This window comes from Cryptomeria japonica, chromosome 8, assembly GCF_030272615.1.
Source record: "Cryptomeria japonica chromosome 8, Sugi_1.0, whole genome shotgun sequence".
NCBI lineage: Eukaryota > Viridiplantae > Streptophyta > Pinopsida > Cupressales > Cupressaceae > Cryptomeria > Cryptomeria japonica.
Genome location: NC_081412.1, coordinates 428,983,971 through 429,537,638, shown reverse-complemented (window position 1 = coordinate 429,537,638; position 553,668 = coordinate 428,983,971). Strand labels below are relative to the sequence as shown.

At 37.1% G+C, this 553,668-nt stretch overlaps 2 protein-coding genes and 1 pseudogene across 6 annotated transcripts in view; 2 read left to right on the top strand and 1 right to left on the bottom strand.

Moving 5' to 3' along the window:
* Positions 1 to 100,971: 100,971 nt before the first annotated feature.
* Positions 100,972 to 342,840, top strand: LOC131067848 (protein GFS12). Of its 3 annotated transcripts, none has more exons than XM_058003020.2 (17): positions 100,976 to 101,289; positions 165,469 to 165,503; positions 165,657 to 165,697; positions 165,838 to 168,129; positions 217,737 to 218,064; positions 218,279 to 218,494; positions 218,620 to 218,692; positions 218,833 to 219,038; positions 219,131 to 219,193; positions 219,332 to 219,567; positions 246,085 to 246,196; positions 246,454 to 246,957; positions 315,797 to 316,107; positions 318,550 to 318,796; positions 318,917 to 318,990; positions 319,333 to 319,468; positions 342,393 to 342,840. In XM_058003020.2, exons 2-17 carry the CDS (start codon positions 165,501 to 165,503, stop codon positions 342,540 to 342,542), a joined length of 4,992 nt encoding a protein of 1,663 aa, XP_057859003.2. In that variant the 5' UTR covers positions 100,976 to 101,289; positions 165,469 to 165,500; the 3' UTR covers positions 342,543 to 342,840. The 3 variants fall into 3 exon arrangements, 2 of the variants coding, with proteins under 2 accessions (XP_057859003.2, XP_057859002.2); XM_058003019.2 differs by having other exon boundaries at positions 165,626 to 165,697; XR_009111877.2 differs by lacking the exons at positions 318,917 to 318,990; positions 319,333 to 319,468; positions 342,393 to 342,840 and adding an exon at positions 318,197 to 318,370 and having other exon boundaries at positions 100,972 to 101,289; positions 165,626 to 165,697; positions 318,550 to 318,670.
* Positions 342,841 to 501,364: 158,524 nt separating this feature from the next.
* Positions 501,365 to 501,833, top strand: LOC131067838 (small ribosomal subunit protein uS7c-like; annotated as a pseudogene).
* Positions 501,834 to 524,611: 22,778 nt separating this feature from the next.
* Positions 524,612 to 553,668, bottom strand: part of LOC131067847 (uncharacterized) — a 96,507-nt gene continuing 67,450 nt past the window's right edge. For 2 of the 3 annotated variants that reach the window (XM_058003017.2, XM_058003015.2), the window contains 3 exons: positions 532,325 to 532,438; positions 525,934 to 526,047; positions 524,612 to 525,799 (listed from right to left, as the gene is read on the bottom strand). In XM_058003017.2, coding sequence (XP_057859000.2) covers positions 525,713 to 525,799; positions 525,934 to 526,047; positions 532,325 to 532,438 — 315 coding nt within the window. In that variant the 3' untranslated portion in view covers positions 524,612 to 525,712. The remainder of the gene's footprint in view (positions 525,800 to 525,933; positions 526,048 to 532,324; positions 532,439 to 553,668) is intronic. The other variant, XM_058003018.2, reaches the window with a different exon arrangement.

Below are 553,668 nucleotides of genomic sequence, written 5' to 3'. Positions count from 1 at the left end.
GTGCAGCTGAAGAGGATGGACCATGATGTGAACTCGAAGCAAGGTGTGGACCATCACAAGGCCCATAGCATAGTCGATGGCAACTCGTACAAAAATGAGGTGTCGATGTGCGTGGAATGGTTGTACTCATGTCAACATCATCCTCACAAGTATCAATGTCGCCACGGTCCAACAAATCAGCTATCTGTTGACTAAGGCTACCAGTGAGTGTGGTCAATGAGTCCAATGTGGAGATAACAGAATGTTGATGAACAGTCATAGGTATAACAGGCATAGGAGCCACAATGACCTAGTGATGGGCAGGTCTATTAGGGTCAATACGTGCCCCCAACCTATCCTGTGGCATGCCACCACCAACACCCTGGAATGCTCTTATATCAAAATAATTGGGCTTTAAACCCAAAACAAACTCTGCATATAATTTTCTCAAGAAGTATAAAGGGCACTCTAAGTTGGCATGTGGTGGAGTATCAAATACCATCTGCCATCGATCCCAAAAATTATCGGCCATGCCTTGGTGTGTACACCACCCCATGAATATGTAGGATTTGTTTGGTGGAATGGGTTCACCTATGACGGGGTTTGAAAAATATGGAACAAGGTGAGATTTGTCTATTCTTAGGTTCAAAATATCCTTATAGGAGAGGCCATCAGAATAAAACCGATGTCTCTCCTCTCTCCATGCTCGATGTGAATCAAGCTCTACATCTATAGACTTAATTGCATCAATAACGTTTTGCATCTTTGATGCAAAACGGTGCATGTGTGGGGATATATGTGGAGCTCTAAGGATCTCATTAACTTTCCCTTGTATGAAAATAACATTCTCATCAATAATGGCTCGAAATCGACCCTCGGCAGAATCAAGAGGTGGAGGATGATGATCGGGTGGGGCTGGGGGTGGAGGTGGTGCACCATGGGCAGGGTCATCTGGGGGGGTTGCTCAGGCCCCATTTCATTAAGAAAATCTTCTATATCAAACAAATCCATGTGATGATGTGTATGTAATCTGAGCTCTGCATATATATATATATATATATATATATATATATATATACACACACACATGTACACATTCAATACATTTAATTAAAAATCAAATAAGAATTTAAATTCTAACTTTTGAAACTAAAACATGAATTTAAATTACAAATAATTTTAAAACATGTACAATCTACATATATATACATTGTAAACATATATATACATATGCAAACTTTACAAACAGATAAATGATAAAAAATTACATGTGTACATATGAAATCAAGAACATGCACGATTTTACATATAATATATATGATCATGTACATAAGAATTTAAAATTTAACATCTACATGAAAAGGTTAATAATTAATCATCAAGTGACACACATGACTTAAGGGGATTGGCCTACAGTTAGGACACGTGGCTTAAGGGGATCAAACTAGAAATAGGATAATTTTGGCTTAAGGGGATAGGCCTAAATAGGTCGTAATTAAATTTTGTAATTAATCATTTAAGACACGCGACTTAAATGGATTGTCCTAACTAGGACAATTGGCTTAAGGGGGTAGGCCTAATTAGGATGTATGTTAATAGATTGGCTTGAGGGGATTGGCTTAAGGGGATAGATTGAATGTATGTTAATAGGGGAATTGTCATAATAGTATGTTAAGAATAGTAATTTAATGTAAATATAGTTGATTTAATGTACTTAGAATAGGAATTTCAAATTTAGCAACTACAAATTATAGGATGTATGTGGCTTAAGGGGAGGAGCCTAAATTATAGGATGTATGTGCATTTCCTAATTACATGTGTCTTAAGGGGACATGGTCAAAATTAAATTACATTTGATCATAATTAAGTTTAATAAATTGAATATATAGTTAATAGGACCTATTTCATGCTATTTAATATATATGGCATTTAATAATATATATAGTTAATAGGTCCTAGTATGTTAAAAGGGGAATTTTCGTAATAGTATGTTTAGGGCCCGTATGGTTGTAAATATAGTTAATTTAATGTACTTAGAATAGGAATTTCAAATTTAGCATCTACAAATTATAGGATGTATGTGGCTTAAGGGGAGGAGCCTAAATTATAGGATGTACGTGCATTTCCTAATTACATGTGTCTTAAGGGGACGTGGTCGAAATTAAATTACATTTGATCATAATTAAGTTTAATAAATTGAATATATAGTTAATAAGACCTATTTCAGGCTATTTAATATATATGGCATTTAATAATATATATAGTTAATAGGTCCTAGTATGTTAAAAGGGGAATTGTTGTAATAGTATGTTTAGAGGCCCGTATGGTTGTAAATATAGTTAATTTAATGTACTTAGAATAGGAATTTCAAATTTAGCAACTACAAAATATAGGATGTATGTGGCTTAAGGGGATGAGCCTAAATTATAGGATGTACATGCATTTCCTAATTACATGTGTCTTAAGGGGACATGGTTGAAATTAAATTACATTTGATCATAATTAAGTTTAATAAATTGAATATATAGTTAATAGGACCTATTTCATGCTATTTAATATATATGGCATTTAATAATATATATAGTTAATAGGTCCTAGTATGTCAAAAGGGGAAGTGTCGTAATAGTATGTTAAGAGGCCCGTATGGTTGTAAATATAGTTAATTTAATGTACTTAGAATAGGAATTTCAAATTTAGCAACTACAAATTATAGGATGTATGTGGCTTAAGGGGACGAGCATAAATTCTAGGATGTACGTGCATTTCCTAATTACATGTGTCTTAAGGGGACATGGTCGAAATTAAATTACATTTGATCATAATTAAGTTTAATAAATTGAATATATAGTTAATAGGACCTATTTCATCCTATTTAATATATATGGCATTTAATAATATATATAGTTAATAGGTCCTAGTATGTTAAAAGGGGAATTGTCGTAATAGTATGTTAAGAGGCCCGTATGGTTGTAAATAGTTGATTTAATGTACTTGTGCGACCCCATGGGATCGTGCATAGTGTCCTAAGGGGTCATGTATGTGGTCCTAAGGGGTCACACATGTACATTAGAATGTGCATGCATGACCCCTTAAGACCACATACATGACCCCTTTGGACACTATGGCTGATCCTATGGGGTCATATGTGGTCGTAAGGGGTTGGACGTGATGTGATCCTATGTGGTCATAGGGGGTATGTTGTATACAATTTAAAGATGTTTTAAATAGTTTCATTTTTGTTGTAATTTTTTGGTTTTGGTTTTGGTTTTGGTTTTTGTTTTGATCTTGTAAACTAAATGTTTTGGTTTTGATTTTTTTTTGGGGTTTTCATTTCGTTTTAAAAAAATCCTAATCTAATCAATTCATAAAAAAAAAATCAAACTAAATTTAACTAATTTTTAAAATAAAAACATACTTTTCTAATTAAAATAAAATTATTGAACTAAAACACATTTTTTTCTAACAAAAAAAATAAATTTAAAACTAAAAAATTATTAAGAAAAAAAATAATTTTTAAACTAAAAATCTAATTTTTCAACTAAAAAATTAATCTAAACATGATTATTGAATAAAAATGGGTATTGGGCATACCTGGAAGACTAGAAGGCGAGTTGTTGGCAATTCCTGTGAGGCCTCCACACCTTGAATCGGGATCCTGTATGATAAAAATGAACCACATTACGTTAAAAAAAAAAATTTATATATTCCAAATGGGATCCCGTGTTGAAATGAAACAAGATCCCATTTCATTTCAACACGGGATCCCATTTCGTTTTCAAAATGGGATCCCGTTTGGAGCTCTAGGCTCGAGATCCCGGGGCCCACGAGATCCCATTTGATTTTAGGCTCGGGATGTCGAGAGCCAATGGGATCCCGATTCGTCTCCTATTATTTCCCCCCGATTTTGAATTTTTAACTAAGTCCAAAACTTCCACATTAAGTGGACACAACTTCTTGCACTTACCCAAGTATAAAAATATTACATAAAGGGAATGCACATGCATTCGAGAACACTGCCTAGAGCTCACTACTCAAATTACAATAAGGGCTACAACCCGGAAGGCTCATTGCATTACAAAATGATTACAAAGGAATACAAGAAGGTTTGAACTATTGAATGGCATCAACAAATGCCTGAGTATAGTTTTGATTAAGCACAAAACACATAATCACACTTTGCTCTGTTCTAATATTCTGCATTATACCATAGCACAAACCTTTCAATTGCATACAATCACTCATTCACACTTCACACACATCTACCCATCTCAAAAATGATCAAATCAAATACTCGTATATCTACAACATCAATTTAGATCTAGTCCATGTCGGCCCAAAAACCGCATAACACACAAATGAAACGTGTTACCCAAGTCAGCTCAATCTGATCCAAAACAACCACTTGGACCAAAATAAATTGTCCACACGCTTCCCACATGTTGGCTTACTAACCTTGAACACACAACCAATCACCAAATCACTCTGGATGATCTGCACAACAAATATTCACACATTACTGTGGATGAACATTGTTCAACCAGAAAACCTATCTACCGGATCTTCCAACTCACTCAACATCGGAGGCTATAAACCTGGAATAAGGCATTTTACACATCCAAAATGCATCATCGGGATCTGAAACATAAAATAATCAACACAAATGAACCACCAACCAAATTTGTACACTTTGTCGGATGACTTATTCTTCTCACCGGACCTCAATCAATCTTCCGGTATGAAAGAATCATGAACTAAGGATTAGATAACTAACTCAAGTTGCCATCAATGACAACAAAGAACAACAATGCAATGTCTCTTGCCAACAACCCTAACCTTAACACTCAACCAAATTGAATCTTAACCCCAATCCTTCAATTGAGCCTTATATACTAACCCTATTTTAACTATTTTTTAATTAAATGACAACCCTAATTAGTGTCTTATCAAGTGACCTTGTAACTTCTAATTAATATGTCCTCATTACATATGTTTAAACTAATAGAATATAATCCATCAACGTCAAGCTTATTTATTCTAAGGTTTAGGATATTTGCATTTCCATAATCTACTCCCATCTTGGATCAATTTGTAGACTCATTGTCATTGTGATTTATCTTTATTTGTACAGAAAATAAATCTGAAGTGAACTCTAACTTAATACTAAGCCAAAATAGTACAACCTGAGTTGGCCTAGTGGTGGAGAACTTGTGCTTTTGAAATAGAAGTCACAAGTTCAAATCTCAGAAAGGAGGTAGGGTATGTACACCTTATTGGCTTCGGCCCATTACCTATCAAAAAAATACTAAACCAAAAAATATCCTTAGATATTGAACCAAATTAAACCTTAACCCTACCATAACAAAATTGAACACTAACCCTAATATTAAACCAAATTAAACCCTAACAATAAACCCACACCTAAATTGTACTCTTCCACTTATAAAACCTTAACACAAATTAAACCCTAGCCATAAATCTAATTGATCATTAAATTTAAGTGTAACCCTAAATCTTAAATCCATCATCATCAAGCTTATCTACCCTAAGGTTTAGAGTATTTGGCTTTCCAAAATCCACTCCCATGTTGAATGATTTTTTTACAGTCAATATCATTGTGATCTATCTTGATAAATAAAACCGTAAACCTAATCACAACCCTTATACTCAACATAAATAAAGGGATCTAAATACAACACATATTTTCTAACAAGTTTCATATTTTCTTATTTTCACTCAAATTTGTGCTAAAACATAAGCATATTTTAAATAAAATCAAAATAATGGAGGTTCAATTTCAAGATATGACCTACAACATAAAAATACTTCAGGTTTTAATTTGTGTTAAGCTTTTATAAGGGTAAAAGTTCAGTTTAAGTTTTGGTTTAGTGTTAGTGTTAGTGTTAGTGTTAGTGTTAGTGTTTAATTAGGATTAGGCTTATGGTTATGTTTAGGGTTACAGTTCAATTAGGGTTAAGGTTCAATTATGATTAGGGTTGGAGTTAGGTTTTAATCTAGTTAAGGTTCAATTTGGTTTATTATCAGGGTTGGGGTTAGATTTGGTTTATGATTTAGGTTTAGTTTAGGGTTCAATTTTTGGTGATAGTTTAATAAAGCTTAAACTTATGGTTTTATAAGAGTAAAATTCAAAGTTTAATTTAAGTTATTCAAGTAAATAAATATAACTATATATTCTATAAAATTAAATAAAAAAATTAGAAAAATAAAACTAATTTTTAATTTAATAGTTTTAGTTGACTAAAATAACTTTATATTATACATATTAAAAAAATTCCCAATTAGCATCTGAAATACATCTATATATAATATCTATAAGAATCCTTCAAATAGATGTGTTTAATAAATTATACTAATTTTATTATATTTTATGTGCTACTTTCACATTTTAAAAATGTGATGAGACACTAAAAAGTATTTGTATTTATGATTAACATTTAATCCTTTCCATGTCATATGTTAACATGCACTTTTCCTCCTTTGTATCATAACGAGATTTGCTTGCATGGTTGGCTAAATACATAGTCTACATTTTGTTTAATTATTTGAAGTTTTTCTTCATCCCATGTTTTTCAAACTTTTTTCAACCTTTTTTGGTGTTAGGGTGACCTTTTACATAGACAAAGAATATATAGAGTTATTTTGTATTGAGTTGAAAGCTATTCTAATTTATCTACATTATTAAATAAATATATTTTTTATTTCCTATAAACATGGTTTTAGCACCCAAGTGCCACAAAAAGAAGTTTTTTTAAAAAGATTAGGGTAATGAGGAGGTCATTATATTCATTCTAAAAATAATTTATTATATTTATCCATATCCACGGCACAATGGATATAGAAAATTAATTGTTCATAGATGGAAACATCTCTTTAAAAAATGTTTATATTCATTGAAAGAAATCCCCCTATGAAAATAGAAAGATGCATTTTTAATTGCAACTTTAAATGTTTCCTTCAAAATAGAAATTGGTATTTCAATTTAGAAATCGAAATTGATATCTACAAACACAATGCTATTAGAAACATTCCTAAATCAATTAGCACAATTGGAAACATTCCTGAATTGATTGTTTTAGTTTATATTATTATTATTTTAGTATTTAAGTACTATTATTTTATTATATCGGTATTATTATTAGTAGCTGCGCTAGGCAATACTATTGCATTCACTTAAGCCTAATTAATTGGTTTTTTGACCAATCAAAAGTGATTATGATTATTTTTTTCAAAATAAACTTGATTTTTATAAAGTTGATATTTATATTTTTGAACTAGAAATTAATTATCTACAATATGATTGGATGAAAAAAAATGGTATTATAGGAGCAAATTTATAGGAATGATATATTTAATAGGCTTTTTTTAAAATTTATTTATATTTAAAAAGTAAATGTCTATTTTAAATAGTATTTTTTATTTTTATTAATAATCTTGTAAATAAACTGATTTTCGTATAAATATATATAAATTTAAATTAAAAAATTTTGAAAATATAGGTAATAACAAAAATTAACTATTGTATAGGGATTTGATTCAAACCATTTAAAATTAGATAAAATAAAAGTTTAAATAGATAATTAAATTATTTCATTACAAGCATTACACAACAAATATTTTACCTATCTTTAGAGGAATATAGATAAAATACACCTAATACATCATATAATTTGTTCATTATTCCACTTAAAGATTATTATATTATTATCTTATTATATTACTATATTATAATTAATATCAAATTATTATAAGATATGATTATGTTATTATTTTTTAATATATTCTTATTATTATATTTTTATATTTCCAAAAAATTATTTACAAAAGCAAAAAATCTTTTAGTAGCAAATTATAATTATCATATTATTATATTTCTATTAAACTCTTGACCAAAACAATTTTTTTATTAATATTCATTACTTGTGCAATTCTATTGAATTCACTTAAGCCTAATTAAAGGATTATTTTGACCAATCAAAAGTGATTATTATTCTTGTTTTCAAAATAAACTTGATTTTTATAAAGTTGAGATTTATATTTTAAACTAGAAAAAAAATTGTTTTTTTTTATCGGTAAATATTTTTGTATTATATTAATGTGGAAATTAAAATATACAAAAAATGCAGTCTTCCAAAAAGCATAAACGCAGAAAAAATATCACCCCCAAACCACCCACACCCATTTTTACTGAACTACCCAACCCTACATCCTATGACAATCTGAGAAAAAACCAGCTCCTTGTTGGTCCTACAAACCCAAGTGTATCAGAATAATTTAAGTTTTTAAAATAAACTAACATCTACAACTATGCATTAACATATGAAAAACATGGGCCAACAGGCCACTCACTCGCTACCATCCTGGCTCGCCTTCTCCCTTCCCTCCTCAATGGTCGGAGCTTTCCCCTTTGCCACTTCACCTGTCATCCTTGGGATGCATTCCATGCATCTGAAGTCAAGGTCGCCCTCCAAACTCGCCAATAGCTGAATGGCCCGTCCTTCTTCAATCTGTCTCTCAGGTCCCTGCCAACTTCCATCCTTGCCACTACATGTAGAGCATTTAGGACTTCAACCGCTTTGGTGAGTTTCACATAGAGCTTCATCACTTCCCATCCCACTTAGGCACATTCTCGGCATTGGTTTTTGATTGTGTCCTCTAGACCCTGAACAAAGGGTATCATCTCCTCCTGTTCATCCCCTTCCTTAATACGGATGCCTACTCGGGGCACCACCCATTCCAGGATTGAATCAAGATCTATCAAAAAATCCCCATCAATCAGTTTGGTCAGCATGAGTTTTACCTTCTCCACCTCTGGCTCAAACTCATAAGCCCATGCCAAAAGTAGGGAGTACACCTCCATGTTTATTTGATATCGGTGGCGGACGTAAACCACCTCCTCAGCAAGCATGAGACGAGCCGCCGCCCACAACTTCTCCGCTTTAAACCAAAAAATTCCCTACATTCTCTTCTCTGACACCTTGCCCAAGAAGGGCACCACCTTCTTGTCCATTCGCAAAGTGAAATTAGCTTCCATAGTCACCTGCAAATTTATAGCAGCAAATCCTGCAATGCAATGTCATACAATGCTACAAAGATACAATCAATTCTATTACAAACAAACTATGGCTCGCAGATTAATGGGTAATAAATTCTTTCATTGTCATATAGGGGGATAATGAGTGCCGAAGATATGTCATTAATGCCATGAGATCACCCGCAGGATTTACTGCTATCCTCCACCCGCTCTAAATGTGTGACCTGCCATAGATAACTACCCTCTTCAAAGAGCAGGCGCCAACGTGTCTTATGTACTTGCCAAATTTTATCTCACTTTCATATTGAAAACTGCACATTTCTAAAAAGTTGCAATCAATACCATTTCCACACACAACCATCTCCTTTCCACCACTTTGCCGCATAGTTATCCAATTCGCTTCCCATGTTAGATAGCAAAATTGCCACTGCATTTGCTCCTCTCCTTATATGAGAGACATGAAACTCCACAAATGCTTTGATTTTCTCTCGGATCATTGCCACCCATCGGTTTATTTTCCAGCATGGCGTATTACCTTTAGTTATTGCATTAATTACTATCTGGGAGTCCCCTTCTAAGTGCAACCGTTGGACTTTCATATTTAGCGCTAGCTCTGTTGCTAGAAACGCCGCCTAGACCTCTACTTCATTATTAGTGCCATCCTGGAACCGTTGTGCTCCTTTGAAAATGATAAATTCGTTATCATCCCTCACCACCACCCCAGCACCTAAGGTTCCCGGATTTCCTTTTGATGCACCATCAAAATTGATCTTTATCCACTTTTTACTAGGTGGTTCCCATTTAACCATCTCTGGAGAAAAGGCTAGATCAACCCGCGAAGACCCATTAACAGGTTAAACTAGAAATTATTTATCTATTGTATGATTGGATTAAAAATTTGGTGTTATAGGAGCAAATTTATAGGAATGATAGATTTAATAGGTTCTTTTTTAAATTCTTTTTATTTCAAAAAAAATGTCTATTTTAAAGAGTTTTTTTCAAATTTGTATTAATAATTTGGTAAATAAAGTGATTTTTCAATTAAAAATATAAACCCATATCTTTTATAATTGTATTTTTTACTATTTTTTTTGAAATCATTCTATTTTTAAATACTTTTAGAAAATCATAATTTTCTTTTTAATCATTTTAATATATACAATATGATTTTATAACATTTAATCATAAATCTAAATACTTTTTATTTAGTGAGTAAAAAAATATCTATTTTCAATCTATTGTTTATATTATATAATTTTATTATTATTAATAGTTACTTTATTAATATCAATTATAACGAGCCTAGATATCTTAATACATCTATCTAAAATATGTCAAGAGATATCAATCTCGAGGCGCCTATTTTAAATTGTTGTTGAGAATAGATAGGCGCCTCAAGGCTGATATCTCTCAGCGTATTTTAGATAGATGTATTAAGATATCTAGGCTAGTAGCATCCACAGCACAACATGTAAAGTATGAATTTGTTACATTTTTTTATTTAAATAAAGCATTATTATCCTTTGCAAATCATGATACCTATCATATTCAATGGAGCGTACAATAGGAATTCATAATGAATGCAACATTTCATCTTTACAAAAAAAAAATTAACCTTATTTTAATAGAATATTTCACTTCAACAATGTATACACTACATAAAAATATTATGTTTCCAAAGATTTGAGTCTTTATTCCGTTGCTTTCCTTTTGGCGAGTTTCTTTCATGTTTTCATTTTTTCATAACGATCATATGAAAATGGTGGTGAGATTCTAATTCCATCCAAGGCCTTAACACACGATATAGCAACAAATGTTAATCTTGCCCTTTCTCTTGGTCCTATATCAATTGTTGCCTTGGAAAGAGTCAATCCTTGTGATTTTTGGATTGTTAGTGCCCAAGCCAATCGTAGGGGCAATTGACGTGTGTGGCCCCTTTGTATTGGTGAAATAAGAATCAAATTTGGAGATGCATCTTCGAAAGGAAGTCCAGAGTAATTGTTAAATTCAACCATAACATATGTTGGTGGATCTGGTGGGGCACATCCGGGTTTGTATATGATATTTTGGATGTATCCTAAAGCTCCATTCACAAAACCTTCTTCTATCCATAAATTAGATGTTAGCATGACCCTTGCATCCTTAGCAATTAATAATTCAACATCCAGTTCATCATTTTGACCTCCTACTGGATTCATACTACCTTCTTTGCTAACTATGCTACGGGCTACCGATCTTCTTAATGAATATAAATTTATTTTTTTATTGTTGTGTACATTATCATTTGTTTCAAATAGATGACTATTATTAATTGTTGGATGTAATGAAACATTTGTTCTTGTTGTCAATAATTTCAAATCATCTATAGTTGGATTTGCATCCCTAATATTTGTGAGTAGTTAGTGAAACCTTTGTTGGTCTTTAGTTTCACCTTCCTTTCTGGACACCTTATCCAAAGTAACAACTATCTTAAACTCTTCCCATAATGATTTTGCACGTACATTACTATCATAAGCTGGTTTGTCACTAACAGGAGGTAGTTGTCTCAAATCTCCTACCAAAATGATTGATCTTCCACCAAAGTTCATGTTTGATTTTTCAGGAAAAGCTTAGCGTAGTCTTGAATCAATATTTTTTAACAAATTATGTCCAATGAAACTCATTTCATCAATCAATATGTATTTAATATGTTGAATTTATTCTTGAAGACTTGTGAGCCTTATGCCTTCTAATTCAGTAAAATCTGTAAGAGGTATTCTCAGGGTTGAATGAATTGTTGATGTGCCAATGTTAAAAGTTGCAACTCTAATTGGTGTCAGTAATAATAGGGGATAACTTTGTGGTGTTGATGCATCATAAATAGCTTGACGAATTGCATGAATCATATATGATTTACCTATTCCAATTGTTCCTTGACCTATCATGTATAGTGGCATCGCATTGTCATCTTGATTATAATTTGACATAATAATATCAAGTTCTTTTTTTGCTTAGCACCTAAGGTCCCATATGATATACTTGACATCATATCATCGGGTATTAATAAGCCATTCTCTTTCATAGTGTTGATAAAATTTATTGTTTTATTTGTGTAATCATCTCCTTGATATTCTGCACTCCATGGAGTTTGTTTATCAATATCTCTTCTTCCCAACATATCTATTTTTGGTATATCCATAATTTGTCCATGATGTAGTCTTGATATGATCTCCCACTCATGTTTGATTGTATTTTGATTATTTGGTAAATCATCCTCATCTTCAAAATCATTATGATTTTCAGTTTCATTTGAAATAATCCTCCGTTCCAAATGCCATGGATTATAATTGAGTGACTCCCAATTTAATATAACTATGTTATCATCAAGTCCAATATCTCTTTGTATATTATGAATTAGTTTGTACAACAATAACTCTGACCAACAAAAGTCAACCCATTTTTCTGACTGACGTGTAGGTATAGTGGTAAATCTTGGAAACACTCTCACAATAGCTGCTATAGTCCTTGCTTCCCATTTGTTATATCTTTTTCTCTTGGAATCATAAGTCCAAGATCTAGTTGCATCTATAAGTGTGACACTTTCCATTACATATGGTCTATCCATGTATCCTTCAATGAAATATTTTAGGTGACATTCATCATTGTTTTCTTCATTTTTTATCACTAGCTTGAACACCTCTCTTGAAACATTTAAAGTAACAAATTTACTCTACTACTTTCTACCAATGGCAACTCTAATAACATATGACATGTTTCTTATGCTCCAATGTCTTTCTCAATGAGTGTTTTTGTTATAAGTCTCCTATATGACTTTGATGTTGCTTCATCTAGATTTTCAATATTTGCAAGTCGCATTAACATTTGATGATAAGTTTTTGAACTCTTTTCTGCTTTGGTTGCATACTTTGCAATATAATTCATTTCAACATGTCTTGAGAGAACTAGTTGCCAATCTATATTTTCTCTCCATAACTGAAGTGTGTTATGATTATGTGTGTTTACTCAATCATCATTTATTGCAGGTTTATATACTTTATCTCCTGTGGCTGGGTCTTCAAATAATTTTGATCCATCTAGGTGTAATGGCCATGGTGCATTGTACCTACAAACAAAGATTAAATTATTAGCTTACATAAATATTTTAATTATTTATTAGTACAAAATATTTCAATCAATAAATATCTTACCTACAAACCATTCTTCCTCTTTTTTATGAAGGCAAGCACCCTCTTTACACATTGTATGGCATTCAACACAATTGAGTAAATCTTCATATTCACGTGCTAAGTCAATCTGGTTTAGCTGTTATATATTTCGAAGGCATGGATGTTGTGTAAAATTTTGTAAAACATATCATTGATGATATAACATATTTTATTAATTAGAATACAAAACTTTAAGTATAATATATTTTGAAATAAATATAGAATTAATCATACCTATATGTTTCGTTTATGTGGATCTCCTTGTGGATTCCATGCATGGATAATAGAATCAGAGTACTTGTGAGAATTTTTTACTTCATCTGCATTTCCCCAATCAAGATTGTATATGTTAGGTGCTCCCTCTAACCATATGAATCCATGCACATGTGGTGATCCTCTATGCTACCATTCATATCTTGACCAATAATTTTTTGCCTTCATTCCCTTTTGCAGTATTTCCTTTCGAAACATTGTATATCATAGGTGCATGTATATGCTATGATATGTGGGTAGTCAATAATATTTTGTCACCTCCATTTTTGTGCTTCCTGTGGATTAGTTGGCTGTGTCTGTGGCATTAATGCATGCAAATCTGGCCAGTACATATCTATTGCACCCAAAGTAAAGAAAATTGTTGGTGTTCCAATCTGATGCAAGAGGTCAGTTAATTCAGCTCAACATTTTGCCCAGTAAGACCTTGTATCCCTTAGCGTTGTGCCAAAACACATCAAACGATCAGCTAGATGTGAGTGAGGGATATTCTCCATATGCTTATGGAACTCATTGATTGTGATTAGCATGTCTTGCAAGCTCTTTTTGACAAACACTGCTAACAATTTTTGTGCACGATGTCGCATAATCATATTCATCATATAATATCCAGATCGTGGATGTCATCCAAAAGGATGATCTCTATATCGAAGTAAAATCTTAACAAACTTATGTAGATGGACTCTCCTTATTTGTGTTTCTATCCAGTCACATCGTCCATCTGGAAATAGTGTTGGAAAAGCCATATCAAGTAATCCTTTAGTGACATACTCATTTATTGGAGATGCTCCAATTCCTGGCCAATCAATTAGTGATCTCGGATCTACATTAGGGTTATTTACCCATGCATGAATTAGTTCCATCTCTCTTGGAGCAATTGGTGGCTTAGATGCATTGATGTAGTATGATTAATAATATTTTCTTCATCCATCTCCAATACTGGACCCGCAAATACATATGCATTTGTGTCTGAATCAAACTCCATATGGACAGAATTCAATTGATCGAAAATGTTCTCATCTGAATTGCATGTAAGTTCATTAAGTGTATTTTCATCAATTTGAACATATTTATAGAACTTATCATGTTTTATTTTATATATAAGTGCTCTACACACCCTCTCTCTATTAACTATAAAATTATAATTTGTTCCATGCTAATCCTTTTTTTGAACAATAATGACTGGTAAATCTTTTATTCGATGTGGTAAAATTTTATCTATTTCTCTTACTTCTTGTGGAAAACTTATGGTATGTCCTTTATATTTATATTGACCTCCAGTTGCATGTGTTACTTGAAGAATTGGGTTGACACGTGCTATCAACATTTTCTCTATTTGTGTTAAATTTGCAAGTTCTAATGGTTGTGGACCAGGATCCATATTGTTTAATGCTCAAAATCGATTTTCAATCCTCTCTTGTCGATATCGATTGCAAATAGGGCCCTCAGGTACCCGTACAACCTTCATTGCAAGATAACTCTCTTCACAAATGTAACACATACTTGGCATTGAAAGTTTATCTAGTCCATGTCAAAATATCATTTGCAAACTCTTCAAATCAATCTCGGTATTTCTATTAGTATTAACTACTCCTTGATCTCTTCTATTTTGTGTTGTTTGCAATTATCTTTCATTTTCAAATCTATCATCTTCTATTGTTATATAATTCACCCCTTCGGAACTAACCTCAACATTCCCATGAAATTAATGATTTCACACTTGTATTTGTTGTATTTATACCTCATTCAATTCATTAGAATGCATCACTCTTTGCATTCGTGAATGATGAGTTATCATTTTATCTACATGTTGTCTCATTTTTGCTTCAATCTCTTCCACTGTCATATCTGCCCTACGTTTACAACATCTTTCTCTATCATTTTGGTTTTGATGATTCCTTTCTTCTTGTTTTTCTACATCAATCATTTGTTCACATTGTTGTCTCATATAATTTCGAGCATATTTTCTCTTTTTTTCTTTTTGTTGCTCTTCAAAAGTTAGACTTCTTACTTCCTCTCTTTGTGCATTAGCCATATGTTCACGTCATTATCTGATATAATCTCAAGCATATTATCTTCGATGCTCTTTTCGTTGCTCTTCATTTTCAAAACTTGTCCTTGGACGACGAGGCATCGTACAAATTTAAATATAAATTATTAAATCTAAAAAGTAATAATGAATTGGTAAAGTCACTTAATGATGTAAGTTAATGGTTCATATTTCTACAATAACAAATAAATTATCGAAGACTATATGCTATATAATTTTTATAAGAAAACATTATGGTTTTTTTCTAATTTTTAATATCTAAAGAATATACTTAATACATCTATCTAAAGAATATACTTAATACATAAATATTATTTAAAAATATATAATCTTAAACTAATAATTAATAATTAAGTTTAAAACTAATTTTATTGTCATAATTTTTTTATCGATAAAGATATATTTATATTATATTATTTATAAAATATAGCATATATCTTCAAATCCAATTCCAACTACACCGTCAAAACCTTCCATTTTACCCATTTACCATACTAAACTATTATCTATCAGACAAACACCACCCTACAAGTATCACCCGCTTACCTAGAATAAAGAGTATTATATAAACATTACAATTTTCTATAAAGTCCAAAAAAAATTAGACTAAAAACCTAATCAATTGGAAACTCAAGCCTTATCTTGCTACGAAACCCAATAATCTTCCTTTCAAAATTTTCTCTTCTTGCCTTTTTTTCTTTGGCCGTCCTTCCTTAGTTCATATTGCCTTCTCCCTCTCCTGAATATATTCTTTGATGAACCTAAAACTAATTGCCGCCTCATCTCATATATCATCTTTATTATCTTTAGAGCTCCATATCATAAATGATCGAAAAGGAGGTGTAAATCCTACAGCCTATACCAATTTGCCTCCTTGAACTAAAAATCCTTCATCTAGTCTTGCCATAGCTATGAATACTCTAAACCCCAAACATTAATTCATTTGTACATATGAGTCCATCACCCACTAAGCTTCCTCCTTCGTTCCCAACTCCAAACACCAGGTGAGCACCATGGACCTGATATCCACATTTGAGTGATATTTTTTCTTTGCCTTCATAAAATCATCTCCCAAAAGCATTCTTATGAATTGAAAAAACATAGAGTCCTCATATTTGAAATAATTCTTTAGGCGCAAGTTAGTGATCTCCCCCATGAAGGAGATTTGTCTTTTCCTTTATCTGAGGCTGAAAGTGACCTCCATTTTTCCTATTGTCAAAGCAACCTGAGCTACAACAAAGCAACTTTGAAGAGAGGATAGACACTCTATCTCCCACCTTTGTGCAATTTCCAATTTCTAGCACTCCTGAAGAAAACACTTTCACACCAAAATAAAACTAAAAAATGTAGATGAAAGTATAGTTAAAAATCATTTCTTCACACATTCTTACTTCGCACACACTGTCACCCCAAACACTTGACTTGCTCCTACCAATATATCGCATCACTTCAATCTCCCAATTGTATCTATCATGCCTTGAACTACAAATTTTAGAAATCTAGCCAACACAAATCATCATTAGCTTCATTTAATAAAAATTCCCATTTCGATAAGGCGTCCACCACCTTATTTCCATCCCTCTTGACATGAGTTATTTTAAATTTTGAAAATTAATCTAATTTGGCTCTTACAATTTTAATGTTTTTTATTAATTTTTCAATGCGGTGTATCTCCCTTAGCTATACCATTGACTATAATTTCATAGTCGCCCGCCAAATGTAGATTAGATATCTACAACTGGCTTGCCAAGGTGACCACCATTAATGTTGCACTGACTTCAGCTTCATTATTGGTCCCATCCTTGATTTTTTCTACCCCTATTGGCACCTACTCAAGATGGCCTCGAGTTTCCCTTGGAAGCCCCGTCAAAATTAACTTTAATTCATCCTGCATCTAGTCTAGTCCATTCAACCTCTTTTATTTTAAACGAAGATGGATTAGCCCATAAAGGCCCATTAACGGGCAAATTTTATTATTATAATTATAATTATATAGATTTTTTAATTAAATTAGGATTATATTCTTAAGAAAAATGTATGTTCTCGTTATAATGTTTATGTTATATTATAATTATTAATATTAGTTTATTGAAGTGAGAGTTATACTGAATATTACAAAATTATAATTAAAATAATAGAATTTTAAGATAACAATGATGCAAAATAATAATTAAGAATTACAAAAAAAATATTTTTATTACAATATTATGAAGGCAAGTACTTACCACTACATCTTGTTTATTTATAAAATTGATTTTTTTACTTTATAGTGCTATTCTATAAAATATTATATATGATAGAAAGAAAGAAATCTTATATAGAATTTTGAAAAAAAAAAATTGTTATTATTTTAATATTTGTAAATATAGAAAGATATTTGTGACATAATCAAGTAATTAAATTATAGAAACATTAAGAAAATAACTTATTTCAAATTTTATAACAATGTATTTCAAATTGCAATATCTTTTTATAAATTATTGATTTAAGATAATATAGATTATTAATTAGTAAATAAAAAATATAAATATTCTCCTATAAAAACTTCATGATCTTTAAAATTATTCATTTTAATTTATTTTTAAATTAATTATTTATTATTTCAAGTTGTATACTAATATATTTCATAAACAGATAGATCTCAAATTTATTTTAATTCAATATGGTACCATTATTTTATGTAAATTAAAAAAAAAAGAATTTAAATACATACCAAAGATACAAAATTGTTAAATAAATGAAATAACTTAACAAAGACATAAGACAAAAGATTTGTTTATCATCCTTTTTATAATCATGAGATTCATTTTTATTGTACTCTTGAGCAATGCTAATAAAAAAGTTGACTCAATACCTTTGAAAAAGTTGTTAATTAATTTAAAAGTTGTAAATTAATTTACATAAAAAATGCTAATAAAATTGCTAAAATGTATAAGCATTGCTAAAATTAAGGTATAGAATTTTTTACTCTAACTGTTATTCATTTTCAAATATTTTTGGTTTAGAAGTAAAATAGATATATGTATTTTTTCATAATAATTTTGTTGACAAATGATTTTAATTGTAGTGGATTAAAAAATAAGTGGAATATTCGACAATTTATGGAATATATGACATTTACAAATGTGGCAATAGCCCTCTTCTCTAGACTATCCTTGCTACATAAAGTAGTGATGATTATTCTTTCATAGCATCCATCGTGACAACATCTGCCTCTTTCTAGTGAGAATTGTCCTGTGAGGGAGACTAAAATGATTGTGTTTGAGTAGGTTGCCAACTAGGGCATTTTGTTGCATAGTTGATTAATATAAGATGTGAAAAATATTAGCGATCATCTTATCCAAGTATATAAAACCATGTAATCTGCAAGGAGATACATTAAAGAAAAAAATTCAAAAGCAATAACAAATGTCAAAGCTCTAAGGAACAATTACATACCTATTTGAAAATTATTGTGAACTTTTATTATAAATGTGTGCTTTGTTGTCAATGATGGCAAACGGTGTGGTCTGAATATGTTCTGCTCCAAACATCTGTTGTGGGATTCAGTGTTGAAGTATTTATTGAAGTATCTACAATTTTGCTTTTATACCTAAGGTCGTTACAATTGGTCATTTTGAATCAGGTTGTGTTGGCAATTGTTATAGCTGATATTAGCTTTTTTTTATGATGAGGACAATTGGAGGCTTTATGGTCTAGGTGTTTCCTATTTTGGTTCGGACTCTTTCATTTGTGTAATAACATGATTGGTATATGTGTCCAGGTTTAGAAGTGACATACATTTGTTGGTCCAGTGATTCTATGTTATTTATTCTTTTGGTCTGGTGTTGCTCATTGGATGTTGGTTTAGGTTTTGTTTATGTTCCATGTTTTATATTCTTGATCCAGTTGTATATCTTGGGTCAAAAATGTGTGTACACATTACAATCTATCTTTTCGCTGACTTGGTGAAGATGTTTTTGTTCTGGTTTAGTATATATACATGATGATTTGTTGAAAGGAAAATATATGAGTGAGATGCGAATAAGTTGGATGATGGTGAATGTGTGAGATATGTGTGTGGAATTTGGAAGTAAGTATATGCGACTTGATGTAAGGGTGTCAATTTGAGTTGTTGTGTCAGATGGTATTGCAGTGAAGAAGTGACAATAGATGTAGATGTAGTGATCTAGAAGGTCTGATGGTCTGAATATTTTAGTAAGGCCAGAGATTGTGCTTTAACAATGACAATTATCAGCATATCAAGATGCTTTTATTCATATAATTATTTTCCTTAAAGTTGTAAATCTGCATCTTTCCCTGTTGCAGCTAGATTAAAGTTTGCAAGTTCTCTTTACTATCTTGCCCCAAGAGCAATTAGCCTTGGTCTGCAAGTTCACAGCAGTGAGCTCTCTCTTTTGTAAAACATTTATATATAGTGGATTGATTCTATGAGTTTGTGCTCACCATGGTAGTTCCTAGTTTGGGTTTTCCACGTATAAATCTCAGTGTTCATGTGTGATTGATGAAATACGTTCTATAATATCTTAGTTCATCTGGAGTGATTTGGTTAATGCAAGATTGAAGTCCATAATTTTATTTCATGTTGATTCACCCCCCCTCTCAGCATTTGGTATGTGTTCAACAATTGGTATCAAAGCAAGGTTCCTCTTAAGAAAGCTTAACCACCTAAGGTAGATCTAAAGTTTTGAACACTATGTTTGAAGAATAGATGAGTGATAGATGCTTTAGATCAAGGTGATTGGGATGATGTTGAAGGAGTTGTTGATATGGAAGGAGGACTGAGATCTGTGTTGGCTAATCTAGATGAGTGCAGAGATAAGTATAAGAAGGCAGCTCAGAAGATTACTTTCTTCGGAGGTTTAGTGGACAAAGGAAAGAAATCCATTGATGAATATGAAACAAATCTTGATGAGAAGACTAAAGAATGTTTGAAATTAGAAGAAGTGAAAAATGTGAAAAGAGAACTTAAAGATGCTAAAGATCATATTACTAATGGATTAAGTCTTAAAGGTGGAAGAGAGATATGAGAATTTGTCTTGTAATTTTAGAATTGTGGAGAATTGGGTGAATTACCAAAGATCAATGAAGGAAAAAGACAAAGGAATGAATAATGCTACTGAAAATAAGAAGATTTTCATGCCTAATTAGAATTTTTGGATGTTTGTGATGGATCGAAGACCTCCTCCTGCTTCTTTCAAGTATTTATCCTTCAAAGGAAATTGTTTTTCATGTAATCAAGTAGGATAAAGTGAGTGAATGTAGAAATTAGATAAGGAATTACTCTTTGTGGATTAAAATCCTTAACCTTCCTTCAAGCCCTTTCTCTTGTTTAACTTTTGGCACCCTAGCTTATCAATGGCCTTTCTTTCACTTTTTCCATGTGTGAATAGGGCACATATTTTAGATCAGCACCCTTGCCTTAGCCTCACCAAGCTTTGTCAAGCCACCAGATGTCATTTCCCCGTAGTCTTTCTCGAGCCCTTGAGCAAATTGAATTCTTTGTGTCGGTCCCGCCACATGTCACATTGGTGGGGTTTTCTTGAGGAAGGAAAGAGAGAGGCACCAAAATGTTTCATTATCTCACCACGTGTCTTTCACATGGGTCTTTCAAGATAAGGGGAAATAAAGACAAGAAAATTCTCCGCCCAGCCACCACGCGTACATACGACCAAGCAATCAGCCATGTGTTGGCAAGTAAAATGTCGATAGATCACCGCAACTTATAAATCAATCAAAATCATGATCTTCTGCCAAGCATCCACTTGGGAATCTGTGTAGGCCAATACAGAGAACCAATTTTTTGGAGCGGTTAGGCCGAAATGGTGATCCAAGGTGATGGGGTAATTCTCATGAAGAAAATATGATGGCATCCTGAAGATGTACTACCATGTAGTCATAGGAGGAGGAAGGATAAGGCATAAAAAATGTCTTTAGGGATGTTTTACATGTGTTTCAATCATTCATTGTGTGTTTGTAATAAAAGATCCCATCTTGTGAGCCAAACTCCTATTTTGGCATCTTAATAAGCCAATTAGGACTTTTGGACAAAAGGGGATCAAGAGTGTGTAGGACATAGTTATCCTAGTACTTTTAGTGCTTCTATGGTGTTTTAGGAGGGGTTATTCTTGACCCAAGGCATTAGGAGGTGAAATATGATATTTTGACAACTTTTGCAAAAGTTATCATAAGCAACTTTTATGCACTTTTTGCATTTTTGTTTTTTTTGAACTCCTCCAACAGCTCTAACCTCTTATTTTTGGTTGAGAGAAGTTGTGGAGTGGTTTATACACCTTGTGGATCCAATTCCCAAGGAGAGACTGTATGAAGGAAATATTTGATGATTGCAAACTAATGAAATTCTGAGTTTTTCCTGCAATTCTGGAGTTTTGATACAGAGTACGGCATTGTACGGATTGGGATCAATTCCCAATGATGTGAATTGGTTAAGTAGAGAGTTAAATTTGGTTTGGCTTTGTTTTGAGGTTCAGATCATGTGTTTTTCTCCTGATATTCCAATTTTGGCTGTAGGTGCCCAGAAAACCAAGGTTTACCTATGGTTTTACACCTCCATGGTCATAACTTGCAATTCATCAATCTGATACTCATGGGATTTGGTGAAATGAAATTATGGCCAATGTATTCTAAGATTCCAAAAGCATTTTGCAGGAGGAGCAAGGGAGGTGTGTGTTTGAACTGACCCTAGGTAGACATCTCTATGTGGCTACCTAGTTCTTAAACAACAAAGTTACCCTTGTATGTAAATGGTGATGATTCTAGACGTGTAACCCTGGAATCCATGGTGATTTATTGTTCCCCACATTCTCATGGGGTTTTTATTGTATGTTTTTCTCATTTGGACATAGATGCTTCACAAATGGAGGCCTAATTAGCCTTTGGGACAGCCAATATTCTACTAGTTCAAACCTTTGTTTGTCAGACCTTGACCCTTCCTTTTGGGGAATTATGTAAGGCCCAAAAGGGTATTTGAATCCATGATTTTTTTTCCAAGGTTTTTGGAAAGGTTTGGACTTAAGGTCCCTTTACCTGCTTTAAAGGTCTACTAACAAATAGGCCTAATTGTGAAGGTGCTATAAGGAATGGGGTTGAACCCGTACAACCAATGTTTGATCTGGTCTAGGTGAGTCATGTTTGACCCAAAACAAGTTTTCTAATGATCAATAACCCTTGGAGGTCTCAAAGTGTATGTTGGAGCAAATTATCCAAGTTGAGTAGGTATGAGTCTTGAAGGTTGTGAGATGTTGAACAAATGTTGTATAGCCTTGCCTTGATAGGTTCCTATTGTTGCTTTGAGGGGTCAGTTTCATACATCTTGGAGTGTTTGGCAGGTTACAAGGAGGGCTTTGCATCAAGTGGTATCAGAGCCTAGTAACGGCTTTGGTAAGGAGATAGAGAATTGATAAATGGTAGAGGGACAAGAAGAAGTCCCTAGAGGACCAATCACCAACATGGAATTGGCAAAGATTGTGAGAGAGTAGGCCACTACTTTCAAGGCAATGTAGAGGGAGGTAGAGAGTTTGAGAGGAAGAGTAGATGGGAAGGAAGATGGAGCCACTGGTAGTGGTGAAGAAGGGGATGAAAATGAGATCCCTATGCCGGAGGAAGAGGTCATTCCTCCTGACCAAAGGCACTTCCTTAATGCCCTCAAATACATGGAGAGGAGAACCATGAAGTAGAAGATTGATTTGCCAACCTTCACTACGAAAATGGAACCAGATGTTGTGGTAGATTGGATAGACTCCCTGTCTAGTTTCTTTGAATGTGAAGACATTCCAAGACACCAGAAGGTGAAGATTGCTAAGTCCAAGTTGAAGGGAGCTGCCCTAACTTGGTGGAAATTTCTCCAAGAGGAAAGAGAGGAGGACAAAAAACCCAAGGTTGTTTCTTGGAAGAGGATGGTTGCCTTAATAAAGGAGGCCTATGTACCCAAAGATTATGAAATTCAACTCCATAAGAGGAGACAAAATCTCAAGTAGAAGGAGATGGATGTGAACTCTTACACTGAGGAGTTCCAAAGGCTATGTATGAAGTCTAAAACAAAGGAGGAAGAGAGTGAGAAAGTTTCCTAGTACCTAAATGGATTAAGGTACAAAATTCAAGAAGAACTAATCCTTCTTAGCCCGGATACTGTTGGTAGATGCCATCAACTTGCCGTCAAGGTGGAAGAGAAGATCAAAAGGAGACAAGAGCAGAACAATAAAGGAAGAGGAAGACAGCAAAGGGGTGGAATAAATTTTTTCAAAGGTAAGGGAAATGGTTTTGAAAACCAAGGTGAAACCAGTCAAGAAGGCACTAAAGGAGAGAGTAGTTCCAATAACAATGGAGGATACAATTAGAGAGGTAACTTCAGAGGAAGGACACCACCATTTAGAGGAACATCTCAAGGTAGAGGTCCAATCAAATGTTATAACTAAAATCAAGAAGGACACATGGCCAACAGATGCCCTGATAAACCTACTAATTCCATGGGGGAGAGGAGAAGTAACTTGGTTTTAGAAGTCGATTGCCAAAGTGTAGCAAGTGCAAATACATACCAAAGTGTCAATACCCTTGATAGTTATGGCTACCCTAAAAGAGGTGAAGCTTTGATGATTAGAAGAGCAGTAACTACCATGAAGATGACTGACAAAGAACCCCCACAGAGAAAGTCTCTATTTAAGACCACTTGCAAAGCGGGTGGAAAGGTATGCAAGGTTCTAATAGATTTCGGTTCAACTGAAAACTTTGTGTCTCTAGAAATGGTGGAGAAACTAAAGTTGAGGAGACTACCTCACCCTTGCCCCTAAAAGGTCTCATGGCTCACCCAAGGACAACAAGCTATTGTGGAAGATTAGGCTTGGGTAGAATTCTAGATTAGAACTTATAAGGATAGATTGTTGTTTGACATTGCAAAGATGGATGCTTTCCATCTCCTATTTGGGAGACCATGGAAATTTGATTTGAAGGCACAACATGATGGTTCTAGGAACACATATTCCATCACCAAAGATGGTAAGGTGATTGAGTTGTTACCTCTGATGGAGAATGAGGAGGAAACCAAACCAAAGGAGGCCAAGGTGTTGGTGTTAGGAGGGAAGCAATTCATGAAGAACATGGTAGATGAAGGCATTGTTTGTTATGCCCTTATTCCTATTCCAACGATAACAAAGGTGGAGAGGTCTGAAGACAAGAAAGAAGATAGATTGAGGTTGGTTGACTCTGCAGTGCAGCAGCTACTAAACAAATACAAGGGTGTCATCTCTGATGGCATGCTAAGGTCACTACCTCCCATGAGGGATATAAACCATTGCATAGATCTTATACCTAGATCCACCTTGCCTAATAAAGCAACATACAAGCTCACACCAGATTAGAATGTTGAGATGGCAAAACAGGTTAAAGAATTGTTGGAGTCCAGACTGATTGGCAAAAGCTTGAGCCCATGTGCAATCCCTGTAGTCTTGGCACCCAAAAAGGAATGCACTTGGAGGCTTTGTACCAACTCAAGGGCTATCAACAAAATTAATATAAAGTATAGATTTCCAATGCCTAGGATTGAAGATTTATTATATTGTTTGGGGGGTGCTAGATATTTTACAAAAGTTGACTTGTAGAGTGGCTATCATCAAATTAGGATTAGGCTAGGAGATGAGTGGAAGACTGCATTTAAAAAAAATGAGGGGTTGTATGAGTGGAAGGTCATGCCCTTTGGCTTATCCAATGCACCTAGTACCTTTATGAGGTTAATGAATGAAGTATTGAGAGATTTCATAGGAAAATTTGTCATAGTCTACCTAGATGGCATTCTAGTTTTCAGGCAAAACCAAAGAAGAACACCTAAAACATGTAGACCTGGTCCTAAGAAGATTGTATAAAGAGAAATTAATTATCAATTTGGAAAAGTGTTTCTTTATGCAAGAAGAGATCATTTACTTGGGATTTGTAATCTCATATGGTGAGTTGAAAATGGATCAAGAAACAATGAGTGCCATATTGTCTTGGCCTATGCCTAGAACAATGAATGATGGTAGAAGCTTCCATGGATTAGCCACATTCTATAGGAATTTTATAAGAGGCTTTAGCCATATTTGTACTCCTATGCTTGATACCATAAAGGGAGGACAAAAGTGTAGGTTCAGTTGGACAGAAGAGGCAGATATCTCCTTTGAAACATTGAAGAGAAAAGTTGCAGAGCAGTCGGTCCTTGCCCTACCTAATTTCAACAAGATCTTCCAAGTGGAGTGTAATGTCAACCACATGGCTATTGGGGTAGTGCTCAGTCAAGAGGGAAGGCCTATTGCCTTCTTCAGTGAGAAGTTAAATGAGGAAAAGAGAAGGTATTCATCCTATGACCTAGAGATGTATGCTCTATTACAATCCTTGAAGAAGTGGAGACAATACTTGCTGCCAAAAGAATTCATAGTCTTCATAGACAATCAGGCCCTTAGCTTTATAAATAGTCAAGAAAAGTTTAATCATGAGCATATGAAGTGGGTAGAGACCCTACAATCCTTCACTTTCATTGTTAAGCACAAGAAAGGGGTCAAGAATAAGGTGGTAGATGCTTTGAGCAGAAGAGTCCTAACTGCAAATCAAATCTAGTTGGAGAGTGTTGGAATAGACTCCTTGAAAACCATGTATGAGGATGATGAAGACTTTGGAGAGATCTATAAGGTATGTGCTTCATTTGATGAGCGGTTTCATGTTGATTTCTTTGAAATTTTAATTCAAAATGGATTGTTGTTTAAGGGTGCATAGCTATGCATACCCAAATGCTCTATGAGACTGAATATAATTAAGGAGAAACATCATGGAGAAATGGCAGGCCACTTTGGCCTTGACAAGACACTAGATTTGGTGAAGACGCACTACTTTTGGCCCAAACTATAGACAGATATCAGGAGATTTGTGGAGACATGTGTGATATGCCAAAAGGCAAAGGGAAAGTCCACAAATGTAGGCCTATATCAGCCTTTATCCATCCCTTCAAGACCATGAGAAAGCATAAGTATGGATTTTGTTTTAGGATTGCCTAAGACAAGGAAAGGATATGATCGTGTTTTGGTAGTGGTGGATGGGTTTAGTAAAATGGCACAGTTCTTGCCATGTAAAACCACTTGTGATGCTTCTTATGTTGTAGACTTGTTCTTCAAGGAGATTGTCTGGATACATGGTTTTCCTTTCACCATAGTCTCTGATAGGGATGTAAAATTTATTGGACACTTCTATAGGACCCTTTGGAAGAAGCTTGGTACAAATCTATCCTTCTCCTCAGCCTACCATCCCCAAACGGATGGCCAAACTGAAGTTGTAAATAGGTCATTGGGAAATCTGCTAAGGTGTTTGACTAGACAGCATGGAGAAAGATGGGATAGCACATTGTCTCAGGAATAATTCTCCTGTAATGATACAGTGAATAGGAGTACCGGTAAGTCACCCTTCCAGGTTGTATATGGAATCCACCCAAGGGGTGTGATGGAGTTATGAGAACTACCTCTAGGAGAAGTCATTAGTGCAGATGGGGAAACCTTTGCTACCGCCATAAAGGAGATCAATGACCAAGTTAAAACTCACCTTCAATAATCTACAGAAAGATATAAAGCCCATGCTGACAAAAAGAAGAGGGATGTTCAATTTGATGTGGGAGACTTGGTGTAGGTTCACTTGAAGAAGGAAAGACTTCCAAAAGGCAGATATACAAAGCTGATGCAAAGAAAGATTGGACCCTGTCAAATCTTGAAAAATGTGGCCAAAATGATTATGAACTTCAAATCCCACCTAATCTTGGTTTGTCACCTATCTTTAATGTATGTGACTTAACTCTTTATAAATGTAGTGTTGATGTAGGAGAAGACACAATTTAGTTTATTGTAGATGATGACCTTCCCAAACATGAACCACCAAAGTTGCATAAGGTTTTAGACGCCAAGGTTGCAAAGCAAACAAGGAACAAAGTTTACATGGAGTATTTGGTGGCTTGGAAAGAACAACCTAATTCTGAAGCAGTCTAGATGACAGAACAACAGATAAAAGACCATGGTGCAAACCTGGAGGCTCTCATCTCAAGTGGACTTGAGATTTCTTCTTCCGGGAAGTATGGTGCAGGAGCACCTCTTCAAGATGATAAATCAAACTCAGAGGAGGAAGGATAAGGCATCAAACATGTCTTTAGTATTTTTCACATGTGTTTCAATCATGCATTGTGTGTTTTTAATAAAAGACCCCATCTTGTGAGCCAAACTCCTATTTTGGCATCTTAATAAGAAAATTAGGACTTTTGGATAAAAGGGGATCAAGAGTGTGTAGGACATAGTTATCCTAGTAGTTTTATTGCTTCTAGGGTATTTTAGGAGGGGCTATTCTTGACCCAATGCATTAGGAGGTGAAAGATGACATTTTGACAACTTTTGCAAAAGTTGTCAAAAGTTGTCATAAGCAACTTTTATGCACTTTTTGCATTTTTGTTTTTTTTAACTCCTCCAACGGCTCTAACCTCTTGTTTTCATTTGAGAGAAGTTATGGAGTGGTTTATACACCTTTTGGATCCAATTCCCAAGGAGAGACTGTACGGAGGAAATATTTGATGATTGCAAACTAATGAAATTCTCAGTTTTTCCTGCAATTATGGAGTTTTGATACAGAGTACGGCATTGTACGGATTGGGATCAATTCCCAATGATGTGAATTTGTTAGAGTGGAGAGTTACCTTTTTTTGGCTTTGGTTTGAGGTTTATCTCATGTGTTTTTCTCCTGATATTCCAATTTTGGTTGTAGGTGCCCGGAAAACTAGGGTTTACCTATGGTTTTACTCCTCCATGGCCATAACTTGCAATTAATCAATCTGAGACTCATGGGATTTGCTGAAATGAAAGTATGGCTAGTGTATTCTAAGATTCCAAAATCATTTTTTAGGAGGAGCAAGGGAGGTGTGTCTTTGAACCAACCCTAGGTAGACATCTCTATGTGGCTACCTAGTCCTTAAACAACAAAGTTACCCTTGTATGCAAATAGCGATGATTCCAGGCATGTAACCCTGGAATCCATGGTGGTTTATGGTTCCCCACATTCTCATGGGGTTTTGATTGTATGGTTTTCTCATTTGGACATAGATGCTTCACAAATGGAGGCCTAATTAGCCTTTAGGATAGTCAACATTCTACGGGTTCAGACCTTTGTTTGTCGAACCTTGACTGTTCCTTTTGGGTAATTATGTAAGGCCCAAAAGGGTATTTGAATCCATGATTTTTTTTCTAGGGTGTTTGGAAAGGGTTGGACTTAAGGTCCCTTTACCCACTTCAAAGGGCTACTAGCAAATAGGCCTAATTGTGAAGGTGCTATAGGGAATGGGGTTGAACCCGTACAACCAATGTTTGATCTGGTCTAGGTGAGTCATATTTGACCCAAAACAAGTGTACTAATGATCAACAACCCTTGGAGGTCTCAAAGTGTATGTTGGAGCAAATTATCCAAGTTGAGTAGGTATGAGTCTTGAAGGTTGTGAGATGTTGAACTAATGTTGTAGAGCCTTGCCTTGATAGGTTCCTATTGTTGCTTTGAGGGGTCAGTGTCATACATCTTGGAGTGTTTGGCAGGTTACAAGGAGGGCTCTGCATCAGTTTTCTTGAGGAAGGAAAGAGAGAGGCACCAAAATGTTTCGTTAGCTCGCCACGTGTCTTGCACATGGGTCTTTCAAGAGAAGGGGAAATAAAGACAACAAAATTATCCGCCCAGCCACCACGCATACATACAACCAAGCAATCAACCATGTGTTGGCAAGTAAAATATCGATAGATCACCGCAACTTATAAATCAATCAGAAGCATGATCACGTGTCAAGCATCCACTTAGGAATTTGTGTAGGCCAATATAGAGAACCAGTTTGTTGGAGCGGTTAGGCCGAAATGGTGATCCAGGGTGATGGGGTAATTCTCATGAAGAAAATATGATGGCATCCTGAAGATGTACTACCACGCAGTCATTGGGGAATGTTTTCTATTTCCTTGGGTTTTTTTATTTGTAACAAGGGAAGCTATTAAAGGTAGTCGATATCAATTTTAAGGGATTCATTCTCAGAATAAATTTATGCTTTGCTTAGACTTTAACATTTCTCAGTTTATGCAAATAGGCTTTCAAACTATATCGATTTCAAGCCTTTATGTTTGTTTATTTTTATTTAATATGTTGAATCATGTTTTATGTCATTTTGAGTAAGGATTGAAGATTTGTAATTTGTGAAATCTTTTGAGATTTCAATATAACTCATGTTGGTTGAATCATGTTTGATACTCTTTCAAATCAGTGATGATGATTTGAAATTACATTATGCTTATGAATGGACTTATTAGATGAATATGTTTGATTAGCATACTATTGTTGAGCCTTTTATCTATGCATTCAAATATGATTTATTATGCTCTGAATGTTTTAAATCTTTAAATATAGAGTGCATCACCTTAGTTTAGATAGTTATTTTAGTTTATCTCTTCCCCTCTTCCTTCTTATGATGAAGAGTCAGCTTCTAAAATCTTAGAGGTTGTTCAGTGGAGTGCAATAGGTTCCCCATTCGCTAAACTTCCCATAAGGTTGTTGTCCTGAAGGAAACTTTAGGCATCAAGATTTTTTTCCTAGCACGCCCAGTGGGACTAAAAACATTTTAATTTAAGTGGGTGTATGAATCAAAAGCTTGTTACCAAATCCCAAACTACATTAAATCCTAGTTTTCTAGTACCACTGCTAGTAACCGTCACTCAAGTGAGAGGTACACAAGGAGGTGCAAAAGCTCAAGCACAAGTCCAAGTACAAACGACAGCCCCTCAGAATTTTATGACATGGAATAGCGACAGCCCTCTAATTCCACCTACTCCTCTTGCACAATGGGATCCCATCCCTACATTTTCTCTAAAAGATTCGCCAAAGTTTATGGGAGAAGATTCCAAAACTCATGCAGAACATTTACAGGATGTGATTGATGTTTGTACTATGCATAACCTCACGCAACAAAACATGGCATTAAGGTTGCTTGCAGCCTCATTCAAAGGCAAAGAACAATACTAGTACTTGTCCTTACAACCAAATCCAATTGGAGATTGGAATTAGCTCAGAGATCAATTTTTTGAGTGTTATACAGATAAAGGAGACATATCTTCGCTATTGCGGCAATTGATAACTATCAAGCGGGCTCCTCAAGAAGCTATAGTTAATTTCAACACCAGATTTCACAAGACCTGGAAAAGGATTTTAACAATTTCTTGTCCTCCAAATGATATGGCATTTGTCTTTTATCTAAAATGTTTTAACTCAGATTTATCTATTATGATCAAATCACTTGTTGGGAATACCCTACTAGATGCCTATAGCCTTGTAGTTCAAGTTGAGAATAATCTAATTAATGCTAGAAAGAGTCCGCCTAGACCACCTATACCTATTTTCCCTGAATTATCATCCCTGGTATAATAAGTTGTCCCAAGTTTATCTACATCTCCCTAGTCCATGTACGTGTATCCCAATGCATTGCAGAGTAGTGTTGTCACTTCTACTTCCCTAGCGGTAGAGATGAATGAAATGAAGAAATTATTGCGGACCTTCTCTAATGAGATAATTAGTATCAAGAGGCAGCAAGCCACACCTGCAAGGCCCCCCTTTCAAAATTATCAAAGTCGAAGGCCTCCCTACCAAAAAAATTGGTTTCAAGGGGGTATGAAGACAACTCCTCCAGCTCAGCCGAATAATTAGATCGTGCCAGTTCCTACACCATTGCAAGATATTCCTCCAAATCAAAATAGGGACTTGGTATTAGGGGGAAATAACCTTGTTGATTATACAAATGCCTGGTACTTCCCTTGTAATAAAGCACATATGCCCCAAAATTTCCCACATGGTAATCTACAACAAAAGGTGGCAAAGCAGCGTAGTCAAGGAAATACGTCGAATACAAGAGTTTACACCTACTCATCCCTTGGAATGGATAATGTTGTGCTTACCACCCAAATGTAGGGCATGTCCTTAGAATAAGAATCAGAAATCACTCCTAATCATGCACTCTTTTCATGGATGGAAGGAGAGGAGGCAATGTTTGCTAATGATGCCTCAACCTAAAAAACCCCTCAAGTTCGGTCCCATTATAACACTCTCTCAAAGCGATAGAGGAACCTATAACCCAGCAACCAAGGTTGGTCGAGATAAACCTCAAAGTCCACCTGTAGTGGTTCCACCTTTTCAAAATCCTAAGGAAGTTGCACCTTACAAGCCTAAAGAACCAAATTTGCTACCCCCGACATCTCTTAATGTGGTTGAGCAACTTAAAAAAGCTCCCGCAAATGTATCTTTGTGGGATGTTCTAGACATTCCAAAAAAAAAGTCCATGTTATGAGAATCTTTGGGAGAACATAAGAAGCTAACAATGGTTGGACTTGCTGCAAGACTTGCTCAAACAAAAGACAAGGGATCGGAGACTAGAAGTCAACCGAAAGTACTCACAAACGATGAAAGTGAAGCTACAAAGGAAAAGGTAGATAAGCCAAAACCTACCCCTTTCTTAATAACTCTTATTGTAGGGGATATGTTACTTCATATTTCTATGATAGATTTTTCTTCTAGTACTACAATCATGCCCAAGAAAATAGTTGAAGCCTTAAAGATTAAATATAAGCCCCTAGCTAGGGGAGTCATGCAGCTAGATGGAAATAAAGTCCAAGCCATATGTGTGATTAAAGACCTTCCACTAACCTTGTATTATTTCCCTAGTATCACTGTGTCACGGGATGTTGTAATAATTGATATTCCTCCCATTTTCAGTCTTTGTTTGTCACGAGATTTTACGACAAAAATAGATGGACATCTCTCCCTAGATTGGTCATACCTGATTCTAAGAACCAAACATGGATCTAAAATGAAGATATTGTCTGAGCCTTTACATTTTGAACATATAGTTGATGAAGCTATGATGAATTTTTAGGTTGTTCACACCTCTATTATCAAAAATGAAATGTATTGTGTTGAATTATCAGAAGATGAGAAGAGGACTGGTGATCAAACCCCTACAGAAGAAGTCTTCTTAAATGAGTTCATAGACACTGACCCCTTTGGCAATTATCATGCTACTAGTATTGGGACATGTGATTTATGATGAAGATCAAGTGAATCCTAAGATCTCTAAAGATCAGCAAGGCATGTCAGATGATGAAACTAAACATTCCTCAAAGCTATGGACTTTTCATTTTGATGGAGCAAGATGTAAGTCAATATTTGGAGCTGGTATATACATTTGACATCTCCATCTGGAGAACAAACTCTTAGAGCTTTCCACTTCCACTTTCCTTGTTCAAATAATGAGGCTGAGTATGAAGGCCTAGCTTGAGGGTTAATCCTAGCGGAACATATGGGCATCAAGCAATTGAAGGTTCTGGAAGATTTTGAACTAGTAGTTAAGCAAGTTCAAGGTATTGTCGTAACAAAAAATATCTGCATGTGCTCTTATAGACATATAATCTAGGATTTAATTGATATTTTTAAAGCTTTTAACTTTCAAGGGATCCCCAAAAATCAAAATTCAAGTATAGATCGGTTGGCAACAATAGGATCTCAATTTGATCTTGTCTCTAAGCTGATAGAAAATAAACACTCTATTTGGGTGACTGTAAGGCCAGCTATCCTAGATAATGATCAAAATTGGCAAGTTTTTCAAAGTGATTCTCAAATTGCAATGTTCACTCAGCAATCATGTGAATTTTCTAAACAATTATAGCCCAAAGTTGTAGAGACATATGAAGATCAAATTATCTAGCTAAAAATATAACAAGCTTCCAAAAGGCTTGATCACTTTGGAGAACCTGTTCGACTGTGATCATGCAAGGAATGATAAAAGGAAGTTTTCAGCAAACAAGGGAGATTATACTGATCTCCATGTTGGAGATGGAAAGAAGCTAAAGGTTGGCAAGAATGTTCCCTAATAGGATAAGGATGGATTAATATCTTCTTCTGAAAAGTATAAAGGGGGGATCGCTTGGTCATATGATGATTTGAAAGGATATGATCTTAGAAGTATTCATCATACTATTGAGCTTGTAGAAAATTGAAACCTATTCAACGAAAGCAAAGGCTAGTCAACTCTAAAATTGAATCTCTAATGGCTCAAGAGCTTAAAAAATTAATTGATTCTCAGATAGTATATAGATTAAGCATAGTACTTGGGTCTCCAATCTGGTTCTAGTTTGCAAAAAATATTGGAGACATCCACCTTTGTGTGGATTTTAGAGACCTGAACAGGGCTTCCCTCAAATATCATTATCCTATGCCTTCTATGGAGAAGATTCTACAAATAGTAGCAGGCTCAGACATGTTTTCTATGCTGGATGATTTTTTTGGATACAATCATATCCGAGTTAAAGAAGAAGACCAACATAAAATGACATTTACCATAAAGTGGGGAACATTTGCATATGCTAAAATTCCATTTGGTCTCTCCATTGCAGGCGCCACCTTCCAATAAGGAATGGATATTGCTTTTAAGGAGTTAATAAATATAATTATCTTGATCTATTTGGATGATCTCACCGTGTTCTCTAAGTCAAAGGAGGATCATTTTGATCATTTAGAGTTGGTCTTCCTAAAAAGGATGATGAAGGAAAATGTGAACATCTTGTGGCTTTCCATTCTATACATTGAAAAATTATGAGGTTAAATACAATTTTGTTGAAATACAATCTTTTGCCATTGTCAAGGGACTCAAAAAGTTCTGGCATTTGATTGCTTGTAACAAAATAGTAGTTTATGTAGCACATTCTAATGTGCGTGAGTACATTATGGAAGGAGAAATCACTAAAAAGAGATCTAATTGGATTACCAAAATTCTAGAGTATGATATTTAGGTTTGGCCAACCAAATTTGTTCATGGGAAAGGGTTGTGCGAGTACCTAGCGAAAGAACATGAGATAGTAGTTGAAGAAGATTAGTCTGATACAATTTTGATTAACCAACTAGAGACTGAAGCATCTTGGATGACCAATAGGATTAACTTTATGCAAACATACAAGTATCCTATAAACCTCCCCTTGCATAAGAAAAGGTTTTACAGACTACAGAATGTTGGCTATGCGCTCGTTGAGGGATTGTTTTTCCAAAAGAAATTTAATGAAGTTATTCTGTTGTTTGTGAATGGAGAGAAAGTGAAGAAAATTCTTAGTGAATGTCACAATGGTCCCACGTGCGAACATTTTTTAGCAAATAATATCACAATTAAAAATTATGTGTGATGGCTATTTCTGGCTAAACATGTTGGTGATGTTCATTGTTTAGTTAGATCTTGCAAGGAGTGTCAATTTTGTGTAGGAAAGAGGAAGAATGCGGCCATGCCCTTCAAATCGATAATGGTTGATAATCCATTCGCACAATGGGGTATAGACTTCATTGGTATGATCAACCCAGCTTCAAGTGTTGGACACAAATGGATACTTATGGCAATGAACTATTCACGAGATGGACATAAGAAGTTCCCCTGAAGAATGCAACTAAGGCAAAGATCATTATTTTCTTGGAGGAATTAGTTACAAGATTCAACCCACCAAAAACCATCATCTCAAATAATGTCAGGGTCTTTTTGGGTTAAAAAATGTGTACATTTTCATTAGATCATGGAATCTTTCTCAAGACTTCCTCAAACTACTATCCATAGTGGAATGGTCTCACAGAGTCAATAAATAAAAACTTGATCAGACTTATCAAGAGGATAGGGTCAGAACATAAAAGAGAATGGCATAAGCACCTGAAAAAATGGCACTTTGGGCTAATAGAGTCACCCCAAAGCAAGTATTAAAGACTTCACCATATGAGCTAGTTTATGGTAAAGAAGTCTTACTGCCCATCTCCATGGAGATTCATTCATTACAACTACTAAAGTCCTGTAAAGTTGAAGATAATGGAGCTATAGAGGTTAGGCTAGCAAAGTTGCTTGAAGTACAAGAATCAAGGGAAAAAGTACACAACGCAATGAATAATCATCAAGAAATTGTTAAAAATTGGTTTGATAAGAAAAGTTTCGACCCCAATTTCAAAAAAAAAGATTTGTTGTTAAAATAAAATGAACATTTAACCAAACCTGGACAACATGATAAATTTGAAACCCTTTGGGAGGGTCCTTTCCACGTTGGAAATTGTAAGCAACATAATGCTTTTGAATTAGAAAATTTAGAGGGCGAAGCATTAGGGATTCCTATTAATAGAATCCATCTCAAACATTTTAATTAATGTTTCCTTCTTCTTAGTTGTTGTAAATATTGTAAATATATAAATTTTGTATTTAGCACAAAATTTTGAAAAGTCTGAGCCAGTAGATTGCAAAGAGAAAAAGGAAATAACATAATGCAACACACAAGATCATATAGAGGAAGCCAAAAGATCGTATATTCATTATATTGTGTAATATTTATAATATATTAGTAAAAATGGATCTTAGGCCTATGTATGGATGTACCTAAAAGTAGATAAGAGAAGGAGTTTAGTCTTCTTCTTCATCAGACGATGTTGGAGCAGGAGGTGGAAGAGCTGGAAGTGCAGCAGGAGCAATCTAGTAGGAGCAGGTGGAGCCACAAGGTTGCGAAAGCTAGTGTATCATTCCACATCGTAAATTGGTATAACGTTCATGATCCTCATAAGTAAATGGCTAGCACTAGATGACTTCACTCAATGACGCTCCAAAAAGGTTGTGTGGAAACCACTGAGAAAGGGAAGCGACGCCACCATCTCACCATGATCATTATAGTGCCAAAGATCAGAGGCAGTTGGTATGCCTAGACCTATCACTACAATGTGCACAACTTCTAAGAGCCCACCCAAATACTATTTTGGAAACAATTCTTCAATAAGTTAAACAATTTGAGCCTTGGTCTCTTTGAGATCCAGCAAAGAGGCCAAAAATCAGGAGGTAATATCGGTATTCACCTTATATCTGTCAACCCTAGTAACAAAATCCTCACCCAAAACCTATTTTATGGCTACAATCACAAGTGTATGTTTCATTTTAGTCATCCTCAAAAGGTGTTTGTCAGTGCTTTCCCCTAGAAAAGCCAACTGAGGCTGATTGCTCACATAGCCTAATCAAAGTGTCCATGATCATTATCTCTTAAATAGAAAAATCATTGTGTATAAATTCAGAAATTGCAATCTATAGCCAATTTATAGACTCGGCCTAAAGATACAGGTGGTGGTAGTACAAGATGTCGTCGAAAGGAAAACTTGAGAATATGACTCAAATCAAGTGCTCAACGTGTGAAATGAATTGGCAAGGGAAATGAGTTGGTGGTCGTGGCCTTTGGAAATGCAAAATGTTCAACCAAGTGCTAAGTGTTCTTTCATAGGGTTTATTAAATGCATAAAATCCAAGAAAATCAAGAAATAAAACCTCATGTAAAGCCACTATGTAGGCTACTTTTAATGCAAAGCATGCAAAAAGGCACGTACTTACCACTTGCAGGCCCAATTTCCTAAAACAAGTCTTTCCAAGGTAGAATGATCATTCACTGCGGTGACGTGGCAATCTTTCATCAACTGCAAATTAATTTTGCACAAAAATCTTAATTATCAGAATGTCTAGGGTAAAGCGGGCACATGGTTAACCCAAAAGCAAGTTAAAAGGTTAAAAGAAGCAATAAAAAAAGGGTGTTAAACATTGGGTTTCAAAGAAACACAAAGAGATTTCAAAGAATAGCAAGGAGATAACCAAGCGCAGCAAGTCATAGTCATTTAAGAAAAACCATCATGGTTGCAAAAGGAGCTTCAGCTAGTGGGGAAATGGTAGGGCCATTTTCTCCCATGGTTATGGTTGATATCTTTGGGAACATATTGTATGCTTATGTTAAGATGTTGGGTAAACCAATATATCCAAACACAAAGGTTGCTTCAAAGGTACTGCACATAAACCAAATCTTTATAAAAGATGAGTTTGACAACATTCATGACCCTTTTTTATGCTCAAACTCAAAGACCCTGCGAGAAGGCACCTGCGCATGGATGCAAGAAATATTGAAGAAAAAAGATATTGAGTCTTTGAGTAGTATCACTATCTGGAGCTGATAAATACATGTGTTTTGAATTTTGAAGTGGGTGTAGGATTAATTCAAGGGAAATCCCTTAAGGTGGTTATCGATATCAACGCTATCAGGGACATGGTGTATATTCCAACCTTTTCGACAAAGGTTGAAATGTTCACTAGGAAAAGGATGGAAACTTAATCATTTACCTAGACCAATGCCCTTAGTTTTTTGTAACCATGAGTTGAAACGAGGTAAAGATGAAACTCAACCACCTAAGTTTCCCATAGCCCTAAAAAAGTGTAATCAAGATTTGAGGGATATTTTTTCCATCTTGGCTTTCATTTTCGGCTTCAACCATGACCAAGAAGTGTATGAGTTCCAGATGGGTTTGTCTTTCAAGATCATAAAGAAAAAGGGTACTTTTTGGTATGAATTCATAGACATAATTGCAAAGGGGATGATCGGCGAATTGGAGAACTATGATAAAGAGTACAAATTGAGGTACCCTTCTTTTTTGCCTCATATGTTTTTACATTAGAATCTAGACTTTTCAATCGATATATGCAATTATCAATAGTTGTTGAGAATCAACGTAAAAAACCCATGTCAAATTGGATCCACGTCCTCTTTGCCACCCATGATTATTATATATTTTTATCAATTCATAAACTGTGTTCTAGAGGACTTGAATAGAAAAAAATACCATACCAGAATTTTTGAAGAATAGGTTAAATGGATGTTAAATATAAAATCCTTGTGTGACTATTTTTTAGGGGCAAACTTCATGATCATCAAAATGCATGGTTTCTCTAAGGAGCCTTTCTAACTCCCAACCTGCCTAATGAATAGAGTCATTGCAATAGAAATTTATAGGCATCTCTCAATTATAGATACGTTACATGGAGTGGGGAGGCATAAAACTGGCATTTATGAGTATCTGTTGGCTTTGCGATCAATTATCTTGGATAAATGAGAAGCTAAGAATTTACTAGCAGGAAAATTGGCTCATCTAGGCCTGGTGTATATAGATGACAAATGGAATTATGATCTGGATGACTGCCAACCAAACATCAAGGTCAAAATGACTCATATTTCCTAACCCTATTGGGAAGCATGGTGAAATTTGGCAATGGATGAGCCCAACCTACATGTGGACCCTAACCTTATTACAACATCCCTAATAGAGAGACTACCTTGTCTATCCTTTAATAGGGTATTGGCACAAATGGACCCCGCTAATAAAATTGGTGGAGCACTTAGATGTAAGTTGTTGGGAAGAGGTTGGCTAGAAGAGAAAGTTTCTGACTTCTGGACCTTCTGACAAGAGGTTCAAAACCTAAATTTTTAATTTTAGGGTCATCATTTAGATGATAAATTTGATGATAGATGGAATAAAGAATATGATGGCATTGACGGTGTGTTGGCATTGTGTTGTCATTGATGTCAACCAGTATAGCATGTTACCGGTATAGTAGGACAACCGGTATGGGAGAATAATTGATATATTGTCTGTGTTATCAATCGGTAGTATGGATAGTGAAGCCAACAGATAAGCAAGTTGGAGTAATCAGTTTACATGTCAGTATTAGGAAGAAGGAACCAGTTAGTGAGTATGCATGTAGAGAAGTGACCGGTGAGTGATGTGAACTAGCAAGCATGTGACCGATAGAGCTTACTGCAGTATGAGCTAATGAAGGGTCAAAAGTGTAACTGATATGCTAGTATGTTGTCAACTAGCAAGACTCCCATTAGATGAAGAGAAGGGTGTTGCTTCTGTGAGCAAAGATGACATATGGAAAAGGTACTGGGATATATGTCAAGTTGAAGGTGTATCCTCTCCTTAGTGATGTCACATCACTACTGGCAAGAGATATAGATCCTCCTCCACCAGTGTTTGGCATTTCAAGTGCAATTGTCTATTCTTCCCATCGGTAAGTGGTAATACCTTGCTTATCCCACAGTATACATGGCATACATCATGACTCTTCAGGGTAAGACAGTCAGAGTAAGAAAAGGGAGGTGATTGGATGTATAAATCAGATGACTAATGTAGAAGATGAGGATGCCTCCTGAGTTTGAGTTCAGAGATGTGCGTCGAATCAGCATGTGAAGACATGATGTGCAACCGACAAGACAAAGAAGGCAATGGCAAGAAGGTTAACCGGTAAATTTTAATGTACCATTAAGAGTAGAGGACCAGTAGGTGTGTACCAGTTAAGTTTTTGTCGGTGATCCTGTCTAAACCGACATAGAGGTCTAAGCTAACAAAAACCGATAGAGATGCCATGTGAAGTTGAAGTGGCAAGCATGTAGAGGTCAGTGATGTGTGTCAGTGAGGTAGTTGGCGGTTGGTCTTCAATGGTGACTGCAAAGCTCAAGGGATGAGAGCAGAGATGTGTGGCTCGAGGAAGGTCGAACAGAGTTGATCGATGGAATGCACCGATCAATGCAGCGTGTCCAAGTGTAGATCAAAGTTGGTGATGCAAACCATTGAATCATTTATGGTGTTTGACAAGTGCAAGCTATCGTGTTTGCCAAATATGGCAAACATGTTCTGGACACAGTAGGACTGGCGGAGTTTGATTGATCCATTGTAGGTGGTCGATCTTTGGAACAAGATCTGATTGGATCCGATACTCCTCATGATTAGTGGAAGAAACCCTAGCGCGCCACCATTTGAATGTTGCTTTTGGCAAGAACCTTCAAACATAAATATGTGGGCTGAAGACTCAAGATTGTGAAGTTGGTTGGTGGATTTGAGTGATCCCGAGAAAATTAGAGAGATGATATGACTGAGAAGAGTCAAGTAACTGAGGATCTGAAGTAGAGAGCCAACAAGAGTGGTTAAATCGATAAGAGGGTTTAACTGTGAGCTAAACCGGTAAAATCCAAGGTAACCAGTAAACAACAAAAGAGAATAAGTGCAGAAGTGAATTGGTGTTGTTCAAGTGAGCAAGAGGATAGAACAAAGTGTGGCGGTTGTGAGTGTGTTGTAGAGAAGATCTGATAGGCACAGAACGGGTCAAGGATGAATTGATAAGCAAAGCAACCCAAATTCAAGTGTAGAATCTGTCAAATGAACAACCGGTAGAGATTGAGTTGGAAAGTGAGTGGCAGAGATAGGAGGAGGCAACAGTGAATGAAATAGAGTGTGAACCGGCTGAGAGGAGACTGAGTGGAAGATAGAAGATACTACCAGTAAAGCTGAGGAGAAGGAAAACTGGTAGAGATATTATTCATAAGTGATTACAGAAATCATTTGAAATCAAGCTATTACTTTTGTATTTGATGATATTCATTGTAGATGACTGAGTTGGTGCTCGGTGCAGGGGTTACAGCTTCTTTGGGTTGGTACCCATAAACAGCAGGGGTTGGTGCTCCTTGGGTTGGTGCCCTAAATTAGCAGGGGTTGATGCCCTAAAAGTTGTAAGTAGTGTTTCATTTTGAGGGTGGATTAGAGCAGTAGAATCCAACATTTCTCATCGAGGTTTTTCCCATGTTGGGTTTTCCTTGTACAAATGGTGTCATGAGATGTGCATTTGTGTGTGCTTGCATTGTGATATCTTTCCTTATCTTACCAGTAGGTTAACTTGGCAATAGAATTGATAACCGGTAATCACTCTTAGTATTAAGAGGTTAAGAAATTGGAAACCACTTATTCACACCCCCTCTCAGTGGCATCTTATGTTCAATAATTGGTATCAGATCCAGGTTCCCGGTTGATAAGATTTCTCCAGCTTGGGTAGATTCTTGTATTTGAACACAACAGTGTGTTTTGTGACAACCCGTACTCCAGCATTTGATGGTTCAAACTATTCTTTATGGAGTTGTAGGATGGAAGTCTACCTATCCTCCTAAGGGTATGATGTGTGGATGTCAGTTGTAAATGGTCCCTCTAGACCGGTTAGTTCTCCCACCGGTCCTAAAGCAGAAAGAAGAAATGAATGCAATGTTGAAACCATGAATTCTATAATCAGTGGGATATTCGGTGATGTATCTTTACAGGTGGATAGATGCAAATCAGGAAAGAGTTTATGGGACAAACTAAAGAATCTCTATGGTAATGAACCTACCACTGCAGAACCAGTTTGTGATAACAAGAAGAGAAATGTGTCACCTAAGTCTGCAGATGAAGGTAGATCTGTTAGCAGTAGCAATAGTGATGAAAAGGAAACCCATCTCTTCATGGCTCATGAATCAAAAAATGAGAGGCACACATCTAGAAGTGATCATGCTAATCAATCCTATCAACAAGATGTGTTTGGAAGTGACCGTGAATATGAAGAAGAAGATGAAGCAGAAGTTGATCTTGAAGGAATACTTGTAAGTGCACTTGAAGAACTTAGTAGAGTGAGAAATGAATACAAGTTGTTCAAGAATGTTGCAGTTTTGGAATAAAACCGATTGATCTAATGCCTTGAAGAATCTGAGAAATGTATCTCAGAGTTGAAGACTCAACAAGAAAACACCAAGAAATGTAGGTGTAAAGATCTAGCATCTGAGCTAGAGGCAAAGGATAAAGTGTATCAGTAGCTAGAAGGAGAAATGGAGAATCTTTGAAATGACCTTGAGAAATGTCAAGATGAGCTCAAGGTAAGAATCTGGTTTGATGGCAGCACTGAGGCCTTGGATAAGATGTTAAGTCAATAGAAACACTCCAAGGATACCGGTTGATTAGGATGTGGTACAAGTGAATGTTCCACCAGCAAGAATGTGCCCCACAAAGACATTCAATTTGTCTCCTCAAATGGAAATGGCAAGGGCCAGACCTTCACAGTTAGAAATGCTCCAAAGAAGAAGGTTGACCTGACTACAACTAGTGAAGACATAATGAGGATGAAGACCGATGCTGCAAGGAGGAATAATGTAGATTCAAAAGGAAAAGGGAAGCTGAAAGAAGATAGCTTCATTGGTAGCAAGAACAAGAGAAGACAGTTCAGAAGATCTATCACCGGTGGAAAACAAGGAAATGTTGCTACCCCCAAGTCAAGAAAAGTGTGGAAGAGAAAGGATCAAATGGAAGAACTATAGAAACTGGACAACCCAAGATCCATCCCCAGGGAAGAAAAAATGGAGATTCCAAACCGGTAAAATCAGCTCATGTTTGGCAAAACAAATTTGTAAGTAACAATTCTTCCTTCTCCGGTTACTGTTTTATGTGTAATGGATATGACCATAGAGAAAAAGAATGTAGAAAGGAATCTAGGAGAAACAATTTAAGTTGCCATAGACATCATGCATATGGGCACAAAGTTTCAAAGAGTAGATACATGCACATTCCCTCACTCGTTTATCCAAATATTATCTGTTATCAATGCAATGGATTTGGCCACAGAAGTCATGAATTAAGGAAAAAGAATTCCCAGTCCTATGGGAGTCAGTGGAACAATCATGCTCAGTATGGAAGTAGTTATAGGGCATATGAGGAATAAAGACTTGCATAGAACAAGAGAAGTGTTCTTGTACAATCACGGAATCCATGGAGACCAGTAGCTGGCTAAAATAGCATAATCAAAAAAGGAGGAGCAAATTGGCATGTTAGAAGGTCCCCCAATCATATGATTGGCATGAATGTTGTGTGCTACTACAGCAATGCTTCTGGTCATGCTATAGAATTTGGTAAAGCAAGGTTCAATGAGCAGAAGAAGGTCAACACTACTCCAAAGGTTGCAAATGAGGAAAGGAATGAGATCAAGAAGGTATGGAGGAAGAAGTAGGAAGATAAGAGCATGGACAGACATTGTGCATTCAATGCACAAGTGATATCTACTAAATCTTAAATGAGATGTGGGACTAAGGGGGAGCTACATATTGATCAAATCATTCACCCCATGCTTAATAAGGACAAAGGAGAAGACATATTACTATTGGTAAGGAGAAAAAGGTGAGATCATGTTGTGTAGTTACTACATTGACTACACACTTATACTTATGTCAATGGATCATTCAAATTGCAGTTGGGATCAAAGACTCTTGGCACAAGAAACTAATGAACAAGGTGTCTGGGTGAAGATATTGAACCTATAGAGTAAACCGGTATGTGCCGTGTGTTACCAGTATGGTTAGTAACCGTTACTGTCAAATAACTAAATCAATGTGTTCAGGTAGTGTTGCAATGGCTCAGGTGGCTTGGACAGGTGAATTTATGTCTCTGATGATATTAGAAGTAGTCCTAAATGACAGTGTGTTGGACCAGTAGCCGATCCTATGTGTATGAGACATTATGATGACAACCGGTTTGAGAGTTGAGGTGAAGTTAATGCGACTTGACATTGTGATCAGGTAAGATCATGTCACAAAGATGGGATGGATGTCATGGAAGTGAAAGAACATCAACATTTATAAATGCTCACTTGTACAAATTGCAGTTTGGGGTACCGGTTTAGGACCTGATAGAAAATTGTAGACCAGAGATATGTGGTTCAGAGGGAGTTCATAGTCATATCTTATGATTGGTATCTAATACACTTGACATTGGAGGAGATAAAGTGTCATTGTTTCTGCACCATAGACCGGTATACAGGGAGATGTGAACAAAGAGCGAGAGTCGCCTGCACTGGGGGAGAATATGTCAGACCGGTACCTGATTGCCACCAACATTTGGTGTCAAAGCAACCCCCCACCAGAGGAAGAATATATCATTGATATTAGTGCCTGCATCAAAATTGGTATCAATTGGCAGCACTCATAGTACAATCATATTTGATTCTTAAGAACAATTGATATCAGATTGGGAAGATGCAGTCTGACCGGCAGGTAAGCAGTATTCACTAACACACTTTTCAACAATTGAGTGCTTCTACAATTGGTATCAGATTAGTATACTCAATTGTTGTCAGTTGGTGTGCGAGCTCTTCATTTTAAGTGCTGCTAGTTGAGAGATTGCAAAGCATAGTGGTCAAAAGGGAAGAAGCAACCAGTAGAAAAGGGGGGAGATAGAGCCTGCAGTATACCGGATGTCAAGACCCTTTGTCATTGTTGTCAAAGGGGGAGAAAGATTTTGTAGTATACCGGATACTACATGTGTTGACATCAATGCCAAAGGGAGAGATTGTTAACATTGTGTTATCACTGATATCAACTGGATAGCATGTTACCGGTACAATAGGACAACCGATATGGGAGAATAGTTGATATGGTGTTTGTGTTATCAACCGATAGTGTGGACAGTGAAGCCAACAAATAAGCAAGTTGGAGTAATCGGTTTACATGTCATTATTAGGAAGAAGGAACCAGTTAGTGAGTATGCATGTAGAGAAGTGACCGGTGAGTGATGTGAACTGGCAAGCGTGTGCCTGGTAGAACTTACTGCAGTATGAGCTAATGAAGGGTCAGAAGTGCAACCGGTACGCTAGTATGTTGTCAACTAGCAAGACTCCCACCAAATGAAGAGAAGGGTACTTCTTCTGTGAGAAAAGATGACATATGGAAAAGGTACTGGGACATATGTCAAGTTGAAGGTATATCCTCTCCTTAGTGAAGTCACATCACTACCGACAGGTGATATAGATCCTCCTCGGTGTTTGGCATTTGAAGCGCAATTGTCTATTCTTCCCATCGGTAAGTGGTAATACCTTGGTTATTTCACAGTATACATGGCTTACATCATGACTCTCTGGGGTAAGACAGACAGATTAAGCAAAGGCAGGTGATTGGATGCATAGACCAAATGACTAATGTAGAAGATGAGGATGCCTCTTGAGTTTGAGTTTAGAGATGTGCACCGGATCAGCATGTGAAGACATGATGTGCAACCGGAAAGACACAGAAGGCAATGGCAAGAAGGTTAACCGGTAAAGTTTGATGTACCAGTAAGAGTAGAGGACTGACAGGTGTGCACTGGTTAAGTATTTTTTTGGTGATCCTGTCTGAACGGACACAGAGGTCTAAGCTGACAAATACCGACATAGATGCCACATTGAGTTGAAGTGGCAAGCATGCAAAGGTCGGTGATGTGTGTCGGTGATGTAGTTGACAGTTGGTCCAGCATTCAATGGCAACTGTGAAGCTCGAGGGATTAGAGAAGAGGTGTGTGGCTTAAGGATGGTTGAATAGAGGTGATCGATGGAATGCACTGATCTATACAAAGTGTTGAGCTACAAATCAAATTTGGTGATGCAAACCGTCGAATCATTTATGGTGTTTCACAAGTGTAGGCTATCGTGTTTGCCAACTATGGAAAACATGTTCTGGACGCAGCGGGATTGGTAGAGTTTGATTGATCCTTTGCAGGTGGTCGATAATTTGATTGGATCCTATACTCCTCATGATCAGTGGAAGAAACCCTAGTGCGTCACCATTTGAATGTTTCTTTTGGTGGGAACCTTCAGACATGAATATGTGGGTTGAAGACTCAATATTATGATGTTGGTTGGTGGAGTTGAGTGATCCCAAGAAAAGTAGAGATTTGATAAGACTGGGAAGAGTTAAGTAACTGAAGATCTGAAGTAGAGAGCCAGCGAGAGTGGTTAAACTGATAAGAGGGTTTAAATGTGAGCTAAACCGGTAAATTCCAAGGTAATTGATAAACAACAAAAGAGAATAAATGCAGAAGTGAACCGATGGTGTTCAAGCCAACAAGAGGATAGCACAGAGTGTGGCTGTTGTGAGTGTGTTGCAAAGAAAATCCGACAGGCACAGAATAGGGCAAGGATGAACTGGTAAGCAGAGCAACCGATATTCAAGTGCAGAATCTGTCAGATGAACAATTGGTAAAGCTTGAGTAGCAAGTGAGCAACAGAGACAGGAGGAGGCAGCAGTGAATGAAACAGAGTGTGAACCGATAGAGAGGAGGTTGAGTGGAAGACAAAAGATACTACCAGTAAAGTTGAGGAGAAGGGAAACCGGTAGAGAGATTATTCATAAGTGATTACAGAACTCATTTGTAATCAAGCTATTACTTTTCTATTTGATGATATTCATTGTATATCATTGAGTTGGTGCTCGGTACAGGGATTGTAGCTCCTTTGGGTTGGTACCCATAAAGAGCAGGGGTTTGTACTCCTTGGGTTGGTACCCTAAAATTTGTAATTAGTGTTTCATTGTGAGGTTGGATTGGGGTAGTAGAATCCAACAACATTTCTCACTGAGGTTTTTCCCATTATGAGTTTTCCTCGTACATCTTGTTTCATGAGATGTGCATTTGTGTGTGTCTGCATTGTGTTATCTTTCCTTATCTTACTAGTAGATTAAATTGGCATTAGGATTGATAATCGGTAATTACTCTTAGTATTAAGAGGTTAAGAAATTGGAAACCACTGATTCACCCCCCCTCTCAGTGGCATCTTGTGTTCAACAATTACTTTCAGAGGCAGGTTCCCGGTTGATGAGCTTTCTCTAGCTTAGGTAGATTCTGGTATTTGAACACAATGATCTATTTTGTGACAAACCCTACTTCGACATTTGATGGTTCAAACTATTCTTTATGGAGTTGTAAGATAGAATTCTACCTGTCCTCCTTAGGGTATGATGTGTAGATGTCAGTTGTAAATGGTCCCTCTAGACCGATCATTCCTCCCACCGGTCCTAAAGCAGAAAGAAGAAATGAATGCAATGTTGAAGCCATGAATACTATACTTAGTTGGCTATCTAGTGATGTCTCTTCACAGGTGGATAGATGCAAATCAAGAAAGATTTTATGCGACAGACTAAAGAATCTCTATGGTAATGAGCCTACCACTACAGAACTGGTTTGTGAGAACAAGAAGAGAAATGTGTCACCTGAGTTTGGAAATGAAGGTAGATTTGTTAGCAACAACAACAATGATGAAGAGGAAACCCATCTCTTCATGGCTCATGAATCAGGAAATGAGAGGCGCACATCTAGAAGTGATAATGCAGATCAATCCTATCGGCAAGATGTGTTTGGAAGTTACAGTGAAGATGAAGAAGAAGATGAAGTAGAAGTTGATCTTGAAGCAGAACTTGTAAGGGCACCCAAAGAACTTAGTAGAGTGAGAAATGAATACAAGTTGTTCAATAATGTTGTGGTTGTGGAACAAAACCGGTTGATCAAATGCCTTTAAAAAACTGAGAAATGTATCTCACAGTTTAAGACTCAACAAGAAGACACCAAGGAATGTAGGTGTAAAGATCTAGCATCTGAGCTAGAGGCAAAGGATAAAGTGTATCAACAGCTAGAAGGAGAAATGGAGAATCCCAAAATGACCTTGAGAAATGTCAGGATGAGGTCAAGGTAAGAATCCAGTTTGATGGCAGTACTGAGGCCTTGGATAAGATGTTAAGCCAATAGAAACACTCCAAGGATACCGATGGATTAGGTTGTTGTATCGGTGAATGCTCCACTAGCAAGAATGTCCCCCACAAAGACATTCAATTTGTCTCCTCAAATGGAAATGGCAGGGGCCAGAACTTCACAGTTAGAAATTCTCCAAGGAAGAAGGATGATCTAATTACAACCGGTGAAGACATGATGAGAATAAAGATCGGTGCTGCAAGGAGGAACAATGTAGATTCAAAAGGAAAAGGGAAGTTGAACAAAGATAGCTTCACAGGTAGTAAGAACAAGAGAAGACAGTTCAGAAGATCTTTCACCGGTAGAAGACAAGGAAATGTTGTTACCCCCAAGTCAAGAAAAGTGTGGAAGAGAAAGGTATCAAATGATAGAACTGCATAAAGTGGACAACCCAATATCCATCCTTGGAGAAACAAAAATGGAGATGCCAAACTAGTAAGATCACCTCATGTTTGGCAAAACAAATTTGTAAGTAATAAGTCCTCCTTCTCTGGTTACAGTTTTATATGTAATGGATATGGCCATAGAGCAGAAGAATGTAGAAAGGTATCTAAGAGAAACAATTTAAGTTGCCATAGACATCATGCATATGGGCACAAAGTTTCAAAGAGTAGATACATGCATATCCTCTCTCCCGGTTATGAAAATGTTATATGTTATCAATGCAATGGATTTGGCAATAGAAGTCATGAATGCAGGAAAAAGAATTCTAGGTCGTATGGCAGCCGGTGGACCAATCATGCTAAGTATGGAAGAAATTATAGGGCATATGAGGAACAAAGACCTGCATGGAACAAGAGGAGAAGTGTTCCTTTACAATCAAGGAATCCATGGAGACCGGTAGCTGGCTACAATGGCATAATCAGAAAAGGAGGAACAAATCGGTATGTTAGAAGGTCCCCCAATCATTTGATTGGCATGAATGTTGTGTGCTACTACAACAATGCTTTTGGTCATGTTGCAGAATTTAGTAAGAAAAGGTTCGATGAGCAGAAGAAGGTCAACACTACTCCAAAGGTTGCAAATGAGGAAAGGAATGAGATCAAGAAGGTATGGAGGAAGAAGTAGGAAGATAAGAGCATGGAAAGACATTGTGCATTCAATGCATTAGTGATATTGACTAAAGCTTAAAGGAGATGCAGGGCTAAGGGGGAGCTACATATTGATCAAATAATTCACCCCCATGCTTAATAAGGACAAAGGAGAACACAGATTGTTGTCAAAAAGAAGAAAAAGGTGAGATAGTGTTGTGTAGTTACTACCTTGACTACACACTTATACTTATGTCAATGGATGGTTCAAATTGCAAATGGGATCAAAGACTCTTGGCACAATAAACTAATGGAAAAGGTGTCTCGATGAAGATATTGAATCGATAGAGTAAACTGATATGTGTCGTGTGTTACCGGTATGGTTGTTAACCGTTACTATCAAATATGTAAGTCAATGTGTTCCAGTAGTGTTGTAGTAGCTCAGGTGGCTTGGACAGGTGAATTTATGTCTATGATGATATTAGAAGCAGTCCTAAATGATAGTGTGGTTGACTAGTAGCCGATCCAATGTGTATGAGACATCGTGATGACAACCGGTTCTAGAGTTGACATGAAGTTAATGTGACTTGAAATTGTGGTTAGGTAAGATCATGTCACAAAGATGGGATGGATGTCATGGAAGTGAAAGGCCATTAGCATTTATAAATGCTCACTTCCACCAGTACCAAGTGTGGTTTGGGGTACCGGTTTAGGACCTGACAGAAAATTGAAGACCAGAGATTTGTGGTTCAGGGGGAGTTCATAGTCATATTTTATGGTTGGTATCTGATACACTTGTAACGGGAGGAGATCAAGTGTCATTGTTGTTGCACTGTAGACCGGTATACAGAGAGATGTGAACAAAGAGTGAGAGTCACCTACACAAGGGGAGAATATGTCTGACTAGTACCCTATTGTCATCAACATTTGGTGTCAGAGCAACCCCCCACCAAAGGAAGAATATATCATTGATATCAATTTGATATCAATGCCTGCTTCAAAATTGGTATCAGTTGGTAGCACTCATAGTACAATCACATTTGATTCTTATGAACAATTGATATCAGATTGGGAAGATGTAGTCTGACAAACAGGTAAGCAATATTCACTGACGCACTTTTCAATAATTGAATGCTTCTATAATTAGTATCATATTAGTATACTCAATTGGTGTCAATTGGTGTGTGAGCTCTTCATTTTAAGTGCTGCTAGTTGAGAGGTTGCAGAGCATAGTGGTGAAAAGGGAAGAAGCAATCAGTAGAAAAGGAGGGAGAGAGAGCTTGTAGTATACTGGATGTCAAGACCCTTTGTCATTATTGTCAAAGGGGGAGAAAGATTTTGTAGTATACCAAATACTACATGTGTTTATGTTAATGCCAAAGGGAGAGATTGTTGGAATTGTGTTTTTATTGATGTCAATTAGTATAACATGTTACCGGTACAGCAGGACAACCGGTATGGGAGAATATTTGATATGTTGTTTGTGTTATCAACCAATAGTGTAGATAGTGAAGCCAATAGATAAGCAAGTTGGAGTAAACGGTTTACATGTCAGTATTGGGAAGAAGGAACCGGTTAGTGAGTATGCATGTAGAGAAGTGATCGGTGAGTGATGTGAACCAACAAGCGTGTGATCGGTAGAGCTTACTATAGTATGAGCTAATGAAGGGTCATAAGTGCAACCAATACGCTAGTATGTTGTCAACTATCAGGACTCCAACCAGGTGAAGATAAGGGTGGTGCTTCTATGAGCAGAGATGACATATGGAAAAGGTACTAGGACATATGTCAAGTTGAAGGTGTATCCTCACCTTAGTGAAGTCACATCACTACCAACAGGTGATATAGATCCTCCTCCACCAGTGTTTGGCAATTGAAGTGCAATTGTCTATTCTTCCCACCAGTAAGGGGTAATACCTTTCTTATCCCACTGTATACATGGCATACATCATCACTCTCTAGGGTAAGATAGTCAGAGTAAGAAAAGGCGGGTGATTGGATGCATAGACTAGATGACTAATGTAGAAGATGAGGATGCCTTCTGAGTTTCAGTTCAGAGATGTGCGTCGGATCAGCATGTGAAGACATGATGTGCAATTGACAAGATAGAGAAGGCAATGGAAAGAAGATTAACCGGTAAAGTTTTATGTACCGGTAAGAGTAGAGGATCGGTAGGTGTGCACCGATTAATTTTTTGGTCGGTGATCCTGTCTCAACTGACACAGAGGTCTAAGCAGATGAATACCGACAAAGATGCCTCATGGAGTTGAAGTGCAAAGCATGTAGAGGTCGGTGATGTGTGTCGATGAGGTAGTTGGTGGTTTGTCCAACATTTAATGGTGACTGTGAAGCTCGAGGGATGAGAGCATAGGTGTCCATCTTGAGGAAGGTCAAACATAGGTGAGTGATGGAATGCACTGATTGATGCAGAGTGTCCAGGTGCATATCAAATTTGGTGATGCAAACCACTGAATCATTTATGGTGTTTAACAAGTGCAAGCTGTCATGTTTGCCAAACATGGCAAACATGTTCTAGACACAACGAGATTGGCAGATTTTGATTGATTTGTTGCAGGTGGTTGATCTCTGGAACAAGATCTGATTGGATCTGATACTCCTTGTGATCAGTGGAAGAAACCCTAGTGCACCACTGTTTGAATGTTGCTTTTGGCGGGAACCTTCAGACATAAATATATGGGTTGAAGACTCAAGATTGTGATGCTGGTTGGTGGAGTTGAGTGATCCTAAGAAAAGTAGAGAGATGATAAGACTGAGAAGAGTCAAGTAACTAAGGATCTGAAGTAGAGAGCCCAGAAGAGTGGTTAAACCGATAAGAGGGTTTAACTGTGAGCTAAACTGGTAAAGTCCAAGGTAACCGGTAAACAACAAAAGAGAATAAGTGCATAAGTGAACCGATGGTGTTCAATCCATCAAGAGGATAACATGGAGTGTGGAAATTGTGAGTGTGTTGCAGAGAAGATCTGATAGGCACAGAACAGGTCAAGGTTGAACCGGTAAGCAGAGAAACCGGTATTCAAGTGCAGAATCTATCAGATGAACACCCAGTAGAGCTTGAGTCGGCAAGTGAGCAGTAGAGACAGGAGGAGGCAGTAGTGAATGAAACAAATTGTGAACTGGTAGAGAGGAGTTTGAGTGGAAGATAGGAGATACTACCAGTAAAGCTGAGGAGAAGGGAAATCGGTAGAGAGATTATTCATAAGTGATTACTTAACTCATTTGTAATCAAACTATTACTTTTGTATTTGATGATATTCATTGTAGATCACTTCTCTTTCAACTCTTTTGATAATCAAAAAATCTTTGCATCTTTTGCCTTTTATTTTGATTTCAAGAGGTCAACAATATTCTTTACATTTTACAATTCATTTTTTTCTTCTCTAGGCGACGGTTGAGCTCAAGGAAATTTGTAGTCACTACCTTCTGTGTTTCCTCCATAAGCTCCACCTTATCTTGAGGTCAAGCCTAGCTCATGTTGATCCCTACTGCGTGGACTATGTAATCCTCTAGTTGCATCTGCCCTTCTAGCTTGACTACATTCGAGATATTAGATGCAGACATAATAGACTAATGCGTTTCATTGAAGATCATTTCTATGCATGGCATAGTAGGCCTAGTTGCATCATTTTCTCTTGTCTTTTATGCTCATTTGGCTCATGACATACTTGTTGCATCAAATTGATCTTTTAAATTAAAAGGGGATTGGATATATTGACCAACAAAAGGATATCCAAAAAGAAGGGCAAAAGGAATTGGGACTATAGAAGATTCAAACTATGCTTGCTTTGGGAAATTTAGCACTGAAGGGGAAAATGAGGGAATACTTTGTAGTTGTCTGGTAGATATAGGAGGGTTTGTAACACTTAAACTAGATGCAGAGGATAATGGAACTGTATACAAGATTGTGCACTGCTAGAACATTGGTTGTTGTGATAGAGGGCATGGCAGATGAAGTAACAAATAATGGGACCACCCATGGAGGTGTAAAAACTAAGCCAGACACAAGAGTAGGTGTAGAGGTTTTGGTAGGACTCTCTGTGGGAACATAAATTGAGACTGGGGTGCTAACATCACTTGAAGAGATAGGAGGCGGGGAAACTAACAAAGTAACCAAAGACAAAGAAGTAAGGAGAGGAGGAGAAAAGCATACCTAAACTGCGGGAGCAGTTGAAGTTGGGGCTAAACCTGCCACTTATTCTACAACTTTCTCTTAGATGCTACTTGTCTTCTATTTCTTCTTACGCAGTGGGTTGTTAATTTCAAACTTCTTTTGAGGTTGTTGTGTAGGTTAGGGCCTCTTTTTAGAATTTTGGGTGCATGGCCGCCGAATTGTTGGATATTCGTCACTCACTGAAGGCTTTGTGACAGACCCAGTCTCAGGTTTCTTCACCTTTATTTCTTGTACTTCATCATCATCATCATCATCATCAAGGGTTGGTGCTCCTTGGGTTGGTGCCCTAAAAGTTGTAATTAGTGTTTCATTGTGAGGCTGGATTGGAGCAGTAGACTCTAGGATCATTTCTCACCGAGGTTTTTCCTATTTTGGGTTTTCCTCGTACATCTGGTGTCATGAGATGTGCATTTGTGTGTGCCTGCATTGTGATATCTTTCCTTATCTTATGGGTAGGTTAACTTGGCATTAGGATTGATAACTAATAATCACTCTTAGTATTAAGAGGTTAATAAATTGGAAACCATTGATTCATCCCCCCTCTCAGAGGCATCTTGTGTTCAACACGGTGATGATGATGATGATGATGATGATGATGATGATGATGATGATGATGATGATGATGATGATGATGATGATGATGATGATGATGATGATGATGATGATGATGATGATGATGATGATGATGATGATGATGATGATGATGATGATGATGATGATGATGATGATGATGATGATGATGATGATGATGAAGTGTATGAAGTACAAGAAATAAAGGTGAAGAAACCTGAGACTGGGTCTGTCACAAAGCCTTCAGTGAGTGACAAATATCCAACAATTCGGTGGCCATGCACCCAAAATTCTAAAAAGAGGCCCTAACCTACACAACAACCTCAAAAGAAGTTTGAAATTAACAACCCACTGCCTAAGAAGAAATAGAAGACAAGTAGCATCTGAGAGAAAGTTGTAGAATAAGTGGCAGTTTTAGCCCCAACTTCAACTGCTCCCGTAGTTCAGGTATGCTTTTCTCCTCCTCTCCTTGCTTCTTTGTCTTTGGTGACTTTGTTAGTTTCCCTGCCTCCTATCTCTTCAAGTGATGTTAGCGCCCTAGTCTCAATTTATGTTCCCACAGAGAGTCCTAAACAAACCTCCACACCTACTCTTGTGTCTGGCTTAGCTTTTACACCTCCATGGGCGGTCCCATCATTTGTTACTTCATTTGCCATGCCCTCTGTCACAACAACCAATGTTCTAGCAGTGCGCAATCATGTATACAGTTCCATTATCCTTTGCATCCAATTTAAGTGTTACAACCCCTCCTATATCTACCAGACAACTACAAAGTATTCCCTCATTTTTCCCTTCAGTGCTAAATTTCCCAAAGCAAGCATAGTCTGAATCTTCTGTAGTCCCAATTCCTTTTGCCCTTCCTGTTGGATATCCTTTTGTTGGTCAATATATCCAATCCCCTTTTAATTTAAAATATCAATTTGATGCAACAAGGATGTCATGAGCCAAATGAGCATAAAAGACAAGAGAAAATGATGCAACTAGGCCTACTATGCCATGCATAGAAATGATCTTCAATGAAACGCATTAGTCTATTATGTTTGCATCTAATATCTCGAATGTAGTCAAGCTAGAAGGGCAGATGCAACTAGAGGATTACATAGTCCATGTAGTAGGGATCAACATGAGCTAGGCTTGACCTCAAGATAAGGTGGAGCTTATGGAGGAAACACAGAAGGTAGTGACTACAAATTTCCTTAAGCTCAACCGTCGCCTAGAGAAGAAAAAAAATGAATTGCAGAATGTAAAGAATATTGTTGACCTCTTGAAATCAAAAGAAAAGGTAAAAGATGCAAATATTTCTTGATTATCAAAAGAGTTGAAAGAGAAGACTCTCACCATTTCTCAGCAAGGATAAGCAGAAAGAACTAAGCTTCGAGAAGATTTAAATAAGTTTATGACCCAAATTCAGAAGGAACAACAAGAAAAGGAAGACCTATCTAAAAGGCTTCAAGAAAAAGATCAAGAGTTAATTTGAATATAGGAAAGCCTTTCAAATACAGCCCACGTCTAGATAGACCTGCAGAAAGAAATTTGGTCCAACAAGAGATGAAGAAGTTACAAGTCTTGTTAGTAGAAGAAAAACAAGAAAAGGAATTGGTAGATAGCCAATTGCATAATAAGCTCAATGAGCTTGCTCAAGTAAACCAAGAACATGTTGCCACCATGAGTCTACAAGTGCTAATGCAACAAGAGCTTTAGGATCGACAAGAAAAAAATGACAAAGAGCTCCATGAAGCTCGAGTTTCCTATAAGATTGTGAGGCCAAAGTGGAAACAGAGAAAGCCCTTCAAGAAGAAGCCTTAGAACTTAATTTCCTACAACAACAAATATCTGATTCTGAAAAGAAATTGAAGCATTGATGATGGAGGTAATGGCAAAAAAGGCATAACTTAGTTTTCTTCAGGAACCAAATGTAGCGGTAACTCCTCAAATTAATTTCGCTCCTATTTTACAATAGCTCTATATTTAATACTAGGAGAGAACAAAATGGCTATCATCTCTCTTCAGCTCTATAGGCCATTGCACCAATGGTATTTGAATATGAGCTACTGATCGAGAAATTGTATACGACCACAGACCATATTGTAGTAGTAGCAGGCACAAGAGATCATAGATCAGTTTCTCAGAAAGCTAACAAAATTATTAATTGTAACAGGATGGCCCTTGATGAATCAATGATGAACAGTTAGTACCAAACAGGTACTGAGAGGGGGGGGTGAATCAGTACTGGCAAAAACACTTTTCCTTGACCGGTTTGACAAAGAACACTGCACTTGACTGGCAAGCACTAGCATCAGTCTAAACCAGATTACTACCGGTTCAACATAGTAAGAATGTGAAAGACATAAACCAGTAACTCTTGGCTTTCCACACAATCTAACATCATATTTCCACTTCACCCATATGCATACACTAGTAACACATCAACAGAAATGTAAAGACTTACTGATTCAACATGCTTTACCACTTCATAGAGAATAACAAAGCATCACATGAAAAGCATCACACATAACACACATATTTTTCACGTGGAAACCCAACTGGGAAAAACCACGGTGGGGATGAATACCCACAAGCTGTCCCTTGAACCCTTTTGAAGTCCACTCTATTAGGAGCCTAGTCTGGTTAAGGACTTTACAATAGGTTCTATTAGGAATCGATCCTATTAGGGATCAATCGGTTAAGGGATGGCTAAAATACCCAGTTAAGGGTTAAACCCTGTTAAAGGTTACCTTGTTAGAGGATTTTAAGAACTCAATGATTTTGAGTCACCCTGTTAAAGGATTTATAGCAAACCAGTTAAAGCTACCCTGTTAAGGGATTTTCCAACTGTTGAAGTGGTTAGAGGTCAATAGGTATTACAATGATCCGATAACAGCACTTCAATGCCAATGCAGATCCGCTTTAGTTTCTTCCTTCTGCAATCACACTCTGTAGGTACCTATTCTCTTATCTGGTCTGGCAAGAATCATGTATCTTTGCACTTAGATACACTCACAACATTTGCCAACAACCTCAACATGAAAAACAACATCGACCTTATAGGAAATAGATAGGTCAGTAGCATAAACCCTAAACCCTAAACATTTAGGTTAAGCAATTCAGTCGGTTCAATCCTAACCGTTGAACATATTGCATTGATTACAATAGTCTTGAATAGATCTCAAGACATTCTCCATCGTTTGTTCTTCACCGCTTCTTGGAGGCTGATAACCCATCACGCATTCTCCACTGTTTACAGAGACTTCACACATTCCCGAGGTAGATAGGATCAATCTCCTTCATGCAAGATCCTTCACGTGCACAAGGCTGGCGTGGCAACACAATCTGTTCTTCATTACAATGCTAACTCATCACACGATATCATCGATTAAATCACACAGGCATAGAATACTTCAATCGGAAACCTTGAAGCTAAGACTACCAACCGGTAGTCATACCATATGAAACCTTGATACAAAACATTCCATATACCGGTTCACATTCCAACATACCGGTTCACTTGGACAGACATACTGCTTCACTTTTTCACATATACCGGTTCACAACATCATACCAGTTCTCTTGCATCACATATACCGGTTCACAACATCATATCGGTTCTCTTGCAAGTTGCTTACTTCAATATACTGGTTCAATCTTTAGCATATTAATATCAGTGACAACATACAATATCGTTATGTCATCATACTCTGCACATATGCCAACAATCTCCCCCTTTGGCATTGATGGCAATATACAAAGATATCTCTCCATTTCACATCTTCTCCCCCAACACTGCAGATATCTTCTCCACTTCACATCTTCTCCCCCTTTGACAACAATGCCAAAGTGGAGGCATATACATCTATGTTCTACTATGCTACTCCCCCTAAGGAGTAGCATCCTTCAACACACCAATCCTGAAAAAGATATATCTATGTAAGTCCTGAATGATGTGGAGCACACACCTTTAGTTCACCTCTTGAAGGGGCAGCACCCCTAATTCACCTCTCAAATAGGTAAAGGTAGCCTTTGGTAGAGGCTTGGTGAATATGTCTGCTAACTACTCCTTACTGGAAACATGTTCTAGTACAACTTCTTTGTTCTGAACCTTTTCCCTTAAGAAATGATACTTAATCTCAAAGTGCTTTGTTCTAGAATGTAAAACCGGATTCTTGGAGATGTTAATCACACTTGTGTTGTCACAAAATATACTTACCGGTTCAGATACAGGAACTTTGAAGCCATTTAATACGTGCTTCATCCAAAATGTCTGGGTGCAGTTCATAAATGCTGCAACATACTCCGCTTCTGCTGTAGACTAAGAGATACAGCTCTGCTTCTTACTCATCCATGAGACTAGTCTGCCACCAAGAAAGAATGCACCACCAGTTGTGCTCTTTCGGTCGTCCACATTACCAGCCCAGTCAGCATCTGTAAACACTTTCAGGTTGAAATCATTACTGTATGGATACCATAATCCATAGTCAATAGTTCCCTTCAGATATCTCAGAATCCGCTTGACTGCTACCTAGTGGGATTCTCTTGGGCTTTTTGGAATCATGCAGTAATGCCCACTGCATGTGCAATGTTCGGTCTGCTATGTACTACATAGTGCAATTTACCAATCATTGATTGGTATTCCTTCTCATTTACCAACCCTAAGTCATCCTCTTTTGATAATTTACAACCGATCACCATTGATGTACCAACCGGTTTGATGTCTTCCATGCCAGAGGTCTTCAACACCTCTTTGACATAGTTGGACTGAGTGATAAAGATTCCATCTTTCATTTGTTGAATCTGTAGTCCAATGAAGAACTTAATCTCCCCTATAAGTGACATCTAAAACTCCTTTTTCATCTCATCTGCAAAATCATGACTCATCTTGTCATCTCCTCCAAAAATTATGTCATCAACAAATACCTCATAGATTAGAATCTGATCTCCTTCTGACTTCAGGCATATATTACTATCCTCACTTGTTCTCTCAAACCCAATCTTCACAAGATGGGAGTGCAAGTGGTCATACCATGCTCTGGGTGCCTGCTTTAGTCCATACAAGGCCTTATGTAGCCTACACACCATGTCACTGTCTTCTTATAGGGTAAACCCATCTGGTTGCTCTATATACACCTCCTCTTCTAGTATTCCATTCATGAATGCAGATTTTACATCCATTTGATATACTTTGAATCCCTTGAATGCTACATATGCAAGAAGCATGCGAACTCCTTCCAATCTGGCTACTGGAGAAAATGTTTCTCCATAGTCTTCTCCTTCTTCTTGGGCATATCCTTTACACACCAATGTAGCTTTGTTTCTAACCACTAAGCCATCTTCATTCAGCTTATTTTTGAAAACCCATTTGGTGCCAATGACATTTTTATGCTCCGATCTGGGTACCAAAGACCATGTACCATTCTTTTCTATCTGGTCAAGTTCCTCTTCCATTGCCTTGATCCAGTCTTCATCTTTATGTGCCTCTCTGAATGTTTTAGGCTCAAATTTAGAGATCATGCAAGAGTTTTCTCTGACTTTTCTTCTTATAATAATTCTTGCATCCTTGTCTCCTATGATCTTCTTTGGATCATGATTCAGCTTTACATACCTAGGAATGATCTTGGTTGTTTCCTCTTGCTTTTCTTCTTCATCCTCATCTTCATCTACCAGTGTAGGAGCACTGTTACTGGTGCTAGGTTGTTTTGTAATCGGTTCCCAGAAGGTTACTACTGGTTCATCTCCTACTTACTCACTACCGGTTTCCTCAGATTTCTCAGAGGTTTCATCAACTCTAACATTGATGCTTTCAACAATTCTCTGAGTCCTATTGTTGAAACATTTGAGAGCTTTGCTTTTTGTGGAATACCCTAGGAATATTCCCTCATCACATTTAGCATCAAACTTGCTATGATGTTCACTCCTCTTGATATAACATTTGCTACCAAACACTCTAAAGTAGCTTACCACTGGTGTCTTACCGGTCCAATACTCATAAGGTGTTTTATCCTTGCCCTTTTTGATGAGTACCCGGTTCATTGTGTAGACTGCAGTGCTCGCCGCTTCTCACCAAAAGGTGTGAGCAACCTTCCCTTGGATCAACATAGTTCTAGTTGCTTCAACCATAGTCTGGTTGTTCCTTTTTGCTAGGCCATTCCGTTGTGGAGTCCGGGGGGCAGACAATTGCCTCTTGATGCCATTCTCTTCACAGTATTTGTTGAATTCACCGGAAGTGAATTCTCCTCCTTGATCAGTTCTCAGGCACTTAATCCTCTTATCGATTTCTTTTTCTACCAATGCTCTGAAGGCTTTGAACTTTCCAAAGGCTTCAGACTTGTCCTTCAAGAATGTGACCCACATCATTCTTGAGCAATCATCAGTAAGAATCATAAAATACCTATCTCCTTGCACACTCCTAGTTTTCATAGGACCACACAAATCAGTATGCACAAGATCAAGTAAATTGTCTGTAGTGAAAGGTTTACCTTTGAAGGTTGAGGAAGACATTTTCCCCAGTTGACACTCTCTACACAAAGGATTCTCCGGTTTGCTCAGCATAGGCAATCCTCTAACTGCCTTGACCTTACTGGCCTTCACAATATTATCAAAGTTTACATGGCAGAGTCTCCTATGCCATATCTAGCTATCCTCAAACTTAGCCATTGGACATGTACTGACATTATCATTTAGCTGAAATAGGTTACCTTTGGTCTGCATACCGGTAGCCATCAGTTCACCATTCTTTCCTTTGATTTTGCACACTCCATTTTTTAATCCCAGAGTGAGTCCATTATCATTCAGTTGAGCAACACTCAAAAGGTTGTGTCTGAGACCTTCTACCCAATACACATTGTCAGCACTGCTTCTTCCATTCAGAGAGATGGACCCTCTACCTTTTACCATACATGGTGCATCATTACCAAAACAAACCACACCACCATCATACTCTTCCAGAGATAGGAACTTACTTCGGTCACCAATCATATGGTGAGAACAACCATTGTCAATAATCCACTCATTGGAATTATCTATGCGGGAGATAAGAGCCTTCTTGTCTGACACATCTTCCTTGACCGCTACAAACACAATATCTTCATTTTCTTCATCTTCTGATTCCTCATCAGTGACACCTTCATCAACTTCTACAAAACAGTTTCTCTGGTTTCCTCCTTTGAACTTCTTGAACCTCTCCAGTTTGTCCTTGTTATCACCATTAGGGCAGTTTACAACAATGTGTCCTATCTGGTTACAAGGAAAGCATTTCAAAGGGAGCTTACCTCTATATTTATGGGTTCCCTTGGGAAATCTCTTGGCAAGAAGAGCTTCAAATTCCATCAGGATCTCCTCATCATCCATTTCTCTACTTTGTCTTGGTTAACCACTGGTACTATCTTCTTTGCCTTTTCTAGATGGTGCAATAGATGCTCTGAAGGCTTATTCAGACTTCTGAATACTACCATCATAATTATTTAGCTCATAAGTTGTTAACTTTGCAATGATGGAGTCCAGGGATACCTTTGTCTTGTCTACAGACCTTAACTCCTGAATAGCAACAACCCTTATTGTAGACCGGTAATAAGGATCTCAAGACTTTGCTAACAACAGTGGAATCTTCCATTTTACCACCTGCACTCTTGATATCTCCAACAACAGTTTTAATTCTTATTCCATATTGTTGAATGGTCTCTCCTTCAACCATCCGCATATCTTCAAACTTTCCCCTAAGGCTTTCTTCCTTAGCTTGTTTCACATGCTCATCACCACCATAGATATTCTCAAGGGCATCCCATACTTCTTTGGGATTCTCTTTATCCTGAACATCAATAAACTCAATGTCAGATAAATTGTTGATTAGGGCTTTCATGACTTGCCCATTCTCCTGAATCTCTCTCTTTTGATCATCGGTGAGAGTACTGGTAGGGATAACATAAGCATTCTCAACAAAGCTCCAGTGTTGAGCACCCATACTTCTGATGTATATCTTCATTATGTCCTTCCATATTTTAAATTTGTCTCTATTGAACTTTGGACCTTCCCTCTTCATCATTAGAGTAGGATCTTTACCTCAAGCGGTTAAGCTTACAACACAGAGGACCTGGAGGATGCTCTGATACCAATTGATGAATCAATGATGAACAGTTAGTACCAAACTGGTATTGAGAGGGGGGGGTGAATCAGTACTAGCAAAAACACTTTTCCTTGAACTGGTTTGACAAAGAACACTGCACTTGACTGGCAAGCACTAGCATCGGTCTAATCCAGATTACTACCGATTCAACACAGTAAGAATGTGAAAGACATAAACTAGTAACTCTTGGCTTTCCACACAATCTAACATCATATTTCCACTTCACCCATATGCATACACTAGTAACACATCAACAGAAATGTAAAGACTTACTGATTCAACATGCTTTACCACTTGACAGAGAATAACAAAGCATCACATGAAAAACATCACACATAACACACATATTTTTCATGTGGAAACCCAACTAGGAAAAACCACAGTGGGGATGAATACCCACAAGTTGTTCTTTTAACCCTTTTGAAGTCCACTCTGTTAGGATCCTAGTCTGGTTAAAGACTTTACAATAGGTTCTATTAGGAACCAATCCTTCTAGGGATCACCTGGTTAAGGGTTAAACCCTGTTAAAGGTTACCTTGTTAGAGGATTTTAAGAACTTAATGATTTTGAGTCACCCTGTTAAAGGATTTACAGCAAGTCAGTTAAAGCTACCCTGTTAAGGGATTTTCCAACTATTGAAGTGGTTAGAGGTCAACAAGTATTACAATGATCTGGTAATAGCACTTCAATGCCAATGCATATCCGCTTTAGTTCCTTCCTTCTACAATCACACTCTGTAGGTATCTATTCTCTTATCTGGTCTGGCAAGAATCATGTATCTCTGCACTTAGATACACTCACAACATTTTCCAACAACCTCAACATGAAAAACAACATCGACCTTATAGGAAATAGATAGGTCAGTAGCATAAACCCTAAACCCTAAACATTTAGGTTGAGCAATTCAGTCGGTTCAATCCTAACCGTTGAACATATTGCATTGATTACAACAGTCTTGAACAGATCTTAAGACATTCTCCATCATTCATTCTTCATCGCTTCTTGGAGGCTGATAACCCATCACACGTTCTCCACCATTTACAGAGACTTCGCACATTCCCGAGGTAGATAGGATCAATCTCCTTCATGCAAGATCCTTCACGCACACAAGGCTGACGTGGCAACACAATATGTTCTTCATGACAATGCTAACTCATCACACGATGTCATTGGTTGAATCACACAGGCATAGAATACTTCAATCAGAAACCCTGAAGCTAAGACTACCAACCGGTAGTCATACCATATGAAACCTTGATACAAAATATTCCATATACCGGTTCACATTCCAACATACCGGTTCACTTGAACAGACATACCACTTCACTTTTTCACATATATCGGTTCTCTTGCATCACATATACCGGTTCACAACATCATTCTTCAACATATTGACATCAATGACAACATACAATATCAGTATGTCATCATACTCTGCACATATGCCAACAGCCCTAAATGAAAGGGAGTGTTTGAATGCATTAATGGCTACCACCACTCATATTAGGAGGTAGTTCGAACATTTTGCGCAAATGGGTCTACCATCTCCTCTTCTTACAAATGGCTTGGTGGTGGCTAAAGAACAAATAATGCAACTCTTAGAACAATTTCAACATGACTAGACATATTTTCAATCACTGGGATTTGTTCCCAGTGCCTTCAATATTGAGAATATCATTTACCCTTTGGCTCAACTCAACTTTCACTTGGAGCAAGAATTTGGGATGTTGAGTGACTTGTCCTTTAGGGAGATGATCGAATTGGATCAAGCATATGATAATTTGTGAGCCTAGACACAACCTTCAGATGCATCGTGGTTTTCTTTGTAGTCCACACTCTCCTAGCTCAGAGTCTTTTTTCTAAGTTTCAGTTTGATCTGTGAACCGAAGTTTTGAGGTTCCTTTATTTGCAAGTGGAACACCTATTTGAGTCACTAGAAGTTTTGGATTAAAATCCTTAGCCTCCCTTTAGACCCTTTCTCTTGTTTAATTTTTGGCACCCTGGCTTATTGAAGGCCTTTCTTCCGCTTTCACCACATGTTAGCAAGGCACATTTTTCAAATCAACGTCCTTGCCTCAGCCTCGCCAAGCTCTGCCATGCCGCCAAATGTCCTTTCCTATAGTCTTTCCCAAGCCCTTGAGAAAATTGAATCCTTCATGTCGAGCCCACCATGTATTATACCAACACGGTTTTATTGAGGAAGAAAGGCCAGAATCACCAAAATGTTTTGCCCTGCTCACCAAATGTATCACCTGCGGGTTTTTTAAGAGAAGGGAAAATAAAGATAAGAAGAGTCTCCACCCAGCCACCATGTGTACATACAACCAAGAAATCAACCATGTGTTGGCAAGTAAAATGACAATAGAATACCATGGCTCATAAATCAATCAAAAGCATGATCTGGTCCTAAGCGTCTGCTTGGAAATTTTTGCAAGCCGATACAGAGAACTAGTTCGTTGGAGTGGTTAGGTCAAAATGATGATTCAGGGTAATGGGGTAATTCTCATGAAGAAAATATGACGGCCTCCTAAAGATGTACTATCACACAACCATAGGGGAATCTTTTTTGTTTCCTTGGGTTTTCCAATTTGTAACAGGGAAAGCTATAAAAGGGCAGTCAATATCAGTTTTACAGGGTTTATTCTTAGAAGAAACTTTTATGCTTTTCTCAGACTTTAACATTTTTTAGTTTATGCAAATAGGCTTTCAAACTATGTCGATTTCAGGCCTTTATGTTTGTTTATTTTCATTTATGTTGGATCATGTTTTATGTCATTTTGAGTAAGGATTGAAGATTCGTAATTTGTGAAAGCTTTTGAGATTTCAATATAACTTGTGTTGGTCGAATCATGTTTGATACTGTTTCAAATCATGATGATGTTTTGAAATTACATTATGCTTATAAATGAAATTATTAGATGAATATGTTTGATTAGCATACTATTATTGAGCATTTATCTATGCATTCATGTATGGTTTTTTGTGCTCTAAATTTTTTTAAATCTTTGAATTCCTAGCGCATTGCCTTAATTTATATAGTTATTTTAGTTATATCTCTTTCCCTTTTCCTTCTTATGATGAAGAGTCAACATCTAAAATCTCAGAGGTTGTTCAGTGGAGAACAATAGGGTCCCCATATGCCAAACTTCCCATAAGGCTATTGTCCTGCAGAAAACTTTAGGCATCAACACTTTTTCAATGAAAATTGTCATTATTGCAATAAGCTTGGACACAAGGCTACTGAATGTAGAAGCAGAATGAATATGAACAATAGTGTTAGGTCTTTCGATGGATGTTGCTATGTTTCCAATGGATATGGGTACAAATTTGTTGAATGTAGGATGAATAGGAATTTCAAAAGAAATGTGAATGGGAGAATGATGTGAGATAGTATAGTATTCTATAATTATAATAGTGTTGGGCATATTGCAAAAATTTGTAAAAGTAGTAAAGGAAATAATGCTATTTTGGAGGATGTGGTAGACTCTAATGAAAAAGGGAAGAATTTATAGGTAAAGAAATCAGAAGGGAAGGCTAAAGGAAATGTTGAAGGTGGTTCAACATCCAATGTGGGTACAGTTCCCTCTTCCTGTAATTTACCTAGATAGCAGGGTCTGAGGGGGAGCTTCAATGAAAACATATTTCAATGTCAAGGTTAATTCCTAAATCGAGGTTTGACCTAAGGCAAACCCCTACCCACAACATCTTTCCCACTCTATGTGCAGGAAACAGGTTCAAGAGTTATTCTTGGGCATTTTGTCAAAGTCAACATGGACAAATAGGTTTAGCTTTCTACGGAGCAAAATTCAAAGGATCTAGATAAATATATACTACCTGGTCCTCAAAAATAAGGCCAAACTTATAATAACAAGTTCTAAACATCTTTTTTTTTTCTAGATCTTAGTTTGTAGCTCCATGGGATATCTGTAGCAAACTAATTTCGATAGTTTACTTCAATGTCATTGTTTTACCCTACTTTTACAATTACCTTCCAAATTCAACTAAGAAAAAGGGTAACAAACCCTAACCAGTGAATCTAATCATAATTTCAATCATTTTCATATTTGGATTGTGGCTAGATCTATTAGGTTCGCCCCTATTTCAATGTATTCGAGTAATTTGGTTTGTTAGTGGTTTTATTATCTTAATTAATACCCTAATTCCTAATTTTCACCTATAAATTTTGGTGAACCCGACTTCTTTCGTGCTTGTTTTTGATTTATTGTCTCAAATCTAATTTATATCCACTTTAATATTAATCTTTGTACTCATAAATGCTATTTGCAATTCAATTACATAAATTAAGTGGATAATTTCTTAAAATTCCTAATTTATTGACTTATGGGTTGCATAATTTTTCAATCATATTTTTAGATTTGATTATTATGACATGTTATGTTTAGATTTAGAGGAATTTAATATTCAATATCATAATTCAAATTGCTTAATTAATTGGCCAATTAATCGTGTTTATAAAGAATTGCATTGATTTTAATCGTAGTTTTCAATCTTTGCATCCAATTTTCCTTCCTTTGTGCATGATTTTTTTTACCATTAGTCCTACATACAATATTCCAATGAGAAGAAGCTATAGACTTGGGGCTTCCCAAGGTTTAAACACTAAATATATTGAGCCTCAGTTAGATAACTTTATTCCATGTGAATCTTGATGCTTTCTCTAATCCAACAAATGACATCACGTATCCCCATTCTTCTCATACTTCTCATAATGTGGATGAAACACTAACTAGGTTACTATTGACCAATTGTAGAAGATGTATAATGAATTTGATAATCTTCAACAATGGATGGGTCAACAATACCCGGATAGTGAAACAATCCCCTTGATTGAAGGATTAAAAAGAATGGTGCAAAATGATAAGATAGGTGTAGATTTGTTGCATGACCTTGTTCATATTGTTGATACTAATATTATGCCAATCAATAGTTGTGCCAAAGTCCTTAGATATTCTCAACCCACTAGCCAAGTTAACCATCCCATTCCTATGCCTACATCCTTTCCTAGTGTGCCTACATTTAATCTTTTATCATGACTACTTCCACACAAATGTTAATCCTACACATGTTAGTCACAAGGACAATCCTATTAATCAATATCCTTGCATACCTCCTTCAGTGAGTCTTCCATTTGTTTCACAACCATATCCCATACCAACATACCATAATGTTCCCCCTCCTTATTCTCAACCTCCACCTACTTACAACAATGTTACTCCTCCATCACAATCTAATATGTCCAATTTAAATCCATCCACAAAAATAACCATCAATAACCTAGCCCAAATTATTGCATCCCTACAAAATCAATTGGTTTCCATAACTCAATCCAAGTTCAATGTTCCCACGTTTGATGCAGTGAGCCCACTATCTGATGGCATTGTCTGTGTGGTTCCTCCTAAGCATATGGAAGTCCCTCAATTGGAGTTGTACAATGGAAAAGGTAACCCCTTAACTCATGTGAAGACATTTCAAACTTTGTGTAGTGATTTTGCTCATGACCAAAGACTTATGGCTAAATTGTATACTAGAACCTTTAGAGATAAAGCCTTGCAATGGTATTGTTCTTTATCTCCTTATTCTATTACTTTATTTCAAAAATTGGCTAATGCTTTCATTCAACAATTTCAAAATAACATTTGTCCTAAGATTACTTTGATGGATTTGATTCATTGTAAGCAAGGAGCTACAGAAAAAGTGATCAATTTTATTGGTAGATATAAACATTTTCATTCTCAAATTTCTTATTGAGTGCTTGATCATGATGTTCAAATAATTTTCATTGATAATTTACAAAAGGAACTTAGAGATAAACTTCTAATTTTTGAGTTTAATTCCTTTACACAATTGTGTGTAGTGCTTCATAATTATCAAAATCAAGTGACTCAATTTGAATCATCCTCTTCAATGGCTTTAGTTGATAAGAATGAGAGTGCTCAACAATCGTTTGTGAAGATCAAACCCAACAAAGGTTTCACCAAGTTAAATAACAATATCAATACTCAAGTGGCAACCACGACATCAGGTGTGGTCCCTTTATCCAAATACTTTAGAAAAGAATAATTCCTCTTTTTGAGTCTCTTTATAGTATAATATTGAGGTTAATGAATGCTAAAGTGTTGCAACTTCCTCCCATAAAGCCAATTGACAATTATAAACCATTGTTACCTTACCATGATCCCAAATCTTTTTATCAATATCACCATCAACCTAGCCATGATAATGAGAAGTGATACAAGTTGAGGAATAAGATTCAATAATTCATTGATAACAATACTAAATCCGTAGTTGGTGTCAATGACAAAGGAAAGAAATGTATAGATCCTCCAAATCTTTACCAACTTGTTGCCTTTTTATTCTACCAATGCTGTTGAGTCTAAGTCTCTTTATTTTTCTCTGAATGACCTTGGCATGGAATCTAATAAATGTTGTGAACCTTTTTGACAAACCAACACCTCCAAAAGACATGCATTACTTTTGATCCTAGTGAGACTATTGTTGCACCTGATGGCCCACTATATATAACTGCGAAGATCATAGACAAACTCTCACAAGGGGTGCTCATTGATCCAATGTGTATGGTGAATATGATGACTGAAGAACATCTTTGTACTCAATAATTTCATAAAGTAACATATGATAAATATGATGCTTTGGTTAAGATGTATGATGGTTTCTCTTGCCCTACTATTGGTTCTATGACTCTTTTCATTGAGGTTGGTACTAAGTTCTTAGATGTCACCTTTGCTATTATTCCTAAGTCAGATCAATTTCGTGTGAAGTTGGGACATCCTTGGCTCTCTTCCATGAAAGCTATCCCTTCTATAATTCATAAATGTTTGAAATTTCCTCATAATGGCACTATTATAACAATTAATCATAACCTTTACCAACCCACAACAAAGCATGGAAATTCCACTCTTGATTGATTTTGGGTAAATAAACTGAGCCTCTTAAGCCTCAAAATGACATCCTTTTCTTACCTTATAAAAAATGGAAAAATGAGATGATCTGGTCCTTGAGTAAACCTAGAGACCTTACACCCATGGATATTCCTCCTCCTCATAATGGACCTTTTGTTCTTCCTACTCCTTTTATTCTTCCTATATATGCCTCAGTCCTGCCTCCTCCTTCCTACAAAAGAAAGCACTTGACATCAAGTCTCCCTCGCCCTATTGGGGTTTCTTTTGTTCCCCCACCTATAAGAGAAGAAAAGAAGCCTATGTCCATTGATACCCAACCTTCACAAGTCTCGACTAAAACTAAACGAAGTTTTTGTATGAGAGAACATCGATGAAGACGTCATGATAAAGCTCATGACATTGTTGTTGGCAATTTGGAGGAATTGATTATGTGTTGCATTGATGTCAACACTAGCTTGTTTGGCCATCTACCGGGTTCCGGTAGAGTGGTTGGATTGTGATGTTGATTTGGAGATCATCTCTAGTATTCTCTAGTACGTTTAGTTTGGTGGAATTTGTTTGGTTCGGTCATTCATGTGTGTGTCACATTCAATTGGTTCAAGATTTGGTGATCTGGAAGCTATCATATGTTCTAGTAAGCCTTTTGGTTACCGGTAAGGGTTTTACCGATAGAGCTTTGTTGAAGATCTTTTGATGGATTCAATAAGTGGTATTGGTGTAGCTTCTAGAAGGTTCTCAGGATGTTGATGGTTATCATGTTTGTGTTCCAGTTGATCGGTGGTGTTGCATTTGGCTTATGGAGACCTATTTTAGGTTTGGTTCTATTTTGTTAGGTTATGGACCAGTTTATGTAACGTGTTGGTGGATGCTCCCGATGCATTATCAGTTGGATTTATTATTTGGTTAATGTTGTTTCGGTCTTAGGCCGACTTCATTTATCATTGGTTTGTGGGTTTATGTAATGGATTTATTGTATTACCTTTTAGGTGGCTGACCTAATTGTTTAGGTCTCGGGTTGGTATAAATATGTTGTAAGATCTCTTTTTAGATCATAGGACAAACATGGGTTATGGGATTATCTGTGTGTGAATAAAGTTGTAATCATATGTAGAGGATTTGGTTGATCATAGGTGATCGAATTGGGTTTGTGTAAGAGTTTTAAGACCTCCGTTATTGAGCTTAACCAAAACTGTACTCAAGCATAGGAGATACTATACTTGCAGTTCAATCTTCTTTCTGGATTGTAGTCCAAATATTTCTTGTAGTCAGCGAGGCTCCTTTTGTGATTAGTAGTGTGCTCTAGGCTGTTGGCCTTCCTGCATGTGCATGACCCTTATATGTAATATTTATTCATTTGGTCAGTGGATAGATATTGTGTGTCTCCAATCCCACCGTGGTTTTTCCTCTTTGAGGTTTTCCACGTATAAATTTGTGGTGTTATGTTGTTCATCTTTGTGGTTGCATTATTAATTGTTGTTGCTTGCGTGTATGCTTACTGTTTGCTAAGTTGTTGTGTTAATAAGGTTAAAATGAATCATTCCGCGAGAACATTGATTCACCCCCCCCCCCCCTCTCAATGTTCTTGGATTCCAACAATTGCTTCCCAAACCATTTCCTCCTTGAAGACACCAAATGTTTACTTGGTTCTATTTTTCCAACCTTTGCCTAACCCTAGGGAGGAAGTTCAACTCAAATCACCTAAATTAAAAATGATTAAGAAAAATGATGGTTCAACTTCCTTTTGTGTTAGAGATCTTATTTTTATTAATCTAGATGATGATATGGATGATGATAATGTTATTCATGCTAACAATATTGATTCTAATGATTCCGATGAGATGTATGAGCTTGTTGAGATTAATCATGAGTTATCTTCACATTTTTCAAAAGCATTAACCCTACTTCCTAGTGACAAACAAAGTGATTCATCATTAGAGCATGATCCTTGTTTGGAACTTGCAATAGTACCATCTATTGTGATCAAAGCATCTCCTCTTGCATCTTGTACATCATCCCTAGATGATATTAAACAAGATTGCAAGGTGGATTATTTGCTTGACTAGCTGAATTCATGTCGTAGATTCTCATTTGTGTGATTTCTTCTTCGTAATGTGCTTCCCTTGTGATGTGTTTTTGTGTTGTGTTAGGGTTCTCTTTTGATGACACTTATTACTCCATTGGCGCAAGGTAATAAAGAGGTTGAATTCGTCGTGACATTCTTCTATTTGTATCTCAATCCTTCTAGATATGTTGTGCCTTGTGTTGTCTTCTTGGGCAAAATGTAAAGCGTTGAGATCTCTTTTCGGTCTCTTCCATGTTGACTCAAAAAGGCACTTATTTTTTCTCTCTTGTGATCTTCTTCCATTGTGTTTGTAGTTCCACTACCTTTGGTAGATGAGGCCAATTCAATACAAATATACTTGATTTATCATAAGAGCATACTGACCCTAGAGTTAGTGGATCCCTTATGTGTTTTTTCCTATATGTTTTGTGACCATTGTCCTTTGATTTGTTCTTTCTTGGGGGCATCTCATTGTGGTAGCATGCTTGTATTTTTGGATGCATGTTACCTTAAAGCAATTTCTCTTGATAATGCGTATGCAATCGCTTTAACGTTGAGGGATACACTCTGCTCAATATTACACTTTATGCACACACGATGACATGCTTTTGATACTCAAGTTACTTTGCGAACTGAACCTTTTGCTTTGGAATTTTGTATTTTTTTTCATGATGCATAGTAAGCTAATATTACTAGGCTAGTGCAGTCATGCTCTCTCTTTTCCTTTCATGTTTTGTCCCTTTTATCTTGATATTATAGTAGTAAGATCCTAAAGTCCCTGGGGGCTTGGTGTGTCTTGTTTCTTTGATGTCTTGGTGAAATTTTTTCAATGCAACTTTGTACTTTACCATGAGTATGCATAGTCTTATACTCTTGCTAAAGTGGGGGTTAAATGCAACATTGTAATTTGTATCTGCATAGCATTTTGTCCTCACTTAGACCTCACCTTGGCACTTTGACTTCAATGCCTGATACTTGTTTTGATTCTACTCACACCATCCATAGACCTATATTTTCATCTTCTTCTCTTCCTTTCCTCCATGGGACCAGGACCTTGGGTGACTTAGTCCTAGCTCAAGAGCAAGGCACTAGGTGCCTTGTTCCTAGCTCAAGAGTAGGGTGCCTAGTGCCTCGGTCCTCTCAATTAGGGCCTATTTTTGGTCCCCATAATAGTCATCTCAAATGAGTGGGAAATTTGATCTCGTGTCAAGCTACTCCAAAATTCAACTAATTTTGTTGTCCTCATTTTTGTAATCCAAAAATGCAGGCAACCCTTGTGATTTTTTATTCAAAAATTTAAATCATTATCTCTATGCACGCTTTTTGAGGTCAAAATTTAACTTTATAAATGTTCAATTAAAGTGTGCATTTTCTTTTGGTTTTCCTTGTTAAGTTTCAGTTGTTTTTAGTTTTGGTTTTGTCCTCCTTAGTGCAATTTTGGGTCTTAACTTATATGTTGCAAGTTAGGAGAGATACATAAGTGTACTGCAAGTATTAACTTGTAATCGGGTCTTTAAGAGCCAATTGCAAGATAAGTTTATGTCTTTTAAATAAAGATAATTTAAATGCTTGTAATCGGGTCCTAAAGACCCAATTACAATTCAAGGATTGTTTTCTTTGTTTTAAAAGTGAGTTCATTAAGCTTGTAATCAGGCCCCTAAGACTCGATAACAAGTTAATTTTTGTTTTGATTTTTCTTGAGTATCATTCTAGCTTGTGGCTATGAACTAAAAACCCGATTTCAAGTCTTTTGGCATGAACAGTTGTTTTGTGCACTAGGATCGAGTGTCTTGATACCCAATTCTTTTCCTTGCCTCTTTATCATTCCACAAAAAAGAGGATTTCAATTGTGTATGCATTTGGGTTTCAGTAGAAGTCTTCTTCTTTCAATCTCTATTTGAGACATGAGGAAGATTCTTATTCTCACTTTGGCTTGAAGGAGAATCATTTTTGTTTCCTTTGTTGAGTGGGAAGTCTTATCTGAGTCTGTGCATTTCTTCTCCATTTTGAGGTAAGAGTTTATTTTGGGCATTCTCTTTTCTTTCTTTCATGGTTTTTGTAGTTTGTTTTTCGCATGGTTTTTTCTTTTATCTTTCCATAGTTCATGTTTCCCTTCCTAGGCCTTTGAATCCATGGTGTCTTTTCTTGCGCTTAGCCATTATATGTTGGTGTCCATAGGTCTTCTTTGATAAAGCTCATGCTTTCTCTAATTTCATGCATTTTCCCTTTGTTCTCCCACAAATGTTTGCATTTGGGATTTGTGGAGCCACGATCTTTCCATTTATCGCCTTTTTATATGCTATCATTTGCTTATAACCTTGCAAGTTATATTTACTTGTAATTGGGTTTTTGAAACTTGATTGCAAGCTTGTTATTCCCTCAAAAGAAAACCTATATGCTTGCAATTGGGTCATGAAGACTCGATTACAAGTGCTAGTTGCTTTCGGTTCCCTCGATGATATATTCAAATTTCATATTTCTCTTCCATTTGGGTCTTAGAGACCCAACTACAAATGACTTCCGAATTTCATAAAAATTTTCCAACTCATTTGCAAGCATGCACACTTGCAATCAGGTCTCTAGGACTCGGTTTCACGTACAAGATGTCAATTTCTTCCCCATTATGCAAAGTTCACTTGCAATCGGGTCTTGGAGACCCGATTGCAAGTAAGAGTTTTGACTCCTTTTCACATGTTTTTGCTTTCCCACTTGCATATCTCAAGTTCATTCCATTTGCAGTCATGCTTATCAATACTCAAAATGCTCCCAAAAGTTACGTTGCAGGCATTCATTGCCATTCCCCTCTCAAGTAATACACTCACACTTGCAGTCAAGTCTTGAAGACCCGATTACAAGTGCGAGTTATGAAGGTTTCCTTGCTTCCATTCCACTTGTAGTTGACCCTTCAAGATCTGATTTCCACCCTTGTCATTGTCCAAGCTTATGCACGAAGCATCTTTTAGTTGATTCATTTATTTCCATGCTAAATACCCATGCAAGTCTAGGTGTGGGCATTGGTTTTCAAAGTTTTGGCATCATGGAATCCCCAATAGCTATTGAAGATGTTCTTACTCTCTTGAGTTTTCATCACAGTGTTGCAAATTCTTGTTCAATGACAGAAGAGCCAGCGTATCCTTCCAACAAGAAGAGGAAATATAAGTATGATAAATACCAGAATGAGATTGCTCCCACTCAAGTGGTTTCTCTCATTGATGAGATCCAAGACACATAGATCGAACCTGTTGACATGTCTCGGTTTTTGGAAAGAACAGAAGGATCACTGACTCATGGCATGCAATTGCTCTTGAATAGCCATATTCATTTGGTTTCCTCTTTCCTAGTGGTTGCCTTGGAGATGAAGTTCGTGCTTGCATGTTCTTATCATTTTGACCAAGAATCTAGAACAATCAAGGATGATGATGGCAATGTCATAATCAGGTTAGATGCGGAGACCAATGACAAAATCATCAAAGTTCCCGTAGACCCTATATATGTGAACATTACTATGAAAAGTGCTCTAGATTATTATAAATAGAGAAGGTCAGACTGCATTAGACACATTAACTATAAATGACTAAAGGTTCCCATGACCTATTTCTCAATATGGACTAAGTTCTTTCACTCTGACTTCATTGAAGAGGTTAGTGATATGATCACACTTCTTAGCAGGATAATGGGGTTGAGACACTCCAATATGTTTGAAATCTAGATGTACAAGTGCATCGTAGTCATGAGAAAAAGGGCAATCTCATATTTTGGGGAGAAATAATCAGTGACAACCTATGTGAGAAGCTATCACAAGTCCCAACCACCCTCACCTTCTACATGGATTCATACTTGGTGTACATAGCAACACCACTTAGACAATTTCCTGGTCTTTCTACCAAAGGTGACAAATCGCTAGTTCTAGTAAGGAGGTATTATGAGCAACTCACTCCAAGGCTTGGTAGAATTAATTACAGAAGAGTAAAAGATTCTTTCTTTGGTCACTTCATGTGCCTATTTGACAAAGCACTCAAGAATAAGAGAGTCTCTAAGGTAGCATGGAGGAAGGTGAATGAGTATGGATGTTTGTTCTTGCAGTTCCCAACTTTCACCTACCTAAAAGTCAAATATTTTGAAGGTCAACCATACATGCTACTTAGATACCCCACCGACAAGATCATTCTGATGGAATTGGCCAAGCAACTGATGATAGTTCATGCAATCTAGTTAGCCAATCATAAATAAGGTATTAATATTTCCTCTTATAATCCATTACAAATCGGTCGGTATTCTTTGACCACCTCAGCCAGAGCTAAGGTGATGGAAATTGAACATCAAGAAATCAAGTTGAGGAAGTTTAAGGATAGGAAATATTTTGATTATCAAAGGATGAAGGACAAAATCAAGAGAGCCTTCATTCATGTTCATCACCTCAAATATGTGTGGGTTGATCTTCGCACTAAAGAACACATCAAGAAAATAGATTATAATAGGCTCACTTTGGAGCAAATTATAGATCTGGATCTAACCAAGATCCCAAAAGGAATGGTGGATGATAGGAAGATCCTTGACTCAGAGTATACAGAGCAAATAGTTGCAGAGGCTCCTCTTCCCTCTCCTCAATGGTCAAAAAAAGAGTGTGATTCTATTTTCAATAGATTTCAACCCATTCTTGCTAACACCAATGCTTGGCTGAAGAATAATAATGTCAAGACCATCAAGATTAAAAGTGGAGCAGAAAGTGATTCAGTTGGACCGGTTGGGAAAATATTTGAGGTCAAAATTAAGTCCATAGAAGGTGCTTCTTCTTCAAGTACCAGAATCAAGTTAAGGGTGAGTAGGGCTTTGGTTGTTCCTTCACTAGATGTATCACTAAAAGGAAAAGAAAAGCCTCAGGTGAAAATCCACATTATTGATGTTGAAAATGAAACACGTGAAGAAAATATAGCAGGATCCCCTCCTTCTATAGGCTCAAATTCTCCTCATACAACTATTTCTTGGTGGTCATTGGATGTACCCATGTCCCCGATTGACACGGATGTGGACTCTTTCTCCATAATTCATGTACTTCCTATTGAATTAAGTAGATATATTTGTACTAATATAGAAGTACCTATTGAGACTTCTCATGGTGGCCTGAAGAATATCTTTGATGAAAATCCCTCGTATAATTTCCTACCCAGCGTATCTCTTCCTAAGGTTGATACTTCTATCATGAGTTTTGATGAGTTCATGACTGAAGCTAGTCATGATTTGCCACCTGAACAAACACTCGTCGTTGTCCAAATAGAGGCTTCTCCTAGAGTGACAACTGTGGTATAGGTAGAGCATGTTTCTTCACAAACCATGCTTGTTGTCTTGAATGCAAACTCATTAGAACTACCCCCATGGTTGAGTTCAATCACACCCAAAAGGAAGAAGTTGGAAATCTCTCCAGACATATTTGATTTCCAACAGCTCAGGAAAACTAAGCCAAGGGTTGCTAAAAAGGCAAAGATAGTTTCATGGGTGGTGGTGGATAATAATAAAATGAAATATGCAGAAGTGGTGGAGCCTTTAGTTGAGAAACCACCAAAAGAAATGCAGTTGTCTGATTACAGACTCACATGGATAGAACTTGGAAAGCAGATGCATGCAGGTATTATGCATGATTCTATAGATTCAGTGGATTTACTAGTCCAAATTTATGATGAGTTGTTGATGAAGAAAAATGAGCTTAAGGAAAATAATTCATAGCTCATCACGGTTCTCCAAAAGATCACTAATTCTTCAGAACATATTGATCCTTTGACCTCCTCCACATCTGAAGAATCTATCAAGCAATTGGAGAAAGTTGCTCAGAAGGCCAAGGTAACTGATTGAACAAATCACTCAGGTGGTGAAGAAAGCATTGCATATATTAAGCAATGTAAGAGAAACAAAGTTGAAGTTGAATTAGACTTTGGAGGCTTTTAACCAAAGTCTAGTTTCAGTTGAAAAAGATTTAAAAATCTGGCATGAGATGGATCAGATCAAATGGGAAATCTTGTGCAACAAAATGGTGATACCAAAAAAGGAAAAATACATAGAATTTGAAGAACTTATGACCAACAAGTCATTGGTTATCAAAGATATACATGTTACTCTTGAAATGAGTAATGAGGTGGAGCAGGATGTCCTCTCTAATTTTGACAAGATTGTTGGAAACCAATAACACTGAGAGGCAGGGGGGGGAAGGTGAATCAGTTTTATACTAGAATAGTAGATTTTATCCTTTACAAAACATCCATGCACCAACCGATATACCAGCATAAACAGAATTGAAAGAAGTAAAGCAGCCAATAAACCAAACACATAAATGAGAACCATAACAACAAATTTATACATAGAAAATCTCGATGAGGAAAAATCACGGTGGAATTTATGACCCACAATATCAATTCACTGGCATAATGAAGAGATATTACAATATATGATGGGCCTGCATTTGTAGGAAGGCTTACATCCTAGAGCACACTGCTCAATCACAATAGGAGCCTCATTGACTACATAAAATTCCAGACAACAATCTGGAGAAATGTGAACTACTAAGATAGCATCTTTTATGCTAGAATACAGTTCCAGTTTAAGCTCTATCTGTTTCAGTTGAAACCCTAAACCCCTTTATTGAAATAACCATTACAATAAATTCCTCACATACATAATCTCTCTGGTATATTTCGCATCATATTACATTTACATGTCCATTACATTACATCCCTATCATATCAAAATGATCTAATCAATCTGCCCTATATACCCTATACAAATTTATGCCTTATGTTGGCTTACAAAGATATACACAATATCACATTACATGTCAACTAGATATCACAAATGTATAAACATTAAAACAAGTTGTCGATGCCGGATCCAAGATAAGTCGACCTCCAATACCGATAACCTTTACTATACCATGTCGGCCTGCATTGCCGGTGACCAAAGAAATCTTTCTGTCTTGTCGATGCCAGTGTCGGTGTAGAATCTGTGAGGTGCCTGCCGGTACACCATATGAAGTCGGAACCCAAAAAAATATTGTCATCAATGACAACATAGTGAAACCAACCAATAGAGTTGTAAAGCGGAAAAATCGAACCCTAGTTGTTCTCCCCTCCCCAACTCCAAAGAGAGAGAAGGGAGAGTCACTAGGGTTGATGGTTTTCACTTAGGGGAGACTTTACATTCAAAAGAGGGGTTGAAACCCACAAGATCCAATCCCATGCAATGCAAGATTGGATTCTAAATGAGTTTCAAGGGTTAAGACATCAAGGATACCCTCTTTTGTAAAGAAATGTGGAAAGAATGATTGAACTAGGAATGCATGTAAAGTAGGAAAGATTCACTTATAAGCAGAGATAGGGATATGGGATGAAGCTGCAGACCTAGAATTAGCAGTAAAATGTCGAGACGGTGCTGTTCTACAAATTTGAGCGAAAGTTGACGGGACGATGGCGCCCGGCGTGCACACGGTCCTCCGAAAAATCCGCGAAACGAAGGGGGATCTGTTCGTCTCTGCACAAGGATTCCAGATCTTCAATTACAGCCACGTACCTGCAACCTACACACAGAAAAGAGAGGATGATTGGGGGGTTAGGGATGAGGGGTTTGCCTTTAGGTCAAACCCCGGTTTTGGAATTAACCAAGAAATGAGAATGTTGTAAATGTAAATGTTTGTAATGTAAACAAGTACTGATACCTTGTTGTAAGAATGTTTGTATTCTTACATGCGAAGGTGTAATGAATGTTGTATTTTGTATGTTGTAAGTGATCTCCTCTTCAATGGTTGAATCCTTGTCTTGAATGCAACACCTAGCCTTGAATGGAGACTTAGAATGCTCAATTGCTTGAAGGAATGCTTGAATGCTTGAATGTTTGAATGTTTGAATATCGCTTCCGCCTTTTTGCTCACATATGTCCTCCCCTCTCAAAATGGGAGAGGAAATGTAGTTTATATACTTGTCAATTAGGGTTGATAGACTGATTTTTCCAACCTTGGGCCAACATAGCAACCGTATTTTCCAATTTGCAAACATAAAGACCCGAAGCCCCATAAGAGACCGAGCCCAAAATAGGGCCAGGGACCAGGGCGCTGGGCGCCATGGTCCCACCTCCAAGGATAGCAGGGTGCAAGGAGGATCAGGACAGGGTGCTGAAAAATGCAGTTTTTGATGTTATAAGCAAGTTTCGGGGTCTCCATTCAGGTTCCGTGTTGCATTGCCATCGTGAAGACCCAAATGCAGTCGAAATTGCAAGTGTCACAATTTTAGGACGCTACATTTAGCCCCCACTTTAGTGGGAGTATAAGCGTACGCTCATACTTTTGGTAAAGTACAAGGAAACAACATTGAAAGACTTTCACCACATCAAGGAGGCAAGATACACCAAGCCCCCAGTGGACTAAGCATCTTACGACTTCGATTGACAAAGTAAAAGGGAAGATCACGAGAGAGAACCATGACTGTCAGTAGTAAGGTTCCCTCACTATGAGTCATGCAAGAAAGATATCAAAAATTTTCAAGGCAAAGCTAAATTTGTCAAGAAATTTTGAAGTATCTTGAAAAGATATGAATGGGATGTATTCCCCCCTACGTTAAAGCGATCACACACGCCTCACCGGGGGTGATTGCTTTAAGGTAGTGATACATATAAGAAATGAGAAAGGAGCACGTTATCACAAGGATTTAGCCCCCAAGTGTGAGATAAGCCCAAGGATAATAGACACAAAAACACAAAGCACAAGGTGACTTCGCTTTCCTCGGGGTCAGTGTGTTGTATGATAATTCATGTATATCATATGTATGTATGCATAATTGTTCTTCATTCCCCAATCAAGGAAGGTCACCTAGAAGAAGGGAACACATGTGTCTTTTGAGTCAACATGAGAGAGACCAAAAGAGATCTCAATGGTTTGCATCGTCCTCAAGTAGACAACACTAAGGACAACAAATAGAAGAATGAGAATAACACATAGAAGAAGTAACAAAAGATCAAGAGAGGAGGAGAGAATCTGCTATGCTAATGAACTAGTCTAGCACGTCATCTACCCCCCGATCTTGCTAATCAATATTTCGGGAAGGTAGGAAACACGCTAGAGGAGGAACATCCAACACAGCAGATGGAGCTATCACAAGATCCAAACAAGGGCTATGTTCATATCCCAAGCCACGGTGTTCTTGTCTAGGAGCTGGGATAAGTGCTTTAGAAAATTCGTTAGATAGATGGTTATCAACATCAACATATTCATATTCACTATCAGAATGAACAGGAGTAACATTTTCGTCATGAATAACATTTTCATCTATATCATCATCAAGATTTATAAAAATAGGATCTTTAACTCGCACAAGATCAAGACCATCATGCATCTTATGTTTAGGAGATTTCGGCTCAATCGTCGGCTGAGGAGAAAATGGAATAATACTGGCTGAAGGTGTTTTTGGGGATTGCAAAGTTTGAGAAGCAAGGGCCTGAGCTCTAAGATGACGCTTTCGTCGGCGTTCACGTGCAAAACGATTTCGTCTAGTCTTAGTAGGAAGTTGAGAAGATTGAGGAGGAGGAATGTTCTCATCCTTTTCACTTGGGTGTTTAGGTTGTGGTCTCTTAGGTTGAACAATAGGAGAAGAGGAAGGTCTCTTCTCTCCATAAGAGGAAGGAGGAGGAACTGCTCCATATAAGGGAGGAATATTTGGTTTAGGAAGGAGACCAAGCCCCTCATGATGAGGAGGTATAGGTCTACTTTTAGGAAGTTTATTAGATATAGGCATAGTCACATTCATAGGGATGGGTTGGGAATCTTCTTGAGGAAAGACATTAGTTTTATCTTTCAAAGGAAGAACTTCCTTCTCAAGAATGATAGGAATGTCAAGTTTGGGTGTTCTAGGTTCACTTAGAGATAGGATCATATCTTTTTTCCACTTTTGATAAGATTTGAAAAGATGATCACTTCACAGAGGAAGAGATTGGAATTGTTTAGGCCAAAAGTAATCAATAGGAACGCTAGAAGTTCTTTCAACTGGTTTAAAGAGGCTATGATTGACAGTAACAACTTCACCATTATGGGGAAATTTCAAACACTTGTGAATAGGAGAAGCAATAGCTTTCGTGGAAGATAGCCAAGGATAGCCTAGCTTCACAGGAAATTGTTCGGACGATGGAATAATAGCAAAGTCCACATCAAGGGATTTGTTATGGACCTCAATAGGTAATGTAATAGAACCAATTGCAGGAGAAGAAAATGCATCAAATAGTTTCACAACCACATTTGTTTCGTCATAGATCACTTGATTCAATTGCAAAGTAAAAAGAAATTCTTCAGTAATGATATTAACCATGCAAGAAGGATCAATAAGCACTCCACGGCAAGGTGTATTCTTGACTTTTGCAACTATATATAAAGGACCATCAGGTGCCCTGATAGTTTCACTAGAATCAAAAGTGATGGAAGGTTCTTTAGGGATTTTCTACTGCTCTACAAAGTTAATCACATTTGGAGCCATAGACACAAGATCATCAGGTGAGACAGATGAATCATTAGTATCAATCGCATTAGAGGTATGAGAAGGTAATGGATCAATAAAAATCTGAAGATTTTGGTTTGGGGGAGCTACAGATTTGTTGCCTTTATCATTCACACCAGAAACAGAGATAGTATTATTATCAATCAAATCTTGAATTTTACCCTTTAAAGCAAAACATTTTTCAGTATCATGCCCAGGTTGATGATGAAATTGACAAAAAGATTTGTTATCAAAATAGGGTGAATTAATCTTTGCAGGATCTATTTGCTTTATAGGAGGGAGAGTAAGCACATTTTGTTCCAATAACTTATTCATAATACTATGCAATGATTCATTCAAAGGAGTAAACTTTCTTTCTTTCTTGAAAAACTTAGAAATAGGAGGCACACCTGATGCTGCATTCACATTGTTGTTGATGATGTTTTCATTGAATTTAATTGACTCTCTGTTCGGTTTAAACTTCCCAAATGGTTGTTGACTACTATCACCCTTATCACTCGGAGCCATAGGATTTGCTTGTTCCATTTGACTCACAATCATTTGATAATTGTGAAGAGTTGCGCACAACTGTTGGAAAGAAGTAAACTCAGAAAACAGAAGTTTTTCTCTAATGTCTTTTTGTAAATTAGAAATAAAGATTCTTTGAATATCATTGTCAGGTACTGGAAAGGAAATTTGAGCATACAAATGCTTATATCTACCAATGAAATCAGTCACTTTTTCTTTAACACCTTGTTTACAATGCATTAAATCAATCAAAGTAACTTTAGGACTTATATTGTTTTGAAATTGTTGAATGAAAGCATTTGCAAGTTGTTCGAAAGAAGAAATAGAATAGGAAGGCAACGAGCAATACCATTGTAGGGCTTTGTCTCTTAATGTTCTAGTGAACAGTTTTGCAAGCAACCTTTGGTCATAAGCAAAATCCGTACATATTGTTTGAAAGGTCTTAACATGTGTTAGAGGATCACCCTTACCATTATAAAGCTCCAAATGCGGAATTTCAACATGTTTAGGGGGGATGGCTCGAACAATGTCAAGAGAAAGTGGGCTCGCGACATCAAATGTGGGCACACTAAACTTAGATTGATTCATAGAGGCAATTTGTTGCTGTAAAGAAGAGACAGTTTGTGCAAGATTGTTAATGGTCGCTTCAGTCGAAGAGTTCATATTAGACGTGTTAGATTGTGATGGAGGTGTTATGTTATTGAAAGAAGGTAGAGAGTAAGGTGGTGGGACACTATGATAGTTAGTCATAGGAGATGATTGGAAAGGAGGAACACTACAAGGAGGAATGGAAGGGTTAAATGAATTGCCCCCTTGCGTCATGTTCATTTGTGGTGATATAATAGGAACACTCATTGAAGGAATGAATGAAGAAGTTAGATTGAATGAAGGAAGAGGGTTGATTGAAGAAGAGGGATTGCCCCCATGACTGGTGATCATAGGAGGAATGTCTTGTATTGAAGTAGTCATTATATTTGGTGTAAAAGTAGGTATACTAGCAATAGGAGTCGTCAAAGGAATAGAATGATTAACTTGAGTAGGAGGTTTTGTATAACCTAAGGTTTCGGCACAACTCTTCATAGGCATCACATTAGAATCCACAATGTGTGCAATACCACGCAAAATATCAATTCCGTTCTTATCACTTTGAACCATACGCTTTAGACCCTCAATTAAGGGAAGAGCTTGACTATCGGGGTATTCTTGAGACATCCATTGTCGAAAATCATCAAATTGGTTATCCAATTTCGAAAGTTGTTCTACAGAAACCTCATGGAGAGCTTCTTCGTCATTAAGAGGATTAGAGGAATTACCCATGTCCTCGTTAAAAAGGCCATTCAAATTAGGTTCCATCTCCTCGGTAATTACACCTTGGAAAGACTTAATTCTAAGGCTTCGTCTAACGGGAATAGTGTAAGTAGGGCTTATTGTTGTAAAACTCATGCACTAAAGAGAGAGAGAAGATTTTGAATTTTTAGAGGTAGCAAATTTCAATAAAATCAGCCAATCTCCTAGATTTAAGCTGTTAAATGCAATCAGGACAATCTCCCAAAATTTCAGAAAAAAATGTCTGGGACCGTGGCGAATGGAGTGCACACGGTCCTCGCAACTTTTTTTGAAATTTTTCAGGGATGAAAGTTATGATGATTTTAAAGCTAATCTGAAAAAATTGAGTGATTTTATGATCTGTGGATAGGCCAAATTAAAGTTGCAATCTCAAAATTGAACCCTACCAAGATTGTTGAAAAATGTAAAATTTGAATTTTGAAAAAAAAAAAAAGAAAAAAAAGGGAAACTGAAATTTTGAATTTTATGATTTTAGAGGGAATGTTGAAAGCAATGCAAGTTTTGAAATTTAAAATTTGACTCAATTTCATACAAAATTCGAATTTGAAAATGGAAATCAAGGTTGTTGCAATTAAACACTTAATTTCAAAAGTCACAAACTGCAAAAATTTGAATAAAACACTGAAATTTCGAATGAATGCCAACACACTTTTCAGATTTAGGACTGTAAGAAACACAATTTTGATATGAATTTTAATTTCAACAATTTTTGAATGATTAGAAGCCTCAATCCAAGCAATCGCTAGACCAACTTTGACTTTAATTTTGAAAGTGTTAAAATTGATCAAATCAGCCAAGATTCTGGATTTTAGCAGAAAAATACAGTAAGATCTAGCTCCCGAAATTTCGGAAAAAATGTCGGGGACAATGGCGCTCGGGGTGCACACGGTCCTCGCAACTTTTTTCCAAATTTTCAGGGATGAGAGATATTGTGATTTTATTGCGGAATCCAAAGTTACAGCCAATTTGGAAGTGTTTTGATTAGTGAAATTATCAGTCAAAGGTTGAATCAAGAAGGTCTTAAAAATTAGGGTTTTGACATTTAACCACTTAATTTTCAGAATTAAAGCACAAATATGAATTGACAATTTGCAATAGAAGGGTAGATCTGAAACAAGCATTAACAATTAAACATTTCACAAGCTCAATTACTAAAAAGAAAATTTTAGGGTTTTTATGCAATTAGCCTCTAAAATTTGCAAAAGATCAAACATGGAAATGTAATTAAGGAAACAAAATTTTCAGATCTAACCATGAATAATCAAAATGAGGATGTTCACGTCGGGTTCACCAAAATGTAAAGCGGAAAAATCGAACCCTAGTTGTTCTCCCCTCCCCAACTCCAAAGAGAGAGAAGGGAGAGTCACTAGGGTTGATGGTTTTCACTTAGGGGAGACTTTACATTCAAAAGAGGGGTTGAAACCCACAAGATCCAATCCCACGCAATGCAAGATTGGATTCTAAATGAGTTTCAAGGGTTAAGACATCAAGGATACCCTCTTTTGTAAAGAAATGTGAAAAGAATGATTGAACTAGGAATGCATGTAAAGTAGGAAAGATTCGCTTATAAGCAGAGATAGGGATATGGGATGAAGCCGTGGACCTGGAATTAGCAGTAAAATGTCGAGACGGTGTTGTTCTGCAAATTTGAGCGAAAGTTGATGGGATGATGGCGCCCGGCGTGCACACGGTCCTCCGAAAAATCCGCGAAACGAAGGGGGATCTGTTCGTCTCTGCACAAGGATTCCAGATCTTCAATTACAGCCGCGTACCTGCAACCTACACACAGAAAAGAGAGGACGATTGGGGGGTTAGGGATGAGGGGTTTGCCTTTAGGTCAAACCCCGGTTTTGGAATTAACCAAGAAATGAGAATGTTGTAAATGTAAATGTTTGTAATGTAAACAAGTACTGATACCTTGTTGTAAGAATGTTTGTATTCTTACATGCAAAAGTGTAATGAATGTTGTATTTTGTATGTTGTAAGTGATCTCCTCTTCAATGGTTGAATCCTTGTCTTGAATGCAACACCTAGCCTTGAATGGAGACTTAGAATGCTCAATTGCTTGAAGGAATGCTTGAATGCTTGAATGTTTGAATGTTTGAATATTGCTTCCACCTTTTTGCTCACATATGTCCTCCCCTCTCAAAATGGGAGAGGAAATGTAGTTTATATACTTGTCAATTAGGGTTGATAGACTGATTTTTCCGACCTTGGGCCGACATAGCAACCGTATTTTCCAATTTGCAAACTTAAAGACCCGAAGCCCCATAAGAGACCGGGCCCAAAATAGGGCTAGGGACCAGGGCGTTGGGCGCCATGGTCCCACCTCCAGGGACAGCAGGGTGCAAGGAAGATCAGGCCAGGGTGCTGAAAAATGCAGTTTTTGATGTTATAAGCAAGTTTCGGGGTGTCCATTCAGGTTTTGTGTTGCATCACCATCGTGAAGACCCAAATGCAGTCGAAATTGCAAGTGTCGCAATTTTAGGACACTACAAGAGTGTCAATTGCCAACAAAGATATCTTGCAAGATTTTAAGTAATGATGGAGATTTACTTACAGAAGATCTGATACTTACAGAATTAGTTTCAAAGCTTTGTCAGGAAATATAATTGGTGTTGGCCCATTTTTCATTATTTTCATTGATTTCATGATTATTATCTAGGGTGTATGTATGTGATCCAATTTGAAAAAGTTTTCTTTATTATCTTATCATGAATGCACAGTTTTGAGGTCCAGTATTTTCTCTCATTGGAAGCTATTTTTGGGTCCGGTCTTATCCAGACATAAGTGTTGCACATGTTTCTAAATTTGGTCCTATCCAAATATGTTGAGATGCGTATCTCTCAAGTCTATTTGTAGCTATTAGCCAACACCGCATGGAGACATCCAGTTACTGTGGCATATGGTTCAGTCCAATCTCATCCATTCCGACTGAGCTGACTTGACAATCAAATGTTGTGGATATATATTACTAAGGATATCATGTGTTAGATATATGGTTGTTGAAAAACAACTATTTTGGTTTACTATATGTGTAAATACTATGGTTCTATTTTGTGCGCAAGTTTTTTTCAGCGAATTTGTGAGATAGTTTATGTTCTTCAAGGGAATTGCATTCTATGCATATGTTAGATGCAATCACAACAGTTTAAATTTTTGTATACTTTGTAATATATCTTTAAGTCTTCTTTTGTATATTGGACAAAGAGTCCAAACCAACAGTGAGCCAAACCGGTAGTGGGCCACCCCTTTTTGTATTGTGTAACTGGTTGCATATTACACTATTCCTGAGAGTATCATTGGTGCAAGGCACCTAGCACTCCAGTCATGCAATTTTGTTTTCTTTAAAGTTTTTTGTGTTGTCTTTGTGATGTAATAATGGACCAACCATTTGGGACTTAGTAGAGCCATGGTTGAGTTGTCCAAGTTTTGGTTTGAGTCATTTGTGTTCAGGATGTTGTCAGCCTGAGAAGTGAGATGCTTAGGTAGATCACAGGATTAGTACTCCAAATGAATGCTATCATGTAATAGGGGTCTATTTTATTGTGTTTAGGTCTTATAGGGTGTTTGAGGATCTTTAGGAGTCTTGAAATGCATTAGAATGCAAAGTTGCATCTTAGGAGTAAAAAGATGTAAAAGTTGTTGAGCAACATTTTGCAATTTTTGCAAAAGTTGCATTTTTGGTAGATGGCGTTGCAAATTTTGTTGAACCAACTGATCTAAAAAAATAAAATACAAAATTTACTTCATTGTATGGGTTGGAGAATTGGAAATGCAAGAACAAGTTTTTGGATTTTGAAGCAATCTTGCCTTTCACTGTTTTTTACAGTTTTCTCTTGTTTTCATTGTTTGGTACGGTCTAGTACGAACTTGTTTATACAAAATAATTGTAGGGAATGAGTGTTCATTGAATTTTTTGTTAATTAAGTTTGATTTGAAGGTTTTATTGTCTATAGTTGCAGAGGTATTATCCATTCTTTGCAACTTGGTGTAAAACCCTTGCAAGTAGGGTTTAAGAGTAAAAATGGCTCTAACCTAAGCATTCATTGATGGAAACCTGTTGAAATCAATAAGAATGCTAGGTTAGGTTTTGTATATAGTTTTAGGATAGGTTTTTGGTTTTGCAGGTCCTTGAGGAGGAGATACAATCAAGCCCTAGGCTCACTGCTTGGAGTACGTGAGTTAGGACAACAAAAAAAGTGTGTTTTAAGAGCACATGTGGATTCATGCAGGACAAAGTGACATATGGTTGGAAATCCCTCAGTATTCCCTTGAATAATCCTAAATTGGTTTGAGTGGGTGTTTTGACTGGTGAAGAGTTTTAGACCCATCTTTCCAAGTCACCCGGTGAGGCCTAAACCCTCAAAAATAGTGCAGCATTGGAAACCCTACTCATACAAATAACCCAGATGCACATTTTCAGTATTGTATGTAAATTCCAAAAGCGTACTCGAATCCATAATTTATTTCTAACCTTGTTTGGAAAATTTTCAAACTAAGACCCTAAAACCGCCAAGGGAGGGCTAATTCAATTAGGCCTATTTGAGCCCCATAGAGACCTAGAAAGGTTAGAAAGCCAAAGCAATGGGAGTGGTGATCCTAAAAGCATAAAAATACTTCAAAGGCACTTTTTAGATGCATTGTGAGTCCATTGAAAGTGGTTGTGTGTTGTGATCCTTGTAGGAGTGGTTGGAGCCCTGGAGTGGTGTGTGTGTGATTGAGGTGGCAACCTCAACAGGAGGAGTTGATTGTCTAAGACCAGTGGTTATACCTTGGAGGCAAGCCATAGTGGTTTAGACCTTGGAGGTCTCAGCAACAAAAACCCCTACTAGTGCTCATTGAAAGGGCTTGAGTAGTTGAAGGGTTGAGTAAGACAAGTCACTCAAGAAGGTGTATTGGACCAAGCTTGAAGACTTTCTGCATCAGAGTGGTATCAGAGCCATTCTTTGAAATATTTGGTGTATGTCAGATTGTGAAGAATCGGAAGCAATTTCAATGCCTCCAAAGGCAATGACTCCAGAAGCCATCCGACAGATGGTGGTAGAGATGATAGAAGGATTGAAGGATGAAGAAGGAAGTAGAGGAACCTGAGAGGTTAAGAAGGAGAAGGGGAAGGTTAAGACAAAATGGGGAGATGAGACTGATGAAGAAGTGGAAGATGGAGAGGAACCAACAGTAGTAACAATGCCTCAAGACCAAAAGCTATTTTTGGATGCAGTCAAATCCATCTCTAAAGATAGCTTGGATGGATTACCCACCTATGGAGGAAATCTCAATGGAGAAGAATTGCTAGATTGGATAAAGGCTCTAAATAATCACTTTGATTATAAGGAGAAAGCAGAGGAGAAAAGAGTCAATGTGGCCAAGTCAAGATTGAGAGGATCAACATTAGTTTGGTGGAACATGATGCAAGAAAAAAGGATACAAGAAAGTAAGAAGAAGATAACTTCATCGGAGCGTATGAAGATAAGACTTAAGGCTCAATTCCTACCAGGAGATTATGAGGTACAAATCCACAAGAGACTACAAAATCTGAAGCAAAGGGAGTTAGATGTCAATGCATACACTGAGGAATTCCACAAACTCAGTTTGAGGGCTAGGAAGCAGGAGAATGGAGTGGAGAAATTGGCCAGGTACATGAATGGCCTTAGACAAAACATACAAGATGAGATAAGTATCCTCACACCAGACACTATCCATAAGTATTTTCAGTTGGCATTAAGGGTAGAGGAAAAGATCAAGAGGAGAAGTGAGCAAAATCAGAAACACAAGGGTGGTAAGAATTTCAGAGGTAGAGGAACCTTTGGTAGAGGGCAACAATCATCAAGAAATGAAAACCAACAAAGCCAAGAAGGCAGTGGGGACTCTCGGAGAGGAACATTTAGAGGATCCTTTAGAGGAAGGAGTAATTTTAGAGGCAGGTTTGGAAACTCAAGAAGAGGAAATACAATCTTCACCGGTAGGTGTTATCATTGCAATCAAGTTGGGCATACCATGAGATTGTACATGGAAAATCTTGAAGTTCATAAAGCTCTTACATGGGTGAAATAAGGACTCAATTGGTGCAAGAGGAGGACACTCAGAGTGTGAATTCTTGAATCAGCAAGACAGGGCTAGTGACAGATGGAGAAAACTTAATGATGAGGAGGTCAATGCTCAAGATATCCCAAGCTCAAGAGCTACCGCAGAGGAAAAGTTTGTTTAGGACCACTTGCAAGTCACATGGGAAGATTTGTAAGATGATTGTAGATTCAGGGTCCATTGAGAACATTGTCTCAGTTGAAATGGTGGATAAAATTAAACTAAAAAGATTACCTCATCTCACTCCTTACAAGGTATCATGGCTCAACCGGGGTCAACATGTCTTGGTTGATGAACAAGAATGGGTGGACTTTGAAATTGGTGAGTATAAGGACATATTATTATGTGACATATTTCCTATGGATGCTTGTCATTTGTTGTTGGGCCGTCCATGGAAATATGATGTGAGAGCTAGTCATGATGGAGAAAAGAACAACTATCTTATCATCAAGAATGGGAAGAAGTACCAAATGGATCCACTGCCTAATCCAAAGGAAGAAAAGAAAATAGGCTCAAGTGTGATGTTGGTGAGAGGTAAAGAGTTTCTCAAAGTGTTGAAGCAAGAAGGTCATCAAGGCCATGCTATAGTGTTGAAGCCTAGAGATGAAGCTAAGGCAGATCCAATGAGTGAAGTGCCTCAAGAGGTGCAAGGTCTACTCAAACAATATGAAGAAGTAATAGGAGATGACATGCCTCATTCTTTGCCTCCAATGAGAGATGTAAATCATCAAATAGACTTAATACCAAGGGCCAATCTGCCTAACAAAGTTGCCTATAAAATGACACCTAGTCAGAATGAAGAGATCGCCAAACAAGTGCAAGAACTCTTAGACAAAGGGTTTATCAAGAAGAGTTTGAGTCCATGTGTTGTTCCTAAAAAGGGAGGCAAGTGGAGAATGTGCACTAACTCAAGAGCAATCAATAAGATTACTATAAGGTACCGATTTCCCATGCCAAGGATTGAGGACCTATTGGACAATCTTGGAGGTGCAAGCTACTTCACAAAGGTGGAATTGAAGTCTAGTTATCATCAAATCAGAATCACACCTAGAGATGAATGGAAGACAACCTTTAGAACCAATGCAGGCCTATATGAATGGTTGGTGATACCATTTGGCCTCACCAATGCACCTAGTACCTTCCAAAGGCTCATGAATGAAGTCTTAGTTGAGTTTATTGGTAGATTTGTTATCGTGTATCTTGATGACATTCTGATCTACAACAGGTCCAAGGAGGAACACCTCAAGCATGTGGAGATGGTCTTGAAGAAGTTGAAGGAGGCTCAACTCAAGATTAACCCTGAAAAATGTGAGTTTTTGAAAATCGAGTATTTCTCAAGGATGTTTAAAGATGGATCCAAGTAAGGTAGAAGCAATACTTAATTGGCCTATCCCTAGGGGCATAAGTGATGTTAGAAGTTTTCATGGAATGGCATCTTTCTATAGGAAGTTTGTGAGAAACTTTAGCCATGTTTGTGCTCCTATACTCAACACCATCAAAGGAGGGATTAAGTGTCACTTTAAGTGGACAGAGGAAGCCAATAAGGGTTTTAAAATGTTGAAAGCTAAGATAGCAGAGCTGCCAATCCTTAGATTGCCTGATTTCAATTATTTGTTTACAGTAGAATGTGATGCTAGCCAAAGGGCAATAGGGGCAATTTTGAGCCAAGAGGGTCATCCTATAGCCTTCTTCTCAGAGAAGTTAAATGAAGCTAAACAAAGGTACTCCACATATGACTTGGAGTTATATGCAATGGTACAAGCATTAAAGAAGTGGCGTCATTACTTGCTACCCAAAGAATTTGTAGTCTTCACTGACAACCATGCCCTTAATTTCCTCAATGGGCAAAAGAAGTTGAACCAGAGACACCTAAAGTGGGTTGAATACCTACAATCCTATACATTCACTATAAAACACAAGAAAGGGACAACCAACAAGGTAGCTGATGCACTAAGTAAAAGAGTCACGACCATGCAGGAGATATAGTTGCAAAGTGTGGGTTTGAGTGAGTTAAAAGACCTCTATAAGGATGATAAGGATTTTGCAGAGATATATAGTGTTTGTTCTAATTTTTCTAACACCTCACATATCTCTTATTCAAAATACATGATACAGGAGGGTTTGTTGTTCAAAGTTCATCTTCTTTGCATACCTCAATGTTCAATGAGGCAAAATATTATCCAAGAGAAGCATCAAGGAGGTCTAGGAGGTCATTTTGGCATATATAAGACCTTGGAGTAGGTTGGTAGGTTTTATTATTGGCCCAAGTTGCAATCAGAAGTGAGAAGGTTTGTAGAGAAATGTACAATCTGCCAAAGAGAAAAGGGATCATCAAGTAATGCAGGTCTATATCAACCCTTGGTCATCCCTTAGAGGCCTTGGGAATGTTTGAGTATGGATTTTGTGCTAGGCTTGCCAAGAACCCCAAGGAGATTTGATAGTGTGTATGTGGTGGTAGATAGGTTCAACAAAATGGCACATTTCATACCTTGCAAGAGCACCAATGATGCCACCTATATAGCAGGCCTCTTCTTCAAGGAGATAGTCAGAATTCATGGTCTTCCTATCAGCATTGTTAGTGATAGAGATGTGAAGTTTTTGAGCCACTTTTGGAGGACACTTTGGAGAAATTTGGGCACCAAGTTATCCTTTTCATCTGCCTATCATCCTCAATCAGATGGTCAGACAGAAGTAGTCAACTGGTCATTGGGTAACTTGTTAAGATGTCTTACAAAAGAACATGGCCAGACTTGGGATTTACTACTCGGTCAGGCAGAATTTGCATACAATGACTCAGTGAACCGAAGCATAGGAAAAATTCCCTTTGAGATAGTGTATGGATTTCATCCTAGGGGCATACTAGAGCTCAGAGATCTCAGTTCAATGGCACCTTGCAAAAGGTATTAAAGAAGTGCATGATAAGGTAACACAATCCTTACAACAAAAATCGAGCAGTATAAGGTTCAAGCTAATAAAACAAGGAGGAATGTACAATTTAAAGTGGGCAACTTAGTGTTAGCATACCTAAAGAAAGAGAGACTTCCAAAAGGGTATCCTATCAAGCTCATGATGAAGAAAATTGGACCTCTCAAGGTGGTGCACAAGTATGGCTAGAATGCATATGAAGTTGAACTTCCTCCCACCTTGGGTATATCTCCTATCTTCAATGTATGTGATCTCTATCCATACAAGGGATAATCACAAGCACTTCAAATGGACATGCCATCACCTATTTATGAAGATTGGGTGAGTGATTTGCCACCAAGCCAACTAGTTAAGTTGGAGAGTATCTTAGACACCAAGGAAGTGAAGAAGACAAGGAAAGGAGTCTACAAGCACTATCCTACCAAGTGGGAAGGGCTACCGGATTCAGATGCTATGTGGATGTCAGAATCAGATATACTTCAGCATGGAGTGGAGATTGCAGACCTCTTAACTCAAGGGACTTGAGTTCTTTGTCCTAGGGGAGTATGGTGTAGGGCACCTAGCATTCCAGTCATGCAATTTTGTTTTCTTTCAAGTTTTGTGTGTTGTATTTGTGATGTAATAATGGACCAACCATTTGGGACTCAGTTTAGTCATGGTTGAGTTGTCCAAGTTTTGGTTTAAGTCATTTGTGTTCAGAATGCTGTCAGCCTGAGAAGTGAGATGCTTAGGTAGATCACAGGAGTAGTACTCCAAATGAATGCTATCATGTAATAGGGGTCTATTGTGTTGTGTTTAGGTCTTCTAGGGTGTTTGAGGACCTTCAGGAGTCTTGAAATGCATTAGAATGCAAAGTTGCATCTTAGGAGTAAAAAGATGTAAAAGTTGTCGAGCAACATTTTCCAATTTTTGCAAAAGTTGAATTTTTGGTAGATGGAGTTGCAAAGTTGGTTGAACCAACTGAACTAACAACATAAAATCCAAAATTCACTTCATTGTATGGGTTGGAGGATTGGAAATGCAAGAACAAGTTTTTGGATTTTGAAGCAATCTCGCCTTTCACTATTTTTGACAGTTTTCTCTTGTTTTCATTGTTTGGTACGGTCCAGTATGGACTTGATTGTAAAAAATCATTGCAAGGCATGAGTTTTCATTGAATTTTTTGTTCATTAAGTTTGATTTGCAGGTTTGATTGTCTATAGTTGCAGAGGTATCATCCATTCTTTGCAACTTGGTGTAAAACCCTTGCAAGTAGGGTTTAAGAGCAAAAATGGCTCTAACCTAAGCATTCATTGATGACACCTATTGAAATAAATAAGAATTATAGGTTAGGATTTTTATATAGTTTTAGGATAGGTTTTGTGGTTTTGCAGGTCCTTGAGGAGGAGATACAATGAAGCCCTAGGCTCACCACTGGGAGTAGGCGAGTTAGGACATCAGAAGAAGTGTGTTTTAAGAGCACATGTGGATTGATGCAGGAAAAAGTGACATATGGTTGGAAATCCCTTAGTATTCCCTTGAATAATACCCAATTGGTTTGAGCTGGTGTTTGGACTCGTGAAGAGTTTCAGACCCATCTTTCCAAGTCACCCGGTGAGGCCTAAACCCTCAAAAATAGTGCAACATTGGAAACCCTACTCTTACAGATAACCCAGATGCACATTTCCAGTATTTTCTATAACTTCCAAAAGGGTACTCGATTCCATAATCTATTTCTAGCCTTGTTTGGAAAGTTTGCAAACTAAAACCCTAAAACCGCCAAGGGAGGGCTAATTTAATTAGGCATGTTTGAGCCTGGTAGAGACCTAGAAAGGTTAGAAAGCCAAAGCGATGGGATTGGTGATCCTAAAAGCCTCAAAATACTTCAAACAAACTTTGTAGATGCATTGTGAGTCCATTGAAAGTGGTTGTGTGTTGTGATCCTCGCAGGAGTGGTTGGAGCCCTAGAGTGGTGTGTGTGTGATTGAGGTGGCAACCTCAACAGGAGGAGTTGATTGTCTAAGAACAGTGGTTATACCTTGGAGGCAAGCCATAGTGGTTTGGACCTTGGAGATCTCAACAGCAAAAACCCCTACTAGTTCTCATTGAAAGGGCTTGAGTAGTTGAAGGGTTGAGTAAGACAAGTCACTCAAGAAGGTGTATTGGACCAAGCTCCAAGACTCTCTGCATCAATCATCTCTTTGTGGTTTTTCCCATATTGGGTTTTCCACATACAAATCTGGTGTTATGTGTTATGTCTCCATTTTGTTTACTGCATTTGAATTATGTTATGTGATTGGTTAAATAGAAGTTTAAATAAGTTCAAGGGAATATCGATTCACCCCTCCCCTCTTAGTATTCCGGTTATTAATCAACTAGAATAATTTACTATAGATTCAATCCATAAGTTTGTGAGTTATCAAGTGTTCTTTGATTAAATGCAAACAGTTCTTGAGGAGCACAAGCAGGCAATAGTAAGATATTTTGACGTTATCATCAAAATTGTTGTCGTTGCCAAGAATACAACAAGACCTAATCCTAATGATTTGCAAAGATCCATCGACATATTCTAGTCCTTCATGGCCAACTATAGAAAATAATAAGAAGTGTCTCTTGACACTTGCATTTTGTTTTCGATAAATTGTATGTAGCGTCAGGATTCATGATTACAAGTGGATTCTCACTTGTAACCTTGTAAATTGTAATTACATGTAAACAAATTACAAGTTGGTTAATAATAGAACTATAATTTGAATAAGTCATAGTTAGTTAGTTAGTTGTGGAAAAAGTCTTAGTTGGTTAGACTTCCCCCACATTTTGCTCTCAGCCCCTCTCTTATATATACACGAGGGTGCCCGTTGTAATTTTGATCTTTTTAGCAATCCATACTTTATATCCTTTGTGTTCTTTTGTCATAGTGGAATATTTCTTTGTATTTTCTTGAGATTGTAGAAAGTTGTTGAGAAGAGCTTCACTCTGATTTCTTGCAGACTTTGTGCTGCAAATAGTGAGAGATGAATTATTTTAGTTATTAGTTAAAAGTTGAGAAGGGTTGTAAGACTTCGTGCTTGTGGTTGTTCCTATTTTAAGAGATTTTAAGGTGCATCATACTTGTAGACTTTGCGCTGCCATATGATGTATATTTCTCTTGTTTTATCATTTTGAAAAAGGTAGATAGGATTGTGGGAACTCAAGACTTTGTGCTTAGTTGTTGTTTTCCTGTCTTGGAGGAAGTGACATAAGTCTTTGTGCTTTCAGGAAACTTTATTTCCTCTCTTGTCTTGCTTTAAGCAACTGTTATTATCATTTAAAAATTGTTGTTTCTTTTCTAGGAAAAGAAAAGAACATAATCTTTTCTAAAAAAGAGGAAAGGTTATTGTCCCACCCAAAATAGATTAAATTAGATTAAGTATTTAGTTAGTAGAAAAGGGGGAGCCTTCCCTAAAATAGGAGAGTTTTAAACTCACACACTATGGCTGAAACCATAATTTTGCACATCTTCCCAGGTGTACAAAATTTTCAACCAACAAATTTTTGAGCAGTCAAGTATAAAAGGAGGTCTACCCCTCTCATTTGAAAATGTAATCTCCTAACCTCAATCAAGATCTTAATTACACTTTAGTAAATTCAAGTGAGCAAGCAATCAGTCATTCATCAAGCATTGGAGCAAAAGTGAAGTCAAGTTTATGCATTCAAGATAGCATCCATGATCAACCTTCTTTGAAGGCATTCTACACGAAACCCTAAAACCTTTGCATGAGGATGAAACACAACTTCATCTTGAGATATATTTCATTTACAAGAAATTTTACTTCAGATATGACCTTTCCCTCAAAAGGAAAGCATTTTGTAGTAATTTCCATTTTAATTCCTATTTCAATTTCAAGGTTAATTCCTAAATTAGGGCTTGACCTAAGGCAAACCCCTACCCACAACATCTTTCCCTCTCTTTTTGTGTGCACGAAGTAGGTTCAAGAGTTGTACTCGAGGATTTCATTAGAGTCGACAACAATGAATAAGTTTAGCTTTCAACATAGCAAAATTCAGAGGACCAGGGTGTCTGTACTACTTGGTCACAAAAAATCAGGCCAAACTTTTGGGAACAAATTCCAAACATCTTCTTTTGCCTAGATCTCAGTTTGTGGCTCCGTGGAATATCTGTAGTAGTATATTTTCAACAATTTAGTTAATTATTCATTGTTTTACCCCAATTTCACAATTACCTTCCAAATTCAACTAAAAAAAATTATAACTATTAACAACCAGTGAATCTAATCAGAATTTCAACCCTTTCCTTATTTGGATTGTGGCTAGATCTATTAGGTTCACCCCTCTTTCAATGTGTTGGTTAATTTAGCTTATTGGTGACTTTATTATCTTAATTAAAACCCTAATTCCAAATTACACTAATACTACATGAACATGAGAAAAAGTACTATTTAGGAGAAGATATAAAGTGGAAAGCTAAAATACTAATAACTCAACTAAGAGCTGACTCACATCATCTAAGGTATCAAACGACAAGATGAGAAAATATCCAAAAAGAAGTGAAAATATAGAATTTGTTATTTTTTATCATCAAAATTAGTGGAGATAGAATGACACTATATCATGGAATATAATCTGACATATAAACAGAACACAAGTTGCTCAAAGAACAAATAAAAAGTCTACAAATTAGTATGGAAAGAGGACACGAAGAGATGAATATTATAAAGCATGAGTTAGAACAAGTTAAAGCAACATAAAAGAAGAGAGAAGAAATAATGAATGAAAGTGGCATAATGCAATTGGAAAATATTGAAACAACAATTTCAAGCACAGAGGAAAGAGAGAACAAACTAAGAGTTCAAATAATAGAGGCCAAATCCTCAACACAAGTTGTCAAGGGGCCATTTAATGATCAAAAGGAAGTCATGTAGAAAAATAGATCAAGAGACAAATAAAAGAGAAAAAAGACAAACAAGACAAAGCTATGAATATCATCATTAAAGATCTGAAGGACTATGAAGAGAAGGAAAGGACTAATATTTTAGCAAGAGACTTTCTCAAGGATCAATTGAAGTAGACATGTTGTATCCAACAAGCAAACAAGATTGGAAAGAAAATAGAAAATGGAAGGAATAGGCATGTAAGAGTTGTCCTAAAAGGAATGGAAGATATGAATGAAGTCCTAAAGACTAGAGGGTTGCTTAGAGGTAGCCATATTTACTTTGATGAAGACTTGATACTTGCCCAACAAGGCAGAAGAAGGAAGAAGTGGGAAAAAGTGAAAACAACAAGAGAAGAAAGAAAGTGGGCATGGTTGAAAAATAGAAAGGCTCAAATAAGCGAACGTCTACCACACAACAAATAGGAATTCAGGGCCCCATGAGAGTTCCTTCACAAAATAAGTTGGAATTTTAGATGTTACCTGTGGAGGAGAGGACTGGATTTGGGGCCCACAACTGAGGGAAAGGACATTATCATTCTCACATAAACACATTAACATGATTGTTGTAGAGTGCCAAAATTTGGGGGATACAATAAAATATCAAATTGAAATGAAGGGGCTGAAATTGGTAAAGGACATGGAGGGACTACAATTCTAGTAAGAGAAATGTAGGATGGAGTAGTAAAAGTAAAGAAAGAAGATGAAAATAAGCAATATATATATGGATGAAAATAGTAGACAATGAGGTTACTATCAGGGTGACAACATGTTACTTTGCTCTAAAAAGTTCATGAATATGCATAAAAAAAGAATCTAGATAAAGAGGACCTCTATGCAACATTGAAAAAAGACATTTCTAATTTCAACACTTTAAGAGAAATAATTTTATTAGGGGACTTTAATGCAAGGACAACCAATAATCAATCAATTTAGTTGAGTAGATAAGAAGAGGATGACAACAACTCTCTTTGGTTAGAGGAAAATGAGGATTAGCCCTTGAGAATGGCTTCACATGATGAAAATAAAGGCGTCTCTCATTTTGGGGTGGAGTTGTTGGGTTTATGTAGCTTATATGATATGTTATCTGCAATGGTATGAAAAACTGGCCAAGATTCAAAGGTATTACTTGCAAAAATTATAATGGGAAAAGTGTGGTGAATTATGTAATTTTCTCTCCACGGTGAACTCCTAGGTTGCTGGAGTTCACTATTGAGGATTGTCCTCTTGGGATGAAATTTGATTATTTTCCCCTCCTTTATAAGTTCTTCATCCATACAAACAACTTGCAAATAGGGTAGAACTTGCACAAGCATAGAAACGTCCATTTGCAAGGTAAAATTCTTGTGAATTGTAAAAATTAGGAGATTTTCACCACAACTCTTAAATAACTCCTTCAAACAACAAAGAACAACATATCATGCATGAAAAACAATGAAGAAAGGGATTGCATTAGTAGCAACATGTTGATATTGGTGATTCACGAGGCACTAAAGGTGTGCAAAAGATCTCAACCTAAAAAAGGGGTTGTAAACTCTTTTCCAACTAACCCTTGGTTTGACGAAGAATGCAAGGCAACAAGAATATGTTACGAAGCTAATGAATCAAACAAGGAAAGCAAAACAAATTATGAGATTTTGATAAAATGGAAAAAATAAAACTATGTGATAGCTAGAAGGAAAGAGTTAATCTCTTTGGGTAAGCACAACCCCAAAGGATTTTGGAGGGAGACTCAACAAGAAAGAAAACAAACAAAGAACAACATCATGACTAGACACTAGTTAGATTATGAAAAGCTCCTTTATGAGTAGGTACATGTTAAATACAAACCTCCTACGATAATCGATTCTAAAGAGCTCTTTTTAGTTGAAGATGTCAATCAACGTATAAGAAACTTGGCAAGTGGTAAAGCTTAGGACATTGATGAGTTGTGAGTTGAATTTTTAAAATGGAGAATAAATCTCCTTGCTCCTTACATTGAGATTTTTTTAACAAAGTTACTCAAAGCAACTTTTCGATTGAACATGAACAACAAGTGATGTGATTCCTTTGGACAAAAGTGAAGATATTAACAATCCTTCTAACTATCGTACTATTAAATCAACTCGTTTCTTGGAAAGCTTTTTGGGAGTATGATAGAGCATAGAATTAGTAGTTGGGCAAAAAGAGAAGATAAAAGAGTGAAAGGACATGCAAGTTTCAAACCACCATTGACCATTGCATCACTCTTAGAAACTTCATTGAGAAGGTATGAGACTTGCAAGGGCAAGAAGCCTTTTGTTGCTCTGTTAATTTCAAGAAGGCCTTTGACATGGTTCCCAGGGACAAACTTTGGAGCATAATGGAGGAACTTGGGATCCTTGATGAACTTAAGAGTTGAAATCCATAAACTTTATAATCAAGTTAGAGCGAAAATTAGAACAAAAGATATAATGTTTGAATGCTTTGACAATGACATTGGGGTCAAACAAGGGTGTCCTCTCTCCGCCATCTTGTTTGGCCTATATATTGATAAACTTGGAGAGTAGCTAAATAAAAATAATGGGGAAGGTATCCAACTTGCAGGTTATGTGGTGAAGCTTCTTTTGTATGTAGATGATCTTATTTGAATTGCAAAATTGTGAACAAATTGAAGGAATATTTGAAAGCACTTGAGCTTTTTTGTCAATTGGAATGTAAGTTAATACCACCAAGACTAAAGTCACGATCTTCTCCTTGAAAAGAAAGAAACAATGAACTAACTTCATGCTTTATGGTTGTCCATTGGAGATAGTAGAAGAATATTTGTACTTGGGAGTTGATTTCCATCATAAGCTTAGTTGAAAATCTTGTAGGTCAAAAAGGATACAAGGTGGATGTGAGGCTTCTTATCTCTTGAAAAATAGATGTAGGAAAGTGGAGTTGTGGGATTGGAAAACCAAGAAAACCCTCTTCTGTTTGTTGGTTACATCAGTTGTCCTTCATGGTTGTGAGATTTGGGGGAGTAGCATGTCAAACCACAAATGGAGGCAATTAGAAAGGATCCAAAAGCATCTAATCATTAGTAGTTTCAAAGTCAAGTCAATAGTTTCCTATGAGATTCTTTTAGCAGAAGTAGGAATGTTTCCAATGGAATCTTCAACAATAGTTTGTTTGTTAAGATATTTAAAAAATGTTAAAAACATGGATAAACATTACTGACCCAAAATGGTTGTTGAGGACAAATTAAAATGAAGGAAGAAGACTTGGATGAGGCATATCAACAATTGGATCAACCAGTAGGGCATTGATATGCAAGATTGTCCCAACAACAATGATGAGATAAAAAAGTTTATGTTGAAAAATTTAGAACTGCCATGTGGACAAAGCAAGTTGGTCGAAAAAAGACACATTATATCAAAGAGTTCAACCCCTTGTGGGAACATGACGAAAAAGATTTCCGAAGGGCAACAAGTAAGGGAAAGGCTAGACATCTAGTTGCACAAATCAGAACCGCCTCCCACCATCTTAGATGTGAGATAGGTAGATGGGCTGTCCCTAAGGAGGAGTGGGATGAAAGAGCTTGTCTTTTTTCCAATAAAAGGGTGGTGGAAACTGAATGACACTTCATCTTTGAGTGTGTTGCTTATGAGGACATCCGTAAGCAATATGAGGACAATTAGAAGGGGTGTAGCCTAAATAAGTTATTTGAGGAGCAAGAATCCACAAAATAGTAGGCTTCTTAATCAAGATCCACAATAGAATTGTTGACAATGAAAAGAACTTGAAAATCGTTAACAAAGATTCTCTTGATCCCATAACTGACAATGAAAAGAACTTGAAAATCATTAACAAAAATGCTCTTGATCTCATTAACTGATAATGTAATAGATATTATTATAACTCACTCACTCATTCATACTACTACATAAATACGCTAGAGTTGGATCTTCCACAACTTCTTTTAAGAGGAGAATATAGGAAAATTGACCGCCTACTCGATCAAAATCTTTAGCGGAAGAACTAAGATACTAATGTTTTGGTGCGAAAGCTTTTCAACTCTTATAAATGTTCGAACAGTTGGCAGCCTATAAATTGCAGTCTGCAGATACTGAGAGTGATGAATTCCGTCGAATTAGTTGAGATGGAGACGGAAATAGAGATGAAGGTTTCAATAGAGAAGGAAATGTGCTTAGAGGGTCTGGAACGGAGTATTCGTAAGGACTTGTCAGATAGGGTGCTCGTCTCGTACGGCATTTTCACCTCTGCTCGCCCCTTTGGTTCGAAGATCGTCTGCGAGGTAGCCCATTTTTATCTTCAACTTCTACCAAACGATCCCTAGCTAATCTTTATATTTGTGCCCGGAGTGCATCGTAAATCAATTTAGACAGTAAAAATAAATGATAAATGAAAAGAAAAACAAATGTTTTGAACTTGTTTCACGAAGTGAATCCCGAGCAATTCAACCAGTATGGTCAGAATAACTGGACGATTGTATCAGAATAGGAAATGAAAATACAGATTTTAACTTTGCTTAGAAATTGTTTTTTGGATGAGGAAAATCTCCTTGATTTAGGCTGTGTTCTGCTGCATAGATGTCGTTTTGGTTAATTTGCATAATTTGGATCCAATTGATTTAGATTTTGTTGCAACTCATACCAGAATGGTCTTGTGGAGTTGGCGATTTGGTTATTTTGGGTGTGGTCACGTTTCGAGATTGTTGATGTGGAACATGTGACAACTGTGAAATTAGTGTCATCGGTTCTATTGAAAATTAAAGTCATAATGCGTAGTACCATTCCCTAGAGGCTAACAACTGTTAGGTTTACCCTACTCTGTGAGAAAAAACAGAGAGCCAACCTTTTTGCTGTCTTAAAGACTAATCATGAATTTTTCATCTAATTATGAAATTTCAGGAATAGTCTGATTCCGATGGATTGAATTGAAATGATGTCAAAACGTTGTGGAGTATTTTTTATTCTGGTAGTTAAGTAGCGCTTACTGTCTAGTGGCAATAAAAGAATCCTTTCAACCGAAAGGCTATGTCCGAGGGTCATTATTTCCATAAAACTCACCAGAACCTGCATCCACTGTTGTCTTATTTTAGTTTGCTCAATTACACTTCCACAATATCATTATGGGAACAATCCCAGCAGGGTTTAAACCTAGGTCATCCCCATGGCAGTCTCTGCTTCCTTAAAGCTGGTCTATGGCCCATCAAACCACTCTTTTCCGAGCATTTCACCAAGTTTTTGTTGGGCGCTGAGTCAATTCTTATGTTTTTGGTTTTCCCCATTGTGGCCAAGACTAATACATGTGACTATGGAAGTTCACTTTTATATTGGCATCTCTACCCATCAAATCTTGGAAGATTGTACATAGCAGTACAATTTGGAGATTGTGGCATCGTATACAGTTAAGGCCATCAGTCCTTAAGATACTGGGACTTTCCTATACCATTGTAGTGTCCCAACAAAATATTAGAATTGCTAATTCAATTGAAGGAAAAAATTGCAGGGTAAAATAAGTAGATTCTTGTACACACTTAGCTACTGATTAAAAATTAGAACAAACATACAGATAACACTTTAAAACCTAAGTTTCTGAACTGGGTACGGGAACGGGAATGGGAATGGGTATGTGTATATATACATACACACACATACATACATACATACATACATATATATTTATATATGTACATTGTATATATGTATGTATATATGTGTGTGTGTTTATGTGTATGTGTATGTATATGTATATGTATATGGATATGTAGTAAAAAATAGAATTAAGTTTAGAATGTCATATAACATACATGTGCCAAACAAAACCATTACAAATTTCAAATTTTGAAATATAACATACTAATTTAAATTCAGTTTTCAATATCAAAAAGATCAAACTAGAATCTCATGATAGATAAGTTCTGAGTCCACTTATCAGCACTGTAGGTCTTAAGAATATCAAAAAGATCAAACTAGAATCACTAAACATTTCGGAAAAAAATCGGCATCTAAATACATGAACCTCGGATGCACACATAGGAGATTCGTTTTAGAATCTGATTCCGGTATGTTTTGTACCCAGAATCGCCTGAAAAATTGCATGATTCAGCAACTTAGTTTAAAAGCTACTGTAGACCCAATACCAAAGCATAGAGAAAACATGAATAAATACTGCTAAAATTTAGGGATCTCCATTATTGCCATTAAGACCAGAATTTCCTGGACTCTACAGCAAAAACTCAAAGGCGCTTGTAAAGGCATCTGATTTATCTCCAGACTTCAAATCCTGTTATAAATTAAGGCATGCTATAAGTTGTCATTATGCATAGTGCAAGTTCTATATAAAAGAAAGCGTGCTGCAGGTCATGATGCTATGCCAATGGATGGACACATAACAACATTTCACAGTGTACAAGATATTTCTATATTAAGTTTTTGATAAGTTGCAATGGTTGACATAACCATATGCATACTTATTTTATATATGTTAACCTTGTCTTTCCCTTCTGGATCGAAGCCGCTAAATCAATCTTGTGTTCTCGATTAATGGGTAACATTGTTGCTCGACCAAATGATGGATTGGGATAGCTTGTTTATAAGATATGTAATGATCAACAGAACACAGGTTCAAATTGTGTTGAGGAAAGTAGATGTCACCTCATAATTGAATAAGCCACTGATTCGTACTGTTTCTTTTTGCATTTATGCATAATCGTCGAGGAATCTTTTGTTTGTCACATGCAACTATATTCACTTAGAGAATAGGAGAAAGTGGTTTTTTATATTTTCTTTATGGAAGATGTGGCCAAATTATTTGGACTCTTCATTTATAGCATTGCTAGTAAATAGATTTTGTCACTAGTTTTTAAATATAAGAACCTCTCAGAATTAGTGACAAAATTACTAACAGTTGGATAGGTTGCAATCAGATAAGCGACCTTCCTTTGTATTTGAAAGGGGCAGCTCCCTTTTTAGATAAAACTTGAAAAGAATGGGGTATGCTTTTAACCTGAAAGCAGGAATTTTATTTTTCTACAGATATATGAAATTAAAAGAGAGCACAAAATCCCATGAGCCAACTATCTACTTGCAGAAACTTGAATTGAAAATCTTAAGTTGTCATCAAAGTTCTCTAACATAAGGAAAAGAACATTCAAACAATGAGTCAATAGACAAACAAAAGTTACTGAAATCCCACAGAAGATGATAAAGATTTATCTCAAAACCTAAACAATTGCACATTCAACAAAAGAAAAATGGACAACTCAGGAAATGTGACACACAGTTCACCAAGTTTCTGTAATCATCTTGAATCTTGTTGGTCCAATCTATACATAGTCTGTATGGAAATATGAGAAACCTCAAATATTGAACACACCCAGATGCTGAGACGGGGGAGGGGGAGGGGGAGGGTGTGAATCAGCATTAACTTATACTTAAACACCCATTTGCAATTTAAACATTAAATCAGATCAGATCTACCAAAAGAAAGAACTGAAGACAAAGCATGCACCACACAAGAACACCAAGATTTTTAGGTGGAAAACCCAACGAGGGAAAAACCACGGTGAGAGCTATTTCACAATATAAATGAACAAGTTTTTACAATATTTTTTTTAAGGATCATTGCCGAAGGAAGCTCACTGCTCCCTGATGTACTTGCTGAGCAAGATACAATGAAAACATAGACCTGCTAAGGGGATTCACTATGTGATAGCAGGATACATGAAGATTACAATAGAAAAACTAAACATGAACTGCTATAAAGAATGCATCTGACATGTGCAGATGTGGCAATTACTCCATCTTACATGAATTATTCACTTCACAATGATTTGCCCTTCTTTATATATCCTCTGCAATACCTCTGCAACACCGATTAGGTCAGCTCCAAAGACCTTTAGATGAGACATGCATTACATAGGTCGGCTCCAAACATATGTAAAATGAAATAGAATGAGTTTTGGATCAACTCAAAGCATAATTGATCCCAAACATATGACAACACATTCTCCAAACCAAATGTGATAGGTCAAGATCAAACCGCAAATGAAGGAAATCAAACTGTCGGCCCAAATATCAACAATACCGCTAAAATTGCTAATTGTTCATCTTTGCACCATTGGGGAGAAACCAAAAACAACATGCTGACCGAGATAAGAGCAATGTAGACAATACACAACATCCCTACAACCATCTCCTGAAGTATTTGAACATTATGTGTTTGGCACAAAAGAAGAAACCCATTGAACTGATAGAAACAGGGCATTCTGGACAGACTATGACACTTAAACACATTGGATATTGTACTGCGGTGCATGAAATCATCTAAAATTTATATGGATGAAGCATTATACTTTACTGCTCATATACCTAAGTCCGCACAAGCATATCTACTACTCCAAAGGAATGAGGAGCAATCTGGTGAACAACTGACACAGTTAATCCTATTATATTGCAATCCAGAGAACAGTCACATCTAACTCTCGCTGTAGAAATGTTTATGACATAAAATCCTGGAAACGTGTAATGTCCCGTTAATAGGGTAACTTAGAATGTTGGGACAATTACCTTAACTTATCCTTATTACCCTAACAAGTACTTACGCTTAGATCCAGTAATGCAAGATATGCCAAGTATCTATTGCTATGTCAGATTCAATTCAACAATGCGTATATGCAATATGATATAGGTATTAATATGATTAATAGCAATGTCTATTACTGAGATATGAAATATGTTATGAATATAATATTCCTATCATTTACAGTGATAGTCAATGATGCTATTTCTGATATAAACAATATGAGTATGCAATCGATATGTATTACTGGCAGCAGTGCGTTTGCTATGTCTGTGTTGACGTGTATTTTGTACACAATCATACACAGAATAAAATACCCAAGGGTACCTTATCCTCTCTTGAATAAAGTCTCTGATTGCTGAAGATGTCGCAAAAAGGATCAATCAGGGTGACTCCAATGTTCTTTTATGTAGGGTCTCTACGTGTGGATAAGCACCAGTGGTCGTTGTGATTGCTGTTTCATCAAGGGGACTTATGTATCCGAATTGCAGGAACAAGATTTCCTAATACTAATGAATTCCCAAAAAAAGATCAAAAGGGTCTAATTTAATCTTAAGAATGACTCAATGTAGGCTAGACTTGGCAAGATTCTACCAACTTCAGTATTGCCAAGGAATTACAACTTTACTGAAACTGATGCGATCTTCTAAGGTGAATAATGATTTTCAAATCATCAAGAATCATAGGCACTACCACGAAGGTACATATCAATGACTCAATAATGAATGAAGGTTTATGCAATCCAAATATTTCCAGTCGACCACACAAGGCGTCCTTACAATCAGTAAGAAGCTAGTGGTTTGGAGTATGAATCTCACCAAAGATCAAGCCCAACACTTAGTCCTTCAAATTTAAATACTACTTTGACTGAGAATGATTCAAGAGAATAAACAACCATGAAGATAACCACAAGAATTGCAATAAAACACCATAACTTCAATATTTTATTGATCTCAAAGCCATCATAAACAACAATTGTTTGAAATTCCTTCTTCAAAGCTCAATATTGCTACAAAATAACTTGCTTCTCAAAAACTCTAACTATTTCTTATTGCTCTCTCTTAATTCTAATTTCTCCTATCTATCTATCTATATATCTATCTATCTATATCAAAATGAAAATGAATGAGGGTATAAATAGCATCCTCAATTACAATGAACGGTCCAGATCAAAAGAAGATCAATGGCCAAGATTATGACACCTAAACTCTAATTAGGGTTTTATTACAAAAGTTCCCTTTTTATTGCACAACATTAAATGCATAGCCAAATATTAAATTTGGCACAAAAATCTAGGAAACATAGACCAATGACAATTAAGGTGCCACATCATCTATAACAACCTTTCTTCTAGAATCTTATTCCCTTTCCAATGCTCCTTTTTAGCATATGCAATGAATCTAGACACGATTCCTTCGATCTCAGCAATTGGAATCTCGGGAAGATTCTTCATTCGTTCCTCCAAGTGTATGACTTGATCGAAAGCCTTGAGCAGAGCAGTGTCCCATCCAGGTTCAAGTTCTTTGATCTTCTCAATTAGGAGCATGGTGGCAAACATCTGATCCCGTTGCTCATTTGTAATAACATTCTCATCTTTGCAAAAGATGACCTTGACTCTATCTTCCAATTCTTGCAAATCCACATCTGTCTCAACTGCAATCCTCCTGCCAAGAATAGTACATAATACTTCAAACACTTTGTCCTGGATCGGATGGATAATCTCTTCAACTTGATTGCATTTGTTACTGATGTCCTCAAAAAGAACTTCCTTCATCTGGAGTAAAGTTGACCATTGGAGTAAACTATGAGGTCCTCCATCCATTATCTTTTCTTGTGCTAGGACCTTCCTTGATGTTTGTCTGATTACTTGCAGGACAGGAATGATAACATCCTTAGTATGAGCAAAAGCAGCTACAGTTATCATTAGGTTGTGGATGACCTCAAGAACCTGAATAGCTCGGTGAATGGTCTGCATCATCCTTGTTGCAAATTCAATAGCAATTGTATGGGATTTGTCAATCCAAGATCTCATAAGCTGAACCAAACTCCTGACTCTCTCTGCCTCGCCAACTGATTCAAGGGGAAGTGCCTGTGCAGGAGATACTGCTGGATCCTGACGCCTCAAAGGCTGATTGAGATGGCTAAAGTAGCCTCTCCAAGCACTGACCTCTCGCTCAAGCTTCCTATTCTTTTCCATTTCTTCTCTAAGCTTGTCCTTAAGTGCCTCAAATGAATCAGTGGCATCATCCAACGTCTGCTCGGCTGTGAGTGGACCAAGCTCAAATGTCTCTACATCATATTCCTCTGCGAGGATCTCACCTTCATACTTGTCCACTGCTGGTGTAGCTATCTGCAATTTCCTGGATCCTGTCTCATCTCTGATCATCTTGGACATCTTAGTAGCCTTCCTCCTTTCTGTCACTTCCTGAGAATTTCCAACAAGGCTCTCTAAATCAATCACATTATCCTTGTCCTTGATCACAATCACCCTTGTTAGTCTCTCTTTTAACCAATCTGGAATGGCAGATCTTGTTTCTCTAACCTGTATCTCATTAGGCAATGTTTCTTCTTCTCTGAGAGGAGATGTCACTTCGTCATCGTTCTTGTCTTCATGTAACTCATTAACTCGGAGAGATTGGCTTGATGAACGTTGAGGTGCCTGTCCTTCTCCCTGTTTATCGTTCTGTACCATTGATTCCATAGATTCCTCCATTTCAAGTGTCCTCTTCTCCTGTCGAGAAGATGTGCCGGATGAACGATCTCTGTTGGCTTCTTGCTTCTTCTTGTAGGATTCTCTTTTCTCGGGTCTCTCTTTTCTCTTTGAGCCTCTAGGATGGGGGTTGCCTTCACTTACGCTTCGAAGGTTGCCTTCACTTGTGTTTCTGGGATTAGGATTACCTTCACTTACACTTGCTCCTCCTTCGGATGGCCTTTCCTCCAAAGTAAAAGTCATAGATATGCCTTGCTCTCTCAACTTTTGATGTTGCACATCAACCCATCTGCGAGTACAAGATAAAACTGGAGCCATCAAGGCATCTAGATCCAAAATCTCAGGTTCATTCCAATCTAGCTTCACTGCTTTGCTCTCTCGGTCATAAGATGATTGGAGATGTCTGCCACTGTCCTGAGCTTGGTCGGCCACTCTGTAAATTTTGCATTTCCTGATAAAGTCTAAAGGCAATCTGGAATGCATCTTTCTTTTCACTTCAAGATCATCTGAGAGATTCATCACAAAGTCCTCTACCTGAGGTTCATGTCTGTATTTCCTTCCAACTGTCTCTTCTATATACCCATAAGGATCAAAATTCTCTCTCATGGCAAAGAATGAAAATGAATATAAAGCTAACTCCTTTTCTGCATCATCCATGGCTAGAGCATTAGGACATACCTCAACTGAATTTCCTAGTATGATAGGAACAAGAACTCCATTTCCATGCTTGTGTCTGAATGCCTTTGCATACGCTGCCAATTGTCTAGTTACCTCAAGTAACACTATTCTGTCTGTCGGATATCTCGGCAACATGTAGGGAGGTGAAGGACATCCATGAACTCTAATATATGTAAACTTCTGAAATTGGATGAACCAAGCACCGTACCTCTTCACAAGCTCTTGTGCATCTTGAGATAGCCGATTGTGAATCCCGCCTTGCAATGTCCTAGTGATGTTCATCGTGAAGGTATCATTGACCAACTTGTAGTCACTTCCTGGAGGATGATGCAAATGAACATAGGAATCACAAACTCTGACTTCCCCGGGCCCTCTTCCGATCACTCCTCTGTGAAGTAGTCCTGCATATTCAAAACTCCTTATCAAGGCATATACGATGTATGAACTCATGTGGAAAGACTTGGTAGCCTTCAGTCTTCTTAACTGCATGTCCAAGCAATGGCTAATCATTCTAGCCCAATGAATTGTTCCTTTTCCTTGAACTATCACTTGGATGAAGTAGAACATCCACTTCTCAAAATAGAAGGCTTGAGGAGCCCCTGTAACTCGGTTGAGTAATGTTATCAAATCTCTGTACTCCTCCTGGAAGTCGATCCTATGTGGTGTGTTCGGAATCTTGCTCAGGCGAGGACGATTCTTGAGTAACCAATTTTTGTTGATGATGCTCAAGCAAGTGTCTGGATCATCTTCGTACATGGACCTGGCTCCTTCTAAGCTTTTATAAATCATATCTTTATGTTCTGGCAGGTGAAGAGCTTCACTGATAGCCTCCTCTGAAAGATAAGCAAAAGTGTCTCCCTCCTTGGACACTATCGATCTGGACTGTGGATCATAATGGCGAGTACACTCGATCATCAACTCATGGCACTGGACTGCTGGAGGGAAGCTGACCGCTTTGATAATGCCACTTTCAATTATTCTCCTTGTGACAGGTGATGGCTTGCCAATGTAAGGGACCTCTCGAAACTTTTTCACACTGAAGTTTCCCAAGTTAGTATCTCCAATGTTGCTCCACTTAGACACGATCTTGGTCTCCAATTCTTCGTTCTTCTGATCTTCCTTCATGAGGGCTGGACGACTGGTAGATGCTCCCGCCTTCGGGGTCGCCATCGTGACACCTACACAACATTTCATAATGAGTAATAGATTTTGCAATATAGAAATATAGACTAGATTAAAGATAGAATTTAGGAAACTTCATGATAAGTCTTTGAGTTATCATTTCCTAAATACGATTGAGCTACTGGAAATTCAAAATTTCAAAATTCAAAATTCAAGATTGAGACTAGGACGATTAAAATTCAAAATTTGAACAAGGGAACTTCGTCATACCTCACTTTGAGAGCTAACTCTAACAAAAGGATGCAAAATTAGGAAATTCGCCTAGGCAAAATGAAAATTGGAGTCTTCAACGTGAGCTTCCTCTAGCAAATGCGTCTCCTTTATTAACTTCACCACCTTGAGGGCAAATTCGCTCCACCATAAACAAAGTTCGCACTCCTCTTGATGAGATCTCGCACTTCCTTATTCGCCTCTCCAAATCGCATATGAACAATGATTGAATGATGGTTAAAACATGCTCACATACCTTCATTATATAGGCGCTCACCTCTTTGCAATCCCTATAGGCCAACTTGGAAATAAGGCAAATAATAACAAAATTTAAATAAAAAGAGGAGGCCGACTTTTGTAAAAACATTAAAATAAAACCCAAGCGCTCTCTTTTTATTTAATTTAATAATTAATTAATTTTAATGCCTTTGTATTTAATAATTTCGATTTTTAAAAAGGCTAAATTAATCATTAAATGCCTCATGCGCTATTTTTAAATGCTAATTCAATTAAATATTTCAAGTTTTATCAATTTTTAGCATTTAATGCATTTCGAAAATATTGGCGCCTAATCATGGGAGGATTTTGGAATATTAACAATATCACTCTGGTCCCTGGGAGAGGGACAGGAGCGAACTTTGTGTTTGAGCTCAAAGTTGTTGACTTTTGACGTTAACCCCTTGTTCATCATCTTCCTAAAGACATTTTCGATCTTGCATGTCCTTGCCTTGACGTGGTCTAGGAAGGAAATGATTGTTTCAATGAATATCGCCCTGGTCCTCCAGTGAAGGACAGGAGCGAACTTTTGTTCCTTGTGCTAATCCTTGATCATATCAACTTTCAATTGCTTTCAAAATGTAAAATAGTGTCTCTTACTCCTTGAACGTTTGAAACGGAAGTGACACCTCAAAATTGGACACACTTGCATATTTCGCTCTAGTCCCTTGGAGAGGGACAGGAGTGCCTTAGTCATTTCTCATCACTTTTCGTGGTCTTTGTAACCTTGCTTTCCTTCGAAGCACCTCCAACATCTTCGCCACCTTGCCTTGGCTTGGATCCAACCAAACTTGGAAGGGACGACTTGATAATCTACATTTTGCCCTGGTCCCTGGCAGAGGGACAGGAGCGATTTTACCTCTATAGGCTAAGTCATTCATTGCCAACGTTTAAAACTATCTTCAATGGATTCATTATGCTCCCCTTCACTCATCTCCAACATGAAACTTGTTCTAACTTTGTGGGAAATTTGCTTCATGAGGAAATCGCCTTGGTCCCTTGGAGAGGGACAGGAGCACCTAGGACAAAATATGTTTCACTTTGCGTCTTGCAACCTTCAAAATTATCTTCAATGGAACGACTACGCCTTCTTTTACTTGCCTCAAACTTAAAACTTTCTTCCTCCTCGCCAAAAACTTGTCCTCTAAGAAAATCGCCCTGGTCCCTTGGAGAGGGACAGGAGCGCCTTGGGCAATTTCATCAAGTTCTCGAGTTATTTACAACTTCGTTCTTTTTTGAGGCATTCCAAACATCTTTACCATCCTGCCCTTTGGCCTGGACTTAACCAAATTCAGAAGGGAATGCTAGATAATGTATATTTTGCCCTGGTCCTTGACTGAAGGACAGGAGCGATTTTGTATTTACTAGCTCAATTGTGTTTCGCCAACTTTCAAAATTCATCTTTGACGGATTGGTCGGGTCGCCCTTCATTCATCTCTAGCTTGAAATTCACTTTTCCTTGGTCCAAAACTTGTCCTTTGAGAAAATCGCTCTGGTCCCTTGGAGAGGGACAGGAGCTATCTTTAAAATTCGCCTTGGTCCCTGACAGAGGGACAGGAGTGAACTTGACTTTTTGGGTAAATTTTCTCTTTCGGTATCCATTCAAGTTATATTCAGTAGGCAAAACGCACCTTCCTTGATCTCTTCCACATTGCGAAATCATTTAATCCTGCAAGAATAAGGCAAACTTGGTGTTCGAGCTCCGGTCCTTCAGTGAGGGACAGGAGCGATTTTTTGTCCTTAAGGCCAAATGTTCAACTTTCATTGCACATGACTAAGTCTGGATGCTCCATCAGGTTGATTTCATCTCTTATTGCGTCCTTGATGCCTTAATTTTGATCAACTAAGACCAAAATGGTCTAAGTAGGCCATTTCGCCCTGGTCCCTGGGAGAGGGACAGGAGCGATTTAACCTTAAACTCTAAAAAACTTGGCATTTTGAGTCTCAAAAAATCTTCAAAACCTTCAATCCATGCTCGACTGCATCTCCTGGCGACCCTGCACAAGACAAATGAAACAAGTCAATAACCAAGATGCATAAAATACCAATTTCGCCCTAGTCCTTGACTGAAGGACAGGAGCGATTTTGCCTCTATAGGCCAAAATATCAAGAATTTAGGCTTTCAGTCACTTCACAAGGCATTACTAGGTCATCTCCAAGGCCAGGGGTCACTTATCGAACTTTCCAAAATTTGGTCAAAATTCACCCGGACAAAATTGCACAATTCCATCATCAACACTTAGGCAAAATTTTGAACTTGCTTTCAAAATTCCTACTGGACCTAGACAGACTTATCTGACATCCTGACAGATTCACCCTATTTCAAAATTGCAACCTACGCAAGGATGCTCAATAATCTTCAAAATTTGACTGGACTCTAGCTTGAAAACATCAAAATGGAAACCCTAAGGCCTAACCCTAGTCCAGACGACTCGCTCACTTACCCCAAACCCTAAAAGCAGAGAGAAGAACAGGCAAAACCGAGTAAAAAGAGGGGGTCCCCATTTCAATGGGGCGATGTGTGAAATGGTCACAACAGTCTGATAGGACAATGTGATTATGCAAATATGGAATATCACTTTGAGCGATGTGCTGCTGTCTAATATCTTAACCTCTAAGCTTGCAACTTCAGATATGGATACAATGTCTGAATATTCCTTTTAATACATGTAATCATGATATCTATTGCTCCTTTGTTGGCCGCTATGTCGGATTTGCTGATAATATAAGCAGATTGCAATCTTTATATCACTCACTGGTGATATGTTGCCTTTTCTGATGGTGACTTATATGCTTGCAACTTGAAGGGGATGTCTCAGAATAATAATCGATTTGTTTATGCACCCAACATTGTGCCTATGGCATTTGCTCACTAAGAGCAATCCAAACTGGATAAGAATAAAAGATATCAACTCACGATGATTGGAATGAATGATTCAATTGACTTATGTATCCATTATTCTTGAAGGATTGCATCTTGAAAGTCACACCTTCTCCCATTTGTGTTTCTTCATAAGGGATCATGGCTCCTCATTACAACTATCGCTGCTAATCCTTATCATTGTTTATGCTAATCGCTGCCGGGCCTCTTTCATTTGTAAATCAGTCTATGATTAACTAATCTGGTGCTGTCTTAAGCATCATTCATTAGTCATAATCCCTATTCAGTAATTTGTTGTCATTTCAACAAATATCAATGGGTGAATGTCCATGGTGAGCATTAGTCAATGCTATCTAATTATTGTCATTTTCCTTGGCTTGCTTTCTATAACTGTCGATTCATGCCTTAGTTGTGGATGATTATCTTTGATCATGAAAACATGGTTATCACTAATGGCTAATATGAGTCACCATGATTGATATATACTCGGTTGACATTCTAGCAACTGCATTTGATATTTCGTTCTTGATGATAACCTCCCTGCAATGTATATGCTCTCACTAATAATTTACATTGTTGATCTGGTATTGATATCTTCTATCTCATGATAGTCTTGTATTGATGCCATGGTTTCTTAATCGATATCTTCTCCTTGATTAGAGACTCGCAGTGTGAAGCGTTGATACTATTAGAATAATATCTTTCTCTGTGTTATTAATGGTCATTTAAGTTGTTTCTAATTTTGCCTCTAGTTAACGGTTGTTTCTTTTAGAAACATCGTCTTTGTAACTCTATTTAAAGGAGCTTTGTCTCCTTGATTAATTGAACAACATCGATTCTTTGAAATCCATATGCTTTTGCATCTGTATTATGGTATTAGAGCCAGCTCCAGGCAAGGAGCCCCAAGCACACGAGAGGTGTGGCTTAAGGGGGGGTGTTGGTGTTGGAAATAAGCCACACCCGGACCGACGATGGACTGGTCCAAGAGGGGCCAGTAGCTCAGTGGTAGAGCACTCCAGCAGCGTATTGAAAGTCCTAGGTTCGAGTCCTAGCTGGTCCATGTCTCAACATGGTATCAGAGCCTTGGTTATTTTCGAAATAATTTTTCAATTAAAAATTCGTCATGAATTTTTAACAGTTTTTTTGAAAAATTTCTTTGTTTATTCGAAATTGCTACTTTGGCAGTTCGTTTTGGTTGCAGCTACTAGGGTTTTCTGGCTATTTTCTGCCCTCCCACGACTCGTCTCTCTTGCATTTTGCGCAACCATGCGATGCAATTTTTTTCCCACCTGCAAATTTTTTTTTGCCATTTTTAGACGGAAATCTACATTTTCGATTAGGGTTTTTACCCTTTAGATCAAGTTGAATTTTTTTCGATTGCAGATTCTTGGTGGGTTTTTGGAGATCTCAATTGGGTCGTCGTCAGAATTTTCTGGGTGCCTCGATTTTCGAGCTAGCGGATCCAGATTCCGACGGTAGATTCGTTCTGGGTTGTCTTCGGATTTTTCTGGGTCAGCCGAAATTTTTTTCTTGAAATTTGTGCCTGCTGTACTTCATTTTTGAAGTCTGTACCTGCATCTGCCTCTGTTTTTGCATTGGGATTCAAATTTTTTGAATTCCATGCCAGTGCCTCTTCTCAGTTTTTCGTTTTTCGTGCATTGGGAAACGTGTAAGATGGCGTCATTGACCAACTTGATGTTGGAAGGTAGTCAGGTTTTGTGCACTTAGCATCTTCTCAGTACCTCGTTTTTTGTGCCTCGAAAAGCATGAAGATGGCTTATGGGCATTGATGTTTGTTTCGGTTTTTAATATTTTTTTACCTAAAAAAAATTCTGATGGGTTTTAATATTTTTTTCCCTTGAAAAAATCTATGGGTTTTAATAATTTTGTCCTAAAAAATTATCTGTGGGTTTTAAAATATTTTTTGTCCCTGTAAAAAAAAAAATCACGAGGGTTTATGATTTTTTCCTCAAAAATTGTACTTTGCTGCAGTCTATTTTTAGTTGCACCTGGAGTTGTTGTGCGAACATCTGCACTAGTCTCTTGTTTGCAGTCTATTTTCGGGCATCTTGCTCATCTGCAATAGTTTGGAGGGTTTGCCGATTTTTTCCTCAAAATCATGACAACTGTTCTTGGTGTGTCTCTGGTTACAGGGAGGGACAGTTCTCCAACATCAGGTTGGATAGTTGGTGTTGTTTTGGGTATCTCCAGAAGTTCTGCAGTTTCTGGGAGGGTTGGTGGCAGACTCATCTCAAGTGGCAGAGTTAGTGGCAGGCTCTTGTCTTCTGTTGCAGCGTGTTTTGAGAAGAAGGGGGCAACCTTCTCTGTTATTTCTCTTGGTAATTAGAACGATGACCATTAAGGGAGGGTATTAGAATAATATCTTTCTCTTTGTGTTATTAATGGTCATTTAAGTTGTTTCTAATTTCGCCTCTAGTTAACGATTGTTTCTTTTAGAAACATCGTCTTTGTAACTCTATTTAAAGGAGCTTTGTCTCCTTGATTAATTGAACAACATCGATTCTTTGAAATCCATATGCTTTTGCATCTATATTAGATACTCCTTGATTGCCGAGAATGGCATTTACTGGTTTTTGATAGTGATATGGATTGCTTTATTTGGCATTAATTGGCCCCACGGTCATTGACATTCCCTTTGCTCATACTGTAATGAAGGATCAATCTCCTTATATGATCATATATTTTGCTATGTGTTGTCCTCATGATGATATTGAGCCATCTTTGAGTCATCTGTAATGAGACTATCTTAATTGTTTCCTTCTTCATATGTCTTTGTAAGAGTTCATTCGTGCCTGTTATTATCTATAAAGATAATACAAGGAGCTTTCCTTTAGTTGTTTGGTTCTATAGTTCTAGCATCTGGATGGGGACATCACAAAACGAACTCCCTTGGTGACTGAAAAACATAACTCTAGAACCACAAGGCCAAACCATGCAAGGTGGAGAAATGTGGACCAAAATACAGAGTGACAAACATAGGAAAAATACGCTGTTTATGACAAATTTTCTTAACCATACAAGTCTGAACAAAGACTTAATCTGTCTTTCAACTAATTCCTTGAACATGTAGAAATCATCCAAGTCATGAATCAATGTGTTACATATACATATCATACATCCGGACTATCATACTGTCATGGATACATCTGCTGGTCTTCTGGACTGACTTGCTTAACTTCAATCATGCAGATCCCATATCACTATCTGTGTCAAACCATCTGTCTCAAATATCAATATCTCATGCTGATCTCACATTATTTATCAGCCTCTTCAACTATATCAATTCATTTGATACAAGTATGATAGGTCATCAAGTTGACCTCAAGTTGACATCAATGACAACACATTCACATTGACATCCATGATAACACAAACTGCACATATTAGCAACATTAAAATTTACAAAACTTCTCCGGAACAATGATCAAATGCCAACATACATCGCCAAAAGATCCTTCCTCTCTCACTCATTGGCCTATATATAGGTTTTATATTGAAATTGTCTTTGTTTGTAATTGTTCTCGTAATCATCTTAAAAAATGGAGCTCAAAGTGTCATGCCCCCTGATCATATAATAATGTTATTTCCCACTATCATATCAGAAATAATGAAATAAGTTTGTGCGTCGATAAATAGAAAATGGTCTTATTAATAAGACTTCACCATTTTCTGTTTTCCTGAATCTGCACCGATGCACAAGTAAACAATTACCCATATACAAGTCAACTTGGTAGTGAATAAATTAAGGATATGTTAATGATTGTGTTTACATTAATACTTGTCACTAATAACCATCGATGAGGTGCAAGCATAACAGCCATTATTAGTTAAAAGGAAAAGGACAAACTATCAAGGGTCACCACTCTTTGTAAGGGTGATGTCCATGGGAAGAGACAAAAACCTTCCATCCAAATGGAGGGATATATAAACAACATATCAATCACTCCAAAGGGGCATCGAAGAGGAAGAATTTCTCATAGACAGATATACCTGAATATAAGTAGCCGATTAGGTTATTATAAGGCAAATAACAGAATTGTGCATTAGCAAATATTTGGGTATGCAATAGAGGCAATTTTATTATGCATCTATAATCTCTAATATATATCTTTACCAAGTTATTAATAAACTTTGTATTTATTCAATTAATATGTTTGTCTTTTCTTTATTCCTGCAAGCAGTCATTGTGGGAATGGAGGGAGATATGTTAGGGAGAGGTAGTAGATGGGTTCCTCCGAATTAAGTAGGCCACCCCAATGGATGGAATTGTCATAGTTGGATATTCCTGCCATTTGTGGGCTAAGTGGCGAGTTGTCTGTTAATGTGTTTTTTATGACACCTCAAACACAGTATTAGTAATCTATCCTCTCTTGAACAAGGAAACCTTATATGCTAAATAATGTGATCGAGTAAGGCTGCCCCAAGGTTTCTTTAGTCAGGTCTTGATGTGCAAATTGGATAATCTCAGTTGAAATGATGCGATATGGTTGTATCACAAAGTGACTTATGCTTTGCCGGAACTGGAATTTTAACTTGTCAAACAAAGAAAAATCAAAATGAAAGGGATAGGAAATCTAATGTAATACCTAGCAATGCAAGAAATGATTGCTTACTTACTGAAACCAAACCAAGCTTTGCTTTGCCATAAGGAAACAACTAAACAAAGATGGTGCAATCTCCAAAGGGTACGGAAATGATTTTCAAATCACTTATGCACATCGACACCATGAACAATGACCATAGAGCAATTGAAGTTAAGTTTTCAATATGAGTTCAGACTAACCATGCACTGCAATTTGCAATCAACAAATTCCAAATGGTATGAACATATAGGCTTCACCATCAATCACCAATAAGATCTTCCATTCAACTATGCAACTTTATGCAAACAAATCTAAAACTTGAGAAGTAGAAACCATGCAACATGTCGAAACTCATACAAATATCCACCATATCTTCAATGAAAATCATATGTTTATTCCAACATAGCCTTTGCAACAATTTGTGGTCTCCTCCTCCTACTCTTGCTCTAGTACTTCCTAATTCTTCTATTAACCCTTACAAATGAGAAGAGCAAGCCTTTTATAGACTTCGAATTACAATTCAAAGGCTAGGATTGATTTGACATCAATGGCCAACATTTAAACAATAAAAAGCTAATTTGGGTAGTTACAACTTACAACTACCACCACTTACATTTATATTTGACCAATGATATGATTACACAAATTTGGACACATTTCCCTTTTTAGAACGAACCAATGAGAGATGAGGTGTGGTAAGGTACAATATTTAAATGTAATTCCACATGTCACTTTGATCTTCCTTGGGTGAGTCAAGTACAATGAACTTGGACATATCGACATGGCATCACCAGCTTGGTTGATGATGATTGGGCACCACCTCAGCGTATATATCTCTTGATACTCAACATCATCACCTTGCTTGAGTGATTGTGATGCTTCATATTCCCAAATTGCATCATCTTTGATCAAGTTTCTAACTTTGATTAACTCTTCTGAAACTATCTTCTTTCCTTGATCATTTTATCTTGTGTATTTCATCTTCACATTTAGGAATCTTTCTTCTTGTGATGCCTTTATTCCCCATTGTCATGCTCATCCTTTAAATCTTGAAATTCTCTTCCTTGGACATTCTTGATCCTAAACTCTTTGATGTCCTCTTGAAATGTGGAACGTGTCCTTGATTCTCCTTCATGTTGTAGTTTCTTTCCTTTGAGGCCTTCTCCATGTCTTGAGTTAGTCCTCATTCACATTGTAGCTAGCCAAATTGCTCCACTCACTTCTTCAACATCTTAGACATCTTGAGTTTGTCCTTGACCTTGATCTTGGATTTGCTGTAGAATCCTTCTTTGCATCAAAACCTGAAAAAGTAAGAGGAAGAGAATACCTCGATTCATGATTATAAATGAAATCCCAATGTTAATGACAGGCAAGATTATTATGATAATAAAATGAAAGTTTAATCTTGCATAATCAATTCACATTTGAAAAACTTAAAAGAAGTTTCATGATAATTAGTCCTCAATAAGACTTGTGAACAGCATCAATCAGCGCCATCAATAATTTGTGAAAATTGTTTCACAAACCCCTGTAGGACCCTGAAAATAGCACTTTGAATCTGGAAAACACTTCGATCACTGGTGAAAATCACTCAAATAAGAAAACAAATGACTTTTTGTTTCCTCTAAGATTGCCCCCCTTTCTGCTATTGAGGTTGCCTCTTTTTTTATTCTGATCCTTATAAAATCAAGCACTTTTTCCTTTGTATTCCAGTCTTTGAAATCTAATCTTCTTGTTTGGATCTATCTACTGTTGCTTGTCTTCGCTGCTGCGAATTTGTTTCTGCTCTACTTCTTTTATTCTGTTCTGAATGAATTTGAATTGCGATGTGAAATGACTTGTATGATTTCCCTTTCTATGTCTCTTATGAAACATCTTGCACTTGACAAGGGGTTGGCCTTATGTTTGCATTTTACTCCATAAATTTACATTTTATTTCAACTTACACATTTTGGAAGGATCCTATTACCCAAGTCGGCTCTCCTACTCTTCATCACATTTCACTCCACACGTTTTGCACGCCATTTCCAAGTTTTAATTGCCTCTCCTTTAGGTCAGCCTCAATTTGCACCCCTTTCACACCATATAAAGTTAGATTTCCAAAATTACCGTTCATTCCAATTCGAAAATCAGATCTGCTCTGCATTCCAGGGCAGAATTATAAAGCAATCTTGCGTTTCAGGTGGTTGTCTATGTATTCTTGAGTGGGAATAGAGGATGATTGTGCATTTTCCAGTGGGAATGAGGCTTGTTCATGCATTGAGAGGCAGAAATACAAGGTATGTATGCATTCAAGGGCAGAATTCAGAGGTAACCTTGTTTTGTGGTACAGAAATCAGAGGTAGCTGTGTGTTGCAAGGCAGAATTCCAGGGCAGACATATATTGTGTTGCGGGATTCTGACGTAGTCATGTATTGCTGGGCAGAAATCAGGCCTTTCCTTGCATCATGCAATGATTGTAATTTGATTCAACATTGTTGAGCGCAGACTTCACCTAGTCTTTAATTTTGTAGTGCACTTAAGGGGTTGTCTTGCAATTCTGGGCGCATTTTAGGGGGTAGCATCAATTTCTAGCTTGAATGAGACCCTGTCCTACATTGTTGGGTGCAAATCAGGGGTTTTATTGCAATGTGAAGTGTGATTTCAACATGATACAACAATGTAAGGCACAAATGAAGGGATGTAGCAACATTTTCTAGTGCGAATGTGACCCTATGCAACAATGTAAGGCGCAGATCTGACCTAGTCATTGCAATTTGCAATGAAAATGCAACCAAGTCTTACAATTTTTGGTGCAATTTCAACATCTTGTTGCAATTTGTTATGCATTGCAATTATACCTTTGCAACTTTGAGCGTGATTTCAATCATTGCCTTGCAACATTTTGTGGTGCAATTGCAAGGGTGATCTAGAATTTTTGGGATGGAGTTGCATCTAACCCTTACATTTCCAAGTGAATTTCCATCTCACTCTTGCATTTTGTAATAGAATTTGAACCTTGTCTTACATTGTGCAATGAAAATGCAACATTTTGCAACATTGAGATTTACAATTTTTGGGGTAAGATTGCAAGAAATTTTAACAATCTCAAGCGAAATTTAAAGGTTCTCCTCAACATTACCGGTGAAAATTGCAAATAAACCAACATTTTGAATTGAATTTCCAAGCAATGCAACATTTGTTTCAACATTTTTGTGGGGAAGATGCAAGGGGTTGTGCAAAATTTTATAATAAAAATGCAAAGTTGTGCAACTATGTGGGGGAAAAAGTGACACTAAGCAAACAAGCCCTAATCTCACCTTCAATCACACATTTGTGGAATACGAAAGAGCCTAGAGGTATCACACAATTGGCTACTTCTTCTTGTGAAAGAGAGAGCCACGGGCTACCTATTAGGATTTCTATTCCTTTGTTGTAATTGAAAGATAAAATGATGCAAGTTCAATTCCTAACCCCAAAATGCAAGTATGAACTAATGACAAGATTGCAGAATTGAACTTAAACAATGGAAAGCTGTAAACACAAGGACAAGACAAGAATGTAAATGCGTACCCGGAGTTAAAATCTGACTGAAAATGTTCAGAACGGGGGCGTGGGCGCCACTGTCCTGATTCTGCCCCGGAAACTGCTCTGGAAACTGCTGTTTTGCACTCTGGAAAAGCTGTCAAAAATGCTGAAAATGCTATCTGTCAGGAGGACCAGGGCGCCCAGCGCCCATGTCCTAGGGACCAGGGCGCCCAACGCCCCTGTCCTGGCAGGACCAGGGCGCCCCACGCCCCTGTCTTGGTCTTTTGCTCTGAGATTTGGTGTGAAGTTCGGTCTCCGTCTGCTTCTTCCGGATCTGTAACTTGCGGCGTCGTCCGAATTCCGAAACTTGCACTTATATCTGAAAAGGTGTGGTGGGCGGCTATATAGGGTTTTGCCTTAGTCAAACCCCTGCTTCGGTGATTTCCACCTCCACGAATAGCCAAGTTGTATTGTAAAATGTATTGTGTGTGCAGACCTAGTGTGTTTGCAAGGTCCTTAAATGCAAGAAAGCAAACTAGAGCAACCTAGAAAGTAAACCCTAATTGCTTGTAAATGATAATGTAAATGCTCTAAATCAAGATGCAAAGTGATCTACAGCATGAGTACAAATGATGTAATGAAGCTTATGCAAAAGACATGAAAACAACATGAAATCATACCCAACCCCAAGGGAGGGGTACAAGCCAATCTTCAGTCGGTAATCCCCTATTGCTCTTCAATGTCTTCAAAGCCCTAAATGAATGAATGAAATTGATGAATTCTTGATGGATGGATGTTGAATGTTATTGTAGTCTTTGAAGATCTGCTCTTTCGCTGCATAGAAGGTCCTCGAAAGCCCAAAATTCGGATCCTTTCAAATGAAGAAAGAGAGCTCTTATATATGAAACCCTAGGTCTTAATTTCAACTTTTGGCCGACCTAGAGATTGAATATCCCGCCAATTTCTTGGGGTTAAGCTTTATTTTATGATTGGATCGCGCTCCTAAAATTTCGGGAAAAATGTCCGGGACCATGTGCACGCCGGGTGCCATGGTCCGGACAACTTTTCACCAAATTTTCAGGGCCATCGGATATGATGATTTTAGAGAGAATCCCGAAGTTACAGCTGATTTCGAGATGTTTTGACCCCCGAAATCAAGCCCCCAAGTTCAAAATAGGACCTAATTAGGGTTTTTGATTAAATGATGTATTGGAAGAATAAAATGAAAAGGGCACACTTTAATGAAAGGGCCCAACTTTATGATGTGGGAGATGATAAAATAGGACCTTAGACCTAATTAATTTAATTAATTAAGCGCTAAGGGGAAATGCAATGCAAAATGCAAAATGCGCCAAGGCGGGTGCTAAACTAGGTGTGAAATTGTACAACCCTAGCAAGTGCGTACAATTTACGACGCTACATTTAGCCTCCACTTTAGCGGTCATATGAACACTACGTGCATATGCAAGCTAAAGTACATAAAAGTAAACATTATTTGAAAAAGGATATATCCATAAGTCTGTCGAACGAAGCTCCCAGCGGTATCTGCAGTACACAGTTAGGAACCGCACCCTACAAAACACACGTTAGATCACAAAATCACCTAATGCTTACTAAGGAAGGTGATGAAAATTCGAGGGTAGCTATATGCCCCCCCCTGTTTCGGCTTGCTAATTTTAGTGAGTTGAAACAGGGTATCATGTTTACCACTTCGAATTGTTAAAGAATATTGATGACAAATGCTCACAAGAAGATTTGATATAAGATCAAAAATTAATGGAGAATCATTTGGTAGGAAAGAGGACTAAATCTCAATTCCAACACAACAAAGAGTGTGAGGATTTGAGAGTTCTCTAACACAAGATGAAGGATGTAAATAGAAACAAAATGCAAAGAGAAGAAAAGAAAGGAAAAAAGCATGAATACACACATTGGTGATCCATGAGAAGAATAGTGAGAGAGAAAACATGGACTTCTCGCCCCTAGATCTTGTCTAGGTGATCCATGGGAAAAGGACATGGAAAACTAGCCCCTAGAGTTTGTCTAGGTGATCCATGTAAGGGAGGAGAGTGAGAAAGTCTAGCCTTATGCCGCTAGTTCCACTCCACCTCGTGCATGTGTGTGTAAGTGAGGTTAGAAGCATCTCATAGGAGTCTATGCCCGAGTATGCTACAACCCATATATGTATAGTACAAAAGCGTGACATCTCGCTCTAAGAGTCTGTGCTCTGGTTCCGAGAATAATCACCTTGCATAAAAGAAAAATGGAGACATCTCGCTCTAAGAGTCTGTGCCCTGGTTCTGAGAATGACCCATTGCTCAAGAAGTGTAATGTTTATGTCATAAGCAAAGTAGAACAAGGATACCTACCTTCATCACAAAAGAAGATACCCCAAAAATGCAACAATGTCATAGATCCAAGCAAGAGAGTTTTGCACTCTTTAAGCAAGGATAAGATAGTTGAAAAGGGATTTCTTGTAGTATGTGTAAAGGAGATCCTTAGAGGAGAAGAGATATTTGTACAAAAGACACCTATCCCTGAGAGAAATTGTCCTAGACAAATATAACATCTTCTAGAATAAGACAAAGAAGAGAATAAGAATGCAATACTTCCTTCTTTTGCGAGGTGAAAGTGATTCTTAATGAAGGATGACGCTCTTTTTAACCCAATTAGGAGAGTGAATTCGTTATGGATGTATTTTACCAAGTGCAAAAGAGGTTGTAGTCAAGGACTTACACCTCTTGTAAGAGAGAACCCTTGAACAAACAACAACAAATGCGTACAAGGCATAACATCAAGTAATAAAGTCCACACCATCCACAAAATAGGAAAAAGTGGATCCTTAGATAAAAATAAGGAATGATCATTGCCTCAATGAGAAGGACTTACACAATCTTCTAGGGAGAGATTTGGACATAAGCAAAAGAAGAGATGTATGAAATCACTCTTGTCCCCATAGGAACAAGAAAATTAGGCTATTATGTTGCTTCAAAAAATATGATTGCACTTGAAATTGTACCATCATGAATGACAATGAGCCCCCAGTAAATGAGCTACCAATGTCACATAATGATGAGCAACATAATAGCCATTAATGTTATTTAAAGACATGATAGACTAAATGAGGTATTTGAATATGACATGTTAAATGCTCAACTATAAGTGAGATCAAAAACATGTATAAAATGATAAAAATTGAAGAAGAAAAGTCACATGAAATCTTAGAAGAGGGATGAGTGTAATTTATTAGAGCCTTATCCCTAGAGGAAAGGACTTTATGATGAATAGGAGATAAAGATTCATAAGTGGATTTAGAAATTTGAGAGAATTCATAAAGAGATTTGTTTATTGCCAAGATTTCCTTATGAGGGGAATGAGAGTTGATAAAAGTAGAAGATGATTTAGTTGAAGTGAGATCATCATCACTACTAAATATAGCATTCACATTGAGAGATGGTCTTTTAGATGCTTTGGTACGTTTGCAGGGATTATAGCTGAGTCCAAAGGCATAATTGTGAAAATTAGTCTCTAGAGGAACTTTTATCCCTTGTTCATGAGCGCCACAACCATTTCCATGATACCCATGCTTAGCAAAAATGCGAAAACCACGACCATAATGATCAGCCATTTCAGGAAGAGAAGGTGGTTTTTCATAAGACAAAGAATCAAATTCTTCAGAATTAGAGGTGTGAGGAGAAGAAGTTTGAGAAGCGGCCACAAAATTATTGCTCATAGGTTCAGGTAAGATTGATTGATCTCTAGTTTCTTCCTTCTTTTTAACTTTAAGCTCTCTAGGAGGAACCCTATACTCACCTACGAAGGTGGGAGTGAAATCAAGAGATCCCCAATCATCTTCTGTGAGAACCTTCTCAGGATCAAAAGCCTCTTCATGTGTAGATTCAAGTTGAGAAGAATCTTCATCCAAAGAATTTTGATTATCAGAGGATGATGATTTGTCCATAGGTAAAGAGTCATCACTAGAAGAGGAAGATTTAGAAGAACTCCCTTTGGAAGTAGATGGTTGCAAACAAGCTTGAAAATTAGTATCACCTATCAAGGTATATGTCTTATTGTTATAAATGAATTTAACTTGTCTATGCAATGTAGAGGGGACAGCTTGCATACCGTGAATCCAAGGTCTCCCTAATAACAAGTTGTATGTTAGATTCCCCGACATAACATGGATAGGAGTAGGCAAAGTAACAGGTCCCACTGTGATTGGTAAGGTGATAATACCTAATGAAGACTTAGCCACATTATCAAAGCCTCGAATGGGACGAGAGTCAGGCTCAATAAGGGATGTATCCACATTCATCTTATGCAATAGATTAATGCTACACACATTAAGGCCAGAACCATTATCTACCAGTGTTCGTCTTATAGCAGTGTCATTTATGATAACCACAATCATCAAGGGATCATATTGATATTGAATTTCACTAGTAGGCAACTCATCTTGTGTGAACACAATTTGAGCTTTAGGATTCATCACAGAGTTAACCAAAGATACTATATTACTAGATGTATTAGGTGGAGGAACATTCAAATCTTTCAAGGCATCTTGTAACATTCCATGATGAGCGGAAGAAGTTTGGATCAAATCCCAAAGGGATATCTTAGCAGGGGTAGCTTTAAGTTGTTCTATGAGATCATATTCCTTACCGAGAACTTGTGAAATACGTGGAGCTTGCGGAAGAATAGGTTGGGAAGGAGGAAGCGAAGTTGGGATAACTGGAGGAGGATTAGGTTGCCTATTGTTTCTAGTATTATAGGTATGAGCAACCGCATGATAACTCTCTCTAGTCAGTTGCTTAGCATACTCATAAGGGCTCTTAGTAGAATAACCTCCTTGCACAGTAATAATAGGTTTCTTAGGAGTGCAAAAAGAATCATTAGCATAACCACCTTGAACCACTAAGATAGGCTTATTTAAAGGTTGAGAATTTTGAGAAGGACAAGCACCTTGGACAGTGAAGAGAGGTTTGTTAGGTGTCTCATTCACATGTATCAAATTGATTGAGGATGGTTTAGAGGAATGAACAAAAGTATTGGAAAAATTATTGATAGTCTTCTCTTGCACTAAAATCTTATCACGGATTAAATCAATTTTAGGAGAGAGACCAGGGGTAGGCATTGATGTTCTAGTAGGAAAAGTAATACTAGGAAAGGTCATATCACCCTCTATCATCAAAGGATCTACATGGGGAATAAACTCTCTAGGAGAAGAATCAACATTACTCTCTAAAGTCTCACTTTTGAGAGGGAGATCTTTGAAAGAGATGTTAACCATTTTGCTTTGAACTAGGGTTTCCTTATGAGTAGAACCAAGTTGAGGAGAGGGAGATGCTTTATTTTTAGAGGGAGAATAATTGAGATTCAAGGAAGGAGAGAAACTACCAAGGGAGTTTCCAATCTTGATTTCATCCCCTTTGGCTAGGGGTAGAGAATAATCTATACCTTCTTCTAATGGTTCATCCCAAATAGTGAGGTTGTTGAAAGGAATGTTTGAAGTATTGTCAATTTCGGGAGAGGAGATAACATTGTTTATTAATTCCTCATCCTTAGGAGGGAGAGCATCAATAGATGTGTTAAACTCATCCTCTTTCCTCAAAATATGTTCAATATGATCTTTAGGGGAGAGAGAATTAAGGAAATTGCTTATTATTTCATCTTCTTTCTCTAAGGGATGCTTATGGGTAAGACCAACTTTAGGAGAAGGGTAAGCATTTATCATTAATTCATCATCTCTAGTGGGAATTTTGTTGGAAAAGGAAAGGCCATCACTAGGAAATGTAAGGATAATGTCATCTTCTTGCACAAAAGGATCCTCATGAAGGGAGTGTTTTTTAGGAGACACAAAGGCATCAAGGGCATCATTCAACAAAGCATGATCATATCTATTAAAAGGTTTATCTTTTGATTCAAAAGGAGACATCTCTTCATAGAGGGGATCATTGAAAACAACCATGTTACTAGATTTAGTGGAAGAGCTGATAGGAATGTACCCTGAGAGGAATCATTCGACTTATCTTTCTCATCACAACGAAATGGCATAGTAACAATGTTTATGAGTTTTTGGTAAAATGAAGGTTTGGTATATTTAGGTTTCAAAAATTCATCTAAAGCTTCATCTAACTCATAATCATCACAAATATGAACATCTTGCAAATAAAAATTTGACATTTTGAAATTGCATAAAATTTTAAACACACAATGCAAAGAAACACACTTTTTTTTCTTTTTTTTTCTTTTTCTTTTTAATGAAAATGAAATGAAAACACACTAAATCTAGATCTAGATCTAACAAATGCAATGCAAGAGGAAGCAATGATAGATTCACGTCGGGTTCACCAAAAATGTGTGGGGGAAAAAGTGACACTAAGCAAACATGTCCTAATCTCACCTTCAATCACACATTTGTGGAATACGAAAGAGCCTAGAGGTATCACACAATTGGCTACTTCTTCTTGTGAAAGAGAGAGCCACGGGCTACCTATTAGGATTTCTATTCCTTTGTTGTAATTGAAAGATAAAATGATGCAAGTTCAATTCCTAACCCCAAAATGCAAGTATGAACTAATGACAAGATTGCAAAATTGAACTTAAACAATGGAAAGCTGTAAACACAAGGACAAGACAAGAATGTAAATGCGTACCCGGAGTTAAAATCTGACTGAAAATGTTCAGGACGGGGGCGCGGGCGCCACTGTCCTGATTCTGCCCCGGAAACTGCTCCGTAAACTACTGTTTTGCACTCTGGAAAAGCTGTCAAAAATGCTGAAAATGCTGTCTGTCAGGAGGACCAGGGCGCCCAGCGCCCATGTCCCAGGGACCAGGGTGCCCAGCGCCCCTGTCCTGGCAGGACCAGGGCGCCCCACGCCCCTGTCCTGGTCTTTTGCTCTGAGATTTGGTGTGAAGTTCGGTCTCCGTCTGCTTCTTCCGGATCTGTAACTTGCGGCGTCGTCCGAATTCCGAAACTTGCACTTATATCTGAAAAGGTGTGGTGGGCGGCTATATAGGGTTTTGCCTTAGTCAAACCCCCGCTTCGGTGATTTCCACCTCCACGAATAGCCAAGTTGTATTGTAAAATGTATTGTGTGTGCAGACCTAGTGTGTGTGCAAGGTCCTTAAATGCAAGAAAGCAAACTAGAGCAACCTAGAAAGTAAACCCTAATTGCTTGTAAATGATAATGTAAATGCTCTAAATCAAGATGCAAAGTGATCTACAGCATGAGTACAAATGATGTAATGAAGCTTATGCAAAAGACATGAAAACAACATGAAATCATACCCAACCCCAAGGGAGGGGTACAAGCCAATCTTCAGTCGGTAATCCCCTATTGCTCTTCAATGTCTTCAAAGCCCTAAATGAATGAATGAAATTGATGAATTCTTGATGGATGGATGTTGAATGTTATTGTAGTCTTCGAAGATCTGCTTTTTCGCTGCATAGAAGGTCCTCGAAAGCCCAAAATTCGGATCCTTTCAAATGAAGAAAGAGAGCTCTTATATATGAAACCCTAGGTCTTAATTTCAACTTTTGGCCGACCTAGAGATTGAATATCCCGCCAATTTCTTGGGGTTAAGCTTTATTTTATGATTGGATCGTGCTCCTAAAATTTCGGGAAAAATGTCCAGGACCATGTGCACGCCGGGCGCCATGGTCCCGACAACTTTTCACCAAATTTTCAGGGCCATCGGATATGATGATTTTAGAGAGAATCCCGAAGTTACAGCTGATTTCGAGATGTTTTGACCCCCGAAATCAAGCCCCCAAGTTCAAAATAGGACCTAATTAGGGTTTTTGATTAAATGATGTATTGGAAGAATAAAATGAAAAGGCACACTTTAATGAAAGGGCCCAACTTTATGATGTGGGAGATGATAAAATAGGACCTTAGACCTAATTAATTTAATTAATTAAGCGCTAAGGGGAAATGCAATGCAAAATGCAAAATGCGCCAAGGCGGGTGCTAAACTAGGTGTGAAATTGTACAACCCTAGCAAGTGCGTACAATTTACGACGCTACAGCAACATGTAATGCAACAATTTTGGGTGCCACTTTGCAATTTTTAAGCATAAAATTTGATCTAATGCTTGCAAACGGAATTGCAAGCAATTTTACATTCACAATCTTGTTCATTCAACTTCACACTTTTCAATGTTACTTTTCAAATTCGAAATTTCATAATTCACACCCTTGCAATGATTTCACAATTTGAACCTCAAAATCCAACTTAAAAAAAATCCTACTCCCTCTAAGGTCGGAGACTTCGAAAATGATTGCCAAGCTAAACTAGACAAAACAAATGCTAAGCGAAAAGTGGGGTCCCCATTTGCAATGGGGTGTGCATTTTTGCAACACAACATAGCACCAATTTGAAAGAAATGTTCCTGAACATTTCAAAGCTAAAGACTTAGTCCACACCCGTAACCTTTGGATAATTCTTTCCAACCTATCAAGTGACTAGGAAGTATACTTAAAAGGGAAGAAAAAATCACAAATTGGATAAGGATACTTCGTCTTTGATTACCTATCTATGTGCAAATGTATTTATTCCATCTTAAAAGATTATTACGATTCCTAGAATTGATCGTGACGAGCTACGCGAGTAGTCCATACTTTTAAAAGCATGTTGGATATTGCCTCGCTGCTAGTCAGGCGTCCATAGCCCCGACAAGGTTTTCGCTATAATTCTCACGAACATTGCACCATTGCTAACTAGGCCCCCATAGCTTCGATGGAGTTATTCACAGGTTCCCAAAGCCAAATATTTTGATACTTATTTTCATTTCGTCATTTTTTCTTTCTTTTCTCTTTTGAATCTTTGATACTACTTTTCTTTTCTCACTTTTGCATTTTGGCAATGGGTTTGAGGATTACAATGGCACTGAAGTAGGATTTAAGATTTTTCATTAGCCATGACTTCCCCTAAGAAATCACAAGGATTTAGAGAAATTTAATTGTAAGATATAGTAATCAAAAGATATTGGTATGAAGACACAATAGATGATTTCCTTCTGAGTCAAGGACAAATCCTGACCAAATGATAAAGTTAGAGAAAAATAACCTTGGATTCTAAAGAACTTCAAAAATAACTATCCAGGAAATGAACCGGACTGTAGAACATATATGTACTACTGAGAGGGGGGGTGAATCAGTAGCACAAAACTTTAAACTTTCTTGACCACTTTAACCTTTTATCAATCATTTATCTAAAATTGAAAGATTTAAAAGATGCAACAATATGAACACATCACTCAAGATTTTACGTGGAAACCCAATGTGGGAAAACCACGGTGAGAAATGTCACTAGGATCTATTGTCCTAATCCAGCCTCATAATTGAAATGCTTTACAACTTTTAGGGCACCAACCCAAGGAATCACCAAATCCCTTCTCTATTGAGCACCAACTCAATCAACAAAGAGCACCAACTCTAATTCACAGCATTAAATTCCATGTTTAGTGACAAATACACAGATGCACTGTTACAATTCTGAAAAATCAATAAGTTTTTGGATGATCTGAAACTATGAGCAATAAAAACTGAGTTTTCTATCAAAAACCTCTAAATGTCTCTGTACATCTTTAAGTCTATATTCTGAGAATAACAATCAACACTTTTGTGTCTCTGCAAAACACACTCAGAGACAATCAACAGTCTGTATTTCTGCAATGCAACACATGAAATATGCTTGATGAATTTACACAATCGAGATGCCTCTGTTACAAAACAAATCTCCACCAGATAATGTTCTGACTCTGTATCAGGTCTGCCCTGAATATTAAATAGAAATCTGCAAGCAAAGAAGACTCTTTTCCAACACAGATAACCACCACTTTGACTGATATCAAATGATGTCAAAAAGACATATCAAAATCAGGTATTATAAAACAAGAATGTATACCATTCAATCTGAATTAGATGACAGATTCAATAGTCATGTTATTGACCACCCAGTCTGCAAAAAACCATCAGGTTCTTCAATAAAATAATGTAAACAGCATGAATTATTTTATACCTGAGTCAAATCTCTGCACTTTCTGTATGCATACTGAATCTATATTCTTTAATAATGAAGCATACTTCGATATTCCTCTTACTGCTGATTCAGAAAAATGTCTTTCATTATCACTGATTTATAAGCTTTGTACAGACCGAGAAATTATTTTCAGTTTCTATGATCTTCACAAGATTCTCCAGTCTTTTTTCAATGTCTCAACAAAAATCGTCTCAGATTTATGATCTGTATATAATCATATCATATTCTATCATCTTTTGTCTTAGAATACTTTATTTTTCCATACAACAATATCCAACCAATCTCTCTCCACCATTCTCCCAAATCGCTAAATATAATTGCCCAGAAATGATGGTTAGGAGTAAGTTATGTATGGGTGGAAGAACTACATGAGGTAGTTACAACTGCATTAAAAAACTGACTAGAACTTCTACTACGCTAAGTGCATATAGAAGTTTTATTGATATTAACTTGGCATTAATACACAAATTAGTTGCAACTTAGTTACAACTGTCTAAACCATCATCCCAATGATTTGCCAAGATATTATTAAATACCAAACACAAATACCACGAATTCAAACATTTTCAAAAACAATGTAAAGTTGAAAAAGCATACTGAACACAGATCTGTCTAAGACAAAATTCTTTACCCAGCGAGTAGGATCAGCAATATGATATCTTCGAAATGAATACGTGCAACACTGAGAAGACCATTTCTAAAAGGAAAGGAAGGTATAACATTCTGCACATGCCAATGGTATATATATAAGCACATTCTTCCTGTTCTGATTTATCATTGTCTTGTATGAATCTGATCTGGGTACATTATGACATCAATGACAAATCATGCCAACATGGACATGAAATTAAAATCTTGCCAGTGCATGCGAAAACAACACAACACCTTTCTCACAAACAAAGTTCCCACAAAGGAAACTAAAACTAAGAAACAACTAACACTAAAGCAAACTAAAATTAAGGAAAAAACTAAAACTACTCAAGCCAACTAACCCAAGGCTGATTGGCAACTAGGCGAAACAGTCTTCCTCAATAAACCTGGTTCCCTCGAACTAAGTAGGCCACCCCAAGTGATGGAATTGTCATAGTGGGATATTCTTGCCACTTGTGGGCCAAGGGACGTTCTATTATAGTTGGATGTGCCACACTCTTGGGCTTAGTTGGGCTGAAGATGTTGCCGGGCTCCATTTGCGGTTCTCCCTTTCCATAGATTATGGGAAAAGGAACTATTGATGCGTGATTTTTAAAGCTTAACAAGCTATTGCATGGTTTTTCTAAATAGGTTAAGAAGATTGTTATTATATATGCATTTATATTTGTTGTTGGATCCCTAACCCTAATAGAAATGAATAGTCTTATGAATTATATTGCAAATATTATCTAACATGGTTGTAGGACCTAAACCAAGATTTATTTTGATAACGACATTCTATTGATAAAGATAAAATTCTAATTATATTACATTCCTTATTTTAATTGAATTTGTGATTTTAGGGCAAGATCCAGGATCATCCTGAAATGGGACATTACACAAAGTCTCATTGATCCAATCTATACATAGTCTATATGGAAATATTAGAAACCTTAAAATTTACAAAACTTCTCCCAAACAATGATCAATTGCCAACTTACATCACCAAAAGATCCTTCCCCTCACACTATTTTCCTAGATATAGGTTTTATATTGAAATTGTCTTTTTTGTAATTGTTTCTTGAAGGAAGATAAAACAAATTTACATCATATAATATGTATTTGATTATGGGAAAAACAGGTTTTGAAGGGACCCCGAAACCCTTTACATAAGAACCTTAAAAGATAAGAGCATTAAGAAACAAGACGGGGCAGACTGCAAAAAAAACCAGTAAATTACTGAGCAAAAGCCAGCACAAAAGCCCAACACAACCAGCAACAACCAGCAAAAACAAAAAACAGAGAAATTACTTAATGTTTTTAAGGGCATTAGCCAGTTTCTCGCTAATCCCTTGCATTTCTTTGATATCATCCCTGAGAATTGGGATTTCCTTGGAGGAGGTCAAGGCAGCTTTTTTCATACTTGCCCTGGTCCTTTTGGCCGCACCTCCAGGAGCACTATCCACATTCCCAGCCTCAGTAGTAGCTTCATCAACATCTAGGTCCACAACAGGTTTGGTAGGGCTGGAGCCATCAAAGTATTTGGCAATTTCCTCCATATTCCTGGTCACAGAGTTGAGGATATCCGGAATCAGAATCAAGAAGTTCTTCATGGCTGCCTTTCCTTCCTACAGCTTGCTGATCTGAACTTCCAGCTTCTCAACTTTTTCGTCCATTACCTTTTTCCACTGCTCCTGGTTACTTTCACTTTTCTGTCCCTACTCTTCCTGCTAATTAGCAATTTTTTCCATTTTATTAATTCTTTCATATACCCACCTATCAAAACCCAGACCAGCATTAGACTGGTTCTTAAGCTTATCCAGGATAATCTCATCTCTAGCTCTATCCTTTTCCCTGCTCGTATCCTCCTTATCCTTGTTCTACTCAGTTTCCATTTCCCTTTCCTCCTGATTAATCTGGTTGTCTTGCTCCTCCATAGGCTGGTTGTTAAAATTACTAGTACTCGCGCTGTGGGTAGGGTTGTTCTGATCGGAATCTTCCTCTTCTCCTCCTTCCTCTTCCCCCACTTCCTCATCTTTCGAGCTCTCCTTCCCATCAGTATCATCAGTCTCCATATCACTTCCTTCTTTTCCCAAATCCTCAGGATCAGCCTCCGTATCCTTATGTTTATGACTCAAATCCGTGTCCGCAACTTTTTTCTCCACAGAGGCTTTTTTAGCCTTTTTACTCTGTTTTTGCTCATCCTTATTGGGCCCAGGGTCCTCACTTTTCCTCTTGCCTTTCCTCGGCGACATCGACAGCCTTTTGTTTTCTTGAATCGCCAAAATCTTACAATGCTCATAAATGAGCAAAATAAGGCCATAATGTAGCACAGGAGAAGAGGGGTTCTTATTGTGCTTGTTCAATGAGCGTGACAGGGACTTGAAAAGGTAATACGGAAGAGACACCCTTTTCTCATGCCTAAAGTGGTTTAGAAGCACAAAGTGATAGGTATGGACCCTAGTGAAACGGCCCTCCACAGTGATATACTCCATAATGGCATTAAGCACAAAACCCCAAATTTTTTTAATATTAGATGCATCATAATACCCCCCAGACGCTTTGCCTAATTTCGCTCTCCTTATCTTTGCGCGGAAAGAGCTTCACAGCATTATTGGAGACTTTCAGGTCCCTAAAGAAATTGAGGCTAGTATGGGGCATACCTGTGACCGTAGAGATGAGGTCCGTGTCCAGCTTGAATTTGACACCATGGATTTTGAAAGTACCATTTTTCCAGTTTTCAGTCACTCTGGTAACCGCCAAATTTTAATATGAATTTTGAATTTGACACCATGGATTTTGACATCATATAATATGTTAATATGAATATAAAGTATTTTTTTACTAACAATACTCTATTCTAGGAAAAAGACAAATTTTATGATGCAGGAGCATCCGGGTGAATGGGTAATCCACATCAACCAAAAACAAGAGAGATTTTAGTTTGAGTTTTGCAGTTTATTTCAGTTCTCAAATTTTGCTGTGCATGTATTTTGGAGTCTATGGATGGTTAAGGCAGAATTGTCCCGCATAAAAGTTCCGTTTGCCAGGCATTCATGATTTAATAAATGAACTAATTTATTTCTTTTCCAGCATGGAAATGTGTTAGAGGGTGTGGAGAAATGAATGGGCAATAAAACTTGAAAGCCAGTGCCATGCTTAAGTTGTTTTTGCTTTCAATAAAATGCAGATTTAAAAAAGAAACTAAATAAAATGTAAACCTGGAGGGTGAATAGCCAGGGTGTGAGGGGATTATGGAGAATTCAATGCAGGAAAGGAGGAGATAGTGTTGGGGAGAGAAAGTGGTAAGGGTGCACAGGGAAAGACAAGCAAAAAAAACAAAAACAGAAATGAAAGGCCTTTGTCTGGTGGTTGTGAGGAATTAGAGGGAAGTGTATGAAAAGAAAGAGAATTTTGGTGTGAATGTGAAAAAAATAAATAGAGGGGAAGTCAGGGAAATGAGCAGATATAGGCCTGGCAAACAATGAGCATTGAGAAGAGATCCAAACACATTCTGTATGTTGTATATGTCCAGCAAATTTATAAATTAAACTCATTATTTCATTGTGAGAAATTAATTCGTTTGTGTTGAAGAGGAATTTTGTTAGTGCTGCATAATTCATCAGTCTGGTAAGACTTTTGAATTTTGATCTACATCATTTGATATCTGAGCAGGTATCAATACTTGAAGTGTCCATAAACAAAGTTTTGAATTTTTTTTGTTGTGGGTAAAGAAGAGAGAGTGCAGATGTGCAACTGCAGAGAACTTGCATGAGATGGCACACAGAGGACATGGTTGCAGAGGTGGGGCACCAAGAGGTGTAGACCCAACACTTTTGGAGACGCTAAGAGGCATCATAGCGAGGTTGGATGGGATGGAGATGGCACAAAGGAGAGGAGTTTTGATGGTGGACATCAGTAATGACGAAGAAGAAGAAGAAGTAGAACCTGAAATTAACCTGGAAGATGAAGACGAAAATGCAGCAGAGAGTATTAAAGTATTTGATTATTATTTAATGGTCATGTAGTGTACTTTAGTTAACTTAGTTTCTATTTCTGTCTCTGTTTTACGATTGTTTCGTTTAGAAACATCGCCTTGTAATTGCCTATATGTAACTTCGTTTTCATTGATCTATGAAGCAATAACCATTTCATGGTATCGGAGTGGGTTAAGTTTTAGAATTTTTTCTTTAAATTTTTTTTTGTAAAAATCTTTCAAAAGGTTTTTAAGTTTTTATTTTCAATTTTTTTTAATAAAAAAAATCGCGATTCTTTTATGAGGATTTTCAAGCTATTTTTTTCTAAGAAAATCGAGTGTTTCTAAGAGTTTTTTCGTGGGTTTTTGAATCTAGAATTTCAATGGTTTTTTTCTTGCGGAAAGTCGCGAATGATCTTAGATTAAAATTTTGTCTTCTTTGATTAGAAAATCACAAGTTTTTTTTTTCTGTTTGTGGAGAATTTTCTAGTGCAGATTTTTTTGTGGCGTGTTTTCTTTGAAACAAGGGATCTCTTTCTTGTGACACTCGGCTCATTTGAGGGCTTCAGTTCGTGATTTTTTTTTTCATGCGTCACGATCTTTTCTTACTGTGCGCATTCTATCTTTTTGACCTGTCTTTCTTCGTGACTAAGGGTTCTTTCTTCACGTGCCCTCTTTCAGATTTCTATAACAACATTTTGTTTTTGTAGGTGTTTGTTCGTGGGTTTTTGCGAGCAACATTATTTTCCTCGACAAAGTTTCTGAGCTGGGTTTTTCGTGATTTCTTTGTTCCTATTCAGAACTTGCAAAATTGTGTGCGTAGGGTTTGAGGGCGTCAGGTCTTACAACTTCTGCTTCAGCTAGGGTTTTTGACTTAGCCTTTATCCTTTGGCAAATTTTTTACACAAATTTTTGGGTTGTGCAGAGCTGTGGCTAGGGTTTTTAGAGTTTTGGTGCCCTAGGGTTTCATCTTGATTCTTGAATATGCACATTTTTTTTGATTGATTTTTTGTACAAAAATTAGGTGGTTTTATTTTTGAATTGCTTGGGATTTGTGCCTTGGGATATGTGCTTGGATGTTCGTGCCAGTTGTTTGACAATTTTTTGACCAGCTAAATCACCTGTTTGTTGTAGTTGAGTAGTTCTAATACCTTGTTTTTTGTGCATCGGGAAGTGTGCAGGATGGCTTCTCTAACAAACATCATGTTGGAGAGCAATAAAAAATTCAATGATCGCAATTATAACATGTGGAAACATCGCATGTTAACCATCTTCGAATATTGGTGTCTTGATGAGGTCGTCCTGGGTACTACAACTCAACCTTTAGCAATAGGAAAAGATCAAGACAAATATGATGAGCGCAATCGGGAAGCAGTCATGCTCCTCAAATTATCCGTCATGGATGATCAGCTTCCTGAAGTCCCATCTGGTAAGACTACTCTGGAAATTTGGCAACATTTGAAGGACCTTCATGAAATGTTTGACAAAAGCCGAGCGTTCTTTTTGAAGAACATGTTTTCCATAATGATGGATGATATGATGTCTCTGCAAGAGCATCTTACGAAGATCAAGTATATACGTGATCAGTTGGAGGCTATTGGTCACAAAATGGAGAAAGAAGACATGGTGGTGATCATGCTCAAGAGTTTACCTCGATCCTATGAGCATTTTATTGAGATGCTCAATATTACTTCCACTAGTGTTGATCTCAAATTTCTTGCCTCTGCAAGAAGCTTCTGCAGCAAGATAGATGGAAACTACAGTTTGGCAACAACAACACATCCTCCATTGAACATGCATTCACTGCCAAAGCCTCGAATAAGGACAAAGGCCAAAAGGAAATCCTTCCAGTAGAAAGGACAAGGTAGACCTCAGGAACACTCCAAGAAGAATATTCAATGCAACTCACAAGTTTGGTCATATATAGAAAGATTGCAAGAAACAGTTGGCATCTGAGCAATCTAAACAGGGAGGGTCTCAGTTGAAGGCCCATGTTGCAAAGCACACTGAGCAGAAGGAGTTTGCTTTTTACACTTTTATGGCCAAATGAATAGCAGACCATGTGAAATCATTTGCTTGGTACATTGACTCTGGCGCTTCTCATCATTTCACCAATAGATGGGATTGGTTCTCAGATTACATGGCTTTCAATTATTCTGTGATTTTTGGAGGAGGAGAAGAGTATACTATTGTCGGCAAGGGCAACGTTTAGATTCAATCTGGAGGGAGAAAATTGTAATTTCTCAATGTACACTATGGAATTGAATCTTCTCTCAGTCATTCAGATTATGTGCCATTGTCCGAAGTTGGATGTCATCTTCAGTGCACACAAGTGCAACATTGTTGACAAGGAGACTTGCACTATAGTTGCTGTTGGCCTTGAGGATCATGGTCTTTACAGACTCGTTGACATTGGTGATTCTCAGGAGCATGCCATGGCAGCAAAGAGTTCTTCCATCAACACACTTTGGCATTAGCAGTACGGGCACTTGAATCTTAATTATCTCTCTCAATTGGCTCAGGAGGGGCTGGTTGCTGGATTACCTAAGATACAATCACAAAGTCATGGGTTTTGCGGAGCTTGTCAGGTAGGAAAGAAGCATTAGACTCCTTTCTTAGATGGCGACACTTGGAGAGCCTCAAAGGTCTTGTAGCTTGTCCATGCAGATGCCCGTGGACTGATGAACACTACATCAATCACTGGCACTAGGAATTTTTTGTTATTTATCGAGGACTTTGTTTACCCTTTGGGTGAACAGTTTAGAACATACAGATAGAACACTATGTAGAATAATAATGCTATAGATATCAGATAAAACATAACAGATGCTATTCCATTCATAATCATGTGCGTTTGTACAAGTTACCTTCCAAGGTATATAAAGGTACCAAGGGGGTGCGAGGGCCAACCGTCGCACCCGTAACTACCATCCCTCGGTTACCAAACTAACAAAGACAAATACAACTTAATTAACTAGTTTTATTCTCGTACAATATTGCCGCCAACATCATCCCCCCCAAAAAAGAAAGGTCGTCTCCAGACGACTTACAACGAAATGGGGAATACATTGCTACTACAAAACCCAAAATCAAAAACCAAGGGGGTGCAGAGGGTGTCCCTGATGAAGAAGGTGCCGTGGTGGTGTAGTGGTGGAAGCCAATCGCCCACGCAACTCGTACACCTGCTCAATCCTCCTCTCCAGATCCCTTTCTGCCACCATCTGCCTCTCCATTGCAGTCTTAACCATATAGGTTGCCTCCAACACCTCCTTATCCTTCTTGTCCATGCTCTTCAGTGCACTGACCAATCGAGTCTCTAACCGAGCTCTGGATGCCCTTGCCTCTTCCAGCTGCATAACCAAGGTAGACTTATCTGCTACCTGAATGTCCATTGTTGTTCGAGTTTGTGCCACGGTAGCCTCAACCTCTCGAAACATGGCAGTCAGCTCCTCTCGAGCCATCGCTGTTGCTGCGCGCAAGGCCTCAACTGTGGATGCCATATGCTGTGTCCTTTGTAGCTCAAGATAGCCTTCGCGGAAGGCCTGCTCCACCTCTCTCAACAAGGACTGCATCCGGGTCTCGCCAACCCCCTCAGTGAGGCGCCAAGCCTCCAGCATCCCCAGGTTCTCCGTCTTAGGCCACCCGACAGACTCAAAACACCTCACAAACTCTTCTCTACATCCGGTGCAGGCAAAAGTCAACAACCTCTCCATCCGCTCAACCATGGCGGCATCCTCCCGGAGTCTCGCAGAGGTGACAAGCCGCTTTGCTCCTAGAGTCATCTTGGCAATGAACTGCTCAAACTCTCCCGCACCCTGCTGCACTCCCACAGGCACCCCCTCCTCTCTGTAAGGACTGGTTACTACATCCGCTAGGGGTGAAGCAACCCTCTGCAGCGCACTACTATTGGGAGAACTCCCTTCCTCGAAATCAATGATATCCAGAGAATGCATCTCCTTGCCTGGAGATAGAGTGGCCTCCCCTACAAGTGCCACGGGTGTGAGCTGGTAGTGACTCAACTAGGCACTGAGGTCATCCTGGAGAGCGCCTGCTTCCATCATTACCTCCTGCATATACCTGGCACACCCGGCACATCTTGCTCCATGGAAGCCCCCGCACTCGCCAAGATACCCAACCCATCCTGGTGAGCTGAGGCCACCCTAGAGTCGATCCCTGCTGTGGTCTCGACTCTCGGTGGTGTTATAGCAATCGTTGCTCGAGGCTGCCCAAAGCTAGGTATTGGCACCGTGGTGACTACGCTGATTGTCCCGAATGACCGTGGCACCGCCAACTGACAAGTCTCCGATAAGCGTGCTGGTGTAAACTGGACCCGAGCATAGTGCGATGCTAGAACAGTACTGGCTGGTGCAAACCCTTCTGTGCCTATCGATTCCATTACCTCCTCTTCAGGCAACTAGTCACCCCCTCTACTTGCCAACCGAAAACTCCTTCCGCTCACTTGGGAGGTGTCGGCGGATTCCTCCCTGCCGCTATTAGCATCAGCATCCTCCTTGTTTGCATCAGACTCTTCTGTGTCGGACTCTGCGTCTGACATGGCGGGCTTCTTCCTTTTAGTCCCCAGACGTGCCTTCGCGCCATGTGCCAAGACATCCAAATGCGACCAGTAGAATATAGGCGGCTGGTCTGGTGCAACACGACCTTGTGGCTCCAATGGCTGTGAGCTTGGGGTGATCTGCGTGCGGACTGCATCGAGAAATAACCCAATGGCGTGATGTGGCATGTAAAATTTCTTCTACTGGAGGGTCATGAATTCGTCCATCCTATCCGCTAGCAGTGATGCCCAATCATACACCACTCCATTGTGCATCCCATTCATCAACACAATTTGTGCGATAGCTATATTAGACGCATGGCTGGCGCTTGTAAGGCGACTCTTTACTATGGACAACAAGCATCGCCATACTCCCTTCGCCAAAAATGTTTTCTTGACCCCCCTACTCTTACCGACGCTTTTGAGGCTATCTTTTTTTGCCTGTGTGAGGTTATCCCGCAACATCAACTGTAGCAAGGTGACACGGTTTTCGAGCGTGATTTTCTGCGAAGTCTCGATTTTTTTTCCTTTCAACCCAAGTATGCCAAACACCCTGCTGAACTCGCTTGCCGTGAAAGAAACAATTATCCGTTGGTGCTGATAGTCAAATACAAACTGGTGGCGGTGTCTATCATAGGTGCCAATCATGGCACGCAAAATTACCTCAAAATATTTTATGCAAAAAACTGGCATTTGGATAACCCAATGTACCTGTGCCTGGCGAAGATTTTTCTTTATTGGGTCGTCGTGAGGTGTCTTCGCCCACCAATTCCTGCAGTCTATTCCATTAAGATCCTCAAACATAATATTGTCTGCTGTTACCTCTTCCTTGTCCTTTGTCGACTGGGTTTTTGGATGATGCTTCCTGCTTTTGTGAGTGCTGCTCATCTCGAGGCTGCCTGCAATACGCACACCAGATGGCAAAACTCGCTTGCCTGTGTTTGCACTTGATTCTGAAGTTCTTTGCCCTCCCTGTAACTTGTCTTCCAACGACTGCAACCGTTTTCTCCAATCCGCCTTATTCCTGTTTGTGTCCATTGATCCCCGATTAATTTCCTAAATCTTTTTTTATAGCTTTAACTTTCTTGCACCTGCCACTTTCTCCTTCCAACTGCTAGCATTTCCCTTTCAGCTCTTGCCGTATTGTGTATGGCTGACGGTGTTCGTGGTACAGTGTACGGCCTGCGGGTGTACGGTGTACGACGTGCAATGGCGATTGCCGACTCTCCGTCCTCCGTGATTTTTTTTTCCTTACTTACGTTTGGCGGGGTTTGCAATTTAATTTTGGCGGGGTCTACAATTTAATTTTGGTGGGGTCTGCAATTTAATTTTGTTTTTCTCCTTCCTTATGTTTGGCGGGGTCTGCTCGTACATGAGTTGGAACGGAGTTTGGCCGGTGGTCACCTTGTAGGTTGTGCGGTAGGCCCACAAGACCGAAGGTAATTTTTCTTCCCAGTCTTCTCCCTCGACATTGCACGACTTGTAGATTACGCCCACGAGAATCTTGTTGGTAGCCTCGGCCTGCCCATTGGCTCGCGGGTAATAGGGGCTAGACAGTGAATGGAAAATCTTAAATTCCGTAGTGAGGAGTTTAATAACATGGTTCACAAAATGTCCACCCTGGTCACTCGTCAACTTCATAGGGATCCCATACTGTGTAATAATTTGCTCATAGATGAATCTTGCTGTACTTACGGCCGAGTTGTCAGGTAGGGCCCTCGCATCAACCCACTTGGTTAAATATTCCGTGGCTACCACAATGTAGCGACACCTCCTAGCGCGGCTCACCTTGAGTGGCCCAATAAAATCCAGTCCCCAGCGCTCGAATAGTTCTTGGGCATGCGAAGGGTTGAGGGGCATGAAATCCCTTTTCAACGGCCTCCCCGCTCTCTGACAGGTATCACAATCTACTACCCATTCTCTTGCATCATTATACAATGTGGGCCACCAGAGGCCTGCTAGCAATACCTTCCTTGCCGTAGTGTCCGGTCCCATATGGCCTCCCGCGGGCCCCTCATGTGCCTCCCTCATGATGCTTGGCACCTCTTCCTCCATCACACACCGACGCAACACCTCGTCGGGCCCCATTTTATACAATAAACCATTAATCAGCTGGAACGTGCGGCTTCTCAACACAAGTTTTCTTCGTTCTCCCGGTGGCATGCCTTGGGGGAATATGGAGGTGGAGAGATATTCCCCGATGGCAGTATACCATGGTGGTAGTACTGCGATCTTGAATAGGTGGGCATCTGGAAAGTCGTCATTTACCCCCTCTGGGCGGCTCTCTGGACCTGATCCGGGACAATTGGTCAGTAATGACATGGCTTTTGCCTGGCCGTACAATTATTGTGAACGTGAACTCCTGAAGTAGTAGTAGCCACCTGCTTATCTTGCCTTGGATGGTGGGTTTGTTTACCAGGTACATCAAGGCCTGATGGTCCACATAGAAGGTGAAGGGTGTTGCCAGCAAGTAGTGTCGAAATTTATGTATGACATAGACCATTCCGAGGGCCTCCCTCTCGGTGGTACTGTAGTTCTTCTCGACTTTCGACATCAACCAACTCGCAAAATAGATGGGGTGATCCAACTCGTGTGCTCCTTCCTGAGCCAGCGTAGCCCCAGTGGCATAGTTGGAGGCGTCCACGTGTACGTGGAATTCTCGATCCCAGTTTGGATAGGCCAGAATGGGTGCTGCCACCAGTCTCGTCTTGAGTTCTTGAATGCTGCCCCTTGTGCCAATTCCCATATGTATGGTTCGCCCTTTCTAGTTAGTTTGTTGAGTGGAAATGAAAGTTGGGCAAAGTTCTTGATGAACTTCCGGTAATATCCAATGTGTCCCAAAAAGGACTTGACTCCTGTCACATCAATGGGCGACTCCATTTCCACAATTACCCGTACCTTATTCGGGTCAGTTTTCAATCTAGCTTTACAAACGATATGGCCCAGCAACTCCCCTTGTGGTACCATAAATCGACATTTCCGTGGATTTAAGGCGAGCCCGACCCTTCGACATCGCTCCATGCACTCTCTCAGCACCACCAAGTGAGTGTCTTCGCTATTGAAAATCGACCAGTCATCCAAAAAGGCTTTAAAATTTCTCACCGACATCTTGTCAAAGATGTGAAGGACTATCCTCTGGAAGGTTGCGGGAGCATTGCACAACCCGAATGGCATCCGGTTGTACGCATAGACTCCATCTTCCACCACAAAGGTGATCTTCAGCTTGTCCTCCTCAGCTATCGAGATCTAGTTGTATCTTGAGAAGCTGTCGAGAATTGAGTACATTTCATGGCCAGCCACCTCCTTTAGGATACTGTCTGTGAAGGGTATGGGAAACGGGTCCTTGATGGTGACCGTGTTGAGGCACCGAAAATCCACGCAAATGCGGATCTGGTTGGCCTCCTTCTTGAGTGAGATCACAATCAGCGAGACCCACTCACTTGTCTCCACCCGAAATATGATGCCGGCCTCCAACATTCGTTTGATCTCTTCGTTCACTTTGGCAGCATAGTTTTTATTCATTCGGTACAGCCTCTTCCGTACCGGTTGGGCTCTCGGGACCAGTGGTATCTGATGGACACACATTTCTGGCAGGACCCCCTTCAGATCCTTGTAGGACCACGCAAATATGTCCTTGTATTCCAAGAAGATTTTGAATGCTGCAGCCTTTAGCACCGGGCTCCAATCGTCGCCTACCCAGATATTTCGAGGATTGGCAGTGTCTCCCAAGTTTGTCTCCTTCATGGTGGGGTCTTCGTACTGCATTGGCCTATGCTTTGAAAATTTGTACGTCAGAACATCATTTACTTTGGCGTCTCCCTCCTTGTACTCCGTGTATTCTGGCGGAAACTCCTCCTTCTCGCCTCGCTCGTCTTCAATCTGTAGCATGTGGCAAGCAGGGTGAAATACTTCATAGTCTTCCATTTGCCAGTGGAAGAGTCCATTCAATGAGGAAGTGTCATCTTCTGAACATCCACCAAGTTCAAGCACTCCTTCCTCGTTTGGTTCCCTCTCGTCTTTACCTTCATAGGAGTCCCACTTCCATCTGTTTGAATCCTCCGAATCTGAGTCAGATGACGCAAGTTCCTCGCTGACAACCTGGGTCCTCAGATCAATGGTGTACTTCTGCCCCCCTTTCTCCATGGAAAGAGTGTTCTTCTTCCAGTCGTGGTTCACCTTGGCTGTAACCAACCACCCTCTCCCTAAGATGGCGTCGTACCCCTTCTGCTTGAGTGGGATTACCACAAAATCTAGTAGGAAGGGTTGTGTGTCGATTGTCACCAGTTGGGCCATCAGGGTGTCGAGTGGTTTGATGCTGTGCTGGTCTGCACCTACCAAGTTGAACGTGGGTGGCCATAGTGTTGGCTTCCTGAGCTTCTTCCACGTATCCTTTGGCAGTACATTCACCCCCGAACTTCCATCCACGATGGTGTCTTTGAGGGTAGCCCCGAGAATTCCCATCTCTACTACAGCAAGATGCCGACCACTACTTAAGGCCAACAACATTGGGTCGGCCGAGGGGCTAATTGGAACTTCCGCCCGTGCCGCACGAGAAGGTGTCTGCGCAGTGGTTTGTATGGAACTAAAAATGGCGGTTCTCAACTGTGGCTTCCGTATGGGATGATGTACTCACCACCTCGTTGTTCCGTCGTTTGGCTGTCATCTCACGCTCATTATTGGCTTTTGCCTCTCGTAATCTTTCCTTCTCCGTACGGGGGTCCGGATAAGTGGCCATTTTGGTCTTAGCGCGGGTGATTGCCAGTACTTCTTTCTCACTAGTCTTCTCAATGTTGAGGAGGTTAACCCCTGGCTTGGGGCAATTTGTCTCATTGTGGTCTCCAGGACCACACCATCTGCACAAGTGTTGTGATGCCTCCTCTTTCTAGCAGTCCCGCACAAAGTGTCCCCACTGGTTGCATGCCCGACACTGAATCAACAGCCGTCCCTTGGCATCATACTGCATTCGACTCCGATTATTGCTATTATTATTGTTGCCTCTTCCTCCCCTTCGGTTACCTCTGTAACCGCCAGATGATGTCGTGGTGTTGGCTTGGGGCTGCGATGTGCCTGCTGTCGCTGATGGCTGCTCTTGGGTGAAGAGCACTTGGTTCCTGCGTGTCTTCATGTTGTAGGGACATTCTTTGGTAGAATGTCCCAACACTTGGCAAATATCGCAGAAGGCCTTTTTTGGACAAGAGCCTTTTGTGTGACCTTCCTCCTTACATTCTGCGCACCATACTTCCTCATTTTTGCTAGTGCTTCCCTTCATGCTCTTGAATTCCTTCATCATGCGATGAATATGTTTTTGAAGGGCTTGCACCTTTTTACTCGACCCCTCGTCGCTGCTACTTCTGTCGGAGGAGTCCTCCTCTTCAGAGGATCTGTCTTTCTTTTTCCTGGATGTCTTCCCTTCACTCTCCAGGTCCATTGCTCGGTTATAGGCATCGTCGTAGGATGTGGGGGGTGCAATTTTCATTTTTCTTCTGAGCGATGATTTTAGGCCTTGCACGAACCATCTTTTCTTTAACCCATCTCCGAGCTGATTATCCATTCTCCCCAACAATTCCTTGAGGCGTCGGCTATATGCGCGGATGGTCTCACTTTTCCCTTGCTTGGTGCTTAGGATTTTTGCTACAATTTCATTATCATCTCTGAGGAGTCGAAACTCCTTTTCGAAGGCTTTGTGCAATGCATCCCAAGTTGTCAGTTGGGTTTTGTCAGCATCCGAGTACAAATCGATGGCTACTCCTCATAGGGTGGCGGGAAATTGCACCACCCATTCGGCCCTATCGACCATGCCATTGGCCGACCAGATTGTCTCACATGTACGACAGTGCCGTATAGGGTCTTCTTTCCCATCTCTGGTGAACTTCGGTAATTTTTGCCGATTCGCCATTACGTTTCTTGGCGGCGGCCCAGTCTGCCCTCCGGAAGTTGAATTTAACCCTCCAGGAACTCCTCCTCCTGACACTTGTCCTCCCGAAGGTACTCTGCCGAGATTTTGTCCGTTGGGTCCCACCAAGTTGCTCTGACTACCAGGGTTTGATGAGCTTGTCCCGAACAAATTGCTTCTACTACCGTGACCTTGTGTCCTCCTGACACCTTCGGTCGCACCGGTATCCTCGGCCTCTTTGTCCTCGGTCTTTGTCTCGTCTTCTCTCCTGGTCTCAGCACCTTTGTATGGTGTGTACGGCTCTATCGTACTCCCATCACCGATCTCCTCCAATGTTAGGGAAAGGTCCCCCAAACGTTTTCTGGTGGTTTCTATTAGTGTGGAAACCTGGCCCTCGCCAGAGCCATTGCTGCCATTTCCGCCGCTTCCTTCCTCGGTAATCCTCTTAAATCTTCTTCTTCGTTCTACTTGTTGCTCAAGAATTAATGCTCGTTGGGCCGCTTCAGAGTCCCCAATGTATTCCTTCTTATTTTTGTCTTTATTTAGTAGATTGGGCATTAATTCTAAATTTTCTTTATGCAATAGAACAAGGCATCATATTGAAAAGAACACTTTTATTAATTCATCCCTGGTATACAATGTATGTCACTACAGTGGGGGTGTTCTTTTTTTATTCTTCTCCGCCCGTACACATTCACGGATTATTCATCCCTCGGTCGGTTTCATTGCGCTCCTCTTGGCGCTCGTGAAACTCCCGTAGGATTTGCTGGCATCGGTTCTCCTGATAGGTCTCTTCCCCGCGGCTTTGGAGAGCCAAAAATGCCTGTGCCAGAAGGCTGGGCAAATTGCTCATCAACCGATTTACCGCCAAGCTTACACCAAGCGCACTCCACACAGCGTCCTCTGGAACATCCTCGGTGATGGCTTCCCTTCGTACGTGTGTTTCAATCGCCACCTGGAGGATGCAGGAAAAATCGTTCGTGAGTGCTAGTTCTCCTTAGAATAGTTCTTCAGGTTCTTCGTCCGGGTTACTGCTCATCCCTTCGGCCAATGGTTGTCCCATTATCCGTGTGCCATGTAGTATACTCCCGTGCTTCGGATAAATTTCGGCAACGGCGCTAGATGTTTACCCTCTGGGTGAACAGTTTAGAACATACAGATAGAACACTCAATGCAGAATAATAATGCCATAGATATCAGATAAAACATTAGAGATGCTATTCCATTCATAATCATGTGTGTTCGTAGAAGTTACCTTCCAAGGTATATAAAGCTATCGAGGGGGTGCGAGGGCCAACCGTCGCACCCGTAAATACCATCCCTCGGTTACCGAACTAACAAAGACAAATACAACTTAATTAACTAGTTTTATTCTCGTACAATATTGCCGCCAACAGACTTCAGTAGAAAAATGTGGGTGTTTTTTCTTAAAAACAAATCAAAAGTGTTTCCTAAACTTCAAAAGTTTAAGGCCTTAGTTGAAAAAGAGTTAGGGTGTCCCATCAAAACTCTTACGGCAGATAATGGGGGGGAATTTTGTTCTACTGATTTCTTCAACTTTTGTGCACACCATGGCATTAAGTGCCAACTTACCACACCCTACACTCCTCAGTAAAACAGTGTTGTTGAGCGAAGAAACTGCACAATAATTGAAATGGTTCAGTCTATGTTGGAACATAGGAATGTTCCTAAAAAACTTTGGGCTGAAGTAGTCTATACTGCAATTTATCTTCTGAACCAGTCTCCCACACAGGCCGTGTTATGACGTTTTCACACATCGCCCCATTGCAAATGAGGACCCCCAATTTTTTTTGCTTTCTAGGCTAGTTGCAGAGTCTTTGCTAATCACCTTTTCTTTTAAGAAGTGTAGTTGGTCAAGAGCTAATCAAGTCAAGGCTTTTTCTCTTTAGGATGAAGCCAAGCACAACACTTCCTTTGCCCTTTTCAACCCGCCTCTCCTAGCATTGCCAGTGGGTGCCCAAGCTCGATCACCCCCACCCCCATTTCCATCTCCTCTCATTTCCATTTACTTCCATCTTTTCATTCTCCCATTTCACCTTCTCCCATTCTCCATCCGTCCTACATTTCATATTTTCCATTCCATCTTCTATCCCTTCCCTCATTTCACCTCTTCCATTTCCCTTTCCTACCCTTCCCTATCTTCACCTATCATTACTATCTCACCTATATCTTCTATCTCTTCATTCCCCAAAACCTCCCACTTTCTAACTTCCCTTCCCTCCATCCTTATACCTTCTATCCCTCGCCTACCTTCCTTCCATCTCACCCCACTTCATATCTATCTTCCACTTCTTAATACCTCTCATAACTACCACTCCCTACATCCTCTAACGTCATCTCATATTCTTTACCCCCTATATTTCCTTAACGCACCCTTCTAGTACTTTGATCCTATCCTAATTCACTTTCCTTTCTACCCTCACTAACCCCAACCCCATCTTAGCCTACCTATCCGAACCCACCTTTCTTGCTATCCTTCATACCCCGGTCCTATCCTAGCCTACCCCCTTTTTACCCCTTTTAATCCCTTATGCCTCCCAATCACCCGACACCTTCTCCTTACCACTTCCCCTACCTCACTTCCCTTCACCGGCACCTATACCTTCCACTTCCTACCTTCATACCTTCCCCTTATACCTCCCAACTTCCTATCCTTTATCGTAGCACTCTTAACCCACATCCACTCTTAACCCACATCCACATCCCACATAGCTTCCACCTCATCACCTTTGACTCCCCCTTTATCACCATAGCATGTTTGGGGTCCACGATCTTAAAATTTGGAGATTTAAAAGTTTGTTTTTAAGGTAGTGCGATTTTCTTTTGACTTCTCCACCACCGTCAACCATGCTGGCCCCACCAAAACCTTACGGAGGAGAGAAAATAAAATTTTCTAAGGCACTTCACCACCAGCCAGATCAGCTCTCTTTGACCATTCTAAAATATGAACCAAGCACTATGATTTGCTTTGCTTGCGAATTAAGGATAATGCGATTGGCCATTCTAAGGCACACATCACTATCTCTTTTGATCGTTTCAAACAGCGATCTAAGACAAGCATTTCCAGCTGGCAAACACAAGTTTTTTGACCTGTCCCTTGCTTAGTTGAATGTGCGATATGAGGAAATACATGTCCCTTCCTTTGTAAAATCAACACCTTAAGAGAGATTACAACCTGTCCATTGGCAAGATAAATGAATGCATTTAGGAGGACAACTTGTCCTTGTTCAAAGCTAAATCAGCGCTTTAAGAAAATACACCCGTCCTTGGGCAATGAGCAAATACGACATAAGAAGTTTGAGAGCTCCCTTGACAAAGATAGGACTCAGCTATTGGCATGTGATTTGATTTAATGCGATTTGCAATAGGCTTCCACCATTTAATGACTAAAACAATCATTTAAAATTTGAATTAAGGATTCGAGGCAGCCTAAGAGTCTTATTGCAAACATTAAATAAGTCGGCTTTGTGATGAGTTAGCATGTCCATTCAATTGCCTATAAAGATATGTTTGATCATTGCTTTTGATCAAACCAAAATCGGTTTTGCACAAGTCTTATTGCAGATCACAGCAATTCCTTCTATGCTACAGTAAAGTCACCCTCAAGCAAGGCAGTTTTAATCAAGGAGCGATCTGAATTGATCATCTTTCAGAGTGACTTAGTCTTCGAAGACTGCGATTTTAAGCTGAATGATTTGAGCTTTTGGTTATTGCTTGAAGACGAATTCATTCATCATTGACAGCGATTTCCAAGCTAGAAAGGAAGAATCAAATCATTGAGGAACCGAAATTGATCATTTGTCACAGCGAATTTGTCTCCAAGGAGTCTGATTTTAATTCTGATCAAGTATTTCTGGGATCATCGCTGCCAACCACAGCGAATTCAATTGGATTGAGGGGCGATTTTGACTGGACCTGAGGCATAGATATTCAAGACATCAAGCCTAATCATTACCTACAGCAGGTGAACTTTTGAATCAGCGAATTCTGGAAGCAAAATTATCAAATTCACATCAGTAAATTCGAGAAGCATCAGCAATTGACATCAAGAGTGCATTGATATAAAGGGACAATTTCATCAAAGGGGTGATCTAATTGAAGTTACCAGTCTGTTTTGGAAGTAATTTGCAGATTTGAGACAGGATAATTTAATCATTTTTAAAGAAAATCAGACCGCTTACAGTGAGGTATCAGATGAAAGAGAGTTGTAAAATCAGCATATATCAAGTGTGTTTGATAGTTTTTGTTTGTTTTCAAGGTGACTAAGGAAGAGGACTTCATGATCAACACAGGGAATGCTTCAATGCCAGCAACATGGGGAGTTCAACATATCCAAGGCTGCAAGTAACATCAAGGCATGGAAATTCAAAGAATCATCCCGTCCTTTGACCAAGGACGTTTTGTCCTTTGACTTAGAGCGTTTAACTTTACACAATTGCATGATCAAGCCTTCCTAGGCTAGAACCTTCTCGTCCTTTGACCAAAGCTACCCGTCCTAGGCTAGAACCATCTTGTCCTTTGACCAAAGCTACCCGTCCAAGGCAAGGACAAGGTCTGTCCAAGGCAAGGACAAGGTTCGTCCAAGGCAATGTTAGGGTCCGTCTTGGGTCTGATGCAAGCAATCAGCATGAGGAAATAATGGAAAGGCAACATCAAGGCAAAGGGTAGCAATCAACATCAAGCATTCAAGGATGGAAATTTTCACAATCTTGAGTTTCCTCTAGAAATCCAAGAATCATTGTCAGTATAGTCAGACGAATGCTCAAGAATGCAAGTGATCAAGACAAGAGATAGTTTCAAAAGACTTAATCAAAGTTAGAGGATCAATTTTAGCAAAGTCATCATCACATCAAGCGCTTGAAAATGTTGAGTATCAAGAGATATGCCTCATTCATTTACAACTTGTGATGAGTTACAAAGATCCAACAAGCTGAAGTGGTGCCCAGTCATCATATAATTTCAAGAGAAGGTGTCTAGATTGAATGAACCTGACTCATCCTACAAAGAAGATAACTATCACATGTGGGCACAAAGTTCGATGTACCTATTGTCATCATTTATTGGTTGAATTTTCAAAGGACATGTGTCCCATCAAATTTAATTGTCATTGGTCGAGCATTAAATGCTTTGCAATAGGTTTCTATCTTTCGATCGTGGCCATTGATTGTGAATCAATCTGAGCCACTGAATTGTAATGAGAGCACCATGTAAGGCTCCACCTCTTCATTTGTAAAAGTTAATAGTGAATAGAGAGTTAGTAGTTAGATAGCAAATAATTAGAGTAGAGTAGGAAGAGAAGGCAAAGATTGTTGCCAAGACATTGTTGCAAAAAGCATGTAAACTTCATTGAAGATGTAGTGAGTTCTATGTGTTGATTCGACAATTTGCTTGGTCTCTACTTCTCATTCAATTTCCATGTTGTTTAGATGAATGGAAGAACTTTGTGTATGATCAATGGTGAAATTTGTATATCCATACTACCAACACCTTGCCGATGGTAAAGTGCCCTACGTAGTTAACTGGATTAATCTTAGCCAAAGCTTAATTTCAATTATCGCTTCTTCATTGATATGCATCAACTTGATGGTGTCTATGGTTGTGATGATTTGGAAATCATAAAGCTATCCTTAGAAGATTGCACTAGCCTCGTGGAGATGTTCGTTGTATGTCGAAGCAAAGCTTAGTTGAATTTCACCAAAGATTGTCCTTTGCTCTTACATTCTTAGAGTCAGAATAGCCTTCTAAACTCTTACCCCCCTTTTTTTTTTAAATCAAGTGAAATCACACGTTTTAGCGATATTCGAGCTTTCAAGCATTCAACGTAAGTCCACCTTGTGATTCCAGCAATATCACATCATATACAACCGAGTCTGTCCAAGAGCACGTCAAGACCCGACATTCGAGAACCTTGGAGTCGTTCCACTTGATCACGCAGCTTAGCATTTGGGAGTCTTTGTTTAAGAGAGGATAAAATACTTAGTATTTTATTTTGTGTTGCATAGTGCATATAGACACCATCAATAGGCCGTTAAGAAGATGACCCTAGGAGAAGCTTGGTCTAGGAGGAAGCCCAAAATCAGCCCCTTAAAATTTTTTGGCTCTATTGCTTATGTTTGGATACTAGAGGCCAAGAGATCAAAATTGGATTCCAAGAGCTTGTTTGTGATGGTGGGAAAAGACCATTGGTACATTTTTGTGATGATGAACTTGTTGAGGGGAGATATTCTAGAAGAAGAGGAAAAAGAACATAGTGAATTTTGCTCTCATGGCAAATATTTAGGGTATTTATGAGCCTCATACTTATTCCAAAGCACAAGGAAATCCTAAATGGGAGAAGGCTATGGAAGCTGAACATCATAGTCTTGTCAAGAATAAACCATGGGTTTTGTCAGATCTTCTACCTAGGAAGAAAGCCATTGGTTGCAAATGGGTCTATAAAGTCAAGTATAAGGCTGATGGAACTCTTGATAAGTACAAGGCTCGATTGGTGGCTAAAAGGTTCTCACAAATAGAGGGCATCGACTATGAGGATACATTTGCTCTCACAACTAAGACGAGCACCATCCGGCTTGTTCTAGCCATCACAACACAATTTGGTTGGAATGTACATCAAATGGACGTCAAGAGTGCCTTCCTCAATGGTGAATGGAGGAAGAGGTCTACATGACGCAGCCTCAAGGTTGCTGATAAAGAACAATGGGTATGCAGATTGGTGAAAGTACTCAATGGCCTCAAACAGGCTCCTTGGGCTTGGTACATAAAAATTGATCAGTATTTGGTTGGACAAGGCTTTCAGAGGAGTCCTTTCGATCTCAATTTGTATGTCAAAAATACTTGTAGTGAGATCCTTCTTGTCATCTATGTCAATGATCTGATCATTATTGGTAGTGCGACACACTAGATTGAGTAGATCAAACAAAATTTGTGCCAATCCTTTGATATGACAGACTTGGGACTTCTGCATTACTGTCTCGGTGTAGAGGTTTGGCAAACTAGTGGTAGTATCTTTATTTCTTAGTTGAAGTATGCCAGGAGTTTGCTAGATAAGTTCAAGATGAATGATTGCAAACCTTCATCTACACCTATGGAGAAAGGGCTGAAACTATCAGCCAAATTAGATTCACTTGTGGTGAATGAATTAACTTTCAGGCAACTAGTTGGCAGCCTTATCTACCTTACGACCATTAGACTTGATCTTAGTTATGTTGTGAGCTACATATCTCGCTTCATGACAACCCCTAAGGCAAAACATTTGGTTGCAACGAAGCGTGTACTAAGATATGTGAAGGGTACACCTGACTTTAGCATTTTGTACAATAGAAGCAAAGATCCTTGGCTGAATGGTTTTACAGACTCAAAATTGGGTAGGTTCTGTTGATGATAGGAAGTCTACTTCTAGGTGTGGCTTTAGTCTGGGCATGGGTGTAGTCACATGGACTAGTAAGAAACAATAGGTGGTAGCTCTTTCCTCGACTAAAGTTGAATATTGGGGAACTATCAAAGCAACATGTGAGGCAATTTGGTTTCGAAGGATGCTTTTTGACATGCAAATGTCTCAAGCAGGTCCTCACTTGTCCTATGACAATCAAGGGGTGTTGAAACTTGCCAAGAATCTAGTCTTCCACGAGTGCACCAAACATGTTGAGCTTAATTGTCACTTCATTCAACAACTTGTAGAAGATGGATCTGTTCAGTTGTAGTATGTTCCAACTGAGGATCAGGTTGTAGACATCTTCACCAAGTCTCTGAGCTCGGACAAGTTTGTAAAATTTAGGGGGCAACTTGGTGTAGTTGATAGGATGGCCATTATTTACTGCTATAGCTGATAAATTAACTATAGGAAATAATAATACAAATGATAATGCAGACCAGACACAACAGTAAAATATATCTTTATTCGCACATGAAATTATTATAGAGAAGAAGACATGAGATGGTTGGCGAAGTATTACAATTAATCCGACTATACCATACTACCTTCCTTGGCAGTACACAACATATTTAAAGGACTCAATAGTTGCTGAGAGGAACACAATCGTCAACCAATGGACACATAACTACCCGAGAGTGACAACCCACTTACTACAAATAATTATTACATTGGTAGATAACAAATATTATCAAATATAACAATAGGCATTTTATGCCGACTACATCATCCCCCCCAAAAGAAAAAAGTTGTCTTCCAGATGACAAGTAAACATCAAGTAATATTCATAAAGATTAATGACAGTCAATGACTTGGATTGGATGACTCCAACTTGTAGTGTACTTGCCAAATCAAATGGGGGTTTGGGGGCTACTTCCCCAATAGGGGGCTGGGCGCTCCATGTCGTGATACAGGGTTGGGTTGAGGGGCAGTGCCCTCGTCGCCAACACCAAATTTAAACCTTCAAAACTACACGAAACTCCACGACGTGCATCAATTTTTTGATTTTCTAAGACACGAAAAGCAATATTGATGAAGCCAAAAAATGGAGATTTGGCAATGTTTAACCAACATATGATGTCAAATTTCTGATCAAGTTGCACTCTCCACTCTAGAATTGATGGTTGTACTAAAAGTTGCCATATAGAACTTGCATAAGATTGCCATATCAATCCAACCACTTGTTGTTGTCATATTGAATAACCAAGAAGCTGTACAATGCAAATGAGACAATGTACAAATTGCTCTTGAAGATGCCGTATGATATGCCATGAACCAAGAAGATGTACGTTACCAAGCCATGAGTTAGGAAGATGTACCCGTAAGGTGTAGAGGAGCTTTTCTATGACCCATACCTGTACGGTAGAATAAGGTTGTCATATGTCCAAGCAGTGTCATACGGTGAACTAGAATTATCAACACCACCGTACGTCTTGAAGAGGACAATGATGTTGTACATGCTAAATGGAAATGAGACGTCGTACGAGATAAGAAAGTGGATGTCGTACGAGAGACTGCCGTATGTGGTAGATGCTAGGTTGTATATGGTGGGTCATTTGCCGTATGAGTTTATGTTTCCATACGAGGTAGAGCTACCAGAGTTGCTGTACAAGTTGTATAAAATGATGCCGTACCTGAAAAATGTGCCAAGTGGTATGAGCATGAAATGTCATGCCACAATCGGAGGTTGATGTCGTACATTGTTGAAGAAGCCGTACAAGAGTGCCAAGTTATTGCTGTACGAAAGTAGCAAGAAATTGTTGTTCAGATGTAATGAAATTCTACCATATGGGAATAGATGAAAATTGTCGTACAATATAAAAACAAGGATGTCGTACAGATAGAAAACAAGGGCATCATACGAATGTGGTGGCAAGTTATTGTACGAGAGTGATGGCAAGTTGTCGTGTGTTGTGCCAAGGGCATCGTATGAATTTTGTCGTGAAGTTTGGATGGAGCCCCGTCGTATGGTGTGCCAAGAAGGTTGACGTTGTACACTCCCAAGTTTCCGTCACTGTACAAGTGTTGAGTGTCGTACTGGTTCAATACTTCCAATTATTATTGGCCAACTCCATGTTTTGCCTTCTTAATTTTTTAATTTTCTTCAATTCCTTTGTCTTTTCCCTCCCATTTCCCATCTTTGTACTGTCAGATGTATCGTCCATAACTTTACACGCTTTTGGTTTCTCTTCAAGATTTGTAGCTTCAAGAAAATTACATTTTGGTGGAAATACCTCGTTTTCCTCCATTTGCTAGTGGAATAGTCCATGTAGGGAACTAGTTTCATCCTCTAAACAATCTGCCAATTCCAATACCCTTTCGTCATTCTATTCCATCCTCTTCCTTCATTTGTACTCCACTCTCCGTCTTTGGACTCTGAGTTTGAAGATGCCAATTCTTCACTCACCACTTGAGTCCTTAGGTCGATGACGTACTTCCTTCTCCAACTCTCGCTGGAGAGTGTGTTACGCTTCCAATTGTGATTTGCCTTCAAAGTGATTAACTGCTCTCTCTCGAGGAGAGCCTCGTATGCCTTCTTCTCTAATGGGATGAGGAAATCTAGGAAGAAGGGCAGTGTGCCAATTGTTACCTTCTGTGGCATCAAAATCCCCAATGGATTAATGCCATGTTGTTCGACACCCACACGTTGGTGGCTAGAGTGCAGGTTTTCCAAGGCTCATCCAAGTATCCTCTGGTATTACATTGACTCCTGAGCCTCCATCGACAATGGTTTTTGTTAATTTCATTCCCATATTTCCATCTCCATGATGGTTGGCTTCCTACCAATGCTGACCGTCAACAACATCTGGTCACTTGCCTCCTCTTCACATGGAGGTTTCTCTACTGGTTTCTCTTGTGGCATGTTCTATTCGTGATGGTTGGAGTTGTCATCACCGACCGTGTTGGTAATTTCCATTCACAATTGCGGCATAGTTTGAAGAAGTTCTATCACCTTGATGGGTACGATTGTCTGTAACACTTGCCAAACTATGTTCTTCTCTTACTCCTATCTCAATGACATACTTGCAGTTCTGTTGGAGGTTATTCGTACCTTCGCTAGCACTTGTTCTACTTCTGCTTTGGCTTCTTGGAGTGGTTGCTTCATAAATGGGTCATCGCCTTCTTCGTTTGTGCTCTCGTGATTACTAGAACTGCCTTGTCTTGTTCCTCCACATCCAACATATTAATACCTTTTTGCTTCGGATAGTTGCTGTTTTCATGGTCAACTGGTCCACACCATTTCACAATAATTGTATGTTGTTTTTCTTATTCTGGCAGTCTCTCCCAAAATGTTCCCATTCGCTACATTGTCTGCACTATATGATAGGACATTCTTTGGAGTCGTACTATATTTGATTTCGCCGTTATTGGTTTTGATAACTGCTTGGCAAAACATTCTGTGGTTTCGATGGGGTGGACTCTCCGTGTGAAGAGTACTTGTGTACTTCTAGTCTTCAAATTGTATGGGCACTCCTTGATTGAATGACCCAACACTTGGCAAATCTCACAAACCATATTTCTAGAACAATTACCTTTCATGTGCCCCACAATTTTGCACTCTGTACACCATAGTTCATTACATTCTTTATTGGTTCCTTTCTCAGCCTTCAATTCTTTCATCATTCTCAACATATCCCGTTGAAGGGCCTGTACAGTTTTGGATTCTTCATCACTGCTACCTTTGGTGCTCTCGTCATCGTTGGTCTTTCTCTTCCATCGGGAGGATGTTTTGTTTTCACTCTCTATGTCCATTGCTCGATTGTAAGCATTGTCGTACAATGATGGAGGCATTACTTTCATCTTCTTGCGTAGTGAGGGTATCAATTCCTTAGTGAACCACCTTTTCTTCAACCTATTAGTTGGCTAGTTCTCCATCTTGTTCAATAGTTCTTTGAGCCTATGATTGTATGCCCGTGTGTTGTTGTTCTTCCCTTGTCTGGTGTTGTAAATTTTTGGAACAATCTCATTGTCATCTCTCAACAGTTTAAATTCTTCTTGAAATGCCTTCTCTAGTTTAGTCCATCTTGCCTTATGCTTAGCCTCTAGGCCTGTATACCATTCAATGGTAATTCCCCATAGGGTGGCGAGAAATGCCTTCAACCAGTAAGCCTGGTCATCCTAACCATTCACCTCCCAAATTGTTATACAAGTCTTGCAATGGGGTATGGGATCCTCCGATTTGTCCCTTGTGGATTTCAGGAGTTTTTGCTTCTCTTGGGTGTTCAACATTGTTTTCACTCGAAAGGTATTGTGAGTATTCAACTAGTTTGTACCGTCTTGCTCTTGTCCGTGTTCCCGTACCTCTCTTGCACTCTTGGCCACGTGTGAGCTCTCTAAATGTCCACCTTTTGCGTCTCCTACACCTTGGTCACCTTCGTTGTTTCTATGCTCTCTCCTCCACAGAGTCTTCAGCTTAGGCCCCTTATTCTCAATTCCTTGGCAAGGGACAAGTTCCCAATACGGTGCAAATTGGTTTTTTGCTTGCTTACTCCCTTGTGTGCCAGACTTGGGGTGGATTGTTCCAACTGCTACGTCTTGTGCTTTCCCTACACTCTTGGCCACATGCGTGTCCTTTACACATCCACCTCTAGTGTCCCAACACTTCGGGTACATCCAGGCTTTGACTCGTTCCTGTGCTCCCTTTGTTGGAGTGTTGGCAGTTCAAATCCTCCAATTCTTGGCTCTCCAGAGATGGATAGTTGATGAAATACATCTGTGAGTTCAAGATTTCCCTCTTCGTACTCGTTTGATGTTGGCCATACAGACGGTTGTCCGACTAGAATTTCCTCAATTTTTTCTAGTAATCTTGTTCTTCGTTCTATTGTTCTACAATCTTTAAAGATTGCCTGATCACTTGGTCTTGATCACCCTATGGCCTCTTCTCGTATTTATTGGGATCTAAGGCCATGAATCGCGCAAAGCTGACCAGATTTTTTTTATGGCAACGACGCTAAATTATTTACTACTATATCTGATAAATTAAGTACAAGAAATAATAGCACAAATGATAATGCATATCAGACACAACAGTAAAATGTATCTTTATTCGCACGTGAAATTATTATAGAGAAGAAGACTTGAGATGGTCGGCCAAGGATTACAATTAATTCGACTATACCATGCTACCTTCCTTGGCGCTACAAAACATATTTAAAGGACCCGATAGTTGTCGAGAGGAACACAATTGTCAACCAACGAACACATAACTACCCGAGAGTGACAACCCACTTACTACAAATAATTAATACCAAATATTATCAAATTTAACAATAGGCATTTTATGCCGACCACAACCATTAAAGGAGGGTATTTATTTATTAATTAATGGTCATTTAGTGTATTTTAGTTAACTTAGGTAGTTTCCATTTTTGTCTCTATTTTACAATTGTTTTGTTTGGAAACATTGTCTTGTAATTGCCTATATGTAACTTCGTTTTCATAAATCTATCAAGCAATTACCATTTCAGAGTAGATTTTTGAAGGCAATGGCAAAAATAAGTAGCAAACCCCAATTTGATTTTCCTAATTATAAGAAATTTGAATCCAGAAGAATTGATGGATGGGATATCAGAGATGGAGAAGTATTTTGACTATGAGTCGATTAAAGACTCAAAAAGAGTGAAGTTTGTGTGCACAAAATTGAAGGGACATGTGTCTTTATGGTGGGATCATGTGCAAACTGATAGGCATCGTAGAGGCAAAGACAAAACCAAATCTTGGGAGAGAATGGTTACAAAAAGTTGAAGGCAAAATTTATGTCTATAGATTACCAAATCAATTTGTTCGAAAGGTTGCAAAATTTGAAACAAAGAGAGAAGAGCGTGCATGAGTGCATCGAGAAGTTTTATAAATTGAACATTCGAGCAAGGCATGTGGAAGATGATATGGAGTAGTGTCAAGATATGTGAATGGGCTGCACAATTCAATTCAAGATGAGATACACATGATACAAATAACTAGCGTGGAAGATGCATATCAATATGCGTTAAAGGCGGAAGAGAAGATTAAAAGGAGACAACAAAACAACTCCTGAGGTAGGGGTAGATTTTCATGTGGAAGAAGACAGTTTCATAGTGGTGAAGGTTATCAAAATAAGCAAGAGTAAGCAAGCACGTTTCATGCAAGCACGCTAGAATGCATGGGAAGAAAATCTAAGCAAGCAAGTGACCATGTCGATCTAGGTGTGGCAGACCTAGGGCACTTTCAAGTTAGTTAGCAAGTAGAAGTAAGAATTGTACACAACATTAAGTAAGTTAGCCTTGTATTTCCTTGGTTAAAGGTGATAGCTCGTAATAGACAGCACTAGTTTGTATTATGGATGACATCAAGATGAAAGTTGAAGTAATATCATATCAAGGAAAATTGTCTTATCTATAAGATTTCATGATTTTCTAGACGATAGCTTCATGAAGCGTTAGCTTGAGGGATTGATGTTGATGAGAAGGATAGTTTGATATATGGAAAGTACATTAAAAAAAACAAGCGATCAATTATGATATCCAAGGCACATCATATACTTCTCCAATCGACTATTCATGTGTTCAAGACTTGAGTCAAGTTGACTAAGCCATATGAGACATCAAGATCCTTATATTAAACAACGATATACTTAACCAAGATCATCAACAACATTCCATTTCCATAATCGCCAATCAAGAGGAATCAAATATAAAAAAAAGCATATTGCATTAAGCAATCCATATACTAGTGTCTTATTAAGAGCAATTGATTACATGGAGCAAGTATAGTATAGTTATAACAAACAACAATCATTGTATAAAGCCTCCATGAGCAAATTGTTATTTTGAGCATGAAGTAACAAGTAAAACAAACATTAATGGCATCATTATTGCTGCCCAAAGGGGAAGTACATCAAATACTGTTAACTTATCCTTAGTACTGATTAGTTATCCACATAAGGTGTGATAACATTGAAAGTCAAATATTCAATTGCCAAGCGGTGCGATTTTTTAAGGATTATGAAGAGCTGCAACCGTTCATATTCACATCCCTTCGTAACATATTAAAGAGAAAACCTTCATTCCGTCAAATCATAGAATCATTCTTATTTACTTCTTTTATCTATATTTGGATTGCTCCCTTGGAGCAGTTGCTTTATTGGCATAAAATCAGTGGCATACATTTAAGGCTATCAATGAGGAACAACACCATACATTGTAGACTTCTATGGCCAAATCAGAAACAGCAATTACCTTGTCGCTATAAGTGATATTGAAGACCTTTGCATATTTATAAAGTCTAGATCAGAAACAGCAAGTTATATCATCACTATAAGCGATATAAAGCAGACTTAAGCATATTTCATATTGCCATATCAGGAATGGCTATAAGCAATATTGAAAAGACTTACAACATATCTCACATTGATATATCAGAAACAACGACAAGCATTTGGAAGGAGACTTACAACACGATTCACAATGGTATATCAAAAATAGCAGAGTTAACTCCATAAGTGTGGATCAACAAGAGATTATTATTGCATAATCCCCAGTCTATATCACAAATGAACTAAGTAGATGGATTCATAAGGATTGCAAGATTGATCTTACACCTTCCCAAGGATCATGCATTATGGATGACATGGTGGGGATTGAATCTAGGGATCATAATTCAGACTATGTGATGAGGCTTAGAGATAAGGATGTCGATCAAATTCTTCTTTACCTCATGAGGAGTACATGGCATCCACCAGCAAATCAATGGTTATAAATGAGATGAATAGTACCTCTAATGCAAGTGAATCAGAAGTTACTTCGTGTGTCCAATCTAATCACTTTGAAGATAAACAAAGAAATATGACATTGGAAGGTAAGATACCATAAATAGCAAGCAAGGACATGTCAGCAATTAGATGTCATGAAATCCTACAAATAACAAATCAAAGTGTAGTGATTAGACAATTCAAAGAACCAAAAGACAAAGGAAGAGATGATGAATTGGACAACGTAGATGAGAGCTATACTTGAAACATTGTCTAGAGAAATCAGGTAATAAAGGTTGGGAAAAGATAGGTTTGACATTGGAAGCAAGGATAACATTCGGCTTATGAATAATCCTTTGTTTGAGAGTGAAGCTTATGTATCCTACAGTAAGTCGCTTTTTGAATTGAATGATGATGACAAAGGAAGAGATGATGAATTGGACAACGTAGATGAGAGCTATACTTGAAACATTGTTTGGAGAAATCAGGTAATAAAGGTTGGAAAAAAGATAGGTTTGGCATTGGAAGCAAGGATAACTTTTGTCTTATGATTAATCCTTTGTTTGAGATTGAAGCTTATGTATCCTACAGGAAGCCGCTTTTTGAATTGAATGAAGAAGCTATTTTGGAATTATATAAAATTTAAGATGAACACAAAGCTTAGGACCCCGATGCAACTCCTATCAGTGAAGTGTGGAAACATGCTTGGAGTGGTAAGACCAACCCTAGCAATGCTATCACTAAACATTCTCCAATCAAATTACAAGAGATTACATTTCAGGTCAGATTAATGAAGAGGATTCCTTCCTTTGATCAAAGATCAAATGATGATTGTTGGAGTTTGGTAGAAAGGCGAAGCAACACTTCCAGTAGATGTCTTACACAAAATAGTTTTTACTACCATTGTTTTCCGATAAAGATGACATCAATTGCTGGTAAAATTGCTATTGAACCATCTCTTTACAAAGGATCCTACATGTACAATTCAGATTTTCATCTGCATCAGGGTCAATGATTCTTACCAACACTACAGGTCAGTCGTAATTACAATAAGTTGGAGCAAATTTCTACATGGGAAACATAAATTTTGGACGTGATTTTTCCCTAGGTTGCTGGTTTGGGTTCGGGCACCAGTTCGGGTTCGAAGAACCGGTACGCCGGTACGACAAAATTTTGAAAAGGGGTTTGGGTTCGTTAGTACAAAAACATGTAAATTATATATATACATGCAGCCTATAAGCATGAATTAAGATTAGCATGCCACATAGCATCATATAAACAACAAAACCAACATAAACTTGTAATCATAGCATCATGGTCATACCATAACAGCATCATATACATCAAGTTTAATATCAAAATGATAAAATATTCAAGTATCATTGTTTCAACTTTCAACAATTTAAAGTTTGATCATCAAATGGATTCTCTAATTCGTCATCCTCATTCTCCTCCTCCTCATCATTGACATTGACATTAGATAAATCAATGCCAATGCCAATGACACTTGCACTTGCACTTTAAGTTTGCTCGCTATCCGAGTCATCAAATGCAACAAGCTGAGAAGTGAATTTATCCAAATCAGTATGTTTTGGCTCCATATCCCACATCTTCGTTTCCCCTTGCTTGAAGTCATGTTGCTTGTGTGAAATGAGCCAAGTTAATGTTTTAAAACTCACTTTTAGGGTCATTTTAATTTTTTATGTGGTGGAATTAAAAAAAATTTAAATTTTGCAAAAAAAAAATCCATTTTTGGGCTGTCAGACCCTTGGGTTCGACTTGGGTCCTCTTGGGTTCGCCCTGGTTCGAACCAAGCCTGTGAACCATGAACCTTGTCCGAACCACAGGCGAACTGGACCCGAACCAGGACCGTACCGGACTAGTACCAAGGGTCTAGGGGGCCAAACCCGGTAACTCAGATTTTTCCTATTGAAAACCCTGACACAAGCCTCACTTCGCAGCAAATTTGGATGACGCTAATAAGGTAAATTCCAAAAATTCTGCATTTATCTTTTGTGTGTTTCCTATCTGAAATTTCTATGATTTTCCATGCTTACGAATTTAGCCCTTAATATTTTTCAGTGAACCATAGAATTATTAAAGTAAGCATAAGGTTGTATTAAGTTTATATTAATTATATAATATAATTTTTTCATTTTCCATACTTATATTATGAATTTTAATATTTTTCTTCAAACTTTAAAAATAATTAATTTCTGCATAGTAGTATCAACTATTAAGTTTATAATATTTATAATTTGTTCATTGTTTTAATTTTTAAATTATTGTGATTAAAATATTAATTATTAAAAATTTAGATATATAAAATTCAAATATAATTTTAATATTTTATTATTGAACGTTTTAAAAATTAGGAACTTATATTAAATATTATGTATATAAATTTATTCATTTTCCATACTCATATAACTAATTTAATATTAATTATTATGTATATAAATTTATTCATTTTCCGCACTCATATTATGAATTTTAATATTTCTTCGAACTTTAAAAATAATCAATTTTTGCATAATGGTATTAACTATTAAATTTATAATATCTATAATTTATCTGTTGTTTTAAGTTTTTAACTATCACGACTAAAATATATTCATATGTTAATTATTAAAAAAATTAAATATATAGAATTCAAATAATGTTTTTAATATTTTATTATTGAAAATTTTGAAATTCGTATGTATCAAACAATTAAATTTCATAGAAAACACTAACTTATGATTTTTAAACTCATTTGATACATTTTGTAATGGAATTTTGCGAAAAAAAAAAGTTTTTATAAGAAATTTAGTACTTTAAGTTGCTGAGTCAAAAAATTTGGGCTTGCCGAGTACTCTCCGAGTCCAAGTATGCGATCTATGACTACAAGTATTAAGACAAGTGGCATCACCATTTGCATGCTTAATTACTAACATAGAAATTATTAGCCCAGCCTTTCCTGTCTATGGCTTATCGATTCAAATTCCTCCTCAATTTGTTATTTTTTTATGATATTATTTACTTGATAAAGTTGTCATAAATTTTGCGCGCTGTCTTTGATGATTAGTGATTTACTAACTGCAAGACTAATACATTGCACACTTTTAAATAAACTGTTTATGCCTTTATCTTTGATTCCTCTCTACCAGCTATCCAGTGTTTATTGCAACCATAGAAGAATAAGTGATGAAGGAAAAAGGAAGATTTTTATGATGTGCTTGAGAAATTCGTGGAATTACAGGCTTGAAGTAGCATTCACATAGAGTATCTGAGAGTTCGTTAGGAAGAGATTACTTTATTATGATTGCTTGTAACCTTCATTGGAGACAACATATATTTATATAATATAAAAAGTATTATTTGAAAATAATAAAGTGGGAAACTAAAGGTCTGTTCTGGTTTGCATTTTTTTGTCTTTGTTTTTTAGTTTTAATCATGTCCTTTAGGGTGGGGTAACCTTGTTTGAAATGTTCATCTATTTGAATATTTATGCTTGATGTGTTGATAGTCTAAGTGTGTGGCTTTGGATCAGTTGTTTTTGACACCAGAAAATTTCACAATGCAGGTTGACTTGATTGGGAAGGAAGATAATTTACCATGGTATTTTGCAATCACTTCTTTGAAATCAATAATATCTGTTTTGTAGAGTTTCTTCGTAATAATTAAAGTGCTTATTCTGTTTTCTTTAAAAATATTAATACATTTTTATTAAATTGTTTTAGCAAGGATGATACTACAGAATTTGTCATACAGGTCATAGCAGAGCATGGCAACGAGTCCTTTAGAAATGACATGTAAGGCATTTACCTTGCTGTTGGACCTCTGTTTTTTACAAAAGATAAGTGGTATTTTAGATGAATTTTAAATATTAGAGTTTTAGTTAGCAGTTTGAGCAAGCTCTAATCTTTTATAAGACCTTGTGTTTTGCTGGCAGGGATGTAAATATAGTTGAGCAGTCAACATCAAAAGCAGAGGAGAGAGATTGCATAACAGATTTGTCAGATCTTAATGAGCAGGTGGAAGGTACAGGGGGGGAATGTGAATTTGAGATGCAAAGCTGTGATTTATTGGAAACAAGATCAAATTTTTGCTTGGGAAGTGTTGTTGGAACTTCAGAAATTTCTAAATGTATTAACGGGTCCCTAAATGCTTCAATAGATAAAATTTTGATGAAGGTTTTAGAAGACACTGGAAATTTGAAATTAGTTTTCGTAGAGAACATCGTTGCATTGTCTCCCACTGCTGTTAGAACTGCATGCTATGCAGCATTAGAGAGCATTTTCTGGAGTCTGAATTCTGGTACTTTGGAGGAAAATGTATTGTCATCAATGAATTGCTTTCTTGAGGAGAAAAGCATGGACCCATATGCAATAAAATTTATTAAATCAGTTGGTATGCCTTTATCTTGTGGAGAAGATGTATCCGCTGTATCTGTCAGACATCCCAATATAGTTCCAATCTTGGGCTTACTTAAGAGTACTGAATATATGTATCTTGTACATCCAAAAGCTCCATTTACTCTAGAAAATATTTTACATTTCAGCCCAGGGGCACTCAAAACTGATTGGCATCTCCGATTTCTTACATATCAAATTCTCTCAGCATTGGCTTACAGTCACAAGCAAGGAATTGCTCACAGAGGTCTGAGTCCTTCAAACATACTGCTGACAGATACATACTGGTGCTGGCTCAGTGGATTTGGAGAGCACTCTATACAAAATGTACAAGAAAGCTCTAACAAGACTAATTCATCAATAGTCCTTGGCCATAAGAGAAATATTTGCACAGATTTTTGTTCTTGTCGGGCACTTCTTATGGAATTGAAGCTGTCGTCACTCATGGATTGGGAATCCGATTTTAAGAGATGGTGGGAAGGAGAGTTAAGTAACTACGAGTACCTCCTTGCTTTGAATCGATTGGCTGGGAGAAGATGGGGTGACCGAACATTTCATACTGTAATGCCTTGGGTTATAGATTTCAGTGTAAGGCCTGATGTGAACACCAATGCTGGTTGGAGGGACCTGAAGAAGAGTAAGTGGCATTTAGCAAAGGGAGATGAACAACTAGATTTTACCTATGCAAGCTCTGAAATACCACACCACGTTTCAGATGAGTGTCTCTCTGAGCTTGCTGTCTGTAGCTATAAAGCAAGAAGGCTGCCTTTGTGTGTTTTACGGCGAACTGTGCGTTCGGTCTATGAACCAAATGAGTATCCTGCAAGCATGCAACGATTATACCAGTGGACTCCTGATGAATGTATTCCCGAGTTCTATGCTGATCCTCGGGTTTTCTATTCCATTCACGAAGGAATGAGCGATCTTGTAATACCATCATGGGCAGCCACGCCTGAAGAGTTTATTTCATTACATCGTGAAGCTTTAGAAAGTGATCGGGTATCTATGAATCTGCATCATTGGATTGACTTGACATTTGGTTATAAGCTAAGTGGTGAGGCTTCTGTTGTAGCAAAGAATGTAACTTTGTCAACCTCTACACCAACTGTACCAAGGTCAATGGGACGACGTCAACTGTTTTCCAGGCCTCATCCCATGCGCAAATGTTCTTCAAGAAGACTGCAAAGTTCATGGAAGGATCCACCAGAATTTCGAAATGAAGGCAAATTACTGGAATGTACAAATGAAAGTGCATCCAAAATGGTTAGGCAAAGTGTTTCCCAGACTAGAAATATATGCAGCAACAACAATTTTTTTTCTCAAGTGGACAATCTTTCTGTGTCATCATCTTTGGAAGAGCTGGAGGAGTTAGCTTTGTTCATTGAATCTTCAAGGCATTTGACTCCATGTTATAATCCTATCTTAGCAGCTAATTCTAATGGTAGTTTGAATTTCCACAGCTTGCTAGGACAAAAGTTGGAGAAAGGGCCTACAAAATCCTTGCCCAGCACCATTTCAAATCCACCTTATGGAGAATATAGCAAGTTCATTGATTGTTTAGAAGCTGAAGAAGATGGAAGAGAGAGGACCTTTCAAGACTTTTTACTTTGGCAGAATAAGGCTTCTCAATCAATATCACCCTCAGAAACTTTGGCTAATGATATCTTTGCAGTGGGGTGTATCATTGCTGAGTTACATTTGCACAGACCACTATTTGACCCAGTCTCTTTGGCTGCATACATAAAGGATGGCATACTACCGGGACTGCTCAAAAAACTTCCTCCATATCTGCAATCCCTAATTGAATCAGCAATCCATTTAGATTGGAGAAGGTAACTAAACTTTTTTCCATGTCACTCATTTTATTCTTATATATTAACAAGAAGAGTAATTGAGATCTCAATTTTAATTTTTATCTACTAATGCTAAGGTGGCGGGTGTGGAGTCTCTTTTTTGAAATACATATGCTTGCTGGCTCTGGTCATAGTTTTTAGTGACTTTATGACCGACTTACTTGGTTGAAAGTCTTATCTTTTGACAGTTGAGAAGGAAGTAAATTTTTCCATCTGAAACTTGATGATGTGATAATTCACATTATAATTCTGCATGGCATTTCTTATCTTCATAGCTTTAAGAATTTTGTTTTGGGCTCATGCAATTTGCTTTGTGGTGTTTACAACTGTACAAAAATAGAATAGAGTTGTAACGATCAAATTGTCATCTTTGACTGGAGATTGTGTAATTTTGATTGAGGAGCTTTCCACGATGTAAATAATCAAGTTTAGAATTTTAAACTTAATTGAGGCTTGCTCATAATGACAAATTTAATATGTTTAACAGTATTCATTGTGAGCAATTATATCTTTCCCTTTTCAAGCGATTACAGAAGTTTGTATTTTTGGATGTTTACCTTCTTACAAGTTTTTGATATCTAACGTAAATTTATTACAGTTCTGCCCACCTGAACCAGCCGGTTAGATATTGATATCAGCAAATTATGGACATAATCGATTCTTGTCTGAATGACTATGGATGCAATTATAGTAGAGAATATATTGAATAAATGCCTCAAATAATCTAATGTTTAACAGATAGGAATTGCCTTGAAGAAAAGAAGGGGGAGTTGGTAACTCTCTTCTGATTCTTTGTAATAGGGCCTTTCATTTTAAAGGCACTCGAAGAGGAGGGTGTGTAATCCATTACTGGTTTCAACAAATTTGTTGTTCAAGACAACTGAACAAGTTGTTTCCTGGATAATTCGAAATCCTTTTTGCACATGAATTCAGAGGTTGAACCTCTAAATGAGCTTGATCCAGCTATTGAGTGGACAAGGTTTTGGAAATGAGGCATTGCATGCTCATTTTAAGGTTAGGTAGTGGAAATTGTAGCTTGGACCAACATTTATAAATGCAACAATTCCTGGACTTTCAGCAAATGCGGTATCTGCCCTCTATAGACCATCCTTAGAAAACCAAAGTGTGATGCAAAAGGGGGGTTTGCCAATATAGATAGGGGGCCCTTTGTTTGGTATTTTCTCTCTAGGCCTAGGGCCTTGCTTGGATCTGGGTCTATGTTCATTGTTTGGATGGTTTAATCGTTCTATTTTGCAAGGACAAGTAGACACTCAAGTGGCTAGGAGCATTCTTGGGAATTTGAATGCTCTTTTTGGTCTAAATTGCAAGTTACAACTTGACATTTAAGTCATTAGGAGCACTCCAAGAACACCCATTGTATTTTGTCATGTTTTCGTGTTGGCATTTTGACATCAAGTGGCTTGGGTGCATGCCTAGGGGTGGATTGCACCTTTTCTTCTAATTTCACTTTGGCATTTGCCTCTAAGGGTGCATGTTAACTTACTTAAGTGATTCACACTCTAATTTGTTGTTAGCACTGAAAAGTGCACACACTTTTCTCACTTAAGTGATTTTCATCACAAAAAAGACATTTCCCTCGTTGGCACATGCTTGGGAACTTGGATGTTGTTTACTACTATATGTGATAAATTAAATACAAGAAATAATAATACAGATAACAATGCATACCGGATATAGTAGTAAAATATATCTTTATTCGCACATGAAATTATTACAGAGAAGAAGACGAGAGATGGTCGGCAAAGGATTACAATTGATCCAACTCTATCCTATTACCTTCCTTGACATACACAATATATTTAAGGGACTCGATGGTTGCCAAGAGGAACACAACCGTCAACCAACTAACGTTTATAACTACCCGAGAGTGACAACCCACTTAATACAAAGTCAAACAATTAATATATTGGTAGATAACCAATATTATCGAACATAACAATAGGCATTGTGCATTGACTACATCATCCTCCCCAAAAGAAAAAGTCTTCTTCCAGGCAACAATTATAGATCAAGTAATATTTAGAAAGACTAAAAACAAGAGTGTACACTGTAGACAATGACTTGGACTGGACAACCCCAACTTGTAGTGTACCTACCAAATTAAATGGGGGTTTGGGGGCAATGCCCCCAGCGAGGTCAATGGGCAACTCCCCTATTGGGGTCAAGGGGCAGCAATTGTGAAGCTAGAAAATAGCAATTTCATGTCACTATTTTGATCAAGTTATGCTCCACACTTCACAAAAGATGGCCATACTAGAATTTGTCATATGGGGCTTGCTTAATATTGTCGTACCAATCCTACCACTTGCTTTTGCCATACATGATAAATGAGAAGTCGTATGGTGCAAGTGAAACAACGTACGAAGTGCTCTTGAAGATGCTGTACTGTATGCCACAAACCTTGTACGTTGCCAAACCCTTGAACCAAGAAGATGCCACCCAGAGTGTTGTCCTTACGGATTCTGGTTGATGTAGTCTATGATGCCATACAAAAATATCTAACCAAAGAAGTCATATGTAGTGAGATCTTATCCGTACGTGGTGTGACAAGTTTTGATGCCGTACATAGTTGCTTCCTTGCCATACGTGGGAGATGCTGAGGGGAAGCCGTACGGTTTGACAAGAAAGTTGTAATTGGTTATTTTGCCGTACACAAGGCTCTGGACACTAATATGCCGTACGGAATGGATAGGACTTATGTACCATATGGGTTGAGGACTTGGATGTTGTACTTGGTGAAGGGACTCCCAATGCCGTATCAAAACCTTGTAGAGTAATACCGAACCCACACATGTCAATTGCTTACCAAGCCGTACAACGAAAAGTTGAGAGGTTTGTACGCTAAAGTGTAAATGATGTATGTGGCGAAGGAACCACCACACGGGAGTAACAACCAAGTGTTGTACGACACTACTTCGTACCAAAGGAGAAGGGAGTTTCCATATGGTGAGGGTCTGGGAATGCTATATAGTATGCTGTACCTTAGAATGCAGGTGCGAAAGTCTTAAAGTGTCGTACCAAGATTGTTGGATGGGCTCCAAATGCTACCGTATGAAACGAAGACTTGGATGCCATACTATAAAACTCCTTGGAGGCCGTGCATTGAGTATTGAGTGTTGTACTAGTGTTGGGTGTCATACTAGTCTAATACCTCCATTTTAAATTTTTTTCTCATTGGCCAACTTCATATTTTTCCTTCTTAATTTTTAAATTCTCTTCAATTTTTTTTTCTTTTTCCTTCCATTTTCCATCTCCGTACTGTTAGATGTGTCCTTCATAACTTTACATGCTTTCACTGGTTTCTCTTCACCAAGAGTTGTAGCTTCAATAAAATTACACGTCGGCGAAAATATATCGCAGTCCTCCATTTGCTATTGAAATAGTCCATTCAGGGAAGTCGTCTCATCTTCAAAATAGTCTTCCAGCTCGAGCACCCCTTATCATTGGGTTCCATGCCTTTACTTCATCCATACTTGACTCTCTATCTTTGGACTCTAATGTGGAGGATGTCAATTCCTTGCTTACCGCGTGGTTTCTCAAGTCAATGATGTACTTCCTCCCTTTACTCTCGAGTGAGGATGTGTTCTGCTTCCAATTGTGATTCACCTTGGTAGTAATCAACCATCCCCTCCCAAGGAGTGTGTTGTACATCTTCTTCTGCAATGGGATGACTATGAAGTCCAAAATAAATTGTCCCAATAGTTACTTTTTGTGCCATCAATGTTCCCAACAACTTGATGTTGTGCTGGTCGACACCTACAAAGTGGAAGGTCGAGGGCCAGAGTGTTGGTCTTTTGAGGCATTTCCAAGTATCTATTGGTAGTACGTTTACTCTTGATCCTTCGTCGACGATGGTGTTGTCATTTTCCTCCCCATAATCTCCATCTCGATGACGATTGGCTTCCTCCCAATGCTCACTGTTAGCAACATTGGATCACTGGCCTCACTCCCTTCACGTGGTGGTTTCCCCGTTGGTTCCTCTTGTGGCTTACATTGTTTTTGGCTAGCTGTGCCCTCACTAACCGTTTTGGTAATTGCCACTCTTAGTTGCAGCAAAGTTTGAAGGTCAATCACCTTGATAGGTATGGTTGGCTGTAGCACCTGCCAAACTATGTTCTTCTTTGATTGTGATCGCAATTACATACTTGCAGTTTCGTTGGAGGTTATTCGTTCCTTCACCAACACTTCTACTTCTGCTCTAGCTTCTCAGAGTTGTTCCTTCTTCGTACAAGGGTCCAAGTACACCGCCTTCTTTGACTGTGGTCTCATGATTGCTAGAACTTCCTCGTCTTGTTCCTCCATGTCCAACATATTAATACTCTTTTTCTAAGGGTAGTTGGTGTCTTCATGGTTACTTAGTCCACACCATTTGCACAATAATTGTACACTGTCTTGCTTATTCTGGCAGTCTCTTGCAAAGTGTCTCCATTCGCTACATTGTCAGCACTGTATGATAGGACGTCCTCTAGAGTTGTATTGTTTTTGATTTTGCCCCCTTGTTGATTTCCACAACTGCCTGGCGATACATTCCATGGTTTCGATGGAGTAGACTCTCCCTATGTGAAGACTACTTGCGTAGTTCTAGTGAAACATCTTTCTAGGACAATTACCTTTCGTGTGGCAAATTTCATAAAATATCTTTCTAGGACAATTACCTTTCATGTGCCCCTCAATTTTGCACTTAGTACACCATAGTTCATTAGTTTCTTTCTTGGTTCCCTTCAATTCTTTCTGTATGCGGGAAAAGCGGGCGATGAAACTTAAAATGTGAAAAATAAAGTTCAAAGAGGCTTGTGCACACACCCATAGGACTTCTTGGTGCAAGTTATGGAGTCATGAAGAATGACTCAACTTCCCAAGGATGGTTCCATGCGTCTACACTTTCATCATTCTCTTCATATCTCGTCGTAGGGCTTGAACCGTTTTGGATTCTTCGTCACTGCTACCTTTGGTGCTCTTGTCATAATTAGTCTTCTTCCCATAGGAGGATGTTTTGTTTTCACTCTTGATGTTCATCATCTGATTGTAAGCATTAGCTTATGAAGACAGAGGCACTAATTTCATCTTCTTGTATAGGAAGGGGTTCAATGCCTCGATGAACCACCTCTTCTTCAACTTGTCGGCTGGCTGATTCTCCATCTTACTCAGCAACTCCTTGAGCCTATGATTGTACCCTCGTACGTTCTCTTGCTTCACTTGTTTGGCATTATAAATATGTGGCACAATTTCATTATCATCCCTTAGGAGTTTAAATTCCTCCTAAAATGCCTTCTTCAGGCTATCCCATGATTCTGTATGTTTATCTTCCAACTCTGAAAACTAGTCAATGGCTATTCCCTGTAACATTGCGAGAAACGCCCTCAACCAGTAGTCTTTATCTAATTGACCGCTTGCCAACCAAATGGTTTCGCACATCTTGCAGTGCCTCATAGGATCTTCTAATCCGTTCCCCATGAGCTTGGATAGTTTCTGCCAATCCACATTTGGACTTGCTGGAGGAGTCACCATATTTCTTGCTTGCCTATTCCCTTGTGTGTCGAACTTGGGTGGACTGTTTTGATCGCTACGTTCCCGTACTTTCCTTGCACTCTCAGCCATGCGGTCGTCCTCTACACGTCCACCTCCAGCATCCCAACACACTGGCTACTTCCAGGCTTTGACTTGTTCCTATGCTCCCCCTGTTTGGGGCTTTGTGGTTCGGATCCTCCAATTTTTGTTTCCCCTGAGATGGATAGACGACGAAATATGTCTGAGTTTAGGATTTCCCTCTTCCTACTCCTCGTCCGACGTTGATTGTACGAACACATTGTTTGAACGTCCGACTGGATTTTCCTCAAATGTTTCTCGTAATCTTCTTCTTCGTTCTCTTTGTTCTACAATCCTTAAAGATCGCTTGATCACTTGGTCTTGACCACCTTGTGACCTCTTTTTACCTTTATTGGGATCTAAGGGCTTTAATCACTCAAGGCTGACCCAATTTCTATTAAGGCAATGGCGCCAAACGTTTGCTGCTATATTAGATAAATTAAATACAAGAAATAATAATACAGATAACAATGCATGCTAGATACAGGAATAAAATATATCTTTATTTGCACATGGAATTATTATAGAGAAGAAGACCAGAGATGGTTGTCCAAGGATTACAATTGATCCAACTCTATCATGCTACATTCCTTTATGTACACAATATATTTAAAGGACTCGATGGTTACCAAGAGGAACACAACCGTCAACCAACTAATGCTTATAACTACCAGAGAGTGACAACCTACTTAATACAAACAATTAATACATTGGCAGATAACCAATATTATTGAACATAACAATAGGCATTGTGCGCTGACTACAAATGTCATTTTTGAACATTTTTTATCTCCAAGTATGACATTCTCTCTTTGGCATGCTTTGGAGTTCGGACGACTTGTGCACCCTTTCCCAATTTGAAAATTTCCAAAAAGTGTATCTTTTGTCAAGATGTGTACCAAGAACCTCGATGTTCATTTTCTTGCCTTGGCACCTCATTGCCTTCCACATATCCAAGTTGTCGTATCCACCCTTGCTTGACATGCTTGAAATCTTCCTTTTGTATGCCTCAAAAAGGTGCTAGCTATTGAGGATGGCAACATCGACAACTACTAGAAACAAAGCCTTAGATTTGATTTATGAATGAGAAATGATTGAATTGTGACTTGCATCTTGACACAACACAAAACATTTTGTATGTGTAAAATAGGCATGAGTCAGTTGAAGGATGTTTAAATTTTAGTGAGAGCTTTGCCAAATTCTGCATAAAATAAGAAGCATTTATCTTTCTCTTGTTGGGGAGATGTATATGGAATCAGAATGACAACCAAATGTTTTAGAGCTCCATAGGTCAGAAGTTGTAATAAACTTCAAAAGGTGAATGCTTTGTAGAGATATGGGTAGCCCCATTGTAGCTATGTCATAGATCATGCAAATACTATTTAATACCTCATCATTTCCTATTTTGGCAAAGGCTAATGATTAAGGCAAAATCTTAAAAACTTCATAATGAAAGCTCAATGAATTATTAATTTTACTTAATACATTTATGTAAATCATGATTCAAAGGAACTGTAGTCATGATTGTGTGATTACCATAATAAATGCATTTGGATTAAAATGTTTTCAATTGCTTTTATTCTAAGTTGTTGGTTTTTTATATGGGAAGGGGTATGGGTACTTTGATACAAATTTATTTTTCTTGGGTACGGTGCATTTGGGTATGGCTGTATTTTATATATATACACACACGTGTGCACAAAATTATAAATATATTTGATAGTATGAGACTTCATCATTGATCAATGGTAGTAATAAAGGTAAATGCCAATTGATAGTTCAAAATTTCAATATTATGTCAATATCATATATGTCTAGGGTCACGATTCAAATGAAAATCATTACAATTACAAAATTGAAATAAAAACAAATAAAATTTTTGTATTATTGTCTTCAATCTTCATCAATCATCAAAAGGATCTAGATCAAGGTCATTGTTTGGTTCAAGTTCAACATCATTTGAACCACAAGAAATGTATTGACACTCTCACTAGGTGCATTATGTGTAAGAGTCTCATCATCATCATCTATAGTGACTCTAGCATGCTCTGCAATAGATGCATCTAATTCTGTTCAGCTGAAGAACTTGCAACTTATTGAAATTGGAGAGAAAACCAACACAACTTAAAACTAAAAAATGCAAAATAAATTAAAGAATGGTAAGTACTAAAGTCTACAATACAAATGTTAAAAAAAAAAAAAAAAATAAAAATAAAAAAAAAAAAAAAATAAAAAGCAAAAAATACTTGTGATAGAATCTTGATTGCAAGAGGCTGGAGGAACAAATAATTTTGTCCTTAGAGGTACCACCATGCACAAAGCATCTACATTGTATTGGTGTTGAAGAGCACAAATACTATGATCTTGTCCTAAGATGAACATGCCAAACTCTTTCCTAACATTTTCTACCATGTTTGGATTTGACTAGTCTTTTGAATGTCTACTTGTACCCATTAACAACTTCACTATCTCTATATGGTGGAGTTCTCCCTAACAAAGCAAGTATCTATGAACTATGGTATTTGGGAGATAATGCACATGGAAGGAGATTCAATGGTGTGTTCATCTTGTTTTAGTGGCGATGAAACATTTTTCCTCACTTTGGAAAAATGTTTTTTCAGGGTCATTCTCTTTTTGTGCTATTATGACCTTAATTTTTTCCAATCATGGAGTTAATGCCATTTTAGATTTCCCCCAAACATGGCTGATCTGTGTTAGGAAACTTGATCATACTTGTGATAGGCTTGGTGAAACTCAAGACATATTCCACACAAGCCCACCAATCGTCCTCTAGGATCAATGACTTGACCTTTTGAGTCCACTCTAAATTTGACTACTTCCAAATACTCCATTAATTGCTAATAACCATGGCACCCAATGCCTCTCGCACCTTCACAATGATGCAAATTAGGCTTTAACAATCTAGGATCATGTAAAAAATAAGTTAATAACACATTAAAAAACGTTATAAAAGTAAACAAGGCATAAATAAAATGAGAACATAAAATAAGTAATTAAATTAAATTTACCTTCAACAATTCCGAATTCGAGAAAATCATGAAAATGCCTTGTGACATATGATGGTTTGTCACAAACATTTGGATCTCCTTACCCTCTCAGTATATAGCTTCAACCCACTCTATTGAGTGCCAATTTCTTGCATCACTAAGTTAAGGGAGTGTATTGCATCATGTCCAAAAGATGTGTTCATACCAATGTTACAAGACTGAGATTCGGCCTAGACTTGGCAAGCTGATTTTTGACTTAGACTTGGACTCAACACACAGACTTGGCAAACTGATTTTTGACTTGGACTTGGACTTAGCGCCCAAATCGGCAAATTGGAAAAATCAAGAAATTAAGAGATATTTAAGGATTTAAAATTTGTTTCATGTACCCTTTGTCAGAATGTTGTCATTGATGTCAAAGGTGAGAATGCCATTAGTTGTTAAGGAATTGGATAGCTGTGATTTATATCAAAGAGCTTAATACACAATCCAAATGGAAATATTGTCATTGATGTCAAGAGCACTCAATTGTGTTTGTTAGATTTTGTCGTTGATGTCAAAGGAGTGAAGACAAGGTTTTCATTGATGTTGAAATAAGGTATTCATTGTTGTTGATGAAAAGGTGAGATGATTGTTATTGATGTCAAAGTAGCAATATCATTGTATGCAAGGTGTAAATATTGTTATCATTATTCAGTGGAATGTCTAAGGCAAATTGCATCAATTGTTGAGCAAAGGTTGATTGGAGAAGATAATGTTTAAATCTTTAATTTAAAAATTAATTAGACATGGCCGACTAAAAGACAATAAGACAAAAGTCCTATTTATAATAAGAACAAAGATTATTAGAAATGCAGTGAAGTAAAAGAAATTAAATATAATATCAAAATATTAATTGCTAAATTAAGAAACGACAATTTACTATGGCCGAGTTCTTACAATATTGTCGACTTCCTTTATGGCAGCAACTTTACCAAGACAGAAATTGATGTGATGCATTATAGTGGTGATTTATTATAGTTTTCCAAGGATGCCCGTGATGCGGAAGATGTGATTTGTTGTCACGATGGGTATAACTTTGATGGTAATTGTTTGAGGGTTAAGCTTGTACATGGATGTTGAGGGCAATTTTCATATATTGATCCTTACCATAGTTACAGTACTACAGGTGAGCACAGCAGTGGCACAAGGGGTCGATGTCTACTGAGGAGAACAGCGACTAAATCAGATTATGAGCAGCGATCCAAGTATAGAGTGATGCAAAGGGCAAGTCTAAGATGCGTCGTCAAAATGATATATTTGTTAAGCTGAAATCTATTCACGAAATTGGTCCTTCATTGTGATAAATGGAGCAGTGATTAATATAATGGACAATGATCAACATATCAGCAATTACCATTAAGATTGGACAGCAATTTACAAAGGAGATGTTTGAACAATGATTACAAAGTTGTAATATAAAAGCAGCAAGTTGAATGTTAAATAAAAATGCAGCGATCATGCACATAACACGGACAGAATAGAGAGTGATGCATAAAGGAAGTGGATATTGGTAAGTTTTACTTCAGTGGAAGACAAATATTCATTGACCATCGCTTCAAAGGTCTTAGCCTTGTGTTGATTCTTGTGAATAAAACGCTAAGTTCTGCTAAGACAAGTCAAAGGGAGACTGTGATGATTAGACAAAACAAATAATGAATAGCGATAATATTCTAAAGAGCAAAGTGATTAATATAAAGACAACAATTAAGTAACATGAAGAAGGTCGACTCTCTATGAGAGATAAATGCAACAGTTTGTTGTTTAGAATAAACAACAATTTATTCTAGTATGCACATCATAAAAGAAATAGTGATCGGTGCTCATCAAAAAGTGGCGATTCATTATGATGAGCAAAAGTTACGATTGATAACTAAGGAAGAAGCAATCATTTTTAAAAGACAAGCAATTAATATAATAAAAGGATGATTGACTTTCTTAATAATAGAAAGTAGCAATTATGGCAAAGGTGGCTATTCCTTTAACAAAAGGTAATTACCATATGGTAGTGCTTAGTATGAGCAAAGAGATGCGACCTGTTTTGAAATGTTTCTATTTGTTTTGAAGGGTGACGCCCCTAAGGAAATCGCTTCTCTTGGGGAAGATATAAGAGTATATTGAGAAGAGTGTGCGGTGTGTATGAAATACTAAGACATATCTGCAGGCAGATTTGTAAAAGAAGAATAAATGCTAGATAAATGAGAAGTTATGATTAAATGAAGTATGCAGATTTAAAAGGAGGATAAAGAAGGGCAGATTGGGAAACTAATCTTTGTTAAGGTTAAAGAGTGTATAGTTAAAAGGATGTGTTGTGTGATATGAATATCCCATTTGAAGTATATATATATTTGCATTTGAGAGATTTGAGATTATTATAGAGAAAGAAGATCTTTAGGATTGTGTGAAGTATGTGAATGAAAAGAAGATAAACCAAGTATATGTGAATGAAAAGAAGACAAACCAAGTATATACATCAGTTTGAGAGAGAGTTTCTGTGGCAGTCTTATAGTCATTCTATAGCAGATTTGGAGAACAAGTTTGTTGTCGGCATAAATTGCCTGTTGTTATGTTTGATAATATTTGTTATCCGACAATGTGTTAATTAATTGTATTGAGTGGGTTGTTAGTCTCGGGTAGTTATGTGTCGGTTGGTTGACGGTTGTGTACCTCTCGGCAACCGTCAGGTCCTTTAAATATGTCGTGTACTGCCAAGGAAGGGGGATGGTATTGTCGGATCTGTTGTAATCCTTGGCCGACCATCTTTGGTCTTTTTCCCTGTAATGATTGCATGTGCTAATAAAGATATAATTTACTACCGTGTCTGGTATGCATTGTCATGTACATTGTTATTTCTATATTTAATGTACCAGTTGTACCAGCAAACATTTTGGCCCCGAAAAGAAATCGGGTCAGCCTTGAGTGGTTCATGTCCGTAGATCCCATCAAAGGTGAGAAGAGGCCACGGGGTGGTCAAGACCAGATCCGCCGACCCTCGGCCGGAGGAAGCACAGAGACGAGTCGAAGCTTGGAAGTACCCAGAGTGTTGGGACACTGGAGGTGGACGTGTAGAGGACACGCGCGTGTCTGAGAGTGCAAGGAAAGCACCTGAACGTAGCGGTCGGAAGAGTTGACTCAGGTCCCACACACCCGGAAGTACTCGAAGTGTTGGGGACGCTGAAGGTGGACGTGTAGAGGATGCCTACGTGGTCGAGAGTGCAGGGAAAGCACCAGAATGTAGCGGTTGAAACAATCTACCTAGGTCCAGCACACAAGGCGAATACACATGTACCTTCTGAGTGCAAACAATGTTGAACACCCAAGAGAAGCAAAAATTGCCGAAGTTCACGGGAGACGGGTCGAAGGACCTGGTACAGCATTGCAAAACATGCATAACCATTTGGGAGGCAAATGGCCAAGATGACAGGGACTACTGGCTGAAAGCATTTCCTGCCACCCTTCGGGGGATCGCCATTGACTGGTACACAGACCTCGACACCTAGCACAAGACGAGATGGGGTGATCTGAAGAGGGCATTCCAGGAGGAATTCAAACTCTCGAGGGATGATAATGAGATCGTGGCCGAAATCTATAATACTAAGCAAGGGAAAAATGAGAATGTACACGCTTACAACTGTAGGCTCAAAGAACTGTTGAACAAGATGGAGAACCAGCTAGCCGACGGGTTGAAGAAAAGGTGGTTCATAGAGGGATTGATACACTCATTGCGCAAGAAAATGAAAGTAGTGCCTCCGTCCTCATATGTCGATGCGTACAATCAAGCGATGGACATCGAGAGTGAAAATAAAACCTCCTCCCGAGAGAAGAGGAAGACTGATGATGATGAGAGCACCGAAGGTAGCAATGACGAAGAATCCAAAACCGTACGAGCCCTTCGACGGGATATCTTGAGAATGATGAAAAAATTGAAGGTTGAGAAAGGAACAATCAAAGAAGGTAATGAACTATGGTGTATTGAGTGCAAAAGGGAGGGGCACATGAAAGGTAATTGTCCTAGAAATATGTTTTGTGAAATTTGCCAAGTGCTGGGGCATTCAATCAAGGAGTGCCCGTACAATTTGAAGATGAGAAGTACACAAGTACTCTTCACATAGGGAGAGTCCAACCCATCGAAATCATAGAATGTATCGCCAAGTGGTTATGGAAATCAACGAGGGCAAAACCAAATACAATACGACTCTAGAGGACGTCCTATCATACAATGCCGACAATGTAGTGAATGGGGACACTTTGCGAGAGACTACCATAACAAGAAAGACAACATACAATTATTGTGCAAATGGTGTGGACTAGGTGACCATGAAGACACCAACTGCCCGAATTAGATGGTATTAATATGCTGGACATGGAGGAACAAGAGGCCGTAGTTTTAGCAATCACAAGAGCACAAACAAAGAAGGCGATGTATTCAAACTCTGGTATGGAAAAGGAACAAGACTAAGTAGAACAAGTGTTGGTGAAGGAACGGGTAACTTCCAATGGAACTGCAAGTATGTCATTGCGGGAGTCAGAGAAGAACATAGTCCGACAGGTGCTACAAACAACCGTACCCATCAAGGTGGCAGACCTTCCTCAAACTATGTCGCAACTGAGAATGGCAATTGCCAATATAGTCAGTGACGACATAGTTACCCAGAAACAATGTAAGCCACACGGGGAGGAACTGACGAGAAAACCATCACCTAAAGGGAATGAGTCCAGTGATCCAATGTTGCTGACAGTGAGCATCGAGAGGAAGCCGACGGTCGTTGAGATGGAAATAATGGAGAAGAAGTTGACAAACACCATTGTCGATGGAGGCTCGGGAGTAAACGTACTACCAAAAGATACGTGGAAATGTCTGGGGAAGCCGAATCTTTGGCCGCCAAGCTTCCACTTGGTAGGTGTCGACCATCATGACATCCAGCCGTTGGGAACATTGATGGCACAAAAAGTAAGGATTGGGACACAAGAATTTCTTCTGGACTTCGTAGTCATTCTACTGGAGAGAAAAGCGTACAATGCCCTCCTGGGAAGGGGATGGCTGATCATGGCTAGAGCCAATCATAACTGGAAGAAGAATACACTCTCAATCGAGAGTGAAGGTCATAAGTATGTGATTGACCTGAGGAATAAGTCTGTCAGTGAAGAGCTTGCGTTGTCTGACTCTGACTCGGAGGACTCAAGTAGATGGGAGTGGGTTTCCGAAGGAAACAGAGGAGGGAAGGAACCCAACGAGGAAGGAGTGCTGGGACTGGACGGATGCTCTGAAGATGGAACTAGTTCATTGGCCGGACTCTTCCATTGGCAGATGGAGGACTACGAGGTCTTCCACTCGAAGTGCCACCTACTGCAAATATGCGAGATTGGGGAATTAAGTGGCGGTACGGAAGAGTAGTCGTTTCCCCCGGAGTACGGTAGGTAGCAGGAAAGGATGGCGCGGGTGGATGACACACCAACCCACCGGTTTGAACTAGACAAACCCATCAAGTATGAGGAAAGGGATGTGAAAAAAGTCAATCTAGGCAAGGACGAGGACCCGTAGGTGATACTCGTAGGGGATGACTGGAACACCGTACTGAAGGCGGCGACGCTCAGGATATTCCTGGAATGCAAGGACATCTTTGCCTGGACCTACAAGGACTTGAAGGGGGTACCTCCGGAATTGTGCGTACATCGCATATCCCTCGTACCAGGAGCCCAACCCGTACGGAGGAGACCGTACAAAATGAACAAAAACTACGCAGCCAAGGTGAATGAGGAAATCAACAAAATGTTGGAGGCGGGGATCATATTTAAAGTGGAAACAGGTGACTGGGTTTCCCCAATAGTCATTTCTCTCAAGGAGGAGGCTAATCAGATAAGGATATGCGTAGAGTTCAGGTACCTAAACGCAGTAACAATCAAAGATCCATTTCCAATTCCATTCACTGACAGCATTCTGGAAGAAGTAGCTGGGCACGAGATATACACATTTTTGGATGGGTTCTCGGGATACAATCAGATAAGTTTTGCGGAAGAAGATAAGCTAAAGACCACATTCGTGGTGGAAGAGGGGATTGTACTGGCATATTTGAGAATTCAATAAAGATATCATTATTCTGCCATAGCTGTTTTGTTATTGTTATTTATGCTTTGAGATATATTAATGTTCTATTACATGAATTGGTTGTACGTGTGGCATATCCCTGTTTATCCGTGAGTTTACCAACCTCACCATAATAACTAAACATTTTGGTGCCTTTAAGAAGAATAGGATCATCGATCATCATTAAAAGGTAGAATTTGAATGTGGGGTTGGTGCCTTGAGTGGGTTGATACCTACGAATTTGTAAAAGAAGTTTCCTATATATAAGGAAGTTATTTTATTGTAGTTTTCTTTCGTAAGGGTTTCCGCGTATATATCATGTGTTCTACTTGTGTTACATGGTAGTTAAATTTCATGTCAACGTTTATATGAAATTAATATGCTTTGGGATTAAGTTAATATATTTATGATACTGAATTGAAAAAGTAAAAGCTTCTTGTTATACTAATTCACCCCCACTCTCCCCTCCAACACGCTTTAATAAATAAACCTTAAAGACACAATAATCTCATCAAATTGAAGCTACTTTGAATACATACAAAAGAATACATTGATCACATAAGTATAAAAGCAAATTTTAGCTGAAGGAAATAACACATTACATATATAAAATTAGAAATAGTGTCAAATGTCTGTAAAACTCATGGAATGTGAAATCGGTGGCATCAAAAGTTCCAAACAATTATCAAAACAAAAGCTAGAAAACAATTGCTTAAGCCTCATAGGAGCTATATCACTCGACACCTTGGTCATTCTACACATGTGTCTAAGATATGCCTTGGATGATGTTGCAGCCATAATGTCTGCTTGTGTCTCAGTCTCAGGCTCAGTGACATCCACATTGCCATCCAATGGGTCTCCTCCTGCTTTCTCCTCCTCTGCCTCTTAATCCACTTGATCAACCCATGTCAAGTCATCATCACTAAAGACAAGATCATCAAGTTTGTTGATCCACTCTGACTGTGGATCAACCTCCACTAAAGTGATACGAGACAAGTCAGTGCCAAAGATTTGTTTGTGACAAAGGCAAAGGTTGTTATGAACATACACAAGATCATTCAACCTTTGCATTGACAACCTATTGCACTTTTTGGAGTGTATGTTCTTAAACGTACTCAAATTGTGCTCACATCCTGAAGCACTACATGGTTGGCTTTAGACATGAACTGCAATCCTTTGTAGATTTGACACCTTAGCATCAAACATCTTCCACCATGCATCTCAAATGAGAAAAAATAAAAATCAATTCTATTTTGTAACTTTGAGTTTATTAAGGAAAAATGGTAAAAGATAGAAAAGCTAAATTTTAAATTTAAATTTAAATTATGCCTTTTTATATTTTTTATCTAGTTGCATTTCTTTTCAATTTTTCTTGCATCTCGTGTAAAGAGGTCTCCCTGTGCAACCTTGAAGATCCGAATCTCATGGAATATCTGTCCTCCAACTGATGAATCAGGTGAAATTAGCTCTGCTCTTCCTCATTTGCCTTGAAATCTGGGTGGAATTGGAATACCGGATTAAGGTAGTATGCAGCTGCATGTAAAGGCTTGTGAAGCTGAAGGTGCCATCATTGATCAATGATCTCCCATATGGGACAATACTTAGCCTCAACCCTTGAATAAACAGATCTAATGGCCTCCTTCACCGTATCCATGCCCTCATATATGTATCTCATTGCGGGCTTCTCCCCATCAACAACTTTTAGGAGAACAACTAAAGGCTCTGTGACTGTAATCATTGTGAAACATTAACAATGGACATAAATAAGTGTGAACAAAAATAAGCAAATGAAATGGAAATAAGAACAAAAATATAATGGAAAGTTACTTGTACAATCTCCTTGGCCTTGTTTGAAATATTGTCATTGATGTCAGAGGAATTGGAAGTTATCATAGTTATCAAAGGAAAAGGAAGTTATCATAGTTAAAAAATCAAATGCATCATTCAAAAACAAACTTGAGAAATATGCCCCAGAAGCCTACTTTGACGATTATGTTGTCTCAATTTTTGAATTTTCAAAAATAGACAACTACAACTTTTTACTCAATTTGTAGTTTTCTTCTCTAAGGCGTGTTTTACGAGGCAAAAAACTCTTATTTGCTAATGTCAAATCATTGATGGGTGTGTTTGTCATCATTGTTCAAATTTTTGTGAGTTTTGGCTTTCATTTTCTTAGCTTTTTGTGCAATTTCGGGTTTCAAGTCAGTCACTGCAAGTAGGAACTTTTTGCTGTCATTGCAAGTAAATGTCACTACAAATAGGAACTTTTTGCTGTCATTGCAAGTAAATGTCACTACAAATAGGAACTTTTTGCTCACATTACAAGTTAACTTTACTTGCCATCGGGTCTTAGAATCCCGATTACAAGTTACTTGCAAAGTCGTGTTTTTGAAGCATCATTACAAGTTGTCTTGCATTATTACTTGCAATTGGGTCTTTATGACCCGACTACAACTAAAGTTCATTTGGTTGTGCAGTTTTGTCAAAGTCAAGTCGGGTTTAATGTCCAACATTGCAAGTGTGAGGGTATACATTTTCATTGCAAGTCCCTTTTTACCTTCTTTCATGCAAGTTATCTTTACTTGCAGTTGGGTCTTTGAAACTTGATTGCAAGTGGTTTTCAACATTCAAACATCACTTGCTTCCAAGCTCCTAAATTCCGATTTCAAAGGCAAACTATTAACTTTGCTCACTCATTTGTAAACAATTTTCACTTGCGGTTGGGTCTTCAAGACCCGATTACAAGTGCAAGGTGTATCATTTTACCCACCATATCTTCAAGTTTATTTGCTTGCAATTGGGTCCTAGAGACTCGACTGCAAGTAAAAGCTTATCATTGCTCCCAAGTCATGCATTCCAAGATTCCTTTCGTTCACTTGTAGTCGACCTCCCAAGATCCGAAATTCACATTGTCCACATTCTTTCATTCCCACATTTTCCCATTTGCAAGATCAATACTCGTAATTGGGTTCCCAAGACTTGACTACAAGAAGACACCCTTTGATGACTTGCAATCAGGTTTCTAAGACCCAATTGCAAAGGAGTTCAATGCATGTGAAAGGTCAGCAAGAAAGAGCCAGTGCTTTTATATGTTGATGACAACAATGATGTAAAATGAAGAGAATACATTTTCATATGCACAAAGAGGGTCAAAATATCATGGATCATGAAGCAGAGAGGACTTGGCAAATGAAGAAGTAATGCAGCAAAGGAATGCATTGTAGCAGCTTTCACTATCACAGTAGCCAATGAAGAATGTTCATTATCTTCAAGTTCAATGGTTGATCTTCATGAGGTCACTGTCATTATCATTTAAGGTCAAATATTGCAAGTTCTAGGATCTTGTAGCAACATGAAGACCTCTTAGACAGAGGATAATGTAAATAGAGTTGGTCTTGGACACTTGGATTAGTTTCAGTTATGCATTTGTAATTTCTCTTTGACAAATTGCATGTGATGTCAAAAGTTGTGATTGCAAGTAGTCACATTACTTGCATTCTTGTAACTTGTAATTGCATATATACAAATTACAAGTCGAAAGACAATAGGACAGTAATTTGGAATAAGTCATAGTTAGTTATAGTGTTTGTGGAAAAAGTCTCAGTTAGCTAGACTTCTCCCACATTTTTCTCTCAACCCCTCTCCTATACACAAGGGTGCCCTTTGTAATCTTTATCTTTTTCAGCAAGCAAGAAAACTTCGTAGAAATTTACAGTCATAAAGACTTTGTGCTTCATACTTGTAAATTGTTTTCTCAAGTAATATCAAGAAGGTTTTTGAGCTTCAGACTTTGTGTTGAAGGCATATGTCATAACCCCACATTGATTGTAATTAATTCCTACCATTATTGTAACCTAATCTGAGATGACTTATTGTTTTATTTTAATATAACATTCATATTTCAATTATTAATATTATATTAACTATTAAGAAGTTTTACCATAAAATACTATTAATTAAATAAACATAAAATAGATATATTGAAAATATAATATAATATTACACTTAAAATATAAAATAAATATAAAATATAACATAAAATTGTCAAAATACATTATATTTATTATTTGGACTAATATCGTATTAATACGATACCATTGATAGAAACCTATATACAAAATAAACTATTTATGACTACAAATTAAACGCTCTCCTTAACCACACTAAGGAAGAGCGAATGACTTGTTAAACAAAAGCATTGAGTTAAACGCGGGGAAGATAATCAAAGGCACCAAGGGTGATTGCGGTTCAAATAGGGAGCGGTGGCTCCAACAATCACCACCGCTTACCCTTTCTTCAGCGGCCACGACTCTTGGAGGACCCGCTCCAACATGTCCCCCCCCCGCAGATATTAAAAGGCACCGTGAGGAAGGTAAAGACATACAGAGAGTACGAAGGAAAAAGGAGAGCGATAAAGGAAAGAAGCGGCAGGAAACGCAGGTAAGACACTTACCGCACTTGTTTAAATTTGCATTAATGTTTTCATATATCAATGGGGTTACACACTTATAGATAGGTAAATATTTAATTCATAGGTGCATAAATTTATGTAGCTGTTAATTCAATATATTACATATACTTAGATGTGGCTAAAATACATTTTTTGCATAAATGGAAATTATATAATGAAAACCAATATAATATATTAACATATATATATATATATATATATATATATATGGGTATACAATATGAATACATCTACTTGTGCTAAATTAATAAGCAGATTACAACTATTATTTGAGGAATAAATAGCATTATTCAATTAAGGACTAGTAGGAATGAACTAAGATATTACCAAGATGATGAATAAGGCAATTGCATATCCAAACCTAGTGAGATAGATGAGGAATTAAGCAACAGGGATAGCAGGAACTAGGCCTCTGTCAGGTAGGTCACCCACTGCAGTTGACTAAAGGTCTATTGGCAGTTGGGCCAAGGGGGAGTGTACTGCCCTTGGGCCTGATAAGCGCTACGGGCATCCTATGGTAGCTAGTCCTCTCGATCTCATTAGGAACCAAATATGGGAATTGACTTATTGATAACAAATGACCTTAAGTGAATTTGGCTAATCACACTCTAGATAAATTATTCATACCCAAGAATCAATCGTTGAAATTCATTGTTTATATGTTTTCTTTAGATTGCGGAGTTGGGGACATTACATCATACCCTTATATCCATTGTGTTCTTATGTCATAGTGGCATATTTTCTTCATTTGCTTGAGGTTTTAGCTAGTTTGTTGAAAGGAGCTTTAACCTGATTTCTTGCAGACTTTGTGCTGCAAATAGTGAGGGTTGAATTAGTTTAGTTAGGAGTTAAAAGCTGAGAAGAGTTGCAAGACTTTGTGTTTGTGGTTGTTCCCATTTGAAGTAGTGCATCATACTTGTAGACTTTGCGCTGTTATATGTTGTCTATTGTTCCTGTTTTAATCATTTTGAAAAGATAGATAGGATAATGGGAATTGAAGACTTTGAGCTTTGTTTCTATTTTCCCGTCCCAAGGAAGTGATAGAAGACTTTGCACTTTCAGGAAACTTCATTTCCTTTCTTGTCATTGCTTTAAGTTGCTGTATTTATCTTTTAAAAATTGCTAATTCTTACCTGAGAAGAGGAAAGAATATCGTCTTTTCTGAAAAAAGAGAAAAGGACGCCGTCCCACCCAAATTAGATTAGTGTTTAAGTAGTAAAAGTAGAAAAGGGGGAGCCTTCCCTTAAATTAGGAGAGTTTTATACTCACACACTGTGGTTGAAACCACAATTTTGCACATCTTCCCAGGGGTACAAAATTTTCAACCAACAGATTAAAATTTCGAAATCCAGGAATGATCTGGCAAATTTGTGTGGTAGAAAGTTTTTTAGTATATATGGTTGCATGCCTATGCGGTTTCATGAAGATCGGAGAAGTTTTGATAGGCTTTTTAATTGTTTCCTGATTGCTCCCGAGCCAAATTTGGCGCCTTGGAAAATATGCAAAAATGAAAATTTGAGAATGTCATGGGTCCTAAGATGGTCACACGAGTCTTCAATTTCGATTTTGTCAAAATCTGAGCATATTTGATGTGTTAATTTGAAGTTTATTTTTTCTTGTTATCTACTCCGACAAGCCAGTTTACAAAGCAAGTACTTCAAATATGCGAGCTGCTAAAAAATGGATGAGAAACCCATGTTTTATTTTAAATATCATAATTGTTTGCAAATTTTCGCAGCTTTAGGATGCCCGGTTCGTTCGACAAGAAAAATTAAAAATTTCTTATTTTCTCTATAGATTGTGTGCAGATATTTTAATGTTTTTCATATTGGAGATTAGGGCAACATTGAAGGTTTATTTGAACCATTGAAATCACCAAGACAAACACAATATGATGGGCCCGTTTTTTGTGCGGATATATATATACTCATCAAAGAGACTGAAGAAAGGTCTCACCGATCATGATATGTCTCTTTGATGGTCAAAAGGGAGCAGTTGAATCACTGAAGGATCGAAGAGATTGAATAAGTGTCTCTTCGATAATCACATGTCTCATTGATGAACAAAGAAAATGAAGCTTGAGTGGACCCCGTGAGGTAGTTTTCATTCACATTCGTGCAGGGAAAAACTTTCTACTTGGTCATTATTGGATCGAATAAACAATTAAACTGTTCCATCGATGTTCTAAAGTTTCATTGATAAGTAGTATGGTGGATAGCAAAGGTTCATTGAAGAGAGTTAAAATGTCTCTTCAAAATGTCGGGGTCTCTTTGATGAGAAAATGGTCAACCCTAAGTTGCTTTGCATAAACTGTGTTAGGATTTGCAGGCATTAAGGATACTTTCTGAGTTCAGAAAATGGTGCATAGTGTTGTGGGGTCAATTGCCAATATTGGACCCTTTCCAGAAGTGTGTCTGTGCGGCAACCACAATGATTCTACATTGGCAGGGAAAGCACATGGTATGGACATCCATCAAAATATCAGAAGGAAGGTCTTTGCCAAATATTGTAGCCAAAAATGCTCTGGTGAAATGTTCTACAAAATATGAAGCAGAGGCAAGGCATATGAACTATTTGTTCAAATGACCCAAACAAATGTTATCGTATGGAATGCAGCGATTCTAGATATGTAGAAAATAGATATGTTGAAAAGCTTTAGTAACTTTTGTTAAATGCAACTCGCAGCTGTAAAGCTGAACTCCTCAACCTTTGCCAACATTCTTCAAGCCTGTGGCAAAATGGAAGTTTAATTTCATGGAATGTGATGGCTGCAAGATATGCACAGAATACATTCATTGAAGAGGTTTTAGAAACTATCAAGCAAATGCAACTCACAGGTGTGGAGTCAAATTTCACATCCTTGCTAGCCAACTCCCAGCCAGTGCCAAAAGGAAACTTTGGAACAGTATATAAACATCCATCAAAACATAAAGGATAGAGAAGTTTTGTCAGATATTGCAGTAACAATTGCCCTTGTGGACATGTGTACAAATTGTGGAATCAAAGACAAAGTGTTTTCTCGCTCAATTGCAAATCTGGTCACAGACATAATGAGATGTGCACTAGTATGATTATTTTCTCATTCGATGTGACGTCTGGTAATGAAAAATTGATATCTGAATGTACTGATGCATTGACCAAAGAAGATGCACTTGAGAGCAATTCTCTTCCATATGAAAATGTTACATATAAGCCTTCAAGAGATAAGGATGAAGTAACATCAGCTAATCAGCTTGCACTTTTGATTGTGAGTGTAGATGACAGTAAAGTCATTAAAAAGATACAAAATGTTTTGGGTAGGAGTCTACATATAATTTTAGAATTTCATACTTTTCAATATTGAAACTTGAGGAGCTAGTTGAGTCAATTGAAATGAAGGTATTTTCTAATGGAGAATTTGATTTAAGTGTTTATGTATCATTCATGAGTATAAACAAATGATACTTGAGTGAATATTTTGCATATAGCTCCCAATCTTCAGATGTGCCATTATCCCACGAGGCTGAAATGAGTATGGTTGGTGAAGAGTTTGCAGCATCCATTGATAGGGATTTTTTAAACCTTTTGTGCATGCAGAGTTTGTAGAGAAATTGAAAGAGGCAATAAGGTGTAGAGCAATTACACAAGGGTTGCTAAAGATAGTAATCTACCAAAATAAGATTTTCACTCCAGAAAAAAGGTGAATTTTTTAATTGAAGAATAGAATGAGTGTTTCCACTTTTCACGAATGGAGAAAATAATTTTTTCAATTAAAGTGCAATGGATAATATTTTTCATCAAATAAAAAATATCTCATGAAGAGGGAATTTGGGGATATAAAATTAACATGGTGATACAGATGCTAATAATCTGTAATCAAGGGAAATCAGTCCCTCGACTTTATTATGGGAAATATGGAAAGAACTTAATAATAGTCTTTGATAATAAAGCTAGACCATATGAATCATTTCTGAATATTGTAGAATCTTCAATAGTGGAGAACATCAATAGCAAGATAGCATTAAGATTAACTCCTAAAGGGACTTTTACAGAATGGGATGGAAAGATGAGGCTCAGATGGGTAGGTATTAAAATTCCTCTCATATAAAAAAAGAGCTGAAGCAAAATGGGTTCCACCTCAAAAGGGTTGTTTAAAATTGAATTTTGATGGTGCATCAAAAGGAAATCCAGGTCCATCAGGGGCAGGTTGTATAATTAGAGATCACGAGGGAAAGACCATGGGCAAAATTGCAGTCCCTCTTCCCAGAGATACCAACAACATTGCAGAATTTTTTGCCTTATACTTAGGAATTTTGGAATGCAAAAAACAGGGAATCAAGAAAATAGAGATAGAGGGGGACTCGGCCTTAACTGTTAATGCAGTTAGAATGGCTTCTACACCTAATTGGAGACTAAAAGCACTATTAGAAAGAACTATGACAGTATTAAAGAATTTTGATGGTTATACCATAAACCATACCTATAGGAAGGCTAATAAAGAAGCGGATGAACTATCTAAACTCACTGTATAAGGAATTTAAATAAAATCATGGTCAAGAACATAAGGACAAAGAGAGGTAGGAGGTGAATCATTCTAAAGCATGGAGCTTAAGGGGATGCAAAGCTTCAGGGAATGATGGCCGAGGAAGAATTAATACTCCAGCAATACTCTTGTTACATAAGCTTCAGGATAAGCTTGCTACTAAGGGAGAATTGGAAAAAAACAGGTAGAAGATAAAAGAGGAGGAAAGGCATATTAGAAGCATGGTTAAATAATAGACTTGTCCCTAGGAAAATCACTGAGGCCGTATACATCAAAATTATAAGACAGGGACACAAAAATGCAAAGGAAAAGGCTGAAATTAAATATCTGTATATTGCTGAACTTTCATACAATGATGAACTTTGATATGCTTTAATGATGACAATACGGTCATCCAAAGTTTTAAAATTCGGACTCGCCATGGACTCGGCAAACCAAAAATTTGGACTCGGACTCAAACTCGTGAAAGAATCGGCAAGGACTCGGCAAAAAAAAAAACTGTAGTTTTACAAAAAAAACATAAAGAAATTAATGCATTTAGAGAACATAAGAGCCATAATTGAAACATTACACATGTCATATGATCTACAAACGCGCAATATTTGAAATTTGAAATACTAAATCTAAATACCCAGATTTCTTCAATGCTAATTATGTTGTTATATGGAGCCTAATCAGACTCGGAGGTTAAATTTTCACTACTTCCATCAGCGCAGTTTCCCCCTATATTTTTCGACAGGGGTTTGGGGGCAGCGCCCCCAAGTTGGGGTCAAGGGGCATCGCCCCTTGCGGGGTCAAGGGGCAGCTGGGTTATAAAGGCGTCGGGTGTTATTTTTCTATTGGCCCACATCCAATTAGGGTTACCCCTAACCCCCCAAAAAGTCAAAAAGGGGGGACGCCTCCCTGTGGAACACTGTGAAAAACAACCCTTCATGAGATATTTCACTCCCTCAGTTACGCCAAATGAAGGCAAAAAAAAAAAAAAAACTCACTTTTAAAGCTTGCATGACGTTTTTTCTGGGTCGCGCGAGTCCTTGCAAAAGACTCGTGAGTCTTTCAAATGGACTCGCCAAGACTCACCTCACGAGTTGACTCGTGGCTCCCATGGACTCGTGAGTCCATGGCGAGTCCACGAGTTTTAAAACTATGCGGTCATCAAGTAATTAGCTTTAAGAGCCCATCCTTCTGATTTTGAAGTTTATGAAGGTTAGATAGGAATTGATAGGAATGGATGGAAGGAAGAATTCGTTTGCTTTTAGATGTTTATGAAAACCTTTTATGATAATATATTTCTGGCTTTGCGGTTTATTGATAAAAGAAAGTAATTTTCAGAATGGGTATCGAGTGAATGTGAATAGAAAATGTAATATCCCTTGGCTAATCTGACCCTGTTTTTGCTTATTTGAACACCAAGGAATATTGTCAAACATTTGGCATACAATGTTTGAAGCCGCTGTAGTGAATTCTTTCTTTGTCTTCTTTGGGTTTGTAGGCTGCAAATGAAGTTATGGAAAGCTTCTAACAATGCAAAGTTGTTATAGAAATGATATACTAGCTGTTTTAGACCTTTCCACACATATGTAATGACTGAAATTAACTAGTACAGCTAGTTGACATTAAGACAAACACTTGTCATGCATCCCAAAGTACACCTACAACCATTAGGCATTTAAGCAAACAATTGGCATGAAAGCTAAATGGCTGATCAATGTTGAATGTGGAATATGCAAATTATATCTCCATTAAACATATGCAACCTCCAAATATTTCATGATATAATCATAATAGAAAATGATGCAATGAAGTAATGATTTTCTAATACAATGACCATAGATAGAAAACCTGGTATTTCAATGGCTGCCTTGATATATTGGTTTGATTCTCCTCATATGCAAATCCCTTGTCACATATATATAGCTGTTCAACCTCTCTAAATCCCCTTCTATAGAACTCCAACTACTGTAGCGCACTGTTCATGTACACTGTTCACGGCACTGTAGCGCATTGTTCACGGCACTGTTCACGCGCACTGTTCATGCGCACTGTAGCAGCAAGAACAAACTTGCAATCTGCTCTTAAAACCTTGAATAATTTGTTGATAATCTCTCCCAACAAGAATGATATAACTCCATGTGCCAAAGAAGGATGATTCACAACCAACTATAAATGTTCTTCAACAATAAACTTCAAACCCTTGTAGAAAACTTCACCAATTTGCACAAATGAAAGAACTGAAGTATTTTTTCCCACAACTGCAATAATTCAGGTGTTATTTCACACCTTCAAAATTGCTATCAATAGGAAGTTTTCGTTTCCTATGATCAAAGAAGAAAATTGCGAAAGCCCTAGGCTCCACAATAAAAATCAATCAAAATATTATTCATCAACTGGATGCCGAGAATGAACTCTTGCCTTTCCTTTTATTCTTTCCTTAAGAGAGCTCAAACACCTTCCTGGCCAATGTGGGATAAAAGATTTATTCCCACATTAAATTATTCACTTAACGCACTTTATTATATTAAAGTGACTTTATTATTATAAAGTTACTTTAAAACTTTATAATAATATTAAAATATTAAATAAATCACTTAAGTCACTTAAACTTTAATATCTCTTGATGTACTTGTCTGATTGCTAAACCGTCTGAGCCAGGAGTCGACTCTCCCTGTTCTCCTTGTGATTGGATGCCTGTCTAAAAATAGAAACCCTGAATAGTGACTTACTATAAATAGTAAGTATGTGGAACTGAGTCTAGAAATAGCTGCAAAGGCCCAATCAAGGTCGACACTGCCAATAAGCTCTGCTCAGGTGTCTTTCTATTAATAGGAACCCTGACTCTCCCAAAATAGTAACTTACTATAAATAGTAAGTGTGCCAATCTGAGTCAAAAAACCTGTGCAAAGGCCAAAACCTGAATCCAGCTGAAGAGTAATGTCTCTAATCACCAAGTAACTGCCACACGAGGCCCTCTATCAATAATTATTAGCCTACGAGGGTCAAATGATAGGCTAATTCTTACAAACTCCGATGCTCGCAAAATGGGGACATTACAGAAAAATACAAGGTTATATTTTCTTTCACTAGTAAAATGTTTCACTTAGAGATAAAGAGGTAATTATTTTTTACAACAAATGTGAAAAGAGAGAATGACTTATTCAGAAATGATGATAGGAGTGGACAAATGATGGAAAAGAAGAAGACAAAGGGTAATTGTTTTCACTAAAGTGAAAATATTTACCAAATGGCAAAATGTGTCAAAATGATTATTCTGGATAATGCAGATTAATTTAAATTTTGAAATTGCAATAATGTATTTTTTCACTCAAGCAGAGTTGACAAGTGGGTGAATGTGAATAGGCAAAAGTACATGAAGGAAATTAATCATAAAGAATTATTCATGGGAGAGCAAGGGGAAAATAAAATTTTTCTATAATAAAGTAAATAGTTATTTTGTGTCTTTTAATTTTTAGGTGGGAAGTCAAATAATTTTCTATTTTAAACAAATAGTTTTATTCAAAGGTTGTAACGGTCTAAAGAGCTCCCTTAACATTATAAAAGGGAAATCAGGATCTGTTGATGTGTTTCTTACGCACATGCGAACACAAAATAAAATACCATAAGCATCTTATCCTCTCTTGAACAGAGTTATTCGTATGCTGAAGATTTGCCTAAGGATCAATCGAAATAACTCCAAGGTTCCGGTATGTAGGGTCTCTACGTATGGATAAGCACAGTTTGGTCTGATGTGATTATGCTGGATTCACAAAGGGACTTACATTCGAATGCTTGAATGCTTGATTTGTTGGAACTCGAGTCCTATCTACTAGCTGGGAGATAAAGAAATATCAAAAGCATAGGGTTTAGAGAATCTATTCTAGGACCTAGAATGTAAGAATATAGATGAATGACTAGGTGGAGTCCTACTGGGCTAGGTCTCACTATCAAACCGAACAATTCGACACCAGCTTAGTGCAATCTTCTAAGGGAATTTGAAGATGTTCAAATTATCACCATCAAACACTGATCACCATTCAAGTTAATGCATAAACAATGGACGCATAACAATTTGAAGTTAAGCTCATTCAATGCCTGTTGACCACGCAAGACTCACTTACAATCAGTAAGAGGCTAGTGGTATGGACTAGGCGGATTCCACACAAGTGCATTCAACAATTTTCTCCATTCAATCTAATTATCTACCATTTAATATGAAGATCCGACAAGAAACCATGCATATAGCAAAAACAACACATTTCACCATAACTTCAATGAAAAATGAGGTTTATTTACAATTTTGGGCAACAATCTCTTGCCTTCTCCTCCTACTCTATTCTAATTGCTATCTAAGCTTCTATTCTTCTATCCTATTCACAAACTATTCACTATTTTATAATTATTAACTATTAACCCTTACAAATGAAGAGCTTGAGCCTTTTATAATGCTCTCAATACAATTCAATGGCTTAGATCAATGGTCAAGATTTTACAATGAAAACCCTAATTAGGGTTTGTTACAACAAACTCTCTTTAGCCAATGTGAAAATTATATTCCATGAATGTGGACCAATAGGAAACAAGGGTAGGTACATTGGAGTTTGTGCCTTCATGCATAAGCATGGTTCACCAAATCTGGGCATGTTGATGTGGACCTTTTTGACTGGAGGAATAGTGACTGGGATGCCACCTTGTTTGGCACTTGTGCTTGGTTAAGGAATGTTGAGCAATATCTCTTGATACTCAAAGTGATGATGATGAGAAGAGGACTTTGATTAACTCTTCTGAAACTATCTGCCTCTTCGATCATGTTCAACGTACCCTTGCAATGACCTTGGTTGATCCTCCTTCGTCCTTGATATACTTGATGAAACGTGTACCTTTCCTTGACTCCCTTGTGTTTGCCTATGAGATCCTCTTGAAGAGGTCTTCCTTTGACCTTGATGTTGAAATATTATTCTTGAGATCCTCGTTCCGATCTCCCTCCAACCTGGTCTTTCTGATTTCTTTCTTTTCCTGCTGTAAAACAAACAAATGAACATCAAACACATATGATATATAGTTTATACAATCTCTTAATTTGAAATAATCTCTGATTTTATGTGATTTGCAGGTCCGATAGGTGCAGGTTTAGGGGAGATTGTCCTTTGCTTGAGCAAATTTGCTCTTGCTATGATGAATTCAGTCCTTCCTTTGTTGAATTTTGCTGCTGTTAGGATGTACTCTGCCTCTTAAAGTGGCTGATCTGCTTTAAAATTTCCCTTTTGAGACTAAACTTTGGATTATTTTGGTGCCAAATTGCTTACAATTTGATGAATTCGCTTTGTCTTGTGGGCAATGTACATGACTTTAGCATGAATTCGCTCTTGTACCTTCGGAAGGTACATGGTTTCTCATTGATTCGCTCCTGTACCCTTGAGAGGCACATGGGCGATTTTTAATAATGCACATAATTTGAACACAAATTGATGAAAACTAGCTCGTGTAGAATGATTTTTAGGAGGCTTATAATGTTTGAATGTTTGAATCATATCCAAGAAAGTTTTCAAAACGTTTTCGTTTGCAAGGTACCCACTTCTAAGACAATTCGCTCCTGTCCCTCTGAGAGGTACATGAGCGAATTAGCCTTTTGCTCAATTCATGCCTTCATTTTGCTTATAACTTTATCTCTCAATCCTTCTTTCATGAAAGTCATGTCACTCTGCCTTCAAAATTGCTCAAGGGTGAGATTCACTCAAGGCCTTAGGCGAAGTACAAGGTCTCCTTAAGAAGTTCGCTCCTGTCCCTCTGAGAGGTACATGAGCGAATTTGGCAAATATGTCTTAGGCTTTGACAAAATACTCATTTCTCTCCCTTGCTCATGCTGTTTTAGCTTTGGATCATCCTAGGAAAGCACCTTGAGATAACTCTGCTTGGAATTTGGGAGCAAAGTCTATGTTTTAGCAGATTCGCTTGGGTACCTTAGCGAGGTACATGACCTCTTAGGTAATTCGCTCCTGTCCCTTTGAGAGGTATTGGAGCGAATTTGGCATTTTGGCTCAAATTCTTTATTACTTTATGATCAAAGTTTGTTTTAATACATCTTCAAAGGCATGTCTAAGTCAATCTCTCTCTAATCAAGGCTTCGGAGCATGAGTTTGATTCAAATTGGAAGCAAGAGGGAGGCTTTAGAAGAATTCGCTCCTGTCCCTTTGAGAGGTAAATGAGCGAATTTGAGCTTTTCAGTCAAATTCCTTTGTTCTTAGCTCCATTTTCATCAAAAAATATCAAAGTTATATCAAGCTAGAGACGTTGGGAGGTCCTAAGGACAAGACTTCATTCCAACTTGCAAGCAAAGCATTGATCCATCTTAGTTCGCTCCTGTACCTTGGAGAGGTACCTGAGCGAATTTCTCCTTTCTTCCTTTCTTGCTTGCTAACTGGCTGGCTTATGAAATATTTTGAACCCGGTATTTCACACTCTCAAAGGCACAAGGTTGAACTTGGATAATCACTGGAATGTTTCAAGTCTCAGATCTGAACCTTTATATTGCCACCTTGGAGGTCAAACTTGCTGAGGAGTGACAAATTCGTTGCCCTTTCAATCACTGTTGAAGTATCAAAACTCGATATTGTGTTTCTTCAAGCCTGATTTCAAAAAGAAATCTCCTTGATCATATTGTGAGTGAATCAAATTATCTTTGGAGTGATCTTTGATGACTAAAATGCCAAGATGAATTCTTTGATGCGAAGGATCAGGATCTCTATCGCAGAATTTGAACAATTGCTGCTGTATGCATTAACTGGGTGAGCCTCATCTTCCCTTCCAAGTATAGTTATAGTTCTTCCTCTTACATCGTTCGAATACGCCTCATGACCTCAGGTTAATGAGCAGTTTTCTTAGTAATTTGCCAACCTTCATCAATTTGGTGCTTTATTTGTAGCAGATGATTAAATTGATCAACTTTGATCACTTAATTGCTCCTCATGAAATCGGTCCTTAAGGCTTGATTTGTGTAATCTCTTTTGAAGCAGCTTTGTAAGCTTCATTCGTACAATCTTGGACTTATACTGAGCAAGCACTCATCAAGGTCACTTTCTTCTTTGAAAGTTGATCCCATTGTATAGATGCAGCCTATATGATATGAATTCACACATGATCTTCACTTAGATCTGAATTGAGCTGAATCTGTGATTGAATTGTATGGATATCCACCACTCTTCCTTGTTAAAATTTGCATTTCTGAGTTCTTTACTCCTCCTGTATTGAATGTGAAACCTGAATTCTTGATTGATCTCCTTCGTTCCATGCTCCATGCATCCTTGCTCCATTAAACCTGGAAACAAACATATTTTGATCAAGATACTAGAAAGAGAACAATGTTTTTTCTAGATCTGGAAATAAATTTCGAATCTGATTTCCCTTATTTCTAATATGGATTTGCTCCTTTATGTTGTTATTTGCTTCTGCTCTTTTATACCCTGATTTTGAATTTGCTTTGATTTACTTCATTTGAATTTAAATCCCAAATGGTTTTGGTCTAAAGGACACGTCTTTAATTTCAAGGGCCAGCTTCCTTATCATTAACTCCACACCTTGCAAGGAAACGGTGAGGTGGATGCTTTCTTCTTTTCTTTTTTTAAAAAAAGGGAGAAGAATAAAATACTCTATGCCTTGAAAGAACCTTTTTTAAAATCTCCACTTCAGATTTGGTGGGGCCCAAACAATATGTGGCATGGTAATTAAAAACACTTAAAATCCCCAAGCTAAAGCTCGGTGGGTCCCAGCAAGGAAAGTCCTTAAAAATCTTATTTGATTCTCCATTTTTGAGTGTGTGTGGGGCCCAAAGGATGATGAGAGGAATATAGGGGAAGTGGTAAGGGAATGCTACTACGTGGAGAGAGAGGGGTGATGGGATGTTGGAGAAAAGGGGGACATAAGGGAGATAAATGATGGAAGTAGGAGATACGTGGGGTAAAGAGGTATAAGAGGTAGTGGATGGAGCTAGGGGAGGTTGGGGAATAAAATGTAATGGGAGGTATAAGGGGGGTAATGAAAGGGTAGAGGGTGTGTAGGAATTGGGATAGGAGGTATGGTGGTAGGGGAATAGGATAGTAGATGGGTAGGATAAGGGAGAGGCAACGAGTAGGGAAATGAAGATTTTTTAGAGAATATGGGTGAAGGTAGAAGCTAGCTTAGGGAAATAAGGTAGGTAAAGGCTATAATGGATGGGGTTAGGATAGGCGAGTTTAGGGGAATAAAGGTAGTAGATGAGGATAGTAGATGAGTAAGGAGGTTGGGATGGGGATATATGGGGGTAGTGAATGAAATTTAAGATATGATAGGAAAAAAGGAAGGGTAGTATTAGGTTGGAATGTGAATGAGGTTAAGGGATGGGAGGGATGAAAGGAATGGAGGGATGTTTAGGAAATGGAAGGTAGGTTATGTAGAGGGTAGAAGTGAGTGGGATGGAAGTGAAAGGAGGTGGAAGTGGTAGTGATCGGGTGAAGGGGTAAAGGTAGGAAAGGGGACGAGAGTGGTTGAGTTTGGGCACCCATGGGTAGTGCTGGGAGAAGTGTAAGTGATAAAACCTTGGCTGGGCAAAGGGGGCATCGAACCTCAGTGCATTTGAAAGAGACAAACTTGATTAACTTCTGTCTTCCTGACCTACTATACCTCTTCAATGTGAAGGTTAATAGCAAAGACTCAACACTAACCTAGAACTAAGCTAAGAAGACTAACCTAGAAAGCAAAAAGTGGGGGTCCTCATTTGCAATGGGGTGATGTGTGAATACCTCACAACAGGATCGAAAATAATGGAGTTAGAATTAGAAAGGACAACTTTAAGAGGATATTTTTTTTGAGTATTGTATTATATCAGAGTTTTTAGAGAGAAACAAAATACTTTGGGAAGCAATACACTGTACAACCTTCTTGATATAAGGCAATGGAAATGATGTCTCTGTCAGTGTTCTATTATTGGTATCAATTGTTGTGTTGATATTATCGATAATTTATTATTTGGTTGTCTCCAACTTGAGGTTTTCTAATCTTTTAAATCAATATATCAAGTATATAGTTGGTTTATCAAAACAAGTTTATTGTTGTAGTGTGATTTATTTGATCGGTTCCTGCAAGTCAGGATTAAATTCATTCAATTAAGTCATAGTGATTTGAAGATTTCTTTTGGATAATTGAAGTAGAACTTGGTAATAAACTTCCCTACACATTTATGCAAGTCATAAATATTTGAAAGTGCCGACCAATTTGAGTTACAACCATTAAGAAGACACATACATCATCATGACTTTGTTGCCCAATGGAAGGAATGCATTGATGATTTAAACCCTAAAAAGATGAACTCTTTAAAACATCACATTTATATACAATTTCAGTTTCAGTTGTAGAGATAGAGGAAGGAGTTAGTTTGTATTCAATTATCTATTTCAAATGTTCATGCCAATTTGAGATAGATTGAGGATGGTTTAATTACAATCATATAAGAAGTTGTAATCTACTTAAGTTATTGTTATCACAAAAGCTTGCACCCTTGCTAAGCTATCAACTCAGCAACCTTGTGAAACATGGAAACAACCCTGAAGTGTGGGACCTTGCACGAGGGGGTTGAATCTCCGGAGAAGGCCGACTTCCTTCTCACTCCAGGTGCAGGTGTTGAACCAACTCAACACTTTAAAATTAATTCCTTAGCCTACCTAAACAAATTTTAGAGGTTAAGGGAAGAGAGAATGCTTGAAATAAAGGGAGGTGATGCACCAAGAAGAGATTGTTCCTCTCCCCACCCGAAATGGCACAAGGAAACAACTGAAAAGCCCAAGAGATGCACAAACTTCAATTGCATGAGTGACCCAAACTCATGTGTGGAGGTTAGAATTTTCTAAGTGTCAAGAGGGAAGAAGGATTCCCACAAAGTCACACTTAGAAAATAAGTAAACACAGCATGCATGTGAAAAGAAACCACAAACATACACTTATAATGGAGGTAAGAACACATAAACATCATACATAAGTTGAAGGAAGGCAAGAATAGAGATTTTCAATTAATCATAAGGCCAAATGCCAATCTTACAGTTGCAGAAATGCAAGAAATAATTACAAGTCTTGAAGAGAAGAGAAGAGCATAAGAAAACTCAAGGCAGCAGGGAGAGAACCCTTTACAATGAGGCTTAACAACCTTATATAGAAAAATGGCTTGCAATGGTGATCATGACCCCTGCATGTCAGTCTGGAAGTGCAGGGAAGTGCATGCACTTGGCTTGTACATGCAAGCAACCTAGCCATAGCTCAAAAGGCAATTCTAAGGAAGGTGGATTGACTAACCTTCCAAAGTCAGTCATGACATAAGTCACCAAGCATGGCCCCGTACCTTCCTTGATAGAAACCCTGCCAAAAACACTTAATGCACCCTTGTGGCTCTACAAAGAAAGTGCTCAAGTCACCAAAACTGTCAGAGCATTAAAAGCCTTGAGTGTCGATCACACCATTTGGAAGTGTCGCCAGGAGACTTCGGAAGCCCGGACTCCCGAAGTGAGGAAGACAAGGGAAGGACTTCGGAACCTTGGGGTTCGGAGTTCCGAGATAGAAAGGAGAAGAGAAGGGAAAGACCTTCGGAACCTCGAGGTTCCGGAGTTTTGGAGGAACTAGAGAGAGAAGGCAAAAGGGGACGGAACTTCGGAACCTTGGGGCTCCGATGTTTTGGGGAGAAGGAAGAAGGGGGAGGAGGGGACCTCAAAACCTCGGGGTTCCGGGGCAAGGCAAGGGAAGGGAACTTCGGAACCTCGGGGTTCTAGAGTTTCAAAGAAACTAGCAAAGGAACTTCAAAACCTTGGGGTTCCGAAGAAGAAAGGGAAAGGCTAAAGAGGAGGGGAACTTCGGAACCTTGGGGTTTCGGAGTTCCGGGAAAAGGAGAAACTTAAGAGAAGAGGCGAAGGAGAGGAAGGCTAGGAACTTCGGAACCTCGGGGTTTTGGAGTTCCGAAGAGGGGAGGAAAAAAGGACAAGGAACTTTGGAACCTCGGGGTTCCGGAAAAACTAGGGAGAGAAGGCAAAAAGGGGAAGGAACTTCGGAACCTCGGGGTTCCGGAGAAGGAAGAAAAGCGGCTAAGGCAAAAAACTTCGGAACCTTGAGGTTCTAGAGTTCCGGAAAAGGAAGAAGGAAAGAGACAAGGGCAAAGAGAAAAGAACTTCGGAACCTCGGGGTTTCGGAGTTCCGGGGAAGAAGAAAAGGCCAAAGGAGGAACTTCCTCCAGACAAGGCAACACTTCACACTTCATGATTCTTCTCTCCTTGATCAGTTGGGGCTGCGCTGGTCCATGGAACATATCTCTGATCGGTTCTCACTGATGGACCAAGGATGTCATAAAATGACAATAGTTATCAAAAGGTACACCCGCCTTGTTATAGCAGAACTTGAAGTGCAGGAGTAATCAATCTTTTCGAGGATTGAATCTCGTTTGTTGGCCAAGATCTATTATCAAACTTGATCATAAAATCTGGTATATTCTTCGAATTTAGCAATCTGCGGTCTTGGGAACCAACACACAAGAATAGAAATAAACTTAAAATTGAAATATAAAAGAATATAATTAAATATATTTAAAATTTAATTAAGTTAATGAATTGTCAAAAGGCATGAAATGATAAGTTGGGACTCTCCCAAATATGAGGTATAAAAGGGAGATGAAAACTCATTTAAAGGGGGGGAAATATTGAAAATCCGAAGTGCAGATCAGATTTAAATAAGAAGTGCAGATCTAATTGTGAAAGGTTGTGTCCCTTTAAAAGGGAAGAAATAATGAAGAGTTGCACTCTTTCAAAGCATGGTAATGGTGAAAGGGTGTGTCTCTTGCCAAAGGGCATACATGATGAAGAGGTGTGACCTCTCCCTCACATTGAGAGATATAAAGGAATCAAAAACCTCCAGTAACATCACCATCAATGAGATCAGATCAGAACTTTTATTAAGTTACAGGCAGTAACATCCTTGTTCTTGGTGTCATACTTAATGAAAGACTAATAGGAGCCTTGAATTAATTATTGATATTCACATTTAATTATGAGCAACCAATAATGATTGCAAATTAAGGATATCGCTGCCTTAAGGGAGGACAATCAGATCGAAGAAAGATTAGTTAAATTAATGATAGGATCTTCAAAGCAAAATATCAATGATGGTCGGCACAGCTAAGCAACATCGAAGAAATGAAAGGCAGCGACCTTTCAAAGGGGTCGCTTCCACTAAAAAAGTCATCACCACTGATTGGTGGCCCTCCAGCATGGCGGGAGGGGAATAAATAGCCCTAATCATTCGGAGAAAGAACATGGGGAAGGAACGTTGGGAGAGAACAAGGAAAAAGGGATTGAATCTGCAGCTACAAGGATAAGACAGCATTCTGGTATGAAGTTTTTGTGCATAACTCTGTTAATATTCTCTGCATATTATTATGAATAGCAGACCGTCTTTAAGACTATCATTGCGTGTTATCTCCTGCACTCATTGTGTAATCTAATATGATTAGTATGATGAAATGTGATGTTATCACCTGTGTATTATATCTAATTTTTGGAATCAACCATGTTTAAGACTACAACAGGGAGAACGATTGATAGGGCACCCCGACAATATGATTTATGATAGGGAGAATGGCTGATAGGGCACCCTGTCAAAATGATTTGCAATAGGGAGAATGTTTGATAGGGCACCCTGTCAATTTGACTCACTCAAGGGAGAACGGCTCATAAGGCAACCTATCATTGTGGCTTGATTAGGGAGAACAGTGGATACGACGCCCTATCAAGTATAGCTTATTTCAGGGAGAATAGTTGTTAAGACACCCTGACAAGTTACCTACTCCATCTTGATTGGTTCAGATTTCCTTTAGTTATAATCTATAATTTGGAGCTTTACATTTGCAGTTATTTATAATTATAAATTGTATTTAGCCTCACCAATAATTGATCTTCCTTTACTTCATATTCTATCTATATTTCATAACTCATAGGTAGTCTCTCCTTATCTTATTGATCATAATTAGACATTCTGTATTTTGTAGTTAGTATGTTGTAATTATTAATCACTTATACATTAAATTTCTAACTTGTTGTAGGGTTTCTTATTTTGAGAAATACAAGTATCCCCTCTGTAACCCACCCTTAGCTGTTAAGAATCAAAATCTAGGGTAAACTAGGGCATTTCACAAAAGGGGACATTACATTAAAAGAGGAAACTTAGGAGGACCCATAGCTGAAAATCTAAAGAGCACAAAATAACTCAAGGTACAATCACACAACACAACCCCTCAAAATTTACTCATTCAAAGAACCCCCACAAAGCAATGATTTGGCACTTTATACTAAGTGTAATTACAATGGCCACTTGCAAAGAAAAGGCAAAGTGGATTTCTGATTTTAATGATTACAATTGCCACAGTTAGGCTATAGTAGATTCATATCACTATGCAAAAAACCAAACTGAAAACTGTGCATTGCAATTGCCAAAATAGGCCAAGTAAGACCATGTGCTGAAAGTAAAATTTCTGATCATAATGACTTCAGCTTGATAGAAGTACTGAAATTTACGGGAAAAATTATGCATTTTAAGAAAAAGGCTCGTCAAAAGGAGTCCATATGAGCTTGAATGAAGCCTTGGAAGTTGCAAAAACTAGTATTACTTAGTAACACCTGTGAATAACTCAATTTTATAAAAAATCTAGCAACCATAATCATTAAATAACTACACCATTGTGAAGAGCACAAAATTCTAGCCCAAATAAAAAAAATTGATTGGAAAAAGGAGATAAAATGAGCAAGTTATGAGTATTTGAAGTTGAACTGCAAAATAAAAAATTTATTTGGGGCATTAGGCAAAAGTGCCCTTTGCTAATTGGGCAGTTTTTACGGCTGACTGTATCCATACAGTTGGTGACATGGTTAGCTGATTGTGCATGTATGGTCAATGACATGGCTTGCCACATGTCAGGTGGTGTGGTGCTGATTGAGTGTTTGACCGTGTCAGCATGTGTGAATAATAAACTGCTGCATGCCCTGTTGTTTGGGCTAACACGACAAATGAATTTTTGCCATGTGTTGTTGCAGTGAGCTAGGTTCTTTGTGATGTGGTGGGGCCACATGAGGTGGCAGGAGGGCCATGTGGCGCTTGATGGTTTGTGCCGTGTGGAGCTCAGTGGGTTGTCACAGTTGTTGGAGGTGTAGAAAAGTTGGTTGGGAAGTATGCTGCCAGTAGGTACAGGGTACCCTACGTGCAAAGTACGATCTGCAAAAAAAAGACATTACAATTTTTTTTTTGTTTAAAAAAATCTTTACAAAACTGTGTAATAAATTCAGTGAATATAAAATTTTTAATTTTTTTTTAAATAAATACAAAAATCGCAGAAATAATGATTGTTTTTTTGCAAAAAGTAAAATTTCATACTGCACTATAATAATGATGCCCATATTGCCATGGAGGGAAAACTTTTCTGAGGGCTCTGGGTGAAGTGCTTTGATTTTGACAATTTGACAATCGATAGTGGGGTTTTTGGGCCTTATGAGTGCAATGGAAGGGTCAGTTTTGGCCCAAAATGCTCAGAAATTGCAGTTACCTCCTAGAGCTGGTAATTATTGACCACCTTCAAACCCTTGTAGATTTGGCCTCTGGTGTTCAATTTGGGTGAAACAAAAGATAAAACTTTCTTGAACGTTTTTAATCCAATGGTGATCTCAGATTTTACCCAACAAGCACAGATTTTGACCTACAATTCAAAGCCACTAAAATAAAACCCCCAAAATTTACAAAATTTCGCTCGAAATGACTAATCAAAGGCACTCAACAAGCTCTGATACCATGTAAGATTTGGCTATGGAGATAGCCACCCAAGATCTATAGGCCTAATGGAAAGCATAAGAACAAGAGATAATCAATATAATAAGAACAAATTTTATTCTCATCAAGAATGCAATAGAATTTATGAATGTTCAAAGGAGACCCTTGGTTAGGTAGGCTAGGGCGAGACATAGGAAGGCATAAGATTATAACGAGTGTCTTAATCTTATGACAATGAGACAAAAACGATAACCTATCAGCCAAAAAAGGTGGAAAAGTCATAGTGTGATAAGTGCACAAAAGGTGGAAGTTCTACTTAAGGTTGTCAAGTGATAACGTGATAGTACCATTGAAAGTGGGAATCTTCCTATGTTGTTCCTAAGCAAACTGTGGATCATGGAATTGCTTATTCAATCTATTTCATTGTGATAGAAACAAGAGGTTCATATCCATTATTTTCTTTGCATGGTATAATGCATAATGAAATCAGATATGTTACTTAAAATTTTCAAAACAGGGATAGTAGGGGATGGGATGATGACTTTTAGGGACGATGATTTTTCAAGACATTTCTTTGGATGGTAGGGGACATCAAAGAGCATGACTGTATAAAAAATAGGGAAAATTTAAAATATATAGGGAATTTTAAAATATTAATATGATAACATGGACAAAGCATTCATGTATAATGCATAATGAAATCAGATATGTTACTTAAAATTTTCAAAACAGGGATAGTAGGGGATGGGATGATGACTTTTAGGGACGATGATTTTTCAAGACATTTCTTTGGATGGTAGGGGACATCAAAGAGCATGACTGTATAAAAAATAGGGAAAATTTAAAATATATAGGGAATTTTAAAATATTAATATGATAACATGGACAAAGCATTCATATATGCATAATTTATCCTTAATATATAACATTTGTGTTGAGTTGAGAGTTTATGAGTCAAACAAATTAGAAGATGTCAAAATTTAATTCATATTGCTTTCATAATTCATTGTCAATATTATTGTGATATGAAAATTGGTATACAAGTTACAACAAAATGCCCAAAGGTTGCAAGTTTCACTTTCAATTACAATATGAAAATACAAAAAAGGAATTACATTGCTGCCCCTCATCCACATCTCTCAACATTGCATCAAAATCGGACTTCTTTGACGAATGATTTCCACTATGAGCGTCTGCCACATCCAATGGAATCCCATCCAATCCCTCTTGTGCCTACTCCTCATCAACTTGGGTGACGTCTTTGAGATCAATATCCCATCGTAAAGCTGGAGTTTGCCAATATTTTGAAGTCTAACGATTGTGAAGATGGAGAGCACTATGCACGACCACAAGCTTCTTTGCTTATCTAGCGGTAAGTATATTCCTCTTAATGAAGTGGCTAAAGCTATATGTTGACCAATTTCTGTTTGCAACAAAGGAACTAGCAACTTGTGAAAGGCAAGCATCCTCAACTATGGTTCAGCCTTCGTGTGCCATTTCCACCATCCAATAGGGTTAGTTTGAGCTAGGTTAGTTTGAGATAATGTAGCTCTATCTATCTTTGTCTCTAGTTTACTAAATGTTGAACCATGAAGATTTGTGAAGGCAAGCCACTTTGTGTGAAGTATTGTAGACTCCTTAATTGAATACATTTTTTGAAAGGCCTTCATTAGCTCTTATTTCACCTCTCTATCATCACAAGGGCATGGGGAGTACATTGTGTTCCACCTCCACATCACAATGGACTTAATATGTTGCTCATATAATCCCAAAGTAGGACCTGTAGTCAAAATTGTTTGCTTTATCTTTCCAAGCATGTTGTCAAATGTTTCATATATCTCTTGAAGACTAGGAGAGGTTGTATTAGCATATCTAATGATATCTACAAGAGGTGAAATGAAAAAGAAAACATATCTGCAAAATGGAAACAAAATTTCAAAAGAACTAATTGACAAGTTAGAAACATCAAAAGTTGAAACATAAAATAATATAATTAAAATATTAAAATCATAAATTTAATATGAAAATCAGCAATTTAATGCTTAATTTTTAATAAGATTAGCAATGTCTTACTTTAGAATGGACCACCAATTTTCATCAAGGATTAAGGATCCTTTGCTTGATGGCTTTTCCTTTAGTATAGCTTGAATCAAGCTATTTACTCCACATTGAATTCACCATCATCAATTGTAGAGGCTCATGCACATTAGACATCCTCTCTAGGAAAATGAAGTTACTGGCATATTTTGTCTCAAAAAGTTTGAGAAATTCCTTATTTGACAATGTCTTGGAGAGAGCGAGGTGTGGTGGTTGCAAATGAACATTTGATATGTCAAACTTTTTTCCATCACTTGCTTCACCCTATCTATTTTCCCTATGTCTTTCAATGCATTGTTCAATGCATGAACACAATGTGGGGTCCAAAAGATGTGCTTGTAAGCATCTTCCACCACCATATTAGCCAATTTGCACACACATTCTAATTCATTGACTACTTGTCCAACATTTGAGACCCCAACCTCCTCTATGTCCTCTCTCAAAATACTTTATTGGATTTTTTCATCCTTATGCTTCCCTGAACAATCCACAACTCTAAGAAAATAAGAGCCAGTTGGGCATGTGATTGATATTGATGAGTGACCGATGTCTAATATTGGTCCACTCATCCATCACAACAGAACAACTTGTCCTGATCCAAGTTTGCCTTATATTCTCCATTAGCAAATTAACTTTAGAATATTCTTTGTCTAGGAGTGTAGTGTGTAGGTTATGATCTCTAGGGGGTACAAATGAGAGACTAATATAGGTTACATTTTTGGTCATTTATTTAAAGTAAGAGGAACCAACAACATGAAATGGGATGGTAGGGGCATAATTTTTTTGGCTATGGAAGACTTTGTTGCATCCCATGCCTACACATTAAACATACTTGCATTTGTCCTTGGCTTGTCACTACCTGTAATGTCCCCACTTTGGAATATGATTTAATAATAAAATTAAAATACAAAAGAATAAAAATAAAAATATAATTAAAATACATTTATTTAGTACCGATTAATCATCCATTTATTTCTCTCAGCAACATAATATGAATTGAATCAGTTAAACAATATAATATTAATTAAATTAATTAAGCAAGTATTTTTATAAGATTCCTATGTTACTAATAACTGAATCTTAACCTAATGATGATTAATAAGTAAATATGAATTCTATTAATAAGTAAATATAAATTGAATTAAAATGAATTCAATTAATAAATAAATATTGATTAAGTATTAAACTATAAAAAGTAATTGTGTCTCCTAAGAGTCACGATAGTGCAAAAGAAATATTACTAAGAAGAGGACGTGACTCTCAGTAAGTCACGTCTCTCCCAAAAGGCTGTGGGTCTACCTTTAAATTTGGACCCATTACTTCTCACGGAGGGGAGTTAAGGAGAAAGGGAGGTATAAAATAAGGAAACTCGGAAAATAAGGAAAGGAGGAAATAGATAGAAGAAGAACAGAATCAAGTCTGCCAGGGAAAACAGAATCGGGTCTGCCAGCAGAAATAAATAGGAGACAGCAGTGGAAAAGTAAGTAGAAGTCTAAGTTCTCATTTAATATTAAGATATAGCAGTCAGTAAATTATAATTATATTAAAATCTATCTGTATCATTAAATATAACTGTTGTATCTTAATGAAATGAAATGCATTATTATGATATTAATTTGAGAGTCAAATTATATGAAATTATTCAGACAACATTAAAATTACAATACTGTTGACCGAGCAAAAAAAATTACAATACTGTTGGAAATATATATCTGCACACAAGTCCAAGAATACAAAGTACAATCAAATACAGTTTACACAAATTATTGTAATGCTGTAAATTCATATAATGCTAATAACATAAGTAATAATAAATTGCCTGTAATGGAATAAATGATTAATATTGGTACAAGTAATACTAATAGAGACATTGATGATAATCCAATATAAGACACTAATGTAAACTAATGTAAAATGGTAATTATGTCAAATATAATTGGTTATCATCATAAGATGGATTGAATAAATATAACAAATGATTCATTGTAAATGAGGGACCCCTTCTTAAGTACGCCACTTCATAGTGGATGCCTAACACCTGCCACATGGAGCCAAGAGGGGTGAAGCATCTTCTCTTGGGCTTAAGAGAGAAGGCAGTTGTGATGAGGGGGAACGGCAATAGAACACCTTGTTGGGTACGCCACTCCATGATGGATGCCTAACACCTGCCATATGGAGCCAAGGGGGATATGGTATTCTGCCCTCGGGCCTAGGAGGGATGGTTTCTAGGACACCCTATCCAACTAATGGACTAAAGGAATTGATTACTGACTGACTTAAAACTGACTCTATATAATAATCTGATATCATTAAGGAAATATAATAATCTAATTATATTCAACAATTATAATTCTAACAGTCATTAATATAGCAGATTTGATATCATTTAATATAATTCATATTTCAGTTTTCAGTATTTTTTCATATTTGTTCTCTAATTTTGTTGCAGAAAACAATATACAAAGGTACGCCTATAAAACCCAATTACTTATTTATAGATTTGGCCAAATTTAGGTTAAATTAAAGTGTAACTAATTAGGGGACACTACACTACCACTAATCTTCCTCTTTTTTGTTGTGGCAATATCACTAATACCTATGTCACAAGGTTCAAGTTCATTTTTGTGTTCGACAATAATAAAATTTGGGTGAAGTTTGGCAAGAAAAAAATTCAAAAAAAAAAATTGTGATAAAATTTGCCTTAAATAAATTTGATTTAAAAAAAATGTAAATTGTAATTCCATAAACATGAAACAATATTATGTTAAATTTGAATACACTATGCCATTTATTGCATAGTGTGATGGTCAAATTGTGGCTTTGTTGTTGTTGCCACCAAGGTTCAAACCTAAGTTACCGGTTCTTCCCTATTTTGCCTGGGTCCGAGTCCTGGTTCATGCCCGGTCCTGGTTCACCCCAGGTTCGACCTCGGGTGGAACCCAGGTCAAACCCAGACAGACCCAAGCCCGTGGGTTCCCAAAAATGGGGCCCACGAGTCATAAAAGAAAGAAAAACAATTAAAAAATAGTTTTTTTAATAGTTTTTAAGCATGTAAACCCTAATTCACCCCTTTATGATGCATTTCATGAATCAAAACATTCATTCAACTCATTCTATTTGCATTTTTGAAGATTTTTTCTCTACAGCCAGGTTTCTTAGTTTTTGCATTTTTCTTCGAAGGTGAAGACTACAAAGGTGTGAGACATGCATCAAAGGCATAGGAATCACTGGAGAAGGATAATTTAGCCATCAAAGGTGAGCGAATATGATTTTTTTTTCAAGTTTTCAAGAATGTTTCAAGTTTTTTTCAAATTTTCAAATTTTTTTTTCAAGTTTTTTAAATTTTTTTTAAAGAAGTCTTGTATATATTTTTACACTTTGTATGCATAGTATGGGGTCATAATGCCGAAATTTTAATAATTTTTTTCAATAATGTTGTGTTTTCTCTTTTTTATTTTAGGTGCACTATTCATATAATCATACATAATGGCTGGAACTGGAAGTTCAAGTGCAAGCTCTAGTTCAGTTGCCCATGTTCAAACTGAAAATAACCCCTTTAAAATTGATCAAGATTCACCACTTTGGCCGTATACAACAATGGTCAAGCAAGTGTCTGGTGGTGGGGGTTTTGTTTGGCAATCTAAATATTGTGGCACTGAGTATACCAGCTCATACTATCGATTGAAAGGCCACCTTTGTTTCATCCCCGGGCGTGGAATAAATTTTTGTAAGGGATCAGATGGCAAGGGGTTGTCAAAAGCTCTAGTTTTGGAATATATTAGAGAACAAGAGGAAGTTGATAGGAGAAATGGCAAAGCAAAGACTGATCATCCTCTTGTCCAGTCAAGCTTGAAGACTACGAGGCCTTCTAGTAGTATTGACTCCACAAGACCAGTTGGTTCACAATCCTTTCATGCCAAAACCACCAGTTGCTCCACTAGAGAATCAAAATGTTGTGGCTTCACGGAAAAGAGGCCCATTGGATAATGTCTTCAAAAATGAAATGAGAGAGATTGCAGATTAGAGCATTTGGCGTTGCCTTTATGGCAATGGGCTTCCTTTCAACCTTGTTAGATCACCTTACTTTCGGGACATGGTACACACCCTTTGCAACACACCTTCTGATTATGTTTGTCTAGGGTATGAAAAGGTGAGAACCACCTTATTGGCAAAGGAGAAAGCATCCGTAGAGTCACAGTTGAAAGTCATCAAAGATACATGGCCGGAAACAGGTTTGACCATCGTTTCTGATGGATGGAAAGATTGTAAAAATAGGCCATTGATCAATGTTATAGCAGTGTGCCCTAAAGGGGCAATGGTTTTGAAAGCGGTGGATTGTGAGGGGCAAGTGAAAGATGCAAGTTTCATTGCCAATATCCTCATAGAATGCATTGACATGGTGGGGCCTGAAAATGTTGTCCAAGTCATAATGGACAATGCTAAAAATTGTAGGGCAGCAAGGACTATAGTGGAGGCTGCATATGGTCACATCTTTTGGACACCATGTGCAGTCCACTCACTCAATTTAATCATGCAAAAGATTGGCACACAAATTGACTGGGTAAAAAAATTGTACGCATAGGGTGAGGAGATTTAAATGTTTGTGACTAATCATCATATGTCACAAGCCATTTTTAGGACCTTCTCCAAGTTGGAGTTGTTGAAGGTAATTACTAATTTAAATTTTATTTTTTAATTTTTAATTTTTTATAATTGATATATGTTGTGTATTTTTTTATGTCATGTTAGGTTGCTGAAACACGATTTGCATCTCACACGCTCGTCTTAAGACGACTTGTGAAGGTGGGAGAGGCCTTGAGTTCTATGGTCATCAATGAATTGTGGAGTGTATGGAAGCACATGTAGACAGAAAGAGCTCTAATAATAAGAGCATTGATCCTTGATGAGAAATGGTGGGATTATGTGGAATATGTTTTGAATTTCACTGAGCCCATCATGAGCATGATTAGGTATGTTGATACTGATCGCCCATGTTTGGGTGAGATTTATGATGACATAGATTGCATGGTGGAGAAATTAAGAGAAGTAATAAAAAGAAAAGTAAATGACCCAATGGAAATAGTTTTCAAAGTTGTGCAGAATATTATTGTTGACTGTTGGAACAAGATGACCACCCCCTTACATCTCTTAGCATTTGCTTTGACACCAAAATTTTATAGTGCAGAGATGCTTGCAACACCAAGGAGGGTGCCACCATATAGAGATGCAGAGGTTGCTTCTAGTTATAGGGCTGCCTTTAAAAAGATATATCAAGATGAGGAGACAAGAAATGTTGTGATGAGGGAGTTTGACCAGTTTGTATCCACAAAAAATCATGATGTTGTAACTGTCAATGCTAGATATGGGATGGATGCTGATGAGTGGTGGTATGTAGTTGTACATGGTCAAGGCTCCGTTTACTTGCAGCCTCTTGCAATTAAACTTCTCTCCCAAGTATGTATCTTTTTTATTTTTTATTTTTATAGTTTTCCAATTCCATTTGATGCTATCATATTTTTTATTTTATAATTTATAAATTTCTAATTATGTTTTAACTTTTATTTTTAACCGGTTGCAAGTTCTTCTTCAGCTGAGCAGAATTGGAGTACGTACTCCTTCATCCACTTAGTCAAACGTAATCGTTTGGGTGCAAAGAGAGCTAAGGATCTGGTCTACGTACACTCCAACCTTCGTTTGTTGTCACATAAGGACCCTGAATATAGTGTGGCTTCAACAAGGAATTGGGATCTAGCCCCCAAGTGTGCTGATTTAGATGCTACAATTGCACAACTTGCCCGAGTCTCTATAGACGAGGCAGCTATGGAACTTGAAAGAGACATGGCTAGTGGGAGTGGCATTCCATTGGATAGTGGTTCAATTGATGCTGAATTTGAACCACTTGATGACCTTGGGCTTGGGTTGGATGCTTCAGATGAAGATGAATATGGAGTTTAAATCCCATAGATGGCTTGTAATTTGAATTTTTATTGTGTCATGACATTTTCACATATTGAAACTTGAAGTAGTTGAAAATTGAAACTTGAATATTATCTTTTTTTGCAAATTATGAATATGATATTAGACTTTAGTTATTATTGATTACATTTGCGATATATGAATATTTATTGGTGTTTGCAATTATGGATTTCCGATTTATGAATCAGATTTATCATTTATGTATGGAAAGTCACATTGTATATTTTATTTCTGTATGGATTGTATGTAATTTTGATGTTTGAACATATATATGTGTACGGATGAACCCGTACCCATACCTATGATTTTTTTTTGGCCGAATCCGCGGATTCGTACCCGAATCCGAACCCGAACCTGAATCCGAACCCGAACCCGAACCCGAACCCGAACTTAGGTTCAAACCCTCGTTTGGCCATTATGATTGTGGGCATTGTGCCCTTGCTGATCCCTTGCTGATATAAATATCATATTATTTTAAATATGTTAAATTTTAATATCATATAAATAACAATTTTAAATCTAAATATCTTTTAAATAATAAATTTTAATGAAATAAACAATAAAACAATTCAAGTCGAATTTCAAATCACCCTCCAAAATGTAATAGAATATTACAAATTTGTTCACTACAATATTAACTTGTTAAATGAAACTAATGACAACTTAAACCAAAAAAAAAACAAAAACTAAACTTAAAAGGTAAAGATAAAATAACGGAGAGGTGTATTTTAGATAAAAAGTAAAGTGTCTTCATTTTATTTTGAATGCAATATCTCCGCTTTTAGGGAGATGTTTTAGGTCACACAACTTTGCAATAGTGATTAGTTGGCTCTATCTCTATTCACTCCAATTTGGAAGCAAATGGTATATTCAATATTCCACATCATGAATTCTTCAATTTGGAAATGGTGATCGACATTGGGTTATGATGCATTAGCATATTGAATGGGTTGAAGCTGTTTGGGTGTGAGATATGCTCTACATTCTGGAACCGGATCTCGTTTTCTTGATTTATTGTTTTTGGCTAGCCTTTGAAATGCACCTGATCGTCGCTCATTGAATGAGAACGACATCATGAAGAAGGTTTTCTATTCTATACCATCAATTTAGATCGGCTAACCATATTCATGATGTGACGTTTTGTGATGCAAGAGGCTCATGACAAGAGTTTCCAAACTTTTTCAATTCGATGATAAGGCTTTCTGGAAGTGCCAGATAAGGACTCCATTGAAGTAACCAAAAAGGGGGCTGTGATCTATGCAAATGCATTTTATAAAAATTTTCCATATGAATTTTATAGCGAATTAAAATGATTTTTGTTAATTTCCTTCAAGTTCGCCAGATTTAGAATTTTTTGTTTGATGTTTGGTGAACATTGTGACATAGACTACTACCACTACTAACCATGGATGGCATAGGAATAGATGATTGTCCTATAGAATGTATTGGTACGATCACACCTTTAGTCCTCATTTTCACCTCCATGCACAATCTATGAGCCTCTACCTTCTCATTCTCCTTTATGTCTAGACAGACCTTAACTCCACGACTTGTAACATCCAATAAATGAAACCATACCCTTGTGTAGTTCCCTCTAAAATTTGTCTTGCAAAGGTGACACAACCACACCTTACTCCCCTCCAAATTTTTCTTTTTGGTATCTAGAGCTATCACAAGTTGGAGAAGATTTTTTTTTGGGATAAAAGGGCCCTTTGCAGTAGGTTTCAAGACAATGGAAGGACACTAGTGGCTGTTCACCTCCACCTCGAACACTTCCACACTCTGATGAGGTTGAAACTCATACACATTTATTTGAGTTTCTTCCACTTCATTGTCACCATTGTCATTCTCACTGCTGCTCATGTTTTTTTTGATATTTAATGCAACTTTAAACTGAAAAATGAAAAAAAATGAAAAAAATCAGACATTTCTTACTTCAAGCTTTGAAAAAAATTGCAAAAAAATAAAAAATGATAGAATTACTTACCTCTTTGAAGAAATTGTTGTCTCACTACCAATGATGCCCTAGATTCAATCTCTTTTCCAGATGCTCCTTCAATTCCTGCTAAAAAAAATTGCTTTTCCATCAAGCCGTACCTCAATATTTTTGCACAAACAAAAAATGCATTTGCAATGAATGGAGGTTGGATTTCTTTGTGTAGGGCAAGTTGGGGCACACAAAGAAATAATAAAATATTAAAAAAAAAACCAAGTGTTTCTTTTAAATGGATATTTTTGGTGGGAACGGCCAGGTGTCCTCTTTTATCTTCTGTCATGTCACCATGTTTCCTATGTTTTTTCTTTTGTGGGGGGGGAGTGGGACAGATTGAGGATGTCCCCTAGGCATTTCTCCTGTCCTTGGGACATCTCGGAAACAGGGACAGGCCGAAAAAGGCTAGGGACGCATCCCTGGGTTTCTTTGGAAATAAAAAATGTACAATGTTGTATATAGTGAAAACTACTCAAGATTAATTGATTAAGTCAATGGGCATGTTTGTTAAAATTTAAACACCATATGTAATCCTTGTCTCCCATGCAATCATATTTTCATGGCTACTTAATTGTGGTAGTTGGGTTTATCTCATTATGATATTCAAGTGGCATCATTCTACTAACTGATTTTTTTTAAAGACAGTTCATTTATTTTCTCAGTTATCCAAAAAGATTGTAAAGCCCAAAATCTCATTCAAATATGAGAGTCCTTTTGTGACACCTGAGATTGTCATCTACTGTACATGAATTATCTACAATTGCACAATCTCTCAATTCAGTCTGACAAAAAGATACAGCTTTACTTTGTTCTGGACTGGTTGCTTTGCTGCTTGCTATGTCTTTTGATTGAGAATTCTGTTGGATTTTAATGGCATTGAGGAAAATTCTTACAGTTTTTAATAACTAGTTCAGGGTTCCATTTATAGCCAAAGTGCTAGACAGACATAACCTTTCAAATGGGTGTGTTTGTTTATTCAGGAGGCCTTCAGCACAAGCTCTACTAGAAATGCCATTTTTTCCTTCCACAGTAAGATCAGCTTATTGGTTTCTTGCTCCTGTTCACATTATGGGGAGCAAAAGTTCACGCCTACAATATGCAGCAAAATTAGCAAGAGAAGGAGCTCTACTTTCCATGGGCTCTTTTGCTGCAGAAATGTGCCTCTCATCTTGTTTACCACTTATCTTGGCTCCTCCTTCAGATTTTGATGTTGAAGCTGCTGTACATTTACTAAGGGAATTTATACGATCTTTGAAACCTCAAGCTGCAAAATCAATGTTGCTGCCTTCAATTCAGAAAATTTTACAAGTCAGTTGCAGTTTTCAGTGAAGTGACTTTGCAGTTTTCCTTGAAGTGACTTCTATTATCAATTTCATCGTGTTGCATTTATATGTTTTTATGACCTATAATTTCATGCTTCTATTTCTAATTTTACCTTGACTTGTGGAGTAGTCTATGCCATACATTGAAATTTTTAGGAAACTTCAGGACTCATTGAGACATAAACAGATATTTATGACAGAGTGCAGAATCATCACACCTCAAGGTGACCCTTCTTCAGATTTCATTCATAAGAGATTTATGGAAGTCAGTGGGTTTACAAGCGTATTTGGAAAACATTCATCCATTGGTGATAAAAAATCTATATATCTCTTATGATAAAAACTCAGCAGCGGCAGCATCAGTTTTGCTTGTAGGCTCTTGTGAAGAACTCGGTACACCTATCACAATTCATCAGGTTAAGAAGGCTCAGACAGTCCTTATGACTATTTTAGTTTTTGGTTTCAAGTATCTCTGTTTTTATAAATTATCAATTCTGCTTTGAATTTTGGTATATAAGTCAAAATATAATGTTTTTTCCAGACAATTCTGCCTCTAATGCAGTGCTTTGGAAGAGGAATCACTGTTGAGGGAATTGAAACCTTAGTTAGAATTGGTAATGCTTGCCAGATTTGAACTTGGAGATTGCGGTTTCTTTTTCTTTTTTCTTTTTATTTAAGTTTTTCTTTGGTGTACATAAGTTTTTTTAGTCAGTTTCTTATCTTCTTAACTCGTGTTTTTGTTGATGTTTGATAGGGGGGCATCTTGGGGATAAAGTTATTGTAAGGCAAATGTTGCCACCTTTACGCAGCATTATATTATCTGGTACAGCTTTCTCCAATGTAGATAAACAGGAGCCTTTCCAAAGCTGGCACACTCTGGCTGTTATAGATGCACTCACAGTTCTTGATGGACTAGTTAGAATTCTCCCAAGTTCAGTTGTCCTTACGGAGTTAGTGCAGGTTTGACATTACTAGTTGTCTGTAACATCTTATAACAGTATATCAATATCTAAAAATGAAAAGATCACAGTGATTTTGATGCTGTTTTCCAGGATCAAAACAGCGTCCATGCAAAGTTGCTCATGCAAAACAATCTAAATCCAAATTTGGTTCAGGTATAATGAAAATATTCCCTCTTTATTGTCTGTTCTGCTAATCAAAGCTATTTATATACTGCTATTCACTATTCAAGAAACATAAGCACCATTTCTAATTTTTTCGTTGTGGATATCTTTTGTATAATTTTCATACAGCCTGCTGCGAAGGCATTACTTGCAATTTGTCAGCATATTGGACCAGATTCTACTGCAGCATTCATGTTACCAAAGATTAAGCCAGTTTTGGATGAACTTGCCTTTTCCCAGGAAGTTGATTCTGTAGAGGAGGAAATGGGGAATCGTGACTCTTCATCCAGAATGCAAAGAATAAATACTAGTGGACATTCTGAAGTTAATGAAGAGGCCTTTGCCAACAATAAGATGGACCTTGTGTAAGTGTCCATTGCTACAGGTTGTTATATTCTGCTTTTTATAGCCATACGGAAATAAAAACAATACTATAAAATTATAGTTGGTCAAGCGTGCCAAGTTTGTAATAATATTAGCTAGTTGAGAATAGATAATTAGTCAGCTATTTGGTATGTAAAACTATGTTATGTAATCGTGTTATTAGTCCCCAAGGAGTTGTTTGTTACTTGTCAGTTCCCATGGTTGGTAATCTTAACCAACCAAGGACTACTATATAGGTGCTCATTTTGTATGTGTCGGAGACTTCTTGTCATTGTCATGTACACATTGCATATCAAGTTGAATGGAATAAATGCTCTATCTTTCTGGAAATTGCTGTACTTGATTTTCTATGTTCTGTAAGTTACATTCGTGTTTACTTCGTATGTTAAGTAACATAACCTTACCTAAGTAAACGTTTGGCACCATTGTCGATACGAACTTGGAAATATAATTCATAGACAGGCAGTATCTCGATGTAATGGGTCGAACAATAGAAGAACCAGAGGTAACTAAATCTAAAGAAGAGGAGTGCACAAGAGAAGACGAAGTAATGCAAGACTTGGTGTATTTGTGGGAAGTATTCGTAAACTCGTACGTTCAAAGGGAGGCCCTGCAACAAGAAGTTCTCGAGAGTGCCATCTAGTATAACCTAATAGTGAACGATGAAGTCGACTATCTTCTATAAAAATTGCCAAGGTTGTTGGCACGTAACTTTATTTCCTTTGAGACCTTCAAGACGAAAAAGGACTGAGACCAACGTAGGCAGTAGATACTACAACAATACGAGGAAATGAACCAGATGGAGGAAGAAGAACATGACAGAAGTAGACATCGTACCTCTGGCAATTAATGCCCTTGCGACCAAACAAAGACCGAACATGTATTGTAGGTGGTCGAGTAGGAGAGGGATTAGTGAGAATATCTCTTGTGGAGAGCGCAAAGTGAATGATGATGGCGGCTGTGGAGAATTGTCGAGGAATCAAAAAGTCCACTAAGAAGTAAAAGTTAAAGTGTTAGTAGGAGTTGTAGTCAAGAGAGAGAAACCATCCTGTGAGGAAGGCACACTTTGTATGAGGAGTGAGTGGGAGGATATTTTCAGACACACACCACACTTGGATGAAACATATCTTGAGCTTGCCGACTAGGATGACAACTCGTCCATACAGTCAACGTTAGATGAGGAGTACAAAGGACATCCCGAACTCACAAATTTATTCTACCACGTTGAGAATCTATCCATATTGGAAGAACCGAGAATAGGGGGAACGGAGCCGAAGACCTTGAGGAGAGAGTCCAGGAACGACAAGGAAGGTAACCAAGGTGCAAGGGACATTGAGGGTGTACATGTAGAGGACTCGTAAGTGGCCTTGAGTGCAAGTAAAACATCGAAACCTTGAGAGCAAAATAGTCCAACCAGGTGCAAGGCATAGGGCATAGCGATTTAGAAGGATGGTGACTCCCTTGGTGAGTCGAAATGTCGATAGGCAGAAATTCCCCAAGTTTACGGGAAATGTATTGGAGGATGTAGAAGGCACTACATGACATGTGAGACTATCTACATAGCAAGCAGTCAATTGGATAAATATTATTGGCTGAGAACATTCCCCATAACTCTATTGCGTAAAGCCCTTAATTAGTTCTCAAAACTTGAGGATGAATCTATAGTCTCTTGGAATGCATTGAAGAAGGTGTTCAAAGACATTTAAATTGCTACAGGACGACAATGAGGTCGTCACCAAAATTTAAACACCAAACAAGGGAAGCATGAAAATGTATGAGCTTACAATCGTAGGCTCAAGGAGTTGTTGGTAAAATTGGAGAACCAACCGACTGATGGACTAAAGAAGTGTTGGTTCATTGAGGGATTGATCCCTTCATTGAGAAAGAAAATGAGAGTAGTACCTCCGTCCTCATACACCGATGCTTACAATTGGGTGATGGACATTGAGGGTGAGAATAAGACATTGCCAAGGGGAAAGAAAAAGGCAAGCAATGACGAGAGCACAGTAGAAAACAGCAATGAGGGCGAATCAAAGACAGTGCAAGCCTTGAGATGGGATATGCTACGCATGATGAAGGAACTCAAGGCCGAGAAGGAGAACACCAAAGAGCCAAAATATTTGTGGTGCACCAACTGTAAGGCAGAGGGCCACACAAAAGTAAACTATTTGAAGAAGTTGAATTGTGACATTTGTCATGTAATGGGACATTCCATCAAAGAACGCCCATACAATCTGAAAACAAGGTGCGCACATGTGCTATTCCCATAAAGGGATCAGTCAGCTCCTCCTACCACACTACTGAAACTACAAAACATCAATAGCAGTGCATCTCTTGGTAGGTACCAAAATCGAAGAGGGAACAATAAGCAATACAATAACAATAACATTGGATCGAGAAGCCATATCCAATATAATTCCAAGGAGAGACCCATGATCCAGTGCCAAAAATGAAATGAATGGAGTCACTTTGCTAGGGAGTGCTATAGCAATTAGAACAAGGGAGGTATGTTGTGCAATTGGTGTTGGTCGGGCAACCATGAGGACATTGACTAACCGAAACAAAAGGGTATCAATGTGCTGGGAGTAGAAGACGAGGAGATTTTGGCAATTACCAAAGCAAAGACTAAGAAAGTAGTGTACCTAGACCATTCCATTAGTAGATGGAGGACTATGAAGTTTTTCACCTTGAGCGCAACATGTTGTAGATCACAAAGATGGGCAATGAAGAAAATAACGCATCAAGTGAGACATCTTGCCCAAGTAGGGGGTTTATAAAGCAGTTGCGAAAGTTGACAACACACTGACTCACAATTTTGAGCAAGACAGGGAGATAAAATGTGAAGAGTGGAAGATGAATAGAGTAAACTTGGGTGATGAAGACAATTCAGAGACAGTTCTTGTCAGTGATGACTAGAACCTAGTCTTGAAGGCAACAACATTTAGTATTTTCATGGAGTACAAGGATGCCTTTTCTTGGACGTACAAGGACTTGAAGGGCATACTGCCATAAATGTGCTACACAAAATTTTGCCCATACCTCGAGCACAATTGCTACGGAAGAGGTTGTATAGAATGAACACAAACTATGCTGCCAAGGTGCAAGAAGAGGTAGAGAAAATGTTGGAAGCAGGCATAATCTTCAAGGTGGAAACAATTGAATGTGCCTCAATAATTATGATTTCCCTGAAGGAGGCAAATCAAATTAGAATATCTATGGACTTAAGGTGCTTGAATGCAGGAACTATCAAGGACCCATTCTTTATTTCGTTCATCGACACCATCCTAGAATAGGTTGTTGGTCATGAGATGTACTCATTTTTGGACTTTTTTTAAGGGACAACCAAATAAGTATGGCCAAAGAGGATAAACTAAAGACTACTGTTGGTTGAAAATTTTGTACACTTGGGAAAATATACAAAATTGTGGTTTCAACCACAACACACGAGTAAAAACTCTCCTAATTAAGGGAAGGCTCCCCCTATCTAACTAAAACTGAAATAAAAACAGGATGGTACAACAGTCTTCCTTCTTTCTTCAAGAAAGACAATATCCTTTTCTCTTCACAGAAAAGGATAGCGATTGAATATGAACAGCAGTAACTACTTTCAAGTGAAATGAGAGAAAGGAAATGAAGTTTCCTGAAAGCGCAAAGACTTCCGTCACTTCCTTCGGGACGGGACAGCAATATCAAGCTCAAAGACTTGACTATTGGAAGTCCTATCTACCCTTTGCTATACTAAATTTTACAACGAATAAAAGACAACAGCTCAAAGGCTGAAGTGATTTATTCTTTTAACACAAAGACAAGAAGTAATGCAAGCTCAAAGACTTGCTGCTATTTCTTATCAAACAGTAATTTTCCTCAAGAATAGACGCAAGCTCAAAGACTTGCTGCTCCTTCAAGAGAGTTTCCTATTTTAATTAATCTTTTCTACTTGCAGCTCAAAGACTTCAAATCAGATTGGACTAAGCTCCTTTAGAAACACTTTGCATAGAAGAAATAAAAGATTCAAACTCAAACATGTAGCTCAAAGACTCAAAACTTGATTAATCCTTCTTTATTATTCTTCAAAAACTTTCAATCCACATATGTAAGCTCAAAGACTTCTTGCTGTAAATTTGACAAAGTTTTTGCTTGCTTTCCAAAAGATGATAATTACAATGGACCTCTCAAGTATTTATAGAAGAGGAGCCTTGAGAAAAAGGTGGGAGGATCCTAACTAACTTGAGAGATTCTCTCAACCACCAAGACTCATTCAATAAATAACTGAGACTTCTTTAACTAACTAAGAGTTACTCTAACTAACTAAGACTTATTCCAACTATAGTCCTAATCGGACACAACTTGTAGTTGCCTTACATATAATTACAAAAGTGCAAGTAATGTGTAACTTGCTTTTTACAAAAAATACTTTTACATGTAACTTGTCAAAACAAAATTACAACTAAAGATTACAAAAGAGGGAAAATTCAACTAAGTTTTGAAAAACACTTAAGTTGCATTTTGTGAAGACACGAATCTTTGAAACTTCCGGATGCTCAATTGTAGTTCCTCAGGATTCAGTTCATGGGTGTTCTTAGCAACAACCATAGTCTTCACAATAGTGTCGTGACAGCGGAGGAGCGCGGAATTGTCTTTATCCAGGATAGACTGGATCTCATGCAAAAAGGCTTGGTGTTTCATCAATGCTTGAATTGAAGCTGACGAGAATTGTTCGCTCCTCCATTCATTATGAATCCTCATCTGTAAATCAGCAAGAACTTCTTCTTCTGGAATCAGCTCTCCATCCTGACTTACTATATTGCAAGAGGCCCTTTCACAATGTGAGACAATACCTCGATAAACTTCATCCCGGAATCTCCTTGCATCACCAATCTCCTCAATGAGGGATTTAAGAACAAGGGTCTTGTTTTCCATGAGTTCTTCAAATTCCAAGTACATGACCCTTGAAGAGATGATGGCGTGCTCCTACAAAATACTCAGCTGTTGTTGGGGCATGGTACGCCAGATTGCCAGACTTTTCTCAACACTTTCCAGATTCTTTTTGAAAGTGTTAGAAGTCTGATTCAGTTTCTCTTCAATAGTTTCCAACTTAGACATTATTTGAAAAATGTCCTTTACTACTTGTACACATTGATCATGAAGCTGATCAACTCAGGAATCCAGTGCTTGTACCCTTTCCACTCCACGAATTGATTCTTGGGAACCAGAAAAACCTATGGAGTTACTCCCTTCAGCAGCAGGTTTTGTGATTTTATGAATGGCTGCCATAAGCTGTCGATTTTCCTCTTCTAGCTTGTCTTTCTTCGCAAGAAGATCGTCACACCTTTGCACCAGAGAAGAAACAGAAAACTGAGCATCATGTTTAATGACCTCATGTGTTTGCTTGCCCAATTCTACCCTTGTAACCTTATAATCAGCAGCTGACATTTCATCAAGTGGTTTATCTGCAATAGGTTCCACAATTTCAGCTACTTTCATCTTGTTGCTATCAACAGTTACCCTAGAGATAGTCTTTGCCTTCTTAGCAACTTTGGATCTGAACTGTTTGAGTTGCTGGTAGTCAAAGGCATCAGGTGAGATCTCTTGCTTCTTCCTTTTCGGGGTGAAAGAGCTAAGCCATGGAGGCAAAGTCATCAACTCACTTCCGGTAGCAGCCGTAGGTAAAGGAGAAGCAGTTTCTGTTTGAATTACCGTGGTCACCCTGGGAGGAATATCTATTTGGACAGCGACCACGGTTTGCTCAGTTACCAATGGACATGAAGATTGCCTCATGAATTCTTCAAAACCAGAAGTGGAAGTATCAATTTCTGATAACTGAATGCAAGTGGGATTATCTTCAGGAACTTTCAACACAGTTTCTTGTTGCCGATCAGGAGAAGGCTCGTATGCTGAAATGGGAACTGCATTCTGAGGAGACTCATCTACGAGCAAATCAGGAGGTGAAAGAGGCGTCTCAATGAAAATTGGAGGAATGACCTCGTGAGGTGAGTCTGAAACTGGAGACTTAGGAGCATCGTCAGATTGCTGCCCCTCTTCTGGATTATCCAGATCGATCACCTGAACATGGAACCGTGATTTCTCCTTCCCACGAATAGTCGTCTCCTCAGGAGGAAGCACTACTGCACGACTGACTCGTAACTTGATCCTTGTGCCCGAAGATGAAGCACCCTCCTTGTTATCAATCTGAATCTTAGACTTCCGTCCAAGAGGCCCCGTAGAATCATCTTCTTTACCAACCTTGATTTTGATAAGTCTAACAGCATTACTTTTCAGCCATGTGTTAGTGTTGGCCAAGATAGGCTGAAATCTGTCAAGGATGGAAACGCACTCCTTGTGTGACCATTGGATCAAAGGAAGTGGAGCTTCCTCAACCCTTCGTGAAGTGTATTCAGGATCAAGTATATGCTCGTCATCGATCATCCCTTGTGGGATATCCGCCAAGTTCAAGTCAACAATTTGCTCAACAGTGAGCTTGCAGTAATCCATCTTCAGAACTTCGGCTTCCGTGCGGAGATCTACCCAGATGTCTTCAATGCGATGAACATGCACAAAGGATTTCTTGATCTTCTCCTTCATACCTCTATAATCAAAATCAGCTCTAGGTTTGAACCTCTTAAGCTTGATTTCCTGCAATTCAGCCTCCATGGCCTTAGCCTTCACAGATGTGACAAGGGAGTATCGGCCAATTTTCAATGGGTTTGTGGTAGAGATCCCCATTCCAAACTTGTGTCTAGCAGACTGAAAAGTATGAACAGCCATGATGTGTCTTCCCAACTCCATAAGAATTATCTTATCGGTTGGGTATCTTGGAAGCATGTATGGCTGACCATCATAGCATCCAATCTTCATATAGGTGAAGGTAGGAAATTGCAGGAACAAACACCCATACTCAGACATCTTGACCCATGCCTCATCTGATACTCTTTTGTTCCTGAGATCCATGTCAAACTGACACATGAAATATCCGAAGAATGCATCTTGGACTCTTCTGAAATGCAGTCTGTTGGGTTTCAATGGCAATTGGTCATAATATTCCCAAACTGGTATAAGCGAGCAATCACCCTTGGTAGAAAGACTTGGAAAGTGTCTAAGTGACGCTGCTAAATATACCAAATAAGAATTCATGAAGAAGGTCAGAGTGGTAGGAACTGCTGCAAGTTGTTCGCACAACGCATCGCTGATGATTTCACCCCATGAAATGTGATGTGATTGCCGTATGAACATAATGAATTGATACATCCATGGCTCAAAGACATTGGAGTGCTCAAGGCCCATCATCTTGCTGAGAAGAGTGATGGTGTCTCCTATCTCCCACTTGAAATCACAACGGTACAACTTGGCCCACCTTGAGAAGGAAGGTCGTGGCTCTTGGATCCACCTATTGATGTGTCGTTTGCAATCTTTTTCCCTTTTCACATAATACTCTGCTACGCTTTCTTTGGAGATTTCCATATAAACAGGTGCAAGAGGTATTCTGGAAACCTTCTCGATTGTATCCGCATCAAGGCGAATTATAGCTTCACCATCATCATTTTTGATGACTCTTAATTCCTTGTCAAAATGATGGGCGCATGCAAGAACGAACTCAGGTTCTAGGGCAGCCACTGGGAAAGAAGATGCATGATGGATATGGCTGTCCAACAGCTGCTGCAAGTTGTTATCCTGTGGATCTTCTACCCTGTTGATGAATTCTGCCATATCAACGTGCCCTATTTCCGTGTCCCTGATGTGATCCAAAGGAGAAGAAACCCGGGAAGGTGCAACCTCATTCTGGTATTTGTCATATTTGTATTTCATTTTGTTTGGAGTTGGAGATGCCGACAAATCTGACATTGATTGTGAACCTGGAATGCTGTGATGAAGACTTAAAAGAGTTAAGGCAACATCATAGTCAGCTGCAAATATCATTCTTCTTCAAATGGGTAAAACTTTGATTTCTGAATTTCATGGTTTTGTGAGAGGAAGAGGGGAGATATGTAGAAACGGGAAAATCTTGACTTTGACCAATTTCGGATCTTGGGAGAATTTTCGCAAGTATACAAGTTGGAAAGGACATACATGCAATCGGGGTTTTAAAACCCGAATACAAGTACACTTGTAAATTCGAAAATGGAGAAATGGACGAAAAATGAGATTTTGACTTGCGAGAAATGATGGAAATGGAAAGTACGGATATGGGGAACATGAATGGATAGAAATGGGAATATCCGGGAAAGTCATTTTCATGAAAATGGGAAGAAATCTTCAACATGTAATCCGGTTTTTAAAACCCGAATTTGCAAGGGAGGGGTATTTCACACTTTCCAACTTGGAATTTTAACCAAAAAAAATGATTAAATTCCTTAACCATAGGGGAAGAACAAAAATTTCCAGCGAACTTGTAATCGAGATTAAAAATCCCGAATACAAGTAAAGAGGAAATTTTGAGAAGAACAATGCAATTCAACAATTGCATACCAAGGGGAAGAACAAAAATTTCCTTTCACAAAAACCAATTTTTGGGGGAAGAACAACACATGCCAAAAATGCAACTAATAACGAAAAATAAAGAAAACAAGAAAATAATAAAATGAAGGGAAGAAAGGAAAGAGAACATACCTTTCTTAAAAATGCAAATGCTTCTCCAATAATGCAACAATTCTTGGAATGAAGAAGCAAAACCGGTAAAAAGGAGCAATCCGTAATGTCAAACCCTTTACACGTTTTTGCAAGAATGCCTTATATGGCAGCAAAATGCAAACTTGGAGGCACAAGAAGAGGGCGAATCTTCCTCAAATCCCAACGCCTTAGAATGGAGAGCAAAAACGATTCCTCTCATCAAAGAATCGTGGCATTTAAACCCTTCAAATTTGCAGCCAAAGGAATCACGTTTTTGCAAAAAACGTGGTATTCAATGCTTCATCATTGGATCATTAAATGGCTCGAATCTTATCCCAAACTCCACGCCTAGGTGAGAGAGGGCAAAACGCTTAAGGAGATTGTAAATTTATGGAGTAAAAAACGCCCAAAATGTGGATTAAAAGAACCACGTTTTTGCTGATTTGGCACCAAGAACCAGCAACAATAAACTCTAAATAGCGAAAAATGAGTTTGTGAAAGCATGAGAATAGGATAGAATCCTAAACGCCTTGCATCTCCAGCAAATCTCCCCAAAAAATCGCTTTGACATCTTCAACAAATCCATTTTCCATGCAAATCGGGTTTTTTAAGACAAATGACAAGTTCGAATTGCCCAAAATGAAGCAAATCGGGTTTTAGAAAGAAAACAAGTTTTATTTTCACTTTTCCACTTACATGCCAAAATCGGGTTTTTTAAGACAAATGGCAAGTTTAAAAATTCACTTTTTCACTTACCAAGCCAAAATCGGGATTTTTTGGACAAATGACAAGTTTAAAAATTGTCAAAAATGCACTTGCAAGGCAAAATCGGGTTTTAGAAGACAAACTGCAAGTTTAAAATACTTGTAAAAGGGAAATAAAATCCCTACAACAAGTTAGAAACACTTGCACATATGTAATGGGGATTTAAAATCCCTATTACATGTGAAAACCATTAAAGTAGGGGTTTTTTGACCAAACTGCAAGTTTACTTGCAGTTGAGCCAAAAAATCCCCATTTTAACTAAAAATGACCAAAAAACAATAAAAAGATAAAAACATCAAAGGGGAAACTTAAAATAAATTACAAATAACATATTTGAAATAAAAGTGCACATGTAATTGGTAAAAAATTCCCCTACAAAGACCAAAACAATGAATATCATTAAAACTTGCAGTTTGAAGAAAATTCTCCACCTGCAGTCGGGGTTTTAAAACCCGAAATTGAAGGAAAGGCATAGCAAACAAACCCAGAATTGGATGAAATTCGAAACCTAGTTCGAGAATGGACTGAGGATTAAGCCAGTCCAAGGATTAGTCGAAATTCTGTCTCAGGAAGCGTGCCATAGAGTAATTTTTTTCATTTTTTCATAAAAATTTCACCGTAGTGGTCCTTTGCCTACGGCTGCTACTGGAAGTGAGTTGATGACTTTGCCTCCATGGCTTAGCTCTTTCACCCCGAAAAGGAAGAAGCAAGAGATCTCACCTAATGCCTTTGACTACCAGCAACTCAAACAGTCCAAATCCAAAGTTGCTAAGAAGGCAAAGACTATCTCTAGGGTAACTGTTGATAGCAACAAGATGAAAGTAGCTGAAATTGTGGAACCTATTGCAAATAAACCACTTGATGAAATGTCAGCTGCTGATTATAAGGTTACAAGGGTAGAATTGGGCAAGCAAACACATGAGGTCATTAAACATGATGCTTAGTTTTCTGTTTCTTCTCTGGTGCAAAGGTGTGACGATCTTCTTGCGAAGAAAGACAAGCTAGAAGAGGAAAATCGACAGCTTATGGCAGCCATTCATAAAATCATAAAACCTGCTGTTGAAGGGAGTAACTCCATAGGTTTTTCTGGTTCCCAAGAATCGATTCGTGGAGTGGAAAGGGCTGCCCAGAAAGTACAAGCACTGGATTCCTGGGTTGATCAGCTTCATGATCAATGTGCACATGTAGTAAAGGACATTTTTCAAAAAATGTCTAAGTTGGAAACTATTGAAGAGAAACTGAATCAGACTTCTAACACTTTCAAAAAGAATCTGGAAAGTGTTGAGAAAAGTTTGGCAATCTGGCGTACTATGCCCCAACAACAGCTGAGTATTTTGTAGGAGCACGCCCTCATCTCTTCAAGGGTCATGTACTTGGAATTTGAAGAACTCATGGAAAACAAGACCCTTGTTCTTAAATCCCTCATTGAGGAGATTGGTGATGCAAGGAGATTCTGGGATGAAGTTTATCGAGGTATTGTCTCACATTGTGAAAGGGCCTCTTGCAATATAGTAAGTCAGGATGGAGAGCTGATTCCAGAAGAAGAAGTTCTTGCTGATTTACAGATGAGGATTCATAATGAATGGAGGAGCGAACAATTCTCGTCAGCTTCAATTCAAGCATTGATGAAACACCAAGCCTTTTTGCATGAGATCTAGTCTATCCTGGATAAAGACAATTCCGCGCTCCTCCGTTGTCACGACACTATTGTGAAGACTATGGTTGTTGCTAAGAACACCCATGAACCGAATCCTAAGGAACTACAATCGAGCATCCGGAAGTTTCAAGGATTCGTGTCTTCACAAAATGCAACTTAAGTGTTTTTCAAAACTTAGTTGAATTTTCCCTCTTTTGTAATCTTTAGTTGTAATTTTGTTTTGACAAGTTACATGTAAAAGTATTTTTTGTAAAAAGCAAGTTACACATTACTTGCACTTTCGTAATTACATGTAAGGCAACTACAAGTTGTGTCCAATTAGGACTGTAGTTGGAATAAGTCTTAGTTAGTTAGAGTAACTCTTAATTAGTTAATGAAGTCTCAGTTATTTATTGAATGAGTCTTGGTGGTTGAGAGAATCTCTCAAGCTAGTTAGGATCCTCCCACCTTTTTCTCAAGGCTCCTCTTCTATAAATACTTGAGAGGTCCATTGTAATTATCATCTTTTGGAAAGCAAGCAAAAACTTTGCCAAATTTACAGCAAGAAGTCTTTGAGCTTACATATGTGGATTGAAAGTTTTTGAAGAATAATAAAGAAGGATTACTCAAGTTTTGAGTCTTTGAGCTACATGTTTGAGTTTGAATCTTTTATTTCTTCTATGCAAAGTGTTTCTAAAGGAGCTTAGTCCAATCTGATTTGAAGTCTTTGAGCTGCAAGTAGAAAAGATTAATTAAAATAGGAAACTCTCTTGAAGGAGCAACAAGTCTTTGAGCTTGCGTCTATTCTTGAGGAAAATTACTGTTTGATAAGAAATAGTAGCAAGTCTTTGAGCTTGCATTACTTCTTGTCTTTGTGTGAAAAGAATAAATCATTTCAGCCTTTGAGCTGTTGTCTTTTATTCGTTGTAAAATTTAGTATAGCAAAGGGTAGATAGGACTTCCAATAGTCAAGTCTTTGAGCTTGATATTGTTGTCCCGTCCCGAAGGAAGTGACGGAAGTCTTTGCGCTTTCAGGAAATTTCATTTCCTTTCTCTCATTTCACTTGAAAGTAGTTACTGCTGTTCATATTCAATCGCTATCCTTTTCTGTGAGGAGAAAAGGATATTGTCTTTCTTGAAGAAAGAAGGAAGACTGCTGTACCATCCTGTTTTTATTTCAGTTTTAGTTAGATAGGGGAGCCTTCCCTTAATTAGGAGAGTTTTTACTCATGTGCTGTGGTTGAAACCACAATTTTGTATATTTTCCCAAGTGTACAAAATTTTCAACCAACAAGTGCCTTTGTAGTGGATGGAGTATATGCATACAATCGGTTGCCATTCGGCTTATTCAACTCCCCAACACCTTGACAACATTCTAGTAGGTCATTCTATATATTTTTGATAAGGTTTCAGTGGGGAATTTCAAAGCCTTCTTGGAAGATTGGTCAATATACAATGGGTAGGACATTCGCTTGAAAGCACTCAAAGAATGCATTGAGAGGTGCAGGAGAGCATGGTTGGTATTGAATCTGAAGTGCAAGTTCATGGTACCTCAAGGCAAGTTACATGGCCACATAGTTTGCAAGGTAGAACTCAAGACCGATCTGAACAAGGTAAGGGTCATCGTACAAATGGAGGCACCTAAGAATGTTACAGGGGTAAAATCCTTCCTTGGGAATGTTGACTACTATAGATGGTTGATCAAGAACTTTTTCCAGATTTCTTACTTGATGCGATAACAAGGGACAACCATTCACATGGTCAGACAAACAAGAAAAGGCCTTCAATGAACTCAAGTCAAGATTAGTCAGTGCACCTATCTTGGCATACCTTGATTGGAACATAGAGTTTAGATGCCTCAAATTATGCCATCGAAGCTACACTTGCACAAATGGTTTCAGTGGGGAATTTCAAAGCCTTCTTGGATGATTGGTCAATATACAATGGGTAGGACATTCACTTGAAAGCACTCAAAGAATGCTTGGAGAGGTGCAGGAGAGCAGGGTTGGTGTTGAATACGAAGTGCAGGTTCATGGTACCTCAAGGCAAGTTACATGGCCACATAGTTTGCAAGGTATAACTCAAGACCGATCTGAACAAGGTAAGGGTCATCGTACAAATGGAGGCACCTGAGAATGTTACAAGGGTAAAATCCTTCCTTGGGCTTGTTGACTACTATAGATGGTTGATCAAGAACTTTTTCCAGATTTCTTACTTGATGCGATAACAAGGGACATCCATTCACATGGTCAGACAAACAAGAAAATGCCTTCAATGAACTCAAGTCAAGATTAGTCAGTGCACCTATCTTGGCATACCTTGATTGGAACATAGAGTTTAGATGCCTCAAATTATGCCATTGAAGCTACACTTGCACAAATGGGATCACAAGGGCTAGATCATCCAGTGTTCTTCGCCAGTCGATCACTTTCAAAGGCATGGAAGAACTATAGTGCAATTGAAAGGGGGGCTCTAGGAATTGTGTACTTTGTGCAAAATTTTCGTCATTATCTATTTGTGACAACATTCACAATCTATGTTGATCACCATGCCCTCATGTATTTGGTGAACAATCCGATCATTCAAGGATGGGTAAGTAGATGGTTACTCTTGTTGTAAGAGTTCATGTTTACAATCATTGTTCGACCAAGGAAAAGCCATGTCATTGCCAATTAGTTGTCAAGAATCAAGTCAGGAGAACCACTTGACGATGAGAACGAGGAGTTTCCAAATGATCACCTGTTCTAAATTGTGACACTTCCACCATGGTACGAAAGCATCAGAGAGCACTTGTCCACCTTTACTTTTCCAAAGGAGATGTCGCCTAGTGAGAGGAGGAAACTGGCTCTGAAGAGTAAATTCTTTCAGCTTATAAACAGGTTGTTGTATAAAATGAGTCTTCACCATGTGTTATGAAGATGTGTCATGCGGGAAGAGATTCGTAGAGTACTAAAGGAAGCACATGAAGGCCTAGTTAGAGGTGACATGGGATTGGATGCTATAGCACATAAAGTTCCCCTGGCAGGTTTATGATGGCCGATGGTACAAATAGATGCTCAAGAGTGGGTGGTCGGATGTGATAGCTGCAAGAGAGCTGGCAAACCTCTTAAGAGGGACTACATACCCTTATTCCTCTTGTAGCCACAAAAACTCCTTGAGAGGTGGGGCCAAGACTTCATTGGTCCGTTGAAGGTTAGCCAAGTGCACAAATGCAGATACATTGTGGTAGCCTTTGAGTATCTTACGAAGTGGGCAGAGGCAAGGGCATTGTCAGACAACACAACCATTAGTACAATGAGTTTCATCTATGAACCGATAGTCACAAGGTATGGCATCCTGTTGTGACCATTTCACACATCGCCCCATTGCAAATGGGGACCCCCTCTTTTTGCTCGTTTTTCGCTCGCTTTTCGTTTCGCTTTTAGGATTTTGTTAGTCAGTCAGTTGTCTGGATTTAGGGTCAACCCTTAGGGTTTTAATTAACGTCTTTTCAAGCCAGAATCCAGTCAGTTTTGAGAGCTTTTGAGCTTTCTTTCGTTGAATGCAAATTTTTGAATGCAATGATTTCGCCAAAATGGTCTATTTTCAATTGGAATTTTGAGTGCAGAGCTTAAATTTGTCTAAGTATTGAGGATGAAATGTGAATTCTTGTCCAATTGACTAATTTTGACCAAATTTTGACTTTTTTGATTTTTGATCCCGGGCATTGGGAATGGTTGGTTTTTGCCTTGGGAATTGATTAAACTTGTAAAATCATGATATTTTGGTCTGTAGGAGCAAAATCGCTCCTGTCCCTCAGTGAAGGACCAGAGCTCGTTTTCAAATATCTTACTATTCCTGCAGGACCAAGATGAATTTCGAGTTGGAAGTGATGAAGAAAGGCGAGATCTTTCCATTGAATATAAATTGAAGATTTTCACGAACACAGAAATACCTCCAGGAGAAAAATCGCTCCTGTCCCTCAGTGAAGGACTGGAGCTACAAATCAAATATTGCTTTGTCCTTGCAGGATTCCAACGACTTAACAATTTGAAGAGGTCCAAAGGGAGATGTTTTGTCAAATGAATATAACTTGAAGAGCAAACATGAAGAAAAATGGTCTAGAATGCCAAAATCGCTCCTGTCCCTCAGTCAGGGACCAGGGCGAAGTACATTGTAGCTCCTGTCCCTCTCCAAGGGACCAGAGCGATATTCTTCATAGGGCAAAATTCAGACAAAGATCAAGTCAAGTTTATGTTTGATGGCAAGGAAGGAGGTGAAATGAAACTATTGAAGACAAATTGAAGATTTTGAAGAGTCAACAAAGGACCCTAAATGCCTAGTTCACTCCTGTCCCTCAGGAAGGGACCAGAGCGATTTTTGTTATAGATGATTTTCTTGCCAAGTTTCAATCGACCTCAAGGCATAGATGAATGGAATGGAACATGACGAATCCGTTGAATATAAATTTTGAAGATGACGAAGTGAAATAAGGCCTACAGAGCTAGAATCGCTCCTGTCCCTCTCCAAGGGACCAGGGCGATATGATGGTTATATTGCTTCTTATTCAAGTTTAAGACATTCCAAGACGAGAAACAAGGTGGCAAAGGCGTTTCAAGGCATTTCAATCAAGCACGAAGTTACAAAGGTTGTCACGTTGAAGGAATTTGCACTCAAATCCCCAGTTCGCTCCTGTCCCTCAGGAAGGGACCAGAGCGAAATTTGTATAAGGACATGAAATTTGAAAGTTGATCACGTCCCAAGTATCCAAGGGAATCGAAAAGGCTTAATTCTACACGATGAAGACAATTGCAAGTTGAACAAGGCAAAGACGAGCTCAAAATGTTGAACTTCGCTCCTGTCCCTCAGGAAGGGACCAGAGCGATATTGAATGCATTGGCTAATTCATGCAAAAATCACGTAAGGCCAAGACTTCACAAGGTTGTAAAAGGTTCAAGGCGTCTTTTGAAAGTGATATATCAAAGTTTGGAACGTCCAAATGTTATCAATCAAGCTAAGGAGTCTATATCGCACCTGTCCTTTGGACAAGGACCAAAGCGATTTCATTAAAAACACTCATGCTCCTTCAAAATCAAGACAATGCAAGGATTGGCGAAGTTAAAGACGACCTTTGGAAGACAATGAACGAAGAATGAAGATCAAATGTTTACAAATTTGAGCCAGGACATGGAGATCGCTCCTGTCCCTCTCCAAGGGACCAGGGCGATATTTGCCAAAACACATGATATCCTTTGAAGATCACGTTAAGATAAAGTCGCACATGGTTTTAGACATCATTTGGAAGGCGATGCAAAGGGAAATGGACGTTAAATATTACCAATTTGAGCTTAAAATGGAGAAAAGACAAGGATCGCTCCTGTCCCTCTCCAAGGGACAAGGGCGATGATCCTTTAAACATCGAAATGTCTTGTGAAAAGCAAGTGGGACGAGCATGGAAGGAACAAGCAAAGTTATTATTCACCATACAAGGAAAGGTTGATGTCAAAATGGAGAATTTCAAGTAAAAACATTAGGATCGCTCCTGTCCCTCTCCAAGGGACCAGGGCGATATTACATCCAAGGGCATCCCTTCGCACATGCAAGTCAATCAAACTCGAAGGACCCGACAAAAATGATGATTTGAACATAGAAATGCAGAGGTTGAACGTCAAAAATGCAAAAATCAAGACCAACATGATGGATTGCTCCTGTCCCTCTCCAAGGGACCAGGGCGATGAGGTACGTATACTTCATTTTCAAAATATTTTGGCGCTCAAATAAACATTTTTGAATTTATTTAAATGCTAGCAAAATCGATATTTTAATTAAAAATGACATTTAAATATTGCGCTTGGTATTAATTAATTATTTTTTGCCTTGTAAAAAAAATCGAAGTTTATTAATTAAAAACGATGGCATTTAATAATTGATTATTAAATTAATTAAAAAATTAAAAAGAGCGCTTGGTTTGGAGAGTCGGCCTTGTTATTTTGTTAAAAAAAATCGTTTTTAATTGCTATATTTTTTATAAAAGTTGGCCTTGGGGTGAGTGGAGAGGTGAGCGCTATAAAGGGAGAGTGAAATCTTCATTTTCACATCATCATTTTACCTATCTTACGTGCGAATTTATATCCAAGGAAGTGCGAATTGTGTTTGGAGAAGTGCGAATTTCATTCCAAGAGAGGTGGTGCGAACTATCATCCAAGGTGACGCTAACATCATCCAAAGGTGGTGCGAGACTTGGAGATTTATTTGTGCGAACTTGAAGATCACGTTAAAGGGGAATTTGAAGATCACGTCAAAGACACAAAAGGTGGCGAATTGCTATTTTGCTAAGGCGATTACATTGAAGGCTATTTTCAATCTTTTTGCCTAGGCGATTTTGTCCTTTTTGCATTCTAGAGTTAGCTCTCTATTGAGGTATGGCGATTTGATTTTTATTGTTTTATTTATTCATCGTCATATTTTGAATTTTGAATTTTGAATTTTGAGTTTTGAATTCCTAGCTCAATCGTTTCATTTTAGGAAATGATAACTCAAAGACTTATCATGAAGTTTCCTAAAATTTATCCTCTAATCTATGTTATTTATTGCAAAATCTAGTTCTCATTATGAAATGTTGTGTAGGTATGGCGACCCCGAAGGCGGGAGCATCCACCAGTCGCTCAGCTCTCATGAAAGAAGATCAGAAGACTGAAGAAGTGGAGACCAAGATCGTGTCGAAGTGGAGCCACATTGGAGATACAAACTTGGGTAACTTTAGCACGAAGAAGTTTCGAGAGGTCCCTTACATTGGCAAGCCATCACCTGTCGCTCGGAGAATAATCGAGAGTGGCATCATTAAGGCGGCCGGCTTTCCTCCAGCTGTTCAGTGCCATGAGTTGATGATCGAGTGTGCTCGTCACTATGATCCACAGTCCAGAACGATCGTGTCCAAAGAGGGAAACACTTTGGCGTACCTTTCAGAGGAAGCTATAAGTGAAGCTTTCCATCTTCCAGAGCACAGGGACATGATATACAAGAGCATAGGAGCCAGATCAACGTACGAAGATGATCCAGATGCTTGTTTAAGCATTATCAACAAGAACTGGCTACTCAAAAGCCGTCCCCGTCTGAGCAAGGTCCCGAACACACCGCACAGGATTGATTTCCAGGAGGAGTACAGAGATTTGATTACCATGCTCAACCGAGTTACAGGAGCCCCTCATGCCTTCTATTTTGAGAAGTGGATGTTTTACTTCATCCAGGTGATCGTTCAGGGAAAAGGTACGATACATTGGGCTAGGATGATTAGCCATTGCTTAGACGTACAGTTGAGGAGACTCAAGGCTACTAAGTCCTTCCACATGAGTTCATATGTCATCTATGCCTTGATCAGGAGTGTTGAATACGCAGGACTACCTCACAGAGGAGTGATTGGAAGAGGACCCGGCGAGGTCAGAGCTTGTGATTCCTATGCCTACTTGCATCATCCGCCAGGGAGCAACTATAAGTTGGTTAATGATACTTTCACGATGAACATCACAAGGACGTTGCAAGGTGGAATTCACAACAGATTATCTCAGGATGCCCAGGAATTCATAAAGAGGTACGGTGCTTGGTTCATTCAGTTTCCGAAGTTCACTTATATTAGAGTGCATGGATGTCCTTTACCTCCATACATGTTGCCGAGATATCTGACAGACAGAATTGTGTTACTTGAAGTAACAAGACAGTTGGCAGCATATGTGAAGGCATTCAGACACAGACATCAGAATGGAGTTCCAGTACCTATCATTTTGGGTAATTCAGTTGAGGTATGTCCTAATGCTTTAGCTATGGATGACGCAGAGAGGGAGTTAGCCTTGTATTCTTTTTCATCTTTTGCTTTGAGAGAAAGCTTTGATCCACGTGGACATTTAGAGGAGACAGTCAGCAGGAAGTTTAGACATGAGTATCAGATTGAAGATTTTGTGATGAATCTCTTAGATGATCTTGAAGTGAAACGAAAGATGCATTCTAGATTACCTTTGGATTTCATCAGGAAATGCAGGATTTACAGAGTGGCCGACCAAGCTCAGGACAATGGCAGACATATCCAGTCTTCCTATGATCGAGAAAGCAAAACAATAAGGTTAGATTGGAACGAGCCCGAGGTCGTGGATTTAGATACTTTGATGGCACCAGTCTTGTCTTGTACTCGCAGATGGGTTGACATTCAGCATCAGAAATTGAGAGAACAAGGCATAGCTATGACTTTCACTTTGGAAGAGAAACCTGCCGAAGGTGGAGCTAGTGTGAGTGAAGGCAATCCTAATCCTAGAAATTCAGGTGAAGGTAACCTTCGATGTGCCAGTGAGGGCAATCTCCATTCAAGAGGTTCGAAGAGGAAAGAGAGACCTGGAAAGAGGGAATCTTCCAAGAAGAAACAAGAGGCTAACAGAGATCGATCATCTGGTACTTCTTCTAGACCTGAGAAAAGAACAATTCAAGTGGAAGAATCCATGGAGTCGATGGTACAGAACGATAGGCAGGAGGAAGGACAGGCACAGCATGGGTCACCAGATGGATCTCTCCAAGACTATGAGTTAGATGAAGACAAAGAGGACAATGAAATGACATCTCCTCCCAGACAAGAAGAAATAATGCATAAAGAGATCCAAGTTCAAGAAACAAGATCGATTATCCCAGATTGGTTGAAGGAAAGATTAACCAAGGTGATCGTAGTAGAGGACGAGGACAATGCAATTGATTTAGAGAGCCTTGTTGGACGTTCACATGAAGTAACAGAAAAGAGAAAGGCTACCAAGATGTCCAAGATGATTCGAGATGAGACTGGATCCAGAAAACTGCAGATAGCTACACCGGCAGCAGACAAATATGAAGGTGAGATCCTAGCAGAAGAATATGATATACAGACTTTTGAGTTAGGACCCTCTACAGCAGAACAGACTTTAGATGATGCCACCGATTCATTTGAGGCATTGAAAGACAAGCTTAGAGAAGAAATGGAGAAGAACAGAAAGCTTGAGAGAGAGGTCGATGCATGGAGGACATATTTCAGTCACATCAATGAACCTTTGGGACGTTAGGATCCAGCTAGATCACCAGTGCAAGCACTTCCGCTTCAATCAATCAATGAAGCAGAAAGATTCAGGAACATGGTCCAACGTACAAGTAATTGGATGGATAGATCTCATACAGTGGCCATAGAGTTTGTTACAAGGATGATGAAGATTATTCATCAAGCTATCCAAGTTCTTGAGATGATCCACAATTTGATGATAACAGTAGCTGCATTCGCCCATACCAAGGATGTTATCATTCCTGTCTTGAAAGTTATTAGACACACATCAAGGAAGGTCTTAGCACAGGAGAAGATCTTGGATGGAGAATCTCACAGTTTGTTTCATTGGTCAACCTTACTCCATATGAAGAGTGTTTTCTTTGAAGACATCAGTACTAGATGTGGCCAAGTTGAGGAGGTGATCAATCCGATCCAGGACAGAGTATTTTAGGTACTTCGTACCATTCTTGGCAGAAGGATCGAGGTCGAGACAGATGTGGATATGCAGGAACTAGAGGATAGAATCAAGGTCATCTTTTGCAAGGACGCTAATGTTACAGATGAGCAGTATGATCAGATGTTTGCCACCATGCTCCTGATTGAAAGGACGAAGGAACTTGAACCTTCATGGGACGCAGCTCTTCTAGATGCATTCGATCAGGTCATCCACTTAGAAGAGAGTATGAAGAATCTTCCCGAGATTCCAATTGCAGAAATCGAAGGAATCGTGACAAGATTCATTGCATATGCCAAAAAAGAACATTGGAAAGGGAATAAGATTCTAGATGAAAGGTTGTTACAGATGACATGACATCTTATTTCTCATTGGTTTATGTCTCCTAGGTTTTTGTGCCAAAATTTAATATTTGGCTATGCATTTAATATTGTTCAGTAAAAAGGAGGCCATTTGTAACAAACCCTAATTAGGGTTTAGGTGTCATGATCTTGTCCGTTGATCGACTTTCAATCTGGACCTTTCATTGTAATTGAGGATGCTATTTATACCCTCATTTTTCATTTCAATAGTTAATAGTGTAATAATCAATAGTTGATGTAATAGAGAAAAGAGATTAGAGCTAGAAGCAATTTTATTTTGTAGCAAGATTGAGTTTTGAAGAGAGGAATTCAAGCAATTGTTGTACATGATGATTTGGAAATCAATGAAATATTGAAGTTATGGTGTTTTGTTGCAAATTTCTTGAGTTATCTTCATGGTTGTTTGATTTACTTGAATTGTGCTCAATCAAAGTAGCTTGTTAGTTTGAAGGACATTGTGTGAGACTTGATCTTTGGTAGGATTCGTAATCCAAACCACTAGCTTCTTGCTGATTGTAGGAACGCCTTGCGTGGTCAACTGGAGAATACTTTGAGTCCCTTAACCTTCAATCATTATTGTATCTTGGATATGTACCTTCGTGGTAGTGTCCATGATATTTGATGCATTGAATATCATTTTATTACCTTAGAAGATCGCACTAATTTCAATTGAGTTGTTATCTTATGGCAAAATTGAAGTTGGTTGAATCTTGCCAAGTCTTGTCCATACTAAGTCATTCATAGGGTTAGACTAGATTAGACCTCTTTCAAACCCTACTCCTTTTGTTATTTTTTGAATAGTTTCCTTAGTTTAGCAAATCTTGAACTTTCGGAATACGTAAGGCCCCTTGGAGGAAACAGCAAATCACATCATACCGCTGGAAGCTTGTCCACACGTAGAGACCCTACTAAAAGAACCTTGGAGTCTACCTAACTGATCCTTTACGCGAATCTTCAGCAGTTAGAGACTATTTTCTCAAGAGAGGATAAGATGCCTATTGGTATTTTATTCTGTGTATGATGGTGTACAAAATACACGTCAACACATCCCCATTCAAATTAGGAGTGACCGAGGTGTACACTTCATCGATCATGTCATTCGACTAGTGACAACAAAATTCAAATTTTTTTACAATTTGTCTAGTCTGTAATACTTGAGAGCAAATGGCCAAGCAGAGTTAATGAACAAGGTGTTGGTTTTGGTCATTTACAAGTCGTGTGATGTCGAAGAGGAAGATTTGGAAGAAAGATTCCCAGTTGTACTATGGGCCTATCATACAACATACAATGTGATGATGGGGCACACATTGTTCTAGTTGATGTACCGATAGGAAGCAGTGGTTCCCACTGAGTTCCTGGTTCCTAGCTTGAGAATTGCTGTCAAGAATTGTCTTACAACATTGAGAGCTTGAGGGAATGACTCTTCACCCTAAACAAGTTGACGAAAGGAGGGTAATGGCATAGTGGGCCACCAAAACCATGCAATGGTGAGGAAGTTCTGGCATGGAAACCATCTCCAGAAAATAACTTTTGGCTAGGGCAGTTAAGTTTGATGTATAACATTTGTAACGAGATTAAACCCATGAAGTTCAAAGATTGATGGATCAGACCCTATAAAGTCATTGGAGTTAGTTAGAATGGAGCAATTAAGTTGGTAACTTTGGATGAAACACCAATTCATGACTCTATCAACGAATCAAAATTAAAAATATATAAGGAGAGAAGAGGAACTATTGTGGAGATCAATATGCTGGGCTATGGAACCAAAGGAGACTGGATAGTAGGAAGGGACTTGATATTGGAGGAAGAAACAATAATAATAGAGAAAATGTTCGTGCTTGAAGAGGATTAGGTTGAGGGAGGAGACAAGAAATTGGGCGAAGAGAGATTTTTAAGGAAGCAGGTTGAAGGCATTCTTGTGCCGAGAATACGTAAACATCTAATAAATGCTCTCTTTGGAACATCAACAATGTGGAGATGCATGTATGAGTATTGGAGACTAATTACACCATATGAAGGTGAGCATAGGGATACTTGGGGTATGAGATAGATGAGGAAGTCGAGAGGAAGAGGAAGGAGGACCAAACTGCACAGGAGGTGAAACCTAAGGCTGACCCAAAGGAGATTGATTTGGACAAGTATTGGGAAGAGAATGGACCATGTTTAAAAGCTATCATAAAGGTGGATGACTGGTTCATTTGTGAGCAGGATGGACATAACGAAGACATGACTAAATATTGTGTCAAGAATAACACAAAACCTATGACACTACCAACATCAAATTCACTTTGGTGAGTCATACCAAATTCGGCGGGCCACTAGAGATTAATGGTGAAGAGGCTACATGGTACCAATAGTATGGTGCATGATATATTGATGAGAGTTACAAAGGTACGGGGCCCCGATCCTCTTCTCGATAAACTTTTTGACATAGAATATGTGGGACTTGTTGTAAAGATGATTGCTATAAGAAGCTGTTGTACATTTGTTGTTGCCTTGGAAGTGAAGGTTAGATCGTCAAACAACAAAAGAGTAGAAAAGAGAAAAATTAATGATGAAGATAGTGGAAAAAATTAAAAGAATAAAATAAAGGAGACAGGGAAAATAAAAATTATGAAAAGATTAAAATTGGTAAGAAAATAAAAAAAGGGACAAGGGCAAATTTTTTTATGAAGTGCGAAGGCCGAGAAAATTAGAATTAAAAAGAACAAAAGTTGGCAAAGTGTTACAAAAGTGAATTTTTCTTAAAATATTACAGTTGAAATTTAATAAACACAACAAGGGCCAATGTATCAGTGTGCATGGAGAAGAAATTTTTAATAGGGTCGGAATTATAATAGTGTCAAACAAAAGAAAAATTAAAATATTTTCTTAGGAAATTATTAAAATCATACGACATCTAGTTGCATGGGTTGTACATGTGGAAGGATCAAAGGCCTTATTGGAAGGAAATAACAAGGCCATACAATAAAGAAATAGCCAGGTCATATGTTGGAAAATTTATTAGGCCATATGATATAGACTTTACTAGGCCAAACATTAGAGAAGAAAGGTCGTACATGAAAAATACCAAGCCATAGACAGAGGGTGCTAGGTTGTATGGTAAGAAAGAAATTAAGTTGTACAAGGAGGAACGAATCGGGCGGTACAAAGGAAGAGAAGCAGATCCATACTAGAGTAATAAAGCAAGGCCATACATACCTAGGCCGTACAAAGGAGAAGCCAAGCTGTTACGGATGGCAATTGGAAGTCTCATTAGGCTTTCTCGAGAGCACAAATTCCAGTGATGGCGACTAGCAGTACGGAGGAGAGGCCTTTTTAGCCTCACATTGCAATAGGAGGAAAGTCGAAAGGTGATGATATTGTTACAACCGATTCCATCACCTGGGAAAACCTCATCGAGAGTGAGTGCTGGGGGCTAGTAGCATAATATAAATGATGGCCATGCAGTGAAGGTTGCACTCTGCCGTGCCTAGGTGGATAAAGTGGTCCAACTTCCATTCTTTAATTCGAAGAATTTCAAGGCATACCTGCGAATGATGGTGGTGCAATATAATAGGGTGACTCGAGAGTCCACCATCGACTAAAATTGTTGTTAGGTCATTATCTCTTAAAAGCCCTTGGGCTTTATGAGGGTATTTGGCATACCTTCCATGGGGAGCTTCGTGGGGAAACCTACAAAGGTTAACTCCCAACACAAGGAGGTGCTCATCAAATGAGTGTGCTGAAAAGACTTGAACACAAGAGGAGCTTAATGGCATTTGGGGTTTAGGAGGGAACAAAGGACCTAAGAAAGTTTTTCTTGCTACAACCAAGTGGAAATGTTTACCTGACCTCTTGAAGTGCAGATTAATGGGAGCTAGCCAAGCGTCCGATGTTATGTTCTAGATGATAGACTTCATGATGTAACTCAATGCAGGCAAAGTATACAATTGGGCGAGAGGGTTATCTTAGAGAATGCATGAGTTTCTGAGCTTAAGGCATAAGGCCTTCTATATGACCCAACATGCTATTGAGTTACTAATCGATGCCATCCACACATAGGTACCCTTGGATAGATGTGGAGGTTACAACTAGTCAGCCAGTTGGATCCATCATGGCCGAGCATATTCTATTGGGCTAACTTAGGGGTCCAGGCAGCTAGTGAGGAGGTCATTTAGCCACCAACACTATCACCAAGGAAAAAGGAGTTGACGAGAAGAGAGTGGTGAGCATGAGGCCATTGCCTTATCATTAATTCCAGTTTTGAGGATGATTTTGCTAAGGCCTACTCAGTTTCAGTACGACCGTTTGTAGTAGAGACTGCCATAGTGTGTATCTTGCCTTTAGCCAAGATAGTCTCACTAGTTACTGCCACACTCTTGCTAGTACAAGTTTCTTCATTGGCTGAGGCAATCCTAGTTGCAACACCCTTGTCCGTTGTAGCCATTGAGGTAGTTCCAATGGCAGCACCCTTGGCCGTCGTAGTTGAAGTGGCACCACAAAATATTTAGGAGAGACTTGAGGCAACGAGGGTTGATAATTGGTTGAGCAGGTTTGGAGTATCACCAACCGCTCCACTGCCACCGCTAGATCTCGTGCACGAGAACTTGGAACCCTAGCACATGAAGTAGGGGAAGTAGAGCTAGTTGTACAAGCAAAAGAGGTAGTTTGACAATAGATCCAATGATTGAGGTCATGGCTAATCAACCAGAGGAGTCCCAAGAGGAGGTTAGAAGGGATACTGTTACTTCTCAACCGAAAAAGGCCAACACTTCGGGGGGAGAGGATTTAGCATATTGATATCACTAGATTAGAACCACATGACATACTTGATATTGTGTAGTGATACTTGTGGAATTGGAAGACATAGCTTTGGTCACACATGAGGTTGCAGAGTTGCCTTGTCAAATGGACATTGGTTTCGCTCCCTTAGTGGGAGGCTGAGAAGATTCTTGCGTTCATGCAAGTGGGGTGCGAGGGAGAGTTTTTTCGATGTTTCACATCTCATGGTTGGCTGAATGTGGAGACACCTGCCATGATGGCAGCATGCCATCTGGCGAGACCCACTATAGCTAGAAGGCATGGCCAAGTGCTGAGTGCAGTTCACAGCATAGAGGCATGTTTCACGGATGTCTTTTACAAATTGAGGCTGGTGACAACTTTTTTTGAGGAAGCTAGCGTGGCCAGGGAGAGTGCACTCCAACAGGCCGAGCATGCCGAGTTTGTTAATAAATAAATATTAGTCAGCTGAGAGTAGAAAATGTGGTAAAAGTTAGTAGGCTATTTGGTAAGCAAAACCATGTGAAGTAATTGTGTTATTAGTCCTTGACAAGTGGTTTGTTACTTGTCAGTTCTGACAGTTGGTAATCTTAACTAATTGAGGACTACTATATAGGTGCTCACTTTATGTGTCAAGGACCAATTGGCATTGTCATGTACACATTGTATATCAAGTTGAATGGAATAAATGGTCTATCTTTCTGCAAATTGTATTGTAATTGATACTCTATGTTTTGTAAGTTACATTCTCGTTTACTCTGTATGATAAGTAACATAACCTTACCCGAGTAAACAAAAATCATCTATAGCGTTTTCAAGTTGTAAATACTGTTTTAATAAAGCATCTTGAAATGTTCATGGAAGATTGATTAAATTCTTTTTATGATACAGATTTTTACTATATCCTTCCCTTGCATTGCTTCTTGGAATTGAGAAGCTTCGTCAGTGTTTTACTACATGGCTGCTTCTGGAGCAAGTTCTATTTCGGCGATACAAGTGGAAGGTATGTATGAATTAGTTGCTACATATGAAATAGGTTGTATCTATAGCAGTCCCACTCTTGTTTGTACTGCAGGATCAGGAAGAAGCTTTTGCACAATATGACAGTAATTACTAGTCTGGATTCCTGTATGATACTGATGAATAGATATTTGTACCTAGGAGTTCTTAATTTCTTAATCAGTTTAATGTCATGTTATGCTTAGATACTCTTCTCCTATCCTTAGAATTTATTCATCTTCCTAATCTCTTGAACTGCAGTGGAAATGTGTAGGTGAGATGTCTCAGCTTGGAGATATCACTCATGGGATAAATACTGACAAGAGCCCACAAACTGCTTTCAATCCAGCCAGCTTGCTACTCAATGGTGTAGGCTGGTCAATACCGCAGTCTCAGGCAAGCAAAATAAGCAAGTCTTCAATAACCAGACAGACACCAGATGACCGAGAAAGTGCTCATAATGAAGTGGCAGTGTCTTGTGGCAAATATGAACCTTGGTCTTGGTTACCTACTGCTGTTGACACCTGGGAAGGACCAGAGTTTCTAGGAAGACTTGGTGGCATGAAGGATGAGCACCCATGGAGATTAAAAGCATCAGTTCTTCATTCTGTGCGTGCACACCCTGGAGTTTTGAGGGCTGTGGCTGTTGAAGATGATGAATGTACAGTCTTCTCGGCAGGAACTGGACCAAGAGTGAGGGGTATAGTATACAAATGGCAGTTATCAACAATGGATTGCATGATAGGTTATACAGGCCACGAGGAGGTTAGTGATACAAAGTTAAAGAAGTTTAATCCGTTGGAAATGAGTGAACATTAGTGACATGTTAGCCAAATCTCACTATTATTATTTTGTTGAAGTCTGTTATAATAGAATTTAAACCTAGCTCAGGATGCCTGCAAAATTAACATTGGAAAGTTTTTGGTCGTTGTTTTGTAACCTGCATTGAAATAGTAAACTTGCTCATTTTATGGTTGTTGGTTCTTGTTTATTTTCATTTTTACTTTTCTTTTTGTTTTGTCATGGTTTACTGTTTAGTGATTGTTTACTATAGCATATTTCATATTTTCAGTACAGCTACAATTACCTTTGTAGTGTTTCTGACCATTGTTATTATTATTTTATAACTTCCACTTCGTTCTGCTTCTTTAGTGTGAGAACCTTGTCATTTTAAAAGGTCTTTAGATTCATAAACTGAACCTTTGATGCTGGTTCTTTTTCTGATACTAGCTTGTGCAGACTAGATTCTTGTTCATCCTTTGGCTCCCCTTCCTTGGCGCTATTAGTGGCTCATTTTGATTAGGAATATCTATCATTTATTTATGCTATTGCATAGGTTTAATTTTAGATATTCTATTTTTGCAATTTGTTTGTTGGAAATTTGGAATTACTTTTAACACTCTTACTAACTATTTTAAGTTGTCGTTTTGGTTTTCATTGACCTATATTGATCTTTCATGGACATTAATATAATTTTATCCCTTTGCTGCTGTTTTTTGAATTTTGGGAGCATATATTCTAAATGCTATTATGAAAGAAATTATTTCATTGAAGTTCAGAGTCTTCAGACATTTGTTACGAAGAGCAATCATTTTGCAGGAGGATTTTTTTTCTGCATGGAACATGATAAATTGGAAATCAAGTGATTAAGCAGGCCAGGAAATCAAGATGTACTATCATCTATCTCGCTAGTGTCACTGTCTCTTTCACGCATAGATCATCTTTTCTAAGCACATGTATTGGATGCCTAAGTAGCCACAACATCACAGACAAGAAATTAGTATTAGTTGTGTTAGACCTGATTAATATTCTGTCTGACCAAATGACATTTAATCTTAAGGTGCATGTTAAAAAGTAAAAACCCAACAATTTCCATGATTGGGTTTTCATGATCAACATTTCTTGTTTAATGATATTTTCTCTGGAACTTTTATTCGGGATCAAGATAAACTCATGCTCTCACCCTATGGTCCTTGAGATGCTGAGCTTTTAGTCACCAAACTCTCTCTGATCTGGCTCAGATCTTTTCAGACCTGAATTTTTCAGATGTAATGAATTAGCTTGATCTGATCTAGACATGTTCTAATTTTTATTTCTTTTCTAATTTTTCTGCAAAGATATATCCCAGATGACCTGCTTTGCTCAGCCCAACAGTTAAAATTTTACACTTGTTTGTCATAATATATTTACACAATTAATTTATTAGCCAGACATTACCAATTTTTTCTTGGATTTTAGAGTCTCAGATTGTTTTCCTTTCCATATTAATATGGATATTGGAACTTGGTGACCATGAAGTTTGAATTTTTATGCCATCTATCCATTTACGAACAACTGTTTGCTTGTTGCATTCATTGGGAATTAATTCTGCATAAGACCAGGCCCTAGAGACTGGTATAAAAAGTGATTCTCAATTTGGTGTTGGTCTTTGATTCATCTTTCAATGTATTTTGTGTTTGGGGTTGGAACAATAAGCTTGCTTGTTTTATCTACAAGCAAGTAGGACTAGCATATATGGCTTTGTTTTCTTGAAATGTACTACTATTATCATGTCTTCCAATGCTTATGTAAGTGTTTTTGGTTATGGTCTTTATGCTATGGTATGTGATCTTTGATGAATATGTGTACAGTTGTTTAACAGGATTAGCCATACGAGAATTGGAATTATGTGTTTCATTGATCATGATAGGAGTTGAGCTCTTGATGCATCAGTAAAATACGTGAGGAGTATGTATATAGCCGATAGGTTGATAAAGTAGAAAAAAGCTGTATATATAACCAAATTTGGAGCCACATGGCCAAACAAACAGTCACATTGGCAGCAGTGTTGCCACACGAAGCTGCCTAATCAATATGCTCCAAGTGAGTGCCTACTTCCCTTTGTTTGCCATAGCGCTGGTCGCGAATATGACTCCTCACTAGCCCTTAGGTGACTAGGCTGGGGAACAGTTTCATGGGACATTTGAATGAAACAAACAATTTTTTCAGTGAACCAAAACACGGATTGCTATTTGTTGCCACTAATCCAAATTTGCGGTCAGATCTGAGTCATGCCACACCTTCCTCTAGAAATCCTAAATCTCCTATATGGATAATGTAACATGCTAAAATGAAATAAGCATTTGAACATAAATGAAAGATGCTGAAACGAATATAGCCATTAACATGAACATTGCAACTTAACATATAAAGGAAGAGAGTTTTTTTTTTTTTTTTTTGAGATAACAATATCTGAAAGCAATTACATTGATCTAAACCAAACATAAACGTAAGATAAGAAAATAACTAAACATTGCTTTAAACAAAGAGAGAGGGTTTAGAAAGTACATTTCATCTGATGCTAACATTCTGAACTTCCTAACTTTATCAAGATACCAGTGAGGAGGGAAAGTATCATTAGGGACCGCAAACTTACTAGTCCCCCGTGCCATATCCAACTAGATTGGCTCGACCCTTCATAGGGAGGTAACAGGAAGTGGAACTTAATGCCATCTAAGACTTGGTGTTTAGGACCTACACATGCTAGTTGGCCATACTCTATGGGTGACCCCCAACTAGTATGACGCTCCTGCTAGAGGTGTATCTGGTACTAATGATTAGACGGTTGTATGCATTAAGCAACATCACCTTAGCCAAGGTTTAACATTGCAAGCACAAATTAACACTATGTCAAATGGGTTCAACTGAACTCATACAGGAACTAAGACCAAACCTATATTTAACATTCATTTGTTAATGGCTTTAGTAGTCTTAAAAGTTACTGTTTATTTCTTCTTATTTATTACTGCAAGATTTGTATCGATTCAACTAAATCCCTAGGATAGGAAAATATTTGGCATAAGAACTGCCAACTGTACATTCAACTCATAAGTATGGAATATAAGCCATGCCTGACATGTCTCTACTGTCCTGGCATCTTGAGAGTATTCTCACAATGGTGATGCTATCTGCATCGAAGTACAATGGTGCCCTTCTACCCACTACCTTCCTAGGCTAGGGTACTGTTGTCATTTTATGACACCCTTGGTTCATCAGTGAGAATCGATTAGAGATATGTTCCATGGACCAGCCCTGCCCTAGTTAATCAAGGATAAAAGCAGTAGAATCATGGTTTGAAGTGTTGCCTTGTCGGAAGTTCCTAGGCCCTCTTTTTCTCTTCCCCTCTGAAACTCTGGAACCCCAAGGTTCTGAAGTTCCTTGTCCTTTTTCTTCCTCTTTGAAACTCCGGAACCCCAAGGTTCCGAAGTTCCTTGACCTTTTTCTTCCCTCTTCGGAACTCCGGAACCCCGAGGTTCCGGAGTTCTTTCTTTTCTGCTCCCCTTTCCCGGAACTTCGGAACCCCGAGGTTCCGAAGTTCCTTTCCTTTGCCTTCCTCAGAACTCTGGAATCCTGAGGTTCCGAAGTTCCCTCTTGTCCCTTCTTCCTTCTTTTCTTCCGAAACTCCGGAACCTCGAGGTTCCAAAGTTCTCTTGCTCGCTTACTCTTCTTCTCTTCGGAACCCCGGAACCCCGAGGTTCGGAAGTTCCTTCCCCCTTTGCCTTCTCTCTAGTTCCTTTGGAACTCTGGAACCTCGAGGTTCCGAAGTTCCTTTCCTTCTCTTCCTCTCCTATCCCGGAACTCCGGAACCCCGAGGTTCCGAGGTTCTTCCCTTGTCTCCCCACTTCGGGAGTCCGAACTTCCTTCCGACTGGCAACACTTCCGGATGGTGTGATCGACACTCAAGGCTTTTAATGCTCCGACAATTTTGGTGACTTGTGCACTTTCTTTTGTGAAGCCACAAGGGTGCATTAAATGTTTTTGGCAGGATTTCCAACAAGGAGGTACGAGGCCATGTTTGGTGACTTATGTCATGTCTGACTTTGGAATGTTAGTCAATCTACCTTCTCAGGATTGCCCTTTGTGGGTATGGTTAGGTTGCTTGCATGTACAAGTCAAGTGCATGCACTTCCCTACACTTCCAGACTGACATGCAGGGGTCATGATCACCCTTACAACCATTTTTTCTATATAAAGGCTGTTAAGCCTCATTGTAAAGGGTTCTCTCCTTGCTGGCTTGAGCTATTCCATGCTCTCCCACTTCTCTTGTATTTATCTTGCATTTATGCAACTGTAAGTTTGGCCATTGGCCTTATAATTAATTAAAAATCACCATTCTTGCCTTCTTTCAACCTATGCATGCTGTGTATGTTTTCTTACCTTCACTACAGGTGTATGTCTTGTGGCTTTTCTCTCCATATATGTTGTGTTAACTTGTTTTCTGAGTGTGACTTGTGGGAATCCTTCTCCCCTCTTGACACTCAACAAATTCTAACCTCCATACATGCATTGGAGTCACTCATGCAACTGAAGTTTGTGCATCTCCTGGATGTTTCAGTTAATTCTTTGTGTCATCTCGGTGGGGAGATGAACAATCTCTTCTTGGTGCATCACTGTAATGTCCCCAACTTGGTTCAAGACATTTTAACCGTAATTAATTGATTTCCAATATATTTATGCCCAGAATTCATACAAGGGCATCTTCTAGAGGTAGTTTTCAATTCATAGAGTTGCCATTTGCAGGCCCTAGAAGGCAGAGAGGTAGACCTTCATTGTCGCCAGTCAGGGGTGTCAAGGTTGTAAACACTCCATCTTCCAGGTCTCGTTCTACTCCTCCATTGACAAGAACATTACTATCAAGGGCTCCCACCACTCATATCAATAGACCATTGTTTCACATGGCAAGAAATCAGGTTTTTGTTACCTTCAATGGAGGGAATCCCCTTATTTTGACTCAATGGAGTGACATACCAGTGGCTGCGTTGAAGAGTATACCATACTTCACTGGTGAAACAACTACTACCCCCATTGAGCATATTCAAGACATTGCAAACATCTGCTCCGTCCATAATATCACTCAGGATAATGTTGCTGTTAGATTCTTAGCCACATCTTTGAAAGGCAAAGCTTTGCAGTGGTATAGAGGGTTGCTGTCTAGCTCCATTCACAATTGGGACGAATTGGGGGAAAGGTTGTGCAACCATTTCGAAGACAAAAGTGACCAGCTATCACTTGTGGAGTAGTTGACTACGATCAAGAGGGCACCCCACGAGTTCATGGGAGATTTCAATTTCAGATTCCATAAGACATGGAATAGAATTCTTGCTCTAGTCAAGCCATCTCCAAATCATGCCTTGTATTATCTTAGAGCTCTCAACAACGATATAGCTGTCATGGTACAATCGATGGGCGGAGCCTCTCTACTGGGTGCATATGACATAGCCATAAGAGCAGAAATTTTTTTGATTCAGGCTGGGAAGATAGCTCCAAGGCCTCCAATGCCTCTCTTCCTAGAAGCTCCTACTCAACAAGCCACCTTGTCTCCTATCCCCATGGCTCCCGCAGGACAATCATCCACACCCTCCACATCCTCCAATGTGCTCCATGAGGTCAAGGCTCTACTGCAAAACTTTGGCAATGAATTAGTGGCACTAAAAAGGCAGCAAACTCAGTGTAGAAGACCTTACCAAGCACAAGGTTAGAATTATCAGCAAAATAGGCAACCCCTTCAAGGGCAAAACCAATGGAGCAATGCCAGGCCGTTGAATAGTGTGAACCCCACATCCGGAAGCAACTCAAAGGCGATAGTTCCAATGCAAAATAACCTCGCCCAAGAGCAGGATTGGTGTCAACCATGCAATCAGCCACACAACCAAAGTGCATGCCAAAATGGAGGGTTTGTCCAAACTTTAGTAGTGCAAGATGAGCCGACCACTTCTGGCTAGCAATATGACCCAAATCAGCCTAGTGTTGGCACTCAGACTCACTTGCAAGGCGACTCTACCTTTATCAATTGGCAAGAGGCAAAATTCCGTGGTTTGAACCAAACGGGTGGTGAGTCCATGCTGCTGTATGCAAGGTCAAAGAAGAGAGCCATGGAGGCTGCCTCACCTTCAACATCAGCTCAAGCTCCAACACCCAATGTAGCCATCCATGATACAAGCCAAAGTACCATGCAAGGGAACAAGAGGCAGGAGGAGACCCAAGTTGTCCAAAGAGAAAAGGCAGTTGACTGGGATAGTTGTCTTATCCAGTGGCAGTCTCATGCAGCGTAGTTGATGATGACTTCATACCAGAGATTGTGAGGGCAAATGGAGATATTTCCACCACTGAACCACCTTTAGAATGGAATGACGGAGACACTTGCATTGAGAGCTTTACCGGGACTGCTTTCTCAGTTTTGCTCTTTTTGACAGTTATGTCTCAAGAAGATCTATACACCTTTGGCAGTAAAAATGCTTCTTGATGGTTGTGATGAATCATGTTTAGGGCTTGCAACAGGGTGGCGACGGGGATGCACCATTTTGATAGGGCAATACATCTTTTCCAGTGGAACTTTAATGTTTTGACAACTCTGTTACAGTGGTAGGCATTGTTCAGGCCTGCAACAGGTCATAGTTGGTATGAAGCTTCTAGGTGTCTAGTTTATGCTGAGCATAAGTGACATTTACAGAGTTATGATAGTGAATTTAACCACTCTTATTAGCAATAGAAAAGATATTCTTTGTTCTCTTCCCACTGTGATGTAACTTAGCTCTGAGACATTGTCTCTGTTTCTCTCGACTGGGATTTCCTCCTGCTCTGCGACTGTAGTGTCTGAGTTTTTATTGGTTCTTTATCGTCAATTCAAAAAAATCAGTCCTGCTTGGGTGGTTGATGGTTTGCAGGAATGTAATGTTCTCATTTTCGGGTGAAAATAATTAATTAATTAATCATATTAAATGATTAATTTTAAGCCGTCAGACAAAAAATATTTTAAATGCCAACTTTAATTAATTATTTATAAAGTGACTTAGTGCTAAAATATTTAATATTTTAATTAAGTCACTTTTTTGGAGCAATAAGGATAAATTATTTTATAATGTGATTTTAATTAATTCTTTCCAAAAAGTTCCCGAAAAAGGTTATATAAAGAGGTTGGAGTTCATTTGTGAGACATTGAAGATTGAGAGCTTGTTATTTTTTCTCTGCAGAGATTTCTCAAGTTTGTGCTTGAGAGCAAACTTAACCGGCGGGATGGAAATCGCAAAGGTCTAGAGCTGAGGATGGAAACCCTCGTGCTTCTTGGAGTGATTCCACTCAGGGATTGACAGAGTGCTTAAGGTTGGGTGGGGACGGAAACCCTCGTTCATGGTGCATTGGTTCTTTTTATCACATTTGCAGTTCGGATTAATAGTGGTTTGAGTTGTCTATATGTGTGCTTATTTCTCCTTTGCTGATCGCTTATTTCAATAAATAATATCTCATATTGAAAGTGGCAAAGATATTGATTCATTAGTTTGGTGAGTATTTTGTTGAAGAAGTCAATCTTGTTGAACTAAGTTGCTGGTTCAGGTTCGAAGAACCGGTTCGCCGGTACGGCAAAATTTTGAAATGGGGTTTGGGTTTTGTTGATGTGTTTTTTATGACAGCGCCTAACACAGAATAAAGTTACCAATGGTCACTTCGCTCTCTCGATAAAATTTTAACCGTATGCTAAGATTGTGAAAAGTTCAAACGGCTAACTCCAAGGTTCCTTCATGCAACGAACGTGACTCAGTTGGCGGATGTGATTGCTGGTAATCTAAGGGGACTTAGGTTTGAATCATTCTTTCACTTCCTTGACGTGGCATGGAACTCCATCATCAGATATAGCAATTTGGTGATTCTTCTGCTTTGAACGAACTCAACTGGAATGAACAGGAATTTAAAGGGGAAAGGGTTTAGAAGGATCTAAATCTATTCCTAAGGGCAATGATATCAACAGTTAATGCTTTGGTGGACAAATTCCAAATAAACCAAGCTCTGCTTCGCTAAGTTTAACTACAACTCCGCAAGAACCGGTGCAATCTTCTGAGGATGATGAAGGATTTTCATATTGAGAAGGTGCATTTGAATACCCAACACGGCGCAATCCAAACGACTATTCACAATCGAACTTTGCACAATTTTGGTGGCTCAGGCTAACTTTACACTGCAACTTACAATCGGCAAGATGCAAAAAGTATGAACCATGGAAGTTCATCAAACACCATTACATTCTCCATTGAAATCAAAGCACTTTATCTAACAATTGAGAAAATAAAATTCTACTCTAAGTGAGGAAGGTGAAACCATGCAAGTTTTGAAAAAATAACTTAAGTGGACACCATTAGAGAACAATGTTTCACCATTATTTCCTCAAAAACTTATCGCAACAATTTCATACAAAGTCTCCCCTCTTGTTACAAATGAGGGGGTCACCCCTTTATATAGGCTTCAAGCCCTGCCTACATGCAAAACCCTAATTAGGGTTTCTCCCTAAAAGATTCCCCACACATGATGCAACAAGGTGGGAATCAACAATTAATAACCCATCATGCCGTTGTACAATTAATTCAAAAGTACCCAAAATAGCATCCATTGCGCATTAAATGTACCACCTCTTTCAAATTCGTCCAACATATGTTGAATATTCATCCATGCAAAAATCACCCCATTATGTCATAAATTCTCCATTTCCACATGCGGCGGCTGCATGCAAAAGGAATCTACCATAAATTCAACATGCAATGACTGGGTCGCCATTTGGTCAAATATTCCGATAATGAATGCGCCACCCTATGGCCATACGTTCTATAGATCCTCACCATGCAAGTGGACCCTGTCGTTGTATATCCGCTCCTACACATCTAGAATTATTGGAGAGGGAAAATTCGATTCAAAAAGAATTTTCTTGAAGTCTCTTTAACTTTCCTTGCTTGGAGAAGGCTTTCCATCAATTTTCACCATCTCCTATTTTTTAGTAATTTTCCACAAATTAGGGTTTGAAGTCCAGGAGGGAGAGAATTCTCTTACGAATCCAAATCGATAAAAAAATGGAAATTTGGATGTGATTTGATGCCCGAGAATGGATTTTTCAAAATTTTTCTCGGGGGGGAATTTTTAATTTAGTTCATCCCTGATTCCTTCCTTGCCCTAGAAATTTTTGTGTCTTAGACAAATTTCCTTAGTTTTCATGCTTGAGCATGGAATTCATCATTTCATCCTTGGCCATGGGAGTCTTCCGGTATCTTTTGAGCGTGAAATCATCTTGGAGTAGAAATTTCATCATCATTTAAACCTTCCTTTCCTGTCTTTGAACTTGGGCGTTGAACTGGCTTGATGAAGGAATTCATCCTTTACACATTTTCCAAAGCCTAGGCATTTTGGCGCCCTTTCATATACATGGGCGGAATTTCACATTGAAGGAGGAATTCATACTTTGTTTGAATTATCCATTATCCCTTGAATCTGGCGCCCTATGACCTCCTTGGGCAGATTTTTGAGTTGTCCAAGGAATTCATACATTTTACTATCTTCCATGACTTCTTGCTTTGGCACCCTTATCCTTGCCTAGGTGGATTTCTTCACAGGGCATGGAACTTACCCTTTTTCAAACTTTCCTTGAACACTTCATTCTGGTGCCCTCCTTCACTGCTAGGCGCAATTTTCCTGAAGGCAAGGATTTTTTTACTTTTTTAATGCTTTCTATGGATACCCTTGTTTGGTGCCATTCACCTGGCATGGGTGCAATTTCTTTATGAGGGAGGAATTCACCATTTCACATCTTTCCAAGGCAGGAGGGATTTGGCACCCCATTCAAAGCATGGGTGCTATTTGTTAGTTGCCAAGGAACTTCAACATTTTCTCCATTTCCAAGGCATCTTGAGTTTAGCGCCTTCCTCCAATCTAGGGTGCTATTTCACCTTTGGCATGGAATTCACTCTTTTTTCCATCTCTCCATGCACATCTCTTTTTGGTGCCCTTCCTTGTCTTCTGGTGGAAATTCTTCATAGGGGAGGAATTCATGATTTAGAGGATTTTCCTTCACTACCCCTCTTTAGCGCCCTCCTTGAGTGTTGGGCGGATTTTTGATGGTGAGGAGGAATTCACTATTTTTCCTTCCTTCCATGACACTTCAAATTTGGCGCCCTCTTGAATGCTTGGGCAGATTTTGGCCATGAAGGAGGAATCTTTGATTTTTATCCTTTCTCCATGAATATGTCATTTTAGCGCCCTCCTGATTGCTTGGGCGACATTTCTCTTAGGTGGAGGAATTTGATGTTTTCTACCAATTCAGGACATATATATATATATGCATATGAAATATAACATTTAAGTATAAGAAACGAAAGACTTATACTTTAAGTTATATTTCATATATGCTGGCAGGATGTTTGAGAGTGGTTTCAGGTCCCTAGGAATCATAAGGCAAATTCTGGATTTTGGAAGATCTTTCAAATTTTCAGACTTAGTGAAATTTCAGGCCATTTTCAGATCAAGATGACATTGGTGGATTGATGTGAATTTCCAGACTTGGATGATTTTGCGTGCTTTCCTCTTCTAGAATAGGAGTTCCATACTTAAACCATTTTTTTTGATCCAACTTGTCTGCCTTCTGACTCTTCCGGATTTAGAAATGATCTTCAAGAATGTTCAATATTCAGTGTTTTCCTATAAAGAACCTATCAAAAATAGATTTTCCCAAATAGTAAGTGTTTCAAAATGTTAGGGTTTGGACAAAATAGGTCAGGAAAGCACTTACTAAAAATAGTAAGTTTGATTTTTGGCAAAATGAAGACATTCTGGGACTTAGTAAAATCCCTAAAAAATAGGAACTTTCTAAAAATAGAAAGTTGCTCCGTTTTCGCTCAAATTTTACTGGGAGGTTCCTCGAAGGGTCCTGATTCCAGTTATGCATTTAGTTTTTCCAAAAACCTAATAGAAACCCCTAAAATCTAGGACTAAAGACAAAAACCTTGAAACAACCAAAACAAGCCCTGGACTTAATCAAATTCACTCAAACGAAAAGCAGACTTGATCAATTTAAGCCCCAAACACTTGCAAAGCAGAGAGACTAGAAAGACTTCTGCGAAAAGACCCCAAAAACCAAAACAAAAGATCGAGTGGGCCTAAAAAGTAGGGGGTCCCCATTTGCAATGGGGCGATGTGTGAAATCGTCACAACAGGTTCGTTTGGGTTCTTTAGTACAAAAGCACATACATACATATACATATAACATAATATCATATAAACAACATAAACACCATAAACTTGTATTCATAGCAAAGTTCAAAAACCCGAACTCGCCACAAACTCGACAAAACAAAAATTTGGACTCGAACTTGGACTCGTGAAAGACTCGCGAAAGACTCGACCAAAAAAAAACCGTAGTTTTACAAAAAAAATAAAGAAATTAATGCATTTAGAGAACATAAGAGCTATAATTGAAACATTACACATGTCATATGATCAACAAACGTGCAATATTTGAAATTTCATCATTCATACTAATAGTTTCAAACTTTCAACTCTAAAATGTATAATACCAAGATTTCTTCAATGCTAATTATGTTGTTATATGGAGTGTAATCAGACTCAGAGGTTAAATTTTCCCTACTTCCATCAGCACAATTTCCCCCTATATTTTTTGACGGGGGTTTGGGGGCAGCACCCCCAAGTTGGGGTCAAGGGGCAACGCCCCTTGCGCGCTCCCTGTCGCGATATAGGGCGGGGTCGAGGGACAGCGCCCCACGAGGCCAAACATACTTTTATTATTTTATAAAGGCATCGGGTGTTATTTTTCTATTGGCCCACGTCCAATTAGGGTTACCCCTTAACCCCCAAAAAAGTCAAAAAGGGGGGGAGTTACGCCAAATGAAGGCAAAAAAAACGAAAAAAAACTCATTTTAAAGCTTGCCTGATGGTATTTCTGGGTCGTGCGAGTCCATCTGAAAGACTCGCGAGTCCGTGTAAAAGACTTGCGCGAGTCCTTGCAAAAGACTCACGAGTCTTTCAAATGGACTCGCTAGGACTCGCCTCGCGAGTCCTTGGTGAGTCGACTCGTGGCTCCCACGGACTCACGCGTCCGTGGCGAGTCCACGAGTTTTTAAACTATGATTCATAGCATCATGATCATAGTTCATAGTCATACCATCATAGCATCATATACTTCAAGTTCAACATCAAAATATTAAAACGATAATATCAAGTTCAAGTATCATTGTTTCAAAATTTAACTTGCAACAATTGGAACTTCATACTAAGTTTAAATCATCTAATGGATTCTTCTTCTTGCAATAGCAGTCAAGAATAGCACTAAGAAGATGAAAGACTAATTGCAAGTCAAGAATAAATGCAATAGCAGTCAAGAATAACAGCAAAAGTTTTTTATGGAAACAAGTAATGCCATTGAAGATGAAGAAGAAGAAGAAGAGTGAGAAGTCAAGAAAGTGAGCTCAGGAAACTGAATATTTTTACTGCTTTTCATAAGCCGAGGATTGTAAATTAGAATGAGTTGATGCATGGGTATTTTTCTGTTGTGATTGAGCATTGCTCTAGTACATTGTATAAGGTTAACAAGTAAGAGGTCAGAACTCAATTGTTTGCTTCTCTGTTTTATCTTGCTTGAGACATAAAAAAATCAGAGTTACCCGGGGACGCGTCCCTGACCTGAAAACCCTAGTCCCTGTCCCGGGGACGTTTTGGGGACTTGGGGACGGCCAGGGGACATTTCCCCCCGTCCCCAAATTGCCTTGTTTTTTGAGGGGACGTCTGCCCTAGCTCTGGGGGACGTCTGTACATCCCGGGGACGGCTGGGATGTCCCCAATCCATCCTGGGGACGGCCAGGTGTCCCCCATTCTAAGGCCCTTAAAAAATATTAAAAAAATTAAAAGAGTTGTATTTTCAATTTTTTATTTAAATTTTCTAATATAGGCCCCTTATTAATTCAAATTGTTATTAAAATAAAAAAAATTAAAAGATAACATTAATTAAATTTTAAATTTATTAATTTAATTCATAATTTTGACAATGAAACTATATGGAAGCAGTGTAGCCTTTGGGCATTTTGACACAGAGATTAGAAAATCGCCAAACTCGGCGAGTCAATAGAAAAATAACACCCAACGCCTTTATTAAAGAATAAGTTTTTTTTGGCCTCACCGATGCCCCTTGACCCCACCTTGGGGGTGCTGCCCCCAAACCCCCGTTGAAAAATATGGGGGAAACTACGTCGATAGAAGTAGGGAAAATTTAACCTCTGAGTCTATTGATATGCATATTGACAATGTGAATGCATTGAAATTCTGATTTATGAATGCATAATTGCATATTGTCTATTGAGTATTAACAATGTTGTATGTTCAGAATTTGCATTCTAAAATGTTTTTAACTTTTCATAGTATCATACACATGCTATATCCATGTTTTATTGTTTTCATATGAATATAATGTATGTATGCATGCTTTATCCATGTTTTCATATGAACATTTAGAATTTTGAAATTTTCCTATATATTTTAAATTTTTTCTATATTTTATATAGCCGTCCCCTTTGCCGTCCCCCGCCGTCCCCAAATTTGGCAAAAAAATTTGCCGTCCCGGAAACGCGTCCCGCCGTCCCTTGCCGTCCCCGTCCCGGAAACTTGGGGTAACTTTGAAAAAAATTGAATAAATCCATCAATTGTCTGTTGTTGTTCTTAATAATTTAAAGTCTTAAACTTGCATGATAACTTGCAAAACAATCACACAAATCTGCAAGTCTAAACTCATTGCTGTAAATTTTATAAATTTTTGCAAAAAAAATGGAAATTTGGGCACCCAGGCGTCCAGGTTCGCCCCGGGTTTGCCTTGGACGAACCAACTTGCCCGGGTACAAACCCTGGGCGAACCTAAAGGCGAACTGGACCAAGACCCGAACCCAAAAGTAACCGGACCAGTACCAGGCCCTGAACCCAGCAAACCCTGCAACTTAGGTGCCAGCACATAAGACAAAACAAAGGGAGAAAACCGTGGCATCTGCAAGAGAATTGTTCTCATATGAATTTGGAAAGTGGAGGGAGCGACAAGACAAGAGCGGGTCAGTCTAGGGTGACGTGGAGTTAATGGGAGAATAAAGACGTTATTTACAAGATGACAAAACAAATTAAATAATATTACCTGGTACCTGAATTCTGCTGTCAGACCATCTTTAGGCTGCTATATAAAGAGATTTGGGAAACATGGCATATAATTTGGTGTTTAAAGAGTTTCGTAACTTTGTTGCTGAGGATCTTTATTTGTGTTTTTTGGGGCCATTCCACTAACAAAGTAGCTGCCAGCTGTTATGAATTTTCAAGGGGAAGAAAATAGAAATTTGAGGATTTAGCCTGCTGTGAGTTGGGTAGGATCAGCAAGTTTTTACTATGTTTTTTGGGACTTCACTAGTATCTCTTCCCAGTGCCACGTCACCCTGTCTGCAAATAAAAATCAGTGCTCTATGAGGTTGACTTTCTAATCTCCTTGGACAGAAGTAAGGGACTACAGATTGGCTTATGAGGTCTGCATGTTATGTATGTCTTTATTGTTGATCAGAATATCTAAATATAATAGTACTATTTTTTATTTATATACTTGAAGTGAATTTGATGTTTGGAGCTTTCTGAGTACTGGAATTCAAACACAGCAGCGTATTTGCAATCTAAAGTCAGGGTTGATTACTATCTTATGTATTTCAGTGGCCTGAAATAATATTTCAATAACTCTGAATTCATAGCAGAAAATTAGTCTTATTGCAGATTTGTCTTGTCATTTATATTTGTTTGGATGAATGTTCATTTAATTTGGTTAATACCAAAACTTGCACTAAGAAAGATCAGTTTTTGCATACAAACATTGAAAACCTCAATCAAATCAGTCAAGCAAACTGTTTGGCATAATTTCTTCATAGCTGAGTGGGCAAATGAAGTGGAAAAAGCTCGGTAGAAACAGGGGTGGCTCATTCCTAGGAATGATTGGCTTTATAAAAGCCATTCCACCTTTGTATTATCTTATTCCAACATACCTTGTCCATGTTATTATTCTTTATGTGTTAGGTCCCAAAATTGGTCTACCAAATCCTAGAACTTTTCTCCACCTTCTAGGCTATGGGTTGTATTCAAGAAGGTAAAAAGAGAATCCATCAATAGATTGAGGATGGTTGAAGGCCTATGACAAGAGAGGGTAATCTCTCCTACACTTCAGGCTCAGCTTAAACCTAGGAGGGTGTTCCTAAAGGTATGCATCACTAGGCATTTAAATAAAAAAAATGAACATCTAATATTATCCACAATAGCTATACACAAATGTAAACTCAACCCCTATTGCTATCACTAGATCAAGCATAACTAGCTGCATTATGACCTCTATATATCTGATAACATCTTGCACATGTACCTGCAGGTATCAGCTTCTTTATAATCCCTTAAGGTAAACTTTTCATTTGTCATTACATACACAATGGCAAGGTGCAATCATACTAGTAATTCTTCTTTGATGAAATAACAATTCTGGTTTTCTCAAAATAGTTTCACGATTTGTAATAGTGATTACAATTACAAACTACATGCATACAACCTAATCTACTTTTACAACTAACCATAATAGAGATGATTAAATGAAAATGTTTGATTTTGAAAGAATAAGGACTGGTACCTAGTCCATTGGGGAACTCAGTTATAAGCAACAGAGGGGTAAGAAGTGTTTTCAACTAAGTTACCGGTTCCGGTTCGGATTCAGGTTCGGATTCGGGTACGGATTCGCGGATTCGGCAAAATTTTTTTTTTTTTTTGGTACGGGTACGGGTTCGTCCATACATATATATATATTTTAATTTTTTTTAATATATATATATATATATATATATGTTCAAACTTCAAACATCAAAATTATATATGTTCACAGTTCAAACATACAAATATGAAACATACAATGTAACTTTCCCATACAATGATACATAAATGATAACAGATAAATCATAAATCATAAATCCATAATTGCCAATGCCAATAAATATTCTGATATTGATATATCATAAATCATAAATGTAATATCATATTCATAATTTGCAAAAAAGATAATATTCAAGTTTCAAGTTTCAAAATGTGAAAATGTCATGACACAATAAAGTATAAAGTTAAACATTCAAATTACAAGCCATCTATGGGATTTAAATTCCATATTCATCTTCATCTGAAGCATCCAACCCAAGCCCACGGTCATCAAGTGGTTCAAATTCAGCATCAATTGAACCAATATCAAATGGAATGCCACTCCCACTAGCTATGTCTCTCTCAAATTCCATAACCGCCTCGTCTATAGAGACTTGGCAAAGTTGTGCAACTGTAGCATCTAAATCAGCACACTTAGGGGCTAGATCCCAATTCCTTGTTACACCCTCACTATATTCAGGGTCCTTATGTGACAACAAACGAAGGTTGGAGTGTACGTAAACCAAATCCTCAGCTTTCTTTGCACCCAAACGATTACGTTTGACTGAGTGGATGAAGGAGTATGTACTCCGATTCCGCTCAGCTCAAGAAGAACTTGCAACCTATTAAAAGTTAAAACATAATTAGAAATTTATAAATTAAAATTATAAAATAAAAATATGATAGCATCAAATGGAATTGGAAAACTATAAAAATAAAAAATAAAAAGATACATATTTGGGAGTTAAGTTTAATTGCAAGAGGCTGCAAGTAAACGGAGCCTTGACCATGTACATACCACCACTCATCAGCATCCATCCCATATCTAGCATTAAGAGCTACAACATCATAATTTTTTGCAGATACAAATTGGCCAAACTCCCTCATGACAATATTTCTTGTCTCCTCATCTTGATATATCTTTTTAAAGGCAGCCCTATAGCCAAAAGCAACCTCTGCATCTCTATATGGTGGCACCCTCCTTGGTGTTGCAAGCATCTCTGGACTATAAAATTTTTGGCATCAAAGCAAATGCTAAGAGATGTAAGGGGGTGGTCATCTTGTTCCAATGGTCAACAACAATTTTCTGCACAACTTTGAAAAATGTTTCCGTAGGGTCATTTTCTTTTCTATTTATTACTTCTTTTATTTTTTCCACCATGCAATCCATGCCATCATAAATCTCGCCCAAACATGGGCGATCAGTATCAGCATACCTGATCATGCTCATGATGGGCTCAGTGAAATTCAAAACATATTCCACATCATCCCACCATTTCTCACTAAGGATCAATGCTCTTACTTTTAGAGCTCTTTCTGTGTGGGACTGCTTCCATACACTCCACAAGCTGTTGATGACCATAGAACTCAAGGCGTCTCGCACCTTCAAAAGTTGTCTTAAGACGAGCGTGTGAGATGCAAATCGTGTTTCAGCAACCTAACATGACATAACAAAATACACAACATATATCAAATGCAAGTCTATAAAAAATACAAATTTAAAACTAAAAAATTAAAAAATAAAATTTAAAATTAGTAATTATAAATTACCTTCAACAACTCCAACAACTTGGAGAAGGTCCTGAAAATGGCTTGTGACATATGATGATTAGTCACAAACATTTGAATCTCCTCGCCCTCCGCATACAATTTTTTCACCCAATCAATTTGTGTGCCAAGCTTTTGCATGATTAAATTGAGTGAGTGTACTGCACATGGTGTCCAAAAGATGTGACCATATGTAGCCTCCACTATAGTCCCTGCTGCCCTACAATTTTTAGCATTGTCAGTTACAAGTTGGACAACATTTTGAGGCCCCACCATGTCAATGCATTCTATCAAGATATTGGCAATGAAACTTGCATCTTTCACTTGCCCCTCACAATCCACTGCTTTCAAAAACATTGCCCCTTTAGGACACACTGCTATAACATTGATCAATGGCCTATTTTTACAATCTTTCCATCCATCAGAAACAATGGTCACACCTGTTTCCTGCCATGTATCTTTGATGACCTTCGACTGTGACTCTACGGATGCTTTCTCCTTTGCCAATAAGGTGGTTCTCACCTTTTCATACCCTGGACAAACATAATCAGAAGGTGTATTGCAAAGAGTATGCACCATGTCTCGAAAGTAAGGTGATCTAACAAGGTTGAAAGGAAGCCCATTGCCATAAAGGCAACGTCCAATTTTGGAATCTGCAATCTCTCTCAGTTCATTTTTGAAGGCAAAATCCAATGGGCCTCTTTTCCGTGAAGCCACAACATTTTGATTCTCTACTGCATCAACTGGTGGGTTTTGCATGAAAGGATGTGAACCAGCTGGTCTTGTGGAGCCAATGCTACTAGAAGGCCTCTTAGACATTGAGCTTGGATGGACAAGAGGATGATCAGTCTTTGCTTTGCTACTTCTCCTATCAGCTTCCTCTTGTTCTCTAATATATCCCAAAACTAGAGCTTTTGATAGCTCCTTGCCATCTGATCCCTTACAAAATTTTATTCCACGCCCAGGGATGAAACAAAGGTGGCCTTTCACTCGAAAGTATGAGCTGGTATAGTCAGTGCCACGATGGTTGCATTGCCAAACAAAACCCCCACCACCAGACACTGGCTTGATCATTGTTGTATAATGCCAAAGTGGTGAATCTTGATCAATTTTAAAGGGGGTATTTTCAGTTCGGACATTTGCAACTGAACTAAAGCTTGCACTTGCACTTCCAGTTCCAGCCATTATGTATGATTATATGAATAATGCACCTAAAATGAAAAGAGAACGCACAACATTATTGAAAAAAATTATTAAAATTTTGGTATTATAACCCCATACTATACATACAAAGTGTAAAAAAATATACAAGACTTCTTTAAAAAAAATTAAAAAAACTTTAAAAAACTTTAAAAAAAAATTTAAAAATTTGAAAAAAACTTGGAAAAATTCTTGAAAACTTGAAAAAAATTCAGATTCACTTACCTTTAATGGCTAAATCTTTCTTCTCCAGTGATTCCTATGCCTTTGATGCGTGTCTCACACCTTCGTAGTCGTCACCTTCGAAGAAAAATACAAAAACTAAGAAGCCTGATTGTAGAGAAAAAATCTTCAAAAATGCAAGTAGAATAGGTTGAATGCATGTTTTGATGCATGAAATGCATCATAGAGGGGCGGATTAGGGTTTAGATGTAAAAATAAGATTTAAAAAATTGTTTTTTAATTGTTTTTAATTGTTTTCTAACCCGTGGGCCCAGTTTTTGGGAACCCACGGGCTTGGGTTCACCCGGGTCCTCTTGGGTTCACCCAGGGTCCCACCCGGGTCCCGCCCTGGCGGCTGGGTTCCCTGTGGGTCCTGCGTGACAGGACCCACAGGGAACCCAGCCGCCTGGGCAGGACCCAGGGCGAACCAGGCTGGGACCAGGACCGGGCACGGACCAGGACCAGGACCCCGCCAATTTAGGCAAGAACCAGTATCTCAGGTTTTCAAGTAGAGTATGAATAAAACCAGATATATATTCATGTACAAATTAAAGATTACATTTGATTGCAACATCCATTTTAATGATCCATAACTAGAACTACAAAGAACCATGTGGAACAAAGGAATGGTTATTACAAATTGTTTATAATATATTGGTTGTTGTCACATGCACCAAATTCTGGGTTCACTCAAAACCAGCAAATATGGCAAGAAGAAATAAATAAGTGTGCTTATATTATTTCCCTGAATCTAGGCAAACAACCATGGAGACAACTATTATAAAAGATGTACATCTGTAGACCCTTTCTACACTCTACAAGATACATTTGTTTATTTACAGTCGGACTAATAAAGTTTGATGTTGTAGAATAGCTTGTAGACCTTTCCTTGCCTAGAAAATTGGTTTAGCAACCAACCCTTTGTAATAATAGTCAATTAGTTTATATAGATCTCTAGTTGTAATGCCCAATCTGTAATAAAGGAGCCCTAGGATGGCAAATTTGTGATGGCGTGAAGAAACCAATCACTCTTTGGTCACAACTATCTTTCTTCTAACATTCACATCCTAAAATGTGTGAAACCTGCTTACAAATTGTCAAATCTGCATGGGAGACACACGAGAACGCTCAACAAACATGCAAATTCTCTTTTCATTTATTACGCGCATGGATATAACATGTTAGGGCTTGGTCAAGCTAGAAAATTCACTACATAAGCATTGCCAAGGGATGCTAGAATACATTAGGATGAGAAAACCTTAACCATTATACTAAATGCAATACTGTTCGTCCTTGCTATCAAATGTTTTCAAATTGACATTTGGGTGGGTAAACAATTAATTCTAGGCACATCTGATCAGTTCTGGTAGCCACAAAGCTCCATTTGATTGATTTTGTCTTTCCAAGATGTTTCTACTTTCTAGCTTTGCCATTGCAAGTTGCAGGAAATCCTTGCCCATTTTGATAAACAATGATTTTTGGGTGGGAGAAACCCTAATGCAGACATGATGTTGGCCCTAGTCATAAACGGTTCTTTGAATGTGTAGGGGAGTAGATGAGTGTGACAGAAAATTGGCGGAAGTTTTGAACTTTGGGGTTGGGATGACTTGTGCTTCATACCTTATGTCCGGGCATTGGGGTTCGGGGTGATGAGGAAGTCATACCATTAAGGCATGTGGGAAGGGGGAAGTTTGGGGGTTTAACTTCAATGAGGAAAATGTAGTGGAAAGCGTTGGACTACCTCATTATAGGTGCATGAGGAGAGGGAAGTCCAACATGTTAACAAATATAAAGGAAAGGTAGAGTGAAAGTGGGTGTCAGGTGAATCTTGAGGTAGTATGAGGAAGTCTAATACTCGATAAGAACAAAGGTAAGTGTGAGTGGCTGGAAAGGCATGCTTGGCAACAAAACTCTGATAACTTGGACACTTTGCATGGACTTCAATATTTTAACCTACAACATGCACAAGTAGACATTTATTGGGATTTTGACAACTACTACACATTATAGGCACATGGAGAATAACAATGAATTGGTCATAGGAAATTTTGACCAAGGGAGGTCCGGTCCCACTTAATATTTCTCAGATCAGTTTCTAAATGGGGTGCCAAGTAGGGTCAAAACACACAAAAAGGGAAGGTAATCAAGAAAAAATTGATAGAGAGAATGCAGATCTTTGAGCATACCAAAAAGGGGACTGAAATGGGATAAGACACAAACTCTTAATCATGACTATATAGGGATCATGATTGCACATAATGATACATATATCACAAGATGGAACAAACACAAACAAATAGCACAACACAATAAATGCAAGGTGAGACCAGCATTCATAGAGGCAGTGTTAACTCCAAGTATCATGGATCAGCTGCGTCACCAATTCTTTGGCCAAACTCGAGTTACAATGCACATCCCTCTACAAATTTATGTGACCATGCGACATGCCATAGGCTTCTCCCTTTGCAAAATTCAAATAGTAATTGATTCTGATATTTTCCTAACATTAGCATATGAATTTGCAAATCAAGTGGTCCATGCTGACCATCATTCCTTGCAGAGAAATTTTTCGTGTTTTTTGGGCAGAACACATCATCCTTTTATCTTGGAACATCATTTCTACAATAGGTGGATGCATATTTAAAATTTACCTAATCAAACACTACCGCATTCACATTTACACCAATATCTCACATGGATATTATCTTGTCTTTCCATGATGCATATTTCCATTCATCATCATGTGGGAAGCTATTGATTAGTGCAATAGACTTCTCTTCCCCTCCTTCATTGCAATGTCTCATCTCAACAATGGCACAACCATGCATTATCATAAGTTCATCAAGCTTGACACATACTTGGTCCAACTCATTAGAATCACATCTTAGCTCCAAGCCAAAAGAACAGAATAAATAGAAGCTAGGGACATGGGAAATGCCAAGAAGGTCGTATTCATAACAAGGCACTTGATTATCTTTCCTCAAATCTGATTGCTTCTAGATCTTGTCCTCATCAAGCTCTTCACACTCCAAGTCACTTTCAAAGAGGGATTATCTCTACAACAATAAGCATTTTTACCTATATTATCTGGTGGATTTGCAGGATCGTCATAGAGGACATTGTCATATGTTCATTTTTTCCATAAATGTTTCAGCCTCAGCGGCATGAGGCTTGAATTCATCCTAGTAAAAAAATACACAAAATCACAACAGTCGAACAAAAAGCATACAGACAAATTTTCAACACCACTTGCACCACCAATAGTATGCATTTTTAATCCATGTTCTGGAGAATCACCAAGGCAGGAAACTTGTTCATTTCAGACAAGTATGTGTCCCTATCAACATTCAGATTGATACAATCTTCATACAAAATAGGGGTCTCAAACTCATGCTCATCAGATGAATCAGAACCAACAGAGATGCAGTAAATCATTGTTGTTAGAGTCACACAGCAAGGAGACTCACCAGGCATAAAACCATATTCAGGTTCCTCGAATTGACTGCCAAAATATTTGTCTTCAACAGCATCACCAATTCTATGCTGCAACTGAATATTTATAGTACCATTCTCATCAGCATAATCATCTGTACGTGTATAGCAGTTCACTTCCTCCTCACATGTGTGCATACTCTCAAACACTGAGTATGCATTCAGGTTCAAGTTGGTTATCCACTTTGTTTCTAAGATTGCAAAATTGCATTGTCAGTTTTTTCTCTGCATGCTTTATCCACATATGCCATGTATTTCTTTCGCTTACACTTACAGTAATCACAATGATTTTTGCATATTCCTCTTTTTCTTTTTCAAGAAACATAATCCATTTACATATCTAATTGGGCCTAGTAGGCTTAACTCCTTTAGTATGACATTTATGTAGAATACAGGTTTACTATTAAGAAGGGTGGGGGGTTTGTGGGGTGGGAGCGGAGGGGGAGGGGGGTGAATCAGTAGTAAATAAAAAATCAATCCTTATCGGAATTAATTCTTGAACAACTTAAACTTTTAATAAGCTTCAATCTGAAAACTGAGAGGAATGAAAAGAGATGCCCAATAAAGACAATGCACAAGATTTATGTGGAAACCCAAGATGGGAAAACCACGGTGAGAAATGTCCAAATTCAGCCTCATAGTTAAAATGATTACAATTCTTTGAGGGCACCAACCCATCAAACTTCCTATATGTGAGCACCAACTCACCAAACTTCCTGTATGTGAGAACCAACCGAACTTCCTATGTGAGGGCACCAACCCACCAAATTCTCAATACAATTACTTGAGCACCGACTCAAGAGTTTTAGAACTTCAATCTTCAGAAACAATACAATTGTAAAGTTTGTTCAACAACAACTCCGTAGATCATATATATATAGATCAGTGTTAACAAACTGAAACTTATAAGACACAATACAATTATACTGAGAAATAAAAACCAAACATCTCTGTATATATGCAATAATGATTTTCTGAAGTAAACAAGTCACACTGATAACCAAAGTACTCCTGTATGTTTGAACACTGAGAATGACCTGCAATCAATACACCTCACAATACAATTAATCATCACATATCTACAACCTGGCATCCACTGATAAACAAATGATCTCACGTAGAGTATATAGCCAATCACAAGAAAGCACGAGATCTGCAAATCTGTTATAATAACTATACTCTGAGTATTGAGCAATTTCAGTTGTCCTGTATCATGTTGTTTCTCTTTCGGAATCTGTGACAACATCTGCAAACTGTAGTAATAATAGAATTTCCAAGTGTAGATTACCCACTTCCAAGTGTTATGTAATAAAAATTTTCTGATATACAAATAACAATCTTCAGATCCTTACTTATTCAAATTCAAATTAGAGTTTTCAAAGAAATACAATCAACTGTTATACCTGATCTGTGTAATATTTTTTAGTCATATGTTATTTCTGTTGTAAGAAGAATTCCCTCTTGTATTAGCACCACATGTTCTTTGATTATACCCAGTCTGAATTTCTCCACACAATGCATTCACTATTTGTTTCACCGTCTCATCACAAAGAAACATTGAACTTCAACAAGGTATTTATAAGTATGTGAATACCACATAGGGAGTGGTAACTGCCACCAAACTAAATTATGGTTTGAACTGCCTACAACCAACTTGACAACTAATCAAAGTTATTAACTAGTTGTTTCTTTGAAAGCTGTTATAACCACTATCAACTATCTCCAACTCCCATACGATATTATAAACATATTTTCAACCACAAACATTTGTCATTGCTGAAGACAATGCTTGCAAATATGTTTACCATGAATACATCTGTTGCTGAACGAATAGAACCAGTTCCAGAAATAACACAAAATGAATATGAAAAGAATGGAAACCAAATACATTGTGAATTCTGTATATTCATCATTCTGAGTTCTGTAATCTTATATATTCACTGTTGTCCAACTACAGATAACATTGGATTGCCAACTTCAGACTGAACATACTAGTGGACATCAATGACAAATACAAATGCCAACAATCTCCCCCTTTGGAATTGATGTCAAACCACAAAACAAATCCACAATCAAAATAAAACTAGAATCTGAAATGACATGATCAGATCCCTTCAAATAACAAAACATCTGCAACAAAAGCTGAAGTCAATGTCAAACCAGAATCTGAAACAATATGGTTCTCCATAATCATTGTCAAATCTGAATAATGAAACCATCAAAATCTGAAGCCTTCAAAAATTGTACATTCCAACTGAAACGTCATCAAAGCATCTGCAACAAATCTGAAACCAAATCTGTCAAGGATACAACTCATTCTAAGCAACACTAATCAACCAGATCAAACACTCCTTCTGCCCCTTTAACAGCAATGACAAAGGGTTAGGGGCAAGAAATAAGAGCAATAGAACACTCCCCCTAAGTAGATGCTTTCCTACCAAAGGATTTAGAGAGAAGATAAAATCTCAGGCTTCCATTTGTGCCGAAGCCAATTATTATTAACTTGCTCATCACCTTTTACCTCTCTTAGATCATAGATATTGTTCTCTGTTCTTGTCCCTTCAGCAACCAACCTGCCTGAATCAACCTTTTTGATTTCACACCCGTGAGCATTAAAGTTCACAAAATATCCATTATCACATAATTTACTTACACTTAGCAAATTATACTTCAGGTTCTCTACATACCAAACATTACAAGCTTTGAAAGTATCGGTAATACTTATAGAACCTTTACCTTGAATTTGTATGGATGATTTATCACCAAACTTTACTACACCACTATTCCAATCAGTAAAGGCAATTAACTTACTCTTATCACTTGACATGTGATTTCAGTAACCACTGCCTATGACCCAAAAGTTCTGTCTCTTCGCATGAGGAGCAAATTGAGCAATCATGGACTTTTTTGACCTCTTGTCTTGTTTCTTCTTCCATACTTTCTTTGTTTCTACCCTGAAGAACCTGCTGTCAGTTATTTTCTTTTCTGCAAAATTCATGTGAGAGTTTCTTGCAATATGACCAACATTTTGACAATTAAAACAGATTATATTGAAATCCTTCAAGGAATCAAAAGAATTTTGACTTACCAAATTGATTTTTCTTCTTGGTACAACCCTACAATTAATTGCCTTATGACCAAAGTAATTACATAGATTGCAATAACCATAGAAGGAATAAAACCTATTTGTTGTCATTTTGCTTGTAGAAGGATGCGATTGTGAATATTTCTTATGTCTTTGAACCTTTACAAACTCATCAATATTGTCTTTTTCACTAAGAGCATTATTAGAACTTTGCCCTTTTTCAAATCTCTAACCAAACGTACTATGATTTGATCTTTGTTTGGCTAACATATCATCTAACGCATTAGAACTTTTAACAGATTTTGATTTTCTTTTAGATTCACACATACAATTTTTTAAATTCCCAAAGTTTCCCTTGCCAAATTTATCTGCCAAACTTATGTTCATTGGTGTTTTGACCAATTTGGGCCACCCTAGTCTTTCCCAAGTGGTTGCCGAAATAATGTTAAGGTCCACATCCATATCTACCAGTACATGTTTTACATTAGCATCATTGAGGTGTGCACAGTGCAATAATTAAGAGAGGTCCATGCTCTCAATTCCAGTTCTCTATGATTTGATAGACTTGTTTTTTTGCTTGTTCCAATAATTCCTCAATTGTTTCAATTTCACTAGTAGATCTTGTGGCTAGGCCAAGGATGCCAAACTCTTCAATATCATTACCTCTTCTACAAAATAGGCTAGATCATTGTTCTTTTGTTGTATAATTTGTCATTTTCTACAAGCCTATCATGTTGTTTCTTGCTAGGCCGGAAATAATCATACTCTTCTTCTTCTGGTCCGGATTTCTCACAAACTTCAATTTATTTTTTCTTATTCCTACCAATATCAATCCCTTGTTGATTGAGGAAACTGGCTTTGTTCTTCTTGGTGCCAGACTTCTTTGTGGTCCACATTTGTTGTTCCTCTCCTAAATACTCCCCATTTGATGTATCCGATTGCCATTGATCCATTTGTTGACATCCTATGACCCCTTGCAGTGGAACTCTTCTTATTACCCTTGCTCCTCTATGTCCCTCCAAGTCATCACTTCTTGATTGTGTTGCCACATTTTGAAAATATTGGTGTGCTTTGTCACATTTAAACATATCATGTGTATCATCTCCACAAAAAGCACAATGCTTTCTTGCCAATAGTGATGATTCATGCTTCATACCATATGTTGAGGTGTCAGGGTTCAGGGTGAGGAGGAAGTCATACCTTTAAGACATGTGGGAAGAGCGAAGTTGGGGGATTTAACTACAATGAGGAAATTATGGTGGAAAATGTTGGGGGTTGAGGTTTGGGACTACCTCATGATAGGTACCCAAGGAGAGGAAGTCTAACATTTTGGCAGATATAGAGGAAAAGTGGAATGAAAGTGGGGGTTGGATGAGTGGCATGTTGGGATGAGGAATTTCTCTATCTCAATGATGAACAAGGGAAGTCAAGGTGTGTGGAAGGGCATGCTTGGTAGGGAAACTCTGACTACTCAAACACTTTACACAGATTTGTTGGTTGAAAATTTTGTACACTTGGGGAAATATACAAAATTGTGGCTTCAACCACACTGTGTGAGTAAAACTCTCCTAATTAAGGGAAGGCTCCCCCTATCTATCTAATACTAAAATTAAAATAGGATGGAACAACAGTCTTTCTTCTTTTTTTAAGAAAGCCAATATCCTTTTCTCTTCACAAAAAAGTGATAGCAATTTAACATAAAACAACAATAACAACTTTTTTAAAATAAAATGAGAGAAAGTGCTTATCAAGCTCAAAGTCTTGACTATGTGAAGTCCTATCTACCCTTTTCTATTCTAATGATATTAAGAACAAATTATAACAGCACAAAGTCTGAAATAACTTATTTCTTTCTACACAAGACAACAAGAACTAGTTTGAGCTCAAAGTTTCACAGCTATTTCTTATTATAAAATTTACTTCTAATCTCTCTTAAGAACGAGTGTAAGCACAAAGTCTTACAACTTTTCTCAATAGAACTTCTACTTTAACTAAATTAATCTCCAATACTTGCAACACAAAGTCTGCTAATCAAATTTGATTAAGCCCTTTAAGAAACACTTGCAAGCAAGGTAATATTGAACATAAACTCAAGAATATAGCACAAATTCTCAATACTTGAGTAATTTTCTTCTATTCCTTTCAATCCTTCAATTTGCACATAAAGCTCAAAGACTTCTTTGTTGCAAATTTGGCAGAGTTTTTGCTTGCTTTCCAAAAGATAAAGATTACAATAGATCCCTCAAGTATTTATAGGAGAAGAGTCTTTAGAAAAAGTGGGAGGATCCTAACTAACTCGAGAAATTCTCTCAACCACCAAGACTTATTCAATAACTAACTATGACTTATTCAAAGTTACAAGTCCTATTCTAAATTGACTTGTTACTTGACTATTTGTAATTACAAAAGTGCAAGGAATGACTTGACTTGCACTTTACAAAACATTTTTACAAGTAAACATGTCAAAAGAAAAATTGCAACTAAAAAATTACAATTCTGAAAAACGCAACTAAGTGCTGAAAAACACTTAAGTTCCAGCATGCGAAGACATGAATCCTTTGAACTTCTGGATGATCGTTCGTAGCTCAGCAGGATTCGGCTCATGGATGTTCTTGGCAACAACCATGGTCTTCACAATGGTATCATGGCATTGAAGAAGCATAGAGTTGTTCTTCTCCAAAGTGGACTGGATTTCATGCAAGAAGATTTGATGTTTCATCAAAACTTGAATTGAGGCAGCTGAAAATTGTTCATTCCACTCATTATGAATCTTCATCTATAGATCTGCGAGCACTTCTTCTTTTGTATCAACTCCCCATTCTGACCCATGATATTGCAGGAGGTCTTCTCACAGTGAGAAACAACACCTTGGAATACTTCAACTCGCAATCTTATCGCGTCATCAATCTCTTCAATGAGGGATTTGAGAAGAAGGGCTTTGTTCTCTAGAAGTTCTTCAAATTCCAGATACATGACCCTAGAAGGAATAATGGCACGCTTCTGAAGAACACTCAACTGTTGTCGAGGCATCTTGCGCCAAACCATCAAGCTACCTTCAACTCTTTCCAAATTCTGTTTGAAAGTCTCGAAGGTATGATTCAATTTTTCTTCAATGGTTCCAACTTAGCCATCATTTGGAATGTCTTTCAACAATTGCGCACATAGATCATGAAGTTGATCCACCCAAGAATCCAATGCTTGTACCTTCTGAGCAACTCTTTCAACTCCCTGAATCGATTCTTGTGAACCAAAAGAACTTGAAGGATTACTCCCTTCATCAACAGGTTTTGTGATTTTATGAACAACTGCAACAAGTTGCCTATTTTCCTCTTCTAGCTTGTCTTTCTTCGCTAGAAGTTCATCATACCGTTGTACTAGTGAAGCTACGGATTGTTGGGCTTCATGCTTGACCACTTCATGCGTTTGTTTACCCAATTCTATCCTTGTAACCTTGTAATCAACAGCTTGCATTTCCTCACGTGGCTTATCTGCAAGAGGCTCAACAATTTCAGCCACTTTCATCTTGTTGCTGTCAATTGTTACCCTTGAAATTGTCTTGGCTTTTTTAGCAACCTTGGGTCTAGATTGCTTAAGTTGCTGATAATCAAAGACATTAGGAGAAATTTCCTGCTTCTTCCTCTTGGGGGTGAAAGAACTAAGCCATGGAGGTAAAACGGCTAGTTCTCCTCCAGTAGCTACTGAAGGCAAAGGAGAAGCAGTTTCTGTTTGAATAGCCATGGTCACCCTAGGAGAAGTATCTGTCTGGATGACAACCATAGTTTGCTCGGTAACCAAAGGGCATGAAGATTGTCTCATAAACTCTTCAAAGCCGAAAGTAGAGGTATCAATCTCTGACAAATGAATGCATGCAGGAGTATCCTTGAAGATTTCCAACAAACTCTCTTGTTGATGATCAAGAGGTGGCTCAACTGCTGAAATAGCAACGACATTCTAAGGAGACTCATCCACTACTGTGTCAAGAGGAGATAGAGGCAACTCCATAGAAACTGAGGAGGGAATCTCATGAGGTGACTCCAAAGTCAGTGACTTAGGAGCATCATCGGATTGTTGTCCTTCCTTCGGATTATCGGGATCAATCACATGAATGTGAATCTGGGGTTTTTTTTTTCCACGAACTGTCGTCTCCTCAGGAGGAAGCACTATTGCTCGACTAACCCGCAATTTGATCCTAGTGCTTGAAGATGATGCACCCTCCTTGTTGTCAATCTGAATCTCAGACTTACGTCAAAGAGGCCCTGTAGAGTCATCTTCTTTTCCAACCTTAATCTTGATGAGTCTAACACCATTACCTTTGAGCCAAGTGTTGGTGTTAGTTACGATAGGCTGAAATCTCTCAAGAATGGAAGTGCATTCTTTATGTGACCATTGGATTAAAGGAAGTGGGGCTTCATCAACCCTTCGTGAGACATACTCTGGATCAAGCACATTCCCATCATCAATCATCCCTTGCGGAATGTCCACCAGGTTCTCAAGGGTGAGCCTGCAGTAGTCCATCTTAAGAACCTCCATTTCTGTACGGAGACCCACCCAGATATCCTCAATGCGATGCACATGTATGAAGGACTTTTTGATCTTTTCTTTCATACCTTGGTAGTCAAAATCTGCCCTTGACTTAAACCTTTTGAGTTTAATCTCCCGCATTTCGATCTCCATAGCTTTGGCTTTGGTGGATGTGATAAGGGAGTACCGGCCAATCTTTAATGGGTTGGTTGTAGAAATCCCCATCCCAACCTTATGTTTGACAGATTGATATGCATGTACAACCATGATCTGTCTTCCTAACTCCATAAGAATAATTTTATCAGTCGAGTATCTAGGAAGCATGTATGGCTGCCCACTGTTGCATCCGACTCTTATATAAATGAAAGTCAGGAATTGAAGGAACATGCAACCATACCCATTCACTCTTTCCCATGCTTCATCTGACACCCTTCTGTTCTTTAGAGTCTTGTCAAACTGGCACATGAAGTAACCAAAGAATGCATCTTGAACCCTCTTGAAATGTAATCTGCTGGGTCTTAAGGGCAGTTGATCGTAGTATTCCCACAATAGGTATAAGTGAGTGATCACCCTTGGTAAATGTCTAAGTGATGCTGCCAAATACATTAAGTATGAATTCATGTAGAAGGTCATGGTAGTAGGGACTGCTGCAAGTTGTTCACACAAAAATTTACTTATAATCTCGCCCCATGATATATGATGGGACTGCCTTATGAACATGGTAAACTAATACATCCAGGGCTCAAAAACATTAGAGTGCTCAAGACCCATCATCTTGTTGAGGAGAGTAATGATGTCTCGAATTTCCCACTTGAACTCACAATGGTACAACTTAGCCCACCTTGTGAAAGCGGCTTGTGGCTCATGAATCCATCTGTTAATGTGAAGTTTGCAGTCCTTTTCCCTCTTGACATAGTACTCAGTTGCACTATCCTTTGAAATCTCCATATATATAGGTGCTGATGGTATTCTGAAGACTTTCTCAATAGTATCTGCATCAAGGCGGATTATTGCCTCACCATCATCATTTCTAATGGTTCTTGTCTCCTTGTTGAAGTGGTGAGTGCAAGCGAAAACAAATTCAGGTTCTAGGGCAGCCACTGGAAAAGATTCATGATGAATGTGGCTGTCCAACAACCGCTGCATATTACTATCTTGCGGATCCTCCACCCTTTTAATGAATTCTGACATGTCAACATGCCCTATCTCCGTATCCTTGATATGATCCAAAGGAGAGGAAACTTGTGAAGGGGAAACTTCATTCTGGTACTTGTCATATTTATACTTCTTCTTCTTTGGAATGGGAGATGATGGTAAATCTGACATTGAAGAACAACCTGGTATGCTGCGATGAAGACTCAAAAGTGTTAAAGCAACATCATAATCAGCTGCAACCAACTTTTTTTCTTCTTCAAATGGGAAGAACTCCAACCCTTGCACTTCACACTTTATGAGAGAAAGATGGGAAATAAAAGGGAATGTTGGAAACTTGACTTCGACCAAGTTCGGATCTTGGGGAATGTTTTACAAGTATACAAGTGGGGAAGAACAAACATGCAATCGAAATTTTGAAACCCGAATGCAAGTATAATTGTAAATCGGAAAATGGAGAAATGAGTGAAAAATGAGAATTTGACATGTGGGAAATGGCGTGAATGGAATGTACGGATAAAGGCAATGAATTTGGATGAAAATGGAAGGATTTTGGGAATGTCATCTTCAAGAAAATGGGAAGAACTTTCAACATGTAACCCGGTTCTAAAAACTCGATTTTGAAAGAATGGGATTTTTCCACTTAGAGAATTGGAATTTCACCAAAAGATGATTAAAATATTCCAACCATAGGGGAAGATCAATTATTTTCATCCTACTTGCAATCGGAATTTTTAAAATCCCGAATGCAAGTAAAGAGGGAAAATGGGGAAGATAAATGCAATGTAAAAATTGCTTTGCCAAGGGGGAAAAACCCTCTCACAAAACCGATTTTAGGGCAAAACCAACTTATATACAAATTTACAACTAGAAAGATAAAACAAGAAGACAAGAAATAAAAACAAAAAGAAATGAAAACATACCTTGCTTCAATCCAAATGCTCTTCCAAGGAAATGCAATAATCGTTGTGATGAAGACTTAAAACATTTAAATAAGCTAAAAATCGAACTTCAAAACCCTAGCCACATTTTTGAAAAACGTCTTTAGCAGCAAAAACGCCTTGCAAAATGGCACAAAAATCGCTCAAATCTCCCCTAAATCTCCACGCCTAGGGTTGAGAAGGCAAAACGATATGGGAGAGAAGAGATTCGTGGCATTTTGGAGGACAAAATCTTGGTATTTTGGCAAACATGTGTTGCTGTTAACACGTCTTCAAACCAACAAATAAATCCACCAAATGGCATGGAAAGAGTTTCAATATGCATGAAAATATCATAAGAATTCAAAACGCCTTCTTCTTCCTAAAAAATCTCCACAAAAATAGGTGGAAACTCCAACAAATTTGCCTTCCTTGGCTGGTCGGGTTCTTGGAGAAATGCAACAAGTTTCAATTTTACATGTAATAGTGAAAATCGGGTTCCTTTCTTCATATTACAAGTTTAAAATGTTACTTTATCTCCATTCTAGAGCAAATCGGGTTTTGAAAACTCATTTACAAGTTTAAAATGTCACTTTTCATTGCACAAGGCAAAATTGGGATTTTGTGAGAGAACAAGTTATTATAACTTGTAAGAGGAAAATAAAGTCGCCTCAACAAGTTTTAATAACTTAACTTTAGAAAAAGAACTTGTAATGGGGATTTAAAATTCCCTTTACAAGTGACCTAGAAAATAAAACATGTAGTAGAGAAATAAAATCCCTATTACAAGTAAAATCACTAAAATAGAAACTTTATAAAAGAATTACAAGTGACTTTTAAATTTATAATTTAAAATTAACTTGTAACTTATCCAAAAAAGTTCCTATTATGACTTAAAAAGCCAAAAAGCATCAAGGGGGAAATAGAAAGTAAGTTACAAGTTCTAATTTCATAAAGTGCACTTTTAATCAACTTAAAATTTCTTTACAAAGACTAAAACAAAGGAAAACATTAAAACTTGCAACTTAAGGAAAATTTCCCACCTCCAGTTAGGGAGAAAAAACCCGAAATTGAAGGAAAGATATAGCAAACGAAATCAGAATGCGATGAAATTTGAAATGTGGTTTGTGGATGGATTGAGGATTTGTCCAGTCAAAGGGTAAGGCAAAATTTTGCATCGAGAAGCATGCCATAGAGTAAAATTTCCATTTTTTGACAAATTTTTTATGTAATGGTCCATTTTTGAAAACAAAAATGAGGACAACAAGATTTAGATATTTTAACCTACATCCTGCACATTGAAGACATTTTTCGAGATTTCGACAACTGTAACGCACTATGGGCACATGGGGAATAATAGTGGATTGCTCATAGGCAATTTTGACCAAGGGAGACCCACTTAAGACTTCTCAGATTGGTTATCAATGAGGGACAAGTAGGGTCAAGACACCCAAGAAGGGAAGGGATTCAAGAAAAAATTGACATCGCAAGATTGAGTCCCAACATTGTGCATTATGTAGTTGCTTATGCCTTTCAATCCTACAAGTGGTATGCATACTTGTATGGGTGAATGTGTGGAAATGATCTTTTGAAAGGAAGCAGTTTGAAATGCATATTAACTTCAAATCTTGACTTATGGATTTGTAGTATGGCTTTTTCATTGGCAAGTTTACCCATGGTTTACAACTTTGTAAACTCATGGTGCATTCAATTACGAGTCACCTTGTCCTTAAATTGTGTCCATAAGCATGTTATAATGAGTTTTTCAAGTGGTAAATGTTAAGAGAAAGCCCTATCAATGGATGCTTATTTTCTGTGAGAAACCACAAGAATATTAAAAATGATACACTATTGTGTTTGTTAGTGTCAACGGTTCCTTTATTATTGTGGGCATTAGTTTTGTTTTATCAATTGGATACTATGTTTAGACATGCTTAATTTGGAGATTGATGAGCTGGTAGATGATAGGACATGTAATGAAGAGCAATTTCCTTGTTTGCAATAGAGTGGCTTATGATTGATCTTTATACAAATTACAGTTCCTTTTCATCTCTTTGTATAGTTTGTGTATTCCACATTGTACAGTGATTTGTATTGTGTTTGGTGAGAAGTTTGTGTATAGATTTTAGTGGCTGCCAAACTTGATCAAAACAAAGAAAAAAATAGTATTCGAAATATCACCAAAATGTCCAAGAATACAGAAGAATTTTTCCTGTTAGGCAACATTACTAGGGCAGCAAGTCATGACTCCATAGTTGGAGTGTAGCAGGTTAAGGCTTGGAATGATTTTCATAATTTTAAACTTCATAGTTTGTCATTTAGTAGTTAACTATACTAAACATAGGCAGGCTAGTAAATTAAAATCTTGTCAAGACTTTCAAAGTGAGTGTTAATTACTTTAGGGGTTTAGAGGATAGTTTGAATCATAGATTTGAGACTCGGACTCGACTCCAAACTCGACAAGGGACCTTTGGACTCGGCAGAAAAACTAAGCCAGGACTGGACAAGACTCAGCAAAGTGAAAAACCCAAGAAATTTAGAGATTTTTAAGGATTTAAAACTTGTTTCATGCACCCTTTATTAAATAAACCTTAAATACACAATAACATCATCAAATAGAAGCTAATTTGATCACATACACATGTATACATCGATCACATCAGTATAAAGTTAAAACTGTTAAATGCAAATTGTAGCTAAACTGCTGAAGGAAATAGCATAGTCAAACATAGATATATAAAATATAAATAGTCATAGTGTCAAGTGTAAAAATATTACAAAACTCATGGAATATGAAATCCATGACATCAAATGTTGCACAAAATATCAAAACAACTACAAGTCTATGGCTTAGAGGAGCCTGCATCCTTCCTACAAAGGCATCTAAGGTAGGTCTTGGATGATTCAGTAGTCATACTCTTTGCCCGTGACTCCATTCCACCCTCACCAACATCAGCTGTGTCTATGTTTGGCTCTGGCTCTAGCTCTAGTTTTGCTCGTGCTCTAACCTCCTCCTCTGCCATGGCTACAGCCTCAGCTTCTATATCTGCATGGTCGATCCAATCTAAGTCCTCGTCACTAAAGACAGGATTTGTAGCCTCACTGATCCACTCAAATTCTGGATCGACCTCCTCTAGCATGATCGGGGTGGTTTCACTGTCTATAATTTGTCTCTGTCGAAGATGAAGGTTGTAATGAACAAAGACTAGATCATTCAACCTCTCCATAGGCAGTCTATTGCCCCTCTTGGAGTGTATGTGCTCAAACATACTCCAATTGCGCTCACAACCGGAAGCATTGCATGGTTAGCTCAAAATACGAATGGCTATACATCGAAGATTTGGTGTTTTAGGACCAAACATCTACCACCATCTATCTGAGATGAGAAAAAGAAAAAAAATCAGCCTCATTTAATAATTAATAATAAATTGAAATTATGCTCTTAATTTCTTAAATTATATATTTTTACCTGGCTGCATTTTCGTCTGACTCTCTTTGCAAAGCTGATGAGAGAAGACCTCCCCTTTTGCATTAGAAAAGGCCTCTAGCTCGTGGATTATAGTGCTGCTATTACCAAACGACATTTGCTCTATCATTGAGTAGAGCCCACTAAGAACCTCCTCATCCGCCTTGAAATCAGGGTGGAAATGGTATGCCGGATTGAGGTAATAAGCAGCTGCATGGAGGGGCTTGTGAAGTTGGACCTGCCATATCCTATCAATGATATCCCAAATGGGATAATACTTACTCTCATCTCGTCCATAGGCAGATCTGATGCCCTCCTTGGCCCTATCCATGCCCTCGTATATGTTGCCCATTGCGGGCTTCTCCCCATTAACGACTCATAGGAGAACTACCAAGGGCTCAATGAATTGCAAATATTGTGAAACATTATGTAATATCAGTTAACTTAAGTGTGAAATTGTGAATGAAAATAAGCAAAAAAAAAAATAATAATAAAAATTAAAAGTTAAAACATAATGTAGAATGCTTAAATATTTTACCTTCACAATCTCAACACAAGGGGTCCAAAAGCTTGGCTCATCAAAAATGCAATTTGCCACATCAACCCCTGCAACCATCCTAGCATAGGATGAGGAAGTTCACTCCTCACAAACAAACATACGTCTCAAAGCTGCCTTACTCCGAATCAAGGATTGGAATGTGATGAATTTGGTGGCAAATCTTGTGATTCCAAGACGAGCCAACTCCTTCTGCCCCCTGTATTGCTTCATTAGGTTAAGGACCCATGCATCATTGTATACAAATTTGCAATTTTTTTTTGCTTTTTCTACACATGTCCAGATCCATGCAATCTTATCAATGTCCTCTAACATGAGGTCAATGCAATGGGCAGCACATGGAGACCAAAATATGGATGGGTGCCTCTCCATCAAAAGTTTACCTGCAGCAACATAATTTGCTGCATTATCGGTCACCACTTGTACTACATTCTCCTCACCCACTTCATATATGACCTTCTCTATAACCTCACATAGGTAAGTGGCATTTTTGGAATGTGAGGAAGCATCAATGGACTTTAGGAACATGGTGCCACCTGAAATTTGAAAACAAATCAAAATCAATGATCATTCAATAAATCTTAAATTAAAAAGAAAATATGAATCATTAAATAAAATTCAAGTTTTTCACTCACCTGCAGAAGAAACAAGAAAATTTAGGAGCGTTCGATTTCTCCTATTGGTCCAACCATCGGTCATGATGGTGCAACCCTTCTTCCATATCTCTTGCTGGTCCTCTAATGTGACTTTTACATCAGCCACCATATCTGTCAAAATTTGGCCACTTAACTCAGAATCAGAAGGGGCTTTGAACCCCGCTCCACAAATAGTGATGGCATCAGCCATGCTTTGCCAATAAGGAGACCTGCCACAAATAAATTAAATAATTATGTCTAACTCTATGTCGAAAAAAAATTCATTAGACAAAAAAACTGTAAATATTAAAAAGTTAAAACAATCAAATAAAAACTAAAAGGAATTACCTAGCTGCAAAGAATGGAATATTGCACCAGGACCAAAATCTCCCAATTGCACATTTAGCCTTATCATGTACCTCCTTGTTCCAACCCATGCTCTCAAGTGATGGCTGAGAACCAGGAGTAGTGCGTGGCTCAAAATATGACTACATCCTAGATTTACGAATTCTAGGACCAATGCTTGCACTCCCACTGCCACTAGCACTAGCACTAACAGAAGCAGTAGCACTCACACTAGGATGATATGGAGGCATGGAAGAAGCATCTCCAACACAACCTGAACCAATGCTATGCAACTCCTCCCTTTGCCTCTTTTTCATTTCTTTTAGAGCCTCAAATGTCTCTAATTGCACTTAGCACTCACGAATAGCCTCAGGAATTGCTTTATCGCAAGGATCAACATCATGGCCACGTGTGCCGACAATGTGGTATTTCAATCTGTTTAGACCTCTATGAAAGATTGTTTTGCAATATTTACACTTTGCCTCTCCCTTTTTTTGCTCAGGAAAATATTTAGTATGTTTCCAAGTCGGATCTCTTCTACCCGGGTAAGTTCTAGGGGTAGGAGTAGAACTAGACATTGTGAAAAATATGGTTTTCACAAGTTGAAGGTTGCTGGAATATGACACAATTACAAAAAAGTGAACATTTGTGCATTGTTAAATTATAAACTAATACAAAAAAAAACAAAGAAATAGAATTGTTTTGAAAAAAAAAAACAATGTATTAGAATTTGTATTCATATTCTTTCAAAATTTAAAGAAACCAGCATTTGGACTTTTCCGGACTTACTATTCTTAGTAAGTTTCGATAACTGCTCAAAAGGTGGTTAAAATGCATTTGGACACACTATTTTTAGCAGTATGCTATTTTTAGTAAGTGCTATTTTTAGTAGGGTTTTAGCAGGCTAGTTCAGATGGCTATTTTTGGCAGGTCAGTTTGAGTAGATGGTTTTCCAGTATTCTTGGAGTTATTTTTGGCAATTCGGAGCTTATGTTGGGCACTTCATTGTGAGGTAAAATGTTTTATAAGTGGAATATTATTTAAGGCATGATGGACGCCTTAAGGAGTAATAAGTTGATTTTATAATATATATTACTTTATTACCTATGGACGCCACATTATACTTTATTGATATTTTTTATAAAGTATATTTGCATCTTTGTGAAGGACGATTTGGGAAAAAAGGAGAAATGAAATGCAAATTTCAAAATAATGAGAAGTGATTGTGCATTTGGGTTTGGCGTCCATTTGGAGGGAATGTGGATTTGAATTTGGAGACACAAAGGCTATAAATAAGTGTGCCCTGAATATTTTGTAACCAAGTGCTGCCGAAATGGAGACTGATTCACTTCGAGGAATGCATACCTCCTAGCTTGTCTTGACTTCTTGCTTGAGAGATAGCATCTAGTTGGGATTGTGAGGCTGTTCTTTACACTAAAGAGCAGATGGAGTTCATTGTTAGGCTGTCTTTTGATGTTTTCTAATATTTTTGGGGTGTTTGTGAGTTTCCAGGTTGCTGGTTTACTGTGGTGCTGAAAGTGAAATTGAATCATAAGTCTTTGAGAGATTTTTTGTTGCTTCTTGGTAATATCTCTATGTTTTCCTTTGGCCTAGGCATCCCTTCTTGCTAATTTTCAGAGGTTTTTATACAGATTTGAATTTATAATAAAAATCGCCCCTCTCCTAGGCCATACCAAGCCTGTGGCTGCATTGGGAAACGTGCATAATTTGTTAGGTCAGATTTACTGCTGGTTAGGGATGTTGGCTTGGACGTCTCCTCTCTAGGCTTCGTTAGTATATTTTTTCAAGTCAATCTGTCAAGTTTTGGAGGAGATAAGAGCATTTTACTGTGTCTCATGTTGCTGGTCTGTATTTTTACTAGGTTGCCGGTTTGGGTTAGGGCACTGATTCAGGTTCGAAAAACCGGTACGACAAAATTTTGAAAAGGGGTCTGGGTTCGTTAGAACAAAAAAAATAGAAAAATTATATATATATATATATAATATTATATATTATATTATATAATAATATAATATAATATATAATAATGTATATTATTATACATATTATATTATATTATATTATATAATATTGATAATTATAATAGATATAATAATTTATTATATAATATAATATATTAAATATAATAACATATATTATTAACATGTGTATAAAATTATAAATCAGTGAATTATGAATTTATAGAAAAGCTTTTTAAGTGTAAAATTAATAAACGGAAAGCCAATGAATTATTAAAGGCTTAACTGTTCATAGCCCTTCCTTCATCGATGGCATGTATCCCTCCATCGATGACAACTGTATCGCTCCCTCCATTGACATCATCTGCAAACAGGTGTCCACAACTGTATTCCTCCATCAACGACAATTGCAAATGGGTGATTTCATCGACGACAACCTACAAACAGGTGTTTTCATTGACGACAACCTGCAAACAAGTGTTTTCATCGACGACAATTGCAACAGGTGTTTTGACTTTACTGACTGCTATTTCAAACCGAACCAGACACGAACCGAACTCGAACAAGGACCCAATTCGAACCTGGACCAATGTAACATGCAAATTTTTTTATGAAAGAGATAACCATTCAAATAATCTAACTGTTGCAAAAATAGCCGTTAACATGAGCATAGCAAGATGGATATATATATTTAAAAAAAAATTCAAACAGGAAAATGAATGACGATAACTGAAAGATTAAGTACATTGAACTAAAAATCTAGCATACATGTAATAGTTAAGAACTAATTAACTTGCATGAAAGAAAGAGAGATAGGGTTTAGATAGTACTTTTCAACTGATGCTAAATTCTGAACTTCAAACTCTGTCATGATACTGGTGGGGAGGGAAAGTATCATTAGGGCGCTTTTCCGCCCAACCACAGACTATCTAGTCCCCCGTGCCATATCCTTTTGGACTGGCCCGACCCTTCGCAGGGAGGTAAAGGAATACGAGAACTCAATGCCATCTTAGACTTGGTGTTAGGACCTACACACTTAGTTGGACCTACACACATATTTGTGTATATATTTCCATTTATATACACAAATATAGATGCAGATATATCTTCTTTCAAGTTTCTTTTACAAACTACCTGAAACCCTACTCAAAAATTTCAAAGATTAATTTCCAGCTGAATGTTATTAGTTAAGAACTGAAATAACAACATTATGTTTCATTAAAATGCAGAAGGGTTTCCAACTCATAAGAATTTCATGAATATTTTCAGACTTTCAGTATTTTACAACCACAAATGCATAAATGCATTTCTTCCTTCTAATTTCTATCTGAGATACCAAATAGTTGTAAGAGGAAGAGGAAATCGCAGGTCTGGGAGATAGAATGACCTGAGGAAAGATGTAGCCGAGCCGAAGACCCTCAGAAGTATGGAACAACAGTGCTGATAATAGCAGAAAAACGCACAACAACCTTCACCCTCTGCCGTTTTCCAAAAGCCAGCCATAAAATATGATATCTCCTCTCTTATCCTTTTGGTTTTATATACCAACGTAGTCACAATCCCACGCCCTAATACTAGGCAGGATTGTCCATACTGCCCAATGAGTCACGCAGGCCTGCTTGCGTTTCCCGTGACTGCATTTCGCTTTCATCAAAAGCCCTCCCAAAATAAAATGCAAAAATATCTTTCCATATTGATATATAATGATGCGTAATATCTTTAACCTATTTGCTTCATTTCCTTCAATGCCCGATAACTCAAGAATGAAGGATGGCGATATACATGGTTTTACATTACATTATTTTTTTTGCTCTTATTAACTTCCAACTAGCCTGATAAAATATTTAGGCTTGCTCATTAAATAAAAATTATGTAACGGGCTAACATTAATAAGATTTAAAAAGTTTTATTTGTCTTATTTCCTTCAACACTATGAAAGAAAATAATTACATTTACTTAATTATTGAGTTTCCAATTAAAGTTGGCAAATAAAATAATTTATTTAGTTGAAATAAAACTTGCCAGGCAATTATAATTAAATTTAATAATACATATTTATTTATATTTATATATAAGTGACCTATACTCCCTACGAATACCTGACTGCGGTAGTATGTATACGATCAGGTATGCGTGCTACTGTACCCAAGTACTCGTATAGGATATATAAGTTACATATATATACATATACATAAACATATATATTTAAATAATAAAAGTAATATTAGCCCAATCAACTTAATTAATTATTAACGAAATAATTTATTAATATTAATAATTAATAATTATTTCTAGAAGCGACAAACCTTAGATTCTATGCACTGAGCTACCAGGTTACCTAACGCATTGGCTAATCAAGGTTCGACGAGATCAACCTAGGTTTACCTGGCTTAGGCTAGGGTTTTCAAACGGCTTTGAGTTCTTCCATCCTTTCACCTCCCGACTTGATGATACTTTCCCTCCTTTTGTGGAGGACGATGGTCTCCTGCATACACTTGGCCCACGGAAATCGGTTAGATCAAATCTTGTCTAGTTCTGACAATTAATAAATCGTGATAAAAGTGAAACATGATATCATATTGCTAACTGAAATTCCTCAATTTACTAAATCAAAGTACATCAATTTTGCATAAAAAACATAATTATCATTATTCACATATGTATAATCATCTGAACAAATCTATCATTTAAAGCATAAAACTAGGCACATTATACATCATACGAGTATATCAAAATGCACTAGGGTTAACATGTATCAGGACGTAAATACTGCACAAAATCAACTAGGGCACAAGTGGGATGTAACATATCCTTCCCCTTGTGAATCATCGTCCTCGATGATTTTCAAGTATCATTTAAAACAACTATGAACATAACAATGTTTATCCAGTATTAAAGAAACAAAAGAAGTTTTATTTTAGCTGTTAAAAAACATTAAACAGATGGGGAAATCGTTGATGGATTTCATTATAATCTTCCCAAGTGGCACTGTCGTCAGTGTACTGGTTCCACTGGACCTTGCACTGAGTAACTTCTCTATTACGTAAGCGTCGTTTACGTACCTCGAGCACCTTGATTGGCTCGATCATGACCACCCTTGGGTCCTGTATTTGCAAGGAGTTCCAATCAATCATATGTGCAAAATCTGAAACATACTTTTTCAAATAGGAAACATGAAATACATCATGCAACTGTGCAAGAGTTGGCGGTAGAGCAATTCTGTAGGTAATTGGGTTTACAACTTCCAGCACTTCAAAAGGTCCAACGTATCGCAGAGCTAATTTGGAGGACTTCCCAAATTTTATGCTACTTTTGTTCGGTTTCATCAGTAGAAGCACTTTCTCTCCCACTACAAACTGTCTGGGGTGCGCTTTGCATCTGCATAGCTTTTTTGCCGATCATTAGCTTCTGCTAATCTTTTTCTGATTAGCTTGACTTGCTCTTCCATTTTTGAGAGCATTTCTGGACCGAGGGTTATCCTATCTTCTAGCTTATCCCAGCTGATAGGAGTTCTACACCTCCTTCCATATAGTGCTTCGAAGGGTGCCATCTTAATGGATGATTGGTAGGAATTGTTATTGGCAAATTCGACCAATGGAAGGTATTCCTCCCATTTGTATTGTTGATCCATGCAATACATTCTCAAAAGGTCTTCTAAAACCTTGTTAACTCTTTCCGTCTGACCATCTGTTTCAGGGTGATAGGCTGAGCTTAGATTCAACTGAGTTCCTAAAGCTGAAAATAGAGTTTGCCAAAATCTGGACGTCATTCTGGCATCCCTAGCCGAGATTATTTTCTCTGGTATACCATGCAACCGAAATATCTCATGCAAGAATTTGTAAGCTATAGTATGTGCCCCATCAGATAAGTTGCTTGGTATAAAATGAGCTACTTTGGTTAGTCTATCTACCACCACTAGAATGGCATTATGCTTATTTTTGGACATAGGCAATACCTGGACAAAGTCCGTGCTAATTATCTGCCATTTCCAACTGGGTATCGCATTAGGTTGCAACAACCCTACTGGGTGTTGATGTTTAGCCTTAACTCGCTGGCACTCAAAACAGCTAGCCACAAACCTTGCAGCTTCCTTTTTCATTCCTTTCCTAAAATATAAGGGTCTGATGTCTGCAGGCAATTTAGTTACTCTCGGATGTCCAGAGTAAGGTGCTGAGTGCCCTTCTTTCAACACCAATTTTTTTAACTCGGAGGACTCAGGTATATACATGCTACCTTGGTATCTTAAAAGTCCGTCTGATTCAAATTTGAAACTGTGATATCTTGGATCCTGGGAATCTATTTGTAAAGCCTCTTTTACCTACTGGTAAAATCTATCCCCTCCTAGCAATTGTAGGACACGATTCCAGAAATCTGTATGCATTGCAGTGATGGCATTAATATGGCGTCTATGACTTAGCGCGTCTGCCACTCGGTTTTCCTTACCCTTGATGTAGCTGATCTCAAAATCATAATCCAAGATTAGTTCTAACCATCGTCTCTGTCGTGCGTTAAGGTTGGGTTGAGTGAAATTATATTTCAATCCTTAGTGATCTGACTAAAGCTCAAAAGGCTTGCCTAGCCAATAGTGATGCCACATTTGTAGAGCATGTACTATTGCTGCGAGCTCAAGGTCATGTGGTGCATAATTTTGCTCATAATTTTTGAGCTTTCTTGACTCATAGGCAATTACTTGTCCCCTTTGCATCAAGACTCCACCTAATCCTTCCCCTGAAGCATCAGTTACTACTAAGTATTGGTCGTCTGGATCTGGCACTTTTAGAATTGGTGCCGTGGTCAATTTCTCTTTAAGGAGTTCAAATGCCACCTGACATTTTTCTGACCATTCAAGTCTTTTGCCCTTCCTTTGCAATGATGTGATGGGGTGTGCGATGCGCGAGAAGTTCATTACGAACTTTTTGTAGTATCCTGCTAACCCCATGAAGCTTCTAACTTCATGCACATTCCCGGGAGTTGGCCATTCAGAAATGGCTTTAATCTTTGCCGGGTCTACTGCTATCCCTTTGGCTGAAATTATATGCCCTAGTTATTGTACTTCATTTTGGAAGAAGGTACACTTGGATAATTTTGCATATAATTTGTTTTCTCGCAATCGCTGTACAACAAATCGCAATTGCTACAGATGTTCTTCTTCATTCCTTGAGTATATCAAAATGTCATCTAAGAACACCAAGATGAACTTGTCGAGGCAGTCATGGAATACACTATTCATTAAATTCATGAAAGCCGCTGGTGCATTAGTAAGTCCAAATGGTAGAACCGTGAACTCGTAATGTCCGTAATGAGTTTTGAAGGCAGTCTTATGGATATTCTCATTCTTTAACCTCAACTGATGGTACCCTGATCGCAAATCGATCTTGGAAAAGACTGCTGCTCCACGCATTTGATCAAATAAATCATCAATGCGGGGTAGAGGATATCTGTTTCGGATGGTCAATTTATTCAGCATCCTGTAATCTATGCAAAGTCGGAGAGTCCCATCTTTCTTTTTAACAAAGATTACTGGTGCCCCCCAAGGCGACACACTAGGTCTTATCAATCCCTTATCCAGGAGTTCTTGAAGTTGGGCTTTTAACTCCATCAACTCGACTGTTGTCATCTGATAAGGGGATTTGGATACAGGTGCTGCTCCTGGTATTAATTCGATGGAAAAATCGAATATCCTTTTTGGTGGTAAGCCAGACAATTCCTCTAGGAATACATCCTGAAAATCTTGGAGGTAAGGATATTTCATGTCAAAAGGCTCTTCTGGCTCTTTAGCTTCACCAAACTCCTTTTTATGACGATAACAGTTCTCATACATCATCATATCATCCTAATATAGGACATCCTTTGCATCCCTGATTTCATCCATTTTAACTGCAAATATCTGACATCCTTTCTTGTCGCTTCGTCTCAGCTGCATAGCAGAGAGTTGCCGCAATCTAATTTCCCGTTGCATGCCTCGTAGGAGTACTTTGTTGCCAAAGTCATCCTGGCATTCCACAAACTTGTCGAAACAATTTACCTTTGCCCTATGCTGACCCAACCACTTCATTCCTAAGATGACATCATACGTGCCTAGTGGTGCTACAAACAAGTCAACTTCAGTAGTGAAGTTTGGAAATTCTACTCTTGCCCCAAATAGGCATTGCTCTACCTGAGCTCTTGACTGGTTGGCGTATTCTACTGTCCATGAATTAGCCATAAAACTGGTTCTCCTAGGAAACCTATTAAGCAGTTTTGGCGAAATGAAATTTTCAGTAGCACCTGTATCAATGAGTATATTAATGGGTATACCATATAAAGTACCCGGAGTTTCTACTGGCGTGAACTGGTACTCAGCTTGTTGGTTATCAACCGCCGCATGAATTCTTTGCTGAAAAACTGCCTATTGAGGTGGCAGTGGGTTCCTCTGATGCTGCCCTCCTGGTGGTTTAGTTGGGCACTGGTTGGCATAGTGATTACCAGCACAAGTAAAACAACCCCCTGGTGGTCCCTTCTTTTCTGGTTTGCTACTATTCCTACCATTGTCCCTCCTGTGTTTATCATAACTCTTACCCTCCCTATGGTTGTTTTGTTGTCCTCCTTGGTGCCTTTTATTGTTTTTATTGTTGACTCCATATCTGTCTCCCTTCTTGTTGAAGTTTCAAGACGACTTTCCCTAGTTACTCTTCTTTCTGCTTCTATCTCTAATGGAATCGTCCTTATGGAGTTTTTGTTCTTGCCTAACAGCTTTCTCATAGGCTTCATACATAGTAGTCGTGGCTAAAACATCTACTGAACCACCTATTCGGTTGTTTAAGCCCATAACGAACTTCCTAATTTTATACCTTTCATCTACTTGAAAGTGAGGTACATACTTCAGGAGATGAGTAAATTTTTCCCAGTAAGCATGCACAAAAAGTTCTCCTTGTTTCAAATCCTGGAAGTTTGTCAATTTTTGCTCGAAGAATAAATGAGGCAGCCATCTTTGTCTGAACTTTTCCACAAATTTGCTCCAGGTTATATTGTCTGATCTCAAGCCAAGTTCGGTCTTTTTGTTCTCGCACCAACCGACAACTTCTCCGGTTAGTTGGTAGACTCCCCAAACAGCCTTCATGTTTTTCAGTATAATCTCTAATCTCAAAGTACTTCTCCATGCTTGTAAGCCAGGCTTTAGCAGCGTCTCCTCCTTCAGTCCCATCGTATTGCGGAGGTCTTACTTTCTTCATATCTTCCAATATTACCGCCATAAGTTGCTTTCCTTTAGGGTTCTGGTTATGGTTTTGGGTTTCTTGGAACCCACTCTGAAGAGTGTGCTCCTGCTCAGTAAACTGGTCCCTAAATTGAGACTCAAACTCCACGCTGGGTGTTTTTGTATGGCCGCTTACTCTCTGCTCCAAGTCTTGGACCCTGTTTTGCGTCTTTTGAACCATCTGGGTGAGTTTATCTAGTTTATCATTTGATGTTTCTGGACCTCCGGATTCTCCCCCACCTTCCGGGTGATGAGACATGTTATAGTTCTTGTGACACCTGATATTACAAAAACATGCAGTTTTAGTTTTATCTAGCATTCAACATTAAGAGTATGGGATGAAAACATAAATAAAAAAAATAATTTTAACCATCTAACCATCCACATATATATCATGAAAATGTTTACAGAAACTGTTGTCAAAAGTAAACGGGGGAGTTAAAGTTCATTATATACAATGTAACCCTATCAGGGTTACTCTCAAAAATAGTTCGGCTTAGGTTTCAATATATACACAAAAGCTCTCTATCTAAGAGCTACTCTTCGATCCTGTGATGTGCTCTTCTTGCCCCTCAAAATCGGAAAAGGGTACCAACCGGAAACCAGGTTGGGGTATGCGAACCGTTTTCGGTTCCTCAGGTTCAGGATGGATGACAACGGTGTTGTACTTTATTTCTTCGGTTGCAGGCTTAACCGGTTTCGGTGCTTTGTTTGCTAGTATTTTAGTTCGTACTGCTGCCTTGCTGGCAGCAGTCCAAGGTTGTCTTTCCTTGACGATTCTCTTTAGGGCATCGGCTAGGGTTTCGTCATCAGACGACATGGAGCAGTATGAGTAATCATACTTGCGATTGATTACCTTCCACAACCGAAGGTAAACCGGGTCACGTGCTTGTTTTCTTTTGGTTGTGCGGAACATCGTGGACAATGTCAAGTATTTCGTTTTAGTTTCTTTTCAAGTTTTTTTTTTTGTTCTTGTTGTGGTGAGCCCAAGGTTTAGTGTTGAACCCGACGCTCTGATACCATGTGTAACGTGCAGAAAATTTTATGAAAGAGATAACTATTCAAATAATCTAACCGTTGCAAAAATAGCCGTTAACATGAGCATAGCAAGATGGATATATATATATTTAAAAAAAAATTCAAACAGCAAAATGAATGACGATAATTGAAAGATTAAGTACATTGAACTAAAAATTTAGCATACATGTAATAGTTAAGAACTAATTAACTTGCATGAAAGAAAGAGAGATAGGGTTTAGAGAGTACTTCTCAACTGATGCTAAATTCTGAAATTCAAACTCTATCATGATACTGGTGGGGAGGGAAAGTATCATTAGGGCGCTTTTTCGCCCAACCACGAACTATCTAGTCCCCCATGCCATATCCTTCTAGACTGGCCCGACCCTTCGTAGGGAGGTAAAGGAATACAAGAACTCAATGCCATCTGAGACTTGGTGTTAGGACCTACACACTTAGTCGGTCATACACTGAGGGTAACTCCCTACTAGTATGACGCTTTGACTAAGGGAGTATCTGGTGCTAAAGATCAGACTAGTGCATGCATTACGCAACACCACCTTGGCCAAGGTTTTACACTGTAAGCACGAGTTTTCGCGCTGTCAATGATCTCACCCTTCTCGACAAAGTCTGGGTTAAGGAGTTCAGCTGAACTCGAAAGTAAGTCTAAGGACCATCTTGGGATTAACATTCAAAAGTTATAGTATAAGTATTTCAAGTGTTATCAACCATTTCTTCCTCGCACAACTACTATGTTTTCAACAGGTTTCAACTGAACCCCTGGCTTAGGAAATAGGGGCATAGGAGTCGCCAATTGTACGTTCAAATCCTAAGTATGGATTTTAACCTGCCGGGCATGTCTCTGTTGTCCGGTCACTTGGGAGTAACCTCCCGATGATGATGCTACTGCATCATGTACAATTGTGCTCTTCCACCCACTGCCTTCCTAGGCTAGGGTATGGATAAATTTCCTATCACTAGAGAGGTTGCTTTTAATAAAATAAGATTATCTAAGTGCTGACTTATCCTCTTAGTTTAAGAAATTTTGGAAGCTTGGTTAGAGGTCAACATCTTCTTTAGGTTGGCTCGGAAAAGAACTCTCTTCCTTGGAATGATACAAATCTGTATCGTTATGTCAGAATATACTTACTAGTGTATGCCAAGATACGTATACAAGGACACGTGAGTACAATTACCTTTGCGTATACGGCAAGTATTACCAGTTATTAACACACTGGTACATACTTGTCAGTATATGCCCAAGTATGGTACATACGTGTACCTGTTATCCACACCTTTGCAGACACAATGAGTATTCTTGATGTCTAAGGTTTAAGGCTTAGTTTACTTCAGTTATACATTAACAATGGCCTTTTCCTTGTGTTACCTTGACTTAAATTTTTATAAATAGCAGAGATTCTGAGGGTAAAATTTTACTCCCGACTGTAGTTTAACTGGTGTTTACAAATGTATCTAAAATAATAGACCTGCCGTTTTTGTTGTTTGGTTACAGTTGTTTTTAACGAGATTGCTGAAGGTTTAACTTCCTAGTCTAGGAAGGTAACAGCGGAATTAACACATTAGAGATGTCTTGCCCTTCACAGTTATACAATAAAAAATAAAAACCTTTGCTCCTATCATTCTTAATGTTTCAAACAGTGAACAAATCTGTTTAAATATAGATGTGCTGTAGGAAATAGACATGTAATTTCTTTTAACCAAGAGTTAATCCCTCTTCAACCGAGGTATAGATTCATAAATTCTTGTTCTCTCTTCTTAAACATGTTTAAAAAAAGACAAATAGCAAATCTCAGGCCTGCAGGCATCCCTACACACATATTTGTGTATATATTTCCATTTATATACACAAATATATTTGTAGATATACCTTCTTTCAAGTTTCTTTTACAAACTACCTGAAACCCTACTTGAAAATTTCAAAGATTAATTTCCAGCTGAATGTTATTAGTTAAGAACTGAAATAACAACATTATGTTTCATTAAAATTCAGAAGGGTTTCCAACTCATAAGAATTTCATGAATATTTTCAGACTTTCAGTATTTTACATCCACAAACGCATAAATGCATTTCATCCTTCTAATTTCTATTTGAGAAACCAAATAATTGTAAGAGGAAGAGGAAATCGCAGGTCTGGGAGATAGAATGACCTGAGGAAAGATGTAGCCCAGCTGAAGACCCTCAGAAGTATGGAACAACAGTGCTGATAATAGCAGAAAAATGCACAACAACCTTCACCCTCTGCCGTTTTCCAAAAGCCAGCCGTAAAATATGATATCTCCTCTCTTATCCTTTTGGTTTTATGTACCAATGTAGTCACAATCCCACGCCCTAAGACCAGGTAGGATTGTCCATACTGCCGAATGAGTCACGCAGGCCTGCTTGTGTTTCCTGTGACTGCATTTCGCTTTCATCAAAAGCCCTCCCAAAATAAAATGCAAAAATATCTTTCCATATTGATATATAATGATGCGTAATGTCTTTAACCTGTTTGCTTCATTTCCTTCAATGCCCGATAACTCGGGAATGAAGGATGGTGATATACATGGTTTTTCATTACATTATTTTTTTTGCTCTTATTAACTTCCAACTAGCCCGATAAAATATTTAGGCTTGCTCATTAAATAAAAATTATGTAATGGGTTAACATTAATAAGATTTAAAAAGTTTTATTTAAGTCTTATTTCCTTCAACACTATGAAAGAAAATAACTACATTTACTTAATTATTGAGTTTCCAATTAAAGTTGGCAAATAAAATAATTTATTTAATTGAAATAAAACTTGCCAAGCAATTATAATTAAATTTAATAATACATATTTATTTATATTTATATATACGGGACCTATGCTCCCTACGAATACCTGATTGCGGTAGTACGTATACGATCAAGTATACGTGCTACTATACCCAGGTACTCATATAGGATATATAAGTTACGTATATATACATATACATAAACATATTTATTTAAATAATAAAAGTAATATTAGCCCAGTCAACTTAATTAATAATTAACGAAATAATTTATTAATATTAATAATTAATAATTATTTCTAGATTCGACAAACCTTAGATTCTATGCACTGACCTACCAGGTTACCTAGCGTATTGGCTAATCAAGGTCCGACGAGATCAATCTAGCTTTACCTGGCTTAGGCTAGGGGTTTCAAACCACATTGAGTTCTTCCATCCTTTCACCTCCCAACCTAATGATACTTTTCCTCCTTTTGTGGAGGACGACGGTCTCCTGCATACACTTGGCCCACGGAAATTGGTTAGATCAAATCTTGTCTAGTTCTGACAATTAATAAATCGTGATAAAAGTGAAACATGATATCATATTGCTAATTGAAACTCCTCAATTTACTAAATCAAAGTACATCAATTTTGCATAAAAAACATAATTATCATTATTGACATGTGTATAATCATTTGAACAATTCTATCATTTAAAGCATAAAACTAGGCACATTATACATCATACGAGTATATCAAAATGCACTAGGGTTAACATGTATCAAGAAGTAAATATTGCACAAAATCAACTAGGGTACAAGTGGGATGTAACAACCAGTATTTGGGCTTTTGAGTGCTGAACCTGATAACTCAGTATTTTGAGTTTGCTGGTTAAGTATATCAGACATGGTGTTTTGGAGTTTTGGGGTTGTTTCTTGGTAATGAGTCTCTTGAAACTTGGGAAATAAACATTGGAAATCATTTGCAGCTATTGAACAACGATATATTGGCATTGTTGTTTTATCATTCCAGCATTTTATTTATCAGCTAGTAAGGTATTGCTCCCACTGCATAAGTGGTCGAGCCTTCTTTGGTTTCTAATTCCCCCCATTGGATAAGTGGAAGTGGCAGGTTATACTGCCAAGTTGTTTAATTTTTAATATTTTCTTATCCTGCTGTAAAAGTGGAAGTGGCTGGTCCAACCGCCAACATGTAATGCTTCTCAATGTTTCATCTTTGCTAACGCTAATGGGTGAAATTGTTGTGTTGAAATTGGAAAAAAACTAAGGGAGTCATTTCAGTGGTATGAGAGCTGGTTTTCCTGCCAGCCTATGAGTACTGTTGAAGAATTTCTCTGTGAGTGATAGAAAAATCAGATATTACAACAGAGAGCAGAAGAGAACAGTATCAGATTTCGACAGTTTTGGTTGAAGAGACTTTTTCAGAGGTTCTTAGAAATAGAGAGGCAACAATTGAAACTATGGCAGAAAGAATGACAGAACAAAATGAGACTCCTAAAACAAGAGTGGAAAGAAAATTTGACACCATAATGGACATGATGTCCCAATTGTTGGCCAAGCTTAATCATAATTATAGTGGGACTCCTAACCAACCCACTAATGGACTTGAAGCTAGCACTTCCAACAACCATGGAGGAAATGGAAGCAACCATGGGAGTAACAATGGATGTCCTAATGGTGGAATACTTGGAGGGTCAGTCTCTAGGCCTTTGCAACCTGTCTTCCTACCCAAGGAAGCACCACAAGCTGAAATTGAGATACCCACGACTGATGAAGTGAGAAATAGATATATGGAGTATGCTTCTCTCCCTAGCGAGATTCAGGATATCCTCACCGTGGATCAGTGTATGAATCAGAAGAAAAAGAGAGGTGGTGAAAGATATGAGAATCGCTCTTTTGCTCCAAGAGATTATCAGCAAGCCTTTGGAAAAGTTACCTTAGCCCACTCTGATGGAAGTGACAAGTGTTCTACTAGATCGTGGGTCTAGAAGTTGGACAACTAGTTGTCCCCGAGGCCGATGCTTGAAGAAGATGCAATCAAATTCGCCAGTTTGCATTTGGATGGGGCTGTTCATGAATGGTGGTATCATGGTGTGATCACTCTTGGCCATAGTTCGATTGTCTCCTATAATGATTTTACCTATAAACTCATTGAAAGATTTGACACCAAAGACCTGGAGGTGAAATTCCGTGAATTGGCTCAACTCAAACAACAAGGTTCCTTGGATTCTTATATTGCTGATTTTCAAAGACTCTCCGTGATGGTTACCTGCATCTCTGAGAAAAGGCTAGTGGTCCTTTTTACTGAAGGACTTGAAGAGCCCTTGAATGGATGGGTTAAAGCCTTTGATCCGCTTACCTTGACTGAAGCTATCAGAAAATTAAGAAGCATGGAGTTGGCTGCCCCTAAGACAAAGTTTCAGTCAAAGCCATTTACCAACAAAAAGAACAAGAAGCCATTCACCAATCAGTCCAAGAAGCATCCATTCCGAATGGAAAATGACATTCAAAATGAGCTCCGAAAGAAGAATCTATGTTACACTTGCCGTGAACCATGGGCTCCAAGCCATAGGTGTTATGTAAAAGGGAATTCTCACTACATGGAGGCATATTCTGCTAATGGTTCAGACTCAGATCAGTCAGGACAGAAATCAGATTCTACCATAAGCGGCGATGAAGAAGCTTCAGAAGATGATGAAGGTGGTCAAGAAGGTGGGGGTGATCTGGCCCAACTCTCTAACTTTTAAAAGAATGGATCCTTTAGGGTTCGTGGGACAGTTGCAGGCCATAAAATTGTTGCTCTCATTGATACTGGAGCAGCACATAACTTCATTGATGAAGGCTTCGTTGCTAAGAGAGGCCTTGAAACTGAAGAATTTGATGGGTTCAAGGTGATGGTTGCTGATGGTTCGACCATTACATGCAACAAGAAGATCTCCAATATGTCCATGAAGATTGAAAATTATGAAGTTAATGATGTATTCTATGTAGCCAACATTGGAGGTACAAATAATGTTGTGCTTGGTATGCAGTGGCTTCGCTCTCTTGGTGAGATCACACTGAACTTGCAAACTATGGAGCTTAAGTTTTCATATGAAGGGAAGAAAGTAGTTCTGAGAAGGATGTCCAATGGAGGCCCTTGCATTGTGTCCTTTAAAAGAATGGAAAGGCTGATCCGTCATGGTCAAGCAAAATGCATGATCTCGCCTTCCAAACCTGTAGAGGACAAAAGACAATATCATGCTGAGATCCAAGATTTGATTACCAAGAAAATTAAGGTATTTAGTAGCATACCACCTGGTACACCTCCAAAGTGAGGTACCGAGCACATCATAGAGCTCGAAGAGGGTGCCAAGCCTGTGATTACAACACCTTACAGATACCCAAAGAAGCAAAAAGATGAGATTGAAAAGGCTATCCAAGAACTCTTGGACATGGGACACATCCATCCGAGCAAGAGTCCCTTTATTTTTGCAAAGGTTTTGGTAAAGAAGAAGGATGGTACCATGTGCATGTGCGTGGATTACAGAGCTCTTAATCAGAATACCATTAAGAATTGCTATCCCATACCACGGATTGATGAGCTCATTGATGAGTTACATGGGGCAGTCTATTTCTCCAAGATTGATCTTAAATCTGGCTACCATCAGATCAGAATGAGAGCGTCCGATGTGGAGAAGACGACTTTCAGATGCCACTTTGGGCATTTCTAGTTTCTAGTCATGCCCTTTGGGTTGACTAATGCTCCAATCACTTTCCAATCTTGTATGAACAGGATCTTTCAGAAGTAGTCGAGGAAGTTTGTGCTTATCTTTTTTGATGATATCCTCATCTATAGCAAATCTTGGGAGGAGCACTTGAAGCACTTGGATGAAGTGCTTAACATTCTAGAATTAGAATTGTTGTTTTCCAAAGAGTTCAAATGTGAATTTGGAATGAAGGAGCTGCTCTACCTTGGTGTTGACGTGTATTTTGTACACAATCATACACAGAATAAAATACCCAAAGGCATCTTATCCTCTCTTGAATAAAGTCGCTAACTGCTGAAGATTTCGCAAGAAGGATCAGTTAGGATGACTCCAATGTTCTTGTAAGTAGGGTCTCTACGTGTGGATAAGCACCAGTGGTCGTTGTGATTTGCTGTGTCCTCAAGGGGCCTTATGTTGCCGAAGTTTTTTTTTTTGCTAAACTAAACAAGCTTTTCAAAAAATAACAAAAGGATAGGGTTGCAAGAGGTCTAATCTAGTCTAACTTTAAGAATGACTTGATGTGAACAAGACTTGGTGAGATTCTACCAACTTCAATTTTGCCATAAATTAACAACTCAATTGAAATTGATGCGATCTTCTAAGGTAACAAATGATTTTCAACACATCAAAGATCAAAGACACTACCACGAAGGTACATATCCAAGATACAACAATGATTGAAGGTTTGAGTGATTCCAATATCTCCAGTCGACCACGCAAGGCGTTCCTACAATCAGCAAGAAGCTAGTGGTTTGGAAAGCGAATCCTACCAAAGATCAAGTCCAACACTTTGTCCTTCGAATTAACACACTACTTTGATTGAGAATGTTTCAAGAAAAATGAACAACCATGAAGATAACCAAGAGAATTGCAACAAAACACCATAACTTCAATATTTCATTGATTCCAAAGTCATCATGTACAACAATTGTTTGAATTCCTTCCTCAAAACTCAATCTTGCTACAAAAGTAAATTGCTTCTAAACTTTAATCTCTCTAATACATCAATAATCTAATCTTCTTCTCACATCTAATTATGAAAATGAAATAAAATGAGGGTATAAATAGCATCCTCAATTACAATGAATGGTCCAGATCGAAAAGCAGATCAATGGTCAAGATCATGACACCTAAACCCTAATTAGGGTTTTATTACAAAAGTTCCCCTTTTATTGCACAACATTAAATGCATAGCCAATTATTAAATTTGGCACGAAAATCTAGGAGACATAGACCAATGACAATTAAGGTGCCATGTCATCTATAACAACCTCTCATCTAGAATCTTATTCCCTTTCCAATGCTCCTTTTTTGCATATGCAATGAATCTTGATACGATTCCCTCGATCTCAGCAATTGGAATCTCGGGAAGATTCTTCATTCTTTCTTCCAAGTGGATGACCTGATCAAATGCATCTAGAAGAGCTGCGTCCCATGTAAGTTCAAGTTCCTTAGTCTTTTCAATCAAGAGCATGGTAGCAAACATCTGGTCCTGTTGCTCATCTGTAATATTAGCGTCCTTGCAAAAGATGACCTTGATTCTATCCTCCAATTCTTGCAAATCCACATCCGTCTCGACCTCGATCCTCCTGCCAAGAATGGTACGAAGTACCTCAAATACTCTGTCCTGGATCGGGTTGATCACCTCCTCAACATGACTGCACCTAGTACTGATGTCCCCAAAGAGAACTTCCTTCATCTGGAGTAAGGTTGACCACTGAAGTAAACTGTGAGGTCCTCCATCCATAATCTTTTCCTGCGCTAAGACCTTCCTCGATGTTTGTCTAATTACTTTCAAGACAGGAATGATAACATCCTTGGTATGAGCAAAAGCGGCCACTGTTATCATCAAGTTATGGATGATCTCAAGAACCTGAATAGCTCTATGAATAGTCTGCATCATCCTTGTTGCAAATTCTACGGCAACTGTATGAGATTTATCCATCCAAGTACTCATACGCTGGACCATACTCCTGAATCTCTCTGCCTCACCAATTGATTGAAGGGGAAGTGCCTGTATGGGTGATCTTGCTGGATCCTGACGTCCTAAAGGCTGATTGAGATGGCTGAAATATGTTCTCCATGCACCTCTCTCTCTCTCAAGCTTCCTATTCTTCTCCATTTCTTCCCTAAGCTTGTCCTTCAATGCCTCAAACGAATCGTTGGCATCATCTAATGTCTGCTCGGCTGTGGATGGACCTAGCTCAAATGTCTCTATATCATATTCCTCTGCTAAGATCTCACCTTCATACTTGTCCACTGCCGGTGTAGCTATCTGTAATTTTCTGGATCCAGTCTCATCTCTAATCATCTTGGACATCTTGGTAGCCTTTCTCTTCTCTGTCACTTCTTGGGAATGTCCAACAAGGCTCTCTAAATCAATCACATTGTCTTCATCTTCGATCACAATCACCTTGGTTAATCTTTCCTTCAACCAATCTGGGATGGCTGATCTTGTCTCTTTGACTTGTATTTCCTTATGCAATATTTCTTCTTCTCTGTGAGGAGATGTTACTTCGTCATTATTCTTGTCTTCATGTAACTCATAATCTTGGAGAGATCCACTTGGTGACCCTTGAGGTACCTGTCCTTCTTTATCATTTTGTACCATCGACTCCATAGACTCTTCCACTTCAAGTGTCCTTTTCTCTTGTCGAGAAGATGTACCGGATGAACGATCTCGGCTGGCCTCTTGTTTCTTCTTGGAAGATTCTCTCTTTCCAGGCCTCTCTTTCCTCTTCGAGCCTCTTGGATGGAGATCGCCTTCACTTGCACTTCGAAGGTTGCCCTCACTTGTATTTCTGGGATTAGGATTACCTTCGCTTACACTAGCTCCACCTTCGGCTGGTTTCTCTTCCAAAGTGAAAGTCATAGCTATGCCTTGCTCTCTCAACTTTTGATGCTGCACATCAATCCATCTGTGAGTACAAGACAAGACCGGAGCCATCAAAGCATCTAGATCCACGACCTCGGGCTCATTCCAATCTAACCTTATTGATTTGCTTTCTCGATCATAGGATGATTGGAGATGTCTGCCACTGTCCTGTGCTTGGTCAGCCACTCTGTAAATCTTGCATTTCCTGATGAAATCCAAAGGCAATCTAGAATGCATCTTTCTTTTCACTTCAAGATCGTCTAAGAGATTCATCATAAAATCTTCTATCTAAAACTCATGCTTAAACTTCCTACCGACTGTCTCCTCTATATATCCATGTGGATCAAAGCTTTCCCTCAAAGCGAAGAATGAAAAAGAATACAAAGCTAACTCCTTCTCTGCGTCATCCATGGCTAAAGCATTAAGACATACCTCAACTGAATTGCCCAATATGATAGGTACCGGGACTCCATTTCCGTGTCTGTGTCTGAATGCCTTCGCATAAGCTGCCAACTGTCTTGTTACCTCAAGTAACACTATTCTGTCTGTCGGATATCTCGGCAACATGTATGGAGGTGAAGGACATCGATGAACTCTGATATAAGTGAACTTCGGAAACTGGATAAACCAAGCACCGTACCTCTTTACTAGTTCCTGTGCATCCTGAGATAATCTATTGTGGATCCCGCTTTGCAACGTCCTTGTGATGTTCATAGTGAAGGTATCATTAACTAACTTGTAGTTGCTTCCTGGCGGATGATGCAAGTGAACATAGGAATCACAAACCCTGACCTCGCCGGGTCCTCTTCCAATCACTCCTCTGTGAGGTAGTCCTGCGTACTCGAAGCTCCTGATCAAGGCATAGATGACGTATGAACTCATGTGGAAGGACTTGGTAGCCTTGAGTCTCCTCAACTGTACGTCCAAGCAATGGCTAATCATTCTAGCCCAATGAATTGTTCCTTTTCCCTGAACTATCACCTGGATGAAGTAGAACATCCACTTTTCAAAGTAAAAAGCTTGAGGTGCACCTGTGACTCGGTTGAGCATTGTAATCAAATCTCTGTACTCCTCCTAGAAATCAATCCTGTGTGGTGTGTTCGGTACCTTGCTCAGGCGAGGACGACTCTTGAGTAACCAGTTCTTGTTGATGATGCTTAGGCAAGCATCTGGATCATCTTCGTACATGGACCTGGCTCCTTCTATGCTCTTGTAAATCATATCTCTGTGCTCTGGAAGATGGAAAGCCTCACTTATAGCTTCCTCTGAAAGATAAGCTAAAGTGTTTCCTTCCTTGGACACGATCATTCTGGACTGAGGATCGTAATGACGAGCGCACTCGATCATCAACTCATGACACTGTACTGCTGGAGGGAAGCCGGCCGCCTTAATGATGCCACTTTCAATTATCCTCCGGGCGACAGGTGATGGCTTGCCAATGTAAGGGACCTCTCGAAACTTATTCGTACTGAAGTTGCCCAAGTTGGTATCTCCAATGTTGCTCCATTTAGACACGATCTTGGTCTCCACCTCTTCGGTCTTTTGATCTTCCTTCATGAGAGCTGGACGACTGGTGGATGCTCCCGCCTTCGGGGTCGCCATACCTACACAACATTTCATAATAAGTAACTAGATATCGCAATGTATAACATAGATTAGATTAAAGATTAACTTTAGGAAACTTCATGATAAATCCTTGAGTTATCATTTCCTAAAAACGATTGAGCTACTGGAATAAAATTCAAAATTCAAAATTTGAAGCTATGACGATCAACATTCAAAATTCAAAACAAGGGATCACATTGCCATACCTCACTTGAGAGCTTAACTCTAAAATGCAAAACAAGAAAATTCGCCTGGGCAACAATCGAAATTTGAAGCTTCCCACGTGATCCCTCTTCAAATGAACGTCCTCCTTATCAATTCGCCACCCTTGGGGTCTTCGATGTGATCTTTAATGTCCTTGGCGAGTTCGCCTTGCTTTAACTTCGAGTTCGCACTCCCTTGATGATGTTTGCGCCTCCCTTGGAATGGAAATTCGCTCCACTTGAATACCAATCGCACTTCTCCAAAATCGCATATGGAAGATGATAAAATGATAATGTTAAAATGAAAATTTGCACCCTCCCTTTATAAGCGCTCACCTCTCATTTACCTCTAGGCCGACTTTGCGAAAATAAAGAAATTAAAATGATTTTTTAAATAAATAACAAGGGCCGACTTTTGTAAAATAAACAAATAAACGCCAAGCGCCCCATTTTATTATTTAAAATAATAATAATTAATTAATTAAATGCCATCGTTTTTTAATTAATTCGATTTTTAAATAGGCAAAAATTAATTAATTAATGCTTATGCGCAATTTTTAAATGCTATCAATTGATTTATCGATTTTTTCTAGCATTTAATAAAATTTAAAAAATTGTTTTAGCGCCAAAAAATTGGGAGAAGGGAAAGATACGAACCTATCGCTCTGGTCCCTGACTGAGGGACAGGAGCGAACTTCATTTTGGCCTTGATTCTTGTGCTTTCGACGTTCAAAACCATCATCTTCACGTTGAAACTGGCATATTTGCAAGGAATTTCGAACTTGATTAACTCGGTTTTGTAAATGAATGCCTCTTGTGACCATCATCGCCCTGGTCCCTGGTTGAGGGACAGGAGCGATCTTGGTGTTTTCTCCTTGATCTTAACTTCTATGATCACCAAATTTCATCATGAGGAAGAAACAACGTTATCCTTTCGTTCCATGCTTGTTCTACTTGTCGTTAACAAGGCACTTTGATGCTTGGAGGATTATCGCCCTGGTCCCTTGATGAGGGACAGGAGCGAACCTTGTATCTTAGCCTAAATTTGTCGCTTTGTAACCTTTGTTTTTTGTTCATTGCCTTCCAAACGATATCCTTGATCTTGTGTATCCTTGCCTTGTCAAGATTTTGAAGGAAAATGAATGATCTTGTGAAAATCGCCCTGGTCCCTGACTGAGGGACAGGAGCGATGTTGTCTCCTTGGCTCAATTGATCACCTTTTGACGTTTGATTTCTTTGCATATCATCTTCTTAAGACACCTTAGACCCCGTGCAACCTTGTACAACCTTGACTTGGCGTGATTTTTGAAAGATTTGGCCAATCTAATGGATATCGCCCTGGTCCCTGACTGAGGGACAGGAGCGAATTTGAGTATTCTGGGCTCATCCTTGCTTGTATCGACTTGCAATCACCTTCACCATGTAGAATGAGGTCCTTTGATCCCTCTTGGACACTAGAAACTTGATAAACCTTCAAAACTTAGGCCCTCATAGAAATTTCACTCTGGTCCCTGACTGAGGGACAGGAGCGAATTATGGCATTTGGTGCAATTCTTTCAACTTTAGCGGTTCTTGTAACTTTGTTCTTCGTCGAGACGCTTCAAAACGTCCTTGCCTCCATGCATCCTGACTTGGAGTGGTTTGAACTTGAGTGGAAGGCAAGATAATCATCTTTTCGCCCTGGTCCCTGGCTGAGGGACAGGAGCGAATTTTCATGTGCAAGCTCAATTACACTTTGCCAACCCCAAAATTTATCTTCAACGATCTTGTTGTGCATCCCTTCATTCATCCATGGCTTGGAATTCATTCAAACTTGGCGAGAAATTTGACCTAAGGCAAAATCGCTCTGGTCCCTGACTGAGGGACAGGAGCGCCTAGGTCAATTTGAGTCTCCCGTTGATGTCTTGTAATCTTCAATTTGTCTTCAATGGGTTCATTTCATCTTCCTTTCTTGCCTTCAAACTCAAAACTTGCTTGCTTTTGCCTGAATTTTGTCCTATGAAGAATTTCGCTCTGGTCCCTGGGAGAGGGACAGGAGCTACACTGAATTTCGCCCTGGTCCCTGACTGAGGGACAGGAGCGAATTTTGCATTTTTGGTCCGTTTTCCTTCACGAAGGCACTTCAAGTTATATTCAATTGATAAAACATATCTCCTTTGATCTCTTCAAATTGTCAAGTTGTTCAAATCCTGCAAGGACAAGGCAATGTTTGATTTTGAGCTCCGGTCCTCCACTGAGGGACAGGAGCGATTTTCACTCCTGGGGCATTTCCGTGCTCATGAAATTCTTCAAATTATATTCAACGGAAAGATCATGCCTCCCTTTACCACTTCCACTCGAAAAATCATCTTGATCCTACAGGGACAGTAAGATTTTTGAAAACGAGCTCCGGTCCTTCACTGAGGGACAGGAGCGATTTTGCTCCTACAGGCCAAAATATCATGATTTCGGGATTACAATCACTTCACAAGGCAAAAACAAGACCTCTCCAATGCTCGGGATCAAATATCAAAATTTTCAAAATTTGGTCAAAATCGCTCAATTGGACAAAATTCGCAATTTCATCATTCACACTTAGACAAATTTAGACTCTTCATTCAAAATTCCAATTGAAAATAGACCAACTCACTTAGCCTCTGGCGAATTCACTTTATTCAAAATTGCATCCTACGAAAGGAAGCTCGAAAAACTCTCAAGATTGACTGGACTCTGGCCCAAAAACGCAGTAACAGAAACCCTAAGGCTTGACCCTAAATTCAGACAACTGACAAACTAAACCAAAACCCTAAAAAGCAAAGCGAAAGGCGAGCAAAAACGAGCAAAAAGAGGGGGTCCCCATTTAAATGGGGCGATGTGTGAAATGGTCACAACACTTGGTCATATCATCAGTGCAGATGGAGTAAAGGTTGTTCTTGAAAAGATCAAGGCAATAGTAGATTGGCCTCCACCTGAGAACTTGACGCATCTGAAGGGGTTCTTGGGTCTTTGCGGCTTCTACAAGAGATTTATGAAGGGCTACTCTCAGATTGTTGCTCCTCTCACAGATCTCACTTAAAAGTGAGCTTTTGTTTGGTCAGAAAAGGCACAAGGTGTTTTTGACAAGTTCAAGAAGATTATGAGCTCATGTCCTGTTTTGGCTATACCTGACTTATTTAAGCCCGTTGAGCTGCATTGTGATGTATGTGGGGAAAGAATTGGTGCTGTTTTGATGCAAGAGAAGCATCCGATTATGTTTGAGAGCATAAAACTACGAGGGGTTGAGAGGACTTACTCTATCTATGACAAGGAAATGCTTGCAATCATGCATGCATTGGCCAAGTTTAGACAATACTTGGTGGGGAGCAAATTTGTTGTCAAAACTGATCACAATAGTCTCAAACACTTTATGCACCAAAAGGACTTGAACGAAGGACAATAGAAGTGGGTGAGTAAGCTACAAGCGTACGATTCTGACATTGAGTATGTCAAGGGAAAAAACAACATTGTGGTGGATGCACTTTCAAGAGGACCTCACTTGAGCTCTTTGTGTGAGCTTACTGCTGATTGGAAGGACTTGTTGCTTGCTGTTTATGCCAAAAATCAGTTTGCAAGCAGAATTATGGAGGGTACTTTTCATGATGAAAGGTACAAGGTGGTTGATGGGTCGATACACTACAAAGGAAGAATCCTTTTGTTGCCCGAATCTAAGTTCAAGTTGAAGGTTTTGCAGACTTTCCATGACGTTCCTCTTGCTGGTCATCAAGGATATTTCAAGACCTATAGGCAGATTCGTGAGAGGTTCTCTTGGAAGGGGTTGAAAAATGATGTTTTGAGCTATATTAAGGAGTGCCACACTTTTCAAATGAACAAAAATGAGCATACTCTTCCAGCTGGTTTGTTGCAGCCTCTACCAATTCCCAATCAAAAATGGGAAAGCATATCGATGGACTTCATCATGGGGTTGCCAAGAGCTCATTACAAGGATTGTATCTATGTTGTGGTGGATAGATTGATCAAGTTTGCTCACTTTTTTGCAACCACCAGCTCATTTACAACAACTCAAGCTGTAGATGTATTCTTTCATGAGGTATTTAGACTACATGGGTTTCCAAAAAACATTGTGAGTGATAGGGACAGCAAGTTCCTAAGCACCTTTTGGCAAGAGGTTTTCAGATTGTGTGGTACAGTGCTCACTCCAAGCACTAGTTATCACCCACAGACTGATGGGCAAATAGAGATTGTAAACAAGTGGTTGACGGGCTATCTTAGGAATTATGTCTCGGAGCATCAGAGAGCTTGGGTGAAATGGCTTCACTTAGGGGAGTATTGCTACAATTCATCCTACCACGTTTCCATTAGAATGTCTCCTTTCATGGCACTCTACAAATACAAGGCCCCTAGCTTTGCTGATTTGATGTTTGGTGATAGCAAAGCCCCACAAGCAAAGGATATGGTGTAGCAGTGTCGAGATATTTTGAAGTATTTGAAGGATAACCTCCAGATTGCACATAATCAGTAGAAGTTGTACACTAACCAGCAGTGTATAGAGCACACATTTGAGGTTGGAGACACGGTGTCTCTTAGACTTCAGCCTTTTACACAATCTACTCTCAAGAAGAGTGGAGCAGAGAAACTCAAGCCACGTTTCTATGGGCCGTTTAGAGTAATCAGGAGAGTTGGTGTAGTGGCTTATGAGTTGGAGCTACCAACGAGTAGCACAAAGTTCACAATGTCTTCCACGTGTCTTGCCTCAAGAAGGCACTTGGACACAATGTAGTTGTCTCTTCTGATTTTCCTCCTTTGGATGAGGAAGGACAATTGATGTTGGTTCTAGAGGAGATCATCGATTTCAGAGAGCGCTCTTTGAGGAGAAGGACAATCAAGGAGTATTTGGTGAGGTGGAAGAAATTGCCTATGGAGGATGCTACTTGGGAGAATGAGGAGATTTTGCAACATCCAGGCTTGCGATTGCTTGAGGACAAGCAATCTTGGGGAGGGCGGATTATAATGTCCCATTCTTAGTAGTGATCAGTTCAGTTGGCTGTTAGCCTATTCCGAAGGCCTGTAGGCTAGTTGGGAGAAGTAATTAGGGTTTCTTATTTTTTGGGAGGATGCTTTGGCAGTTTTGGTGGTTTGCATGTTGGAGTTTTACAATTCTGATTTTGGATTCCTTCTGGGTTTTAAGAGAGCTTTGCGATGGCATGCCATGCAACTGAATATGAGGACTTTTTTGGACTTACTATTTTTAGTAAGTTGCGATGATTGCTGAAAATGTGGTTAAAATGCATTTGGACACACTATTTTTAGCAGGATGCTATTTTTAGTAAGTGCTATTTTTAGCAGGGTTTTAGCAGTCAGTTCGGATGGCTATTTCTGGCAGGTCAGTTTGAGCATATGGTCTTCAAACATTCTTGGAGCTATTTTTGGTAGTTCAGAGCTTATGTTGGGCACTTCATTGTGAGGTAAAATGTTTTATAAGTGAAATATTATTTAAGGCATGATGGACACCTTAAGGAGGAATAAGTTGATTCAATAATATATTTCACTTTATTACCTATGGACGCCACATTATACTCTATTGATGTTTTTTATAAAGTATATTTGCCTCTTTGTGATGGACGATTTGGGAAAAAAGGAGAAATGAAATGCAAATTTCAAAATAATAAGAAGTGATTGTGCATTTGGGTTTGGTGTCCATTTGGAGGGAATGTGGATTTGAATTTGGAGACACAAAGAATATAAATAAGTGTGTTGGGCTCTTGTTTTTTATCCCTGAACATTTTGTAATGAAGTGCTGCCGAAATGGAGATTAATTTGCTTCAAGGAATGCATACCTCCTAGCTTGTCTTGACTTCTTGCTTGAGAGATAGGAACTAGTTGGGATTGTGAGGCTGTTCTTTACACTAAAGAACATATGGAGCTCATTGTTAGGGTGTCTTTTGATGTTTTCTGATATTTTTGGGGTGTTTGTGAGTTTCCAGGTTGCTCGTTTACTGTGGAGCTGAAAGTGAAATTCAATCATATGTCTTCATGAGATTTTTTGTTGCTTCTAGGTGATCTCTCTTTGTTTTCCTTTGGCCTAGGCATCCCTTGCTGCTAATTTTCAGAGGTTTTTATGCAGATTTGAATTTTATAATAAAAATCACCCCTCCTAGGCTGTACCATGCCTGTGGCTGCATTGGTAAACGTGCACAATTATGTTAGGTCAGATTTGCTGCTGGTTAGGGGTGTTGGCTTGAACGTCTCCTCTCTAAGCTTCTTTAGCATTTGTTTTCAAGTCAATCTGTTGAGTTTTGGAGGAGATAGCAGCATTTTAGTGTGTTTCATGTTGCTGGTCTGTATTTTTAGTTTGCTAATTAAGTATATCAGACTTGGTGTTTTGGAGTTTTGGGGTTGTTTCTTGGTAATGTGTCTCTTGAAACTTGGGAAAAAAATATTGGACATCATTTGCAGCTATTAGACAGCGATGTCACTTGATTTGCAATTCATGCTTCATATTGTAATGCTGATTAGTAGTACTGACAGCAAACTTCATTGTGAATTGTTCCTTAATACCCACTGAATAAGTGGAAGAGGCTGGTTTACCGCCTGACATTGTTGTTTTATCATTCCAGAATTTTATTTATCAGCTAGTAATGTATTGCTCCCACTGCATAAGTGGTTGAGCCTTGGTTTGTAATTCCCCCCACTGGATAAGTGGAAGTGGCAGGTTATACCACCAAGTTGTTTAATTTTCAGTATTTTCTTATCTTGCTGTAAAAGTGGAAGTGGCTGGTCCAACTGCGAACGTGTAATGCTTTTCAATGTTTCATCTTTGCTAACACTAATGGGTGAAATTGTTGTGTTGAAATTGGGAAAAAACTAAGGGGGTCATTTCAATTAGTAGTATTATCTTTAAGTTTTGGAGTCTTGTCCATCTGTTCTTCAAGGAAAAAAAAATTTGCTGCCTAAAATTTAAGAGGGTATGGAATTTTTTTTGTATAATTGTTTGTAAGGTGATAAAGGTATTATTGTAAAAGGTACATTATCGATTGAAACTAACACCATCTTTTTTAGGGATGGAAGCACATACACATAACATGTCACCTATCATGGTAGAACCATTACTAGTATTGATGGATAGAGTCGAGGAGGGTCATTGGGGATGTTGGACGACCCACCAAAGGATGGAAGATGATTAACATCTTGAGTTAGCTATTCACTTAGAGATTGGGTAAAATGCTTGAATATCATTTTAATAGTAGTGTGTTGTTGCATTTCCATTTCTAATTTGGTGTATTGTCAGAAATTAAGGTTTCCGATTTTACTTTGATGTTTTAGTGCATTGTGTTTCTGTTTTTGGTTTCTAGCTTTTTGGGTGTTGATGTGTAGTAATATTTTGGCAAGAGATGAAGCCACCTTGTTTCCTACCGCTTGATTGATAGGGGGGAAGGTAGGTCCTCATGGTCAATCTACAAGCGGTTATCTCTTCACTTTGTATTTTCTTAATTTGTGATAAAGATAATCCTTTGGGGATTTTGGTTATCTTGCAGCTTGCTTATATTGTGGTAATGGCTGAAGGTATGTTGAATGATGTACTTTTAAGATGATTGTGTCAGTAGGGTTGTGGATGTACAAGATTAGTAGGGATTGCTCACTGCATATTGTGAAGCAAAAAGTTAGGCATCAAGAGGATTCATAGATGCTGACACAAGTTGGTTTAAACCTGAAGATAAAGGATTGAGTTATAGAGTGATACAGCTGGGTGGTTGACTAGATTAACAGGTATTCTACTATCTAGATTTGTTGGTTCAGATAGTCGGTAATTGACTCATGGGAGAAAAATTGGATGGCTCTATAACTTCCATCATTATAATTTACCTATCTAGATATATGTCATTAAATTAATATCCTATCCTATTTTATTTTGAGCATTTTTTTGTGCCCTCCAATTCCAATAATGGAGTCATTTTAGAATTTTTAGATGCAAAACAAACCTAGGAAACACAGTTTGAAATTGTCAGGTAGTTACAAAATTATTGGGATAGTTATAACATTGCCAGGATAGTTATGTAACCATTAGTAGGTGGTTTCAAAACTGTTGGGATGGTTTCAAAACCACCAGTCTGCATGAAGCGGCAAATTTCGTCATGACAATAGAAATAAGAATCTCAAGTGAACAGTTTGATGTTTGCCCTCCAAAATCCCACTCTAGAGCCAAGCACCAAAGGAGGTTGGACTGGATCACTAGAGACATTCCATAGTGAATGCACTATCGATTGCAGGATTGGGAACAATCTAGCAAATTACCCACTCTACACAGAGTGAGAGTGCAATACATAAGAAAGCAATTCAAGACAGATTACACAAGCTGTCAGGTTGAAGTATTTGAAGCAAGAGACCATTAAGAAGATACGAACACATGGAACTTTCTCACACTTGTAATTGTTTTCAGTTCCAAGGAAATGCTTGGAGGATGTGCAACTGCTACATCCAACTTGTTTTCCTGTTCTTGAGGTTCTCAAGAAAAAAATATGTGTCTCTATGATTTGTTTATTGCTCGATCAGTTGTGAAAAATTCCACTATCATCTGAATGAAAATTCAAGTATGATAGAATGGATTAAAAATTGTTTGACTACTAATTTACACAAGGATAGTTTTGTAGCCAATGACAGATCAGTTTTAGGAGGAATAATAGAGTTTGGAAAAATGATTTTATCAGTTGTCTTTTGAGTTGCTGATAGTTGTGGTATACAATTTGGTTTATGTATCCTGTTGGTTTAGTTGCACAAGTAGCCAAACTAGGAGCCATATTGCCCTACGAACAGCCAGTAAATTTTCTATGTAGTCACATGCCCAGCAGTTACGCAACACAAGGAGTTGCATTAATTGAGCTGCTATGAATATATTTCCACAAAAAAATAGATTTAAAAAATACAAATTCAAGCATAAATTTCTCTTGGAAGCTTTTAGTTATTTGAAACAAATGTTGCATTTGGATAGTTCCACATTTTGATAAAAATTGTGAGAACAGGAAGAATTATAAGATACATCGTCACCTCAGAAACTTTGCTCATGATTGAAAAGCCCAAAACTGTGGACTAGATTCACCGTTCCTTCCCCCTCTAACAAATGCTTAAAGGCACTTTTGTGCTTAGTGGGTCCTCTTGCATTGCAATTATTACTGATGTCATCAGTATAATGATTAACTAAACATAACCAAGTATTATTCCTATGTCGGCAAATTACTGCCAACAATCATCTTGAGATGACATCAAATAAACATGGGTGAAATCCCACAAAGATAAAAAATCTAATATTTGACAATCTTAGACTATACCCATGCACTCTTACCTGAAGAGTAATCAAAACAAGGCTAGAAAACTAGAAAACAAAAAAAAGCAGTTCCCATCATTATTCATGATCCTTTGTCTATTTAGTATGCAGTTGATATTACAGAGAGTAGAGAACTAGAATTTCATTTTAAGACAAATGCAACTTGCCAGATATTGAAATTCAGGCTGCAACTTAGGCTGCTTATTCTTGCTCAATTCTGCTCCAAATTATGGATTATTACCTCTTGACCAATTCAACCTTCCTTTTTTAACCTATCAATTATTAACAATTTCTGTACGATAGAAACAGATTGGGTCATAGAACATCCTATAAAGATCAAGAGAAGTCATGTACATAAATGTAAAAACAAAGTAGAGTGCTCATATTATTCAACATGAGAAGGTTAAGAAAGAAATAAACTATATTAATTCCTATAAGGAAACAAAGTAGGTCAATGGACTCATGTGCATCCCCATTTAATAGGAAAATGGCCATTGTTTTCTATTGGATAAGAGCCAATAAATAAATAACCCTGTGCAACAATAAAACAATAAAACATCCCTCAATAAAAATAAAAAATGCCAGAAGAAATAATAATGTCCCCACCTTAGAAATTTTTTGTCACTGATCGAGCAGGGAAAGCTCATGAATTTTTCTTATCACCAGTCATCATTTCAGGAAGTTATTTCTCTAGCTATTTGGAACCTTATTTATAGAAGATTGTAAAATCGACCATTTTTTGTTTACTATGCCATGCCTGTTCTGGATACAATCCTTTCCATTCAAATCCACCTCTGAGATTGCTCTGTGCTTCTTGCTTAATATTAAGTCTAGTATCTAAAACCATTGTTTTACTCTTGGACTGTTATTCTTGATGCACTTGTTTCCACGATTTTCGTAAATTCTTTCAACTGATACTAGCAAAGTGAGTTTTGACTTCTTGTCTAATTGTGGGATTCTTAGGTTGTCAATGATATCTGCATTTTGCCGGGATGTGAAAGAATAGCTTCTTGTGATGGAACTGTTCATATTTGGAGTGGTCAGACTGGAAAATGTATTTCAACATTTTCAGAAAATTCAGAAATTTCTTCTTCTGTGGGGTCTATCTTGCCTTCAATGCCTAGGGAAACTGTGGAACTGGGAACTGGTGTAAATGCTACAGCATTAACTGGAGGGATACTATCTGCTGGATTTCATGGAAGTTTGTACACTTGCATGCATTGCATGCATGCAGAAGAAAAACTTGTTGCCGGCACTGGTAATGGTTACTTAAGGTGAGATGATTTTTTCTTGTTTTCTAAGATTAAGATTTTGCATGATTTAGAGTCATGTTCTGTCTTTTGGACTTTCTATTTAACTTTCAGAAAGAACCTACAATATATTTCTGGGGATTAAACAATTGTTTGCTTGTGATACCAATGCTAGTCCTTCTTGTAGGACAACATTAGAACTTGAAGGAAATAGAATTCTCAAGGAACCACAAGATGTGGAAATTTTGCTTTAGTAGAAAAAAATTCATTTGGAGTGTCATATTTAATTCTTACAGAGACAAATCAAACAATTGAAAAAAGATAGCAAGTTGCGACAAGAATCTGCAATGCAATTTATTGCAAAATAAATATGATAATATCTGCAAACATTATTGACTTTACAGTCAAGTCTCTTACAATAGATGAAACAATTAACAATTACCATTCTCAAGAAGCTTAGTACTTTGTCAAAAATGAGGGATGACTATTCAAATATTGTTTCTGAAGAGCAACTTGAAGTCCCATCATCCTAATCATGAAAGTCTTTGGCTTTAACAACCAGTTAATCCACATACACGTTATATAAAAAGTGTCAAATTTTTTATTCTTTCTGACAAACTTTAGTCAAATTATTACAAACAATTGCGGTCTCAAGATCAAAGAAGTTTTACTCCAAAGTCATTCAAATTTGGTACTTAGTAAGATTGATTTGGGTTGGATGCGTAATGTGAGTGAGTCAATAAGTGAAGTATTTTTGATGTTCATGTTTTCATGTATCTTTATCTGCTTTAAAGAAGAAATGGTCTTTTCTAGATACTTCAGAATTGAACACATGGAAGGAAACATATGAACAGAAATATTATTATAATCACTTATGATTTAAGTGATAGTTAAAGGTCCAAGTCTTTCTTGAAAGGAAGGCATGTAGAGAATCTAATTTCTACTTTATAATATTATCTTATGTTAGAACCCTAGATGGTTATCTGTTATACATAAACTACATTATATAATTTATTGTAACTTGTTAGATGGTTATATATTAAGAGGTGGGTAGGACCTTGACAGATTATTCCAACTGGTATGATGCTCCCTGAATATAGTAAATACTTACCTATCATTGATGTAGATTGGATTCCCTCTCTCTATTAAAGCCTACATTTTATATTGAGTCCTCCATGAGTTTTCAAATAACAAGCCTTTAGGTCTATAATAAACAAAATCTAGCAGGACATGGTTATCGAACATAAGGAAATTATAACATATATCATACTACCTTCAAAAGAAGCACAAGTTGCAACATTTATGAGTGGATTACAAAAATTCGTTTAGTATGCTAATAGTATTTGAAACTATATAACAAGTAAGAAGATACAAGTCCCAGTTTTGGCTTAACTAATGATAAGATGTAACTATCACTTCCAGTCACTTAACATATGAAGTACTCAATGGTCCTGAACTTTATCTTTATTTATCAACTTCAAGCAACCTCAGCAAAGACTTTCCTAATGAATATAGGTTACTCACCACCCAATATTATCCCATAGACATTCAAAGAAAGAAACATACAAAGACATAAATTAAACACAAGATACAAATATACATTTCAGTCTGCATGGATGTAGTTTGTAAGTTCACATGAATAATATCCAAAATGGAATCGATATAAACAGAGGCCAGATAGGTTTCAACTTCTATAATATTGATGAGCAAGCCTTTAGGCTTAACTCTAAATTTAACCCACTTTCTAGATAACTTCCAGCAAAATATTTATATATAACAGGGAAAATCATTTCAAATTTGAATAGGAGTTCTGTATAATGTACTGAGTAACTGAACTTGTCATATGCCCCTTATATTTTCCTAAAGTTACAACTATAGGAAAGTTTGCAGAAAATTGTCAATTAACAGTACTCCATGTGTTGATTATATCTTCTGTAGTTCTGTTGATTATAGTGAGGTAGGTGGTAGTAATCATATGAGAATTTTTGTTTTTACTGTTTTCGTAATATGATTTGTTGAGGATTTGGCATGGGAGGGTTAGGTGTGGTCTAGTTTAGGGTTAAATATCATTATTTTTTTACTTTTTAAAATTTTGGCCCATGTGGGTCTGCAGGTCTATCCTAGAAATGGTTCAGAAATTAGCTGGATATTCCTGTAAACACAGGTCACATTGCAGGTCCATTTCTGGGAACAACCTGAATCATGGCTAGGATCAGAACCTGAAACATTTGAGTACTGAAATGGGAGGGGTACCTAGAGTTTCCAGCAACATAAGGCCTGGATGAAGGTTTCTGTAATCAATGTTTTTGAATTTGTAATATGCATGTTAGAACTTGGGAGGGATGTTATTTCTTGGTAATCTACATGCAGGAAAGGTTTCCTGCATGTAATAAACTTGCTTCAGATAATCAAAGTTAACTGGCTTCAGGTGCCATTGCTATAAATATGATTTCTTTAATTTTGCAGGTTTATTGATATAAAAGTAGGACAGCAGCTTCATCTATGGCGATGTGAACCATTGGAATCCTCGTTTTCTTCTTTAGTTTCAGCTATTTGTTGTTCAGGAAGTCGAGACAAACTTGAAGGGAAGAGAGGATTATCAAGCTCTTCATGGATAGCTGCTGGGTTCAGTTCAGGGCATTGTAGATTGCTTGATCTAAAGAGTGGGAGCATTATCGCACACTGGCGAGCTCATGATGGCTTTGTCACCAAGGTATGGATGGATGTAATTTATTGAACAAAACTATTCTGTTTCAAAAAATTGGCTTTAACATAAATATTACACCCTTTCTATCAATTGGCCCCTCATGTTATTCATTCTTAAATTATACAGCTGGCTGCTGTCGATGAACACTTGATAGTTTCAAGTTCTCTTGATAGAACATTGCGACTTTGGGATCTTAGGAGGTTAGTGAATAATGTCCATTTATGAAAGTATTGTCTGGCATTTCAAATTGTTGCATATATTATGTGTTTGTTGCCTAACATAAATTTAATTTGAAGGCCCTTTTTGTTTATTGTTTATTGCATAAAAATACAAGGATTGAGAAGTGTAATTTTTGTGCTTTTGAGGATGCTTTCATGAGGTGGATGGATTCATTTGCATTCTTTGGATTCAAATTTAAGTGTTTAGTAAGACAGGATTGATTTTATGTTCCACTGTTTGTTACCACTGGATTATATTTTATACCAAATGCATTGGTTGCTTTTTATCTTGTATGCTTTTCTGAGACTCTGTACATGCTGCAGAAGCTGGCCTACACAACTGCAGGTCTTCAGGGGGCACTCAGATGGAGTTTCTAGCTTTTCCATTTGGGGTCATGATATGCTTTCTGCCTCTGGAAGTAAGATTGGTCTTTCTTCTCTTTCTAGGCCATATGGTCAGGTAAATATACAAGCCTCATTTCTTTTCCATTCTCTTTCTTTGTGATGTTCATTTGTATCTGTACAGGGAAGACTCCTTATCTGTGCAGGCATAATTTTTGTTAGATTTTGCATACTAGACATATATCGAGGAACCTATGTTGCTATACTTTTATATGCTAAACTTGAAAAGAAAATTCTTCCTTGTTAAGAAGCCACCTAACTTATTACTGTTTAAAGCAGGCAATCTTCTTTATCCTCATTAAGGTTGTGAATCGTGATAGAGCAACGAAATTTAATTTTATGTGCCTACCTTTTCACAATCAGTAATCAGGTACCATAATACCGATGAAATGAGATATTTATTGGTTGGTTAAATTTATAACCTATGTATCAACCATAGTTCAATAACTCAGACTTGGCAGAAATTTGGCTGACCTTGGGACTGGGCAAAAACTTGGCAAGTTTTCTAAATATTAAAAAACACATAAATTTATAAAATAATTTTCATAAGCATGCTTAAAACAACTTTAGAGAACTCATAAATAGTTTTCCTGCATATATTGATTAAGAAACAAGTTTAATATACATCATAGTGTTATACGCCATAATAAAAATTAAAAATCCATAATCACAATCTACAAATTTCTTCTATGACTATAGCTTCTCGGTGGCTGTATTGATTCCCTTGAAATAGATGGTAAAGCTTCCTGTTGAGGAACAATATCATTCTCAACATGAGCATTGGGCATATGATGTGCAAGAGATGAAACCCCTATTCATACCTTGCCTTATGTCTCTTCATTTGCCATTGGGCTTCTAGCTTCCTCTCCAAATCAACAATATCATCTATACAGTAAATCCAAGCTCCACATCCTTTGCAATTTAATCTCATTTGAAAGTATGTAGGAATTTTAGGTGTATGTTCTTTGAGAGATTTAGAGAAGAGAACTAGATGTGACTTCAATCTCATTTGAAAGTGAGTAAGTAGATAGTCCTTCGGTGAAGGATGCTCCTATGACCTAAGTTAGTAGGGGAGGGTTTAGGGGATAACTCCAAAATTGGAGTTTGTTCCTTAATTTGTTCAACCTTCCCTCTTCAATATGCTTTATTCTGAGGTTGACATTTGCATTAGATGGTTATGAATGAGTTAAGGAAACTTGATAACTTGTATTAAATAATGATCTAAAGTTAAGTTAATAGGATCTAATGGGTTGAAAATGAGTATTCCTATTGGCGATAGATAGCCTACTTGTTGTAGCTATGTGCTTTATTTTGGATTGAATTTGGGATGACATTCCTTAGGATCGCCTCTGCCATTTCTAGTCAAAACTATAAGTATCACTGGGTAAGGTTGGATATTTTGCCCTTCTATTTGTCTAATAAGGATTGCATTTTTGAATAGTTTGTTCTAGATAACAGTTTGAATCAAGTGAATGGATTTGATTATTTAATTTGTTTGTGTATGTGTTGAATAGAGGCCAACTCATGTGGGTTCAATGTGATTCTTATGAATTTGTAAAATTTGAGTCCAAACCCATAGAACTTTTTGTATAGGCTCACGGATTACTTGATTATGATATGCATATCTAGGTGCACTTGATTAGTACTTGTGAACCCCTGTGATGTGTAGATTGTGTGTACATGACCAGAAGACCCCCATAATCTAAATCTAGTTTGGTATTGGAGCGATTAGTTGGCTATAACCATTATTGTGTAGCTGACCAATTCCTAGAGCTATCTACAATATCTTGAGGATTAGTTGATTTTCACTCATAGCACGAAGGTGACAATGCTAGGAGCTATCCATGTTACAAAACATGAGTGATTAGTTGGTTGTCACCAATGGCATGTAGGTGATGGATGCTTGGAGCTATCCATTAGCATGCAGGTGACAATTTCCTAGAGCTATTTGCCATATCTTGAGGATTAGCTGGTTTTCACTAGTAGAATGGAGGTGATAGTGCTGAGAGCTATCCATATTATGTTACAAGAGTGATTAGTTGGTTATCACCAATGTCATGCAGGCGACAAATTCCTAGAGCTATTTGCCATATCTTGAGGATTAGCTGGTTTTCACTAGGAGAATGGAGGTGATGATGCCGAGAGCTATCCATGTTATGTTACAAGAGTGATTAGTTGGTTATCACCAATGTCATGCAGGCGATGGATGCCTAGAGCTATTCATTGTATCTTTGGGAATAGTTGTCTATCACCAATAGCATGGAGGTGATTGATGCATGTTGGTGAAGGGGCTAATGTTAGGTAGGTACTACCCCCTTCTAGGTTTGATAGACTTGTCATTAGTGGCCTAGAGATGATAGACGTATGAATCCAATGACTCAATGGTTATATACATCGTGGGAATTAATGATCTTATGTGATGTGTTTTGTTACACTTCTTACCTAGTGATGATCGCAAGTAGTATGCGATACTTACCCATAATCACAGCTAGTGCAAACGATTGAGAAAAATGATGGGACCCATGGTGTAGTATGAGATGCATAGATATTCATTTCTAGCTAGGTTTCACTAAAAGAGTAGGTGTTAGTGAATTAGTAGTAGTGTCATATATGCTTCCTATTGGTAGTTGGTCATTGTGTATGTGTTAGTGACTCACTATGTTTGTGTTGGTCACTCTTTGTGTACTTGTGTAAATGGCCTTAGGTATTGTGCACATTGTTATACTTATGCCCTTGCCAATGATAATGTCAAGTAGTATGAGATGCTTGAAAAATAGTGTAGTATTGACATTCATTTCCTAGATAGGTCGCACTAAAAGAGGTGTTAGTGAATTAGGTAATGAGAAGATGCATGCAGTAGTCTCACATTTGGTTCCTATTGCTAGTTGGCCATTGTGTATGTGTTAATCACTCATTGTGTATGTGTTAGTGACTAACTATGTATGTGTCAGTCACTAATTGTTCACCTTGTATTTGTGTAAATGGCCCTAGGTATTGTGCACATTGTTATACTTATGCCCTTGCCAATGATGATATCAAGTAGTATGGGATGCTTAATAATCATTGTAGCTAACAACTATGGATTGGAAAAAATGATGGACCCACAATGTAGTATGGGATGCAACGACATTCCTTTTCCACATGGGATTTACTTATGGGCTTATGTTATTGTAAACTAGGTAGTGGGATACATGTAGTAGGTTGAACGAGGTAGTGGGATACATGTAGTAGGTTGCATCCATTTCCATTTTACTAGTTGATTGTTATGTGAAATGTGATGTTTAATTTATTCATGATAGTCACTCTATGTATTAACATGTTGTATATAAGTGAATCATCTACATTGTGCGTATGTGACATATGCTTAAGTTAGTCACAATTTGTACTTGTGATGTGTATATAAGATGGTTGCCCTATGTATGAGGTATGCTTGAGCTAATCATTATGTGATTATGGGAGGATGGAATGAATGTTTCTACATTAATTATCGGTATGGAACCAACACTTTATTGGTGATTATTACAAGGGCATTGTTAGGGCTATTCCTAAGATGGATCCCTAGGGTACCCACTCCTAGATCTAGACCTGTTATGTCCAATATGGGGCTAGAGGCAGTGAACCTTGCGACATAGGTTTACCTCTTCAAAGAATGACGGCTTTAGTAGCCAAGATAAAATAAAAGCATCGAAGGACACCCTTATTGTTTGGATATGTGAAGGTCAAAAAGGTCTACATTTTCTCATTCACTTATTCCACCTTTATAGAGGTATATCCTAAGTTATCAAATTAGAATTAAGTATAGATATGAGTAAATATATATGATATGTTGTTATAGGGCAGCTGGGTATGTCCATACAAGAAAAATATAAAAATAATATATGTATGTCTAAATTCTATAGTATATAAATATTAGATCTAATTGTTTAACTATATTCTAAAAAGCTGTATTAATGTCATTCTATCCATATCATATTATGGCTTGTGTTTTCAAGTATATTATAATAAGTTATTAAATAGATTAAATATTTAATATTAAAGTTTTTAAATACTATAGATAGTTATTAAATTATTGATAAGTATTTGGTACTAAATAATATAAATCTGCTAGTAACTAATAGATATGGAAGGTAATATTGATATTATTTAAAATTAATTTGGATAGTTTTCTATGAACAAATTAGGATTTGGACCATGTCACAAGGTGAATGTTCATCTTTGAGTTTGGCAAAAGGAAAAATCGGACAACTAATAAAATAGTAATTAAGTTTGAAATGTGTGTGTGTGTGTGGCATATTGCTACCATGGGGGTAGCTCCCTTTGCATTAAAAACAAAAAGATTCAATTACATAGAATGTACAACAAAATACGAATGGCTTTCAAAACTTCCTAAAGCCGTTTAATTTGTGCAAGGTTTAATGCATCCTTGTTTAACCTAACTAAATAAGCAAAAGTGTCCATCCTATTGGAGGCTATGGCCACTTGCATGCTCTCCACAACTCTAGTGAAGGAGAAAACCTCCTTCAACTGCTCATCCACGCCCTTTTGATTGTAGTTGCACCTGATGCCTTTGATAGAGAGGAAATCATTTTAGACTTTGGATGTGGCCGTTGAGCTTGCCATTATCGAACCCCACATAAATGTTGTTTGCTTGCTAATGCCGCTCGAGCTCCGCACCTTTTGATTCAATACATCTCTCCCTCAACCATGACTCTTAGAAGTTGCTACTGTAAGTCCCTACTAGACGTGGGTAGATCCTTTATTGTAAGGCCGCCATCATTCTATCTCTTCTTTCACTATCGATTAAAAATCTTGCAGGCCTTCCCATAAATTGTCCCCCGTAATTACAATCTTAGTCTCCTCGATGGTAGTTTTTGAAAGGGAAATTTACCGCCCAATTTGCTTCTTGATATAAGTGCCTTATGGAATAATTATCCATATTGTTAAAAATTTATTTTATGTTATCCACCCATTGCTGGAGTTTCCAACTTGTCGCTTTGTTTGTCGATATGTCATTAACTATTAATAGCGAATCACTCTTTATATCGATCTCCTTCATATTTTGATTCCTACACCAATTAACGCCTTCATATGGTGTTTTCAATTCCGATTTGTTGTTGCTTCCATCAAGTGATTTGACCGCCCCTAGCCATAATGGATTTCCATTGTGATCTGGGATTATAAACCCACATCTCAATCGGCTAGGGTTTGATTGCGATGCCTTGTCGAAGTTTAGCTTTATTCTGCTAGCAGGGGAAAATTCCCATTTTACCTATGTTCGATCTGCTTTTTGTTTTATGAAGTCTCCTTTTGGGGGAACTAGATGCTTCTAGGTAGTTATTCGATCGTCCCATGTCGAGTTATTCGATCGTCCCATGTTGAGTAGTACCTGCATTTCTTCTAAAATACAACCATGTTTTGATTTTTGCTAATACCTATTTCAATTTTTGAAAATACGGTGTCCAAACCTGACTCCAATTCCTTGAAAATTCTTGCATTTTGTTCTCGCCATATATGCCATATCACATTGGCAGGGGTTGTGTAGATGCGTTTTTATGCACAATCAAACACAGAATAAAATACCAAGGTATCTTATCCTCTCTTGAACAAAGTTACTCAAATGTTGAAGATTAGCTTAAGGATCAATTGAGACAACTCCAAGGTTCATAAATGTCGGGTCATGACGTGCAGATAAGCACAATTGGTCATTGTGATTGCTATTCCTTTAAGGGGCCTTATGTAACTTCTTAGAATATGTATCCTCAATCTTCAACGAATGGTCTTCTTTAGAATGCTATGCAATGAGGCTCACTTACTACTTCTACTAGATTATTTTTTTTTTTAAATTGCAAAAGATGAGGGTTTAGAGATGCTAAGCTATGCCTCGAATGCAAGGATGAAGGATGATTACTAGTGAAACTCTACTAGTCTTAGCATCGCCATACAAGAACAACTCCACCAAAACTAGTGCAATCTTCTAAGGAGATCAAATAAGTTTTCCAATTATTACCAAACATAGACACTATCAATTGGATACATATCAATGATTGAATAACAGATAGAACTAAAGCACATTTATGAATTCCAGTTGACCACGCAAGGTTTATTTGCAATCAACAAACTGCTAGTGGTATGGATTATGAGTTTCACCATGCATCATACACAACAATCTAACATTCAACTTAAATACTTAAACAAAATTCTAAAGCTTGAATTGAGAAGATGAATAACCATGCAATTGCTTCAAAGATTGGATATAAACACCACACTTCAATGTCTTTATTAATCAAGTGCTGTCTTAATCATCATCAATGAACTATGCCAACGATGGAAGTCATAAATGTTACCTTCTTGAATTACACCCTCTTGTATCAATACTTGAGTCGGAATATATCGCAGCACCTTGAGACGAGCAATCATCTTGTCTTGTGCCATTGGGAGGTCTTCTCACTGATTTTCCATGCTTTGAAGCCTTCCTCTAAACATTACTACTTCATTATATATTCTCACCACCTCTTGTAGAAATTCTTCTTCTTGCTTTGAGATATTTCCCATCCATCTCTTCAATCCTTGATTTGAACTGCTCATTGCTTCAAGATTCTCGAATGACTCCTGGGAGATGGAAGGAGGTGGAACAAATGTTTCATCTTCTTGTCTAATTGGTTTCACCAGGCTTTGTATATACTCCTTTAATCTTGCATTTTCTGCCTCTATCTTATCCTTCTTTTCTTCTGCTTTGCAAAGCCTTCGTCAGATGGATATGAGATTATCCCCCACCTCTTGGAACTCTTGTTCCTTAGTAGCGTGTCCAAGGTCAACTGTTTGGACTTCATATTCCATGGCTATGATCTTATCTCTGGGCTCATCCATGATAGGGATTGCTATTTGTAGTATGCGTGATCCTGAATCATCCCTAGAGATATGGGAGAACTTCTTTGCCTTCTTTCATTCCTTAGCTTGATTAATCCTTGCAAAGAAATCATCTACGCCTCCAATAGGTTTAACTTCTACACTTGCTTTCTTTTTCATCCTTTCTTTTAACCAATTAGGAACTGTACATAACTCCATACCTTCTTCCAATCTGCTATCTCTATTGGCTTCGTGGGAGGCAACTTCATCTTGATTTCCACTTATGTTTTGATTATGACCTTCTAAATCTTCCATTAGGATTATTCTTTCTTCTTCCACACAATTCGGAATTGGTGATGTTTTTCCTTGGTCACAAGTAGGTTCTATCCGTTGCTCATTTCCCAAGTTGTCTTCTTCAACTGAAGTTCGGTTCATTCCCAACTCTCCTACTGAGTAAGTACTTGTGATTGAAGAGATAGTGTTCATCTTTGACTTCTTTTTTCTGGATAAAGCATTAGCAACTTCCTTAGTACTTGCATTCTTCCTTTTTCTGGAGACTTGAACTTCTCCTTCACTGGTTATTTCTTCGTTGCTCTTCATTGCTTCATCCTTTTTGGAGGAGGAATCTTCATCCATCTTACCATATGTGAGTGATATCCCCTGGCTTCTCAAGTTATTGATTTGCTGATCAACCCACTATCTTGAATTATCCAATATATCATTAAAGTGTTGATATCGGTGAGTTCAGGTTGTGACCCACTAGGTGTTAGGATAGGTTTATCTTTCTCCTGCTCATATTGAAGTAATACTTGCTCCCCTTCATCTTCAACCTGATCCAGAATTGGGAAGATGTTACATTTCTTGATGAAGTCAATTCACATCCTGGACCACATCTTCTTTCTAATCTCGAACTCATTTGCTAGATTTGCCCAATAGTCCTCCATATCAATTCTATGTTTGAACCTTTTTCCTCCGATGGTAGGCACTCTATGGTAAGGATCAAAGTGTGACCTTTGCTCATACACACCAAGCTGATAAAACTCTATCTCCATGTTTGCTGTCTCAGCGGCTTGGGCTGAATAACATGCCTCCATCGGCTTACCAATTGAGATAGGGTATGAAATTCCTTGTCTTCCTTCCTCCTTTTGGATGAAATCAAACTCTGTCAACTGCCTTACCACTTCAAGTGGTACCATCCTATCAGTAGGATATCGTGGAAGACGATATGGATGGTATGAACAACCTTGAATCCTGATTTATGAGAAGGTGGGAAATTGGATGAACCACAAACCAAACTTTTCTACCAATGCCATTGCTCCTTTAGATAGTCTCATGTGGAGTCCTCCTTGCAACAACCGGGTGAGATACATTGTGAACCCATCATTGACTCTCCTAAATGGTTGTTTTTCATGTAACCGCAACTGAGGATAACAATCATACACCTTGAGCTGTCCTTTCTTGATGCCTACCTCTCCTTTGCATATCAATCCTTTATACCTTATGTGCCTAGCTAATGCATATACTACATAGGCAATTCCTTGTGAGACGACATTACATGGTCTGCAATAATATCGGAGCCGGCGAATCACAATAAACAATAATCCAAGATAGCAATGTTTATAAGAAAATAACAATTTAACGATTTGGACAGTTTAGTAATAAAGCAATATAATTATAATGATTCGTAATTCTTTGGGATGGCAATCAAGATACCAAGTATATCAAGCTTTCGAACATGATGATCAACCGATTATGAAGTTGATCCACTTCAATAAATATGCTACTAATGATTGGAGTCTGTAATCATCCAACGTTGAATCGATAGCAATCATAGTATCGAACTACTAAATGATATCATATTCAATGAAAGGAATTATGGTGAAGTGTCTCTATATGAAGCGATTAGCAAAGAACCCCATTTATCTTTATTAAGGAGGCGACCAGAATTAAAGGTCGATAAGGTTGATTAAGATAGAAGACTAATGATCATTAAGATATGATATATTCAATAAAAGAAGCAGCGATTAAGAGTTATCAATAATCATTAGTATAAACCGATTGATAATGAAGAGATGCGATCTGTTATGAGACCTGTCTCTTGACATTCAAATGTTACAACTCTTCAATCTTGTAAGATATTTAATGAGGATCGAATCCATCCTCTCAAGCGTCGATTGTTTTTATTTCTTATTTCTTATTCCAGTTTGGAAGAGCTCATAGTGAGCAAGGCCGAAGGCCCAAGAATCAGGTGCATACACCAACCAAACGTATATCAGAGACAGCCCCACCATTATTGCAGGCATTCACTGCCAAAATCAGGAACAACATATTATACAACTGTTGCGAACATATAACTTAACACCAGGAACAGCAACGTATCATAGCAAGGTGGTACCAGTTTACATCTGCAGAGTCTCATTGGAATATCTGAGACAGCAGTTTATATAGCTTTACAGCTATCTTCTTCAGACAGATCATTGCATACACGTCATCGAACATATCAGGAAAAGCAGAGATAACCCATTTATAGATAACATAAGTGGCATTATACTTAGTTCACACACATATTGATCAAGATCATTTGCATACACCTAATTGTTAATTCAGATATAGCAGTGAGATTGACTTCATATCAAGTGGAAATCATTGTGTATCGAGTCATTCTTGTATTGTTTATTATTGTTTGTTTTATTTATGTAAGAACCCTTACTAACTTTGCCCTTAAATCATTGATTTCTACCCTTGGGAATTTTGTCAAACACTTGTCTTGCAAAGTCTGTACTTGCTGTTATGAGTTTTCTGTTTGTATTGTTTGGGTTTTGTACACTGCAATTAATGTTTTGAATGCCTCTAACCATGAAAGATTGACTAACAATGTCATAGAAATGATATGCCAATTGATTTTGATGCATATAAGTAACTAAAAATAACAATTACAGCTGCTTGACAAATCATCAAACACTTGGCATACAAACTAGAAATTATGTGGCAGCAGCATAATGAAGTTTTCATTAGTTATTCTCACACCAAATAGTTACGAAGGTATAACATGTAATTTCCAAAACTTATGACAGCAAAATTAGAGAACCTGATATGTAAAATGCTTGCTGCAAATGATGGTCTCCACTCTTCAATGGACTGCCAATTAAACACGTTCCTGCTGTAGCTACGAATAATTTGCCAATTAAATGCCTGATTTCTTAGTACTGTAGCACGTCACTATTCACGCCACTGTAGCGTTTCACTATTCACGGATTACTGTAGCGCGAGTACTGTAGCGTCTACTGTAGTGCGGTTACTGTAGCGTCTACTGTAGCGCGGGTACTGTAGCAACAATTGTATCTTGAAATGATTGCTTCAATTCTGATTTTTAATGGCTGCCAAATGAAACTGTAGGTCTGCAATTGATATATATTCGAAAATCTGCATACCCTAGATGTCTTCCCTTCTTTTTAAAGCCCAAATAGAACTCCAGAATGAAGCTCTCCTGAAATGCCAAATTCAGTGGATATTTCACCACCTCAAATGGTTGCAACACTGAAGAATTGTCGCTCTCCAATGGCTGACTGAATCAGAAACCCTTGGCTTCTTCTCCCAAGTTCATAACAAACAAATATCAATTCTTTGGATGGATGATATAAAATGAGCTCTTAAGTCCCTTTTTATTCTTTCTTATGAGAGCTCGAACACTTTCTTGGCCAATGTGGGATTAAAGACATATTCACACATTATAATATTAAAGTGACTTTATTATTATAAAGTTACTTTATAACTTTATAATAACATTAAAATATTTAAATAAATCACTTAAGTCACTTTTAATTAAATTAATTAAATATAAAGTCACCTTTTTTTATTTTATTTTATTTAATGACTTAATAAGAAATTAATTTAATCAATTTCTCCATATTTCTCCACTTAGCCTTTGGAGAATGTAAAGGCTAAGAACTCCACTGAGATGCTAAAAAGGTGGGGACATTACAGTCCGCCCTTCCTGAAATTGCTTGTCCTCAAGCAACTTCAACTCTGGATGCTGCAAAATCTCCTCATTCTCCCATGTCGCATCCTCTACTGATAGGTCCTTCCATTTCACCAAGTACTCTCTTTTAGTATGCCGCCTCAGGTTCCTTTCTCTGAAATCAATGATAGCCTCTGGCACCAATACCAATTTTCCCTCATCATCCAAGGGTGGTAGTACTGTAGAAGGCACAATGTGATGTCCTAGCGCCTTCTTGAGGCGTGACACATGAAAAACGTTGTGCACCTTGCTCTCCGCCGGCAAATCTAACTCATAAGCCACCTCTCCCACTTTCCTGATAATCCTAAATGGACCATAATATCGTGGCTTAAGTTTCTTGGCACCACTCTTCTTGAGAGAGGATTGACGGTAAGGCTGCAGCATAAGATACACCATATCTCCAACCTCAAAAGTCTGCTCAGTCCTCTTTTGATCTGCATACTGCTTCTGCTGATTCTGTGCCTTAGTTATATTATCCTTGAGAGTCTTAACAATGTCTTGACTCTCCTGTAATAAATCACCTGCATTGGGCACTCTACTGTCACTCAAAAGCAGATCCATAAAATTGGGTGCCTCATACCCATACAGGGCCATAAATGGTGACATCTGAATAGACATGTGATAAGTGGTATTGTAGCAATACTCACAGAGATAAATCCACTTTACCCATGCCTTCTATTGCCCTGCTATATAATTTCTGAGATATCCCTCCACCCATTTGTTCACTATCTCCGTCTGACCATCAGTCTGAGGGTGGTAGCTAGTACTCGGAGTGAGCTCTGTCGCACACAACCTGAATAGCTCCTGCCAAAAGTGACTCATAAACCTGCTGTCCCTGTCACTCACGATGCTCTGAGGTAAGCCATGTAATCTGAATATCTCCTTGAAGAACAACTCTGCCACCTGTGTAGCAGTGTATGTAGCAGTGATTGGAAAGAAGTGTGCAAACTTCATAAGGCGATCCACAACCACATATATGCAGTCCCTGCCTTGGGCTCTAGGCAGTCCTGTGATGAAGTCCATAGACAAACACTCCCACTTCCTATCAGGAATCGGAAGTGGCTGAAGTAAACCGGCTGGATAGGAGTGTTCTTGCTTATTTTGCTGGCAGGTGGGACACTCCCTAACATACTGAAGTACCTCTGCTTTGAGCCCTTTCCATGTGAAGCGCTCTCTAATCTACCGGTATGTCTTGTAGTAACCAGGATGTCCTGCCATAGGTGAATCATGAAAAGATTTCAGAACCATCCTCCTCACTGCTGATCCTGGAACCAAAAATATTCGCCCTTTGTAAATGATGAGCTCATTCACAAGGGTGTATCTGCTGTCCTGAATATTCCCATCTATGAATCCAGCTGCCCAAGTATCCTTTGCATACTTTGCAAGGATCAAGTGTCTCCAATCCTCCGATATGTCTGTCAATAGGCTCAAATGGGGCCTACGTGATAAGGCATCAGCAACTACATTTTGTGTCCCCTTAAAATATGTAATGTCAAAGTCATAGGACTGTAACTTGCTCACCCACTTTTGCTGCCTATCATTGAGATCTCGTTGCCCCAAAAAGTATTTTAGGCTATTATGGTCGGTTTTGATACAAAATTTGCTACCTACCAAATATTGCCTGAATTTAGCCAAAGCATGCATAATGGCTAACATCTCCTTATCATATATGCTGAAGCTCCGCTCTGGCCCTCTCAATTTTCTGCTCTCATAAGCAATAGGTTGCTTCTCCTGCATAAGCACCGCTCCAATGCCCTCCCCGGAAGCATCACAGTGTAGCTCAAAAGGTTTGCTGAAATCTGGTAATGCTAACACTGGACAAGAAGTCATCAACTCCTTAAATTTCTCAAAACACTCCTGTGCCTCAGGAGTCCACAAGAAAGCTCCCTTTCTCATCAAATTTGTCAAGGGTGCTGCATGCCTAGAATATCCATCCACAAACCTCCTGTAGAAACCATATAATCCTAGAAAGCCCCTCAACTGTGTAAGGTTCACCGGTGAAGGCCACTCCACAATGGCACGAATCTTTTCAGGATCCATGCGTACGCCCTCTGCACTGATGATGTGACCCAAGTACAACAACTTTGTCATGCCCAAATCACACTTCGACTCCTTTGCATACAAGGACTCTCTGCCCAATATATCCAACACTGTGTCAAGGTGAACCAAGTGCTCCTCCCAAGATCTACTGTACACCAAGATATCATCGAAGAAGACAAGTACAAATTTCCTCAACTGAGGATGGAAAACCCGATTCATTGTTGCCTGAAAAGTAGCAGGTGCGTTAGTTAGCCCAAATGGCATAACTACAAACTCAAAATGGCCACAATGACATCTAAAGGCTGTCTTCTCGATGTCCTGCTCTCTAACTCTAATCTGGTGATAACCTGATCTCAAATCTATCTTCGAGAAGAAGCAAGCTCCATGAAGCTCATCTATCAACTCATCGATCCTAGGAATGGGGTACCTGTTTTTAATTGTCTTCCTATTAAGCACCCTGTAATCAATGCACATCCTCAATGTCACATCCTTCTTCTTCACTAAGACCACTGAAGAAGCGAAAGGAGACTTACTTGGTCTAATGTGGCCCATAGCAAGTAACTCCTTTACGGTTTTCTCAATTTCATCCTTCAACCTCTTCGGATGCCTGTAAGGTGTAATCATGACGGGTTTAACCCCCTCCTCTAACTCAATGATGTGCTCAATACCCCTGTCTGGTGGTCTACCTGGTGGAATGTCACTGAACACCTTAGAGTGTTTAACTCTAAGCTCCTGAATATCAGGAGGATATTCAATCTTCTGCTGCCCCTCCTGTGATGGCATCAACATGCACTCTACTGCCCACTCTACCTGATCATGTCGAATCAATCTAGCCATCCTCCAGAAAGAAACCATCCTAAGATCACTGTCCCTGATTGCCTTAAGAATATGTGTCTTCCCATTCACTTTAAACCTCATCTCCATCTCCTTGAGGTTAAGAGTGAACTCCCCAATATCATGCAACCAACTCATCCCAAGGACTATATCTGTATCTCCCATAGGCACAACATAGAAATCTGCCTTAAAGTCATAATTATTAACTTTCAATGGGAGTCCAGTGATCTTACGATCACATTTGAGGACATAGCCATCAGCTACCCTCACTCTAATTCCCCCAAACTCCTTTGTTTGTATGCCACGCTTCTCCACCATCCTAGCATCAATGAAATTATGAGTGGCACCTGTATCAACCAAAGTTATAACTCGCTGTCCAGCAAGCACTCCTCTCATCCGGAATGACCCTTCCTGCCTAATACTTGTGAGACGAGCTTCCCTAAGTTGCCCATCTCCTTCCCCATCCTTGGACTCCATTTTAGTCAAGTTTTCAGCCTTGTCTTCCTCTTTTTCACCATCTATTTCCTCTATATCAGACTGCTGATCTGAATTATCTGATTTTGATTCCTCATAGTATGCCCACATAACTCTATTAGCTTTGCCCTTTGGTCTAAGAGGACAATCATGGTTTGCATCATAGGGTCCTTTACAGTAGAAACATAATTTTTTCTTCCTCAAATCATTTAATGTTTCTCTGTCAAAAGGTTCTGGAGTTTTATCTTTAGAATCATTTTTAAAATCAGTCCTCTCTGGTTTTTTATAAAATGGTTTGTTATCCTTACTAGAAGATGCTCCTTTGGACTGAAATTTGTTTGTTGGGACTGCATGTTCCATACTTCTTGCCTTTTTCATAGCTTCCTGTAAAGAAATAGGATCAAATGCCTTTATCCAACCTCTCAGTGGTTCGGATAGGCCCTCAATGAAAAGAACTATCAATCTACGCTCTGAAATGTTTGGCACCATGACTGCCAACCGCTGAAATTCACCAATGAAATACTCCAAGTTGCCTGTTTGTTTCAGTTGTGCTAAGTCCCGGAAGTAAACCTCTGGATCTTTCTTGTCAAATCTTTCAACCAACCTTTCCACGAAGTCCTGGTACTCTGTCACCTGATTATGCTGAAGTGTTACCATACCATGGTACCACCAATCATGTGCTACTCCCTCCAAATGCAAAGTGGCGTATTTGATAGCTTCAATCTCTGTCATTGGCCTCAGTGCCAAAAATGTGTCAAGCTTATGAATCCAAGCTTGAGCTGTCATCTTACCACTCTCATCAAATGTAGGCATAGTAAGCTTGCCTGTAACTCTATTTAGCTCACTATTTTGACCTCTAGGCCTCCTATCCTGTCTGAGTGACCTGTAATGCTCTCTCCTCTGATTAACAAATCTCTCGAATGTCATCCTCTCTCGCACCTGTGGAGTTAATAAATCCCATTCGTCATTCGCAGCCATGAGGATATCTGCGAACATCTCCTCTCCTGGTTCTCCTGTAGGTGCTACCTCAGGCTCATCTCTAATGAAGGTAGGACGTGTAGGCCTGTCTGCTGTCCTGGAATGAGTCCTATGAGCTCTAGGTGACCCCACTGCACTCTTGTTATCCCCTTGCTCCTGATTCTGTCTGTCTTGTGGGTTCATGCGCTCAATCATGGTGGTGAGTGCCTGCAAGGCCCGAGCCATCTGCTGCTGTCCTGTAGCCATTACTCTGAAAATTTTTCTTGTTTCTTGCTCCTCATTCCTATCGCCTCTGGGTGGGCTACCCCCTTGCCTGTCACCCATGGTGCCGGGCTGCCTGTCAAATTCTTGTTCCCTGTCAAACAAAGCTCGCCTGTGAGTGTAATATCTGTGAGAGCCAACCTTAGGCGGTTGCATGTGATTGCTAAACCCTCAGGATGGCAGGATTTAGCTCTGATACCAATGTAAGAACCCTTACTAACTTTGCCCTTAAATCATTGATTTCTACCCTTGGGAATTTTGTCAAACACTTGTCTTGCAAAGTCTGTACTTGCTGTTATGAGTTTTCTGTTTGTATTGTTTGGGTCTTGTACACTGCAATTAATGTTTTGAATGCCTCTAACCATGAAAGATTGACTAACAATGTCATAGAAATGATATGCCAATTGATTTTGATGCATATAAGTAACTAAAAATAACAACTACAACTGCTTGACAAATCATCAAACACTTGGCATGCAAACTAGAAATTATGTGGCAGCAGCATAATGAAGTTTTCATTAGTTATTCTCACACCAAATAGTTACAAAGGTATAACATGTAATTTCCAAAACTTATGACAGCAAAATTAGAGAACCTGATATGTAAAATGCTTGCTGCAAATGATGGTCTCCACTCTTCAATGGACTGCCAATTAAACACGTTCCTTCTGTAGCTACGAATAATTTGCCAATTAAATGCCTGATTTCTTAGTACTGTAGCACGTCACTATTCACGCCACTGTAGCGTTTCACTATTCACGGATTACTGTAGCGCGAGTACTGTACCGTCTACTTTAGCGCGGTTACTGTAGCGCAGGTACTGTAGCAGCAATTGTATCTTGAAATGATTGCTTCAATTCTGATTTTTAATGGCTGCCAAATGAAACTGTAGGTCTGCAATTGATATATATTCGAAAATCTGCATACCCTAGATGTCTTCCCTTCTTTTTAAAGCCCAAATAGAACTCCAGAATGAAGCTCTCCTGAAATGCCAAATTCAGTGGATATTTCATCACCTCAAATGGTTGCAACACTGAAGAATTGTCGCTCTCCAATGGCTGACTGAATCAGAAACCCTTGGCTTCTTCTCCCAAGTTCATAACAAACAAATATCAATTCTCTGGATGGATGATATAAAATGAGCTCTTAAGTCCCTTTTTATTCTTTCTTATGAGAGCTCGAACACTTTCTTGGCCAATGTGGGATTAAAGACATATTCACACATTATAATATTAAAGTGACTTTATTATTATAAAGTTACTTTATAACTTTATAATAACATTAAAATATTTAAATAAATCACTTAAGTCACTTTTAATTAAATTAATTAAATATAAAGTCACCTTTTTTTATTTTATTTTATTTAATGACTTAATAAGAAATTAATTTAATCAATTTCTCCTTATTTCTCCACTTAGCCTTCGGAGAATGTAAAGGCTAAGAACTCCACTGAGATGCTAAAAAGGTGGGGACATTACAATTTAATAGTGAAATTGAAGAAAGAAGTCTCTTGCAATTGATTATTATAAGTTGAATGTTCCTACATAAATAATAACATAAGGGGACATTACAATCCCCTCTCTCTTCCCCCCATATCTCTCCCTCTTTCTATATACATCTCTACCTCTCCCTCCCTCTCACTCTATTGCAAACATAACATGAACTTGTTGGTAATGGAATTTGATTCTCTTCTCAATTTAAAGGTTATTTTTAGTCATGTTTGAATTCCTTCAAGTAGATGCATAATTATTTGAAGCTATCACTTCTCCATTGAGACCATTGTTGCCCAAAAAATATCATTTTCTAAATTAACATATGTATAAAAATAGACCAAAATTTTCACTAATTGACTTTCTACACCTTTTGAGCGTACCCATTGCATACCAATATGCAATTACTAGTTAATATATATCACAAAAAATTTAGAAACCAAAAAAACCACATACCATATGATAATCCATTGAAGATTGTAATTCAGCCCTATAATTTGTCTATGTGAAACAACTCACATTGTTATTCTACCGACCAAAAATAAACTGCATAAAACAACTGAAATCAGTGTTATCGAAATACATTTAGGGTATTATTTGATAAATATGCATTCATGTGTAGAATTGTTTTGGAAGCGCCACATAACTGTCAGATTCGTGCGGGTTTGGCAACTGTGTGATGGAAGTTCTTCAACCACAAAAATGACGAATCCTGGTCAAATCCACAGAAAATTTGAGTCCAAATCTGGTTTGGGGATATTTCGTGCCTGGAATTGGCATGATTTCCTGCCAATTCGGCAATATAGGGTATATCTCAATACACCGTCACTGTTTTGATTAAATTTAACTCCAATCACCAATTCTCAGCATGAACTCACCAAAAGCCACTCAATTCTTGTCACTTGATTTCTCAAAATTGTGCCTAGTCTGTCTCATTGTCTTAGCCGACTGAATGCCTTCTCACCTACGAATTCGATTGTGTAAAGAATTTATTCCTCATACAAGCTAGTTTGGGTCTCAAAACAATTAAGGGATGAACTCTTTCAAGAAAAGACAAAATCTTTGCCAAGATTCTAAAGACACGTTAAGCAGGATACTAGGTCTCCAGTTCTTAATCTGCTGCTTGTCCCCTTAGGTACTAATTTGACAATTATGTTGTTCCTATGATCCTCTAATTTCCCTACTTCAAGAACCTCCATATAAAACCTGAGAAAATATTCAATTATCCATTCCTCATTGACTTTATAGAACTAGTTAATTTAAAGGAGCAGAGAAAAACATATAATTAACACAAAACAGTAGAAAGAAAATAACACAAACACACGCGACACAGCATATTATGTGGTTCACCATAACTGGCTACATCCATGGGGAAGCAGGGAAAATCATCTATTCACCGATATCCAGTACATAGCCCTTTATACATTCATATGCAGAAACCAGAAGGTCATGGGAGAAGCCGAAAAGGTCATGTGATCGTTGAACTTCACATTCACAACAATCTCCCACCTAAAGTCCAACTGGTAAAGCCATGCAATATGACATCCCCTGTGTTTCCACTTCTAAATTCACATTACAACCAGGTGCATCAAAGATTTTAGTTTTGCTGGACTCTGTTCGAGAACACTTTGAATGAGTCTTTTCCAAACTATGTCAATATCAATAAAACCTAGCAGCTGATTATCATTCTGAAACATAATAGTGCCCTTAGTACACTTCTTTGAATCATCCTTTTCCAGCCTTGCTGCTTCTTGGTTGACCACAAGGACCATGCCAATACCCATATTGAAGGTCCGCTGCATCTTAGAGTCCAAAATGTAAAGTTTTATTCAATTGCAATAAAAGAACAAATTATATATGTGAGAATTTTATATGATTATATTGTCTGATAATCTGATTGTTTTGTTGCAGGCTGAAGGAGAGAGATCATTAATATTTTTATATATCTTCAAGGTTACCCCGAGTTTCCGGGACGGGGACGGCAGGGGACGGCGGGACGCGTTTCCGGGACGGCAAATTTTTTTGCCAAATTTGGGGACGGCGGGGGACGGCAAAGGGGACGGCTATTAAAATATAGGAAATATTTAAAATATATAGGAAAATTTCAAAATTCTAAATGTTCATTATGAAAACATGGATAAAGCATGCATACATACATTATATTCATATGAAAACAATAAAACATGGAAATGGCATGTGTATGATACTATGAAAAGTTGAAGGCATTTTAGAATGTAAATTCTGAACATACAACATTGTTAATACTCAATAGACAATATGCAATTATGCATTCATAAATCAGAATTTCAATTCATTCACATTGTCAATATGCATATCATAATAGATATTAAAGAAATAACATACAAAATGTCAAAACAAAGAGGTTAAATTTTCCCTACTTCTATCGACGCGGTTTCCCCCCATATTTTTCAACGGGGGTTTGGGGGCAGCGCCCCCAAGGTGGGGTCAAGGGGCAGCGCCCCTTGCGCGCTCCCTGTCGCGATACAGGGCGGGGTCGAGGGGCAGTGCCCCGCGAGGCCAAAAAAACTTATTCATTCATAAAGGTGTTGGGTGTTATTTTTCTATTAACTCGCCGAGTTTGGCGATTTTCTAATCTCTGTGTCAAAATGCCCAAAGGCTACACTGCTACCATATAGTTTCATTGTCAAAATTATGAATTAAATTAATGTTATCTTTTAATTTTTTTATTTTTACTAACAATTTGAATTAATAAGGGGCCTATATTAGAAAAAATTTTAAAAAATTTGAAAATACAACTTTTTTTAGTTTTTTAATATTTATTAATGGCCTTAGATAAGGGGGACGTCTAGCCGTCCCCGGGACGGATTGGGGACGTCCCCAGCCATCCCCGAGATGTACGGACGTCCCCCAAGGCTAGGGCAGGCGTCCCCCCGTTTCGGGGACGTCCCCTAAAAATATAGGGCAATTTGGGGACGGGGGGAAACGTCCCCTGGCCGTCCCCAAGTCCCCGAAACGTCCCCAAGACGGGGACGGGGGTTTTCAGGTCGGGGACGCGTCCCCGGGTAACTCTGTATATCTTCTCCAAATGATTCATGTCGGGCTTTATATGTTTTAGAAGACCGGTCAATAGATGTCTTGACCGGTCATGTCTTTTTAGACATGACCGATCAAGGCACCTATTGATCGGTGTCTTTCCATATTGCACATCCCGATTTCGGTTATGTTTGGTAACTAACATTTAATACTTAAACACTCGGTTGAAACGGTGTTAGTTATGATGCTTTGTTAATACCCCGATAGCATATTAATGCCGATTCATAAATGAATCGACATTAATATGCTATTGGGTTATTAGCCCGATAGCATTTAGATCGACGCTTAACTATGTTAAGCAAGTCGTCGATCTAATCCATCTTTATCCAATGCCAATATCATAATCATGATCAATGTTACAATCTGATAAACATATTCAGTTCGGAAAGCATAAATCAGATAATCTAATAGCATAGATGAATAAACCATAACAGAATAAAGGAGATTAACGGGTTAGAGAAGTCTTATCTTGCAGAAGCTACTAATGCATTAACACAAAATACCTCCATTCTTTTGTATCCATTTAAATGTGTTAGGCACGTCCCACATGTCTGTAGACACAACAGCTCCAAGTCCTTTTGGAAATATATGAGGAATGTTGTCAGTGAAGCCCCCTCCAGTAATATGAGTGATCCCTTTCACTCCTCTACTCAGAACCTCTTCGACGTATATAACAGTTGGAGCCATCAATGCTTCTCCCAATGTAACTTGTTCATTTTCACTTCCAAGAAGTGGATCATTCAGAAATAGACCGCTTTGTGCTAAAACCCTTCGGACAAGAGAAAATCCATTTGAGTGTACTCCACTTGATTAAAGCCCAATTGGAACATCACCAACTGTAATTTTCTTGTCATCTATGACAGCATCCTTCTCAACCGTCTTAACTACTTTGCTGATCATTTCTTGTTCTTGGCTCCTCCATGTCGACGAGTTTTTATGCACTTATACACAAAATAAAATACCAATGTATCTTATCCTTTTTTGAACAAAATCTCCTCAAATGCTGAACTAAGTGATCACTTGAGGTGACTCCAAGGTTCCAAATGTCAGGTCTTGAGGTGTGGATAGCTTCAATGGTTGATGTGATTGCTAGTAATCCGAAGGAAACTTACGTAGTTGTTCTTAGGAGATGAATCACTCAAGGCAAAAGAACACCCTATGAGTCTAGCTTCAAATGATCTTTGATGACGCACTTTACTTACTACTCCTTATGATTGCTTGATAAAAAAATGCAAAATGATTAAAGGGGTTATCTCCGACTGCTGCAATTGTGCACCTAACATTTCATGATACAGTTCATGGTTTGATTGCAACATCACAGGTCATAGTGATGGTTATCTCTGACCGTTGCGATTGTGTGCCTAACATTTCATGTTACAGTTCATGGTTTGATCGCAACATCATGACTTCCCCTAGCGGTCTAAGTTGATAGTTGCGAACCTACACCCGAGCACTTAATGTCATCTTTGACAGTCCATCACAACATCACAACTTCCTCTCGTGGTTAACCCTAACCGTTGCAATCTTGCACCTAACAGTTTATGCGACTTGGAGTGCACGTCAAAGTCAAGACCTGGGAATGCTAAACTAGACCTGGGAATGCAAGACAATGGACAATTTTAGTGAAATTCAACTAGACTTTGCTTTGACATGCAAAGAACAACTTTACAAAGCTAGTGCGATCTTCTAAGGCAAGCAAATGATATTCAAATCACCACCACCAACATAGACACCATCAAAGTGATGCAATGGGCGAGTAGTAATCGAAGTTAAGCTCAATTAAAGAGTTCAATTGACCATGCAAAGTATTTAACAATCAGCCAAATACAAGTAGTATGAACATGCAATTTTCACCATCAATCATGCACAATGACTCCATTTAACTAAAACACGTAAGCAATTTTTTTTTTTTTTTTGACTTGAGAAGATAGATAACCATGCAAATACTCCAAGATAAAATATAAAATCACCAAGCTTTAATGTCTTATATTAATCTGGCAGCAATGTAGCAACAATTCTCCAAAATCTCTTATTCTACTGCTACTTCTAATTACTCACTATTTGTCTGCTAATTATTGATCAACTACTAGCTATTAACCTTTTTAAATGAGAGAGTGGAGTCTTATATAATGCTCTCAATACACTTTAATGATTCATTGATTCTCAAATCAATAGCCTAGATCTTACAATAAAACCCCAATTAGGGTTTGTTACAATGAACTCCATTCTGACCAATGAAATAATTACAATGAATTGGACACATGCCCATCTCGATTTCTAACCAGTGATCCCATAATGTCCCTACTGCATGAGCTTCTGTGTACAACTAGAGAACATGTTGAATTAGCTATTCCTTATTGATTTTGTAGAACTCTACCGGTAAGCCATTCCACTCCGGAGACACTCTTATCTTGTGATGATAGTTTCCAGCTTTAGGCATTACTTATTCAAATCTTATGGGCGCAGCTTTTTCTCTTTTCCTCAATTTCTTCATTAGTACCATTGGAGGAGAAGAGGTTTTTATAATATTATAAGAAGACGTGATTTTCTCTGTGTTTCTGTCGTGAGTTCAGTTTCAACCTGAATTGCTTAAACCGTTTCTCTAGTATGTTTGGCTTTCAATTTCAAAACACAAAGCAATTAAATGATATGTGAATTCATGGTTGATTCATGCTTGGCAACAAACGCTGCAGCATAACAGCTTCATCTTAAACTGATTGATTCAGAGCAATATGAGCTGTGATCGTTAGTTTTCCTGATTATTGTCTACACAAATACGCATGCTGTGTATCTTTTATAATTTACTGCGATAAGCTTAAGCATTTTTCTGTTGTAATGTTCAAACTGTATTGGAGGTCGAAAATTCCTTAATATATTTTCCATAATATTAATTTTTTATTTTTTAGTCATTGCTTTATAATTCTCGAAAAAATCATCTTTTGATTTTCTATTCTGTTTAATTCTCAGCAACAGCAGCAACGCATTTTGCCACAGAAGTTGTATTCAGCAGACCGTGCAATGAAGAACTTGTCAGCCATATCGACCATAAATGTTCTTCCTTTTTCACGACTATTCCTTGTTGGTACTGAAGATGGTTATCTGAAAGTTTGTTGCTAGTCTTAATGCAAATGAAAGATGAAAGCAAGCACTGAATCTTGGAAGGTCCAAACTGACTCGTAAAAGTAAATGGTTTTCTCCAATTATATCAGCCGACCCCGACCGTGTCTGAACATACTTGATCACAGAATGCCACCTGCATACATATGCCAAAAGATTTTTTCCTTGATTTTGTGGCTGTTTTGTTTCGGGTTTTGTCCACATGAACTTTAGGATTGACTTTTTCCATCTACCACTTCATAAAATAAGTGTACTTTATAATTAGTAATAAAGATACTTATTCATTAAAAAAATCTAATTGATGATGTGTACCAGAAACCCTTTTGTACACTATTATATTGTGTTATTTGTATTAAATTAATGGCTTTTTAAGCTATTTGAGTACATCAGAGATTTTGATTAGGCTGTTAAAGGATGTTATTGATCAAAGCCTTGGTATTAATGTTTCCAGATTATCATGTACATAACCTTTTATTTATGACACAACCCCGAGGCCAAGCTTTTAATGTTGAATGATAAGGCTTTACGAGGATGCGATCAAGTGTTCAATTAAGAATATTGGTGTAGTAGTTAGTGGCCCATGTATTAGATGGTTCATGGCCGGTGATTACACTTACATACTACATCAAGCTCGTATTAATGCGAATTTTATGTCAGTCTGTTCAAGTTTGTGAGTCTTCCTTGCACAAAAAAACATATTGACCCACATAATTATGTTTTGGGTTTTATTGTGAATTTAATATTTCTCGATTGTACATTAGAAGACTAATAATGTTATCATCTCAACATAAATCCACATAATTTTTGGATAGAACTTTGGAGAATGATGTTATTCTTGTGGTAACTATGATTTTCCTCATCTTATGAGTTAAATGGCCAATTGAAATCTAGCAATAATCCTCCTCTTGTACATTGTGTTTGTGTGTATTTAGTATTGGCTTCTTAAGTTATTCTATTAAATCAAGAGATATTGATTATTGTCTAAAATGATGTTATTGAAAACTAAAATCAAAGTTTTGGTTAGTTTGATATTAATGTTTTGAGGGTGTCATGTACATAACCATTTATTCAATTATTGTCTGGAAGGGTGCTATTTGGTACTAACCATTTGTTCAATTATTGTCTGAAAGGGTGTTATTTAGTACTAAAATCAAAGTTTTTGGTTAATTTGGTATTAATGTTTTAAGGGTATCATGTGCATAATCATTTATTCAAGACATTGTTTATTGAGCCATATGACCTTGCTCTAAATGGTAAGACTTATAAGAATATAATAAAATCTTGTATTTTCTTGTATTAAAGTAATGTTGATTATGACAGCTTGGAAACTCACGACTCATTGAAACTCAACAAATTTGAGTTTGATTTAAATTTGATGACTCGGCAAATAAAAAAAAAGATCACTTTTTTTAAAAAGCATAAGTTTCACACAAAATGCATTTACAGAATATATCAATTGAGCATAGAAGAGTGTATTGTAATAAAATTGTATCCCTTTACAATTTCACACTTTGGACCCACTTTGGTGGTTATGCCTAATGTACTTGGTTCATGTCTGATTGTGCTCAGTTTTGAGACCATTTTTGGAAACTTGGTGCAATCCCCTTACCTATGACCTTTATTTTGACTCAAATTGTTGGGATTAGGGTGCTCAATGCACTTGTTTGGTGGACTAGGGTGCCTAATGCCCCTAACCAAGCAGTTTGGCCCCAAATTTTAAATCATAACAGTTGGCTTAGTTAGTAATGGAAAATTGGTTCGTGATATCGGCCTTCCCTAAAATCAAATCTAAAAATGTGTAAGTTGCATATAAATATGACTCCCTCTCATTTGAATTGGAACTAAGAAGCATTATCATCTGATATGCATTCAATCAAAGCATATTCAAGGCATCTGAGCATAAGTCTACAACCAAGGACTCAAGAATTTAAGTTTCAACAATCACGATCAAGTTTTATGTGTTCATAATAGAGGTGTGCATTCACACCACTCAAGCAACATCAAGTCTCATTTGAGACTTCAAGCCAAAGCTTTCATATCTAAGTTAATTTATATCAATTCAAGCATTTTCATTAAGGTAATAGCCTCTATCCTTTTTGAGGATAATTGTTGTAGTGGAGGTGTAAACACCAACACGAGGTTTGACGTAGGCAAGCCACAATACAAGACAACTATTTTTTTCCATTTTCATGTGTGTAGGTTCAGATTTGACTATAAAAAGTGCTACAAGTGTGAAGAGAAAACAACAAATGATCTTTGACTTTGACACTTGGACTAGGGTGCCCTCCAACCGTATTCGGTACTTTTTAGCTAATTTTTGGAAAGATAGAGCTACAAGAACTCCTAATCTGAAATGTAAAACTTATTTATTTAAACACCCTCAAATTGGGGCACCCAGTATAATAGTCTTGCATTTTCAGACCTAAACATTTCACTATTATTGCTCAAAGTTATCGATTTCATATAATTTAACCTAGTTCATTTATATACATTGCCCAAACTCAAATCCATTACACTCAAAAAGGAATCAGAAACCCTTAGTGTTTAACTCTCTTATTAGGATTGTAGCTAAACCTAGTTTATGATTTTTAAATGAGATGCCATGAAAATTTAAGATTTTAGTTTGCACTCCTCAACTAGGATCTCATTTTTCACCATTTCAAAGATAGCATTGGGGTGTTTCATATTATATTTGAATTTTAAAAAACTCACATCATGTGAATACAATAATTGATCTACATTATATTGTTAAAAATTCATCATAAAAAATACAACTCCATGATGTCATAACAATTGTACTTTATTTCCTCATATAAACCTTAGGGATCATATTGTGTGTAGTTGGGTACAGCTTTACCCTCAAGTTAGAAGACAATGAAATTCCTTGGGCTCAACATCATTAGATGACATTTGATTCTGTTGTTTGTTGCAAATTACCAAAGTTGTTTTCTATAAATATAGAGTTCTCATCCAAGTCAATAGTCCAGTTGTTATATGAATCAATGTCATCCAATTCAATAGTCTAGTTGCTATATGAATCAATGTCATCCGAGTCAATTAGCTCATGACTAGTGCCTTCTTTTCTCAAATGAAGAAAAATGTAGTGTATGAAGACAATGTAAATGTGGTGACTTTCTATTAACTCAATGTCATTCTTCATTTAATGGTTTTAAATAGGCTTTGATTATCTTCACGTTCATAAGCTACAAGGTTGCTTCTCTTTTCTTTTTTTCAAGTGTTGGGTAAACATTTTAATGTGACTGGTGACGGTGGCACAAAATGCCCTTCGGTACTACATGAAACATTTTTTACTTAGAGCTATGAACAAGTGAGATCACAAATGGGGGACTTCATCCCCATTTAACATAGCTAAGGTTTAAGCTTCTAAGAACATGGGATCAATAATGTCATAAGTCTACAATCACAATGGCCCAACGGGGGATTGAACCTTGGTGGGCACATCATCACCACATAACCGACACACTATAGGAAGAACACTTAGAGGGTTATCTTTTGAATATTCGAGGCCTTTTAGTTTCAATCTTTTCATCAAATACCTACAAAAGAGACATTCACAAATTTGTAAGGAATAATTGTAGTGTAATATAAGTTACTCTAAGGAGTAATCTAGGAGAAAGTTTAGCCTATCTTATTCCCATAGGCTAAAGTCGACAATGAGGGAATAATTTGAATAGATTATTTAATATTATTCAATAAAGTACATTTTAAGGGTAATGTTATCTAATTAATTTAATAAAGTGTTATAAAGTGGCTTATGCAAAATATTAAAAGATGATTTTTATTCTCAGAACACATGAATTATTTTATGTAGGAAATTAAAAAGGTTTTCGAGAATGTTCTACGGGTTGGATAAAAAAAATATTTTGGAGCTCAATTTTACTATGCTAGGTTATATTTTATATTGTAAAATGTTGAGAGCTTCTTGGGAGTTGAAACACTAGCACAAAAATGTCATGTCCCTTCCCTAAAAATAGTACAACAAGGTTGGTTGTCCTAAAAAACAAATCAGGAGTTACATATAATCTAGAAAAGATTTTAAGATGATTTTGTAAAATCTGATTTACATGTTATTTGAATTATTTTGGAGCCAAAAGTTAGCATGGGCTTTTGAGGAGCATCATGGCATGTGAAAAGGCACTTTGAAAGAGAAAGACAACTATAGACAAATGGAAAATAGAAAATGAATGTGAAGAGGTGACCAATGGGAGCCTCTTTCTTGGTAATACACGCCTCTTCCCCTTCTTCACGTGGATTTGAGCCCGAAGATTGTGTTTGAGAAGTTTTATATATATTTGGCTTTGGTTTGCAACTTTGGATCCATTCTATCTTGTTCATTCTAACTAGCTTATGTTGTATTTCTTCAAAGGTTGACAAACTAATGAAGAGCGATCTCTGAGGTTGATTAACCAAGGAGATTGAGGCTCAAAGGTAGTGGTCCCAAGGGTCTCCAAGGTCAATCTCATCTAGAGGTTGTATGGTTGCTTAATACTTTCAATTTGCAGTGTTTTCTCCAACAACTTGTAAGTGTTTTGTAGGGGATTTGAGTGCATAGTTTACAGGTTTGGTTTCAGATTTGTATTGTTGTTAATAACACATATTTTTGTTCTTGGTTGTTGTTAGATTGTCATTTCATGTATTCTGATATTATGATAAAGTGAGGATTTTGGAGAAGTTTCAATGGAAGTTGTAGTTGTTTCTTGTGTGTTTGGAGATCAAAGAGTGGGAGTTTGTTCTTGTATTTTGTAGCAGATGTTCATTGTTGTTATCTAATGTTTTGGATAGAAAAATGAATGTAAAATCATTTTCAAATATGTTATAAAAAAATCTACATCAGTTGCATTAAGTTGGGTTTCCATTTGTTATATTTTTGGAGGTCATTTCAGTATATCCAATTTGTCTATTTTCAAATTTACGCAAATCTGATTTTAAGATTAAAAGAAATCATTTATTCTGATTTATATATTTAAAAAGGTGACATTACATGTGGTATCAAAGTTGTGATCTTGCCACCGCAAGGGTATAATGTTATTGATGCTTCTTAGTGACAAAGAAATCAAATATCTAAGGCAAGAGCAAAACATGGTTGAAGATGGAAGAGGGAAGCAAAAAGAAGATGATAAAGAACAAAGTTTTTTTGCAACTATAAATAAACTAGCCTTGGTGGTGGAGCAAATGTGGTCCAACAAAATAAAAAGAGTTCTGAATACAATAGATCAGTAGGAAGTTTCACAAAAGGGAGCAGATCAAATCATGAATTCAAAGAGAACCAAGGACATTTTCCTAGCTAATAATGAAGAAGTGGGAGCTGCTCCTACTAACTAAGTAGGAATTTCTCCAATTGAGGCAGCTTCCAGATAGTTTGAAAACCAAGCCAAACAATCAAATGCTTTCAAAGAAACCATTCCATTTGAGAGATTCATGGAGATTCATGAGAATGATCAAAGGAGGAGAGAGCCAAACCATAGTGGAAAAGAGCTTAAGAGTAGGTTGAGTAAGCTTCCAGCTTTGACCTTTGATGGAACAAATAAGATCTCTACTAGAGCTTGGTCACAAAAATTAGAAATATTTTTCACCCTCAATCCTATGAAGGAAAAAGAATCTATTACGTTTGTGACATTACATCTTGAAGGAGCAACTTATGATTGGTGATACCACAATATGACCACACAGTCATACTTAGGTAAACATTTTTGATGATTTAAGTCAAAGATTGAATGATAAATTCAAGTTAAAGGATAAAGAAGAGTCTTTTAAAGAGTTCAACTTGAAGCAAACAAACTCTATCAATGAGCATGTTGAGAATTTTCAAAAGATTGTTATTATGGTTCTAGACATGTCTGAAAAGAGGATTATATACCTTTCTTGAGGGTCTTGAAGAATCTGTAAGGAGTTTGATTAACTTTCTCACCTCAACCTTGTAGGAAGCAATCAAAAGAAGGTTGTGACTAGAGGTTTCTATGCCCAAAAAAGTTGTTGCTCGTTCATTGAAAGCACAAAATTCTTGGCAACAAAAAGGGAGTTTTCAAAAAAAGACTTCCTTGATTCCTGCACCCAAGAATGTGCCAAATACTACCAGTAAGAAGGTTGATGAAGTGACCAAGTCCAAGCTCTAAAGGAAAAAGTTTGCTTCACTTGTCGAGAACCATGGGCTCTAGGACATCAATGTTTGTGTAAGGGATAATTACATTTCATTAAAGTAGTTTTAGATTCTAATATGGATGATGATGAAGATTTTTATGATACCAAAGAAGAAGTAGAAGCGGAGGAAGATAAATAAATTGAGGAAGTTACTATAGAAGTCTTATGTGGAGCTCCTAGATATCATCCATTTAGAGTACAAGGAATTGTAGTTCATCGGAGGAAAACCGTTCTTATTGATAGTGGGGTAACCACAACTTTATTGATGAGGGATATGTTCTTAAAGAGGGTTGAAGATAGAAGAATTTGAAGGGTTCAATGTCACTGTTGTTGACGGTTTCACCATACCTTGAACTTGTGTTGTTTGACAACTCAAAATGGCTTTGTGAGAATATGAGTTGTGCAATGATTTTTATATGGTGGGAATTGGAGAGAATGGCATTGTTTTGGGTGTTCAATAGCTACACTCTAATGGAGGCTACCATACAAACCACCAAACCATGGAGTTCAAATTCCATTCCAATGGGAAGGAGATATTGTTGAGCAGCCTATCAAATGCAGCTCCTAGAGTGGTTTCTACCAAGATGATAGAAATGACTTTTTAGAGAGGACAAGTAGCATGGATAGCATAGATTATAGGGCATTGAACAAGAAGACCATCAAGAATAGATATCCCATTTTGAGAATAGACAAACTCATTGATGAGTTGCATAGAGTAGTATACTTTCTATTGGTTAAGAGATTTATCTCCTTGAAAATTATATAATAAGACTCTTTGCCCAAGATTGATACCAAATTTGTCAATCAACAATTTGGTAAACTATTAACTAGTTTCCCTCCAAATTTTAGAAAGGTACAACTCCCTTCATCTAATCACAATTTTGATTTTTAAAAGTTTTAAACTTGGATATACTTTTAACTAGAAAGCAGTAAAGGTGCTTAACATTTATCCATCACCATGTAACAAATGTGAAAGAGAATGCTTAAAATAAACAAAATGATAACTTCAAAATTCCAATTCCAAGCTCATAAGCTATTTAATTTTAAAAAACAAATTTGCCATCAACATCAATGCACAAATTGATAATCAACAAATGAATAAAGAAACTAAAATTTAACCATTAACTAAATTCCAAAGATAATGAAGATCATCGATGCAAATGCCAACATTTTAAATAATGTGGTATTCAATTTTCTCAAATAAAAAAATTTAGAATAAAACACAACCATTCAAATTGAATGCACATAAACAAAAAAATCTTAGAAAAACCAACAATAACTTCATCGATCCTCTAATTTGATTGTGTCTCACTCTTATATCAAAGTGTAATGGGAATCAAAACTTCAGAAACTTCCATAGTCCATAAAACATATATTTATAGTAACCAAGTTTGTAACTACCAAAGTTCATATAATCGATTCTTTTAAAGAATCGTATAAAAACATAAAACTTAAAGAGTCTTTTCAAGCATTTAAATAAATTCCATGACATAAATAATGATGAAGTGGCATTATGGTTAAGATAGCGTCTTTTTTTAACCCATGTTGGCATCCCCTTGTGTTCGTTGTATTTATAACCGTGAAGTGCTTTAACAATGGTTGGGATCTCTTACTCACGCGGGATGAAGACATTTCTTGTCCTCAATCCCCATAAGGCTCTACTAGACCTGATTACTTCATTCTTAGTTATGAAAGCCCTCACATAATTTGTGCACTAGCTTAGGGAATCATCAATCCTAGCCAACCTGTGTTGTTTCGCTTCGTTGAAGCTCTTGGAATCAGATAAGGATCAATGCTACTCTCAAATTTGACCTTTAACTCGTCCACCATGACATCTCCAAAATTGTCTTTCTTTTTAATTTGACATCCAATGTCACTAAATTCTTGGATCACTTGCTCTATCATTTTATTTGCATCCTTCAACAACTTTCTCTATTCTCGAACGTTTTGTGGCAAAAAATTGCACTTTCACTTGAGGCTCTCTATGCACACTAAGCATTGGTTGTCTTGAGCATTATATATTATCTTTTCAGCCACTCCAACATTCGTGCCCAAGTTCACAATTTATTGAACTTCTTTGATCGTTTGTGTATGTGTGGCTTCTTGTTGCTTGGTGGACTTGATTTTTTAGTTGATGTCATTCCTTGCCAAGATTAGCTCAAAATATGTTTATGCATGCTAATGATGAAGGGTGACCCTTTGGCTTTGATCTTTTTTATTCACTCTTGAGTGACCCTAGCAAAATAGCTATATATATGGACAATAGTCACCACCCTTTATTTGTATCAGATTTGGTGTCTAAGATAAATTCTAAAGAGCTGGATGATTGTGAAGAGGGGCTCAAGAATTATTTTAAACAATCAGAAAGTACATTAACCAATGCTTTCACTTATTCTTTATCAAATTTATCTTTTTTTCCTTCTTCATAAGTTTATTTGTAGTAACCTAAAAATTATGTAAATGTGCATCTCGATTAGGTGGGCCCATGTCAATTCTAGTCATATCAAATTTAGCTACTATAGCTTGACTTGGGCCTTTCTATGTGGTAGGATGGGTAATATCTATAAACAAATATTCTAAATTCTCATCATCCACTATCCTTATTGTAATCTTATGCTTCTTAACTTTAGGAGAGGAGGTAGATTGCAATAATTGTGTCACAACATCTTCAAAAGATTTTTTAACAAATACAATTTTCTTCTTTTTGAACAATGAATTTTCTAGCCAAGATGGAGAGGACTAGGTTTCTATGGCACTTTGCATGAAATTAAGGATAAACAATAAGGTTCTCTTCGCAGGAGGATTTTTCTCAACATCTTGCAAATTAAAAGAGAAGGGTGTGATAGACTCACCAACTATAGGATCTACGTTCAAATGTTTATTAATTGCTCCATCCATCTGATCATGTTGTCCAACTACTTATTTCCCTTTACTTTTATCTCCTTCATTTTCCTTCCTTTTCTCTTATGCTTCTCTATTCCCTTTTTTTGCTCTAGTGTTTAGCAACAAGTCCTCTCCACATGTTCTATCTAATGGCTTATTTTTCTCAAGTGGCTCTTCATTTCCTCCACTTCCTCTAGGTGTGTTTGTTGGCTTTGCTTGTACTGATGATCCCAAAGAAGAAGCATTTGCAGAACTTTAATTACTTTGGCCCCTACCTTCTATGATTTTTTGGGGGTGATATTGGGGTTTTCTACCTTCTTACAAAGCCAAATTTGAGTTCTTAGTTCAACCACTACAATTCTAGTGTTTAAGTATCTTATCGTAAGTTCTAAATGGGGACCAAAGGTTGCATCTGGATATTGGTGGTATAAATGGGGTCAACCAAGTTAGATTTTCATCAAAAACAACTTCAATATCCCAACCCATCCTATAATCAATTATTTTCTTTAAGTTCAACCTCATCCAATTCTGTTTCTATAGTGCCCAAACTTTTGCGCAAAAGCACAACAATTTTTTTTTTAAAGGCTTAATTACTTTTGTTTATGAAATGTAATGAGGAGGTTGATCACTTATTTTTACAAATCCGATTATGTTTCAATTTGTAATGATCTACAATGAATTGGGTTTCAATGTTTTATTGAATCAAATCTAGAGGGGTAACATGAGAGTAAGTTAAACTAAGCGGGGTAAATTCAACCCCTAAGTCATTACGCTAATTTCCCCTTATTAGGGAATAACTATGTTGGCATTTGCATGAAGATTGCATTAATGAAATGTTATGTTGTCATTGATGTCAATTAACCGGTAATGTTATTATGATAATGTTTTGTAAACGGTAGGAAGCGCTGGTGAAAGGAAACTGTAACCGGTAGGTAAGTTTGTGGAGTGAACAGGTATTGCTAAGTATTGGAGAGTTGAACCAGTAAACCCTACCTGTTGATTTGATAAACCCTAACCAATTAAGTTTGGTGAATTGGTTATATTGATTTATGATCTGATAGTGAGAGGTAATGATTATGACACATATGCATATTGTATGAAGAGAGTTTCAAAGTGTTTTGGCGCGTTGAGGTAACAGTTTTTGTCTTGGGAATGCGCAAGTATATTGCATGTAATGCAAAGCGCATGATGAGTTACTCAGCTCGATGAAGCAGTGATCAAGGAGTGGTCGAGGCTTTCTTGAATGATGTATAGAGATTGTTATGTAATCCAATGGTCATACTTGAACTGACTTGTTTGTAATCTCTATGTGAATTAGGTTTTTGTTGTGTTACCAACCTAGTTGATTTGTTTATAAGGTCGATGAGATGTTTAGTTTCAAAGTTGGCAAATTTTGAGTTGAGTGTGTGGTTGCCGAACCAGATAATGTATTTGTAGTTTGAGTAAAGACAAATAGGAGCATGAAAAGGATCTGAACAAGCAAGTGTAGTGCTATTCAAATAGATTAGCAAACTCCTATTGTTTTCTAACAATTACAACAGATTAAAATCCCCTAACTGGGTAAGCTCTAACAAGCTTGGTGTTATTCAAATCCTCTAATAAGGTGATCCATTAGCTTGGATTCTAAATCCTTTACAAAGGTTACTCCTCACAGGGTATTGCTTCTAACAAGGCATTATAGTCAATCCCTTAACTGGGTGGTCCCTAATAGGATCTATTCTAAACAAGACTTTTTGTAAACCTTTAACAGGCTTGGCTCCTAATAGGGCAAACTTCAAAAGAGTTAAGATAGTTATCTTGTGAGGCTCATCTCACCGTGGTTTTTCCCATTTGGGTTTCCACGTCAAAAATATTGTGTCGAGTGGTGAATGTTTCTGTAGTTATGTTTTATATGGTTGATTTGCTTAACTACTTAATCCACTTTGATAAGTCATGATAACCGATAGCAATATGAAATGAAGTTTTACTTATGTCAATAAAAATATTTGGATGTTTGTGAGTTTCAAGTTGTTTACTATTAATTTGTTGTAACAGTCAACCGGTTTAAACTTGACAGTTTTATCTTGATAGTGATATTGCATTGATAGTTCTAAGTTTACTTTGAGAGATTGATTTTGAGATTGGTAAAGTTTATCAGTTTTTCTATCTACTGATTCATCCCCCCTCTCAGTAGTTGACCGAATCCTTGTTCTTTCATCATACCATCAATTGGTATCAGAGCGTCTCAGGTGCTCTAAGGTCTAAGCCTAACAACTTGAGGTAAAGATCATGTAGAACATGACGAAGAAGGAAGGTCTGAAGTTTAATAAAGAGAACTATAGGATATGGAGTGATAGAATGAAAATTTATATCAAAAGTCTTGGAAATCAATACTGGGAACATGTTGGTACTCAATATGTTGCACCTAGTGGGATTATGACTGATGATCAGAAGAAAGAGCAACAAGAAAAAAATCAAGCATTGGAGGCTATTATCAGTTCTTTGACTGATGTAGAGTATGTAGATGTCCATGGTTTGGAGACTGCATAGAGGTATGGAAGAAACTTGAAGAGATTTATAGAGGTGATGAACATGTGAAGATTTCCAAGGAAGAGAGTCTAAGAAGAAAGTTTGATGACATGCGGATGATTGAAGGTGAGAATATCCAACAATATGGTCAGAGGATAAAAGAGATAGTCGGTGAGATCAAGAGTGCAGATGGTAAAGTGGAAGATGCCACAATGGTTAGTAAGGTATTGAGAACCCTGCTACCGGTCTACGCTATTTGAGTTGCATCCATTCAGGAGTTGAAATCTATTGACAAAACTAAGGTAACCCTTGACTCCATCATTGGTAAGCTTACTGCTTTTGAATTAAATGATTATGATGGTAGTATTCAGAAATATGAATCAACATTTAGAGCTTATGTTTCTAACCCATCTATGAGGAAAAGTAGAGATGTCAGTCACAGTTATGAATCTAGATCCAACAGAGAAGCTGATGATGAAGACAGTTTGGTTGAGCTTGAAGCATTGTTGGCCAAGCAGATGCCCAGAGGTATCAGTAAAAATAGAGGTAAATTACCTTTGAAATGTTTTGCATGCAAGAAGTTTGGACACATAGCTGCTAACTGCCCTAATGGTGATAATGAGCACAAGCGAGAGAAATTCAAGAAGTACAAGGGAAAATGCAAAAGAGATTGTCTTATTGCAGTTGATGGTGGTATCACTGATGAGGAATCTGATGGTGATGCTAATGAAGACATTGTGTTTGTAGCCATTAAAGAAGAAACATCTGATTATAAGGCTTTAGTTTCATTAATGGATAATTTTGATGATTGGATCATTGATAGCACGGTTGTTCACATCACATGACCGGTGACCGGAGGAAATTTCTTTCTTTGATGGAATTTGATGGAGAAGTTGTAAGATTTGGTAATGACTCACCCTGCATGGTTAAAGTTAAGGAAACTATTTCTCTTAATTGAAAGAGTAGTGCAAATGATGTCTACTGGGTTGAAGGTCTAAAGAACAATCTTTTGAGTGTTGCTCAACTCAATGACAGAGGATATCCATTGGAGTTTAAGAATGGTATGTGCAAAATCTATGGGAGCAAAGGTGAACTGATTGCAACTGGCAAACAGACTAAAGATAATCTATTTCAACTGAATCCTAAAGTCAGCAACTGTTTAATTGCTAAAGTAGATGATAGTTGGCTTTGGCATAGGAGATTTTGTCATATAAATTTTGATAACATTGTTAAAGTGAGTAAGTCAAAGACAGTGAGAGGTTTGCCTCAGAAACCAGTTAATTCTCTTTGTAAGGAATGTCAATTGGGAAGGATGACATCCTCAACTTTCAAGAGCAAATCTTTTTCAGCAGAACATCTATTAGATTTGGTTCATACAGACCTCTGTGGACCAATAAGAACTAAAAGTATTCAAGGTGACAGATATTTCATGATCTTCACTGATGATAGCTCAAGAATGATGTGGGTCACATTCTTGAAAGATAAAACAAAAGCATTTAGTAAATTCAAGGCATTCAGGGCCTTAGCTAAAAAGGAGAGTGATAAGAAGATAAAGTGTCTAAGGACTGATCAAGGTGGAGAATTCACTTCTGAATAATTCACTAGATATTGTGAAGAGAATGATATCAAACGATAACTTTCTGCACTAAGGGCACCACAACAAAATTGTATTGTAGAGAAAAACAACCGGTCAATTGTTGAAGTTGCTAGGACGATGCTAATACAAGGAGGTGTAGCGAAGACTTTCTGGAGAGAAGTTGTCAGCACAACTGTCTACACAATGAACATGATTTTGGTAAAAAGAGGTAAGGACAAGACTCCTTATGAATACTGGTATGGTAGATCACCTAATGCTAGTTATTTAAAGATATTTGGCAGCAAATGTTTTATTAAGAGAGGTGACTATGTTAGAAAGTTTGAGGCTAAAAGTGATGAAGGTATATTTCTTGGCTATTCCACCAAGAGTAAGACCTACAAATGTTATGACAACCGGACATAGAGAATCATTGAGAGTGCTGATGTTCGAGTGAATGAGTATCCTGAAGTCTCAGGGGAAACCAGTATGGAGAAGAAGGATGAAGATTCTTGTATTTTATTTTTGGAATGAGAACCTGTGAAACCTGAAACTGGTAAACAGAATGTTATTGTACCAGTTCAACCGGAACAGGTAGATTCAGAAGAAGATGATGTTAATAATGAAGAAGAGTCTGAAGATAATGATCATGTTATTCCGAGGTATGTGAGACTCAATCACAATCTTGAACAGAATATTGGAGATAAGGATGGTGGAGTATTAACCAGAAGAAGAATCAGGGAGAAGTCTTGCATTATCTCCACTATTGAGCCTAGAACTGCTAAGGAAGAATTTGGAGATGATCAATGGGTTAAAGTTATGGAGGAAGAGCTTGAAAAAATTGAGAAGAATAACACATGGACCCTAGTACCCCGACCGGTAAATAAAAATGTGATAGGTACTAAGAAGGCTTTTCAGGAACAGGCTGAATGAAGATGGTGTTGTAGTTTGTAACAAAGCTAGATTGGTTTGCAAAGGTTATGCACAAGAAGAAGGAGAATATTATGGTGAGACTTTTGCACCAGTGACTAGACTGGAAGGTGTCAGATCTTTACTTGCATTTGCAGTACACAAGGGATTCAAAGTATACCAGATGGACGTCAAGTCAACATTTTTGAATGGAATACTGGAAGAAGAAGTATACATTGAGCAACCAAATGGTTATGCTCTAACTGATGAGAAATACATGGTATGTAAGTTGCATAAGGCATTATATGGATTAAAGAAAGCACCAAGAGCATGATATGAAAGACTTCATTCACCCCTGATGAAGATAGGTTTTCAGAGAACCTGTGAAGATAGCAACATATATCTCAAATCTGAAGGAGATAAGATACTGATTAGTGAAGTGTTTGTAGATGATATCATATTTGGAGGGAATGATGACATGAGCAATGAATTTGCAAATGAAATGAAAAGTGAGTTTGAAATGTCTCTACTTGGAGAGATAAAAAATTTCATAGGTTTGCAAATACAACAAATGAAGAGTGGTATTTTCATTACACAGTCTAAGTATGTGAAGGAGGTATTAAATACATTTGGTATGAGTGACTGTAAACCAGTTGGGACACCAATGGTTACAGGTTGTAAGTTTTCTAAGGAAGATGAGGCCACATCTGTTGATGAGAAGGAGTACAGGTCAATGATTGGAAAATTGCACTATGATGTTCACAGCAGATCGGATATAGCTCATGCAGTTGGTATAGTTACTAGATTTCATAAGAATCCAAAGGAAACACATTTGATAGTAACCAAGAGGATATTTAGATATTTGAAAGGTACCGTTGATTATGGATTATGGTATCTATATGAAGTAAACTTTGACTTGAAGGTGTACACAGATGCAAACTGGGCAGATAATATTGATAATAGGAAATTCATAATCGGTGGAGCATTATTTTGGGAAGAAGACTTGTATCATGGAGTAACAAGAGGCATAGTTGTATTTCACAGTCTACTGTTGAAGCTAAGTATGTTGCAACTTATATGAATTGTACCCAGGCTATCTAGATGAGGCACATTTTAGAAGGTTTCAAGATGAAGTTTTCAGAACTTGTAAAGATCTTATGTGACAATACCAGTGCCATAAATATTTCAAAGAACCCTTCCTTGCGCGCATGAACCAAGCATATTGAATTGAATTATCACTTTTTGAGGGAAAAAGTGCAGAGTAAAGATGTGATCTTGGAGCATGTTTCTACCAAGGAGCAGCTTGCAGATATCTTTACTAAACCTCTGCCTAAGACTACTTTTGAGTATTTTAGAAGTTAGCTAGGGGTTGTACCCCTTCATGAGGTCAATTGATCATGATGTAGATTACATCAGTCCCAGAGCTACTTGCAGAATATTACAACAAGATTGATGTAGAAGTGGAGTTATTCCACAAGGGGAGCATCAAGTTGCAGGTTGTTGATGCTGAACAATGAAGTTTTACATTGCAGGTTTTACTTTCAATTTGTCATTGTTGTCAAAAGGGGAGAAGAACTATGTGATTATGGGAGAAGAACCAGTGACAAGCTGAAGACAAGGAGAGTGCATGGTAACATGTAAACCAGGATTCCTATTCACAATCACAACAATCAATGGCATTGATATTTGTATTGCCATCAATGCCAAAGGGGGAGATTGTTGGCATCTACAGGAAGATTGCATTAATGATATTTTATGTTTTCATTGATGTCAATTAACCGGTAATGTTATTATGATAATGTTGTTTTGTAACCGGTAGGAAGAGTTGGTGAAAGGAAATTGCAACCGGTAGGTAAGTTTGTGGAGTGAACCGGTATTGCTAAGTATTGGAGAGTTGAACCGATATTGCTAAGTATTGGAGAGTTGAACCGGTAAACCCTACCCATTGATTTGATAAACCCTAACCGATTAAGTTTGGTGAATTGGTTATATTGGTTTATGATCTAATGGTGAGCAGTAATGATTATGACACGTATGCATATTGTATGAAAAGAGTTTCAAACTATTTTTGGTGCATTGAGGTAACAGTTTTTGTCTTGGGAATGAGCAAGTATAGTGCATGTAATGCAAAGCGTGTGATGAGTTACTGAGCTTGATGAAGCGGTGATCAAGGAGCAGTCGAGGCTTTCTTGAATGATGTATAGATATTTTTATGTAACCCAATGGTCATACTTGAACCAACTTGTTTGTAATCTATGTGAATTAGGTTTTTGTTGTGTTACTAACCTAGTTGATTTGTTTATAAAGTCAATGAGTTGTTTAGTTTCAGAGTTGGCAAAGTTTTAGTTGAGTGTGTGGTTGCCGAATCGGATGATGTATCTGTAGTTTGAGTAAAGGCAGATAAGAGAATGAAAAGTATCTGAACAAGCAAGTGTAGTGCTATTCAAATAGATCAACAAACTCCTGTTGTTTTCTAACAATTATAGCAGATTAAAATCCCCTAATCAGGTAAGCTCTAACAAGCTTGGTTTTATTCAAATCCTCTAACAAGGTGATCCATTAGCTTGGATTCTAAATCCTTTACAAAGGTTACTCCTCACAGGGTATTGCTTCTAACAAGGCATTATAGTCAATCCCTTAACCTGGTGGTCTCTAACAGGATTTGTTCTTAACAGGATTTTTTGTAAAGCTTTAAGAGGATTGGCTCCTAACAAGGCGAACTTTAGAAGAGTTCAGATAGTTATCTTGTGAGTCTCATCTCACCGTGGTTTTTCCCATTTGGGTTTCCACATCAAAAATATTGTGTCAAGTGGTGAATGTTTTTGTGGTTATGTTTTCTATGGTTGATTTGCTTAACTACTTAATCCACTTTAATAAGTCATGATAACCGACAACAATATGAAATGAAGTTTTACTTGTGTCAGTAAAAGTATTTGGATGTTTGTGAGTTTCAAGTTGTTTACTATTAATTTGTTGTAACAGTCAACTGGTTTAAACTTGACAATTTTATCTGGACAATGATATTGCATTAATAGTTCTAAGTTTACTTTGAGAGATCGATTTTGAGATTGGTGAAGTTTATCAGTTTTTCTATCTACTGATTCACCCCCCCCACCTCTCAGTAGTTGACTGGATCCTTGTTCTTTCATCATACCATCATGCTCCTTAGAATTTAATTAAAGAGATTATCCCTAGAGTAGACTTTAATATTTTTATTTGATTAATTAATTCACTTAATCAGTAGGGCTAGGTACTTGAAATTACGCTCCACACCTAAATATAAATTCACAATGGTTTTATCCTCACCTATATGAAATTTTCATATAAATACTCAATTTCTCTTAGGAATAATTGAAATATATCTAACATTGTTACGCTAACATTAAGGTTATTAATCATCTAATTATTAAAACAATTCTATAACCTACTATATTAATATTAAAACAAATTCATTATATTAAAATTATTTAAATGAACAATTGTATTTATTGACCAAAAAGTGATTATAATATTATATCATTAATATTGTTCCCCTTTTGAACTAATATTAACCTTACGATTTAAAATGCCCATTTATTCCTTTAAATTACATTACCTTATAACTATATTTACATTAGTATTTAAATTTAAATTCCCTCTATTTAAATTTGGGGCCTTTCCCCCTTCTTTATTTTAAAATTTACCCTCTTTCTTTTTAAAAAGTTAACCTAATCTATATTATTTTTAAATCCCCCTTTTCAGGGTTTTCTTATCTTCACATGAGTTATTCTTACCTCCTCCTCTACTTATCTTTTTACCCTTCTCTACCCTAATTCAAATTAGGGTTTCACTCATGAATTATTTTTTTCATGGAGATTTTTTTTTTTGCAAGTCTGAGGTCATAGGGGCGGCGGATTCCCATGCCTACCTCGTGACCGAAACCATGGCAGTCGTCTTTTTTTGTTTGTAGGGCTTTTTATTCTCATGGCGGTCGTCTTTTTTGTTTGGCGACACTGCGAAGGAGAGGCGAGGCAGAGGGAAGGGGAGGTGTTATGTCATGGCGGCCACTGCCAACAGCATGGGGATTTACCCCTGGGAGTGTGGGGATGCCCCCCCACAGTCGTAGAGCTTCAGCCCTGTGAGTGTGGGTGGCCTCAGTCCCCACAACCATCGACCTCGCCAAACATGCGATGAAACATTTTTTGATCAATTTTTTTTTTATAGAAAATATAAACTATACAATGTGTATTTTATATATACAATTCTATTAAATACAACCCTCCTTTATCACCTTTTGATTTAAATACAATTCTATTATATTTTTGGATAAGCTATTTAAATGATTGAATGAATATTATAAAAGGATAAAATAATAATACAAAAACACACACACATGGAAAATATACATTATTTTTATTTATTTATTTTCCACATCCAATTATGGCACATGTTGTAGGAAGAATAAGAAGCTTCTAGAGGATTCTCCACCACCTTGCATGTAACTCCCCCACTAAGTCTAATCAATTTGCATGAAGTCCAAAATTGGGAAAGAATCTCCTTTTTAATTAAATTTTCTAGATAGTGGAATAGAGGGAATTTTCTTATAAAATTATATGCAAGTTTCAAGAAGGGAGTTGATTATGTTTTGAAGGAAATTTCCCAAGTTTTAAAAGTAGATCTTTTCTTTGGTATTCTCATTTTTCATTGCAGGAATTTTAAGTTGTTGTTGAAATATTTCTCTCAAGTTGCAAGGAAGGATCAAAGGATAACCTCAACATCAAGCTCGATAAACCAGGTTCTCTCCCTATTATTTCACATTCACTTATGAGGAATTCGTATTATCAAAAAAAACAGTTATAGATCTTCCTTTATATAAAGAAATTCTTTTATTAGATTTTAAATCTTTTATTTGGGGATGAATAATAATGATGATGCTTTCCTATAGTGCATGTAAAAGATAGTTATTTATTTATTTTATTTCCCTCAAGAAAATATGCACATGATCTTGCTTTTGTTCTTTTCCAAAGATTTTAGCAAAAGAAAATCATATTCCTTTATTTGTTTAAAATCTCTTTTCTTGAAATTAAAATTCTTTCCTGTGTGATTTGAATCTTTATTCCTCCCTCTAATTCATTTCTCTGGTTCTTCGAATGGAAATCTGAATCTGATTCTTTAGTCTCTCTGTGATTTTTAGTTAAATAAATCTCTTTGTGAAATGAGTTGAATAAAATTTCTCTGTGAATATTAGTTGAATCTCTATGAATATTAGTTAAATGAGTTGAATAAAATTTCTCTGTGAATATTAGTTGAATCTCTGTGAATATCAGTCGAACAAACTCTCTCCCTGTGAAATCTGAAAATAAATAATCTTCTTGTAAATAACTCTCTATCCCCCTCTCTAGACATTGGTTGAGAAATAGAATATAATCCCTCTGTGTTAGCTTGTATTTCTCAGTTTAAACACCTACCTACTTCTTGGTAATCTGTGCATCACTGGAGCAAATTACTTCTCTGGTTATTTTTATTTTTTTGTTATATTTCGTCCCTGGGTTTAATATGATATTCTCTCTTACATTAATATTTTCTTATGTATACATACCTGTTTATGTATTCTCTTTTTATACAAATTAATATTTTGGAATGAACTATATATATATATATATATATATATATATATAAGGTATTAATAATTTCTGTGAAGTGATTAACAATTATTCTTGCACAACATAGTACTCGTGCGTACCGGCTCGCAGGTGGAAGAATGGAGTTAATACTCCGCATGGGAGTGGTACCGTAACGGTACCCCCCACTAGCCTGCGGTCATTGCTGCGGCAGTGGCCGCAGGGTAGTGGAGGGGACCCATGGGGTCCCACTCCCATTGACCTTTGTCAATACCAATCAAACCTAATTCAAAGGCAATGTTAATTCTTTTTTTCGATATATGTTTAAAAATGTTAGTTTATTTAAATTGACTTAATCTCAAAGAATTGTTGTTGATTGACAATTTGGTCAAGGGTGACGCTCATGATAGTTGTTAGGATGTATTTGTTAGGCCACAAACAATAGGCCATCTTGAGCCTTTGTTTAAGTGCTACCATCGTGGGTAGTAACCGCAGAGAAACTGCCTAAGACATTGACCTTAGAAAGGGTTGCATACCCACTAATCAGTTTACATGAAACCATAGAGTAGAAAATAGAACTACATACTTTACGCCTTGATCCCGTGCCAAAGCAGGTATGTAGGCACTCTTGGGACGGAGTTGTCCCTCGTACTCAGGCATTCGTGGGTGGGGTCTAGGCTTGATAAAGAAAGGTTGAGTAAGAATCCTATTTTGAAAGATAAGATAATTAATTTGGAAAAAGTAATTCAATGCATACTCAGAAGGAATCCCATATGGATTCGCTTGACTTCCCGAGGCAGGATTCAAGCTTGTATTGTGTTATTAATTACTCCTAAGGACAGCGACCTTGGTGCACTTCTATTGGAAGAGTGTAGTACTTAGTGAGTGGCTCAGGACTCGAATGGTCCCGATGAGTCTGTCTCTGGCCAGAGCACCTCCTATCCCAATTGGATAGATGCCTACCCCGTATGGGTAGATGCCTATCCCGTATTGGATATATGAAATCTTATGTCCCGTATGGTTAGATGCTCATCCCAGATGGATGAATGCCTAATCCAAATGGATGGATGCCCAGAGTATGCGATTGAATCAAACACAATGATTAAATTAAACAACAAAAAAAAAGAATGGTCAATTTTGTTGAGTTAATTATGGTGGGTTATTACATTAGGACACAATGAGACATAAATCATGAAGGTAATAATATTATTTTTATTTCATATGTATTTCATGTAGTTTCATTGGTTGAGTTTGGATTTTTTGTAGCATTCCTATTGGTATTTTGTGAAACTAACTTGTTGTAGGTAACATTCTGAGGATGAAATTCAAGTCGGCATAGGTCTAACTACCACGTTGATGCTCATAATCAAAGGAGGAATTACAATAATAGGCAAAACCAACAGTATAATTAGAACACTACTAGCAATTCTAAAGAAATTGTTCTTGCTCAGAGCAATATGGCACAAGGGTGGTGTTTTCCGTGCCAACAACCTCATAATCAAGCATCATGCCAAAATGCAATGAATGCTCAATCACAAGCTTTGATGGTTTAGAATAACATGTCTTATCAGGATGTAGGTACAAATGATGAAGCAGAAGGTCCTGAGGTGGCTATGATGAATTGGCAAGGTGGGGAATTTTGTGGGGTTAACCATCCACAAACACAAAATATACCTTTTTCACCTGTCGCATATAATACAAGGTCAAAGAAACGTGCTATTGACATTGGACAACAAGCTGTAAATCATCAAAAACAAGCTACAAATAATGGACATCAACAAAATAAGTCCGGACATCAGCCAAATAAAGGAAAACAACAAGTATCTACAAGTCAACAAACTGTTAGTACACCTCCACCTGTCCAAAATGTTTAGATTTTACCAAGAGGACAACCTGCAACACCTAAAGAAGAATAAAAAGTTCAATCTCATTCAAAACCAGCTCAACTAGAGCTAGTTGTTCCAAAAGTACAACATAAGGTTAGTGGTGTTCCATTTAATATTGTTGAATCTATGGAAAAAACCATTGGTTCCATGACAATGATAGATGCATTGCAAGTTCCTGGACAAAAGGAATTGCTGAGAGACAAATTGGATAATCTTTCCTTGAAAATGAGCCTCAGGAAGATCAGCCCAGAGTTGAATTAGCTAATGACATCCCAGTTAAGAATAATCAGCCAATCCAAACACCAAAGCCTCCTCCATTTTTTGTAACATTGATAATTGGCAACCATCTAGTCCACAATTGCTTGATAGACTCAGGAGCCAGTAATTCAATTATGCCCAAAGACCTTGTAGATAAAATTGGTCTAATTTATGAGCCTGTTCTAAAGGAGTTGTACAATTAGATGGAATAGCAGTTAAGGCAGTTGGATTGGTCAAAGATCTTGGTTTGACCTTGCATGTTTGTCCTAATTTTGTAATACCTCAGGATATGTACATAGTTGACTTACCTCCACACTTTGCTAATTGCCTATCTAGAGATTTCACAACAAAACTAGGAGGATACCTTTCTGCTGATTGGTCACACTTATTTTTTAGAACCCGGTATGGTACTAAGGTTACCATTAAGTCAAAACCTCAAGCCACTTGTCATTTAGGACCATATACCCCAAGTCCTATAAATGCAGATCTTGTCATCAGAGACCATGAGGAGTTACCACCTATCCAAGATCCAGATACACCTATTCAATGCATACCTGATGTGAATTTCGATGAGTGGGCAGCCCAGAATACTGTAGAAGATCCTTTCATCAGCATGGATAAAATAAGTCTTGGTGTTTATATGATTCATGAGGAGGATGTTGTTATTTCAAAGTTTGAAAAGGAGAATTTTCCGCTCGACCAGTAGTCTGAACAATAAAAAAATCAAGTTTGGCAGCTCTATTTTGATGGTTCAAGAAGTAAAAATGATTCTAGAGGTGGTGTTATGTTGGTTTCACCTGAAGGTATGAAATACTACACTGCTTTCATATTTTCTTTTAGTTGTACAAATAATACAGCGGAGTATGAATCATTAGCACATGGCCTAGAATGGGCTAGGCAGGAAAAAGTTAAATGTTTACAAGTTTTTGGTGATAGTGAACTAGTTGTGAACCAAGTAAGGAATATCCATGTCACCAAAAATGATGTTTTGAAGATGTACAAGCATAGAATTTGGGATTTAATTGAAGATTTTGATGCATTTAATCTGCTATCCATACCTATAAGTCAAAATAAAGAAGCGGGTAGGCTTGCTGCCTTAGGAGCTCAGTTTAATATTTCAAAAGAACTAGAAAATATTGATAGACAATAGTATGTTAAAGTTGTCATAAGACCCTCAGTTCCAGATAACACTATTAATTGGCAAGTATTTGACTCAGATGAGTAGATTACTAATTTCCTAATTGAAGAAATTGAGGTTTCTGCCGAAAATCAGCATAAGTTCAATGAACAATATGAAAATCAGTTTCTCCAATTGAAAACTAACAAGCTGCCCAAGGGTTTGGTAACCCTTGAATATATTTTTAATATAGATGATTAGGTCAAAAAGGATAAAGGCAACATGTTTGTGAAGCAAGAATATTATGAACCTGCTGAAATATTCAAAGACAAACTACTAAAAATTGGCAAGGTATGTACCCCTGAAGAAAAAGATGCTTTTGTAAAACTTTATCAAGAATTCAATGACATATTTACATGGAGGTATGAAGATTTGAAATGATTTGATCCTCATTTAGCTCAACATACCATTGAGCTAGTAGATAATGCAAAACTAGTAAAGTAGAAACAAAGGCCTCTTAATCCAAAATTAGAACATCTTATGAAGACTGAGTTAAATAAGTTGATTGAAGGAAATATCATATTTTCAATCAAGCACACATCCTGGGTGTCCAAACTAGTTCTTGTTAGGAAGAAGATTGGTGAACTTAGACTATGTGTTGATTTTAGAGACCTAAACAAAGCGTCCTTGAAAGACCATTACCCACTGCCCTCAATGGAGCAAATTTTGCAGGTTGTATCAGGTTCAGAGAGATTCTCATTACTTGATGGTTATTTAGGATATAACCAAATTCTGGTCAAAGAAGAAGACCAATACAAAACAACATTTACCACCAAGTGGGGTAGAATGGCTTATAATAAAATGCCATTTGGATTGACCAATGCAGGGGCAACATTTCAACGTGCAATGGATATGGCATTTCAAGGCCTGATTAACAAGTTTGTTTTGGTTTACCTAGATGATGTAACTATTTTTTCTAAAAAGGCTAATGAACATCTTGACCATCTCAAACAGGTATTTGAGAGATGTAGGGAATATGGAGTTTCATTAAATCCCAAGAAGAGCATATTTTTTGTTCATGAAGGCAAGTTGCTGGGATATATTGTTTCAAAGCATGAGATTGCAATAGATCTTGAGAGGATCACAACCATACTTACATTGCTATTACCATCACATAAAAAGGGACTCCAGAGTTTCATAGGTAGGATTAAATTTATCAAAAGGTTTATTCCTAATATTGCAGCATTGATGCAGCCACTTACAACCATGCTTAAGAAAAATATGCCTTTTCAGTGGACTAAGGAAGGTAAGAACATTTTTGAAGAAATTAAAGAGGCATTTGCAATAGCTCCTACCCTCATTAATCCTAATTTTAAGAAATATTTTATTCTATATGCTTTTGGGAGTGAGGATATTATTTCTGCAATGTCGTCTCAGCAAAATGATGAAGGCTTAGAACAACCAATTGCTTTCTTTAGTCAGATTTTACATGATTATGAGACTAGGTACTCATTTGTAGAAAAGCATGTATTAGAAATGATAAGAAGCCTTAAGAAATTTAGGCACATGCTCTCTAACAATAAGATTCAGCTTATGGTTGCTCATCCTACAGTGAAAGAGTTTTTGCTCAACAAAGACATAAATGACAAAAGGGCAGGTTGGATTACTAAGGCAATGGAACATGACATCTCTATCAAGGTAACCAAGCTAGTTAGAGGCAAGGGTTTATGTGAACAACTTGCTAAAAATTCAGAAAACAACAAAGAGGAGCAACAAGTTGACACAGTGCTAAATAATAATGAACAACCTACTAACCCAACTTTACCAATCACTTGGAATCAGCAATTTGTCCATTATTTACAAACTGGTAACTATCCAGAAGGCTTAGACAGGTCAAAACGAAGGTATTTCAAGCTACAAGTTATTCCTTATGCTTTAATAGATGGTATTTTGTTCAAAAAAGACTATAATAATATTCTATTAAGATGCATTGAGCCAGATCAGATTGAAATAGTTCTAAAAATAATTTCATGAAGGACCTACAGGAGGTCACTTTGCGGCAAGAACAACAGCTCTGAAAATTATGAGAGCTGGTTATTATTGGCCTGAATTATTTAAAGATGCTTACTCATGGGTAAGAAAATGTGAAAAATGTTCATTGTTTGCAAGCAAAAAGAGGTTGGCAGCCTTGCCTTTGCAACCAATTGAAGTTGAACAACCCTTTGCAAAGTGGGGGCTTGATTTTATAGGACCTATTAATCCACCTTCTAGTGCAGGTCACAAATGGATTCTTACAGCAAGTGATTATTTTATAAAATGGACAGAAGCAGTTCCATTGAAAGAAGCTAATGAAACTTTTGTCCTGAATTTCTATCAAGACTTAGTGTCCAGGTTTGGTACCCCAGAGTCAATCATTTTTGATAATGCTTTAGCTTTTATTGGTATTAAAGTTTCAGATTGGTCAATTAAACATAATATATATTTGAATACTTCGTCCAATTATTACCCTCAGGGTAATGGACAAGCTGAATTGACTAATAAGAACTTGATCAACATCATTAAGAAGACGATTGTTGAGAATCATAGAACTAGGCATGAAAAGCTCAAGTTAGCCCTTTGGGCTGATAGAATTACACCAAAGAGATCAATAGGTAACTCTCCTTATGTTTTAACTTATGGCAAAGAATTACCTATTTCAGTTGAATTGCCAACTTTAAATTATGTAAAAGAGCTTGAATTACTTGAAGAACAGCCAATGCAGATTAGGCTTGCTCAACTTATGGATCTAGAAGAAACTCGCAAGGAGGCATATAGAAAATTAGAAATTCACCATGCTCAGATGAAGAAAACCTTTGATAGAAAAGTTGTACCACACATATTTAATCAAGGTGATCTTGTTTTCAAGTAGAATGAGTTAAAAAACAAACCTGGTAGACATACTGAGTTTGATGCCATGTGGGATGGTCCGTATGTTATCACAGAATGCAAACATAATAATGCATTCCATCTTGTTAGATTGAATGGAGCAATGTTGCCAATCCCTGTCAATGGAATTCACCTCAAACTATGTTATTGAGTAATAACAGTTTGCATATGTACATAGTAGGATAGTTGCAGTTTGGTTTTCAGTAATTTTTTAGCTTAATAAGTGCTTCTAGCACTTTGTTGTTTCCAGTTCAGTTCAGTTTTGTTTCCGGTTTCCATAAGTGCAAATTGCATAGTGTGCAGGCTCAGCTGTATGCAGAACCTTTGTAGTTTTTTTTTCAAGTTTTGTTTAGAGAGCTGAGATGTAGTTCCAATTTTTGAGGAAGGCAAAATCGACTCAATGCCCAATGGATATGCTAGGCTACTGGATTCTACTATTTAGCAGGCAAACACCCTTGAGAGGTCACCAAAAATGTTACCAAATTTTTGCACATGCTAAAAATTGGTGACCAAATGAAGCCTTGCTTTAAGGAATTCTCTTCGCGACTTTGTTTTATTGTAAGGCAAGCGCATTCTTATAATTTGTATTGAACTTGAACCATTGAACCTTTTTTGGTTCAAGGTTCAAGGTTCAGCTGATTTCTCTTGTGTGAGTCGCGGCTTGTAATGTTATTTAACAAGCAAGTCCCACCGTAGTTGCCATAGTTTTGAACCATTCACAAATCGGTTCAAGGTTCAAGGTTCAACCAGTTCTCTGATGTGATGCCCTAATGAAGCCTTGCATTCTTTCATTTTGAAAAGGACAAATCATGAATGAGAAATCAGAAATGTACTATTTTTGTCTAACTTGTTTGCTTCATGTGCAGATATAGAAAAATTAAGACAACATGTGGGTTAAAATGTGGCTCCCACGAGGGTTGAGCTCAACATGTTGTAGATCAAAGAGATATTTATGCTCCATTGCAGAAATGCCATGGCTTATCAAGCCTATTGGGACTCCTAAAATGATGGTTTTTGAATTTTTTCCTTATCGGCAAGACCTACCCCAATTAGCAAGATTTACCTCAATGAGCAAGCATGGGAGTGGAGCGGTTATATCGGGTATCGGAACAACTGGTTTTACCCTACCTCGATGAACCGATAGAAAAGTAGACGGATCAGAGAAAGTCATCGGCTATCAGGATGAGCTATTTCATGTTATCCCGATGACTTGATAAGAAGTGCAGAGCGCATAAAGTTGTCATCAGCCATCAAAAGTCAGGATTTGAAGTCTCCCCAATGACCCGATGGAAAGTGCAAAGCGGTGTGTGTAGTCATCGATCATCAGTACCCCTGGTTTCATGTTACACCGATGACCCGATGGAAAGGCCCAGGGATGAAGAACATTTATCCCACATTGGTCATGCGGAGGGAGTTTATCGCATTTAAATATAAGAATACATGTAACTATAGTGTCAAAGCTTACAAACTTTTGGTAGTGGCTGATTAAGGAAATGGTGGGCCCCTCGCATGTGCATACATCTTAGAGCGGCCAAATTTTGCATTAAAAGGGCAAATTCATAGGCAACCAACTTACAAAGGATCTGACGGCTATCGCTATACCACTATACGAAAGCGCTCAACTGTTAATCATCGCGACTTGGCGACTGATGAGGTGGCAGGTCAAATGGTGCCGAGGTGGACTCTGAGCAAATCAGTGGCTGAGACATGGTGACACGCGACAAAGTCCAATAGTAGATCAGTTGGGATTAACTAGCAATTAAGTAAGGAAAATTGGATGCAAATCATGGTAATCCAATGGCTATCACTATGTCGCGATGGTTAGATGCTCGATTGTTATCATCGCAACTTGGCAACTGATGACGTGGTAGGACAGGTGGTAGATGGGTGGCGGTCCAGTGGTTGGTGACATGTCACAAAAGGGCATGCAGATCAAGGAAGATCGGACAGTGGAGTGACATTCTGGGACTATCCATAACTGTCACTCTACTGCGGTTATGAAGTGCCCGGAATGAATACCCTCGCAACAAGTAGCAGCCTAGATGATGGCCAGTTAGAGGCGTAGACAAACCAATAAGGTTTAGGATCGAGTAGACCTTTGCATAGATGGATCCCTAAACAGATTCACCGAAGACATTGGTTCCATCGAAATAAAAAGTATCGATAAAATTTCATTTTCGATGAGAAATGAAAACTGTTCGCCGAGGGAGTAGTTTGGCCAAAAGAATAGCATCAAGCAAAGAGAAGGTAAAGATCAAGCAATTTGAGGGCAGATCAATGACTGTCGCTATACCGCAATGAGAAGTTGCTCACCAATTAATCTCTGCAACTTGGCGATTGATGAGGTGGCAGTCTAGGTGGACTCACAAGCGAATCAAAATGTGTCACATGGCAGAGCGTAGAAGAAGAACCAAGGCGGGCCCATGTCCAGTGGAAGGTCCAAGCAGATAGATAGGCGTATCTTTGAGAAAATTAGTGGCTAACACGTGGTGACACCGTGGCATAAGAGAGAGCCGCTCAAAGAGGTTAATGGGCATGCAGATCAAGAAAGATCAATGGTTATGAGAGATCCAATGGCCATTGCTTTACCACTATAGAAAAAAGCTTGCCAGTTATCTTTGCGACTTGGCGACAAAGCATGTGCAGAAAATGTGAGTGGCTCAAGTGAGATAAGGATTGAGCAGTTTGAGGAAGGATCAATGGTCGTCTCTATACCGTAGGATGAAGATGCTCGATAGTTATCCCTTGCGACTTGGTGACTGATGATGTGGCATTTAAGGTGGCACTCAGTTGGATCCACAGACAAATTAGGTTGTAACATGTGGCAAGGGATTTCGCAGGCTTGGTGACCCAGAGGTGGGACCCGTCAAAGAAATCAGTGGAGTGCTACCATCGACTATCGGAATAACCGGTTAGACCTAACCTGATGACTCGATCAATTTGCATAAGGCTGAAAAGGAACGATCGACAAGACTTCCCTTGATATCCCGATGAGGTCGCTAGCAGACGAGCGAGTCAGAGTGGAGCTATTGGGTATCGGTATAACATATTTGAGTGCTGCCCGATAACCCGATAAAAAAGGTACACGAGTTGTATCTATCTGCAAACTCAAAAAAGGGTCCATTTTGAAGAAAAAGAAGAGTTTTAAAGAACCGAGCAAGTTCTTGAAGATCTAGTGATAGAGCACGGAAAGAGATCAAGGAGGATCAGAGATCAAGAGAATTGGTTGTTTGCAAACGAGGAATTGATTTCTGCATGAAATAATTAAGTGTTATATACCATTGAAAAGCTCACGAAACAGGGAGATCATTTCCACAATCAGTTTCAACATAAGTTTCAACACGAAAGAAGATTCCAAAGTTCATGCAAATTTTTATACAATGGGCTTTTCTTTTTTAGTAGAGTTGTTTGGGCGAGACTGGCACTTCTATATTCAGCAGTGAGGGTTTTCTTTTCATACAACATCAGCTAGAGTCCTACTTTTGGGGCATGAGATATTATTTTTACAGATTATGCATGAATTTTTATGCATTTTTGGGCAAAATTCACCCAAGGCAAGAGTTTCATGCAGATCTTTCTTTTTAGGGTTTTTGGAGGAGATATTCATCATGATATCTATATATTCTCTCCCTCCTTTTTTTCCCTCTGGTTCTTCCTTTTTTGCATACAAATTTTTGTAAAAAAATATTGTATCTCAGCACTTTACCATTTTAGTTTTTATAGCAGATTTCCTTTGATATTTCAGAGTTTCATATATTTGCCTTGGTAATTATGGATGTTCATTTGCAGATTGGATAGAAATTTACTGTGTTTTAATTTTAAACCTTTGAATTTCATTCTCTTTTATGTGCATGTATCTTCTAATTTTTATATAATCATAGGTTTTAGGTTGTGTAAAAAGGGGTATTTTGTCATTTTGGTTGTGAAAAATGGTTTTTTCCTTCCAAGTTTACATTCTCCTTAGCCTTCCTAGGAAATATTTATGTGGTTGGAGACTAAAAATTACTTTGTGTGGATGAAGTTTTGTCATATTTTTGTGATTTTGAGGCTATTACCTTTACACTTTCGGTGTTGTTGGCATTATAACAGACAAGGGAGATTGTTGGCATTTCAATAAGGATATTGAGAAGGTTGTTGATGATTATGGATATAACTGCTAAAGGATGTTTACTGTCTTAATATTATTATTTTGTCATTGATGTCAAGAAATTGATTTTCTAATTCAGTATGATGTTGCCATATCTTGAGAAGTATGATTTGATGAGTATAAAGATGTCGGTAAAAGACACAAAAAGAATGTGATGAATAAGGGGAGGAATAAGTTATTCAGTGGGCAACTATTACCGAGTTAGACAATGATGAGATCATGATGTTTAGATTGTTTTGATATCCTACATATGCTATTTATTGTAAGGTTAATACTATACTATGTTACCAAGCAAAGAACCTAGTCGGTAAACCCTAAAGAACCTAGTCAGTAAACTCTAAGGTTATCACTATCGGTTAATGAAGGCAGAATGTCTACCGAGTGAAGTTTAGTATTTACCGAGTTGCAACCAAGTAATAACAGAATGCATTGAATGAATAAAAGCATTATTTAATGAAGGAAGTTGATGAGCTAGTTATGATTAAATGATTGGTATGCTGTGAATGAAGCTTGTTAAAATAATCTATGGCAAAGGAAAATCGGCAGGAAGATCTATAGCGCAGATTGAACTGCAATACCCTAGCACAAGTTCCAAGAAATGTATGCAAGTTCCAAGGCAGGGTAAAACATTTTCAGATCGAAGGATACATTGAACCTGGTCAAGTTTGAAGATCTGATGGCTATGATTGATCATGGGAAATGTGATCAAGGAGATTAAGTGGTTGGAAAATTGTTTATAAATAAGGAACTGTTGATAAACAATGTATGCGGGCAAGTGTATGCACAAGGATGCTACATAGTGATTACCGAGCATAGAAGCTTGAAGACCTGTTTGAATAATAGAGTATAGAGCCCAGTAGATGGACAAGATAAGTCCTATTGTATTGAGCAAATAAGAATCTGCTTTAGCATTTTAGATGTGAAGTTACAGATAGATTTTTATTACTGTTATTTTGTGAAGTGACAGAAAATCTCTTAACCGAGTGGACTTAACAGTCTTATTTGTAAAACCCTCTAGCAAGGTGACATTCTGATTGAGTGTTTGAAATCCTTTGACAAGGTCACTTCTAACAAGGTGAAGATCCTAATAGATCTGAGCGAAATCCCTTAACTGGGTCACATCTAGCAATGTGTTTGTAATCTTTAACAGGATTTTCTTTTAACCGAGCATACTCTAGAAGAGTATATTTCTTAGTGGGTCCGAAATCCCACAGTGGTTTTTCCCTATTTGGGTTTCCACGTTAAATCTGGTGTTATGAGTGTTATGATGTTTATATGCTTATGAGTTTGCATGTTTAGCAGTTTTGGTTATATTGTTGAAGTATAGGTTACCGAGGTTGAATCTGTTGTTTTTATGGAAGATTAAGTTTGTATGATTCACCCCCCCCCCTCTCATCTTATTAGCTTGGCATATGTACTTAACATTAAGTATCAGAACTATTAATTGGTATCGGAGCTTTGTACTTTAGAAAGAAAAGTTTAAAGGTACTTGAGGCAAAGATCCAAAGATGTACAAGAGGGATGCACTGAAGCTGAACAAGTCAAGTTTCTCTACATGGCAGAAAAGGATGAAGCTGCACCTATCAAGAGTTGGAGAATATGTTGTATATTATCTAGAGAATGATTTCATTACACCGAGCACCTATCCATTGACAATGGAAGAGATAAAGGCAAAGCAAGAACATATTCAAGCAATGATTGAAATAACATCTGCATTGACCGACTCAGAGTTTAATGATCTAGAAGGCTGCAATGATGCAAAGGCAATGTGGGACAAGCTCATATCTGTGTATGGCAGTGATGAACATGTTCAAAGAGCAAAAGTGGACAGTCTAAGAGGAAAACTTGAATCTATGAGGATGAATGAAGGTGAGAACATAACCCAGTACAGTACAAGACTAAAGGAGATTGTCAATCAAATCAAAGGAGCAGGTGGAACTATTGAAGAAAAGGATATAACAAGTAAGTTGTTAAGAACCCTTCTACCAGCTTATGCAGTCCGAGTCTCTGCAATCAATGAATTGAGGTTTGTACCTAATATGCCAGTCTCTTTAGATACTACTATTGGTAAGCTACATGCATTTGAGTTAAGTAATTTTGATAACAGTGGGTCTTTGGTAAATAAAGTTGAATCTGCATTTAGTTCTTTTCATATTGGTGAATCTGATGATTACAATGATAGAATGAGTAAGTACACTGAAGGGGATCACAATGGAGCAAGTGAAATATTTCACAAGAACATGGAAAAAGTGCACAAACTATATGAGGAAATCAAAAAGAAAGAAGAGTTTGAAGCACTATTAGCCAAAAGGTTACCGAGAGGCAAAGGTAAGTATAAAGGAAAACTACCTTTGAAATGTTTCAATTGTGATAAGATAGGACATATGGCTTCTAACTATCCTGACAAATATTCTATTGAAAAGAGAGATTACCGAGATGACAGATAGAAAGATAATCATTACAGAGGACACCGAGACTTCAGAAGAAGAGATAGAAAGTCATGCCTAATAGCCGATGAGGAATCAAATGATGATAAATCAGATGAAACTAATGCAGAGTTTATGTGGCTATCAAAGATGGATCAGATGAAGAAAGGTACGAAGAAAAAGCCCTAATATCTCACATAAAAACTAATGATTCTTGGATCATAGATAGTGGATGCTCACATCACATGACAGGTGATAAACACAAGTTTGTTATGTTAGAAGATTATGATGGAGGCTATGTAAGATTTGGTAATGATGCACCATGCCCGGTAAAAGGTAAAGGATCTATAACACTTCTTGACAATGCAAGATGCAATGATGTTTATTGGGTTGAAGGTTTGAAATACAATTTGTTGAGTGTAGCACAGCTAAACAATACAGGTTACTGAATAGAATTTCAGAAAGGAATTGTCAAAGTTCATGACAAGCATGGAAAGTTAGATGCTACCGGGACACAAACAAAAGGTAACACATTGCACCTTGACTCAACTCGGAACAAGTGTTTGTATGCAAAGATAGATGATACCTGGTTATGGCATAAAAGGTTTTGTCATGTAAATTTTGATAGTCTGATCAAAATAAGCAAGAAGCATCGAGTAAGAGGTCTACCGAGTCTTGAAAAACCTGAGAATGCTATGTGCCGAGGATGCCAAATGGGTAAGATGACAAGATCAAGCTTTACAAGTAAGTCCTACACTTCTAAGGGAATTTTAGATCTTGTGCACACTGATCTTTGTGGTCCTATGATAGTTCAAAGTTATTATGGTGATAAATATTTCATATTATTTGTGGATGATTACTCAAGGATGATGTCAGTAATGTTTTTAAAAGAAAAATCAGAATCTTTTCAAATGTTTAAATGGTTCAAGGCAAGAGTTGAAAATGAAACAGGAAGACAATTGAAATGTCTTAGATCAGATAGAGGAGGAGAGTTCACTTCTAATGAGTTGAACTTATTCTGCAATGATCATGGTATAAAAAGACAAGTCTCTGCACTGAGAACTCCACAACAAAATGGAATTGCTGAGAGAAGAAACATATCTATTGTGGATTGTGCCAGAACCCTGATGATTGAAAAGAAAGTGCCACAAACATTTTGGAGAGAAGCAATAAGCACAACAGTTTACACCCTGAACCGAGTACAACTAAAGAAAGGAACTTTGAAGACACCATATGAGATCTGGTATGACAAGAAACCTAATGTAAGTTATTTTAAAATCTTTGGAAGTAGATGCTATGTTCACAAAGATGATAGAAATGGCAAATTTGATCAGAAAAGTGAAGAAGGAACATTTCTTGGTTATTCTTCTAGAAGTAAAGCATTTAAATGTCTGATCAAATCATCTAACAAAATAGTAGAAAGTGCAAATGTGAAAATTGATGAATTTGCAGAAAGAAATGATGAAGGAAATTCCAAGGACCCAGAAGATTATGATGAATTTGTTTATGTTCAACCGACAAGTCCTACCGAGAGAACTGTTGAAGAAAACGAAGAGAATATCCAGTTATCGAGTGATGAAGAAGATCATACAGAGCCTACCGAGCCTGTATTAGCCAAGTATGTCAGAAGATATCATGCATCAAGTCAGATTATAGGAGATAAGGATGATCCAGTGATGACAAGGAACAAACTAAGACAGAACACATGTCTGATATCTAAATTTGAACTGGGGATAGTGAAAGAGGCATTTAATAGTGAAGATCGGATAAATGCTATGATAGAAGAGATTGATCAAATCAAGAAGAATGACACATGGACACTGGTCCCAAGACCGAAGGACAAAAATGTAATCGGTACAAAGTGGATTTTCAGAAACAAGCTAAATGAAAAAGGTGAGGTCATTTGAAATAAAGCAAGACTAGTTTGCAAAGGTTATGCCCAAGAAGAAGGAATTGATTATGGTGAGACTTTTGCACCTATGGCAAGACTAGAAGGAGTAAGAACATTGTTGGCATATGCTGCTTACAAGAATTTCAAGGTATATCAAATGGATGTCAAATCTGCATTTCTGAATTGTATATTAGAAGAAGAAGTTTTTATTGAACAACCTTAAGGATTTGTTGAAGACAAGAATAAAGATCAGGTATGTAAATTGAACAAATCTTTATATGGTCTAAAACAAGCACCTAGAGCATGGTATGAAAGATTTCACTCTTATTTAATCAAGATTGGTTTTATAAGAATAAGTGAAAATTGTAACATGTACATGAAGAATGATGAAAATGGAATACTGATCTCAGCCATATTTGTTGATGATATTATCTTTTGTGGAAATGACTCTCTATGCAAGAACTTTGGAAATGAAATGAGCAAAGAATTTGAGATGTCATTAATCGGTCAGATAAAGTATTTTATAGGTTTACAAATACTACAAATGAAAGATGAGATTTTCATTACTCAATCCAAGTACATAAAGGAAATCTTGAAGAAATTTGGAATGGAGGATTCAAAACCAATAAGTACTCCTATGACTACCAACTGTAAACTATCAAAGAATGATGAATCTGCATCTGTTGATGAGACACTTTACCGATCCATGATTGGAAAGCTACAATATGTTGTTCACAATAGGCCAGATATAGCACATGCAGTAAGTATAGTTGCAAGATTCTCTGCAGATCCTAAGGAAACACACATGACAGCAATCAAGAGAATTTTCAGATACTTGAAAGGCACTGAAGATTATGGCTTAGTATATCAGAAAGGAAATGTTTTTGATTTAAAATTTTATACTGATGTTGATTGGGCAGGCAACATTGATGACAAAAAAACCACAAGTGGAGGAGATTTCTTTTTAGGAGAAAGACTAGTGAGTTGGCTTAGCAAGAAACAAGGATGTGTTTCACAGTCAATAGCAGAAGCTGAATACGTTGTTGCAGCATTGAATTGTACCAACATAGCATGGATCAAACAACTGTTGGAAGGTATAAATGAGAAAGTTACCGAGCCAGTAACTATATTCTGTGACAATACTAGTGCCATTAACATTTCAAAGAATCCTATTATGCACTCTAAGACAAAGCACATCTCTATCAAATATCATTATCTTAGAGAAGAAGCTCAAGAGAAGAAAGTGGTGTTGGAGTATGTTAGCACAAAGGAACAAATAACAAATATCTTCACCAAGCCACTACCAAGGGACACTTTTGAGTATCTCAGAAGTAAGTTAGGGGTCCTACCCCTATCTTCCATTCATTGATCGAGTTCGGTGAAAGCATCAATTCAATGACTCTACAGAATATCTTTTAAGAGTTGATGTTGATTTACACACTTTAGGATGTTTTCTAAAGGTGTGCAGGAAACAAATACAGGGAACAGGAATTTAAGACAAAATGCTCTGACCGAGACTAAGTTGACACATAACAGCAGGAAATCACTTCATACAGGAAGAAATTATGTTTTAGTTCTTTACTTTTTGGCATTGTTGTCAAAGGGGGAGAAGACTGAAGAAAAGAGGAGAAGAATAATGTATGGGGGAGAAGACTGATGACAAGAAGAGAGCATTTTAGCATTTCAAAATCTCATAGCAATCCAAATCAATTAGGTCATATCAATTGGTTTTTCCATCAATGCCAAAGGGGGAGATTGTTGGCATTAGAACAGACAAGGGAGATTGTTGGCATTTCAATAAGGATATTGAGAATGTTGTTGATGATTATGGATATAACTGCTAAAGGATGTTTACTGTCTTAATATTATTATTTTGTCATTGATGTCAAGAAATTGATTTTCTAATTTAGTGTGATGTTTCCATATCTTGAGAAGTATGATTTGATGAGTATAAAGATGTCGGTAAAAGACACAGAAAGAATGTGATGAATAAGGGGAGGAATAAGTTATTCAATGGGCAACTATTACCAAGTTAGACAATGATGAGATCATGATGTTTAGATTGTTTTGATATCGTACATATGTTATTTATTGTAAGGTTAATACTATACTATGTTACCAAGCAAAGAACCTAGTCGGTAAACCCTAAAGAACCTAGTCGGTAAACCCTAAGGTTATCGCTATCGGTTAATGAAGGCATAATGTCTACCGAGTGAAGTTTAGTATTTACCGAGTTGCAACCGAGTAATAACAAAATGCATTGAATGAATAAAAGCATTATTTAATGAAGGAAGCTGATGAGCTGGTTATGATTAAATGATTGGTATGATGTGAATGAAGCTTGTTAAAAGAATCTATGGCAAAGGAAAATCGATAGGAAGATCTACAGCATAGATTGAACCGCAATACCCTAGCACAAGTTCCAAGGCAGGGTAAAACATTTTTATATCAAAGGATACATTGAACCTGGTCAAGTTTGAAGATCTGATGGCTATGATTGATCATGGGAAATGTGATCAAGGAGATTAAGTGGTTGGAAAATTGTTTATAAATAAGGAACTAGTGATAAACAATGTATGCGGGCAAGTGTATGCACAGGGATGCTATATAGTGATTACCAAGCACAAAAGCTTGAAGACCTGTTTGAATAACAGAGTATAGAGCCCAGCAGATGGACAAGATAAGTCCTATTGTATTGAGCAAATAAGAATCTGCTTTAGCATTTTAGATGTGAAGTTGCAGATAGATTTTTATTACTGTTATTTTGTGAAGTGATAGAAAATCTCTTAACCGAGTGGACTTAACAGTCTTATTTGTAAAACCCTCTAGCAAGGTGACATTCCGATTGAGTGTTTGAAATCCTTTAACAAGGTCACTTCTAACAAGGTGAAGATCCTAACAGATCTGAGGGAAATCCCTTAACCGAGTCACATCTAGCAATGTGTTTGTAATCTTTAACAGGATTTTCTTTTAACTGAGCATACTCTATAAGAGTATATTTCTTAGTGGGTCCGAAATCCCACAGTGGTTTTTCCCTATTTGGGTTTTCATGTTAAATTTGGTGTTATGAGTGTTATGATGTTTATATGCTTATGAGTTTGCATGTTTAGCAGTTTTGGTTATATTGCTGAAGTATATGTTACCAAGGTTGAATCTATTATTTTTATGGAAGATCAAGTTTATATGATTCACCCCCCCCCTCTCATCTTATTAGCTTGGCATCTGTACTTAACATTAAGTATCAGAACTATCAGGTGTATCACCTCCTAGTTTAATTGCAGTTTTTCTAATATATTCAGATTTTTCTCTCACTCTTTTCCACATCAGTTTTTATTTAGTTTTAGGAGGGATTCAAGGGAAGCTGGCCCATAACCCAAAGATTCACCTTCAAATTGAGCAACCCACAGGCTCGAATGTATTTCCATGTTTCACAGGATTGCTTGGTTTTGTACTTAGCATCACAGGTGCCATCCTCAGTGACAACAGTAACCTCTGCCTATAACCCTTTATATATCGTCGTAACCTTTTCTGATGCATTTTTAATTTGGCAGTGTCCATCAGAATAAGTCTTACTGGTAGCCTCATCATCTATCGACAAGACAAGATTTATGCATTGCCGCTAGGCGACATGTTTGTTTCACGAGGAGATGTCAAAATTCCGACCTCGTTGCATCCTTTTATCATCATAACTTTTGTCGGTGACCCTTTAATATCGTAACCTTTGGTGATGCATTTTACTTTTTCCAGTTTGCATCAGAATTTGTCTTACCAATAGCCTCATTGGCTATCGACAAGACATGATTTCTCCATTGCCGCTAGTGTATGTTCTTTCGATGGACCATCTTCAAGGAGATGTCAGAATTTTGATGATTAAGATGCCAAAGGAGGCTACATCCTGTGACGTTTTTGTCGTCGCAGGTATGGCAACATTGTTGGTTTGTCTTGTGGTGTTCGCCGAAATTCTGACCTTCCCCAACATTTAAAAATAAATAAAAAAATCCTGACTGCTTTTGTCTACACCGATGACCCTTTATCACCATAACCTTTGCCGATGCATTTTACTTTTTGCCAGATTCCATCAGGATAAGTTGTACTGATAGCCTCATCAGCTATCGGCAAGACAAGATTTATCCATTGTCGCTAGTGTGTGTTTTGTCGATGGACTTAAACGATGTATGCTATCCCGATCACATGCTTCTACTTATCGATGTTACCATCGAGTTGACTTTTGCTGATTATAAAGGATTAATATCAACAACATTAATATTAGTGAGCTTACAAAGGATTAAGTGCAGTAGGTACTTCATTATTAGGAAGATAAAGATGAAATAGCTACAAGAATGCATGATACGACTTATCATAAGGAATCATCATAGTAAATGCCAAAAATGTCTTGCAGTCAGTACATAAATCATTCATAAATAGTCATACAAATAGTCATATTGTTGTTTAAAAATACTATCAAAGGAGGATATTATAAAGATAGAGACCTAGAACTTAGTATGCAGTCATGGATAACAGTGTAGGGTTAGGTATAGTCCTAGACCTTTTTTAAAGGGAAACATGTGATAGTGCACGTGCCTAAGGAAAACTCTACAAAATAGTGAGCAACAAGACTATCAAGAACAACATTTTAGTCTCAGGCATACACAGCTCAAGGAGATGATGATTATCAAAGAAAGAACTTACAAAGATATATCTAGTCATAAAAGATAATCAGATGAGTTGGAGACATGAGAATATTGTAGAACACAAAGTAGACAGTGCCATCATAAGGCATACACTCCATTTCAAGGCCCCAAACTTAAGGTCAATACAAGGAGATTCCATCAATGCCAATTGTAGTCCATAAAATCCTTGTCCCAAAGCAAATCAAAGACAAAGTACAGTCATAAAGAGATAAGAAGATCAAGTCTATCAAAGAAAAAAAAGAACTCAAAGGCATTCAAAGATGTAATAGTCATATGGCATGCACAGAGGCTCAGTACAATGGTGATACAGTGTTGCAGACTAGTAATGAGGAGTGAAGAATACAGATTGTGATAGAAATCAATTTCTAAATACAGAGGCACATGACAGTAAGTTTGAGATTAGACAATGCAACACGTAGATATGATCACCTTCTATGAGAAATGAAAGTGCAGTCATGATAGTATTTTTTAGTAGATTGGACTACCATAAACATGCACATGGAAATGACTAAAGGGTGGGAGTTTCAGTTAAGTGAACTTCAAGTTAGAATGCAAGCTCGTAGTATCATTCATCAGTTCAGGCATTAGTTTTTAGAGAAAATGTGGATTTCTAAGTTCATCATCAGTTTGAGGCCTGAAAACGTGGAGTTTTGAGGATAATTTCATTAGTTCTACATCAGTTAGAAGCCCCTCATAGGTCATACATGAGACAAGATGGCTTTTAGATAATTTAACAACTAAGTTACCGATTCAGGTACGCATACAGATATAGAATCGGGTACGAATTCACAAAATTGACAAACTTTTTTTCCTTGGGTATGGGTACGGATACATCTGTACACACACACACACACACACATATATATATGACATAAAATATACTCCAATGATATAAAAGCAGCTGAGAGGAAATGTAATCTTGAATTTATTTAGTTTATGATAGATTGAAATGAAATCAAAGTAAACACTCATACAGTAAATTGCATAGATCCATAAACTGATGATTAATGATGCTCAATTAGGTCTTGAAACCCTAAGAAAAATATTGACAATACCATATCTAGTCATCAAGATAGTAGGACAACAAAATCTAGTGATAAATAATGCCACTGTAACTATTGGAAGATCTTAGAGTTGATTACTAATCAATATGATAACCAATTGACCAATAAGAAATCACTAATAGAAATTTCACATCCATATGACAGTATGAGGAAATCAACAAATATAGAAATAAAGATCAGATTGCACCAATGATGACAGGTTGTTTATTTATGACAATTGCAATTTAAATAGCAGTTTGGGTTAGATCACACCCCTTACAAAAGGTTACACCGTATATGAGATAGCAATTTAAATTGTACACTTTGCAGCCATCACTACTTTATTAATTTGCACCAAAATTTGGCACATTAGATGATGAATAATCACTGAGGACCTAGCCACCTAAGAAGGACCTTGGAGGAATTCAAGGGGAATCAGGCTTGGACTAGGAACCAGGTAGAATCAGAATCAGCATCCAGGGTTTTTAGTGAAGAATCAGTAACTTAGTTTAACAATCAATTTTCCAGCAGTTCCACCTCCTTTTACGCATGCTCTTTCTTCAAATTCGACCCAAAATAAACTCAAAATGAACAATGAATGAACAAAATGAGGCAGTGTGTCTATTCTAAAATAAAATGAACAAATGTTAAGGAATGCAAAAAGAAAATATGTCTATTCTAAAACAAAATAAACTCACAAAACCAATGAGGCATGCATTGACTTGTAATAGGGAACTGTCTTGTAGAAGCATATTCACAACCTGCAACACTGAACCTGCAAACAAGATGCTTAGCATCCATAAGATTAATAGTGGAGCATAATAAAATATTGAAAAGTGTGTTACTTTATTGAGCTTCTCTTTGTTTCAAGAATAGTTTAATATTCTCTACTTAACAGTGCCAACCACGTGAAGGTGGAAGCTCATTTGGCCCCTCCCCCCCTAATATCACTCTAAATTCCCCATTAACGTCAAACATTCTTTCATCCATTAATGAAACATAACATTCATTCACTGTCACATAATATTCATTAACACATAACATTCATTAACATTCAGTAACACGTAACATTCAACAATATTCATTAACACATATCATTCATTACACTCATTAACAAGTAACATTCATCATCATTCATTAACACATCATTCATTAACATTCATTAACATATAATTAAATTCATTAACACATAAAATCTAGTTATTAGCATATAATAAGATTACAATCATTTCCTTTTCTTTCTTTTTGAAGCTTGGAGGTAAAGACTAATTGGACCATCGTTGTCGTCATCATTTGTCCCCTCTTCAGTTCTTCTTCCCTATGCTCGTGATCTAGTTAATATATGCCTAGTCCTATACTCACAATGAGGACACATATGCAAAGGGGGGTCCATTGTAATAACAAAAAAATGGGTTAAATTCATGAGTTTTATTATTATTGTTACAAGTATTCCATTAATTAAAAGAAAATTACATGGATGCTCTTTACCTGATGGGGCCACATCATCTTCCTGATCATTTTTTCTAGCCTCATCCTCAACATCTTGAACACCTTCTAAATCCTCTGGAGTTGAAACATGAAAGGTTACATTAATCAATACACCAATTGTAATTAAATTCGTTTAAAGGAATAAGAGTGGTCATCTTTACCTGGTGGGGCCCCATCACGTTCATGATGTTGTCTACATGGATCATGCTCAACTTGCTCACCACGGTCTACATGCTCTAAAATAAAATGAGGGCTAGCCAACACTCTATCTGTCTCCATCTCCTACGGGTGGCATGGGTCTACTGTTAGGACATTATGAATAAATTATGTAATGACATTAGAATTTAAAACACAATGAATTAATTATGTGACCATATATATAAGTGAAATAAATTTCTATCAAGAAAACAATATCAAATATATAATATTCTAATTGCATACCAATACACTTCATTCATGTCATTGATCTTCTTCTTCATCCAACTCATCATCATCATCATCATCATCATCATCACCACCACCACCACCTCCACCACCACCACCACCACCACCACCAGCAACATCATCATCATCATCATCTTCACCTTGTTCTTCTTCATGAACATTTCCGTTCGGAACATCATCAACTAACTGTCGATCGTGATCATCATCTACATCATCTTCTACTTCTTTGTTATCTTCTTCTTCCATCACATTATACTTTACCGACCTTCCTCTTGGATCATGTCTAACAACAAATGAACAACCTAGTTTATGAGGAACCTCTGAGTAAAATACCTACTGACATTAGCTTGGAAGAACATAGGGCTCATTTCCGACTCGCTCAAACGACCTTGTATTAACCATTATAAATCCATTATCATGTTTAATAACAGTTATTTCAAGATCATTTTCATTCAATCGTAGCCTATACCATTGGACGACGAAAATAACTAATTTGAAGGACCTAAAGTCACACTCAAGTATATCATCCAAAATCCCATAGTAGCGATTTTTTGAGACTCGAGGATGTATGTTGCTTCTAGATGAAACATTAGTCACTTGAAATACTGCACTTATTCTAGAATCACAAGTTTCTTCATGTCATCCAACTTTTTGATGTGAAATTTATGACCATTGCACCACATAGCCTTGTGGTGTTTCACCTGCAAAATGTCAAACATATATAATATGTACATCATTACAATTGGAAGAAAATTAAATAATATGGGTGATTATAATATTTATACGTACATGTTTATCCCTTAAACCATATGCTAAATAAATTTCTCTTTGTGTAACACTGGAATATCCATTACGGTGAGCTTGTTTAACCAATGAAGCCACATCTTCCCATGTTAATGCGCGACCAGATTGTTGACATCGTTGAATCCATACCATCATTCAATCAAGATTGTTTGAAACATACAAATGTAGTGCATTCCACTCTCGACCAACTGTACAAAAAATAATAAGAAATTTACAACTGAAGTATATTGAAGATTACGAATAAATTATCTACAATATAAATAAAAATAAATGCAATATCGAATAATTACCTCTCACTTTTCTCATTGTACCTTTCCCCATCAGGTTCTCCCCTTCAAATTTTTTAATGGAGTTGGGATCCCAAATATGATATATATGGATCTTTGCTACGCACTTAGGAAGGTATTCAATAATGTACACCATAGTCTAGTATACCATATATCCCTCCACCATAGAACCCTTAGGATGTGCTCTTTGTCGAACCAAAAACTTCAAAAATTTCAAGTGCCTCTCAACCATTCACATTGACCTTGTGTGTACAGGTCCACACAATTCAATCTCCTCAACTTGGTGTATGAGGTAGTGTTCTTGTGCATTGAAAAAAGTTGAAGGTAGACACTTTTGCATTTCACACATTAGATGAAGAATTTTTCTCTTCCAATATTTTATATCTTCTTTATGGATTTCTTTAGATGACGACCACCTATAAGAGATTCAAGACGCAAATATATTAACGAGACTTTACAAAATAATATACAATATATTACATAACAAGTAATATCACTACAAATTGAACAAATATCACTACTTACCTCATGTATTTTCCAAGATCATATATAACTTGCTTGACATTATTGTTGAAGTGGTCTGGGAGAGAGAGAGAGGTAGAACATACTACAATAATTATAAAATGATCTTTTTCATTGTTTTCTAATATAATACAATGAAAAGTACATGCAATATACAAATATATAGTAAATACACAAGAACATGAATTACCTTAATAAAGGTATGTCAATCATGTGTTTTCATCCCTAGCCCAAATTCTCTTTTCTTTGTTATGAGATTGTTTATGTTTGCAACAAATCCTGTGGGAAATCAAATTTTCGTATGACTTCTTTTATAGCATTTCTTTGTTGCTATGTTAATAACAAAGGAAGGGCACTTATATTAATCTGGTCTCCATCGCTATTTGATTGAATGACATTTTTTATTGCATGATTGGATTCCTAAATTTCACTACCAATTTTGACAATTGTTTCTTTGTCATGCCTTCCATCCAATATTTTCCATAATGTCCCTGCTATATTCTTTCCAATATGCATAGTATCAAACAAATGCACAATTTGTAGCTACTCGTAGTAGGGCAACCTACTAAATTATTTGGGGTAACTCTTTAGTCCCTTTGGAAGGTGGTCATTAATGCCTTGACGACCTTCATGAGGCATATAATATGTTAAAAAAGTTAACAATGACGATCATCATCAATTACATCATCAGTAAACAAAACACAATATAAAAATAAAAATTTCAAACATAAACCATTAGATGGATTGACATTACCTTGATGATTAATTCTATTATATTTCAAGGCGAGGTGTCATTCTTCGTGGCTTTGATGTATTCTCTTCTTTCCCATTGAAAAGATGTTTTTCAGTATTTCGATACTTATGATTTTTGTGGAGGAAGTAACTATACTCATCAAACACCTGTTTTCCTAAAATGTTTGAATAACGAGATTTCATCTTTGGACCACACACTGGACATGCAAATTTTCTCTTTGTTTAAAGACCTACAAGATCATGTATAATTGGATTAAATATGATAATTTTTATATTATAATTATGCACAAGTTGGTCACTATAACATACCAGAAAAATGTGTTAGCCCTGGGGCATCATGAATTGTCCATACAAGCATTGCATGGAATTGAAACTGTCTTTGTCCTATTGGTCTATAGATGTCATACATAGTGACACCATTCCATAACTCCAACAACTCGTCGATAAGAGGCTCAATATATACATTCATATCTTTAATTTGGTACTTATCTAGTTGAATGAACAAAAACATTACATAATTATTATGACCATTTTGCTGCAATATTTATAATTTAATGTGGATGACTATTAAATGAAAAAATACCTGGAACAATCATTGCCAACATTATGTGCTCCCTCTTTACTAACATCCATGGAGGAATGTTATTGTTGATAAAAAAAATAGGCCACACTGAATAAGTAGATCTCATCTCTCCAAATGGATTGACACTGTCCGCTGCCAATGAATGTCTAAGATTATGAGGTTCTTCTTTAAACTGTGGCCACTTTTCGTCTATGTCCATAAATGCAAAACCATCCACAGGAATTCAAATAAAGTCATCTTGACTTCTATTGCATGCATGGTAATCCATAAATTGCGCCAAGCTTTCGCACCTAAATAATCATTGCAAATGTGGAATAATGGGAATATAATGAACAACCTTGCAAGAAACCTTTTTTGTTAGTTGATCTATTCGATATCTACTCATATGACATTCAAGGCATTCGATTGCAAATTCTTGTTGTTTATGATATATAATATGATCATTGGGACATGCATCTATTGCTTGATACTCCATTCCAATATCTTTCATAATGACAAATAATTCTCAGTATGAGCGAGGTAGAATATTGATGGTGGTAACAAAAACTCACCTATCAATCTACAACCAAAAATATAATTTGTTAATATAAAGAATCTTAATGGTGCATGTTTCACCCTTTATTAACTATAATGAAATAACAACAAAAATAGATGAAAAAAGATGACATTTATGACATACATTAACATACGTGAGATTGTTATGCTGGATAAATTGTTCATAACCTTCAAGTTCACCAACAACAATACAACAGAGAGAAGAGTTGTTTGGGAGCCTTCGTAAAGGGGCTCATATGCCTTCTCAAGTAGAAGTACATCATGAACAACATCAAAGTCATCTTGATCATCATGATCAGTTGCACTAGCACTAAATGTGTCATGGATCAATGTATTTGTACCATCATCTTCAGTTATGTTTTCTGCGGCATGATCATCTTCTTCTATAGGATCATTATCTTCAGCTTTAATATTCACACCTACATGTTCCTCCACTTGGAAAACCACATTCTCCTAGTTGTGGTAGTCCATATCATGTGTCGTAGGGTGCTCCACCTATATAAAAATGATCAACATAAATAAACCATGATGGCGATCTCATCATCAAGTGATTTCTTATGTATATAAATCCTTAAAACAATGTACAACCTAAGTTGGCCTAGTGGTAGAGACCTTATGTTCCTAAAAGAGAGGTCACAAGTTCAAATCCCAAAGGAGGTAAGGTATGTACACCTCATCGGCTTTGGCCCATTACCTATAAAAATTTTTTTTTGTTAAAACAATATAATGAACAACTTACCAATGGACAATAATCATGCCCCCCTTCAATGTGACCATGTTGCCTACAATGTTTCTCAGTTGTTGTGATTAGAAGACTTCTAGTCTTTAAGCCCTTACAATTTTTGGAGGGACAATAACATTTTCCATCACCTTTTCTTTTCAAGCTAGACCAAAATCTAGCAATTGTCTCCTTATTTTGTTCTTTGTTGATATTATCTGACATGATCTTTCTTCACAGGCAAAAAAAATTGGGCTATGGAAACATCAGTATATAACCTTCACAAACTAAGAAAATGATGTCGCAAGTACGAAAGTCTTCTTAGAACTAGTTAAAAGTGTTGGCATTGTGTTGTCATTGATGTCAACTGTCATGCCCAAACTTTTGGGCAAAACACAACCGACAATTTTATTTTTTTTAAGCACTTAATTACATGCATTCATTTACTTAAATAGTTGTGACAACTTAACAGTTTGTTCTAAACGAAATCTTAATTGATATTAAATACTAACATAACAATTATGATAACTTCTATTATCAAGCAGAGCAAATAATTTTCATGAGGGTGTTATTAAGTTCTCTCGAAAGTTCCTTTCATTTCAGTTGCGCTTTTTAGTACTTATTTGGATCCATTTCTACTAAACAGACATTAATATAATGACCAGGTTTGATATCAATTATTTACTAAATGTTAACACTATTGCTATTTCATTTCATTAATATTGCCTAATTGAGTAGATACAATTAAGGTGCCAAACATCATTAAGTTAATTAAATTGTCTGATGAAAGACTCCACTTGGGATAATAAGGTACGCCTAGCTTAGTCCCTTAATTTTTTATAGAGAAATTTTATTACAATATCCTCTTAAATTATTTATTTTACTATATTGAATCATTACGTTTAATTATAAAAATAAAACCATTTTGATCTCTAAAATGAATTAAAATAATTTAAATCAAGTTTATATATTACTTTTTCCAACATCAACTATTTAATATTTTGCTTCTATTAATCCCATTACCCCTTGCTTTAATTTCAACCGATTGAACTTCTAAACTATATTTATCCAAATATGACAATAATAATGTTGTAGGATATTTCATTATATTTTCCATTAAAAATCCCCTAAAAAGTTAACCTCCAAAATTAATTAGAATTTTAAGCATTTTTTTATTTATTTTTAAATATGCCCTCTTGACTATTTAAACATTTATAAAATATAAACACCTAATAAAATAATCAACTCTTCAATTTGTCCTATACATTATATATAAATGCACATTTAACATTGATAAAAAGGAATTAAGGTTGGTAAATAAACTAATTAAATTCAGGACAATTTTTTTATTTTTTTTTTCATTTCCATAATTTTAAACTATATATATATATATATATATATATATATATATATATATATATATATATATATATATATATATATATATAGTTAAAATACACATATGATTACATATATATTTATCTAATATACACTTATATATTTAAAGTGAGGTTTATCCCCCTTTTAGTTAAACATACCTAAATTTACCATGATACCCATAAACCCCAATTCTGTTTTAATCATTACAAAAAGCCTCTTTTAATTATTTATTTATTTTTTTATAGATTTGTTTTTTAAAAAAAGATTTTGTTTTGTAATAATATTTTTTTTTTATAAAATAAAGTTTTAAATAGTTTTTTTTTTTTTTTTTTTTTTTGCTTTATTTAAAAAGTGCAATTATATATTTTGATATATGAATATGTTGGTTTAAGTTTATATATATATATATATATATATATATATATATATATATATATATATATATATATATATATATATATATATATCGAACAAATAAGTTTATTATTAAGTAATGAATTCATTTAAACATTTTATATATATGACAATAAATTTTTTTCTGTTTATATTTGAGAAATGAATTTTTTAAATATTCAATATAGGCATGAAAAGTTGTTTATATATATGTGGTGTCTAGGACAAAAGCTTTCTATGAAAAAGCTTTCTGTGAAAAATATAAAATCTGAAACATATTTAGCAGATTGGATAATTTCTACAGATTTGAATCATTGAATTTATTTCCTTTTTATCAAAATCCTAGTTGCTAAAAGAAATAGATAGGTTATTTAAATATTGATTTACTATCGACAAAATATAGTAAAAAGCAGAATTAAATCAGTTAGAATAGCAACTTTAGAATTTCTATTTATTTCATTTAATCTGTTTAACTATAGATTTTATTCTCTGTTACTAAACAAATGACAGTATTTAATAATTTTAACAGCAACTATATAAATGACCAATTTAATAAATTTAACAGCAACTAGATAAATCTAGACTAAAATAAAACTTTAGAAATGACTATAATAAATCTTTTTTTTATTTTATTTTCTGCAATAAACAAAATGACAGATTTAAATAAAACTAAATATGACATTTCCATGTATAGATCTAAATTTTATATTTTATTTTATTTTCCAACCTACTACATGCAGGTAGATCTATTCCATTTCTTTTCTAATATCTTGATTTTAAATGCATAAAGGGAATCAATACATTTCTTTCTTTTCAAAGCATCCTATACACAACAAATGTTTATTTCAAAACTAAAAACCAGAAATAATCATTTCTTTTCTGCAATATAACATAAATAAATATCACATATCTTTAAAACATATTCCCAAGTCTTTATTGTCATTTTACAAATAGGTCTCTCATTTCAAATAGATGAGGACTTTCAAAGAATATTAATTACATTTACAACACTTTTCTGCAACAATTAACTCCAGCCATATCTACATGTCCTGATATTTTCTTCTAACAACCTGCAAATAAAACAAAGAGATGACCATGGAGTGCTCACCTCCCAACCTAGGCTAACTAGTAGCCACCCCCGAGCTCGGAGAACCAAACCCTAGACAGGTAACAAACATGCAACCAAAGAAGATAGAATACACACAAACTCAAGCACACTCCCAAACCCGGGCTACATTGTGCCACACATTGGTGATGTCTTTTCAAGGGTGGTAGTGGACCAAGTACCCTGAGGAGACTGCAAGTATGGTAAAACAAATAGCCACCTCATGGGAAACCAAAACATATAGCCACCTCATGACAAACCAAATACATCAAGTATAACATAATCAACCCTTTATTCCTTATGCCCCCCAAGGCATTCATGCCTTATTTCCCTCCTTATGACCCCCAATGCATAAACAAGCTATGCAGCAAGGGTCACATAAATTCACTTGTGATCGCTCTCATAACGAGAGTCTCTCACTCGAGGGCTATCACTTCTACCACCCACAAGATCCTCCTCTCTCCCAAGAGTAGGAGGTCTTGATTACTCCCCAAAACACATACAAAGTATAAACATAAAATACCCAATAAGTCTCCAAGAGAACATGCACAGATACTAGTCTTTTACACAAACATTACTTTCAACACACATGCAATAAGAAATCATTATAAGAAAAATACAACCAACCTTAAACTGCCCCAAAGGTATGCTAGTTTTGTTGAGGATGAGCAGCCCAATTCCACGGTTCTTCTCTTTCTACCCTTAGCCAAAATTCTCAAACCAAATTCTATCTGTTTCTTTACAAAATTCTTTTGTCTCCAAAAATGGAGAGTGGGTGATTACCCCCAAAATCTCTCTTTCTTGCTTAAGAAGACACTAGTGTGAGTTCTCTCAAGTTTCTAAAACCGAAAAGGAAAGTAGGGTAAAATGGGAAAGGGAACTCTCATCCAAAAAGGAAGGTTAACCACTTAGCTCAAGCCTTCTAATTTCAATTTTCGCACAACTTAGAAAACCTACTTTTTAGGGTGTCTAAAAGGTCACATGGGAGTAGAAACTTGCCTAAAATTACCCCTAACCCTTAGGTATACCTTATGGCCTTTAGGAAACCCTATTAAACTACCCCTAGGTGTCCATTTAACCCTTTTTTAACCCCTCTGAAGTTTATTTTCGGGTCAAACCTATGTTGACCATCCCAAAGATTCTTTACCCAAGGCATTTATGGAAATCACATCACATTAATTGAAAAAGCTATAGTCAAACAATTTCCACCAAGAGACAAATTTAAAAAAAAACATAAATCCACACATGTGTCAAGTGACACAAAGAAAATACTTTTACAAATTTATACATGAAATTGTCTATTGTGGATTTTACATAAATCAATTAAATAACACTTAACACACATGCATCATTTACTGTTACAAATAAAATACAACACAAATGGGGTGTTGTCTCTCCAAATAGACAAACCCTAGCTTTACGCACATACATAGGTCTAGGTTTGGTTCTCCGTAATATTTCCATGGTCACATGGATAATTCCTGCGCAACTCAATTCACACATTAGTACTTCCAAGTAATCTCATATAATATAAAACACATGAATAATAATGCACTACAACACTCTGCATACAAGATACATTTATCAATCAATACATCTTTCATCCAAATAACTCCTCATAACAATTATCATCATTCACATAATTTTGATCCATACATTAAAACATGTATTCCTATTTCTATCATCATAGTAAAGTCCTGCAAATCTAATAATGACATACTTCCTCTCAAATTTATCCTATTCTAGAATCATATAGAGTTTTGTATTTATAAAGCATATAAATGAAGCATCCACATTCATCAATGTTACCCAATCATAGAATCATATAAGTCCTACATCCAGACATAGCTGGCATACGTTAAATCAAGATTATCCAATCAATGGATCTTTTAGGATTTCAAATCCATAACACATCAAAATGTACACCACAAGGTGCGATAACTCTATAACTTGGTTCAATTACTTTTCTCACAAATCTATCTACCTAACATAGTCCATTTTACTGAATTTTAAGGCATTTATTAATGGGGTCAAACATGGTCAACTAAGTAAATCAAAGCTTGGTTTGGGGAAGGCCTTACATCAACTAGTATAGATTAACTAGTGTGGGAGATTGAAGTGTATTGGTGACATTGATGTCAGCCAAGTATTGTAGGTCACTGGTACACAAGTCAGTGTTTGCATGTGTTGTTGACATGCATTGGAGATCAGTATGGTATGATGACCAGAAAGGATGTGTTGGCTTTACTCACTGCCAACCAGAATGTTACAAGAATCGCATCAACACCAAAGGTGAAGCATGTATAGTCCACTGGTAAGAGTTGGATGTTATATAGTAGGACTCCCATCGAATGAAGAGAAGAGTGACAGAGAATGTGTTGCTTTAGTAAGAAAGGATGGTATATGGGAAAGCTACTAGGTCATATGTCAAGTTGAAGATGCATCTACTCCTCAGGTATATCTCATTAATACCAGCAAATGACATAGATCCTTTCCCACCAGTAAGTGGTAATGCCTTACTTATCCCAGTTTTACTTGGCATACATCATGACTCTCTAGGATAAGACTGCTAGATCAGACCAAGGTAGGTGATTGGATGCATAGACCAGATGGCCAAGTGGAAGATGAGAAAGCCTCCAACGTGTGAGATTATATATGAACACTGGATCAGTGTGTGAAGACATGATGTGCTACCGGGGTAGAGAAGGAAGAGTTAAGATGGTGAGTTTGCCTTCTTAGCAAACCGGTTGAGAAGAGAACCAGTCAAATGAAAATGAGGCTCTATAGTTGCACACATGGAGTTACCGGTATGCAGATGGAAAGTGGTGTTGCCACAAATGCATAATGAATGGAGATAGTTGGCATGAAGATATCATGCACACTACTGGTATGAAGGCATAAAAATGCAAATTGGTAAACAAGGAGTATACCGGCATACAACCAAGTGGACAGAGAGACAAAGGTGAAGTGCTCTCGGTCTGATGAAGATGCACATGATGTGTGCTCCAAGAGTACTATTGAAGACCAACATGATTGATGACCAAGCTGACAAGATCCACTGGCACAAGGAAGGAGAAGGCAACAAGGTTAACTGGTAAGCAAAGAGGGACCGATAGTATGAAGCATACACCAGTTATGTAATATTGGCCGGTGAGCATATTGGTTTGACATAGTGAGCTAAGGTGGATGTCGACAAAGGTGGTAAGAGAAGACATACCAGCAGGGTTACTAGAAAACTAGTAGGGTTAGATGTCTACTAGGTGTGCACTAGTTGAGTGTTTGGTCGGTGATCCCGTTTGAACCGACACAAAGATCTAAGTTGAGATCGATACCGACAGGGATGCCACATGGAGTTGAAGTGGAAAGCTTGCAGAGGTTGGTGAAGTGCCATGATGGTGTGGTTGTTGCAGACTTGGTCGACATTTAAAGTTGATTGTGATTGTTATGGGTCGAGTTGCAGAGGGGTTGTGGCTCGAGGTAGGACATATCAGATTGGATCCATGGAGTGCATTGATCGATGCAGGATGTCTGGATATAGATCAAAGTTTGTGAAGCAAATAATCAAACCATTTATGGCATTTGACAGATGCAAGTCGACATACAGGGCCGTGTTTTCTAAACTTAGCAAACGTGTATTGGAAGCCATGAGATTGGCATAGCTTGATTGATTTATTGCAAGTGATCAGATTGAGTGATATCTAATTGGTTTTGATGTGCCTCGTGATCAGTGGAATAAACCCTAAGGCACCAAGTTTGAATGTTTCTCATGTCGGGAATGTCTGATCATAAATATGAAGGCCAAAGATAGAATTGGTAATTGCCTCAGAGAGAGATGCTGCCAAGTAATGCCAAAGGCCGAATAGAGAAGTAGATGAAGAGTGATATCTGTAGAGGGTCATAGAGATCGAGGAGAAGGGAGACAACCTGTAATAGGTTTTAGAAAAGGTTTAACTGGTAAGGTTAAAGAAACCAAGAAGCTGCAAGAGAGTATCAGTGAAGTCAATCGACAATGCTAGAACCAGCTAGAAGACAGTAGAGAGTGTTGAAGTGCAGAGCAAGTGAAGAGGAGATTAGATAGAGCAAAAGAAGAAGAAAGGTAACCAGTAGAATTGATCTGGTAAGGTAGCAACATAAGAGTATAGCAGAGAGCTAAAGATAGTGATCCAACAGAAAGCTGAAGAGAGGCAGAGTGATAGGAAGAGTAGAGAATTGGTAAGGCAGAGAAGGGGTGATACTGGTAGATGGATTATATGCAGTGGTTGCAAGATTCACTTGTAATAGGTTATTACTTTTTTATTTGATAATGATTCTTTGAAGATCATTGGGTTGGTGTTCGGTGCAGGGTTTTTAGCTCCTTTAGGTTGGTACCCATAAACTGTAGGAGTGGTACTCCTTGGGTTGGTGCCCTAAATGTTGTAACTGAAGTGTTTCATTGTGAGGTTGGATTGGAGCAGTAGAATCCAACAACATTTCTCACCGAAGTTTTTACCATCTTGGGTTTTTCTCATATATATTGGTGTTATGGGATGTGCCCTTGTGTATGCTTGCATTGCATTGTCTTGATTTATCTTACCAGTAGACCCACTAGGTAATAGGATGATAACCGGTATTCACACATAGGGTAGATAAAGGGAAAAGTTTGTAAACCACTGATTCACCCCTCCTCTCAGTGGCACATTGTGTCCAACAATTGGTATCAGAGCCTAGGTTCTCAGTCAGATGAGATTTCTCCAGCTTGGGTAGATTGTGGCTTAAGGACACAGTGGTTTTTTTAGTGTCAATCCCTGCTCCAGTTTTTTATGGTTCAAATTACTCCATATGGAGTCGCAGAATGGAAGTCTACTTGTCTTCCCTAGGGTTGGATGTATGGATGTTAGTAGTAAATGGATGCCCTCGTAAGGTCAGTCCTCCCACCGATCGTGAAGAAGAAAGGAGAAATAAATGTAATGATGAAGCTATGGAGGCCATACTCAGTGGGATATCCAATGATGTCTCCTCACAGGTGGACAAACACAAATGTACTAAAATCCTATGGGACAGATTGAAGAAACTTTATAGTAATGAACCTTGCACTACAGAACCAGTTTGTGGAAACAAGAAAAGAAATGAAGCATGTGTGTCTACAGATGATGAAGGTAAATCTGTTATTAGCAGTAGAAATGATGAAGAGGAAACTCACCTCTTTATGGCTCAAGAATTAGAAGATGAGAGGTACACATCAAAGAGTAATCATGCAGATCACTCTTATCAACAAGATGTGTTTGGGAGTGATGTTGAAGATGAAGCCGAAGTTGATCTTGAATGTGAACTAGTAAGTGCACTAGAAGAGATGAAAAATGTTAGAAAGGAATTTAAAAGGTACAAAGATTCAATTCATGAAGAATGCAGTCGGTTGAGAATATGCCTTGAAGAATCAAATAATAATATCTACATATTGACATCTCAACTAGAAGAGGCAAAATGATTGATTAGTGAGTTGAAATCAGTCTTTGATGCTAAGGAGAGAAGGTGTGAGGATCTCTAGCTAGAAGTGGAGACAAAGGACAAAGAATGCCAGGACCTAAAAGGAGAAATGGAGAGCATCAGGAAAGACCTTGAGAAGTGTCAAAATGAGCTCAAGGTAAGGATCTAGTATGATGGCAGCACCGAGGCCTTGGACAAAATGCCAAGTAAAAAAAAACACACCAAGGATACTAGAGGATTAGGATATGTTGCTAGTGAATGCTCCACAAGTGAGGATGTCTCTCACAAGGACATTTGGTTTTTCTCCTCTAATGGAGATAACAAAGGTCAAACCTTCACAGTCTGAAGTGCACCAAGAAAGAAAGTTGACCTAGCTACAATTAGTGAGGATTTGAGGATAAAAATGAAGATCAATGCAACAAGAAGAAATAATGAAAATCCTAAAGGAAAGGGAAAGTTGAGAGAAGATGGGCTCACCAGAAACAAGAATGTAAGAAAACAGCCTAAGAGATTGCCCACCGGTGGAAGACAAAGAGATGCAGCACCCCAGAGAAGTAGAAGTGAAGAAGCCATACCAATCAGATCACCTCATGTTTGACAAAATGAATTTGTAAGTAATATGTCTCCATTCTCCGGTTACTGTTTTTATTGTAAAGGATATGGCCATAGGGAAAAGGAATGTAAAAAGATGTCTAGGAATAGAAAAAGTGTTCTTCCTAGGAACAACAATTCAGTTTTTAGAAGATGTAATGCATTTGAACATAGAACATCGGAATGTATAAACTTTCACAAGCCCACTCCTGGTTATACTAACCAGAGTCCATTTGCTACCTCAAGAAATATAAATTATATATGTTATAACTACAATGGATCTAGCCATAGAAGTAATGTGTGTAGGAAGAAAAATTTTCATGCATATGGCAGTCGGCATAACAACTATGCCCAAATGAGAGATTCTCCTGCAAGATCAAGAAGTCAGTTGAAACCGGTACCAAGTTACAATAGCATGAACCTGAGAAGAAGATCAAACTAGTCTGATAGAAGGTCTTCCAATCATCTAGTTGGGATGAGTGCAGTATGCTTCTATGGCAATGTAACCTGTCATACTACAGAATCTGGTAATGCAAAGACCTATCAACAGAAGAAGATGAGACCTGCTACAAAGGCTACAAATGAGAAGAGGAGGGTGTCCAAGCAGGTATGGAGGAAGAAGGAAGAGAACATGACCATGGACCGACACTATGCACTCAATGCATAGGTGATATCTCCTAAAGTTTAAAGGAGATACAGATCCTTAGGGGGAGCTATATGTTGATCAAATCATTCACCCCATATGTTGAGAAGGACAAAGGAAAGGATGGGCAGTCATCGACATGATGAAAAATTTGTGATAAAAGAATGTGTGCAATTGATATCTTGGCTACACATTCACATGGGCGAGATGGATCACTGCTACAAGTGTCAAAGTGGGTTGTGACACCAGAAGGAGAACTAGTGGACAAAGTATACTAACAAAGATACTAAATTGGTATAGTAAACTAACAAGTGGAGTATGTTGTCGGTAGGGACAGTTATCGGTATTGAAGAATATGTGGGTCAATATGTTCTGGTTGTGTTGTAGTGGCTCCGGTGGCCTGGTCAGAGGATTTTATGTCTCTGATGATATCACAAGTTGTCCTAAATGACAATGTGTTGGACCAGTAGCCAATCCCATGTGTATGACACATCATGATGTCAACCGGTGTGAGTGTTAACATGTGTCAATGTGACTTGGCATTGTGGTCAGGTATGTTTATATCACAAAGATGGGATGGATGTCATGGAAGTGAAAGACCATCAACATGTATAGATGCTCATTTCCACCGGTACAAATTACAATTTGGGGTACTGGTTTAGGACTTGACTGGAAATTAAGACCGGAGGGTTGTGATTCAGGGGGAGTTCACAGTCATATCTTGTGATTGGTGCCTAATACACTTGACATAGGAGGAAATCAAGTGCCATTGTTGTTGCACTGTGGACTGGTATATAGGGAGATGTAAGTTACCTATACAAGAGAACATGCATTTGGTATCAGAGGAGATACAATTGGTATCAGTGTTAGCTTCAACACTTGGTATCAGCATTTTGGGGTCAGAATGGCTTTTGCATATCAAGGGGAGATGATGCAGTTTGACCGACAAGTGTGGTGAATTCATTGACACATGGGTCTTCAATTGGTTTCAGTATTGTATATTTACATATATCTCTCATCTAGAAATACACTTGGTTGCTAGGAAATTGGTGTCAGATGATGGTTGTGCCCTCCATCTCAAGTGTTGTGACTTGATAAAATGTAACAAATGATGGTTGCAGGAGGAGGAGCATCCCATAGAGAAAAAGGGGCTTGACAAATTTGTTAGTATCCGGTAGACAAAAGGAAGAGTGAAAGCCTAACGGTTCCTTTTGCCATTGTTCTCAAAGGGGGAGAGAGATTCTGTAGAATGCGACATACTACACGTGTGAGAATCCATGAATCACACAAAGGGGGAGAGAGACAATATGTAGTATGCCAGATACTACATGTGTTGACATCAATGCCAAAGGGGGAGACTGTTGGCATTGTGTTGTCATTGATGTCAACCAGTGTAGATTAACTGGTGTGGGAGATTGAAGTGTATTGGTGACATTGATGTCAGCCAAGTACTGCAGGTCACCGATACACAAGTCAGTTTTGGCATGTGTTGTTGACATGCATTGGATATCGATAGGTATGATGACTGGTAAGTATGTGTTGGCTTTGAATGGCTGCCAATAGAAATGTTACAAGAATCACATCAACACTGGATGTGAAGCATGTGCAGTCCACCCATAAGAGTTGGATGTTATATAGCAGGACTCCCACCAGATGAAGAGAAGAGTGACAGAGAATGTGTTTCTTCAGCAAGAAAGGATGGCATATGGGAAATCTACTAGGTCATATGTCAAGTTGAAGATGCATCGACTCCTCAGGGATGACACATTAATACCAGTAGGTGACATATATCCTTTCCCACTGGTAATTGGTAATGCCTTTCTTATCCCACTTGGCATACATCATGACTCTCCGGGATAAGACTGCCAGAGCAGGCCAAGGCAGGTGTTTGGATGCACAAATCGGATGACCAAGTGGAAGATGAAAAAGCTTCCAGAGTGTGAGATCATAGATGAACACTAGATCAGTGTGTGAAGACATGATGTGTTGTTGGGCTAGAGAAGGAAGAGTTAAGATGGTGAGTTTGCCTTCCTGGCAAACTGATTGAGAAGAGAACCAGTCAAATGAAAATGAGGTTCTGCAGTTGCACACATGGAATTACTGGTATGTAGATGGAAAGTGGTGTTTCCACAGATGCATAACGGATGGAGATAGTTGGCATGAAGATATCATGCACACTACTGGTATGAAGGCAGAAAAATGAAAATTGGTAAACAAGGAGTATACCGACATACAACCAAGTGGACAAAGAGACAAAGGTGAAGTTCTCTCGGTCTGATGGAGATGCACATGATGTGTCCTCCAAGAGTGTTGTTAAAGACTGACATGATTGATGACCAAGATAACAAGATCCACTGGCACAAGGAAGGAGAAGGCAAGAAGATTAACCGGTAGGCAAAGAGGGACCGAAAGTATAAAGCATACGCCGATTGTGTGATATTGGTTGGTGACCATGTTGGTTCGACATAGTGAGATAAGGTGGATGTTGACAAAGGTGCTAAGAGAAGAAATACCAACAGGGTTACTAGAAAACCGGTAGGGTTAGATGTCTAGCACGTGTGCACCACTTGAGTGTTTGGTCAGTGATCCTATCTGAACCGATACAAAGATCTAAGTTGAGATTGATACCGAGAGGGATTCCACGTGGAGTTGAAGTGGCAAGCTTGTAGAGGTTGGTGAAGTGTCGTGATGGTGAGGTTGTTGCAGAGTTGGTCGACATTTAAAGTTAACTATGATTGTTATGGGTCGAGTTGTAGAGGGGTTGCTGCTCAAGGCAGGATGTATCAGATCAGATCCATGGAGTGCACTGATCAATGCAAGATGTCTAGATATAGATCAAAGTTGGTGAAGCAAATCATCGAACCATTTATAGTATTTGATAGATGCAGGTCGACATACAGGGTCGTGTTTGCTAAACTTAGAAAATGTGTATTGGAAGCCATGAGATTAATAGAGATTGATTTATTTGTTGCAAGTGATCAGATTGAATGAGATTTGATTGGTTTCAATTTGCCTTGTGATCAATGGAAGAAACCCTAAGGCACCAAGTTTGAATGTTGCTTATGGCGGGAATGTCTGATCATAAATATGAAGGCCAAAGACATAATTGGTTGTTGCCTTAGAGAGAGAGATGCTACCAAGTAATGCCAAAGGTTGAATAGAGAAGTAGATGAAGATTGATATATGTAGAGGGTCATAGAGATCGAGGAGAAGGGAGACAACCTGTAATAGGTTTTAACGAAGGTTTAACTGGTAAGGTTAAAGCAACCAGCAAGCTGCAAGAGAGTATCAATGAAGTCAACAAACAATGCTAGAACCAGCTAGAAGATAGTAGAGAGTGTTGAAGTGTAGAGCAAGTGAAGAGGAGAATCGACAGAGCAAAAGAAGAAGAAAGGTATCCGGTAGAATTGATCTGGTAAGGCAGTGGCAAAAGAGTGTAGCAGAGAGCAAAAGATAGTGGTCTAGCAGAAAGCTGAAGAGAGGCAAAGTGATAGGAAGAGTAGAGAACTGGTAAGGCAGAGAAGGGGTGATACTGGTAGAGAGATTATATGCAGTGGTTGCAAGATTCACTTGTAACAGGTTATTACTTTTATATTTGATAATGATTCTTTGAAGATCATTTGGTTGGTGCTCGGTGCAGGGGTTGTAGCTCCTTTGGGTTGGTGCCCATAAACTGCAGGAGTGGTACTCCCTGGGTTGGTTCCCTAAATGTTGTAACTGAAGTGTTTCATTGTGAGTCCGGATTGGAGCAGTAGACTCCAACAACATTTCTCACATAGGGTAGATAAAGGGAAAAGTTTGTAAACCACTGATTCACCCCCTCTCTCAGTGGAATTTTGTGTCTAACATAAAGAACTTGTAATGTTAACGAAATGATGTTTTAGTATAATGTTAAAAATTGAAATACTTAAACATAGAAAAATTGCAAAATAAACCAAAACCATTGAACATTTAACACGGTAATATCATGAACAACAGTCATTGATAGATCACAAGAGCAGCAACTATATTACAACAATGTCAAAGCACTTTGATAAGATCAAAGTAGTGATGAGGTCAGGAAGGTTCATAAATATTTGAGGGATCCTATAGCCTCTCTGCATCACTAGGATTCTCTAGAGTTTGCAAGCTAGGGCAAGCAGTAAGTCAAGAGTAGCTACATTTAAAAGAGCTTGAATGTGACTACCTCCCATCCATCTGTGATTTGGCTCCTATAAACCAACCATCAGTTGGGCATCTTGAAGGTTGCACTTAGATGAGACAAGGCAGACAGAGATCCTCACAAGGTGCAGATTGGAGGATAGAAAGATTATCAGACATTTCTTGGAGTGATAAAAAATGCAAATGTGATTGTGGCTACTTATCAAATGGTTTTCAAGATTCTTTTGAAGCAAAAACATGTGTTGTTATCATATGGTAGATATGGAAGAGCTTTCACTTTGACCAATTTTGCCAAAATATATGCTTCAACGGTATCTTAAAGAATAAATAGGAATAGTGGAGTCCATTTTTGTGTCAGAGGTTTTGGTCAGTTTATATTGAATCCATTAAGCATATTATAAACATTTGTGTTCATAAGGAAAAGCAAAAGTTACAAAAAAATTGAATTTTGCACTATCGGAAAAAGTCAACCCGATGGTAAAACTTAAGACAAGTAGAAGCATGTGATCAGGATAGAATACATCGATTAAGTATATCGATAGAACACACAAAGTGGCAATGGAGAAATCTTGTCTTGTCGATAGTCGATGAGGCTATTGGTAAGACTATTCCCGATGAGAATGTTGGCAAAGCTTATGATGAGGAGACGTAACGTATCGGGAGGAGCTATGCTGAGGGAAAAGACACCAGGGAATTTATGTCCATCGCCTGAACACATTTTAAGCTATCATGTTGTTCAATGAGACTAGCAGGATAACTTGCCCTGATCAGTAGGAAGAGAGGTCATTGACTTATGTTATCTCGATGAGTAAGAAAAAATTAGGAGACTATGAAATTCATCAGGTCAACATATGCTGATTAACAGGTAATCTCAATGTATCAAAGAAAGGGAGAGAGTTATGTCAATGGCGCCAAAATAAAATAACATCGGGGAGACATGTTCCTATGAGCCGTTGTCAAATCAAATTTCAAAACTAAAGCAAACGACTCTTATTAAATGCTTGCATCAGGTTCACAATCAGCCAATTTATGAGATGCTAATCATTGCGAGTTTGGAATTGAATACATTTATTATATAATTGAAGTTTCCTGACATAAATCTCACACAGTGAAGGAAATTAGTAGAATAGAGACTTCTAATTTGTAAAGGGTAGAGTGAGAAATTGCAATTGTAGAAATGGAGGCGTCTAGTTCTACAAGGAAAAAGAGACCAGCCAAGAGTTTAGAGTTAGGAGCCAAGAAATACAAAATAGGAGAAGACACCCCAGTTAGAAAATTGAATGAGGATATGATTGATCAAATTCAAATGCCTAACCCTAAGTCTAGAAGATCAAAACAACATCTACCTGGTCGGGATAAATTGAAATATAGATACAAGGATGTTAGGGATGTTTGGACTAGGGTAAGGGGATATGAATTGTTTTTATTCCATTACTTGAGGAGAAATAGGGAGGTGCCACTCTACAACCCCTCGGTTACAAATTTGGGTAAGCTAATTGTCCCTAATGTTTTTGTAAATTTGAAAGTTTAAGAGATTCTAGTGAGAAATTATAATTCTGTGGGAAGATACATTCAGAATCCAAATGGAGAAGCCTTCATAAGGTTTTTAGAAAACACTATAAATGAAGTGTTCAACTTAGATTTTGGTTTTGATAAACCTCTGTCTTTTGGGGAATTGGAAGATGAATATCAAAGAATGGACACTACATACCTTGGGTGGAAACTAGTTGACCATAAAGAAGAAGTGGGAGAACTTACAAAATAGGATGGGCCACCATTTAACATTGATTTGTTCAGACATTACCTTCAGTAAACCTATATGTCTTGTGGGTAGCTAGGAGGCGTTGAGGTTCCAAACCTCATGAGTATTGGGCCATTAGTTTTAGCTTCAGACATTCAAATGTACGAACCCAGGCCATTTGATTATGCGTCATAGTTGGTGGAGAGATTGTATGAGGGTTTTTTGAACCTCAGGGATAATAATTGCCATAATTTTAAGTTTTACTCATTACTGATACATTCAATCTTATTCTATGGACGTTTTAGGGGTATGTGACTCAAGGAATTGAGGCTTAACGTCAAAAACATGCAAGGGGAGGAGCAACCTGTTTAATTACGGACTTCTGTTTGGGATTCTCGTTACACAACATCAAATTATATCAAATTTGAGGAATGTATAGTAAAGCCAATTTATCGGATGTATGGATTTCCTTGTGATGGATCAATCTCAGATGATACTAAAAGATTTTTAAAACCTAAATATTTTCATGACAGAAAGGTAGTGAATCATAACTGGGGAGATTGATATGTCCATAAGGGCCTCACATGTTTCGGGATATATGTGTTTGAAGGAACTCCCTATATGTTGCCAAAATGTGTTTGTGATTGAATAGCATACTTGGAGATTGTCAGACAATTGAGTGTCTCAAATGCTAAAAACTTTGGGGATCTGCGTAAGAAGGCTTTCTTGCCAGGTACTCTTAGCTTTGGAGATTTCACAATTGTTTTAACAAAAGCCTATGATGTAATTGACAAGAAATTAATGGAAGAATTTAATTTATTCAAACATTTTGCAAGAAAGAATTATAACCTGGAAGGATATATCCAATTCTGCTAGAAAATGCAAAATCTAGGTGATTATTTGCATGCGAGTCTAGAAGCGGAAGATATATTTAGGAACATGGAAGATGTAGAGGCTAAAGAAGTGATTGATAACCTAAACAAACAATTGGAGGAGAAAAGAAAGAGGTTAGTGGAGATGGAATCATAAGAAGAAATGTCAAAAAATGAACCAGAAGACATTGAAGCCATTTCTAGGTCACAGGCGAAAGATGTGGAAGAAGAGTTCAATGAAGATGATCAAATTATAACAAAATTGAAATTTATAAAGATGAAAGATTGGATGGACATGATGCTTTTGTGGTAGATGATGTATTTGTTAAATCCAAAAAATTTAAGTCTTTTCTTTATAATTTCAAAGGCAAAAGGTTGAGGGAGTCTATCCCAAATGTGGCACCTGAAAACGAGGCAAAATTATTGAAGAAACTAAAAGAGGATATAAAAGTAGAATTGGTGACAATGACTCCATAAAGAGGGAGACTATTACTGATAGACACCAGAGTAATTATTTTCTAGGATGGGACCCGAGTGCCTCTTCTATTTTTGATAGTTTATTGCACTCAGATAATAAGGAGTTCAAATTGGATATTCAGGGAGTTAATGACATTTTTATTGGGTCAAGGTTTGATCTAGATGAGGAAGAACTAATGCTATGGGCATTGCATCCACCAAACAAGAGACCAACAATCATTGATGTGGATAGGTCTTTTGGACAAATGATGAAATTAAAGGTGGGAGAAATTGATCCTATTGTCTCAACAGATATAGGATTAGATATTTCCAAATTCAATAGGGCACAAACAGTTAGAGTGGTAAGGGAAAGGAATCAGTACAAAGCTATGTATGAGGAGGCCATCAGAAGAAGTGGACAGTCCGAATCCATGTTGCGTTATCCTAAAAATTCAAAATGGAAGAAGAAATGTGAGGAATTGCAGAAGGAAAATCAAAGAATTCTGAAACATATGCAAAGTGTAAGAATTGATAGTGCTTCTTTCTTACTAAATAAAAGATTTGAAAAGTTGCAGGGTCACTTGGAAGACTTTTGGGTTGTGTTTCAGAAAAAATATGGACAATGTAGTATCACATAACAGGATAAAAAACAAATTGGGGGTCAAGCTAGATGAGAAGAATTTGGAGGGAGCAGATGCCAAAGATATTGAGAAAATTGAAAAGCTAATTGCAAAGCATGATAAATTCGATGAAAAATTACAAAACGAATATGATGAGTGTAAATATGTAATCCAACATGGTATTCCTATGTTAGTTGACCAGAAAGCTGAAATTAAGGATAAGGATAAATGGATTGTTGAATGCCAGAGTCTCCTCAGTGTTGCCCTTGATGCTGCCCGAGTCGATGGAATAGAGTTAAAGGGAACCACTGCACAAATGGATCAGTTTCTCACATTGGAGATCATGGTCAAGGACATGATTTATGATGCGGATACCTATAAGTCGAAAAAGTATTTGTAGCATATTAACAACTCTGGCTGAGTGCTTAGCAATTAGCTCTTGTTCCAAATGTTTCAAATTTTTGTCTTTTAAAGTCTTATGTAATATGTTTGTTATGTTGGTAGTTGTGTTAGGGGCAGTTAGTTGGTATTTTTTAGTTAAGATATTAGTTAGTGTAATTTTGAATGAAGGGGTATGCCCTTTCATTTTGAAACTAAATCCTCATCTGTATATATAGAGGATCTTTTGATGAAATGAGAGATAGATTCAGAGATGCAATTATATACAATATTCTCGGGATTTATTTTCTGGAAATGCCAAACTGGTGAAAAGACATTGTGCTATATTTAATCAGTTGATTATCTTATGTTTATTTCAATACAAAGATCAAGTGTTTTTCATCTCTGATGGTATATATCTTTTTGATTGTTTGATTAGTTTCCTATGATAAATCTATTCATTTAGATTGTTTCAATGTGCTATCCTATGTTATTATAGTTTGGGTTAAGTTTCAGTTTGATTCTCAGTTTGAAGGATTGGATGTCAAGCTTCATTATGTCTTATTGGTCTTTCAAAGCAAAGTTAAATTCAGTAAGACTAACTACAACATTATGTCAGGGGTGAATGCACGGGTCTACTATTGTTTGAAGATAATTTAATCAGGTGTTTTCAGAGTAATCTCAATTAAGAAATCTGTAATGTCCCCACTTTGAAATAGGATTCAATAATATATAAAAATAATAAAATTAAAGTACAAAAGATTAAAAAAAAAACATTAAGAACTGAGATCCATAACTAGAATATTTTAAGGCATTTTATTAGGGGACATTACAAAATCATACTTATAATAAAGTAACCTTTTATTTAAAGCATTCATTTTCAAGCAAGCAATTCAAAGTTTTTCAGTAACTATTTAATTGAAGTGACAATCCCAGTAATCATTTACCCTCTAATGCACATAAACCTTGAAAACATTCAATTCCAATCAGGCATAATTGACAACAATGGGATTAATACCATTCAAAAATCTCTTCTCAATCTTCAAAACACCCTTACAAGACAACAACTTAAAAGACACCAACCATACTTTGAGGAAGAAAAACATGACAAAGGCTACCCTTACCTTGTAATGAAGCCAATCTCTCTAGTCAATCTCTTGATATTGTTGTTACAGACTTATCCTCCGATTTATAGAAAGATCCAACGGTCCAAATGAAAGTTATGATAATTCTTCCAAAATTGCTACAGGATACAAGAAAGACAATATTAAGATAAACTATACAAGATACACATTATGAATAAAACTAGTCAAAATTCTTGATAACATCAAATGGAATATAGTGTTTGATTAGATTCTACTTTCTTTTAAAGTTCTATACAATAGCCAAATTTTTATTAACCCATAACAAAATACGTAACTAACAAATAAAATATGCAATTTGTAGCTGGCCTTGGACCTAGAAAAGTTGCTTCCATACAAAGGGTTATTTTGAGGGCTGGAAGGGTTTATAGTTGCAGACAATTGTTGACCCCTCTAGAAGCTAAGAAGTGACTTGTCTTTATAAATGCTGCTAGTTTTTTAAGGTTTAGAGGGACCGAGAAAGAAGCTTCTGGGAACCATGTTATGGATCCATTGGATTATACTAGAATTCATCCAGAGTCATATAAACTAGCCAAGAAAATGGTTGAGGATGTATATTGTGATGATGCAGGACATGATATAGATGATATGGATGAGGAAACACAAGAAATGGTAGTTGAACATGTCAAAAAATATCCCAATGCGTTAAAGGCCCTTGATATTGATGAATATGCTAGAAGTGTGGAACAATAGACATCCAATAAAAAGCAAGAAACTCTTGCTGACATAAAGATTGAATTGGTACATGGATTTAAGGATTGGAGAACACCATATAAAGAGCCATCCTAGGATGAGGAATTTTATCTGCTAACTAGAGAAAATGAAGAGACCCTTTCAATGGGGAAAATTGTACAAGCAACTGCCCATAGAGTCTTAAATAATCATAGAAAAGATGATTCCATACAAAGGGCTATTTTGATGGCTGGAAGGGTTTACAATTGCAGAGAATTGTTGACCCCTCTAGAAGCTATGAAGCGACTTGTCTTTATAAATGCTGTTGTTTTTTTAAGGGTTAGAGGGATCGGGCAACCAACTTCTAGGAACCATGTTATGGATCCATTGAATGATATTAGAATTCATCCAGAGTCATATGAACTAGCCAAGAAAATGGTTGAGGATGTTTACTGTGAAGATGCAGGATATGATATAGATGATATGGATGAGGAAACACAAGAAATGGCAGTTGAACATGTCAAAAAATATCCCAATGTGTTAAAGGCCCTTGATATTGATGAAAATACAAGAAGTGTGGAACAACAGACATCCAAAAAAAAGTGGGAAACTCTTGCTAACATAAAGATTGAATTGGTACATGGATTTAAGGATTGGTGAACACCATATAAAGAGCCATCCCAGGATGAGGAATTTTTTCTGCTAACTGGAGAAAATGAAGAGACCCTTTCAGTGGGAAAAATTGTACAAGCAACTACCCGTAGAATCCTAAATAATCATAGAAGAGATGCTTCCATACAAAGGGCTATTTTGAGGGCTGGAAGGGTTTACAGTTGCAGAGAATTATTGACCCCTCTAGAAGCTATGAAGTGACTTATCTTTATAAATGCTACTAGTTTTTTAAGGGTTAGAGGGATCGGGCAAGTAGCTTTTGGGAACCATGTTATGGATCCATTGGATGATACTAGAATTCATCCAAAGTCATATGAACTAGCTAAGAAAATGGTTGAGGATGTATATTATGAAGATGCAGGACATGAGATAGATGATATGGATGAGGAAACACAAGAAATGGCAGTTGAACATGTCAAAAAATATCCCAATGTGTTAAAGGTCCTTGATATTAATGAATATGCTAGAAGTGTGGAACAACGGACAACCAAAAAAAAGCGGGAAACTCTTATTGACATAAAGATTGAATTGGTACATGGATTTAAGGATTGGTGAACACCATATAAAGAGCCATACCAAGATGAGGAATTTTATCTACTAACTAGAGAAAATGAAGAGACCCTTTCAGTGGGGAAAATTGTTCAAGCAACTACCCGTAGAATCCTAAATAATCATAGAAAAGATGCTTCCATACAAAGGGCTATTTTGAGGGTTGTAAGGGTTTACAATCACAGAGAATTATTGACCCCTCTAGAAGCTATGAAGAGACTTGTCTTTATAACTGGCAGCCACAGAATGGAGAGGTTAAGGAGGTTGAGGATCCATATTTTTTCAAAGCGGATACCATTAAACAAAGTGAACAAGTTGCTAACGCCCTACTATTCGGAAAGGGAATTTGAGCTAATTCGAGCTAATAATTTGGTCACAATTTGATTACTAGTTGCTAATTCCCTACTATTCGGCAAGGGAATTCAAGTTTGGTCGCAATTTTCTTAATGGAATAACTCATGATTCATGTTGTGGGGAAATGAGGCCCCAATAGGGGCAGCTCCAAATCACCTAACTTTTTAATCCCTACATGAGGAGGGGATGGTTGGGGAAGAAGCTACAAAGGCTACCCACCTATATGCCTTGGCTCCCCACTTCTCTATCCTCTTCCCAGACTCCCCCCCTTCTTATTGTTCATATTCTTGCTATAGGAATACATATGATCTGGACAATTCGCCATCTAGACAAGGGATATGCCCATTTGCTCTTGCTATAGGAATACAGACAGAATACAATCTCATGCAATCTATTCTTGCTATAGGAATATAAACAAAATACAATCTCATGCCCCTGCTATTATAAAGGGAGGCATTAGGAACCTCTTTTTATGGAAGTTTTTCAGACAAATGCAAAAACCAAAAGTAAACTTAAAAGATTTAGCCAGCCTGAAAAGCAAAGGCCATATAATTGTAGGGCCATTTCATTCAAATTAAATTCCAATTCATTCAATTTAAATTAAATTCCGATTCATTCAAACTGAAAGCAAAGGCCCTACTATTCTATGGGGCCATTTACCAGGAATTAAAGCTGCTTACAGCTGAAAATAAAGTGAACAAGAGAATGCAAGGAAAGCAAAGGAACTTGAAAAAAAATCTTGATGACAAGAACAAAAGGACCAACCTCTTGTATAGTTGTTGTCGAGCATCTATCTGCAGCAATTGTGCCTGCTTCCTCCCAATTTTCACACCTTGAGCCCATGTATAATGATGGCGCATAATTACTTCTTTTTTTTTAAATACCTCATGTTCATCGGAATTCTGACGTCAAATATGAAATCTGAACTATCGGCAAAATTCAACCTGATGGTAAAACAAAAGTAGAAGCATGTGATCGGGATAGAATACACCGATGGAGTGCATCGACAGAATGCAAACTAGCAACAATGGAGAAATCTTGTATTGCCTATAGGTGATGATGCTATCGGTAAGACTTATCCCGTTGGACATTGGAAAAAGTAAAATGCATCGGCAAAGGCTACAAGGATAAAGGGTCAAAGCTTATGTTGAGGAGACATAACGTATCGGGAGGAGCTACGTTGAGGGAAAAGACATTGGGGAAATTATTCCCATCGTCTGAATACATTTTAAGCTATCCCGATACCCGATGAGACTAGCGATATTGTTGGGATCTGAGAACACTGAGAGGAGGGGTGGTGAATCAATGTTCTATCGAAATCAACAATTGTTAACTTTCTAAACCATGTATGTATGTACTGGTAAACAAATAAGCATAAAACAAGAAGAAAATAAACCATCTACATAAATGAACACCATAACACACATAATTTATACATGGAAAAGCTTAATAAGGAAAAACCATGGTGGGATTTATGACCCACAATATCAGTTCACTGGCCATATGAAAAGATATTACATAAAATAGGGGCCTGCACTTGCAGGAAGGCACATTGCCTAGAGCATAGTGCTCATCACAAAAGATCCTCATGGACTACAAGATTTCTGCCAAAGTGAATTACTGAAAAATGAACTCAAGAATGCATCTGCTATGCCAGATAGAGTTCCGGTTTTGATTCTGCTCTGTACCGGTTCACAAATTTGAACTATTACTAGTATTACTTCTCCTCCAGGAATGCTTTCCAAGCTATCTATAGATCATTGCATGATATAATGTTCACATACAAAAATGATCTCCATACATATATTTCACATCTCACAATTCTGCTATACCTATATATGTCTATCTCTTTCACATTACCATTATCTCATCATCTTTTAAATTGACATAGCAGACTGACTTATATACCTATTACACATGATATGCCTTATGTCATCTTACAATGTATTTACAAAATTTATTCAATGTCAACCTTGACAATAATTACAAAATGATTTACTAAATAAATCTTCCTTGATGTCGGCTTTGTTGAAGTATTGATGTTGGCGTCGGTGTCGGTGTAGTTCTGAATGCTTCCAATGTCGGTATCTGCCGGTATATGCCTCCTAGTGTCGGTTTGTGACTTCCCTCAATTCTTATTTCCATCAATGACAAAAAAAATGAATCCTATGAGTGTAAATTGCCAACAATCTCCCCCTTTGGCATTGATGGCAACACTCAGGTGAAAAATGAATTTCCTATCAGTGTGCTCCCCTTGAGCAATACACTCCATATACTCCATCTGATAATATTTTCTTTGATATATTTTCACATATGTACATACTCCCCCTTTGACATTAACGCCAAAGACCGGTGAAAGAATAAAATAATGAAAGAATACTATTAGTGTCACTCGAGCTTAGTCATCTTCAGGATTTCTGGGTATGCCTTTTGTAGCAACTGAAGATATGTGTCCCAGCCTGATTTGAATGTATCAGATACCGATTCAAGTCCACTGAGTAAGTAGGCAAATGATTCCTTCTCTTGGGTGTCTATTGGTGTGGGTTTTGCTAGCATATCCATGCATTCTTTCTTGTGAACACCCAATGAATCAAGTCTAGGGCTTACCAATCCTCTTAAATTTCTTTCTCTCCTTTTTATTTTATCTTTCTCATTCTCAAAAGCAAAAAATTGGTTCTCTAAGGACAAAATTTGTCCATCAACAGATGTAGTTAGTGCAGTCAGTCCATCAAAAGAGTTAGCAATATTAGCCATTTTGTCATATAACTCTTTCAATCTTCTATCTACATTGGCTATAAGATTTCCCAAATTACAACATACTCTATAAATATTAGTACATTGTTTTAAGAAAATTTCAATGGGAATAAGCTTGTCTTCTATTTTCTTCTTCCCAATTCCTATGAGTTGATCAAAAGCTTCTCTTTTAGCCGTGGAGAAATTTTCCAAGGCCTGTCGATTTGCAATCTGTCTCAAAGATTGATAATTATTTGATATGTGCTATGTTAAAGTCTTGAGCTTACCGAAAGGGCTTGCTCCATCCTCAATCTGATAGTCAAGCATTATTCTATGTAGTATAGAGACCGATTGATCAATTAACCCTTTGTCTATAGTTCCTTCCTTTAGCAATTTTTGAGTGGCCATCATCATTAATTCTATTGGACTCAATTCAGAGACTGATTTCTTCTCAACCTGAGAAGTGTCAATTGCCAAAACTCTTGCCGAGAAATCAATTTTACCTATCGGTATGGACTTAGTTGATTTTACCTTGTCCATCTCAACCTCTATTGCACCGGTGGCTTCGCCACTTGGTGTAGTATCGGTTACCTATCGGTAGAGTATCATCCATAGTGTTTCCAATTCCCTATACATTCTCTTGTTCAAAATTGGTCTGTGCAAACTATACACTCTCTTTAACTACCAGTTGTGGTTGTGTCAAAACTGGAGTTGAACTGCCTAAAATACCCTTTCCTTTTGATTTGTCAGGAATGGTGGGGGATCTTGCCTTTGCAAATTATTCTTGAGATGTGAGAAAGTCTAGGTTTTTCAGAAAGAATTTTGTCCATCCCTTACTTGTCTCATTTATCACCTCATTTACTCTTCCCATCATAAGGCTTATCTGTCAATTTTTACTACTGAAAATTGTCCTATTAGCAGTTTCTATACATCTTTTCATCTCTTCATTATTTATAGTACCACATTGTTCCAAAAGTGCAACTTCATTGATTTCCTTATCCCTCTTGATAGAATCAAGTCTTCTAGCCTCGGGTTTATTAAACAGGGATAAAGGTATCTCCTTCAAATTTTCAACTAAGGTTTTCTTATAGATGTCTATATATAGTAAAATAGCCTCTTATAGCTCATTTTGCTCATTTTCTTCAAAATCTTCATAATACTTTGATATATTCTTTAATATTCCATCTTTTGTAACTTCATCAATAATTTCAGTACAGGTCATTATTGTCTTACCAGTTTTAGTATCATCACCCTTCTGTTTTTTGCTTGTGGTTGTCAGTGTGACTGGTTTCTTTTTCTGCGTAGGCTTCCTTATCGGTGGTGGAGGTGCAGTAGGCTGAGCTGACTTTCTGACAAGTCTCCTCCTAGGTTCTGCCTTATGTTTCTCTACTGGTGGTTTTACCACATTCTTCCTTTCCACCCTTTTGAAAGCTAGAGGTTCATTATCCTCAGGATCAGAATCAGAAGTGATAGGGGAAATGTGAACTTGTGGCTTCTTCAGTAGCAACCTCTACCAGTTTGACTACCTATCTAGATTTAGAGCCCAGCTGAGTGTCTATCTTATGCAACACATCTTGTACATATGTAGATATCTTTCCTATTTTATTCTCTCTTCTCTTCCTGTTCAAACTTGTTTTTACTTCAAGAGCCTTCTCTCCTGCTGTACCAAAGTGTTTTGTCTTATCATCTAATGGGGCATCTAACAAAATCTTTGCGTAAAGCTCAAAAATGATATCATCTACCTCATATCCAAGCTCAGTAATCTAGATTTGCCTAGGTTCAACTGCTTCCATGAGAGTTTCATCAGTTTTCACCATGAAATATATGTTAGTGGAATACTTCTCCACAATATTGTTTGAAATCCTCTCCCTTTTCCTCGTGTTTTCTTGAAAAGTCTTAAAATACCCCCAAAGTTTATCATCTTTGTCGGTACCAAGACCGGTCATAGCCATCTTGGTCTGCATACCTACCGGTATGTCATGAGCCCATTGCTTTTTTCCTAAACCGGGTAGCTCATTCAAAAAGTAAATCATTAAACAAACAATTAAGTTACCATATCTGAAGGTGCCTTTCTTGGTTCCTTTGATCTTAGTAAGGTTTAGCATCAATTCACTCCTCATCCATTCACATAAGTCATAGTTCACATTATTCCTTAGCATCTGATATGCGGCATGAATGCATGAACTTGCAATAGAATTCAATCGATTGGATTGAGTCACCTTATATCCTATGATCATGCTTGCAAACTTTATGTCTATGTCATTTATTATGCTTATCTTCATTGATCTGCTATTGGATGTAGCACTAGTGAGTTTTTCGACCTCTGTGTTGAAATTTTTCTTACTAGGTTCTTGTCTGACCCTGGGTAAGCTAGTGGTAGCCTGAATTGTCTCCTTTGTGATCATGTAGGGTCTGTCTAGCCAAATCAATTCATTGTGAACCCTGCTCAGAACATATCCGATTACCTCATCCTTGAATTCTGGTATGTATAGAATACCGATTAACCCTAGATCCTCAATTACCTTGAATTCTGGTTTGATCTTTTCGGTGTCTCCCAGTATCATTGATTGATACATGCTTTTAATGTCTTCGATGCCCAAATCCTCAAGAGTGCAGTGAATGTATTCCCTCACATCTTCAACATACATTACTCCATCAAGAACCCTAGAAAGTGTTCCTGCAAAGTCTTCCTTCTTGGAAATTTTGGAAACCTCCTTAAAGAATGGCCTTAAGCTATCCTTGACTTTAACAACAGTGGGATTTGCAATAAAATTAGGTGCTAATGATCCAGATGCCATGTCAGAAAATACCTGAGAGTGAATGTTGGTGGATGATTGAGTGCTTCAGATAATTGCTCGAAATCCTTTCTAAATGCTTTTCTCTCTCTTAATTTGCCTTAACTTTTCTCTGAATGCTTGAATGCTCAGTGAATGAAAATGAATTCACTTACCCTCTTTTATCAGTGAATACAAACCCCAACTTTCTGTAATTAATGCTTCACCAACAACCCTACAGATGTCAGTTTCACAGTTATGTGTTGGGGTAACCTTCATCGATGATGAACACATTTCTCCAGATCTCTTCCTAGATCTCCTTAGATCTCTTCTGAGGTAATATGCAAAATTTAGCAGTGATTTTGCCAACCCCTAAGGCTTATGCCTCACTTACTGGTGGAATTTCCTACCAGTGGAGGAATACCCTATTCTACTGGTGGATTTGCCAATATTGATCCATCTCCACTTTGTTCTTCATATTTTTTAACTCATCTCTTGGTGTGATCTTGTTGTATTTTATCTACCTTTTCCTTTCCTTTCTCATTATTAATTGGTTGAGTCTTGCTTCTACAATACTTTAGCAATATGACCTATTTTGTTGCATACATAGCATGTAACATTGTTCTTCTAAATTGCTTTGACATATCCGGTATTGTTAATTCTTGACCTACACTAATTAGAAAAATGTCCAAATGTTCCGCATGCATGACATTTAACATTCATTCTACAATCTTATGATCTATGACCATATTTCTTGCAGTTTGTGCATTGACCGGGAACAAAATTGTAGCTTTGATTTGCCTTATTTCTACATTGTTTTGCCATATACCTAAATTTATTGCAAACAAAACATCTACCATTGAATTTATAAGCATTAAATTGCCTTACTAGTTTCCTCTATTTTGATGAGTTCTGCATACCGGTTGTCTAATCTTCATTAGTAGTATTAGAGCTTTCACCTTGTACAAATCCAAGTCCTCTAGAATCATTAATCTGTCTTTGTCTTTTCAGTAAGTCATCCAACTGTGCAACACTGATCCTAAAATTTTCTTTATACTCACTTGTAGTACTCAGATCATCTCTCAGAGTAGTTACTTATCTTTCAAGTTCTTGTTCATCATTCCGGAAGTGTGCCAAATCAGTCCTCAATAGATTATTCTCATGAGTCAATCTTCCACATTAATCAAACTTGTTCTTCAGAGATAAAACAAGATTATCTTCCTTCTTCTTTATGACCTCAATATCTTTTGACAACCTCATGGTCAGATCTTGCATTTCATTCTTCATGAGCATGTTTTCTTGACTTAGTTTCTAACATTGTTCCTTAAGAGCATTCTTCTCCTCATCATCTAATTTTTGCAGAAGTTATTTTCTCTTGGCTTGAGCAGATGATAACATTTATTGTAGGATAAGAATGAATTCATTTTCAGAATTAAATTCTTCTTGAAATTTCAAATTCTTCATCCTTTCAGCATCATAATCCTCAAGAGCCATTTCAAGTTGATTCTCCATAGCCATGTTTAAAGATTTCAGTTTCAGGATCTTCCTCAAGTTGTTAAACTTCTTTCGAGGTACCAAGCTCTAATACCAATTGTTGGGATTTGATAACACTGAGAGGGGGGGGGGGTGATTCAGTGTTCTGCCGGAATCAACAATTGTTAACCTTCTAAACCATGCATGTATGTACCGATAAACAAATAAGCATATAACAAGAAGCAAATAAACCATCCACATAAATGAACACCATAACACACATAATTTATATGTGGAAAACCTCAATGAGGAAAAACCATGATGGGATATGTGACCCACAATATCAGTTCACTAGCCATCTGAAAAGATATTACATAAAATAGGGGCCTACACTTGCAAGAAGGCACATTGCCTAGAGCATAGTGCTCATCACAAAAGAGCCTCATTGACTAAAATCTTTCGACCAAAGTGAATTACTAAAAATGAACTCAAGAATGCATCTACTATGCCAGATAGAGTTCTAGTTCTGGTTATGCTCTGTACTGGTTCACAAATTTGAACTATTACTGGTATTACTTCTCTAGGAATGCTTTCCAAGCTATCTGTAGTTCATTGCATGATATAATGTTCGCATACAAAATGATCTCCATACATATATTTCGCATCTCATAGTTCTGCTATACCTATATATGACTATCTCTATTACATTACCATTATCTCATCATCTTTTAAATTGACCTAGATGACTGACTTATATACCCATTACACATGTTATGCCTTATGTCGGCTTACAATGTATTTACAAAAGATATTCAATGTCGGCCTCGACAATAATTACAAAATGATTTACTAAATAAATCTTCCTTGATGTCGGCTTCCTTGAAGTATTGATGTCGGTGCCAGTGTCGGTGTAGGCTTGAATGCTTCCAATGTCGGTATCTGCCAGTATATGCCTCCTAGTGTCGGTTTGTGACTTCCATCAAATCTTGTTGCCATCAATGACAACAAAATGAATCCAATGAGTGTCAATTTCCAAAAGGGATAACTCACACTGACCAACAGGAAGAGAGGTCATCAAATTGTGTTATCCCGGTGAGTAAGAAGAAATCAAGAGGCTATGAAAATCATCGGACCAACATATGCCGATCAACAGGTAAAATCCATTTTCGTTGGGATGCGACGTGAAATTTCAACACGTCTGAATTTTGACGAACATGGGGTATACTTTTAAAAAAATAAAATTAATCTGACAAAGCAAAATAAATCCCATAGCCAGTCGGAAATGTTTGTCAGTTTTTTGTCCGAATTTTGACATGAAATTTTAACACGTTGGAATTCCGACAAACACAGGGTAATTTTTGAAAAAAAAACAAATTAATCCAACAAAACAAAAGAAATCCCATAGCTCATTGGAAATTCTCATTGGAAAATCGCTCCAAATGTACTAGTGAAAGAAGAAAAATGCTGGCAATCGAAAAACATTAAAATCAACGGCATGAAAAGTGTCAAAACTCAAATGAAAAGAAATGGAAATTTAGTGGTCCTTCCATCATAATAAATATCAAAAAAAGTGTTATCCCCTAAGTCACATACCACTATCAAAAGACAGTCAAAACACCGTTGAAATCAAAAACTCAAAACAAGGTGACCTTTTTAGCCACACTATAGGGAGTAACTGTTGCACATCACCCAAGATCACACGTCCTGAGTGCGTTAGGGAGTGATTATTAGAAACTTAAGGTTATTAGATTATTTACATTTCTTTATTATCATGAAATATCTAATACACATGAAAGCACATTCATTATATAGATCGCATTCCATTTACATCCACGTTATTACCATTACAAGCAACGCTTTCCAATGTAAACTGCTATCCACTTAGGATTATCAACAACCATAGTTATATATTAACAAATGGATGCACTAATTCTACCATCCTTCATCCATTCTTCTTGGACTTCCATTAACTAACAAAATATGAATTCATTTGTTCAATATTACATGGTAACTCATGCATGAATACTTTTATGCCTTGCTTACTAATGGGGTAGCTAGTTGAGTACAAAATTAATACTTGTATACTAAGAACCACTTAGGATTTGTATAATAGAATCATATAATTTCACTAGGGACATCATTTATTTTCTTAGCACATTTTGCTAGCTCCTTTTATCTTCATATCTAATTATCAATTTGTTCCCATCAAGTAGGAGCTTGACGCCAAATTACTAACAATTATGGGTAAGAACAAACCAAGGGTGGAATAATCGCCAAGTACAATCAATAACGCTCGACAACTAATTCCTACTATCACACCTACCCTTCTCCTTCTTTAGTGACGTGGAACTTTGACTTATTCTTACCTATTCCACTTATGCAGCTATGAAAATCAAGAGGGTGCGCACTAAAGGAGTGACAAGCATATAAATAAACACCCTCCTTTTAATTAAATGTTGACTAAAAGAAATTATCATTTTCTATATTGTTTCTTATATATTTACTTGCTATCCGACCACGACATATAGAATTTCTCGATCATCTTTAAACCAATAAAATTACATTATTATCATAGTATCCAATTATACTATTTTTATAACATAAGGGTGTACCAAGAGTACAAAGGTCTTAAGATTCTAATTAATTTCAAGTTATTTCTTATTCAGCCTCATGAATAGGCTCCTTAGCGTTGTGCTTATAGATCCTTTTATTTGAGCACCATATACCATTGCCAACTAATTCTCATTAACCATTGAGTATAATTATGCTTATATACCAATCTTCCACATGCCTTATCCAATTTTGTATATTGGTTCATCCATACCTAATGTTCCTTATACTTCCATACCCATGTGACATCAAGTTTGCAAGCCTCTCTTAGATGTGCTATAGTAGTAAGAGTGTTCTAAACTGACGCACATCTAGTCTCTAGTTAAGTATGGGTTTTAATTTTCTCCTTAGATGCATATAAGTTAATCATATCATGATTATCTAATCATGTTTCATCTACATATCCTTGTACCTTAGTAGGGTTTCTACATGACTCCCATATCATATCATCTTTCTTTACCAATTACTTAGTCCTCTCGTGATTATTTACCAAAAGGTCTAGTTAGAACATCAGATTGTTCGATTTCCCAATATTGGGCTTAACCACACGAGGAATTAAGAAACATTTGCAATTTCATTATTTAATCCAAAGAGGTTTTCCTCCTTGCTTCTCCTTTAAAATTATCTATAGTATTACCAGGGTTCATTTATCAAGGAGATTGCTATTCACCATTTCAGCCATCATCCTCAAGGTTATCCACCACTAGTTTCTTTGCATTGATATGAGAATTCCCTTAACATATGGTCTCAATAAGAGTAACCTAGTATGGTCACATGCTTAAGGTACCTATCCATTAGGATAGGATAATGCTTCTGCCCAAGGTTTATAAAGTTACCACTTAACTTGCCCCTTTAAGGTGCCCCATATGACAATCATTATTTGCAAGCCTCCACAATCCTCGTCATAGGGTTGAATGTTACCTAGAAAACTAGCACCATCTAGTATTCTATTATTTCAATTGTGCTATGTTTCAATTGACTTGTTTACTAGGCTTCCATCTCATATCTACCTAGCTTGCTTGATTAGGTCACGTTGGGAACATATCTCAATTGATGGTATTGCTCTATTAACTGTTAGGGTTTCAAGCAGATCCAAAGCAAATATGAACTAACACTTATATGCAGATTTAAATAAGATAAAGGAATAAAATAAGACACAGATAACACAGAGATTTAACGTGGTTCACCCAAAATGGGTTACGTCCACCATACACAATCGTCCAAGCTTTCTTATTATCCAGCAAAAATAGTACATCAACATTCCCATGCCTTAAGAATTATGGCCGCTTATAACATGTGTTTTTAGGGCATCAAAACAAAGTTGGCCTTTTTAGGGTTTTATTACAATGTCATTTTTCATCAACAAAAAAAACAGCAAAAAAAATTTCTCGAGGGCTACCGCCCCCGAACCCTCGTAGCGGGCCTCACCTGCTTGTACAGTACTTTGTTGATTAGTCACCACATTTCAACAATCTCCCACTTGGAGACTGATACTACATGACACCACTGTACATGTAACATCTGCTGGATAAAACACTAGGACTCGACTGGTATAAATTCCACAATTATCAATCAAGAAGACCAACAGAAACTGATGAAGAAATCAGCTTCTCCTGTGGAACTGCCTTTGTGAACATATCGGCAGGATTCTCACTTGTGTGAATCTTCTCAAGCCATAACTAACCCTCCTCCAAAACAGTTTAGATGAAGTGGTACCTGAGCTGAATGTGCTTTGTCCTTGAATGAAAAGCAGAGTTCTTCGCAAGATGAATGGCACTCTGGCTATCAGTATACAATGGGCGATCCTCCTGTGTCTGATCCAATTCCTCTAGAAAACATTGTAACCAAATCATCTCCTTGCTGGCTTCTGTAGCAGCAACATACTCAGCTTCAGTGGTTGAAAGTGCAACAACCTTTTGCAGCCTACAAATCCAACTGACTGCAGTTCCCCCTATAGTAAAAACATACCCTGTAGTGCTCCTCTGTGACTCAATATCACCTGCCAGATCAGAGTCAACAAATCCACTCATCGCAGCATTAGATCCTTTGAAACATAATGCCTTCGTAGTGGTTCCTTTCAAATGTTGAAGGATCCATTTCACAGCATTTCAATGTTCCATACTCGGATTACTCATAAACCTGCTCACAACTCCCACTACATGTGCAATATCTGGCCTTGTGCATACCATTGCATACATCAGACTGCCAACAGTTGATGAATACGAGATGTTAGACATTTTATTTACCTCTTCCTGTGCCTTTGGGCACATCTCCTTAGTCAATTTGAAATGACTAGCCAAAGGTGTGCTAATTGCTTTTGCATCCTGCATGTTAAAACTTTTCAACACCTTCTTTATATACTCACTTTGGGACAAATTCAAGGTTCTATTTTTTCTGTCTCATGTAATCCTCATACCCAGAATTTGCTTAGTTGCACCCAAATCCTTCATAGCAAATGACTTGGCTAATTTATGTTTAAGATCATTTATGTGTTCCATGTTAGACCCAGCAACAAGCATGTCATCAACATAAAGCAACAAGATAATATAACTATCATTATCCAATCTCTTAAAATATACACAATGATCATAATGACATCTATGATAGTCATGTTCAGCCATGAAGCTATCAAATTTTAAATACCATTGTCGGGGTGCTTGCTTTAGGCCATACAAATTTTTCTTCAACCTGCACACCAAGTTCTCCTTACCTTTGACCTCATATCCCTGTGGTTGCAACATGTAAATTTCCTCCTCCAAATCTCCATGGAGAAAATTTGTTTTCACATCTAATTGTACAAGATGCAAATCATCTACAGCCACAAGACTAAGTATAGTTCTAATTGAAGTCATTTTTACAACTGGAGAAAATATTTCATCATAATCTATACCCTTTTTATGTGCAAAACCTTTTACCACAAGTTTGGCCTTATATCTTTTCTAACCTCCTTCCTCCTCCTTCAGCCGATAAACCCATTTGTTAGGCAAGGCTCTTTTTTCTACAGGTAAAGGGACTAAGTCCCAAGTCTTATTTTTCATCAAGGAGTCCATCTCCTCTTTCATGCCTAGCTCCCACTGTTGTTTGGCATCCACCTGCATTGTTTCTTCATATTCTTCTAGTTCACTAGAATCAGTTAATAATATAGAATACAAAGAAGGAGAAAATCTTTCAGGGGGTCTACTTGACCTCGTAGAACATCTAACACTTGCAGGAGTTTATGGGACATTCTGTTGTTGATGAGCATCAGGTACCTATGGCATTTCATTTTCAGGAATCTCATACAACACCACATATTCTTGCTTGTCCTGTTCATGCTTCTTTTCCTGCATCTGTTCTTTATATATAACCTTCTCATTGAATATAACATCTCTACTTCTAGTTATTTTCTTATTTTCAAAATCCCATAACCGATAGCCATATTCATCTATCCCATATCCAATGAAGGTACATTTCTGAGATTTAGCATCAAGCTTGGTTCTGTTTTCTTTATCAACATGGACAAAAGCTTCACAACCAAAGGTTTTCAGAAAAGAATAATTTACCTTTTTACCAGTCCATGCCTCCTCTGGAATACCACCATCCAAAGGGGTTGAAGGTCCTCTATTTATCAAATAGATAGTAGTATGTACAACATCTGCCCAAAAATGTAAGGGCAATCCAGCATGCAATCTCATGCTCCTCGTGCATTCCATGATAGTCCTATTCATTCTCTCTGACACACCATTTTCCTGTGGAGTTCCTAGAACTGTCTTCTACTTTTGAATCCCATTTAAGGAGCAGTAATCTTCAAATGCTTTGCTGCAATACTCACCTTCATTATCCGATCTGAGACACTTCAACTTTTTTCCTGTCTCATTCTCAACCAAAGCTTTCTATTTCTTAAAAGTTTCAAAAACATCTAATTTTTGTTTTAGGAAATATACCCATATTTTTTTGGTTTAGTCATCAATAAAAATAACATAATAACAAGAGCCACCAAGAGATGATACCTGAGACGGTCCCCATACATCTAAATGCACAAGCTCTAACTTCTCACTCTTCTTCTCTTTCCCAACCTTGAGAAATCTGACTCTTTTCTGTTTACCATAAACATAGTTTTCACAGAACTCTAAATCAATCTTCTTTAGTCCTGGCAATAGATTTTTTGAGTGAAGTATTTTCATCCCTTTCTCACTCATGTGCCCAAGCCTATGGTGCCACATTATCGAATCTATTCTTGCAACATTTATTGTTGTTGTCCCTGCAGTAACTTAATCTGTAGCAGCTAAGGTAGAGTAAGTGTTACCAATACACAGATATAATGTGCCTACCTTCACACCTTTAGCTACTACTAATGATCCTTTACTGACCTTCCAGATACTGTCTGAGAAGGTAACTATGCAACCTTCACTACCTAGTTGCCCTACAGAAATTAAATTTCTTCTTAAGTTAGGAACATGTCTTACCTCCTACAGAAACCAGTCATTTCCATTTTGCAACTTGATCTTTATCTTTCATTTTCCAACAATTTGACAGGGCTCATCATCACCCAAATATACCTGTCCAAAATCACCTTGAACATAATCTAGAAAATATTTTCTATGGGGTGTAGCATGAAATGAAGCCCCAGAATCTATTACCCAGGAATCATTAACATTATCCAAACATAAGATTAAAGAATCTTGTAAAGTATTACTTGCAATATTAGCTTCCTTACTGTCATTTTCATTTTTGTCTCCTTCTTTGTTTTTCCAAGACCAACAGTCTTTCTTTAGATGACCAGGTTTTCCGCAGTACCAGCAATCTTTCTTTCCTCTAGATTGAGAGCGTCCTTTCTTTGACTTCCCTCATGACTTCTCAATCCAAGGCCCTTTTCCTCTTTCCTTTGATCTTCCTCTATTCTCCACATTCAAAACACTACTTGATGATGTTGGAGTCTCACCTATGCTTTTCCTTCGCATTTCCTCGCTTAGGATAACACCAACAATATCATCAAATACTAAAGTATTTTTTCTATAGACAGAGTTACTTATAGCCATAACCAATCTATTCCATCTTTCTGGCAAAGAACATAAAATCAAGATAGCCCTAACCTCTTCTGCAAAAGTAATTTTTACCCAAGACAATTGACTGGTAATTGTATTAAATTCATTTAAGTCCTCCGCTACAGATCCTCCCTCACTCATTTTCAAATTAAACAAACGCTTCATAAGAAATACCTTATTCGAAGCCAAGGGTTTCTCATACAGCTTAGCCAATGTCGCCATCAAATCTACAGCCGTTTTTGTTTCTGTTATATTGAAAGCTACAGACGGTGCAAGGCACAATCGAATGGATCCCAGTGCCTTTCTATCTAAAATGTCCCATTCTTCATCTGAAATTTTGGTCACTTTCTTTGCCTTTCCTTATAATGGCCACCACAAATCCTTTTGATACAGGTAATCCTCCATCTGCATTGACCCCGGCAAGGATACGTGCTGAGTGTACAATACTTTGTTGATCAGTCACCACATTTCAACATTAACTACTACAAGTATTCAATTGTATTGAATTTATTCCTCGTTCCTAATTCAATTAGGTACAAATGTTGCAATTGGGTTTCAATTGAATGACAACCTCATAAGTACTAATGATCAGAATTCAAATTTGGAATATCAAAAATATTTTCATATATTTTTGTATTTTTATAGGTGTTAGTAATTGCCATTTTTGAAGGTCTTCGGAGCATTTTCAGCCTTGGAAACTTTGCTCAGTCCTTTAGAGTGTTTCCACAGGCAAAATCTTATAGGACTTCACCTACAACTCTTGAAGAATTTTTCAACAAGGTAAACAGTTCGCATTTCCGAGTCTTGAGTGGAAAGTTATGACTAGTTGAAGTTAGGATAAATTTTGATATAATTTTCAAAAATTTATCGTAGTTTTGTAATTTTATTAAGCCATAACAAGTATGACTATTTAGTTTCAATTTGTAGGGATTTTGGTGACCCTTGAAACCCCATGAATTGATATATGTTGATCCTTTGGTTAAAATGAATCCACTTTTACTTTGCTTCATTATTGTGAATATTTCGCAGGTTCTCACCTAGGTGTTATACTCGAAGTCATAGTTTGGTCAACTAAGTTATGAATGTGACCCAAGTTCTCCCAGTGTATTAACCTAGGGCTCTGATACCAAAATCTAGTGCCCAAACTTTTGGGAAAAAGCACAACAATTTTTTTTATTTTAAAAGGCTTAATTACTCGTGTTTACGAAATGTTATGAGGAGGTTGATCACTTAGTTTTACAGATCCGATTGCGTAAGTGTCAATTTATAACGATCGACAATGAATTGGGTTTCAATGTTTTATTGAATCAAATCTAGAGGGGTAACATGAGAGTAAGTTAAACTAAGTGGGGTAAATTCAACCCCTAAGTCATTACGCTAATTTTCCTTTAATTAAAGAGACTATCCCTAGAGTAGACTTTAATATTTTTATTTGATTAATTAATTCTCTTAATCAATAGGGCTAAGTACTTGAAATAACGCTCCACACCTAAATATAAATTCATAATGGTTCTATCCTCACCTACATGTAATTTTCATATAAATACTCAATTTCGTTTAGGAATAATTGAAATATATCTAACATTGTTACGCTAACATTAAGGTTATTAATCGTCTAATTATTAAAACAATTCTATAACCTACTATATTAATATTAATACAAATTCATTATATTAAAATTAATTAGATGATTGGCCAAAAAAGTCATTATAATATTATATCATTAATATTTTTCCCCTTTTGAACTAATATTAATCTTACGATTTAAAAAGCCCATTTATTCCTTTTAATTACATTACCTTATAACTATATTTATATTCATATTTAAATATAAATTCCCTCTATTTAAATTTGGGACCTTTCGCCCCATTCTTTATTTTAGAATTTACCCTCTTTCTTTTAAAAAAGTTAACCTAATCTATATTATTTTAAATCCCCCTTTCTAGGGTTTTCTTTTCTTCACATGAGTTATTCTTACCTCCTCCTCTACTTATCTTTTTACCCTTCTCTACCCTAATTCAAATTAGGGTTTCACTCATGAATTATTTTTTTCATGGAGATTTTTTTTGTTGCAGGTTGGGGGTCACAGGGGCGCGGATTCTCATGCCTACCCCATGAATGAAACCAAGGTGGTTGTCATTTTTGTTTTGCAGAACTACAAAGGAGAGGTGAGGCGGAGGGAAGGGGACATGGTCCACCATGGTGGCCACCGCCCACAGTGCGGGGATTTACCCCTGCGACTATGGGGATACCCCCCCACAGCCACGAAGCTTCAACCCCATGACTGTGGGGTGGCCTCCCCACAGTCGTAAGGGTAAACCCCTGCGAGTGTGGGTGGGCTCGGTCCCCACAGTCATCAACCCCGCCAAACATGCGATGAAACATTTTTTGATTTTTTTTTTTTAGAAAATATAAACTATACAATGCGTATTATATATATATATATGCATTGTATATAAACAATTCTCAAACAAATTTGTTTTCTTTAACAACAATATTTGATATGTTATATATATATATATAGTTACATATTTAATATAAAGTTTATTTTTTGATTTCAAAAATACTCAGCAAGATATCTTAAATTCAAAATGCAAGGATACATGATTATATATATATATACACACACACAAGTATATTTCTTAGAAATATGATACTAATTTCTATTTATCGGATATAGATTCACTAGTTTTTTTTTTGTTTAATGTTGACTCAATGTGCATTTAAATAAAGAGTTATTAAAGGGGAAAAGAGAAAGAGTGGAGGACTCCCATCCATGGAGATCTTACCTTCTTTCTAACCCCCAACAATAACCAGGGGCTTGATTAAATCAACCCCTAAATTAATCTTCTATTCTATCTTAACTAAATTTGTTTCTCTATGTTTTCTTAAAGATACCAACTCTCTCTTATTATAGTTTACTAAATGTTTTAGAAAGCAAAGTAGAAATGTAGTATCTTTTTTTTTTTTCCTAATGTTGTAAATAGATATCTCCAATAGTAACATAAATCTGAAGCTAATATTTCATTTCAAACTAATCTACCTTATTTCAAGCTAATTAAATATAAATAGGAAATGAAAAGAAAACTATTTCTTTTACTTTGCTAGAATAACTTTTTGACAACCTAAAATGCAGATTAATACTTGATTCAAAAGAAGATTTAAACAAGGATAAACAAGGATAAATCAGATTAATACTTTTTTCCTAGATTGATACTTGAAATACTCATCAAGATTAAATTTACACATGGAGTTGTATTAGGAAATAAATAATACAAATTCCAGATTTGGAACTACCTAGATTTTCTATTTCTCATACTAACTATAATCTGAAAATAGCCACTCAACTCCATATAAAAAGTAAATATCTTTTTTTTTCTAGCTTTACATTTCTTTCAAATAAAGATTACAACAGAATTAAAAAAAAAAAAAAATTTGTCTCTTTTCCTTGCTACTAAATGAATAAACTTAATAGAACAAATACAATCTTTTACACAGTTTTTTTTCGAACTCAATAGTAGGAAATTGAAATGCATAGGACTTTCTCCTCTTTATAATCTCCCTTTTTTTTTCATATTTCACTAATCTCATAAAGGAAGCCTAATCTGAAACAACATGTAGATACAATTTGCACACACTGTTCAATATGCCACATAGATAACTTTGTTTTTCTTCATCTTAAACTACCAATTTGCAGACTTGCAAGTAAAAGAAAACGTTTGGTTGTGACCATGGAGGCTCACCTCCCAACCTAGGCCTACAAGAGGCTACCCCCGATCTTGGCAGAACTAGATACCAAACATGTTACACACATACTCAAATTTAAATACAAATTAATAGGAGAAGCATACAACATAAAACTCCCAACCCAAGTTTGCACATAGTCAGCAAGTGATATTTAAATTTGGGGTGAACGTGGACCAAGTATCAAAGGGGAGAATTGCAATAATAACAATAAATACCAAATACCTTCACAAGGCTAACACATCCTTCAAACTCGGTTTCTCACATGACCACAAAATTCTCTTATGACCCCCTAAGGCTTTCAAGCCCAATACACCCCTTATGACCCCCAAATATACAAAATAAATGCAGCAAGGATCCTAGATCCTTGTTTCTCCCTCTCTTCCTAGAAGAGAGACTCTTCACCCTAAGACTGTCACAAACCCTTCACCCCAAGACTACTCTACCCTCCCAAGGGTGAGTTTGGTCTTGAATCTCATTCTCAATAATCAAAGAAAAAACAAATAAAATATCCATCAGCTCAACCAAGTTCATAAAATCAATACACTCATTCACATATATTTTCAACCATATTTTTACACAAATACAAACATGAAAGTGTAACTAAGATTCTAAGGGTGACAATGCACCAACCTTCAACTCCTGCTATGGTTTGTGTGTTGAAGAAGAGCTTCCAATTTCCCAAAACCAAGCCCAAAAGCATGCAGCAACAAGTCTCCTTACTTAGACAATTTTCTTCTCAAGCAAATGTCCTACACAATTCTTATTCTCCAAGATTGGAGAGTGGGTGATAAAAATTCCAAGTCTGAATTCTTCTCCTAAGTAGACTCTCTCCTCACACTTTCCAACTTCCTTGGAAGAGGATGGTGAGAGCTCACAGGTTGGTCTTCCCAACCTTCTTACAAGGTTTCTAAAAGTGGAAAATGAAAAGGTAAGTGTAAGGTGGGGAAGAGAATCCAACACAAAAATGGAAGGTTGTCTAACCAAGACTCAATCTTCTAAAAGCTGATTTTCGTCCATCAAGAAAAGGTCACTTTTGAAGTGACTTGGGAATCACATGTAAGTGGTTCTATGCTCAAAAAGATCCCTTACCCATAGGCATATCAAGTGGGCCTTCAAAAGTGACTTAACCACAACTATAGGAGTTAGTTTGACCCCCCCAAAACCCACCTAAAGTTTACCTACGGGTCAACCTTGATTTGACCAATCCAAAGGCTCTCTAACCAAGGGGTCTTTTGGGAAAACTACATGAGATTTGAAAATGCATAGGTTTTCACAATTCCCTCTCAAGGACATGTCATATGACAATTCACAACACATCACAAGTGTCAAGTGACACCATAAAATACAACACATTATAATTTACACTTGGACATGTCCTTTTAAGGAGAGATAAATTAACAATAATGAATTGAACATACACTCAAGCATTCACTTATACGAAAATAAACATATTACAAATGAGGTATTGTCTCTCCAAATAGACAAACCTTGGCTTCATTGTTGCACACAGGTTTGGCCCTAGTTCTCCCATGCAATTCTATGGTCACATGGATTAATATCCTACACATCTTAATCCATATATCAGTAGGTCCAAAACAATATCTAGACATATATGAAAGAAAACACTTTAAAACACATAGCATCCAATTTCACATCATATCATGGTTCGATCTCTTAATCAAGAACAACAAGGATAGAATCAAATTTACTTTCCTAACAATTCATGTGTAACCATTTACTAAATTGCAACATTCATTGAATTCATATAAAGCAATCATCAACTAGGTATGCATACATGATTCACAACATCATCAATCTAAGTATTGAGATCAGCCATAATGTAGAATACTTCTTATCCACTAGTTTCATGAAGATCATATGTCAAAAGGGATGATGTATCAAGGTTCTATCTTGAAAGATAAGTCCATAATAGAAATGAAAGATGTTCTTATGATGGGTTCGAGATAGGACCCCAAACCCACAATAGATATAAGATGCATAGGAAAATTTCATCTAATCATCCACAAGGATGTCCACATTCACTAATTTACTCGGCTAACATCTCTCTCAATCTTCAAAGCATTTGATTGTGTCTCCCAAGTGTAAAGACCCAAACTAGTAGGGGACTAGATACCAATCCTCTTCCTTTCGGTGACCTTTTGTTAAATTTGCAAATTTGTCTACAAAGGTCAATTAGGATAAATTTATCCTCTAGGTACTTGGGAAGCTTTTGAGAAAAACCATCACATCCTCTTACCTTGATATATGTGAATCTTTGGAACTGTATAAAATAACTTCCATATTGAGTGATTAGAAGAGCCGCCTCAAATGAAATTATTTTTCTTAGTTCACCTTGTAACTCCCTCACTAGCCTCATAGTAAACACATCGTTTACTCTCCAAAAGTTGGAGTATCTCTTCTACAACTGCAAATCTGTGTAAAAATCATAAATTTGTATATTATAATCATATTTCTCATCATGATTAAAAACATACCAGTACGGTGTGTAGGCCAAGGCATAGAATAGGTAAGATGACATATATAAGAACCTATTGAGGTGGAAACTAGTAATCATGCTACGTAGTCGATCACTAATCAAGATAGCCCAGTCTAAGTATGACTCACCAATGCATATATGACTTGAACAAAGAAATAAATCAACTCTTCCAAATTGAAAGCATTATCATCTCCTCATAGCCTATGTAGCAAGATAATTATATCTGTTATTTCTCCTTTAAGGTATGACTTGTGAATTATTTTTCAGCAGTTACAATTGTTCTCTCCTTGGCACAACAAACCAATTTTTAATAATGATATTCTTATAGAACCCCTTCTCATTGAATTGTGTTTGTGAAATGGAAAAATCCCAATGTGAGTCTTCTTCTCTATTTGGAACTCAAAAGCAAATTTGAATTGTGGCTTTATCTAGGATTATGAGAACCCTGTCATCATTTGTCCTAATATATCAGGTGTTGGGATCATGTCTATTGATACAATCTATTACTAAATTTGTACATTAGATTTCCATTAGGAATCTTGACACCTTTAACAACCCACTTGCCACCAATTTTTGTGTAATTGGGTGACGGTTAGGGTTATTTACATGCTCCTAGAATTCTTTCAAGTCAATAAGCCCTAGTCGAATATCCTCGACTTTTGGAAATGATCTCTCTAGTTCATTTAAGATCTTATATCCCAAATATTTATACTTCATTGTGAAATATACTTTCGAATCCCAAAATGTTTTGATAGGGTCCTCCCTTATTTTAACCATCTTTGATTTTAAAATTTAGAAACCCTAACACTATAAAAGATGAGTTTTCAATGACTATTGAGTGACTCACCTTTTATGCAAGAATAGTGGAAAGTGTCAGCTTCTATATGCTTCAATTTTGGATCTGTGTTGATTTCACCATGAGCTTTTTACTTCACACTCAACTAATCTCTTGAATTGTGGTTTAGAATAATGAAATTAGGGATAAATAATCCCGCTTAAAGTTGTGTTAATTGCCCATATACTTTGGCTCCTTATAATTAATGTTCAATACCTTGGAAACAATGTCATCACTTCAGCTCTTCATTTGTTAGGGTAACTCATCAAGCTCTGACAAGATTTTTAAACTCCATCCTATGTTTGCTTGATCATTTTGTTATGAAATTTGTCTTTACTTCTTTATTTCATCTTTTCTTTTAGTTCAAGATCAATTGTCAAAGTCCAATGAGATTTTATAACTTCCTCGTGACCCTATCTTTATCTCAAGCTTCAACGTGTCTCTTAATTTTGAGTTAAGCTATGTGAGCTTAATCTTTCTCGCCTCTTAAAAATTTAATACAAATTAAGTGGTCGGGCTCTAACATGGTTAACAAACTACATTGGAGTCTAACACTCATTTCCAACTCAATGAACTTAGCCAATAAAGATTTGGGACTTCAACAAGTTGGACTCAATATTAGGAGTAAGTTTTTGTTTGAGTGTCAGACTCCAACAAGATTTTTGAAACCCAAACACTCAAAAGCTTTTGAGACCAAAATAATACAAATGCTTTGAACAATAAGTATTGAAAAGTGTATCAAGGTCCAATGGAACTTTTAAAACAAAATTCAAAGGTCGACAATCATTGGGAAGCACTTTAGGAGGAGGACTACAAAGAGTTGAGCTAGAATGAGAAGTCTTGTTGGACTTTAACAAGAATTTCTAACCGAGACTAAACCCCAATGTGGTCTTAAAAATGACTGAGTATCAAAACATTTCAAATTAAGTATGGGGTTTTTTATGCATTTAAACATGAATTGTTAGCCTTGAACCCAAAGATGAAGACTAGGACTTAAATTTAAATAGAGGGGTGAAATTGGAGGCAACAACTGGTTCTAATTGAGGACAAATACTAGTAAGGATGAAGCCACAAACCTAGAATCTTTGGTTCCACAAGAAGGATGATAGATTCTAGACATTGAAAATGGATGTAGGAAGGACCAACACATGCACACCAAAAAATGGAATGCAAAGAAAAATTAGATCACACCTATTTTACTATGATATAAGGTAGGGATTAACCGCTTTATATTTGGTACAACTTCAGGTCTTGCCCATTGTAGGGAAGAGGCAAGACTATTCCATTAGGATAAGATAACTTCAATGCATTGCTCTGGAAAACCTAATGTATTGTGAATGGACCTTTCCACAAGTAATTAAATTTTTCATGCACTCCCTTTGGTTCTCCCCTAATATCCCATAGCAACACCATGTCTCCCTCCATGCTCCTATGCTTAGCCTTCTTGTCAAAAATTCCCTTTACCCTTGCCTAATGTAGAGTGATCTTGTCTACATTGTCTTCCCTTTTCTTGTTGATCTTGGTCAAATATATAATTATCTTCTCCAATGAGTATTTAAATTATCGATATTCAATTACAATCAACAACTATGAAACTGAGAGCTCAAGTGAGAGAGGTGGCATTGAACCGATATCGTAAACCAACTCAAATGGCGACATTCCAATTTCTCTTTTAGGAATTATTCTATTTTGTCATAAAGCTTTGTACAACTTCTTGTGTCAATTCCTCTGACTTTCATCCACTACCTTTTTCATGATTGATACCAAATCCCTATTACTAGACTCAAGTTGTCCATTTCCTTGAGGGTAGTAATTTAATGAATGATTTAAAGTGATTCCATTCTCATAACATAATAGTACTATTTTTGAAGAAGAGAAAATAGTAGCATTATCAATTACCAGCTTCAACAATACTCCAAAATACACCAAGATGTTTTCCTTGATAAAATTGCACATAGCTTATGAGGTAGTGTTCTTTACTAGTATAGCCTCTGCTCATTTTGTAAAAAAAAAATTTGTTGTCAAGATATGTGTATGACCTATGCTGGAAGATTGATTAATTGGTCCTACAAAATCTAAACCCCATTGTTGGAAAGGTTCTTCAATGACTAACAGTTTAAGAGGAAGGGCTGCTAGTTGTGGTTTCCCTACAAATTATTTACAATTGTCACACGTTTCTACCTAGTGATATGTGTCCTTAAACATGTCATGCCAATAGTAATGTCACCTTAAAATTTTAAAGGTAGTCATGATAAAAGAATAATATCCTTCGTAGGCCTCATTATGGAATGCTTCCAATAACTTTTGTTATTGGTCTGAACCAACACACATCAAGAAATTCTCATCCAATCCTCTCTTACATATGGTATAATCCCAAATGACATAATTTGTTGACCTCAATTTCAACGCTCTCTTCCCTCTAGGTGACAGGTGTGGGGGGCGTCAGCCATAAGTGAGATAAAATGAAATATTAGAAAACCATGGATCCTATAGGCTTACCAATAACACCACATGGGAATCTCCTATGTTGTTTCAAGCTCGCTTTCGACCATTAACCTACATAATATAGTTGGATTCATTTTGAAATCATATTCTTGTAACTTTTCCACCCATACACCACTCTTATTTCAACCAGTCTCCTATTGAGTAAGGACACTCTTAACAACTAGATGAGGTGCATAAATTATGACATGCGAGTGTAGAATATAAATCCTAAATTATTTCACCACTTTCACAAATGTGAATGTGTTTTTCTCTATCTACAAGTAATTCAATCCATGCTTCTTCAAGGGAGAAATCGTAAAGGCAATTGGTGCTTCGATTTTTAGCTAATTCACCTACAATAGGGTAGCTGACATAGTGTCCTCTGACGCATAGTAATAAATAGTGAAATATTTATGAAAATCTATGTGTATTAACACATGGGCATGAGAAATGGCCTTTTTAATATTCTCAAAAGCTTGTTTACTAGAGTCTTTCCACTTGAAACCTTGTCTTTTTTTCATCATATCTACATTGTGCTTGGTAATTTCAAAGAAATCAAGAATGAACTTCCTCAAAAAGTTAACAACAAAAAAAAAGACTTTACCCTTATTCGGCTAGACGACAAGCTCAATTGTTGGATAGCTCTCACCCATTTAGAATCAATCTTGATCCCCTCTTTATAAACTATATGGCCCAAAAGCTTACATTTAGTGACATAGAAAATAGATTTTTTAGGGTTTGAGGAGATATCATGTTCTCTGCATCCTTTTAGTATCATTTCTAGATCTTTTAAATGATTCTCCCTCCTCTTGGAAAATTTTGTTATGACATCCAAGTAAATTAGAATGTTATTTTCCTTAGATCCCCAAATGATAAATCCATAGCTCACTAGAAGGTAGCATCTCCATTACTTAGGTTGAAAGGCATGCAATGGTATGCAAATGTTACCCAAGATGTAATAAAAGTTGTCTTGTGTTGATCCTTTTTATCTACATTGATCTGATTATATTCTAAAAATCTATCTAGCATAGACATCATCTTTGCTCCAAAAATTGTTTGTAATAAATGATCCATTTTTGGCAAGGAATAATTGTCTTTGAGAGAGGATTGATTCAAATTCCTAAAATCTACAAAAATCCTTATCTCACCAATCTTCTTGTGCATTGGGACAATGTTGCCCACCCATGTGGAATAACGAATGGGGTAGATAATCTTGGATTTCATCATCTTATCTATTTCCCTAAATATGGCATCAATGATATCATGGTTGTAGTTCCTTTGTTTCTACCTAAAAGGAGAAGTCTCATGTTTAAATGGTATATGATGTTGAAGTTGGCCTCCCATGAAGTTCTTCAGATCATCATAACACCAAGAAAAAATATCTTTATATTTGATGAGGAGTTCTACTAAATTTTCTCTATCCTCAGGCATGTAGCATTTACCAATACACACAATTTTAGGATCATCCAACCTCCCAATGGTCATTGACTTATATTTTCTAGAGGCATTTGCTAACTCTACAATTTTATTGTTGACATACCCATCATGCCTATCCAACAAATGCTTGAGAGAGACCAAATCTTTGGGGATCTTGTTTCCCTTCAGTTGTATCATACCTTCTTCTAGTTACTTCTTCTTATCAGGACAAAATTCTTTGCACTCATATTCACTTCCTTCAATTAATTTTTCCATAAATGCCTCAATGTTTTCTAGAAATGTCTTGATTTGTCTATAATTTTCAAAGACCTTCCAAGATTCCATGTTATCAGGGACATTAGTTCAATATACTATCTCAATCCTATAAGAAACTTTTTCAAAATCCTGATGAGGAAGAAGCAAGGATGTTGAAACGACATGTGAATCTTCCCTAGAATTATCACCTCTTAGACTTCCTTCAATAGAGAAAGCCTCAAAGTATTTGATCTCATCCCAAACCCTATTATGGTAATTTTTTAATCAGTTGTTATTTATAGTGAAATCATTCCTTTCTTGACAATTAGTTTAGCATCGCCCACAACTCTCAACATTCTTGATACATTTCTACTTAGCCACAACTATCCCTAATATTAATGCTCCATATTCGGCGATATTTTTAATATTTTTGAATTCCAACTTGTAAGATGAGGAAAATTTCTCTCCATCAAGTGAGATCATAACCACCCCAATAAATATCTGGACTAAGAAACTCTTCACTATATATATGTTTTTAGAGAATAGTATATAATTCCATAATTCCATTTCTTGATACAACATTTGAGATCTGGGGTCATCTAACTTTAAAGCTATAAATTTTGCTTTAGCTTTTTGCTCCAATCATGCCTTTTTGTTTCCTAGAGGAATGAGTGCATGAGACCAATTCATTTGAAGTTCACCTCCTATACCTTTCCAAAAAATCCTACTAAGAAGCATGTCATAAGTGGCAGATATAACACCACTAGAATAGTCAACTTAAGCCTTTTACCTGGATGATCCGCTAGAAATACCTGAGTATCTTTCATCTGACCAATCAAGGGGTTTTGCTTTGAATCCATGGAGTAATATCTTCCAAATATTTTGGTTAATTACAAACCAAGGTCTTTGGCTATTGACGTGAGCATAAAATTATGGGATGCCCTAGAATCAATGATGCAATTATTGAGCCTATGTGTTGGCATATGGACACTCCAATGAGACATTGTGTGTGATTGAAGGTTTTGTCATTGATGGCAACCTTGCAATCCTATGGCACCGGCAAGACATTATACCGGCAAAACATTACACAGACAACCTTGCAATCCTATGGCACCGGCAAGACATTATACCGGCAAAACATTACACAGACAACCTTGCAATCCTATGGCACCAACAAGACATTATACCGGCAAAGCATTACTCAAACATAACAGTGCTCCAGCATCAACAAAATCAATGTACACCGGCACAGAAGATGTACACCGGCACAGAAGGAAAATATGTATACCGGCACAAAGGCCAACAGGACTTTTGATATGTAATATTTTGTTTATCATTGTAAGCCGACTTGGCAAAATTTTAAAATGACTCTTGTATATAAAAGAGATCATTGTAGGCATTTGTAGGATATGGATAGAATGCAATAAATAAATTATAAGGCAGACCTAATGTGTGAATTGTAGGTCAAGGGTATATGTAAAGAACAGAGCAAGAACCGGTACTGAATCTGGCATTGAAGATGCTATTGTAAAGCAGTATAGAATATTGGATTTGTGTAAATCCTCATTGTAAGTCAGTGTGACTTCTTATTGAGCAGTGAGCTCTAGGCAGTTGGCCTTCCTGCATGTGCAGGCCCCTATTGTAAGTAATATTCTCTTATTGGCCAGTAAGTGAATATTGTGGGTCACAAATCCCACCAAGGTTTTTCCCACACTGGGTTTCCTCGTTAAACATCTTGTGTTATGGTGTTCTTTTCATATGGATGCTTTTGATTTTGTTATTTGCATTAATTCTTGCATACCGGTATACTGTTACTTTATATTCTGCACATTCAGTTTTAAGAAAATTTCATAACCGGTCAGATACTGATTCACCCCCCCCCTCTCAGTATCTGTGGGAACCCTAACAATTGGTATCAGAGCCTGGTCCTCTATTTTCAAAAGCCTAATAGCTTGAGGAAGATCTTGACACCGGTAAAGATGGAAAATCTGATGAAGCAACTTGAAGGAGCTCTTACTGACTATGATGCAGAGAAGTTGAAAAATATCAAATTAGAAGATGATTTAAAAGCAGCTCAGGACATTATTCAGGCACTTCAAGAAAATCTTACTGTTACAAGAAACAAGAGAAGAGAACTTTGTGAAAAATTGCAAAATGAAAATGATGAAAAGGAATCACTAAATGATATGATAAGTAAATTGAAACAAGAGATCATGACAACAAAAAATGAAATGCAGGATATGACTATGAGATTATGCAAAGAGATTGAGGACAAAAAGAGGAATGAAGAAGAATTGACCAGAAGACTAAGTGATGCAGCAAATGAGAACACAAGACTTAGCTATGAAAATGATATGTTGAAGACAGATCTGATGCATACTCAAAATGACTCGAATGAACTAATGAGACAAAAAGAGATCTTGGAAAGGGAATTGGAAACTGCAAATCTACACAAAGAAAAATTCAAGAAAAGCTCAAAAGAACTTGGTACCTTATTGAAGAATCAAAAACCCAAAGGTGACACTTCTAGAGTCAGATTTGAAGTTGGAGAAAGCTCCGGTACTACAAATACCCAGGATCAAAGCAAACCGGTAAGACCCTCTAATACTTACAAATTCAACGGAAAATGCTTTAACTGTAATAAATATGGTCATAGGGGAAATGAATGTATATCTAGGAATTATCAAAACATCAATCCTCCCACCGGTCAATGCACCAAATGCAACAAAATTGGTCATAACTCTGAAAATTGCAGAATGAATGTAAGATGTTATGTTTGTGGAAGATTTGGTCATTTATCAAACAAATGCAGAACACAAACCGGCATAGGTTATGGGAAAGCTATTCAGAAAAATAATGTAATTTGTTATGCATGTAACAAGATTGGTCATATTGCTAAATTCTGTAGAAGTAAAGGTACATCGGTAGATAACAAAAGTACTAGCTTGAAAGGTAAAGAAAAGGTTGAAGAGGTTAAGCAAGAAATTTCAAAGCAATGGATTAGAAAAGGTGATCTAAATATTGGGGTTATTCCTCCACCAGTAGAACCAACAAATACTTCACCGGCAGGACAGAGCAATGCTCCACCGGCAGGATGTTCTTCATCAAATTGAAGAAAATTATCTTGAGGATTTGGCAATTTAATGACACATGCTATTATTCCGTCGGTTAGAGAAAAGAAGTTGAAAATCCTTCATTACCGGCAAATAAAGTTGAGTCAATACATTGTCGGCAAACAATTAATGTGGTAGGTGGCAGAAAAGACTTTATAAAATAAGGTTTTTGGCTCCATTTCATTTCACCATGAATTCAAACCTTCAGAGAGCGCGAAGATTTCTGAGCTAAGGCATTCCGAGCAAAGAGGGAAAGCACTTCAGCAATCAATCCATCCAAAGGCAGAAAAAGGTATTTATCATCATGGCATCCTCCTCTGCACTTGAATTCATAGCAAACCCTATAGTAGTCGAGGTTATAAAACAACCTAGGCCCGTGTTTGAGCTAGTTCCCGAGGTAGCTAAGAAAGATGACAACACTGGTGCTTTTTCCCAAATTCCAAAGGGTGTTATTTACGCAGAAGACCCTAGAATGTATATTCATTGCAACATAGAAGAATCAGGTGATGAAGAAATCAAAAACATGTATAAATCTGTTATATGTGACAATGCCGGAAATGTGAAACCTGAACATAAAATTGTTGAAACCCTAGGATTCACTGAAATCCTCTGCATTCCTAAATTTCCCAAGGAAGTGGTTAGGATAGTTCTAAGCAGGGTACATGGATCATTCTTTTGGCTTGATTTAGTTCACAAAATTACTAAGGTAGCTCTGAAAGCAGTAATAGGGTTACCTTCCACCGGTACCAGACCCGACAAAACCAAGAAGGTCTCCAATGACCTAGTAATGAAATTAACTGGTGCAACATCCGACAAAAGATCATTGAGGGTTAATGATGTGACCGATACAAATGTGAGATTCATTAACATGATTCTAGGTTACAAAGCAACTCATGCAAATAGGCTTAACTCTGTTTCTAGTTTATGCATAAAGAGTGCTCATGACATGGTTAAGGACAATGTGAAAATTGATATCTGTGAATGGTTAAAAGATGAGTTAATTGACAACTTAGCAAAAATCAAGAAGGATAAGAAAGGAACCTTTAGATTTGGAAATTTGCTTGTATGCTTAATGCTACATATAACCAAATAGGCTCCCAGTATAGGCAACAAGGATTTTGGATTTGACATACCGGTAGGAAAATAATTGTCTGGCTTATTCAACAACATGGGTGAAAACAAAGAAAAGAATATCCATGAGTATTTTCAAGCACTAAAGGTCAAAATAAATAAGAGGATCAGACTATCATAGGAAATCGTCAACAAATATAAGGATGATATATGTTTTGTAATAAAAAAGGATGAGATCTGGATGGAAGCAGTCATCCCAAGAACAATCTGGGTTACAGAAATGGGATATGAAACAGATGACCACATAGTGGAAACTTATGCCAAAGCACTTCTGGAAGCCCCCAATGAACCAAAGGAAGAAGTATTTGGTAGTGTTGAGCACATTGAAAGTCAAATTCAATCTAAAAAGAGAGTAAAGAAAATTGAGGCATCTGTGAGGAAAGGAAGCAGGCAAGCAAAAGCCTTAAAAGATGATGTACTAAAGAAAACCGGCATAATAGAAGAACAGTTGGTAGCCCAACAGCCTGAAACTCATCTATCACCGGTAGATACCTCCTTAGAAGGAGATATGCCAGCAACTTTCAAAAGAGTTGTTAGGAAAAGAGACCCCTCACTGGTATCCACTCCTTCACCTAGAAGGACAAGACGGAAGCAACAAGTTGTAAGGTCTCCAGTCAAGAAAGCCACACCTAAGAAAAAGCTGACCCCAAAAAAGAAGAAGAAGACAGACACTGACTTGGCCCCTTTTGACATATTACTGAATGAAATCACAGGGGAAGGTAAATTGAAAAACATAGGGAAAATCTATGACACCCTATCAGAAGATGAGAAAGGACAAGTTGAGGAAAGTGTTAGACTACACATGGACATGTATAAAAAGTTTTTGATGCAAGTCCTAAATGAAATTCCTGATGAATTATATAAAAAACTTGAGGCCAGAAGGCAAGGAATAATTGAGTTGGATAAGAAAATTAAAATAGAAAAATTACTTGCAGTATACCCGGTCAACTCACCTAAGGAAATTGATGATTTGATAGCTCAGGCCAACCAGACAGTCTTTTCCACTGCACACCGGAAAATATCATTAATGGCAGGTAGACTTACTGAAGTTTCAACTGAAACAGAAGATGGTTGGGATAGATTCTTGACTGAAAAATAAAAACAAGAAGAATATATGAATCCCAAGCCCATTCTGGTATATCAAAAGGACAAAGGGAAAGGTAAAGTTGGTGGACCGCCAAGTATCAAAGTTAAAGACAACTTACCCCCACCTCCTTTAAATACTCCACCAGTAAAAACAACTGCAGAAGATCAATTGGCAGCTGAGAGCATGGACACTGAGGATAACAATCCTAATCCTGAAGTCCTATATACTGTGAATGTTGATACTCAAAAAATCAACATAGTGGTAGATAAGGATACCACAGATAAATCTGATAATAAAGAGCAACCGGCAGCAAATTCAGAGAAAAAGATGGAATCTGGAACACAAACAGAGCAACCAACAAAGCTAAAGGCTCCAGAATAGATGCCACCAGTAAGAAAAGATGCAGAGAAAACTGTGCTTAAAGAGATGGAGACACAAACAGACCTACCAGAGGTCAATACCAGCATGGTCCCTTCCACCGGCACTCAGTTTACTGGGTCACCATCAAATGTAACAGAGGTATTGCTCGATTCTATCAAGAAAATAACTGATTATAGCTCACAAGCCTATAAAGCAATAGATGATTCAATTCTAGTTTTGAAATTAATAGCTCCGAATTGTAATATAGCCAACAAAGATTCTTTAGGCCAGTTGGATACACTTTGTAAATATATTTCTAAAAATCTTGAGCAAACAAAGGTAGAAACTGTAAAGGAAAGTGTAGAAAAAGAGAAACATAAATTCTTTGAGGAAGGAATAAAGAAGTGTAACAGGGAATTTGACACACTTCTACCGGAACTATGCAATTTATTGAAAGAGTACAAAACTTTGTATAAAGACACCTGTAAGATAAACTTTTTGACCACGGATGTAGACAAAAAGATGAGCAAGGTACAGGAAGAGATCAATAAACTTGCTGATAATTTTGTTAACTCACCCGATACATTATCAGTTTTTGAGGAAAAGATAACAAATTTTGAGGAAGAATTGCTCAAATTAGAAAGAGAAAAAGAGAAAATAATAAACAAGGCAAAAATTTTGAGATCTAAACTAAGTCCAAGATTGGACTATTTAGCATCTCTGCGTAAGGAAATCTTAGAGGCACTAACACAGGGTAGCAAAACACCGGCAAAGCACTTGTAGCATCTCACCGGTACAGTACACAGAACTGAGATAGCAATAAAGGAGAGCAAGAAATTTATGGATGGTATAAACTTAATTTTGGGAGATATTCTTCAGATAATAACTACCCAACTACAAGGTTGAGGTTATGAATTGGTACAACTACAAATCTACTAACCTTTGTCATTGATGCCAAAGGGGGAGTAGTAGATGAGAAAATTCAAAACACTGGGATCACATGCTCAGGGGGAGCCCTCATATTTTTGGTAACATTTTTTTTGGTGTACACATTTTTGGATATCTTTTTGAAATTTCTCATGAGTGTTGCCATCAATGCCAAAGGGGGAGATTGTTGGCATATGGACACTCCAATGAGACATTGTGTGTGATTGAAGGTTTTGTCATTGATGGCAACCTTGCAATCCTATGGCACCGGCAAGACATTATACCGGCAAAACATTACACAGACAACCTTGCAATCCTATGGCACCGGCAAGACATTATACCGGCAAAACATTACACAGACAACCTTGCAATCCTATGGCACCAACAAGACATTATACCGGCAAAGCATTACTCAAACATAACAGTGCTCCAGCATCAACAAAATCAATGTACACCGGCACAGAAGATGTACACCAGCACAGAAGGAAAATATGTATACCGGCACAAAGGCCAACAGGACTTTTGATATGTAATATTTTGTTTATCATTGTAAGCCGACTTGGCAAAATTTTAAAATGACTCTTGTATATAAAAGAGATCATTGTAAGCATTTGTAGGATATGGATAGAATGCAATAAATAAATTATAAGGCAGACCTAATGTGCGAATTGTAGGTCAAGGGTATATGTAAAGAACAGAGCAAGAACCGGTACTGAATCTGGCATTGAAGATGCTATTGTAAAGCAGTATAGAATATTGGATTTGTGTAAATCCTCATTGTAAGTCAGTGTGACTTCTTATTGAGCAGTGAGCTCTACGCAGTTGGCCTTCCTGCATATGCAGGCCCCTATTGTAAGTAATATTCTCTTATTGGCCAGTAAGTGAATATTGTGGGTCACAAATCCCACCGAGGTTTTTCCCACATCGGGTTTCCTCGTTAAACATCTTGTGTTATGGTGTTCTTTTCATATGGATGCTTTTGATTTTGTTATTTGCATTAATTCTTGCATACCGGTATACTGTTACTTTATATTCTGCACATTTAGTTTTAAGAAAATTTCATAACCGGTCAGATACTGATCCCCCCCCCCCCCCCTCTCAGTATCTGTGGGAACCCTAACACTATGACCATTAATGAAGATAGATACATAAAATGGATTGGGTTTTAAATCCTAGATGGAAGACGTGTGATCTTTGGTATTAGATCATAGGCTAGAGGTAGACGTTTCAACATTTACAAGTTGGTCATCACAAAAATGAGTTGTGGTTTTCTCTAGTTTGACGTATTTGATCAATCTATCTAATTCAATAGGATTCAATTTAAGATACTTAGTAGGAGGGATTTGTATTTTGGAAGATTTACAAATTTGAAAAATTTCAAGGAGATAGGTATTACTATCTCTGGGTTGGTATCCTAAGGACTTAGGAGTATTTTCAAAAACATGAGATGAGGAGTTACTATTTTTTGATATAAAAGAAGGCTTCTGAGAAGTTGGCATACCTTTATCATTAGCACCTTGCTGACTTCTTATAAGGAAAACACATGAAGATTCATCCAAAGTGGTAAAAATATCCCCTCTTTCTAAGTCAAATTCATATTCTAAAAAGTTAATTACAAATTTGTGTCTCTGGCATGGCTTCCTCATTTGTCAATTCTTCTATTGTATCATCAAAAGTGACCATTTACATATACCTATTCATTTTTTGGACATGTATTCTTGTCATGACTAGCTATTTGATGAAAAAGAAACATGTTATTCCTTTGTGCACTAGGTGGTGCTTCCAGTCTTTGTTGGGCTGGTGATAGCTGCAACTACTTAATATTATTCCCGGGTTGTTGATTAAAGTTCCTCTAAAAAGTGTCTTGATATGATTGCTGGAACACTTGGTTGGCTTTAGGTAGTTGTCTCTTTAAGGCAATAATATCATTAGCCAACCTTTGAATCATAGGATCTAAAGATGTTGAAGGTTGTGTATTATTATTTTGTAGCTTTCTTCCCTTTTTTGACAGTTATATAGTCATCTTCTAATTATATGGCGGTAGTTTGAGCAACAGTCCAGTTTGCCACTTTGGCTCTTCTTAAATGAAAACTTATATCTAGTGGCATCAAATTAATAAAGAAGCACTTCTGATTGTCAAGATTCAGTACCTTGGCCAGGGGAATCTTATTCACAATTTTATTAAATTTAGCAACAAATTCCCTCATAGGTTCGTAAAATTCCCTTTTTAATCTACGTCAACTAAGTTACCAAGGAATGTTCATCTTCAAAGCTTTTAAATCTGTCTTCAAACTTTGTTTTCATGGTATTCCATGAGTCTATTGATCCAATGGGAATGTGGTAAAACCATTTAGTAGCACCCCCAATTAATGATTCGACAAATAATCTTACCGCAACATCTTAGGGTTGTACACCAAGAACTCGAGATGCAGGGAAAATGGCTGCTAAGTGCTCGTCTGTAGATACCTTTCTGTCTCCTCTAAACTTAGGTATAGATTCTTTCTGGATCCTTTATGTAAACCATTTAATTGCATCCCCAGATATAAAGGACCGATGATTGCTCCCCATGGAATAGGCTGAGCCAAAGCTGAGATAAAACTTACAAAAAATTGAATCATAGTCTTGTGTAAAAATAATGTCTGGCAAGTGGAAGATTGTGCAGTATTTCTAATAGGGGGTAGTGGTCTACTTTTGGCTTTTCTAGAAGAAGGGGATGCGAGAAACTCACATCTTGTAATGCCTGGAAAGTCAAATTGATAACTCGCCTACTATGTTGGCTCTTGGTGAACTTTGTTGACTCTAAGATGTTATCAGAACTTCAAGATAGTAAATTATTTTATCAAGTTGATTCTTTTGTCGTCTTAAACTCTGGGATTGATTATAACTAAGGGTTGGGTGCTAGTTCGACAAGAGGAAATCTATCTCACTCTTTCAAAAAATACCATAGGTATTTGAGCTTGTTCTTCCTCTTCCTCCAAAACGAGGTTAACCCGCATATACTGAATAGTGTTCCACCTGTTTCTCCAGGCCAAAGATTTAATTTGAAACTTTGTCTTCTCTTATGCTTGGACCTAGTCAATATTAGGTTGTACCACAGGAAAGACACTTTCATGTGGAAGAACCATTTTACTTCATAGCAGGCAACTTTGGTTGATATGTTTGTTTGTCTCTTCAGTAGAGTCCCCAAAAATCTATTGGTTAACAGATTTGGTTCCTTGAAAATTATGAAATAAGAGACTTTGCCTAAGATTGAGAATAAATTTGCCAATCAACAATTGGTTAAACTATCAACTAGTTTCCCTTTGAATTTAAAAAAGGTACAACTCCCTTCATATAAATTTTGATTTTAAAGGTTTTTAAACTTGGGTATTCTTTTAACAAGAAAGTACTAAAGGTGCCTCACATTTGTCGAACACCATGCGACAAATGTGAAAGAGAATGCTTAAAATAAAATAAAAATGATAACTTCGAAATTCCAATTTCGAGCTCATAAGCTTTTTATTTTTTCAAAGAATTTTCACCATCAACATCAATGCATAGATTGATAACCAACAAATTAATTTAAAAATTCAGAATTTAACCATTGATTGAATTCTCAAGATAATGAAGATCACCTATGCAAACACCAACTTTTCAAAGAATATGATATTCGAGTTGCTCAAATCCAAAAATTTAGAACAAAACATAAGTAACCATTCAAATTCGATGCACATAGACAAGGAAAACTTAGAAAAACCAGCAATAACTTTATTGGTCCTCTAATTTGATTGTGAGTCACTCTTATATCAAAGTATAATGGGAAGCAAAATTTCAGACACTTCCATATTCCATAAAACATATCTTTATAGTACCCAAGTTTGTAACTACCAAAGTCTTCTTGAAATAGATTGTTTTAAAGAATTGTATAAAAACATAAAACTTATAGAGTCTTTTTAAACATTTAAATAAAGTTCATTACATAAATAATGATGAAGTGGAATTATGGTTGAGTTGGATTCTCTATCTGACTCAGATTGGCATCCCCTTGTTGTGATGGTTGTTTTTATAATTCTGGAGTGCTTTGACAATGATTGGGATCTCTTGCTCATGTGGGATGAAGACATTTCTTGTCCTCAATCCCCATAAGCATCTATTGGACCTAATTACTTCATTCTTAGTCATGAAAGCCCTTAGATGATTTGTGTACCGTCTTAGGAAAGTGTCAATCCTGGCCAACATGTGTTGATTCTCTTCATTGAAGGTCTTTGAATCAGATAGAGTATCAAAGTTGCTCTCAAATTCTACCTTTAGCTCATCCATCATGAAATCTCAATAATTGTATCTCTTTCTAATTTGGCATCCAATGTCACTAAATTTTTGGATCACTTGCCTGATCATTTTTTGGTGTCCTTTAGCATATTATTTTTCTATCCTCTCCATAAGTTTCGTTGTAGTGACCTAATTTTTTTGTAAATCTGCATCTCGACTAGGCGGACCCATGTCAATTCTAGTCATATTAAAATTAGCTAATATAGATTGACTGGGTTCTTTATGTGTGATAGTATGAAATCTCTATGAACAAATGGTCTCCACAACCCATGTTGTAGTCTTAATCTTCTTTACTTTGGGGGAGGAGGTGAATTGCAATAATTCTATCACAATGTCTTCGAAACATTTCTTAACAGATTCAATTTTCCTCTTTTACGACAATGATATTTCTAACCAAGATAGAGAGGACAAGGTTTTCATGGCACATTTCAAGGAATTAGGGGTAAACTTCTCTTCATGAGAGGAGTTTTCTCAACATTTTGCAAATTAAAAGGGAAGGGTGTGGTAGACTCACCACCTACAGGATCTGTGCTTCGATGTGTATCAATTGCTCCATACATCTAATCTTGTTATCCAACTACTTATTTCCCTTTACTTTTATCTCCTTAGTGTTCCTTTCTTTTCTCTTCTACTTCTCTATTCTCCTTTTCTGCTCTGGTGTTTGGTAACAAGTCCTCTCCATATGTTTTCTCTAGTGGCCTATTCTTCTCAAGTGGCTCTTTATTTTCTCCACTTTTGCTAGGTGTGGTTGTTGGCTTTTCTTGTACTGATGAGCTCAAAGAAGGGGCATTTGAAACACTTTGATTACTTTTGGCCCTTACCTTTTGTAATTTCTTTAGGGCAACCTTGGGGGTTTCTACCTTCTTCATAGCTAACCAAATATGAGTTATTCCTAGAATCGTTGCAATTTTGGTGTCCAAGTCTCTTTCTTCTAGTGAGCTTCAATCAATGAGGACCATGTTGGATGTGTTGAGAGATTGTTGGGATAATGTACAAATATGTGTTTGGATTGGCTGAGTGATGTGTTGTCATTGATGTCAACATATTCCTCTCTGTGTGTTCCAATGTTGCAGTCAGATTAAGTGAGTTGGTTTGGCCAGTGTGTTGCAGATGAGTTGTTGCAGATTAAAGGGTTTTGAGATAAGTATCTTTAGTTGATTCAGCTAAATTTTTAGTGGTTCACATGATGATTTGATCGAGTTATGAGATTTGGTATTGTGGTTCGTTTTTCAGTTGTTCAGTGTTGATTTGTGTTATGGATTTTGCTCCACATTGCAATATCTTGGTTTGCGGATTTGGCAGAGTGTTTGGGACATTCTAGTTTGTCCTCAATTCAGATGGGTCCTGATTTAGAGGTCTGAAAGTGAATCTTTTAGTTTGAGAGTCAGTTCAGTTAGTGTTCTTGAAGTTCGGTATAAAGGTGATGGAGATTCTAGTAAGTGGTGTTGGTGCGGTTGTTTCTGTGGTAATTCATGATGCTTGTGGATGTTTCTAGATCGTGTCCTATTTGTGTTGGTGGCCCACATTGATCGTTGTGCTCGTTATTGATGTTTTTCCTTGATCTGGTGATGTTCTTCATGCTCTTGGTCGACATGATGATTGTAGCATGTTGCGGATGTTCGAGGCATAATTCTTGGAGGTGTTTCATGTTTGAGGTGTTGATTTAGGTCCATACTATGTCTTAGCTGACATTTTTTTGTGTATCTTGTAATCTTGTAGCGTGTATTGCTATATTTTATAATTTGTGATGTGTGTTGAGCCGACCTTGAAAGATAGGTTGATGATATGTATAAATAAATGTAATACTCATGTGAGAGAGAGATCTGTATGCGAATAATGTTTTAATCTTTCAAAAGTAGTGAAGTAGTGTGAAGAAGAGTGAAAGAGCAAGATATGTGTTATGTTCTTAACTGAAACTATAACTAGGCATGAGGAGATGCTATTTCCTTAGTTCATGATCTTCTGGATGTAATCCGAATGTTTTTATAAGACATTGAGTCTTCCCAGGGTTGTAGCCCTTCTTGTTTGTTGTTTTTGACTAGTGAGCTCTAGGTAGTATGTCTGAATTCATGTGCATTCCCCATTGTAATATTTCATATACTTCTAACAAGGCATCATCATATTGTGGGTGTGTTCCCGCCGTGGTTTTCCCCTTGACCGGGTTTTCCATGTCAAAAATCTTGATGTTATGTGTGTTATTGATGTGGTGTTGATTTATGATTTCACTGTTAATTATCATATCTTAAATTGTGTTTGAGTTGAGTAATATTTTTGAGAAAACTAATTCACCCCCACTCTCAGTTTTTTGCCTTGTCACCAACAATCGGTATCAGAGCTAGTTCCTTCGAAGAAGCTTGATCGCTTGAGGTGATCCGAGATGGCAAATTATAAGAAGGATAGTCCAAGATTTGATGGAACAAAATACACTCTTTGAAAAAGTCGGATGGAGTGTCACTTGAGATGCATTGGTGAAGATTACTAAAAAATGTGTATAATGTTCCACAGAATGGTACTACAACTCTAGATGAGATAAAGGAAGCATTGTTGAGTGCCTTGATTGATTCTGAAATGACAAATATGATGTATTTGCAAACTGCTCATGAGATCTAGAAGAAGTTGGAAACTTTGTATGAAGGTGATAATCATGTGAAGATTGCCAAGTTCTAGAGCTTGAAGGGAAAGTATGAGTTGTTGAAGATTGGCAAAGATGAGAACATTACTTCTTTTATGCAGAAAGTTAATGAACTTGTTAGCAATATCAGATGTGTCAGTGGAGTACTGGAAGAATCAGAGATTATTGCTAAAGTGTTAATATCCTTGCCTCTTTCTTACAAGCACAAAGCTGATACTATTGAGGAGATCCAGACCATAACTAATGTGACTAGAGACACTCTGATTAGAAAGCTCGATTCCTTTGAATTGAGTGAGTTTGGTGACTCTCTTCCTAAGACTGAATCTGCATTCAAAGCTACTATTTCGGGAAAGGATATACATGATCTTGGAGAAAGTTATTCAAGAAGGGTATCTAGATATGATGGAGTTGGAAGAAGAAGAGAAAGAACTTGAGGAGCTGGAAGCATTGATTGCCAAGAGATTGCCTAAAGGAGTCGATAAGTATCAAGGAAAATTGCCTCTTAAATGTTTTGCATGTAATAAAATAGGACATTTTGCCTCAACTTGTTTGGAAAGAATTCCTAAGAAGCCTAAATATCAGAAGAAATGTTATTATGTCGTTGATGAAGGTGTGACAGATGATGAATCTGAGAAAGGAAATTCAGGTGATGATGAATAGGTGTTTATTACTATCAAGGAAGATTATCCAGTGCCTACTGATTATGCTAGCTTCATTAATGAGGAGAAAGCTTTGGCTGCTAAAGTTGAAGAGAAAGATGAATGGGTTATTGAAAGTGGCTACTCTCATCATATGACAAGTGATAAGAGTAGGTTTGTGAGTATGGAAAAGTATGATGGTGGTGTGGTAAGATTTGGTGATGACAAAGCTAGTATAATATGTGGTAGAGGTTCCATTTATCTTGATGGTAAGCATAATATTGATGATGTCTTGTGTGTAGAAGGTCTAAAGCATAATTTTTTGAGTGTTGGATAGATGGTTGACAAGGGATATGATTTGCAATTCAAGAATGACAAGTGTAGAATCTTAAGTGGTTCCATAATTGAGATTGCATCAGGGACAAAGACTAAAGGTAATATATTTCACTTGAATGTTGGTGGTAGAAGTTGTTTGATTACTTAGGTTGATGAAAGTTGGTTATGGAATAGGAGGATTTGTCATGTGAATTTTGATTGCATGATTAAGATAAGTTCTACTCAAGCAATGAGAGATCTTCATAAGTTGGTAAAGCCTACTAATCCGGTATGCAAGGAATGTCATTTAGGGAAGCAAACAAGAGTTACTTTTAAAAGAAAACAATATAGTTCTAATGGATTATTGGATCTTGTGCATGTTGATCTGTGTGGTCCTTCTAGAGTGAGAAGCTTACAAGAAGACATGTATTTCATGTTACTGATTCATGACTATTCAAGGATGATGTGGGTTACCTTCTTAAGGGAAAAGTCTTTTGAAGCTCTGGAGATGTTCAAGATTTTCAAAGCCATGGTTGAGACTGAGACAAGATTGAAACTAATGCAGCCATAACCAGTAAAACCCTCAAAGAGAATCAAAAGGCTTATGTAGCAAGGGAAACACCATGAAAGCAACAAGAAAACATAACAAGATTGCATAAACAAATCATATTAATGCCTTATAACTTCCAGCAATCATCTGAAAATCATCGAATAATCCTGAAAGAACATCCGACAATTAACCGGTTACATGCAGGCTATCAACCAGATACAATCAAATCTGGGACTCTAAGCATCAACTACATCATAAAATACAAACCTCAATCCTTATTCTCAATTCCACTTCCTCTGCCCGTACAAATGATTACATAATAACATATTTATACCCACTGGAACATATCCATGTCGGCCTCATAAGATTACATTTACTAATGCAAGAAATGAAACGTGTAATTAGGTTGGCCCTAAAAATTAAATAAATATTTCTAGAAAATAACAACCAAGTGATGCAGTTCAATAGGAAGGTCAGCCACATGCCAAAGAACATCGAACAAGACCCAAGATATATCCACACACCAAGAATCGCACTGGTAATGAAGGAAAACCAACCGGTAAGCACAAGAACTGTTCAGGAACCCAGAAATAGTCAACTGGAAGTGATAACTGGCTGGAAAAGAACCCAAATGGACTAAAAATATGGGATAAAGCACATGAACTAGCTTGGAAACCGAAAATAAGATTTGTCACAAAGAACAAGCAACTACCGGTACCAACCGGTAAGAACACAAAAAATTGTACAAAGAACTAAACAAGAACAAAACTGAAAGGAAATTTTTTTGGATAATGTAAGATTGCTCATCAACCGAGGATGCTCCTGCATCAAACAACCTAGGTAGAAAAAGATGTTCCACGAAAGGCAGCTCATGAACATCTAAAAGGATTCAGAATAAGGACCCCATGCTCATTTATGATCCAAACATCTTCTTTATTTGCCAAACTCTTCTTTAACTCTTTTGGTGCCTCAACCGGCTTCTCTAACCTCTGACCCTCTTTGTTTCTCTTCCTTTGCTTCAGATCTGCACATTATCTTTGTTTATTGTTCTCTTTCTTCTACAATTCTGACTTAGTTCTGCCATAAGACTTCATCTGGTTTGTCACCATAAGCTCTTTGTCATCCGATTCCATCTGTCCATCAGGATCAACTGTCAAATCCTTCTACAAACTCATGTCACCTTCCGGTATAACCTCTACAAATGGTTCTATCAGATATTTCTTCAAACCCTCCGGTATAACCTCTGCAACCAGTTCTATCAAACCTTCCGATATAACCTCTGCCACCGGTTTCTCAGTACTGCAACTTTCCTCAGGATTCAGATTCTTCACCTCCTTCTCTTTCTCCTTCAAAGAAATCTATGCAAACCTTCTCAATAGTGACTAGGTTTCTTCTACAGCCATAAATAGCTCCTCTATCATACTGCTAAGGTTTTCCCAACAAGACATGACAAGCACTCATAGATACATCATCACACAAAACCTCATCTCTGAAAGGCCCAATATTGAAATTCACCAAACACTGCTTTGTTATCTCTATCTTCTGATCATCTTGTAACCAACTTACCTCATAAGGACAATGATGCTCAAGCCTCTTCAATCCAAGCTTCACAACCATCTCCTTAGATACCAAATTGTCAGTACTTCTACTATCTACAATAATCTTGCAACACTTACCACCTGATTTACACACAGTCCGGAAAAGACTCTTCCTCTGAGTAGATCCAATATCCTTTTTTCTGAACATAAGGGATTCTCCTTGCTCTGATGCACAGTCAGATCTGGCACCATCACCTTCTGGTTCCTCATTTTTCACACAACTTCTTGCCATTCCTTTCTTAAATTCATAGAATCTATGTCCGATTTCTCCACACTTGAAACATTTGCCAGAAAATTCTCTACCAGTATTGTTGCTACTTTTCCTCGATGTCTTCTGCTCCGGTTCTTTACTCCAATTAGTTTTTGACTCATCTTCTTCAACCGGTTTCTTCATACTGTCACTCATCTTGAATTTCTCCTTCCCCCTATTCGGTTGTCTTCTTCTCATCTTCTCCTCATCCTTCAAAGAATACTAGTAAGCTTCTTCAACTATGGAAACCTTCAACATACTCATCTCATCTCGAATGTTAAAAGAAAGCCCATTGATGTACCTCACCACCTTTTCTTTGTCCATCTCTCTATGTCCATATCTAATCACCACTTTGTATAATTCCTTAGTATATTTCTTCATAGTCATGTTTCTTTGTTTCAAGTTCTGTAAATTTTTTAACAACTCCAATTTAGAGTCTCTCGATAAGAACTTGGCCTTCAATCTTGCAACCATTTGTCTCCACCGGGTGATATTTAATTCACCATTCTCCACTCTGTCTTTCTACAATTCTTTCCACCATAAGGAAGCATGCCCTTTCAACTTAGTTTGTACCAACCGAACTCTCTGCGGGTCCTTGACATCCTCAAACTCCAAGTAATTCTCCAACTCTCTGATCCAATCGATCAGATTCTCTGGTTTCAACGTTCCACAAAATTTGGAAACCTTAACTTTATGAACTTTACTCACTTGTGTCACTTCTCTCAGGAATATTTCCTCTCTTTCATCTTCTGGTCCTTCAGCTTCCTCAAGCTCTTCACCGGATTCCTCATATTCATCCTCAAAATCAAGGTTTCTCTGCGAACCAGCCAAAGCGTTTCGGATTTCATTCCTCACTTCATTCTAGAAGTCTTCCATCATCTGCTCTACCCTCTGGGGGTTTTTCCTTCTCAACAACATCTCCTCTTCCACTTTGGTGAACTACCTCAACTCGGGGAACTGACTATCGGTTTCAATTGCCTCCCCTCAGCGATCTATTGAACACACGCTCAAACTACCTCCAATCAGCGATCTGTCCATCCCAAGGAATGCCTCAATGTTTGCAAACAATTATTCTGCTAGCCAATCCATAACCAGCTCTAATACCACTTAATGTAGCCATAAATTGTAAAACCATCAAAGAGAATCAATCGACTTATGTAGCAAGGGAAACACCATGAAAGAAGTAAGAAAACATAACAACATTGCATAAACATATCATATTAATTCCTTAGAACTTTCGACAATCATCATATAATCCTCAAAGAACATGCGGTAATTAACCGGTTACATGTAAGCTATCAGCCAGATACAATCAAATCCGGGACTCTAAGAATCAACCAGATCACAAAATGCGAACCTCAATCCTTATTCTCAATTCTACTTCCTCTGCCCCTACAAATGATTACATAATAACATATTTATACCCACCGGAACATATCTGGGTCAGCCTCATAAGGTTACATTTACCAATGCAAGTAATGAAACATGTAATTAGGTCGGCCCTAAGAATTAAATAAATCTTTTCAGAAAATAAAAAACCAAGCGATGCAGTTCAACAGGAAGGTTGATCACACACCAAAAAACATCAAACAAGACCCAAGATAGATCCACATGCCAAGAATCATGTCGGTAATGAAGGAAAACCAACTGGTAAGTACAAGAACTATCTAGGAACCTAGAAAGAGTCAACCAAAAGCGATAAATGACTAGAAAAGAACCCAAATGAACTGAAAATCTGGGATAAAGCACACGTACCAACTCAAAAATCAAAAATAAGATTTTCCACGAAGAACAAGCAACTACCGGTACCAACCAATAAGAACACAAAAATATGCACAAAGAACTAAACCAAAACAAAACCAAAAGGAAATATTTTTAGATGATGCAAGATTGCTCATCGACCAGGGATGCTCCTGCATCAGAAACTAGTGTATGAGATCTGACATAGGTGGTGAATTCACTTCCGGTGAGTTCAATGTTTTTTTTGAAGAGCATGGAGTGAAGAGACAATTATCTGCACCTAGAACTCCTCAGCAGAATGGTGTTGTGGAGAGGAAGAATAGAAGAATTCAGGAAGTTGCTAGAACCATGATGTTGGAAGGAAATGTTTTGCATATCTATTGGAGAGAAGTTGTGAGTACTGTTGTATACACTCTTAACTGGGTGCATATCAAAGGTGATATCGGTAAGAATCCTTATGAGTTATGGTTTGGTCATGTTTCTACAATTAAATATTTTAGAATTTTTGGAAGTAAATGCTATATCAAAAGAGATGAAGATCTAGGGAAGTTTGATGCTAGATGTGATGAAGTAATTTTTCTTGTTTATTCTACTAAGAGCAATGCCTACCAGTGTTATAATAAGAGATCGAGAAAGATATTTGAAAGTGCCAATGTGAAAGTTGATGAAGGTAATGAGTATCAGTCCAGATGCTTCAGATATGATTCAAATGATTAGATTGATAGCTCTGGTAAAGGAAAGCAAGTGCAGACCCATAACCTAATTCAGATTATTCTAGAAAAGCCAGAAAATCAAGGAGAGACTAGTGTTAGTGCAGAAGAAAGAACTCAAGAGCCTAAAAATCAATCTAAAAATCCTAAGAATCCCAGGTATGTGAGGTTGAATCATTTAGAAAATCATATTATAGTTGTATTACTCATATTATTATTTATTTGTGCTTTGGTAAGATGTTTCATGCCTTACCGTTGAGGATTATGCTTATGTGTTATATAGCTCCAATGGGATGATTATGCCTCACTTTTGAGGAATGATACTACTTTTGTATTATCTATTGATTTCATGTATTTTACATGGTCCATTGTTGTATTAATTTGGTGAAGGATCTTGTTTGTATTTGTGTATATGATTCATGTTATGCTTCAATTTGTATAGGTAATATTGAGATGGTGTTTATGTATATAGAGAGCCCTCATGATGTTGATGTGATGTTATTTTTTTTATGCTATACCCTAAGGTATTGTTCCATGGTTAGGGAGAGTGAGCTCTTGCATGTGTAGGATCAAGGTCATGAGCAATAGGGTTCTAAGATGTTCCTAAAGAGGATGCTTTGGGTCTAGACCTGTCATGGGACCACATGAAGATTTTTCCTTTGTAATTGCAAGTGATAGCCTTAATAAATTGATTAATGGTTTGGGTAGTTAGGATTCACTTAATAAAGATAATGAATTTGAGATGCATGCCCCAATGGCGAGTCCCAGGGAAATGGTTTTGGGATCTATGGTTATGAAGACCATTAGAGCGATAAACCGACCTCGCTTTTTTGGCTCCAAGGTTGAGGTGAATTCCACATGAAGCTAGAATGTGATGACACTCTTCCCTAAATGTGTCTATTATCCTTATCCCTTGATTGTTGATTATGCCTCTAGGAGTTTATTGATTTGTGATTAGCCTTGTGATGTGTTTGATTCATTGTTCTTCATTGTTATCTTGTGGATGTCTTGTTGGGTCCCTTGGTTGTTAGGTGTCAGCCTAGATATTGAGTGTGATTTAGAACCCCATGTCATCTCCTAGCATGGGGGGTGGTTCCTATTTGGTTCCACATGGTCAGGTGGTTTGATGCCTTCTTCCATTGGGACGTTCTTGATTGGATGTTTGCATGCGTGGACATGGATTTATATTACCTTATCGTGTGGATGGATCTTTGGAGCATATTATATGTAGTAGGAATTCATATCATGTGTTTTGTATATCGAGAAAGATGTAATAGTAAAGAAGACTATGTAATTAGTATCTTGTGAACATATGTATTAGGACTTGTAGTAGGTTGATTTCAGAATGAGATGTATTGGATGAGATTGTTGTAAAGTGATATTCAATGTGTATGTAATTCTAGATTAGAAGTAAATTAAATGATTAAGTGATACAAATGGAATTATCTTGTGTATATCTTGTGAATGGTAGTGGATATGTTAATGATCTTGAATGCCTTGATTTGAAAAAAGAAGCTAACCCTAAATGTTAGTTAACTTCAGAATATGGAAATGAATGAGTAGTTGTAGATTTGTATGGACCCTAGGATACATCATTATGTGGAGTTTATTTCTAGGTGTTGAGATAGTATATTGTATCATGATGATATTGTAAATGTAAGAGAGATTTGGTATTCTTATGTTGGCAATATGAAGGAATTGATTATGTGTTGCATTGATGTTTTGTCATTGATGTCAACACTAGTTGTTATGATTGGTTACCGACAGACAGATTTTGGTTACCGGTACAAGAACTAGTGTTACTCGCAGAAGGGACTATCAGTTGGGTACTACCAACATGTTTGGATAAATGGAATATGTTTGGTTTGATGTTTCTGGAGTATGTTCTGGTTAGTTGGTATTGACTTGATGATCGGATGCTATCATACACTCTAGTAAGCCTATACTGGTAAGGGTTTAAGGTTTTATCGGCAGAGATTTTATTGAGAATCTTTGACAGGATGCACAGGTGGTGTTGGTGCAGCTTCTAGATGGAATTTAGGATGCAAAAGGTGATCTTTGTTCATGCCTCAACTGATTGGAGACATTGCTTTGGCATGGTGAATCTATTTGGGTCCAAGTTATGGACCGGTATCATGTAACGTATTCTCTACAAGTTACCGAGATGATTTATGGATTGGTTAATGTTGTTTTGGTCTAAAGTCGACATGGCATATAATTTTAATGTGGATGTATGTAATGATCTTATTGTAATATCTTTTAGGTGGCTGACCTAATTGGTTTAGGCCTTAGGGTTTGTATATATTGATGTAAGATCTCATTATAGATCGTTGAAGTAATGGTCGTGATCGTGGAATGAAATATCATATGTGAAGGAGTTTTGGTCGATCATAGGTGATTATGTAAGAGGTCAAAGGCCTCCGGTATTGAGCTTAACCGAGACTGTAATCAGGCATGGTAGATGCTATCTCTGGTAGTTCATTACTCTAGATTGTTGTCCAATAATATTGAGGTGGTTTGAACCTCTCTGTAGCTAGTGAGACTCCTTTGTAATGAGCAGTATGCTCTAGGAAGTGTGCCTTCCTACATGTGCATGCCCCTTATTGTATAACTTACTTTTTGCAGAAGTATTATCTGACTATGGGTAGGCTTCCCACCATGGTTTTTCCCTTTACTGGGTTTTCCATGTACAAGTCATGGTGTTATGTGGTATGGTTGCATTGTGTTAATTCTCTATTTCATTCTTAAGTTTTATTGCTTATCGATATCTGTTTCTGCTATTCCGGTATTCAATGTTTATGTGCTCCGGTTAAAGGTTATAAAGTGGTTTGATTAATATAATATGTTGATAACTGATTCACCCCCCCCCCTCAGTTGTCCACCGGTTATTCTAACAATTGGTATTAGAGCTTTGGTCCTCTTTTGTAGAAGTTTAACTGCTTGAGGTAGATCCTATGGCAACTAATATTTCAAATTCACCGACAGCTATTTTCAAAAGAGAAATCCCTAAGCTTGATGGAACAAACCATGGGATATGGAAAATCCGAATGGAGACTCATCTTAGATGTCTTGGCAAGGATATTTGGGAGATCACTAAGAAAGGATATACACCTTATGATCTAGCATCTGGCAATCCTACTCCAACAGACTTGGACAAAAATATTAAAAATGATTGCAGAGCAAGAGAAGCCCTCTTATGTGCACTCACTGATCAGCAAATCATGGGATTAATTGATAAATTATCTGCAAAGGTTATGTGGGATAAATTGCAAACTTTGAATGAAGGTGACTCTACTATCAAAATTGCTAAACTTTATGGTTATCGGGTAAGATATGAGAACTTCAAGATGGAAGATAATGAAAAAATTGCTACATTTATGCAATGAGATTCTCATGGGAATTCAATGTTGTCGAGGATCTCTGAGTGAAGATGAAATAGTTTTTAAAGTTTTGAGAGCCCTACCATCGGCTTACAAGATGAAGGCTACTGCAATTAATGAATTGAGAACAATGGCAAACACTTTAGTTAACAGAGACATTCTGATTGGGAAATTATCTTCTTTTGAGCTTGAATAATTTGGACCCTCTGGAGCTGCAAAATCTGAACCTACTTCTCATGCATCATCATATACCGATAAAAGTGATTGGAAAGCCCTATATAAAAAATAATTGGAAGATATGAGGAAAGAGGATGAAGAGTTTGATCAACTTGAAGCCCTATTTTCTAGAAGAGTACCTAAAGGCTCGATAGGAAGTAAGTATGAAGGAAAAGAACCTTTTAAATATTTTGCATGTAATAAGATTGGTCATTTTGCATCTAGATGTCTTGAAAGGAATGAATGATTTGAATAAATCATTTAAGCCTAATCAGAACAGATATAGATTCAAGAAAAACAAACTATGCTTCATAGTGGATGAGGAAGGAGTAAGTGATGACTCAGAGGATGAACTGACAAGAGACTCTACTAGTGGATCCAACACTAGAAAGGAATGGGTGTTCTATGCTTTAAAGGAAGATGAACTGGAACCGATTATCAAGAATGAAGAAAAGGCCCTGGGAGCAAAATTTGAAGACAAGGATGAATGGGTAATTGATAGTGGATGCTCACATCATATGATTGGAGATAAAAGAAAAAATTTGTCCCTGCAAGAATACAATGGCGGTCAAGTTGAATTTGGGGATGACAAAGCATGTATGATCAAAGGTAGAGGTATTATTTCTCTAGATGTTAAGCATAATACTGATAATGTCTACTATGTAGAAGGTTTAAAGCATAATCTTTTAAGTGTTGGTCAATTGGTGTATAAGGGATTCCAACTTCAGTTCAAAGATAGAAAATGCAAAATCATTAACAGAACTGGTTTGGAGATTGCAACCGGTACTCAGACTGGAGGTAATATCTTTCACTTGAACACCGGTAATAAGACATGTTTGATTGCTCATATTGATGAGAGCTGGTTATGGCATAAGAGGTTGTGTCATGTTAATTTTGATTGTATTGTTAAGATCAGTTCAACAAAGGCAGTTAAAGATATACCTAATATTATAAAGCCTCGCAATCCGGTATGTAAGGAATGTCAATTGGGAAAGCAAGTTAGAACTTCTTTTAAGAGCATACATGATAAATCTAATGATGTGCTTGATTTGATTCATACTGACTTATGTGGTCCAACAAAGACCAGAAGCTTTCAAGGTGATAGGTACTTCGTGCTAATAATTGATGATTGTTTTAGAATGATGTGGGTGACTTTTCTAAGGGAGAAATCTGAAGCTTTTGAGAAATTCAAGATCTTTAAAGCAAAGGTGGAAACAGAAACTGGATTAAAAATCAAATGTCTGAGATCATATCAAGGCGATGAGTTCACTTCTCATGAATTTAACATTTTTTGTGAGATAAATGGAATTAGGAGACAGTTATCTGCACCCTCGACTCCTCAGTAGAATGGAGTAGTGGAAAGGAAGAATAGAACCATTTTGGATGCAGCAAGATCCATGATGGTGGAAGCCAAATTGCCTCACATCTAATAGAGAGAAGTAGTGAGTACAATAGTCTACACATTCAACAAAGTTCATATCAAAGGTGAAACCGGTAAGACTCCTTATGAATTATGGTTTGGACATACACCTACTCTTAAATATTTTAGAATTTTTGGAAGTAAATGTTATATCAAAAGGGATGATTCAATTAGGAAGTTTGATCCTAGATGTGATGAAGGGATATTTCTTGGATATTCCATTCAGAGAAAAGCATATAGATATAACAAAAGATTGCAAAAAATTGTGGAGAGCGCAAATGTGAAAGTGGATGAGCAATATAGAGATCAATATATATCATATGACATAGAACTGACAGTGGAAGTGATCATAACTTATCCGACAATGCCTCAACCGGTACAAGACACTGAGACGGTTACATCGGAACAATCAGAAAATTCTACAGTGACTGATGATCAAAACAGAGAACCTGAAGTTCAATAAACACCAAGGTATGTAAGATTAAATCATTCTAAAGATCAAATCATTGGAGACAGGAACAAGGGAGTTATGACAAGAAGAATACTAGAAAATAAAGAGGTATGTCTAATTGAAGCTTGTAAAGATAAACATTGGTTAAAATCTATGGAAGATGAATTAGATGAGATAGAGAAGAATAAGACTTGGATTTTAGTTCCCCAGCCTAAAAATAAGAATGTTATTGGAACTAAATGGGTTTTTAGAAATAAACTAAATGAGGATGGTCAAGTTGTAAGAAACAAGGCTAGACTAGTTTGTAAAGGATATTCTCAAATGGAAGGAATTGATTATGGTGAGACATTTGCACCAGTAGCTAGAATTGAAGCTATTAGACTATTTCTTGCCTATGCGGCATACAAGAACTATAAGGTCTATCAAATGGATGTTAAATGTGCATTTTTGAATGGTGAACTTGAGGAAGAAGTATTCATTGAGCAGCCTGATGGATTTTCACTGACAGATGACAAAGATATGGTTTGTAGGTTAAGGAAAGAATTATATGGATTGAAACAATCTCCTAGAGCTTGGTATGTAAGGTTGGATAAATATCTTTTGAAGCTTGGTTTTACCAAAGACAGTGCTGATAGTAATTTATATTACAAGATAACTGATGATGATATTCTGATTATTGAAGTATTTATTGATGATATCATTTTTGGAGGTGAAGATAAATTATGCATTGAATTCTCTAATAATATGAAGAATGAATTTGAAAAGTCTATGATTGGTGGCTTGTTATATCTAACTCAGACTAGACCGTATATTATGAATGCAGTAAGTATTGTTTCAAGATATAAAAGTAATCCTACAAAAAATTATGAATTTGCAGTAAAGAGGATATTCTAGTATTTGCAAGGAACAACAGAATATGGCTTATGGTATTCTAGAGATGATAACTTCACTTTATGTGCATATACAGATTCAGATTGGGCAGGAGATACTGATGACCAGAAGAGAACTTCTAGTGGATCTTTCTTTCTTGGAAAGAAATTGGTTTCATGGATTAGCAAAAAATAGTCATGCATTTCTTTATCTACTGCAGAAGTTGAATATGTTGCAACAGCAACTAATTGCACTCAAGTCTTGTGGATGAAGGAAATGTTGAAGGAAATCAAGGTAAATTGTAGTGAACTAGTAGTTATCTATTGTGATAAATCTACATCTATTGGCATGTCTAATAATCTGGTATTTCACTCTAAGACTAAGCATATTTCAATAAAATATAACTTTCTGAAGGACAAGGTGGAGGAAGAGGAAGTCAAATTGGTTTATGTGAACACTAAAGAGAAAATTGCAGATATATTCACTAAACCGTTGTCTAAGGATTCATTTGAATATTTGAGAGACAGGTTAGGGGTATCTACCCCTCTGACAAAAACTTAACTAATGGAGTAGTGCATCAGTCCGGTATGCATCATCAGCTTTATCCATTGCTCTGGATTGATGTAGTTGTGCTACTACTCAGGGGGAGTAGTCAGCTTTGAGATGCATAGGATTTTGATATCTATGTCATATCTTTGGAATTGATGTCAAAGGGGGAGAGATACATAATGTGAAAAATAATGTCATAATATGTCATATGGGAGAGAGATTCAGGTTAGTTTCTGATTGGACTGCACTCCTCAGGGGGAGTTGCTGGGATTTTTCAGTTTTTCATTGTTATATCTTCTATGAGAAATTTTTGGCATCTCTTCGCACTTAGATGTTTTCTTTTTCACATCTAGTGTTGCCATCAATGCCAAAGGGGGAGATTGTTGGAAATATGAAGGAATTGATTATGTGTTGCATTGATGTTTTGTGATGTCAACACTAGTTGTTATGATTGGTTACCAACAGAGATTTTGGTTACCGGTACAAGAACTAGTGTTACTAACAGAATGGACTATCAATTGGGTACTACCGACATGTTTGGATCAATGGAATATGTTTGATTTGATATTTCTGGAGTATGTTTTGGTCAGTTGGTATTGACTTGATGATTGGATGCTATCATACACTCTAGTAAGCCTATACCAGTAAAGGCTTAAGGTTGTACCGGCAAAGCTTTTACTGCGAATCTTTGATAGGATGCACAAGTGGTGTTGGTGCAGATTCTAGATGGAATTCAGGATGTAGAAGGTGATCTTTTTTCATGCCTCAACTGATTGGAGACATCGCTTTAGCGTGGTGAATCTATTTGGGTCCAGGTTATGGACTGGTATCATGTAACGTGTTCTCTACATGTTACCAAGATGATTTATGGATTGGTTAATGCTATTTTGGTCTAAAGCCGACATGGCATATCATTATAATGTGGATGTATGTAATGATCTTATTGTAATATCTTTTAGGTGGCCGACCTGATTGTTTTAGGCCTTAGGGTTTGTATATATTGATGTAATATCTCATTGTAGATCGTGGAAGTAATGGTTGTGGTCATGGAATGAAATATCATATGTGAAGGAGATTTGGTCGATCATAGGTGATCGAATTGGGTTTATGTAAGAGGTCAAGGCCTCTGGTATTGAGTTTAAATAGGATTGTAATAAGGCATGGTAGATGCTATCTCTGGCAGTTCATTCTTTTGGATTGTTGTCCATTTATATTGAGGTGGTTTTAACCTCTCTGTAGTCAGTGAGACTCCTTTGTAATGAGCAGTACGCTCTAGGCAGTGTGCCTTCTTGCATGTGAAAGCCCCTTATTGTATCACATACTTTCTGCAGAAGTATTATTTAACTATGGGTAGGCTTCCCACCATGATTTTTCCCTTTACTGGGTTTTCCACGTACAAATCATGGTGTTATGTGGTATGGTTGCATTGTGTTAATTCTTTGTTTCATTCTTAAGTTTTATTGCTTACCGGTATTTGTTTCCGCTATTATGCTATTCAATGTTTATATTCTCCGGTTAAAGGTTATAAAGTGGTTTGATTAATATAATCCATTGACAACTGATTCACCCTCCCCCCTCTCAGTTTTCCACCAATTATTCTAACATCTTATGTCATGTTTTCTTATGTAATAGGACATGATGATGTAGAGACTGTGATCTTGTAATTGAATAAGATGATGTATTCATTGTATGGTTCATGTTATATGAATTTTCATTATGTAAAGATTGAGATCTTACGCTGGATTGGGAAATTGAATAATTAGATTATGTGCATACTTGTGGTATTATATGGCTTTTGAATTGGTCTAGTGGCATGAGATCCTAAATGGAAAAAGCATTAGTACTTGTTGTTATAATCTTGCATATGTTTGTAGATAGTAACTTGATGATATGTGCAATGGTTGATTCTCAAAGAATCATTCTAGTTCCATTTGTAGGAGTTATATATAGATTGATGATGTGATACATGAATAATGAAAGATATTGGAATTAGGAACATTTGGTTTTGTATTTTAAAATGAACTTAGAAAGTTAATGGGGTTATGTAGATAGGCATTTGATAACTCATAATCTCATGATAGGAAGAAAGTATTTAAGTAGAACTTAAAGGAAATGAATGTTAATGAATTCATGATGTCGATGTGTTATGTGTTGTTTCTAGTGAGTAGTGATGTTGGAATACCCTAGGGAGAGAGAGTAAATGGATGTATGTATGTTTTGAGATGAAAATGATTATGATGTTATTTCTGCTTTTGATATATGTGGCTATGATTATGGTTATATTTAAGTTGTTTATGCAATCATGATATGTTATGATTCATACATATAAGTAATGGCAGATCTATATGATTCCTTGGTAGATGTTTAAAAAAAATTATCTCCATTTGTTTAGTTAGTTTAGTTATTTTCTCTAGGGTATTTTGGCAAGCATTACATTTGGTATCAGAGCTCATGTTGCAAACACTGGGATCTCTGGTTAAGGTTGTTTCTCTTAGTCTTGCATGGTGTGCTATGATATCGTCTTGACTTGAGTTGTTCTTGAGGTTTGTGTTTGAAAAAGGTCATTGGAATCCTGGAGATGTTACATGTCTATGCTCTGTGTTTTCTCCCTAATTCTTTCTAGAAATATAATTGTGAGAAATATGTGTTTTCATTTCTTACACATGTCTGCTAGATGTGAGAGATGTCTATATGATTCCATGCGATCTTGTTTGGTTTCTAATTTCTAGTGCTTACTTGAATATTAGAGGTTTTTTTCCCTATATAAATGACTATGCTATAAAATGAGAGAAAATTGTATGTATTCTCTTCACTAATTTTATGTTTATCGAATTAGCTTGATACATTGAATTCTTAATGAATAGTAAGATGAAATGTTTGTATTATGTATATAAGAATGATATAGAGTAGATCATGAGGAGAAATTGAAGAACTTGTATGAGATGCATCTATATATAAGTAAATAAGTAGTTAAATGGTGTCCTTCTCTTCCCTTTATTCTCCTATGTAAAATGTAAGGAAGTTAACTAGTGAAGTATGGGTACCAAATAGAACTATCAGGTGTTTATATATGTGTGCAATTTTGCATGTAAGAAAACATTGTTTGAGTAAATCATATCTTTCAATAAGGACTTGAGATTTCTAACAGCATTTGTAATGTTAGGAAATTGTTGTCACAAAAGTTACACCCTGTGATGATCAGGCTTGATAATAAACCTTGTAAAACATGGAAACAACCTCTCAAGTGTGGGACCTTGCATTGTTGTGAAGTTGAATCTTCGGAGAACATCGACTTCCTTTCAATCTGATGCAAAGTGTTGGACCAACCCAACACATAAAAGTCTAATATACTGATCTGATAGGGAAAAGAGAGAGAGAGAGAGAGAGAGAGAGAGGGGTTGCTTGAAAGAAGGGAAAGAGGGTTTGCACCCAGATTGAAATTGTGATTGTCCTGCCTATGACTGCACTAAACATCAATATAAACTACCTAAAACATGCACAAATTTATATCCTAATTAGTTCCCTAAGCATGAGTGAAGGTTGGAATTTGTAAGACAAAAAGAGGAACTAATCCAGTTCATAGATGACATATACAAGGGATCAACACAATCACTTAAACTCAAGAAAACAAAAGAGAATGCATTCAGATAATGAGGTAAAATCATTACATAGATTATGAGTGTTGGAACCCTAAAATTTTCAAATTTTAGAGTTCCAGTTTTGATGCATGGAAAAAGATTTCTAAATTCAATCATGTGCAATGCCTATAATCGAGTAGGTTTCTTTCATTTCCAACTCTCAGATACTAGGTTCGATGCGTTGAGTTTCAGGTATGTATGTAGTTGCAAATGCGAAAGGATTCCAGGTATGCCTTTTTGAATCACAATTTCTTGTCATATAAACATTATCTTGTCAGCCTTATTATTTATCTACATTTTGTGTACATCCAAGAGCTTTCATTTCAAGTTTTGAGTTTTCACGATATCATTTAATAAGTTTTCTAACAGTGATCTAGATGCAGTTTACTCAATTTTTTCAATTGTGAGATAAAGTTCTAACAAATTGCTTACGTTTGAACATTTGTTGGTATATGAGACTATTCTCCTATGCGATCTAATGAAAATCAGAGAAGTTCTGGCATGTTTTTTAATTGTTTTTTGACTAATCCTGGCGTGAAAATGCATCATAAAAAAGTTTCAAATTTTCAAAATCGGAAGGCAACCCACCTAATATTTTGATGCCAAATGTTTCCATTTTCAATTTTGGAAAGATCGAAGTTCATTTGATATATTAATTTAAAATTTTATGTTGTTTACGACTAGCTCTAACAAACCAGTTTACAAAGCAAGTACCAAAATTTGGCGAGTTAATTGAAATTTGAAATAAAACCCATGTTTTATTTAAATTATCATAACTTTTGACCAAGTTTTGTGGTAATTGGATGCCTGGTTAGTCGGCAATGAAATTACACCAAAATGAGCCACAGGAAAAATTAATTTTTTTGGTTTTTTGCATAGTTTGAAGCAGTTTGCAAAATTGCGAAGAGCCTATATTGTTCATGCTGCAATGGATTTCTCATATCCATTTGTTATTACCAACGACAATGGTGAAAAGTTGGCAGAATTGTATGATATATTACGAACGATTGGATCTAATACAGCAGAGGCACAGGCATCAAAATCTAGGCTGGTTTAGGGTGCACAAAAGATATGCAGAGGCAAATTTTGATGCTTTTGAGGTTGGATATAAGCAAAAATGGTGAAATTGTGAAGTTGTATAAGGAAAAGCGATCATCTTTCACAACGAATTTGTTTCAAGGACAGCGAGAGACTATACAACGTCAGTTAAATTCTAAGAAAAAGAAACGGAAAGATGGTTCCTGAGTGAAGTCATTGAATAAGACATTGTCTGCAACTCATGAAAAGATAACTATGGCAGAGGAAATGATGCGTATATCAGAGCTATTGGATTGTCTCGTACCCCTCATTATTCTTGCAAGATTTATATCTGAAATACCTTGAATGGACTTCAATGATAATCTTGTTGTCTAAAAACCAACATTGTCCCCCTAACCCTAAACGAGTCAAGATTTAGATCTGAAATACCTTGAATGGACTTCAATGATAATCCTGCTGTCTGAAAACCAACATTGTCACCCTAACCCTAAACGAGTCATCGGACATCAGGGTAATAGAAAAATACCTAATGTTTCATTTATTTTTCTTCTCATCGGGAGATCGGAACAACTAAAAATATGTTATCCCAATGGTAAGGAGTAGAAGATTATTTTTCCCATCAGGCATCAGCATAACTAAAAACGTGCTACCCCATTGAAAGTTACACCGATGAACTCCAAGGAGGTGAAGGTAATGTTATTTTAATTATGCTAAGGAGGTAAGTATATTGTTTATATAATTGGTTTTTAATTTGATAATTAAAGGTAAAAATGATTTTATTTCTTCAAAAGATTATCAAACATCATTTTTACTTTTAAAGCTTTCTTAAGTAATTATTTCTCACTATTATTCACTAACATAATTTCATTTTGAGAAATTATTTTATTACTCTTAAAGGTTTATTTTATTACTAATATTATTTGATGAAGCATTTGAAATAGTTTTGCCTCAAAAGTTTACCATATATGATGTAAATTTATTTCTTTTAGGGCAAACTCTTTTACATGGAGATTATGTTTTAAAGATTTTAAATTTTATTCCTAATGTGAATATTTTGATTTATCAATAAACTAACTCTAAGTTGGATATAATGTTTTATTTATCATCTCTCAAAACACAATGATTTTATTTCTTGCAAAATTACTTTGGTAAGAATCATATTTATTTTTTAGTTACCTTTTGAATAATTATAAATGAATATATCTTGTCAAAGGGAAATTATGCTTTGAGGTAGAAGTACCTATTGATATTTCTTATCATTTTTTCATAAATATTGATACCCTAAATCAATAAATTGAATAATTTATTGAATAACTTATTAGGGTGAAGTTAATCATTTGGCAATGTATCTTCTTAGTGATATTCTATAATTAAGGGGTGATATGGTTATATCATATAATAATGGTTTGATTGGTTTCTTGCAAGTGTACATCTCACATAATAAATTACTTCCAAGGGAATCGAAGTTGCCCTATTAAGTGAAAATGTATTCTTATGGTATACAAGAGGGAAGTATATTCTTTTATATATCACCTTTTTACATTATGTTATCATTTGAATATACATAAGGGTAAATTATAAAGAGTTTGATTCACTTTTATGATGATATGTTTTCCTAATCAAATTGAAAAGTGAAAATATATTATTGCACAGATGGAATATTTATCCAAAGTGATTATTTTCAAAGGGAAATTTATATGGTAATGTTACTTTTGAAAAGTATATTTGAAAATCATGTGAATATTAGGGATTATTATGAATTTTTGATAAATCAATAAATTGATTACATTATTTAGTGTGCAGGATGTTCACATATGAAAGTTTACATTTATCCCTAAAAGCACATATTGAGGAGGGAGTATTTCTTGCTAACAATCTTTATTTACTTGCAATAACATTATGGAAAGTAAATATCATTTATAGCATTTAACATAATTATGATAATATTTTATTTTCCTTTGAGGAATTATAAAGGTATATATGTTTTGCCAAAAGGGAAATTGTATTACATAATTAATATTATTTTGATGTATTATTTATCATTATTTCTACATTAATATTTTTACCCATAAATCATTAAATTGAATACATATTGGGGAAAGTATTATGTTTTATTATATGGATGATGCATTTAAAGATCAAAATATTATATTTGGATCAAAAGAGAAAATGTGTTTTATTTTGAAGAGTTCTTTTTTACCTTAAGTAAAATGATGAAAACAATTGTGTATTAAAATGGACTTATATTGCATATGCTTATTATTTGCCCTAGGTCATAAAATCGGTCTATATTAGGGTAAATTATTATTTTATTATGAATAAATATTTACAAGTGTAAAGTGCTTTGAGTTTTATGAGGGAATAAAGATTATTAATACTTCAAAAGCAAAACCTAATCAAGACTAATATATGATTTATGAATGAAATTGATTGGTTTAATTTATGTGCAGGATATTTCATCAAAGCTTGATGACGAGGAATATCAAAGAATGCATAAACAGAAATGGAATTTTATCAAAGTGAAAAATTAAAAAGAGTATTATTAAAGTTTTTATTTAGTATGTATTTAGGGTTCTTATTTGTAATCATTTATTAAACCAAAGGGTGTGTCCTTTGGAAGGCAACTATTTGTAACTCCCTCTTGTGTTTGAAAGGGTGTGTCCTTTCATATGTGCCTATTGATTTATATATTTAAAGGGAGTCAGTTTTATAGAGGAAAGGGGATTTTTCATAGAACATCATGTTGTTGTAAGGACTGAAAGTCATTTGTATTAGGGAAGTCTATAGGAAGAAGAAGTATCATTTTGTGCAAGCAAATTGTAATGAAGTATCTCCAAGTGTATCTTTTGTGTGCTGTCATTTCTCAGAGATTAATATACAGGGTTCATTGTTTCTACTTCAAATATAGTGTATACTTCTGTGTTGATGAAATATTCTTTGTCCTCTTGATAAATCTATTCAAGGATTTGCTATAATGTGAATCACATGTTGTTACATTAAATGTGAGATTGGGTTCTTATTGTTTATGTGACACATATTGAACCTTTATAGTGATGATTAACATTGTCTTCTGAGTTGATAAAGTTATTTGTCCACAAAGTATCATATGTATATATATTCTTGGATAGAGGCACTGGTCTGTTATTCATTCTTTGAGATTCTTATTTGATACGCATAAGGTCCTTGAGAGAGAAACATTCTTCTAAAGCCTTTTGAACTAATCTATTGCATATTTCTTGTATGTCCTAAAAGCATTTTATTTCCAAAATACAACAATCTTTATACACAATTATCTTTACATTCAGTTTTTAATTTCAAAAGCACTCAACAGTAGCAGGAAATTATTGCCATTCTTGCAAAGAGTTGTCTTAACAAAGTTTAAATCCACTTTAAATAACTCTTGGTGTGCTTGAGAGGGGGAGGTATACCCACCTAGGTTCAATGGAGCCTAAAGTGCAGAGAGATTTTGTCTTTGACTATCCCTGCTCGTTGGCCAAGGCTGATTGGACTGCTTGAGGATTTGGCAAGTCTTTTGGTTTTCCAATCTATGGTTTTGGGACCCAACAATGAGAACTAAAAGGAAGCAAAACCAGTTAGTTCTATTAATGTAGAGGCAAGGAGAAATTTACAAGTGCAAAGAGACATAATAATCCTACAAGAGAAAAGAAGAGAAGATCCCTTGGAAAATTACACAAAATTGCTTTTATAGTTGAGGCATAATTCAAAAGAAAAACTACAGCTGGAAAACCTAACCCCCCTAGGGTTAGGTTACAAAACATCAGAAGGAAGATCATATTAGAGAATGATCTGATTGTGTGTTAGTACAACCTAAGAAAACATCCATCATTTTGGAGAAAAGCAAAATATCCCTGTGAAAAGGGGAAATCTCTGTGAATGATGTGTCTGAGATGGCGTCTATAGCCATAAAAGTATTCATTTCACACTGAATGAGCATTGATGGTTGGATGAAAATATGATACAAAATCGGGCGTTGACTAAGCAAGAAAAGTGTCCACGACCATCGGGTCAACAACCACCCTTTGCAGAAGTTTAAATGCTAACAACCACCACAGTTTTGAATTTTGGTTGTTGATCAGGAGATCTCGCGTGCAGATGGACGCGTAAGATCTCACCACATAAGCGCTCAAAAAATCCAACACATCATTAAGTCATTGTCGTTGGATTGGATTTTAAGTGATGATCAATGACAGAGACTACGCTGGAGAAGGGTCGAGCCCACCACGTCTCATATTTTTCTAGGACTAGGCACTTTAGTAAGACCCCAAAAAGCATCTGCAGCATAGAAAAATAGGTTGAAAAGGCTTTTGCCATTTGGTCGCCTTCCTGTGCGGGATGGCAGGGAACACCTTCACCTTTAGCTTGTGTTTCCCCACAATGCAACCTCTTTAGAACCTTATGGCTTACGAGATAGCGGGAACATTGCCCACTCCATGTGTTTCTACCCCGCACGACCAAATTGTTTTCTTGAAAACCACTCCATGTGTTTCTACCCTGCACGACCAAATTGTTTTCTTGAAAACCACTGCGGGATGCCAAGGAAGCATTTCGCTTCTTTGTGCTTACCCCATAGGGGCCAAATGCCTTCACAAAAATCCTCACAGGATAGTGGGGGACAACCTCCTCCTTGTTTCTCTTATCCTGCAAGGCCACCTTGGCACCTTGAAATTACTTGCGGGACAACGGGGAAGCATATTGTTTACTTCATCTTATCCCACAAGGTCATCGTGACCCTTTGGAATGGCATGTGGGATGACGGGGCAGCCATATACCCTTAGCCCTGTTTACCTCGCAAGGTCCTTCGTGTGCTTTATCCTTCCTCGTGGGGTAAGTGATATCATAGCTTGGATTCACCATCCCGCTATCCCATGACATCATCTATTGACCTTAGAAAATATTGCAGGGTAGTGGGGGCCCTTAACCTGAGAGGAAACTGCCAAAAACTGATAAGAGGAAATAAAGGGGAACCGACCCGCAAACGACAAGGAACCCTCCAGTCAGAAGCCATTGAGTGAGTTGACCGCCCAAGCCAGTCAACTCAAATAGAAATTTGGAGCCTGAATAGATTGAAAGACTCCTTCCTGGAACTGCCAACAAAAAATGCACATAACATGCAGGTCATCTAGGTGTGCATAACACAGAGGTTATGCATTAAATCTTTTCTCAGATTGGATATGAAGTTGACAGAAAAGGGTCAACAGAGATCTCGCGAAAGGTTGAATTTGCATATCATAAAAAAATGATGTAAGTAGCTACATGGTACGATAAATGTGACATATCTAGGAAATTCAAATTGTTCATGCATAGTTTTTGTGTGCATACATTAATTGTTTGGTAGTGTTCTTCCTCCCTCTTCTCTCCATTTGGGTAAAAGACTCATAGTGCTTAGGAGTTTATTGATATTAAGAAGAAGAATTGGACACTTATTGATGAAATATGGTATTGCATTTACTAAAAGAAAAGTTTGGATGGAATAAAAGTTGCTTGAAGATTGAGATATATGCCTTGAATTCATGGTTTTCATTTAAAATAAGATTCAGTTAAATAGAATAACTCTTGCATAAGTAAATGTAGAAAGTTTAACGAAATAGTAGTTTAAAAGACCATGTTAGAGTATACATTTTGAATGAAGTAAAATTAGTGCATTGGATGTATAGTATAAGAAAATTAGGAAATTATATCATTATATATTTAATTGGTTTAGTAAGATAAAAGCTTAGATTTGTGAAGAAGTTTTGTGGTTTGATTGAATAGATAGATTAAAGAAAGATGTTATCTCTTTACCTTATTTGAATTTTAAGAAAGTGCTTGCTCAATGAACTTTAGTAGTAAAGATTGAAAATGAATTGAATCAAATTTTACTCTATTCCTTAATGACACTCTTTCTCAAATGCTAAAAATATTTAGTTTACGAATAATAATAGCTAAGGATTGATGGAAATGGGTCTAATGAAACTATGTATTTGAATTGGATATACAGTAGACACAAGTAATGGTCATAGGTGATAAGAATAGGAGTAATCAAAGTTTGATATTAAATTGTGTTTGAGATAAAGTAATGTGATCTATTGCTTATGAGTAAATCTAATTGTGTGAATATATGATTGATTAGATTGTTTAGTGACATCATGTGCACTATTGTAATCATCTGTATGCTAAATGTTGTGCATTAAGGGAAATGGTGAATGTTGTAGTATATCATCAAGTGATTAGTTGGGATTTTGATACCTATTTCTATTATAACCTAGTATATGTGGTCATTTTTCTTGAATATTAATCATGTCATGAGTATAATCCTTGTGTGTATGGAGCATTTTATTTCCTCCTTGCATATGTCATCCTTCATGAAGAATATTTGCCTAGACTTTCATAAAAGATTGGATTGCACTAAAGTGATCAAATTAATATAAATATATAAATAAAGTTATGGATTTAAATGTCTAGCATGCACTCTCTAACACATTCAGGGTGTTGTACCATCGAGTGTTGTATAGTGGTTACTCCCTTTGGTGTGACTAACATTGGTCACCTCGTGGTGTAGATTTGGATGAGTTGGTTATTTTGTCTTGAGTTATTTTGTGATCTGTGCTAGCATCGTTGAAGTTAGTTTAATTTTTGGATTTCTAAATTCTTCCTTCATCCATTTTGTTGTTTTTGGTGACACTTGTCACGCTTTATTTCTTGTTATGTTTTCCTGCAACTTTTCGTGATTCAATGTTGGATTTGATGATCTTTTTCATTTTGGACTCTCTCTTATGTTATTGTTATTGTTGTTGTTGTTGTCTTTTGTGATCGTTCCATATGTTGAGTCTTGTGGGCCCTCATTTTGTGTGAAGTATTGTCTTTATCATGTTCATTTTGAACCTTTGATAGTGTGTGCAAGGGAGGACACCATAGAGAAGTGAACTAGACTTGCTGAACAATTAGATAATGTTGATATTAGTTGAGTAAATAAAATATGTGTATAGGATAAAATGAATTGGTAACTTCTTAGGCCTTATGAAAAGTTAGATAGAAGTGCATTCGAATTTGAGGAATTTGTAATACATGAGATAGATAAATGCAAAAAGAACCGTTGATTTCATATATTCAATGAGTGTTTATGTATATATATCATATATAAATAATGGATTAGAGTGCCTTTGAATGATTTGAGTAGATGAATAATGCATTGAATGTTTGTATCACATAGTGTAGTGGAAGTGTGGTAGAGACTAAGAAGGTTGAATATTGTAAATCTTGTTTTCACTTGAGATTATAGGATATAGATTCTAATAATTGTGAGATTCTTTTGATTTTATTTGGTCTTGAAGGAAGCTATTCAAAATTTCCTCATTTAGGTGTATGACATGTGGCTTCTTTAATACTATAAGGATGTGCCTACGAGTAAGATGTTGTGTAAAATGTACATATGTCTTAGTAATTGCATGTAACTAGATCTTCAAAGTGTGTTGCCATACTTGAAATGGTGTGAGTTATTGTGATTTTTTCTTATAAATGCTACTCGGTGACAATAATTATAGTTTCAATTTTGCAAAATATGGTTAGATGAAATTCTCTTGAAGAAATTTTAATGATTTGACATGCTTATTGTAACTGGTAAGAGTTTTGTAACTTGTTTTATCTTTATGTAATGCATTCACTTTAAGTAATTGAAGCATATTAAGGAAACTTTTGTTGTCATTATCTTACTTTGAGCTAGGAAATGTTTTGAAATAAGATGTTTTAATGATTGATGAATCCTCTAGCGAAGAGATCATGTATATTGTTCATAAATGTTATATAGGAAAGATATGATTTGGTTGTGTTCAAAAGAATTTTTAGATTAATGTGTGGGTGCATCTTCACTTTAAGCTTGCAACTTCTAGGAGTAAGTTGAGTTTTAGGGGTGGGGGATGTAGTGCCTCTCCCTGACCCGTCCTTTATGAGAGGATGTGATATACACTTTTAGATTTGTTGTCTAATATACTCTTTGACATTAATGGATGTATAATGATTTATGCGGTTGAAGTTATGTCTTGGACTAATATGTTGATCAAACTTATGTGTAGTGATCTAGATGCACTCATTATTCATGTAATGATTATATTGCTTATGAGGTTATGATAGAATCTTGATTATGCTAACCCTATTCCATGATTATGATTATTGAGTTGATGTTACGATGTTTGTGATTATCTTCTAGTGTATTCCTGATTAGAGACGATGTCATACCACTCATTGCGAGCACGATATAACGTTGTGATTCTCTATCACTTGCCTGATCATTTATGATGTATATGTGTTGTATATATAATGTATTGTGTTAATGGTGGATGCAGGATTGCAAGTACCAGACATCAACTCCACTTGGTCTCGTAGGTTTGAGTGTTGCTTTATGCCAATGGCAAGTTGTTGGAGATGGGATGTGTTTCCCTCGCACACTCTAGGCTTAAGTTGTCACCTTGGTAGTTGAGTCATGTTAGAGTTGTCTTGTGGCGCATTATGGTTGTTGGGACCCTTGTCATGTGATCTTGTGAGAACAATTGTTTAATTAAATTAATAATTAATTTTATTGTATAGTTTATTTAGTGGTTAGACTAAGGTATTAATATTATTTGGCGATTTATTATTTATTTTTATTTATTAATTGGTATTATTTATTTATTGGGTTCTAATGTTTTTTTAATTTCATTTTAACTTATATTTTATTTATTTAATTTAAATGGTTTTGATGATTTATTGTTTAATTGATTCTTTATTATCTATTCATTGTTTAATTATGATTTATCATTTATTTGATTCTATTTAATTATTGTTATTTAATTATTGTGGAGTTTGTTTATATAGTTTTACTTGATTTATTATCCATCCCCTGGATATTACATTTATTACATACTCTAGTATCCTATTGGGTTGATTTATTATTCATGTATTATTCTTAATAATATTATTCCCTCTTGTTACTATATGGTTAATTGAGAATATAATTGTTACCTACCCTTTTACCTGATTGGTTGATTTTGAGGGGGTAAATAAATAAGACTATTTTATATTATTTACCTCGAAATCAAGCATGGTAGGTATAATATATTTTTATAGAATATTTTGATTGGTTGATGATTTTCTATAGTTTTTGTTTAATTTTTTTATTTAATGGCTTTGGTTGTGTATTGTCGTGGATGGCATCTTTGTGAATGTTACTTGAGGATTTTGGATTTCTGATTGCATGAGCTTGGATTGTTTCTCTACTTTGAATTTCTGGGCCATCACTTCAATTCTTTCCAGGTTGGAGCTCGGTCCTTATTCTGCATTTTGATTTCCATAAATAATTTGTCCTCTTTGTGTTTTCTCAAAGATTGTCTTCGGGGATTATTGGGGATAGCTATTTGACATTATGATATTTAATTTTGTACTCGGGAAAAAATTTATTTATAAATGTGTATATGTATATGGTTGGAAAACTGGGAAATTTAGGTGCAGTTGGGAATATTTAATCTACATTTTCCTTTTTGGACTATGAATTCCCTTCCTTGTGGTTCTATTGGGATTTCAAGTTCCTTATTATTGCTATTTTATATTTCTTTTTTCCCTATGGCATTTCATATGTTGTTATGTGAGTTTGGTGCAGTTTGGTACAATCCGGGTGTGTTTGGTGTAAGTATTTGTGCAAGAGGTGCAAAGTTTTAGATGTTTAAACTCATTTGTATGATCTTGTGAATCCAAATTCATGTTTTTTTAGTCCTATTTTGTCTCCTTGCATCTTTTGGGAGAGTTATTTATCAATTTTGCAGGCGTATGTGAGAACTGGGCAAGTTTCGTCACTTGTATTGTTCGTTTCCCTTGATTTTTGCCTTCTAAACCCAAAATGCCAAAAGATGTCATGGGAGAGCTAAAATGTCTCTCAGATGCGCCATTTTTATGTTTTTGATGCATTGTTTTGCCCGAAGTTGTCAATTTTGTCAATTTTGCTCAATGTGAATGCTTTTTCGAATTTTATGTTTTTACTAGAGGCTTTATGTGATTGCTTTGGATTATGAGGGAGGATTTTTGATGTTGTATTTCTTATATTATTTTTTATTTATGCTCTAGTAAGATGGTTCATGCCTTACCGTTGAGGATTATGCTTATGTGTTATATAGCTCCAGGAAGAGGATGAATGCCTTGTTGTTGAGGAATGGTTATGAGAGCTCTAGTGGGATGATTATGCCTCACTTTTGAGGAATGATATTGTTGGCAATTGACACTCAATTGGTTGGTTTCATTATGTTGTCATTGATGGCAACATGGTATCTTGTTCCAGTTTCATATTTTGGTTCAATTGTGTACCAACAGGCACTTCACTGACAGGATAGAAGGATTTCTTTGGTTACCGACAATGCAAGCCGCCATGGTTTAGAATATGGTTATCGGTATTGGAGGCCAATATCTCTTGGATCCGGCATCGGCAATTGATTTTGATATTCATGTATTTATGTTATCTAGCTGACATGTAATTTGATATTGTAATTATCTTTGTAAGACGACATAAGGCATGATAAGTTGTATAGGGTATATAGGTCAATTGGATTAGATCATTTTTATATACAGTGTTGTGATATGATACAATGTGAATATATATTAGGAAGGAGATGCAAAATATATCAGAGAGATCATGTATGTGAGGATATTTATGTAAGGATTATTTCGGTAAAGGGTGTAGGGTTTCAGACCGGAACAACCAGAGCTTAACCAGAACTGTATTCTGGCATAGAAGATGCTATCTTAGCAGTTCACACACTTCTTCAGATTGAAGACTGGATTTATATGTAGTCAGCGAGGCTCCTTTTGTGATTGAGCAATGTTTTCTAGGTTGAAAGCCTTCCTACAAGTGTAGGCCCCTTATATGTTGTAATATCTCTTCATATGGCCAGTGGATTGATATTGTGGGTCACAAATCCCACCATGGTTTTTCCTCTTTGAGGTTTTCCACGTATAATTTTACGTGTTATGGTTCTTATTTATGTGATTGGCTTATTGGTTTCTTTACTTATTTCAATTTTGTATGTACCAATATACCGGTTGGTGTATGCATGTTTTAATAAGGCTAAAATCTATCTTTCTGGTATAACATTGATTCACCCCCCCCCCTCTTAGTGTTATTGGATTCCAACAATTGGTGAGTCTATCACAACAAAGTCTGAATCTGAGGATGACACACCCCTAGCATTCAAAAGGGTCATAAGGAAGAAAATAGAGGAAACCAAGGTAGAGGCTAAAAAGCAACTAGTTAGGAGAGTTACATTCAAGTTACCGACACAGAAGCAAGCACCAAAAGTAACACCTTCAGATCCATCCGGTACTGCAAGAAGGAAGAAGATTGATTAAAAGTTGAAATTAATAGACAATTCTTTGAAGTAGTGTACAAATATTTATAGGGTATGTTGTAACACAGATGTACTTATAGTTAATGTGGATAAAAAGATTAAGGAATTTCAAGAGAAAATTGCAAGTATAGTTAATTCTTTTGATGGATTGAATTCATTGACTACATCGATTGATGGTCAATTTTTGGTTTTGGAAGCCAAATTTCTGTTCTTGAGAAAGAAAAATAAAAAATCATAAGAAGAGCCAGAAGTCTTAGAGGCTTGGTGAGTCCCCGATTGGATTCACTCAGTGTACATAAGAAGGAATGCATGGATATGGTTGGAAATCCCACACCGATAGAGTTGAGTGAGAAAGAGTCATTTGCTCATTTACTAAATGGACTTGTATCTATTTCCGGCACTTTCAAATCTGGTAGGGATACTTATCTTGAGCTATTAGAGAAGGCTTATCCGGAAATTTTCAAATTTGTTAAGCTCCAGTAAGGTATTTCTGGATATTCATTGTACACTTTTGGATCTTTGACATTCTTTTTAGAATTTTTTATGGAATTGATGTCAAAGGGGAATGATATAGATGTGAAAAAGAAAAAAAAGGGAGTTGTATTCATTAGGGGGAGATATGGTAATATGGAGTACTTTTTCATTGATGAATATTCAGCTCAGGGGGAGTAGGCAAGATGAAACCGACAGATGAAACCTTGACCATTTTTCACATGAGTGTTGCCATCAATGCCAAAGGGGGAGATTGTTGGCAATTGACACTCAATTGGTTGGTTTCACTATGTTGTCATTGATGGCAACATGGTATCTTGTTCTGACTTCATATTTTGGTTTAGTTGTGTACTAACAAGCACTTCACCGGCAGGATAGAAGGATTTCTTTGGTTACCGACAATGCAGGCCGACATGGTTTAGAATATGGTTATCGGTATTGGAGGTCGACATCTCTTGGATTTGGTATCGACAATTGATTTTGATATTCATGTATCTATGTTATCTATCCGACATATAATTTGATATTGTAATTATCTTTGCAAGCCGACATAAGGCATGATAAGTTGTATAGGGTATATAGGTCAGTTGGATTAGATCATTTTTATATATAGTGTTGGGATATGATACAATGCGAATATATATTAGGAAGGAGATGTGAAATGTATCAGAGAGATCATGTATGTGAGGATATTTATGTATGGGTTATTCTGGTAAAGGGTTTAGGGTTTCAAACCGAAACGAACAGAGCTTAACCATAACTGTATTCTGGCATAGAAGATGCTATCTTAGCAATTCACACACTTCTCCAGATTGAAGTCTGGATTTATATGTAGTCAATGAGGTTCCTTTTGTGATTGAGCAGTGTGCTCTAGGCTATAAGCCTTCTTGCAAGTGCAGGCCCCTTACATGTTGTAATATCTCTTCATATAGCCAGTGGATTGATATTGTGGGTCACAAATCCCACCGTGGTTTTTCCTCTTCGAGTTTTTCCACGTATAATTAAATTTGTTATGGTTCTCATTTATGTGACTGGCTTATTGGTTGCTTTACTTCTTTCAATTTTGTATGTACCGGTATACCGGTTGGTGTATGCATGTTTTAATAAGGCTAAAATCTATCTTTCTGGTATAACATTGATTCACCCCCCCCGCTCTCTCAGTGTTATTGGGTTCCAATAGATACTACTTTTGTATTATCTATTGATCTCATTTATTTTACATGGTGCATTGTTGTATTGATTTGGTGAACGCTCTTGCTTGTATTTAGGTATATGATTCATGTTATGCTTTAGTTTGTATTTGTCATGCTAAGACTATGTTTATGTCTTTAGAGAACCTGCATGCTATTGATGTGATGTTATTTTGTTTATGTTATACCCTAAGGTATTGGTCAATGGTTAGGGAGAGTGGGTTCTTGCATGTGTAGGACCGAGGTCGTGAACAATAGGCTTCTAAGAGGTTCCTAGAGAGGATGCTTAGGGTCTAGACCTATCATTGGACCACATGAAGAGTTTTCCTTTTTAATTGCAAGTGATAACCTTGATAAATTGATTAATGGGTTGGGTAGTTAGGATTCACTTAATCAAGATAGTGAATTTGAGATGTATGCCCCAATGGTGGGTCCTAGGGAGATGGTTTTGGGATCTATGGTTGGGAAGACCCTTGGAGCAGTAAATCGACCTCTCTTGTTTGGATCCAAGATTGAGGAATATTCTACATGAGGCTAGCATGTGATGACACTCTTCCCTACATGTTTCCATTATCCTTATGCCTTGATTGTTGATTCTGTCTCTGGGAGTTTATTGATTTGTGATTAGCCTTGTGATGCGTTTCATTCATTGTTTTTGTTTTTTATCTTGTGGATGCCTTTTTGGGTCCCTTGGTTGTTAGGTGCCATCCTAGGTCTTGAGAGTGAGTTGGAACCCCATGTCATCTCCTAGTATGGGGGATGGTTCCTATTTGGTTCCACATGGTCGGGTGGTTTGCTGCCTTCTTCCATTGGGACGTTCTTCATTGGATGTTTGCCTGCATGGACATGGATTTATATTACCTCGTCATGTGGATGGATATTTGGAGCATAATCTATGTAGTAGGAATTGATATCATGTGTTTCGTATGTCAAGAAAGATGTAATAGTAAAGAAGACTATGTGATTAGTATCTTGTTAACATATCTATTACGGCTTGTAGTGGGTTGATTTCAAAATGAGATGTATTGGATGAGATTTATTTTAAATGGAAATTCAATGTGTATGTAATTCTCGATTAGAAGGAAATTAAATGATTAAGTGATATAAATAGAATTATCTTGCGTATATCTTGTGGATGGTAGTGGATATGTTCATGATCATGAATGCCTTGATTTGAAAAAAATGTTAACCCTTAATGTTAGTTAACTTCAGAATATGGAAATGAATGAGTAGTTGTAGATTTGTATGGACTCTAGGATACATCATTATGCGGAGTTTATTTCTAGGTTTTGAGATAGTATATTGTATCATGATGGCATTGTAAATGTAAGAGAGATTATGTATTCTTATGCCATGTTTTCTTATGTAATAGGACATGATGATGTAGAGATTGTGATCTTGTAATTGAATAAGATGATGTATTCATCATATGGTTCATGTTATAAGAATGTTCATTATGTAAAGAGTGAGATCTTACGTTGGAGTAGGAAATTGAATAATTAGATTATGTGCATACTTGTGGTATTATATGGTTCTTGAATTGGTCTAGTGGCATGATATTTTAAATGGAAAGAGGATTAGTAATTGATGTTATAATATTGCATATGTTTGTAGATAGTAACTTGATGATACGTGTAATGGTTAATTATTAAGGAAACATTCTAGTTCCATTTGTAGGAGGAGTTATATATAGATTCATGATGTGATACATGAATAATGAAAGATATGGGAATTAGGAACATTCGGTTTTATATTTTAAAATGAACTTAGAAAGTTAATGGGGTTATGTAGATAGGCATTTGATAACTCATAATCTCATGGTAGGAAGAAAGTATTTAAGTAGAACTTAAAGGAAATGAATGTTAATTAATTGATGATGTGGATGTGTTATGTGTTGTTGCTAGTGAGTAGTGATGTTGGAATACCCTAGGGAGAGAGAGTAAATGTATGTATGTATATTTGAGATGAAAATGATTATGATGTTATTTCCGCTTGCGATATATGTGGCTATGATTATGGTTATATTTAAGTTGTTTGTGCAATCATGATATATTATGATTGATACATATGAGTAATGGTAGATCTATATGATACCTTGGTAAATGTTTTAATTTTTTTTTATCTCCATTTGTTTAGCGAGTTTAGTTATTTTCTCTAGGGTATTTTGGCGGGTATTACATCAAAGGGATTTTTAATATGAGATAGATGTTCTTCAAAAAATTTATTAAAAAATCAAGATATCATCTATATATGTGCACAAAAATTTAGTAGACCTTGTAAAATTTTATTCATTTATACTTCAAAATTATGCAAAAGCATTTGTAAGACCAAAAGGTATGGCATTCCACTAAAAATATTCAAAAGGAAATTTTAAATCAATCTTATTCTTATCTTGTTCTTTAACTCTAATCTAATAAAATTTTGAGTTACAAATTAATTGTGAAAAGTAATTTTACATCTAGGAACTTTCCATAATAAGTGGTTTTTGTGATAAATAAGATACAAATAAATATCAAGTATCAAGCTATCCTACCATCATTGAGCTATCATGGTTATGCTACTTTGAAAAGAGACCCACATTTCAAGAATTCAAATAAATATCAAGAAACAATGGAGCAATCTAAGGTCTTTTATATTGTATTATTGTTTAATTTGATTTTATGCATAGATTTTAGGCTTATTCAGTGTGTGAGTGTGAACTTCGATATTGAGTTGCATTTTTTCCTTTTATTCAGATTTACATTTTCATCCTTCATACCTCCATTATTTTTCATCCTTTTTTTTTAAATGCATAAGCTAAGGGCACATGACCTATAAGCTAAATGCGAGGAAAATAAAATATAGTAGCAACTTCTTCCTCTAAAAGTAATAAATTTATTGCCAATTCATGCAGAAATTCTTACATATGTCAATAATAATAAAAAAAGTGATTAAATTACCATAAAAATTCTATAGCTATCCATGTAAGCATTATTTTTTAAAATTTATATCTTTCTTAAATCTTGTTAGGGATCAATAAATAATAGGTTCCAACTAGAACCTTGAAGTTTTTATAGTAAAAAATCTCTTCCCAAGTGTGTATATATGTAAGATTTTGTGAAAAGAAAAGCATACTAAGACCTAATGTCCATGAATTTGTCATAAAACTTCTAAGGCTAAGATACAAAAACCAAATAGGTATAATATTGTTTTTCCATGAATCAAATAAGATGAGTGCATTTATAGGAATGCAAGGGAAGAGGAGGTGAATAGTTCAACAAATAGATTATATAGCTCCAACATGTTAAAAGAGGAAAAAGTAATTCCCATGGAAGAACAAGACACCTCTCATCTCATGACTCATATTTTCACTAGTCCGAGCAAGCCAAATTAGGTGTAGAAAATGCCTAATAAACTAATGAAATAAAATAAAACTTACACCAGCACCCTACTTGAATGTAGCATAGATGGGTGAAATAATGTGCACTCTATTTTGCACTAAAATTCTCAAAAAACTAATATATTCACAAAAACCACAAAATATATGCAACTGGAAACAAAAAAAATAATGACTTTTGAGTGTCTAAATTGGATGAAATAAAATTCAAGCCTTAGTTTCCTAGCTACTTTGAAAATTATGATGGGCTATGATATAACCGATTAATCATTACTTGATAGTTGATCTCTAATGCTCCAATTGATAGTTTTGATACTAATTGTTAAGTACAGATGCCAAGCTAACAATATGAGAGAGGGGGGTGAATCATACAAACTTAAATCTCCATGAAATCAACATATTCAACCTCGGTAGCTTTAACAGATATATGTAACCAAAACTGTAAAACATGCAAACTTATAAATAGATAACATCACAACACATTCAACACCAGATTTAACGTGGAAACCCAAATAGGGAAAAACCATTGTGGGATTTCGGACCCACTAAGAAATATACTCTTCTAGAGTATGCTCGATTAAAAGCAAATCCTGTTAAAGATTACAAACACATTGCTAGATGTGACCCAGTTAAGGGATTTCCCTTAGATCTATTAGGATCTTCACTTTGTTAGAAGTGACCTTGTTAAAGGGTTTCAAACACTCAATCAGAATGTCACCTTGCTAGAGGATTTACAAATAAGACTGTTAAGTCTACTCGGTTAAGAAATTTTTTGTCACTTACAAATAAACAACAGTAATGAGTATGTCTGCAACTTTGCATCTAAAATGCTAAAGCGGATTCTTATTTGTTCAATACAATCTAGTCATAGGACTTATCTTGTCCCTCTGTTGGGCTCCTTACTCTTTTATTCAAACAGGTCTTCAAGCTTCTGTGCTCGGTAATCACTATGTATCATCCATGTGCTTACATTTTCCCGCATACATTGTTTATCAACAGTACCTTATTTATAACCAATTTGCTAACCATTTAATCTCCTTGATCACATTTCCCATGATCAATCTTAGCCATCAGATCTTCAAACTTGACCAGGTTCAATGTATCCTTCGATCTGAAAACGTTTTACCTTGCCTTGGAACTTGCATACATTTCTTGGAACTTGTGCTAGGGTATTGCGGTTCAATCTGAGTTGTAGATCTTCCTATCGATCTTCCATTGCCATAGATCCTTAACAAACTTCATACACGTTGTATCAATCATTTAATCATAACCAGCTCATTAGCTTCCATCATTAAATAACGCATGTATACATCCAATGCATTCTGTTATTACTCGGTTGCAACTCGGTAAATACTAAACTTCACTCGATAGACATTCCGCCTTCATTAACCGATAGCGATAACCTTAGGGTTTACCGACTAGGTTCCTTGCTCGATAACATAGTATAGTATTAACCTTACAAACAATAGCATATGTAGGATATCAAAACAATCTAAACAACATGATCTCATCATTGTCTAACTCGGTAATAGTTGCCCATTGAATAACTTATTCCTCCCCTTATTCATCACATTATTTCTATGTCTTTTACCGACATCTTAATTCTCTTCAAAACATACTTCTTAAAATATGGCAACATCATACTAAATCAGAAAATCAATTTCTTGACATCAATGACAAAATAATATTGTGAAGATAGTAGACATTCTTAATTAGTTATATCCATAATTATCAACAACCTTCTCAATATCCTAATTGAAATGCCAACAATCTCTTATTGTTTGTTATAATGCCAACACCAATTAATGTATCTTAAGATCTACAATTGAACCTCCCTCAAATAAGATCCATGAAAGAACAAAACCAAAAATAGAAAGCTCACAAAAAAGGATAGTTTGAACAAATTTGACTCTAATACTATGTAGAAATAATGAAATATTCCAAATATCCAAGAACTATTAAACCAAAAAACCTTTGACAAGAAAATATATGTAAATCCAATAAAGAACATGAAAAATATAGTCAAAAAATTAATGTATTGAATAATACTTGAAAGAGGAAAAAGCAACTCCCATTGAAGAAGAAAACACCTCTTGTCTTATGACTTAGTTTTATTGGTCTAAGAAAGTCAATTCAGTTGTAGGAAATATATGATAAACTAATAAAATTAAATTAAATTTACACCATCACCACCCTTAAATACAACACTCAATTTCACACCAAGATGCTGAAAAAACTAAGATGTTCATAAAAACATGAAATATGTACAACTAAACTTTTAAAAAATTACTTTCTAGTGTCTAAATTGGATAAAACAAAATTCAAACCTTCAGACTCTCAACTACTTTGAAAATTATGGTGGGGTTTTATCTAACTCAATAATCATTATTTTGGTAGTTTTCCTCTAGTGCTCCAATTAATGTAGCTTGATATTTACAATTCCACTTTTAAATTTTTGGGATTTTTACTACATATTCGTTGAACTATTCACCTCTTCTTTCATTACATTCCAATAAATGTACTCATCTTATTTATGATTAGAACATCAATATTATGCCTATTTGGTTTTTGTATCTTAGTCTAAGAATAATTTTGTGAATAATTCATTGGTATTAGGTCTTAGTATACTTTGTTTTTTTTGCAAAATTTTACATGTATGCGCACTTGGGAAGAGAGTTTCGACTTAAAAAAATTCAAGGTTCCAATTTGAAGAATTTATGGACTTGCAACAAAATTTAAGAAATGTGACATTTTCAAAGATAATTCTAACATGGCTAGCTATTGCATTTGCTATGGTAAATTAACCACTTTTTTTGTCATTGGCATATGCAAAAATTTGTGCAAGAATTGACATCAAATTTACTACTTTTAGAGGAAGTTTAGTTTATAAGTCATCTACCCTTAACTTGCATTTATTTGATACCTATTTAGTCTAGGTTGAGCTATATGTTAGGATTAATGATAGTCCCAAAGATACTGAGAGGGGGGTTAATCAGTATCTAAACGGTTAACTGAATATTTAACCTTATTAAGTATTTTGCATTCCAAAACAGTGTACCGGTAAATAAAAATTAATGCAGTAAACAAGAACAATAAAGACAACATAGAAAACATGTAGTACCCCTACCCTAATCAATTTCTAATCTTGGTTTGACTTTGGTTAGTTTATCATATTATAGTGTTATAGTCATGTGTTTTGATTTTAGTGCATAGATGTTAATGTTGTTTTCGCACCAGTTCGTATGCAAGTTTATTATTTTTCCTATTTCGTGTTATTAATCTCGGGCTAACACTTTCATTAAGTATATATAGTATGCATGTATGACTCTTGGTTGCAGGTGACTTCAGGTACAGTACCGCATGGGTACGAGGTTCGTCTCCACCTGGATTTGCAGGTTTGAGTGTAACTCTTTGGTCCTTAGACTTTAGATTAGGTGGTCATAAAACCCTCGTTTGACCTTAGTCGTGCTCAAGTGAGCATTGTCAGTCGTCTGTCAGTATTCCTTTGGTTGGGTATGTAGGTCGTCTATTTGTTTGGCCTTCTTGGATTGCGTGTTTTGTGTGTGTGGTTAAATTGAGTAATTAGTCCTTTTTATTTTATTTTATTAAGTTGTGTTTATGCATTAAAAATTAAGGGACTAAATTAAATCGGTTCCCTTTATGAGATTATTCGTTATTTAGAATTGATCAATGCAAATTGGTAGCTAGCTTAAATTAAATGGTAAATTTTAATGGATTGATTTATTTAGTTATGCTTTTGGAAAGGAAAGATTTAAATTAATTTGAAATAGAATTAATTTAATCTCTTTGCCTTTAAAAAAAAATAGAAAGGTTGATTTTAATTATTTAAAGAAAATCATTTTAATTAGAAAAGCAAGTTAATATATATTTCATAAAGTGTGAAAGATTAATTTGGGGATTTTATTTTAAATAAAAATATATATTGCCCTCATAATATTTTTGAAATTTAAATGTTAAGTTGTGTTAATTTGGAAAATTAGAAATTAAATGAGGAAGAGACATTTTGATTTTTCGAAATTAGAAATAAATTGTGTAACAGTATTTTTTATTTTGGAAAGGAGATTTTTGGTCAAAAACTTGGCATTTAACCTAGGGTTTGAAAATATTTTGTGGGGAGGATTATTTTTGAAAAAGATTTTGGGAAAAATATTTTTGGGAGAGTGGAATTTTGGAGCTTGCGGGATGGGCTCTCCTTCAATCTTGCGAGGATTGCTGAACCAGGTAGGCCTCTGGTTTATTTCATTGGCTTCTTTGTTTTAAAGAAATTGTTTTGGTGTTTTTGGTAGAAATCTGGTTGTACATATTAGAAATCTTATGTATTTGGGAAATGAAGGAGTTGTAGTTTGAATTTCTGAATCTAAAACCCTCCTTGCTTCCTTTCCAAACCTCCAAATGACATTTTTGTTTGTATAAATTGGTTTAAAACAAAATAGAACAAATTTTAGGGGTTTGGTTGTTCTTGAGGAATTTTTGTTTAAACTCCATTGAAGATTTCCTGATTAAGTTTCAAATTGAAATTTAGTCTGGGGTTTGGCAGATTTGTTGTTTAAATTTGTGTAGATCAATCTCATTTTGCCAATATCCATCTCACCCCTTTTGGAATATAGTAGGATCCCATTTTATTATAATGATAGATACCCTTTTAGAAGGATGTGGTCATCCATATTATTTTGGAGAATCCATTACTTGTCTTAGGTACATAGTTTGATTTAGAGTGTACTCGCCCATGCCTTTATCTTGATATTTCCCTTTAAGCTCACCTTGTTTTGATGTTGAGGGTTTTAGTGACTCGGGATCAATATATGTGGATGATGGAGTTGCCTCTCTATTGATTGGTATTATTGTTTCCAATTTTGATCACAGGTTGTTGCAATATATGAACAAATTTGGATTGCCATTAATGATCACTTCAACTCTATTGTGTGGGAACTTAATACATTGATGATATGTAGAAGGAGCATCTCTCATTTTGTGAATCCATGGATGTCCCAAGAGTATATTATATGTGAGCTCTAAATCAAGGACTTGACATACCACATCCTTCGTCATTGTCACAACTCTAAGAGGTAAGGTGAATGTTCCCTTGGATGAGTGCTCTTCGTCATCATATGCTTTTATGGTGACAGCATGTGTAGAATTTACAGCCTTTTCAAAATATCTCAATTATTTAATAGTGTTCAATGTATAAATGTTCAGACCTTCTCCTCCATCTATCAGGACTTGTTTGATTCGGTTTTATAGATAAAGGCTTCAATATGTAGAGGTGCATTATGAGGATAGGTGATGGATGTGTCATCGGCTTCTATGAACGTGAGGCTATGCGAAATGGAAAGATATCCCACCATGGCTTGAAACTGCTTCATGTTCAGATCAGTGGGTAGGGATGTCTCTCTCAAACTCTTATCAAGGATGTCCTTATGTGTGGGGGATATGCGTAAAAGCTCAAGGATGGAAATGAGGGTAGGTGTATTTCCTAACTGATCTACAAGGTCATACTCATTCTTTGTGGATGAAGAGGTTGTGGTCTTGGATGGAATGCCTTGCAAGGTGACTTTACCTCGACAGGTTGTGACATTACATTCTAAGGTTTCATCTTTAGAAGATGAGGAAGATGGTCCAATGCCTTTTAAAACAACCTTACTCCTTTCGGTAGAACCTTGGGAGTTTTGTCCTTTATGATAATGGTAGAGACATGATTATCCATCGAAATGTGATTTATAGTAGAATCATAGTCATAAGGCATCTTGGTATAATTAGCTTGATTATCTATAGTTTTTTATTTTCCCTTGTCATGTTTAGGAAATGGCTCCTTAAACATCGCATTCTTTTCATTGGAGGTGTGACCATCAACTTCTATGTCGCCTTTTTCAATGAGATCATGTATGATATTCTTCAATCTGTGACAATTGTTAGTTAAATGCCCTTTGCTCTTGCGATATTCACAATATTCATCATCATTCCACCAATTTGGTTTTACTTTTGGCTCATATGGTGGATTATCTAGTAGTGTTATGAGCTTTTTTTCCACTAACTTCCTAAATGTTGTTTCAATCGGTTGTCCCAATGGAGTGTATTTCCTTCGAGGTTTTGATTGCCTTTGATTGTTCACTTTATTGTTCGTATTAGTTGAGCTTGCACTGGGGAAAGTCATCTTAGGTTTCACAATATTTGCATCTACTACCACATCATTGGTTGTGTTCTTATTCTTGTTCCAAAAATGGGGTTTGTTTTTCCCATTTGATTCCTCTTTATTTTCTTTGAATATATTGATGACACCTTGTTCAATAAGGACTTTTTTTGTCGCCAATCCTTTCTCAATGACCTCTTTGAAGGTAGATAAACAAGCTTTTCTTAGCTCATATCCAATATCCTTGTTGACGTTTTGAGTGAACATTTCTACCATTTTTTTTTGTGGGATATCACAAGAGCATCGACTAGCAAGACCTCTCCATCACTGTAAAAATGAAGCAAAAGATTCTCCATGTTTCTACCTAGTATTACACAAGATGGCTACTGCACATTTGTTTAAATGTTATATGAGAAGTGTTGTATGAAAGCCTCTTCTAGGCCACTCCATGATTTAATCTAGGTGGAAGTTGGGAGAAGCATTCCATTGCTTGTTAACCTAAGCTTTGTGGTAACAATATCATCAAGTATGTTTCTTCTCCTGCTACCTCAATGCAAGTTGTGAAAAACTGTCTTATCTATGTCTTAGGATCCCCTTTACCTTTGTACTTATCAAATTTTGGTGTCACAAAATATGCAAGGAATAGAGGCATTGGAATGCTTCTATCAAATTGGTAAGGACATATATCCTTCATTGTGTATTGTTGCTTTCGTGTATTCATGTCCGCCATTTGCTTTTGTAAATCCTTGATCTGTTGTTGCAAGTCATTCTTGGGTGGTGTCTTTTCTCTTTGAGTTAGTCCCATGCCTGAGCCAACAGGTGGAGGAAGAGGGATATAATGCATATATGGATGGTATTGATCATAGATGTCTTCATATGGAGGAGGGACATAGTTATAGCTTACATATCGACCATATGGTATGGTATTGTAGTGAGGAGCACTAGGTCTAGGTCGATACATATCATGACCATGAGGATAGGAGGTATCATAAGAGTGATCTTGAGTATTGCCCCCAAATCTAATACGGGGTTTCCTTGTGTCATGATTTTGAATATTCGCTTTAGTGTAATTGTATGCATTGGTATGATCTTGGATATCATCATGGTCATGCATGGTGGTAGTTCTTCTCCATAGGAAAGGACGACTACAAGGTTGTTCATGGGAGGTTCTATCATAACTGGCATGAGAATGAGTGTAGGTGTTTGGAATTTAAGGTTTTTTAAATAGAGAGGAAGGTGACTCAAGCACGAGACACTCTCTCCTATTACCACCATAATTAGGTCTCCTTTGCCTTGTCTTAACTCAAGATTTATTTGGTTTGTATCATCCTCCAAAATTTGTGACATATCAAAACCACAGGGTAATCTTGTTCCACTTTGCGTCATGACTTATAGGAAATATTATCTATCCATCTTCATGATTTCTTGAACCAATTTATTAAAATGGGGATCCATGACAGTTTCCTCAACTTCTGCAGAATCCACAGATGCATTGTCATTGTCATTATCATTTCCATTGGTGTTCTCATTGTTGGCATTGTCATGGTCTGGTATATTACTGCGATTGTCAAATGGATTGTAAAATTCGTCTCCATCAAACTCATAAGTACTCATGTTTAAAAACCTTAAAGCTTCCTCGGTTTCTTTTCTAAACCTTTGGGAATGGGTTGCAACCATGGACTAGAGTCTTGACAAAAATGAAAGGATAAGATGAAGATGTAAAGTTTATGGAAGACCAAGATGTGTATGAAGTGTAGATGAATCTAGGGTAAACTTGCAATGTCCAAGCATGTAAGAGCAAAGTATGTATGTTTGAGAGTAAGGTGTGGCTTCCAAAGAGATGAAGGATCTTTTGATGAGGTAAGTTGACCTTGACTCAAGAAGACCAAATCAGACCCTAAGATGATAGATCTTGAAGTGGGTATCACCTAGAGTTGTGTTTTAGTATGTTTGTAAAGTTTGATGAGGACAAGAAAGCTAAGATTTTGACTCAAATTTGGAAAATATGTATGAAGGAAATGCCAATGAAGGAAAATGATGGAATTTGTGTTGCCAAGATAGGTTGACTGAATAATGAAGCCCTATAGGAAGCAGCCTTAGAATCTCTTTAGATCTGAAAACTTAAGTCTCTTTTGTTCTCAAGAGTTTTTTCTGTAATCTTTCAAATGTGAACACAGATGCAGTTTTATCTAACCCAAACATGACTTATGATCACAAACATAGTTTCAATCAACACAAATGCAGTTTTATGATGATAATGACAATTTTAACCTGAAAGTCAAAGACACGGTTCTGCCCTGCATAGACATGATTTCTGAACACAGACGTGGTTTTGACTAATAGAGACATAATTTCATAAAATGTGACAGGTTCTTGTTGATGATTATGTTGTAGGACATAGACGCGATAATATACTACACAGACAGTTTCTGGACACAGACACGGTTTTAACAGTCACAGACGCAGTTTCTAATACTTTGTGCAATTCTGTCTGATTTTGAAGTTGTTTAATGTGACCAAACTCAATGTTTTGACTCTTTTTGTGGCATGAGGACACAATAACAGTGAAGACTCAATGTTTGAAGGTGTTTTGTCCAAAGGATCAAAAATGTTTCCAAATGTGAAATGTGATGAGAAATGTTTTTGCATACACTTGAAAACACGGTAAACACAATGTTTCTTTATTTTTCTTGAAAATGTTTGAGTGTTTTGATCATGCAAGCACAAATCCTAAGGTTGGCTAGGACAATAGTTGTTGAATCTCACTTGGGGGGTTACCCCGAGGCTATGCAATTCAGAGCAAAAACTTAGATGCTTGACCCCACTTGCTCCAACCTCGGCACTCAATTCTCCGGGGTAGCCAAGCACCAGTCCCCATGAAAACTCCTCGTGGTGAACTTTGTATCTCTACTAAGAACCGTAAGAATGTGAGTCGCTTCAGAGGTCCGACCTCCTGTGCCAACAACTAGAAGGTTTTTGGCTTCTAACACAAAATGGTGTCTAGTATGGGCATCAGTTTGGGTGGCTATAATCAGCAACGTGTTACGCTCCATTAAATGGAAGGTCTCCCAGGCTATAGAGGTTGTGCTCTATAGGGTTTATGGGGAGTCATAACATCATTATAGAATCATGTAACACATGTTGCTTGCAACTTTCATCACAAAAACTTTTATTTATAGTGGCTTGGAAGAGCTTGTCTTTAGCTCGTTACCACTTGGGTTGTTCCCTCTCACTTGGCCTTATGGGCTACTCGGAAGGCAGGCCCTCTAAAAGGAAACACAAAAAGAGCCTATTACTCAAGACACAAAAGACACTTGTTAATTTTATAGCACCAATTAGAGTGTTTTCTAAACTAAAGAAGACAAAGCAAGCAATTTTAAAATCAAATATTTTCCAAAGGTCCTACACCAAACTTGTTAGTAGTTTGAAATAATACTCCTCCTGCAAGCACACAAGTTAGGTAAATTTTAGATCCCAAAAGACTCTGTGAAATAGGGGCCTTCGACAAGATGTTTTTTTTTCATTTGAACAGTTGCACCACTTCATTAATTAGATCAAAAGACGTTAGCCCTAAAATCCAAATCTGAAAACCCTAAACAAAAGCAAAAATGGAAAACTGAAAAACATAGACGCAGCTATACCAGACACAAACGCAGTGACAAATCAGAGACATGGAATGATAAAACACAAACACAATTTCTAGATCTGAGACCTGCAAAACAAACAAAAAAATGTAGACGTGACATAAACCTACACAAATGCAAGATCTGGACACAAACGTGACAAAACAGCTCACAGACGTGATTCTAAAAACTTGCAATTGCAAAATTGAGCCAAAACCTTGCAAAAAACAAAAACACAACTATATGCAACAGAGACATGATTTTAAGACAAAAACGTGATAATATGCTGCATAGACGTTATTTTAGGGTGGCAGATGTGCAAAACCATCAGAAAATCATAAACGTAAAATTAACAGTCGCAGACACGAAAACTGCATGCAGACACGATCAGATCTATCGCAGACGCGATCAGATCTGTCGCAGACACAGAAAAACATAGAATCATCGCATTATCGAACCTTCAACTTTTAAAAATATAAAATCTACAAACAATGTATTAAAATAAAGGGACAAGGGTCCCATCAGGCGTGCCAAAATGTATATGGTGAAAATGGATGAATGAAAACAACAATATTGAAAGACTAACAAGGATCCAACCATAAAAACCCTATCCTAACAATGAAAGTGAGCCACCATACACAAATGAAGATACCTATGACCATGCAAATAAACCAAATAACCAAATATACCATTCACATGTCTAGTAGTGTTTCAATCTTCATCTCTTCCTATCTCCATTGATCTTGTTTGATATATTTGCTCTCAAATTTTATGTGTGCACAAGAGCTCAACAAAGAACGAAAATGTGGTTGATAGCTTGATCGCAAGAAGGATTGATTGTATCATTAGTATACTAATCAAGGTTGATAATGAATAGGAGTATCCTCTTGTATAGAAGACAATGTAAGAAATGGAGGGATAAGATTAAGAGGTGTAAAGATAAATGGTCGGCTAGGATTAAAGGATAGGTAGAGGAAATAATAAAATGATAAAAGGGGTAAGTAAGAGAAGAATTGAGAGATGAGTGACATGTGTCATCGATAGAAAAGGCTAATGAATTGATTAAATAAATAAAGATTTATTTAATTAATAGAGGAAGTGGGATCAATTAAATAAATAAAATATTTATATAATTTAAGAAAAGGACAATTTAAATAAATAAAAGTATTTATTTGAATGAGGAAAGGCTTAGAAGAGGATTAATGAATTAATTAAATAAATAAGAATTTATTTAATTAATAGAAGACTTAGGATAAAATAATTAAATAAATAAAAATATTTATTTAATTAAAGAGGACAATTTTAGGTGTCTACATATGACAAGAAAACACTTTCTAAATAAAAATGTAATGATAACAACATCACAATACCCCTCCTCCAACTTAAATATTAATTTGTCCACAAATTCAAATGAGGGAGGTAGATATGATTGACAGGAAGAATTATAAATAATATATATAATAATGCCATTTGATATGAATGTATCATGTGAATCAAGGAATTTAATAATTGCTAAATATGTCATAAATGCTATTTTATGTTGTATTATACTTGATGTGACAACACAAATATGTTGAAGTACTTGTACCAGGTGAAGTAAAAGTGCAAAAGTGATTTGCATGGCAAGCAAAAAGATTTAAAGTGATTATGATGTGATGGATATGATAGCAATTACAACAATAAGGTGTTGACATGGGGAAATCAAATTGGAATGTGGAGTTGGTGGCAAATATGAATGCATGAGAAACAAAATTGTCAAATACAGTAGTATATAATGGAGCAGTTACATGTAAAGATTGGTCTAGCATGCTTGCATGTAACTGAAGAAAAAACGAGATGTGCATAAAAAGAAGTGTAGTCACAAATTGGACGAATGAGTCAGGTCCCACTAGAAAGAATCACATCAGGTCTCAATTGTTTGTTCATGTGTTAACATAGAAGTATATATGTGCAGTGTGCATATGTGGTTGTAGGATAGTAAAATGTGTAAAGGTAGTGGTTGTGGGTGAACCAAATGGTTCATGTGCAGAAGGTGGAGAATCCTTTGCGGTTATTGGTGGTGGTGGAATGGACTCAGTGGATTCAGTGGATGAATTGGAAGGTGTTGGAAAGTAAAGTGGAGTCGATAAAGATGGTGATATGAATTGTTGATGGAGCGTTAACCAAAAAAAAAAAATCGATTGGTTTCTTGTAGAGCTTCAATCTGTGTCCATTGACCATGAGATTAAATCTTGCTAGATCAATTGTAGTGAGTTGAACAGTGCCATTAGGAAATACGTGTTGAATCTCATAGGGGCCCAACCAGTGCGTTTGAAGTTTTCCCTTGTTATCCATGTATTTGGAATCATATAGTAAAGCCCAATCTCCTTCCTTGAAGTCCTTTGTCTTAATATGTTCATGTCATTTATGTCTTTAGCATTGGATAAGCTCAGTGTGTTGAAGTGTCATCATACACATTTCATCCAATACATTCAATTGATGTAACCTATCCTTTTGATCTTAGTCAATATTCATCTCCAAATTCATAGTTGTTCTTAATTTTTTATATTCAAATTCAATATGAAGTACTATGTTGGTTCCGTAGACAAGCTCATAGGGTGTGAACCCTGTGGTTGTCTTCCATGTAATTATATATGCCCAAACTACTTCAGGTAATCTAGCTACCCAATTTTTCCTATGAACTTGCACTGTTTTGTTCAAAATAACTTTCAATTCCTTATTTGTAACTTCTACTTGACCATTTGATTGAGGGTGGTAAGGAATTGACTTCTTATGTCTTATCTTAATTTTTTGTCTCATTGTGCTACTAACTCGGATGTAAACTATGGACCTTGATCAATTAGTATCTCTTAAGGAACTCAATATCTACAAAATATTTCTTCATTTAAAAATTGAGCCACTTTCACATCTCTAGCATTCCTCAAGGCTTTGAATTCCATCCACTTTGTTAGGTAATCAGGGCATACTAAGATATAATATTTACCATTTTATGTTAGTTCAATGGGTCCAATAAAATCTAGTCCCCATTTATCAAATGGTGCCAATGAAAGCTAAGGCTAGAGTGGAATTTAATCACTCCTTGTAAGTCTGCCCATTCTTTGACAACAGTCACATCTCCCAGTATAATGACTGCATCCTTATGTATAGTAGGTTAGTAATATCTAGAGTTAAGTATCTTAATTGCAATCCTCTTTGTTGCAAAATGCCCCCCACAAGGGTCATCGTGACAAGGCCTTAGTATATCATATGTCTCATCTTCCCTCAAACATCTCCTCATTATATTACCAAGTCCTACATAGAAAAAATACCTATCTATCCAAGAGTAGGGTAAGTTGTAATGTATTAATTACTTCTTCTCTAGAGGAGAAAAATATGGGGGTATCCAACCAGCAGCTAGATAATTAGCAATATTTGCATACCATGGTGAATAAATTGACAAAGAAAAAATATGTTCATAAAGAAATGAATCATCCACCACCACTTCCTCTATTGTATTTGTTAGTCAAGACAGAAAATCTATAACAACATTAGCTTTACTTGGTTTGTCAATAATGGTAATGTCAAACTCTTGCAACAAGAGTAACCATCTGACAAGCCTCCCTGTAACTACTAGTTTGTTCATTAAGTACCGAAAATTCACATGATTTGTGTGAAACATTTGAACAAAGTAGCCAGTAATGTAGTGCCTAAATTTATTAATAGCATAAACAACAACAAGTATTTTTTGTTATGTGACTATATAGTTAGCTTCTACACCTTGAAGATTCTTGCTAACATAATAGATAGCATATTCAAGGTTGCCTTCTCTTTGCCCCAATAATGTTCCTATTGTAAAATTAGATGCATCAATATGGATATGGAAAGGTATGTTCCAATTAGGTCCTCTAAGTACTAGTTCTTTTGTGAGGTAAAAATAGAGTGCTTCAAATGCTTGTTGGCAGCTTGGAATCTAGTCAAATTCTAAATCCTTTATCAATAGAGTGTAAAGTGATGAATCTATCTTCCTTAAATATTTGATGAATCATCTATAATACCCTACATGTCCAAGGAAAATTCTAACATTTTTTTGAGGTACTGGAAGCACTCAGATAATTGTAATCTTGGTAGGGTCAACTTGTGTTACAATGGCAAAGACAAAATGTGCTAATACAACTCCTTCCATCATCATAAAACACTTTTCATGGCTAAAAGAGAGATGATGGTTTGTAGTACCTTTTCTAAAAAAATTAGTACCTCCTCATAATTGTTTCCATAGGTTGTGAAATCATCCATGTAAATTTTCATTGTATCATGAGAAAAATCAAAGAAAATGCTCAAAACGGCTCTTTGAAAGGTGGTTGGTGCATTACATAGCCCAAATGGAAGTATTGAATATGCATATGCCCCCTAGGGGGATGTGAAGGTTAGCTTATCTTGTTCCTCAGGAGAAATTTTAATCTGATTGTAACCAATGAATCCATCCAGGAAAGAAAAGCACCTCTTACCAACCAATTAGTCCAAGACCTAATCAATAAAATGAAGTAAAAAATGGTCCTTGTGTGTGGTAGCATTCAATTATTTGTAGTCAACACATACTCACCACTTTCCTCCCTTCTTTGGCACAATCACTAAAGGTGAAACACACTGATTATTTGATATAGGATAGATGAATTCTACATCAAGCAATTTTTGTAACTCATCCTTAAAAATATCTCAATGTTGGATTCATCCACCTTTGTGGTTGCCTCATTAGTCTACAACCTTCATTAATAAATATCTTATGCATACAAAGGTTTGGATCAATGCCTCTCATAACATGGTAGATCCATGTGAACGTTGAAGTGTGAGCTTGCAACATCTGGAAATGGCTATCAAATTGTGTTGTTGTCAATTCATTACAAATGTTGAGCATCCTTCTGGGCAATATTTCTATTGAACTTGTTGTTGCGAAGACAAAGGCAATGTCAAGACTTGTTATGTTTATGCTACAATCATTTGGAAAAAATAGTGGGACGCATAGATGAATTTTTTGAATCTTCACTGGCCATAAAACTATAAACTAGACAAGTGAGGCATGATAAAATTCTTCTTGATGCGGATCCTGGCCATGGGATTTTTGTATGATTATAGAAAATATAGCATCTTCATCCTAGGATTCCATCATAGGATTTCTCTCTATCACCATTAGAGTGTGTAGTAAGTATTGTTAAACTTCTTCTAGGGTAGGCCAAACATATTGTTCCAAAACTACAAGAAGTTGAGCTGGAGGGTATACTACTGATTGCTTGGTTTTATCCTTAGTGGAGATTGTCATGTTACCTGACCAAAAACCAATGAAGACATCAGTAGTGGCCAACCAAGGCCTTCCCAAATGGACCTTAGGTTGCAAAACTACAAAGTCAATGAGATATCACATGTCTATAGTTGTCGATAAATATTCAATCACTCCTACTTTCATTGTAGATCTATCTACTAATTGCACCACTATTGGTGTTGGCCATATGTTGTCCAATTGCAACTCATCCATTGTTTGCTTAATCATGATGTTGATGGCTGCCCCAAGATCTATTAGTGTATTTTTAATAAGGGTCCCATTGATACTTACATCTACAACTAGGCTCCCTACATTGGAATATTTGGGGACTATCATAGTTCCCAACATGATCTTAGCCAACTACCCAGTGACATGTTCTATTTTAGGGTCTTGTTTCTTCCTACCTGTTCATCTAAGACATGATTCTCTATTAGCCTTAATGTAAATGGGAACATCCTTGATAGCTTGTAGGAGGGGTATTTTTATACTCACATTTTTCAATTATCCTATGAGGTCAAATTCAAGTTCAGGTTGGTATTTCTATGTGGCTAGCCTCTCAAAAAACCATGGGTCCTTACTAGGTGATTCATCATGTGTTTGTGGCTTCTCCAATGGTTGGTTAGTGACATTAATCATTGGCTCCTTATCGTAAATTTTTATAATATATGGAGATGTAGGGTCGGGAAGAGTCTAACCTGACTATAAATGTGCATCACCTATCTCAACGGGATAGGTTGGATACTGAGTTGTCTCATTCACGTAAGCTTGTTGATTAGGCTTATTGTTAGGATTGAGTGCAAGTTGAGTAGGAAACTAAGGTTCTCTTGGTGTAGCAGAGGCAAGCATGTTCTAACTTGGCATAATGGTTGGTTGTTGACGATGTACATTAGGCATTAAGACAAGCTCTGAAGGTGAATTGTGATGTTGTTGCAAGTAATTGGCATTAGATTGTTGCCACTATTGATTTACATGTCATGGTTGATACTATGGGTCTTGGGGACCCTGGACCATTGATTATAAGTTGGATATTGATATTGGGGTGGCCAAGAGACCTACTGAGCATCCAATTTGATGCATGACCCTGCCATTGGAGGTTTTGCATTGTATTCTAAGGCTGAAAATTCCAATTGGCAACATTTTGTTGAACTCCAAGAAATGAAGGATTATACGATATGGGTATGATGACATACCTTTCTTTTGTTTCCATGGTCTGCATTGTGCTATGTAGAAGGTTTGTCCATCCTCGTCTTCTACTCCATGAAATTTTGGATGAAATGGCTTCTCTTCTCTGATAGCAACAATATTTTTACATCTGCAATTGGACCTCTTTTGTCTACAAGGAGGATAGTACTCTACAAGAGCAACATCTTCTTCTTGTTTTTCCTTAAAATGAAGGTTATCCAACTGGTTTTCCAAATGAATTATATTATATCTTCATTCATATTGGAGAGTAGGTTGCTTAATTCTACCCTTGAGACTGTTGGTATTTTGATGATTTTTTGTTGTGATTGTCATTGATGGACACACACTTATTTGTTGTATGAGTTATTCTCAACCGATAATTGTTCAAACCGGTATTGTATGTTAATGTATGCATAGTCTTTATTTGTAGAAGACTATCTGTGTTTGCAGAAGGAGCTTACCACTCAAAGCAGGTACGAGGACCTCAAGCAGTACAAGGACTTCAAGCAGCTGCCAAATCTTTTTGAGATTGGAACACTATGGAAAAATAGAAGTGAATGGGATTCCTTCATTCCGATCAAAAAAAAAGATAGTCATATGGGTGAGATCAAACAATTTACAAATCTTGCAGTAAGATGATTAAGTCCCATCCCCCATGTACAAGAGTGAGAGCATGCACAATCAGTGAAAACTGTGTACCCCAGTTCATATATTAGCCATTGGGGCCCAATAGCGGGGAGGGAAAGGAAAAAAGTATGAAGTTACTATCCTATATACCAAAAATCAAGCAAAGGTAGATGGTGAGAAACACCAAGATATAAAAAAGATTTGTGAAAAAAAAAAAAAAAAAAAATTGATATCTAGACTAGAGATATTTCCATAGAAATGGGATAACAATAAGGACTTGACATTGGTAGGGATGATCAAGTAGTACTTCTCCAAAACCCCGATCTAGAATATCTTTCTATCTACTTAAAAAAAAGGCTATCCAGAACGAAGTAATCCTTTCCACAATTTTCTTTCTCCCACAAAAAAATATTGAAGGTTGAGATAGGTTCAAAAGCTCCTATTATTTGTAGCAGACGGAATCTCATTGGTTCGATTTATGAATATTCTGGTGTTTTTTAATTCCGTTATTTATTTCTTAATGACCATTGAGAAGCCATATGAAGTGAAAGTTTCACGTACGGTTTTGGAATAGAGATGAAAACAGTGATGTTTCTGTCGTTCGTACTTTGTTCAGATTTTGGACAGAGCTAACGAGTCAATCAAGCTCATTAGTGATTCACGAATTGGATGTTGCCAAATATAAAACATTCACTTCTCTACAATATCTTACATGTTTAATAGTATTGCCTTGGGCAATTTCAATTTCATTACAGAATAGTTTAGAATCTTGGGTTACAAATTGGTGGAATACTGGTCAATCAAAAAAAAAATTGATTATTTACAACAAGAAAATGCTATAAGAAAATTTGAAAAAATAGAAGAACTATTCCTATTAGAAATAATGGTGAAAGATTATTCAGAAACGCCTTCACAAGATATTCGTGTAGAGGTGTAGAAAAAGATGATCCAATTGGTCAAAATATATAATCAAGATTGTATCCACATCATCTCACATTTATTAGCAAATCTAAAAGGTTTGGTTCTTCTAAGTGTTTGTCTCATTATGGGTAAGAAGAAACTTGTCATTCTAAATTCTTGGATCCAAGAAGTCTTCTACAGCCTAAGCGATACAATGAAAGCTTTTTCTATTCTTTTAGTAACCGATCTATGTATTGGGTTTCATTCACCCCATGGTTGGGAACTGATGATCAATTGGATCTTCAAATGCATAAGAATGAATATCTTATATATGCAGATGGAATCATGTGGAAAGTCGTATTCGACGAAATTCGTCTGTACGGTTTGGAGGGAGATCTTTGATACCTTTAGAGATCCACCCTACAATATGGAGTTAAAAAGCGAAATAAGTAATTATTAGTCTTTATGAAATAAATTTATGAACCTTTTTCACACTCATGTCACGCCAAAGTATTGTAGAAAAGAAAATTGAGAAATTTGATCCAACTTATCATAATCGATTAGTTAACATGGTCGTTAACCGTATTCTTAAACACGGAAAAAAATCATTAGCTTGTCGAATTTTTTATCAATCTCTAAAAAAGATTCAACAAAAAACTCTAGAAAAATCCACTAATTGTTCTACGTCAAGCAATACACAAATTAACTCCCAAATTGATAGTAAAATCAAGACGCGTAAGTGTATCCACTTATCAAGTTCCCATTGAAATAAAAAAGAAAGAAGGAAAAATACTTGCTATTCATTGGTTATTAGAATCATCCAAAAAACGTTATGGTCGAAATATGCATTTCAAATTGAGTTACGAAATAATGGATGCTGCCAGAGAGAAAGGCAATTCTATACGCAAGAAGGAGGAGATTCATAAAATGGCATAATCCAATAAAGCTTTTGCGCATTACCATTAACCCACTAACTATATAAATAGATCCACAAATTTGTTGCATTCTAGCCAATAAAAGAAAACTTACTTTGTCAAAATTTATCCAAATTTTCTTTTATTGGAACGAAAACGAAAGGAAAAGAAGAATGAAAAATAAATCGTAGATAAATGATAATAAGGAGATAATGGATGAATATTCAATCTTATTCATCAGGTTTATAGAAATGTAAATGAAAGAAAATGTTGCTCGAAGATTCATTGAAGTTACTAAATTACGATCCGGACAAAATGAAAAACTCATTTTCAATTAATACTTTTAAATCATTTTTATGAAAGAATTTCATTTGCTTCTCTTCTATGGAAGTTTCATTTTTCCAGAATGTGTCCTCATTTTCGGCCTATTCCTTCTTGTAGTGATCGACTTCATTTTTGATCAGAAAAAGACAACTTGGTTTTATTTCATCTCTTTAACAAGTTTAGTGCTAAGCACAGCCTTTTTGCTATTTCAATGGAGAGAAGAAACTACAATCAGTTTTTTTGGTAATTTCCAAACAAACAATGTTCCAATTTACTAGTCTTAATTTCTAAACCGGTAATCAGTATACTGTGTTTGGTTAACCGACAAACTTGTAAAGTGTGATGAGTTATCATCCACCGACACCAAGGCGATGATTCTGTGTCGTGTTACAGATTGTGTCTAGATGCATTGTACCTAGGAAATTGTAGTCTAATCTCATTGGACCGACATGAAATCAAATTCCCATATAAGGACATCATGTCTAGGGTTTTAGAGAGATGTATGTGTGTAGAAGAGTTGCGAAAAAGATTAGGTTTTTACAAGAAGGTATTTTGCGACAAAGATTGAACGTGAAAAGGAAAGAAGATTGAAGTAATGTTGCAATGCATTAACAGAGAGCTATCAAGGATCTAACTAAGCATTTTGTGCTACTTTCTAGATCACTTACTTGTTGATTACTAATCTCTTCGACAAGTTAGAAATCCTTAACCGGGTAGGCTTAGTTAAGCCTGTTCAAAATCCTCTAACAAGGTTGTTCACAGTTGTGGATTTGAAATCCTTTAACAGGGTAGTCTTTAACAGGACTTATATCCTAATAGAGATCTGGATTCCTAACAGGATTTGTTTTGGTGAAGAACATTGTAATGCCTTAACCGGTCTGGTTGCTATTCTGCAGATAGTAGACTTGTGAGTTTTACTCACCATGGTTTTTCCCATTTGGGTTTCCACATCAAAATATATTGTGTTATGGTGATTGTGTTATTGTGGGTGAATGCTTTATTTTCTATTTGGCTTGTTTGTGTTTTAACCTGTTTACCGTTTAAAGGACTATATCGGTCTGCAATAAAATTGCTTAAGTGTTTGGTAATTTTTTTGGGTATACTAATTCACCCCCCCCCCTCTTAGTATTCATCAATTGGTATCAGAGCCAGCCTTTCTTTAAGTCTAACCACTTGAAAGGAGATATGGGGGACTATAGCATGAGGGAACTCACTCACCATATGGTTGAATCTGAGAGAGCCTATGATGAACTTAAGGTCAAGTATAAAGCCTTTTTAGCCAAAAGAAGAGAACTTGCTGAGAAAATGTTGGAAATCACTTAAAACAGCTCTTCTAATGAAGCAAACATGGATGCCCTAGTTGAAGAAGTGGAGAAACTGAATGAGTCCAAAACTAACCTAAGGAGGGAGCTGGAAGGACTGACCACTAGGATGAGTCAAGAACTGGAAAACCGAAGAAAAGTTGAGGATCTAGTGAAGGACAAGGAGCACGAGATCTCTAAGTTGACACAAGAAATTGGTACCATTACCGCTTATCTGCAAGAGGGTAAGGAAGAGAAAGAAGAAATGCAAGTTGAACTCAATGCAGCCATTTCTCAGAATGAAACCCTAATGAAGACCAATGAAGCTCTTTCCAAGGAACTTGCTGAGAAGAAGGAGATACTTGCAAAGTTCAACTGGAGTGCTACGAAGTTGCAGCAAAAGCTAGAATCAATGAAGCCATCAAAGGATACCTCTGGAATTGGTTTCTCTGCATATGAGGAAGGTGAATCCTCTGGAACCAAGATTGATGCACTAAAAGAGCAACCGATACCTAAGAACAGTAGTAAAAGCAAGGGTAAGCCAAAGTTCAAACCTGTATTCTTTAACTGTCATAAGGAAGGACATACTACCAATGTATGTAGGAGCAAGGCTTATAATAATTTCCCTTACATGCAAAACAATGTGTATGACCACAAGGCTCGAAATGGTAGATTTAATGGTCATTGTTATGCATGCAACAAGTTTGGTCATAGAGCATTTGAGTGCAAATCGGTTATGAACAACTCTAGAGGTTATGCATCAAGATCAAAAGGAGTTGTCCAAGAACCACTTATGAACCAGAACCCAAACCGGTATAGAACCTATGACCACAGGTCAAATGGTTATGGAGCAACAAACGGTTGGAGAGAAACCTGTGTGATCTGTCGTGGTAGCGGTCACACTACTGCAGCATGTAGGAGAAAGAATGGAAATATGAACACTGGACCATGGAGAGCACCTGGTATGGTATGCTATCATTGTAACAAACTGGGACATATTGCCAAAGCATGCAGACTAAGAAAGAATCCATCAAGAGACATACTGGTCGACCCAGAAGAAAAGGTCGATGTTGAAACCGTTCAGGCCGATATGGATAAAATTTGGAAGAAGAAATCTGAAGAGAAGCCAAAAGATGTACCAGTTTCCGCACCCAATGTGGAGACCCCTGAATTGGCAAATTGATCTTTGAAAAGCTTAAGGGAGAACATATCGGTAACAATGTTTTGAACCCCCGAAGTATATCGGTAAAGTGCTTTTATCGTTATTAGTTACCTGTCAATCGATAGAAGAAATAAAGTGGCAAAAGGTAAAATTAGGGTTTGTACCCTAACGATGATGCATTTATTATGGTAGGTAGGAGCATGTATAAAGGTGATTCTTGTAGTCATTTTTACTTACCTATTTTCGAAGAAGCATTTTCTAACTTGAGTAGAGCGACAAAAGCGATCAATCTTGCATTCGAAGAAATCCAGAAAGAAATCTTGTGCAAGATCCAACAGGCATTTCAAGTTATTCAGAGTGGAGGTCAGAGTGGTAAAACAAGCTTTTGGAGAAGTGTGTTGTGCTCAACATCGGCGAACCCTAGTTCGGATTCGATATCGGCAAAACACTAGTTCGGATTCGATATCAGTGAACCCTAGTTCGGAGTGAAAAGGTATTTTTCGTCGAATCACTCTTATTATTCAAAATTATTTAGACATGACTTCTACATCCAAAGCCTCTTCTAGTTCTTCTGCGCCTGAGGAGTCATCCAAATTTCTTAGAAAGAAGTTGAAATACAATGCCCTATCTCAAATTCCCGTCGGAGTCATTGTCGAAGGGGATGTTTCTGGTTATATTGATTGTAGACTGGAAGACCTAGGGTCTCTAGTGATTCACTCCCAGTTGAGTTTGTTATGTGGAGAAGATAAGAAGATTAAACCAGAGTACAACGTGATCGAGAAGAAGAAATTTCACAATGCAGTATATTTTCTCGAGGAATTCACAAAAGATCATATAAGGATTATTCTTAATAGGGTTCATGGTGACAAGATGTATCTTGAGCGAACCCATGATATCACACCGGAGGAAATCCATGTCATGACCGGTTTATGCAATATTGGAGAAGTCATTGTTCTTCACAAGATCACAAAAGTCAAAGTGACAGAACTCACCGGTTTTGTGAGCGACCAGCGGACAATGACTGTAAACACCATAAGAAATGACTTGGTGAAGTATGTGTGCATGGTGATCAGGTATAGAGTATTCTATGCTAGTAGGATGAATTTTGTTCCTACAGCTGCAGTGAATGTCGCTTATCGAATGATCAAGGAAGATGCAGAATATGACTTATGTACCTGCATGCAAAAACAACTCATGGAGAATTTGAAATCCATCAAAGAGGACAAGACACTAAGGTTCAAGTTCGGTCAACTACTTGTCAGGTTGTTTTTCTACTTTCAAGGGTATTTTCTAGGAGTTGGTGACGTTCAATGGTCAAGTGACCTATTGGTTACAAGACAAATCAAGGAGAGTCTACAAGCAGTGGGATCTGCTTATCCTGAGACTCTGAATAGGTATTTTGATGAGTTCAGATTGAAGATGAACCAGAAAATAAGGATATCAGGTGACCTAGTTAAGAAGTATGAAGATGATATTTGTTTCACGATCAAAGTGGATCATTGCAAAATGGAAGCGGTTGAGCCAAGACAAGATGCAGTTGAGGCTATGGGCTATGAAGTGGTGAACGATATACTCACTGGGTATGCCTCTACCCTACTTGCTTCACCGCTTGATCCAAAGAAGAAGAGGACTGGTACCTACTCTGAGAGGGTTAATTCTAATGAAGTACCAAAGCAGAAGAAGAGGAAAGTTGTGCCATCGACATCAGCACCGGTTACATCTATTGCCAGTCCAAAAGTGACCAAGAGGTCACCAACCAAGAAGAAACCGGAGGCTATTCCGCCAAAGGTATTTGAGAGGAAGAATAGAACCAATAACGGAGCACAAAATTCAGTAGACACTGAATCAGAAGATGAAATAAAGAAGGTGAGGCAATCGAGTAAGAAGACCAAGACAACCGGTAATGTTCCTGCAACCTCTGCACTGGTAAATATACACGTTGGCTCTTACAAGCCTATGACACATTATCAATGTTGGCAAATGCACACTCCAATGAGATATTGTAGGTGATTGAAGGTATTGTCATTGATGGCAACCTTGAAATCATGTGATAGCGGCAGGCAGACACAAGCACCGGCATACAGAACACCAGCACCGAAAAGGAAGATTACCAGCACCTTGGCCGACAGCAATTTTGTATTAATGTATTTTGTAATTAATTGTAAAATCTTTTGTAAGCCGACATGGCGGATTGTAATATGAATCATATATGTATGAGATCATTGTAGATCATTTTATATATGTTAGCGTATGATGCGAAAGATAGAAGGTAGCAGACCTATTATACGAATTATTGGATAAGGGTTTATGTATGTAGCAGAGCTTAAACCAGTACTGAATCTAGCATAGTAGATGCTAATCTGAAGCAGTACAAGACATTGGATTAGTATAATCCATTTTTGTAAGTCAGTGTGACTTCTTTTGTAATTGAGCAGTGAGCTCTAGGCACTTGGCCTTCCTGCATGTGCAGGCCCCTATTGTAGCAGTAATATTCTCTTATTGGCCAGTAAGTGAATATTGTGGGTCATAAATCCCACCGAGGTTTTTCCCACACCGAGTTTCCTCGTTAAAATATTGTGTTATGGTGTGCTTTTCATGTTGTGGTTGTTATTCTTATTTGCTGCATTATTTCTGGTTTATCGGTACACAGTTTTAATATGATTTTCATGTTATAAGTTAAGAAAATATTATTGCCAGTCAAACACTGATTCACCCCCCCCCCTCTCAGTATCTTTGGGAATCCTAACAATTGGTATCAAAGCCTGGTCCTCTATTTTCAGAAGCCTAACAGCTTGAGGAAGATCTTGACACCGGTAGAGATGGAAAACTTGAGAAAGCAATTAGAAACAACTCTTTCAAACTATGATGTAGAAAGGTGAAGAATATCAAACTTGAGGATGATCTGAAGGTTGCTCAGGATATCATTCAAGCACTTCAAGAAAATTACACTATAGCAAGGAATAAAAGAAGAGAACTTTGTGAGAAGATGCAGAAAGAGGAAGATGAAAAGGAAACTCTTAATGATTTGGTAAACAAGCTAAGACAAGAAATCGGTACAACAAAGAATGAGATGCAAGATATGACTATGAGATTTTGTAAAGAAATTGAAGACAAAAAGAAGAATGAAGAAGACTTGGTTAGAAGAATAAATGATTCTGGAAATGAAAAACACAAGACTCAGTCATGAAAATGATATGTTGAAGACAGATTTAATGCACACACAAAATGACAGAACTGAACTCATAAGACAGAAAGGAATCTTGCAGAATGAATGACTGCTGCAAATCAACACAAGGAGAAATTCAAGAAAAGTTCAGAAGAACTTGTTGACATGCTGAAGAATCAAAAACCTAATGGTGATACAAATGGCCTTGGCTTTGAAACTGGTGAAAGCTCTAGTACTGCAAACAATCATGATCATAGCAAACTGGTAAGACAACCTAATGCTTACAATTTCAATGGGAAATGCTTTAACTGTAACAAGTATGGTCATAGAGAAAATCAGTGTAGATCTAGAAATTATCATAATACTAATACACCCACCGGTCAATGTTCTAAATGCAACAAAGTTGGTCATAACTCAGAAAATTGCAGAATGAATGTAAGATGTTATGTTTGTGGAAGATTTGGACACTTATCTAATCAATGCAGAACACATACCGGCATAGGATATGGGAAAGCTATTCAGAAAAATAATGTGACTTGTTATACTTGTAACAAAATTCGAAATATTGCAAAATTTTGTAGAAGCAAGTCCCCACCGGCAAATAACAAAGGTCCTAGTTTAAAAGGTAAAGAAAAGGTTGAAGAGGTAAAGCAAGAATTCTCAAAACAATGGATCAGAAAGACAAATCAGAATGTTGAAGGGAATACCCCTCCACCGATAGAACAGAGTATCACTCCACCGACAGGAGACTCTTCATCTAACTGAAGGAAAATCCTTTGGGGGTTTAGCAACAAAATGAAAAACATGCTATTATTCCCTCGGCTGATGGTGAGAAGTTGAAATTACTTCTATACCAGCAGATGAGTTAAGTTGTGACTTACCAGCGAGCATTAAATGTCGTAGTTGGAGAAAATAACATTATAAATCAAGTGTTTTGGCTCCTTTTTCATTCACCGAGCATTCAAACCTTCGAGAGCGCGAAAATTCCCGAGCGAAGGCATCCTTAGCGAAAAAGTGAGGTAGTTCATCAAAGCATTCATCCTAAAGGCAGATTGAGGTATTTATATTCATGGCATCTTCATCCACTCCTAAATTTATTGCAAACCCTACTGTGATTGAAGTAATTAAGCGCCCTAGACCCGTTTTCAAATTGGTTCCTGAAATAGCGAAGAAAGATGATAGCATAGGTGCATTTTCTCAAATTCCTAAGGGAGTAGTATATGCTGAAGACCCTAGGATGTATATACATTGTCATATAGAGGAATTAGGTGATGATGAGATCAAAAAAATGTATAGAACTGTGATTTGTGATGAATCTGGAAATATCAAGCTGAAACATAAGATAGTGGAAACCCTAGGTTTTACTAAACTCCTTAGTATCCCGGATTTTCCCAATGATATTATAAGGATTGTCCTAAGTAGAGTTCATGGTGAATTCTTCTGGTTGGATACAATTCATAAAATCACAAAGGAAGCCGTTAAGGCAGTAACAGGGTTACCTTCCACCGATAGCAGACCTGGCAGAACAAAGAAGGTCTCAAATGACACAGTGATAAACCTGACCGGTGCAACATTCGACAAAAGGTCTCTAAGGGTAAATGATGTAAAGGACATAAATGTGAGATTTATCAGTATGATCTTAGGCTACAAAGCTACACATGCAAATAGGTTGACCTCAGTTTCTAGCCTATGTATTAAAAGTGCTTATGAAATGGTTAATGATAATGTAAGAATAGATGTATGTGAATGGCTCAAAGATGAATTGATAGACAATCTAGGGAAGATTAAAGGAGATAAGAAAGGAACATTCAAATTCGGAAATTTGCTTGTTTGTCTAATGTCATATATAACTAAACAAGTACTCGGTATTGGTGCAAGACATTCTGGCTTTGACATACCGGTAGGAAAGCAACTATTGGATCTACTAAACAACATGGGAGATAACAGGGAGGAAAACTTAAATGAATACTTTCAAGCATTAAAGGCTCGAATGAAAACCAGAATAAGACTGTCACAAGCTATTGTGGACAAGTATCAAAAGAAATTTGTTTTTAATAAAAAAGATGAAATCTGGATGGAGGCAATTGTCCCTAGAACTATCTAGGTAACTCAAATGGGATATGAAACAGATGACTATATTATTGAAACTTATGCAAAAGCCCTCCTTGAAGCACCAAAGGAACCCATTGGGAAAGTTTTTGGAAATGCTGAAATGATTGAGAGTGGAATTCAGTCTAGAAAAAGGGTTAAGAAGGTCGAAGAAATAGTAAGAAAAGGAACCCAACAGGCAAAAGCAATTAAGGAATATGTTTTGAAGCAAACTGGTATAAAGGAAAGTGAGTTGGAAGGACTTGAACCGGAAGCTCATCTTTCACTGGTTGGAACCTCCTCTGAGAGTGATATGTCAGCAATATTTAAAAGGGTAGAAAGGAAAAGAAAACCCTCACCGGTACCCTCACCTACACCCAGGAAAACAAGGCAAAAACAACAGGCAATGAGGCCTCCAGTGAAAAATAAGTTGACACCTAAGAAGAAAAGAAAGGTAAAACAAGATATTTCTCCACTAGATAAACTTCTAAGTGAAATAACTAAAGATGGAAAATTGAAGAACATCAACAAAATATACAACACACTATCTGCAGATGACAAGGAAAGCATAGAGAATAGTGTAATCTTACACTTGGATATATATAAGAAATTTTTTATGAAAGTTGTTGATGAAATACCAAATGATCTGTATAGGATATTAGAAGCTAGAAGGTTAGCCATCGTTGAGCTGGACAAGAAAATCAAGATCGAGAAATTACTTGTAGTACATCTAGTCAACTCACCTGATTAAATAGATAAACTAATCAGTGAAGCAAACCGTATTCTCCACTGCTCACCCGCACGTAGCACTAATGGCAGGTAGAGTAAATGAAGTCTTTGAGGTAACAACAAATGCATGGGATATATTCTTTGTGGAAAAAGAAAAACAGGAAGAATTACTTATACCAAAGACTATTAAAGTATACCAAAAGGACAGTGATAAGGGGAAAGGTAAGGTAAGTGGACCTCCAAGCCTAAAAATAACTGATAACTTAACTCCACCTCCTTTGGATACTCCACCGGTAGATACTACAGACAGTCAACCGGCTACTGAGAGTATGGAGACTCCATTAGAGGATACAAATCTTGAGTCTGAAGTTTTGTACACTATGAATATAGATACTCAAGAAGTAAATGTTGTGGTTGACAGAGAAACCACTGAGGACAAGAAGACAGATGTGACTACTGAGTCACCGGCTGCAGATGTTGAGGTTGAGGTAAATGAAACTATAAATATAAACACAAAAAAACCTACTCAGACAGAGAAACCAGCAGAGGATACCAGTGGTAAACCATTAGAAAAACCGGTAGATACAACTGATTAATAGTCAGGAGAACCGGAAATGGACAGTACAGAGGTACAAATAGAGAAACCGGAAGTGCATACAGAGACACAGATTGAGAAACCGGTTGTTGAGAGCACAGAGAAACCTTTTGAGATACAAATGGAAAAAATGGAATAGGTACAGGTTGAGACACAAGTTCAGACAGAGACAGTGCCACCGGCCAAAATTGAAAAGCCCAAACCTTTGTTTATAGAAATGCAAACACAGACTAACCTACCAGAGGTCGAACCAAGCAAGGTGATTACTACAACCGGTAGTATGGCTATTGTGAAGACAATTGGACAAACATCTGGTACATCTATGGCAGAATTCTGACCTACAAATGTAATAGAGGTCTTATTGGATTCAATAAAGCAGATCACAGAGTGCAATACACAAGCCTATAAGGCTATTGATGACACAATTCCCATTCTTAAATTGATAGCACCAAAGTGTATTGTAGATAACAAAAATTCTTTAGGTCAACTAGACACATTGTCTAGGTTCATCACCGGCAACATTTTGATAGTTGATCAAATAAATGAGGACACATTCAAGGAAAGAATGATTAAAGAAAAAGAGAAATTATTTGAGGAAATTGTGAAGAAGAATAAGGAGAAAATGGAAACATTATTACTGGAACTCAAAGAGATAATTCTTGACTTCAAGAAATTGTATAAAGATTCTTGTAAAACAAATATTTTAATAGAAGATCTAGACAAGGAAATCAGCAAAGCACAAGATAAGATTAACAATATTGTTGACAATCTGATAGGTACATTGGATTCATTTTTAGAGATAGAGAAGAAGATTGCAGAGCAAGAAGAGAAAAACAAGCAGTTAGAGAAGGACAAAGAAAGAATAAAGGATAAAACAAAGGACTTGAAATGTAGACTTAGTCCCAAACTAGACTACCTCATTTTTTTGAGAAAAGAAATTTCTGAGGCCCTGGTTCCCGGACTTAAGACACCGGAAGAGCAAATGCACATACTCACCGGTACAGTGCAGAGAAATCAAGAGGCACTAAAAGAAAGAAAATCATTCAGTAATGGTTTAAATTTGGTTATGACAGATATTTTTCAGATTGTAACCCATCGGTTACAAGAATCTAGGCAGGACTCCACTGACAGCGAATGACAACCTTTGTCATTGATGTCAAAGGGGGAGTAGTAGAGATGAGAAAAATCAAAAAATAGAAATCATCTGCTCAGGGGGAGCACACATCTGGTACAGTTTTTGGCAAGATTTTTTGGACTTCAATTTTTGGATACATTCTTGAATTTTTTTCATGAGCATTGCCATCAATGCCAAAGGGGGAGATTGTTGGCAAATGCACACTCCAATGAGATATTTTAGGTGATTGAAGGTATTGTCATTGATGGCAACCTTGCAATCATGTGATACCGGCAGGCAGACACAAGCACCGGCACCAACAGAGTCTACACCGGCATACAGAACACTGGCACCGAAAAGGAAGATTACCGGCACCCTAGCCGACAACAATTTTGTATTAATGTATATTGTAATTAATTGTAAAATCTTTTGTAAGTCGACATGGCAAATTGTAATATGACTCATATATGTATGAGATCATTGTAGATCATTTTATATATGTTAGGGTATGATGTGAAAGATAGAAGGTAGCAGACCTATTATACGAATTATTGGATAAGGGTTTATGTATGCAGCAGAGCTTAAACCGGTACTGAATCTGGCATAGCAGATGCTAATCTAAAGCAGTACAAGACATTAGATTAGTATAATCCATTTTTGTAAGTCAGTGTGACTTCTTTTGTAATTGAGCAGTGAGCTCTAGGCACTTGGCCTTCCCACATGTGCAGGCCCCTATTGTAGCAGTAATATTCTCTTATTGGCCAGTAAGTGAATATTGTGGGTCACAAATCCCACCGAGGTTTTTCCCACACCACATTTCCTCATTAAAATATTGTGTTATGGTGTGCTTTTCATGTTGTGGTTGTTATTCTTATTTGCTGCATTATTTCTGGTTTACCGGTACACAGTTTTAATATGTTTTTCATGTTATAAGTTAAGAAAATATTATTACCGGTCAGATACTGATTCACACCCCCCCCTCTCAGTATCTTTGGGAATCCTAACAATCAAAGGATTATAAAGAACATTAGAAGGAAAATTATTGATGATCTAAAAGATTATTTCGATGATCTTAGTGATATTGAAAAGCAAGAGGTGGAGCAAAGACTTATTAAGTATTTATGTGATAATGATCGGTCTTCGATTGATATTAAACCTGTTGTTTCTAATTCTTTGTATAATTTTTTGGATAATAAATGGCACATTTTCATTGAAAAGGAGCAAGAAATTAGAGAGCAAATTTTTGCTCAATATTTTCTAGATGCCTCTAATTCTGAATTATTTGAGCTTCTTAATCGGTACAAAGGCATCTTTTTCATGCCAAAGAGAAGACTTCAGTTACTTGGAGGTAAAATCTCTGAGGTGGAAAAAGACACCCATCTACAAGCTAAAGCAGTTATGAAGATGCAGAAGGTATCCGACGCAAATCGACATGCTGAGCAAGAGCCTGACCTATCAAAATCTAAACTGGATGAAACCTTCAATGATCAGGGAGAAAGAGTAACTAATCATAATGACCCTATTGATGTGGATGCACTAGATGTTGAAGGTACTCAACCGGAGGAAGCAGATAAGGAGCAAGCGGAGAAGGATAAGGAGAAAGCAGAGAAGGAGAAAATGGAAAAAGAAAACCCGAAGAAAGAGAGAGTTGAGAAAGAAAAAGATGAAAAGGAGAAAGCGGAGAAGGAAAAAGTAGAGAAAGAGAAAGCAGAGAAGGAGAAGGTAGAGAAGGAGAAACTGGAGAAAGAGAAAGCGAAGGAGAAGGCAAAGAAGGAGAAACTGGAGAAGGAGAAGGCAGAGAAGGAGAAACTGGAGAAGGAGAAAGAGGAAAAAGAGAAGGCCGACAAGGAGGCTAAGGAGAAAGAAGAGCAGGAGAAGAAGAGAGAAGAGGAACGCAAAGCAAAGTAAGGTGGACAGACTTCTGAGACTCCCAAGGCAACCGGAGATCATGGTCAAGTTAAACAGGTTGATACCACCAGTCATAATGAATTGACTCTTGCCTGTCTCACCAAATCGGTAGATGAAAATGATCTCCTGAGAAGTATTCAACTTGCTCAAGAAAGATTGGAGGAACTAAGAAGGAAGAAAGAAAAAGATGTTATTCAACTTGTTGTTGATACTTTTTCAACCTTAGTTCCCGATACTGATCTTTCTGGTACCAACTCTTCACTAGCCCAGTTGAAACTTCTATGCACAGTAGGGGATGATCAATTACAATCACTAGAAGATGCTGCCCAGGATACCGCATAGAAAAAGCATGTAAAGGAACTAAAAATTGCATTGCTGAAACAATTTAATGAAGACAGAGAAAAGTTGATCCATCAGAGAGATGATATCAGTCTAGCAATGGTTGGAGGCAATAAACTTTTGAGCAAAATCTGCCAGCCCGATCTATTCTATGATGATGCTCTGAAGAAGAAGGGTCGACTCCAATCGGAGTTAAAGAAATATATAGACAACTTCAAAGTGCCCTATGATTCCTTCACAGTGTATGGGTAGACTGTACAGACTCACCGGCAACAAATTGACAGGATTGATTCAGAGATCTGCAAGCGGTCTCAAGATCTGCATAAACTTCAGTTGATGTTGATACCTAAGTTGCAGATTCTTCAGAAGTGCTTTGTGAACATGGATGCCATTATTGTCACTCAGGAATTGAGCACTATTGATGCCATGGAGGACTTAGCATTCCAGATGAAGACTCGGAGTGAAATTGTTGCCTCACTCCTAGATACCTAGTCTACAGACATGAAGGACTTTTTGAAAAACTTTAAATTCGTTTTTGAAAAGTTTTACTCATTATTGTCATAAACATATACTCTGTGTTTATGTTATGCGATATGATTTTGGCATGTTTGTATTACTTTTTCATTGTTGGCAAAGGGGGAGTAATTTTCGTTTGAAAATTTTATGGGGAGTGGTATTGAAGTAGTACATGTTTGCAATTTTGGCAAAGGGAGTAGTGTATATGCTTAGGGGGAGTAATTTGATTATGACATCATTTTTGTTTTGTAAGCACTTAGATGTCAAATTTTCCCAAGTGTTGCCATCAATGCCAAAGGGGGAGATTGTTGGTATTTTGATGATGTTTTAGTTTGTGATTGTCATTAATGGACACACACTTATTTGATGTATGAGTTATTCTCAATCGGTAGTTGTTCAAACCGATATTGTATGTCAATGTATGCATAGTCTTTGTTTGTAGAAGACTATCAGTGTTTGCAGAAGGAGCTTACAACGAAGACCTCAAGCGGTACGAGGACTTCAAGCGGTGCGAGGACCCCAAGTGGCTACCAATTTTTTTGAGATCGGAACACTATGTTCCTATTTACCAGTCTTTGTTTGTAAACCGGTAATCGGTATACTGTGTTTGGTTAACTGGCAAAACTTGTAAAGTGTGATGAGTTATCATCCACTGACACCAAGGTGGTGATTTTGTGTCATGTTACAGATTGTGTCTAGATGCATTGTACCTAGGAAATTGTAGTCTAATCTCATTGGACCGACATGAAATCAGATTCCTATATAAGGACATCATGTCTAGGGTTTTAGAGAGATGTATGTGTGTAGAAGAGATGCGAAAAAGATTAGGTTTTTGCAAGAAGGTATCTTGCGACAGAGATTGAATGTGAAAAGGAAAGAAGACTGAAGTAATGCTGCAATGCATTAACAGAGAGCTATCAAGGATCTAACTAAGAATTTTGTGCTACTTTCTAGATCACTTACTTGTTGATTACTAATCTCTTCGACAAGTTAGAAACCCTTAACCGGGTAGGCTTAGTTAAGCCTGTTCAAAATCCTCTAACAAGGTGGTTCACAATTGTGGATCTGAAATCCTTTAACAGGGTAGTCTTTAACAGGACTTATCTCCTAACAGAGATCTGGATTCCTAACAGGATCTGTTCTAGTGAAGAACATTGTAAGGCCTTAACTAGTCTGACCTTAACCTGTCTGGTTACTATTCTGTAGATAGTAGACTTGTGAGTTTTACTCACCGTGGTTTTTCCCATTTGGGTTTCCACGTCAAAATATCTTGTGTTATGGTGATTGTGTTATTGTGGGTGAATGCTTTATTTTCTATTTGGCTTTGTTTGTGTTTTAACTGGTTTACTGTTTAAAGGACTATACCGATCTACAGTAAAATTGCTTAAGTGTTTGGTAAAGTTTTTGGGTATACTAATTCACTCCCCCTCTTAGTATTCATCAAAGACAATAGTAGATGTCTTAATGGTAGGAAGAAACAAAGAGCTACTATCCTTCCTCAAAGTAACCCTGGAGTAATTCCTTGCTACTTTGCAAGTGTCATCAATGGTTGATTATTTAATATCACCTCCACCCATTAAATTGAGTGCATCAATGCATTCTTTATTAACTCACCTAAGAAAAACCAGTTTAAAAGGCTCAAGAGTGAGCCTATTCTATTTGGATTTCATCAAACAGAATTGGAACCTTTATATGTAGTCTTTAAGGGGTTCCTCTTCTCTTTGAGGCATCCTAAAAATGTCGTCCTTTCGTGTGTCTCCAACTCTACAATACCGTGATATTTCTGTAGAAACTTCTCTTTAATGGTAGCCCAACTAGTAATTGCATTGCTCACCAGCCCCATGAACCACCACAATGCAAAATCCTTCAAGTTGGCTGGAAATAGCTTTAAGTGATGGGCATCAATTGCATAGTCATAACTTCTATAGAGTACATCAAACTCAAACAAATAGGTATTAGGATCTTCAATGACCAACCATCAAAGTTAGGGAGGGCATTCGAAGGTATATTTTTTAATGTTGCTACCCTCTCCTGGTTAATGATTGGTGTATCAGAATTTTTAACTTCAACATCACCCATTATTTCTATTGTCTCTTATGTTCGCTCTTGAGTAGGTTCTACTTGAGTGTAACTAAAAGATATTGGATCTATAGGTGCACTAAATGGATAGTCTGGTGTGTATGTTGAAGTTGATGAGTCCTCTAGCCCTTCTCTTGAAGCCAAGATGTCTCCTACACTTGATGTATAGAGAAGAACCTTTTGCATCTATCTATTGGTGCATGCAATGGAAGTGTTGAACTTATGGGTTGTCTTTCTACACTTTTTAGTAAAGAAGTTGATGCCAATTCAAAATCTAACTTCCCTAGTACTTAATACAAACACTTATGCTACTGAAAGCGTATAACCAAAAGAAACTTTGTGAAAAGTAAATAACTGAAAGGAATCCTAAAAATGTCCTAAACCTTAGCACCATCACCGACAATGGCACCAAAAATGATTGACCTCCACTATATACATTGAGTTGGTGCATTTTGTCATGCACACAACCCAGATGAGGTATTCAATGGGGCAACCATATGTCCTAAGTGAAGGCTCATTTAATTATTGACTAGGGATGTATCTTCAAAGATGGCATTGGCACTATATGTGCAGCAAGGATCCTAAGTTCTCTATCGTTACGCAAAAAGAATGCACTAACCTACTAAGGACATAAACTGTAAACATGGACAATTCTAAAATTGGAAACTAACATAGTAGTTGTTGCAGGCAAATCAAGGAGTAGCTCGGCAATGGTTGTGGGTACAACTTATCAATGTAACCAGACAAACTAGAAGTTGTTTGCAACCGGGATTCTTAGCTATGCAATATTACTGAACATAAATTTAACAACTAGAGATTAAGAATTATTAACTGCATAAATGAAACTAAACAACAGTAAATAAAAATAAAAATAAAGGAAAGGAGACTCGCATTACCTCAAGTGGTCCTTTCTTGAGGAATGTAATCTTCATGAAAGATAATAGTACACTTGAGCTTACAGAACAATAATCATTCACTCATGCTCAAAACAACCAAATAGTGATTCCACAAAAGATCTAGCTATAGCACAATCAATATTAATATTAGTAGATTTCCACAATCCATTAGTATGTTTGTATGACTAGCTAGATTTGATTGTGTGAGCTTTTTTGCATCAACAAGCTCACATAATCAAATCTAAAAGCTCATACAAACAATCTATATTGTTTTCATTTATATTCATCTAATAAGTACAAAAGTAGATTGATTCATAATAGAAGGAAAATATTCTAATTGGAATGACACTTTCCCTATTTAAAGCATTCAAAGAAAGCACGCCATTAACTTTTTCCAACTAACTCTATCCAAATGTCACTTCTCCCTAACATTAAGGCAACTTATTCTAAGAAGAAAAATAGATTAAAAAATTAACACTACAAGAGTTTGTTTCATAAAAAACTCTTATTGAGCAATAACACTGAACTAGGAACATGGTTGTTGCAATAATTCAATATTGATGATGCACAACTTCATCGGCTTTCATGATGCATTACCATCTTAACACCTTCTGAAAAGACAAAGTCAAAAAGACTCTTCTTCAGTCGAGACTCTTTTTCTCCACGTTGTTGCTCCCACATGTACTAACAGAGTTCCGCCTTCTTGGGTTGCAGATGGAACTGAGATATGTCGACTACAACTAACTCATGCTTCTTGTTGCATGTTAGTCCCAATAATGACAATAATCTACATAAATCAACATTTATAAAATTTAACAATATATTAATCATTAAAATGCATCACATATTCATATCAATATACCTTATGCATATATGTTATAATTAGCAGTAATGTGATTCTTAAGATGACTAAAACATATAATTAGTCTGATGATAAGCAAGTAAAATTTCGTTAAGTAGCAGTACAAATAAGTAAACTTCAGACACTAATGGGCCTTATCTGGCATGAAATACTTTTTCAACAAACACCTTCATGGAACCTTCCAAGGTGCAGAACTAGGGGAAAGCTCAACTAAACGCCCAAGGAGCTTTGACTTAGCAAGCTAAGACAAGATACATGTCATCTATCCATCATATCAAGCTACTAGATGTTAGGAAACTCTGGTAAGGTAAAAAGGGATGCCTAGGAAGATTTATGGGAGTTCTCACCAATCCAAACTACGTATTGTAACTCATATAAAGTTCTTTTAAGTTTTAGAGGCTAAGTTCTATAACTCAAACTCGATCTATGGGACTAAAACTAAGCAATGCATTTCATTTTCCACATTCTCAAACTTGTATTGTTGTAAAGACAAATTTTAGCAATAAAATCCAGTTTTATGCTTTCTCAATGGTTGTTTATTGTGTATATTTGCAATGATGGATGCATATTCCTACGAGTTATATGTAATTCCTCTAATATATATATCATTTCGATACTCATAAATAGAAGACACATACATTTATATTGGTTGCAAGTTGTGATGATTGCAAACGGTAATTTTGTTTGAAAAAACCCTTTTTTTTTTCTTAAAAGAATTGATGGAACTTTCTTACAAAACCCTGATGCATTGATGTATAAAGATTCTTGAGTTGTGTAAAAATATCAAGTAACTGAGAATTTGTGTCAAAACAACAATGAAGGCCATGCCTTGAAAGCAATTTGGTGCATCACCTCATTAGGAATTAAGTTCACGTCATTTCTTTTCTCTCCTTTTCCTCAGCAAAAATAGTAATAGCATAGGTTTAGTTAGGTGAAGTACTAAGAAAACCAACCCTCTTTAGAAATTGATCTTTAACTATCAAATCCCACACTTTGAAAGGTCTACCCATATTTCAACGGATAGCTAAGTCAAGTACTTGGCAAAGGCACACATCTAAGTGACAACAAGTACAATCAAATTATATTGCTAGTGGACCTACAAGGGCAAGTAAGAATATCAAGATCCTCTCAGAATGGATACTTATATCTCTCTCGTTCAAAGGTAGTCTACTTAACAATTCTTTTAAGAAAGTCAATAGAAAAGAAATCAAATGGAAGCCCCTTGATAAAGATTTTGTCATATTGAACTTTAATGGGGCTTCAAAAGGAAACCCTGGCATTTCGAGGGTGGGATGTATTCTTAGAGACTCCATGGGGTTGGTTGTTGCAGCTCTTGTTGCTAAAGCTCCAAATGACACAAATAGCAAGTCTGAAGCAAGGGCTCCGCTAGTAGTTCTCAAACTAGCAATGAAGTATAAGGTGAGGTAGCTTATCATTGAAGTTGGTTCTCAGATTATTATCTTTGCATTCAAGAGAAGAGAAGCTCCTAACTAGAAGATTAATTACATCATGCAAGAAGCTTGGGATTGCTTTCGATTCTTTCACTGTTACCATCTTCTTCATTGCTTCAAAGAGGCAAATAGGGTTGTCGATGTGCTAGCAAACAGGGGTTGATCCCAAGTTGTTGTGGAGGAATCTTTCAATCATTCTGAGTTTATGGCGGATCCCTTTCTTTCCTCATTAGTTAAGGATGATACTAAGCATATTTAACTTTCTCTTTGTTTGTCTTCTCTCAGGTTTTAGTCTTCCCATTTTGGCCAACTGCATCGATTTTAATGCTTTTTTCAAAGAGCCTCTTTTGTCATCTCCTCGCATGATGCTCAACTTTCAAATCCATTGGCAACTTGTGCCCCAACCATCTTGAAGGTTCATGTGTCTTCGGTCATGTTACCTGGGATTTCGACCAATACATTATGCTAATCATCCTTTCATCATATGCTTTTGTTAGTGAATCTCATCAAGCACAATGCAATCTCCTTGAGATTCTCTTGGCCCTTTCAAATCGGTGGTTGTTTTTCATCCTTCACACCTCCTTGCTATTTGTATCCATGTCATATTTTTTTAGTTCCTTACTTTAGCAGTTTGCAAGCCCTTGTGCTATCGAAACACTTTTCTAGGGGCTTCATTAATGTGTTTGTTGATCTCACTTGCTGAATGAGTGAGTTCTTCAAAGTTTCTTTCCATTTTTGGTCCTGCCAATTACAATTTTTCTAAGGAAAGGTGGAGTTGAATGGATTTGAGGTACACGTGTGCATCTTCTTGAGTTTCTCGCAAGCAAGGCTCATATGCCTCTTTTTTTTGCCTCTTTCTTAGGCCTCCATTGGCTTTCAATCACACATGCCTTCTCATTATTTAACATTTGATCCTTTGCTTCCATTTTGGACTTCTTTGTGCATCTCAACAAATATGTCACTCGTGTTGCAATGTCGACATCCTTGGGTGTTCCATGCAAGTGTGAAGATGAGTCCCTAGATCAGCAATGCCATTGGTGCTTCCATTCTGAGCATGAGTCAATTTGGGAAATAATATCTCTTATCCTCGAGCGCAGCTTTGGTCAAGGTGATTCTCATATCCACGATGGTCAAGTTTTGGAGCTCTTCTTCACCCCATTGCTCCAAATAGTCCCATTTCTAGACTAGGTTTGCATAGTGGGTAGTAAACTTGTGTTTGTTCATAATGGGTAGTTAATTGTTGTTTGGCCAGTATTGGCCAAATGTAGCTCAAGCCTTGGGTGGGATAAATATTGATCTGGTCTCAAGCTCTTTAGTTGAAATTTTCAATCTTTCATAGGAGGCCAAAGGAGATAAAATGATGGAGGCATGCAACCTCTTCAAATCCTATGTAACCTATGATAACTATGTACCTATGAATATCTTCTATTCAAACAACAAGGATCTCTTTGAGGAAGAGCACAAGCAAAAGATTCTAGATTTCTTCTCAGGCCTTGCCATAATTGTGACCAAGTTTAACTAAGGGCCTTATTTGATGAAGCCTCTCTCTGTTGTTTTGGATTTGTCTTAGAGCTGCTCCTCAGCATTTGCTTCTATCTTGTGTCTTCAATGCTCACAGTCGGTATTGGACTCTTCAATTCTATGTATATTTCAATTTAAATCTAGAGGTGCTAGAGAAGTATTACTCTTGTATAATTATATTATGTTGCCTCAATGGTTGAGCCTTGCTCCCATTTTTTGTGCACTTGTTTTATCTATGTATCCTTATCTTATATTATCCTATTATTATTATACGCTCCATGTGTTTTATCAACAAAAAAAATAATATCAAGATCCAAATGTGAGAAACCTTGAACAATGCAAACAAAACTTTAACCCTCATACAAACTTGCAAAAAGTAACTATCTTACATAAGCCATACAATACCCTAGAACATCATGCAAGCGAAGGAATAAAGAGGATTTCAATGATCAGACAACCATCCATAAGGTTTTGCACCTTTTTGAATGCTATAGTGGGCACAAAATTTGCCAATCTACTCCAATAGTCATACAACCTACAAGAGGCAACACAAAATATGCACCCAAAAAATCAAGGTCAATTGACCTCTCAATATTTAATTTTAATGAACAAAAGTCTATCTCAAACCTCTCGAATACAATGGTGAGGTTGAAAGCACTCCACATTTAGAAAAAATCAGCTCAACATAAAATCACTCATAACTCTAATGTCTTGAATAAGAAATATGACTAAACATAAGACATCATAGCTCTAATACCATGTTAGATTTTACAAAATGCAGAACATAATGAAAACCCAATATCTACAAATTAGTCACAAATTTATTTTAAACGAAAACACAAAAATCAAATGGAGAAAACAATCGCATTCCATTTACCAAGTTAAGTTATATAAGATTAAAAGAGGGAGAGTAAATTCATAAGAAATGCAAGAGAAGAGGTGAAAAAAAAATGGTATTCTATTTTTCAAGTTAAGTTATATGAGATTAAAAGAGGAAGGGTAAATTCATAAGAAATGCAAGAGAAGAGGTGAATAACTCAACCAATAGGAAATGTAACTATGGAATCCCTCTCATATCTCTAAAAGAAGAAAGAGCAACTCCCATGGAATAATGCGACACCTGTCATCTTATCACTCTTACTTGAGTAGCCTAGGCAAGTTAAAAACTAGGGACAAGAAAATACATAATAAACAAATAAAACGAAATAGAAGCTACACCAACATTAGACAGACCAACTCTTCCCAAATACATGAACCACCCAAATTATTTTTTCTCTACTAGCAGAACTGAATAACACTATAAAAAACCCTTAGGCAAATCTTTTTACCTTTCATTTAAGAGTCATTTTCCCGATTGTGTTTACCAAATCAGTTGCATTTACCTAGATACTGGAGAATTTGCAAAATATGATTGCCTTTATCTTTTGGTTTAATGATAATCACATCATCTAAAGCATGGATGATTGCTTGAGAACTTAATTTAAACCTTTTTCCATTTTCCAACCTATCACGAGTCACTACCTCATTTCTTCTCGTGACTTCCTATTGTATTATCTGCGCTCACTTGGCATCATTTTCTCCTTAATCTCTTATATAAGTTCAGGCATTCCAATTCTTACGATTGTCACTATGCTTATTATATATTTGATGTGGAGAACATTTTTTCACATTTTATTTGTTTATGTTGAATAGCTAAAGCCTGTGATGGTTCCACTTTAAAACAAACAAATATCCAAGGAAGATGACACAACAATATGGGGAATTACTCCTGATGTTTTAGGCTCAGAAACACATCGCAAGACCTAGTACTATAAAACTATTGGTTTCATCGAGGGGCAATTTGAAATCATCGGTTCTCTATCGGGGCAGATGCAAAACTATCAATTTGCTTAAATGGTAGCTTCGTGCTGATGGCAGAAACAAGAATATAAAACAAACAATTTGACAATCGATAAATCTGATTTAGAGTATTCCTATGCACAAGGACCCTCCAACATCTATTAAGTATATGAGATCAGATTGAATAATCCAAGGCATTCCATAGTAAATGCATGTTCAATAGTAGCACAAGAGAATAAGAATACAATACAAAGAAAGAAGTTCCAGGAAAAATTACACTAGTGGTTGCAGATATTTGACGCTAGAGAGCACTAGGAAGATAAGGAATCAGACTCACATTCGTAATTGTTTAATATTACAAGGAAGCTTGGAAGTGTGCAGTTGCCACTTCCAACTGGTTTTCCTTGCTTTGAGGTTTCCAAGATGGCAGTGTGATTTCTTTCTGTTCATGTTTGTTTATGATGTAATTCATTCTCTACACTCTTTAACTCATATTATAAGGATTCCACTATCGTTTGGATGAAAATTCAAGTAGCATAGTATGGATTAATGTTTACTTTGATCACTACTTGACAAAAGCATAATCTAGTAATTGATTACGTATCATTAGGGGTTGCTTAGTCCCAGTTACCAACTTTTAGTAGAGCAGGCTTCGTCCCAAGATCAGATTAAAGAGAAAGGGTCAGATCTATATAGTAAAAATCTAGCAAGATCATCAAGATGATTGTCAAATCCCAAATACTTCATAAAGCATACTCTTTGATTCATAAAATCTTGACCTTAATAACCTCTTTAAATGAGAAAACAACATAAACCCACAGTATCAAGAGCAGAGGATTACCAATAACACTCAGGTTGGTGTGTTGAATCCACCAAGATGATTCTCAAGTGCCCAATGCTTCACAAAACAAATCCACCAAGATTGTCATGAAATGCCTGATACTTAATAAAATGTAACCTTTGATTCATAAACCATTGACCTCATTAGCCTCTTTACAACAATAAGGTAAACCCTAGGTATCAAGAATCAGGAGTTAGTTTCCAATTAACAGCCCAAGTTAGTGTGTTGAAATCAACCTAATAACAGACTAAGCAGCATATCAAATTCATTTCCTTTAGATCTAAGGAAAAGCTCTTCTAAAGGCATATCCACTTAAGGAATATCATCGCCCTATCCTAACAATCCTCGAATAGCTTAAGGTGAAAATCCAGGCCGAATAATGGCTGGGAATACGTGCTTCTACATATAAAGCAGAATTCATCATTAAAATGCTGTCCTGTAATGTAGCACCTTATGTGAATAAAGAGATATCAAAGGAGTTTCACCTCCCCCTTGAGCTGCAGCCCAAACTCCAGAAGATGAGCAAACTGGGGTGTTGGTTGAAATTGAAAATGGAAACAGCTGAAATAAGATGAACCAAAATTGAATAATTGTCATGCCGCCACCTTCAAAATTCTGACAAATCTAACCATATAATAATCTCTATCTGTAGTAGCTTTACAGTGTAAACTATTGAATTGGTAATGACATTCTGTACAAAAATGCATTTTTTAATTGCTTTGCAAAATTTACGAAGTTGCTTGCCTGCAAAAGCAACAATGAACAGTTTCAAACTTTCAACAGAACAATTGTGAATGCAATTTCATTTCGAGCACACAATGATACAAACAATTTAAAAACTCTACTTTGCAAGATTTCCACAGGTAAGACATTTTTGTAATGTCCTTTTCTTTTCCTTCTATGAATCATGCCATCTCCTTTTCGGAATTCATTGATTTGTTATCTAATGATACAAAGAGAGGCACTTACGAACCTCCACAACAAATTCCAAATCCCAAACAAAGATGGAGCTTTCGTCCAGCATTTTAAAACATGCTCTATTGGAAATTGCTAGCATGATTTTTTTGATTTAAAAACCAGTCAAATAGGACAAGCTGAGCTGCAGCAACAGAAGCCGATTAACTTCATAGGATCATAATTGCACACATTCTGTTCCACAAAGACTTCGTAATTTGGTGAGAATTCTTGATTAGTTCCATGTCATCCTTCTTCAAACACATTTTCTTCATAACCAGTGCCATTTTCAGCATGTAGTGAACTGTTGTTGATGATTCGTAGCTTTCCTTCCTGGATAGACATGCATTTATATTAAAAAATTCATATTTGGACGTATGGTAGAATAGAAGTAACTGAACTCAATTAGATATCTTTAAATCATGTTTGATTGAAAAAAAAATGAAATTCTAAGTCTTATGTTTAACCTTTGTTCCGTATACAAGGCCCCCTCCAACTAAAGGGTGAAAGCATGCAACATTAACCTCATCTTCTGCACTTGGAAGAACTCTTACTAGCTTCATGTCAGAAACTCTGTAAATCTGCAAAACATAATAATACATTTCTTAGCCAATGCACTATTGCAACTTTGAGAATCATAAAATAATACCAAAGACAACGAATTTTGTTTTTGATTAAAAGATAAAATATTATTCCTTATTAAATCACCTTTAAAGAGTAACTTGCTTTTATTCACCATCACAACTTACCATGCTAAGTATTTCTTATGATTTAATTTGTTGCATCTCTTCACTCAATATGTAACTTTGTATAGAAGAAAAACATAGACTACCCAATAAACTGTCGGTATAAAATAGTCCATACAACCCCCACTAAAAGTTATCGAGGCAAAATTCTCTACCAAAACATACATTATCCTTCTCCAAAAAGACTTTAGAAGACTGGATTACTAGTCAAATGATAACAAAGGCTATCTTTAAAAGACTAAATTATAGACAATCTAAAAAGTGCTCATGCAAAAAAAACATTGTGAGTAGACTTCTTTACCACCGTTTTTCCGACTGGGGACGCAAGAGAATCTGTATGATATATCTCAGGAAATACATGGTTTCTGAACAAAGCTTATATTTACTTTTTAATATAAAGTTGAAATTATATTGATATAAAAATTGGTGATATAAAAGCAACCAACTTATGTTATAGCAAATTATCAATGTTAGACAAAAATCCACTTGGAGCTAAAAAAAATCCATCAAGATAAGTGTAACCTCTTTCGCTATTCAGAATGATAATCAGAACAGAAGATAAGAGTATGCTACAGTAATTCCCGATTGCCTTTTAAGTATATATCATTTACATCCTTCAGGCAAATAAGCTGGACATAAAGCAGACTCATGAAATAGAAGATAGATTTCTGCCAGTTCTTCACATTATAATATGAAGCTTCATAAAAGATGGGCCACTCAACTGACTTTTGTCTTCAAGGTCCAGTTCATGAGTAAGCTTCAATACTACAGAAGTTCCCTACCATGCTTGTGTGGGTAAGACTCTTTGCAAAGATTTATGGAAACATGCATCACTCAAACCAACAGGTTATAGCTTGAGACTTGTTCATGCCTTAAATCTACATGAATTCTGAGATCATGTGTTCTAAACTTAAAGCAATAGATTATCACTAGAACAACAATTTTGTACATTCCATCTGGTGGAAAGGACCTGATAGATGAACACCTTACGTTGAGGAACTAAAAAGTACATCATGACATCTGAAAAATGTACGGAAAAGTAAAGTCAATAATATTTTTTATTAAAATACCATTTTCATTTGGAGTACTCAGTTGGGGAGAAAAATTATACTTCGAATCGATTTTCTTTGGCATGTCTTAAATATAATAAATATAAGGTGTTTATGAATTTGTGAATGGCAATATCCAATTGCTATATATCCTGTGTCATCTTGCTGTTGGATCTTCTGTATTATTATCAAGTACATATTATACCATAATGCAAGACTTCCAGTGACTAATTATTATAAGAAATAGTGCTAACACTAAGATGTCCTAATAAATTAAAAACTATGGATCCATCACAAATATGAAGGCCCTTTTCCCTATCTTAAGTCTGAAATTATGGGTCTCCCAAAGCAATTGGTCTGCACTCGTAAGAAGTTTACATATTACATCTCTACTAGACTCAGAACCACAACTTACACCCAAATATATGTAAATCTTGACTTAGAAGGGTCGGCTGGGAATGGTAAGGCACTAGAGGAAACAGTAAGCTACATATAAAAGCATTACCTTCAACTGTTGATAATGCCATGAGCATGACAAATCATTGAAACATTGTCCAGCTTGGTGACCAAAACTGAACACTGCCTAATCATTCTATCCAAGCTTCTTAAAGACTAAGCATGAAAAAACACTACAATGCACACCTCACTATCAAATGGTGCCATGTAATGTCCCCTTTTGGCATCACCTTATACTTTGTCCTAAATTCACAAATCCAAACAGAAATAAGGGCAGAACATAGTTAAGGATATAATCTTCATTTTGAGAATAAGATGAGATACGCCTATGTTTCGGAACCCGCAATGAGATTAGACAGCAATGTGGATATATCTCATGAAATACACCCAATTCTAGGGTTAGGATATATATAAACCAATATTGTTGGTGTTGGAAATAAGCCACACCCAGACTGACGATGGACTGGTCCAAGAGGGGCCAGTAGCTCAGTGGTAGAGCACTCCAGCAGCGTATGGAAGGTCCTAGGTTTGAGTCCTAGCTAGTCCATGTCTCAACATGGTATCAGAGCCAGGTCCATGCTAGGAGCCCCAAGCACACGAGAGGTGTGGCTTAAGGGGGGGTGTTGGTGTTGGAAATAAGCCACACCCGGACCGACGATGGATTGGTCCAAGAGGGGCCAGTAGCTCAGTGGTAGACCACTCCAACAGCGTATGGAAGGTCCTAGGTTCGAGTCCTAGCTGGTCCATGCCTCAACAAATATCAACAATTACATGGAAACTCAACCATAACGAGAGTTGAGTTGGAAGACATGAAGAGGTGCCCCAAGTATCCTCTACCCTAGGCCCAACATTAAGACCTTATCCTCTATGACCTCATGTGGTCCTGAATCGATGGTCCTTAACCATCATCATGAGATGGCGTACCTAGTGAGGGCTTGGCACCGTTCCCCTCCATCATATCAACCTCTCATCTCTTATGATTAATTCACTTCAACAATTGATCCATGTGGAGATAGTAGGGAAGCTACAATAGGGTTCCTTTGAACCTCAACCCTAGGCCCAAGGTTAGGACCTTATCCTCCTTGGCCTCATGTGGTCCTTAACCGATGGTCCTCAACCATCATCATGAGGTGGCCCCGTGGTCCTTAACCAATGGTCCTTGACCATCTTTACAAGCCGTTGTACCTAGTGAGGAATCTCTCACCGTTCCCCCTATTGTGTCTCTTCTATCACAATTGCAAACAATGATAAAATATACAAATTATACATAATTATGTTTTATTATATTAACAGTATTTAACATTCCCCTCTTATGTCATATTAATTATATTGAATTAACAATATTATATATATTATATTATATTATATTAATAGTGGCATATGTATTAATAATATCCTATTATATTAATAGCATCCTATTGTATTAATAATATCATATTATATTAATAATATATACGGTGAAAAGTGATGATGATAAACTATTGTAAAACCATAAAGATTCAACCACAAACAATCTAGGTCCTACAATGAAACATTCACCAATACCAATAGAGATACTTAAGATCATGCAAATCAACAAAATAAAGCAATATTACCATTCACATGTCAAGTAAGGTTTCAATCTCCATTGTCTCCTATCTCCATTGATCTTGTTTGATATATTTGCTCTCAAATTTTATGTGCACAAAAGCTCAACAAAGAACGGATTGTGGTTGATAGCTTGATCGCAAGAAGGCTTGATTGCATAAGATTGATTAGGGCATTAGGGTTGATAATGAAGGAATCATCCTCTTATATAGAAAACACTTTAGAAAATGGAGGGATAAGATTGAAAGGTGTAAAGATAAATGGTCGGCTAGGATTAAAGGGTAGGTAGAAGAAATTGGAAGATAAAGAGAGGGTAGGTGGTGTGGGAATTAAAAGATAAATGACAAGTGTCATAAATTAAAAAAAATAATGAATTAATTATTAATGGGTAGGTAGAAGAAATTGGAAGATAAAAGAGAGGGGAGGTGGTGTAGGAATTAAGAGATAAATGACAAGTGTCATGGATTAAAAAAAACTAATGAATTAATTATATAAACATAGATTCATTTAATTAATAGAAGAACGGAGATAATTAAATAAATAATAATATTCATTTAAATGAGAAAAGACCAAAAAGGGCTAAAGTGAATTAATTAAATAAATAATTAATAGAAGAATTAGGATCAAATAATTAAATAAATAAAAATATTTATTTAATTAAACAGGGCAATTTTAGGTGTCTACAAATAATATTGAATTGTATTAATAATAATAAATTGCATTAATAATAATACCAACAAACCTCATATTCATACCTGTAGTGTTTTCCCCGGTCAATGTGACTGCTGATGTATTCCTTATTTCCTCTAATATATATATATGAAGTCTGATTTCTTATATCAGTTTTTGTCTCTTGGATCGATATCTTGCTGCCCTTGGAATGTTCAAAGTGTTGCACATATATATCCTTTGGCATGGGTAGAAGGTTATGTCCCTTTCCAACGTATACTTTTCTTGCAAGGATTGTGACCCCTTACACAAGTCCTTTACCTTAACTAATTACTTGTGGATCATCGAATTTGATTATAGTTAATCAACCTGCCTGAATTGTTATTATTAAGATATGGTTTGTATTATTATTTAATAATAATTATTAATGATTGCAAATTAATATTCATTGTGTCTATTTAATAACTAATATACATATATTCTAAAAAATATATACGTAAAATAATGCCGAGAGATATCACATAATTGTCTTCCATGTTTATTAGTTGTCAAGAAGGACATGGAGCTGAATAATGTTGCACTCTTTCACTCTCATTAAAGATGTAACAGTTTCATATACTTAGAGACAAGTGGCAATGATTCTATTTTATTCAGAGTAATAAAATAATACTTATAGAGAAACTGAAACATGCATGCATTTACCTGCCATCTAAAAGTCAAATTTATTCAAAATCAATTTTTGGTTTACGGATATTTGTATGTCATTGTAGATGCCTCTCGGCATAATTATTGTGAATTATTTAATAGTAATTATTATTGAAATTGTTAATGTAAGTTAATATTTATTGTGGCTATTAATAATTATTGTAAATATTGGCTAACAATAAATATTGATTGTGATTATAAATGCAAATCAATATTTATTTAATAATTATTGTGAATAATGGTTAATAGTAAGATAGATGAACAAATAAATAAATAGTTTGGATCCTCTTCAAATAGAATCTAAATACTCAAAATATAAGGGATATTACATGCCACAATGCAAGATCAATCACTTACATTTGCAGGCTTTCGAAAACTGACAAACAGTTTTACAGGGACCTTTGGATACAATACGGTGAGGAAAAGTTCTTGTGCATATTAATTAAAAGTATCTATTTCATAATGAGTTTGTAATAATGCCTCTTTGGATTGGACATAGGGAATTTCATCGTATCCACAGACCTGATTTTTCAAGGCTCAAACTCCCTCTAAATGGAAAAAAAGATTAGCAAAATAAGTGCTTTTGGTCAATTGTGTTTTTATGCCACGTCAGAGCCAATCCAAGCTCTTATATGTTAAGGTCAATCCAGGTTCTCCAGTGTTCCAAAAATTTCTTCAAGCTTGTTGAGTTATACCAGAAAAGTACAGGGTGATTTGAGACACAAGAATTAAGGAACAGGTAAAAGGAAAATACTAGGATGTCATCATAGCAGCTTAGTTTTGAGTAGTATTTTTATATATTAATGAAACAAGACAAAGACTATATCAAAAATTCTAAAAATTAGTGTGGATAAAGCACCCACAGATGTCAGATAAAAGAAAAATGACCAGAACATGCACATAAGTTGATGGTTCCATCTTGCGAAAGGATATTTTCAGCTCCCAAAGCACAAAACCAACTTTGCTTAGGAAAATATTTCCATCCTCAGACATAAACCAAGGCATTTCCCAATAAGAAAGTGAAACTAGTCTAGAATTGTCAAAAAATAAAAATATGCCAAAAAAAAAAGATAAAGCCTTACAAATATGATCTATAATACTACAATGAACAGGCTCAATTTAGATATTTCTAAATGTAAGCAACAACAATTCATATATTTGTAACAGTATCTCTTTGTTCGTTAACTTGATTTCTACCATTTCATTACTAGTGGTGCTTTAACTAATGTTGGGAATGGCATCCCAATTTGGCATGTAAATATTATATCACAAATTAATCATTTCAACAAAACCCAACCAAAACAATTAACAAACTAAATAGTGACTAATGAATCAAATCAATATGCAAAAGCAATGCTACATTTCATATAGATATTTTCTAGAACCACACAGAGGCTTTTACAATAAACTACTTGAAAAGCATATCCGCAATCCAGATACAGCTCTAGAATTTATAGGCAATCAAAAGCAATGATTATTGACTGCAGGATATGTTTCTGGTTAGATACCATGGAATTCATTGTGTAATCTTTATGAGAAGGCAAAAAACAATGCAGACGATGAATAAATATGTAACTAATCAAAATTAACATTTTCCACCATTTGGATGTTGAGCTCCAGTTTTACAGTAGATAGTAGCATCAAACCTCTAAGATTGTGTAGATAGGTACAGTATCTGTTCCATCAACAACAATGCTTCTCAGAAGAGAATTGTGACGGCGGCCATAAGCTAGTAGTATATGTGCAGATGTTGGCGAAAACTGTCATGAAACATTAACAAAACCAAGTTAACTAGACAGCACTGCAACAGAGGGCAGGAAAGTAATACAAATATTAACCATATTTAGAACATCGTGCTAAAGGTATGACAACCAAAATGTAAATGTGCCATTCCTCTGGCAGCCTACAAATGAGAAATTAAATCAGATAATGTATAGGTTATTATTGTGAAAGATTTCTGGATTAAACTGTGTAAGAACTTTTGCATCAACGTTTCAGGTCACACTCCGTGAACCATCCTGAAACGTTGATGCAAAAGTTCTTACACAGTTTAATCCAGAAATCTTTCACAATAATAACATGGACTGGAAATATAATAAATTTGAATGTATGGGTTAATTAAATCCTTGAATTTATATATTAATTAATACTTGTTCTTTATTTTGTTTTCAATTCAAGACGCTGACAAGAACAGAAAATCGCAAGATGAAAAATGCAGCCCACATCAAAAGGCAAAAACCTACAATTGAAACACTAGTAGCATGTTCATAATTCTTGAAGTACAAATTCTAACTTGAGATGCAAGACTTGCTAGGTACTTGGCCTAATCACCATGCCCGAAGCCAAGCTGAGCCAAGCCAAACTCACTGGACTTGCCTCACAAATCCCATGGATCAAACTCAGCTGCATAATAACCGCTCAAATTCTTTACAAAAAGACAACTTAAATGACTTTATAAACCCTGAAAAGTCAAAAAAAATACAATATTATAAAAGGAAAGAGACGTCACTTGCAAGTTGCATCCATGACAAAGACAAAAGATCATAGAAAGCAAAAAGAAGCCATTGTAGCAAAACACAGCCAACAGATTTGGGCAGCAAACAGTGATCAAATTACGCATGCATGTGCATTTTTCTAGCAGCCCATGGTGCATTTGGAGGAGCCCATGGTCCATTTGGAGCAGCAAATTTGAAGTTGTTTGTCTCTCTTTGAATCATTTCCTTATTATTTTCATTTTTCATTTGCTATTACATTCTACTTTTAATTTTTCTTCGTCATTTTTTCTCTCTTTTTTCCTTGTTCTATAATCCTTTCTTTCTCAATACCTTGTATTTTTTAATCTACAAAGTACAAATGTTCAATAAATTTCCCTTTCCTTTTTGTAGTATACATGCAATTTACAAATAATTATAATGTCAGCGTCAATTAGAAAGGACCCCTGTTAGAATATCATCCCAAGGGCTAAGAAAGGGGAGTTAGTTTGCAATTAGTGCAAAATGAAAATCAGTGAGAGGCACTAAAAATCTAAAATTCCACAAGTGCCACTTGAAATTATGTGAGAGATCCAAACTCAGTTAGAATCAAATAGGACATGGCAAACACAAGTCAAAGAGATTCCTCTACTTCTACAATTTCCCCATTCCCTTCCAATCAGAGCACTAATGTTGAGCCTAGAGTTTGTTGATAGAGGTTAGATAAACAACTTGTACCAAACACTTCTCCAAGTTCCTAACCATCATTTAACAGCTCAAGTTGTAATAAATACAGACGTTAAGCAACAAAAAGTGCAAATGAAGATTTTTGGTTCCATTGTTTTATTTTGTTTCACATGGTTAGGTGATTAGTTCTTATTTTTGTTTTAAAATTTGATTTTTGATTTATTCACTTCTTGAGTTTTAAAAATAAATGGTTTTTCAAATTTAGAAAACTCTATTTTTAGTTCTTATTGGCAAAACTTAGTGAATGTTATTATTCCTGTTGAGGCATAGTTCAAAGCCCCTAATGATGAAATATAAAGGGCCCAATTTTAAATGAAAAAGTAGCAGATGTTAAGACCATTAATCTTTGCAGCATCATGTGTAATGGTTGGAAAAATATGAGAAACTAGAAGTTAAGTTTCCTTGTTTCTTCCTCATGTGATACAATTTTCCTCAAACCCATTTATGTTTCAAGGAAGGTGAAAAATGCATATTTATTTGCCAAGATTTAGGAGTAATTCATGGCCACAGTGGGTGAGTCTAAAGTTGTGCATATCATTATAGATAATATGACAAATTATATTGTTGAAAAAAGACCTCTAATGGAGAATCTCCAGTCTTTATTTTTGAATTCTCTGCTCCAGTTATTCCCTCAACCTTATATAGGAGGATCTTGACAAAATTTCATGGATCAAATCAATTAGGGATCATTGTCAAAATATTTGCATATACATATAAGACTATGCTTTGAGACCTCACCATAACAAGGACCATAATGACCGAAACTAATCGCATACATAAATAAACCCACAAAAAGATTCTAACAACAAATATACCTCAGCCGATAGTAAGGTAAAACAAAACCATAACTACACTATCCAACATATGTATACATAGGGTTTTCTTTTCTTTTTTCTTTTTTCAAACATAGACATGCATTCAGATTGATCTGCAGATATAATATTACTTACTGGGCACTCCCAACATACAACTCTATATTGATTGATACAAAACTCATCGCCTTTGATGGCTCTGAGCACCTGTAATATTTAAATCTCAAACCATTGAGGACCCTAACATCCCTTGGTATATTCTGTTGTCACATTGCATTTACGTACTACTCCTAAGGGTTTATGTGCCCAAGATGACCAAGTTCACACCTAAAGGGTTTTGTCTTCAAGCACTAAACTATTATAGCAAAATCACCTTCCTAAAGCTGAGGTTTTGGTTGTTCTTGAAGAGCACACAATTTACTGGGGAATCACAATTACGCGACACAAGTAGAACACATGATTTACATGGAAACCCTTGCATGAGAAAACCAGGGCACAATATTGCTTATATATAAAATCTTCTTACAACTTCATAGGCACCAACCCACAAAAGACACCAATCCCCTCAATTCGTACATACCAACCCCCACAGCTAAGTACCAACTTAGCGAGAGACACCAATCTCTCCTTTAGGAAACACCAACTTCCAAAGCCAAGTACCCACCTTTTGTTGTTGTATGTAGCTAGGTCGGAGCCCTTTTTAGGGCCGACCTAGCACACCTAGCTTGTGCATGGCCCTGCCAGCCTTAGAAGGCTTAAATAACTTGTGTCAGTCGTGCCCTAAGTGGGCAGTATATGTAACTTGTGTTTAATCTTGACCTATCCATATTGGCGCCAACCTTAAACTTTGTATTGTCATTAATTTGATCCCATTGTAAAGCCGACCTAAGGTAACTTGGAAGGCTAGTCTCTCATATATATTTAAATAAAATCTCATTGTTCAAACACACATTCAGCGATTACTTCCCTATTTCGGCATCCTTCAGCAAATTACCTCTATGATCAGCGAATCATATACAAAAGACAGCGAACATCATTTGATGCACAGTGAACATCATTAGAAGCACTGCGAACACCTTTGGAAGGTGAGCGAACCCCATTTGAAGATCAGCAAACTTCATCTCTGTGACAGCAACCCTGTTGTGACACCAACATCTGAATTGCAGATAAGTTCATCATTGTTGTTTGCTCTAGGTTGAAGATATTACTGTGCATAGGTTGCTGATTGCTTCAAGTGCTGAAGCTCATTGTAAAGATACATTTGGTTATTGCTTGATAAAGATCTGAGATTAGTTGCTGGGTTTTTCACCTCCAAGAGGGAGGTTTTCCCAGGGTATATTGGTGTTTATTGTGCACATTGATTTGGTTTTGTTATTTCCGATTATTTTGCTACAGTCTGATACAAAATTAACAAGGTATCAGAGCTAAGGTTGTCTCAGTTGTGATCAGACCTTGTAGCAGTGCTCCTTCTTCACATTCTTCACACCACTTCTAGCATTCAAGATGGTGTATGGTCTGAAAGTTGAGGACAGACTTGAAGGAGCATCGAATTTCACCTCATGGAAATTCAGAATCCTTGTCACCCTAGAAGAAAATGATCTTTTGGAGTTCGTTCAAGGAAGGGAGCAATCTGAACCTGAAGATCAAGATGAGAAGCTTCAGTTCAAGAAGAATGCAGTCAAAGCCAAGAAGATCCTTATTGACTCCGTGAAAGATCATCTTGTTCCCATCATCTCCAAGATGTCTTCAGCTAGAGATATGTTCAAGACATTGGAGGGGATGTATGAGATCAACAACACAAGTAGAGCACTTGCATTGCGTCAACAACTTCATCAAGTCAAGATGGCAAAGGGAGATTCAATCATCACCTACTTCATGAAGATTTCAGAATTGAAAGATCAGCTCAGCACCATTGGAGATGAAGTTGTGGACAAGGACCTAGTCATGCTTGCATTGAATGGTCTTCCTCACTCATGGGAGCCATTTATCCAAGGCATAAGTGGGAGATCCAAATTTCCCAAGTTTGACCACCTCCATACTGATTGCATTCAAGAGGAATCCAGACTGGCTGCAAGAGGTATCATCAAGAGCTCTCATGGTGAAGACTCTCATGTTCTTGCTACCAATCCATCAAGAAGAAAGGAGGGAATTGGAAGATAGGCAACTTCAAGAGGAACAGAGATCAAGGGTCAGCATTTGCAACTGATTCCAAGAAGAAGAAGAAAGATCTCTCTCGCATTCCATGTTTCAAATGTGACAGGTTTGGTCACTATGCAAGAGACTGCCAGTCAAGACCAATGCAATGAGGGGTCAACATCAATGAAGTTTCAAATCATAAGGAAGCAGAAGATAACTAAAATGAATTCCTCTTCATTTCAACCCTGTCAAGCAACGTTCCCACAGATAGTGATACCTGGCTGATTGACAATGGAGCTTCTAGACACATCACTGGCTATCGAGAGCATCTTTCAAATTTGGTTGAGAGGGAGTCTAATCTCCAAGTCATCATTGGAGATGATGCGCGCTATTCTGTGAGAGGGTTCAGTGCTACTTCCCTCAACCTTAATTCGAGAATCTCTCTTCATCTCAATGATGTCCTATTCGTGGAATCAGGAGGAACCTTATCTCCATCTCAGCCTTGGAGGATAAAGGTTATCAAGTGGCGTTCTCAGAAGGAAGAGTCCTCGCATAGCCAAAGAAATCCAACATCAAATCTGCTCGTGTGATTGGGAACTGGTATGAGAGCTTGTACAAGCTTTCCACTCGTCCAGTCCAAGCTCTCCTTCATGACTCCTCCAGTTCAAGCGAGTTGTGGCATAGAAGACTTGGACATCTTCACTTCCGAGCTCTTCCAACTTTAGAGAAGATAGTTAAAGGTATGCCTAAACTCACTCAGCCATGTTCATAATGATACTTGTAAAGGTTGTGCTATGGGTAAAAACACTAAGAGTCCATTTCATAGTAGTGAGAGTAGGTCAAAAGAACTATTAGCTCTTGTGCATTCTGATTTATGCGGACCTATGTCAGTAGCATCTCCTAGTGGATTCTTGTATTATGTAACCTTCATAGATGACTACTCTAGGAAGACTTGGATTTATTTCTTAGAGTCTAAAGAGTTTGATGAAGTCCTAGGAAGATTCAAAGAGTTCAAGGCCTTAGTAGAAAACTTATCTGGGAAAAGAATTAAAGTGTTAAGGTCTGACAATGGAGGTGAATACACCTCAGGTAGCTTTCATGATTTTTGTATTGAGGCAGGGATCAAGAGGGAGTTATGTATTCCCTACAACCCTCGGCAAAACAGTGTTGCAGAAAGAAAGAACACATCTATAGTTGAAGCTCCAAAAGCCATGATTCTTGATCAGGATCTTCAGACTTTTCTACGGGCAGAAGCTTCTAGAACAGTTGTATACATTTAGAACAGATGCCCTCATCGGATATTGCAGAATGACTCTAGAAGAAGCCTTTTCAAGGATCAAGCCTAATATCAGTCACTTGAGGATCTTTGGATGTCCAGTATATGTACATGTGCCTAAAGACAAGAGGACCAAGTTGGAACCTTCTGGCAAGAGAGGAATATTTGAGGGCTACAACGAATCTTCCAAGGCCTACAGAATCTACAATCCAGGACAGAGGTACATTGAGGTCAACAGAGATGTTACTTTTGAGGAAGATGTTGCATTCAAGAAATCCAAGGGTTCGTGCTTGGAAGATGAAGCTCATCCTCAAGAAAAGAATATTGATCATGATCCTGAGATTCAGAGGGAGCCTTCACATCCTAAGATCCAGAGGAAGCCTGAGATGCACAATGATCCAGTTGAGCCTATGGATCCTACCAATGGGCCTAGAGATATTGTTATAACTCAGAAGAGACCTCTTTGGGCAAGGAACACTATGCAGGAGGCAGAACAGTTCACGGCTCCTAGAGGTACATTTTGAGAAAGTAAGAGACCTCAAAAATTCTCTTGTTATGTTGCTTCGATGTGTAATCTCATTGAGACTGAGCCTACCAGTGTTGAGGAAGACACAAATCAGCAAGTATGGAAAGATGCCATGGACGAAGAATATCAATCCATCCTTAAGAATGATGTTTGAGATATTGTGTCGAGACCTAAGGGCAAGTCAATTGTATCTTCCAAGTGGCTATTCAAGATCAAGCATGCAGCTGATGGTAGCATTGAGAAATACAAGGCTAGATTCGTGGCTCGTGGTTTCTCTCAGAAGAAAGGATAGATTATGAAGAAACTTTCACTCCAATTGCTCGATATGCTTCCATCAAGACCATTATTGCAATTGCAACAGCTAAGGGATGGAAGCTACATCAAATGGATGTGAAGACAGCCTTTCTCAATGGTGTGATTGAGGAAGAGGTCTACATTGAGCAACCTGAGGGTTTCGTGATTCATGGGAAGGAGTCTAATTTATGCAAGCTGAAGAAAGCTTTATATGGCCTTAAGCAGGCTCCTTGTGCATGGTATGAGAGGATTGATAGATACTTAACAGGTTTGGGTTTCTGCAAGAATTCTGCTGATCCGAACCTCTACTTCAAGGTATTTAATGGTGAAATGTTGATCCTGGTATTATATGTTGATGACCTATTTGTCACAAGGGAAGATCATCTCATTCACAGGTGCAAGGAGTTGACTTCAAAATTTGAGATGAAGGACTTAGGGCTCATGCACTTCCTTCTAGGGTTAGAAGTATGGTAGAGGCCTAATGAGATCATCCTAAGTCAAGGCAAATACACCATTGACATCTTGAAGAGGTGTGGACTATTAGACTGCAAGTCCATGCCTACTCCAATGGAAACTAACTTGGAGAAATTGAGGGAAGTTGCAGCTAGTTCAGAACTTGTGGATCCTACCATGTACAGGCAGTTGATTGGATCCTTGATGTATCTAGTTAACACTAGACCGGATATTTGCTATGCAATGAGTGCACTTAGCCAGTTCATGAGTGAACCGAGATAGATACATCTAGTTGCAGCCAAGCACATCTTGAGGTATTTGTGTGGCACAGTTGGCTATGGATTGAAGTACTCCTCCAACACTGTTCTGAACTTGGAAGGTTATTCAGATTCTGATTGGGCAAGAAGTGTCTATGATCGCAAGAGCACTTCTGGAGTTTGTTTCAGCTTGGGATCCTCCATGATTTCCTGGTGTAGCAGAAAACAGTCTTCAGTGGCATTGAGTACTGCAAAAGCAGAGTACATTGCAGCTTGTGTGGCATCTCATGAAGCAATGTGGCTTCGGAAGCTCCTTGCAGGATTGTTCGGTCAATTGTTGGAGCCTACTATCATTCATTGTGATAACCAAAGCAATGTGAAGCTTTCGGTTAATCCAGTATTCCATGACAGATCAAAACATGTTGAGATTCAGTACCGCTACATCAGGAATATGGTACAGAGGAATGTTGTTCAGCTGAGATACATTTGCACTGAGGAGCTGACGACTGACATTCTCACCAAGCCCCTTGCCAAAGTGAAGTTTGTGCATTTTCGAGACAAGCTTGGAGTCGTGGAGAATGAAGCCCTTGCTGAGAGGGAGTCTCAGCATCAGTGATACATTGAGATGTAACTACCACCCTCTGCGAGTAGGCATGGTGGTAATGCACTCTTCTCTGGAAGAAGTTTGAGGTGAAAGCCCTCTTCCACCCTCTACGAGTAGGCATGGTGGATCCACCCTCTACGAGTAGGTATGGTGGACCCACCCTCTGCGAGTAGGCATGGTGGATGTCTTGATTTAGCACTTGTGCTTGTTCACCCTCTGGGAGTAGCTATGGTGAACGTCATCCATGGGAGTAGCCATGGTGGTTGTATTCATTTGCATTTTTCATGGGAGGAGCCATGTATCTCAAATCTTGTGAAGGTCTCCTCCCTAGCTAAGAGGGAGTATTGTTGTATGTAGCTAGGTCGGAGCCCTTTTTAGGGCCTACCCAACAAACCTAGCATGTGTGTGGCCCTGTCGGCCTTAGAAGGCTTAAATAATTTGTGTTAGTCGTGCCCTAAGTGGGTAGTATATGTGGTGCAGAAGCACCTAGGACTTAGGCTTGTAGATTTTTCTCAATTTTGGCTTGTACTGACCCTAGCCAAGTCAGGTATTGAATAAGGACTCCAGGAGGGTCCAAGAGTGAGTGTGATGAGCAAAATGTAAGCCTAGATTGAGTTAGTTCTTCTTCTTAGTTTGCATTTTGTGCATAGGTAGTGGTTTGAGTAGGTAATTGACCTTCTTGATGGTCAAAAGTGTCAAAACTTGGTATAAGCATTAGGGAGGGTTAAAATAGTCTTAGGAATGCTTGAAAAGTCATGAGTAATGACTTAGAATAGGTTTCATAGGTTGAAATGGCAAAGAGTGCAAAGTTGCAAAAAGTTGTCATGACAACTTTTGAAAGTTGTCATGACAATTTTTGTCCTAAAATGCTTAGCAATGGAATTAGGGATAGCCCAACGCCCTAGAACGCCTCCACACGTGGGGAAGACTATAAAAACCTTCTCTTGCACGGTTACCAAGGTTGGAGTTATGTTTTTATGAGATCAACAATCTGAAACTACTCATTTTCGGACTGTTTGTCATCATTTTGGCTTATTTTGCTAGTATTGTGAATACAAATAGATTGAATCCATTGATCCAGTAATGGATTCAGTTTCTTTGGTGTATTTCAGAGTCTTTTAATTCATTTCAAGCTTTGTAAGTAGTGTGTGTTGGTGTTTTCTTGGTTTGGTTTGCAAACAGCCAGTTTTGGCTTGTAAATAGCATTTTTGGTAAAATGGTTGCCCCATGAACTCCCTCCGTGCTACCATCATATGGCCTGTTGGGACATGGAAGGCAACCACTTGTACAGTGTACATATGCAGGGAAAAGTGTTGGAGATGAAGTTTGATATGACTGTCACCTTGTTCTAGGCGAGACCAGGAGCAACCCGGCTAGAGGAGACAGGGTGAATTTGGAGTGTAAAGTGCAGGGGTGGATGCAAGACCACAAACTAACCTTTTGGAGGGGTCCATGAAGTTCATACAGAGTTGCCTATGCAAGGAGAAGCCTTGACAAGACCATTTGATGCCCAAACACAAACTTGACCAGTCACTGCCGGTTAGAAGGCCTAGAAACCCTTCAAAACCCTCATTTTTGGGTTAGGGCATTGTACGGTGGGTTGAGAAACCAAAACCACCTAAATCACTTGGGGATAGGTGTATCATTGAAGAATATCAAACCTTGTTGCAGGGTCTTTTGGACCGTTTTCTCCTAAGCCCTAGAAAACCGGATTTTGGAGGCCTAATAGGGCTAATTCCTTGTAGCCCTTTTCTAGGCAAAATGGTGAAATCGGTAAGAAAGGAAATGAAAGCAAACCTCAATTGGACCCAAAAGGTATTCAAAACATGTTAGAAGCCACCTCCACACCTCTGCATCAACTCACAACAGTAGGAGGTCAAATTGACAAGTTAAAGCCAAGACAACCATATTGAGCACATGGGAAACTTTGTGAATTGGTAGGGTTCCTAGTTAAACACTTGAAGCAAACACCTTGAGATTGACAAGAAGCAAGCCCTAGAAGAGATTGAGAAGGACTTGGAGGTCTTAGAGCATAGCTAGACCTGGAGAGTTGGTGGAATTGAGCAACACCAACTAGGTGAAGTTTGAGCAAGCTAGGTGAAACCCCATCAATATGTAACTTGTGTTTAATCTTGACTTATCCATATTGGCACCAACCTTAAACTTTGTATTGTCATTAATTTGATCTCATTGTAAAGCTGACCTAAGGTAACTTGGAAGGCTAGAGTCTCATATATATGTAAAGACAATCTCATTGTTCAAACACACATTCAGCGATTACTTCCCTATTTCGGCATCCCTCAGCAAATTACCTCTGTGATCAGCGAATCATATACAAAAGACAGCAAACATCATTGGATGCACAGCGAACATCATTAGAAGCACTGCGAACACCTTTGGAAGGCGAGCGAACACCATTTGAAGATCAGCGAACTTCATCTCTGTGACAGCAACCCTGTTGTGACACCAACATCTGAATTGCAGATAAGTTCATCATTGTTGTTTGCCCTAGGTTGAAGATATTACCGTGCATAGGTTGCTGATTGCTTCAAGTGCTGAAACTCATTGTAAAGATACATTTGGTTATTGCTTAATAAAGATCTGAGATTAGTTGCTGGGTTTTTCACTTCCAAGAGGGAGGTTTTCCCAGGGTAAATTGGTGTTTATTGTGCACATTGATTTGGTTCTGTTATTTCTGATTATTTTGCTACAGTCTGATACAAAATTATCACCTTCTATGTTGCTTCTTCAACGGATTATGGACATTACAATTTTCTTTATAAGATTCTCAATTCCTTATATCTTCAATGAATGATATTCACATAAATATCTTCACAGGATCTTCCTTCTATATTTTTCACACAAATCTGCATATGATAATCTTCTCAAATTTCCTTCACATACAAATCTACCTCTTATATTCTCTTCATACAAATTTGCCTCTTATATTCTCTTCATACAAATCTGCTCAACACATGCACTCTCTTTCTTCTTGTATTTTCCCCCTACAACAGATGATGATTCTCACAAATTTTCCTTGACTCTTCTTCTTAAAATCTTCATATATTCCCCTTTGTAAATCTGTCTTTGAATGATTTATTATCTTCATATACACATTGGCTGGCATATGTATGTTAAATCTTCTTCTTTACACACCACACTTACTTAACTTCATGAATCTGATCTAACACACTTTATAAATCTGCTCCAATACTCTTCACAAATCTGATCTAACACTGCCTTATAATTGCTAAATGTCTGATTCAAAACTTGCTACAAATTAGGCACAAGATCTGTTCCAAAATCTGATCCAACTTTTGCTTCAAATCAGACACAAGATCTGCTCCAAATCTGATCAAGCTCCTGCACAAGATCTGCTCTAATTTCTTCAAATAAACCTGCACATATTTCTCAAATTAATCTGCATATGTTATTCAATAGGAATCAAAAATATTCTCTTTTGGTTTGCTTTAAATCGAATGATGTTTCACTAAAAAAACTTACAATCATTTCCAATTCACCTTTCTTGTTTATCCTATTGCACCTCTTCATGAGTAGATGTGACTTTATTGAAAAGAGGAATCTATACTTATGGTCGGCCTCTTAAATGAAAAAAACTCAATTTAGTTAATTTTAGTGCTGCCTTTTCTTTACATATTAGATAAGATAAATTTTGTCTTATTCACCTTTTGTCCTATATGCTATTTAGTCTTATGTGCTGCACATATTAAATATATTCAATTAAAAAAATTTGATCGCCGCCTTTCATTTTGTGAATCACTACTTTATTAATACATGCCTTCTTTATTAATCACTGCATTCTTAATCTTTGAAATCTACTCTTAAACATGGGCAATTATATTTATATTTATAAGTCTTAAAAAATTATATAATCACTGCCTTCAGTAATGCATTAATCTCTACCTTGAACAATGATAATTGTTGCCTTGAAAATCATATTCATTTAAACTCAATTGCTGCTGTATTCTTATTATCATTTTATGCCACTCATTAAATCGTCATGACATTAATATCCTTTTGAGACATCAATGACAATCTCACTTTGACATTAATGACAACATTATCTTCATACCTTTGACATCAATGACAACTTCCAACAGTTTTCAATTTTTAGACGATACCTTCTCTTTTAACTTATGTGCTTCTATATTCTCAGATCCCCAGCAATCCCCAATCATAGGAAACCAATCCACAATTGGTGTGAACTAACTAACAACTAACTCCCTAAATTGTTGGCATCTAACTGAACAATAACCCTCAAATAGTTGGTTAACTAATATGTGTGAACAAGTAGGAGGCCAAAACCAAAACAATCATTTTGTTCAATTGAGTGACTTCCTAATTGACAAACATAGTTGCTTCTATAAAGAGACTCATTTGTTTTATTCTAATTGCTAATGAACTCAATTGGTTTATTGTAAATGAAAGACTTGACCCCTCTATTCCAACTATGGACAAAGCATACATTCAATGTTGTAGATTAAAATTGGACATTAAAAATCTACATTTTCCAAAATTGCCTGCCCACAAGCAATGTAGTGTTAGATGTTCAAATATCTCCAGTCCCTCCCAAGTAGCATCCTCTACGTGTAAGTTACTACAATGGACCAAACATCTTGTGGCAATCTTGGCTTGCAATTTCTTCTCTCATATGTCAATTACGACCATTCTAACCAATATAAGTTTCCCTTCATCATCCAAGAGTGGCAAATAAACAAATGGTACAATATGTTGGCCAAGTGCTTTTTGATGTGAAACGCAGAGAAAATATTGTGTATCCAGCTACTTACTAGCAACTCTCCTCGAAACTTGGTATGGTCCACAAAAGTGGGATTTGAGCTTTTCAATCTCCACTTAATCAAAACCTGCCTATAAGGTTGAAAGCATAGAAAAACTATATCTCCAACCTCAAATGATCACTTTGTTTGGTATCAATTTGCATATAGCTTCTGTTGGTTTTGGGCATACTACAAATGATCTCTAAGTGACCTCACGATATCTCAACTATAATACACACAGTCACAATTATTGGCATCATGTTGTCAATGAACACCAATTAGTGAAGGTAAGTGTAACATATAAATATAGGGCCATGAATAATGTCATACCAGTGGACATGTAGTAAGTGGTATTATAACAATGCTCTCCAATATGCAAACACTTCATCCATGTTGTTTGTCGATCAATGACAGAGTTCCTCAAGTACCCTTAGACCCACTTACTATCTTTGTTCATCAATCTGGGGGTGATAGCTGGTACAAGAAGTGAGCTTGGTCCTAGTCAAGCAAACTAACTCCTACCAAAAGGAGTTGAGGAATTTGCTACCCCTACTGCTAAAAATGGACTTAAGCAAGCCATGTAGCCAAAGTACCTCTTTGAAAAGAAAGACACTACCTATTATGCTCTAAACTAAATATAGATGGAAAAGAAAAGTGTGTATTTAGTTAACCAATCCACTACAACAAAAATGCAGTCCTTGCCATTTACTTTAGGAAGGCCAATCATGAAATCCATGGATATACTTTCCCATTTATGGTTGGAAATAAGTAAACGTTTTAGCAACCTGCTAGAAAAGTATGCTCAACATTATTCCATTGGCAAGTCGTGCACTCTCTAATATCCCTGATAACATTTTTCGTGAGGTGCTTCAAGGAAAATGTCTCTCTACTATCAATAAGTCTTGAAGAAGCCAGGGTGACCAACCATAGATGTATCTTGCAAAGTCCTCTTAATCTTCTCCTTCATCTAGGATTTGGGTACAAGGAAAATTTTGTTCTTATGTAATATAAGACCATCTACCACAATATACCTATCAACCTTCACACTTCCATCTGAAAAGTCAATAAAATTGTTCTTAGTATATGTAATGTCCCTTTTTTAGTTAATTTAATCTTGTGGGCATAACGCACATTCCTATATTTCCCATGGATGTCCCTTTTTTAGTTGATTTAATCTTGTGGGCATAAAGCTCATTCCTATATTTCCCATGGACTAAGGGGAAATTGCAAGGGAAATATTCTTAATTAATTTTAATTATCTCGACCTGAATTAAATATTATTTCTCAAATATGATGAAATGGACCAACTAAATATTAAGATATCATTTAATTGTCCAAATGGGGCATGGGAATCCATCGTGAGAGGACATTGTAACTCCCAAAGCATTTTGGCATCTTTATTTATGATAGATTCTAAGATAGGGTTATGACCATAGTTACCAGGAGACCCGTCTCCTACCCCTAGAGACCTGTACTGGTACCAAAGACGTACCGGAGACGCGTCTCTGGTATCAGATACTTCTCTGGAAACTTCTTGATGCATAAGGTGCTTCTGGCTGCCGTCTCCCGCCGTCTCTGAAGTCTCCTGACTAAAAATTGACGTCTCCTCCTAGAAAACTTAGGGCAAAATGCAGTAAAAAGACAAAAAAAGTAAAGCAAACAAATCAAATAAGCTTACAACAAAGAAAAGTCGTAGGGAAATGACTAATAAGGAAACTGTTTCACAGGAAGAGAAAAATCCATGCAAAGTTATAGTTTTCGGATCTATTGACAGTGTAGACTTTTTGAGAGGACTGATTTCTTATCATTGTAATAGTCTAAAGAGAAATAGCCTTTACTATTTAGTCGACAATATTGAGTGTGCTCAACATCTATATTACCTTACTTTCACTAAACAATTTAGAGTGACTATGGTATCAGCAATATAAGCAATGTTAATTTCAATTTTTGTTCAATTTTAAAGTTAATGTTAAACTTTACCACTGTTCTTGTTTTCAAAGTTCTCTGTCATGATATTGTTTGGAAATTATTAATATTATTTATTAAAAAAATTAGCGTCTCCAAGTACCCCTATCTCCTATTTTTGAAAATTAGTCATACCAGTACCGATACCAGTCTCCGGAGTCTCCAAGTACCCGTCTCTTGGTAATTTTGGTTGTGACAGATTCTATGACAACTCATGATTGGGGCATTATAGTTAGCATCAGTGGGGGAGTTGCAAAGAGCTTATTTTGGTAAAGAATCTTGAATAAATAAAATATTATCGTTTTGCATGTTGGAGGAACATATCATTATATTTTATGAAAATTGTAAGTGGATGAAAGAGGATCATTTTTACCAACTAATAATACCCAAGAACAAAGTGGAGATTATGGCATCTCTTTTGATGGGCCTATTTTGAGAGGAAATATTTGAAAAAATTTGATTATGTATTTTGGCATATTGGGACTCTTAAGATTTGTGCACCAGCTTCTATATAAGTCAGGCTACTTCTCCAATTCTCGTCTTTTTCCAATTTATCAGTTTTCTTCACTGCTCAAGTACTTGTGTTCAACTACAAGATTTGAAGACAAAACCCTTGGATTCTTGTACATTGGCAGACAAAAACCCTTTGATTTCCTAAGAGAAATCTTTCACAAAAGTTGTATTTGCACTTCAAAGCTTCAGAATTTTAACATAGTTTTCAGTATTTTTTATTTGCAGATTTGTGAAGGAGCTACAACAAGAAAATAATATTTTCAGATTTTCATCTTTGTATTTATTGTAAATTTGTTTGCTTATTTGGTAAATATAAATCAGCTGCATGCATTTTGGAGAAGTCTTGTTTCGTAAGTGCCAATTGAGATGAATTTCTGAGCATAGCTGTGAAAAATCAACGGTGCAAAAATATATTGTTGAGGACATTACCATGGTATCAAAGCTTGATCTCACCAGCCTACAAGGTAAATGAACTTGTTGATGTGAAGGGAAATCAGATTTCTCCATTATTTATGATTGCTCTTGAAAATCATGGGAGAATTCTTGAAATTTCTAAGAAATGGGAAAAATGCAGATCTTATTCAAGAGACAATGATGCAAATATGAAAAAAATAATTGAATGGTTTATTCATGACTATACAACATATATATAGAGGATTACATGACGGTGTTCTTACAAAGAAGAAACCGTTTAACTGAAGCTAAAAAGCTAACTACGTCTTCTAATAAAAGAAACGTTACAAAAAATAATAAATAAATAAATACTAAACAAACTAAATGAGCTGAATAACCATTTGAATAGAACGACTAAAAATAGCTAACTAAATATATTCTAATACCCTCCCTTAGTGGTCATTCTATCAACCATAGTAGCAAAAATCGTTTAGGGAAAAAATCAGCAAACCAAAAGTATAAGATTTTTTGAAAAAATCGGCTAGCTCCAGGATTTAGGATTAATCAGGTATAATCGCGATTTTTTGCAGACTATTGCTTCATTGCTATCAACTACACCAAGTTGACCCCGAAATTTGACAAACTTCTCCAAACTGAGAGACTCGGTGAGAATATTTGTAGTTTGGTTCTCAGTTGGAATGTACTGCAAGATCACTGATCCATCTTTGACATGCTTGCGGATGAAATGACAATGAAGCTCCACATGCTTGGTCCACTCATGGAAGACTAGATTTTTGGCTAATTTCAGATACCCTTGATTATCTAAGAACAAGGGTGTAGGTCCTCCTTAAGGAATTTGCATGTCTACAAGCATCCTTCTAAGCCAAATTGTTTCACAAGCTGCTTTAACAGCTCCTGGATACTCAACTTCGATTGGGGAAAGAGCTATTGCTTGTTGCTTCTTGCTGGTTCATGTGATTGCACCTACGCCCAAACTGAAAACATACCCAGAAGTAGATTTTTTGTCATCAAAACAACTGGCCAATCTCAGTTTGTAAAACCAACGAGTCAAGGATCATTGTGGTTGTTGTATAGAATCCCACAATCAAAGGTGCCTTTCACATATCTCAACACACGCTTAGCTGCAACCCAATGTTCAACTTTTGGAGCTAACATGAAACGAGAAATGTAGCTCACAATAAAACTGAGGTCAGGTCTAGTGGCAGTGAGATATGAGGTTGCCCACTAATTGTTTGAATGAAGTTTCATCCACCACAAGTGAATCCGATTTCGCTGACAGGTTCAACCCTTTCTCCATAGGTGTAGATGCAGGTGTGCAATTGTTCATCTGACATATATCCAACAGACTTTTGGCATACTTCGACTGAGAAATGAATATGTGGCTATCCATCTGCCAAACCTCTACACCGAGACAATAATGGAGAAGTCCCAAATCTGCCATATCAAAAGTCTAGCACAAATTTTGTTCGACCTGGTTAATCGAATGTGTTGCACTACTAGTAATGATCAGATCATCAACATAGATGACAAGAAGAATATCACCACCAATATGCTTGACATACAAATTGGGATCTGTTGTGACCCTTTTCACACATCGCCCCATTGCAAATGGGGACCGTCTGATTTTCTTGCTTTCTAGGGTTTTGTTAGTGTCCTGTGACCTTTTGTTGCAGTTTCACCAAGCCTTGTCCAGTTCAGAGCATTTCAGGCCCTAACGATTGAAAGTTAGTTTTTGCAAGTTATGTGATTCCAAAGTGTGAACACCACCAAAGTGCTTAGAAAGGCCAAAGGATGAAGATCGCAATCGATTTGGATGAATTTGGACAGCTTTCTATTTTTAGAAAGTTTGCTTTTTTGTTTTTTCCTATTTTTTAGGAAGTTTTGTCTTTGGCATTTTCAGCCCGGTCCCCGTTATGGCTATTTTTAGAAAGTTTTTCCTATTTTTTAGGGATGTCTGCTTTTTGCTTTTTCGGGATGCAAACCTAGGGTTTACACTTGCACCATTGACTAGCTTCAATCGGAACTCAAAAACTCCAAGTTATGACCTAAAAAAGCTAAATCCCTAGATTTTAGGCTTTTTGCTTTTTCGGCATGCAAACCTAGGGTTTACACTTGCACCACTAACCAGCTTCGACCGGAACTCGAAAATTCCAAGTTTTGGCCTAAAAAAGCTAAATCACTAGATTTTAGGCTTTTTGCTTTTTCAAGATGCAAACCTAGGGTTTACACTTGTACCACTGACCAGCTTCGACCGGAACTCAAAAATTCCAAGTTTTGACCTAAAAAAGCTAAATCCCTAGATTTTAGGCTTTTTGCTTTTTCAGGATGCAAACCTAGGGTTTACACTTGTACCATTGCCTGCTTTGACCGCGATGCAAAATTTTCAAGTTTTGACCCAAAAAGCTAAGTTCCTATATTTTAGGGGGTCATGGCACCTTCAAAGGATAATCAACTCGAAAAATCATCCTGATCCTCAAATGTCCTAAAATTTGGCCAAGTTTGGAATGTCATCCTAATCCTGAAATTTGACTAAGTCTGGAAAATTGGAAAATCCTCCAAAAACTAGATTTTGCATTATTAGTCCTAAAGGCCCAAAACCACTCTCAAACATCCTGACAATATATATGAAATATAACTTAAAGTATAAGAAAGAGACACTTATACTTAAATGTTATATTTCATATATAGTCTGCCCTCTTGAGAGACCTTCAAAGTCCGCCATGGGTTGGGAGGTCATGTGGGAGCACTCTTCAAAGTCCGCCCAAGCATGTGGAGAGCGCCTCAAAGTCCGCCCAAGGTGGAAAGCACCTCAAAGTCCGCCCAAGGTGGAGAGCGCCTCTTTAAAGTCCGCCCAAGCATGCCAAGTGATGGAGAAGCCTTGTCCAAAGTCCGCCCAAGAAGAGAGGTCATGTGGGAGCTAACTTCAAAGTCCACCATGCCTTAGAGAGGTCATGTGGGAGCTAACTTCAAAGTCCGCCATGCCTTAGGAGAGTCATGAGGGACCTTCAAAGTCCACCCTATGCCTTAGTCAAATTTACACCTTGATGGAGGCCATGAAGGAACACTCACCAAAGTCCGCCCAAGAAAAGAGGTCATGTGGGAGCTAACTTCAAAGTCCGCCCCATGCCTTAGTCAAATTTACACCTTAAGGGAGGCCATGAAGGTGATAACTCCAAAGTCCGCCAAGGCTAGAGAGGCCATGAAGGTGCTAACTCCAAAGTCCGACATGCCTGTGTGTGGGGTGCATAGGGGTATAACCCAAAGTCCGACCAAGCATGCCAAGTGATGGAGGAGCTAAGGCTAAAGTCCGCCCCATGCCTTAGCCAAAATTTCGCCTTGAAGAGAGCCATGACGAGAGGTCTCCAAAGTCCGCCATACCTCGGAGAAGATGGAGCTAACTTCAAAGTCCACCTACGCATTGAAAAGACAAACAAAATCAACAAAGATGCCAGTGATGTCACAAAAATCCACTGAGATTTCAAAATTAAATCCAAAATGAAGAAAATATCTAAGGATAAAAATAAAAATAAAAATAAAAATCCTCAAAATAAATCCAAAATGGAAGGTTTTTTTGGAAAAAGAGAATATTGAAAGAATATTGGAAAATTATTGAGATATTAATTCAAAATGGAAAGTTTTGTTTGAAAGGGAATATTGGACAATTGATGAATATCTTCAAACTTAAATCAAAATGGAAAGTTTTTTTTAAAAATTAGAAGTATGAGTTGGATGATTTTAGGGGTTTTACTTGAAGATTTAACCTCGTCTAGAAATACTTCATTGTCAACTTCATTATTACACCAAGAAGTTCAAAGTTACTAAGGAGAGCTTAGTAAAGTATGTCAGTTTGAAGATCATCTGGAGAAAATTCTAGATATTGTTGGAAGTGGGATAATATTTTTTTTGGCAGAAGGTTTACAGATTTCTGGAGAAAGGCAACTAGTACGAGGAAGAATCATCCAAACTTTTCTGAATTTTCTGAATATTTTGGAGAAAATTCTAGCCTTACTTCTATCCAAGTCAGAGGTGAAATTAAAATTGTGAATTTTCTGAATATTTTCCAGAATTTAATAAATGATTTTTTCGAAAATTTTGGAGGAAGAAAATCATTTTTTTTTTTTGCTAAGTATAAGAAATTTTCGGATTTATAACACTTGGTGTTGATTTATGATCACAACCACCCTTGAAGACTGAAGGGTTTTGAGGATGAAATTTCAGTTTTGATGGCTAAGTATGAAAATTAAGTGAAATTTTCCAAACACTTAGCCGTTCGCAGCCTCGATTTTCTTTAATCCAAGATAGATTTCTAACTTATTTTCCTTTGGTTTTACATGTCGCAGGAGGAAATAGAAGCGGGATCATCATAGAGATCGCAGTTGGAGTTTCAAGCCAAACGAAAGATTGAAGACAAGTTCACAGGCAATGTTCATCCGAGCGTGAAGATAGCCAAAATTTGGCTAAGTATGGGAAATGTTTCACAAAGAAAATTCCAATTTCCTCAATCATGATGAAGGCATGTCAGTGTATCGAGAAGAAGGACATGATCACAGCGATTGCCTGAACAACTTGATCCCATCCTTTCATATTTGCAAGGGGTTATCTAAAGCTTTTTAACCCTCCTCCCACGCAACATAAATTGGCAGTTGAAGGCAGGATCGTCACAGAAAACACAAATGGAGTTTCAAGCCAAATTCAAAATTGAAGACGGGACCACGAGCAAGGTTCGTCCGAGTATAGAGAGGGCCAATATTTGGCTAAGTATGAAAAAAAAAACTTCACAAGGGGATTTCTTCTCCAAATTCGAGGCACTTGAAAGAATCTCAAGGCATCAAGAAAGATAAGTTCTCAGACTTGGTGAAAATATGGAAAAGTTAGATAAACTTCCAACTTCTTGAAGAATTTCATCTCCTGAAGGAATTAAAAAAGACAAGCTCCCAAGCAGAATTAAATGGCGACAAGAAGGAATCAAATTTCCATACTTAGACGATTTCTTGACACAAATTGGAGAATTCAAGAAAGACATCCAACACGTTGAGGTGGCGCCTCGTCATTTTCCAACCAATTAGATCGCTCCAAGTCAGCATGTCCAAGTTCGATGAACCTGACTTATCCAGAAGCTTCTAGAAGGGCACACTTCACAATGCAACAACCTTCTATTTTCATTGATGGTTCATATTTAGCAAGAAGGACAAGTGTCCCAAATGTAATTAGTCGAGGGTAGTTAGTTTTGGGAAACCCTAATTAGGGTTTATAACATTCAATCTAGGCCCTTGATCACTGTTTGATCTCGGCCATTCATTTATTCTTGAAAACTATATAAGGTTGCCTCCTCTCATTTGGAGGTGGTGAGGTTTTTGATGTATTGTTGCTTAAGGTCATTTCCAAATAATATATTGCATGTGCGCTGCTTTGTAATCTCTATTATTTGAATGATTTGCATGGTTTCAATTGCCTCAACACTTAGTTAGAATTAATTTAGATTTGCTTTCATTGTTGTTAATTTGAATGAAGGATTTGATAAGTATCAATTGACGGCGTATCTTCACTCATACTTTTGGTAAATGGATGATTTCCATTCTACCATGCAAAGTTAGTCTGAGCCCATCCCCTGTGCATCCCAACATCTCGATCATAAGCACAACCCATTGAAGATTGCGTCGGCCTTGTGTAGTTGTCCCTAGTGTGGCGAAGCAAGGTTTGGTTTCTCGAGAGCACCCAGTTGA

What these genes read in the sequence shown, in the direction of transcription:
- LOC131067848 (XM_058003019.2), top strand. Translation starts at nt 101,110, where the DNA reads ATGAATTCCGTCGAATTAGTTGAGATGGAGACGGAAATAGAGATGAAG. An exon ending in CAATTCAGAAAATTTTACAA is followed by an intron (nt 218,065 to 218,278) that starts GTCAGTTGCAGT and finishes TATTTATGACAG; the next exon opens with AGTGCAGAATCATCACACCT. An exon ending in TTCGGCGATACAAGTGGAAG is followed by an intron (nt 246,197 to 246,453) that starts GTATGTATGAAT and finishes CTTGAACTGCAG; the next exon opens with TGGAAATGTGTAGGTGAGAT.